The sequence below is a fragment of the Sminthopsis crassicaudata genome, chromosome 1, assembly GCF_048593235.1.
Source record: "Sminthopsis crassicaudata isolate SCR6 chromosome 1, ASM4859323v1, whole genome shotgun sequence".
NCBI classification, from domain to species: Eukaryota; Metazoa; Chordata; class Mammalia; order Dasyuromorphia; family Dasyuridae; genus Sminthopsis; species Sminthopsis crassicaudata.
Genome location: NC_133617.1, coordinates 533,597,795 through 534,174,510, shown reverse-complemented (window position 1 = coordinate 534,174,510; position 576,716 = coordinate 533,597,795). Strand labels below are relative to the sequence as shown.

General features: G+C 32.9%; 3 protein-coding genes and 1 long non-coding RNA gene across 42 annotated transcripts; 2 read left to right on the top strand and 2 right to left on the bottom strand.

The window, feature by feature from the left end:
• Positions 1–25,913: 25,913 nt before the first annotated feature.
• On the bottom strand, positions 25,914–129,024 carry PPIP5K2 (diphosphoinositol pentakisphosphate kinase 2). 24 transcript variants are annotated; one of them, XM_074281897.1, is made up of 33 exons: positions 128,563–128,698; positions 104,994–105,129; positions 104,727–104,841; positions 103,180–103,375; positions 97,517–97,607; positions 94,293–94,378; positions 92,164–92,318; positions 91,739–91,840; positions 86,056–86,217; positions 84,141–84,262; positions 81,255–81,356; positions 77,629–77,715; positions 76,931–77,010; positions 76,732–76,837; positions 74,003–74,088; positions 72,206–72,331; positions 71,944–72,065; positions 71,445–71,627; positions 70,853–70,994; positions 66,821–67,044; positions 62,956–63,083; positions 60,638–60,752; positions 51,660–51,767; positions 51,448–51,564; positions 44,014–44,181; positions 42,466–42,586; positions 41,535–41,704; positions 40,175–40,241; positions 38,520–38,639; positions 37,573–37,635; positions 34,083–34,220; positions 31,872–31,994; positions 31,338–31,621 (listed from the first exon to the last, which is right to left on the bottom strand). In XM_074281897.1, the coding sequence occupies exons 4-33, from the start codon at positions 103,337–103,339 to the stop codon at positions 31,530–31,532; spliced, it is 3,666 nt and encodes a 1,221-aa protein (XP_074137998.1). In that variant the 5' UTR covers positions 103,340–103,375; positions 104,727–104,841; positions 104,994–105,129; positions 128,563–128,698; the 3' UTR covers positions 31,338–31,529. The 24 variants fall into 24 exon arrangements, with proteins under 24 accessions (XP_074137991.1, XP_074138011.1, XP_074137993.1 ...); XM_074281890.1 differs by lacking the exon at positions 31,338–31,621 and adding an exon at positions 25,914–27,653 and having other exon boundaries at positions 104,727–105,129; XM_074281910.1 differs by lacking the exon at positions 31,338–31,621 and adding an exon at positions 25,914–27,653 and having other exon boundaries at positions 76,732–76,841; positions 76,935–77,010; positions 104,727–105,129.
• GIN1 (gypsy retrotransposon integrase 1) lies at positions 128,965–168,842 on the top strand. Of its 3 annotated transcripts, XM_074281913.1 has the most exons (8): positions 128,965–129,086; positions 146,578–146,796; positions 149,027–149,124; positions 159,402–159,707; positions 162,402–162,593; positions 162,705–162,884; positions 163,076–163,364; positions 168,236–168,842. In XM_074281913.1, the coding sequence occupies exons 4-8, from the start codon at positions 159,510–159,512 to the stop codon at positions 168,526–168,528; spliced, it is 1,152 nt and encodes a 383-aa protein (XP_074138014.1). In that variant the 5' UTR covers positions 128,965–129,086; positions 146,578–146,796; positions 149,027–149,124; positions 159,402–159,509; the 3' UTR covers positions 168,529–168,842. The 3 variants fall into 3 exon arrangements, with proteins under 3 accessions (XP_074138014.1, XP_074138013.1, XP_074138012.1); XM_074281912.1 differs by lacking the exons at positions 146,578–146,796; positions 149,027–149,124 and having other exon boundaries at positions 128,989–129,086; XM_074281911.1 differs by lacking the exons at positions 128,965–129,086; positions 146,578–146,796 and having other exon boundaries at positions 149,026–149,120.
• Positions 168,843–206,079: 37,237 nt separating this feature from the next.
• Positions 206,080–550,663, bottom strand: PAM (peptidylglycine alpha-amidating monooxygenase). 14 transcript variants are annotated; one of them, XM_074281870.1, is made up of 31 exons: positions 550,526–550,663; positions 538,181–538,373; positions 523,878–523,935; positions 518,500–518,577; positions 518,157–518,240; positions 476,499–476,549; positions 436,453–436,979; positions 435,369–435,489; positions 403,454–403,511; positions 378,868–378,955; positions 354,208–354,293; positions 351,941–352,024; positions 311,323–311,371; positions 310,166–310,233; positions 307,789–307,869; positions 307,396–307,472; positions 306,858–306,961; positions 289,801–289,985; positions 288,508–288,579; positions 266,163–266,480; positions 257,258–257,387; positions 240,358–240,474; positions 236,783–236,855; positions 235,895–236,105; positions 234,769–234,969; positions 225,367–225,482; positions 219,816–219,915; positions 217,667–217,720; positions 209,408–209,611; positions 207,719–207,775; positions 206,080–206,935 (listed from the first exon to the last, which is right to left on the bottom strand). In XM_074281870.1, the coding sequence occupies exons 7-31, from the start codon at positions 436,542–436,544 to the stop codon at positions 206,751–206,753; spliced, it is 2,931 nt and encodes a 976-aa protein (XP_074137971.1). In that variant the 5' UTR covers positions 436,545–436,979; positions 476,499–476,549; positions 518,157–518,240; positions 518,500–518,577; positions 523,878–523,935; positions 538,181–538,373; positions 550,526–550,663; the 3' UTR covers positions 206,080–206,750. The 14 variants fall into 14 exon arrangements, with proteins under 14 accessions (XP_074137971.1, XP_074137981.1, XP_074137972.1 ...); XM_074281880.1 differs by having other exon boundaries at positions 209,408–209,605; XM_074281871.1 differs by having other exon boundaries at positions 538,181–538,370; positions 550,526–550,652.
• A 1,510-nt stretch (positions 550,664–552,173) lies between these two features.
• On the top strand, positions 552,174–565,762 carry LOC141550838 (uncharacterized). Its single transcript, XR_012484688.1, has 3 exons — positions 552,174–552,367; positions 559,429–559,618; positions 565,083–565,762. It is a non-coding gene; the product is annotated as an uncharacterized LOC141550838 (long non-coding RNA).
• Positions 565,763–576,716: the final 10,954 nt, after the last annotated feature.

Sequence of the window (576,716 nt, the reverse complement as noted above, 5' to 3'; positions counted from 1 at the left end):
TATTGTCTAGATTATTTAATTATCAAAACTTGAGTCTTGTTTTAAAAAGCAAAGAGATCAACCAGTAGAGTTGATTAGATATTCAACATACAGAAGAAAATGATTATGGGAGCACAGTCTTCCAAAAGTTTAAAGATCCTAGTTCCTGGGGTCATTAATACGAATAATTATAGTAACAATAACTAATAAATAACATAGTACCTGACAAAAAATTCTGGGGAAATTGTAAAGTGGTCAGATAAAATTTAGGTATAAATTAACATTTTACACTGTATACCAAGATAAATATACCATATAGACATAACTTGGATATTAGAGATAATAAACAACTTAGAAAAGCTAGAGAAAAATTACCTTTCAGATTTCTACCTAAGCTAAAACATCATTACCAAATTTAAGAGGATTACAGAAGATAATATAGACAATTTTGATAATATAAATTTTAAAAGTTTGGCACAAACAAAATTAATGTAGTTAAAATCACCTGTTGAGAAACAGGTAACTGAGGGATCTTTTACAGAAGGTTATTCTGATAAAGATTTCATATCTCATACATATAAAGAACTCATTCAAATATTTTGAAATGACAGCTCTTCCCTAATATATAATGATCAGAGGATAAGAAGAGACAATTCCCAAAGAAAAAAAAATATTCAAATTAATTACAAACATAAAAAAGCTCCACATCACAAATAATTAAAGAAAGGTATATTAAACAATCTTAGAGCTCCATCTAAGGCATATGAAATTGACAAAGACAAAAAAGAAAAATTACAAGTCATATAATTATAAATAAAAACAAGTTTTAAAATTATAATGGACAGCTGTTGGAGCTATAAATTTCTCCAACTTTTCTGGAAAGCAAATTGGAACTATACCTTTAAAAGTCATTAAACTGAGCATATCTTTTGACCTAAGTAATGTCACTAGGTTGTTTTTTTTTTTATTTTGGGGGTTTTTTTTGTTTTGTTTTTTTTAGGGTCTCCCTATCTTGCTTATTAACTACTTATGATCATTATTACACTACTAATTGTTTCCAATCTGGGTCAATTTGCCCCTCCTTAGTCAACCTGATTGATGCTAGACTGAAAGTAGATATCTAATCAGCTTAGGCCATTGCAGGTCAGAATTTTTTAGCTCAAACAGAAACAGAAACGAAATGTTGGAATGCAAGATAAGTAAATTAGGGGACGATATTACTTGCCAGAGTATCACTAGTAAGTTTGTACCCTCAAAGAGATTTTTTTAAAAAAAGAGGTAAAATCTACCCATACAAAACTATTTATACCAGTTTTATTTGTTATATTAAATTGGAAATTTAGAAGGTACTTATCAGGAAATGGCTAAACAAGTTGTGGTATGTATATGGATGTTATTGAATATCATCATATCATCAGAAATAAATTCTGAGAAACCTGGAAAGATGTCTGTGCACTAATGCAAAATGAAATGATCAGAACTAAGAGAACTATAAAATAACAACATTATAAAGAAAAATCAATTCTGGAAGATTTAAGAAATTTAATAAATAAAATTATTAACCACAACTCCAAAGAATAAATGATGAACCATGCTACTTATCACTTGAGAGAAATGATCGTTTCAAAGTGCAGAATGAGATACACATTTATGGCCAATATGGCCAATATGAGGACTTGTTTTATTTAACTATGCATGTTTTTACAATAATTTTATTTGTTCTTTTTCAATTTAGAGTGGGAATTGAGGGCTAATAATAGTACTGTCATACAGAGAAAGAAAAAGAAAAAATAGAGGTGATCAAACATTTAAGAAAATGCACCAAAATTAACAGAAGGAAGTTTAGAAGCAGACACATGATCAGGACAGCTTTGAAAGTGACATTGAATTTATTATGTATTTTTAAAGAAAAGTAAATTATAACTAAAAGATTCACAACTGCATGGATAATTCTCATCTCATCTACGTCACAAATGATAATCCTCATTTTATTTGGTGTTTGCTAATCAAGAAAATCAGTAAGAGATCTAGTTAGACCACTTCTATTGCAAATTATTTGTACATCTAAATGTATAAATTTGTACATCATATTGTACAACCTTTATTCAGTCTTGAGCAAAAGAGTTATACAAATCACAGCTCAGTATATCTCTATTCAACCTGGATATTATCAACTCATGAATCACCATAATAAATCCTTTTCATTGATGGTTATATAATGTACCTTAGAAATACTTTGAATTGAAATAAAAATTATATATTTTTTGTTTTTTCTAAGAATGGGAAATTTGCTTCATGCTTTATCTGAAAAGTATTTGTTATCAGTTTTCAACTCAATTTTCTTTTTTTTTTATTGTAGCTTTTTATTTACAAGATATATGCATAGGTAATTTTTCGGCATTGACAATTGCAAAACCTTTTGTTCTAATTTTTCCCCTCCTTCCTCCCTTCCTTTCCCCTCCCCCAGATGGCAGGTTGACCAATACATGTTAAATATAAATATATATATATATATAAATATATATATATATATATATAAATATATATATATATAAAAATATAAAAATAAATAAATAAATAAAGTATACATTAAATACAATATATGTATACAAGTCCAAACAGTTATTTTGCTGTAAGAAAGACTTTGAAACAATGTACAATTAACCTGTGAAGAAAATAAAAATGCAGGCAGACAAAAATAGAGGGATTGGGAATGTCTATGTAGTGGTTCATAGTCATCTCCCAGAGTTCTTTCGCTGGCTGCAGCTGGTTCAGTTCATTACTGCTCTATTGGAACTAATTTGGTTCATCTCATTGTTTTTTTTTTTTTTTTTTTTTATTATATATATATATATATATATATTTTATAATATTATCCCTTGTATTCATTTTTCCAAATTACCCCCCCTCCCTTATTCCCTCCCCCCGACGACAGGCAATACCATACATTTTACATGTGTTACAATATAGTCTAAGTACAATACATGTGTGTGAATATCATTTTCTTGTTGCACAATAAACATGCAACCTGGGCAGACAGATATTAGTGCTAACAATTTACATTCACTTCCCAGTGTTTCTTCTCTGGGTGTATCTACCTCTGTCCATCATTGATCAACTGGAAGTGAGTTGGATCTTCTTTATGTTGAAGATTTCCACTTCCATCAGAATACATCCTCATACAGTATCGTTGTTGAAGTATACAGTGATCTTCTGGTTCTGCTCATTTCACTCAGCATCAGTTGATTTAAGTCTCTCCAACCCTCTCTGTATTCCTCCTGCTGGTCATTTCTTACTGAGCAATAATATTCCATAACTTTCATATACCACAATTTACCCAACCATTCTCCAACTGATGGACATCCATTCATCCTCCAGTTTCTAGCTACAACAAAAAGAGCTGCCACAAACATTTTGGCACATATATGTCTCTTTCCGCTCTTTAGTATTTCTTTGGGATATAAGCCCAGTAGTAGTATGGCTGGGTCAAAAAAGGGTATGCACATTTTGATAACTTTTTGGGCATAATTCCAGATTGCTCTCCAGAATGGCTGGATTCTTTCACAACTCCACCAGCAATGTATTAGTGTCCCAATTTCCCCACATCCCCTCCAACATTTGTCATTATTTGTTCCTGTCATCTTAGCCAATCTGACAGGTGTGTAGTGGTATCTCAGAGTGGTCTTAATTTGCATTTCTCTGATCAGTAGTGATTTGGAACACTCTTTCATGTGAATGGATATAGTTTCAATTTCTTCCTCTGAGAATTGTCTGTTCATATCCTTTGACCATTTATCAATTGGAGAATGGTTTGGTTTCTTATAAATTATGGTCAGTTCTCTATATATTTTGGAAATGAGACCTTTGTCAGAACCTTTGTTTTTAAAAATATTTTCCCAATTTGTTACTTCCCTTCTAATCTTGTTTGCATTAGTATTATTTGTACAGAAACTTTTTAGTTTGATGTAATCAAAATCTTCTATTTTGTGATCAATAATGATCTCTAGTTCTCCTCTGGTCATAAATTCCTTCCTCCTCCACAAGTCTGAGGGGTAGATTATCCTCTGTTCCTCTAATCTATTTATTATCTCCCTCTTTATGTCTAAATCATGGACCCATTTTGATCTTATCTTGGTATATGGTGTTAAGTGTGGATCCATATCTAATTTCTGCCATACTAATTTCCAGTTTTCCCAACAGTTTTTTCCGAATAATGAATTTTTATCCCTAATGTTGGAATCTTTGGGTTTGTCAAAGATTAGATTGCTATAGATGTACTCTTTTTTGTCCTTTGTATCTAATCTGTTCCACTGATCTACCGGTCTATTTCTTAGCCAATACCAAATGGTTTTGGTGACTGCTGCTATATAATATAGCTTTAGATCAGGTGCACTTAGACCACCTTCCTCTGAGTTTTTTTTTCATTAGTTCCCTTGCAATTCTTGACCTTTTATTCTTCCATATGAATTTTGTTGTTATTTTTTCTAGGTCATTAAAATAGTTTCTTGGGAGTCTGATTGGTATAGCACTAAATAAATAGATTAGTTTGGGGAGTATTGTCATCTTTATTATATTCGCTCGGCCTATCCAAGAGCACTGAATGTCTTTCCAATTATTTAAATCTGATTTTATTTTTGTGGCAAGTGTTTTGTAATTTTTCTCATATAATTCCTGACTTTTCTTTGGTAGATGGATTCCCAAATATTTTATACTATCAACATTTGTTTGGAATGGAATTTCTCTTTGTATCTCTTGCTGTTGCATTTTGTTAGTGATATATAAAAATGCCGAGGATTTATGTGGATTTATTTTGTATCCTGCCACTTTGCTGAAATTTTGAATTATTTCTAGTAGCTTTTTAGCAGAGTCTTTGGGGTTCTCTAAGTATACCATCATGTCATCTGCAAAGAGTGATAGTTTAATTTCCTCATTTCCTACTCTAATTCCTTGAATCTCTTTCTCGGCTCTTATTGCCGAGGCTAGCGTTTCTAGTACTATATTGAATAGTAATGGTGATAGTGGGCAACCTTGTTTCACTCCTGATCTTACTGGGAAAGGTTGCAGTTTATTTCTATTGCATATTATGCTTACTGACGGTCTTAAATATATACTCCTGATTATTCTAAGGAATAATCCATTTATTCCTATACTCTCAAGAGTTTTTAGTAGGAATGGATGTTGGATTTTGTCAAATGCTTTTTCTGCATCTATTGAGATGATCATATGGTTCTTATTAATTTGATTATTAATATGGTCAATTATATTAATAGTTTTCCTAATATTGAACCAGCCCTGCATTCCTGGAATAAATCCTACTTGATCATAGTGTATTATCTTGGAGATGATTTTCTGAAGTCTTTTTGCTAATATCTTATTTAAGATTTTAGCATCAATATTCATTAAGGAGATTGGTCTATAATTTTCTTTCTCAGTTTTCGATCTACCAGGTTTAGGTATCAGTACCATGTCTGTGTCATAAAAGGAATTTGGTAGGACTCCTTCATCCCCTATTTTTTCAAATAATTTATATAACATTGGGGCTAATTGTTCTTTAAATGTTTGGTAGAATTCACATGTGAATCCATCTGGTCCTGGGGATTTTTTCCTGGGGAGTTGATTAATAGCTTGTTCTATTTCTTTTTCTGAAATGGGACTATTTAAGCAATTTATCTCCTCCTCTGTTAATCTAGGGAGCCTATATTTTTGGAGGAAGTCATCCATTTCACTTAAGTTATCAAATTTATTGGCATAAAGTTGGGCAAAGTAACTCCTTATTATTTCTCTAATTTCCTCTTCATTGGTGGAAAGATCCCCCTTTTCATTTGTAAGACTATCAATTTGATTTTCCTCTTTCTTTTTTTTTGATCAAATTTACCAAAGGTTTATCTATTTTATTGGCTTTTTCATAAAACCAACTCTTGGTTTTATTTATTAATTCAATAGTTTTTTTACTTTCAATTTTATTGATTTCTCCTTTTAATTTTTGTATTTCGAGTTTAATTTTTGGTTGGGGGGGTTCATCTCATTGTTGAAGAGAGCCATGTCCATCAGAATTGATCAACACATAGTATTGTTGTTGAAGTATACAACGATCTCCTGGTCCTGCTCATTTCACTCAGCATCAGTTCATGTAAGTCTCTCCAGGCCTTTCTGAAATCATCCTGCTGGTCATTTCTTACAAACAATAATATTCCATAACATTCATATACCACAATTTATTCAGTCATTCTCCAATTGATGGGCATCCACTCAGTTTCCAGTTTCTGGCCACTACAAAGAGGGATGCCACAAACATTTTTGCACATACAGGTCCCTTTCCCTTCTTTAAGATTTCTTTGGGATATAAGCCCAGTAGTAACACTGCTGGATCAAAGGGTGTGCACAGTTTGATAACTTTTTGAGCATAGTTCCAAATTGCTCTCCAGAATGGCTGGATGTATTCACAATTCCACCAACAATGTATCAATGTCCCTGTTTTCCCACATCCCCTCCAACATTCTGCATTATCTTTCCTTGTCATTCTAGCCAATCTGACAGATGTGTAGTGGTATCTCAGAGATATCTTAATTTGCATTTCTTGCTTAATAATGACTTGGAGCATTTTTTCATTTGGCTATAATTTCAATTTCTTCGTCTATCAACTCAATTTTCTAATGAAAACATAAAGTAGCCAATCACTCTGTTTTTTCTCCCACTTGTGTACACAAATTCTTTACATTTTAGAATCAGTGTTGAAGAATGAAGAGTACTTTATCTAGTTAGCATACCAGAATTATGCTTTTCCTAAAAATACTACACAATTCATATATGAATCTAGTAAGGAAATTCAATTCAATTTAGCAATTTATTTATTTATTTTTTTTGCACCTACTATGTATAATGTGTTGTGCTAAGCCTTAGGGACATGAAAGTACAGATCATGGCCCTAGTTTTGGTTCTAGGTAGGTTGTAATTAAGGGGAAAAAAAACAGTTCTAGACAATTCTGAGTTAAAAGAAGCTAAACATCAACTTCTGCTGGATATGGAAGAATCAGGAGAGATTTCATTAGAGGTGGCACCTGAACCTGGCCTTGAAGAGTAACTAGGATTTAGCAGATAGTAATGTGAAGGGAATATGTATTGTAAGGCATGGAGACTGCATGGGGAGCATATAAGAATGCTATCAGATAATTATAAACTCAAGAAGCTTCAGTTCACTATAGTACGTTTTGTCAGGAACCTGTACAGATTTCATAAAGAGAAATAGAGAGAAAGAAGACTAGAAAAGTAGATTGGAGCCAAATTCTGGAGAGTCTAGAATGTCAGGATAGGGAGTTTGTGTTTGTCCAAGAGGCAGTGGGAAAGTCATGGTTTGTGAGCAGAATTAAACCTATTTATTAGGAAGATTATTTTGCTGTGAAAGAAATAAAAGAAAGATTGAAAGAAAGGAGACTAGCCAGAGGCTACAGGAGGCAGGCAAGTCAAGGCATAATAGTAGTTACAAATTGTGACAGAAGGGGATAGATGAAGCAATTATTTCAACAATGCTCAAAACAGGCATGACCTCCATGAAGCCTTTCCTAATCCCTGTCCTTGTCCTTGAGTTGTTAATGTCCTGATCTCAAATTATTCTGTATTTATTTATATGTGTACAAGTTATATCCTGCCCAATATAAAGTAAGATCCTTGAAGGATAAGACTTGTTTTGCTTGTTTTGTTTTGTTTTTCTTATCTCTGTTGTATAGAATACTGCATATAGTACATTCTTTGAAATCTGTTTATTTAAACTAAAATATTGATAATATTAATTATTGATTCATTCAGGTAGGGCTATGATACAAATTCAATGCATTCAATATGTTCAATATATTCAATATGATACAAATTCAATATATTTTAGTAGGGACATTTTCTTTCTAGCAACATAACAAAAGCATTAATTACATCATTTTGTCATATAAAGTTTCAGCTATGGTTTTAGGGAATATTCCATCTCGACAAATATATAGAACTGAAAACCCTTGTGGAAACCCTGTGACTCTGCTATGGATAACACTTGTGCTTCTGATTGAAAGACAGAAGCTTGGAGTTTAAAAACTATATTTTCCCTAAAGAATTTTAGCCTTGTCTATCCGTCTTTAAAAATACATATATATCACTAAGTATGTTTTATTTTTTCTAATAAATGTCTATCAATGCTAATTAAAATATCATGAGAAAATAGAAGCATTTCAAAAGGCTCTGGCAGATTGAAAAATGGCCAAATTATGGAGAAATGAGATGTTAGCTAAGCCTACACCTCCTATCATATTTCTTTTTATTATTATTTTTTTAATTTTTCTGAGACTGGGGTTAAGTGACTTGCCCAGGGTCACACAGCAAGGAAGTGTTAAGTATCTGAGTCACATTTGAACTCGGGTCCTCCTGAATTCAAGGCTGATGCTCTATCCACTGTGCCACCTAGCTGCCCCTCCTATCATATTTCTTTTCCCTGTACTATACACCTTTCACATTTTAGATCAAGGGGAAGAGAAGAAGCATTTATATAGATCCTACTAATTGCCAGTCACTGAACTAAATGCATTTATTTATTTATTCATTCATTTATCTATCATCTATCTATCTATTCATCTATCCATCTATCTATTTGTTGCTGAGGAAATTGGAGTTAAGTGACTTGTTCAGGGTTATACAGCTAGGAAATGTTAAGTGTCTGAGATCACATTTGAACTCAGGTCCTCTTGACTTCAGGGCTGAACTTAATGTTTTTTATAAATAACATCTCATTTGACCTTCACAACAACCCTATTTGGTAGGTGCTATTAGTATCCCTATTTTAGAGAGGAGGAAACTAAGACTGAGGTTAAGTGACTTGCCCAGGGTCATAAATTAGTGTCTGAAGCCACATTAGAACGCGTCTTCTTGACTCCAGGCCCAATACTCTATCCAACTGCCTATCAATAACTTGAAAGAACTGTTTAAAATACTAAATTACATTAAATACCAAAATTTGATCACCTTTAAATTAACTCTACCTTTGTATTTATACTGCTAACAAATTGTGTTTATCTAGGCACCAAAAATGACAAATAGGAAATAGATTTGGGAGAGCAATGGGATTACTAAGGAAAAAATAAAGGAAAGGAGTTTAAAAGAATCCATTAAAGGAATACACTACGAGGCCTGAACATGCCATTGATTGGCAGCCTAAATCCAGAGTATAGCAAAGTTACTTAGAATAAGAAGAAAGATGTCTTTAAAGGGAAGATACTATGAGAGTGAGAGGGAGTACTGCACAGTGAGCTTAGTCCTGGAAAGGACATAGCAAAGATCTTCATCACAAGCAGATCTTTTAAAGAGGAAATACAATCTTGGGGTTTTCTCTGAGGAGAATTTGGTGGCTCATAGGGAGGGATCAAGGAGGAGCCAGATGGAATGCATCTGACAGACCAGGTCCCAAACCTGTTTAAAGAGAGGCTAATCAATATCTTAGAGGTTGTTTAAGGATGCCCAGAAGTTTGAGGGAAAGACAATGAGGTTGATAAAAAGTTTCATTCTCACAATCAGGTAAGGCAACTTCCTGACAAGGGAAGAAAATAAACTCAAAATCCACATTAATAGTACCCCAACTGAAAACATGTTTCAGTTTTTCTACAGGCTATTCCTCACCTCTGGAATTCATTCCTCTCCCTCCTTTCTTTCCTCTCCCTTTTACAACCCCCTTTTTCTTTGAAACATGTATATGATAGAAAGTAACTTTGATATAAGCAAAAGAAGTATTCCAAGGATTTCTAGGAACAATGGAATTTGTAATCTGAAGAAAGTAGCATTCTTCACTTCTCCATCCCTTCAACCAACTTTTAGTATTTGAACATTGAATGACTAAAACAGACTGGATTACACTCAATCTGGGAAACTTGAAATTCAGTTGATAGCAAGACAGGGCAGTGGAGTTGGGAAGCAGAATGTTGGCAAGAAACCCATGGACTGTTGTGGCAACTAGAACTGTGAACTATTAGCTGAGGTTAATAAGCAGTCTGCTTTGGTCTCTCACTTCTTTCTGGAATTTCTTCTAACTGTATTGACTTGGAAGTTTGAACCTCTCCATGAAGAACTATTAAGGAAGATTTCTATCTCTTTATTTCTAAATCTCTTCCCACCTACCTCCAAATGCTTATTCATTACTGTGCTTGTAATTTGTTTCCTTACTATGCTCTGTATTTCTTATATTGACTTTGCTCTTTTTCCACATAAATTTATTCTAAGAAATGTGAATTTCCAGCATTATACATACTTTGCATACAGAGAATAATCAGGAAAAGCTTTCACTATTTGAGTATGGAAAATTTCCTTTCTAGCTCAGTGGCCAGGTGCCATCTAGAGGCAAGATAAATTGTTATTTTATCTAGACACTAATTCTATAAACTTTATAATAGATAAAGTTGTAACTTTAAGCTAAATATAGAGTTGCTTTTCTGCCTCTAAGAGTGATAAACCTATTTTTTACACAAGTATATCTAAATAAATCCCCAACACCAAGGACAGGAAAAAGGAATGGTACCTTGGTTCCTTAGACAAAATAATATCCATTCAAACAAGGAGGGTAAGAACACTGTTGTCCAATTGACTAGTTCCAGTTGGGTCCCCTGGGGGGCAGCTCTAATCACAAAGGTTGTTTGTTTTTACAGGATCCTAAAGAGCTTTTCAAAATTGGACAAGTAGATAAATTTACCAAGTGCTCAGTTTAGTGCCATCAAGGAGTGCTGCATGAAATTAAAAGAAGAAATATCTTCCTCACTCAATTTGGAACTATGAACTATAACTTTCTTTCTGGGATTTTCATAGTAGATAATCAATGCTTGTTGACTTGACATTTAGTGAAGGGTAAATGGGGAGTTCTTAAAGAGTTGGCTTTGAGGGTCCTCTTCTACTTTGACAGAAAAGCTGCCTCTTCACACTTGGCAGCTCTAGCATATGTAAAAGATTAAATATGTCTCTGACCTCCTGTTCTGTTTTTTGGGTTTTTTGGGTTTTTTTGGTATTGTCATTCTTGTTGTTCTCTTATTTCCCTGAGTATGAGGAATGTCTAGCATGAGAAGTGCAGTTCTTGGAGTTGAGTGCTTGTTCTCAAGCCTAGGGGAACAAAAGCAGCATTTTTTCTAGGTCAGTGTTAGGTCCCAGCATGGGAGGGCAATGGCAGCACCTACTACAGCACTCTACCCCAACAGAGGTGTAGTGGTAGGTATTGGGACACAGGCAAGGACATTGCATACCAATAAATTAATGTTTTATAATTGCTAAATATCCTATACATACTATTGCTAAGTCATTTTCCTTTTGTTAACTGTTGGATCAACTACAGGGAATAGACTGTGTTTAGGGAAGACTAGTATCTTTGGTGTGAGGAGTGCTTTCCATCTTTGATGTCCATCTGATTGACAATTCTCACCTGTGGCTCTAAGAAGCTGTAGCATGGACAGTGGCTACACTCTGGTAAGCTGTTTTGGCAGATGAGCTTCCAGATCAACAGCAAATGAGCTTGCTCTTATGAGTTAGGGGGAGTGTCTAGCCCAAGCCTGTGAAGAATGGGCAGATGAGAACAATTTGTTCCAATAGCCATGAAAGTGGCTGAAGCAGGTGCAGGGGAGTCCTTAGAGCTTGTTTAGACATCAAAGACACCAAAGTCATCCAGTGCATCCTGAGTCATTACCAGTCATTTTGACTTTTGTCTTGCCACTGGACTTTAATGACTTTGATCAATTACATCTCCCTTAAGTGCAATTTTTATGAAAGACATCACTAACGCTCTTTTTCCATTTTTACCTACCCCAAAGTCCTGTGGTGACAGGAACATGATGAAACAATAGGTGTGGATTCTCTAGGACTGTATTCATAACTCTGCACACAGGTGGCCAGGACCATTGGGTCATCTTCACACTCAAACACTCTCAAACATCAAGATTGGTTTGACAAAATGATGGGAAAATTCAGAAGCTGTTAAACAAAAAATGAAAGCTCCACAGGGTTTACCAGTAGGGTAGCTCCTCCAAATCTAAGAAGGCAGCATTTAACTTCAAAATTAAAGTGCAAATGTCTCTACTGGGTCTTTATTCCAAAGAGACCATAAAAAGGGGCAAAGGACCTACAAGTACAAAAATGTTTCTAGCTGCTTTTTTTGTACTGGCAAGAAACTGGAAATTGAGTGGATGCCTATTAGTTGTGGAATGGCTGAATAAGTTATAGAATAAAAATGTAATGGAATATTATTATTCTATAAGAAATGACCAGCAGGATGATCTCAGAAAGGCTAGAAAGACTTGCATGATTTGAAGTTAAGTCAAGTGAGTAGAACCAAGAAAACATTGTACACAGCAACAAGATTATGTGATGAGCAACAGTGATGAATTTGGCTCTTTCCAACAATGAAATGATTCAGGTCAATTCCAATAGACTTGTGATGGAGAGAGCCATCTGCATCTAAAAAGAGGGGACCAAATGTGGATCACAACATAGTATTTTTACCTTTTTTGTTATTTGATTTTCTTTCTCTCTCTCTCTCTTTTTTTTTTTCTTTTTTGGTCTGATTTTTCTTGTGCAGCATGATAAATGTTTAATATGTTTAGAAGAACTGCACATGTTTAACCTATATTGGATTATTTGCTACCTAGGAGAGGGGGATGAGGGGAAGAGAGGGAGAAAAATTCACAAAGTTTTGCAAGGGTTATGTTATGATCCACATTCAGTCCCCATACTCCTCTCTCTAGGTGTAGATGGCTCTCTTCATCACAAAATCATTGGAACTGGTATCAATCATCTCATTGTTGGAAAGAGTCAAGTTCATCAGAATTGATCGTTATATAATATGAATGTTGCCGTGTATAATGATGTCCTGGTTCTGCTCATTTCACTTAGCATTGTTTCATATAAGTCTCTCCAGGACTCTCTGAAATCATACTGCTGGATCATTTCATATAGAACAATAATATTCCATAACATTTATAAACTATAACTTATTCAGCCATTCTCCAACTGACGGGCATCCACTCAGTTTCTTGCCAACTCCATCCAGTTTCTTGCCACTATGAAAAGGAGTTACCAAAAACATTTTTGCACATGCAGGTCCCTTTCCTTCCTTTAAGATCTCTTTGGAATATAGGCCCAGTAGAAACACTGCTGGGTCAAATAACTTTTTGAACAGTTTCAAATTGCTCTCCAGAATGGCTGGATCCATTTACAACTCTACCAACAATGTATTAGTGCCCCAGTTTTCCCATATCCTCTCCAACATTTGTCCTTGTTTTTTCCTATCATCTTAGCCAATCTGAGAGGTATGTAGTAGTATCTCAGAGTTGTCTTAATTTGCATTTCTCTGATCAATAATGATTTAGAGCACCTTCTCATGATTAGAAAGTTTTAATTTCTTCATCTGAAAATTGTCTGTTCATATCCTTTGGCCATTTATCCATTGGAGAATGGCTTGATTTCTTACAAATTTGAGTCATTTCTCTAAAGAAATGAGGCTTTTATCAGAGCCCTTACATATAAAAATGATTTCCCAGTTTATTGCTTCCCTAGTAGAACAATTTCTTTAATTGACTGAGAACTTGGTAAACTGTCAAGGTGTATGACAGTCCTATGAACAATCCCATCCTTTTCTGACTGAGAAAAAAAGCTGGTTTTAGTTTATTGAGATGAGGAAATCAAGGAGCTGTTAAGCTGTCTAAAATTTGATGTGAGAATACTAAGAGATTTAGGGGACTGTTTTGGCTAAAGTATAGAACTTTTGATTACCCTTAGAAAGTTATAAACAATCTCCTAAAATTAGGGAAACTGAGCTAATTCCTCTATCTTCATAATATTTGACAATATAAGTTTTGCCAAAAAGTCTTGAGGAATGAGACTGCAACCAGTTCTTTTCTATCTATTAAGGACTTGTTCTAAATACAAAAGTGCACTTTAAATATACCCAATTGGCAAACTAGACTAAAGCAATTTCACAATTACTAAATTAAATTTTTAAAAAATGAAATTATTAAACCATTGACATAATTAGGAAAACAATCTTACTCTGACAGCAGGACCCCAGCCAAAAGATGGTTATAAGTTCTATACTTAACATCCTAACTTTAAAATCTCCTACTGATTTTAAATCTAAATCTGATGTATGGGTTATCAATCTCTGAAACTGATTTTAATTTTAGTCTAAAATAAAGGTATAATTAAAAACTGTAAAGTTCAGATAAGCTTATTGAAGGAAGGATTTTTTTTTTTTTAATATTACAAAGCCATTTTAGAACATCTTCAGAAAGGAGTAAAAGTAGGTAGAATTGGAGTTGATTGGCCCCTCTATTGTTGACTGTTTTTAAACAACCAACCTGAGGGCACCAAGTTAGTCCTGATTAGGGCTCCCAGATTGAAGGTGAACTCCCAAGTACTCCTAAGTGCTTGTTTTGAAATCAAAAAGCAAGCTAAGGTAAATGAAATTTAATGATGCTATTGCATTTTAATCAATTTTTTTAGGTAAATTAAAACAGTCAAACTTGTGCTGACAAATTATCATTCATTTTATTAAAACTTTATTTTCAAAATATATGCATAGTTTTCAACATTTACCCTTGCAAAACCTTGTATGCCAAATTTTTTGACTCTCTTCACCCTACCATCTCCTCTAGATGGCAAGTAATATGTTAAACATGTGCAATTCTTCTATACATACTTCCACAAATATGCTGCATAAGAAAAATCAGATCAAAAAGGAAAAAAAAATGAGAAAAAACAAAATGCAAGCAAGCAACAACAAAGAGTGAAAATACTATGTTGTGAACCACACTCAATTCCCACAATCCTCACTCTGGGTGCAGATGGCTCTCTTTACCAAAAGACCATTGAAACTAACCTGAATCATCTCATTTTTGAAGAATGCCATGTCCACTAGAATTGATCATTGTATAGTCTTGCTATTGCCATGTATAATGATCTCCTGGTTCTCCTCATTTCACTTATCATTAATTCATGTAAGTCTCTCCAGGCTTCTTTGAAATCATTAATATTCCATAACATTCATATACCATAACTTATTCAGCCATTCTCCAACTGATGGACATCCATTCAGTTTCCAGTTTCTTGCCACTACAAAGAGTTGCCACAAACATTTTTGCACAAATTTTCCTTCCTTTATGATCTCTTTAGGATACAAGCCCAGTAGAAACATTGTTGGATCAAAGGGTATTCACAGTTTGATAACTTTTTGGGCATAGTTCCAAATTGCTCCCCAGAATGGTTGGATTCTTTCACAGCTACACCAACAATGTATCAGTGTCCCAGTTTTCCCACATCCCCTCCAACATTCGTCACTATCTTTTCCTGTCATCTTAGCCAATCTGAGAGGTGTATAATGATACCTCAGAGTTGTCTTAATCTCTCTGATCAATAGTAATTTAAAAATCTTGGACTTCCGGCCAAGATGGCGGTGTGGAGGCAGACAGCTGCTTGAGCTCCTCATTTTCTCTCAGAACTTACTTCATGATAAGCCTCAGACTTAATGCTTGACTCAGAAAGAAATCCACAAATGATCACCAAGAGAAGACATCCTTGAAAGTCGCCAGAAAAGGTCTGTGTTTGCTCGGGGGAGGGTCAATCAGACTGGGCGCAGACTGAGGGCAGGCAGCCAGAGCAAGACAGGCAGCTCACACAGCTCAGACCTGAGGGGGAGGGGTACGATCTCTGCCGTTTCTGCGAAAAGACTTTTTCCCCAGTGTGGATACTCCGTCTTGGCAGCAAGCTAGGAGCAGCAGAGAGGGTTTAACACCGGAGGTGAAGATTAAAACCCCAGAAAGCCAGCGTCTCTTGGAAGCCAGCCACCCCCAACCGCCACCTGGACTGACTCAGCGTGTTCTCAGAGCCTCAGAGCGCAGACTCAGTACAGTAATTGCTGTTCTGTTAGTAGCTCTCTGCTGCCCTACCCCCAGTCTGTAGAGGAAGCCCATTAATACCATCCAGCCCTATCCCCCGCAAAACAGACCAATTGTTTCTCTTGTCAGTTTGTTTTCTTTGATTCCTACTCTGACAAAATGAACAAAAAATTCAAAAGGGCTCTAACCATTGACAGCTTCTGTGTGGAGAGGGAGCAGACTTCAAATGCTGAGGAGACTAGGAACAGACTGTCCCCAGATGTATCCCCTGGGAGGGATATAAGCTGCTCCTCAATACAAAAGAACCTCATAGAGGAAATCAAAAAGGCTCTCACAAGAGAGCTGGAAGAGAAATGGGAAAAGGAAAGGGAAGCTTGGCAAGAGAGCCTGGAGAAGTCATCCCATGCATTCAAAGACAGAGTGGATAAAGAAATCAAATCATTGAGAAACAAGATTAGTGAGCTGGAAAAGGTAAACAACTCCAAGGAAAACAGGATTAGTGAGCTGGAAAAAGAAAACAGCTCTCTAAAAAATAAAATGGATAAAATGGAAAAAAATTCCATAGAAGATAAAAACTCAATTGGACAATTACAAAGAGATATAAAAAAAGTGAGTGAAGAAAATACATCATTGAAAATTAGACTGGAACAAGTAGAAATGAATGACTCAAGGAGAAACCAAGAGGTAGTCAAGCAAAACCAGAGAAATGAAACAATTGAAAAGAATGTCAAGTACCTTACTAGAAAGACAACAGACCTGGAAAACAGATCCAGGAGAGACAATTTGAGAATAATTGGATTCCCTGAAAAATGGGAGGAAAAAAAGAGCTTGGACACCATTTTCGAGGAAATTATCAAAGAGAACTGCCCAGACATTCTGGAAACAGAGGGTAAAATAGACATTGAAAAAATTCATCGATCACCTATTGAAAGGGACCCTAAAATCGAAACGCCAAGAAATATAGTGGCCAGGTTCAAGAACCATCAGACAAAGGAAAAGATATTGGAAGCTGCTAGAAAAAAGCAATTCAGATATGGAGGATCCACAATAAGGATAACCCAGGATCTAGCAGCATCCACATTAAAAGAACGCAGGGCCTGGAACATGATATTCCAAAAGGCTAAGGAACTTGGTATGCAGCCAAGAATAACTTACCCAGCAAGAATGAGCATCGTTTTCCAGGGAAGAAGATGGCCATTTAACGAAATAAATGAATTCCATCTATTTTTGATGAAAAAACCAGACCTACATAAAAGGTTTGATCTTCAAATACAGAACTCAAGAGATTTCTAAAAAGGTAAAAAGAAATCTTGAGAACTATACTTCTGTCAAAAAAATATGTAAAGAACATATGTACAATTTGTCATAGAAACTAGAGGTGGAAAGGAGATTATATCATAAAAAAGTGTAAAGTGGTGGTACTACATCTCATGAAGAGGCAAAGGTAACCTATTATATCTGAGAGAAAGAAAGGGGGGAGATGAACATAGTGTGTATCAATAGACATATTCGATTTATGGTGAAACTTCTTCCACTTCATTGAAAAGTGAAAGGGAAGGAGTAAGCTAAGGGGAAGGGAATACAGAAATTTCGAGGAAAAGGGGTAAAATAAGGGGAGGATCTTTAAGGTGGGGGAGGGATCCTAAAAAGGGAGGGCTGTGAAAAGCAAGTGGTGTTCACCAGTTTAATACTGGGTAGGGGGGTAAGAGGGAAGGAAAGGGGAAAAGCATAAGCAGGGGTTGATAGGATGGCAAGCAATATAGAATTAGTCCTTCTAATCATAAATGTGAATGGGGCAAACTGCCTCATAAAGAGGAAGCAGTTAGCAGACTGGATTAAAAGTCAGAATCCTACTATATGTTGTTTACAGGAAACACACCTGAAACAGGGTGAGACATTCAAACTAAAAGTAAAAGGGTGGAGCAGAATCTATTATGCTTCAGGCAAAACCAAAAAAGCAGGAGTAGCCATCCTCATCTCAGATCAAACAAAAACAAAAATTGATCTAATTAAAAGAGATAAGGAAGGGCATTATATCCTGCTAAAGGGCAGCATCAATAATGAAGCAGTATCAATATTAAACATATATGCACCAAGTGGTGCAGCATCTAAATTCTTAAAAGAGAAATTAAGAGAGCTGCAAGAGGAAATAGATAGCAAAACTATAATAGTGGGAGATCTCAACCTTGCACTCTCAGAATTAGATAAATCAAACCACAAAATAAATAAGAAAGAAGTCAAAGAGGTAAATAGAATACTAGAATAGTTTGATATGATAGATCTTTGGTGAAAGCTAAATGGAGACAGAAAGGAATATACTTTCTTCTCAGCAGTTCATGGAACCTATACAAAAATTGATCATATACTAGGGCATAAAAACCTCAAAATCAAATGCAGTAAGGCAGAAATAGCAAATGCATCCTTTTCAGATCAAAATGCAATCAAAATTACATTTAATAAAAAGCCAGGGGAAAATAGACCAAAAAATAATTGGAAACTAAATAATCTTATACTAAAGAATGATTGGGTAAAACAGCAAATCATAGACATAATTAATAACTTCACCCAAGAAAATGACAATAATGAGACATCATACCAAAATGTGTGGGATACAGCCAAAGCAGTAATAAGGGGAAGTTTTATATCTCTACAGGCCTACTTGCATAAAATAGAGAAAGAGAGGGCCAACGAATTGGGCTTACAACTAAAATTGCTAGAAAAGGAACAAATTCAAAACCCCCAGACAAACACAAAACTTGAAATTCAAAAAATAAACGGTGAGATTAATAAAATTGAAAGTAAAAAACTATTGAATTAATTAATAAAACTAAGAGTTGGTTTTATGAAAAAACCAACAAAATTGACAAACCCTTAGTAAACCTGATTAAAAAAAGGAAAGAGAAAAAGCAAATTGTTAGTCTTAAAAATGAAAAGGGTGAACTCACCACTAATGAAGAGAAAATTAGAACAATAGTTAGGAGCTACTTTGCTCAACTTTATGCCGATAAATTCGATAACTTAAATAAAATGGAAGAATACCTTCAAAAATATAGCTTGCCCAGATTAACAGAGGAAGAAGTAAGTAGTCTAAATAGTCCCATCTCAGAAAAAGAAATAGATCAAACTATTAACCAACTTCCTAAGAAAAAGTCCCCAGGACCAGATGGATTTACAGGTGCATTCTACCAAACATTTAAAGAACAACTAACTCCAATGCTATATAAACTATTTGAAAAAATAGGGATTGAAGGAGTCCTACCAAATTCCTTCTATGACACAGACATGGTACTGATACCTAAACCAGGTAGATCAAAAACTGAGAAAGAAAACTATAGACCAATTTCCTTAATGAATATTGATGCTAAAATCTTAAATAAGATATTAGCAAATAGACTTCAGAAAATCATCCCCAGGATAATACACTATGACCAAGTGGGATTTATACCAGGAATGCAGGGCTGGTTTAATATTAGGAAAACTATTAGTATAATTGACCATATTAATAATCAAATTAATAAAAACCATATGATCATCTCAATAGATGCAGAAAAGGCATTTGATAAAATCCAACATCCATTCCTACTAAAAACGCTTGAGAGTATAGGAATAAATGGACTATTCCTTAAAATAATAAGGAGCATATATTTAAAACCTTCAGTAAACATCATATGTAATGGTGATAAACTAGAACCTTTCCCTGTAAGATCAGGAGTGAAACAAGGTTGCCCACTATCACCATTACTATTCAATATAGTACTAGAAACTCTAGCCTTGGCAATAAGAGCCGAGAAAGAGATCCAAGGAATTAGAGTAGGAAATGAAGAAATCAAATTGTCACTTTTCACAGATGACATGATGGTATACTTAGATAACCCCAAAGACTCTGCTAAAAAGCTATTAGAAATAATTCAGAATTTTAGCAAAGTCGCAGGATACAAAATAAATCCACATAAATCCTCAGGATTTTTATACATTACCAACACAATCCAACAGCAAGAGATACAAAGAGAAATTCCATTCAAAATAACAGTCGATAGTATAAAATATTTGGGAATATATCTACCAAAGGAGAGTCAGGAATTATATGAGCAAAATTACAAAACACTTGCCACAAAAATAAAGTCAGATTTAAATAATTGGAAAGACATTCAGTGTTCTTGGATAGGCCGAGCGAATATAATAAAGATGACAATACTCCCCAAACTAATCTATTTATTTAGTGCTATACCAATCAGACTCCCAAGAAACTATTTTAATGACCTAGAAAAAACAACAAAATTCATATGGAAGAATAAAAGGTCGAGAATTGCAAGGGAACTAATGAAAAAAAAGTCAGAGGAAGGTGGTCTAAGTGTACCTGATTTAAAGCTATATTATAAAGCAACAGTCACCAAAACCATTTGGTATTGGCTAAGAAATAGACTAGTTGATCAGTGGCATAGGTTAGGTTCACAGGGCAAGATAGTGAATAAAAATAGCAATCTAATCTTTGACAAACCCAAAGATCCCAAATTTTGGGATAAGAATTCATTATTTGACAAAAACTGCTGGGAAAACTGGAAATTAGTATGGCAGAAACTAGGCATGGACCCACATTTAACACCACATACTAAGATTAGATCAAAATGGGTCCAAGATTTAGGCATAAAGAACGAAATCCTAAATAAATTGGAGGAACATGGGATGGTTTACCTCTCAGACTTGTGGAGGAGGAAGGAGTTTGTGTCCAAGGGAGAACTAGAGACCATTATTGATCACAAAATAGAACATTTTGATTACAACAAATTAAAAAGTTTCTGCACAAACAAAACTAATGCAAACAAGATTAGAAGGGAAGTAACAAATTGGGAAAACATTTTTACAGTTAAAGGTTCTGATAAAGGCCTCATCTCCAAAATATACAGAGAATTGACTTTAATTTATAAGAAATCAAGCCATTCTCCAATTGATAAATGGTCAAAGGATATGAACAGACAATTTTCAGATGATGAAATTAAAACTATTTCCACTCATATGAAAAAGTGTTCCAAATCACTATTGATCAGAGAAATGCAAATTAAGACAACTCTGAGATACCACTACACACCTGTCAGATTGGCTAAGATGACAGGAACAAATAACGATGAATGTTGGAGGGGCTGTGGGAAAACTGGGACATTAATACATTGTTGGGGGAGTTGTGAAAGAATCCAACCATTCTGGAGAGTAATCTGGAATTATGCCCAAAAAGTTATCAAAATGTGCATACCCTTTTTTGACCCAGCCATACTACTACTGGGCTTATATCCCAAGGAACTACTAAAGAAGGGAAAGGGACCTGCATGTGCCAAAATGTTTGTGGCAGCCCTTTTCATAGTGGCTAGAAGCTGGAAGATGAATGGATGTCCATCAATTGGAGAATGGTTGGGTAAATTATGGTATATGAATGTTATGGAATATTATTGTTCTGTAAGAAATGACCAACAGGAGAAATACAGAGAGGCTTGGAGAGACTTACATCAACTGATGCTAAGTGAAACGAGCAGAACCAGAAGATCATTATACACTTCAACAATGATACTGTACGAGGATGTATACTGATGGAAGTGGATATCTTCAACATAGAGAAGAGCTAATCCAATTCCAATTGATTAATGATGGACAGAATCAGCTACATCCAGAAAAGGAACACTCGGAAATGAGTGTAAACTGTTATTTTTACCTTCTGAATCCAATTCTTCCTGTGCAACAAGAAATTCGGTTCTACACACATATATTGTATCTAGAATATTCTGTAATATATTTAACATGTATAAGACTGCCTGCCATCTGGGGGAGGAAGGTAAAAAATCTGAATAGAAGTAAGTGCAAGGGATAATGTTGTAAAAAATTACCCATGCATATGTACTGTCAAAAAAAAAAAGTTATAATTATAAAATAAAATAAAAATTAAATTATATTAAAAAAAATTGAGGCAATCAAGGGACATATAACTTAAGTAACCTGCCCAGGGTCACATAGCTAATATGTATCTAAAGCTAAATTTGAACTCAGCTCTTTCCGACTCTAGGTCCAGCACTTTATCCACTGTAACACTTCTTCAGGGCAACTTTTGACAAAAACTGAAGGAGGCATATAACAAAATAATTTTTGCTTGTTTGTAGTTTAGTGATTTAATTCTACCCTGTTAAATAACAATTTAATGAAAATTTTATTCCTTAGTTTATATGATTATTTTATTATTTGCTCCTCTTGATGTTCATTAAATTTATAATAGTTTTAAAAAAATAATAATTTAGACCACCTTTTCATATGATTAGAAACGGTTTTAATTTCTTCATCTGAAAATTGTTCATATCCTTTGACTATTTATCAATTGGAGAAGGGCTTGAATTCTTAATAAGGCCTTTCTCAGAATCCTTGAATGTAAATTTTTTTTTTCCAACTTTATTGCTTCCTTTCTAATCTTGTCTGCATTGGTTTTGTTTGTAGAAAAACTTTTTAACGTAATATAATCAAAATTATCCATTTTGTATTCAATAATGTATTCCAGTTCTTTTTTGGCCACAAATTCCTTCCTTTTCCACAGATGAGAGGTAAACTATCCTTTATTATTTTAATTTGTTTATACTATCATCATGTCTAAATCATGAACCCATTTCAACCTTATCTTGATATGGGGTGTTAAATGTGGGTCAATGCCTAGTTTCTGCCATACTAATTTCCAATTTTCCCAGCAGTTTTTTTTTGTTGTTGTTGTTGTTTTTTTTTAGCGAGTTCTTATCCCAAAAGCTGGGGTCTTTGGGTTTGACAAATCATTTTTAAATTAAGTTCAAATTTTACAAATAAGGCTGCAGTAAGTTAGGGGAAGAACAAATGAAGATAGAATTTAAAAAAATAGGAAAAACTTAAGTATATGTGCACCTAATAGAGGATATTCAAATTACAAAATAGCAAATTAAAATGAGCATGTGGTTTATGAAAGTATAAATCACCAAAATTTTTTGGGGAAACAGCAGAACATGCAAATTGAGAACAAATAAAATTTTATTTATGAAATAAAGAAACAAAACATAAAAGAAATTCTTATCAATTGTAAGCTTTCAGAATCAAAATAGTGCTCTGGAATCTTTATTAAGTGATACTTTAGGTTAGATTAGATTAAGAAAAGACAAAATAAATGAACTTGATTTTTGAATGATTTTTTAAAAATAGAGAAAAAGCTATGAGCCCTTCAGAGAACTACAATCTCCACCAGATATTTTTAATAGTGTAATTCCTGCTATGAAGTAAAAATTGTTTTAATAAAAATAGAAACTTTAAATCAAGAAATTATTAAATTATAAATAAAATTATCTAATTGGAATCATTGCCATACATACATATACATATGATATAAACATAAATACATACATATATATATATATATGTAGGCATGAGAACATTGATGATATTGGACCCTGAAATTTTAAATCTAATCAGTTAGTAGCCTTTGGGGAAGCTGAGATTTTTAAATCGAACTATTTCATTTAGGTGAATTCAAAGTTAAATTAGTATAATAAAGATTTCTGTTAACTTACAACCATTAGGAAATTAGCTCCTCTTTTTGTGGGCAAATATAAAATTTGAAACATGGAAATCTACAGTTTTGGAAACATCAAAAATTTATAAAAAGAGGCTATTAGGACTCAGGATCATTCATAATGAACCACCACCAAAATAGAAGCTTTCTTTGAGAAAATTGTTCAATATTTCATTTAGAATGAATGATTTTTAAAAAAGAAAGAAAAAGTGTAACAACTTACTTTAGTAAGAGGAGTTGCAGAGACTTTTTCAGGTAGTAATATTTGTGATACTCCTATTCCTTATTTGGGTCCTTGGTCATTCAGATCATTGCCAAGTGGATTTATCATGAAAACATGGACACATGCTTTTCCAGCATAAAAGAGCGTTTAACTTTGAGGAGATAATTTGATTTCTTCTCCAAAGTCATTCTGCTTACTGAAATCTGTGATACCCTACAATGAGGAACCTGTGCCAAGTTGTTTTGGGCTATAGCCAATTCTAACTGCTCCAAAATTCTTAAATAACTTGGTATGAACTATGCATGTGCAAACTCTCAGGAACAAAATAGGATGACAGAATTGCAGTTAGTTGTTTTTGTGTAATAAAATTGTGCTAAAATGAAAAGCAAAATTCAGCAAATTTAAAACAAAAATCAAGTCAGCATGATTGGAAATTAAAGATTAGAGGAATCAGAGAAAGAATTTTTGATCCTGTTGAAATGAAAAAGACTTGGGAATTTTTAAAGCAATGCTCTCATGATAGTTACTGTATGTTTCCCTTCCAATCAGTAGTGTTCAACTTTCTAAAGGGCTAACATTCTGAAAGTCTAGACTTGATCTTTTTGGTCTAAGAACAAAATCAGAAGTAAGTTGCAGAGATGAGTTTAGGATCAATGTCAGTTAACACTTCCTAATAAATGAAATTATCCTTATGGACTTCAAACTGGACCTAAATGGCTCTGGAGGGGAAAGTGAGGCATGTGATCTTGCACAGCTCTCCCTAATTTAAATTCAATTCATTTGCAAATCAGGACACCATCTCCTAGATATCATGGTCCTCTTTGAAAATCCATAAGCAATTGCAGATTTCAAGCAAAGTTGGATAATCATGTCAGGTATAATAGGGAATTTCTTTTTGAGTATAGATTGGATTAAATGGCCACTGAGCCCTTCAAATTTTGTAATTCTCATACTAAGCTATTCTTTGCAGTTTGGGAGATCAGTTGAGCTATAATTAGAACCCTAGAATACCAGAACAGAAAGGGATTGCAAGAGAATATTGAGTCCTCACTTTGCAAATGAAGAACCTGAGGTTATTTATTGTAGGAGTAAAAACTAGATTAAGATTATAGCTAATACAGGGTGACTGTGTAGCCACTGTCCAGCTGCAATCATGTTGCTATTATTGTTGTTTCAGTTGTGTCTGACTCTTCATGACCCCACTTGGGATATGTTTGACAAAGGTACTAGAGTGATTTGACATTTCCTTCTCCAACTTATTATATAGATGAGGAACTGAGGCAAACAGGGTCAGGTGTCTCAGCTAGGGACACAGAGGTATTATTTGGTATTTGAGCTTAGGAAGATGAGTACTCCTGACTACATGTCTAGTGCTCCATTCACTAGGGCCACTAACTGCCTGGAAGCTGTGATTACACAATTCTCTTAATCTCACTGAGCTCAGTTTCCTTATCTGTATATTGACTAGGTAGGACTAATGATTTCTTAATGGTCTTTCTAGCATTAAAAAAAAAAAAAGAGAGAAAATGGCTTGTTGATCAGTTAGATTTTTTGGTAGTATTTGAAGAAAACCAAGAAATAAAAACTTGAAAAGTAAGAATATAGGGACTATAAAAGAGTCACATATCTACAAACAACTAGCATTTTGAAGAAAAATTTTATGCTTGGTTTTAGAGCTAAGATTCTTCTGAATAAGCCCTTCTAGGCCTAAAAGGTCCATAAATTTAAGGCCAGAAAAGAACTAATCCAATCTTCTCCTTTTATAGATAAGGACAGATCCAAAGTTCTGATGTGGTCAAAGAAGCTAGTGCTCACTAATTCCAAATTCAGTGCTCTTTCATTATCACAGCCCTTAGAACTAATTACATAATCTATCTATAAAAATGATGTATATTTTATTTTAGATTAGTATAAAAGATCTGGTAGGTTAGTAAGTACATTAACATCTTATTACTTATAGTAATACCTAATAGAATAAATTACCAGTGTTTTCTTCCTCTATTGAGTGGCAAGAAATATACTCTGATATGTGTATAATGATATGTATGGTGATAAAATATATGATTTAGTTCTTATTTTAAAATTCCAAGATTTTTAGCATTATTTATAAATGAAAGGAATTATAAAGTTAATGTAATGGATATGCAATGTTATTCTAGCCTTTAAATTGGAGTTTAGGTTTTAGACTTTAAAGCTGAAGGTAAAAAAAAAAAAGTGGACAAGCTGTACCACCACCCACGGTTTAAGTAATACTCAGATACTAGCCACCAAAATTGCCATTTTTATTAAGCTCAGCAACTATTTTAAAAATGAAGATTTTAATGGAATGATAAGCACATTTAAAATACAGGAAATTTAACAAATACATTCAAATGCTTATTACATTATACATTTACATTCATGTGAAATGTATGACGTCATATATCTGTGTATCCTTTGTATTTGGTACCTTTATAAAACCAGCACTTACTATGCCTATTTTCTAAACACCATCTTATATATGATCATTTGACAATTAGTACAGTATTCCCCTCTGAGATAGAATAAATTCTGTCCATACTCAATAAAAATTAGTTATCCTTAAATGTTTATTTTAAGTTAATGTTCTACCAAGAGAAGTTATTTAATTTGTTAATACATGGATTTCTTGGTATCAGGCTGTCTTGTTGGTTTATAGTCTTAAGTGGCTCATAAAAAATGAAGCTATAAAAAGAATGAGAGGTTGATAATTCTATCATGTCATAGATGAAATCACAATACACAATGATCTCAGATAATTATGCTAAAATCTGATAATTTTAAAATGCTTAAGTCTGTCATTTTATAATGAGATGACTTTTTAAAAAATTACAGAAATGGTGAAAGTGGTACAAACAATACTAACCTAAGACATTTGTTAGGTTTTTAAGTCTGAACAGTTCTAACTTCCAATTATTTTAATGACGTTGCTCAATTTGAGGACGAAATTCCTTAACTTGAAAAGAATCATCATTATCATTTAAGAATAAGTGCATTTTATTTAAAATATTTACTATTAGAAAATTTGTAAAGTTACTCTTGAAAAAATTAAACCCAAAGAAATGCTTTCTTCTCAATACATGAAAACAAGCAAGTTTCTGTTGAACAAAAGCACTCCTTATAAGAAAATATATGTAAAGAAATTTTTCTACAAAGTAATTTTTATATTTTTGAATAAGTCCAATTATGCAAATTTAATCCTCAAATAATGTTGAATTTATGTTAACTGGATATACATTAAAAAAAAAAAAAAAAAAAGAATTAAAGCATGGACAGAAGAAATTTCCCCCTTCAGTAATACTCAAGATGTCTAAATATTGCAGCATTAAATGATCACTTTAACTGCAACCTCAATAATGTAAAATATAACTTAAATGATCAATGAGATCTTTCTGGAAATGTATTTAAATAAACAATGTTCTCAGGCTGCTGTTTCAACCTAAGAAAGGTTTTCAACACCAATTTGTAATCCTCTGAAAATAGAGGACTGCATAGTGGCAATAATATCATATTGTAGAGTGACATTATCAGAGTCACTACAATATATACCAGTGGGGCTTTCCCCCCTTTCTTTCTCCAGCATAGGTACACAGTAAACATCAGACACTCCAAAAAAAAAAAAATGTATAGCTTTTTTAATATACAAAGTTACAACTGACTAAACATCCAGGATACCTCTCTCTTAATTATTTAAAAGACAGTAACAAAAGACCCTTTTACCTGAATATATGCAATGTGTACAGCAGCTCTGAAAACACTTAAATGGATACATGGTATACAACAAGAAACTTAAATGAATGGCTTTCAGAAGTAAAGGTTCATTGTGTTTTTCCCACCCCATTAAGTTTGTCTTTTCTGGGGGGAGAAAGAGGGCACCTGGTTCCAGTTTCAAAAAGATTTCATTCTGTCTTCTCAGATGTTTTTTTATTTTCAGTTGTATCTTCTGTTTTGTTATCTGGAGTCTTTCTAGATGCACTAATGTCTACATAGGAAAAAAAAATGTATAGTTTTTTTTTTAAATTAAACAATATTCAAATAAATCACAACAGTATTTTTTTTTTTTTTTAGCAAAAGAAAAGAGCCTATATAATATATATATACACATATATACATACATACATACATACACACACACACACACACACACATATAAATAATGTTTTAATGAAAGCAGAAATACACATTGGAACAACTTTGGAAATATTTAGGTAATACTATTCACATTTTACTTCTTTGTGGTCATCTTTATAGTGCTTAAAACTTAAGATATCAGGGCACACAACAATATAATTAAATTCATAAAATAACATAATAATAGGGAGAGCTATATTCATGAAATTCAATAAGCATTATTTAACAATCTTGTACGTATTACATATCAGAGACAATGATAAAAACAAATCCTGTAACTCAAGGCAGTTTATATTTTAAAAGAAAGGAGAGAACAATTTGTACATAGATAAAATACAACATGTATATAAAAAGTAATTCTAATTTGGATTGAGTGTATCAATAATAACTTAAGATGGGAAATGGAAATCAGTAAACGGTTTTTGCAGAGATGGCATAATATCAACTAACTTTAAGGCCAAGATGATTTTTTGAATTCTTGATTATGGAAATCTAAGATTAATTAGTCCCACAGATATAGACAATAAGAGCATCATAATGTAAAGGCAAAAGAAGTTGGTCAAAGTACTTTTTGTCTCTAGGCCATCTATAAAAAACCAGGATGTCATCATATTTCATAATAGAATATTTCTTTTTGATTAAGATAGGACCATGTATTAGGAAAAGTTCAAGGATATAGAAGAAAAATGCTTTCATGGTTAGGATCACATAACAAGTTTATTTTAGATTTCTAGTGTATTGTGGAAAAGGTTAAGAACTACACTCTCTATATAGGTTTTTCTATATGTTGAACAAAGCAGTTAACTCAGCTGAGCCTGGGTAGAAAAACTTTTACTGTAAGCATGTATTGTGGCAAAAATTTAACAGTCTTTTCTTTTGCTATGTGGCTTTCATTGGGAAGGTATTGTCCTACTTCAATGGGAGAGAGTAAAGATAATGTGTTATTGCAAAGTTTACAGTTTGCCCTGATTCTCAGAGCATTTGCTTCTATTAGACAAAAATATTAAACACATCTTTTACAATAATCCAAGTCCAACTTGATACTTTTTACTAGGTCAACATTCTTAAGCTACACTCAACAGAATTCTGATGTTCTGTGAATAAGGGTTTCTTAGGAAATTTTGATCTAGTGTTATATTCCCCCTCTAAAATATTAAGTGGAAAGCAGTACAGCACAATGGATAGTGGGGTACCCTGAATGCAAGAAGCACTAAGTTTAAATCCTGTCTGTGACAAATAGTTAAATCATATAACACTTAAATGTCCCTAGAAAAATTTAAATTATAATTATGGAAGAGTTGCAGATCTATCTATCCTTCACCCATCCACCTGGTACCTACCTATACCTACCTACTTATTTACTTTACCTACCTACTAATAGAGAAGCTATACATTTTGGAAGTTCCCAAAGATTCCTTGTCTCATGCCATAAAACAAATGAAATTATGTACTTTAATGATCCAGTGGTCTATAATTTCTGTATAGGAACTTATTATTGACATCCTCTATATGTTAGGGGCTGGTCTCAGTTACCTAGCATTTTTAAGTAACTACTATGTGCTAGACACTAAACAAAACACTATAGATACAAAGAAAGGCAAAAAAATAGCTCTTGCTTCCAGAAAGTTTATAGTATAAGGAGCTAATGAACAATTTATTGAGATGTTATGTTTTTGGGGTTTTTTGTTTTTGTTTTTGTTTTTTAATCACTTAACAAATAATCTGTGATGAGCTTCTTCAAATTTAGGTATACTGATGCTTGGATAAAAGATGTCCAATACCAAGCTGACACTTGTGGCTTTAATTGCTTAGTAGATCTTCCTACAGCTTATACTCGGCTAGTATCATCTTTAAGAATCGAGAATTTTGTATTATAATTATGAATATATGAGAAGTCCTATTCTGATCCCTCACTATAGATGGTGTTGACCCTGGGTTCCCAAAAATGGTGCCAGCAGAGTACCAGCCCTGCAACTATCTACCATGCAAATACAGTCTATCTGGCAAGTCTATGTCTATTTATCAAGGACCAGGCTACATGTTATTTCATGAATTGTTTGATGATGGCAAGCCATTATTGTGTAGTCTCCTTTTGCTTCTGTAGTGGAAGGTATCAGAGTGACAGAAAAGGTGGCAGAGGGGCTAAGAGTCTCATGGATTTTAAATTGTCTATAAATGAAAGGATGTTGCAAGTATACTGAAGTTGCAAGTTCTCTCTGAAGAGGCAAATAAAGGAGTTGATGAAATGGGTTTTATACTTCAGCCAAGGGAAAAAAGAAATATAATTTCATAGGCCATTTGGTTATAGCTACTAACAAAAAATATTGCCATGACAATAACTGCAGCTGATATACCAACATCTACTCTAAAGAATGAGATTAAGAAAATCTATGAAGAACTTAATCAAACCCTCCAAATTTAATCAAGATATACTAAGTGATTTCAAGGACTCCGTTTCAAAGGAGAGCAGAGAGGAAGACAGTAGCACTATGGTTTAGAAATAAGGAATATCTATTGCCTATATATACTACCTATAAGAAAGAGAGTTGAAAGGTTCCAGATGTGGCAAGCAAGGTAAAAAATTAAATTGATTCCATTATAATGGACAGAAAATAGCTTGTTAATGATATAAGAGTTATTCCTAGATAAGCTAACTGTAGAGAGTTTTACCATTGAAACTTGCTAGAACAAAGACTAAAATTAAAACAGAGAATAAAAGGCTTTGGAAGAAAAATCTAGTTAATGCCAAAAAGAAATAGATAGAAGCAAATGCACTGTAATAGATAAGTCATTTTTTAGAGAATTTTAAATGAAACAATTAACTGCCATTAGGATACCAAAACAAAGCAGTCTAGAAACCATGTTAGACAACAACATTTGTTTTCATTATTAAGCAGAGGAATATGGAAGCAAAATACAAGAGCAATTTTTCCTTGGGGAAGTAGCAAGATCTGAATAATGGTTTAGGAAGTTTAATCTGATTACATTATATAAGTTGGATAAGAAACAGGAATTATTTCACAACAGTCCTGGCAGAAGCTGATAAAGAACTAAATCTGAATGGTGGTGATGGGAACAAAAGTGAAGGGTTAATTTAAGAGAAAGGTTTTGGAGACTGCTAACTAGATAGAGGTGGGGAAAGAGATGTCAAAGTGGTCAAAGATAGTTTCTATGTCTTGAGTCAAGGACAAAGACAGCCTGAAGGACTTGATTTGAAGTGGGGAAGGCGATATTTGGTTTTAGAGACTGTTGAATTTGAGGTGACAATAAGATACCTTATTGTCAAGGAGATAGAAATAAAAGAATTCATCTCAAGAAAGAAGCTGGGATTAGAGACAGAACAGAAATATGACAGAAAGCTTATCTATATTTCCACAGCTTTAAACAGAGAAAATTTATAGAACAATAGAAGACCACGAATAAAACCCAAGGGAATACCCACATTTAGGAGATTAAAGATGGAAGAACTGACAAAAGACAAGTGCAATGGAATAAAACAGTAGAAAAAAATATAGTGTCACTGAAATAAAAAGATAAAGTTTTGAGAAGAATGGTCTGCAATACTGAATGGAAAGAATTCAAGGAAAATGAGTAGTAATACTGATTTTAATGATATTTGCCTATTACACTAGAATAGCAAGGTTTCTGACTTTGGAAAGTATAACAATATAAACAATGTAGAACTTAATTATTTCCAGATGATTAAAGATGGTTCCAGGCTGGTTATTTAAGTTGGTTTGGAAGGAAAGGAAAAGTTTTGTTCTGTAAAAAAGGTTTTTTGTTTTTTTTTTCTCTCAGCATGAATTTCCATGGAAAAGACTAGGAAAGGTAAAAAGAAAAAAGGTCAAAGTAAGTAGTAAGTAGCAAATAGAGAAACAACACAAATACACTAATGATTTTTTGGTCTAGATTCACTATCATAAATTGACAAGCTATGAGAATTATGCTACAAATAAGCTTTATATTTTAGGACACTCATTTAAAAATAGAATATACATAACATTAAAACTTTATTTTTGTCATTTATTTATAAAAAACAAAAACAAAAAAAAAAGATGCACACACATACCTTCTTTGTTTCCTTTGGAAGACTTTATGGTATAAGTTGGTGTTGGGAGTATCTTCGTAGGTGTGTAGGTATTTAAAGATATTTTTCTTCTCGGAAGTGGAGTTGAATCACAAAGCTGAGAACCTGGAAGTAAAAAACATATTTTTTAAATTACCTTTAAAAATATTTACCTTTGTATTTTGGGAAATTTTACTTTCCACATTCAATGATCTTTCATATATATATACATATATATTATATATATGTATATATATACATTTTAACAATTAAGCTGATTCTAAGCTCTATTAAACAAATAAATGTGTCATAATGGAAATTTTAAATGAAAATTCTTATTTCTTTTAATCAATTAAATGTTCCATTTATAAATAACAAGTATTTGATTTATAATCTGTAGGGGGGAAATTCATAATCTTAATTTTTTTTCCATTTCTTTTTAGAAACTGAGATGCTGAACCTTAGTTTTAAGACCTGAGTTCTTCAAACCTTAAGAAGTATTTATAACTGTTGATTTTTCTTTTAAAACATTATGCTTTCCCTAGATTAATTTCAATGAATATAAACTTATATAAACCTCTTACAAACCATAAATGTGCTGAGAAGAGTTAAATCTAAGGATATTCACACATTGGTAGGAATTATTTTAATAAAATTATCATTGAATCACTAAGATTGTTTTCTGATCTCAATTTTTAGCTGAGATCAGCCTCATTGGTGGAAAAAGGAGCTGTGATATAGGGGTAGAACAGAATGAAGAAAAGGTTATTTAGAAACATGGAAGCATTACAGGGAAAAGAGTCCAGGTACTCTGGAAATGAGTTATGAAAATTATGTAAAATGGATAGAGTACCAAAGGCAAACTATATCTACTGCAATTTTACCTGGGATATTACTGATGGCAGTCACTCAGCATGGCACTAAAAATTAATTTGTGCCCTATGATATTCATATTCTATATTGCCAATTCACATCTTAGATGAATATAGTTTTCACAGGCAACAAAACTTACTAGAACTAACTTGGGAATAAAAAGCTAAGGAACAAAAATTATTATAAAATAATACACTCTTAATGTGTACCACTTCCTTAATCATATTTCTTCACTTTCTCTATCCCTGGTTATTTCTTGGCTATTCATATAATATTTCATCTGTATCTCACAAATGTGGCTGCCTTATATATCCTGTGCAAAATTTATCAATTAACTCTTAAATGGAAAAAAAAAGGATACAGAATCATTAGATAACTAATATTTTATTTCCTTAATAAAATGCACACAGTTCTTCTTTAGCCCTTTTATTTATATTCTGAGATTCTATTTTAACATAATTTTCTCAAGGGTTAAGCAAACAGCTAAATTGGAATTAATAAAACACTTAATTTAACTTATTAATCAGCTAGCTTTTTCATTAACATGTAGTATGTATGTGTGTGTATGAAATACAGTAGTATATTATCTAAATGAAAAAAATATATAAAAAAGATATTTCAATTGTAATAACATTTTATTCCTGTTCACTTTAAAGAGAGATGTACTCACAAGTTAGATTTATAAAGTAAACTAGGATGAGCCAAGTTGCTATCTTTACATCCTTTTCTTCCTCTATAAAGATTATTTCATAGGATTAAAGATTTAGAATTAGGAGTGTTTAGAGGTCATTTAATCTTCCTTTATGAAAGAATTATTCTATATACAAAGGTCAGATGGAGTTAATTTGTTTCAATTAAGGGTCAGATCCATTAATATCAGAGCAATAAAAGATCTAGCTAGACTGATACCTTTTCCACTAAACCAATGTTTTAATGCTGAAAGATCAAGTACAAACATTTCCATGGTGCTGCTGCTGCTGCTAAGAAGAGCATCTCATGCTCCTTATCTTGTTTATTTAAAGAAATATATGGCTTCAACTAATCTCTTTTCTTATATAACCTAAGCCTTGAGACATGATGTTTCCAGATAACTCCATCCACTTGTTTGATTTTCCCAAAATGGTATATGTATATGCTACATATGCTCAGTAGAAAGAAAAGTATTTTGAAATTTTTTTAATTGTGAGAAAATAAATGAGTGGCTATCAAAATGAAAAGGCTTACTTTATAGCATTATGAAAATCTTTTTTTTTTCTTAATGATTTAGTATCTCATTTTATTTTCAGATTATCTTCTATTTTTAAACCAATTTTAATTAATAGTGATAATAAATTTTCATACAAGAAGGAGGTGGCATTCTTCTTTCATTTGATGGAAATGCAATGGAAGCAAGAAAGTCATCCACCTGCTTTAAAGATAAGGCGTTGTGAAGAGTTTCTAGAGGGCAAATAGATGGCACCATGGAATATAATTCAAAGCCTGAAATAGAAAAACAAAAAATATCGATGGATACAAGAGAAATCATGAGTGAGAAGGAGAAAAGACTGTTGCATAGAAACAAAAGAAATTTATATTTTAAGTGTGAACATATGAGATCTCTGAAGTCATGACATCAGATGCTATGCAGTATGAAGTTAAGATAAAATGTGTCAAAGATTCTATTTTTATATGTAATTTCAAAGAACAGCATTCACAGGGTCCTTTATATAATGATTTTCATTCCACATTTTAATAAATTGGTAAAATGTAGGGAAAAAAATTAAAATAAAGAAGAGGAGGAAAAGACCTCATCCGAGATACAAATTTCATTTTATATCCCCTTTCTAGCTGAAATGCACAGATGAGTCACTTAAATTCAAACTATTTTGTGTTCCTGATAATAACAGTTAGGAATAAAAACTCATGGAAAACAATTTAATCAGTATGCTATGGTCAAAAATACCCTCTTAAATTGTAATACTCCACACCAATATTGTTAATATTCATTCACTTACAGCAGATTTAAATTCAAGAACACAATTTTCACCTACCTTACGGAATTAATGAAATAATTTCTGTCACTATAAATCATCATCAGTTATACCCAAATTTAACAAAAAATACAATTATATTCTCATTTAGTAGCATATGTACAAAATTACAAACAGTTGGTCAAATAAGTATGCAGATAATTATTAATGCTATCCATAAAAAACCAAAACATTTTTAAAACACCAGGCATATTTTTTACTATATTATATTTCTAAAATTGCCACTTAAAGTTTATCCAACTGAATGACTTTTAAAACTGCTTCCATATGGTCATACAACAAATTTTTTCCTGTGTTGACTACATTTTATTATTTAAACAAACAAAACAAAAAAACCCTTCCTTCTCTTCAAAGACAACAGTTTGCAATACTTAAAAAATAGTAAGAAATGAAGTATGTAATCTCTAATTAAAAAACAACTGTCTGGTAACACAAACACTATTTACTACTAGATACATTATTCTAATAACAGTTGTGTTTTGCTTTAGTAAAGTTCTGAGCTAGCCTAAGCCTATTACATTTTGACCAAAGACATATAAGTTGAATTTAATTCAGAAATTCCATGGCTATCATTCAAGTAACTCTATTTAGAACCAATATATACTTAAGTACATAAGCAGAAAACAGTACAGCAGCTTGATCTTCATGTGTAAAACAAGACAGCATATCAAAACATCCCATACATCTTTATCACAACACTAAGTAAAAACTTCCACTCTAAGCATTTAAGTATATTGATATGGCACAAATATTACTACTTTAAAAATACAAAGATTCATGCAAGCAAGCGCAAACCCTTTCTTTGCATTAAAAATGTAAATCACAACTTCACAAACTTGTTTTTTTTTTAAATTATATTTACCTATCATATTTTATAACAAGTAAATGCTAATATATTCAGGATGCTTTTTATTCAGTTTTCCTTTCTCTTCCCATTTTTTTTTTAATGGACAATGAAAGGGTTCATGAAAAATTTAAAAGCCACCCTGCTATTATATTTAGAAGCTACAAAACCATACCCCTGGAGCCTTGTAATTCCAGAGAAAATAGACCACCACCTATAAAGGTGTGGGTATTCTGCACTGAGGCCCAGAAAATAAGATAAAGCACTGCCAGAAGATACTTGTTTCATCATGTTCTTGAACTAAATATGAAGAGAGGAATAAATCCATGAAATGAGTTAAAGGAGGAAACATGAAAGTTAAAGGAAATAAATGTGATAAGAATCAAATAAAATCCACAAGACAGATACATGACAGAAAAAAAAAAAAAAAAAGCTGGAAAGAGCAGGAAATCTTGAACACCCAAAGGCTAAACTTATAGGAGTTCAAAGGAATGCATATTAACATGCATTAGATCATGAATGGTGGGAAATGTATTTAGGTTAAGAATTTTTAAGAAGTCTAATATGGGAGATTACAATGATTTTTGCCCTCCATTTGCTTTAAGAACACTACACTAAGTCCAGTCTACACAGGTTTTCCTGCGCGCACGCGTGCGCGCGCGCGCACACACACACACACACACACACACACACACACACACACTTCTCTAGTCTTGCTCTAGAGCAAGAATTAAAAAACAAACAAAACTATCTTAACCTTGTGAAGTCTCAGAACTCTGCATCTTGTTTTTCTGTTAATTCTTTTAAAAAGCTCATCTACAGGAATCTTCTTCGGGAGTTGAAGCTGTGTCAAATAAGGCACTATTTCTCCAAAAATTGGTATTTAAACAGCTACAATGGAGGAAAAATGTGAAATTTTAAAGCCAAATTTTTATATGTTGAGTTTAACTTCTTATTCCGCCATCAAAGGCCTTCAAGTAATGGTACTATATCATTTACAAAGGAATTTGAGGATTATAAAGGAAAAAAAAAAAAAAAAAAAAAACCAACTACAAAAAAAAAATTGTATCCAAATCCACTCATTTGAATCAGACATCTGTAAGCCTTGATTTCCAGTGGAAAAAAGAAAAGTTCTTCTAGATCAAAATACCTCCATTTTGAGGCATTTTGGCTCAGCCATAAAATTTTTGCTTTAAGAGGGAATAAGGCTTTTTAGTTTATTTAAAAATTTTATTTCTATCAAGAGACCCCCTCTAAGCTTCAACTATTACAAAATAGTGGTGTACAAAAGGATGTTGCTATTCAAAAGCAGCCCAGCACATACCACATTAATCCCAGCAAGATGAGGGAATTCTGGGCAATGGGGATGTGACTGTGAAAGCACTACCCCAAGGACGCATAACATCATATAGTGATGAAGTCTGAATTTCCTAGTTGCCTAAACTTCACCACAGACAGAAAATGGTGAATTTTGTTCATCTATAATCTGATATATATAATATTTGATTAACTATCTCAATGGAAATATCTATGTCATCAGAAAAAAGGATCAGGGAAAAGGTATTTTAAAGGACATTAAAACTATTAAGAATTAAGAATAATTAAGTATAATTAATTTAATATTATTAAAAAGGATATGGTTGGAATTATTTAGTACTGGAAATAGAAAAGGAATTTCCAATGTGGATTTTGAATTAAATTGACCTTCAACATTGGCAACTGGAATTAATTTTGTTTCAAAATTTCCTAAATGATATTATCTTTATGTAAATTAAAAGTGAGGGCTGGAGCTACACAGTATTGTTTTAGATATGTAACAAGTTAGAACTGTGTGCTGGTTGGAGTTAAAGGACAGATGAATGATACTGTACAACCCACATTTGGAAATAAAATTAAAAAAAAAAAAAATGGATGAAGCAAGGGAATATCTTTTAAAATAAAAAAAAAAAAAACGTACCATTGGTTGGGTGTCGAGCAAATGAGATAGAAAACCTTTTAACAGCAGAACCACGTGTGGCGTCTAAGAAAGAGAAAAACAGGTACCTGAAATTCACAACAGCTACCAAAAGAGGGACATTTAAAAAAAAGAGGGACAAAAGATGAGAAGGTTAGAATCGAGTGACATGCAGAGGGAATCATGAAAGAGGGTATAGGCCAAAATACTGGTTAAAAGAATTAAATTGGTTGGTTAAAAACTTCAAGGCATTTAATGAAGTGTATGAAAGAAGGAGAAGCAAGATGAGTGATTTTGGTATATACAAAATTGTATTGCCTAAAGTAAATTTTTGTGGAGTGTAAGAATAAATTTTTAATGTAGTTAATTAAACCTGAGTATTAAAAACTACATGCCCCTTTGAGCTTCCAACTCCTGACATTACAAAAAGAACAAGCCTCTATGCACTTCAAAGACCCTATAAAAATATATACACATATAAAAAAAGCAAGAAGTTTTCTAAAGAGGAATAAAAGAATTTTCATCCAATGCTGTCAATATTTTAAAACATTAACAGCTTGACACTTCTTTCCATTTCTTATACATATTCCTTTTTACTACAATTTAATTCAAAATCAATAAGAATTTAAGGGGGAGGGGGAGAATAAAAGCTTCAGTTACCATAGAAAATTTTTTCTTCCTTTAACCATTTTCCTCTTACAAAAAGAAATGCATAAGAACTAATATGTCGACAAACTCCAAGATACATTAAATATAAACCTGAAGTCAGTAACTACAATAAACTCTGTCAAACACATATCCAAGCTGTGCATAGTGAAGAGAGCTTGAGTTCATACAACTAGGCAGAGAGGGTCATTGGCTAAGGCTTGTCACTGAGGAATACTGTGTGCTCATGGGTGTGTGCGTGGGTGCACATTTGTATCTGTGCGTGCGTGCGTGTCTGCACATACCATCTATGCAGCCAGAAGAGGTCAGCTTTTTACGATGAGTACGAGCATAATCCTGTAGGTTAGGTGCACTTGAAGAACCCCCGAGCACTGAGGTGCTAAACAGGCTCGCACAGTGAGACCCTGATGGGAGTTAGAGAAAATACATACAGCAACCGGTGTTCTTCCATTCATATTGGGGTGCATGCAACATGCAATTAACATGGCTCAGGTTCACGATATGCTTGTAATGGCTTAGTGGAATAATTATTTTAATTTACTGTGTCTAGGTATCACTATACTTTAACACACATACAACAAGAAGTTAATAAGGGGACTTAAATCTGCCTTTGTAGGCAAAAATGGCCTATATTTGGTTTTATCCAAAACCTAAAACAGCCTAGGTTAGTATAGAATTTTTTTTTTCAAATCAATATTTTGAACAATCCTCAAAAATTTTTATTTGTGTTATGAGAACGTTTCTATTAGTAAAATTATAGTACAGCATATTACAAAGTGATATGTCTTATTCCAAAAAAAGTACTTCAGACTATGAGAGAAACAACTAAATATTTTCTCTAAATCTCTGGATAAAATTCCACTTATTTTTAATTAAACTAAAAAATCAAGGCTAAACTATTGCTTGTAGAAATAAGAGTTACTTTTGTGATTTTATTATATGTGTGTTAAGAAAACTGATTAAATCATTTGGGATTTTTACCATTAAATAAATAAGCCCTTTGTAAAAAAAAAAAAAAAAAATCACCTAATAATACACATTACTAGCATATATGATGAATCACAGCCAGAATACATTGTGCCTTGTTTGTGGTAAATCTTTGTACCCAAGCAAATCCTTCACCAATGCATCTATCAGTTTCCACCAGTGCTATCATATTGTATCAATTAAGAAAAAGAAGATGATATAAATTTCTAGCAAGCCACTGTGTGAAAATTAAAATCTGTCATCATTTGAATTTATTTGAATAGAAAGATAGAAACATAAAATTACTACAAATATGTAGATATAATACAACAGTTCAGACCCTTTATACAGAGAACGCAGTACAGATACACTTGAACTTACATGAATTTTATCTTATCTTAAAGCTACATAGGTAAAAACTCATTATAACAAACACCAAATCACTTCATATAGTTTATCAACCATATGAAATTGGAAAGTTAGTGTTTATAATTTTATCACACAGAATAAGGATTTTGCCATTGTTACTTATCATGTATATAAGAAAATATTAAGTGACAATGTTTTACAGATGAACAAAAAGGTTTGAACTTTGTAACCATCAAGATTTCTTAGAAGTTGAAAAAAAAATCCAAGTAGAGGAGAAAATTTTAGTTCCAGAACACCATCTAAATCCAATTGGATGCTATCTTTCAATGGTCTAAATAGTGGGCTATCAGTTGTGGCAATTCAATTTATATTGTTTAATATATAAAGATTATAAGAAAATGAACTGTTTGTCCTCACTCACTTTATTGAAATGTGTTTTGTAAATTTATGTTTACAAAATATTATTCCTGAATGAATATGTACAAAAGTATAAAGTAAGCATAGCATTTGGTCATGCTTTCACAACTTAAAATTTACATGTGTGAAAAAACAGTGTATATTATTAGGTTTATTAAAGGAATAACATTTCCAGAAACCAACATACCTACTGCATTCTGTTTCTGGTCCACAGTCCTTGGTTTTCTCATAAAATTAGTATTTTCTGAAACAACCTGGATAAGTAAAGCAAATAAATGAGGCAAAATAGAACTATGAAAAAGTCAAATGTCCATTATACTTGATACAGCAGCCTGTTCCAGACAGACAAGGGTTAATAAGCATGATAAATATTAGTAGAAATACATAAAACATGAAAGATCATGCAAGATCCCCTTCTGAAGGGAGTCCATTTCACATGAGATCCTTGCAATGAGGTGGTGCGAAGCAGGCATTCAGAATGAGGGCATGTATGAACCAAGACAGATGAAAAGAAATCATTTATAGATCAATATAATTATTTTTTGGTTTGTTAAAAAGAAACCAAATGCCCATTCTTAACAGCTCCTGTACTGAAAAGGGGTGGGAGGAAAACAACAACAAAAAAGGGGAAAGACAATCCCAATTTGAGGTCACCATACAGTTACTGTTCCATGCATGGGCTTTATCAAAGTAACCTTTACATAGACACAGCCTTAATGGATACCATAATCCCTTTTTTAATAATTAACTTCAAATTCCAAATGGAAATTGCTAAAATTCTTAGAGAAGTCATAGCACATCTTCCATTATAAAAAACAAAAACAAAAGCCTCCATAATATTTTGAATTTAAACAATAAAAAACCCCGTCTGGATTTACTTTATTTAGCACTAAAAATACTGTTGAAGTATCCAATTTTTGTCTTACTTGGAGATGGGGGAATGTTCAAAATATTGTACAATTCAATGGAAGAAGTACTATTAATAATAATAATAAAAAAGCCCCTCTAATATTCCTTGTTAGAAACCTCCACATAAAGGAGTTTGTGAGGGAGAGAATGATTAATGCTAGAGATTGTCTCCTGCATAGTTAATTCTGGGTCACTGAGAATCTGATATATATATATAAAACTCTTAATTCCCCAAATTCTAAATAGCATCTTTTTTTTTTTTTTCAATTATGGAGAAAAATTAAATTTACCTACCACCAAATTAAGTATTTTTAAAAGTCTTAAAGGACAACTAAGCCAAAACAAGAGTTTGATTCGTCAGTCAAGCTAAAATTCCAAATATTTAGTATTTTAAAATAAAACAAATCATGGAAATTTAAAATAGATAAAATGCTGTGAAACAACACAGTTGTTTTCTTTCCCTCAAAAGTTATTAGAAATCACAAGCATTTAAAAATGTGCAAATCAAATTCAAACAGAAGAATTTTATTTAGAAGAATTTTATTTCAATAGAAAACACAAGGGATTAGATGTCCTCAAAGACAGTTATTTGTTGCTCTGAATGCGTAAAAATGTTTAATGAAGTAAAGTTTAGAAACCTGTTGCCATGAGCCAAAAATACTGGATGTGAATGCCAGTGATTGAGGGGAGACAGGGGAAGAGGTGATTTGTTCCCCTGATCTGCGTCTTCGACGCCCAGTACCCACACCACTGGTATAATGCAGCCAGGTACCAGTACCCTCTGGGCTAGACACACTCAGGGGGCTCTCTTCCTGGAAGTGAGAAAGGGGGCAAAACAAAACAAAACAAAACAAACAAACAAAAAAAAAAACAGCAAAGCATGCACAGTTAGATACAATAGAGTCAAATGATCAGAAAGAAAAAAAAATACAGTTTGTCTATATTCTTTCATTCATTTTTCTAAAACTATTAAACAGTAACTATGACATCAAAGTATCTCAGTTTTAAATTTGATAGCTCAACAGAAATATGACCATTAATTCATCTTTAGGTCAAATATTTTCACAATTTTTGATAAAGAACTATCAAATACATACAAAGTTCTAATTGAGGAAAAAAAGTAGAAATCATTTATTTCATACATATTATACTGCTTAATAGTTTTCCCCTCCCTCTCCAAACAGGATAAACCTTCCCAATTTCTATTTAGTAATTGTTTTTACAATTTAAATTTCCATTTATTTTTATTCAAGAGGCTTTGTGCTCTACAGGATGGATTTTTCAACCCAAAGCTCTAATGAATTGCTAAGGAATGAAGTGATTTAAAAATATGAAAAGTATTATTGTCTGCCAAACATTAATTTAAAAAAAAAAAAAAGAAGGAAAAAAAAGGGTTTTAACAGAATAAAATGGAACAAAACTGCACTTGTTTATACTTTCAAGCTATCTACTTCTACCCCCTCCAAAAGCTAGTTTGACGAGTTCAGTAGGTAAAACATGCAGCAAACATTCCCATTTTACATGTTTGCATGTTCAGGTTTCAGACAGTGAGGACAGAGTAAAATCTACTTGCACCAAATGAAGAGAATAGTCTGTTTCTCTGAGTGTCTTTAGGAAGTACAAACTTCTGATTTCCATGGAGGTGATGGGCGCAGGAAAAAGTCTTCACTGTTTTACTTGAATAGTCTACCTTATGGAAGTAAAAGTTTAGCATGGCATAGAAATATCTCTTGAAAACAACTCTTTAAGCATTTTATAGAACATAAGGTTTACAAATGTGCTTTCCAAATTTTGAAAAACTAACTAGGGCAGTGATTTTGTTAAAGACTTTTGCAAATATCATAGATCAGACACAAAATGAATATTCATCGATGCATTTGCTACAGTAGTATTCTGAACTATTTAGAGTGCAGAGGAAGTTTTACTATGGTCTTAAATGTGTTAAAGAATATGAACAATGGAAAGCTACTCTGCTCAACATGTCAAAATCACTGCCCCCACACAAAAAATATAGTTAGACTACATTACCATATGTTACTTCCCAAGTATTTTGAAATGAAGTAATCTTATCCAGTCTAAACTTATTTCTTAAGTAAATGTAATAGCACAAATAAAAACCATGGTCAAGGAAATAATATCTGGCATATATTTCCTTAAAACTTCCATTAACAAAATAGATTTCACTGATCAGAAAAGAAACAAGTATAGATACATGTCAAATTCAAAGGCTAATGGAAATACTGTTTTGAGCATCACTTAAAATGAAACTGAATATATTTTCTCCCCAGCTATTACTACCCACAATTCATATATTGATTATTCTAATTCCTGTAAATTTTTTTTTGTAATTTAATAGATGATTTCTTCATAGCCTTGAACTTTTATCAAAAAATCACCAACATCATTACTTATATTATACTTATGCAAATATTCCATAACAGTAATTTTCTTGTACAGGTGTATAAACATGCCATAAGTATTATTATAATCCTCAAAATAATTTAACTCTTTCTTTTCAAATATTATCAAAGTACTTTTACTACTGGGTATAAGGAAGTTACTAAGATACCTATTAATCTTAAACATCAATTACTTCAATTTAATTGAGTTAGGAAATTCATTAAAGTTGAAGTTTTGTATTCATTAAGGATTAAGGCAAGCTATTAATTTAGTTTTCCTTACCTTAAACTGCTATCATTCAAATTAGTTGCTGCTGAAGCAATTTTACTAATTCCTTCCCAAACCCAACCTAAAACCCCATTCCTGTTTCATCAAGTTAAAAAAACAAAACAAAACCAAAAACCTTATACCACAGTAGTCTCCAGTGATAATGAAAAGAGACAGAAAATTTGGAAGGTCTTAGGCAAGAATTTATCTTGGTAGCTTTAAATACTTTCTGTCATAAAACTCAAAACATAAAGTTCAGAGATCTACATTTTATAAATGCCTCTATATTTTTATTTTTATTGATTTCTTTAAAAAAAATAGACAGTTTTCATTCAGAAGTTCCACTAAGTCCCCAAGTCAATTAAACTTAAGCTGTATTTTCTTTTCTATTTTTTTTTTTTTAAACTCAAGTTTGTTTTAGGGAAAACATGCTGTAACATGTATACTTACTTCACCTGCCTTCCTAGCTCGTGGAAGAGAAGATTTTTTGTGTATGTGAATTGGATCTGATACCATGGGTTTGAAAATCACTACAGCTCTATCAGGCTCATCCCTTTTACATCTATGTGCTTCATCATCACATTCACATTTTCTGGAGAGTTTCCTTTTGTCTTCATTCTGCAGGTGGAGAGTATTATAAATTTTTTAAGTACTTAAAACATTTTTATTTCTAGTGGCAAAAATCACACAAACCACACAAACATAGATACATTCAATTCAACAAATATTAAGATGTGCCCAACACTGGAAAATATGAAGCAACACAGATGATTATTTTCTAAACTTAAAAATATTTTGAGAAGAGATCAGACTCAAACATATGGAATAATCAAAGACATAACAAGATATTATGCAATAAATGCTTATTTAATTAAGTGCCAAAATGAACAATGGAAAAAACAAGAGTGTAAAAATGAAAATAAGTGTAGAACAAGGGAATAAATAAACATTTATATAGTGTGTTCATGCCATGCACAGTGCTAAGCATTTTAAAAATTTATTTGATCCTCACAACAGTTCTGGGAAGTAGCTATTATTATCCTTATTTTACAACTGAAGGAATTAAAGCGAACAGAAGTTAAGTGACTCATCCAGAATCATTCAGCTAGGAAGTATCTAAGAGGTGGATTTGAACTGAGATCCTCCAGACCCAGTGTTCTTCTATCCATTGTACCACCAGCTAGGTGCCTTGAAGAACAGAATGAAATGATTTCAAGTTATCAATTTATCTCCTCCCTGTAGGATTTTTTTGGAAGGGTGAGCTTCAGTAATTATGAAAAATTTTCACAGCTAAAGGACCCCACAAACCAATTAGTAGAATGTATACCTAACACTCATTTTTCATGTCTGTATATTATAGTTTTAGACAATAAGATAGTATTCCTTCACAGTTATTATAATTATTTAAGAAATGAGAAGTTTAGAATGGCTAAGACTACTTCATTTCAGGTAAGTACAAAGAGTTTCTGATTTCCATGTGCATTGCCCTGGTTGTTCACAATGTTTACTGGTTCTTAGCACTGAAAGCTGTGAACATTATTTTATTATTAAATAATTGAGTATTTACTTTCAAGAATTATTTTTATGTCATGTTAAATATTTAATTCTCTATGGTATGCAAGAGAATCTTGAAATTTTCCATCACCCATCACCTATCACTTTTGAGGAAATCGGCAAGATTTTCCTGTACTTTCCACATCCCCCAAAGCAGAACAGCTAATACAACTTCTGACTTTTCATCCTTTAAAAGGAGGAGAAGGCAACAAAAGGTAATTTCATTTTGAATCTCATTCTTGATAACCAGGAGGAACTAATTGCTGGAATTAAATTATGGAAATTCTGAGATGAAGTGATTACTATTAGGACTTGGAAGAATGACAGGTAGAATCCTATAGAATTAAATGCTTCGGAGGAAATCAGTTTAGGAAGAATGGGAGACTCCTGACAGGAAGAAAACTGGAATTTGCCTAGAAAAACCAGTGTGGGTTACACAGGGAATTCACTATTGAAATTAGATTTTAAAAAGAAACAGATAAGATGGAAGTCACAATGAACCAAAAAATTTTAGTGCTATTTTTAGATATTAATAGTTTAGAACACTAAGACTTTTTTGGGGGGAGGATTATCTGTATAAAAATGTGGTATAATGCCTATATGAATTCTATCATACAATATAATTTGTCATTAACAAAATTGTTCTTAAAATAAACTACAAAGGACATGTGGAAGGAAGATGAATCCAGAGAAAGAACTGAAAATAGAAGTATATATAGAATGATTTTTCATGTATCCACAACAGGGGTGGAGTAGGGAAAAATATATTTTCATATATCACAAGAGGGGTGGAGTAGGAAAGAAAAAAAATACAATAACTTCATTTCATATTTAAAAGGAAGAGTAAGTTGTACATAACAGATTTGCATTTTCATGTGTAATCATCTTTTTTATTATGTACTATTTTATGGAAATGCTTTTTTTATTCAATAAATTAAAAATAAAATAAAATAAAAATTTTAAGAAGACACATTGGGGGGGGGGGGGAAAGGAGGATTAACAATGGATAGGGAGTTTATAGTATGGAGATCTCTGTCCAGCCAGCTATCCTTATGAATGGTCTTTCAAACATGGAAAAAGAGGTAAGGCAGCATAAATCTCAACTCCTCATTAGATTTGTACCAATCTATATAATTTTGCCTTTACATGGAAGCTGATTACTCCTATTTATAAATGCAGAGTAAAGTTTGAAATCTGTGCTGGCACTTCAACTACTAGATGTTTTCATGTACTAATAATGATCTGATTTCCTGAGCTTGCCTGATTAACTAGAAAGATCTGAAACAGGATTTTTTTCTTAAAAATCTGGTAACCCATGAAGGAATCACTCATTGATATAACTATCACTGGGTAAGTCCACCATTAGACTACAATTGGCAATCAGACTTTTGTTTAATGGTCAGAATGGACTTAAAAGTAAACTCTCTCAGTAGTCAGCTGTAAAGCAGTTGGAGAATTAAATTCCCCATACTTAGGAAGGATTAAGAGAAACAGGTCCTAAACCTAAAATTGATTTTCTCTTATTTGTGCATGAAGATAGAAGGAGTCACATGAAGAAAAGGGGCAGTGGTGAGTAGCTGGTCTTGCCTAACACTAGGGATAGAAAGGCAAGAAATACTGGTATCATTATGGATTTGGGACAGAGTAAGCCTCCTGCTGATTCCCAATTAGGAAAGCTGTTAAAGCTTGAGACAAGGAAAATCTGCCAGTTCAAATGGGAATGCTACAAACTCCAGAGGTAAAGTTCAGAACAAACTGTACACTGTACACATATAAATGTGGAAAACAAATATGGGCAGAAGAATATGAGACTTTTGATTTGCATCAGCTGCAAAAACTAAAAAACAAACTAAGAAACAATAGAAGATCTAGACGACAAGCAAAATAGATTTTTGGTAATGCTGGAAGGGACTTTTACTCCCTGAGACTACCCCTTATGTTCATATAATTTGCAAATTTTGGAAACAAAGATCATGGCACCATTAAGAAGCACTTTAGTCAGAAAAAAACAAAAAACACAAAAAAACAAAAAACAAAAACAAAAAACCCAGAAGAGAAGAGATCTAGGACTTGAAAAGGAGATTTAGAAAATCAAAGAGGGGTTTAGGAAGTGTTTTCACTGTAAAAAGGAGAACTTTAAGTGATTGCAGGATTGGAACAGAACTAGATCTCTGGCAGAGATAGACATCTTCCAGATTATCAATAAGGGGCTCCCAAGAAGACTTAGCAGCTATGTGGACTACCAACTCCCTTTGTTCTTACCCACCAACTTACCACTGATTGTATCTTGTTTTGAAGTCTGGAATCTGTTTGCACTGAGTGTGAATAAAAGGTTTGAAAATAAAGGGTTCAGGGCAGCTAGGTGGCTCAGGGAATAAAGCACCACCCCTGAAGTCAGGAGGACCTGAGTTCAAATCTGATCTCATACACATAACAGTTCCTAGCTGTGTGACCTAGGGCAAGTCACTTAATCTCAATTGCCTCAGGAAAAAAAAAAAGAAAGAAAAAAAGAAAGAAAGAAAGAAAGAAAATAAAGACTTAAAGACTTTTGGGGTTTAGAAAAGTTTGAGGGAGGTTTTAGTCTTGTTGAGACTTTTGATATGAGTAAGAAATTATGATATGAGAAATATAGTGATATATTTGCAATATGGAATTATTTAAGGACTGCATACAAAAATCTATTTTTGAAGGATCATGAGAAGAGTATATTTTAGTTTAATTTAGACCTGAGAACTGCTATAGATGGATATCTATCCCTGGGAAAAAGGACATACAAAGATCAAGAACAAAATATCAAGATTTAGCCTGCTCTTACTGTTGTGAAAAGAGCCATATTTTACTGCAGAAATAATCAAGCAGCTCTCTAAGTGTTTTGGGATAATTCTGTGTTTACATACCCCTTAACATCCATAATTATCAGGGAAGACAGGGAAAGTTAAGACCTTTTGGGGAAAACTATGCCAGGAAAATAGTTGAAATGGTTTTAGTAACCTTTCACAGATCTGGAAGGAGCCAGCTTTGTCAGAAACTCTACCTCTCAAAGAGCTGCATCCATTCAAGCCAGGTAATTATGTGTGGCTCTTCTAAATCTGAAAGATATTTAGTTTTCTTGGAATGAAACTGTCCAGATCCTGCTGAGCAGTCATACTGCCACCAAGGCTGTCAAGTGAATGACCTGCCATGATTGATCTCAGCTCAGCAGAGGATGTAACCTGAATAATCCTTGGCCCGAGTTAAGTTAAAAAAGGAGAACTCCACTACTAATCAGTAGTTATTGGCCATCTACTTATTTAATTCCTAATTAGAACCTTATCCCTCAACTGTAATCTATCATGCATTTGTTTTTTACATTTTCTGCCCTGCTTTTGAACACTTGGGATTGGGGAAACAGACACCAAAATACCAGCCACACCTTTAATTGATCTAACCACTGGATAGAAACCCATAATCCTTTAAACTTGGAGAAAAATACCCATGGTGGGACTGGGGCAGGATGGCTAGGACTTGTATGACTATTTGTTTGCTAAAATATGGGTGACTATAAGCACAAAGCTACTGTACTACTATAGAGTGGAAGCAGAATTCCTTAACATCCTTTATATTAGACTGGAAGAAAATTAGTAACATCTCCCCATTTTTACCCTTTTAATGGCTATGTTATACTCTAAGGCTGCTCCTTCTGTAGTAAGAACAGATAGGACAAATAGCTAGATAAGAAGATTGCAAACAGGATGTAATGATACCATATGCCCACATAAGAAAATGATGATCCCAGGAACCAGGGAAATGTAAATAATGTTTTATTCCCATGGAACAAAGCCTACAAGGTTTTTAGCATAGCCCCTTTGGGATTTCTTTTTTTTTTTTTTTTTTCTGTGCAGTAATAAAACATACAATTGGCTTCCCCAAACTTGACAGGAACACTGAGGGACAGGCATGTTTCTTTCTGGCCACTGAGCTACATCTGCCCTAACTAGAAACACACACTACCAAGCACGCAGGCATCCAGGTATCAGCGTTTATCCCCTTTAGTAGGAGAATGCGAGTGTATCTGCTCATGGCACGGGGCTACACACAGCCTAGCCTCCTAAAAAGAATGAACAGAATTTTCTAGGTCTTTGTCAGAGACCATAAGTGCTGTGGGGAACTTAGTACTGCAGCGCACACAGTCAGAACTGTGGCCTTAGAAAACAGGTTTTCAGTAGTCTTCCTCTGGGCAAAAAGGGAAGTAGTATGCCTGCTCATAAATTAAATGTTACCCCTGGCTTGACAACTTTGACGGCATTCATTCCCACCTGGATTCAAAATTGGAGGGCCTGAAATTAGATCCAGGTAGATAGAAGGGAGCCATGGTCTCCCAGAGAGAAGCTAACATTGTGGTTAATCAATTTTTCATGGTAGAAATACTTGTTTGCATGTTTTCTATCAGTCTTCTTTATATGGATCTATGTTTGTTTACAGTGTCTCCTTTGATGTAAGGAACTAATATCAAGGTCTACCCCCAAATCACAAGTAGCCAAGATTAAGAGATGTCGTTGAAGATTTAAGAGCAATATAGAACTGATTTTGGTGCTACACTTTGAGTATGGTTAGCACCAAAGGGTGAATATACAAAGTCAGTCACTTGTACTTTCTGGAATGATCAACAAGATAAGTAAGAATTGAATGAATTACAAAAGAGTCTGCAGAGTATGGGGAAGTGAACTTGACTTCAACTCATGGGAAATTTTTAGAACTGATGCTGATGATTGTTGGAACATCTAAATAAGAAAATAATCATAATGAAAAATCAGCTTGGCTTTGTCAGGAAAAGGTCATGCCATGGAGGAAGTTGGGGGATAGGGGAAGGAGAAGAGTGAATAGGATCATTAATCTCAGGGATGAAAGGAGTATGAATATGTTTTACATATATAGATTTTTGGCAAAAGTTTTCATATACTATCTATACTAATCTTAAGAAAAGAAATGAAATAGATGATAATATATTCAGATGAATCAGAATTTGTTGGATAGAAACAGTCAAAAAGAATAGGAGGTCCCCAGTGAACAATCTCAAAGATTTATGCTTGGCCCTATTCTCTTTGATTTGGATAAGGCATAGACAGCATTCTCATCAACCAAGCAAAGGACATGAAGCTGAAAAGGACAGCTTAAATACTTTAGTCAAGTTCTTTTTCATAGGCTAACAACATCAGACTGAATCTAAAAAGAAATTAATATGTCACAGGTCCTGGAGTCAGGAGGATCTGAATTCAAATCCAGACCTCAGACACTTAACACTCACTAGCTGTGTGATCCTGCAAGTCACTTAACTCCAATTGCCTCATAAAAAAGAAAAAAAAATTGAGTTAAAGAATAAGGTTTATGGGGGGAAAAAACACCTAGGGATAGATTGACTCTAATGGCTCAAAATGCCTGTGTCAGAGATTTAAAAAAAAAAAAAAGTCTTTCAAGTTCTCCAAGAAATAAATAGGAATAACAATGGATGGGAAATTTTTCAAGCCTTGGAAGTCCTAAATTAATCCTTCAAAGTCATCAGAGTAACATGTGATACACTACTTAGGATATAGGATACTGTTTTCAAAACTCATTTTCAGAGTTTTCCATACTCAAGCATAATTTCATTCATTGTATTTAAATAATTTATTTTTATTCATTGATCTTCATTTAGTGGTCAAAATCAAATATTCAATAGTTTCTTTTGTTTGTCCAGGCCTAACTTTTTATTAACACAGGGAGGAAAACTCCCTTTAGTTAATGTAATTTTAAACATTAATCATTTCTTGTTTATTTAAAATTCTGAAAAATTATCCAACAACTATAAACTGGCAATGACTACCCTGCAACTGGTAATTTTATGCATGGTCTTGAATTCTGGAAAACCTGGGATCCTGGTCTACCTCTGACACATTCTGATTTAATGATTCCTCTGAGGCATTTGACCTCTTTTGCCCCTAGTTTACATTTTTTGAGACTATCTTTTAATATGCATAGAATGGGAGAAAGAATATATAAATCCTACTAAGCCAAACCATCCTATTGATCAGATTAAAAATCTACAGTTTTTAATTTTGTAAAATATTCAATGACAAGTTTTCAAAATACATGGGATAGCAGACCAAATCTCTTTTTTAAACAAACTGTATATCAATATAAACATAGTATATCAAAGAAAAATATTGAATAAATGTTGAATCTTAGAAGTGTTTTACTCTTCATAAAGAGTGCCAACTCAACCCAAACTTTTAAAAGTAATTTAAAAATATTAAAAATAGATTTGGAACAACTATAATACAATCTTATTCATGTAAAAGATTTCAAAATACATACCTCTCTTGAAGCAGGTCTATAACCATATCCAGATGGTAAATTTTTATCTTCTTCACAGCCTTTGGCTCCTGGGCTAAAGTGCAATTCAACATGAAAACGCTCTTCAGAAGACAGATCCTGAGAAAGGTGAGGAAACATTCTCTCTCAAAATGAAGGATTTAGGGTTATTTATTTTTGAAAAGATACAGAACAAAATAATGAAATTAAGTTACCTTGTTTGGATCTTCATAGAGCATGATAACAATTTGAGTCATGTAATTGAGTTCATTGACAACATTTAGATAATCCATAGCACGCCTCCACTGATCATCTTTTGATTCCTAAACAGAAGTTATATGTTATAACATTTCTAGTCTTTTGATTCCTAAACAGAAGTTATATGTTATAACACTTCTAGCTTACTACAAGTTTTAAAAAGTCATTTTATTTTTCAGTATTCTTAATTCTATGAGACCAAATGGAGAGAACATGAATTATAAAAACCCATAATTTTTTTTAGTATAACTCACTATAATGTCACAAACAATAGATATATAACTTTATTTACTTAAGTTTATGTAAAATATGAAAACCATCGTGGTTTTAGTAAATAGAACATTGGACTTTGGATCTGAAAGGCTTGGGTTCAATGCTGTCTCTGACATTTACTACTATAGAACAATGGGCAATTCACCTCTATATGCTTTAGCCCTTTTCTAGGAGTCATCTAAATCTTAAACTAATTTGTATCGGGATTTAAGAGTTCCTCTGCCATTAAAAACGACAATTTTTTTGCATACTGATGTCTATAAAACATACATGTAATATTAAATAGGTCAATTAAAAAACATATATAAAAATATGAAAAATTATCCAATAGCTATAACAGTTGCTACCACAATTAGTATCCTATGTATCAGGACACACCCACACAACACATATGTGTATGTATGTGTGTGTGTATAATATATATATGTATATATATGTGTATATATATATAAAATCTTTTTTTTAAAAAAGGTAATATACTAATTATGTAAGATCTAAAGACAGAGAAGGTCCTATTATGACTGAAAAATATCACATCATCTAATGTAGTACTATACGCCCCAAATACAAGTAAGTACTGAATTTTTTGGGGGGAAGAAGGCTCAAAATTCATCCTTTTGAAGAATGCAAAGTATATAAATTCCTCCTACCTAAGGCAGATTAACAACTGCATTTTATTATCTTAAAAAGTTTTCTAGGGTAGAGAGATGATAATGGAGAGTAGACAGGGCTTTGTGTGAGAACTTCCTAGCTTCCTTCAGAATCAACAATAGATCAAGTCTCTGAATGGATTCTGGAGTGATAGAACCCTCTAATATTTGGAGTGTAATAATTTTCCAGCTAAGATAAGGACATCAAGAAAGGTCTGTTTCAGACAATTCTCAGATGATGAAATTGAAACTATATCCACTCATATGAAAGAGTGTTCCAAATCACTATTGATCAGAGAAATGCAAATTAAGACAACTCTGAGATACCACCACACACCTGTCAGATTGGCTAAGATGACAGGAACAAATAATGATGAATGTTGGAGGGGATGTGGGAAAACTGGGGCACTGATACATTGTTGGTGGAGTTGTGAAAGAATCCAGCCATTCTGGAGAGCAATTTGGAACTATGCCCAAAAAGTTATCAAACTGTGCATACCCTTTGACCCAGCATTGCTGTTATTGGACTTATATCCCAAAGAAATACTAAAGAGCGGAAAGGGACCTGTATGTGCCAAAATGTTTGTGGCAGCTCTTTTTGTTGTAGCTAGAAACTGGAAGATGAATGGATGTCCATCAGTTGGAGAATGGTTGGGTAAATTATGGTATATGAAGGTTATGGAATATTATTGCTCTGTAAGAAATGACTAGCAGGAGGAATACAGAGAGGCTTGGAGAGATTTACATCAACTGATGCTGAGTGAAATGAATAGAACCAGAAGATCGCTGTACATTTCAATGCTGTATGAAGATGTATTCTGATGGAAGTGGATATCTTCAACATAAAGAAGATCCAACTCACTTCCAGTTGATCAATGATGGACAAAAATAACTACACCCAGAGAAGGAACACTGGGAAGTGAATGTAAATTGTTAGCACTACTGTCTATGTACCCAGGTTACTTATACCTTTGGAATCTAATAATTAATGTGCAACAAGAAAATGGTATTTACACACATATATTGTATCTAGGTTATATTGTAACACATGTAAAATGTATGGGATTGCCTGTCATCGGGGGGAAGGAGTAGAGGGAGGGGGGGGGATAATTTGGAAAAAAATGAATACAAGGGATGTTATAAAAAAAATTGCTCATGCATATATACTGTGGAAAAAAAAATTCTAAATTAAAATTTAAAAAAAAAAAAAAAAAAAAAAAAAGAAAGAAAGATCTGTCTCAATTGGGCAGGTACAGTGCAGTACCTGTGGTGCAAGGAGACCCAGAGCAGATTGGCCCAGAGCAGAGAAGTTAGTTAAAAATACAGCAGCACTGGCTACTCTGCCCTGGTTCAGAAGGTGAAAGGATTTGAGCAGACTAGCTGTGTGGCTCCCACACAACTGCAGAAGACAAATAGTGAGCCTGTGAATCCCAGCATAACAGGTAGAACTTGGTCAGGTCCACCTAGAACAATGGCAAAGTCTGCAGCACTGACCCCAGTGCAGGCAGCTTGAAACCTCTGTTGCCTTGTATGGGAAGCTTGAGGCAATCTTCCCTGTGTCCTACGAGGAGACCTTATCCTCTAAAAATAAGTAAAAGGAGCTCTAACCATAGAAAGCTACTATAGTGACAGGGAAGTACAGAATAATCCCAGAAGACACCACAAAATGCCTCCAGGAGATATGAACTGGTCTTAAACTCAAAAGGCTCTTTTGGAAAAGTTCAAAAACAATCTTAAAAGAAAGTTAGAAGAAAAAAGGGGAAAAGAAATTAGAGCTTTGCAGGAAAGTTTGGAAAAGGAAACAAAGAAGCTGATTGAAGAAAACAACTCCTTAAAAAAACACATTTGGTGAAATGGAAAAAAAAAACATTGAAGGAAAAAATTTTTTATAAAACAGATTTGGCAAAATGGTGAAAGAAAATAACTCCTTAAAAAATAGATTTGGCAAAACAGAAAAAGACAGCAATTTTTTAAAAAAATTGAATTGGTAAAATGGGAAAAAAAAATCCAATGAACAAAACAACTCCTTTAAAAGTACAATTAGCAAAAGGAGGTAAGATAACTAAAGAAAATAATTCACTAAAAATTAGAATTGGACAAGTAAAAGTGAATGACTCAATGAGACATAGGAATCAAACAAAACCAAAAGAAAAAAAAAAAGAAAAGGAAAAAAATAGAAGAAAATATAAAATACTTCATTGGAAAAACAACTGATCTGGAAAACAGGTCAAGAGGGACAAACTAAGAATTATGTACTACTTAAAGCCACGATGAAAAAAAAAAAAGGAGTTTGGACAACATCTTTCAAGAAATTATCAAGGATAATTGCTCTGATATCCTAGAACCAGAGGGCAAAATAATCATTGAAAGAACCCATCTGAGACCTTAAAATGAAAACTCCAAGGAATATTGTAGCTAAATCCAAAATTATCAGATCAAGGAGAAAAGATCTAGCAATCAGAAAAAAAAAATTCAAATATCAAGTAGCAACAATAAAGATTACTCAGGACTAGCAGATTCACTTTTAAAGGATCAAAGAAACTGGAATATGATATTCCAGAAAGCAAAGGAGTTTGGATTGCAACGAAGAATCAACTACCCAGCAAAATTAAACATTATCTTTCAGGGAAAAATATGGACATTCAATGAAATAAGAGATTTTTCAACCATTTTTGTTGAAAAAACCAGAGGTGAATAGAGAATTTCATCTTCAAATATAAGACTAAAGAGAAGCATTAAGAAAGTAAAAAGGGAAGAAAAAAATTTTTTTAAACATTAATTTAAAATGTTACATCCCTCCTTGAGAAGATGATATGTCTAACTCTTGAGAACTATATCTTTGTCAGGGTTATACTTAGAAGGTGTAGGAAAAGTTGACTTTAATGTGACAATATAAAAAAGAAAGTAGTGGTAGAAAAGGGATTGTACCAAGAGAAGAGGAAAGAGGAGGTAAAATAGAGCAAATTACATCATAGGAAGAGGTATAAAAGACCTATTTCAGTTGAGGGAAAGAACAAAAGGGGATGAACATTTTTTTGAACCTTAATTTCATTGGATTTGGCTCAAAGAGAGAATATCAGACATAATTTGTTTGGTATAGAGATTTGTCTCACCCTAAAGGGGAAAAGGAAGAGGAAATGGGGTGGATAATAGAAAGGAAGGCAAAAGTAGAAGAGAAAAGGGATAAGAAGGGGGAGGGGCTGAAAAAAGAGAAAGGAGACTGAGGGAGATAGTGGTAAGAAGCAAAACACTGGTAATGAGGCAAAGAGGAAAAGGAAAGAAAAAAACCTAACAAGGAAAATAGTATGGAGAGAAATAGAGAATTAGCATTTTTAACTGTGAATGTAAAAGAGATGAACTTTTCCATATAATGGAAGTGGAGAGCAGATGGGTTAAAAGACAGAATCCTACAATATATTGTTTACAAGAAATACATATGAAGCAAAGTGATTCATATAGAATAAAGACAAAAGGCTGGAGCAGAATCTATTATGCTTCAGCTGAAGTTTTTTTTTTTTTTTAAAAAGCAAGGATAGCAATTCTGAGCTCAAATCAAGCTCAAATCAAATTTTGCAAAATTTTGCAAAAGCAAAAATAGATCTAACTAAAAGACATAAAGAAGGAAACTATATCTTGCTAAAAGATATCATAGATAATGAAGTAATAGCAATTCTAAACACATATGCACCAAGTGGCATAGCATCTAAGTTCCTAGTGGAGAAGTTACATGAGTTACAAAAAGAAACAGATTGCAAAAATGTACTACTGTGGGAATTTCAACCTCCCTCTATCAGAATTAGATAAATCTAAATATAAAATTAACAAGAAAGTAGTTAAGAAGTTGAATAGAATTTAAGAAAAATTAGGTATGACAGACCTTTGGAGAAAATTGAATAGAGTCAGAAAAGAATAAACTTTTTTTCTCAGCAGTACATGGCACCTACACAAAAACCAACCATGTATTAGGGCATAAAAACCTCACAATCAAATGCAGAATAGAAATAGCAAATGCATCCTTTTCAGATTAAGATGCAATAAAAACTACATGTACTTAATTAGAAACTAAATAATCTAATCCTAAAGAATGAGTGAATGAAACAACAAACATAAAAACAACTGATAATTTTATCTAAGAGTCAACATAACACAATTTATGGGATAGCCAAAGCAATTTTTAGAAGAAATTTTATATCTCTAGATGCTTACATAAATAAAATAAAGAGAAGATCAGTGAATTGGGCATGCAACTAAAAAAGTTAGAAAAAGAAAATTTAAAACCCCAATTAAATACCAAATTTGAAATTCTTAAAGTAAAAGGAGAGATTAACAAAAACTGAGAAGAAACTAATAAACAAAATTAAGAGTTGATTTTTATGAAAAATCCAACAAAATAAGATAAACCTTTGGTTAATATTTTTAGAAAAAGTAAAGAAAAAAACCAAATTATTATCATCAGAAATGAAAAGAGTGAACTTGCCACCAATGAAGAGGAAATTAAAGCAATAATTAGGAGCTTTTTTGCCTAATTGTATGCTAATAAATCTGATAATTTAAGTGAAATGGATAAATACTTATAAAAATAGAGATTGCCCAGATTACAAATGAGGAAATAAATTAACTTAAATAGTCTCATTAAAAAAATTGAAAAAGCTATTGAAAAACTTCCTAAGAAAAAAAATCTCCAAGGCCAAATGTAGTGTTCTTGTTGATTTTCTGGAGGTCTTGGGACTAGCCTTCTTTTTGCAGATTAATCACCACAAGAATATCCAGGGATAAAGTCCAAATCCTTTATTATCTCCTTCAAAGTCTTGTTTCCTTGCCTGGGGCTTCTGCTAGCTTTTTTGAAGCCCTTCAGACCACCTTAGGGCCTTGGTCTCAGTGGGGGGGATGGGGGGGAAGCAGGAGGACAGGCCCACCACCAAGAGGCTGATAAAGGGAATGAACCTCTCTTGAGTCTAAGGATTTGTGCTTCAGCCTCCAGCCACCATGAAAGTAGAATGATGGAATGAATTTGTCTCTCAGTCCATGCTGGCTGTTATATACTCTATTATAATTATATTATCATAGGTATGAATCTTGTAGAACTATATTAAGTACTAAGTACATGAACAGAATTAAATAACTATTAATCACCATACTAAATGAGATATAACCATTGTCTTTATCAATTCCACTGAGTTAGCACCTTGTAAGAATCTTTAAGTACAGAGTTCTGGCCCATAACAACTGATACCTAAACCAGGGAGGGTCAAAACTAAGAAAGAAAACTATAGATCAATTTTTTTTTTTTTTTTTTGGCTGAGGCAATTGGGGTTAAGTGACTTGCCCAGGATCACACAGCTAGGAAATGTTAAGTGTCTGAGGCCAGATTTAAATTTGAACTCAGATCCTCCTGACTTCAGGGCTGGTGCTCTACCCATTGTGCCACCTAGCTGCCTCGATGCAAAAATCTTAAAATAAAATATGAACAAAGATATTACAGCCGCTTATCTCCAGGGTAATACACTATGACCAAGTAGGGTTTCTATCAGGAATGCAAGGCTGGTTCAATATCAGGAAAACAATCAACATGACTGACCATATCAATAACCAAACTAACAGAAATCATATGATTTTTATCAATTGATACAGAAAAAGCATTGGACAAAATATAACACCTATTTCTATTAAAAACACCATAGGAATAAATGGAATTTTCCTTAAAATAATAAGTATTATCTATCTAAAATCATCAGCAAGTATTATATGTAATGGAGATAAACTAGAAGCATTCCCAATAAGATCAGGGGTGAAACAAGTTTGCCCACTGTCATTATGACTATTCAATATTGTACTAGAAATGTTAGTTTTAGCAATTAAAAAAAAAGAAATTAAAGGAATAAAGAGTAGGTAATGAGGAACAAAATTATCACTTTCTACAGTTGATATGTCATATTAAAGAATCCTAGAGTATCCACTAATTTCCTTAATTTACGAACAAAGAGTAAATCAAACAAAAAAGTAAATCAAAGTGATTTACCTATGGTGATAGTATTATTAGAGCTAAAATTTGAACATGAGCCGCTTATATATGTAAAAATTTTGTATATAGGAATAAGTACCAGACCTGTTATTTTATTCCTTTAGGGAACTTCTAGATGAGGACATTCTATCAATTCAGGTTAGCCTTTCCTCTACAATTTAAAGAGTTTTCTAGTGGGTTAGATCAGGGTTCCTTAAACTTTTTCCACTCATGATCCCTTTTCACCCAAGAAATTTTTGCATGACCCTGAGATATCTATGTAAAAATAAAAAGTTACTGATAATAAATCATAATTTTGCAATCCCCACATTAAATTACAAGATCCCATATGGGGTTGTGAACCACAGTTTAAGAGACTAGAGCACTTAAGAAGGTTGACTTCCCCAGGGTCACACAACTAATTTGTAGGATTTGAACTCAAATTTTCCTGGTTTCAAGACTAATTCTTCAGATATTATACCATGCTTCACAATCAATTATACATATGTACAGCTTTGTGCATATACACATAAAGAAAATATATAATGTAACTTAAACATGTACATTTCTACAAAATTATTTGAAAAAAAAATCATATTTTGTAATAAGCTTATTTTGTAGCTTTGGGAGAATTTTGTTTTCTTAGTCCAACGTTTGGTATACTATGAGTCTGACTTTCAAGAAAATCTAATATAGTATCATAGATTTAGAGCTGGAAGGAACCTTTGAAATCTTTAAGTTTAATTCTTTTATGTTGCCAATGAGGATACTAAAGTGCAAAGAGGTTAAAATAATTTCCCACAATCCCATTGATAGCAAGTGCAAAGTTGACATTTAAAAATCCATGGTTATAAAAAGAGAAATTAGGTATTGTTTATTCATTTTCTAAAAAGATCAGTTTCCCCCTTAAAATTCTGACATTTTATCTCCCTGAAGAATACCCACTTCTGTTTTTAGGAGGTTATAGGTAAATTTTAGGTGGGAAAGAGTGAAATGATTCAGCAGATGGGAGATATTCCATGGGGTCAGCACATGAAAAATATACTTTACTTGTCCTATTTACCTTCATGAGGAGTATGTATGCACAGAGAGAAGAATTGAGAAATTGCATTAGCCCTAGAGAAAGTGAAATCAAGGCATTATCATGCCTTGAAGGCAAAACTAAAAGCATGGTGGCAATAGGATAGTCTCCATATTTTTTATTCCAGATTCCCAAGCTTCAGGAATACATGCACACACACACAAAATTTATTTGCATATATATCAAAATATAAAAACATATAACAATGAAAGTAAATATTTAATACTTTTACTTCTTTTAAGATATTTTAGGAGATTTTTTTTTGGTAGGGGGAATACAATTACAATGGAAAACTGCATTAGGACACATGGATTTGACTTTTTTAACCTCACAATAGTGCTGGCACAAGGTACTTCATCTCCCAATGCCAGACATATCTACCAGCTGAATTCTGGCTTCCTTCAAGTCCCAGCTAAAAGTTCATTTACTACAAAAAAGCCTTTCCTGATCCCCCTCTTAATTCTAATGAGTTCTATCTACTGATTAAATCCAATTTTCTCTGAATAGATCTGGTTTTATATAGTTATTTGCATATTTTCTTCCCCATTATATTGTGAGGTCCTTGGGAGAAAAGACTGTCTTTTTCCTCTCTTTTCATTTCCAGTGTTCAGCACAATGACTAGGAACTCAACAGATATGTAATTAATATTAACTGATTTTTATTAGGTGGTCATACTGTCAGTTATTAGAAATCTGAAACTTTGAATCCACATCTTGTCCTTTTTAAAAAGGGCTTTAGCAACATATATATATATATATATGTATGTATATATATATATATATATATATAAATCTGCATGTAAGAACAGAGAAAAATCTTAGCTGAGAAAAATGTTGTCAACTACACATATCAAAATTAACTAATTTATCATCAAGTTCCGAGCATAACTTTTGTAAAACAGAATGAAACATACTAGTAATTAAACTTACATCACATAAGGCACCATAACGAAGAATGGATAGTAAAGAGTGTACATGACTTTCACTGGTAAAATATAATCTAGTACGAACATGACGTTCAGGGGACATGACACCTCTGGAATACCTAAAGTAAGAAGCAGACAGTGTTTTAAAGTTTTAAAGACATAATCTATATTATAAAAGAAAAAAAAACAACATGATTTTATGAGAAATATTATTTTTAAAAATATTATAAAAGCCGTAATATCTGACATCATACCAATCATGAAGTCATATGACTTTGTCATACAAATATTTTTGGTAGCCCAAATCATCATTTCAGAAAGCAAGAATTAAAACTGAAACTAATCACAAATGGAGCAGAATGCTATTTTAAATATGTTAGAAAAGAACTAAGTAGGATTATCACCAGTTAAGGTTTATCAGACAACTGCTGGGGTTCATGAAATAAAAGTGTTTTGACTCCAAGGGAAAAGCCTAGAAACATATTGTTTATGGGAAGCTGGATGTTGTTGTTTGGCTTTCATTCTCAATGAGGACCATGACATCAAGGAGGTGATGCCATGACATGCAAATGACTGGATTTCAATGAGGGAGGACTGGGCAAAGTTCCCTGCCACACTTTCCACTCCAAAGCCATCCAGTGACCAGATGTAGATCAAGATGACTGGAGATGGCTCTAGATGCAATGGGATGAAATTAAGCTAAGTTCTTTAATGGGTCTCAGATTGACTGAAGCTGCACCCATTCAATGATTATGGCTAGGTGGCAATAGAGATAAAGAATCTTCTCTTAGCTGAAATTTGATATTCTCTAATTTCTAGGTGACATTATTCTGTACCCAGTTCTCCTCCTACCCATCATACCACCCCATTTCAAGTCTTTTTTCCTCTATCTTTATTCAGGTTACACAGACTAACTATGTATCCTTGTACAATCTCTACAATGACCCTTTTCTCTTCTTCCTTTACGGTAATTCATTTATTTATCTTATGAGCTGCCATGAATTCAGTTATTATATATTTGTCCAATCTTAACCTCTCTACCTATATTGCTTCTTCTCTCCTCTGTTTCTGTTACTGACCTGCTGCAGTCTCTTATTAGCTCATACCTAGATAGTGTCTCTGCCTCGTCTCTTCCCATTCATTCTTCACTCACTTGTCAAACTGATTTTCCTGGAGTGCAGATATGATATCACTTCATTCTATTTAATGAATTCTAATGACTCCCTGTTCTATTAACTGTCCCTTTTGCATTCCAATTCATGTCTGGAATTCTTTTCCTTCTCCCCATAGCCACTTCTGGTTTCTCTGATTTCCTTCAAGCATCAGCTAAAAGTCCATGCTCTGAAAGAAACTTTTCCCAATCTCTTTTAAAGTTAATGCTTTCTCTGTTTTGATTATCCCCACTTTATTCTGTATATATTTTTTCTACATGTAATCTGTAAATTTTATTTCTTGTATTATTTAAAACATTTTTTTTTCTTTTTTTTGGCTGAGGCAATTGGGGTTAAGTGGCTTGCCCAGGATCACACAGCTAGGAAGTGTTAGGTGTCTAAGGCTAGATTTGAACTCAGGTCCTCCTAACTTCAGGGCTGGTGCTCTATCCACTGTGCTACTTACCTGTGCACAAAATAGTATTTTTAATATTTTTTAAAGACAAAACAAAGAGAAAAAAATTGGCGCAACCAATCAAAAAACTTAAAAAAAAAAAAAGTGTAATCGGTAATACCTTTCACAAAAGGGTGACTCCCTCATTCTCTTATTTTGTATATATATTTTGTTTGTGAATAGTTGTACATTCTCTCAACCACTAGACTATAAGCTCCTAGACAGTAGGGGCTGTTTTTGCCTTTCTTCGTATTTCTACAGCTTATCACAGTACCTGAGACATAGTTAGTACTTAAAGCTAGGTGGCAACTGAGATAAAGAATCTTCTCTTAGCTGAAATTTGATAGTCTCTAATTTCTGTACCCAGTTCTCTTCCTACATATCTCACGACCCCATCTCAAGTCTTTTTTGCTCTATTTTTATTCAGTAGGTACTAGTTCTATTATTTTGCCAAAGTTCTTCAAGAGTGAGCCAAAAAAAGAATTTTGGTTGACATGTAATGGTTTACAATTTAGTACTTCTTAATCATACAACATAGCAAATAATAGTTTATTTTATATATTGTAGTAATTCTGGAAACTTTAGATCAGGATAGTTTCTACATGAATTATTCAGATATCTTTACATTCATCCTAGTAGTTAAATTAGAGTTAATGAGGTTTGTACATATCACACACACACACACGCATGCATATACACTTTAAAAATATCCCTTACAGAGGATGGAGCTTATTTACAGTGTCATCATCTTGTGTTCTCTGAAGATCTGATCTGATTTTCTTAACTAGAGGAGTACAATAGCCTTTGGCAATCTCCAGTTTTTCAACTTTAGATATGCCATATTCCTGAAGAGAAAGATAACAGTATTAGAAATATGAGGTTTCAAATATCACTAAGAAAAATACTGATGATAAAAATATATATATTATGAGGAAGATTTAATTGTTAATGGATGGGCATAAGACCATTCTTAATTTAAACTTATGTACCTATAAATATTGTGTAAATATTTAGTATAATTTCTATTTAACAAAATATAAATAATATTAATGCATAAACATTGACTTTAAAGAATATTAAAAGTATCATGCAATTTGACAGCATATTTTTTAACTGACCTATGGGAAGTAGGAGAAATAAAATGGTGAATCAACAATGATCATCCATGCATCTTCATTTAAATGTACAATGTTTCATTTCATATTACTTTTTCTACAAGTACCTGCTTACTAAATTTAAATGCAAACCTAAGTATTGTTTCTTTAAACAAAATCAGATAAGTAAGATAAATAATCCAAAACTGCATGGAAAATTTTTTTCAAGAACCTTCTTAACATAAACAGGATTAATTCTGCCATTTGTTTATTCAAATTTTGAAAAATATCTCCAATCTACGCATTTTAATTAAAAAAATTTAAATTCTTGTCCTTAAGAAGATCAAAGCAGTATAGAGCATTAGAAGGCAAAATAACATTCAAAAAGATCAATACTGTCAGGATTACTTGAGAAGAAAAATTAATAGAAAGCATATTGATAGGAAAGGCAGCATATGAATTAAGCGTGGAAGAAAGATAGGGATTTTAAGAGACAATAAGTAGCAAGGGGGGAAGGGTAAATCAGGCACAGCTTAAACACAAGCACATAGGAAACAATACCAAATTCAAGAAGCAGCATATAGGACGATCTGGTCAGACTGTATAATTATGTGAAGTGATGTGAAATAAACCTTGTACGATACATTGGATCCAGGCCATGAAAGGCTTTAAAGTCAAAGAAATTTTATTTTATCTTAGAGGCAGAAGGAACCACTGAAACTTCTTGAGCAGGGAAACCGATTTATGTTTTAGTAAGACTATCTTGATAGTTGAGTGAAAGAAGGATAGAAGGGGAAAAGCTGGAGGCATAATTAGGAGACTATTTCAGTAGCTTAGGCATGAGACCCTGAAGTAGAATTATGGCCATATGGATGGAGAGAAGAGACTCCACTATCCATTTAGTGAAAAGATAAAAATATCATGAGCCAATTATCCTAGTGTTATTTTTGTCCATCTTACCAATTTATTAAGCATGTGCTATGTCGTGAAGATAAAATTAACAAAATTTAGCAACTGATCTGATGATGGGTTGAGAAAAATTGGAGATGATGAAGGTTTTTAAAGTAAGGCTGCCTAGAAAATTGGTGGTACTTGTGACAAAGAGAGGTTGCGTAAAGAAATAACATATTAAATTCTATTTTGGACAAGGTGAAGTTAAAAAAGTTTGCTCAAGCCATACTGGAGCTTTGTAAAGAGCCTGAGGGTAGGTAAATAGAAATAGGAATCATCTGAATAGATGCAATAATTGAACCAATAGCATTTCTTCAAATCTCATTCTTTTTGCCTTCTCTCCACCACTTGATAACAGAGATGATGGTGGGGTTTTTTGGTGCTTCTTTGTTGAAGAGAACCATGATACCAGGAAGGTGATGCCATGACATCTAAGTAAACTGGATATAAGTGAGGGAGGGCTGTGCAAGGTCATCTACCTCACTTTCCCCTTCAGAGCCATCTGGGCCTAATGGCAAGATATAGATGAAGATGACTGGAAAACCCTTTTCTGAACACTCTTTCATATGGTTTTGTGTTACTGCCCACTTTCTGTTTAGTTCTATCTGCCTAATGACTTTGTGTTCTCCTTTATGAAATATTCATTTGTGTAGATCCTCCATAGCTCTGTCCTAGGTACCTCTTCTATCTTTAACTTTTCTTTTGTGGATCTCATTAGTTGCTATTGATGTGATCTATGATGTAAGATTTAGTACCAAAAGCTGGGGTTTGGTCATGTGAAGAATTCACAATGGCCATTTTCCTTGACAAAAGGTAGATTTATTTCAGGGAATAGATTACAGATAAAATGAAGGGATACAATTAGACACTGGGAATGGTTAATATGAAATAGAGTTGGGAGAGCATATGAAAGACATGTTTCTTAGTGGAACTTACATTAACTCCTTAGAGAGAAGCTTAGCTCTTGTACTTATTTTATTAATGGCTAAAACTCCATTCTGGAAGTTAGCTTACTCTTTGTCTCTTGATTTGGAGAAGGTCTAAGGTAATAAATGCTTTTGAGGCACTTGCAACATTGGCCGAAACTCCAATATATATTTTTGGATCCAACCCTTACTCCCTAATATTTGATAGCCTTATATAGGGAGAGTCTCAGAACTTCAATATATGTTTTTGCACTTCTGTACCACATCATTAAGTTAAAATTATGCCAACCTTCAGGAGCAGTGGTCCTATTTTCTGTCCCCTTTCACAATTTTCCTCTTGAGACCCAAAAGATTAAGGGAGAGTATGTTTAGACAAAAAAGCAGGCCAAAAGAGGAAAAGCAACAGATGGCTTTGAGTGAGAAAAGATACAGAGACTTGAAACAAAGAAAGTTATCACCAAGTAAATAATAACCAAAAACAGCTTTTCATTTGCATTACAGATTTTGCAGGAATCAAAGGCAAACAAAGGTGGAAAGTTTTTTTCTCCTTTTGACTCTCTAAAATGTAAAGTTTAGGATTCCTAGGGAAATGTGCAAAACCATAATTTGTAAAGTTAACTTAGTATTTGAAACAGAAAGAAGTAATGAGGTAAGAGAGTACAGACATAATAAAAGTTTTCCATCTGTCCCAAAACATCAGAGTCTAGACAGATGAATAGTTTGATGGAATGCTCAAAATTAATTCAAAAGTTAAAAACTTTTAAAAAAATTTAATAAGAATGTTACTAAGGAGTAGACCAATGTGAATCTGTGTACTAGTATAGTTGCACTGCTAATATTAAAACAAGATGAAGATTTCCATGAAATGATGCTGAGTGAAACAAGCAGAATCAGAAAAACTTTGTACACAGCAACAGCAAGATTGTGTTATAATCAACTGTGACAGACTTGGTTCTTCTCAGCGGTTCAAGTGATCCAAGGCAATCCCAATAAACTTTAGATGAAAAATGCCATTTGGATTCAGAGAGAAATTTTGAAACTGAATGTAAATCTACACATGCTTTTGTTTATTTTTTTTCTTGGTTTTTTTTTTTTTTTGTTCCTGTGTTTTTTCTCTTTTGTTCTGAGTTTTCTCTCCCAACAAGATTCACAAGGAAATATGTACATTTTTTAAAAAAGTACATATATAACAAAAAAAAGTTTATTTTTACATGTAACTGGGGAAATTTTTTTTTAAACTCCTTTTTTAACAAAATAAATAAGCACTGGGCACATAACAGAAACTTCAGTGCTGTAATATAGTGCTCATTAGTCACTATGCTTACTAATATATTACTTCTCTTGTAAAAATAACATTTTTTTTTACTTATTCATGATATTTATATAACAAAGCAAAAATATTTAGAATTAAAATAAAAGCTGTCAAATTTTTATTATTTTTAAGGTATAGCTAAGCTAAAATTTTATAGTATCTACTTATCTTCATCATTTTAACAATCATGACACTGGACATAGAAACATATTTAATTAAGCTGAAGAAAACCTACCTAATAAAATGACACTTATTTATCAATCATTGCAAAAAAGTGATTCTTATATTTTAGTACTTACCTGAGGGATAACAATATCTGCTAATGCTTTTGAAAGCCTATACAAATCCATTGTATTTTCTAATTTTAAGGAGCCATTATGCTGTACATCATATTTTATACAATCATATATGTCAGGAATTTTACTGATGTCATATTTGCCATTCTTTGTTTTAAAGTCCTTTTCCAATTTGGACCATCGACGTAGCATTAGTTCTAATGTTTCACTATGATAAAGTTGAATGTCTAAAATAAAGAAATAAATTGTCAAACAATATTTCAATAATCCAAAGTTTTAAAACTTCAGCTGAATTAATGTACAGTTTAATGATTTAAAAGTCAAGTCTACAAATCTAAGAAATTAGGAAATTACTAACACTAGGAATGTTAAAAATGAATGTAATTCTTATATGTGCAAGTTCAAAACATTTCACCACAATTTGTGAACTGTTTACATATATTATCTTTAGTGAAGCAAAATCTCATTATTTTCATCAATTTATTTAATCAAGCAAGGTAGACAAAGACAGTCAAAGGAACTTCAGAGATCATTCGGCTAACCATATATTAGGCAGTACAGTAGATAAAATATTAAAGCTTGGGTCTGTCAGATTTGAGGTCAAATTTGGCCCCAATTACTTAGAAGCTATATAATTCAGCAACTTATACAATATAGAAAAGAGAAAAAAAAAAAAGAAAGAAAAATTGTCATGTGCACAGCAAAACATAAAAGAAGATTTGAAATATGTAACAGTAAATTTTCATTTTAGGAAAATGTATATAAGAACACACACAACAGAATAGAACACATTCTGTCTGTCTTTTCTTAGCTTCATTGTATGTTTTCTTTTGTTCTCTGCTGTGCACTTGCACATGTGCCACATTTTTACTCTATTCTTTTTTTTTTTTTCCCCTTCCCCTCTACTCCCAAGCAGGCTATAGTTAAGCACACACATATACACACAGAGAGACACAGACATGGATATCTATAATCATATAGATATACATTCATTTACATCTATGTAAAGCTATCCTACACTTATTTGTCCTATTTCTCAGAAGATGAATAACATCACTCTTCTTATGTCCAAGTCTTTCCATACTTTTTAAAATTCACCAATTCAACATTTCCCATATTGTAGCAATATCCAAACTTATACTATTTAGACTAAAATGATATTAAAATGGATGACATATTATGTAGATTTCTCTCTTTTGGTTGAATTTTTAAAGTTAGACTTTGAGATCAATGATCACTACTCTAATTGTTTTTAATAATAAATCCTACTCTTGATCATTATTACTGTGTTTGTGTATCTTGTTTTGTATTTCTGCTAAGTCTGTTTTTTTTTTTTTTCTACCCACTAGCTTGCCTTGCTATTACTTAAGCTCACCCACCACTCAGGATCCTTCCCTTATCCTCTCCACTCACCCTTCTTCCCTTCCCTCTTTTATAATTAATCCATATACCTTATTTCAGTCATGTTACTCTATACATCCTTCTATATTTTATCCTATTCCCTCCTCCTTCATAAATTTGGGAGCTTCAGACCGATATATGTATATATTTGTGTGTGTGTGTGTGTGTGTGTGTGTGTGTGTGTGTGTGTGCATGTATTATTCTATCTTTAACCCATTTCTGATGTCTAGAAATTCAGAACTACCAGCCCTCCTAGTCTAGTTTTTCTACATCAGTTCTTGCTTTTATTCCTCATTCATGTAACATAATTACTGTTTTTACCTTTTCCAAAACAACTTTGCTTTTTTAGAATCAAATCATACTGAGCTCTCTACCCCAATCTTTCTTCTGAAATACCCAATTACTAATGACAATCTTAGACATACAGTTTACACTTCCATGTATAAAATATAACAGGTGTCTTCATGATTTCCTTGAAATTAGTCTTTGACATTATACCTTATATTTCTCTTGGATCTTTTATGTCAAATTTTCTATTAAGTTCAGTTTTTCGTAGAAGAAACTCCTGAAAGTCTGACAATTCATTGAATGTTCTTTTTTTTTTCTTTCAGTATTAGATTTAATTTTGCTGTATAGTATTTTCAGCCGCAACCCTAGTAATTTTGATCTCCGATTTATATCGTTCCAAAATCTGCGGTCTTTTTTTTTTTTTTTGTAGCTACTGATAGGTCTTGTTTGATTCTAATTGTGGCTCCAGTGTATTTGAATTTTGTTGTTGTTGCTTGTAAAATTTCCTCTTTGATCTGGAGGTTTAAAAATTTAGCAATGATGTTCCTATAGATTTTCTTTGTAGGATCTCTTTCAAATCATACTGACGACTGGTGGATTATTTCTATTTCTACTTTCCTTTCCTAATCTAATCCTTCAGAACAATTTTCTTTAATTATTTTTTTATGATTGTATTAAGATTTATTTTGGGTCACAGGCATTCAGGTAATCCAATTATTCTTATTTTTTTTTCTTTTTGATTTGTTGTTTTTCTAATGAGATGTCTCATTCTCTTCTATTTTTTCATTCTTTATATTTTATTATTTATTGTTCTTTTATAACTTCACTGACTTTCCCTTGCCCAATTCTAATTTTCAAAGTCATTTTTCTTCTTTAAGATTCAAGATTTCAGGGGGCAGCTAGGTGGCGCAGTGGATAGAGCACCAGCCTTGAATTCAGGAGGACCCAAGTTCAAATTTGATCTCAGACACTTAACACTTCCTAGCTGTGTGACCCTGGCAAGTCACTTAACCCCAGCCTCAGGGGGGAAAAAATAGATTCAAGATTTCCTTTTCTAGTTTGCTGATCTATCATTTCATAATCTTCTTATTTAAAAAAAAAAATTTTTTCCTCAATTTCTCTCATTTGACTTTTAAGGGTTTTTTGTTTTTTGTTTTTTCCAGTTCTTCTATGAATTCTTTTGGGGCAGGTATCATTTACCATTATTCTTTGGTGTAGGAGAGGTTTTTTTTTTTTTTTTAACTTCAGACTCTGCCTTAGAAGATTCCCTATTCCCATAGAAACTTTCTATAGTAGGATTTCTTCTCCTTTGACTGCCTCATCCTTCTTTTTTAAATATGAGCACATTAGTGTAATTACCTCTACTCCTGGGTTGCAAGATTGGTGCCTCTGATCTCTGCTCCTCCTACAGTTCTCTCCTCTGGCCTGGCACCTGAAACCAAATACACTCTACTCTCCTCTAACTCTGATGAGAGTTCCTGCTTCACCACTTCTGCATTCACCAGGTGCTGGTTCCTTCTTGCCCAGAGCCATGTCTCAGCAGCACAGTTGGGCCTGGCATTACTTATCAGCAGAGGTTCTCTCAATCTTCCCCACTTTCCCTGACTCCCCACACCGTATGGAAAGTAAAACTTAATGTGGCTGAAGCTGAAACTCAGCTAACCCCAGGTTCATTACTTGCTGTTCACCTAGCCAGGAGGTATTTACACTTCACACTGGCCAAATTTCCATCTTGGTATCTTTCCTTGAATGTTCGCTGATGTCCCAAGAGGACTGTTTTGCTACAACTTTGTTTTTAACTACTTTAAATTCAGTCTGAGGCTCAGTTCTTTGTCTTGTTTGTGGGGGAAATTTGGAAAGCCTGGAATTTTCTGATGTACTCCTCCATCTTCTTGAATCCTCCTAACCTCTCACTGTTTTTCATGAAAAATTAAGGGCCAGAGAGAGCACACAAATTATAAATACAGGTCACAATTAAAATATGTTATCTTTTGACCACAGTGCTCTTATATAGTTTTACTATGCTGTTTTTTCCTAATATTATTTATGATAAAACTAAGATCAAATGAAGTTATTTGGTGACGGAGCTATGATAAGGACTAGCAGCCAAATTTTCTAGTTTTCAGTCAGGTATTCTTAAAAAAACAAAAGCAAACTCAGTTTGGCTGTATTTCTTGTTACATAAATTGTATGATACAATTTGTTTTAGAAGGATTGCAAATTTGTAAATTATTAAAGTTAAGTATGTTTGTTGCATCAAATTAAAATAGGCATATAAAAGTTATATGATAGATACATGTTTTAAGTCCAAAGACAAATGCAGAAATTTTGAAACACATCTTTTACCTGATGACTTGGGATCTTCCATTCTTTGTCTGATTTGAGAAGTCAAACTTTGAATCAAAGAGTAAACTTTATCACAAGTCTTCACAGGATTTTTAATTAATTGCATTGATTTGATTACAGAAATGCTCCCAGATGGATTAAGCTGCAGAAAGAAATTGTTTTTACAGTTAGTCGTGCCTAAATAAGCATTTGCTAAAAAATACCATGCAAAAAATTATCAACATGAGTGTATATGATAAAAATTTATATAATAAAGGTTAAATAAATAAAGGTATACAAAGTATACTAAACTTCCACAGCCATACTAATTTCTGATGTTGAGTTAAAAGTACAGCAACATGGATAGAATGTCTATATGAAAATTACAGAGAAAGGAGTCAATGACTGCACTTCCTCAGCTCAGTTTCTAAGGCTTTAAATACAATTCATTCCATTTTACCCACACCTACTCAATTTCTAACATTTTTTATCTTTTAGAATGCATCTTCCCCAGTTACCCATTCTTGAATCCTCCGTTTATAATAATCTTGATCAATGGAATGCACTGAAAAGGGGGGAAAGGAAAAGAAAGAAACACATCACAATGTCTCACCTTTTCATAGTCTTCAGGAGTAAAATCTCTATCTTTTTGAAGTATTTCATGAAGTCTTGCTTTCACACGATGCTGGCAACTACTTAGGGAATCACTATCACTATCCAAAAGTCCATTCATATTTGCACTTTTTACCATCTGGACAAGAATGGGGGTAAGCTCACCTTCTAAAGCCAAAAGTCCCTAAACATAGTAAATCAAACAACAGACATAAAAATAATTAATATACAAAGGAATAGAAAGAACAATAATATTTACCTTCATCTTCTAAATTATTTCTGTGAAATAAAAACTAAATACTTTATAGAGGAGAGGATCTGGTTATTAGCAAAGTTCATCATCACCTAAGTTTTCTGGTTTAAAGTTTTCAACATTGACAATTCTAGGATGTTCACATGAATATTCATTTAATATATGTATATATGTATCAGGTCAAAGACCTTCAAAATATTCACTGTTTTAGGCAGGAAATAATTTTTTTGAAAAAAATTAATGATACCTTTGCAAAAGCTGCTGCAGTCATTTGGACTCGTCCCTCATCAGAAGCATAAATTTTGAGGTCATGTCGGTATGTACTGTGTAATCTAAGTAAACCACAACCAGGAAACCCTGCATAGTCACCTAAAAACAGATTTCAATCATTTCAGTTACATTTTTTCCTAATAATTTTTGTACACATAACTTTAACAACTATTAATGAATTTAAAGAAAAGATAGTAAATAGTCTTTAAAAAAAATCATGAAAATACTTTGATAACTACCTTGTCCTCCAGGATACATACACCTGAAAGCTCTTCCAAGTTCTTCTGCTTGGACCCTTCCTGCAGGAGTTAATTCTCCTCCCCATTTCAGAACCAAAAGTAAAGATGGCTCTTCTCTTCGATTGTCTTAAAAATAGCAAGAAATATATATATATATATATATACACATATATATATATGTGTGTGTGTGTGTGTGTGTGTACATATGCACATATTTTTCAAAAATTGGATTCAAATTGTTTTCTTAGCCAAACTCCTTCATGGATCCACAGATTTCAAGGTCTATTATCTACCTATTGTTCTGTAATGGAATTCTTCCTGAAGAGGACAGGACCTTTCTATAATAAATGATGAGATATTCTAGCAACAAGTAGACGGTAGATTAAGAAAAAAGTTTGAAGATTAATGAACCTAATGAAACAAGAAAATACATATGATATATCCCCCAATTCTACATTCTGGCGTTAGTTACACACAAATTTCAATTCTCATAATGAAATGACCTTTTTAAAATTGAGTAAAAAATTATTACATTTCAAAGTTACAAACACCTTGGAATATCATATACCTACTCCAATAATGTTGACATTACTCAAAACTTTTTTTGTATAGGTTTTTGAAGTTTATAAACCATTAAAGAAAATAGGTATTAATATTTTTTAAAGTACATTTCATTTTTTGACCAAAAGGAGTTATTATATTTGTTTACTAACCTCTTATTTATTAGACATGGCAGCAACTGACCCTTAGGTATTTCTGCAAATCAAATGCCCCAAACCAATGAGCTTTCAGCAATAAAGACATGAATCCCCCTTTCATATAGAACTTTGGAATTTAAAACAAAATGTTGTTTTTACAAACAATCCTATGAAAAAGATAGAATGTGCCTAACATCTGGAATAATGGAAATGCTTTTAGACTATAATTTATTGCTTCCAAAGGAGAATATTCTTTTGAGTCTCTAAGTTTTAGCACATATGCAGAAATATGTGTTGCAACAACTCATGCATATGTTCCTAGTCACAATCTGTTCTTTTTGACATTTCATCTTGTGTATTCCATTTTCTCATTCCTCTGTTTAAAATAGGAGACATAATATCTTTTTGGGGGGAGAGAGAAGTAGAGTTTCTATAGTTATTGATAGAATTAAAGAGAGTTGGGGGTGAAGGTCCTGTAACACAATCAATCAGAAATATGTCGGAGCATAAATAACCTTTAGTTTATAAAATGACTAAGAGTGGCAAAAAGGCAATCCACTTTGTGTGTGTGTGTGTGTGTGTGTGTGTGTGTGTGTGTGTGTGTGTGTTTTCATCTTTAAGGCAGCATCCTTTTAGTTACTAATGCTGAAGTCATTCACAAGACTTTCTTAAGATAAACAACATTGATTAATCTTGCATATAAATCCTCTCTATATAAAATTTTACTTATGTACATATAAAATAATGTGCATGTTATATGTATATATGAATTATAACTATGTACAATCTATGTACATACATGCACATACCCAACTGTACAAGTTTTAAAAGGGTGACTAAGGTTTTAAAGGCATATGATTTCGCTGATGATCAGGTATGGAAACACTATCCTCCATAGGATAGTTGGAGAATTTCCCTATTACTTGTGCTTAGAGCATTATCTAGAACACTATTAAATTAAGAAACTTGCCTGTGGTCAGAGTTAGTATGCATCAGAGGCAGGACTTGAACCTAGGTGTTCCTAATTTCATAGCTAATGTATTAGCCACTCTGATGAGTTGCCTCAAGATAAAAACACTATATATTAATAATGTCATACCTTCTTCCTCACTAGATGTTTTTGGACAACCATGAGGGAGATATGTCAACTGGACCTTACGATTTATTCCAGAAAAATGACCATACCTGAAAAATGAAAAGAGCATATTTAGAATATAGCTTTGGAAACCCTAAAATATATATATGCAACTCTGAGATACCTCAATGTTATAAAAATTTTAAAATGATCAATAACTGAACTGACAAAATTGCTAGGATGTAGACTTAACCCTACCACTGTCCTCTCTCCATATCTACTCAAGTAGATGAACAAAAAAATTTATGAAACCAGTTTGCTTAAAGCCACTATAAATTTGTGTTCACTAAATGAATCCTCTCACCTACAAGACAATTCTTGTACTAATCTTACTGAATGTATTACATTCTCTATATATTTATTAGATAAAAGATTTTTGAAAAAAAGATTTATACATTTCTTTCTTTGTATTCCCATCATGCTGAAAAAGGTTTTGCATGTGATAGCCACTTTAAAAAATGTTTGTTGGATAAGAGAGTAAAAAAAAAAAAACTATGAAGCTGGACTTCTGTCACAGTTAAATAGTCTCACATTCTGTGACAATAAAAGTTGAATACAGTACTAAGATATTTCATACTTACTTAAACAAAACCCTAAAAAGTCACATTAGATCAAATAAAGATCAAAAAGTTGAATGTGATTTATAGTGATTTTTATCTTATAATAGCACAAAAAGTGAACCAGAAATCTATATGCAATAACAAAGTGGGTTCTGATCAACAAAACCAGAAAAGGATAACTTCCCAGCATGATCAGAAAGCAGCCTTGAAATGATGAGAAATGTCAGTGAACTGTGAACAGCACTCAGATTAGGCCACCTAAAGACCAAAGATTTGGAGATCATTAAAATTCTATGTTGAAACACCAAAGAAGGTGCTGAAGAAACAGTGCTTTAAAGCTCTAAGATCTAAAAGGGCTGAAACTGGGAGGTGGAGGTAATTTCAGGAATCTAAGGGAGTCAGTTCCAGAATAAGGCAGGGTTACTAACCCACCTGAAAACATAAAAAGGAGATGAACCTACCCCTAGCACAAAATTCTGATTCAAGAATTCAGCTCTAGCTGGAAAAATGAATAAAGCAAAGTAAACATCAACCCGAATGAAAATTATTGAATATCAGAGATTCCCCACAATAGATGGAAAATAACTCCATAACAATTACAAATAGAGACTCTAAGGGAAAAAAATGTATTTTCCACAAGGACTACAATGAATATATAGATGAAAGAAAAAATGAAACAAAATGACCTTATGTCATCAAAAAGCATACCAAAATGAAGATTTAATGAATGATTTTGTGCTTTAATTTATTCAATATTTGAGTTAAGTAAAGTCTTCCTGATAACTGCATTGGATTGATCAAGATAAAACAGTTTTCAACTCGGGATGGTGTAATGTAAAGAATTTGGAGTCAGAGGATTTGGGTTTGAATCTAGGCTCTGTCACCACTACCATTAAAACCTTAAACAAGTAACTTCTTTCTGGAGCTGTTTCCTTTTCAGTACAATGATGAGTTTGGACTAGCTGACTTTTCAAAGTCCTTCCAGTTCTGTGCATACCCTTTGATCCAGCAGTGTTTCTACTGGGATTATATCCCAAAAAGATTCTCAAGGAGCGAAAGAGACCCACATGTGCAAAAATGTTTGTGGCAGCCCTTTTTGTAGTGGTAAGAAACTGGAAATTGAGTGGATGCCCATCAATTAGAGAATCGATGAATAAATTGTGGTATATTAATATTATGGCATATTATTGTTCGGTAAGAAATGACCAGCAGGATAATTTCAGAAAGGCTTGGAGAGACCCACATGAACTGATGCTAAATGAAATGGGCAGAACCAGGAAATCATTATACACGGCAACAACAAGACTATAATGGGCATGGTTCTCTTCAACAATGAGATGATTCAAACCAGTTCCACTTGTGCATTGATGAAGAGAGTCATCAACACCCAGAGAAAGAACCATGGGAACAGAGTATGGAACACAACATAGCATTCTCATTCTCTCTTATTATTTGCTTGCATTTTGTTTTCTTTTTCAATTTTTCTTTTCTTTCTTCTTGATCTGATTTTTCTTGTGCAACAAGATAACTGTATAAATATATATAAATATATATATAAATATATATATATATATATATATATATATATATATATATATATATATATATGTATATATATATATATATATATATATATATATATATATATATATATATATATATTGGATCTAACATGTATTTCAACATATTTAACATGTATTGGACTACTTGCCAAGTAGGGGAGGGGAAAATTTGGAACAAAAGGTTATGCAAGGATCAATGTTGGAAAAATTACCCATGCATATGCTTTGTAAATAAAAAGCTTTAATATTTAAAAAAAAAAAAAAAAAAAAAGGTTCCTCTAGCTCTACATCTCTGATGCAGTGAATTTAATAATCATATTCTCTAAACCATAACAAAAAGCTCACACTATATCAGTTTCTTATAGAAACTAGGAATGCTACTGAAGTAGTATTTCTATTGCAACACACCAATATTTTTTTCAATAGGAAAACTTTTCTCATCACACATACAAACACAGACACACAAACAGACACAGACACACACACAGACAAAAGAATAGGCTTGAGAAAAATTCTCTGAAATGCCTACGGACTACTAAAAAGCTTATAGCCTAGTTTTAAAGATACTCACATCTCCAATACAGTTTTCAATTGTTCAAGTTTTGATTTACTTTCTTCAATTTCAGAATCATTATTTTGTCCCAGTTCTATTAAAAGTTGTCGAGCAATATCCAACACTTCCTACAAAATAAATTAAGGCACATAAATATTGATTTATGTAGCAGTTGTTGTATATAAGACCAGAAAAAAAAAAAAAAGATCAAAACAACTTGCCTGTAATTGTTTTGGTTTTTTCAGTTTTAATTTCCCAGTTTTATATCCATCACAGTTTTCAAAAAGATCAAAAAATCTTTTAAGAGAAGGCAAAGAATATTTAGTTGAAAAACAAGTCTATTTTTATTTGATAAAATATGCTCCCTTTAACACTTATCAAATTAATATTCAAGAAAATACTTTAAAATTATTCTTTCATATGGAAATCAAGTGTTTCATAATATGGAATATACAGACAATCCCTAAATAGTCTCTATACTGAGGTTATTACATTAAAAAAAAAAAAAAAGACTGCTTAACAATTCTAATTGGATGCTCATGTTTTCATATTTTATTATCTCCCAGCAGTAGGACAAATTGCAGAAACATCTACATCTGCTTTATTCTATTTTTCAGAACACTGAAGACAATAAGAAACAAAGGAGAAGTAAGTGCAACAGTACTCAGAATAACAACAACAAAACTAAGGAGAGATTATTTCTTAATTACTAGTGAATATTTTCCTTTTTTCACCCTCACTTTCTGGTAAATTCACAGTTTTAAATGGATGTTTTTACAGATTAGAAAGTTTTTAAAATAAACTGTAGAAATATGTAGGAAAGGAAAAATCAGTCAACAAAGCAAACTAAATAAGACCTAAATGTTAATTATTCTCTTAAAGATCCTTGAGCCTGGAAAATTAGTTATAACTTACTTTTGGTGTCTCACTTCCATTTTCATTTTCTGCTTTGGTGTTCGATCCCCATGACGTATAACTGCTATAACACACCTGAGTTCCATCCTAAAAGAAAAAAATATGTACTAAGTTTCATGAATCTAAAATTTACAAAATTTTAGATTTAAACAAATTGTAGACATATATTTAAAACTATCAAATGAGATAAATGATTCCTAACAACTCTGAAAAATGTTATTTAACAATGAGACATTAAGTTTTATATGAGTACTTCTGTACTCCTAATGAAGTGATTTCTCAAGAAGAGAATGAACTTCACTTATATTTTGAAGGATGAAAAAAAAAAAATCAGGGTACAAGAAGACCCTGGATCACAATGAAACCTATTAAATGAAGTTACAATGTAGAAGGATAAAGAAAAGTTATATTTGAGAGCTTGCAATTTTACCTGAGTAACAATAAAAAGTTGAAAAAGCATTTTCAAGCCATAAATAGGGGATTCACCAACCAGTTGGAAGGAGATACTTAAATTAGGGTCATACTCCTGGGGAATAGTCCCAGGATGAAGAAAAGTACTAGCACACCAAAGCTTGAGGCCTCAGTGGGAAGGACCCTCAGGGCAATTTCCAGGGCAGAAATGAGTGCTTGTGGTTACTCACAGACTAGAACACAGGCCAAGAGAGTAATAAAAACACTCTTCCTTAATATCATATCACCTTGGAAGAACTGAGAACTTATAGATCCCTAGAATTATCCTGAAATAGCTGCACAAAATCTCTGAAACTTGGGATAGTGTACCCTCTAAACTAGAAGAAAGCCCTACTTTAACAAAGCAAAAAGTTCAAAGTCAAGAAACAGGCTGTGAAAATAAGCAAACAACAGAAAAAATTTTGACCATAGAAAGCTCCTATGGTTACAGGGAACATAAAAACACAAACTCAGAAGAAGATATAAAGCCAAAAGTCCTATATCCAAAACTGCCAAGAAAAAAATGAATGGATCACAGACCACCAAAGAGTTCAAAAAGAATTTTGAAAACCACATAAGAGAAGTAGAGGAAAACATTGGGAAGAAAAATGAGAGTGATGCAAGAAAACAATAGCTTAATAAAGGAGACCCAAAAAAATACACAAGAGACAGAGAATAGCACCTTAAAAAACAGAGTACTCCAAATGGTAAAAGAGGTACAAAAAGCCAATGAGAAGAAGAATGTCTTAAAAATTAGAATTGACCATATGGAAAAAGAGGTAAAAAAGGTCACCAAAGAAAAAAAAAAAACTCCTTAAAAAAGTAGAATTGCTAGCTATGCAACCCTGGGCGAGTCACTTAACCCCAATTGCTTCGGGGGGAAAAAAAAAAGTAGAATTGGCCAAATAGAAAGAGTTGCAAAAGCTCACTGAAAATAATGATTCCTTAAAAATTAAAACTGAGCAAATAGAAGTTAAGGACTTTATAAGAAATCAAGAACCCATAAAACAAGAACAAAAGATTTAAAAAGTAGAAGACAAAGTGAAATATTTCACTGGAAAAACAACTGACTTCAAAAGTCAATCCAGGAGAGATAGTTTACAAGTTATTGAACTACTGAAAGCCATGATTTAAAAAAAAAAAAAAAAAAAAAAAAAGTCTAGACATCATCTTTCAAGAAATTATCAAGGAAAACTGCCTTGATAGATTAGAGCCAGAAGGTAAAACAAATTGAAAGAATCCACCAATCACTTCCTGAAAGAGATTCTACAATGAAAACTCCCTAGAACATAATAGCCTAATTCCAGAGTCCAGGTAAGGGAGAAAATATTGTAAGCAGCCAAAAAGAAACAATTTAAGTACCATAAAGCCACAGTCAGGATAGCATAAGATTTAGCACCTTTTACACTAAAGGCACAGATGACTTGGAATATGATATTCTGGATGGCAAAGGAGCTAGAATCACAAATAAGAATCACCTACCCAGTAAAATAGTTTAATGCTTCAGGGGAAAAAATAGACATTTAATGAAATAGAGGATCTTCAAGCATTTTTGAAAAAAAGACCAGAGATGAATAGAAAATATGACTTTCAAATTCAAGACTAAAGAAAAGCATAGAAAGGTAAACAGGAAAAGGAAATCATAAGGGACTTAATAATATTTCTACATGGAGAGATATTTGTAACTCATAAGAACTTTCTAAGTCTAAGAGCAATTATAAGGAATACACACACACACAGGCATAGACATTAATTGGATATGAAGGGATGATATTTATTTTAAAAATATAATTAAAGGGTAAGAGAGGAAAGTAACTAGAGGAAGGGAATGGGGAGTATAGAACAGGGCAAATTATCTCACATAAAAGAGGCAAGAAAAAGCTTTTCTAGTGGAACAGAAGAGAGGAGTTAGGGGAACTGAATGAATAGAAGAAGGCATTAAGGGAGAGTAATAGGTGGGTGGATTACATCTTAGCAAGAATAATTGTGAAAAAAAAATTGAATCAAGTTTCTCTAATAAAGGCATCATTTCTCAAACATATAGAAGAGTTAAATTTATAAAAGATCCATTTCCCAATTGTTAAGTGATCAAAAGATATGAATTTTTCATGACATGAAGTTTTTAAGATGAGTTTATAGATGAAGTAATCAAAGCCATCTTTATGAAAAAAAACTCTAATTCACTATTGATTGGAGAAATGCAAATTCAAACAATTCTGAGACATTACTTCATATCTATTAGATTTAGCTAAAAAGAAAAGGGAAACAACAAATATTGGAGGGGATATGGGAAAAATAAGACATTAATGCATCTTTGGTGGAGTTGTGCACTGATTCAATTACTCTATAGAGTGGTTGGAACTATTTGGAATAGTTCAAACTTGGAACAATTCTAATTTGGGAATTTTAACCTATATCCAAAGGACTATAAAACCATGCATGCCCTTTGATTAATAGGTCTGTATCTCAATAGAGAAAAAACAAAAATGAAAAGGACCTATATGTACAAAAATATTTATAGCAGTTCTTTTCTGGATGTAAAGAATTGGAAATAAAGGAGTTGCCCTTCAAATGGGAAATTAGCTGAATAAATTTTGGTATGTGATTATTATGGAATACTATTATGCTATAAGAAATGATAAGCAGAAAGTTCTCAGAAAAACCTGAAAACTTACCACTGTAAAGAGAAATGCGCTGTGCACAAAGTAACAGCAATATTGTAAAATGATGAACTGTGAAAGACTTAGCTCTTCTCAGCAATATGATCCAAAACAATTCTTAAGAGCTTATGATGAAAAATGGTACCTGAAGTAAGAACTGATGATCTCTAAATACAGATTGAAGCATACTTTTTTTAACTTTATTTTTCTTGAGGTTTTTTTTTGTCTTATATTTTCTTCTACAACATGACTAATATGGAAATGTTTTTTTTATGACTGCACAGTATAACTATATTGAATTGCCTGCCTTCTCCAAGGGGGGAGGGGAAAGGTGATAGGAAGGGAAGAAGGAAGAGAATTTGGAATTTTAAAAAGAATGTTAAAAATTATAATGGAAAAAATAAAATATTAATTTTTTTTAAACCAGAGGGTAACTACTGCTTTTAACTTTAACACACTTTATTTTCACTGTGACAGTTCAAACAAATGCTGAGGAGATAATAAATGAAAACTTACATAGTTCCAGATGTTGTGGGTACAATTGGGATATCTTCAGCTTCTAATGGTATTGACCAGGGGATCTGAAACTGTGGAGCAAGCTCTCGCATTATAATGTTGCTTTAAAAAAAAAAAAAAAAAGAGACAGACAAAATAAGACAATATATTTAGATCTCAAAATTGGATCCAGAACAGTATAAAAACATCAAGATTCTAAAGATTCTTATCAGGATGCCACTTTTCTTCAAAATTAGAGAAACTGGCTCCACAAAATTTTGTTTCTTAGAGAAATAATTTAAAAACTAACAATTTAAAATGTCTACTGGAGATCCAAGGAGATTTCTGAAAGGCAGTTGGAGATGTGAGACTGGAGAAACAACACTACATCTAAGCAACCAAGAATGTATATTTGCCGTACTATATAAACATCTGATATGTTGTAAGGAGATTTGTGGGAATGGGGTAGAAGGAAGTAAGGGAATGCCTTTTTTATCTTTGCATTTTATATTACATGTGCTTATTCATTTGCAAAATAAATGTTTACAAAATCAATAGATATTTAATTAGGATTATCTGATTCTTTGTCAAGAATTTTTGTGACCATATATTTTTGAGCACTAGCAAATACTTGAAAATTATATTTTACAAATACGGTAATATATAATATTGATATAAAATGTAATATATAGTATTATATAATATATAATATAATTATATAATATATAAATGTAATATATAATATTGATATCAAAGATGAACTTCTTAACTAATTTTATCTGTTGTGATTAAATACATATTTAACCTACAAATAAGAAGTATCACAGATTATATATATGCTATGTTATACTGCCATGCTGGGCAATCTTTTGCCTTGTTTCCTGTGTTTCCTAAGAGCTAGGAAGAAAGGGTTCAAGTTCTAGCTCTGAAATCCACTGCTTATATAACTATGGGTAAGTTACAATCTCTCAGGCATTCAGATCACTATTGCATTAATGAGAGGGCATTTTCCATTAATTAGTTAATTTGACAAGCATTTATAAGATGTCTACTATTTTCCTTTCAGCCACTCTACTGAATGCTTTTTTTGTTGCTCACTTTGAAATTAATTGTGAAACACAGGAGACAAGGCAAAAGATTGCTCAGCATGGCAGTATATCATAGCATATGTATAACAAAGAAGGCATCAAGCTCTATGAACAAATAAGAATTGCAGCAGCTCAAAAAGGAAAAAAAAAATGAGATGTGAGATGTTCAAATTTAAATTAAGTTCAAAATTAAATAAAGTTCAAATTTGTACTTTTCCACTTCATGTTCATATAAGCTATTTGTGCCCACCTTAGAGACTTCTGAGTTTGTATTGGTTTGAACAATCATAGTCAGATATATTGTACCTTGATTTCAACAATGTGATGTCATTCTGGTCCTCTTTGAGCATGAAGGACAATAATCAAACAACTAAAGACTGTTAGGAATTTAAAGCTGAAAATGAAACTGCTATCTTCAAGTAGCCTATATTCTAGTGGGGTAGGAAGTGGGGCTTAGGGAGAAAGGCAGAAGAGCCAGAAAGAGTAGAGCAAAATATAAAGATGGATAAGAAAAAATACCCAAAGTAATTTTTAAGGGGAAAGTCCTAGTAATTAGAAGCATTAGGTCAGGCTTCATAAGTTGACCTTTGAGATCTTGAAGGAAGGTATTCTATGAAGCAAAGGGGGGAAAAGGACTCCCATTTCAGATAAGGAGACTTTAGGACTGATTATCAAGATATCTTCAGAAAGATTATAACTGAACTTATGAAAGCTCAATAAATGAGATCATTTAAGGAGATAGCATAGACCAAAAAGGGAAGAAACAAGGCAAATTTTTGGAAGATACTCACAATTAGTGAGAATTATATGCTCTAAAGTGTCATTGAAGAAAAATGAAGAATAGCCAGGATAACTAAGAAAGAATGATATCACATAAAAAATAGAGAGAACCCAAGAGAAAAAAAATGGCCAATAATGTCAAATGTTGTGGAGAAATCAAAAACAGTAAGGACTGAAAAAGGGTTTTGCATATGCTGAGTTTAAGATACTTAAGGGACAGCAATAGTGAGGAAGTCTAATAGGCAGCTGGTAATGCATTGGAATGGCATTTAGGAGAAAAATGAAAGTTGAATATGTATACCTGAAATTCATTTGAACAGATCAGAGCTGAATCCATGGAAACTGATGAGATTATAAAGAAAAAAAACAAAGAAGTGGGCCCAGGACAGAGCTAAGGCAAGCTTTAGCTGATATGAAAAGAATCATAGCTTACGGGAACAAAGTGATATTCTTTCTGTAAATATAAGTGTCAAGATATGAATGAGAAATAACCAGTCAGCAGGTAGAAAACATCAAGTTGGAACAGTGACATGAAATCTGAAGGAAGAAAAAGTCATCAGAAGAAAGGAGAAATCAACAATGTTAAATGTTCTGCAGAGGTCAAGAAGAATAGGGGGGGAAAACATTGCATATTAAAAAAAATAGGTAATTGATGATTTGGAAGAGAGCAGTTTTAGTTGAGTGGTAAGGATAGAAGCCAGAATGCAAAGTGTTCCTAGTAGAGTGCTCTTCACATGGTAGATACTTAAATTTTATTTAACTGAATAGAAAATGTTAACAAATCAGAATAAAATGAAATATATTTCAGATTAAAATCTATGCTACATACCTGAAATTTCATTATTCAAGAAGCCCTTCTAAATCTGGTAGTATCTCAGAGTAATTATTATGAAAATTAATTTTAATTGTAAAGCATGCCAAAAGCCATTCTTCTTGTTAAGTTTTCTAGTTCTTACCTAACTGAATAAATGGCAGTATATTGTAATACTAGCTATGTTTGAGGGGGGAAGGGATGAATGAAAATACAACACAATCTTACCCAAGAATTTTTGCACAGTCATCATAATATTTCATAGAATTCTTCACAAAACTGAAGCCATTGACATCACAGACATAGGATTGTCCATTGGCACGTAACAAATCAAAGCCACAAACCGTTTGCTATTAAAATTAAATTTAAAACTGAGCTCAAATGTTACAATTCTAATAATAAACAGAAACATTTTCATTAATAGTAGACTACCTTCATTTCTGTAAGTACAAAGTCTTGTGATAAGATAACAAATAGTGAATGCTTAATATACATAATAAAATTAGTTACTTGACATTTCAGAGGAAAAATTCTTATTTGTAATTTAGATAAGCTGAAGTGGTATTATCCATGACTGACTTTTTTACTCTTTGATAATTCTTGTACACTAATGGATATAGAACAATAAACTTTAAAGCTATTTTGGGCTAGCAAAGTCCACCAAAAAAAATTATTTAAGAAATATTTTTTAAAAATTTAGTGAAAGTTTTCTGCTTTTTTTTTTTTGGACACACTGAGTAATAGAGACCTTTTTGCCCAAAGTCAAAAATAGCAAGCTTTTAATCATTATCTAAAAAGATGGAATTTTCAGGGTAACAAATCTCAGGATGAGCTGGAAGAGGCTTCAAAAGCTACTACCTACTAAATCACTACCTACTAAATCATTCCATTCCTCTTTAGATGGAGTTAAATTGCTATCAAATGTTTTATGTTAAACTGCAAAATTATCTTTTAGTGTTTTCTAGCTTACTAGGTAGGGATAAGCAGAACAAATCTAATACTTGTTTTACATGAAAGTCCCTTAAAATACTTGAAGGTGGCTAATCATTTTTCCCCCATTTCATTCCATCATTTCTTCTTTAGAATATATATTCTCAAATCCTTTAAACCAATCTTCAAATCTAAATCTTTCAACAACCTGGCTGCTTGCTGGTCAATGACATAAAGAGTTAATGGAATTTTAAAATTAGGAGGGACAAGTCTAAACTATAGCTGAAGATGACTACCCAATTAAAAGTCTATCCAGGTTTTGCTTAGAGAACTCCAAGAAGAAAAAACTCACTACCTTTTGAGGCAGCTTGTTCAACTATAAAAATTTCTAATTGTGAGGATGTTTTGTTTTTGTTTTTTTCTAATTCTGCCTTTTTGAAAATGCTACCTATTGCTCAAGGTTCTGCCCTTTGAGGCTAAATAGAATTACAGTCTCTCTTCCAGATGGCAGTTCTTAAAATATTTGAAGACAGCTATAATGTTGTCCTTTAGTTTGATCTTCCATAAGCTAAATGCCCTCAGTCTCTTCATTGAATCTTCATATGGCTCCCAAGAATTCCATCCAAGCAGGAATTAACACTAGATGTGATCATATGTCATAATAACCTCTGAACAACTATAGTATATAGAAAAGCATGAATTCACTCTGAGGGGAGGATTTTCCTGCTCTTCTGCATTACAGGCTCATCTAAATTTGGCACACTTTTAATCATAGTTTGTTTTTTTGAAATCAAAATAATATAGGCATATTTATATAATGCTACTACAGTTTGTCCTCAGCAAAACAAATGTAACATTGTTACTGGAATGACAAAATGAAAATTTTCAAATCCTTATAATAGGCTACTTTATTTCTTGGCAAATAAAAGTTTTAGCTCAAATCCTAGCACCATAAATACTGAGTAAGAGGGATCCAAATTAATAAATAAAAGGGATCCAAATTCATAAGTTTTCAATGAGAGGTAACGAAATTGGCAACATTCCAAAGAGCTTTTGAAATAATAACATTCATATTATCCAAGAGTGAAGCATACATTTTCCAATATGTTATTATTTATAACTCCAAATACTCATCCCAATTAAAATTTGTTACAGCAAAATACTTCATGAACTGAGGTTCTATATGTTTTTAAAATCCTTCATTTCATTTTACCTTAAATGCAAGGCAGACTTTCCAAGCAATTAATTTCTCTCTAGCATTGAGGATAACAGGATATCTGACTTCTTTCCCTTCACTATCCCGTTCTACTTTGCCATCAAGTGCAGGGGATTTCCGTGCTTCAGCATGAGCATAATCTGGACCTACTGTGTATACCTTTAGAAAATATTAAGAAAGTCAATGGATAGCAAATTTATGGAAACAATCAACAAAAACTAGCACAGAATAGCTGTTCCTATACAATAGACATATTTCTGAAAAATTATATGTAAATCAAATTTTATTATAAATGAATTAAGGATGCCTACTATTCAGAATAATAGTAAAAGCAGAAGTACAGTATTAAGTAAGTTTAATTACAACCTCTGGGTTATATACCAAGGCTTCATAAATAAACATACAAATGGCTAAATATACAAATGTAAGGACAGCTTTTCCCTCTTATTTTCCCTTCTGATAGTTTAGCCTTTGGGAGAAGAGGAAACCAACTTGCACATTTTTCTTATTCTCTTCATTCCACTCATGGCTAATCAGCCAAGTGGAGAAAAATTCCTATACCCCTACCCAATAACCTAACCTCAAACCTGGAAGATCCTTTGTTAGGTTTTTTTGTTTGTTTGTTTGTTTTTTTAAATAAACTAAATTCTTTACTCTTTAGTTCCTATAGAAAATGTTCATAGGATCTGTGGACTCCTGGGTTTCGCATGCTGCTTCTGACATTAACTATCTATGTGATTAGGAATGAATTTTTTACCTTTCTGACCCCCCAGTTATCCCACATGAAAAAAGGAAATCATAGGATTACAAAATTTCAAATATGTAAGGGATTCCCTTGGTCATCAATTTCAATGGCTATCTTTAATTGCTATAACATACACAATAAGTCATGATGTTTTTGCACAAAGATCTCAAGTGAGGGGTCACTCAGTACCTCTGGAAGAAGGTCACTTATGGATAGCTTTAATTGTTAAGATTTTTTTTTTTTAATATTAAGCCCGAATCTGTCTTTTTTGCTTATCATGTCTATATTTGCCCTAAAGAATCACTCAGCATAAGTTCAATTCCTCTTCCATATGACAGCCTTTAAAGTACTTGAAGAAAGTTGCCATGTTCTATTCCCACAGATAGGATCCCTACTCTTTCAGTTGGTTCGTCATATGGCATGAACTTAAAAGTCTTTATTTTACTATTTGGCAGTAACATAAAATATTGGGAAAATGTATGGATCAGGAAATTTGTCAACTGTGTCTAAAGAAAATGTTACCTTATCTTACTGAAGTTAATTGTATAAAAAACAGTGCCTTGTAGAAATATAACAATTTATTGTATTAAAAATATAGCTTAAAAATATGAATTCTTTGAGTTTCTTGTGTAGATTTCATTGTTAAGTTCATATAACTTTTTAAAAACTCTTTATAAATATAAAAGACTAACAGCTTGAAGTTAATTAGGTTTGAGATTTAATTTTAATTAAGAACTAGAAATTATGAAAGAGAAAGATTCAATCGCTACCCATTATACCACACTGCCTAACTTCTTAGCTACAAGTGAAACGAGGAAAGTAGCTATGATCATCCATCTTTTCAAGATGGTTTGTAAGGAGACTAAAGGATTTAGCCTGAGGAAAAGGAAGCTGCACCCTGTCAGCACTTAGCCCAACTCCTGGGAGCTTTTCTGCCTAGATGGAAAATCAGTCACCTAGAATGTCTTACCTCATCACACTTTAATTAATCTGATGATAACAGGAGTGAATTACAACTGGGAATACTTTATGGGTATATATTAGTATTAGTAATGTAAAATACATATTGACATTGTGAAACTTTGTAACATTGAAGTAAATAGAAAAATAAATTGTAACTTAGATAATATTAGGTTATAAATTCAGTTGTTAAGAGTTGTCTAAAAGTTATTAACTATCTTTGTTAACAGTATTTTATTTCATTCAGATTATAATAAGGAAGAAAAATAGGGGCAACAAGGTGGCACAGTGAATAGAGCATCAGCCCTGAAGTCAGGATGACCTGAGTTCAAATGTGGTCTCAGATACTTAACACTTCCTAACTGTGTGACCCTGGATGAGTCACTTAACCCCAATTGCCTCAGCAAATATATAAATAAGTAAATAAGTAAATAAATAATGAGTAAAGGGGGGGGGGAGATATTCTTTGATGTTTTACCTGATAAGATGTTTGACATGGTATAAGTAAAATGTTTAAACCTGAGGACTACAGGGATAAAAAGAGCTATTCATGCCTAGTTAGAATGAGAAAGTTTGTAGATCAACTTATATTGAGGGAGTAAGGTCCACTTAAATCTTTTATAATGATTTTCTGTGTAAGGTAATATGGAGATATATTCAATTGAATAGAGGTCACCTGACTAGAAATGGGTTCTGTTTCATGTTTCAAGTCCTTAATTGTCAAACTAGTCAGTAATTCATTGAGGAAATTGTATGTCTCAGTGAATCAAAGGGGAGAATAAGATAAATTAATTTTTAATGCTATACAACTTATTATTAATAATATGTAATATAGAAACCTTGCTAAAGATTGTTAGAAGCATTCCATTTCTGCTGAAGGTAACTGGCCATGAACTCCCCAACTGGGAAATCAGATTTCTGTTTAGGGTATAAATAGAATCTAGTCTGTGAATTCTTTACCTAGGAGAAAGAACTCCTATCCTTGATTCTCTTCATTTGTGTTTAGGGTTCATAAAAGAGAAAGTAAACCAAAAGAGTTCTTCATCAGGGTGTACAGATTGTATCCCAAAAAATATCATAAAAAATGGGAAAAAAGACCAACATGTAAAAAATGTTTATAGCAGCTCTTTTTGTACTAGTAATGAAGTAGAAATCAAAGAGATGTCCATCAACTGGGGAATGGCTGTACAAATGATGGCATATGAACGTAATGGAATACTACTGTGCTAGAAGAAATGATGAGCAGGTAGATTTTAGAAAAACCTGGAAAGACTTACAACAATCAAAATCTCATGAAAGTAAATGTCAAAAACTAATAAATAAATATTATTATGAAATAAACAAACAAAAAAATCAGAAACCTCTGGTGTATTCTCAGCTGACCTCCCACCCTCAATGATCTGCTAATTGAAAGGGACCAGAAGCTTCCAATTCACCTGCTTATTAAATGTCTACTAATCAAGGTTGGGTTCACTTGTCAGGGGAGTTCCCTGTCAGAAGGCACACACCCAATTTAAAACGATTCTGTCTCCCTTAACATTTCTGGTTACTGAAACCACTAATCAGCAATTTATTGATTAATGGCTAGTTCAGCTAATAAATTATTAATATCTGGAAATTCTGTTTCTGGGCATGGCATCCTTACCTAATCATGTAGTTCTTTAATGTTTACAAACATTCTTGTTTTTTAAAACATGCCCATCCTTAAGACCAACCTCTTAACATGGCCATTTCTGATAGCTATATCTTATGTCTTGTTTCCTTCATAATCAAACCTGAAAAAGTTGCCTATATAAACCTAGTACCTATACTTCTCCCACTCTTCTAAATTATCTACACTCTAGCTTCCAAATCCATTAATTAACTGAAATTATTTTCTTCAAAGTTACCAGTGATCTCCTAATGGTATATAAGGGGCTTTAATTAAGGAGCTACAATTAAGAGACTTAGTGGGATCTTCTTGATCTTCATTCTTCCTCTCCTCTCTGTGACATTTTGTAACGTGCTGTCTTTTCCAGAAGCTGCCGATCGCTCTCTGGGAGGAGATCTGCTGTGACAACACAAATCTCTCAGACAGATTCTTCTTCCTGTAGAGAACCGTTGTCTCCAGACAGTTGCCATTAACTCTCGTCCAGAGAAGTGACTTCCCTTCCTGCAGAGAGCCTTGTCAGGCCTGGTCCAAAGCAGAGATTCACTTTTTCTTCCAGAGCTGCCCTCTTTATCCTCCTAGAGAATGGGCGTGGGATAATGCAAGGGCTTCTGGGAAGAACCACTTCAACCAATGAGCTTGCTCCTCCCAAGAACGCAAGCTCTTCCCTAGGAATTCACAAGTCAAACTACCTGGAAAGGCCAGAACTAGAGAATTGTTAAATACCGACTTAGCACTTAGTAAGAACCTAATATCTCATTATCTCATTAGCACTTAGTAAGAACCTAACAACATTTAGTATCACAGAACTCCTTCTTTTGAGGTTTTTGTGGTACTTTTCTCTGATTCTACACCTGTTTGTTTGCTTTTCCCCCTCAATCTCCTTTACTGAATCTTCATGCAGATCATGTTCACTTACTTTGGGGTATCCTTTAATGATTTGTCCTGGGTCTTCTCTCTCTACATTGTCTTGGTGATGACTTCAATTTTCATCCCTATGTTTAATGACTGACAGATTTATATAACAAGTCCTGCTCTCCTAAGCTATAGTCTTGAAACATCCATTGCTTTAGACATTTTGTACTGGATTTCCTATGGATACCAAAAACTCAACATGTCTCCCCAGGCCTAGAATGCTCTTACTCCTTATCTCTATCTTCTAATTTCCCTCCAGATTCACAGCTCAAATTCCATCTTCTGTAGGAGGCCTTTTCCTAATCCCAATACTATAGACAAAAGATGTATTTATGGAGTCCCTAAGCTGAAAATATGAATGCATTTTCTTCACAGAAACATTGTTATACAGATTAGTTGTCTTTTATCCATTAGCATTATAATACATCAGTTACAGTACAAGTTTTTATGGGTTACACCAATAACTAATACACTAATAACATTGTTTCCATGTTGATATATTTGCTGTTCATAATTAAGATACTGGGAATATACAAACCCTTAACGTGTTTTAAGCAAAAATGTATTTTCATATAGAAAAGTGAAAAATCGCTACATGAAAATTCTTTTTTACAAAACAAATTGTCAGAGACTATTATTTGTTTTAAAAAAATTATTTGATTTAGAAAGACATTTAACAAACATTTAAAATATAATTTTAAATTAAGGTAAAATTAAGGGCTCCTAAAATTTGTTTTGATGTTAGATTTAATATATGTAAATATGTTCTCATGATGTAAAAGAAAAAATGTGAAAGTTTATATCATTTGATCATTTTTTAAATCCCATAACAACATTACCCATCTGACAGGGTAGTGATGAATCCAAGACATAAAATAAGCTATACATTTTTGGATATGGCAAATGTATGAATTTGTTTTGCTTCACTTGTCTATTTGTTACAAGCAGTGTGGTGAATGTCTTTTAAACTGGGGGAGAAGACAGTCATAGGGCTACTTTAAAAGGAAGGACTAAAGGTCTTTAAAGCATTTTTTAAAAAATGAACTAAAAAAACCTGAAGTTCAGAAAGAAACAAATAAGCAAAACAATTTTGAAAGTAGCATGCTGAATTTATAATATACTTTAAAAACATGCTAGATATAATAGAAATTTGTATTTCTCCTTTTTCTGCTCTACTTTTTATATACATTTTTTTTCTATTCAATTAAATTCAGAATTCTTAGAAAAAACTAGAACATTGAAAAATATACTTTGTAAACATATCTAATCCTCAAGCAACATGTTAGATTAATGTAACTGAATGTTCATGTATTTCTTATAGTGGCTAATTTATGAGATACAGACTAAATCCTAAAGTACTTAGATAGATTCAAGATACAATATTAACCCATCTTTCTATCTTTCATTCTTACCTTGACATCAGTGCCATCTGTAGGCATGAACTCCTCATAAATGTATGAGCCTGTTTTTCTCACACTGCTTTCTGGAGAGTAAACACTACTTCTGCTTCCAATCTAAAACAAAAAAGTTTCTATCAACTACACATATGCTTTCCATTTTTCCTAGCACAATGTTCTTTTTCTTCTTATGTTCTTTTAAAAAGCTTTTTCAAGTATCAATATTTGGCAGATAAAAGTAATTTAATAACTTTAAATATTACCCAAATTTTATCAGAGTAATTTATTAAGATATTAATTTATTAATTAACTAATCTTATTAAAAGTTTGTCTTATAATTTTATTTCATAGTATAGAATTCCAATGGACCACTTTAAAAATACATAATAGTTTTGAATCTAAACTCCAAAAACAATTTTCAGCTATGATATCAATCTTACCTTCCTAAAGAGCCTTTGGCTTCCACCTCCAGCAGATGTTGGATAATAAATGTAAACATTGTGATCCTCAGCACTGAGGGGTTTTTCTACAAATGGCTTTTGGAAAACTTCTCCATTTACTTCTACATGATCCTCCCCTTCAATTAGATTGCATTCTGTAATGACAAAACAAGGTTACTTTACATTTTAATTTACACACATGACTTCATTTAATGCTCAGAACCATCCTGGGAAGTCAAATAATCAATGATGCTCATTTTATAGAAAAGGAAAATGAAACTCAAAGAAATTACGTGACTTGCCTAAGGTCACCAAGGCAATAGATAAAATAGAGATAATAGTAAAACCCAAAATGAAGCAGTGCTCTTCAGTATACTACTTATTAATATCACACATGTGTGCTTTCAAAAAAATAACAACAACAAAAAAACCTTATATGTATAGATTCCACAGAATTGAATTTGAGTTATTGAAAAATTTTCAGATTGACATAATAAAATATTGAATTACTAGACCTTAACAACAGATCATGAGCAAAATATCAGGTTATATACATATTAGAGAACATTATAAATTTTAAATGGAGTAGCCACTGGTGGTCTAGAAAAGAAGCAGTTATTGATTTGCTCTTTTTAGCTAAAGTTAGTTTTGCATGCAGAAATATATAATACATCTTTATGATGCAATAGTGTCATCAGAAAATATGACTTTTTTTGTCCAAATAGAATTAGATACAATTGTTCTAAATCAGGAATAGAGAATATCTGGCCCATGAAATCATTTGTTAAGGCAACCACAAGCGATGATAAGCTAAAAACAAGCCACAATAACCTCCTACTAATTGAGTTCTACAAGTTGATAATTTTGTATGGCTGCAAAGTCATAAATATCCAAATCACCCTTGGCAAGAAAAAGGTTCCCTATCTCTGTTCCAAATATAAGTCCAAATCTCAGGAAATGGCTCCCTTTTGACACATACAAGGAATTGTTAATCTTTGATATAAAACAAAATTACTATTTTTAAATTTTAGAAAAAAAATTTTTTTAAATACACACAATGCCATTTTCCCCTCCTACAAGCCTATTAACTAAGTACCTAAGAGGTATTGAGTTCTCTAAATAACTGAAATAATGTATTCTGATAAAATCCTAAGTACAACAAAGTATCTCAAAATAAAACATAAGAAAAAAGTTTTTATTACATTAAAAGACTATAAAACTTCTAAGTGAATACTTTTACTATGTAACTTGTGGCCTTTTTTCTTTTCTTTTTTTTTTGCACTCTTGTTTGTTATCTATTTCATGTTTTATACCAAGTAACATACTTAGAAGTCCCAAGGCACTGGAACAACACTCAGTTAAGCTTAATTTTAAATTCTGCAGTTGGCTTTCATTTTCAGACTGGAATTAGCTCCAATTAAGTCATCAAAAATCTTAATTATAAACATGAACATATTATAAGAAAAAAATTTGAGATAAATATCTGGTATACAAAGTATAACAAATAATAGTTTTTATCCAATCAGATATTACCTGAAGGCATGTGTATGTTATTATTAACTCTACAATATCATAGACTGTTTTAACAGTACTCTTAACAGTAATATTTGGAATTTAATTAGTGGAATGAAATAAATCAGTGAAGGATAAGTGTAAATAACTAAGTTGCAAACAAGTAGCAAAATATTCTTTGAGGGAATGACAAGTCTGTTCGTAAAGAGAACACTGGTAAATCTTCACCCTGTCAAGTGGAACAGAAAATAGTTGTGATTTACAGGCATTGCTTTATAGGGGAATTTCGTGCTTAGTAGGAGACTTAAAGCATTGTGAAGAGCCCCTGTTCCTAAGGCAGGACTAATTGTTGCTACCCATTATAAACAATTGCATGTCCATGATGATCTTCATCTAGTGCCTTTCTTGAGGACCATCATATCTTCAAGTTTATTTTGGGCAGGGAAATGGAAAATTAATCAAACTTACTGACTTTAAAAAAATTTCCCCAAAGTCAAAAAACTATTTGAGATAAGCATTAAGTCTCATTAGGATGGCTAAATTCTCCTGTGATCACATTAAACTGATTGGCATGGTAGATATTAGGGGATAACTCACTCATGACAAAATTCTCTTACCTTGGGGATTATTTGGATCACGGTTTAAAATGGCATAACGAGGAAGTAAAATACCTTCAGCTTGAAGAATACTATAAACTTCTCTCCTAAGGAAAATGGAAAAATATTTTTATACCTCAATAAGTCCATCAGTAGTAAGAATAACACTGTTGCTTAATGGAAAAATTATCAGTAAAACATCTTTTCCTGAAATTTTGATAAATATGCACCATGATTGATATCATTAGTTTGGAGAAACAGTACTTTCAGACAGTTAAGTTTTAACATTTTAAAAATAAAAGGAAGTAAAAAGAAAAGCAGGGTGCTGGTAAAGTAATAAAGAGTATCAAAGTATAATTTTAGTCAAATAAAATCAATTAATTCAAATTTGTGATCTCATGTTGACAGTAAATACAATTTAATAATTTTTAAAATACAGGTTTATTATTAAAAATATTTACATGTTTAATTTCTAGTGTATTGGGGAAAACTGCAAAACAATAGTTCCCTTCTTGCCTTTCTTGGAAGAGATACTAGAATGGGTTTATCATTTCCTTCTATAGCTTACTTTACAGATGAGGAATCAAGGCAACTAGGGGTGACTTGCCCACAGTCATATAGATATTAAGTGTCTAAAAACAGATCTGAACTCAGGTTCTCCTGATTCCAGGACTGATGCTTTATCTCCTATGCCACCTAACCGCCTTCTAAAAAGGGATCTTGAATTCATTTATTTAGTCCAACCCCCTTATTTTGAAAACTGATCCAATAGGCACAGTAACTTATCCAAGGTCATACAGAATAGTAAGTAGTACAAACGAAGTTAGAACCCAGAACCTATGACTGCATAACCAATACACTTCCCCTCAGAAAACACTTCATAAACCGTTTAGTCTGTTCTTATTTTACAAAGGAGGAAAGTAAAGCTCATTGCTTCTATAATAGAGATCATAGGAAACTTCAAAATTATCATAGAAGTAGAGCCTCCAAGTCACAAGGGACTTTAGAGAACGTCTACTCTAACCCTGACCTGAAGCCTAATCACCTTATACAGGATTTTTGAGACTTTCATCAAATGCTTGCTTTTGATGATCAACACATTTTCAGTTCTCTCATTGGTTTCTTCTTTCTGATAAGAGTACTTCATGAAGATGGAATAATACACTCCTTCTAAAGCCTTCCTTTATGAAGAGCTCAGAATTTTCCAGATTCATTTTCTATTAGTGGCTCTACTTGGTTTCAACGCCATAAAGACCATATTTCTTATACTGGATGACCCCTAGAAATTCTCTCCATTTTCCAGTTTTATTTCATATAGTATCTTCCCTCATTAGATTATGAGCACCTTGAGGGAATAAACTAGTTTTCTTTTTCCTGTTTGTAAATCTAAGGCTTATTATACTGTTTGACCTAAAGTAGATCTTTAATAAATATTTACTGAAATGAATTCCATGAAGATCATTTGTGACATGGAACTCATTATCTACAATAAGACTATTCTACTTCCAGGTAGTTCTTATCCTTACAAACTTTTTTTCCTCTGGTAGTGAGAGATTAAATGTGCTTCTGTATGTACTCTATATATTCTATCCTTTGGGGATAAGAATAAAAGACACTTTAAGTATTCCCTGAATCTTATCTTCTCCAGGCTAAAGTTCCTTAATTTCTTAAATGAATAGCATAGATTCTAGTTCCCTCTTGAATATTTCTTATAAGGAATTGCTGTCTGAGAGTAGCAGACGTGAAAAGATACAACAAGAAATGTGGGTAACATAAAAAAACCCAAAGGTTACCAACAAAAACTTACTTTCAAAAAAAAAAAAGGAGATATAATCTGGCTATTAAAAATCATTTTTAAAATTCACTAGAAGAGAAATCAATCAGATATTATTCACAGTGATGGCTAAGGGAATGAATTCTTAACCAAAGACACAAAGGTATTCACAAATGATAAAACAGATTATTTTGAAAAGAAATTGAAGAGGCTTTGAATAAAATTAATCCAACTAACTCAAGAAAAGTACTCATCTTTTATGTTAGCTGCATTAATTTTATTCATTAGGGGAAAAAACCTGTCATATACTTATGATGAGAGATTGATATCTAATTATATCACAAACTAACAAAAATATATAAGACCCAAAGTTATCTTCAATAGATAAGTGATCAAATAAATAGACAAACAGTTCTCAAAAGAGCAGCGGTAAACTATTTAAAATCATAAAAAGAATGTATCAATTAGCTAGTAATAAGAGAAAGAAAAATTACAACAATTCTGTGTTTCCTCTCATACTAAGCAATAGAAGGGAAGAGGGAGCCTTATGAAGTTTGGAGAGGAATGAACAGGTCTGGAAGAACTGTTATATAGAGGGGGATAGTGAACTGATAAGGGAGATATAACAGGACTAACTAGCATCGGTGAGGACCCAATTGAGGTAAATTTAAAGTCAAGTCTGTGATCTCCTTTAAGAATCAGTTTAAGTAACACTATTCACATAAGGCTTTTCCTGGCCCTCACAGATGATAATTATTCCCTTTAAACTCCCCTTCCACATTTCTTTGTAAATGTTTTCTATACACGCACAGAAATATCTTGTCTCCCATATTATAATATAAACTGGAGGGAATTTTTATCTTTCTATTCCTAGTGTATAGCACAGTTCCTCATACATGAAAGATGTTTAATCATCAGCTGATTAATAGCACTCTATCTTTTATACTTGTAGATCCTCCTTAATTTTTTTTTGGAATATGGAAAACTGTTTCCATTTTAGAGGTTCTAAATTCTCTCTTCATATAGCTATTATAATTTCAATCATTTAGTAGTTCTTCCCTACCCTATTATGTATCATATACTTGTAAGTCTTTTTTCTTATTCCTTTTATTCTTAAATTACCCCAGGATTTGACTTCAAACTAAATACTGTTTTCTATTGAGTTTGTTCCTAACTCCAAACTTATTAGTCATTTCTTACCTGCCATATGCCAAGATTCCAAATCAGGCTTTTAATGCCAGCTTCTCTTTTGTACCCTGCTTTGTAGAATCGTGCCTATGAGGAGCAACTTTTTGCAGAATGATCCTGCAAAATAATTCCAAACTCCCAGGTATTCTTCTCTCTACTTAAAACCCACAATTGATGTTCCTAAATTTTCTCTGTATCCCAGTGCCATTAACTATTCACCTAAACAAAAGTAAACTTAATCAGTCTTTTAATTGTACAAAAATGATTTAATTACATTACTTACCTGTCTTGTATACGATATTGCATATTCAAGTCATTGATCACAAATGGATTCCTGAGTTTTGCATAGGCAACTGCTTTGTCAAGTGGAAATCCTAAAATTTTTTAAAGAACATGGTAGTAATAAATAAAATTATTAACAAAACTAACAAAAAGTTCTATTTTAAAAAGATAAAGACATATGAGACCTTATATGTGATCTTTAATTTATGGTAAAAAGAAAATTCATATCTATAATTGAATCTAATGATTTTTATTTGTGAAACTTATAAAGTTTGAGATTTAGTTTTTTTATTTCAACAAAAGATTTGCCTTTCATCTAGAAAAAATGACTAAGGATTAAAAAAACTCATACATAAGGTTATAGTATGTTTACATACATATATATGTATGTATGTATGTATACATGCATGGGTATATCTATAACTCATACAAACACAAATATACAATGGTGAGATTCTGAAATATATAGAAATAGATTAATACATGGTACAAGTAGGGAGATACAATGAATAGAATGCTGAGAAGACCTGATTTCAAATACGACCTTAGACCTTAAGCAAGTCACTTAACCTCTGATGGCCTCAGTCAGCTCAATTGTACAATGAAGATAATAGCATGGACCTTAAACAACTGTAGCGAGAATCAAATGAGATAACATTCATAAAACACTTAACAGTGCCTGGCACATGTTAAGCACTTAAAAGCTTATTTCCTTAGGACTATGCTTTAGTACAGTGATACATCAATGCTGTACCATATATAATATAAAAATAAAAAGTAAGTATCTAAAATTCCTCCTATTTGATGTTATAATTAACAACTAAACGAGCAAAAGATGGTAGAATGGACAGGGATATTTGCAAGAGGCTCAAATAGACTGTAAGCTCCACGTCTTAACTTTGTATTTCTAGCATAGTACTTAAATACACTAATGCTTAACATATTTTATCTAAAGAGACCTAAGGATGAAAAATAATGGGAAATTATATTCTGGATCTCATTCTCACAAATAAAAACTAATTGTTAAGGTGGAAATTATAGGACTCTTGGAGGAAAGCAACAACAGGTTCCTAGAATTTGTGATAAAAAGAAAAGAATATCTCATCATAACATCATATGCATTGTAGGTTTATGAAAAGTAGATCTCAAAAACTTCAGAGGAAAGACAGGTAAAATTCAATAGTTTAAGACACTTGAGGGAAAAAAATCACCAATGAATAATGGAAGATGATCAAGAAAGAAGTTGTAAAAACATAAAAGGAATAAATATGGGATTTTTCTAGATATAGATACACAGAAGATTCACCTACCAATTTAAGAGCATTTAAAAAAAAAGAAAGAAAAGAAAAAGATATGCACAGAAAATGAAAGTGAGATTAGGTAACAGAAATTACCCTAAGAGTGTGGCAACTATAAAAATTCAGTCATGAAGGCCAAATCTCAGAATTAGTTGAGGGGTAGCAATGGTAACAAAGGACAACAAACAAAAAGTAATTTTGTTAGTTATGTTAGGAGAAAAAAAAAAGGTACCAAGAAAAAAAAAAATAAGGAAAAGGATTTTTACTTGGAGTGGATGAGATAATAGCTGACAACAAAGAATCCAGAGCAGCTCAACTTTTATTTTATTTCTCTGTCAAGAAGAAAGCATTTTATGCTGGACATAACAGAATAAAAACTATTAAAGAGCAAATTGATACTAAAAATATACATGGAGACATCATGGGGGCATTCAAGCGTCCTCAATTCAAGTGACCAAACTCCTATGGACTCTGTCTTTGTGTAGTGAAAGAAATGGCAGACTAAATCACTGTCAGTAACACATGACAGATCATAAAGCACAGGAGAGGTACTACAAAGATTAGAGAAAGCAAATACTGTCCCAATATTAAAAAAAAAAAAGAAGAGAACAATGATCACAAACTATAATCTTGACTTCAATTTCTGAGAAATTTCTAGAAAGCAATCATCTAGGTGGGTTAGCAGTAATTACAAAGAGGCACTATCAAGGGAGACTAGACAAAACAGAATAAGGAAGAAGTAGTATAGTGTAGTTCTCTCCCAAGATGCAGAAAATATAGCACACTGAGTCAACTGGTAAATCCAATAAAAAAATCAAATCACAGTGAATTATTTTTCCATTCCATGTCTGCATATAGAGAGATATATATGGACCCTGTGGATGGGATCTACTAAGAAGTGTGCATGCAGAGCATTCCAGCACAGAAGCTATAATCAAGGGCCTACTTGTGGCTGTGACTAGAATCCAAGAAAGGGGTTTTAGCCTATGGTAAAAGTAGGAACAAGTATAGACTGAGAAAAGAATCAGCAACAAGAAATTAAAGACCTAGTTAAAGAACTGTCATGAGATTCCATATTGAACAAGGAACAAGTACTGAAGTTAGCAGCAGTTATGTGGCTCAGAACTCTGGGATGGAGTTCAAACCAGTTCAAAAGAGAATCTGTAATTCTCAATGAACCCACCTAGGTGACAGTACCTGAATCCAGCATCAGACAACTGGAGCTATGTCCCATACATATTCAAAGTCAGACAAAGACAAATATCCAAAGACAAATTCAAATCAGAAATTTTTAAAGCTCAGACTAGGAGGGCAGTGCTCAGACTCTGCCTTGAATCAGACTGCTTTCGGTATAATAAGAGAAATTGCTTGCAAGTCTCTAGATGATTCAGAGATCCTAAGAAAACACAATAACCAATACTAAACCAAAAGGCAGTTGCAAGATTCAAGAAGGACACAAAACAGGCACAAATATGGCATAGTCGTCCCCTCCCACATTTCCTTGAGCTTGGCCTTAACATAAAAGTCAAAGTTAGGAAACTAGGCTTGAAGAGTAAGTAAATCAATCAATCAATCATAAAATGATTATGGTCACAGGAGCACATAAACCCTGAAGTAGAAAATGACTCCAAAACATCTACAAGCAAATCCTCATAGGAAAACACAATTTAGACACAAGTGCAACTAGAATTCCTGGAAGAAATAAAGAGAAAAAAATGAGTTTACAAATTAAATGAGAGAAATAGAGGAAGGATACAAAACTAAGTAAACAAGAGAAATCACATTTTATCTAAGCAACAGACTCAATGAAAATTAATATGGGCCCAGTTGGAGTTAATGACTTCATGGAACAGTAAGAAAAATTAAAACAAAGTTAAAAGATTTTTTAAAAAAGATAAAAACATGAGCTCACTCACATAAACAACTGACCTGGAAAATAGATGAAGAGAAAAAAGAATAATTGGATGAGCTGAAAGATATATTTTAAGAACTCATAAAACTGTTCAGATCTGTTGGATAGAAAAGACAAAGAATTTATTGATTATCTCCTGAAAGAAATCCCAAAACGAAAACATAACCAAAATCAAGAGATTCCAGGACAAAGAAAAAATACCATAAAAGTGGTCAGAAATAATTAAAAGTATAGTCTGGCACTATCCCAAACCTATTCCACCAAGATCCCAAAAATATCGCACACTGAGTCAATTAGGAAATCCAATAAAAATCAAATCACAATTAAGTCATGAAATGAAAGATAGCAAAATAAATTAGAAATTAGAATGAACAATATATTGTTTATAAGAAGCACATTTAAAAACATAAAGATTAATATGGTTAAAATAAGGGACTGAAGCTAAATCTATTAGGCCTTAGCTGAAGTACTAAAAGCTAGTGTCACTTGATCAAAAACAAATCATGTAACAATTTCTTTTCTTCATAAGCTTACTAAACTTGTATAGTATACCAAGCTCTTAACAAATCTTTTGACAGTGTGTTTGTGTGTGTTTTGTGTGTGTGTGTGTGTGTGTGTGTGTGTGTGTGTGTGTGTGTGTGTATGTGTGTGTGTGTGTGTATGTGTGTGTGTGTGATAATCTTAGTACTATTTTTTGTGGAGAAGTGATTAGTCAACAAATCAATTAAATGGAATGAGAATTGGCCAGATGGCCAGATTCAGAATTCTTCTTAATAGTTTAATGTCATTGTAGAGGGAAGTCTCCATGGGAGTATCCCAAAGATTTGGTTTTGGCATAAGTGCCATTTGACATTTTAATCACTGATGTGGACAAAGGCACAAATAGCATGCTTATCAAATTCTTGGATGAAACAAAGCTGTTAAAGTAGCCAACAGATCTTGACAAGCTAGAGCTTTGGGCTTAACTGGCATAAATCTACTGAAAAACATCTATTTCACTAGCAGAAGATTAGAGGGTTTTATCTAGCTTTTATCTAGGGTTTTATCACATATGTTCAAAAAATGTCTGATCATTTATGTGGATTGAAAGCTTGATATAATTGAGCTGTGAGACCTAATAGCAAAAAAACAAAAAAACAGCAGCAGCTAATGTGAAGTGGGGAAGAATTGAGAGGCCTAACTTCAAGGAATAGAGGTGATTAGTTCCACTATATTTTGCCCTGTCAGACTTCATCTGAAGAATTGTTGTTTATTTCTGAATGCCACTGATTAGGAAGGGCATTAATTAACTGGAGAATATCCAGAAATTAAAGGGTTTTGAATGAGGATAAGTTGAAAGAATTGGACATATTTAGTCACAAGAAAATATGAGCTGAGAAGACTATCATAATAGTTGTCTTCAAATATTTGAGGGGCTGCTTTATTGAGGAGGGTTGAGACTTGTTATATTCACCTCCATGGGGCAGGATCAGAAACAATGGGTGGAAGCTACAAAGGGATCTTTCAGGAAAAACTTCCTAACAGTGAGAGCTGCCTAAAAACCTTGAGTAAGAATGGGCTCCAACTCTCAAATTCTGGGATTCTATAGAATAGAGTTATTAAGGATGAATGCTTTAAGGTATAGTAAAAGCCAGATTACATTTTTATTGTACAGTTCATATAGACAGAGCACTGTATTATATACAGAGGATATCTTATTCTCTGGGGTTACTGGATGAAAAGATGAAATATCTTACAAAGTCTTGAAAGGTCTTGAATTAACCTATAAATCTATACATGTCAATGGCAAGTATATTCCCTCCAGAAATTGGCACACATTTTTAGATTTACTTTTAGTAAATGAGATATTTGATTCCAAAAGAATGTAAACTCCAGAAGGACACAGACTTTCATTTTTGTTTTAGTATTAGTAATTCCTAGTACAGTGCTTGTCACATAATAGGTACTCTGTGAACGGCTGTTGCCTTCAAAGTTGCAACAGAGAAGCTTCCAAAATTTGTGTAATGAATAAATGACATTGCCAGAAGGAACCAGAAGGAAACTGAGTACTTTCAGGGACTGAAATAGTCTTTTCATCACTGATGCTCATTCAAGGAATGTAATAGAAAAGAGAAAAATAGTTTGGAAGTGAATAAATCGCTAAGAAAATAGTCTCAGAATGTCTATTATTTAGCCACTTAATTTCTCCGAGTCTCAGTTTCCTCACCTGCACAAAGGGGGTGGAGGTAGGAGTGGGAGTGAGAGGAAGAGTAGAGAGATTGTTGAGTATAAAATAGAAATATTTTCTGTTTTAGGAGTTAGTCATTTCTAGCATAAATACTGACTAATTGGTTTTTTGGGGGAGGAATGTTCAATTAGGCTACTGATATTTAAAAATGAGAGCTTAAATTCTCATTTAATATTCAGACTCAAATGTTACAAAAATACAGTGTACATACAATGTAAGAAGATTACCTTTAGAATGGAAAGAAATAAGACAGTCACATAGTGGCCAATTGTCTACCGGTTCATTCAAAATAACATCCTCTTCAAATATTACTACTGTGATGTATTTAAACAAGGAGACACGTTCCAGTATTTCCTTCATTGGTTTTGATTTGGATTTTTTTGCCATGGAACATATTCCAACCACAATCTGCCTTTCTGGTGGCTAAAAAACAATGCAAAAGGAAATTAAAATCTCCATGCATACTGAAAGAAATTCCAAAGTAATACATTAATCAATGGGAAGCATTTTATAAAAATCAATTCTTGTCCAATACTTATAGGTACTTATTAAAAACAAGTTGATGATTTTATTTTAGTGTTATATATTGTATAATACGTATATAAATATTATATTATAGTACTATAATATGTAGTATATATACACATATGTATATATAATGTATAATAATATATATAGTATTATATATTGTATAATATATATATATATATATATATATATATATAAATTGCACTATACTATACTAGTGAATTAGTATATATACTATACTAATACATATAATAGTATAGTGCAATTTTTATAAGTTGTCATGGCATTGAATTCCTAAATTTTAAAGAAACCCCGTGGTTCCAGTAAGAATAAATATATACATATCTTGAAAGAATTATTCCTTCTAGTCTTGACAGAAGACTTACTTGCTAATAGTAATTCATTTTTCAGATTTTGCTTGTCACATGATTCTCTTTCTAGCTATCCAAGTTTTGAGCACTCACACCATAGGTTATATTAAGTGGCTAATTTCCTGTCAGTTTCTTTGTGGCCATTAGAAATGAAGAAGTCCACGAAAGCAGTTGATGTCCTCCTACTTTTTTCTACTTCCTGATTTTTGGGGAAAAGATTGGATAAATACTAACTAGCATTAGAGAAGGAAATCAGTATTTTTTAAGTTTATAGATCTGATTTTTAAAAGTATCAGTGGTCTAAAAACTGAAAAACAATACAACAGTATTAATAAACAATAATTTGCTGTTGTTACTGTTCAGTTGTTTCATGTTTCAGTCATGTCCAACTCTTTGTGACTATTTCACTTTTGCTTTTATTTTTCTAGTACCTAGCATACATATGATAGGTAATTGTTAAATGAAGCCTAACATATGCAAACATCCCTATTTAAAAATCAAGACATCTGCAGTCAAATTTTCTTGGGATTTCTAGACCCTCCTTCCATTACAAATACAAGTAAAATTGACTTTCCAATTCTAGTGAGCAAAGGCAACAGATCAAGTCACTAATTAGCTATTTTAGATGAGCTACTTTTACTGAGAAAAACAACAGTTTTACTTTTAAACTGTTCAAAATACTTAATCATTTTATCCCACCTAGAAAGGTAAAAAAGACAAATGCTGAATTTAAGTTAGTTATTTGCTTAAAATCCTTAAAGGGAGAGTAGTAAAGAGTTCAGAATAGCTGGGCAAAATAGAAAGTACTGATAAATCTCTAGGAAAAATTTGATTCTGTCAGGTTCCCCTCCCCGCCAAAATACACAAAAACTTACAGAATCATCTTCTTCTTCTTCATCATCTGCATGTCCATAGAAATGCTGAAAACCTCCAGGTTTGGCAGGATCTCCTAGCTCATCTGTTTCTCCCTCTTCAGTCCCAACAAAGAATCTAGGGATATTATTTACTAGTTCAGGGATAGACATGGTCAGAAAAACTAAATGATCTACATGTGAACAGTAATTAAGTAAACAGTCTCAGAGTAGCACATTCTCCCAATAGCTGGGTGACACAAAGATCCTTTGCAGCTTATTTCTGCTTACACAATCACTTGAAATTCCGATAAGAAAGTCAGCAGCCAAGTTGCTCTTTTGTTCCCAGATAGCAAGTCTTCATTGTTGACTCACTTTCAAAAACACAAAATCAAGGTTTCCCTGAGTTGGAAGTGTGTTCTTTTACCTAAGAAATAAATGAGAATAGAAATAAAGATATGTAATGTTTAGTTCCAGAAAAAAGCTATGACAGTGATGCTTATGTTTGAGCAGATACATGTAAGTATATAAAATAAGCTCATTGCAAAGCTTATAATTTCTTTACTTTTAAAAATAAGAAATAAGCATTTTCTCTACTAATAAAATGAAGTTTTACCTTTAGAAAGGTAAATATACAAACTCTAATTCCTTAATAGAAGCAGCAATGTCATACAGTAGATAAAATGCTGGGTCTGGAATTAGAAAGACCTGAATTAAATCTGACTTCAAGACACTTGATAGTTATGTGATCCTCAAAAAAAATATTTAATCTCTGCCTCAGTTTCTCTAATTATAAAATGCAGATAGTAATAGTACCATAGGGTTATTGTGAGAATCAAATGAAATATTTGTTAAAAGCACTTAGCCAAGTAAATGTTTATTTTCTTCTCCCTTTCCCCCTATAAATTTTACCAAATTTCCTTGAATTCACCTTATCCATTTTTTTTATTCTAATCTTTCATTATATATTATAATTAATGTAGCCAATTCCCAATGACAGAAAATATTTACTTTTAATCTTTTTCTGAAAAAAATTTAATTACTTAGGTCTTTACCTCATTGTCAAAACCAGAAAATCTCTCTCTACCAGTCAGAAATGAACCTTCCTTTGTAAGAAATAATACAGGTTAGTGACAATGGGTAATAGCATATGTAATATTTTGCTCTTATATGGTCTTATCTTTCTCCTGAGAAGAGAGGATTGTCTAGAACAAGTGTCATTATTGGTTTTTCAGTTAGTCAGTTTGGCAGTTTACTTCTGCATCCATTTATCTCATTTTAATTCAGGTCATGCAAATCTTCCCATGTTTCTCTAAATATTTCTTATTCCTCATTTCTTACTATACAAAAAATTGTATTACATCTATGGAATCACAGAATTAAAGCAATTATAGGCTGAAATAGATGAAAGCCATTCCTCCCATAGTTTACATTCAATATTAGAGTGAAATGAGAAAATTGGACTTTTGCCTGTCAGTCAAAGAAAGGAAATTTTACTTAGCCATGCACAGGAGAAAGATAATCACCAAGACAACCTATCCTGATATGATTCCACAGAGGGAGGCTCCTTTGCATGAGTTGCCCATCATAATATAATGTCAAGTTCAGAGTCTCTGGAGCTTTTCATGTCTACTTTACACTCAAACAACTAGGAAGTAATATAAAAAGCCTGAGCCTTCAATCTTAGTCTAGAAAATGATTTCAGTAACATTTAAAGAAAACTAGTCCAATTCACAAAAGGGTAGTGATTAGAATACTGTTCCTAACATAAGAGATGAAGGGGAATATATAGTCATTTAGTTCAGCCTTTTCACTTTACATAAGGATTGAGGCCAAGAAAGAAAAAGAGACTTGACTAAGGTCATAAAAGTCATTAGCACATCAAACCTATGTTATGAATTCAAAGCAAACATTCTTTCTATCACATTCATTGCTGAATGCTAGACCTACATAGTTAATTTGCAGTATTTCATTAAATTCAGTGTTAAGACTCTGCAGATTATCATTGTTTTCCCAGGTTGTTCAATTTATGTTCTTAAAGAAAGGTAGTGATTTTAGACTTTTAAAATTAATATTTTCCTTCAAATTCCTTCATCTGTAAGTTAATATTAGTAAAAATTGCCTTAATGTCTTAAATTCACTATGAAAAAGAAATATATAAAAGCAGCATAATACAATGGAAAGAATAGCTTTGGTTCATGACTCCCAAATTCACACACAAAAACATGTGTGCATGCATGTTATACATAAATATGTAATATACACATAAACATATAAATAAAATATAACCTTTCATAGATTACTTTCCAGCATCCCTACTGAGAAAATGGGATCATTATGGAAGTGAAGTTTGTTTTCACTTTACTTAAAGTAAAAACATAGAAGAAAAAGAGAAATATAGAAAGATAATATGATTAATACTCATATTCTAAAAGAGTAAAAGAAATCTTTCTTTATAAGCATTCCACTGTTTTGAGGCATATCAAAAATATAGAACATAGAAATATAAGCAAGGAAAAGATAATTCCTTAAATCATCTGCCAAGACACAAACATGTCTCTTTTTAAAACTTATTTTTCCCAATTACATAAAAATTACATAAAAAAAAATTAACATCTGTTTTTTTTAAATGTTAAGCTCCAAGGCAGCTAGGTGGTACAGTGCTGTTAGAGCATCAGCCCTGAAGTCGGGAGGACCCAAGGTCCTTAATCTAGCTTCAGGCACTTAACACCTCCTACCTGTGTGACTCTGGCCAAGTCACTTAACCCCAATTGCCCCAGCAAAATAGATAGATAGATAAAAATTAAATTAAATTTTAAGTTCCAAATTCCTTCCCCACTTTCCTTTTTACCTTCTCAGAGATAGAAAGCAATTTGATAGACTATGCATGTTAACCATGCAAAACACTTCCACATTAGTCATGCTATGAAAGAAAAAACAGGCCAAAAAAAAAAAAAAAAAAAAAAAAAAAGAAGAAGAAGAAGAAAAGAAACAAATAAGGGGGGAAATAGTATGCATTCAGATTCAATCAGTTGATTTTTCATCATAAGACCTTTGAAATTGTCTTCAATCATTGTATTGTTGAAAATTATTTAAGCCACTCACAGTTGACCATTGGATAATATTAGCCATGTCTTATTTGAATACAACAAAGCACTCTTTATAGAATTAAAAAAAGGTTTGGAGAGATATTTGAGAGTTATCAATTGGTTATGGGTGTGTATGCCAATATACTAAAAATGGGATTTCCAATACTAAAACTTTCATGGGCTATTTTGTAGAACAAAAAACAAAAATAACTCACATCCAGCCCTGACTTCTTTTATGGTAAGAAAAGATTAAGAATAGCAAGTAGAAACAAAAAGGAAAAGTGGGAAAGAAGGTGGCCTAGCAGTACCACGTCTCAAACTATTAAATGTGCAGTAACCATTAAAAGGCAATAATTATTAAACCATTTGGCACTGGTTATAAAAAAAGAAATTTCAAAAATAATTGATCCATTAAACAGATTAGGTATCAAAGATCAAAGCAAATGAACACCTGAAAAATGTAATAATTCAAGTTACTGAAGTATATGAAGAAATAATTACAAAATCTGCTGGAAATGATGAAAAGCAATGAGGCAAGATTTAAGATTATAGAAGCATTTCATATCATATACTTCATGAAAGACCAAATAGATACATAACCTAAATTTTTAAAAAGTTAAAAAATAATTAGAAGAGTAAGAAAAGGAGGTGCTTTTCATAATTCTGTATAGAAGAATTGACCAAATAGAGGGACTATAGGAAATAAAATGAATTCAGGTAAATTAAAATAGAAAAACTTAGAATTGTCACATTTAATAGGAAAAATTTATAGTTTTTTGATAAAGATTTAATATCAAAGTTATAGTAGGAATTGACATAGATTTAAAAGAACATGCATGGTTCCCAAATAGATAACTGGTCAAAGAATATAAATAGGAAGTTTTCAAAAAAGTGAGGCAAATTATCAATGAACTCTATGGAAAAAATGAAATTAGAATTACATGGCTGTTAACTTGGGTGGCAGGGAATCTGCAGAAATTTGATAAAGCTTTGGCAACCAACATGCCTGTGATATAAATATATAATAAGAACAATTGTCAAGTAAAAGTTACCAGTCAATAAAATATTTTTAAATGAAGAAACATAAGGCATCATTGACTATATAAAGCAATATGATGAACTCCTAGTAACAGGCAAATTTCAAATCAACTACTTTCATTTGACTGGCAAAGATAAAGAAAGGACTGGGAAGAATGGAATTTGAATAAAAGGCATTATAATATAATGGAAAACAAATTGACCCTGGGGCTAGAGGATCCAGTTTCACACCTCTCCTCTGACATTTACAATGTAATCTTGCACAAGTTCCCTAACATTCTTGGGCCTCAGCTTCTTTGCCTATTAAAAAAATAAGGTTGTATTATATAGCATTAGCTCCCTTCATGATCTACAACTATGATTTTCTGTATGTACTGCTAAGAGTTCAGAAAGAGATATTAAAAAGGGAGATTTTCTTACTACCATATTTAACACACTTTTAAAACAAATCACACAACAGAAGTATCTGGTTTTACATACAATTCTTATTTTTGAAATCTTTGGGGTGCCTGATGACTGAGTTCATAACTAAAAAAAAAAAAAAAAAAAAAAAAAAAAAAACAACAATCATATTCTACAATATTCAATAATCATATCTAACAAGGATATTAACTTCCTACTAGTGACTTTTATTCTGTAATCTCTAGTCCAAAGGTCATTTACTTTGGAAAACAGAAGTAAACTAAGAATTAAATTATATCAGTTATTACCTCATCCATCTAGCAGTTTTCCTATCATTTTGTTGTTGTTGTTGTTGTTTTTGTTCCTTCTCTTTTCTTTTGATAGTTTTAAAAACCAGTTTTTCTCATCCTTGGTTTTCATTTCCAGTCTGAACTTATTTTGAAGTTTAGCTTTTTAAAGAAATGAAATTTGTTTTTATATTCATTCTCTTTTCCTTTATCTCACTTTCATTATCTTTACAGAGTTTTTAAACTCTGTTTTTTAAACATATAAATTGAGAGACAAATTCCCTAGGCACCCACAGGAGCAATTCTGCTTTTTCTCCTCAATAGAATTATAATTCTAAATCTACTCTCCCAAAATATAGGCTACAAATCACTTTTCCTGGTTTTCATCTCTTCTATCACTAACTCAGTTTAGTAGGCATTGCTTTTCCTAAGGCTTCTAACATTTCAATCTCAACAACCAATTCTTCCTTATTAGCAAGAAATCATATGCAGAATATAATTACACTATGTTTGTTCCTTCATTTTTGGAATGATGAATCTTCAAGGCAAGTCAAAGCAAATAACAGTTGGCTGATTTTTGGGAAAAGCACTCTAATATACTCTGGATAACTGAAGTTTCCCATCTGTGCAATCACCAACTTCTATCCCAGATTTTGTAACTAGAGTTAATCTATTCCCTTTTTGGAAGAATGTAAAAGATCCCTATGACAACAATCTACTATTTCTATTTTCATTGATTTTCACCCAAATGCTCTCCTCAATACTTTCTCACAGATTGTTGGACTGGCTCTAATCATATATATATATATATATATATTTTTTTTTTTTTTAATTTTTAAAGCTTTTTATTTTCAAAACTTATGCATGGATAATTTTTCAACATTGACCCTTGTATAGCCTTGTGTTTCAGATTTTCCCCTCCTTTCTCCCACCCCTCCCCTAGATAGCAAGCAATCCAATATTTGTTATACATGTTAAAATATGTTAAATCCAATATATGCAAACATATCTAATCATATCTTAATACTAACATTTAAGGTTATAGGTTTTACAAGTAGCTTCTTTCTCAGATTTTTTCTCTTGTGAACATATGGTTGTTACAACTTTTTTTCTTTATACATGTAGCTATTTTATAGGGTATGTTTCTTATGATATAGGCAGTTTTACTTACAGCCTATTCTTTTCAGTTATGATTACAAAGTTTCTTTCACATTATCTCCTGAATAAATAAATCATCCTTGCTAAAATTCTAAAAAGGGTAGTAGCAGCGCCACCAAATATAATTACAAATTTCACTAAGCTTTGAGTTATTATCTGAAGATAACACAATTAGTTTATTCTCCAAACTAATAATGATTTCACAGTGAGGCTTCCACAAGAGTCAGAGAAATACTTTTTAAATGGGGCATTTTTAGTTACCTTTTATCATGCCATGTGGATAGCCTCCACTAGCATAATTTCTGTTATAAGAATATGAAAATAAGAACAAGAATATAAGAAATAAAAACCAAAATACAGTCAGCATAATATCTCTACTTGTATTTGCTTCATCACTCTTCTGGCTTTTCCTGGAGGAAGGAATTTATCCAATCCTTTACTCTGGTGTAACCACGTTAGAGGAGGGAGTGCAATTCAGCAGAAAAATGGGCTAGATTTTAAGAGTCCAAAAACCAGGGTTCAAATCCTGAATCTAAAATTCGTTGAGTTGTGAAAGAATCCAACCATTCTGGAGAGCAAAAAGTTATCAAACTGTGCATATCCTTTGATCCAGCAGTGCTACTACTGGGCTTATATCCCAAAGAAATACTAAAGAAGGAAAAGGGACTTGTATGTGCCAAAATGTTTGTGGCAGCCCTTTTTGTAGTAGCTAGAAACTGGAAAATGAATGGATGCCCATCAATTGGAGAATGGTTGGGTAAATTATGGTATATGAATGTTATGGAATATTATTGTTCTGTAAGAAATGACCAGCAGGATGAATACAGAGAGGCTTGGAGAGACTTAAATGAACTGATACTGAGTGAAATGAGCAGAGGATGCATTCTGATGGAAATGGATATCTTCAACAAAGAGAAGATCTAATTCAGTTCCAATTGATCAATGATGGACAGAATCAGCTACACCCAGAGAAGGAACACTGGGAAATGAGTATAAACTGTTTGAATTTTTGTTTTTCTTCCCAAGTTATTTTTACCTTCTGAATCCAATTCTTCCAGTGCAACAAGAAATTCGTTTCTGCACACATATATTGTATCTAGGATATACTATAACATATTTAACATGTATGGGACTCCCTGCCATCTATGGGAAGGGGTGGAGGGAAGAAGGGGACAATTTGGAACAGAAATGAGTACAAGGGATAATGTAAAAAATTACCCACGCATATGTACTGTCAAAAAAAGTTATAATTTTTTAAAAAAGAGAACAATAAACAACAGAATTTCACTGTCTGACTTTGAGTCATTTAAATTCTCTGGACTTCAATTTCCTTGTCTGTAAGATCTCATACAGCTTTAAGTCATTAAACTCTCTGACAAAGCTGAGATATTCCCAGAACTCCTTGATTCTTACTATTTTGAAAAGAAGGCTGCAAGCAGAACATAGTAGCTAAGTGTTAAGTATACCTCAGAAAAACTTATACTTACTTCTACTTGAGATATTTAGTAGCTATGAGATTCTGTGCAAGTCACTTAACTTTTGATCCTCAATTACCTATATATAAAAACAGGGACAATATTAGCACTTGTCTCACAGGTTTGATGTGAGAATCAAATGGTAAGTGTATTGCAAACCTTATATTGCAAAGTGTTATATAAAAATGTTTTTATGATATGTATAATTGATAGACTGTATGCCTTCTCAATGGATAGAGGACACCTGGAAGGGAGAGAAATTGGTTTAATTTTTTATAGTTAGTTTTTTGGCTTCTTAATTTATTTTCTAATTATTTTACTAGTTGTATTTGTTTATTTCTCCTTCTTCATATCACACTCTAATTTAGGCCCTCATTGATTTTCAGATGAACTGACACAATGGCCTTCTGGTTGTCCCCTGGCTTCCTCTCTCCCCCTTCTCTAATCCATCCTCCATATAAGTGATAATCCTAAAGGACAGATTGAACTGTGTCAGTCTCCCACTCAAAAAGCTCCAATGTATCCCACCATCTTTAGAATAAAACACAGGATCATTTGTTTGGTGTGTATGACCTTCATAATCTGACTCTGGCCTACCTTTACAAACATAAATTCCCTTGTGTGCATGCATGTGCAAATGATTCTATTTGATATTCTATTTACTATTCTTCAAGGTCTGTAGTAACATGTTTTCATGCCTTAGTTCAGACTTCCATGTTTGGAACACATTTCTTTCTTGCTTCCAATTTTTTTTTTTTTTAATAAGTGGAAGACTTTTTAGAATTGAGAGCTCTAGCTTCATTCAAAGTTCAAATTAAATATAAACATTTTCTTCATGAGTCAAAGGGCTAGAAAAAAATAAAAATGAAAGAAATATAGATCTGAAAAACAAAACTTGGAGCATTGTTTTTAAAGAACGACAAAGCTGACCAAATCATTAACTAATATGATAAAGAAAAAAAAAAAAAATGACCAAAGTAAAAAATAAATAAAGTCCTTTCCCCCTCATTAACTGACAGTCATACATATATTAGTTACAATAATGAGAAAAAAATTACAAGCACGGGCAAAAAGGAAACAAAATGATTACAACTTGCAAATAGGCTAATGATCTACACATTAGAAAATATCAAAATTCATTTGGAAGAACAAAAAGGCTTAGAAAGTCAAAGTAAATAATAAGAAAAAGTATAAATCAAGTGTTTATTATTAAATTTCATTATGAAGTATAGTAACCAAATATGGTACTAGTTAAATAATAAAGGAATTATGACAAAGTAAACAGAGAACTGATTTTAGAGCCAGGCAGACCTGGGTTCAAGTCTTATCTGTGAGAAAAAAAACAAAAAACAAACAAACAAATAAACAAAAACAATCTCTCAGTGCCCCAGGCAATTTCCTTACATCCCTAAATTATGGAGCATATATCAAACTGCATTAAATGAAATGTTTCCTTATATGAATATGTCTTATACCAATGAAATCACAAGGCCAGTCTCTAAAATTACAAGATCAATTTCTTTATTATCTAAAAACAATAGAGAAGTAGAACAATGGAACATAATAAATCCAATAAAAATAGTAGCTTGGTGTTAGATAAATCCAAGAATATATATTACTCAGTTAATGAAGTACTCCTTGTCTGACAAGACTCAATAGAAAAATTAAAAATCAATTAGATAGAATTATACCATTTGCCACAGTATACTCCAAAAAGATACATGTCAAAATAGAAAAAGTTATCTCATTTAAAAAATAGCAATAACAAAGCAAAACATTAAAAAAGAACTAAATTAGGTTCCTTCTATAATTATGGTTTGGGAGAGAATTCTTAATCCAATACAGAAGATAAAATATACAATTTTATGTAGCGAGCTGTCGTCTCTAGAAGCTGCTGGATCGCTCTCTGGGAAGAGATCTGCTGTGTCTTCTACTCAAATCTCTCAGACAGATTCTTCTTCCTGTAACGAACCGTTGTCTCCAGGCAGTTGCTGTTAACTCTTGTCCTTAGAAGTGACTTCCCTTCCTGCAGAGAGCCCCGTCAAGCCTGATGCAATGCAGAGTCTTTCTTCTTGAATCCTGGCTCTGAATCTCCTCCAGCTCTTATCCTTCTCCAGGCCGATCTGCTCTCTGCGCCCAGTGCTCTCTCTTTTATTCTCCCAGAGAATGGGCGTGGGATAATGCAAGGGCTTCTGGGAAGAACCACCCCAGCCAATGAGCTTGCCCCCTCTATCAAGTCAACCTGAGTTCTCACCTTGTAACCGTCCAGAAAACCTGAGTTCTCACCCAGTAATCCTAACATCTCCCCCTTTCTTTTGATTTAGAACATAGGACAGTCATGACCTTGAAACATAAATCCATCAATATGGGAAGTATTACAGATAATTACATAAATTACATAAGCATATAGTAACATAGTAACATAATACATGCTAGAAGTATATGACAAATAACATAATCAAATAATCATAAATTGAAAATTTATAAATGTCCATAAGTCCATCGTCCATTAGTCTCATCTTGTGTGAGGAAGTCCAATGATTCCTGCTGGTTTTTAAAGTTCTTTAACAGTCTTCTTATTATCCATGCTCTTTCAGTGTCAGATGTTTCTTAGATCTTCTCCTTTATTTTGAGGTCTTTCTCTTTTTCTGTCTCTCTCTGATGGACAAGGCGAATATGACTCGTTGGCACCCATCTGATTCCTTCTCCTGCTGAAGAAATACAAACAAACCCTCTCTCCCAGGCAGTTAACCTATCTAATTTCCTTCTATTTACCACTTTCTAAATCTCTTCTCATCATCTGACAATTACATTGGAGTTGTTTGCACTGGACACAGCCCTGTTGGTTTAAAAGGCCTGTATTCTCCCCAAGTGTAATCCATTTTTGCAATCTGATTGCCTGTTGACTCACTTATCAGGTAATCCCTTTCTGCCATGTGATTGCTTTTCTGCTGGTTGATTAAATCAGAGTCCTGACCTTCTAAAGGTTCTTTGGGTGTAACATCAGCTGCCACCATGCCCCAAGTCTTTTTTGCCTGGGGCCCTGGACCTGGGCCCCTCATCCCATTTCCCTGAATTATTCTACACTCTGATGCCCAATGGAGTCCTCTGTTGCATTTTGGACATGGGGTTTTAGGTCTTCTTTCACCCTGTCTTCTTACTGTATCTCCATACCTACACTGAGCTCTTAGATGTCCAATTTTTCCACATTGAAAACATCGCCGAGTTTCTCTAGAAGGCCCTTGCCAGGAGGGACCCTGTCTTTCCACATTCATCATTGTCCGGGTGTAAAAAGCATTTGTTCCCACTGTAGCACAGCGTCTTATGATCTCCTCTAAAGGAGCATCTTTGTCTAATCCCCATATAATTCTTTTGCAAATCTCATTGGCATTTTCCTTAGCCAGATGTCTGGTCATTATTTCTGTAGCTGAATTTTCTCCAATAGTTCTTTTGACAGCAGTTTGCAAACGTCCCACAAAATCTGCAAAAGGTTCATTGGGACCTTGCTGTATTTTAGTGAAAGCCTCTCCACGATCTTTCTGTCCAGGGAGGACACCCCAAGCTTTTATTGCAGCCTTAGCAATTTGTTCATATATTGTCATGGTATAATTAATCTGTTCCGAATTCTCTCCATACTGACCTTCACCAGCTAAGTGCTCAAAAGTGAATTGTGTGTTAACTCCTATTTCCAAATTGCATCTGACTTGAATTTTACATAATTCATGAAATTCCGCAAGCCATAATAAATTTTCTCCAGGTTCCAGACATGTCCTTGCTATGGATTTCCAATCATTCGGGGTTAGGACTTCATAAGACAAACCATCTAGTAACATTTTGACATAAGCTGATGTAGCCCCATAAAGGGTACAACCTTTTTTCAAATCCTTAATTGTATTCAAATCTAAAGGTGCATATCTTCTCCTTTTTTTACCTACAGAGTCAGTATTTTCAATCACAGGATATGCATGTATAAAATCACTTATATCCTGTCCTTCTCTCTTAGCTTTAACCAATGCTTTTTCTAATCTTGTCATAGGCTTAGGCTTCTTCACAGGCAATTCTGTTTGTATTTCTGCCTCTTCCTCTCCTCCTTCTTGCTCCACCCATGAAGGGTTAATTGAGGGAGGAGATGGGAGGTGCTCCTGTTGCTCAGAATTGTACTTAACTTCACTGTTATCTGATTCATCCTTTTCACCTAGTTTAGTTGACACTTCCCCATTTTGCTCCTTCATCTCTTCCTTTAGAATAACATTGTTTAAAGCCAATTGGATTACATTGTATATATGAATTGTATCTTTGGAAATTGAGTTTGGCCTGGAATTGTAGTGTTCACCTAATTGCTTTCCTACTAATTCCCATTCATCTGGATCCAATTCTTCTTCCAGAGAAAAAGAAGGACATATAACCTTCACAGTTCTTAAAAGTTCAGTAATCTCTTCCAAAATTATAATCAAGCCTTGGCTTTTCATAACCTTGATGATGCTCTCTAAACATTTTCCTTGAACAGAAGGTGTTTGCCCCATTTCACTATAAGAGATTCCTGGTTTAGCCCTTAACAAAATAAGTTCCTTATTTATCTATTAGCACGCTCACTTAATCTTTAACAAAGTTTCCTCGTTACTCACGGTTCTGGGTCAGAGAGACTGAGATCTAGATCAGAAGCTTTTCCACTGGAATCAGGACTGTGTCTGTCCCTGTTCGGGCGCCAAATTGCGAAGGTCTGGTCTAGCTCCTCTTGTCAGGATAAGCAAAAGTCCTTGCCCCACGTTGGGCGCCAATTGTAACGAGCTGTCGTCTCTAGAAGCTGCTGGATCGCTCTCTGGGAAGAGATCTGCTGTGTCTTCTACTCAAATCTCTCAGACAGATTCTTCTTCCTGTAACGAACCGTTGTCTCCAGGCAGTTGCTGTTAACTCTTGTCCTTAGAAGTGACTTCCCTTCCTGCAGAGAGCCCCGTCAAGCCTGATGCAATGCAGAGTCTTTCTTCTTGAATCCTGGCTCTGAATCTCCTCCAGCTCTTATCCTTCTCCAGGCCGATCTGCTCTCTGCGCCCAGTGCTCTCTCTTTTATTCTCCCAGAGAATGGGCGTGGGATAATGCAAGGGCTTCTGGGAAGAACCACCCCAGCCAATGAGCTTGCCCCCTCTATCAAGTCAACCTGAGTTCTCACCTTGTAACCGTCCAGAAAACCTGAGTTCTCACCCAGTAATCCTAACAATTTTAACTCCAAAAAGTTGAAAAGTTTACAAGCAAATAAAAACTGATAACAAAATTATAATAAAGGAAAAATTTGTTATTAAGCACTATGTGTGAAGGACTAAAGATTCAAATAGAAAAGGTAAGACAGTCTATTTTCAAGGTGCTCATAATTTAATCATTGAAAATACTTAAAAGAAAAGTTCAACTTCAGGGCAGAGAGAATGACTGAGAAGTCATAAAAGTGCAATGGTAGGACTGACAGCAATAACTAGGGAGTTATAAGATTACATCATTATAGCAGGTAACTTGGAGTCAAAAGTACAGAGAGGAAGGGCATGTGGTAAGGCCTGATAGTTCCCCCCTTCACAGAAAATAATAGAACTGATGACTCCTATCTTATCCGAGGAGTCTTAAGGTAAGCACCTGGGAAGGATGCTGAGTAGTCAGAGTCACCTTTCCATGACTGTGGGACTTCCCACTTCTCAGATTTCCCAGGTTGGATTCTGGGTGGTTTGAGGTTGGTAATTAGTAGAGAAGGGGAAAATATTTGCATCAAATATTACAGAAAAGAATCTGATCTCCACAACATAGAGAAGACTGACACAAATATATATAATATCAAGAGTAATTCTTCGTTGGATAAAGTATGTGAGCAATATATTTTTTAAATAAAAATTACAAATTATAAGTGATTTCATGAAGCCATGCTAAGGGTAAAATACTAAGAGTAAATACTTTTTTTTTTTTTTTTTTTTTTTAAAGTCTGGGGTTTAAGTGACTTGCCCAGGGTCACACAGCTAGGAAGTGTTAAGTGTCTGAGACCAAATTTGAACTTGGGTCCTCCTGAATCCAAGGCTGGTGCTCTATCCACTTCGCCACCTAGCTGCCCCAAGAGTAAATACTAAGGATTAAAAAAAAAAAAAAAAAAAAGAAAAGAAAAAAAGACTACCTCCCACTTCATAAATTGGCAGATTAAAGACAGTAATAACCACTATTGTGATTATGCCAAGAAAAATGAAACACTAAAGATGTTCATGCAATAAAATGCATTAAAGAAATGCAATAAAATGAAAATGCAATAAGAGCATAAGCAAATAAGTTATCATAAAACAATAATGAATGAAACCCTTAATGACTTACAAGCCTCTAAACAAATATTGAAAGCTAAATGAAAGTGAACCAAAGTTCACCTTCAACTAATGAAATAAATAATCCTGTAAAATACAAAAAAACTTTCCCCCCAGAATTGCAGAGATTCTGGAAATTCCAGAATAGCTCAAAAAAAGAAAGTGAATCTGACAGAGAAGAAATTAGGAAGGAAGAAATATTGGAATTTATAACTTAATGAAGAAATGAAAAACAAAATTAGAAAAGAAAAAAATTAAGTCCACAATGGGAGATTTTTGCCAAAGAATATCAATTATATCAGTTTATTTTCTGTTTATATTTGAGAAGGAGGGAAAGGTAAAGGTAATGGAAGGATCACTGTAATTTTTTTTTTTTAAAGTGTGAAAAAGAATAGGAAAGTTCAGAAAGAAGCATAATCAGGACACTTTTGAAAGTATTATTTAATGTATAGAATATTATCTACATTGAATAAAAACAAAATGCCATAAAGATTTATGATTTTCTATAGAATCTTCTCTGTCTTAGTATTATGAGTGTTTATTTTTCAATAGTTTACTCACATCACCACTTTCTCCCTTTATCTGTGATATTTATCCAACTCAAAAAAAATAAAACATTAAAGAATCCATCACTGCAAGTCATATCTTTTTTGTAGTTTGGTTCATTTTCCCTTTGTGACTAAATGCCATTGATGTACATCTTTTCTCTCCAAGTCATCTTCCCCATAGAAGCCAAATGGATATTCTTAAAGCATTGGTTTTTGCTCTCCCCTGCTTAAGAAACATCAGTACAGGTGGAACCAAGATGGTGGAGAACAAGTAACAACCTTACCCTCCAAACAACTTCAAACTGCTTCAAATCAAATTTTGGAGCAGCAAAGTCAATAGAAGTTCAGAGCAAGATAATTTTTTTTTTCCAATCTAAGACAATTCAGGAGGTCAGCAGAGAAGTTTGTGAAACTGGTGAAGGGGCTGCCTTAGATCATGGCAAGAAGCACCAGTAGTGGGCCTTGAAAAATGGCTGCTATAGCAAGAGTAGTAGCAGATTCTGTATCTATCAGTTAGAGATACCAAGAATGTCAGAAAACTGGTCAAAAAGCGTTCACAAGAGACCCTGTGTTAGTACTAGGTGCAGCTGGTGCTGAATGGCAATTGAATTGCCCATATGCAGTTCTGGTCACAGTTCCAGAGCAGAGAGGAGCTTTTGTGGTTAGGTCACAAAGAAGGATCCTCTTGGTCACAGTTCCATCATAGAAAAGAGAGTTAAAAGCATGCAGTTGAAGGAAAACAAGAGTGCTGATCATAGCTCCACAGCAAAAGGAGAACAAGTGATTGTAGAAGTGATCAGGGGTCCTTCCGGTTATAGACCAGAACTTGAAACAAGGTGCTAACACACCTTTAAAGGAGTTAACATTTTTTGAGAGCATATATAAGGAGGAGATTCACAAGTCCAGGAGATTCACAAGTCAGGCAGAAATATAAGCAAGAAGCTATCAGGGCCAGAGCCACAAACTCACAGAAGCCCACAATCCCTACAATCCCACAGTCGGAGGCAGAGAAGATTCATTCCAACTTCCACCTTTATGATGGCTGGAGACATTCGGAAAGAGCTCTCGGAACCAAGGAGAGAGATAGGCCTCTAAGAAAGCTAACCGGGCCCAGGAAAAGAGACAAGACTTTGATAGAGAAAATAAAGGATCTGGACTTTAACTCCTGGCTGCATTTGGGGTTATGGAACTGAACTGAAACTAAAGCTGCTTCCAGAAGTTCCCCAAGAAACCTGCTCTCAGAGAAGATTATATTTTAGAGAAGAGAACATTACACCTTCCTGGGTTAAACACTACAAGGCCAACCAGGAGAACAATGACCCAGATTCACCAAATGACTTGGAAGCACTGAAAATTTGTAGCCTCCCAAAACTAGCTCTGAAGATAACAGCATGAAAAAATATATTTGACACAGTGCTTCCCCACCCCTAAGTAAGCAGAGCCCAACTTTAACATAAAGTTCAAAGTCAGGAAATAGGCTAGATAAAATGAGCCAGAAAAAAACAAAATAAAGAACTTGAATATAAAAAAAAGCAGAAGCCCCGAAAAATGAATATAAAAATAGTGACAATCAAAGCCTCAAAGAAAAATGCTAACTAGACTCGTCCAACAAGATTACATGGAAGACTTAAGAAAGAGGTAAGATTATTACACAATGAAATTGGAAACAGAAATGAAAATTTCAAAAATTTCCTGGTGTATGGAATAGAGAGATGAAGAACTTACAGTAATGTGTGAATTCTTTTTCTTTATTTTCATTATCCCTATGTTTCCCTATGACCTGCATAAGTACAATATGTTCAGGCCTATATTTACTTAAAGCTTACTTAGTTCCAGGCATATTTACTTAACCTAAGTTGGTGACATTTATCAGTTTGACATTTATCGATATTTAGTCTATTAGTATAACCACTGTCAGATCGATTATCTAAAGCCTGAAGGCCTAAGCCAGAAACCTTCCATTCCCATCTCTCCAGACAGCAACAATTAAGTAGATAGCCTCCTCCTCACCCCTTACTTGTGATATAATGTCTAGTAACAAAATCTACAAAAACTGTGTGTATTCTCTGATTCTTTGGCCCTCCTCTGTGAGTACTTTCACTACTCTTATCTCAAAGCTGGACTGCCTGCCTCTAATGAGATGCTATAATAAACAATCTTTCTGCTTTCTACTTTGAGTAGTCATTTTGGGTAAGGGTCTTCTGCGTCCCATACACCGGTATAACACATATACACAAATACTGAATAAAATAATATCTTTAAAAAAAATACAAAGTTTACTTAATGATAAAAGAGGTATAAAAATTAACTGAAGAAAATAACTCCTTAAAAAAAGCAGAATAGATCAAATGGAAAAGGAAATACAAAAATACTAATGAAATTGTTGTTGTTGAGTCATTTCAGTTATGTCTGGCTCTTTGTGAACCTGTTTGGGATTTTCTTGGCAAATACACAGGAGTGGTTTGCCATTTCATTCTCTAATTCATTTTACATTTGAGGAACTGAGGCAAACAGGATTAAGTGATTTGCCTTGGATCAGATAGTTATTAAGTGTATAAAGATGAGTCTTCCTGACCTCAGCATTCTATCTACTGCATCACTGAACTGCTCCATTAAAGAAAAGAATTCCTTAAAAAGCAGAATTGGCCAAGTAAGGGGGGAAAGGTACAAAAGTTCACTGAAAAGAACAATTCCTTAAAAATTAAATTTGGATAAGTGGAAGTTAGTGACTCTATAAGACATTAAGAAACAACCAAAGTAAAAAGAATGAAAAAAAAAAAACCAAAAAACAGAAAATTGGAAGAAAAAAAAAACTTACCTGGGAAACCTATCAAAAAGAGATAATACAAGAATTATTGGAATACTTGAAAATCATGATCAGAAAAGCCAAGACATCATATTTTTAAAAATTATTAAGGGAAACTACCCTGATATTTTAAACGAAGAGGGAAAAATAAAAGTTGAAAGAATCTTCCCATTACCTCCTGAAAAAGATGCCTAAATGAAAATTCCCAGGGGTATTATAAACAAATACCAGAGCTCCGGGTCAAGAAAAATCTATTGCAAACAGCCAAAAATAAGTATTTCGAATATTATGGAGCCACAGTTATGATGAGACAAGATTTAGCACCTTCTATGTTAAAGGAAAGAAGGGCTTGGAATGATATCCTGGAAGGCAAAGGAGGTAGGGTTACAACCAAGAATGACCTATTAAGCAATACTAAGTAAATCCTTTAGGGGAAAGATGGATATTTAACAAAATAGAGAAATTTCAAGCATTCCTGAAGTGAAAATCTAACAAGACTCAGAAGATAAATAATCATAATGGACTAAATTAAAATTGATGATACATGCAATTCCTAAAAACTTTATAGTTATTAGGGTAGTCAAGAGTTGTCTATATGGAAAGAGGGAATGAGTGTATATTGATTATGTTGATGTTAATCTCAAAAAGAAAGAAAAACAAAGGGATGAGAAATGAGGGATACACTGGAAGAGGGAAGGTAAAATGGGAAAAAAATTTTTTTTTTTCAGACAGAAGGGGTCATATGAGGAAGAGCTTTAGTAGAAGCCAAAATGTGTCATGTGTGTGCTAGGCAAAGCTTGAACATTACTTTCATTGTAATTGGTTCAGATGCTCTCTTTCTGTGTGTCTTTTAAGCAAGGTGGCTCCAGAAAAACATGGCAACACATATGAATTAAGGCAAAGTGAAGTGAGAAGAACTAGGAGGTTACTGTGCACAGTAACAATATTGTAATGATGTTCAATATTGACTATCCTGATAAAAGCAATGATACAAGAAAATTTCAAACGACTCATGATGAAAAAAAATGCTATCTACTTCCAGAGAGAGAAGTGATGAACTGAGTACACATTGAAGCATAATTTTCTCATTTTATTTTCTATTGCTTTTTTTTTTTGTAAGACATAGTTGATATGGAAATATGTTTTACAATATTTCACATGATCAAGTGTTATACTGCTTGCTTTCTCAGTGGGTGAAGGAAGGTCAGGAAAGAGTTTAGAACTCAAAATTGAAAAAGAATGTTAAAAATTAAAAAACAATATTTTTAAAGAAGCTTCTGTACATCTATTTCCTAGAGCAAAAAATCTAAGCTCATTCATTCTTCAGGCATTTAAAGCTCCTCACAATCTGCTTCTAGTCCATCTTTCTAATACATGGCTATTTATTGCTCTATTTCATACACTCTTCATTTCCAACTAAACTTAGTCACCTGATTAATTCCATAATTTGTCTTCCATCTCCTCTCTCTTGTGTTTTTGGCAGAGGATTATTGGATTGATGACATTCTAGACATCCTTCACACCTGTAATATACTCAGACTTTTCCTTTGATTCTTGGAATCCCAAGCTTTCTTCTAGATTCAGCTCATGATGTTTCCTAAAAGAGATCGTTCCTAATTCTATTTGTTCCCATGGACTCCTGCCCTCAAATTATTTTGTATTTATGAATATTTTGTTTATATCTTGTCTTGTTCTGTTTACAATGTAAGAATTGCTTAGTTTTGTCTCTGTGTTTTTAAATGCTAACACATAGGAGGCATAATGTGTTTTGAATAGTGTCTTAATTTCAAAAGGATGAAAGAAAAGTCAGTACAGGTCAGATACTAGGAGAGCTGAAATAACTATATATGTATATATATAATTTTAGAAGGGTTAAGGCAGAGGGAAAAATAGATGGATGAAAGTTTATAGTTAAAAGTAATTTAGAGTTCTAAATTATAGAAGTGAAACATTTATTGGCTATGATGAGCTCAAGAGTGCTACAAATTTATATGTGAAATGTAGAATAAAAAGAATCTCTGAACTTGAGGAGGCTAATAAATAGGAAGTCAGGGTATTTGAGAGGAGAGACATCAATATGTATAATTTAGTTCCCAAATACAGAATAGTTGTTTTACAGAAAAACAAATCAGGTACCGAACATCTTGAAAAAGACAAGGTTTTTATTCTCCTTCTACAAAGAGAATAACCTGATGTCCTCTAGATAAATGCTACTAAGATCTGTACATCTTAATAAACCTTCTATCTTCAGAGGAAGAGAGCAAGAGAAGGGTCTGGAAGTGAAAGTGAGAGGGAAAGAATATTACTCCCCTTTCTGACCTACCTAAGAAATTGCACCTAGTAATGAAAGAGGATAGTCAGGGATACAGTGTTATCTGTAACATCAGTTTCCATGAGGAAACCATGTTTGCATTAAGATGGAAGAAATGAAGGAGAAAGAGATTTAATTAAGGAGCTGTTGATAATAAGAGTTTAAGAGGGCATAATAGAAAGGGAAAGCAAGAAAACAGATACATGAGAGCTGAGGAGATGGGATGAGGGGCCTAGGAGAAATAAAAGAAAAGGGAGTTTTCTTCTTGGTAATCAAGGAGAAAAAATTAATCAAAAAGATTCAGAAAGGAAGAAGTTCAAGGAATTATCTGAGCACTTTTTCGAGATGTTATAAAAGGAATTACTGCTTAGATTAACAAATGATATTTTTAAAATTTTTTATCTTATTTTAATTTCATTGCTTTAATTTTCCAATTTAATCATTATATAATGTATGTAATATTAAAATAGGAGTAGATATATCTAGTTTACATATAAACAGGTCATTTCCATTTCTAAATATATGGTCTATGACACCAATCAAAATGATATATATTTAAAACCTTGGGGATTCTTGGTCTTCTGAATTCAATCACTCATTATACAAGTATTTAATTACCCATCAAATGAATGCATTGTGCTAAATACTGATTAAGAATCCTCTTTCTCCTCACAAAAATAAAACAACATAATAACAACAAAAAACTCTTATGGTTTCAGTGACATTTTCTAAACTAAAATTAAATGGAAATAATAAAGGTTTATTATTTCTTTTATTTGTAGAATGGGACAGAATCTGTCTTTAAAATCTAGAATGTATACTTGGATACTATTACTATATTAGTGAAGTGGCGCTAAGATAATTATCTAACTCTAATGAGATTATAATTAGACCTAGGAATTCCCAAAGCCAAGTAAAAGGGCAGTTATGTTCCTACCACACAAAATTAAAACTCTGAATGAATTTTCCCACAAAAACATTGTTATAAAAAGTGGAAAAGTTCTACAACTCTGCAACATTTTGTGTTTAATAGGCTTCCAGACTCTGGTGAGAGTACCTAATTTGCAACATTGTTTCTATGGAGAAATACATTAAGAATTCCAGTAAAAGATCCAATCACACTGGAGAGCAATTTGGAACTACAACCAAAGGGCTATCAAACTGTGCATATCCTTTGATCTAACTGTGTCTCTATGGGGTCTGTACCTCAAAAGGGATCATAAGGGAAAACGAAGCATATGCATGTGAGCAAAAATGTTTGTAGCAGTATTTTTTGTAGTGGCAAGGAAATGGAAACTGAGTGGATGCCCATCATTTGGAGAATGGCTGAATAAGTTATGTCACATGAATGTAAAGGAATATTATTTTTCTGTAAGAAACAATCAGCAAGATGATTTCATAAAGGTCTGGAGAAATTTACATGAACTGATGTAAGTGAAGTGAGTAGAACCAAAGAACATTACAACAATGACATTATGTGATGAGCAACTGTGATGGACTTGGCTCTTTTCAATCATGAGGTGATTCCAGTCAATTCCAATAGACTTGTGGAGCGGGCTATCTGCATCCAGAGAGAGGATTATGGGACATATGGATCATAATATAAGACTTTCACTTTTTCTTGTTGTTTGCTTGATTGTTTTATTTTTTTTCTTTCTCATTTTTTTCCCCTTTTTGAGCTGATTTTTCTTGTACAGAATGATAAATGTGGAAATATGTTTAGAGGAACTGCACATGTTTAACCTATATTGGATTGCTTGCTGTTTGGGGAAGATAGGAAGTGGGGAGGGAGGGAGAAAAGTTTGGAACATAGGGTTTTGTAGAGGTAATTGTTAAAAACTTATCTCTGCATGTATTTAAAAAATAAAAATATATATTATATTAAAAAAAAAAAAGAATTCCTAGTAAAACAAACTTCCATTCCCAAACTTTTGCAATAGACTGTAGATAAGCATAGAACTATGTCTATACAAGATCTTTGCTGTCTTTAAAGCCATAATGTCATAGTACCTGGTATAAAGTAGGTGTTTAATAAATTGCTTATTGAATTGAGGTTTCTTGGTAACCATTCTTAAGGGTTTAAAAATTGTGAAATTGTGCCCAATTCACATTTATTTTAAACATTTAACACTTCCATATCAGATGCCCCCTTAAAATCTGATATCTCTTCTTTATTTACTTATACTTGCCACCACCTTAATCTAGGTCCTAAATCTATCATTTGTTGCCTGAAACTAATACCATCTACCTACTTTGAAAGGCTCTTGTGAAGAAAACATTTTGCAAATTTTAAAATGCCACATACATTTAAATTTATTTCAATAGCTTCATATCTGTTTTACTTGCAAACTAATTCAATCTCTCGCTCCCCCTTTTTTGTTGCTTAGTCATTTTTCAGTCTTGTCAACTTTTCATGATCCCATTTGGGGTTTTCTTAGCAAAGATTTTGTTTGCCATTTTCTTCTCCAGCTCATTTTTACAGATGAGGAACTGAGACAAATAAGGTTTGAGTGGCTTGCCAATGGTCACACAGCTAGAAACTGATTAAAGCCATATTTGAATTAAACCCCTCTTCTTTTACTGTGTCACCTAACTACTACTCCTTCCCCTCCCCTACTTAGCTACAAAATAATCTTGCCCCCAAATCTTCAATATATCTCTATTACACAATTTCACCCAACCTATCTTTTTTCATACTCATATTATAAACTCAGGTTAAGTTGAACTAATAGTCTTCTTGTCCTTTGTACATTGGGATTCTTTGTCTCTTCTCATCTCTGTCTTTCAGAATCCTAATCTCTTCCATGTTATCTTCTCTGACACTCATAGGTAAAAGCAATTCTCTTATGAGACATTTTCCTATAACACTTTGTATAATCTTTATCTACATATATTCCATCATAATAGAATATAAGCTTCTTTAAGCACGGAATACATTTTTTAAAAAAATCTTAATCTTTAATTTTTTGCAGTACCTGTCACAAACTAGAGCCCTAAAAATGTGGTTTTAAAAAATATATTACAATATTAATTTCAGAGGCTCTCTATAATTTGACTTAGTGAGAATTAGCAAAATCATATTTATTTGAAGGTTCTGCTTTTATATTTTGCATTTAAACAGTTGCCTAAATGTAGCAAACAGCAAGCCTAATACACAACCACGTACCTTTGAGAATACTTCACTTAAGGAATCTTAAGTTTAAAAAAAAATAGCAAAAAAGCAATCGGGATTCTTTTTGTGCAGCAAAACAACTGTTTGGACATGTATCCATATATCATATTTAATTTATACTTTAACATATTTAACATGTATTGGTCAACCTGCCATCTTGGGGGGGGGCGGGAATTGGAACAGAAGGTTTGGCAATTGTCAATGTTGTAAAATTACTCACGCATATATCTGGTAAATAAAAACTATTAAAATAAAAAATTTTTAAAAAGCAATCGGGAGCATAAAGCAGTTGGAGTTAGTAATTGCAATATAAAAATTGAAATGTCTTGGCACCCACTCTTATGAGCTCGAAAAGTTTTATCTTGTTTAATTTACACTTATTCCTTTATGAACATTTAACTTCTTTGTTTTTCACCTTGGTTGTTCCCTTCAAATGTGTCTTGAGCTCGTTTTTTCTCCAAACTCTATACTCTATCTTTCCTTGGAAGACTCGTCCATTTCTTCGGAATCAATGATTCCCTCTTCGAAAACACAGGCTCCCAGGAGCACAGGACAGAACAGCTAAGTGAAGCAAACCTCCCCATTGTAGCACTTGGGTCATCTATTATTAAGCAGGTTCCGACCTCTAGGGGCATCCTCCTCTTCCTACATTCAATAGCTACCCCGTAGGGGGCCTGGGGAGGGGATCGGAGGTACGCCCTACTAAATTGACAGGACCTGGCTTCCCATCCCCTCCCCACAAAGACTCCAGGTTAGATCGATTATTCACCTCAGAACACGGCAGCCATTACCTACAGAACATTACGGTGCGACCTTCCTCTTCCCCGGTCACCCGGTCACCCAGTCCCCAGGAGTACCTGAATCCGCAGCAGGGGCAGCACCTGGTTTGGCTCGCCCCAAGCTGCAGGTGCAGAATCAACGTCCTTCCAATAGATCCTTTTCCCTCCCAGCTCACGCAGAAACCCCCACAAGGTCTCAAAAGTGGGGAAGGGGACCAAATCGGGGGGATAAAAAGTAAGGAAAGAGAAGGGCAGCCCAGTCTCCCCTCCCCACCCCAGGGGAAGCTGCAGGGCCAACAAGAGCGAAGGGGATGAAACACGGCTTCTAGAAGGCAGAGGAAAGAGAAAGGAGCGGAGAGGAGGGCTCGGAGGTCACCCTCCCCCACAGCAGCCTCACCCCAGTCCAGGGCCGGAGGAAGGCATGGTCGGCGGCCCCGCCCCCGTCGCCAGCTCCCATCTCCAAGCCCCTCACCTGCCCAGGGGGCTGCAGTTGTCGCGCGGACGAGAGTTGACGGCGGCCGGTCCCATCCAGGTGGCTGATTATTGTCCTCACTCCCCGGCCCCGCGGCGGATGCGCGTGTCCCCGGGTGCAGCCTCCTGCCTGGCTCTTAGTAGCCCTCGACAACCATGGGAGCAGCGGCTGCCGCCCACTTCCCCTTCGTAGGTCCCGCTCTTTCCCGCCCCCCACCCCCCTCCCCAGCCCTGGAGGGTAGTCTTACTAGGAAATTGAGCCGGGCGGGACTACTTCCGGCAGAAGTCCATCCCACCTCTTAGTCCCTCACCATCTCCTCCCAGAGACCCACACTAACCGTTGCTCCTCCTCCTCACCGAGTAGAGCACCACCCTTTTACCGGGAGTAATCACTTCCGGCAGCGCCAGATAAGTCCCAGACCTGCGGGGAGACTTAACCGAGCTTTGGGGCGGTTTTTGTGTTTGTTTGTTTTTCTGATTGAAGCGCCCCCTCCGCTAGTAATCATCCTCTCGCTTCTGGGTCAGGTGGGTTGTAGTTTGCACCTCCTACGGATTCGGTTGACTGGCGGGCGGGTTGCGGCTACGGTAGTTTGGAGGTGGCGACAATCTTCACGCGGCTGCTGCTGGTAAAGGGCATGTGATAGGGGTCTTTTCTGTGCATTCTGTTCAAAGACCATCAGGAAAGGACCTCCGGCCGTTTGTTCGTGTTGCAGATGGGGAAGTAGGCTCTTAGGAAGAGCGAAATGAGGGAAACGGGGCCAAGCCGTGGTCGTAGGTGTCCGAAACAGAATTTGCAAATGAGACTCTCACCATCTGAGGGATCGGGGGTGCCATGAGTGCCCGCGAAGGCGAGGTTGGGCTTACGAAGTTTGTAATCGAAATTTCTCCAGCCCCAAAGGCCTGATTCTTGTTGGCGACTTATACTCAAGCGTTAAGTCAAATTTTCCTCGCCTAGTGCGATCGGTGGACCGGAGACAGAGACCGAGACCAGAGGCATTCTGGGTAATATAGTGTCTCTAAGTAAGCCGAGCTGGATTGTCTGGGCAGCTGTTACTCTTGAGGATTAATAACATTGCTGGATTTATGCCGGCTTTTTGAAGTCCCTGCCCGTTCTTTTATTCCCTTAAGTGTTAGCATCTAAGAACCAAAGTTGTTCAGGCTCAGTAAGGGATGGATGAGATTTGGGGAGGGAGAAAAGCAATGTTAATTGTTCTGTCATTTTTTATAATAAAAAATAATAATGTGGATCTTTCTGGATCAAAAGAGCAAGATGATTTTCAGAATAGAAATCGGTACTTTATCAATAATAACTTAATGTGAAATCCCTGTAACAAACATATTACAGACATATTGATTAATCAGCAAGAGGAGACAAGGTCCTCTTCCATTCCTGAAATATTATCAAAGGCCTACTCCCTGCCTGATGTCCTGTGGAAACACAAAGACATACACTTGAAACTGTCATGCCATACCTCTCTTCCCCCAGAAATTTACATTCATGTGCAAAGCTAGATAAGGACTAGGTAATACTAAGGAGTTGGGAAGATTTGGAATTATTAGTAGTATATGTATGTATGCAGACTGAGGAAAAGGAAATATTTATGAAAGAATGATTATTTACATCAAGTAGTGCATATCCACTAGACTAGTGGTGGAAGTGAACCAGAACAGCCTTCACAGAAGGTACCACTTGTATTCAATGCAGAAAAAATTTCCCCCTGTTTTAGTCTCAACATATCAAAGTATATTGGTGTGAGTTCACAGGTGATCGAAATTACACTATTGTTGTCAAAAAAAGATGATTTTAAGTACTGTCTTCTGTCCTGATGGGAGGGATATGACTAGAGGAAAAAAAAATTTTTTTTACAAAATTATTCTTTTTTGGAGCTAGGCATTGAAAAAATATTAGGGTGTATTTGAAGCAAAATTGATATCACCATGAAGATTTTTAAAAGTTATATGTCTTTTCATGTTTACATATATTGTATTTAATTTATACTATAACATTTGTAACATGTATTGGTCAACCTGCCATCTGGAGGAGGGGGGTGGCATGGAGGAAAAAAAATGGAACAAAAGGCTTGGCAATTGTCAGTATTGTAAAATTAGCCATGCATGTATCAAATAAAAAAAAAATAATAAAGGTTAAAAAAAAAAGTTATATGTCTTTTAACACTGGCATGTGAACAGAACTATTTCAGTCCATATTTAATATTCAAAGAAGCATAATACACTTCAACTTAAATTTAATGGTAGAATTGAGCAATTTGCACTCCCAATATTTGTTGATGTTGTATGTTGTGTATTGTAGATAATTTAATTGCTTAGATGTAGGACTAGGTCTTGCTCAAAGTGGTCAAGGTTAGCTGAAATCTTTTAGGTATAAGCTAAATGCTTTATTTAAGCAACATTTTGGTAGTAAGCGCACTTTCCAGTACACTTACCATGTTACGACTTTTCTCCTCTCTTTGGTGTACTTTTAATTAGGTATATGCAGTTCCTTTTTGAGAGGGTGACGGGCAGTGTGTGCACACTCTATTGCCTATTTCAATTAAGGTCTTTATTCTTAATTTACTACTAAATCCTCCTTCATAGCTTCATAAGGTATATACTACCTTTTTCTTTTCCTACCTTTTTTTGAAACAAAAGTAACAAGGTTTTTTTTTTTTGTTTTTTTGGGTTTTTTTGTTTTTTTTTTAGTAAAGATTATTTAGAGATGATCAATTGTGGCTTAGTCAATAAAATGGTGGTCTTGCAGTCTAAGAGATGGTGGATTCAAGAACAATTCTGCCATTTATTATTAGTCACTTCTTTGTACCTGAAGACAGTTAATGCCTTAGAATTTTACTAAGTCTTGGATGATTTGCTCTCTGCTTTCAAAATCAGGAAAGAGTGCTGATGAAATTACTGAATCTTTGTATTTCTACATAGGGATTATATGCCAGATAAATATTAAATTGTTAATGTAGACCTAGAAGACTTGAATAACTCAAAAACACTATTGCCATTCTTGTTAATCTATAGTGTGTGTATATTTGTGCATTTTTGTTAATAAGTGAGCTTATATGTTTTGAGCAAGAGATGAATAAATGATTTCATTGATTGGGATCAGCTTAGCACAACTTCTGTCACATAGTAGGTGCTATGCAAATAGTTGTTCCCCTTTGCTTGCCCTTCTTGTTTAGAACCATTTTTTATCTTCATTATGATTATTAATGATAATCAGTAAATTTTGGTATTAAAATCCCCTAATCACCTCCTATTGTGATTTATACATTAAATATCTGAGACCTTCTTCTTCCTCCTATTCTACAGTGTTCTTGCTACACAGATATTAGTGAGGAACAACAGTCCGAGCTTTTAGTTCCTTGATCCAACTAAGTGATGAGAATTATCCCAAAAGTTTTAAGAAAAAGATAGGGGAGGGAAGGAAGGAAAAAAAGTAGGGTAGAGAAGGAAGGAGGGTTAAAATATTGTGCTTACCCCACAACCTTAAGGAGGTTTCATTTTACTTCCTGATACTGTGGACCATTAATACTGTCCATGGGGTTTTATTGGCAGAGATTCTGGAGTAGTTTACCATTTCCTGCTCCAGTGGATTATGACAAAGAAAAATTAAGTGACTCTTCCAGGTCACTTGTTAGTTAAATGTCTCATACTAGATTTGAACTCAGGTCTTCTTGATTCCAGATCCAGTGATCTATCCATTGAAGCATGTTTATATATTATATGGTTGGATGGATTAAGTAGAGTTCTAGGGAAAATATATTGTCACCCCTTTTCAGTAGCAATGTTGACATTGCTATGATTCTTTTTACCATTCCAAGAAATGAAAAGTTGTAGGATGAAGGTTATGCATTCTGGGTAGATGACTAAATTCCTCAGTAGATGTGATTTCTTGATTGAGTGTGATGAAACTAAGTAAGCAGCAGGTTGAAGGAGTTACATTTTATACCCACTAATCAGGATTTCAGGTAGCTAGGTGGCTAGGCTGAGAATTAGGAAGATCTGAGTTCAAATCCAAAAGATAGTTCTTTTCCTTAGGGAGCTCACAGTCTAAGTTGTTAATTATGTAGGTTTGAGAATCTTCAGCTTTCAAGCCTCAGTTTATTCATCTGTAGAAGATAGCAAATTGGAAAGAAGAAAGAGATTTGGATGAGATTATTTAGGCTCTAGCATTCTATTGTTCTGGATACTTTTTTTTATGATGGCTTATTTAATTTTATGTTGCTTTTGCATCAATTTAAGGAGGTGCATGAAGAATTAGACACAACTCAAAGAGATGCATTTCTTTTCAGATATAAATGAAAAGTTTAAGGGATGAAGGGAAAGCTGAGGAGCTTTCTAATACCTTCAATGTTAGGTTTTCATAGTATGACTTAATTGTTTTCTTTGAAGCTCTATGAATTATGATATCAAAATGAAATATATTTTCCATTTTTATATTTCAGTACTCCATTTATTTGAGGCAGCTAGGTGGCACAGTGCATAGAGTGCCAGGCCTGGAATCAGGAATATTCATCTCCCTGAGTTCAAATCTTATTAGAAGTGTGAATTTGGACAAGCCACTAAATCCTATTTGTCTCAGTGAGCTGGAGAAGGAAAGGGCAAACCACTCCAGTATTTTTGCTAAGAAAACACCCCAAAATGGGTGATGAAGAGTCGAATGTGACTGAAATGATGGAATAACTCCATTTCTTATAATTACCTTAAGGTACTTATTTAGAAAAATGCTTTGAAAATAATGTTATATTGAAAATCATAGGTTATCAATATGACCCATGGTTTCATTCAGATTTTTAAAATTCTACCTTAGAAAGAAACACTTATTCCTTTTGCTGGAAATATTATATTTTATTTAATTTGTTCAGGGAATGATAGAAATCTAGGCTTAATTTCCAAATTTGTGCAATTGGAGAAGGGAGGATGGAAAAGAAATTGTACTAATCTCTCAAGTACAAAATATTTTTTTTTTCTTTTTTTCCTAAATTCTGTAGTTTTTGAGATTATGTGACACTTGACTTTTTGGAGGGTACTAACATAATGCAATTTTGCTTTTTAGTGATATGGTTTTTTGGCAAGACTTGTTCTAAAATGGGAAATAGGTGCAGTCAACTTCAATACATAGTTACATACATAACTTAATACATAGTTACATAACTTCTTGAAGGCAGTAATTATCTTTTATATGTTTTGTAAGTTATCTTGCATGTTATTTAATTTATGAAATTCAGATTTCCAGTCAAGATGATGGAGAGGACACACATATCTACTTAAGCTCCGCATTTCCTTTGAAAATAATTTATCTCATGACAAGCCTCAGAATTAGTGCTTGACTGAAAAAAACCACAAATAATTACCAAGAGAAGATATCCTCGAAATTTGCAGGCAAAGGCCTGTTTTTGCTCGAGGGTGGGGACAGTTTTAGATCCAGCACAAACTGAATGCAGGCAGCAGCAGCACAGCAGGCAAAGTGAGGCAGGCAGCTCACAGCTGAGCAGACTGGAGGGGGATGGGGTATGATCCCAGCCATTTCTATGGAGAGAGCTTTAACACAGTGTTGGCTACTTTGCCCTGGCAGCAAGCTAATAGACAAGCAGAAAAGCTAAAAATACAGGGGGTGAAGAAGACTATAACCCCAAAAAGCTAGGCTCTCTGGAGACTTGGCCACACCCATCCAGAGGGACTCAGCATGCTTTCAGAGTCTCAGAGTGCAAACGTAGTGCAACCACTGCTGTCCTGCTAGTGCCTTGCTGCTGCCCCCTACAGTCTGTAGAGGAAGCTCAATAATACCCACCCCCAAAAAAGGCAGATCATTTGGTTTTCTTATTAGTTTGTTTTCTTTGACTCTTCTTTGACAAAATGAGCAAAAAAATTAAAGTGCACTCTTTAACTATTGATAGTTTTTAATGGATAGACAGAAGACTTTAAACCCTGAGGTGACTAAAAACAGACTGTTGCCAGATGAATTCCCAAAGGGAGATATCAGCTGGTCCTCAGCGCACAAGACTCTCATAGGAGAAATTAAAAAGGCTCTCATAAGAGAGCTAGAAGAAAAAGGGGAAAAGGAAAAGGAAACTTGGCAAGAGAGTCTGGATAAGTTATTCTACTCATTTAAAGATAGCATGGATAAAGAAATCAAATCCTTGAAAAACAGAATTAGTGAGTTGGAAAAAGAAAATAGCTTTTTAAAAAGTAAAATTGGCAAAATGGAAAAAAAATTGCATAGAACAAAACAACTCACTTAAAAACTCAATTGGACAATTAGAAAAAGATAAAAAAAGTGAGTGTGAAGAAAATGCTTCATTGAAAATCAGAATCGAACAAATGGAATTGAATAACTCGAGGGGGGGGGAACACCAAGAATCAGTCAAGCAAAACCAAAAAAATGAAACAATGAAAAAAAATGTCAAATACCTTCTTGGGAAAACAACAGACCTGGAAAATAGATCCAGGAGAATTATTGGACTCCCTGAAAAATATGATGAAAAAAAAAAACAACTTAGGCACTATTTTCCAGGAAATTATCAAAGAAAACTATTCAGATGTTATAGAAACAGAAGATAAAATAGAAATTGAAAGAATTCATCGATCACCTACTGAAAGGGATCAAAACCCCAAGAAATATAGTGGCTAAATTCCAGAACCATCAGATGAAGGAAAAAATACTGCAAGCTGCTAGAAAAAATCAATTCAAATGTGGAAGAGCCACAATAAGAATTACCCAGGATCTAGCAACATCCATATTAAAGGATCAAAAGGGCTAGAATCTGATATTCTAAAAGGCTAAGGAACTTGGTATGCAGCAAAAATGAGCATCTTTTTCCAGGGAAGAAGATGGTCATTCAACGAAATAAGTGAATTTCATCTATTTTTGATGAAAAAACTGGAACTAAACAAAAAGTTTGATCTACAAATATAGAACTCGAGAAACCTAAAAAGGTAAAAAGAAATCTTGGGAGCTATATTTCTGCTATAAAGATATATAAAGAGCACATGTATACATTGTTCTAGAGACGAGAAATGGAAAGGAAATTGTACCCAGAAAAGGATAAAATGTGGGTACTACATCTCACACAGAGGCAAAGGAAACCTATTATATCTGAGAGAGAATGGAGAGGGATGAACATAGTTGTATTGTACTGCCATCAGAATTGGCTTCAAGAGAAAAATATTCGAAATATTCAATTTATGGTGAAATTTCTCCTACCTCATTGAAAAGTGGGAGAGGAAAAGTGAAAAGAGAAGGAGTAAGCTAAACTGAAGGGAATACAATAATTGTGAGGAAAAGGGATAACATAGGGGGAGGAACTTTAAGGTGGGAGGAAGGATCCTAAAGAGGTCTGTGAGAAGCAAGTGGTGCTCACAAGTTTAATACTGGGGAGGAGGGGGGGAAGGAGGAAGGAAAGAACACCATAAGCAGGGGTTAACAAGATGGCAAGTAATATAGAATTGGTCATTTTAACCATAAAAGTGAATGGGGTAAACTTCCTCATAAAGAGGAAGCGGTTAACAGACTGGATAAAAGCCAGAATCCTATAATATGTTGTTGCAGGAAACACACCTAAAGTAGGGTAATACTTACAGAGTAAAGGTAAAAGGTTGGAGCAGAATCTACTATACTTCAGGTAAAGTATAAAAAGCAGGGGCAGCCATCCTGATCTCAGATCAAGGAAAAGCAAAAATTGATCTAATTAAAAGAAATAAGGAAGGATACTATATCTTACTAAAGGGTAGCATAGATAATGAAGCAGTTTCAATATTAAACTTATATGCACCTAATAGTGTAGCATTTAAATTCTTAAAAGAGAAATTAAGAGAGTTGCAAGAAGAAATAGACGGCAAAACTATAATAGTGGGAGATCTCAACTTTGCACTCTCAGAATTAGATAAATCAAACCACAAAATAACTAAGAAGTCAATGAGGTAAATAGAATACTAGAAAAATTAGATATGACAGCTCTTTGGAGAAAACTAAATGGAGACAGAAAGGAGTACACTTTATTCTCAGCAGTTCATAGAACCTATACAAAAATTGACCATATATTAGGACACAAAAACCTCAAACTCAAGTGCAATAAGGCAGAAATAGTAAATGCATTCTTTTCAGACCACAATGTAATGAAAATTACATTCAATAAAAAGCCAGGGGAGAATAGACCAAAAAATAATTGGAAACTAAATAAGCTCATACTAAACAATGATTGGGTGAAACAGCAAATCATAGACATAACAATATCACCCAAGAAAATGACAATAATCATACCAAAATGTGTGGGATGAAGCTAAAGCAGTAATAAGGAGAAATTTCATACCTCTAGAAGCCTACTTGCAAAAAATAGAGAAAGAGAAAGTTAATGAATTGGACTTGCAACTAAAAATGCTAGAAAAAGAACAAATTAAAAACTGCCAGTCAAACATTAAAATTCTAAAAAATAAAAGGAGAGAGAAATAAAATTGAAAGTTAAAAAAAAAAACTATTGAATTAATAAAACTAAGAGTTGGTTCTATGAAAAAGCCAACAAAATAGACATACCCTTAGTAAATCTGATTTTAAAAAAGGAAAGAGGAAAATCAAATTGTTAATGTTAAAAATGAAAAGGAAGAACTCACCACTAATGAAGAGGAAATTAGAGCAATAATTAGGAGTTATTTTGTCCAACTTTATGCCAATATATTTGATAACTTAAATGAAATGGAAGAATACCTTCCAAAATATAGCTTGCCCAGATTAACAGAGGAAGAAGTAAATAGTCTAAACAGTTCCATTTTAGAAAAAGAAATAGAACAAGCTATTAACCAACTCCCTAAGAAAAAATTCCCCAGGAGCAGATGGATTTACAAGTGAATTCTACCAAACATTTAAAGAACAATTAATTCCAATGTTATATAAACTATTTGGAAAAAATAGGGATTGAAGGAGTCCTACCAAATTCTTTTTATGACACAGACATGGTACTTATACCTAAACCAGGTAGGTTAAAAACAGAGAAAGAAAATTATAGACCAATCTCCCTAATATTGATGCAAAATATTAGCAAAAAGACTTCAGAAAATCATCCCCAAGATAATACACTATGACCAAGTAGGATTTATACCAGGAATGTAGGGCTGGTTCAATATTAGAAAAACTATTAGCATAATTGACTATATCAATAACCAAATTAACAAAAACCATATTATCTCAGTAGATGCAGGAACAGCATTTGATAAAATCCAACATCCATTCCTAATAACTCTAGAGAGAATAGGAATAAATGGACAATTCCTTAAAATAGGAGCATATATTTAAAACCGTAAGTAAGCATCATATGTAATGGGGATAAACTTTCTCAGTAAAATCAGGAGTGAAACAAGGTTGCCCACTATCACCATTATTATTCAATTTTGTATTAGAAACTTGGTAATAAGAGTAGAGAAAGAGATTAAAGGAATTAGAGTAGGTAATGAGGAAACCAAACTATCACTCTTTGCAGATGATATGATGGTATACTTAGAGAACCCCAGAGATTCTACTAAAAACTATTAGAAATAATTCATAACTTTAACAAAGTTGCAGGATACAAAATAAATCCATATAAATCCTCAGTCAATCAGACTCCCAAGAAATATTTTAATGACCTAGAAAAAATAATAAAATTCATATGGAAGAATAAAAGGTCAATAATTTCAAGACAATTAATGGAAAAAAAAAATCAAACGAAGGTGGCGTAGGTGTACCTGATCTATAACTATATTATAAAGCAGCAGTCACCAAAACCATTTGGTTTTGGCTAAGGAATATATTAGTTGATCAATGGAATAGGTTCACAAGACATAATAGTCAATAACTATAGCAATCTAGTGTTTGACAAACTCGAAGATCCTAACTTTTGGGATGAGAATTCATTATTTGACAAAAACTGCTGGGAAAACTGGAAATTAGTATGGCAGAAATTAGGCATGGACCCATACTTAACACCATATACCAAGATAAGATCAAAATGAGTCCATGATTTATCCATGAAGAACAAGATCATAAACAAATTAGAGGAACATAGGATAGTTTACTTCTCAGTCTTGTGGAGGAGGAAGGAATTTGTGACCAAAGAAGAACTAGATCATTATTGATCACAAAATAGAAAATTTTGATTACATCAAATTGTACAAACAAAACTAATGCAAACAAAATTAGAAGGGAAGCAACAAACTGGGAAAACATTTTTACAGTAAATGTTGTGATAAAGGCCTCATTTCCAAAATATATAGAGAATTGACTCTAATTTATAAGAAATCAAGCCATTCTCCAATTGATAAATGGTCAAATAATATGAACAGACAATTTTCAGATGATGAAATTGAAACTATTTCCACTCATATGAGTGTTCCAAATCACTATTGATCAGAGAAATGCAAATTAAGACAACTCTGAGATACCACTACACATCTGTCAGATTGGCTAAGATGACAGGAACAAATGATGATGAATGTTGGAGGGGCTGTGGGAAAACTGGGACATTGATGCATTGCTGGTGGAGCTGTGAACGAATCCAACCATTTTGGAGAGCAATCTGGAATTATACCCAAAAAGTTATCAAACTATGTATACTTTTTGATCCTGCTACTACTGAACTTATATCCCAAAGAAATACTTAAGAAGGGAAAGGAACCTGTATGTGCCAAAATGTTTGTGGCAGCCCTTTTTGTAGTGGCTAGAAACTGGAAAATAAAACAGTGCCCATCAATCGGAGAATGATTGGGTAAATTGTGGTATATGAGTGTTATGGAATATTATTGTTCTGTAAGAAACGACCAGCAAGATGACTATAGAGAGGCCTGGAGAGACTGACTGATGCTAAGTGAAATGAGCAGAACCAGGAGATCATTATACACATCAACAATGATATTGTATGAGGATGTATTCTGATGGAAGTGGATATCTTCGACAAAGAGAAGATCTAATTCAGTTCCAGTTGATCAGTGATGGACAGAATCAGCTACACTCAGAAAAGGAACACTGGGAAATGAGTGTAAACTGTTTTCATTTTTGTTTTTCTTCCCAGGTTATTTTTACCTTCTGAATCCAATTCTCTCTGTGCAACAAGAGAGCTGTTTGGTTCTGCACACATATATTGTATCTAGGATATATTATGACATATTTAACATGTATAAGACTGCTTGCCATCTAGGAGAGGGCGGTGGAGGGAGGGCAGGGAAAAGTTGGAACAGAAGTGAGTGCAAGGGATAATGTAAAAAATTATCCAGGCATATGTTCTGTCAATAAAAAGTTACAATTAAAAAAAAATTAGTTTAAGCATCTAACAATATTTAATCAAATTTATTTAATCTAAATAATAAATGATAAATAAGTAGTAATAATAATAAACCTAAATAAAATGATAAATTTATTTAATCTAAAGAAAAAAAATTATGAAATTCACTTTCAAATAACAAATTTTAAAAAGACCACTCTGATCTCTTCAGTAGAAATTAGAAACTAGGTGGAAATTTTTTGTGGCTAGCTTGTTTATTACAGAATTTAAATATAATCATTTAGACTTAAAAGTTTATTCAATTCAAAAATTAAGTAGTTAATATTACAATGCATTGTATCCCAAAGAGAGGGACTGCCAAAAATGTAGCCCTTTGCTTTCAAATAAGCAGGTTTTTTTTTTTCCATGTCACTACATCATTTCTTTTAAATGAGGATTTGTCTTGTACACCAGTTTTCAGATTTTTGTGGTGTGAAACCTCTGACTTTAAAGAACTTTGAAATAGCAATCCTAACAAAAGTTGTTTGAATTGATTATTTCACTAATGCTAGTGGCAAGAATATTGTAAGTTTTTTTTTTAAATATGTATATTAATGTGAAGATATTTCTATGCTTATCAAAATGTTCAGTTTTATGTGATAATTTTTTTTAGAATACCATCTAATAAATGATAAGACAATTATGTCATGTGCATTTAATATAGGGCATGTATTAAGACACTTAATACAAGGCTAGTAATTTTTACCTTTGAAATTGCATTCTTAAAGTACTAAATGATATTTAGTACTAAATATGTTACCAAATACCAAAATATATTCTCAAATCTTTATTCCATATCCAACAATATTATAGATAATTTGTTTAGTTGAAAAGAATGTGATTATTTCCTTCCAATTAATTATGTATTTATTATACATAATTACAAATTATAAATTTGTGTCAGACATTGTGCTAAATGTTGGGGAATAACAAGTAAAAAAAACCCAAACAATTCTGTTCTTACATTCTCCTAGGATTCTTTATAATCAGGAGTAGGTGTTAACAAAATAGCTTACCTTCTAAAATGTTTCACAATTTTCATTTTTCACTTTTAAGTACATAATCCAGTATTTGGGGAGATTGTTTCAGTTTATATCACAACATTTCTGCTTAAAAGAAAGGTTTTATATATATGAAACTATTATTGAACTTTTTATGGTAGCAAAGAATTAGAAACAAAGTAGATGGCCATTGTTGGTGGCCAGAAATGATTGTGGTATGTGAAAGTAATTGAATATTATCAGCTAGATGGTGCAATTAGATTACTGGCCCTGGAGTTATGAGGACTTAGACTTCAAATATGGTCTCAGACATTTAACTTGTTCTAGCTGTGTGACCCTAGGCAAGTCACTTAACCCCAATATTTTCCAAAAAGGAGGGAAAAATATTACTGTGCTATTAAAAACAAAACAAAACAAAACAAAACAAAAACAACAAAAAACAAGCCTGTTGAATATGGAAAAGAATAGAAAAACTTGAGAACTAAGGCAAAGTGAAGTTAGACTACAACAGTCTAAATGAAAAGAATACCAAGAAGACAATCAGAAAGTTTGGCCTTAGAGGAGAGACAGGAAAAAGTATGTTTCCCCTACTTATTACAAAAGTGTGCATTTTAGAAAGATGGCTGGGATGAGGAGTGGAAAGTATGCAATACTGCATTTAAGTGAACCCATTTTTAAATATTTTAGTTTTGCAGAACTTTTTTTTTTCTTCCTCTGTATTCTTAGGAGATGGCTTTCTTGGAGGGGTTCGAGGAAAGGATTCAGTGAAAAGTGTAAATAAAAAAACAAATTATATTAATAATATTTTGTTTTTATTTTTTTTAAAGTCAGTTAAGAAATTCTTGGCAACACATGTTAAAATTGAAGCCTTGTGCAGAAGATTAGCCTGACTCCTGAATAAGGATAATATAAAATCATGAAATATTCCACAGTTTTAGAATAAGTTCAGAAAGACACAGATAAGCAGGACAGTAAGTTATATACTTTAAAAAACAAGCAGTATGTAGTATAGATTCATTGTTTCATAAATTCTTATTTTTCACAAATTCTTATTTGTATTTAGAAATGTTTATTTGAATGTTTGTCAAATTCATAATGATAAAAAAAAAACTTTTTAGACATATCAAGGCACATGGGAATATTGATCCTTCACCAACAACCTAGTATGAAACAGTTCCCAATAAGTTTCTCTACCACAAAAGACTGCCAGGAACTTTGGAAGTCATGAATGGGAGAAGGTATAGTAAAAATCAGCACCAGGCAAGAACTCTGTTGAGAGTTAAAGTACCATGGAGCCACCATCAAGGTCTTCTAAGACTTGGCATGTGCCACTTCAAAAAGAAGGGCACTTACAAAAGGTGAAAGAGGCTTAAAATGAAGAAAAACCTACTATCCAAAATAATTAGAACCAAACACTGGTATAAAAAAGAATCCTTAAAGAAATAGAGGGTTTCTGAGAATTCTGGAGATTTGAAAAGACATATTGAAATGGAAAAACAGAAGTCATGAGAAACATTGGAAATATTCAGTTGAAAGGAGTTACACAAATCATCAGCTTCACTCTCTTCCAGAGTCATTGAAGTTGAGTGGCAAAATTAAAGTCAAAACAGCTAATGATGCCCCAGATTATTGTGTATGACCTTGATATCTTCATGTCTGACAAAACTCTAAGCAATCCATAATGCCTGCTTCGACTTTTTTAAAAATTGCACCATCCACATAAGAATAGAAACCAAAAAAGGGAAATGCATAGTTTTGCTCAATCACTATATGTCCCAATCAATAATTAGATATTATACCTAGATTGTAATATAGATACATCTATGTTGTGTATATACAAGTTTTTTTTTTTCCATTTTGCCTCTCCCCCACCCCCACCCCCGAATATAAATAAGCTCAGTGAGGACAAAGACTGATTCAAAATCACAACAGAAATTTAGTTAGAAGAGTCCTCAGAGATCATCTAATCCAAGGAATACCCAAAAGGAATTTCTACTATAGAATACCTGAAAAATGAACTATCCTGTGTTTAAAAGCCTTTTTTGAGGGAGCCTAATCAATTGTTGACTCATACCTAGCACCTATACCAAGATAAGATCAAAATAATTTAGACATAATAAAATAATTTAGATATAATGAGTGATGCAAATTAAAACAAAGGTTTATCTCTCAGGTCTATGGAGAAGGAAGGAATTTGTGGCCAAAGAACTGGAGTACATTATTGAATACAAAATGGATAATTTTGAATATATTAAGTTAAAAAGTTTTTGTATAAACAAAACACAAATAAGATTAAAAAGGAAATAATGAACTGGGGAAAAGTTTTTACATTCAAGGGTTCTGATAAAGACCTCATTTCTAAAATATATAATTGACTCAAATTTATCATATTTATATGACTCAAACCATTCTCTAACTCATAAATGGTCAAAGGATATGAACAGTTTTCAGATAAATTGAAACCACTTCTAGTCATATGAAAAGGTGATCTAAATCACTATTAATCAGACAAATGCAAATTAAGACAGTTCTGAGGTATCATGCTGCACACTCTCAGATTGGCAAAAGTGACAGGAAAAGGTAATGATAAATGTTGCAAGGAATATGGGAAAATTGGGACACTAATACATTGTTAGTGGAGTTGTGAAGTGATTCAACCATTCTGGAGAGCAATTTGGCTATGCATAGCCTTTGATACAGCAGTGTTTCTACTGGGTTTATATCCCAGAGAGATCATAAAGGAGGGGAAGGGACCCACATGAGCAAAAATGTTAGTGACAGCCCTTTTTGTAGTGGCAAGAAACTGGAAACTAAATGGGGATGCCTATCATTTGAAGAATGGCTGAATAAGTTATGATATATGAATGTTATAGAATATTATTGTTCTATTAGAAACTCCAGCTGGTAGTCCTAGTAATTTGTTAATTTCTCCACTCTGGAGATTTTAACACTCCTATAGTTACTGATTTAGAATGCATGGAAGATTTCTTAGTGCATTTCAGGAATATTTTAATTTCTTGGCTAAAGGGGTCCATACATACTAAATACAAGGTAATTTTGGGGAGAAAGATACTGGTAGCTGAGGGAATCAGGAAGAATTTTATGTGGAAGATGACATTTAAACTTAGTTTTGAGGAAAACAAGAAGGTGAAGTACATGCCAAGCACAGGAGACAGAACCAATACCAGTATGAAAATGAGATGAAGCATCATATCTGAAAAGCTAGCTAGGCCACAGTTTACAGTAAAAGTATGTAGGAGTCAATTTCTATAGGATGTTAAAAGCCAGAGAAAGGAGTCTTTTTTTATTCTGAAAGTAATAGGGAACCAATGGAATATTTTGAATAGGAGGAATGATATAGTTATATCTTAAATTTAGCAAAACCACTTTTACATCTAAGGATGGCTTGGTATGAGGAGAGACAAGTCAGGAAGACCAGTTAAGAGTGTATTATATTGGTCCAAACAATTGGACAATTGTCTGATCTAGGATGATGTTCATATGTGTAGAGAGAGGGATTTGAGAGACTTTGTAAATAAAAATACTAAGATTTTAAATTGGTTAGTTATGTAGGATGAGAAAATGAATAGTCAAAGATAATTTAAGGTTAATTGTGTATTTTGGTAATTAGAAAAATCATGTTACTTCAACAGAAAGGATTGTTCAGAAGAGAGGTTTTGCAGGAAAGATAAAGTTTTGTTTTGGAAGGGCTTTTGCATTCTTAAAAAAAGCATTAGATTAAAAATTAGGAGACCTGGGTTTTATTCCCAACTGTGTTGCTTGGGCTTGTTAATTGGGCATGTCACTTTACCATCCTGGGACTCAATTTCCTCATCTATAAAATGGGACTAAATTCTAAAATTAGATATTATTTTGATTCTTCAAATCACAATCCATTATGCTACCTTCCCCAACTGAGTTTTAAATTAAAAACAATTAAAATTAATTTAATTCTGAGAAGTTAAAAGAAGTTTGTAATACATCTGGAAATGATTAGAAGTCTCCTAAGAAGGATTGAAATCATTTTATAAAAACATCTATTTATCTCACTTATCTGACTATATATAATCTCTTTGGATCATTTCAAGGTAGCTGTAGAATTGGGTTAGCATCCCTATTAGGGATTGCCAATGATTGGTGGGGGCGGGGGGGGGAGGGAGAAAGGGAGGAGAGAGAGAGACAAAGAGACAGAAAAAGAAATATTATAGGAGAGTCTGGGAAAGTGTTAGTTTATTGTCAAATGTTAGTAGGACTTTAGTCTACTGAGGAGGAAACAATTAAAATATCTCACCCTGTGGGCCATTGCCAGCAATGACTGTATCAGGTTTCTCAATTTCTTTCTAACAGTCCTATCAGTTTCAATAGGCTTTTTTCGAAATTCTTCATAGGAATTTTTGAGTGGTCAGAAGAGGCAGTCATAATTACTCTTAGTGAGTGAAAAATAAATATGTGTCTGAGTGTATGTGAGTATGTATGCATGTAGTTCTATGTATGTTTTTGTGTGGTGTGTCTATATATACATATATATGTGGAGTGGAATCTGTGTGGTCTGGGGGTGGGTATGAACATATATTTATATATGCTTAGTATAGTCTGTTTGGGGGAGGTGATGGGGATAAAAGGGGAAAAAAAAAAAGAATAAAGTAAAAAGTACATACCAGAGAAGAAAAAGAATAGAAAAGGTGAACATTAATGAATATTTCAGAAATAATGAATTTCTTCTATTATGTAGTCTCTCTTGAAATGAAAATTTATTGTTACATAATTTGAATTCTCCCTGATATTCTGCTGGACACAGGAAATTTTTTTTTTTCCTTTTCTGTTTTTCTCTTCTCTTTTTTCTTATTTTGTATTTGGTTCAATGAATAGGGCTTTTTTTTTTTTTAATGATGAAATCTGATATTTATTAGACCCTTAAAGTTTGGAAAATTGTGTATATGAGTGTATACACACATACACATAAACATATTTCCTAGCAAATAGGTGGCACAGTCAATATAACCTTATGCACACAGTTAGGAAGATTAGCTTTTCTGAGTTTAAATCTGCCTCATACATTTACTAGCTTACCCTGGGCAAATAACATTGGCCTACTTGCTTTAGTTTCCTCTTTGACAAAATGAGCTGGAAAAGAAAATAGCAAACCACACCAGTATCTTTGCCAAGAATACCCCAAATAATGCTCTAAAGAGTTGGACACAAGTGAGAACGACAAAACAACAATAACAGTTTTTGCAGATGAGAAAATTACAATTTAGAGAGTTTGAGATATACTTTTAAATGGCAAAAGTAATGAAGTACGAGATATTGGATTAAATATAGATTTTTTTGACTTCAAACTTTCCTTCTTTTATGCTAGACTGTCTCATTTTTCTTATAATATAGAAAAAATTAGGGGTGGAAAGTCATTTCCTTACATAAACCAAAGCCCCCATATAATTGTGTCTATCAAGTATGGATAATCAGATATCTTACGTGGATTATCTAAAGGTATTTTTCCAAATTGCTACTTAAAAAAAAAAAATCTCTTTGTAGTCAAATAAATTTACTGAAGTCATTTTAAAACTATTAATACAAAAAAAAAAAAAACTCTTTTAAAGGGTCTATTCAAGATCACATAAAGATTGTAAACCTCTTTTAGTGACATTTTAGGGCAGAAGCAAGTCTGGGATGGAGAACTAATAATAATCAGATTAACAATATCTTTAAATATTTTTGTCTCAGTTTAAGAATGGTCCGTAGTGGCAAAAATGGTGGTCTTCATTTAAAGCAGATTGCGTATTACAAGCGAACAGGTGAATATCATCCGACTACATTGCCAAGTGAGAGAAGTGGAATAAGGAGAGCAGCAAAAAAATTTGAATTCAAAGGTAAAATTGATATCTAAAATTTGTTTCCCCCAAATTTTACTTCTGGGAGCACCTTAGGAACTCAGAATTTCTGGTCAATATTACTTAGACCAGAAAAAAAAAAAAATTTTTTTTTTCATTTTGACTCTATTGTTTTAAGTAATGTCTACGTGTTTCCCATTCCTTTTCCTTCAACCTCTTCCTTCTCTATCAATAAGTGCTCAAAACTCCATTGAAATATTTTCAGTAAGTTAGTGTTGGTATTTTCATATTGATTCAGTAAGTACTTAGAGAAGCCTGTTTGGGGCCACTTCTTCTAAGGTGAGTTTAATTTAATCATTTTATATATATATATTAAGATGGCCAACATTAAACAAATTTCATTTAAAGAATCATTTATTGTTCCTGTGGGTCTTTATTTCTGCTCTCTAACTATACAAAATATGAGGCACTGATAATGAATATATCCTTAGAGTTGCTGTAGGAACATAGAGATAAGCTGGAACACTGGCTTTATAGTAAAGAAAAGCTGGGGGTCAAGTCCTGTTTCCAAACATTTCTGGTCTCTGTCCTTGGACAAGTCACAACCATAAAACATATATTGAGAGACAATTCTTTAAGCCTAAAAATTGCAAAGCGGATCTATATTTCATTGTCTGAGGGAGTTTCCTCTTTGAGAAGTTTCCTATTATCATTGAAATAATAGACCTTTTGAATCCAAAAAAAGGAACCTAAGGGATAAAATAACTTAGAAAAAACAGCCCTAGATCATTTCCTAAAAATGAAATGTACTTTTTCTTTGTTTCTCTACTATGCTTCTCTTCAGATAAAGACAGATGGATATTTTAAGCAATATAGTTCAGTAGATCTCCTAAGATCCAAAATTGATACTATTAATTTTAACAATAGTTTGCAAGTTTTACTCAAGGATAGAAATAGGGATTCCTCTAATCATCTCAAGGCCATTTTTACACTTTTATTTCTGGGCCTATTCTTTCTAATAATTCCTCAGTTTGTATACAGTGGCGTAACAAGAATGTTTTACTTATACTACTTTGTGCTTAGTTATAGTGAGGGCTAGTAGTATATCTTGGATTACATGTATGTAGACACAAGATATATGTACCATCCACTTCTAGTGATTACATTGATAAAAATAAACATAATTATTTCTATTTCCTGGTGGATTTCCTGGGATCTTTCATCCTCCTTCAAATAAATTCTTCCCCTCTCCCCTCCAGGAGGACTTCTATAAAATTGATTACATAAATTGAAGTCCAGACAACCCGAGTTCTCACCTAGTAATCCTAACAAGAGAGGACATGGAAATATAGCTATATACAGGAAAAATTGGAAAGAATCTCAGAGGGGAGGCACTAAGATTAAAGAGGATTGAGAAAGGCTTTATAACGACAATAATAGCATTCATATGGTGCTTTAAAGTTTGCAAAGTAATTTACAGACATTGCATTTTATTCTTAGAACAATACTTGGGAGGTGACATAATTGTCCACATTTTACAATTGAGGAAGCTGAAGCAGATGGAAGTTAAATGATTTTCTTGGGATCATATAGCTAGTAAATATATGAAGCCAATTTTGAATTTGGGTCTTCCTGACTCCAAGTCCAGTGCTTTGCCTACTGTATCACCTAACTGCCTTATGGAAGGGGAGAGTTAGTCAGGAGATGGCGATGAAGGAGGAAAGAGTTTCTGGCATGACAGACAGCCAGTAAAAATACTCGGAATTAGAAGACAGAAGATAGAGATATTTTCCAAGCCTTTCTCTGACTGTTTACCTCTTCTTTTACCAAATACCAAAGTTATTCTAAGACTGAATTTATTAATTAAAGTTAGCTGAAGTCATTGCAGAGCTGGTTTTATTTGAAGAACACTTTTAAAAACCACAGTATTTTTTAAAATTTAGAATCATATTTCTCATGGTTTCAAAAATCATGTAACTCAATGTAGCTTAGAAACCACTTTTATAGACTTTTACAGTCTTTATGGTTGATGAAAACAATAGTTCAATTTAAACCACTGAAAAATGTGTAACTTAGATTACATGTCCTTTAAAAAAATGTTTTTTCAGTCATTTGGTATATATAACAACTAAGAACCTTTTAGATTCATCTTGAAAATAATTTCATAAATATTCCTGTACTTTGAAGGTGAAAGGTTTGTAAAAACTATGTGGGACTTAATTAAATGAATAGGTAAAATTTTAAGCTAAATTTCACAGAATAAAGGAAGCATGTAAATCTAAAAAAAAAAATAACATTCTATATTTTATTATTTCTTCTATATTATTATTATTTTCTTCTAGAAAACAACACTGGAGCTCATCATGGCATATCCAGAACCCTTACTCTAGTAGAATCTGGTTACTATTGGACATCTGTGACCAATGATGTCAAACAGTGGGTATGCATTAATCTCTGAGGCAATGCAAAGAAACTGGGAGAGGGTTCTTATAAAAGCTGGGATTTAAGCTAAAAGAAAGAGATGAAAGGGAAAGGGAAAAAAATTCTAGCTATGAGGGACAGTTAGTAAAAAAGCAGAGTCAGGAGATAGAGTGCCTATAAGAAAAAACAGCACAAAGCCGCATGTGGAGGGTAGTAAAGAATAAGAAGACTGGAAAAATAAGAAGAAGCTAGTTAAAATTGTATTATTAAAAGGTGATTTTTGTTTCTTTTGTAGAATTCTCCATAAAAACCAGTGTAGGGTTTTTTTTTTTTTTTTTTTTTTTTTTTTTTTTAAGGAGGGGGGAGGTGGAGGCAGAGGAATGGATATATTTGGAACTCATAGAACTATTTTGAATGACATTAATTATGGGCAAAAATCAATCTAACAAAAAATTTTTAAACTGTAAAATATTACATAAAAAACACTATTTTGGTCTAGCTTTTCATAAGTGTGTGATGACAGAGATTAAATGAGGTTAGAATTCATTGTATCTCAGGTCCATTATCTCTGTGAACTATGGACATCCAACTATCATTTACAGATAGTATTTCCTCTGTTGAAAATGACATGTGTTGCTAACTTTTTCTTCCTACCAATAAGGGACAGAAATAATAATGGAAATTCAAAAAGGAATTTGGAAAGCTGTATCACCATTTGGAAAGTAAAATAATGAAACATTTTTAAACCTTTCTCATTGGTAGTTCTTCTTCCACTGATATAGATTGCAGTCTATTGACTCCTCATCCAATGCAAATCTTGTCCAAAGCTTCTCATGGACCCTCTATTAAGAATTCTTGTGATGGGCCAGAAGCCTTTCTCTGGGACTTAAATAGTTAATGAGTGTAGTGCTTGGTCTTTTAATTGGAGAATGGCTGAATAAGTAATGGTATATTTTTTCTATGTCTATTTGTTCTGCCTACCTCTTCCTACTGGCCTTTTTTCCTTGGCTGACAACTTTTGTGTTACTTATGAATCATCATTGCATAGCACTGCATCAGTATCTTGCAGCTGTTGCACACATCACTGTGGCTTTCTGAAGTTTTGTTTGATAGAAAGTTATGATTCTTTGATCTTTTTTTTTTTCCATTGGGTCTTTGTGTCTGGGTGCAACTTGGGATCCTTAATATCATGGCATATAATGCATTATATTGTATTCTTCCCCTCCTTTTCAGTTCTTGGCTTAGCTCATCATCCATCATCACGCTCAATGCATGATCTATGCATTGATGAACTGATTCACTGTACTTTTCTTTCATGTTCATTTGAAAAAATTGGGCAGCATTCCTTTTTCCATAATTTTTCTTAGTATTTTTTTTTAAAGCAGCTATAGTTCTTGTTTAGAATTCCTTATAATTTTCTAAGACTTGGTGTTATAAGCATAGAGGTCATCCCTAAAGATGAGCATCTGGTGAAGCCTAATATACATAGAGAATCTTTCTTTGATTTGGTGTGGTCCACAATTCATTCTCTATGATGAATGCCTTTGATAAGTATGTCTTCCTAATTTGTGTCGTGTTTTAATATTATGAAATGAAGTTGACACTCTGGTTTTAGATATCAAGTAATCTTCTATGATATCAATTTAACATATTGTTGGGAAATCAAAGAACCTGAATTCAAGTCTTGCTTCCAGTGTTTATTGTTGTGACCTCCGGCAAGTCCTTCTCTTCTTTTAGTCCAGCTATTTCTGTATTGATAAAATAAGAGTCTTAGACCACATAGTCTCTGAAATCCTTTCAACTTCTGTGATCTCTCTAATGTGCTTTATTGGTAGAAAGAGTTTAATTTTAATGTTATTTTGTTGTGCCAAATATACTTTTGCAATAATGATGATAATAATAATAATAATACTAATATAGGACTTTAAAGTTTGTGAAGCACTGTACATGTCTATCTATCTATCTATCTAGATAAATATTCAGTCTTAATTCTTACAACAACCTGGGAGTTAGGTGTTATTATTATCCCTTTATAAATGAACAAACAGAGGGAGAGAGAATTTAATTGAGTTGGCTAGGGTCACATAGTTAATGTCTGTCAGGATTTGAACTTACATCTTCTTGATTCCAAGGCTAGGACTCTACTGTGTTATTCTACTGCAACACCTAAAAGTAGTTTATGAAAGCATATCATTTTTTTTTCCTCATAATTTCATTATGTCTATCTCCACAAAGGTGACCAAAGTAAGTTTTATGTATCAGAAGTTACTGATGTCTTCTCTCTTTCCTTTTTTTGGTAAGAGTGTCGCCTGATTTTTCCTGTTCTTTTTCAGTCTACTCTCTTTTTGTCAGTAACTTGAAACTTTATTCATTTTTTGATTGCTTGAGATTTCCTTTTACTTATTTTTTTAATTAACACTTTATTTTTAAAATGTATACATGGATAATTTCAACATTCACTCTTACAAAAATCTTGTGTTCTAAAATTTTTTCCTTCCCTCGTCCCCATCCCTTCCCCAGATGGCAAATAGTCCAAAGTATTTTAAACATGTACAATTCTTCTATATATATTTCTTTCTTTCTTTTTCTTTTTTCTTTTTTCTTTTTTTTTCTTTTCTTTTTTTTTTTTTTTTTTTTTTTTTTTTTGCTAAGGCAATTGGGGTTAAGTGACTTGCCCAGGGTCACACAGCTAGGAAGTGTTAAGTGTCTGAAGCCAGAAAAACTGTCTCAGACTCAGGTTCTTGACTTCAGGGTTGGTCTGGTGCTCTATCTACTGTACCACCTAGCTGTCCCTCTGCTATACATATTTCCATAAATATGCTATACGAGAAAAATCATATCCAAAAGGAAAAAAATAGAAAGAAAATAAAATGCAAGCAAACAGTAACACAAAGAACAAAAATACTATGTTGGATCCACTGCTTTCTTCATCAAAACTAGCCTGAATTATCTCATTGTTGAAGAGAACCATGTCTTCCCACATCCCCTCCACCATTTGTCATTATCTTTTCCTGTCATCTTAGTCAATCTGAAAGGTGTATGGTGATACCTCAGAGTTGTCTTAATTTCCATTTTTCTGATCAATAGTGATTTAGAGCACCTTTTCATGTGATTAGAAGTGGTTTCAGTTTCTTCATCTGAAAATTATCTATTCAAATCCTTTGACCATTTATCAATTAGAGAATAGCTTGGATTCTTAGAAATTTGAGTCAATTCTCTATGTTTTAGAAATGAGGCTTTTATTAGAATCTTTGAATTTAAAAGTTTTTCCCCAGTTTATTGCTTCCCTTCTAATCTTGTCTGTATTGGTTTGCTTATTCAAAAACTTTTTAACTTAATGTAATCAGACTTGTCCCTTTTGTATTCAATAATGTACTCCAGTTCTTGGGCTACAAATTCCTTTCTTCTCCATAGATCTGAAAAGTAAACTATCCTTTATTCTTCTAATTTGCTTATAATATCACTCTTTATATCTAAATCATGAACCCATTATCTTGGTATATAGTGTTAGGTGTGGATCAATACCTAGTTTCTGCCATCCTAATTTCAATTTTATTCTTGAATTTTTATATATTTTTGAGGGATTTGAAGATTATGATATTTTTTGTACAAATTTCTTATGTGTAGATTTGATGAAGTTTAATTACTTTTCTTGACTTCATGGTAAAAAATAAATGTGGTTTTCAATTCTCAATATTAACACCTTAAATATTAAGATGCTGTAGTTTAGCTGTCGTCAATGATGATAAATGATGTAAAACATGTAAATCAGATTTAATTTTCCCTCTATTTCTTTTCCCTGTTTTATGAGGTGATCAATAATTTCCTTCCACTGCCTTTTTCCTGGCTTCCTTTAAGTCACAACTAAAATGCCTTTTCTGCAGGAAGCCTATCTTGACCCCTCTTAATTTCAGTGTTTCTCAGTTAATTATTATATCCTCTAAATAGTTTTATGTATGTATTTATTTGGTTGTCTTCCCCATTAGATTGTGAAATTCTTGGCAAGGGCTGTTTTGCCTCCTTTTGTACCCCCAACACTTAGCACAGTACCTGGGAAATAGTAGGCCCTTAATAAATAATTAATGGTTGAGTGGTTGTTCTTGGAGCCTGCCTATGCTAATTCTGCTCCTTCTTTTCTCCTGATCCAAAATGCCTGACTATAAACTTGGAATCCATTGCAATTATATTATTACCAGGAATAACTGAAACAGCAGTCTTTTAGAATATCAAGTATCTTAAGATGACTGAATATTTACATTGATGATTTTCCATTCTGGAACTTCTATTAGAGTTTGGCAGAAGATAGAATGTGCTGGTGAAGAGAAGGAACCCAAATATCCTATAGTCTTTAATATTAGAGAAGTTAGTTAGTTGCTGGTAAAGTCGTCGCAGTTTTGTTTTTGTTTTTGTTTTAACAGCAATAATTGTGTCCTCAGATAAACCTCAAATACTACCACTGAGCAAAGCTTTTAAGATAAAAGTGACAGTTGAGTATCTAGAAACATAAGTCCAGTTTGTAAAAAATTTGGATATAGCATATTTGAATTAGGGAAAGTATTAGAGGTTAAAAGTATAACAAAATTTTAACATTTTTATTTATTTCATGAAATATTTCCCAATTAAATTTAAAAATTTAAAGCATTCATTTTTTTTTGTTTTTTGTTTTTTAATTTTGAGTTCCCAATTCTCTCCTTCTTCTCACTTTACCTCCCTTCTTTAGAAGGCAAGTAATATTCTATCAGTTATACATGTGAAGTCAATGAAACATATTTCCATATTAGCCATGTTGCAAAAGAAAAGACAAAATACCCGAGAAAAATAAAGTTTAAAAAAATATGCTTTGATCTGAATTCAGAGTTCATCAATTCTCTCCCAAGAGTTGAATCGATTTTTATCGTGGGTCCTTTGGAATTGTCTTGGATCACTGTCTTGATCAGACTAAGTCTTTCATATTTGAAAATCATTAAATATTGCAGTTATTAGAGATTGTTCTGATTCTATACATTTCACTTTGTATCGATTCATAGAAGTCTTCCCAAGTTTTTCTGAAATCATCTTGAGAAAATATGGAGTGATGCAAAGTGAAGTAAGCAGAACCAGGAATACATAGTGCACAATAACAGCAATATTGTACTATGATTAACTGTGATTGACTTGGTTATTCACAGTGATGAAAAATGTTCTCCAGAGAAAGAATTGGAATCTGAATAAAAATTGAAGCTTTTTTTTTTTTTTTACTTTACTTGATTTTCTTGTTTTTGTTTTTCATATGAATTTTTTTAATAACACCACTATTATGAAAATATATTTTACATGTTTATACATGTATAAAATCTATTAATTTGCTAGCCTTCTCATGGGTGGGCAATGGAAGGGAGGAAGAGAAAATTTGGAACTAAAACTTTTTTAATATGAATTTTGGCAGAGGGGAAAGAAGGTTAGACTAAAAATAAGACAGATTATTGGTATTTGATCATGTACATTTTTGCTGCTTATCAGAAAAATAATCCAGTCTTTTCTATTTTTATCTTTCACTATCCCCCTATATAATCGATTTCACCCACTAATTTATTCAGTGTTTCTTGAACCTTCTTTTGATACTCTACCTATGTACTCTTGCTAATCCTATTTCATCTGCTTGTAATCAAGTTCTTTCCTCTAATTCCTATCTTTCCTTCAAGGCCCATTTTAGATCCTATCATTCTACATAATCTGTTTTAATCACTCCATACTGAACTGATTTCTCCCTCTTCTCCCTATAAGGTAGATAGAAGATAAATAGAAAGATAGATATACTTAGCTCTTTTTCATTCTGAATTTATCAAAATACCCAGAACATGGACACCTCAGTGCATAAAAAGAGGATTCTACATGAAACTATGAATCACTATTTCCATATGTACTTAATTTTAATTTTATTCAAACTTATTAAATTTATTCAATTGATGAAAATCTATCTTCTCTCCCTCTCTTTTCCCTTTCCCTTTGAAAAAGAAAGAGGGAACAGACTCCTATATTTTATTTTGTAATGCCGGAGAAACTGAGGCAAGATAGAGATTAGAGAGTTTTTAATATTTTATTAATTGGAGAGTTTAATTGACTGGACAGGACTATCATCTCAAAGTATCCAGTAATGAATGAGGGAATGAAAAACCCTTTTATAGCTTTTCAGACAAAGAAAAGAAGAAGAGCGGGAAAAGTTAGAACCGCTTGGTTTGTCAGGATGGGTGGAGGCTGTAAATTCTTACTAAAAGCCAGAGTCAGGAAGTTTGAATAAACAGAAGTAAAGATGTCAGTGAAGTATCCAAGATAGTCTTATCTTTTGTAATATTTTAGAGGGGCAGTATCATAAATTTTTGAGGGCAGAAGGAGGTAGGAGCCAGAAAGTCTTATCTGCTCCTCATCTCCCATTGACAATTTATAACCTTACAGCAAATGGTCCTCAGTCTTAATGAAGCAGAAGGGTTTTACGACTTAAGGGACTGAGGCAGAACAGTTAAGGAAACTGAGATAGAACAATTCAGGGAAATTCAGTCAGGACAATAAGGGAAATTAGTGCAGGGAAACTGAGGTAGAACAGCTCAAGGAGACTGTGGCATAATATTATTGTGAGACAATTTTGGTTAAGTGACTTACCCAAGATCACACAGCTAGTGTGATTTCCCTTATAAGGAATTTTTTTTTTTTTTTAAATCATTTTCTTACAGGTTTTTGTGTGTCACTTTCTTTATCTGGGTTTACATCTTGAATATCCTTGTCACCATAATGATTTTTCTGGTGGAATTGTTATTTTGTTTGTTTATACATTCTTCAAACCTTTCCTGATTTTAGATTTTGAGTAAGGGCCGGGCTCTGCACAATTCTTCATGGAATTGCTAGGCCATACTTGGCCCTGTTTTGTGTCCTTTTAGGATCCTGTTACTGCTTTCTCAGAACATTTAGTATTATGTTTTTCTAGGAACAGCTCAGGCTGGGGATCTTTAAGCTTTAATTGCTGCCAAAATGGTCCTAAGGCAAAATCTGAGCCCTGTTGGTTCCTGATGTAGTTTTTAGTCTGATCAAAAGAACTCTGGGCCTGTCCTAGTTGGAGCTTCTGTGCTTAACCACCATCAGCCTATTGATACCATTTCCCAGTGTCAGAATGAAAGAGCTACAGATTTTGCTTTGGACTAGAACAAAACCTAAATCTAAGAACTTGCTTTGCCTCCCAGGATTGAAGATACACGGTTGCTATTCAGTACCTGTTTAGTTGCTACTCAATACCTGTTTGTTGCTCTAGACCCAGTGTATGACTTGTGACAGTCCCTTGTCCTAGGCTTTCCATTCCCAGGTTTCTGTCTATGTCCCTGATGAACTTGACTGTATAAAGTACTTGTGATTTCTAGATCTGGACTGATAATTTTTTTAGATCTTTGTGGGAGAGAACCTGGCTGCATTGCTTTCTTCTACTCAGTACCTTTCCTCCCCTTTAATGCTGCTTCATTCTTAAAAAATAGGTTAAAAATATTCTATATCACTTTAAAAATTATTCTCCTTGTTTATGTTTTCTTTATAATAACCTTACATTGTGTACATCTAAAAAATTATTTCTGAGGCCTCTTTTTGGAGGGGGGAGGCGGTATCACTAATATTCACTTTTTCTATAATATCTCTTCCAGTTATTAAGAAAATTTGTTTTCTCAAGTTGCCATATTTTCCAAAGATGAAACCCCTAATGACAGTGTTTTTTCTTTTTTTTTTTTTTTTTTTTTATGGCTGAACACTATTAAACTCTTTGTCCTTGAAACCAAGTCAGCTATAACCCTGGCTCTAGCCAGCCTAACCTGAACTGATAAAATATTTGTATAGCTTAGACTCTTGTTGAAAAGCCAACCATCATATCTTCATGGTCTAGCAATTCCCAAGGGAAAAGAATGCTGCTTTTATCATCCTTCTTACTCATGTTCCCCTTCCCTTTTCTCCATTTTCCTCCTTGCATGTCGGAGGAGATTAGTCCTTTTCCCTTCCCTACTGCTTTCTTCCTCCTCCTATGTCATTCCCATTTAGGAGGGGATTGCCTAAACCCTTTCCTTTTGCTGTTCCCCATAAAAATAAGGGACTTTGTCTCTGGACCTAAACTTCCTGGTATAAGGAGTTTCCACAAAGTGTGCCTTTCTCTTGTAATAAATTATTACCCATATCTCATAGAGTTTTAATTATTGGTTAATAATTTAAATGAAAGAAAGGGGGAGCGGAAAAAGTATTGTAATACCCTTAATTAAGTGAAACAGATCCACATAGTGGTCATGTCCAAAATTATACATCTCTGTACCTTGTGATTGTCATCTGTCTGTTACTTCATCACAGGTCCTTCAGAGACCTGATTTATTTTTGGATTGATTTTGACTGGAATTAAGTCTTATGCAATTTTTTTTTCCTTTATAATAGTTTCCCTTATAAGTTATTCTCATTCCACTGACTTTATTTGAATCAGTGCATGTTGCTCAGGATTCTCTGAAATAGCCATTTTGCCAGTTGTACAGGTCAATAATATTTCATTACATTCATATAAGGAAAGGAATCAGCACAGTATATAAAGAGTTCCAGGACTGGAGGCAGACTCATCTTCCTGAGTTCAAATCTGGCCTCAGACTTGTTAGTAGCTTGTGTGACCCTGGTTGAGTCATTTAAGCCTATTTGCCTGCATTTCTTTCTCTGTAAAATGAGCTGGAGAAGAAAATAGTAAACCTGTCTAGTATCTTGACCAAGAAGATCTCAAAAGGGGTCAAAAAGAGGAGGACACAACTGACAAATAATTTGGCACCAACACATTTATGTATTTGTTTAGACATTCCCCACCTCCTTAGATTCTAATTCTTTTTCTTCCCCCATCCCTGATACTTTAATTTCTCCCTCTGGGTCAGGAAGCTTGTTTTATATGTGACTTCTGTTCACTTAATTCTTGCCCTTCATGTCCTTTTCTTTCTCTGTTGAGTTTAACTCTGTTAAACCCTCCTTAATCTATTTAAGATACAAGTATAAGTCATTTTGATTTTCATTCCCCTCATCTCTTCTTCCATGTTTGCATATTCTTTTTCTTGCAAATCTCAGTTATTTAAAAAAACCAGCAAATTCCAATCTTTTCTTTTTCTTCTTTCTATACAAGTGCTTCTTTTTCCCTCGTTTTTTTACTCTTCAAAGCTTCAGAAAAGACCAATCCATCCCTGGAAATTCTTCTTTTTTTAAATCTGTTTCTCAATACCCTTTCAAGACAATAAAGATTTTAAAGGATATGTGTTTCTTTTCTCCCTTTTATAATATTAATACTAGATCATCATATAGATCTTTCCACTTCCTCAAATAATTTCCCTTTCCAGCTTTCTTTGCACTCTTGTGTTCATGCATCAAAGTTCCTACTCAGTTCTAGTCTTTTATTCAGAAGTGTTTAAAGGTTTTTTGTTTTTCTGAAATTCTATTAAAGTAGTGCCCAGTAGGTTTATATGCAGGTTTAGAAGGTAACTTATTTTGGATTGTGAGCAGCTGTCTTTTACGTTTTGTAACATTGAATCCCAAGATCTTCATTCTTTTGACTTTTATATTACCCTCAGATTCTAAAAGTTCTGTGCACTTTTCCTATATGGTTTCTTTAAATATATATTCAGACCTTTTAAAAAACTATAATTTTCAGGGAGTCTAATGATTCCTAAATTATTAATCTTGTTATGTTATGCAGGTCAGTTTTTAAAAATACTTATATGTAAACATCATATATATATATATGTATATGTATATATATGTATATATGTATATGTATATATATATATGTACACACACATACACATATTACATCAGATATTTTATATTTTCTTCTATTTAGTTAGTCTTTTGATTTTGTTCTAACAGTTATACCTGTCTGTGGAACTATTGATTTCTTTGGATCTGTTCTAGTTTTCATGGATTCCATTTTTGGGATAAGGTCTCCCATTTTCTTCCAAACTATTTAGAAACTTCCTGGTAGTTCAGGGCTTTTATTTAAATTTTTATCTCTTGCCTAATTTTTCCTAGATATTCATGTAGTTCTTTTGCTCACAAGGAATGAACTTTCATTGACTGTTCACTGCTTCTATTGCACTTAGATCTATAAGAAATGTCAAAAACTATGTCCTTAAAAAAATAAGAGGATAGGTTAAAATGTTTAATTAAAATTAAATGTATGTTCCATTTATTCTAGAAAAATGTTGGTATGATTTTAAATAGTTATAATATTTTTTCTATATTTAATCATCCTTTATTTTTTATTATTATTCTTTATTTTAGGTATATTCTTGTCAGCATTGTCAAGTGGCAAAAAACTCAACTGTCTTAACACGCAGATATCAGCCTCTTAAAGTGGAAGAACCATGGAGTGTTGTTACTGTAGATTTGATGGGACCTTTTCATTCTAGCAACAGAAGCCATATGTATGCCATAATTATTACTGATTTGTTCACAAAATGGATTGTGATTTTACCTCTCCGTGATGTTTCTGCATCTGAAATTTCTAAAGCAATTATTAGTATATTTTTCTTATATGGTCCCCCTCAGAAAATAATGATGGATCAAGGAGATGAATTTATTCATCAGGTAAGAGAAGCAACTCGCCAAATCTGGCGAAGCCCCCAGTCAGAATATAAGCCTTCAAAGGCACAAGGATAAAGTTACATTCCATGTCCTTGGTATATATATATAATGTTCTACATCTGATAGGCTTTCAACCAGTATTTATAGATAGTACTTTACAGTTTACAAAGTAGCTTCACCTATATTGATCATTGCTTGATTCTTGCTAAAGCCTTTTGAAGTATATTATTAGCTTTATTCTACAGATGAGGAAACTGAGTCAGAGATGTGTTTAGATATACGTACAGTAATTGGTAGAATCAGGATTTATACTCAGGTTTCCTTAATTCTGCAGCCTAAAGTGCAGTTACACTGCTTGTTTAATTTTTTTTTTTTAAAAAGTGATTAAGGAGTATATGGAAGAAGTTACAGATGTTAAAAAATAGTATGACCTTGAGAACACATAATCCATTGCAATGTTATAAGCATCAAAAATATGAGAATTTCTTTCATGCATGTACTTTGACCTAACAAAACTACTACTAAATATGAATGCCAAAAGAGATTCCAAAAAAAAAAGAAAAATGACCTATTGTGTATAAAAGGTATTCTTAGCAGCTCCCAGGGCAAAAAAAATTAGAATTTGAGGGCATGCCCGTCAGTTGGGGAATAGCTCAGTGAAGTGTGGTATGTGTTTGTGATGGATGATTATTGTTCAATGGGAAATGTCGAGCAGGGTGCTCTGAGAAAATAACAACAACTGGAAAATTCCATGAACTCAATGAAAATGCAGTGTACTGTATACAAAGAAATGTCATTGTTCTGGGATGACCAGTTTAAAAGACTTTGCTATTCTCAATAGTATAATTATTCATAACTACTCTAAAGGAGTTATGTTGAAAAATCCTATCTATACCCACGAAGAAACTGTCTGAATACAGATTGAAGCATTCTCTCTTTCTCTCTCTCTCTCTCTCTCTCTCTCTCTCTCTCTCTCTCTCTCTCTCTCTCTCTCTCTCTCTTTTTTGTTTAACTTGATTTTTCTTGAGGGATTTTATTTTCATTAGGGTGGGAGATCTATGTTTTCTTACAACTAGACTTTTATGGAAATGATTTACAAAACTTCAAAGTGGTTTCTTAATTGTGGATGGGGATAAGAGAGAGAACTTATAACTCAAAATTTTATAAACAAATGTAAAAAAAATCATTTTGAATGTAACTGGGGGGAAAATATTAAATAAATAAATCATTAAGTTTATTTAGACTTAGGTGTTAGTGTAAATTAGTGTGAATCAATACGTTATCTTTGTATGGATTTCAGAATTATTTAATTTTCTAAGGTCAGCCCTTTCTAAAGTCTTTTGTCCAAGAAAAATTACAACCTAACACAGGGAAGAAATTAGAGTTATCTAATAAACTTTTAAATTAAGAGAGAACAGGCCAAATTTTTATCTCAAATTTATACTTCATTTTTTAATATACATTGCATTGCCTCCCATCATTGCAAACTTTCCATTCCTTCTACTCTTGGATTTTCAACACCCACCTCTTTATTCTTTTTGCTCATTCTGTTTGACTGCAAGAACCCAATGAAGTTCTGTAATAAAAACTTATGACATAATTTCCTATAAATAAGTAAAAATGAGATAGAGAAGCAGAGTATATGGTATTTAAGAAACCTAGATCTTCTCTGAGCTCCTCTAAGACAAGGTTCTTATTTTGATGTCTACGAATTTGGGTTGATAAATGATAACTATATTTTAGTATAATTGGAATTTGGGTTGAAAAATGATAACTATATTTTATTATAATTGGTTTCCTTTAAAATCTAATGCTTTTTGTTTTATACACTTTAAACACATTCTGATAAGAGGTTTAAAAGCTTCATTAGACTTCCAAAAGGAAATTCATCCCACAAAAAATTTATTAAAACCCATGTTTTAAGGCATTCTTGATTTCTTTTAAGCACATGATTTGATGCTTTTTTTTTTTTTTTTTTTTTTTTTTTTGTAGGTCTAATTTCTTTTACTAGGAAGCTGATAAAGATTTCTTTTCCCATTCTAGGCCATCCCTCCACTCAGCATCAAAGTGTTCTTTTTAAAGCAGAGATCTTCCCATGTCACCTTCTTACTCAATAACCACCATTCACTCCCTTTCACCTTCAGTATCAAATATAAAATCCTCTTTTTGGTTCTTAAAGCCTTTCATAACCTGGCCCCTTCCTACCTTTGCAATTTTTTATACCTTACCTGCATTGTATTCTACATTCCAGTGACACTGATTTTCTTGCTGCTCTTTGAATAAGGCACTCCATTTCTCAATTATATGTTACTTCACTGGTTGCTCCACATCCCAGATTTTCTCCCCTTTTTCCTCCACTTACTGCTTTTGCTATCTTCCTTCAACTCTCACTAAAATTCCACCTTCAGCAAATAGCAATCCTTCTAAATGAAAAAGGCTTCCTTCTGAGTTTACCTTCAATTTATATGTACATAATTGTATGTCTTTCCATTAGATTGTGAGCTCATTTAGGGCAAGGACTGTCTTTTGCCTTTCCTTGTATCATCAGTACTTAGAACAGTGTTTGGCACATTCTTAATAAATGCTTATTATCTTTATTACATAAACATTTTCAAGGAAAGAACATGTAAAGAATTATGTTGAAGCTGTAATCGGCAAAAGAAATGTGCAAAAATAACACTTTGTTTTATTTTTCAGATTAATGGAGAACTCTTTGGACTTTTTGGTACAAAGCAAATGGTCAGTTTCTACCCATCTCAACCAGATGATGCAAATGAAAGAACTGCAAACACAATTAAACTTTTTCTTTCAAAATACTGCCTTGATCACCCAAATGATTGGGATGACCATCTACTAGCTATTTCTTATGCCTTCAATTTGACTCATTTAGTATGTACTTTTTGTTTCTTTGGTTAAAGTTTTTTAATTGATTATGTTTGGTTTGATATCTCAAGCATTTCATATCAGATTTGAATGATTTTTTTTTTCCCCTTGAAATAGGAACCTTCAAAAAATACACCATACTTCCAAATGTTTAATCGAAATCCAGATGAGCTTGGAGCTTCAGATGTGATTCATAAAGGAGAAGGTAGTGATAGCATATGCATGTTTGCCAAAATTTTACGTGCAGTTAAAGACGCTGATAAGATAATGGTGGACAAGACAACTTCATCATGCCAAGTAATTCTCATTAAAATTACTTATCAATTAAATGACTAATTATCTTTAAAATGCCCATGGTTTATCTAGTTTACCACTAGAAGAAATTCTGACCTTTTTTCATTTGGGCAATATGCCAATTACTTCTCAAAAAAGTGCTTTGATCTTTCAAGAAATATGTTTCTTGTTTTTTTCTTCTTTAACAAATGCAGTTGGATAATCCCATTCATGATGAAACACAAAGTAAAAACAAAATTATCATTAAAAGGAGACCAAAGCAACAGAATCCATTTCACCTTAAAGTTGGACATGAAGTTCTTCGACAAAGGAAAAATTGGTGGAAGAATGGACGTTTTCATTCAGAATGGGTTGGTCCTTGTGTCATAGACTACATTACAGAAAAGGGATGTGCTGTCCTAAGAGACAACACAGGTACCAGACTTAAGAGACCCATCAAAATGTCACACCTTAAACCTTATATAAGAGATTCTGGTGAACAAGGTAAATCTCAGTTATTATTTTACTCAATTTTTTTTTTATACTTTTATAAATATATAGATTTTTTTCTTTGGGGGGACTGCTGATGCCAGGATTTTGCGGTCCTGGACTGTCTCTGCAGAGTCTTAAGGGGAGTCAGTGGTGGCATTTTGAATCACCTAGCATATTTTCATTTGAAACTTTTGTTAACTCCACCCATTATTCCTCTTTCAACCAACAAGGACAAAGCAGAACAGAATTTTTTTTTTTTTACTCTCCATATTTTATTTTCCAAATACATGTAAAAACAGTTTTTCCAATTTTTAAAATTTTTGAGTCCTAAATTCTCTCCCTCTCTTTAAAAGGCAAGGAATTTGATAAAGATTATACATATACAATCGTGCAAAACATATTTTCCTATTAATCATATTGTGAAATAAAACACAGACTCCTGTTGCCACAAAAAAAGAAAAAAAAGAAAGATAAAATTTTGCTTTAATTTGTACTTAGCTTCTATCACTTCTTTCTCTGGAGATGAAGAGTATTTTTTGTTATAACTAGTTCATAATTGTTTTGGATAATTGTAATGCTGAGAATAACAAAATCATTCACAGGTAATCCTTGCATAGGATTGCTATTATTACCTACATAGTCTCATGGTTCTGCTTACTTCACTTTGTATCAGTTCAAATAAGTCTTTCTAGGTTTTTTCTGAAATCATCCTGCTTATCATTTCTTACAGCATATTAGTATTCCATCACAATTACGTATTACAGCTTGTTTACCCATTCCCAATCCATGGTTATTCCTTCAATTTCCAATTCTTTGCCACCTCAAGAAGAGTTGCTATAAATATTTTTGTACATACAGCTTTTCATATAAGGTCACATTTATATCTTTCCTTAAAAAAAATATATATGTATATATATATACTTTTTAGTCTGATTTTAAAAGGATTGGATTTTAAGCAAACAAAAGATTGTTGAGTAACCATCTCCTTTAAAAAAAAAATTGACTGTAATTCCATTGAACAAGTTGTATCCAAGAACTCTGTGACTGTATGATTATGGTTGTCTGTTTGCATCTGTCATGCTGCTCTGCAGTGTTCAGATTTCAAAACCATATCAAAGGTTTATTATCTGAGGTAAATCTGCTTTTATGGCCTTTTCTTCACTTTTTTGGCCTCCAGAAAATATTCTTTCCTTATAGAAAAAATGTTACTTGCACAATGTCTGTAGATCTGCATTGGTACAGGAAGTTTTCTAATTATAAATTCCTTCCACTAATGAAACCACAAGTCTGGTTTAAAAAAATCTTTTTTATTTGTCTCTCTTAAAAATATATTATTAAATATGCTATTTTCATGCTTCTCTTATCTGCTATTAACATAACTTTTCCTCATTATCTCTTTTATATATTCCTCAAAAATTGACATTTGCTTACCACCCTTTTTTATAATATTATGTGTTTGTGAATTAGGCAAAAACAAAATGACATCCAAAAATCAAATTTCAGTCATGTTGAAGAAAATCATTTTTGTTACTTTCTTATTGTATTATCTCTCTTTTTTTTGCCTGTGCCCCCTCTCCCTCCATAGAAGCATATGATCTTTATATCCTTAAACCTTTATTTACTCTGTCTTCTCTTTTCTCTTATGTCTCTTCTATTGCTAGATTAATTTTTTAAAAATAATCTATATTTGCTGACTTCTCCCTCTTATTTCTCAACTTCTTTTGATCTGGATTCTGACCTATCACTTACTAAATTGATGTTTCTCTAATTACCAACAATCTCTGAATTGATCAATCTAAGAATATTGTCCTCTTTTGGTTATGTTTTACAATAGATTGGTTTTTTGTTATATCTTCATCCATTTACCTTATTTTCTCCTTAGCCTAAGTGTCCCTAGTGACCTTTTATTTCCCTACACTATTTCTTTGATGTGATATTTTATGTTTTCTTAAATTGAATATCATTTCTATGTCTAGATGGTTTATATATCTAACACAAACTCTTCAACTCTAGTATTGTAAGCATCATGAATTATCTGATATCTCCTGTAGATAAATTAGCAGCATGTCAAACTCAATTTACTTCAAATAAAACTTATAATATTTCACATTAAACTCATTCTTTCATCAAACTTCTCTGTTTATGTTGCAGGAAACACCATTTGTCCAGTCATCCTGATTAGTGATCTTAGTATCATCTTTGACTCTCTTCTGTGCCTTTCTCCTAGCCAATCAAATATCAAATCTTATTAATTTTGTTTTTGCAACTTTGTGGCATTTACCCTTTTTGTTTCTATTCTCACAAGTACTACTTTAATTCATCCTATTTTGTCTGAACTACGATAATATTCTCTTAATTTTTCCCCTTAATTAGCCTTTCCACCTCAATCTATCAGATAATTACCAAAATAATCTTCCTAGGATGTTACTCCCTTCTTCAGTGGGTTCTCATTATCTCTAGAATAAAATGTACTCAATCTACCATCTAAAATCTTCTTCTTCTACCTTCCTACTCAACTTTATTTTATATAGTACTGCCCTTCCTACATGCCCTTCCTTGGATGTTCCATCCAAATAATTAATATTGATTGTTAATATTAAATAATAATAAATATTAATAGCTTTTCCCCAAATTAAGCATTCTACACTCAGCTTAGGTCCCCCTAGTCCAAGAATCCTTTCTCAATATCCTCTAACCTCAAGTTGCTAAGGCCTTCTCTCTCCAGTTTACCCTCCATCATACTTATTTTTTTATTCACTCCTGAGTTCTCGAGAGCTATTTTGTTTTTGTCTTCATATCTCTACTGCCTAACCAATGCCAAATATTCAATGTTTGTTGAAATTTACGTCACCTCTCTGAACCTCCATTATCAATACATGAGGATTTGGACTACTACTCTTCAAAAGTTTCTTCTTACTGAACATCTCTGCATCTGTGATTATTACATTAGCATCAAAAATATAACTGAATTAAAAGAAAAAAACAGGAAAAATACTTCAAAAACTTTGGTAATATGTACATAAATGAAAAGAAAAATTACTTATTAAGAACATAGGATGAACTTTTTTCTAAGGTTGGAAATAGGCAAAATAGAAAGGGCTTTGGAAGACATAAGGCAGAATAATTAAAACAATTGACAGTAGTCTAAATTTCCAAAATGTTAAATATCCTATTGATAGTGATTTTTTTCCCCTATATATCCCATGGATACCAGCATGTGCATAGTATTTATTCATTGGCACTATGTTTTTAATTTTTTGATAGCTATAAAGTAACACATTTAGTATTCAGCTGGCCTATCTTACACTTTGCAAATGAGTCTGTCTAGTTGTCTTCTTTTATGTGGGCCACAAAACACTTTTCTTGAAGTACATTAAACACTATAAACAATTCCACAAAATAAAGTTTTCTAAAGCCATTGTATTTTCTACCATTAATTCAAACATGGTCTTGATAAAAAAGTAAATTTTTGCATTAAAATGATTCTAACATTAACAAGTAAATTCACTTCTCTTTTTAAAAAATAATTTTGCATGTAAATTTTAAAATCATTTTAAAAATGAATGTTAATTGTTTTTACATGCAATTGGGAAAAATACAAAATTATTTTTAAAAAAGTAAAGTCAGTTTATTTCATGTAGAATTTTCCATTGTGGATAATCATTTGTATAAAATTTGCTAAGTCAATCCTATGGAGTTCTATTACGTAATTTATTTGTTTTAAAACATTTTTTCCCCAGTTTAATTGCTTAAGTGCTATAAAGTTGATCATACTCTGATTCCAAGAAGGAAATTTGTTAAATTAGATGTTAAGTATTTCAGATGCCTATTCAGATGTCAGTGTTCCAGAATGCTAGTCTGGATACCAGAAAATAGGATTTTTATGTCATGAATTTAGGTCTTTAATAACCTGGAGAATTTTAAATTTTATTAAAGAATTCAACCAGGATTGTTAAAATGCCTTTTAAAATTTCATTAATTCATCTACTTGTGCTTCCATAAGTATGTTAAAAAAAAGACGTGTGTGTGTGTGTGTGTGTGTGTGTGTGTGTGTGTGTGTATATATATATATATATATATATATATATATATATATATATATATATATATATATATATATATATATATATATATATATATATATATATATATATATATATATATATATTATATATATATACTTTTAAAAACTGGACCTGTGATCATATTGGTGCAGGTAACTCCTAGGGAGGAAACTCCACCTTCCAGTTTAGATCTGCATCTTTTTTGCAACTTAATTACAAAGAGAATTGCCTAAAGTCACTGTGACATTAACTTAGACTGATATAGCTAGTTTGTATTAAAGATTAAAGATTGAATTCAGGGCTTCCTGACTATTGGGCTGACTGTATTTATGACACAATGCTACCTTCCAGCAGACTAATTCGACTAGCATAATTTCCAAACATTATGCTATGGAAGGGAAAAATAAACCACAGAAACCATAAACTTTCTAGCAATCTGATAGGATTTTTTTTTAAAATAAGAACTTTTTCACACTTATTTAATATTGTATTTTTCCCCGGTTATATTTAAAACATTTTTTTTTTTAACATTTGCTTTTAAAGCTTTGAGTTTCAGATTCTCTCCCTTATCCCTACCCCAGGCTCCATTAAGAAAACACATATAAAGAAAATCTTACTCTTAAACTTCTCGTTCTTTCATAGGTGTGAACTATCATAATTGCTAAATATTAGTTTTTTCATATGCCTATTCATTGGATACTTAGAAAAAGGAAATTTTTATCAGTATTGGTATTCTTGTTTAATTCTTATTTTGCTTATAGTTATAATTGGTTGCCTTTCTGAAAGATAAACTCATAATTTTTTTGTTCTTTGCTTTAGATAACCATTATCATTTGCATGATTCAATAGTGGCTGATCATGACTATGTTGGTTTACCTGAAATTCCAATTGGCTCATACCAGCCAGAAATTCTTGTAGAAGATGCAACTATTTGTGCAGCAGATGACAAATTACTTATACCAAGCAAGGATCATGGACTATCAGAAAGCAAAAATTCTAAAATTTCTCAACTATTTGAAGATCATGGCATTCAACCTGTCAACTTAAATCTTGAAAAGCAGACTTTTAGTCTGTTGGACTCTTCAAACCAAGGCCTTGATTATTTAAATTAGATAAATTCAAGCAGTGTTTGCTTAGAAGTCATAACTCTTTTATAATGCTTTGACTACATTAGACAAAAAAAAGAATGTATTAACATTAAATCCTGAAATGGTTCTAACTATTTATTGAGTAAAATATGTATATATGTAATGTGTGTGCGCACATGTGTATATATGTACACATATAAAACACAAAATTACACTATATATAAAAATGATACATGTATTTAAGATAAATATTATGAAAAATGTATTTTTCCCAAAAGACGTAGAAGGTGTGTGTTTAAAACCCCTTCACTTTAATAAAATAAAATAAAATTCTAGCTTAGTGTTTACTGTTTTTCATTCTGATTTTTCATAAAATATTGTTTTTCAAAATGTAGCAGATTCTACTGTACTACCTAGAATTGAATCTTTAAAATACTGAAATGAAATTTTATGCTGTGAGATTAATATAATGTTGGATAAAATAATTGAGGCTTATGTCAAATGGAATTTTATAGGATATTAGGTATATCAACATTTTAGTATACCATCAGAAATAAAAAATATCTTTTTGTTTAGAATATTATTTTCTAAAAGAGATAGATGAACTTTAATTAACTTGATCCATTATTTATATAATCTATATGTAATATGTTGTGGGGTGTTTTTTTTGTTGTTGTTGGTTTTTTTTTTTGTTTGTTTTTTTGGGTTTTATTTTGGCAAAGCAATTGGAGTTGTAACTTACCCAGAGTCATACAGTTAGTAAGTGTTAAATGACTGAAGCTGCATTTGAACTCACATCCTCCTGATTTCAAGCCCAATGCTCTATCCACCGCAGCATCTAGCTGCTCCTGTGTATATAATTTGACAGATATACATACACACACACACACACCATATATAAATGTACATACATGCATGTATATATGTAGATGTGCATTGTGTATTTGTACATGTGCACATGTATAAATACATTCCATGTGTATATGTGTGTATGCATATGGATATGCATATAAATATACATAGATATATATACACACACAAACACCCTGCACATACACACATACTTAAATGCATACATATATGTGTGTGTGTCTATACACACACACACAGACCCACATACATATTTCACTTGTAATCCCTTTCAGAAAAGGTCAAATGATAACTGCCTATGAGGGAATTTTTATTTTTTTAATTCAAATAATGTCCTGGTGCCATAACACTATTTCACTCTAATCAAAAGCTATTTTCTTCTCAAAACCTATTTTAAGAGACTATTTTCCTGCTAGTGCTATGTGGTGACAATATAAAATATGTCATGAAACATGATATCAGAAGAATTAAGATTGCAACTGACTAAAAGATAATGGAAAGTTTTATAGGTTGAAGGGATATTAGTGGTGATGTTATTAGAAATATAAAAAGACATCTTTAAAGATGAGCCAGTCATATAATCTCAAAATATGAACTAGTAGGACCCTTCCATTCTTCAATGAGGAATCTTTGTACGACATCTATAAGTGGTCATCAAGTCTCTACTTAACTGACCCCTGGTAGAGAAAGCCCAGTTACTTACTTCATGCAGAAATGCATACAGTTCTGGGAAAAACTGTTCAAGGTTTTTCCTTATATTAAATCTAAAATCACTTTTCTGCAATTTCTACTCTTTCCTCCCACTGCCTTCTGTAGCCAAGAATAAAACTTTGCATATAATAGTCCTTAATTTACATAAAACAGCTATCATGTTTGACTTAAACCTTATCTTCTAATAAGATAGACTCCTGAGTGCTGCTTTAATATTCACAACCAGAGAAATGCCTCCCATCTATTGGGTAGAGATTCTACTTGAAATTTAAGCATAAACCTCAAGAGAATCAATAAGAAAAAAGGAGGCACCATGTACTACAAAATAATTATAGCAGCACTTTTTGTGGTAGCTACAAACTGGGAATAATGTAATTGCCCATCGATTAGGAAATGGCTAAGCAAAGTGTAGTACATGAATGTAATGGAATATTATCAAGCTATCAAAAAATCTGATGCATCTGAAGATTTATGAATTCATGCTAAAAATAAGCAGAATCAGGAAATCATCACACATGATGATTAATATAAATGGGAAGATTAAGATAAAGAGCACAATGGGAAATGTAATGTAAAAACAAATTTTTATTCGAAAATAAAGACATAAGGATTGGTGAATCTTAATCTGTATCATTTGAGGGATTACCCATTTTAATAGTGTTGTTATCTATTGATATTAGGAGTTTATCCTGGTATTAGTAAAAAAATTCTTATAATTTCTGCACTAAATGCAAATTGATAAGAATATTGACCCAGATGCATTGTAATATTCTCAAATGCCTAAAAAAGATGATGTTATGTTCAGTATACTATTTATCCTTGTCAGAACTTTTTAAGACATTTAAAAAAATTTTCAACAAAAGTTGAAGTGATGCCCTATCTAGTTATTTCTTTTTTCTTTTAAGTGCCTTGAAATTATTGCTCCATATTCCAAATTGAGTCACAAGATGGCAGTATTAAATCATGAAAAGTGACTTTTTGCTAAGCAAGAAATGTGCTAGTTTTTCCAAACCTAAAAATATGGTGGGTATTGACCATGTTCATTTATTTACTTTTTTCTAAATGACCTTTGTCGTTAATTGTCACAAATTGCAACTAATATTCAAGGTCTTTTAGAACACTTTGGATCTCTTATTTGCACATATTCTTCATATTTATTGGTATAACTATCTAAACATCAATTCATGATATATGGATTAATCTTGAAGACAAGGATTTTTGCATTTTTGTATCTTCAGTGCATAATATATAATTTTGCCCAACAGGAATTTTTAAAGTATTTATTTAGCTTTAGAGAATATATCCTCAGGACTTCATTTTATGCAATACTTAGAAATAAAATAGAATCATCTATTTGGAAAGATGTCTGACCTATATCTCTTAAAATATTTGGCAGTCATCTAGGGGAGGAGATGGAGGGAAGGAGGGGAAAAACTCGGAACAGAAGGGAGTACAAGGGATAATATTGTAAAAAAAAAAATTACCTATGCATATGTACTGTCAAAAAAAAAGTTATAATTATAAAATTAATTTTAAAAAAATAAATAAAGTTAAAGAAAAAGAGGCGCAAAAAAAAAATTGGCAGTGCAAGAACCCAACACAAATCACATTTGGATCAGTGGTAAGTGTCTTCCAAGGCTAACATTTTTTTAAAACAAGATATTGTGTATATAAGGGCAAATACAAAAAGGAAAGACAACACATATATGGAAATGAAAATGACTGTAATATTCTGAATCCTGGTGTTGTATTTGGACTTTAATGATTCCTGAACCAAATATATAGATCATCCTTTCAGATGAGATACAACTGATAAGTATGGTATAAGGAAATGCCAGGGATTTCCCTTTACTAATGCAGATTCCTATCTTCTTTGAAATTTCCATTCATATACAATTGCCTTAAGCCAGAACATAGTTGAGTGCCTATTGAGTGACTAAAGCATTAAAAGGCTAGATTAGATGACTTGCCCAATTCCACACACCTAATCTCAAAAGCAGAAGTTGAATTCAGTTTAAATCCTTTAGGCCACAGTGCCTTTTTTTGAGAGGAAATAAAAGCAGGGCTGAGCCAAATTATATATATAATATATATCTTATATGTATTATAGAATGTGTGTGTGTGTGTGTGTGTGTATATATATATATATATATATATATATATATATATATATATATATATATATATATATATATATATATATATATATATATATATATATATATATATATATATATATATGTATGTATGTATATATGTATATATAAATTAAAAGAGGTTCATCTTCCAGGAAGTAAAATAATTTATTTATTGAAACAACTATATATTATTAAAATTATATTTATCCTCTACATAATAAGATCAAGAAGAAAATGACAAGAAACACATCACATAATTTAATATGAATGGTTTGAATTCTCCCATTAAGAGAAAAAGTTACAGAACAGAGCAAAAAAATAAAAAGCATTAAATCATTAAGTGGTAATATTTTTAAGATTCGTACTTGAGATTGGGATAAAAAAACATTAAAAAAAAATCTTACTCTCAAGGAGCTTGTATTCTTCCAGTAGAATACAACTTGTATGAACTAACCATGTATCAGATGTGGTAGCAATATCTCTATGTTATCTGAGCAAATTGTTTATAATGTATTAAAACCATCCTTGAAACTTCAATTGGCTCAGGAAACTGTTGACATTACTCCCTGGTGACCTGAGTATAAATAGCCATAAAGTGCTCTAGATCCTTTCTGATCTCTGGCTGGTAGACCAGCATGGGTAGGGAAGTTGTGCTCAGCTGAAGCAATGCAAGGAATCCTCAATATATAGCCTACTACATATGTTTTCTCTGATATAGTAGAGAATATCTCATTTTGTTAATTGTTGGATAACCAACAAATGTCTCATTTTGTTTCAATATCAGATCCCAACTGAATACTGAACTGACTCATATCAAGCTCAAAACAAGAATAAAATACATATAAAATAATTTCAAGAAGGAGAGAATGCTAATTAATAACTGAGGGAAATCAGAAAATGCTTCATGTAGAAGTTGGCATTGCAACTGTGTTTTGAAGATACTATGAAATGAAAGGGGGCATTACAGATAGGTCAGACCAGTTGTGCAAAGGAACAAAAGCAAGAGGTAGCATATTACATACATTGCTTGTAAGGAAGTACTTTGAAATTGGATTTGAAAAATTAATAGAGACTAAATTGTTGAGGACTTTTTCTACCAGCTGAGGATTTTGTATCTTACCCTACCGGCAATAGAGAGCTTTTGAACATTTTTGAATAGAAAGCTGACATAGTGGTGGTGATGGTGCTGTAGTATGTATGAGTATGAGCAGGTGCTTGTGTGTGTTAGCTAATAAGATGGGTCTCATCATTTATATATTTTAAAAAATATTTTAGTATTGTTTTGTTTTTTAAAATGGTAATCATTTGCCAATAACATTCTGTGTCCTATCTCCAGGCTCTTTCCAAGAAAACAAAATATCTGATAAATGTGTAATAATTATGATATGGGGTTATTATTATCTGATGTTATAGTTGTAAGTGATAGGCCTAGAATATGAAGTCCTATTAGGGAGGTCAAATTCACTTAGGCTAAGTTGTCCTCATGACAATCAATAACAGAAAGCTGGTATTTTTCCACTACTCTGACTCATTGTGAGTGTATAGAGAGTTTTGATTCCTGATTGGATGAGGTTCTCTGCCTCTTTCCTATCCGGGTATTATCTAACCCATATCAGAATCTCCATTACCTACCAGAACTTTCACACAAATTCTGGTTCCACTCAATTCTGATGGAATAAGATAAGTAATCATGGAGAATTTCCCTACTACCTGTAAGTCAAACTAAGAATGTCCTCTCCATTCTGATTTAGTTTTTATTGTCCCAACCAAGCCCACCTTTATCATATAAGATGTCCCTCTCAGATCTTACTCCCACTGAAATTTTACCACTGTAAACTTTTCCCTTGTGTAATCAGTCCTTGACTCTACATAGCTCAATCTCTCTAGGTTGCCATATAATGTGTGTGTATTTGTTATTTTTAGTTTTTGCTTGCTTGCTGAATGAACCTCATATTAATAAGGCTCATACTTGTTATACTAGCTTCCTACTTTTTGTAAATCCTTAGGCCAAATAGAATTCAATTTTCAGTGGCAATAACTTCAACATCCTAATTTGTTATATCATTTGTGGGCTACAATGAAGACTTCCTTTTTGCTGCAATTTCATGGTATTTTCTAATGAAGTAAGCAGAAAAATATCACCATGCAAATGATTATAATAATGCAAATGAAAACAATATTTAAGGGCATCAATTAACATACTGAGGAAATTTATTGCAAAGAATTATTTTTAAATGCTTCATGACATTTTTATATCACAGTAATTTTTGATTTACACTATCAGTGTATTTTTATACATTACCAACAAAGTCCTGCAGGAAGAGACAGAAAGAGGAATTCCATGTAAAATAACTGTTGATAGTATAAAATATTTGGGAATCTATCTGCCAAGGGAAAGTCAGGAACTATATGAATAAAACTACAAAATACTTTTCACGCAAATAAAGTCAGATTGAAACAACTGGAAAAATATCAATTGATCATGGGTAGGCCGAGCAAATATAATAAAAATGACAATACTACCTAAATTAATATATTCAGTATCATACCAATCAAATTCCCAAGAAATTATTTTACATATCTAGAAAAAAATAATAACAAAATTCACCTGGAAGAACATAAATTCTCAAGAATTTCAAGGGAATTAATGGAAAAAAAAAAAAAAAAAGCCAATGAAGGTGGCCTAGCTGTGCCAGATCTAAAACTATATTATAAAGCAGCAGTTGATCAAAACCATTTGGTATTGGCTAAGAAATAGAGTAGTCTATCAGTGGAATAGATTAGGTTAACAGGACAAAATAGTCAATAACTATAGCAATCTAATGTTTGACAAACCCAAAAACCCCAGGTTTGGAGATAAGAACTCATTATTTGACAAAAACTTCTGAGAAAATTGGAAATTAGAATGGCAGAAACTAGCTATTGTTTCACATCTAACACTGTATATCAAGATATGGTAGAAATGGGTTCATTATTTAGACATAAAGAGTGATATTACAAGCAAATTAGAAGAACATAGGATAGTTTACCTCTCAGATCTGTGGAAATGGAAGGAATTTGTGATCAAAGAAGAACTGGAATTCATTACTGAGCACCAAATTGATCATTTTGGTTATATTAAGTTAAAAAGGTTTTGTGCAAACAAAACTAATACAGACAAGATTAGAGGGGAAGTCATAAACTGGAAAAATATTTTTACATTTAAGGGTTCTGATAAAGGCCTCATTTCTAAAATATATAAAAAATTGACTCAAATTTATAAGAATTCAAGACATTCTCCAATTGACAAATATTCAAAGGATATGAACAAACAACTTTCAGAAGAAGAAATTGAAACCATTTTTATCATATGAAAAATTGCTCTAAATTTCTATTAATCAGAGAAATGCAAATTAAGATAACTCTGAGATAGCATTACATACCTTTCAGATTGGCTAAGATGACAGGAAAAGATAATGATGAATGCTGGAGGAGATATGGAAACACTGGGACACTAAAACATTGTTGGTGGAGTTGTGAATGGATCCAACCATTCTGGAGAGCAATTTGGAACTATGCTCAAAGAATTATCAAACTGTTCATACCTTTTGATCCAGCAGTGTTTCTGCTGGGTTTATATTCCAAAGAGATATTAAAGGAGGGAAAACATGTTTGTGGCAGTCTTTTTGGTAGTGACAAGAAACTGGAAACTCAGTAGATACCCCTCAGTTGGAGAATGGCTAAATAAATTATGGTATATGTATGTCATGGAATATTATTGTTCTATAATAAATGATCAGAAGGATGATTTCAGAGAAGCCTGGAGAAATTTACATGAACTGATGCTGGGTGAAATGAGCTGAACCAGGAGATTATTGTACACATCAACAAAAAGATTATATGATGATCAATTCTGATGGACATGGCTCTCTTCAAGAATAAAATGATTCAGACTAGTTTCAATGATCTTGTGATTAAGAGAGCCATCTACACCCAGAGAGAGGAGTGTAGGAACTGAGTGTGTCTCACAACATAGCATTTTCACTCTTTTTTGTTGTTGTTTGGTTGTATTTTATTTTCTTTCTCATTTTTTTCTATTTGATTTGATTTTTCTTCTGGAGCAAGATAATTGTATAGATATGTATACATACATTGGATTTAACACATATTTCTACCATGTTTAACATATATTGGATTACTTGCCATCTAAGAGAGGGGTTGAAGGAAGGGGAAGGAAAATTGGAACATAATAAGGTTTTTCAAGGGTTACTGTTGAAAATTATACATGCATCTGTTTTGAAAATAAAAAGTTTTAATGGAAAAAAAAAGAATTTGCAGGCTTGAACCCATTCCAAGTCAAGGGGCAAAATGTATTGAAATTGTAATGCTGTTACAAGCAGGCTGAATTTCAAAAGAAATTAGCGAAGAAACAGAAGCACAAAGACACATTTATGCATGCTAATTCTATGGCTCCTTGGTAGGAGGGAGGAGTGGTCTCCAGAATTTGGTTCTCACTGACAAGATTATCAGTCAGCAATTTATTGAGAAGTGGTCTCCACAATTTGGTTATCACTGCCCAATAGATTATCTATTTGACAGTCAGGAATGAACTGAGGCGTGGTCTATTCACTCTTGTCTCAGGAGTTTGATCTTTAGAACTATCCTGAGTCCAAAAGCTATCTGACTGAAACAGACAAATTGTGAGAACAATAGCTTTCCTAGGTTGGGGGTGGAAAGGGGCAAAGCCAGAGAAATTTGGAATTAGATTGCCAGAACAGAAGCCTCCCAAAATCAGGGGATCATAAAATCATATTATATCATTTTTCCCCTCTCAAGCAGTTGTTCCCCCAAATTCACTTGGGACAAAGGGACTGAGGTCTCGTCTTCTGGAGCTGCTTCATGCTGATAGGGGGCATAGAGCTGAACCTACTCAGTGGGGAAGGGAGACAAGATGGCTGCAGCAGCATTCAGAGGGGTGCTGGGTGTCATAGTTAATGGTATTCAGAGTGAACAAATAGTTGGAAGTTCATAGCTTGGAGCCTGGAGGAAATAAATCTCACAAATAGGCTAAAAATGCAGGAGCCAAATATGAGCAAAAATAAAAATAGTAATAATTAAAAGTGGAGTGAATAGGGACGATAGCCAGGAGCTCCACTTAGAGGAAGGCAGGGGGATAAGATAAAGCTACCCTGAATGCCTCTCACCCAATCAGCTTTTCTTAGGATAAATGCCAAAGAATGTTTTCCCCCAAATCCTCACTTTTGTCTCCTTGAAGGGGTGGGGGTGATGTCTGACCTAGAGTGAAAGCACCATAATAGTTAAAAGGTGTTAGGTATTAGGTAGAGAGGATGACATGCAAAGTGAAGATAATAATGTTAAATGGATTTGATCTCCTTAGCAAAAACCTCTGAGCTTTTTCAGTCTTACAAGGGAAAGCTTTTACCCAATTAGTAAAGGTGACAACAAAAACCAAAAAGCAGTTTGAAGCCCCTGAGAGGGGGCATATGTGTAAAATCCATCTGCCGTTCCTTTCCTAAGTATGTACCCCTCCTTCAGGTAGCTTCAGGTTGAGGGGGTTCAGCAAACCTTTCAAAATTACTTGAGCACAAACTGGGCATATTTGACAGATTTGTTGAATTATTTTTCCTAGCATGTAACCAGTAAAAATTATGTGAAAATTATTCAAATTATGTGGTGAATATAGCAAAACCTGTTCAATAACCTGTTACATTTGCATATGAAGAACATCAGATGTTTTCACATGATAACACTTGCCATGTATTTAAATTTTGGAGGTGATTCTAGAAGAGTGTGCAAAGTGAAATCTACAAAGTTGCAAAGGGCTCTTCCAGGTCTCAAAAAACATCTAGTCTGCTGAGACAACCCCAAACCCCATTAAAATCCTAGCAACAAAAAAGTTATTGCAAACAAGTAACAAATAACACCAGAATATTCATTCTTGCAATTCAAGTTGTTTTACTTTTAACAGATTTGTAGATGATTAGGAGAAAAATAACTACAGTACTTGAGCGACCTTAAAAATTGCTGCTTGAGGGGACATTTAAAACAATTCAGTTTTTTTTTTATGGCATCAGCACATGATTAGTATTTATTGGCATTATTCTTTTTTTAATTTTTAAAAAACTCATTTATTTGCATGTTATTTGTGTAAAATAAAATTATATTGTCTGTTTTTTTTTATAATATTATCCCTTGTATTCATTTTTCCAAATTATCCCCCCCTCCCTCTACTCCCTCTCCCTGATGACAGGCAATCCCATACATTTTACATGTGTTACAATATAACCTAGATACAATATATGTGTGTAAATACCATTTTCTTGTTGCACATTAAGTATTAGATTCCGAAGGTATAAGATAGACAGTAGTGCTAACAATTTACATTCACTTCCCAGTGTTCCTTCTCTGGGTGTAGTTATTTTTGTCTATCATTGATCAACTGGAAGTGAGTTGGATCTTCTTTATGTTGAAATTATCCACTTCCTTCAGAATACCTCTTCATACAGCATTGAAGTGTACAGCGATCTTCTGGTTCTATTCATTTCACTTAGCATCAGTTGATGTAAGTCTCTCCAAGCCTCTCTATATCCATCCTGATGGTCATTTCTTACAGAGCAATAATATTCCATAACCTTCATATACCATAATTTACCCAACCATTCTCCAATTGATGGGCATCCATTCATCTTCCAGTTTCTAGCTACAACAAAAAGAGCTGCCACAAACATTTTGGCACATACAGGTCCCTTTCCACTCTTTAGTATTTCTTTGGGATATAAGCCCAATAGCAGCAATGCTGGATCAAAGGGTATGCACAGTTTGATAACTTTTTGGGCATAGTTCCAAATTGCTCTCCAGAACAATTGGATCATTTCACAACTCCACCAACAATGTATCACTGTCCCAGTTTTCCCACATCCCCTCCAACATTCATCATTATTTGTTCCTGTCATCTTAGCCAATCTGACAGGTGTGTAGTGGTATCTCAGAGTTGTCTTAATTTGCATTTCTCTGATCAGTAGTGATTTGGAACACTCTTTCATATGAGTGGAAATAGTTTCAATTTCATCATCTGAGAATTGTCTGTTCATATCCTTTGACCATTTATCAATTGGAGAATGGTTTGATTTCTTATAAATTAGGGTCAGTTCTCAATATATTTTGGAAATGAGACCCTTGTCAGTACCTTTAACTTTAAAAATATTTTCCCAATTTGTTACTTCCCTTCTAATCTTGTTTGCATTAGTATTGTTTGTACAGAAACTTTTTAGTTTGATGTAATCAAAATCTTCTATTTTGTGATCAATAATGATCTCTAGTTCTCCTCTGGTCATAAATTCCTTCCTCCTCTACAGGTCTGAGAGGTAGATTATCCTCTGTTCCTCTAATCTATTTATGATCTCATTCTTTATGCCTAAGTCATGGACCCATTTTGATCTTATCTTGGTATATGGTGTTAAGTGTGGATCCATATCTAATTTCTGCCATACTAATTTCCAGTTTTCCCAACAGTTTTTTCCAAATAATGAATTTTTATCCCTAATGTTGGTATCTTTGGGTTTGTCAAAGATTAGATTATTATAGATGTACCCTTTTTTGTCCTTTGTATCTAATCTGTTCCATTGATCTACCATTCTATTTCTTAGCCAATACCAAATGGTTTTGGTGACTGCTGCTATATAATATAGCTTTAGATCAGGTACACTTAGACCACCTTCATCTGACTTTTTTTTCATTAGTTCCCTTGCAATTCTTGACCTTTTATTCTTCCATATGAATTTTGTTGTTATTATTTCTAGGTCATTAAAATAGTTTCTTGGGAGTCTGATTGGTATAGCACTAAATAAATAAATTAGTTGGGAGTATTGTCATCTTTATTATATTCGCTCGGCCTATCCAAGAGCACTGAATGTCTTTCCAATTATTTAAATCTGACTTTATTTTTGTGGCAAGTGTAAAACAATTCAGCTTGGAAAAGCTAAAAAAGTAGCAGTCCTTAAAGGTCCATATCATGAAGTATATAGATAGAGAACACTTGCAGCTTGAGAGAGAGTTGAAGATGAATAAAAGGAAATAATTTAGATGGATAAATGGATCATACAAGCTTTTGATAGAGAAGAACTTCCAGAATAACTTATATTGGAGCAGCTCGATGTGCAATGGTTAGAGTAAAGCACCTAAAACCAGGAGGATCTGAGTTCAAATGCAGCCTGACATTTAACATTAACTAGCTGTGTGATCCTGTGCAAGTCACTTGATTCTAATTGCCTCCAAAAGGAGAACATTTTATATAAATTCAATGCCAGCTCCATAATAGATTATTAGAGAAAGCTTGGAAATTCTTAGTCTTCCTGGGCTATCTGTAAGATGTGACTAGGTGCTCTAGCTATATCACTTAGTTAGTTGAATCACTGGTTTAACTCACCCTAATAGTGAGCATCCATAGTACTAAAAGATATTTAATTACATTTGCATTTATGCTACATAAAATTAAGAGAATGTTAATTTTATTCACTGTATTATCAGGATCACATTTCTCCTAAAAAGAGTTTGGCAAAGTTTTTTCTATTCTTTAAAAAATATCATTCTGTTATGATTTGTTCCTTTGTTAAAAAAAGAAAATATTTATTTTAAGCATTCTTTTCTTTTTAAAGTTTGAGTTTTAAATTCTCTCCTTTTTTCCTACCTCCTCATTTTTTCACTGAATAGGCAATTTGATATAACATACACATGAAATCATATCTTCTCATATTAGTCTTATTACAAAAAAAGGGAAAAATAAGTGAGAAAATTATACTTTTCTTTATAATGTAGATTCACTAGTTCTCTCTTTGGAGGTGAACAGCATCTTTTTTTCCCATCTTGAGTCCTTTGACTTTGTCTTGGATCAGATCAGAATATTGATCAGAGTGCTATTACTTTGCACAATGATCTCCAGGTTCTTCTCACTTCATTTTTCTTCAGGTCATATAGGTCTTGCCATGTTTTTCTGAAATCTCACCATCTTCTCATTTTTTATAGCAAAATAGTATTCCTTCAAAATCATAGGCCACAGAGTGATCAGCTGTCTCCCAACTGATGAGCATCCCCTCAATTTCCAGTTGTTTGCCAATACAAAAAACAGTTGGTTTAAATATTTTTGTATATATTAGTCCTTTTTCTTTTTCTTTTATCTCTTTGAGATTCAGATGTGGTATTACTAAGTCAAAAAATAGGCAAAACACCCTGATCTTTACCCAGGAAAGGCCCCTGTTTTCCTGCAGCTAGTGTTTCTCTAGGCCCTAGAAATGTGACTCCAGTCCTCACTCCATTGTGACTGATCACAAGCACTCCTCTCCTATATGCATGTGTAAGTCAGACCTGCATATGGGCAATAGAGCTGTCAATCAGCACCAATGGAACCTATTACTAGCAACAGATCCCCTATATTCTCTTTCTGACCAGTTGTCCAACCCTCTTACTCAATCTGGGTTGAAAACTCCTGAAACTATTGCTGCTACTAGGAGCTGTTGCTACAGATTTCCTAGGTGCTCTTAAGTGGAGACCTTTTGTTGGCTTTAATAAATTTGACTGGAGGCATTTTTTTAAAGTAGTTTGGAGAAGAATGGTAATAGTGTAGTTGGGTTACTGAGTCTAATTCATCCCATCTCTTTTTTTGAGAATAATTTTTATATCAACTTCCCTTAAGTCTTTTTTAGTGTTCATTTATAAATATATTTGGCCAAGTTTTTATTTTCTTTCTTCCCTTTAGCAGTTAATTTATAGCTTGTTAGTTTTTCTTTCTGAGATTGATTTATGATCTCTATTTTTCTATTTGTTAATTTGCATATTTTATATTTATGTAACTGCTTAAAAATTTCCTTTGAATTTTTTTTTTCTTGTTTTAGAGCTACTAGTTTTATTTTCTGGTCTTTTAAATTGTGTCTCATTTATTTATTTTGTATTTTTCAATTTTGTCATGCTATTAAACATATGATTTTTATTGAGATCTTTAGGTCTATCTTCTAAGTTTGGTATATAACTAGTGTTCTTATGTTTAATGTAGTTACTTGTTTTCTTTTTTTTGATGATATCTTTTAGGTTTTATTTCTTTTATCCTATTACTAAAATTATATATGACATAAATATCATATATAATATATATTATAAAGGGTATTGTGTGGTATAGAAATGGTGAGGGGTCACCATTTAATAAAAAAGCTGGAGAGATCTCTAGAGTAAAGCAAAGAGTTTATTGTACATTCTCATGAGAAGAGTGTCCCACTCCTTTGAGCAGACAGTCAAAGGGAGGAGGCATCTCCTGTGGGCAGGATTAGCACCTTTAATCCCTAATGCAAATACCTCTTCCCACCACTGACCCTCATCCTCTTTGGCTGAGAGTCTTACATTCTAAACTCGAGATCTACCCACAAAATTCAACTTGACCAATAAGTACAAAGTTACCCATATTTGACTGAAATAGGGAGGAAATGATGTCATGGGAGGATAGCAGGAAGGGGACTCAAGTACCATTCTCAAAGTCCTTCAGGCCTACTCAAACTCTGAAGTAGATGAAGCCTTACTCAATTTTCACAACTGTGTTGAAAGATCTCACCTCATCTCATTCAGTATACTTATTAAATAACTCTTTGGAGTTATTTTCTCTTTCCAGGCTGAGTTTTTGGGCATCTCTACATCAATTATATTTCTTTTACAGTAGTCTATGTTTCTTTGGTTTACTTATCTCTGAATCAATGGGGCTTTCCCACTGAGATTAATATGTAATCTTGTAAAAACAGCCTTCAGTCCTTTTGCTTTGCTATTTGTTTTTCTATTTTAGGTTAAGGATATGAATCTGGATGCTCTAATCTTATATATTTTGAAAGCTCAGAAGATTGATCCTCCAGAAATCTGAATGTCAAAGATCACAGCAGGTTTTACAGCTATACAAACATTAATGCCCCAAGGAACAACAAATGACTTTTGGGACCAGCAATAGCTGAGACATATTCTCACAAGGCAGTAATGATGCATTTATCCTTGAACTAATTGTTTTAAGTCTGAGAATCTTCTTTTCAAAGTCTATAGTGGGAAAGGAGAGGATGTTCCCTTTAGATGTTATGACTATACATCTATGTTTTTGTTTCTCACATATTTTTGAAATAAATATCCTTTTTGTAAAAGCTAATTGAGGTTGAGGATATGAATAGTACTGGCCTGCTACTCTCTGATTTCTCACGATGTATGTATGGGTCAGTTTATGAGGTTTAAACTATTAATGTTGGAGAAGAGATATCCCTAAACCTTTAGATTCCTCAGGGGGAGAAGTATCAGGTTTCACACTGGCATAATGAGTCCAGAGCATATTCACTATATACACAATGCAGCATCCCAATAATATTCTTTGGGAATATTGTATAACACTAGTAGATGGAGATATGTTGCATGGGTTTATGGAAGCTGAGCTCTTTGCATCCATTCAGACAACCATCTTAACTGGACTTCTTTCCATGCTCTTTTAAAGGTCATCGATCATAATTCAATTCACATCGACTAGTTCTTTTAGTATCTGAGAGTATAGTTCATCTAAGCCAGATGACTTGAATCAATTGTGGACAGCTAAATGCTCTTACTAATACTTACAAGACATGTCCATGTCTATCTGATCCTTAAAAACAAAACAAAACAAAATCCTTATTTGTTCTTATTATCCCACTAGTCATAATATATACACATATATACATACATATTTATGTGTGTATGCATATGTATTTATATATGTAATATATATATATGCATATATAGACATACACACATATACATTTACATATATTCTTCCTTTCATTGTTAAATTGCTTGAGAAAGCTGTCTATACTTAGCTTTCCACTTTTTCTCTTATGAATTCTCCTCAACTTGATTTCTAATGAAATCATTCATTTGACATTTTTTTAGACTTCTAGTAACACCATTTGGGGGTTTTGTAGCAAAGATTTTGAGGTGGTTTACCATTTCCTTCTCTTCCTGCCTCATTTTACAGATGAGGAACTGAAGTAAACAGGGTTAAGTGACTTGCCCAGGGTCATACATCTACTAAGTGTCTGAGGCCAGATTTGAAGTTATGAACATGAAACTTCCTGATTCCAGTGGATAGTTAAAGCATTTTTCTCATAGATTTCCATATTGTTTTCCATAATGCTTGGACCAATTTACAGATCCACAAATATTGTATTAATTAGTGTGACTGTTATAGTATTTTTATTATACTGTTCCCTTGGGGATAGGTAGTAAAAGGATCCTTACACTTCCATTTCAGAAAAGGTGCACTTATCCTTTGGGTGTTTCCAGTTGGCTATAATGTTCTTTTGGCTACTGAGATGATTGGCTATTATATTTCATTGTAGAATGTTGAGGTCAAGATTCAACATATGGCACAGTAGCTCAGAAATGTCTACTTCAGGTTGAGTTTAAATAGTCCACATAACCGTTTTGGAATACAAATGTCCCCAAATTTGTGCATCGCACAAGTTTCTTTTGAGCTACTGTAATTCAGCTTTGCTGATAAAATAAAATACTTCTTTGATGCAGGCACACCATGCTGGGCAACAGTGCCTGTGTCCCCCATATCTCAGGGTCAGTTCTACTGATAGAATCTGTGAATATGTTAAAGGGGTAATCCCTGCCCTAAAGCCTCTTCCTTTTTCTGGCTTTAATTGATAAGAATAATTCTCTGAAGTCTAGAATGTTGTCTAGAATGAGGGATTACTTGAGCTATAGTGGGGAAAAATTGCACAGAGACAAGGGTACATCTAAGGATATCTATTTGTTTCTGATTTGGCTGTACTCAGTGAAGTTAAAATATAAAGCAACTAATGAGCAGCTCTCAGAAATTGTTAGTTAACCTGACTGCAGCTCCACAATATTTGAATTGTTTCCTTTTGACTGTTTTCAATATCTTCTTTCTGACTTGGCAGCTCTGGAATTTGGCTATAGTCTTTCTGGGAATTTTTATTTTGGAATACCTTTCAGGAAGTGATCAACGGATTATTTCAGTTTCTATTATACTTTTTGATTGTAGACTATCAGGGAAGTTTTCCTCGATAATTTCTCTCTCTCTTTTTTTTTTGATCATGGCTTTCAGGCAGTATAATAATTCTTAAATCATCTCTCCTTGACCTATTTTCCATGTCAGTTGTTTTTCAATGAGACATTTCACATTTTCTTCTATTTTTTTCTTCTTTTTTTTTTATTTTGTTTAATTGTTTCTTAATATCCCATAAAGTCATTTGCATCCACTTGCACAATTCTAATTTCTTTAAACATTTTTATTGAGTTTTTGTAGTTATTTTACCAATTGGACAATTCTACTCTTTAAGGTATTCTTTTCTGTATTTTTTTTTTGTATGTCTTTTTCCATTTGGTCTATTCTGATTTTTAAGGTGCTATTTTTTCAGGTTTTTTTACATAACTTTACATAACTCATTTCTTTTCTCAAAATTTCCTCTACCTTTCTTATTTGATTTTTTAAATTCTTTTTTAGTTTTCTCAAGAATTCTTTGTGAGAATGAGATTAATTTACATTTTTCTTTGAGACTTGGGCTAATAGTTTTGACCTTGTTGTCTTTTGCTGAGTTCCTCTTTTGATTTTCCTTATCACTATTCTATGGTTAGGTTCTTCTTTTTTTGTTAGTTAATTGCTTATTTTTCCCAGTCTGTTTCTTGACTATCTGTAATGTTCTCTTCTCTAAAGTTCTCTGGGAGCAGGTTTCTTGGGGAGCTTCTGGAGGCAGCCTTCGTTTCAGTTCAGTTTGATGAGGTTTAGAATTGGGGTATCTAAATGAAATTAGGTTTAATTGAGGTCTAGTGGCAGGTTTGGGGTATGGGAGTCAAATAGAGCTCTCCTGCAACCCCTTTGGATTCGGCACAAGGATACAGAGTTAAATGAGGTCTAGTAGCGGTGCAGAGTCCCCTGTAAAAGAATTTACAGACCCCAAAACCTAGATTGATAAAAGAGGTTTATTATGGGGTTTGGAAGTAAAGTCTAGTCAGTAAATTTGAAGGTAGAGATAAAAGACACTGGAACCAGGGTTCCTGTGGGCAGAGATCTGTGGCATGCCTGGTGTAAGGCTGCCATGTTTGGAACCTCTGCAAAGAGAGGACTCCAGCTTGGCTCTTTTATGAGGAGAGATTTAGTTAAAGGGGCCTATGGGTAGAGTCCCAAAGTGGTTCCTCTTTGGGTTTCAGTGAGGGCTAGAATTTGATAGGTAGGGATTGAAAAACCTGAGCAGATCATTAGAATGAGGACTGGGACAGCCCAAGTTGGCTCCAATCCAATTGGGGGCTGGGAGAGCCCAGATATCTCCCCCTGGAATTCAAAGGGGTACTTTTGACCAGGATTTGTGAATCAAAGATCCTAGCTTCTTGAATTGATCAACTAGGAGGGGCTGGCAATCAGAAAGGAATAAATCAATCTGAAAGGACTAGTCTTAAAGGGACCATAACCACATCAAGTTCAATAACCCCAAATGCAGCCAGGAGTTAAAATCCAAGTCCTTTATTGTTCCTTTTAATTCTTGTCTCTTTTCCTGGACCCAGTTAGCTTTCTTAGAGGCTTATCTCTTTCCTTGGTTCCAAGAGCTCTCTCCAAATGTCTCTGAATCCAAAGCTTTGCCCCTTCAGGCTCCAGCCAGCACAAAGGTGGAAAATGGAATGAAACTGAGAGTGGGCTTGTGGGCTTTTGCCTTGTGAATCTTCTGGAAGTCCAAGAGTAGGCTTGTCCTTTTGTGGGCTTGTGAACTCCTCCTTATATATGCTCTCTAAAGGTGTGAATGTATGAACTAATGTGTGAACTCCTTTAAAGGTGTGAACTAAGTACAAAAGCATTAGCACCTTGTTTCAAGTTCTGGCCCATAACATCTCCTGATTTCTTTTGATTTAAAACATAAGGTGGTCATGACCTCCTTGACTTCTCAAGGAAGTGAGAACGCCCAAAAAGAAGGTGATCACGCCTTCCCTGTTTGCTCAAAAAAAAAAAAAAAAGTGAAAACACCATAAAAAGGAGGTGATCATGCCCTCCCTGACTTCTCAGGAAGGAAGATGAAAACACCAAGGAAATGGAAAATCAAATCAAATTAGCAGGTTTCTAAAGGGGCTCACTTGAAACAGGTATATATAAATCCATCAATACAGGAGGTATTACACATAATTACATAAATTATATAAGCACATAGTAACATAACACAGGCTAATAGTGATGTAACAAATAACATGAATCAACATGAGGAATTATACATGTCCATAAGTCCTAAAAATAATCCAAAAGGAATCTATCGTCCATTAGTTCATGTGCTAGGAATCCAATAATTCCTGCAAGCTTTGAAGTCTTGTAATAGTCTCATCTTGTGTTAGGGAATCCAATGATTCCTGATAGTTTTCAAGTCCTACAACAATCTTATCTTGTCTTTATCAACAATTTTTCATCTCAAGGAATCCAATGATTCCTGCTGATTTTCAAGTCCTGCAACAATCTTATCTTGTGTTAGGGAATCCAATGATTCCTGCAGATTTTGTTCTTAGGTCTTCTCCTTTGTTTCCAGATTTTTCTCTTTTTTTCTATCTTTCTCCAGATGCTCATTGACACCCATATGTTTCCTTCTCCATCTGTTTCCTTCTCTGTCTGTAAAAATACAAGCAAACCCTTCTCCCAGGCAATTACCCTATCTAGTCTTTTCTATTTACCACTTTCTAAATCTCTTCTCATCATTTGGCAATTACTTTGGAGCTATTTGCACTGAACCCTGTCCTGTTGGTTTAAAAGGTAATCCCTTTCTGCTATGTGATTGCTTTTTTGGCTGATACATCACAACAAAGTCCTGATCTTCTAAGGACTCTCTGGGTGTAAACTCAGCTACCATCATACTCCACCTGTCTTTTGATTGGTATCTTGGGGCTGGGCCCTGCTTCTCATTTTCCTGGGTCAATCTACATTCTGAGGCCCAGTGGAAGCTTTTGTGGCATTTTGGACATAGGGTTTTAGGTCTTCTCTCACCCTGTCTTTTCACTCTATCTCCATGTCTATATTGGGCTCTCAGATGTCCTATTTTTCCACACTGAAAACATCGATGAGTCTCTCTAGAAGTCCTTTGCCAAGAGGGATCCTGTCTTCCCATGTTCAGCATGGTTTGGGTATAATAAGCATTTGTGCCCACTGTGGCACAGTGTCTTATGATCTCCTCTAAAGACGCATCTTTGTGTAGTCCCCATATAATTCTTCTGCAAACCTCATTGATATTTTACTTAGCCAGATGTCTGGTCATTATTTCTGTAGCTGCATTTTCTCCAATGGTTCCTGTGACAGCAGCTTGCAAATGTCCCACAAAATCTGCAAAAGGTTCATTGGGACCTTGCTCTATTTTTGTCCAGGGAGGGAACCCCAAGCTTTTGTTGCAGCAGTGGCAATCTGTTCATAAGCTGTTGTGAGGCAATTAATCTGTTCTGAATTCTTTTCATACTGACCTTCACCTCCTAGTTGGTCAAAAGTGACTTGTACATTAACTCCTGTTTGCCTGTTACATCTGGCTTGAATCCTACATAATTCATGATATGGGTAGTGCAACAGAGTCCTGAATCTAGTAACAGTAAAGGGATGCCTGTAATCTTCTTTTGAACAATTGTCTAATCTCTTTACCATTTCTGGTCTCAGAGTTCTGAAAATCGCTTCTCCTAGTGGTAATTTAATCACCTCCATAGCTTGCTACTGATTTACTGAGACATAGCTGTGCTCTCCCTCACAGCCTATGACCACACAGCATTGGATTGTATCCACTCTTACATTGATGAAGCAAACCTTTTTTGCCAACCTTCTAAGATGACTTAAATTATTCCACCCCATTTTTTGTGGTTTCTGATGCTCCATAACTGATTTTTAAAGTTATTTAAAATTGTTTAGAATGGAATTTGGTAGAGCTCACATGAATCTTTCTGTTTTCTCCTCCCCTTTGGCTCTTCCCCTTAAAAAAAAAAAAACCAAAAACAAAAGCAATATTCTGTTATGCCATCTTGTTAGACATCAGATAATTTATTTATTTATATTATTTATAGTAGGGATTATTATTTATATTATACATGTATAATATAAGATTTTATTTATATTAGGGATTTCTTATAAGGGAGAATATAGACAGCCATTGAATATTTCTGTAGCACAATTTCTTAAAATAAGCTATGAATATAAATCAAAACCATTCTGATTTGTTCCACGCCTTGGACACTGACATTTTCAATTGTGATAACATTCAATGTATTAAATTATCATAATCAGTAAATTGCAAAGTCTGTTTTTGGCCATAAGAAATAATGATTAAAATCAAAAGCATAAATTTTGGCAGAAAAAAAGTGCAGTCATATTTTCTCTTCCTTCTCTCTAATCTGATCTTGATATAAAATGGTTTAGTTTCCACTGGGATTTTAAGGACTTTCAAGTCCTGTTCTTATTCTGCTATCAGTCTCAAAATTAAATCCCAGATAACAGACTCACAAAAGTAAAGAATGTTAGATTTGAAAGGGACCTTGATGATCTTTTAGCTCATTCTATACTTGAAAAATAATCTCCAGTATTTCACATCTGACAAGTGGTCATCCATTCTCTGCCTGAAGATCTCTGGTGAGAGGTTATCCACTGCTATCCAAGAAAAAAACATTTCATGTCTGTTATGTTGAATAATTGTTTATTGGCTTAAAATTGATCCTAGGCTCTCATTATGGACAAAAGTAGAGAAAATTATAAACTGAACTGGGATCCTTACTTTGGAATAGAAGATGTGTAGAAGTTAACCCTATACCTACAAATGAAATTTAAAGACACAATCTGATTTTTCTGGACTATCTTTACTCTTTATTTTATTTTCCTTGGAGATCTTATCAGCTCTCATGGATTTAATTATAATTTCTATACTGATGATTCTCAAATTTACTTATTCAATCATAACTTTTCTGCTGACCTCTCCTCTCATATCTCTAAATGCTTATTGGACAGATCAAGCTATATCTTTTAGACAGATATTTTAGATTTGACCTTTCCAAAATTGGATTCATTATTTTCTTCCCTAAAACTATTCCCTCTTCCCAATTTCCATATTATTGTCAAGGGCATCATTATCCTTACGTTCACCCAACCTCACGATCTATTTTTCACTCTTAGTTCCTCAATATAACTCTCCCATATCCAATCAGTTGCCAAGTTCTATCATGTCTATATACTTTTATTATATCTCATATATACTTCATCTCTTGCCTTACACTACCAATACCCTGGTAAAAGCCCTCACAACCTCATATCTCTACTACTGCAATAACCTGTTGGTTATTTTCCCTGCATTAAGTATCTCTCCATCCCAGTCTATTATCAAAGTTATCTTCCTAAAAGACATCTGACCATGACAGATTCAGGTTACCGAATCAGCAGCAATACTGGCAATTTCTAGAGTATTTAGCCCAGAGACACCAAAAACAACTTGGCAGGTCAGCAGGAAAGGTTTGTCAATAGGGTGAGGGGGTCCTGGGAAACCAGCAAATCAGGAGTGGACATCAGTGGTCATGACAGCAGCTTTAAGAGACCTCAACCTCTTTCTTTACCAGCACTGAGGGAAGGCTTTAAAACACTAGAATTTATAGCTACAGTAGAGCAGAGACATTCCTCACAATTCTATGTCAGAAAAGAATGCTTGTTGTCAAGTCTGTACAAGGATTTATGAAAACAGATGCACAAAACTTCTGAAACTTGAGATAGTGCACTCTGGAAATGGAGCCAAACTTTAACAAAGAAGTAAAAGCTGAATAATAGGCTGGGGAAATGAGCAAATGAGAGAAAAAGATTCTGACCACAGAAAGTTACTATGGTCACAAGGAAGATCAAAACACATTCAGAAAAAGATAATAAAGTCAAATCTCCTCTATTCAAGAAAAATAAGAATTAGTCTTGGGCTCTGGAAGAAGTCAAAAAGAATTTTGAAAATATAGTATGAAAGATAGAGAAACAATTGGGAAAAGACTTGAGAGTGGGGCAAAAGGAAATGCAAAAATCTTATGCGAAGAATGCCATAAAAATTAAAATTAGCCAAATGGGAAATGAGGTGCAAAAGCTCACTGAGGAAAATAATTCCTTGAAAATTAGAACTGAACAAATGGAAACTAATGATTTCATAAGAAATCAAGAAGCAATGAAACAAAATCAAAATAATGAAAAAAATAGATAGCAATGTAAAGTATCTCAATGGAAAAACAACTGACCTGAAAAATAGATCCAGGAGAAGCAATTTAAAAATTGTTAACTTACTTGAAAACCATGAAAAAAAAAGTTGACATTTCAAGAAATTATGAAGGAAAATTGTCTTGTTATTCAAGAACCAGAGGGTAAAATATCCACTGATTACTTTATGAAAGAAATCTCCAAATGAAAACTCCCTGGAATATTATAGCAAAATTCCAGGAGAAAATACTGCAAACATCCAGAAAGATACAAATTAAGTATAGTGGAATCACAGTCAGAATAACACAAAAAATTAACAGCTTCTACATTAAAGGATCAGAGGACTTGGAATATGATATTCAAGAGAGCAATGGAACTAGTATTGCAAGCAAGAATTATCTACTCAACAAAATTGTATAATCCTTCAGGGGAAGAGGTGGGCAATGAAATAGAGAACTTCCAAGAATTACATTTTCAAATATAGGATTCAGGAGAAGCATAAGGAGATAATCAGGAAAGGACTATCATAAGGACTTAATGAGGTTTATCTGTTTACATTCCTACATGGAAGGATGATACTTGTAACTCATAAGACCGTCGGCAGTTAGAAGGAGTATATATAGGAGGGCAAAGGTGTAAGTTGAATAGGGAGGGATGATATCTAAACAAATAAAATTAAGGGGTGAAAGAAGAATGTACTAGAAGAATGGGAAAGAAAGAGGTGAGATGGTGTAAATTATCTGTTATAAAAGAAGCAAGAAAAAGCTTTTACTGTGGAGGGGAAGAGGGGAATCAAAGTGAGTGAATGAACCTTTCCTCAGAATTGTCTCAAAGAGGAAATAACAGACACATTCAATATAAGTATACTCTGCAGCAAAGTAGGAGGGGAAGGAGATATGGGAAGAGGGAAGATGATAGAAGAAAGGGCTTTTTGGGGGAGGGAGTGGTCTGTAGAAAAACACTTTTGAGGAGAGTTAGAGTGAAAGGAGAGAGACTGGAATAAAAGGGGAGAAATACAGTTAGCAATAATTGGAAAATAATTTTGAAGCAAGTTTCTCTAAGTCTCATTTCTTTTTTAAAAATTTTAGACAAATAAGATGCATATCCTGTGACTGAAGAGTTTGACTTTTCAGGTCAACAATGGAGAAGATACATTCCTTTTGATCTAGAAAAAATTAAGGATGTGAAAAACAGTCTCACTCTTAAAACAAGCTGTTTAAGCTTTATGTTTACAATTTGGGATAACAAAAGAGGAAGCTAGGAGCATAATAAAAGCCTGTGTGGCTTGCCATCCTTTCCACGCTCCTACACTCCCTACAGGGAAGAACTCTCATGATTTTAGATCCAATGAAATCTGACAAATGGTTGTGACCCATTATAAATCTTTTGGTCGTCTATCTTTTATCCATGTTGTAGTAGACACCTTTTCAGGATTCACTTTTGCAATACCAGCAGCAAGAGACAGCCCAAGTGGTCACTGAATTTCTTATATAAGCTTTTGCAATTATGGGTATGCCACAAATAATAAAAACAGATAATGGATCAGCATATGATGAGGGTGTGAAATGGGGCAGGGATGGATCTGCGGTTCTTCTCTCTGCAAAGATCTGTGGATGGGTCCTTTGCGAAAGAATTTCCCCTACTCAAAGCTGTGATAAGGAAGGCTTTATTGGTTAGAAATAAACACCAAGATGTTTTGGCGGGCAAATCACTCAAGAGAGAAGTAAAGTTGTAAAGAAACATAATCTGAAAACTTTACTTTACACAGAAACAGAATAATAGGACAGATTAAGCAAGACTACTTAAGTTTGTATCTGAAAAGGTCTTCCTGCTTCCAGAGGATGTGGAGCCATTTAAGTTTGTATAAGAAAGGAGTTTTTCTCCAGAGAATGTAAGTCCATTTAAGTTTATATAACATTTTGTTTGTGATTTTACATAACTTTACTGGGGTTTCTGGTTTTGCTCTCATCACATTTTCTTCTAAACATTTTGCACATCTTAGTGCACAGTATCAGATTTTACACACCACTGGCATACCCTTTAATTCTCAAGGTCAGGCAATAGTAGAGAGGAGAAACAGAGACATTAAGATGCTCCTCCAAAAACAAAAGAAAGGGGGAGCCACAGGTAACCCTAGAGAACTTCTAAATTTAGCTCTTTATGCCATTAATTATTCAATTTTTGATAAAGATGCACTGGCTCCAGCAGACAGATTTTATAACCCACCAGCAGGGCAGTGTCCAGTGTGAGTAGCTCCACTATCTTTAGATAATTGCCAGGTGATGTGGAGAGACCCAGAAAGTGGTGAATGGAAGGGACCAGATAGGTTAACTGCTTGGGGGAGAGAGAGTTTGCTTGTATCTCCACAGATGGAGAAAGAATCAGATGGGTGCCAATGAGCCATTCCTTGTTCATCAGAGAGAGACAGAAAAAAAGAGAAAAACCCCAAAACAAAGGAGAAGACGTAAAAACATCTGACACTGAAAGACCATGGCTGATAATGAGACTGTTTAAAACCAGCAGGAATCATTGGATTCCCTGAGATAAAAAATTGTTGATAAGACTATTGAAGAACTTCAAAACTTGAAGGAATCATTGGATTCCTGGCACATGAACTAAAGGACAATAGATTCCTTTTGGACTAATTCTAGGACTTATGGACATGTATAATTCCTCATGTTGATTCATGTTATTTGTTACATCACTACTAGCCTGTGTTATATTGCTATGTGCTTATGTAATTTATATAATTATGTGTAATTCCTCCGATGTTGATATTATGTATACCTGTTTCAAATGAGATCCTTCAGAAATCCGCTAATCTGATTTGATTTCCCATTTCCTTTGGTGGTTTCATCTCCCTTCCTGAGAATTCAGAGAGGGTGTGATCACCTCCTTTTATGGTGTTTTCACCTCTTTTTTGAGCAATGAGGGAAGGCTTAATCACCTTCTTTTTTGGAGTTCTCATCTCCTTTAGAAATTGGGGAGGTCATGACCACCTATGTTCTAAAACAAAAGGAAGCAGGAGATGTTATGGGCAAGAACTTGAAACAAGGTGCTAAATGGAATTGAGGAGACAATGGTTAAATCTAATTTAGCATTGATTAAATCCTACAACAAATAATGGTTTCCTATTGATATAATGATTGGTGTATACTCAGTGTGGGGCATATAAGGGAGAAACTCTCAGAGCCAGAGAAGCACACTAGAAACTCTCAAAGGGTGAGACATTCATTCCATTGTCCACCTTTGTGGTGGCTGGAGGCTGAAGCACAAACCTTTGGATTCAGGGAAATTCAGAAGCCAGAGAAGGAGGCAGGAGCTCAAGCTCTCAGAACCAAGGAGAGATATAGGCCTCTAAGAAAGCTAACCAGGCCCCAGGAAAGGAGACAAGATTCTGAAGGAGACAATAAAGAATTTGAACTTTAACACCTGGCTATTCTCATGGTAATTACTGAACTGAAACAAAGGCTTCTCCCAGAGACTCCAAGAAAACCTCAACAGAGAACATTATATTTTAGAGAGAATATTACAATAAGAGGTTTTTATTTTCAAAATATATGCTAAGATAGTTTTCAATATTCACTCTTACAAAATCTTGTTTTAAATTTTTTCTCCTTACCTCTCCCCCATCTCCTCCCCAGATGGCAACTGATCCAATATATGTTAAACCAAGTGCAATTCTTCTATATGTATTGCCATAATTATCACATTGCACAAGAAAAATCAGATCAAAAGGGGAAAAATGAGAAAGGAAACAAAAAGCAAACAGAAAACAACAAAAAGATGAAAACACTATGTTATAATCCATATTTAGTCCCCAGAGTTCTTTTTATGAGTTTAGATGAGTTTAGAAGTCTATTGGAATTGGCCTGAATCACCTCACTATTGAAAAGAGCCATATTCATCAGAATTGATCATTGCAAAATTTTGCTGTTGCCATGTACAATGAGCTTCTGGTTCTGCTCATTTTACTTAGCATCAATTCATACAAGTCTCTCCAGGCCTCTTTGAAATCATCCTGCTTAGTCAAAGGATATGAACAGACAATTTTCAGATAATGAAATTGAAAGAGTGTTCCAAATCACTATTGATCAGAGAAATGCAAATTAAGACAACTCTGAGATATCACTACACACCTGTCAGATTGGTTATGATGACAGGAACAAATAATGATGAATGTTGGAGGGGATGTGGGAAAACTTGGACACTGATGCATTGTTGGTGGAGTTGTGAATGAATCTGACCATTCTGGAGAGCAATCTGGAATTATGCCCAAAAAGTTATCAAACTGTGCATAACCTTTGATCCAGCGGTGCTACTACTGGGCTTATATTCCAAGGAAATACTAAAGAAAGGAAAGGGACCTGCATGTGCCAAACTGTTTGTGGCAGCCCTTTTTGTAGTGGCTAGAAACTGGAAAATGAACAGATGTCCATCAATTGGAGAATGGTTGGGTAAATTATAGTATATGAATGTTATGGAATATTATTGTTCTGTAAGAAATGACCAACAGGAGGAATACAGAGAGGCTTGGAGAGACTTACATGAACTGATGCTGAGTGAAATGAGCAGAACGAGGAAATCATTATATACTTCAACAATGATACTGTATGAGGATTATTCTGATGGAAGTGGATATCTTCAACATAGAGAAGAGCTAATCGAATTCCAATTGATCAATGATGGACAGAATCAGCTACACCCAGAGAAGGAACACTGGGAAATGAGTGTAAACTGTTAGCATTTTTTTGTTTTTCTCCCCAGGTTATGTTTACCTTCCCAATCCAATTCTTCCTTTGCAACAACAACAACAACAACAACAAAATTTGGTTCTGCACATATATATGGTACTAAGCATATACTATAAGATATTTAATATGTATGGGAATGCCTGCCATCTAGGGGAGGGGGTGGAGAGAAGGAGGGGAAAAATTCGGAACAGAAGGAAGTACAAAGGATAATGTAAAAAATTATCTATGCATCTGTATTGTCAAAAATGTTATAATTATAAAATTAATAAAAAATTACAAAACAACAAAAAATAAATCATCCTGCTGATTGTTCTTACAGATCAATAATATTCCACAACATTCATATACCATAATCTATTCAGCCATTGTCCAGCTGATGGGCATACACTCAATTTCCAGTTGCTTGCCACTACAAAAAGGGCTGCTACAAATACTTTTTGCACATGTGGGTTCTTTTCCCTTTTTTTATGAATTCTTTGGGATACATTCCCAGTAGAGACACTGCTGGACCAAAAGATAGGCACAGTTTGATAGCCCCTTGGGCATAATTCCAAATTGCTCTGCAAAATTTATAACACCATCAACAATGTATTAGTGTCTCAGTTCTTCCATATCCTCTCCAACATTTATCATTATCTTTTCTGGTCATCTTAATCAATACAAGTTTAGTGGTTAAAGGTCTCGTTTCTTAAATTATAGGGAACTGTGTCAAATTAATTTTTTTAAAGCCACTTCCCAATGGATAAATGATCAAAAGATATGAACTATGGCCAAAGGGCCATATTCATGCATATTCTTTGACCTAACAATACTATTAAGTATAAATCCCAAAAGAGATTATAAGAAAAGGAAAAGTATGTCTATCTACAAAAAGTACTTGTAGTAGCTCTCTTCTCAGTGCAAGGAATTGGAAATTGAGGTGATACACAGCAATAGGGGAATGACTGAATATATTGTGCTATGTGATTATGATAGAATATTATTATGCTATGGGAAATGATGAGCAGGATAGTCTAAGAAAAAAAAATATCTGGAAAGTTCTCCATGAATACAAGCAATGTGAAATGTACTATTACAAAGGTAATAGCAGTGTAATGGAATGATCAGCTGTGAATGACTTATTCTTAGAAATGATCCATGACTATTCTGAAGGACTTAGTGATAAAAAATGTTATCCATATCCAGAAAAAGAACTTATTGTATCTGAATATATATTAAAGCATAGTTTTTTATACTTTAATTTACTTGAAGTTTTTTTGGGGGACAGTCTATGTTTTCCTTTGCAACATGACTTTTATGGAAATGTTTTTAATAACTTCACATGTATCTTCTTAAGGAGGATAAGGGTGGGGAGGAAGGGAAAGAATCTGAAACTCAAAGTTTTAAAAACAAATGTAGGGGCAGCTAGGTGGAAAAGTGGATAGAGCACCAGTCCTGAAGTCAGAAAGACCTGAGTTCAAATCTTGCCTCAGAAACTTAACACTTCCTGGTTGCGTGACTTTGTGCAAGTAACTTATCTCCAATTGTCTCAGAAAAAGAAAAAAAAAGTAAAAAATTGCCCATGTAACTGGGAAAAATAAAAATATTAAATATCCAAAAAAATCTTGTTTATTTATTTTATATTTTTGCAAAGCAATTGGGGGCAAGTGACTTGCCAAAGGTCACACAGCTAGGAAATATTAAGTGTCTGAGGCCATATTTGAACTCAGATCCTCCTGACTGCAGGGCCAGTGATCCATGGGACATTGTGCCAGCTAGCTGCCTCTATTTTTATGATGTCTGTGATACTTCCCTTTTCTTTATTCCTGGTTCTCATGACTTCTTTATAACTCCTCAACTCAAGCTCTTTTTGTGGTAGCAAGGAATTGGAAATTGAGTGGATGTCTATAAAATGAGGAAAGGCTGAATAAGTTGTGGTAGAAGAATGTAATGGAATACTATTGTTCCATAAGAAATGATGAGCTGGCTGATTTCAGAAAAGCCTGGAAAGATTTACATGAACAGATCCTAAGGGAAGTGAGCAGAACCAGGAAAACATTGTACACAGTAACAGCAAGATTGTGTGATGATAAACTATGATAAACTTAACTCTTTTCAGCCAAACAGCAATCCAAGACAATTCCAAATAGATTTTGGATGGAAAATGTCATTCACATCTAGAGAAAGAACTATATAGAATGAATACAGATTGAAGCATACTATTTTCACTTTTTGTGGTTTTTCCCTTTTTTTCCTTTTTTAAAAATTTATTTATTTTTAATTCACATTGTTTTATGAATCATGTTGGGAGAGAAAAATCAGAGCAAAGGGGAAAATCATGGGAGAGGAAAAAAAAAGAAAAAAAAGTGAATATAACGTGTGTTGGCTTAATTCAATCTCCATAGTTCTTTTTTGAATGCAGATGGCATTTTCAATCAAAAGTCTATTGGGGTTGCTTTGGATCACTGAATCACTGAAAAGAACCAAGTTTTTCATAGCTAATCATCTCACATTCTTGCTGTTATTGTGTACAATGTATTCCTGGTTCTGTTTGTTTCACTCAGCATCAGTTCATGTAAATTTTTCCAGACCTTTCTAAAATCAGCTTGTTCATCATTTTTTTATAGAAAAATAATATTTCATTATTTTCATATACTACAACTTATTCAATCATTCCCCAATTGATGCACATCTACCCATTTTCCGATTGTTTGCTACCACAAAAAGAATTGCTATAAACATTTTTATACATGTGAGTCCTTTTCCCTTCTTTATGATTTCCTTGGGATACAGGCTCAGTAGTGACACTGCTGGGTCAAAAGTATGCTGGGTTTTATAGCCCTTTAGAAATATATCCAAATTGCTCTCCAGAATGGTTGGATCATTTCACAACTCCAAAAACAATGCATCAGTGTCCCATTTTTCTCACATCCCTTCCCACATTAATCATTATCTTTTCTTGTCATTGTAGTCAATTTGAGAGGTGTGAGGTGGTACCTTAGAGTTGTTTTAATTTGCATTTTTCTAATCATTAGTAATTTAGGACATTTTTTCATATAACCATAGATGGCTTTAATTTCATCATCTGAAAATTGTTCACATCCTTTAACATTTATTAATTGTGGAATGACTTGCATTCTTATTAATTTGACAGAGTTCTTTATATATTTTAGAAATGAGACCTTTATCAGAAACCACTGGCTGTAAAGATTTTTTCCCAGCTTTGTACTTCCCTTTTAATCTTGTTTCTGTTGCTTTTGTTTGTGCAAAATCTTTTTAAGTTAATGTAATCAAAGTTATCCATTTTTGCCTTTTATAATGTTCTCTAGTTCTTCCTTCTTCATAAATTCTTCCCTTCTCCAAAGATCTGATAGGTAAATTATTGCTTGCTCTCCTAATTTGTTTATGGTATCATCCTTTATGCCCAAATCATGTACCCATTTTAACATTATTTTGATATGGGGTGTCAGATGTAGGTTTATGCCAAGTTTCTGACATAATATTCTCTAGTTTTCCCAGTAATTTTTGCCAAATAGTGAATTCTTATTCCAGAAGCTGGGATTTGGGGGTTTATCAAATAATAAATTATTATAGGCTTTGATTATTGTGTTGTATGTATCTAATCTATTCCACTGATCCACTACTCTTATTTTTTAGCCAGTCCCAAATAGTTTTGATGATTGCTACTTCACAATATTGTTTTAGGTTTATTACTGCTAAGCTACCATCCTTTGTGTGTTTTTTTCATTAATTCCCTTCATATTCTTGAGTTTTTGTTCTTCCAGATGAATTTTGCTATTATTTTTTTTCTAGCTGTATAAAATAAATTTGGTAGTTTGGCACTGAACAAGTAAACCAAGTTAGGCAGAATTAGAATTTTATTATATTCAGCCTACCCACGAGCAATTGATATTTTTCCAATTGTTTAGATCTGACTTTATTTGTGTCAAAATTATTTTGTAACTGTGTTAATATAGTTCTTAGATTTGCCTTGGCAAGTAGACCTGCAAATATTTTATTTTACCTACAGTTATTTTAAATGGAACTTCTCTTTCTGTCGGTTGCTGATGGACTTTGTCAGTAATACATAGAAATGCTGATGATTTGTGTGGGTTTATTTTATATCCTGCAACTTTGCTAAAGCTGCGAATTATTTCCAGTAAGTTTTTGGATGATTTTTCCAGGATTCTCTAAGTATCATATCATCATATCATCTGCAAAGAGTGTTAGTTTTATTTTCTCATTGCTTATTTTAATTCCTTTATTATTTTTTTTATTTTCTTATTGCTAAAGCCAACATTTTCTAGTACAATGTTGAATAGTAGTGGTGATAATCAGCATTCTTGTTTCTTCCCTGATCTTACTGGTAATGTGTTTAGCTTCTCTCCATTACAAATAATGTCTGCTGTTAGTTTTAGATATACTACTTATTATTTTAAAGAAAGATCCCTTTGTCCCTATGCTCTTTAGAGTTTTTAATAGAGTGCTATATTTTGTCAAGAACTTTTTCCACATCTATTAAGATTATCATATGATTTTTATTATTTTGTTATTCATATGGTCGATTATGGTTATAATTTTCCTGATTTAAAAAAATTCCTTTACAACATTACTACTGTGGACATATATTTAAAATGTTTATATATATATACATATGTGTGTGTGTGTGTGTGTGTGTATGTATATATAAATAACCTGCATGAGATTTTTTGCTATCTTGGGGAGAAAGGAAGGAAGACAGGACAGAGGGAAAAAATGGAACTCAAAATCTTACAAAAGTGAATGTTGAAAACTATCCTTATATGTAACTTGAAAAAATAAAATATGATTAAGTGGGAGGAAAAAACCCTCCCAGCTCAAATCCCACCTTCTGCAAGAAGCCTTTCTTACTCTTCATTCTAGTGCTTCTCCTTTGTTAATTATCTCTGAATTATTCCATTTATATCTTGTTTGTATATAGTTTGCATATTGTCTACTATGACTATACTATAAGACTGTGAACCCTTTGAGAGCAGACTTTTAAAAAAACTTCCTATCTCAAGTACTTACTCCAATACCTGGTATTGAGTAGGTGCTTAATAAGTGCTTGCTGACTAACTTGAATTTTAGTTTGTGCTTTGACAGCTGGTATCTGTGTAATCATATCCATACTAGTCCTTTCTGAACTCATTTCCTATTTTGTAATTGGCAATGAATATTTGTACTATCTATGGGATGGTTGTGAGGAAAGTACTTTGAAAACTTTCAAATACTCCATAAACATATTTATAATTTTTTATATTTTTATGTATTTGAACTAATGCTTAGTTCTAGATCAAATTTCCATTTTCAAAGGAAATAAGTGTTTGAAAATATGACCTTGTTTCCTCGAAAAATTTAGATTGTCTTTTACTCCTTAAGAGAAAGCATTGATTTCCAATTCTTTTCATATTGAGAAAATGCAGCACAATAGGAAGAGCAATATATTTGGAGATGTGGGATACATGGAGAATTTTCCAAATCTGTCAGTTACTAAATGTGACTTTGGCTAAAGACAAACTCTCTGGGCTTCATATATATATAAAATTAAGATTCTGAAGGTCCCTTGGAAGGATTAAATTCAATGATCCTTTCCTTCTTATTATAGCTAGTTTACTTTAGGAAAATTGATCTCTCAGTAATAATTCATAGGAAAAAGTCCTACAATTTCATAATCAGGACTTCACAAATTATAACAACAGTGTTCAGACATGAAAAATATTTTAAGATATATGTTTTTATTCAAGGTTAAGAAGATGGTTGGAAATAGAGGGCTAAATAAATAGTTTGGATTCTTCTGCTGTCTCCTAAATATCCATAAACATAGTTGGGAGTTGAATTTGGAAATATAGACATATTTGAGGATTAATGTACTTATTTATTTCATGCATCAAAGAAGAATTTTTAGAACTAGGAATAAATTATTTGTGATTTAAATCTACTATTGCACATAGCCAATACTTGGCTTCATATACTGATTTTTTTCTCCTAGAAAATTTCAATGAATAAAATCCTTTGCTTTTATCTCTCAGAAATGAGGTATTTAGCTTATACCAAGAAATATTATTACAAAGTCATGTTTTTGTTTTTCTCAGTAAACCAATTATGCCTGTTTGAATTAACTAACTTTGTAAACTGAATCATTTCAACACTCATATGAATGTGTGTGAATGGGTACCTCAGGTCCCATTTTCTCTTCCCAAGCTTTACAAAGCATTAGTAACAGTTCAGGAATAATTTTAAAAGATCGAATGGAACTACACATAAAATATATGAAAACCACTAAAAACTAACAAAAGTGAAATATTATTAAAGGAAGGGTTTGAACAGCTTGGGGCTTTGCAGGGCTTCGCAGCCATTGAAACAAAAATATGTAAGGTACCCTTTTGGTTTCCATATGCCATAAATATCTGTTTTAGTCTTTCCTCCATAATTTAGTCATTCTTAAAGTGAAAGAAAAAAAGATGTCAAGGTAGAACTGAGGAAGAAAAATATACTTCAAATTTAGAATTAGCTAAAATAATTAAGAAAGTCATTGTCAGAGACAAAACAGACTTGAGGAAAGGTTAATAAAGATAAATAAAAGAATAGGATGGAGGGAAAAACACAATTAGAAATTATAACTGTAAATTTTGAATATGATGAACTCATTGATAAAAACAGAAAATACCAGAATGTATTAGAAACTAGAACCCAACAACATGCTGTTTATAAGAAACATATTGAAACAGAAAGACAGAGTTAAAATAAGGGGTTTGGAACAGAATCTATTATCTTTAGTTGAAGTTGAAAAGGCAGGCAATTGTGATCTCAAACAAAGCAAAAGCAAAAAATAGACATAATTAAAAGAGACTACAAGAAAAATAAATCTTGCCAAAAAGTACCATAGATAATGAACTAATATCAATACTGATATATATGCATCAAATGGCATAGAATCCAAATTCTTGGGAAAGTTACATGAGTTATAGTAGGAAATAGACCAAAAAACTTGACTAATAGGGGACTTCAATTTGCCTTCTCAGATACAGATAAATCTAACCATAAAATAAACAAAAAATAAATTAAGGATATAAATAGAATTTTAGAAAAGTTAAATATAAACTGCTGAAGAATATTCAATGAGAAGAAAGGAGGATATCTATTTCTCAGCTGCACCTGGCATCTTTGCAAAAATTGAACACTTATTAAGGCAGAAAAACCTCACAAAGAAATGCAGAAAAGCAGAAATATTAAATAACTATACTGTAATAAAATTACATTCAACAAAAAATATCTTGAAGCATAGTTTAAGATTAACTGGAAACTGGATAATCTAATCCTGAAGAATGAAAGAACAAAATATAGAATTAGCTCAGATTTATATGACAAATTACAGTGTATGAAACACTTTTAGTAGAGAAGTAGGTCAGGTAGATAGTTTAAACATTATTGTTCGTGATGGTTGTGATGTAGGTTTTAGAATAAGGCTTCTTGAACTTTTTTTTACTCATTACCCCTTTTTGCTTGAGAAATTTTTACATGATCCTGGGTATATGGATATACAAAATAAGTATACAAATAAGACACTTATTGACAATAAATTGTAATTTTGCAATCCCTGAAATCAGTTATGCAACCCTAAATGGGTTTGTGACCCACTGTTTAAGAAGTTTTGGACACAACACCAAGAGTTGTCACAAGATTGGGACCTTGACTTTGAACTACTTAATTCCTTGCCTTCCTTAATGGATTTCTTTTTATTACTTATACTCTGTTTATATGCATTCATCAGTATTTAGCACACTTTCATTCTTCTATCTTCTCCCTGTTTGAATAATACTGAATCACTGACTGCCAAAAACTAGGACCCCTTCTTCAACCCCCAAAAGCCTACTCTCTCCTTCCCATCCACCTCAATCTTATCCCCCAATGTCCCTCTCCAGATTTTCTTGCCCCTTGACATCTGAAAAACCTTCTCTCATTTTCTTCTTGTCTCAAATCCTTTTTCTCTCACTCCTCTCCCATCATTATGTATTGATCAAAATTTATCTTCCTCATGACAATGCTGCTTTTTCAGTCACTCTTTTTGTACTTTCTCATACTCCTTCATCTCTCCATTCATTCGCTAGTTACGGTAAGAGAGCCGTAGTACTGCTTGCTTTTCATTGCCAGAGTTTTCCTCTTCAATTTATCACATTATACTCTTTGTTTTAGGTCTAAATTATAAAATTATATCACCTAATCTAGAACCTACTTCCCTAAGACATTCACTAACCTTACTCAAAATTAAGTGTATGTCTCACAGTTTCCATCTCTATTCTTACCCTCAATATTAGGGGACTTCATGAAATCCAAAATTTCTTCATCTAATCACAATCTTTTGTAATTTCAACTTTCTTTATATTTATCTTTCCCTATCTTTGTTCATCTTCATTGTTACCTCCAATTTCTTTCCTCCATTTACTACTTTCCCAGATCTTCACCCCTATACTCATCCACTCCACCTTTCCCAATGTAGATCTGTTGGTAAATAATTTCAGCTGTATGATATTCTCTACTCTCAAATCTATTGTTCCCCAAACCACAGCTCTGGATTATGTCAATCATATTATTCATGGAGGAGATCATGGAACAATACAGGTTGGGTTATATGTACATTATCTAATCTCAATTTGGCCCTCATTGTGACAAGGCAATCTTTCTGTTTTTTTAATTGATTTTTTTTTTATGTCACTAATCTCAGTAGTTGCTTCAGATTTTTTCTTTCTTTGTCTCCCACAGCAAGTCTTCATACATATATTTCCTCCTCACCTCCATCCCATATATCCTTCTGCAGGAAATCTTTTCTGATCTGTTCAACTGCTAGAGTCTGTTCTCTCAAATTCTTTTAATTCCTTTGTTGTTTTTTTTATTTATATTGATATGTTCTTATTGTTCTTGTTAGATGGAGCTTCTTGGGAATAGAGATTGAATCATTTTTTGTATTTGTACTCCCAGTGACTAGCACCTTGTTTGGTAATAGCAGTTATTTAATGAATGCTTGTTGATCTATCAAATTGATTATTACAATATTACTGTGAAGCAACTGATTTGCTTCTTTGTTGGTTAGCCATTTTCAGTCATGCCTGACTCTTTGTGACCCCATTGTGGGGTTTTCTTGGCAAAGATACTTCAATGTTTGCCATTTCCTTCTCCAGTGAATTAAGGCAGAGAGGTCAAATGACCTGTCTAGGTTAACACAGTTAATAAGTATTTGAGGCTGTATTTGAACTCAGCTCTTCCTGATTCCAGGCCAACACTTTATCCACTGTCCCACCTAGTTGATTATAATGTTTCTACTTTTAGGGTAATGTTACCTGGGTGCTAAGCAAATATATATTTAGTGAATCAGGAATATGGTGTCTAGTGGAAGTGATTCTTTTTGCTCTTATTGTGAAATAGGTCTTCAAAAGACAAATAAAAGTCTGACAAATTTTTAGTAATTAAGACTTGGCTGTATAACTGTATGGAAACTTTGATGAACTCAAAATTAGTTGTAGGGGAAAACTTTATCTACACTATTTTCATTTGCATATGCAATTGGAGACACAGGTTTCCTCTTAGCTATGATCATGTTTTATTAAAGTATATATACCCTGCAGATCGATATACAGGCAAAATTATTCTTTAAATATTTAAAGAGAGCTTAATTCTTATACATGTATGCAAACTCTTGATCTGGTTTTTCTTATATTACTTGCTACATAACAAAATAGTTTCTAAATTTTACACAAAATAGCACTTTTTTTGCTTGCAGAAGTCATTGATAAAATTTCACCATACTTGTAATTTGTGTAGTCATTACAAAAGTTGTATACAAAACCTAAAAATATCCAAAAATTGCAAAGTACACTCTGACAGCTAATGCTCTGAGAACACTTTATTACACAAATTACATTCAGATTCTGAAAATAGCATTCTAACAGTATAACCATCTAAAAATAAGACATCCCAGAAACACACCAACTGAAGAAAATTAAAAACAAAACCAAACTCTTTTTTTAAATAGAGACTATTTTTTTCTTTCCCTCATTGCAATATAATGTTAGTGATTTTAAAAAAATAGAAGGCGATTTAGCAGCTTTATCATCTTGTAGCATGTAGTTTTTCTGTACTGCCATAGGTTGGGAACACTGGACAGGAAAGGCACCAAAGAAAGAAATTGGCAATGGAAGAGCTATTGGGAAAATACTGTGTGAAAGCAGATAATGGGATCAATTTACACATAGAGATAAGTTCCAAACTGTAACTGAGTAAACATTACATCTCTTAAAATAGTACTGTGATGGAAAAAGAGGACTTCCCTCTTTCTCTTTTGTAGATGCTTACACAAGGATAATGGCACTATTATGATCTTTCAGGATACTCCTCCACTTTAAACAGAAGCAAACTAAACTCAAAAGAAGAAACCAAAAGTATATAGTCCCACACAGAGTAGTGCAGTTTACAATTAAATACACAAAATTTTCAACGTGCGAAAGAGAAAGCAATCTGGTGTTCTTGGTAAAATGGTACAACAAAGAAATCCAAGGCTTAGTTTAAGGAAGAGACAGGAGCTGGTAGGGGTGGAGGTGCTGAGTATTCTTCTTCTGATTCACTGCCTTCATCATCTTTTTCTTGGTCACTCCCCTCAGTGCTGAGGCGATCGAATCCTTTTCGACTGTAACCTTTGCGATTTGCAAAAAAGTTTCCAAGGTTTAGACCCCCACTTCCTTTGCCTGAATAAACAAAGTATTGACAAAAAATTGGAATTAAGTTTCTAGGAATTTTTACTAAATTTTTTTATCCCTAGCTGTTTTTGGTATACTTCACTTTTCCCAATCCTATTCACATTAATGGCAAGTGACATTATAAGATGGGAAGGTGAAGGGATATGTAAGAGAAAAAAGGAACAATAGAAGTAAAGAATCCATTTGACAGAAAAAGAACATTGTTATTTTCTTTACAACTTAGCATAAACAATAACTAACTTTTATTTAGCATTTTAAGGTTTGCAAAAGTAATACTGAACATGTAATTTGATCTCATAAAGTAAAAACAAAGCTCTGCAGGCTATGTGTCAGCAATGGACTATTTCAGATGTACAATCTGTAGACCCCTGCTGTTTCTAAGACTATGCAGAATTCTGTTAATAAAGCAATTGTTCATTCCAGTGACTATAAAAAAAAGCCACATCCACTATGACAATTACAAATGTGCCACATGAATGATAGAAAATTTACAGAAGACAAATAGTGATCAGATGAAAGGCAGATGAAGAGCCTTAAATAATTTAGAACAGCAATGTACAGAAAAGGAGAATAGTTGGTACCATATTTCTACACACTTTTTTTGGTTTATTGGATTTTCACTGGGGAAATATGACCCCAGTTCCTTGGGAAGTTTAATTTTCAAAGAGAGAATATGAAATATATGCTTGCTCTTTCAGAAACATAGGTTTTTTTGTTGACTTTGCCTGAATTCATTTGAAGTAAATGGATTCTAAAAGGTCACAGACATACCTCTCAATCTTCCTAGTATTCTTCCTGAACTTGATTCAAGTTTGTGTTCAGAATCACCTGGAAAGAGATATCAAATTTCAGAATAAACCTGAACTACCATCTTTAGTTCATAAGCACAACTTTGAGGACATAATCTGGATCTCATGAGTGATGATTGGTTAAAAAAGTTTAAAAAGACAATATACTTTTCAATATAATTTTAAGTTAAAAAATCAATCATAACATGAGACTGTATGGTAAAAGTGATTGTTTGTGAGAATTGTGTAGCCTGAGTTACAAAGATCTTGATTCTAGAGTTCTATTTTAACCTTAAGATCAGAATTCCTCTTGCTTGAGAAAAGTTTCTATTTATACATAATAATCAGAATTCCTCTTGCTTGAGAAAAGTTTCTATTTATACATAATAATTACTTTTTTCTTAAAGATTAAAAGAAAACAAAGTCCATGAACATTTGGGATGTATCCTCATATTATCTAAAGTTAACAAACCCTTCATTTAAGGCCCTCCTATATGGAATCTGGAGCTAAGAATGTCTATAGAAGTGAAATGGGATCCTATATTTTTATAGCCATATTTTCATAATTTTTTTACATCTTTTCTTGTGAAGATTTTTAAAATAATAGCTTTTTATTTCCAAAATACATGCAAAGATAGTTTTCAGCTTTCACCCTTGCAAAACCTTCTGTTCTGAAATTTTCTCCCACTCTCTCCTTCTTCTCCCTCCCCTATATAGCAAGAAATCCAATATAGGTTAAAAATGTGCAATTCTTCTAAATATATTTCTGCATTTATCATACTGAATAAGAAAAATCAGATCAAAAAGGAAAAAAATGAGAAAGAAAAAAGCAAGCAAATGATAAAAGATGAAAATATGTTGTGATCCACATTCAGCCCCCATAGTCCTCTCTATGTATGGCTCTCTCCATCACAAATCTATTGGAATTGGCCTGAATCATCTCATTGTTGAATAAAGCCAAATCAACTTGTAAAGAACTTTAATCCATTTCTAGAAAGATTAATTTAATATACAACATATATATGTATATATAAACCGTAAAAAATATCAAGCACCCCAAATATGAGGTTACTGAAGACATAGCAATGAGAGGAGCCAGAATGACTAAGTAGGAAGGTTCACTTTCTGAACTGCAAGATGGAACCTTTCTTTAGAAATCTAGCAACAGGTCCTTTGTGGATTCTCCAGGGGCTGCAGCAGGTACCTGACCCAATTTTCTGTTCTGTTCTGTTGCTACTTAATTGTAGACCTTGTCCCAGATATGGAGTCCTCTGATGATCTGGTGAAGACTATGGATCCCTGAATTTTTGATGCACTGCATAAAATATGTATTATTACAAAGGAGATGAAGTATTAAAGGAAACTAGTCACCAAAATGGTCTAAGAAAAGTCTCTGATTTAAAGAGAATTATATAGGTAATAATAATTACCTAAAGATGAAGTAAAAACTTAAACATTTGACTTAAAAGCTTCAATTTTAGAGACTCCAGAAGCAGTTTTTATAATGATGGAGAAGTTAAATGTAATATTTAGTGAATATTCAGTAAGGTTAATGAAAGGAAAAAAATACCTAAAAGGGATGACTTGGGGAGGGGGGGGAGTCAGCAAATCACACCAAACATGCTTTTTTCAAAACTATGCTTCCAAAATAAAGTTGTTCAATTTTACTTGCCTCCATAGGCCCTTGTTTTCTTCCACCAAATAAAGACAGCAATAGCCAGCAGGACAACAATTGGAATAACGAGAAGGGTGGTAATAAGAACAAAGGAAACTCCAGAGCCTGTCTCTTTGATCAATTTCTGTTTCTCTTGCATCTTCAGCAGCTCGGGTGATTTGGGTTTGTTTTCCACTTTGGTTTCAACAACTGTCTCTGTTTCTTCAAAGGAAGAAGAGTTCACAATATTGACCTAACCCATATATTTCAATCCCCACCTCCCCAATCAATTACGGCTCATTAGAAGAAAATTTGTAAATTTTATGACTTTGAATTTCTTTCAAAGTAAAAAGATAATAAAATAATTATGTATTCAGTAATAATTACTGAAAGTTTTTTTTTTACCTTCAAATTCATTTTCTCCAGTTTTTCTATAGAATTCCTTTATCATCAGATGCATGGATCTTTCTTATATGAACTGAAAGCAATTCTTTAATTTATATATAATTCTTAGATTCAACTAGTGAATCTATATCTTCCTACATAAATAGGATTGAATTTAGATTATAAAGTACTAAGTACTAAGCATCTAGTTGTATCTTTTAAACTTACTTTCTATAGTACCTGTTATGGTGCATATACAGGAAGGGGCTTAGTAAATGTTTTGAAGATGATAACAATACGTTGTTATTAGATAACAGAGTAGAGAAATATATGAAATTCTCTAAGAATGGAAATAAAACTAGGTTTAGGCATCTGTCTCATTTTACTTATTTGCATTCATTCTTTCTTCATTCACTCATTCAATGTTTAAAAAGCACCTTGTACAAGATACTGTTAGGGGCTGAGCAAAATACCAAAATAAATAAGACATGGTAGTTTATAATAATCTTGTATAGGAGATTATGTGTATACAATAAATGTCACTTAAGTGATATATAAGCAAGGAACATATAAACATATAACTCTGTAAGGTGGACCAATGTCATTTTCAAAATTATTAATACTTAACTTAATTTTTATTTACTGAGTAGGAAAGCTATATTTGACAAAGTACTATAAAGTTTTTGAATCTTGCCCAAAGACAGGATGAGTGCTACATATTATCTTTCTTTAAGATGCATTTTAGAAAAAATCTTTGCCTCTACTTCTGGGTAATACTTGAGCTTACTAGTTTGAAAGTCAGGAAAAAAATTTGTCTAAATTTAGTATGTACAGACAGAGGCTTATGGATTTTGGAGACTTGTTTCTTTCATTTTTCTGAGGCAGAATTTTCTAAATTATTTTCAAGGTATTGAAGAAATAACTGTTTGATGTCAGTGAGCAGTAGAAATGGGATGATTCATACTTTTGCATTAACTGAACCCTTTACCTTCACTACTACCTTCCTAGGATTCAAAATTTAAAGGGAAATAACCAATGGCCTATCTAAATAGGGATATAATATGGAGATAAATTATCATTGAATTTGAGGGCAAAAAAATTTTTGTATGCTGCCTCTTAGTTCTCCTGGTATGATACAGACATAAAGTGTCATAGAAATTGTGAATGAAAATGTATTATGGATTATTTGGAGCTTTTCTGATAAAGAAGGAATAAAGAATATGAGAAAAGATTTCTTGAAAACAAGGAAGTCCTTTTGATCCAATGATCTAATATGACATGTTTTTTCAACAGTGTCTACAGAGATATCTGTAAATATATAGAATTAATAAAAATGAAGGTGAGACAGTATAATTATATTCTATTCAAAGTCATGAAAATGGAAAAATGATGTACTTAGAAAAGGAGTTCAGCTCCCCTTCTCCCATCACATGTAATACACTTGTCTTAACAATTCCAAACTACCTGTCCTTGCAAGCCATTCTCAACAAGGCTAATCTGTCTCGTTATTCTTGTCATAAAAATGTACTCAAAGTGCCAGGTATCACTTGAAGTCTTGGTAATCAAGACAAGAGTAACACCTTAACTACCACAGTGAGGGGACAAAGGAAGGGAAGAAAGGATGGATAAAATTTGGAACTTAAAACTTTTTATAATATTAAGTTATTTTAATATATAATTGGGGAAAATAAGATATATTTTTAAAAATGGCACCTTAAATAATATTTCATATACATTGCTGGAAGTTTTTGGAATGTACTAGCACTTAATACTCCAGGAATCATAAAGAGTGCTTGGAAGATTATATATATATATATATATATATATATATATATATATATATATATATATGTATGTAATATATATGTGTGTATTATAAATATACATATTTATATGTATATAAGCATATACTATATATTCAAATAACTTATACTACTTAAAATTGAAAAATAATATATGTCTTAAATATTCTTACTAGGTGCTATACATTTACACACTATACTCTAAATTTCCTAGGGCAATGAAGTTAGACTATATGTAAATTTTTTTTTTAAGCTGATTCACTAATAGAATTCTATCTTTTTGTGGTATTGAATACCATCTCTATTTCTGCTAGTTTTCATTAATAATATATAAAAAGATATTATTTTTATGGACTTATTTTACATATTTATGTTAACTGAATTTACTATTTATATTAATTTTAAATTGAATCTATCGAGTACTTTAAGAAAGCAGACATAACATCTGCAAAGAGACATAATTTCCTTTTTTCTTATTTTTATTTCATTTTTTTCTTGTCTTTAATATAGTTAATATTTCTAAAACTATCATTACATAAAAATAATGGCAATGGATATCCTTCCATTTCCTATTGTCTTTCATTGCCCAGTTCCCTTTCACCAGCAATGCAGGTGAAAGAACAGGCATAACCCCTTTCCAATTTCTGCATAGTGAGATAGTAAGTTTATCTACTCATTTACTACCTATTATTGCCCTTACTTTTGTTTGTTTGTTTCAGTTTCTATACATTTTTTTTATTCTGATTAATCAAAGGCCATTTAAGAGAAAGTTTGTCAGTCTTTTTCTCTTGTTCTGTTATATTCATTCCCATCAACTCTATCCCAACCATGTCTTTTTCCAGTCCTGCTGAACCCTTCTACTGTGACCTCTAGAATTCCCATTTTATAGTGAACAAACTTGTCTTTTTATCTGGGTCTCTTTTTCTCATATTCTCACTAGTAATTCTCACAGGGACCTGGTTCCCTGCTGATGGATCAATGTTTTCCCCTCTACTATTGGATAGCTAGATATCTTCTTTAATTTCCCCATTATCCTTGCTCCCCAGTCATTTTCAGGACTCTCACTTTATTTCTTTCATTCCCAAACCTTTCCCCTTTTGAAATATATTCAATCAAAAAATTCCACCTAACTGTTTTATATAATTACACATGTATAACCTATATCTTATTGTTTACTACCTCAGGGAAGGGGATGAGGAGGGGGGAAGGACAAAATATAGAACTCAAAACTTTAAGTAAAAATGTTTAAAAATTTTTTTTAAGTTCCTCTGAATTTGAATTTGATTGCTGTAGTATACTGAAGTCCTTAAATCCCCTATCCTCTTTAAATACGACAATCTAATCCTTTACTCCATTTTATCTACACTTAGGGATAGTCCCATTATGATAACATAAATATTCCATTTTCTCTAATTAAAACTCTGACAGTTCTCTATGTAACCATAACTTCTGATAATTCTACCTTTCCTTATGTTTAATCCCTCTTAAACCTGTTTTTTTGTCCGTATTAAAACTTCTAACACCCCAACCCCTCACTGCTTTCTTAGATCATTATTCCCTTTTACTTCACTTTTCTCTTCCACTTCAACTCAGTATAGCTAAGCCATTTCAGCTCTAAACTGTCCTCTGCTTGAATCTCTTACCCCTTTTTTCCTATTGTTACTTTTCTCTTGCCAAATCTGAGACCTGCGTTACTCCCAGTCTGCCTGATGTCTTCCTTGATTGTCAAAATTTCCATTTTTGTGTTTCATTGGAATTTCTGATGAATTAACTCTTCTAACTTTTTATCAGCATACATAATTCATTGATCTGTCCTTTTAAATTTAATTTGCTGAATATCTTTAGAGACATAAATTCTCTCGGGATTATTTTGGTTATATCCCAAAAGTTATGGTATGATATCTTATAGTTGGCATTATCTATTGTTTCTATAATATGTTGTTTAATCCTTCAAAACATAAAGGATTGAATTTCTTAATTACTATTTAGTACTTAGTTTGAACCACTTCTTCATAGTCCCTTTCTTAATTATATTTATAACTGTGTTCTTGTCTATAAAGATGTTTAACATTTCTATTTTTTTCATTTGTTACATTTCATCCTTATTAAAACTTCTAACACCCCAACCTCTCCATGCTTTCTTAGATCATTATTCCCTTTTACTTCACTTTTCTCTTTTCAACTTCAACTCAATATAGTCAAGCCATTTCAACTCTATACTATCCTCTGCACAATAATTGTGTTCTTGTGTATAAAGAAGATGCTTAATGTTTCTATTTTTTCATTTGTTACATTTTATGCCTTGTGATGTGGTCAATTTTTGGAAGATATCATGTATAGCTGAAAATATATATATCACATATCTATGCAGAAATATTGTCTTTGGGCATAATAGTTTTTCTGTTTATTTTTAATCAAATTAGATTTATTTTAAACAAATAAAATTACTTTTTACTATGGTCTTTATTTGACATTATGATTTCTGCCACAATTTTTTAAAAAGTTTATATGAAGCATAATAAATTCTGCTTCAGCCACTCTGGGAAAGTCTATGGTTCAGATGTGCTTCCTGTGAACAACATATTGTTGGACTCTGTCTTCAACTACATTTTACTTCCTTTTTCTGTTTTATGGATGATTCACCCCATCATTTTGATATGTGAACTCCAGCAAATATCTGAAAAGGATCCCAGGAAGACTAATGATGAAAAAAAAACCTGAAACATGAGCCTGTCTCTCCAGTCAAGAATAATATAAAAAGATGTTTAGAAACATGCAGAGGCATAGAAGCATCTCTTATTATACTCATTTATATAAATATAATTGTGTATTTCCATACATCAAATCCTGTTAAACTTTTTCATTTTTCCCTTTTAGTTTCCTATTTACAAAGAAGGAGGCTAATGAAGAGAAATTATAAAAAAAAAGTGCAAGTCAAGTGGTCTCTTCCTAATCAGATACTCTAAATGTTTTTTTTCCCTTTTTATGCATCTTTTTGTGATCATTCTTCTAAGACTGAATTTGTTTTTGCTTCTTACTATTCCCTTATGACTATTCTTTTTTTACTCTTTATCTCAAATTCCTCCTCTCCCTTTTATTACTTTCAAGTATAGTATTGTTCATATGTATGTGTATCTATATATATTTAATCCAGGTCAGATAGATTGAGGTATGATATGGCCATCTCTTCTCCCCATCTGCCCCTTCACCAATGCTTTCCCCAGATTTCTATATTTTTTTGTTTCACACATTCCACTTATACAAAATAGTAAGTTCCTTTTCTTTCCTCCTCATTTCTTTTCTAATGTTTACATTTTTTCTCTTTCTTTTCTTTTCTCTCTTAAAACCAACAAAATAGAACAAAAACATGTTTTTCCTCATTTAGTTACCTCTCTGACTCCTAAAATATAAAGATTTTTAAGAGACCCTTATCTCTTCTCTTTCTATTAAAATATAAGCACTTCATCACTATTCACTTCTTTCCAGTAGTTTAAATATATGTATATGTATTTGTGTGTGTGTGTGTGTGTGTGTGTGTGTGTGGTCTTTTTTTTTTTTTTTTAACAGTTGCTTGCAAGATTTTGGTTATAGAATTCTTAGGAGTTTTCAATTTGGATTTCCCCCCAGGAAGTGATCTATGCATTCTTTTATTTTTATTTTGCTCTCTAGTCCTAATCTAAGCAAGAAACCTAGCAGATTACTATTTATAATTCCTTGAAAACATACCATTATAAGTTTATTTTGGTCATGGTTTTTAGGATGTGAAGAATCTTAAATTATTTCTCCTTGAACTATATTCCAGATTAATCTTTAAAAATATTAAATGCCTTATTTTTTTTCTATTTTGTCTGATTTTGTTCAAATATTTTTTTTTGTCTTGAAATCAATGAATTCTGTTTAGTCAATTTTAATTTTTATGTATTCTACTATATGGTTAAGCTTTCCCTTTTTTGTTCTAGATTATTCTCCTTTTTCCCCCTTCTAAACTCATTGATCTTTTTAAACTCTTGCTTTATTTCTTCCAGTCAGTCTAGTAATTCTTGTAGCCCAGCTAGTTTTATTTTCTGAAGCTCTGCTTGCAGGTGTTGTGCCCTGTGCGTTTCTCTTAATCCACAGATTTTCTAACTGTATTTACTGCTTTCTTCTCTTTACTCATATTTTCAACCTTTCTTCTTTGTTTGGGATTTTGTGCTCATACCAGTTCACTCTTAGATGGGTTGCCACTGATCATTTTTGACTCAGTTTCTATCTTCTGTCTCAGTTTTCTAGTGGTCACCTGTAGGCTCCGGCTTCAGTTGACTGCTGTTTCCTTCTTTTTGTATAATCCTCAATTTGGAATTAATTCCCACCTCTGCAGTTGTGTAACAGCTCTCATAAGGATATTGGATATGATTTTCATCTTTGGAGTCATGAACAAGCCTCCTGATAATAGTTTTGATGTATTGCATTGGCCCTCTCTCATTCTGTAGTTCCCAGAGTTTAGGGGATTTCGTGGCTTTCCTCTATCTCTCTATTTGTGATCCATGGGGAATAGTTCTCTTCCCCACATTATTACAAGCTGGATCTGGATTCAAGGGATTGATTTTAGGAGCTGGCTTGACATCTATGAAAAGCCTTGGTTAACTTTAGATCCATTTGTGAGAAGTCAGGCTAGTTTCCCTCTTGTACTTACCTCTGCTGGTTTTGGTTGAATTATTGGAATTCATGATGATTTATCTAGTTTGACAGCCTTCCATCTCTTTTTATCTCTTCCTCTCCCCTCCTTCACTGCCCCACTCCTTCCTCCGCTATTCTGACATTGAAGCATCTGTGTTTATTTGCATTCATACTATCTTTTTAGTAAGATGCCTTTGCCTCTGCAGGTAGATATCTTTTTTGTGTGATTCTTCACTGGAGAGATGAGCCTATTTTTCAGATTTTTTTTTATCATTAGTCTTTCTGGGACCCTTTTCAGATTTTTCTGGAGTTTACCCGGGACTTAGGCTTTTCTATGACCTTTCATGTCATAATTTTAACTGAAGTGGTCTTGACTCTTTAGAGTGGCTTTTAACTGTAGTTGATGTATAATCCTCTTCAACAGTTAGCAAACAACTTCATGTCCCTTGTTTCACAAATACATTAACAATGTTACATATGCCCTCATCAGAAATATGAGGAAAAAAGCCTTCTCTCAAATACAGAAAATTATGTGCTTTCCTTGTGTGGATGTAAACTAAAATTTTAAAGTTACTTGTTATTTATTTTATTCTTATCCCTTTCAACTTTCAACTTTGAGTTAACTAAATTGTCATATCTGCCTACTTTATGTCTCTAAATTCCTTCTTTGTTCTTATTTCTTTCCAATTCTGTTCAATTTCCTATCACAAGAAAGGAAAACAAGTAAATCCAAAGTGCAAACTTAAAATTCCAACAGAATCATTTTAAAGCAACTATTAACACAGTTGGTGTGCTGCTGAAATGAGATTAATGAAAATTCTTAACTGTTCTAATCATATCTCAGAGTTTAAAATCAGTAGCATAGATGTAAATATAGGCAAATCCTTGGAAAAATAGTAAATCATTAATTCTGATTCAAAATGAGCTTACTGCTTCCCTGTGGTTTTATAACTACTGATAGTAAGAGAAGTGCTTATGGAGTTGCATTAATTTCTTTTGGCAATTAGGCTGCAACAATAATGGATTAAATACTAATGTATACTGCTAGAGCCCATTATCAAACTGCTGTTTATATTCTTTAAATGGCTCTTTCTGCTTGTCAGAAAAAGTTCATGGACTTTTAAACAGGGAGTGACTGACCTTTTGCTTTCTAAATGGATCTGGCATACTCAATACAGATCCTTTGACACTTTCCATTTCATCAGGTCAGGGCATTTGAACTCATTATTATAGCTCTGTTTATCAGGAAAAAAAACCCCCAGCAACAACAGGTGTGAGTTTAAAGGTTCAAAACTTAATATAGTTCATGGACAAATGACCAGATCAGTTGCTATTTTTATCTTGTTATTTTTTTTTTGTAGGTGCTATTGTGAACCACAAAGAAACCCATCATGAATTAGGTTGGTTGTTCAATACTAATAGGAATCTGACAAACCTTTAATTTCGTGCACCTCGATACCAGCCTTTTTAACTGATCGATGTTCTATTTCTGTAACACAGAAAACACAAATAGGGAAAATGAAGGCATTTGAAGGGAGCAATTTTGATAACAATTTTATTTTAGAGGACTAATTTGTCAAATACATTCATTACTCCTGTCACAACATATTGAAGTACAAACCACAGATTAGATCATCTCTCTCTGAATCCTGAATTTAGAACTACTAAGGAAAGTTAAGATGACCTTAGTTAGATACTACATATCTTTATTAAGCTTATCCTTAGAATGCTCAGTATATAAGACTGATTTGTCAAGTGGTCCTATTTCCAAAAGGATAATATCTAAACTTATTTCTAAAGTCATATCACTTTTGGCTACCAGTTTTTGAGATGGCCTATGAAGGCAAAATTAGACTTTTTTTTTTGTCCTAAAACTTAGCTATCCTTTCTTCGGCTATTCTGGCTATTCTACTACTTTTGCCATCATTGTGGAAGTGGAGCAGTATAAATAGAACTGAGAACCATTTTCACCTTTGTCTATATCATGGGTTAATGTGGCCAAATAATTGATAATTAGTGATTTGAGAGCTAAAGATGATCCTCTCTTAGCTTAGTAAGGCTGGCCCTTATGAGACTGCCGCCCCATATTTGTTTGTTTGTTTTTTTTGTGAGGCAATTAGAGTTAAGAAATTTGCCCAGGGTTATATAACTAGTAAGCATTAAGTGTCTGAGATTGCATGTGGACTCAGATCCTCCTGACTCCAGGGCTAGTGCTCTATCCACTGACTCATCTGGCTGCCCCATCTTCCCATATTTGATAGCTTTTCTCAGCAATGATTCAGCTGGTCTAAGTGACTCTAAGATATACCAACACTAAATGATGCCATAATGATGAAACACAGGATATATCTTTCTCTGTATTTAACTTTATTTGAGATCATTATCATAAAATAAAAAAGTGACTTGGGAAGATTTTTAAATTTTTTCCAATTTTTTGGCTAAAGAAACCATTTTGTCATCTGATTACATTTTATAGATTCCTTTTTGATTTGATGACTTCTCTCTTGCTGTGGCTAATGCTCTTTATCTTTCTCAAGTTTGCAGGTTCCTATCATAACCTATTCCAGCTAAAGGTGGTAAATTGCTTCTCATAGGTTATACAGATGCAGAAGAAACCCTGTAGAGAAAGCACTGGAGTTAGAATCAAAAGAGGTTAGTTCAGAATTGCATCCTTATGGTTATGTGACCTTTAAGTTGCTTGAGTTTTTCTCCTCAGTAAAATGGAAGTAATATTTACACAGTTTATCTCCTAGGATCGCTGTGAGGAAAGCAAGATTTAAAGATTTGTGAACAATTATCTATAATTGTCTTTTTCTGTTTTAGATATGTCCATTCCTTATTCTTGATTCTAACCAGGGTATATTTCTATGTATGTGTGTGTACACACATCTCTTGACCTTGGGAAATTTCAATCATTACTTGTCATCAACTAGTTTTTCACATACTTGAACTAGTGAAAACTTCGTATTTGCTACCCACAAACATGTTACATCAGACATATGGAAAGTGGAAATAAAACGCCAGTAGAAGGATAAGAAATCTCAGGATTAATTGAATATAGCTGGATAAAGCAAAACTTTGGCCCCAGGTGAACTCTAACATTGCATGCAAATTTAGCAATCTTTTATTTGGAGGAAACTGAACTCTCTCTGAAAGAGCAAAGGTGTTTCTTCTTTGGGATTCTGTTGTTTCTGATACAAATCAGAGTTTCCAGGAAGCTTAGCTGCTCCTGATAATTGAAGAGCAACTGGGGAAACAATGTTGAAATAATAAAAGCATACGAGGCACATTTCTCAGCCAAGACAATCTCTTCCCTCTGAAGCAAACTTGGATTTGACTTGCTTTTCAGTGCATTAAGCATTGCTTGAGGGGCTGAGACTTTCCTGTAAATTAACTGAGGAAATAGAGGTATAACTGTGCCAGGGAAAAAAGTTGCTTTTTCTAATTAGCTAAAACACAGAACTGAATTGCATAACTGTGCTGCAGTATAATAAAAAGATTTCTCCAGAGACACTTGTGCTTTCTTATTTGAGCAGCTTAGCCAAGAAAAGCAAACATATGCAATGCAACTAGAGGAAACCTACTTTCAGTGGTGGTGAACTTCCATACAGTGTTTGCATGAGCATCTCCCACATACACTGTCCCATCTTCTGAGGCGACAAGATCATGGGGCATGTCAAAATGCTGCCAAAAGAGCAAACAGTCAATTACCATGGCAACACAGAAACACAGAAGACAGAAAGAATTCAGAAATCAGAAATAGTTCAAATCTTGATATCCATCTTCTCAGTTATAAAAGAAACCATAGTTTAAAAGAGCGTATGAAGAAGAGAAATTCACTTTTGATTACTCATCTCTTTCAAAGGCAAACATTTATATAGTAATCGACTTACAACAATTAATCCACAAGTTCTGTTAGAAAATTTATTCTGCCAAAATAAGTATGAAATTTTGGCAATTATGTGTATTATTCTCTCAAATTTCTTTCTAGATGTTTGCACCATCAAAACTATTTGCTCTGTTACACGGAAAGCTTCAAAAGGGTTAGAATCATAATTACTTGTGTTGTTATGCATTCTCAAAATGCTTCAATGTGAATATTTTTAATAAATCAATATGACCATGATTATGCAAAGAAGGAACTTCAAAGGCACAGGATATTTAGATTCATTTTTGTAGACATACAAGAAGAGACATTGAATGTGTTTTTTTTATTATTATGAAGTTAAAGAGTTACAATATTTTAAACCAATATTTAAAGTAAACAGAATATTATATATAATCACTTAATAAGTAATTATCCACACGTCCTATATCCATATGTTTTGACATAATGAATCTCCATTGATGATATTCAAATTATCTTCATTTCATACATAAAGGCAGATGGAATTGCAAAGACATATTGTATGATTTGCTTAGGGTTATCATATGCTTGTTGACTGATTGATTGATCATGTTAATCCTTGAAAGGACAGGATTACAATTTTGAGTTCCTGACATTTCCATCTGTTTTCAGAAGTCTCCAGATATGATTCATGTGTTGTATTTGGCAGGATACAGGGAATTCCATCTAATTTTTGTCCAGAAGACATGTTTGAATACATAATTATAAAATAATAAACAATAACCAGGATGTGTGCTTCTCAGCTAACATATATATGCCTTGAGTTGTGTTGAGGTTAAAGTGCGGTAAGAGAGCTAATTGCTTTTCTTAGTACAATTAAGGAATGACCAAGGATTACAGGCCTTGAAGCATTCTATTGCAATTAAAAATTAACAAATATTGGCAATAAAAATTTTTAAAAATCAGCTAAGCATAGCAACAAAAGCATATGAGCTGTGCAAATGTGTAAAGACATACAGGTAAAATGGAAACAAAAGGTTATATACATTGCTCTCTAACAGTTCTCTCCTTGAGGTGTTTTCTACCCTGGGTTCAAATATTGAGTGGTACCAGACTTGCAAATGTGACCATTTAATTTACTTTAGCAAACATTTATTGATCACTGATGTCCTCAGTACTATGTTGGATTCTAAGGACAGAGAAACAAAAAAAGGGAGACTACTCATTTTTCAGACCAAAAAGACAATCCTGATTTTCTATCACAGGCTATTTCTGTAAAGTACTTCAAAAAATAGACTAGAAACAGATTGCATTTCTCCTTGCAGAAAAACATCAATGTCAAAGGCTGTACTCCTGACCAAAACCTCAGCAACAAATGTCACAGACATGACCAATAGCATGCTGAAAAGCAAACAAAACATATAATCTATAAATCAACTACTCCAAACCCTCATTTTATAAGAGGAAACTGAAACCCATAGGATAGAAATTATTTGCTTGACAAAACAGGTAGTAGTTACAATACAAGGGCTTAACCCCAAATCATCTGATTCCAAATTGAGTATTTTTTTCATTCTGCCACACTTTTCCATCTTTTCCCACATATCTGAACTCTGGAAAAAGAAAATGGAATGAAAAAACTACTAACTTGGAGTTGATTTGGCAAAGAAATTTGAGAGAGGAAGTAAATGACAAGACTTTTGTTGTAGTACTTTAAAGAGGTCAAGAACTGTGACATTAGAAAGTCATATAGTTGTCAGGAGAAAACAGGATTCCCCATGGTTAACAAAGAACTGAGTTAAACTTCTTGCTCTTAAAATATGATTCTCCATCATAGTAGAAAACCAAACCTTCCTAAAATTAAGTTCTTGAAAGATAATGTCTCCACTAAAATAAACATATTCTTCCTGTTATAGTTAAAAAATATTTTGTTATTCCATTTTAACTGGAAGCATTTTGCTCAAGAACAGTAACTAGTAAGAAACAAAGGAGAAGCTGAATTCCAGGCTTGAGGACCCCAGTTCGATGTTCTTTCCACTCTGCCACACTAGGTAGGTCCCCCAAAGCAAACAGTATTCTTGGACCTATTTTGAAATCCATCATCTTCCACATTTTACAAAGTAGTATTGCCTTTTTTCCTCCTTAAATGTCTGAAATTTGTCATCATTACAAATGCATTTTTTAATTGATTCCTTATTTCTTTTACTCATGAGCCAAAGAAATGTAATTCCACCCAGGCTGTCTTCTGAAACATTTGTAACCTTCCTTTTTGGTCAGGCAACTTCTGCTGTCACTTCTAAGTACTAAGGCTCAAAGTTGCAAAATAGATGCTGGTCTGCAGGGCATTTTCTCAACAGGAGTTCTCTACCCCACTGAAATATACAATCCAGTCCAAAAGGTAAGCAAACAAAAATGTGAATCGATATTTGAGAATAAAATTAGGGAAGTTCTTTATAAAGAAATTAATATATAGGCAATGAATACCTTTATTCCATAGCCTTCCCTGCATTTATTAAATAAGCACAACCCTCATCATCATTCTGTATATTTTTGTTAAATAAATATTAGTTGATAGAAAGGGTGTTATATTTGGACTTTTTTCTTCATTTTGTCTTATGTCATATGGGTATTTAGTATAGCAATTATTTTATAATTATAATACCTTATATTACAAACATATCACATATATGTGAGTATATATGCATACACACCTATATGTATATTACTGCACTGTGCACCTTCTCTCCTGGTTTCAACTCCAAAGAATAAGGTGTCCCAACCAAGATAAAGTCATTTCCTCTAAATTCACCACCATAAGGTTAACTCAACTTGATTGACTCCACCTCCCTTAGCCTCTCCTCCTCTCTGACTGGAGGACTAGAAGGCAGAGTGGCAATTCCTCCCAATAACTTCTTTTACAGAAGATAGAAAGTGAATTCTTAGGTCACATTGAAGAGGAAACCCCAAAACTCTGAAAAATCCTTAAAGGAGAAAACCTCCTTCCCCTCTGCCTCAGGGAGGGGACTCTACCCCAAGCATAAACAGTTTCATTTTTATTATCTGGATGGGGATGGCTCAGTCTGGAAACCCATTGAATAAAATTCAAATTCTAACCCCTGCTGAAACCCAGCCAGAAGCCAACCTAGGACTCCACCCACAAGCCCCCTTCAGCTTGTAGCCAAAGCCCCCGATTATAAAAGAGCCAGCCTGGAGCCCTCTCTTTGCAGAGGTTCCAAACATGGCAGCCTTACACCTGGCACCAAGAATCTCTACCTACTGGAATGCTGTTTCCAGTGCCCTCTTATCTCTACTTTCACCTCTTACTAACCAGACTTTAATTTTACTTCCAATCCCCATAATAAACCTCTTTTATTAATCTAGGTTTTCAGGTCTGTAAATTCCTTTACAGGGGACTCTTGCACCGCCACTAGACCTTATTTAACTCCAAATCCTTGCGCCGAATACAAAGGGGTTGCAGGGGAGCTCTATTCGACTCCCTGTACCCTGAACCTGCCACTAGACCTCAATTAAACCCTAATTTCATTTAAGTGTCCCAATTCCAGACCACATCAACACCTTTGCATCTGCTGAGATGACTGGCTTCATCTCCACTGAATAAAATGCTTCCACACTGAATACTCCACAGCCTCTCTCCATTTTTCTGCTTCTTTATGTGTGGTCTCCCTCTTTAGACAGTAAGCTCATTGAGGGCAGGCCTATCTTTTTATATATTACAGTTTGGCACATCTTAGGTGCTTAATAAAAATTTATTGAATTAGATTCCAGCCTCTTAAGTAGGACTAGATTTTCTTTAATTTCACATTTCTGCTGGGGAGCAAAGACTAACTTGACTAACAACCCCATCTTTCCTTTTTTAAAAAGGGACACCCTCCAAATTAAATCTTTTAAGATGAATGTATTTAAGTAATCAGAATTAATGGGTCAGGCAAAGGAAAATGCAATGTAATATCGAGGATGTTGCATCAGACTTGAAGGAGAGGAAGTATATTTTAAAAGAAATATAAAGATAAGAAATTTACTTTTTTCTTAAGTAAAATAGTTTTGATATTGTGGTAGAATTAGGTATCTTAATTGTTTTTATCTAATATACTAAAAACACTGTGAATTATCTTAGATTTTTTGTTTAATTAAGTTGTTATCATAAAGCTGGGTGTACTTGGAAACATATGATGTATAAAATTAAATGTAATAGGAAATTCTCTACAAATTAAATGCCAGATGTTTCATGCAAACATAAATACATAATTACACACATATACACATTCATTACTATTTATCTCTTCATTCATTTCAGTTCTTTCTACTCATTTTCACATGAAGTTTTGAAAATACCTCAGTGTTTTTAAAAGATATGAAGTTGGGGCAAGAGATAATGAGTAAAGGAAACATAGAATCATTATGATGTTTAAAAATTATACTGTTGTATAGACAGAGATTACTAAAGAGTTCTTTTCATGACCAAACCATGCTTCAATTCTTTTTTTTTCTTTTCTTTTTTTGCTGAGGAAATTAGGGCTAAGTGACTTGCCCAGGGTCACACAGCTAGGAAGTGTTGTGTCTGAGGCCATATTTGAACTCGGGGTCCTCCTGACTTCAGGGCTGGTGCTCTATCCACTGCACCACCTAGCTGCCCCTCAATTCTTATAAACAAAGTTTTTTTTTCTTTTTCCCTGGCTTGGACAAACTGAATTAAATGCTAATATTAGGGTTTCCAGGATAATCATCTGGTCAAATCAAAATCAAATAAGTTTTTTTTTTTTCAGGACTGGGATAACTAAATCAAATATATTTATGTAGTTTTTCCCTAAACAGCTAAGGCAAGGAAGTTTCCTAATTTGGGTACTTTTAATTAAATGAAATTAAAATATTCTTGGGTATGTAAAGTCTACCAAGGATCTTAAAATCACCCAAAATATTGAGTGGCATCTGAGATGAGAGTTGAGGAACAGACGATGTGAATTAATCACTTAGTGATGTAAGGGTAATTCCCCCCCCCCCAATCCTGCATTAAGTTAAGAACTTTAGAAGTTGAGAAGACACACAACAGTCATCTTCTTCCTCTTACTTTTTATTTGTGGGGGGACTTCTCAATTAACTAGAATGTACTAATATCCACACATTAGTTAGTAACCAGTTGACATACCAGGCCTTGATAGTTGCACTTAAAGTTTAAAAAAAGTTTAGGACAATGCTTAATAGTTATGAAAAGAGTACTTTAATTTTGTGTCTAAAAAAGAAAAAAACTAAAAAAAAACCTATTAAAATACCTTTCTCACTGGAGTGAAGGTATCTATGATTTCCCCACTGGAAAAGTTCATTACAAATCCTTGCAATGGTTGTTTATCTCCAAGGTGAGGCTTTCCATTCACTGCAAAGAGCAAACCTGTAACAAAATACGTGATTATTTTCTTCTGGAATTTGGGAGAATCTGACACTGAAATAATTTAATTTAACAACCATTAATTAAAATCTACTATATGTAAATGTCTACACTGTTAAATGACCAAAGGATATAAATATAAAAATATAACAGCCCCTGCCCTCAAGAAGTTTACATTCTATTCAGAGAATACAACATTTAAAGAGATAATAGAAATACATGACAAAAATACAAAATCATTTCAAAGGAGAGAAATGACTAACTGAGGTGATCAGGAAAAGTCTTCAATTAAAAGTGATATCTTAACTTTGCTTTGAAGGAAGTTAAGGATTCTAAAATGTCGGGAAGAGGAAGGAATATATTTCAGACATTTGGGACTAATTGTGCAAAAGTATAGAAATGTGGGTAGAATATGATGTATGAGGAATACCTGGCAGGTAACCATTTGACCAGAGTAAACAATTTGTGAAGGCAAATAAAAAAGAAATGAAGCAAGATTAGGAGTCATGCTGACTTTGTATTTTATATTAATATTTTATATTATTGAGCTAATAAAGACATTTAATGAAGGCAGTAACTGTCAAATCTGGATCTTTTTTAGAATTTTATTTTTCTCTGTTACATGTAACAGTTTTTAATTTTTAATATTTAAAAAATTCCAAATTCCAAATTCTCTCCCTTTTTCCTTTTCTTCTCTTCTACCTGAAAAGACAAACAATTTGTAGTAGTGCAAAACATTTTAATATGAGCTATGTGGCAAAAGAAAACAGACAAAAACCCCAAGAAAAATAAAGTTTAAAAAAATTATCATTTGATCTGTATGGAGACTCCTCAGATCTGTTTAAAGAATAATAATATTATTTATTTATAACATTTATAAATATATTTATATGTTTTTATATATATATGTATATATAATATAAATAATATTTAAATATGCCATTGTGCTATTTATTAAATAGTTAAATGTATAGTATATAATGTTGATGGTCATTTACATTTATGAAACAAGGGGATTTGAAGGAGAAGAGGAGGAGGAAATTTCAATGGTTCATTTTTTAAATAAGAGTACAGGCTCATAACTGCTAATTAGTAGTTGTAACGAGCTGTCGTCTCCAGAAGCTGCTGGATCGCTCTCTGGGAAGAGATCTGCTGTGTCTACTCAAATCTCTCAGACAGATTCTTCTTCCTGTAACGAACCGTTGTCTCCAGGCAGTTCCTGTTAACTCTTGTCCAAAGAAGTGACTTCCCTTCCTGCAGAGAGCCCCGTCAAGCCTGATGCAATTCAGAGTCTTTCTTCTTGAATCCTGGCTCTGAATCTCCTCCAGCTCTTATCCTTCTCCAGGCTGATCTGCTCTCTGCGCCCAGTGCTGTCTCTTTTATCCTCCCAGAGAATGGGTGTGGGATAATGCAAGGGCTTCTGGGAAGAACCACCCCAGCCAATGAGCTTGCCCCCTCTATCAAGTCAACCTGAGTTCTCACCTTGTAATTGTCCAGAAAACCTGAATTCTCACCTTGTCACTGTCCAGACAACCTGAGTTCTCACTTAGTAATCCTAACATCTCCCCCTTTCTTTTGATTTAGAACATAGGACAGTCATGATCTTGAAACATAAATCCATCAATATGGGAAATATTACAGATAATTACATAAATGACCTTGAAACATAAATCCATCAATATGGGAAGTATTACAGATAATTACATAAATTACATAAGCACATAGTAACATAGTAACGTAACACATGCTAGAAGTATATAACATAATCATAAATTGAAAATTTATAAATGTCCTTAAGTCCATTGTCCATTAGTCTCATCTTGTGTGAGGAAGTCCCATGATTCCTGCTGGTTTTAAAGTTCTTTAATAGTCTTCTTATTATCCATGCTCTTTCGGTGTAAGATGTTTCTTAGATCTTCTCCTTTATTTTGAGATCTTTCTCTTTTTCTGTCTCTCTCTGATGGACAAGGTGAATACGACTCGTTGGCACCCATCTGATTCCTTCTCCTGCTGAAGAAATACAAGCAAACCCTCTCTCCCAGGCAGTTAACCTATCTAATTTCCTTCTATTTACCACTTTCTAAATCTCTTCTCATCATCTGACAATTACATTGGAGTTGTTTGCACTGGGCACAGCCCTGTTGGTTTAAAAGGCCTGTATTCTCCCCAAGTGTAATCCATTTTTGCAATCTGATTGCCTTTTGACTGACTTATCAGGTAATCCCTTTCTGCCATGTGATTGCTTCTCTGCTGATTGATTAAATCAGAGTCCTGGCCTTCTAAAGGTTCTTTGGGTGTAACATCAGCTGCCATCATGCCCCAAGTCTTTTTTGCCTGGGGCCCTGGACCTGGGCCCCTCATCCCATTTCCCTGAATTATTCTACACTCTGATGCCCAATGGAGTCCTCTGTTGCATTTTGGACATGGGGTTTTAGGTCTTCTCTCACCCTGTCTTTTCACTGTATCTCCATATCTACACTGAGCTCTTAGATGTACAATTTTTCCACATTGAAAACATCTCCGAGTTTCTCTAGAAGTCCCTTGCCAGGAGGGACCCTGTCTTTCCACGTTCATCATAGTCTGGGTGTAAAAAGCATTTGTTCCCACTGTCGCACAGCGTCTTATGATCTCCTCTAAAGGAGCATCTTTGTCTAATCCCCATATAATCCTTTTGCAAATCTCATTGGCATTTTCCTTAGCCAGATGTCTGGTCATTATTTCTGTAGCTGCATTTTCTCCAATAGTTCTTTTGACAGCAGTTTGCAAACGTCCCACAAAATCTGCAAAAGGTTCATTGGGACCTTGCTGTATTTTAGTGAAAGCCTCTCCGCGATCTTTCTGTCCAGGAAGGACACCCCAAGCTTTTATTGCAGCCTTAGCAATTTGTTCATATATTGTCATGGTATAATTAATCTGTTCTGAATTCTCTCCATATCGACCTTCACCAGCCAAGTGCTCAAAAGTGAATTGTGTGTTAACTCCTATTTCCAAATTGCATCTGACTTGAATTTTACATAATTCATGAAATTCCGCAAGCCATAATAAATTTTCTCCAGGTTCCAGACATGTCCTTGCTATGGATTTCCAATCATTCGGGGTTAGGACTTCATAAGACAAACCATCTAGTAACATTTTGACATAAGCTGATGTAGCCCCATAAAGGGTACAACCTTTTTTCAAATCCTTAATTTTATTCAAATCTAAAGGTGCATATCTTCTCCTTTTTTTACCTACAGAGTCAATATCTTCAATCACAGGATATGCATGTATAAAATCACTTATATCCTGTCCTTCTCTCTTAGCTTTAACCAATGCTTTTTCTAATCTTGTCATAGGCTTAGGCTGCTTCACAGGCAATTCTGTTTGTGTTTCTGCCTTTTCCCCTCCTTCTTCCTCCACCTCTGAAGGTGGGGTTGATGTGGGCCTGTCAATAATCTGTTCTCTAGGCAGAGTTGAAGCTTCTTCAAGAGAATCATACCATAATTCCTCATTTAAATCTTCTTGCTCTAGGGCAAGATCTTGATCTTTCCTTTTTTCCTCACACTTCCTCCTCTGTTCATTTTTAAAACTTTTCCTTCTCCTACAACTTGCTTGATAGTTTAAGGCTAATTGAACTATGTTGTAGATATAAAATACTTCTGCAGAAATTGAACGAGGCCCATTTTTTGCTTGAAATTCTTTCATTTCATATCCCACTAGCTTCCATTTATCTACATCTATCTTTTCTTCCTCTAAGAACCAAGGGGATGTGCGTCTTAATGCAGCCAAGAGTTTAGCAATTTGTACCCAGGTTACAAGTAAACTCTGCTCCTCAATTATGTTGATTATACTCTCTATAGTACCACTCCTGAATGGGGGTGGGGCTGAGGTTGCTTCTGGGGCTGGGGATGAGTCGGCTGAGGTCCAGGGATTGAATATAGCTAACATCTGCCCCATTTCAGCTATAAGAGATTCCTGGTTTAGCCCTTAACAAGTTAAGTTCCTTATTTATCTATTAGCACGCTCACTTAATCTTTAACAAAGTTTCCTCGTTACTCACGGTTCTGGGTCAGAGAGACTGAGATCTAGATCGGAAGCTTTTCCACTGGAATCAGGACTGTGTCTGTCCCTGTTCGGGCGCCAAATTGCGAAGGTCTGGTCTAGCTCCTCTTGTCAGGATAAGCAAAAGTCCTTGCCCCACGTTGGGCGCCAATTGTAACGAGCTGTCGTCTCCAGAAGCTGCTGGATCGCTCTCTGGGAAGAGATCTGCTGTGTCTACTCAAATCTCTCAGACAGATTCTTCTTCCTGTAACGAACCGTTGTCTCCAGGCAGTTCCTGTTAACTCTTGTCCAAAGAAGTGACTTCCCTTCCTGCAGAGAGCCCCGTCAAGCCTGATGCAATTCAGAGTCTTTCTTCTTGAATCCTGGCTCTGAATCTCCTCCAGCTCTTATCCTTCTCCAGGCTGATCTGCTCTCTGCGCCCAGTGCTGTCTCTTTTATCCTCCCAGAGAATGGGTGTGGGATAATGCAAGGGCTTCTGGGAAGAACCACCCCAGCCAATGAGCTTGCCCCCTCTATCAAGTCAACCTGAGTTCTCACCTTGTAATTGTCCAGAAAACCTGAATTCTCACCTTGTCACTGTCCAGACAACCTGAGTTCTCACTTAGTAATCCTAACAAGTAGTAAGAAATATTGTATATTTCTATTAATTTATGAAGAAATGCTAATATACACTGCTTGATTATTTTAGAATCTAGAATGAAAGTTAATGAGGAAATGAGCTACTAGCAAGGTGATTGGTCAGTGAAAATTAATTGCTAAATGATGCATGCATCTGACACTCATATAATCCCTCCTATGCAAATTAGAAATGTGTGTACCAAAAACTATTCTAGGTGAGAATACATTTAAATTGAGGGGGAGGAAATGGTGATGGATAATGCAAAAATCTCAATTTGCTTCTTCCTGTGTCTGGATAAGTGCTAATCTTATTATTTAGTCTACTAAGTAAATGGATATTGCCTCAATAACTATTTGGAAACTATAAAGGAAGTTAGGTGAAAAATGAAAAGGGAGATTGATGAAATAAGATAAACTGAGGTGGGGAGCCAAGATGGTGGAGAATAGACAGGACATTATCTGATCTCTTTCCAGCTTCCTTCAGAATCAATGCTAGATCAAGCCTCTAAATAGATTTTGACAGAATTGACAAACAGTTGGAGTATGATAATTTTCAAGCTTAAGGTATTTTGGAAGGATTTCAGGAAAAGTCTGTCTCAATTAGGCAGGGGGCAATGTGGTGCTGCATGGGAAGGCTGGGCATGGGGAATCTGGTGTGAAGTTCTTAGCCAGAAGCATTGGCTACTCTAGCCTGGTTTAGAAGGCCAGTGGATCAGCAGATTAGCTGTAAGATCTCCAACACAACAACAGAAGCTTAATTGTGAGCCCCCAAACTCCAGGATAACTAAGCAGGACTTGGCCAGGCCCACCTAGCACTGTGGAAAGCCTGTCACATCACTTCCCTGGCAGAGTCAGTGAGAGGCCCCTGTCCCCCTGCAAAAGAAGCTTGGGACAATCTCCCCTGTGCCCTAGGAGCAGAACCCAACTTGTAAAAATGAGCAAAAAAGCAAAAAGAGGCCTGATCATAGAGAGTTACTATAGAGACAGGGAAGATCAGAACACACAAAAAAAGAGGACAACAAAGGCAAAATGCCCTGAGGTGAAGTCTTAAAGGCAGATATGAACTGGAAAAGCTCAAAAAGCATCCAAACTGAGTTGATCTGTTGTTACCAACTGAGAATTTGTTTCCAGAGTTTGATGGGACTAGAATCATGATATTATCTACCCATAAATACTGGACCATAGACTTATGCTTGGGAAAAACCTCAGAGGATATCTAATTCCAATTGTTTCAGATTTTTTTATTTTTTTGGTTTGTTTATTTTTTAGAATTTAAAGAACTGTATCTGAGTTCTATATTCTGCATTCTGTGATACTGTATCTTGACTTGCTCAAGTTTAAATAGATTTAAACAGTGGTAGAGACAAGATTCAGTTATTCTGACTCTACTCAACACTCTTTCTACTATACCACTACTTAGTTCTTTTTTTGTAACAATAAAAGTTTCTGCTCTTTCACATGAATTTCCTCATCATTGTTTGTCTTGATATTTCACTATTTATTGCAACAAATTTTTGTTTATTTATACTGATTGAAAAAATGGAATATTCTCCTTGCTCACATTTTCATTAACTGAGAATTATAATGATATTTATTTTCTTTTAAAAAATTAAAGGTACCAATACATTTTTAAAAATTAAATAGGAGTACTCTTTCTGTTATTGTCCACTTGCCTTTTTGTTTTCCTTCTCAGATTATTTTTAGCTTATTTCTAAATCTCATTTTTCTTGTGAAGCAAGATAACTGTATAAACATGTATACATATATTGTATTTAACATATACCTTAACACATTTAACATGTATGGGACTACCTGCCATCTAGGGAAGGGAGTAGGGGGAAGGAGGGGACAAGTTGGAACAGAAGGTTTTGCAAAGGGCAATGCTGAAAAATTACCCATGCATATGTCTTGTAAATAAAAATCTATAATAAAAAATAAATTAAAGAGGAATGCAAAATTCAGGCCAAGTTTGGGTTAGAAGAAAAGCAAATGTGGTGCACAATGGAGGATGGAAAAAAGGAGAGAAAAATCTTTCAAGTGTTTTGTGATGTGAGCCTAGAATTTAGAGGCTGGACATTCTGGGCTTGGCAATTGGGTCCATGCCCGCCCTTCACATTTGGGGAAAAAAAAAACCTCTTAGAATGCTCCTGGGAATAGACTGGAAACAGATGCTCTTCAGGCCATTATTGTTCCTTAGGATTAGGCAAAGAACAAGGAAGCATTAGCTGTTCCTTCTTCCCCATTCCCTACCCTCATTATGTATCCATCTGGTAAATATTTTCTACAGAATATCTTCTAATTTCTGATTTGTTCCACATAAAGCTGTGACCAATCATAATTGCTTTGTGATTCATGCTTATTAATTAAGTGTGTGCAGAGAGAGCATAAAGAAGAAATCAATGCAAGGTTTATGATACAGACATAAAAGACACAAAGAGGGCAACTCCTTGAATATCAAGGGTAGCAGGGAAAGGCATACTTGTCCCTTCTCACTTTCCTCACCTTTGCCTTTCACTGGGATAGAATCTGATGATTTTGATTATAACTCTTATATACTTCTAAATAACAGATATCAGAATTATGTGCATCTTAATTCTTCAGGGATAGACAGAAACTCACTGAAAGAGGAATACATCCTCTTGAAAAGGAAGCTATGCATAGACTGCATCCTGCTAGTGTTTTGGCTAATTAGTTCAATGATATGAGGTCTTTACTAGATGATGCTCTTTGCAAAGTAGGGTCATTGGACATGTAATAAAAATTTAAAAACAAAGAGATTAATATATATGAACTAATGATAAAAATTAAACAAGGGGTCCATTCTCATAGATATGGAACTCTATCCACTTCAAGACCATCTGCTGCTACATGCTTCAGTGTAACTAAGCAGGAGAATGTTCTTGACAAGGATGTGGCAGCCAGGATAGCTTGACATACAAATACTGCTCTACCAGGAGAAAAACAGAAAGGAAGAATGCCATCCTGTTGCAACCATGGAAAACATGGCCACATAGCAGCTATGGATGCTTGTAAAGAGAATGTAGCTCTGATGGGATGGAAGCTAAAGGTTATAGGACCAATTTCAGGAAATGAAGATGGGGATAGGGCTAAAGAAATCCTAGCCTCAATGAGCAATGAATCTGACCTTATCAATAATACTTAATGGACCTTTTCAATCTGTAGTCATAGGCCCTGTAGGGAGGTGACAGTCAAGACTGATAATGTAGACTATACTATTGTTTTGGATAGAGTACACACAGAGGACATATTCCATGTCATATTCTAGGCATTTTCTGAGAGATGTTTGAACAACATATGATTACAACCTCTAGAAGGATTTAATTTTAGAGAACATTAGAGAGCAGAACAACAAAAACTACTCAAATTTGGCATATGTTGAAGTAATTTTGGAATTTCTGAATGGAAATGGTGATGTCAACAAGGCAATAGGCTATCCCCCTTCTGATATGACCAGATCCAATATATCAATAGAATGCATCTACTTCAAATTCAATCTCTTCCAAATATTAACATAATGTTGTTAACAACAAACTGAGACCCAATATCTGCATGCTGGGATGATATATTTATGTGGAAGTGGGAGAGAGAAGAGGTGAGAGGGAGAGAGGGGAGGGAGACAGAGACAGTGATAGAGTCATAAAGAGACAGACCGATACACACAGAGAAAGAGAGTAAAGGATTAGATGTCTCTAAGTTGCAAATTGCACCATTCATCTGATTCCCAACTCTTCTAGGAAAGATATGGGGAAAAGTCCTTTTTGAAGATGTTCTCAGAGACTATCTATATAACTTACTGATTAATGGTATTATCAAGGAATTTGTTAATCCATAAGGACTACCTTTAATGGTAACAAAGGAAAATGGAATAACGCATATATGACTAGACTTTAAAAAAAAAGTCAAAATCGGCCAAAATATCATACCAAGAGATCAAGTCATCACCACTTAGGCTTAAATCACTTTACTATTGATTTTGCATTTTGGAGTATCTGAAGTTTGAGAAATAGTAATAATCGGTATATTTCTCAACTTGAGAGATGCTAAAGGAAACTTACCTTCTAATTTTGAATTTAGAGCTATGAATATAGCTTATAGGCTGAAAACATTTGGGCAGATAAAAATAAAATAAAAATGTTTAAGTGTTTATTAACCTCTTTTGATATCAATTGAAAACCTCATTTTTAAAATGAATTTCCTTTTTTCTTTGAGATAGATTGTCCATTTTTTCCTTTTCCTTTTGAGTAAAAGAAAAAAATTGATCACAGATTTCATCACATGCCAACAACTGCTGATGATAATAGCAGATATATTAAATTGCCAATATACAAGACAAACTTAAAGAAAAATCAATATTGTAGGAAGACATATTTTTGAAAATTTTAGTTATTTCTGTTAAAAACAAATTCCCTATTCCCTATAATTGGGCAGATTTTCATCTGCCCAATATGATATCTGCCCCATATGATCCAGATAAAATCAGATAAAACCAAAAAATTGGACCTTATTACACAAAACAGTGAAAAGGAAAAGTTTAGGAAACACAATATGAAGGTATGGAAAACAAATTTTAAAAGTAAAGTTTAACATGATAAAAATAAGAAAGAAATACCTGTTGTATATGAAATTGCAAATACATTTCTTCCAAATGCTGTATGCTTGATCTCTCTCACGAATTCTTTGGTTTCTATTTTAAAACACTGAATACGACCATTTTCTCTATCTGCTACACATAACTGGCCAAAATGAGGCACAAGGGTCAAGCTGTGAGGAACTTGGAACTGGCCTGGTTTAGGATTGCTTCCTGAAGACTCTATAATAAGGGGTAAAAAACAGACACATTGTAAAAAAGAAACATCCTGAAGATCATTTTTGAAAAATTTAGTGTCACAATTTCTTTAGTTCTGAGGTTAGATGAGAGGAACACCTTATAGATTTATACCATAGTCTTTCTTACTCACAAATACATTGGCAATCTTCCTTATTTTTTCAAGGAACAGTAAATGTGTAGAGATTATTTTTATTTTCACTATCCTTTTTTTCCCCTTGAATGTTTCAGGAATACTAATAATAGTCCATGTGGTTGTGAATCATTAAACACCACAATTTCAGTAGAGGCAAAATTGTTGGTGACCTAAGGTCTCAATAGAAAGAAAACCACAGGGTATGTGCTTTCACAGTTTGTGGTATATTGCTAATGATTACTTGGTCATGAGACATCATCTGGGGCATATATGATCAGAAAAGGAGGAGGATTATTCAGAGATAAGAGATAGACAGTCCAAATACTGTACTGGTTTGTACCCACAAAATATTAAAAGAACCAGTGGGAAGCCTCAAGAACATTGGATGAATCCTCTTTGGGGAATTAATGTAAATATTTAGACAACAATTATTGAAAGTTAAGATGGATTGGAGGGGTTGTTCCCTGCATCAATGGAGGAAGTATCAGCCAGATGAAAAATTGTGGACCCATCTGAATAGCTAAGCATCTAGTTAGGTATCAGAAGTTCTAAAAATTTTAATGCAGTTTTAAGCCATAAAATTGTAATGACTTTTTGGGACACCCCATATAAATGTGAATTTTTATTATTATGCCCATAAATGAAAGATTCTGGGATTGCTTGCTTTCTTCATTATCAACTACAATTCAAATAATAACACAAATAATAATTGTGTACTTCACTGATAGTTGCAAGAATAAAGAATTTAAAATTAGCAAAAGTCTTGTTTAATACCTTCTCCCCACTGTGAGATAAACATTCCATTCTTGGAGAATTGTACAATCCGACTATTGCAGTACCCATCAGACACATATATGGTTCCAGTAACTGGATCTACAGCCACATCGGTGGGTTGACAGAAGTGATTTTTGTCACTGCCTGGCTGCATGCTTCTTCCCAAAATTAACAGGGGGCTTCCTTTACTTTTTGGATCTAGTTTGAATACCTTTCAAAAAAATAGAGGAGAAGGCACAGATAAATATTTTGCATAATAATTCAGAAACATGCACCCAGATCACAAGATAATTATTCCCACATAACATCATTAATTTAATGGTATTCCACTGAACTATCAGAGTTAGAAAAGCTAGGCAACTGTTAAATTTCACAAGAGCAGTAACTATGATAATTATTTCATTTTTCTATCTTCTCTAGGACAATACTTTTCCGTAGATAGGTCTCAATAAATATTAACTAATTTGATGTTTGAAATGAGAGGTTGCCAAGAAAACCAATTAGTTCATGTGCTATCTACTATATCCCATTCACCATGCTCCCATAAAAAAACGGTATGTTTGAGATATTGTGAGAGCCCTTCTAATTGAAGTCTTAATCTTATCATTGGAAAAAAGGTCCTTTGGTAAGTTATATGATTTATCTATTAGCAAAATGTTTACATAGTTTCACTAACTAGTTGTCATGCTAGGTCTTGGGAGAACCTAGACAATTGCAATAATAATTTTAAAAGTAGCTCATAGAAGAATTAAGCTTCACATTCCATGTTAGCTTCTATTTATAATGCTATATTTTTTCAGGAAGGCATTTGAGACAGCTAAATTATTACTGGCAAATTTTTTTTTGTTGTTGTTTCTGCTTTTGCTAAAAGTAATACAAATTATTTACCTGATGAAGAGCCACATCTGTCACCCAGTAATTTCCATCTTTATCTATACTCAAACCATGTGGCAAGTAAAACCTGGAAAATAAAAATATCTACATCATTTGTCCGATAAAAAATAAATGAACTACAAGCAGATACATTTAATGAGACAGTTTAAAATTAATAACAATTGATAACATATTCCTAAGGAAATTGTGGAAAAGACTAAAACTAAAGGTAATGTAAAATATCACATATTAGAACAACAGTATGCTATAATAGAGAATCTTCTGGTTTTAAACTTGGGATAACTGAGCTAGCATTTTGGTTCTGTTAACTATGAGATGTGGAATCTTGGACAATTCACTTACTTCTCTAAACCTCAGATAATTTTTTTTGTAAAATGAGATGATTTGACTATATTTTTTTCTAAGATCTCATACTCTAAGAATACGATTTAAATGTAGAACCACATAAAAGCAATGAAATCTATTGTATGATGAAATACAAATACCATTCAATTAATTTTAGAGAAAAATATGTAAGATTAACACAGGAAGAGACACTCTCTCTTCAAAATCTAACATTTGCTTTCCTAATAAATGGGAAAGACAACATCTTGAGCCAACAAGAAAGAAACATATTTGTCTAAATATGTATTAAGTCTTCAGGAAAACCATTGATAATTAAATTTAAATGCTTGGTTTATAGAAAGAATGGCAGAAAAATGAAAATCATGGAAGTATAATGAGAAAAACCAATATAATATTTATTTTCTTGAAAATCTAAGATTTTCTGATAATTTTGAAAATTTAATCTAGAAGGGTAAGGATGTATATATACTATATTCCAGAAGCAAGAATCTGCTTTCACATCAAGCAAACCATTTAGTACCATCCAGCTTTAATACAAGAATGTCTATGTGTGTGAATTCTAAGAATCATTAAATTTTGAATATTATCTATTTTTTGGTTTATTCTTCGTTTCCTAGAGCAGAAAAAGCCTGAAGATTGTCTTAGAGAAAGGAGTTTAGGTGACTTTTAGAGACTTTATAGATCATCCAATCAATTTTGTTCAATATAATTAAATGAGCATTTCCTCTAAGTAGTTTCCAGGGTCAGTGCTATCTACAGACAATACAAAGATAAAAGTAAAATAATGCTTGCTTTTAGAGTAGATATACAACAACAGTTACACAGAGGTGTATTTATTTATAATTTACAAACTGTAAAATTTACAAAAGGTAAACAGAAAGTGATCTGAGGAGTAGAGGTGGGAAGACTATTAATCACTGGAAAAATCAAGACGGGTCTCTTAAGGTCAAAAGATCATAGATTCAGAGATCATTTTGTTTAACGCTTTCATTTTATAGATGAAATTGATTTGAATCTTGAAGGAAACAAGGGATTTCAAAAGATAGAACTTAAGAGGGAGAGAATTCCAAACATGCCAGATTTCCTGTGTAAAACCTCCTGAGTTACTATCTTTATAAGTAACCTGAAGAGCATTTTATAAACATCATTATTACATATTCTAGAGGAGCTACATTAACACATATATCGCTGTTCTGCTTAAAACGTTATTTTATTGTTGGATTCACATTTTCTCTTTTCCAGCTTCTTCCCACATCCTACCAACTAAGAAAACAAGAAAAACAAAACCTCTGTGTACAAACAAGCATAATCAAATAAAACAGATTCCCTCCTTATATGTTCTATCACTCCAGGACAATTTTCTTGGATTATTTCCTGCATTATTGTGTCAAAGTTCTCTTTTTGGTCACAACCTTCTGGTAGTCCAATTATTCTTATATTTTCTCTTCTTGATCTGTTCTCCAAATCTGTCATTTTCCCTATGTTTTGCATTCTGTATATTTTCTTATTCTTTATAATTTATTTTGTTATTTCTTGGTCTCTCATAGATTCACTAGTTTCCCCTTGCCCAATTCGAATCTTCTTTTTTGCTGAGTCAATTGGGGTTAAGTGACTTGCCCAGAATCATACAATTGGGAAGTGTTAAGTGTCTGAGGCCACATTTGAACTCAGATCCTCCTGACTTCAGGGCTGGTGCTCTATTCACTATACCACCTAGCTGCCCCCAATTCTAATTTGCAAAGAATTATTTTCATCTTTGAGACTCTGTACCTCCTTTTCTAGTTCATTCACTTTCTCCCCATAATTTTCGTGGATGGTTTTTATTTTTATTTTTTTTTAGTTTTTTCTCAATGTCTCTCATTTGATTTTTAAACTCCTTTTTGAGTTCTTCTATAAATATTCTCTGGGCAGGGAGCCATTTAACCACTTCTAATAGTGGAATGGGGGGGATAGTGCCTCAAGCTTCCCTTCAGCTCTCCCTCTGAGCAGGAACCCCAAACCAAGAGTTCCATCCTCCTGCAAGTGTTCACAGACAGCAGTGTAATAGTCAATAAGTGATATCTTATAACCACGTTTAATTTTTTTCTCCACAGAGAAAAACATCAGCTAATTCTGTTCATATCACTAAAATCCTGTTGTTCAGGATTTAGAGAAAATAAGAAGTGTTTTTCAAAGCCAAATTTCACTGTGGCCACCTAAGGCTGGAAAGGCAATTTGCTTACTTTTTAACTTGGGGTGAGAAGAATGAAGCATTTTTACACTCCAATTATTGGATTAGCTTAAGTGACCCTTTCTCTTATAGGATAACTGATTAGTTTTTTTTCTATGTTCCATAACAAGCTCTATTAGCTGTGTTGTAAGAATAGCATATTGCCATTGACATCATTTTTGATGGAGGCGATTGGTTTGGCTAGAGTTAATAAGGCATTCTGACATCTATGAGGAATAGGTCATGTTATTCCACTAGTTATTCAAGGAGACACCTGTGCTGCGATGAGAAGTGTTATACTGCATCTAAGGTGGCTTGGGTTCTTTCCCCAGCTTTGTTATTGTTCACCCATGAAAATTGTGATGATCTAAAAGATACCTGGGGAAGCAGTATAGTAGAGCAGAAAGCCCACTGCTTTGGAGTTAGGAAAACTTGGTTTCAAATCCCAACTCAAACACTAGCTATATGATCCCAGATAAATCATTTAACTTTGTCTTTTTTTCCTTGTCTATAAAATGAAGGATTTGGACTTGATAGCTAGGAAGATCCATTACAGCTCTAACTTTTTGTTCCTATTTTCTTATTTCCTACCTTGGCCAATTTTCTCACTTCTTAAAAGAAAAGACTGGATTAGATGTTGTGATATGCTGGGAAATGTTTAACAGACTGCTCTTGAAAAACAATAAACTTTAAAATTTAATTTGCATCATTAACATTTTTATTCATCACTTTTTAAAGTCTAAACAATCAACAAAACAATAAATCAAGCCCTGTTTTGTAGTATTTGCCATATCAGAGGTTTAAATGATCACATTGAGAATTTAAAAGTATGAGCACATCCCAAGTTTCTGCTGTCCCTACTGAGGTCTAAAAATCTATAATCCTAGGACCAGGAATTTTCTAGGACTCTTCCCAGTTTCAATATTTTATGATTCTAGATCTAATTCCCTCAATGCCATGCGTGCATTATACTTAGCAGAAATCTTGGAAACAATAACAAAACAGTATAACTCACAAATTTTTCCCAGTAGACTGAAGCACTGCAGCATTATTTGGATCTATCACAAGAATAGTATCCTCTTCAATTGGTCCAAGTCCTCTTTGCTGGTAAACAAATTTGCTGTCAAATGAGCTAGATAAAATACATGAGAATGGGAAATAAATACATAATTCAAAGCTTCTAGATAATTTAAAAACATATTATTCAAATGCTATTTTAATTATAGACTAAAGAAGATTAAAATTAACATTTGTTTTAATATTATATTCATAATTATTTTAATTTCTTAAAAGATCACAAATATACCATTATCAAGGGTATGTCAAATATATTCATTTCTTTAGGTTCCCTCAATAGAACTAATCAAAAATATATTTATTCCAAAAGAATTCAATGTATTCTTCAAAATTAAAGAAAGAAAATATTAAATAAGATTCTTAAAGCAGCTCCAAACATAGATATATATGTTATTTAAATTCAAGATGATAAAATATATGTGTATACACACATACATATGTAGATATAAAATCAATTAAATTCTATATTTATTATGAATCAGGTATACTGATAAATGCTGGGGATATAAGATAACTGACACAGTTCCTATCTTCAAAATGTGTGAGTGTGTACACATGCACATATACATATATGCTACAATGATATTACATGTGCACAGATAAGGTTGGAAGTGATATGTTCAAAGGAGAGATATATGCAAAGTGTTCTAAGAAAACCTAAGGACAGAAAGAATATTTTTATCATTTTAAATTAAGTAAGGCTTCAAGAAGAAGGTAATAACTGAGAAAAGTTCAGAGAAAGTAAATATATATACATTCTCCCCCAGCCCATATTGTTGTTGTTTAATTCATTAATTGTGTTCAACTCTTTGTGATCCTACTTGGGTTTTTGTTTTTTTAGCAAAGATTCTGGAGTGGTTTGTCATTTCCTTCTCTAGCTTATTTTACAGATGAGGAAGCTAAGGCAAGCAGGGCGAAATTACTTGCCCAGGGACATACAGCTTATAAATGTCTAAGGCTAGATTTGATTTCAGGAAAATGAATCTTCCTGACTCCAGGACTTGTATTCCATCTACCTAGTTGCTCTTTTATTTAGAGGAATTGCTATTTTAATTAAATTGAATAAAATTTACCAGATGATCCAGAAGGTCTCTAAAATTGTCTAAACTCTTTTCTCTATGAAAAATGTCCTTAGATTTGCCAAAATAATCTTCCTATTATACAGGTAACTTTAAAGTACAAGTAGCTTTGCTAACTCCCAATTACCTCTATAATAAAATACAAGGCCTATTTTATTACCAAGGACATGTAAAGCCTTTCATAGATTTTAACTTTTAACCTTTGTTTTCCAGACTTATTTCATATAACTTCTCTATGTATTCTTTGTTCCACTCCAATTGGCTTACTTGATATTTTCTGAACTCAGCAGGGCATCTCCTGCCTCTGGGCTTTAACATAAGACTCTATCCAGGTCATCCTCCTCACCTGTCCCACATGCACCTCCTCTTTACCTCTGCTTCTTAGATTACTTCCTTTTCTTCAAGGCTCATCTCAGATACCATACTCTCTGGGAAGTAATTTCTGATCTCCTTAATTGTCGGTGTTCTCTTTTTCTTCAAAATGTATAGTCATATAAGTAAATGTTTATACCTCCACTATAATGAAAATTTAATGACAGAAACTTAAAAAAACCTAATCTTTGTATCTCCAAAATCTAGCTTATACTCTTATTGAGACACAAATATTCAAATGGATTTCTGATCTAACTTATACAAAATGCAATTCACTCAGTCTTGCCTGTTTTATAAAACTTGTCGATGTCTTCCCATAAGTTTGTCCCAAGGTCTCTACCCATTATGATAGGACATGTGGGTGGTTAATTATTATTTATTGGATTGAATAAAAAAAAAAGCTTATTGGGTAATTTTATATTAAAAATCAATTAAACATTTAAGTTAGCACAAATATAAATTAGTACAAATTTTAATATGACTTTTCAAGTGTTATAATTATGGAAACATAATTTAATTGAATGAGCAAGATATGTATTTTAACTTTTTTAAATTTTAAAAGAATTATATAATGTGCTAAAATGATCTTATAAGCATATATTATCCTAGTTGTATGCAGCCTGTGGAATATAACACATTTTACTGAATATAAAAAATTTAAATGGGGCAGCTAGATGGCACAGCAGATAGAGCACGGACCCTGGAGTCAGGAAGACCTGAGTTCAAATTTGCCTTTAGACATTCAATACTTCTTAGACGTGTGATTTTGCCCAAGTCACTTGACCCCAACTGCCTTGTAAAAACAAACAAAAAAGAATTTAGGGAAATGGAACTCAATGTGTTCATTATTTTTCTTTTTTATCCTGTTTCAACTGTCCAACAATTTCTTAGTGGCAATCAAGTTCAATCTATGATAATTTCATTTTTGGCAAAACTGAATTTTTTTCTTTACATCATCAGACTGTGAAAAACTATGAAAAAAGCTGTTCATACATTATAGTGAAAAATGAAAATAAAATAATATTCAAGTAGAATTACATATTTTTGAAGTGTATTTTTTAATTAAAGAAAATGCTAAGATTAATCAAATCTGTTATAGTTCCATTGATTAATTGCTTGATATATATTTGAACTCATATAGTCACTAGTGGAACAAAATCTTTAGAATTATATTATCTTGCTACATACATACATACATACATATATGTATACATATACATATATGTATGTATGTATATATGTATATATCTATGTCTATCTATATTGCAGTTATGGGATTTTTTGGTTGTTATAGCCTCTTTCCTAATAATTTTTTTTGTTTCTTAAAGATAACAGTAAATCTCTGAAGTAGTTTTTATCAATGATGTGCTCACTTTAACACAATATTGTTCCACCTTAGTCAAGAAAAAAATGAAGTAATATCATTTATTTGTAATAATAGGCAGTTAAAGTCACATAGTGACATCTAGGAAATACACATTTTTCTGGCATGCAGATACATTATGAAACATTGTATGAGATTTTCACTGAGACATCATTTAAGGGGAAATGTAAAATTGATTAAATGAAAATCTCTGTGAAAAATCTGCATGATGGTACTGAATTAAAAGTGATAGGCTTGCAAGAAGTATGAAATAATGTCTTCTTTCTTCTGACAAATGTGAACATCGATCATATTTCTAAAAATCTAATTTCAGTACGGATAGCTCTAGTGAATATATCCTAATCAGTTCACCAGGAGACAGCTGTACTTGACTAAATTATCAATGATCTTTTCTAATTTTCAATTTGATTTCTAGTCCCCATCAAGCATACTCTTCAAAGCAGAGTTATCAGAAGGTACTGCAAATGACAAAGACTTCATTGATATTGTTAACTCCCAGAAATGTTTAGATCTCTGGAAAAATTAATATAGGGCTACAGATATTTGAAACACTTTGGAGGTATACACATACACATGCACTCCACAACCACTAACATGTGTGAGAATATTTTAGGAAGGTATAGTGATACATATGGAGGGAAAAACACAGAAATCATATTTTTAAAACCTAAGTTATCTGGCTATACTTTCTTGCCTGGCTCTTTCCATCTTTGTAACCACCTGCAAACCTTCCATTCTTTGGAATTTATTACCACATCCTCCTCACCAAAAATTGGATTCTCAACTTGGGATCACCCTAGGCTCAATAGATGGATGAAGTTTTGCCTTATTTTTCCTGGAGTTAAGCCCTCATCACACTTTCCTGAGGCATCTCCCAAACTGAGCTTGTCTCACCCTCTTTATCTCTGCTTTAGTATATATAGTTTCTACCAATGGAATATAAACTCCTCTTTCTTGCTTTCTTATATTTGTATTCCAAGTGCTTAGCACAGTACCTGGAATATAGATAGTTTTCTATCTAAATATATTTTTTTTGTCTAAAAAAAAATCAATCTAGTTTTCACAACCAGCCTTCCTCTCTCCCTCCTTTCTTTCTTTCTTTTTCTTCTTTTCCTTCTCTCCTTCCTCCCATTTTTTCCTTCCTTCCTTCCTTCCTTCCTTCCTTCCTTCCTTCCTTCCTTCCTTCCTTCCTTCCTTCCTTCCTTCCTTCCTTCCTTCCTTCCTTCCTTCCTTCCTTTCTTCCTTCCAGTAATAGTTACATTGCATCTTTCTCCTTAATTATGTGACTAAAGGCAGATGCTGTTCAAGTAAAAATAATGATATACTCTCTTATAAGAGTAGCAGCCCTTCCTTTCATCCTTATGATTTAAGTGTACTAGGATAAGGATACCCACTGTGCTAACATTTATTATTTTAATCTCAATAAATCTGCATGCTCCCGGATGATTTGTAAATGTACTTATACTTTTTATTTTCATTATCACTTAGACACATGTTCACTTAATACATCACAAGATGTGTTATCTTGTCCAGTAGCATTTGAATGAAGTGCTTTGTATAGGCAATAATGATTTCCATAATGTGGAAATGGTATTTTCCTCCAAAGTCTAGGACTTATAAATTGAATAATTTAAGTAAGCTAAAACTATGCTTAAAACAATTCTTAAATCCCTTCATTTGTATAGGGACAGGAACTATACATATACACATATACACCCACATACCCCCTATATATAGGTTAAATATAGATTAGTGATCTATTTTATGATTGTCTTGAATGATACAAATTGTAGCCCATTCACCTTTTATTAATCTGAATCATTTTAAAAATAATTTCCCTTTTGTCTGGGGTCCACCTAATATTCTAGGGATCTTTTCTTTTAATGTTCCTGATACTGTATGGATACCAATGGAATATGCACTGTTTATTTCTTTTTCCTGCTGTATAACTAGGTTACCTTCTTTTTTCCAAGTCTATACTTCTCTGATGACATCCTTTATGTTGTGCTCTTGTATGAGTTTCCAGTGATGATGTACTCTAGCGTCATGACCAGTATATACCCTTCACTGCTCTTTGGGTGACTCTTAACTTTACTTAAGTTATGTATTATATAACTCAAAGTCATATGGCATGAAAACATACTGCTGTTAAAACATGGAGGAGGGACAAGGTAAAGTACAAGGGATATGGTAAAGAGAGAGATTGAGAAAGAAAATAGTAAGTAAAAATCAGATGGAGGGAAATTCACAAATAGCAATCTAAACTTTGAACATGAATGGTGGCAAAAAACTGGAAATTGCAGAGATCCTAATCAATTGGGGAACTGCAAAAGAGTTGTGATACATGGTTGTGATGAAATACTGCTTTTCTATAGGAAATGACAAACTCAGTCATCTCAGAAAGGCATGGAAAAGTCTTCATGGAATGATGAAGAGCAAAATGAACAGAACCAAGAGAACATTATATATAGTAACAGTAATATTGTTTTAAGAAATACTTTGAGTGAATAAATTACTTTGACTATTATAAATACACAAATTAAAAATGAAGGACATATGAAAAAAAAGATGCTCTATCCAGAGAAGGTACTAATAAGTAGAAGTATATATATCTATATCTACATATATCTATTTGTGTCTAATGATACTTGTCTTTAGGATGGATGCGGGCATGGGAAGTGAAAAAAGAGAAAAACATCTATATGAAAACGTTGTGTATTTGGAAGGAATACAAAGTTGTACATAGCAGATTTGCAGTTTTATGTGCAATCATCTTTTTCATTTTAGTGTTATGAAAATACTCATTTTGTTTAATGAATTGAAATAAATAAAATAAATTTATAAATAAATTAAAATATGGACCAATGTTTCAGAGATGTGAATAAAATAATAAAAACAATAACAATTATATTGGATTTTTATAATCTCTATAATATATAGTCTATTGCATATAAAATCAGTATTATTGACAATCATTTGTACTCAATCAGGATAGTTGTCCCATTTCCCTTTTCAAATGTTTATAAAGTTATAGAAAAAGATAAAAATGATACCAGACTATTGATTTTTCACTTTCTTGTAATTAATTTTTTAAGTTTGAGGTGTATTAATTGTGCATGTAGATAAGTTTTATTCTGTGTTAAATTATACTTTTCTTTATCTTTCTTATTTATTCCAACATTATTTTATTTATACTAGAACTTGTTATTAACTTACAATTCAGCAATTCCAAAGTTTGTGACTTGAAAATTAAGATTAAATAAGTCAGACTATAGACAACAAAAGGCAGACCAAAAAAACTAGAACCATTCTTTACTGAAAGTATGCTTAGTATGAATGAAATTATAGGGAGTTGGCAAAATTTTTAAAGAAATGAATAAGCTAAATATCTTTTTAAAAATTGTTTTGTTCTTTTTTGTCTTATTCGAAGAAAATGTCTATTTCATACCAGTTTGGTTTATTATCTGAGGCTATTTAGGAGGTGCTTCCCACATGTCAGAACCTTTTTTGTCCTTTACAATCCATACTTCTTCATCACAATGATCATTAGTTATACTATTTTTATTATAATCTTCCTTGCATCTCCTTGATTCACTAGCAATTTTATTACAAACCTTGCTTCACCAGTAATACAAGTATGTATTTTTCTTTCTCTAATCCTTCTACTTTGACTATTTTTATCTTTTGTTATATTTGTTAATCTGCAGAATCATTTGTGAATATTTTCAATTGATTATGCAAATCTTTAGATGCACCATTTGGAGGCATTGGTGTCTGTTGCTATATATGACACAAGAAAGAAGCCAAGTCAGTTCCCAACTAAGAGCTTATCATCTAGCTAAATTACTAGTTCCAGCACTACAAAGCAGTATAATGTCTAGCATTTTTAAGAAAAAATGTAGCTTTAAGAGAAGAAGTGGAACTATAATAAGAGCAAAATACTCATTTAGAATATATACTGTGCTTTTAATAAATCATCAGAAGAGTTTCTATATGCTTGAGCAAACAGCATCAAGAAATATTTAACCAAACAGTTTCTTGAATAAGAGACCATTTCAAATCCTTTTATTTGCAAGAGCTAGAGTTCTGTAAAAGAGAACAGTTGTTTTGTTGTAGCCACACAGGGAAGAGATTTATATTCTTTCTCTTGCTCTCTTTTCTCTAAAGAAAACCATTAATAAAAAAATGTTTTTCCTTCCAGATAGTCAAATGGATAGATTATAAATGATCTTGTGATTCAAAGAAAGATAACTGGACAGATTCATAAATAGATTCTAGATAATAGGGCTGATTAAAGCATTGCCATAGCAAACTATTTATTTTAGTGTTATAAAGAAGCTACTCTGCATTATGGAATGCACAGAGCTTTCTATTTTACTCAACCTTTTTTTCAGGATATCATAATATACTTGTGCATTTTATATAGTTTCTAAGAAATTGATCATTTTTGTTTGCTTCTTAGAAGAAGCACTCATCTGAAGAAACAAATAATTTCTAATGCTCAGAAGTCATAATTCTTTATTTTAAAAGAACCTTATTTCCTAATAGTGTTTTGTATATTAGCAGCTAATCAATTGGCTAGGATACATAAAGAAATATAAAATAAATAATAATACTGAAAGAAAATAAACAGTTAAATAGACAGAGGAAGTTTTAAAAAGTGAGTGAGGGTATAACCTAGATTTGAAAATAGATTTTAAAAATGTAGATAAAATAGTCATGAACACTCAGATAGAAATTATAAAAGAGAAAACTGCCAAAAGGCATGAGACAGCCAAAAGAAAAATTCCTGGATTGCCACTCAAATCAGGAAGCATTCCAAGAAGAAAAATAGGAAGATATTTAAAGAAACTAATGTGGTGGCACGAGTTCTGCTTAGCTCAGTTTTTCAAATAATAGGTAGAGATGATAGGAAGAGGGCATTTGACCAAAAATGACTGCAAGACACTATTATAAAACCATAAAAATGTTAAGAGAGTTAAATTCTTAGAATGAGTGAAGACTTTCAAAAAAAAATGCTGAAGAAAACAAAAAGGATATTTTTAAAGGCCTGATTCAATTTAACAAGCATTTATTAAAGTACTCTTCTAAGTGACTGGGATATAAAGGTGCCCTCAAAGGGGTTCATATATTAATGGAAGAGGGGTACAATAAAGACAATACAAAAGCCCTAGGATTTTGTTTGGGAGACAAAGATGAATACTGAAGGATTGGGCATACTATTCAAGAAAAATGGAACTCAAATCCTGTGTTATTTCTGGGAGCCAGTATGGTGTGATGGAAAGAGTACTGCTTCTAAAAAAAAAACAAAGAAAAACCAGAATTCAAAGCTTGGGAAATTAAAAAAATATCTTACATTTGATTTTTTCAATAATACGTGGATAGTTACACTTATACCACTAATCTTACTGGATTTTGGAGAGTGAAACACTTTGCAGATCTTGATATCCTAAATGAATCTTTTTTTTCCCTGTCAAATTCATTTAGACAATGTTTCAATTGTGTCCAATTTTTTATGATTCCATTTGGAATAAAAGCAATTCTTTTTTTCATCAAGGAGGATAATCTTCAAACTAGAAAGTCAAGTTACCAAACATTTATTAAGCACTTATTATATGCTTAATATTAAGTGCTAGGGATATAGCAAAAGTCTCTGTCTCAAGTTGTTCAAGTAAGGAAGACATACATCTGTATACAAACAAGATACATACAAGACAAATCAGAGATTATCTCAGAGTCAGTGCTGCATTAAGGAGGTTTAGGAAGAGTTTCTTTGAGGAAAATAGGCCTTTGGCTGAGACTTGAAGAACCTCAAGGAAGTCAGGAGATGGAGATGAAGAAAGATTTCTAGGCATGAGGGAGAGCTTGTGAAAATTTTCATTTGAGAGATAAGTGTTGTGTATGAGAAACAGCAAGTAGGGCTATTAAAATAGAAGGTCAAGGAAGGAGAGAAGATAGTAATAGTATATACTGGCCTTTTAAAATGAGATCAAATTCTAGTTCCAGATTAATTATATTACTGTAGTTAGAACAAAAAGCTTCTAGCTATGAAAGTAGTAGTAGGCAATAATACTCAAAGAATCATTAAGAAAGAAAAAAAGACAATACTGGGCACAAGGAAATGTTCCAGTTATTAGAAAAGTGGGGAAAAAAGATGGATCACAAGATGTATAGAGCTGGAAAAAAGTTCTAGAAACAATTGTGATGTAAATGATTTGTGAGTTCTAAGAAATAAATAAGCATTAAAAAGAAACTATGCCAAATAAACTTAATTTTCTTTTTTATTAAGTTATGAAACTGGTAGAAAAGGGGAATTCTGTGGACATAAGACACTAGGATTTCAACAAGGTATTTGGCAATTTCATGGATATATTCCTAACAAGATGGAGATACAGGTTTGAGTATGAACAACTGTCCTTAAAGTGTCTTTGGAAATGATATCAGTCTGGATACAGATCTACACAGATAGAAGCTCTTCTTGAGTTCTTATAGAGTTCAATTCATAGAAGTACAAATTGCCATGACAAGTTGGGTTCCTCAATACTAGTGTACTTTAAGTTTGTAATCATTTTTCTCAACAATGCTGTGTGTACTGTGGGAGAATGTATCTTAGATTTGAATTTTGGGGAAGGGGTTTTGTTACTACTGTTCTTACTATACAATTTTAGTAAATGACTTTGTCTTAAATAAATCATGTGCTTGTAAGTTATGGGTCTGTTAGTGTGAAGCCACACAATACCTTTGAACCTAAGGGCAGTAGCTTCTCCCCTCTGGAAGACTAATAGTAGTACTTTGGACATTATGCTATACAAAGATTTAGGGTTGGAAGGAACCCTGGAAATAATTTACTTGAAACCTTTCATTTACTAGATAAGGAAATAGAGAGCTGGAGTTTTAAAATATTTTGCCAAAATTTACACAGTCAGTAAGTACCAAAATAGAATTCATAACCAGGTCCTTTAATTCTAAACCACTGTTCATTCATAGGATTTGTAGTTGAAATAAACCTTGGGGTCCTGAGACCAAGATGGGTAACAGACTTTTGCATGGTCACAAAAGAAGTAAATGTCAGAGGGGGACTCGGAGCCCAGGGTCTCCATCTCAGAGGCTGCTGTTAGAAGCCTTTCTATTGTACCATACTGCGTTTCTCTGGGACTTAACACAAAGTTCTGTCCTTATACTTAAACATCAATTACATAAAAATTGGCTTAGTTGTCAAAGCTCAAAATGAGCCAACATAATTATATAGCTGGCACAAAAACTAGTGCATTCTTAGGATGCATTAAAATCTTTTTAATGTGTAAATTAAAAGCATCCTTGCACTAAGTGAAGTAAGTATTACCAAGAAAACATTGTTCACAGCAACAAGATTATGTGATGATGGATTTGGCTCTTCTCAACAAGGAAGCAATTCCAATAGACTTGGAAGATGGAAAATGCCATCCGTATCCAGAGAGGGAAATATAAAGACTTAATGTGGATCAAAGAATAATATTTCCACTTTTTGTTGTTTGTTTGTTTTTCTTTCTCATGTTTCTTTTTCTTTTTGATCTGACTTTTTCTTGCAAGCTTGATTAATTAACCTATGTTAATGTTTAGCACATGTTTAACCTATATTGAATTGCTAGCTTTCTTGGTGAAAAAGAGGAGGGAAAGAGTGAGAAAAACTGGGAACACAAGGTGAATTTACAAAGGTGAATGTTGAAAACTATCTTTGCATGTATTTGAAAAAATAAAATAGTATGTTTAAAAAAGCATCCCTACATTATATACTGTATTAGTTCTAGACACCATGTTGACAAACCAAGACCTTTTTGTAGAAGGCCACTAGACTGTGAGGGATCTGGAAATTATGTCAAGGGTTATGTTATGAGGTTAGCTGAGAAAATGGCATTGCTTAGTCTGAAGAAGAATTAGGTACATATATAAGATATCTTCAAATATTTTGTGTTTCTATACCAGATAGGATGCTAACCACTTGGTAAAAGTTACATAGGAAGAGATTTTGGATGATTGTAAGGAGAAATATTTAAATAGGGAACTTGAACAATTTAGTGAGCTTCCTTGAAAAGTAATGAAGTCCCTATCACTGGGCATTTTCAAAAAAGAAACTGAATCACCATTAGGAATATTATAGATGGGATCCTGTATTGGAAAGAGAGATTGCACTCGATAACAGAATATTATGGTGGAAAGTACTATAATTTTGGAGACAAAAGATACAGTTTCTTGATCTTTACCTGTTTGAGCTTGAATAGTTCACTCAACTTCCCTAGGCCTCAGCTTCTTTAATGAAAAAATGAGGGAGTTAGAGTAAATGGTTTTTTAGGTCTCTTTGAGCCCAAGTCTAAGAAATCTTTTAGGTTTAAAATTTTAAGAGTGACAATAGATCTTGATGATCTAATTCAGTCTTGGACCATCCAGCTACCCAGATCATATTAAAAAGTAAAGGGTCAGTCCACTGGGTAAACAGGTAGATAAAGCTGTTCTTTAAGATATAATCCCAAACATCTGTGATTATTTCAAGTAAGAGACCTAGGAACAGCTGTTCCTATGGAAAGATCTTTCTAATCCCTGCTGGGAGGCATTTAAACTTTAAAGAGCTGTAGCTGCCATGCTGTACTAATGCTCTGACAGATAAAAGGCTTCTTTAAAATTTCATGACACTGCTGGAACTACGCATTTTCCACCTCCATTGGGAAAGTTATTTAAAATAGTCATTTTGGAGAGAGGGATGAAGCAGAAGAAAATACTAGTTAAACATTTTGGTGAAAAAATTTGGCTTGCTAATTCTTACAGTCTTACTGCCATATTAACATGGCACTATGTAGCAGAGAGATAAGGTTGAGACAAGACTAGTAGTTATATGAGAGATGCTAAATTGAGCTTTGACTAGGGCCCCTAGAAAGCATTACCTACTATAAACATATGTTGACTCTTTACAAGTTTTGTGATCTTTTCCAATAGTAATAACATTTATTAGGTTTAGATTGGAAAAAAAAATCCTGGCCTTAGGGCACTTATAATTTAAAAGTGGAAAGTCAATATGGGAAAGATTGTACAGAAAAGTTTAATGGGATTTTATTCAAGGTATTCAAGTGGTCATAGCTTCAGGAATTCAATTTCTATCCCAAATCCAATCTTGCAAGTATCTTACCACAATAGTTACTCACTACGTATAAGAAACATTGAATATTGTAAAAAGTATCCTCCTTTCACTGATGAAAGGGATGTGTAATCATGCAAATGTTGCTTTTTTTCTAATATATCATATGGAAGGCAACATGATTTGTGCACATACAAGCACAGTGTTTAGAACACAGCAAACATTTAATAAATGCTCTTTAGGTGACATGTCAGTATACAATTCTGCATCTATAGCTCATGACAAAGTAAAAACAAATGCAACAATAATTTACCAAACCTTCAGGAAGAAATAAGCTGATATTATATAAAAAACCTGAGAATTCAGCTTTAAAAGAGTTTTATTTTTTTAATATTGTAGGGAACAAAGCTAAAGAATTAAAAAGGAAAAAGAAATAATAAATAGTACTATCTTTAAAAGCAATAAAAGGCAAAGAGGAAATAGTAATTTATAAAATGTAATTAATGAATAAATCTGCTTTTAGATATACTTGAATTTAAAAAACAAATCCTCGGGCAGCTAGGTAACACAATGGATAGAGCACTAGCCCTGAAGTCAGGAGGACCTGAATTCAAATCAGACTTCAGACTTGTAAAACTTCCTAGCTCTGTGACTCTGGGCAGGTCACTTAACCCCAATTGCCTCAGCAAAAAATAAAAAATAAATCCTCAAATGATGACAACTATTAGGTAAAAATATTTCAGTATCTTAACTCCTTTAGATCAGCATTGATAAATGACAAAAATATGAACAGGTAGCTTCCAATGAAGAAATCATAACAATTTAGAGTCATATAAAATGATCTGAATCATTATTTATTAGAAAAATGCAGATTAAAACAATCTTGAGATACCATCTTACACCTACCAGATTGGCTAAAATGATAGAAAAGTGACAAAGACTGGAGAGAATGTGGAAAAATTGGGACACTAACTCACTGTTGATGAAATTATAAAAATAACCCAACTATTTTAGAAAGCTATCTGGAATTATGCCAAAGAGTTATTAAACTAGTTATACCCTTTGATCTAGCAATATCATTATTTGGAATATTTTCAAAGATAATTAGGGAAAAAGGATATTTCTAGATAATGGTAAAAAACTGGAAATTATTGGGATACCCATAAATTAAGGAATGGGTGAACAAATTATAAAATATGATTATAATGAAATACAATGCTATTAGAAATGATGAGCTCAATGGTTTCAGAAAAACATAGATAGATTACACAAAATATTGAAGAGTGAAATGAGCAGAACCAAGAGAATATTGTAGATAATACAGCAATATTGATTTAAGAATAACTTGGAGTGAATAAGTTAAAAATACCCAAATTAAGTATAAACAACGTATGAAGAAAGACACAATCTGCATCCTGAGAAAGAATTGATAAACAGAAGTATGGATAGAATAATTTTATACACACATACACACACACACACACACACACACACATATATATATTTATTTGTGACTTATCGTAGCCAACTCTAGGATGAGGGTGGGAGAGAAATTTATAAGATAATTTCGTATTATATATGAAAGGAAAGTTGTGTGCAGTAAGATTTGTTGTGTCATGTACAATCATATTTTTGTACTATGTTATAAAATGATTGCTTTTTTTCATAAATTAAAAATAAAATTCAAGTTAAAAAAAGAAACTGGACTTTGTTTACAAATGGTAATCTATGTGACATATGGATTCTTTAATAAATAGATTTTATTTGGCTTGAAGCAATACTTGTGCCATGTAGTATAGCAGAGAAAGTCAGTATCTTGGCTCTGCCACTTACTATCTGTGTGTATCTGAGTTAGTAACAATCTCTTTAAATCTTTTTTTCTTTTTTTGTAAAATGAGAATAAAAATAAACAGGGATTTGAGGAAAGCATTTTATAAGCTATAAAAGACTAAACTTTGTAAAATGTTATATAAGTATGTATTTTTATTAGTAGTATTCCGCTATTAAAGTCTTATACCAATATCTTATGGGATTGTGGAAGGGACCCTGGATTTTTTATAGGTGATGTGCTAAAAATTCTGGCAGGTCCTATCTTACTATAAAGGTTTTGATTATAGGCCTGGCAAGAAACTGTGTTTATTATCTCTGGAACAGCCTAGCTAACTTTGGAGGAACTTATCACCAAAAGATTAGTTGGTCACAGGACGATGATTATTTTGGTTACATCAACTTTCAAAATATCATTTTTCGAGTCTACATTGACAAAAGGAATATACATGAAATATGCCTGTGAAAATCAGATTATTTAGAGAACTGAAGTATTATTATTGCTACTATCATTTGCACAGAAACATTTTTTATAGTTGTTTTGTGACTTTTGCTTTCCATTTAAAAAAAAAATTCAAGCCATTGGTATTTACTTAAAGCAGCCATGATATAAGACAGAAAACTGTATTTTTAGCATTATTCATAGTTGGTAATGATGCTATAATTTTCCTGTTTGGTAAAATGTGCCTGAAAATTCATTTGGAAAATATAAGAAGTTTCCTTAAACTTAAATGCATCTCCATAAAAAATTGTACTAATAGGTTACGTTTAAATTCATTTGTTAGAAATATTATGAGGTCCTTTTAAAAGACTGGGAAGTTATAACAGAAACTTATGAATCAAAATATTGCATTCAATTGTCTCCTTTGAAATTTGAAATTTATATAGATAGAAAATATTATAAAAGTTCCCTTAATCTGTCATATTAGTTGTCATAGGACTGGGCCTGTTGTAGGAAATTATTTGCAGAAGGCTGCCTATTCCCTTTTCATATTTTATCAATTATAGTTTTAATAAGGTATAAATAAATCTCATAAAGATATTATAATGATGATAGAATAGATATGTGGTCAAAAATTACTGATATCCACTCAGTGGTCTTTTGTAGATGTTAAAGTTATCCATTATTTTTCCCATTCTTTAGTATCTTCATCTCATTCTGATCTTGGTACAATGTTTTCAATGATTTAGTGTTTTCCAGAGTGTTTATCTCCAGAATAGACTTCAACTTGTATTTGTTTTCTCTTAGATTTTACTTCTTTAAATGTTACTTCCACTTCCTTGTATAGAGTGTCAGAGACTGAGCTCTTTAGAGTCTGGCTGTGGCAGTATCATTGTTATTGATGTTATGTTTATAGAACTTTTAACCTTCCTATTTCTTTATGCTCAGTAATGCAAAATGGAACTTTCATAATTCTTCCAAAAGGGAGTGTTCATGGTAATATTATATAGGATTCCATGCCTTGATAAGTGAAATCACAGAATTAACTTTTTTAAATGATTAACAATCAAAACCTAAAAGAGTGATATGGTGATTCACTTCTCCTGTCCTGTATGATATTCTGAGCAATGACTATGGAAATTCCCTGTAGAATATGTGGTTCTTCATAAACATCTCTTTATGGAAGATATCGTGTGAAGAAATCAAACTTTGGAATGTTACAATGCTTCTTCAATAATATCCATGTTTACTAAAAGAAACGAGCAAAATAACTCATAGAGGAAAAAACTAAATAGAGGAAACATATCTAGGAAATGTATGTGAATGATCAGTTTATTTAGTTACTATGTCAGTGGATATATGTACTAGCCTGGAGGTAGACAAGTTGGGACCAGAATTCAAAACAAGAATAGGAGCAGTTTAGATTGCACTTGGAAAATAATGCAGTACTTGCAAGGATCCTAAGATTTTTCCTAGCACAAAAATCTGCATGTATGTTTTTTTGTTTTGTTTTACTGGAAATATATTTCATATAATAATATATACATATATATATTTGTTAATCTGCTAAAATCTATGACTATTACAGTCTCTACATTTTCAAAGGAGCAAGTAGCCTGTAATACATTTCTAATAGCTTCCTATGTATAAGAAATAGTGTTTGAAATAACATCAAGGAGATATATGATCTCAAAAGGCAGAAGGTTTGTCATGCAACAAGTGATAGATATCCTGAGTTCTCCAACTGGAAAACAAAAAATCTAAATTTTGTCATTCTGACACAGACCTCTATGAAGGATCTATAGACAATGTGGATAAGAATGATACATGATGAAAAGTCTGACTGGTATCAATGTAAGGAATATTAATACTGATGATATAAGATTAATTGAATACTTGAACTATCTTTATCAATGCTTGTTTCCTTAATTTTTTCCTTGACATTACATTAGCTATCATTTTTATTTTTTCATTGTTTTTATTTAGTATCTTATTTTCCATTAGTTATATGTAAAAACCATTTTTAACATTCATTTTAAAAACTTTGAGTTCCAGATTCCTTCCCTTCTTCCCTCCCTATGCCTCATCCCCCAATTGAGAATGCAGCTATCATTTCTAAATCTATGTGAAATAGTAAAGGTAGAGCCCTGCTCTTCACTTGTTTTTAGTCAGAATGTATATATGTATACACACATGGTTACATATAAATATAATATATAATATAATATGTATACATTTTTATTTCAAATATAGTTTTTTATTTTGATAAGGGAATTTCCCCAATTTCCATGAAAACAGATAATTTTTCATTACTCCTTCAAGAGGTGTCTCTCTTCCTTCCATTATTTATTACCAACTTGAGGAACAAAGAAGCACATAGTAGGCAATATGTGTATATATGTATGCATATATATTATATGTATATAAATGACAGTTATTACTATTACACTGTCACCCTAGCTTCCAAATATGCTGATGAGATTTGTTCTTTCCTTGGAAATGAAAGTGAAATAAAAATGAAGAACAGAGAGAATTGTGAACTGCTCTTACCAACTCAATCTGATTTTTAAGGAAAATGATAAAGCAAATTTTCCTTTAAATTTACCCCATGAAAAGATATTTACTTACTTTCCATCCCAAACATGATCACCTCTATGAAAAATAACCAGGTTGCTATTAGAGTCCAGAGCCACTCCAGAAACCTGTCCTGGTAGGAGGTATACACCAGGCCAATCCAGTGCCTCTTCTATGTGAAAATCTACAAAAATAAATTAATATATTTGACATGGAAAATAAAGTTACTATGAAGCCACAAGGATTTGTAGTGATTTATGAGCAACAAAATTTTTGTTACATGCAATAGTATCACTAGATGCATGAAAACTAAAACAACAACAAACCAAGCCACATTATTTTATTAACTTAAAAATATTTAATTGATGTTTTTTTTTTATTTCCCAGAACCCCCAATAGAACCCTCCCACAAACAAAGAAAAATAGCTAAAATCAACCATCACAGCAACTGCACCTGATAATATATATAACATTCCATACCTGGAGTCCACCACTTCTCTACAGAGAGGAGGGAAGTATCGTTGGGCCTCCAGAGGCAAGATTGGTCATTGCATTTAATCAAGGAGTACACTTTTTGATAAAATGCAACTCATGCACAAGCCAATGGCATCCTAAGCTACAACATAGGAAGTGTGACATAGTGGAGATAGAGTGTTGGACTAGAAATGAGGAATACATGTGTTTGAATCCCACCTGTAACACTTACTAGCTGTGTGACCATGAGCAAGTCCCGTAACCTCTCTGAGACTCATCTGTAAAATGGGGATAAGAGTATCTGTAGTACTTCTCTCACATAGTCATTGTGAGACTCAAATAAGGCACCATACTTAAAGTGCTTGATAAACTTTAAAGTGTAATATACATGTTAGCTATTATTATATTATATGATATGCCACCTTTTCTTTAAGTAAGATACATATATAAATAAGTCATTGAAGACCAATTTAGATAGCTCTCTTTTTGACATAATAAATCTTCTTCTGAAGCATAATAAATCTGAAATAATTTTAATCTGGAGTTTTGGGGGGAAAAGTCAAATTATGATATCAAATGTGTCTTAAGGTTTTTAATCTGATTTAAAAAATATGAAAAATAAAACTACAAGCATGCCTGCTTAATATTATTGTTAAATATATAATTGATATAATTAAATTAATTATTAAAATCAGTAAATACAATTAATATGATTTTTGAATAACTTATGATTATCTCTTGATTGTGAATTATATCTGACTGCTGGTTACTGTTAAACTTGTGGTAGAGGTACTCTCCTTTAATATTTATTTTTTATAATTTTCTCCTGCAGGAGAATTAGGAAAAAAATTATTAGACTTTTCATGAAATTATATTGCTATCCCCAAACTCAAGTGAAAAATAATTTATTGGGCAATTATTGAGCATTTGTGCAAATTGGTGATAGGGATAGAATAAGTCTCTGTAATCTAAAGATATTTATCAAATTCCATTTTAATCAATCATTTCCATAGTCTTTCTCACAAGACTTGGGACAAAGAAATAGAAAATATAATATTATGAGCATCATTTGTCCCATTCACCCTCTGGTATATGTGACAACATGCCAAAAATGTCTTTAAAAAGCAAAGCAGAGGGTCTGGATAGCTTTTAGAAAAGAAAACATATTAATAGTGAAATAACAGAAACTGACAATAATTATGGAAATAATTGGGGGGTCTCACTCAATGAAACAGAATTTCATTTCTGGATGGATATAAAACAATGAATGAAAAATAAGTTTACTTCCTTTTAATTATGTTGGAGTTCAGAATTAACTTCAAATAGCTGATTTTTGAAATCTCTTATTCATTCAGATTGTCTAGACAAAAACTCTGAACTACTGGTATAATGGTTTAATTGGTAAGCAGAAATGTATTTTGTCATAAACATAAATATTGATTGCAGCCAATATTCTCAATATCACTACTTGGCCGAATTTGATCAGGTATTAAGGATGAGAGGCAATAAAAAGAACACTAGATTTCTATTCTGAGGATCTCAATTTCGATCTTGACTCTGCTATCTATTCCCTGTGAAATCTGAATCAAATTACTGTCTTGCTTTACCTCAGTTCCTCAATAATAAAATGCAGGCATGGAGCTGGTGACTTCTATGGTCTCTTTTAAGCTCTAAATGTTTAATGATTTGATGTTATTGTCATGCAATCAACTTGCCAAGAGTTCAGATAGATTAGGTGAGGCAGAATATGGGTTTCTTACAAAAGTATTTCTCCAACTCCACTTAGCTACATTCTTGTCAAAATATAGTAACTATCAATAAAGTTTCCTTGTACTTTCTTCCTTTACTAAATTAAATTTCAAGGTGAAAAACTTTGTTTCTCACTTCAAATTTGGTACATGGAGGCCTAAAAAGTTCAAAATTACAGTTATGTTACCTTTGAATATTATTTTAAGTAGTAAAAACAGCTCACATTTATATAGCACTTTAGGATTTATAGGTCTGTACATAATGTCTTTTAATTTAATTCCCACAAAAATTATTTAAGATAGGTACTGTTATTATACCATGTCAAGAAAGAAGACCTGTACTTGTACTCCCAGATCTTATATAATATTAAATTTCTTCCATATGAACTTGGATAAATACTCCTATGTCTGGATGTCAGTTTACCTGATTCCAGTCCGTTACCTGAATCACTTGAGTGTGATTATGTCCAACTTAATATTTGTAAATCAACCTGAATTTGAGAAAATCTCAAAAAAATTATATTAGAAAATCAAAACAAATGTGAAGAAGTAATTTTTGTTAGATGGTTCATTCGAAACTCTTGCGATTTTAAAATTAATAAATTTTTATTATACATTTTCATATTTTTCTGCAGTGAATAAAGCAGGCCTCTTTTTAGTCAGATGATATGGTTATGTTTCAGAAGTTATAGTAATTACTATAATTTTAAAAATCCAATATTATTAATATTTACAAATGAAACAGGAAGGAAAAACTTTGTTATAATCTTATAAAGAAGAAAGGACACTATGACAGAACTTGGGACCATAAAATTTTATACAGTTCCTTTTTTTGTTTGTTTTAATCCCAACTTGGAGTTTGATTTTAATTTCAGATGCTGGGACACTATTTTAAATTCTTATGCTATTAATAAAAAAAATTAGAAAGTTTAACATCTATTGTGATTTGGGGCATGGAGACATATAAATCTTAGGAACATAATTTTCAAAAGATGTACATTTGGTGCAATTTTTACATTATTCTGAAACTGACATGTCAACAAAAATTACCTTGCAAAATCACATTTGGAGGCAAGAACTAGTAAGACTGAAAAGTTTTAAAACAAATGGATTAGAGGGAAAGTTGCTCAAAGAAATAAGGTTAAATAAAATGATAATTTGCATCTGTAATGAGTAAAGTAAAGCTTAGCTATAAGTATATATGTATATATATGTATACATATTTATATATATATGTATATATGTATATATATATACACATATAATCTTTAATAACATATCAAATTTAATATATCCTGAACTCATCAATTACAAATAAATCTAAACTAGTTTTCCTGGTGTGGTTCTTTCTAATTTTTTTTCCTCATAAATGAATTCTTTTAAAGCGGAAAATGTAGGACAATTAGAATAAAAACAATGAAATATTTTATTTCCTCAATATTCAATTCATTTGTCATGTAAATGTTAAGGATATATTAAAGGAAAAATTCTTAACCACACAAAATTTGGGGATAATAAATTTCCTTTTGCTTCTCAAGTTCACAAAGTTAAATATTTTTCACATCATACAATATACAAATGCATGGCAATCCAAGAAAATCACATAGCTTTGGAAGGCTATAAAATATAATGGTAATCTGGCTAATGTGGAAATATGTTTTGCATGACTTCATATACGTAATGTGTATCATATTTCCTGCCTTCTCAGTGGGTGGGAGAGAGGGTAGAAGAAGGAAAAGAATTTGGCACATGTAAATGGCATTGAAGAAGAAAATAAGCATGAGAAAGAAAAGCAGCTGCACAAATACACATACACAAAAATAAAATCTGTGCTGAAAGTGAAAACTTTTAGGGCAATAAGAAACTGGTTAAGTATCTGAAGGAGGAGGAAAAATACTAAAGAATAAAAAAGCTTTCAGACCTTAATATTACCCAAAATTGAAACTAGGAGAATACTAATCACTGCTTATTGAACCAAATATCTATTTTTCCAGATATACTAAATTTTTGTAAGCACACTCTATTTCTTCAATAGAAGTGTTCTTGATGAAAACTGGCAAATTTTTGCAATGAATTTTCTTCAGTTTTGCAACCACATACTGGTTAAAAGTATAACAAATTCAAGATACAGCTATCTTAAATGATGGCTTTAAATTTTTTTCCTATTTGTTGATGCAAAAGGAAGCTTTAAGCATCTCCAGCAAAGTGTTTCCTAGAAACATATCAAAATTATGCAAGAATCCCTGAAAAGTATAACAGACATAGTCTTGTTTGACAATTCTCTGATTATTGATTTGAAAATCAATTAAAGCATTAAACAGTAACATTCTTGCCAAAGGTATTCATTATTGTTATAGAAGAAATTCTTTATGGAATTCAAATCAAAAAGGGATTCTCCATATATTTGTGAGATTCTTCAGATTCTCCTATTTTCTGGTGGTAATGGACTAACTGCATCAAGTCCCTTCCAATTGTAATGTACTGAATGAAATTCATAACCAATCAAAATTGTTTGGTCTAACTTCCCAGAATGGAAAAATCCAATAGAAATAGATAATCCATTGTCTAGACTGCAATATGCAATTATTCTTACAATTTACGAACTCATCTATCAGTATATTATCTTGGACAGATACTGCAAATGGGTAATATGTTGGATAAAGAATTGAGCAGAAGAAGAAGGATAGGTTGCATTGCCTTTGGGAAATTGCAATGTTCATTTCTTGATGTTTCTGAAAAAAAGGCTATGTCTTAACATCAATATTTTCCTGATAATGTTGTATGGTTGTAAGATATTGGAACTATAGTCCTCTTAAAAAAACCTGTAACTGAAGATCACCCAAATGGCAATTTCCAGATCCATAGTGGGTATGAGTTGAGGGTAACACACCATTAATAAGTAATTATGCAAATGAAAATATGAAAGATGTCATCCAATTGTTTATTAAAAGAAATGATCAAAAAAAGATAGACTGATGAGAATGAGAATGAGGGATAGTTCTTGTGGTAAACTGGCATCATCACCATATCAAAAAAACAAAAACAAAAACAAAAAACAACCATAGGATGAAGCACTTGAGAAAAATACGTAGCCTGCCTGCAACAAATTTATGGGAGGACACGAAGAGATGCATAGGATGATTAAGAATGGATGAATTACAATCTTTGTTGTTTGAAAGATTGAGCAAATCACTGATCCTTGAAGATTATTGGTATATTAGTGCAGCATTGTATCATAGGCTAGCATACAAGAAATCCCTTTCTTCTTTATGAAAACTTTGTCAATGAGGATAAAATTCTGAAAGGAAAGAATACTTGCAAAAGTGAAAAAAATCTGACTCTACTTTTTGTGGAGGTCAGCATGGCCACCAGAATTATAAAGAAGAGCAAAACTTCACCAGAGACCACATTTTCTGTTGGTAGTTTTCTAGTTTATATTCTTTGACAGATCTAGGACAGAATTTTCCAGGACTAACTTCTAGATAACACTGTGACCTGGTGATTCCTTAAATTATAGCATGGTTTTGGATTGAAACATAGCATCCCAGAACTGATCTGTGATACATCAGTTCTATGCTTAATATATTCATATAATTTTTCATAAAAGTATTTGTTTTAAGAGAGACAGCAAGGCATACTGGATAGAGAGGTTTAAAAATCATAAAAACCTGGTTTCACATCTTAACTGAGAAATATAATTGTGGAAATAGGTGCATGTTACCCAAAGTATCTAGTGCTCCAGGCAACTTTATAAGACTGTGAAATACTTATGAGTTGAAAAGTTGTACTAGCAAAGAATGTGTCCTTATCAAGGTCAGAGTATTCATATGAGGAATTCATATTATTCATTTCCTAATAAAATCATAAATATGGGCCATGTGTGCGCTCTCTCTCTCTCTCTCTCTCTATATATATATATATATATATATATAATTATCAATATTATATTTTTCATCACATATGATACAACTTTGATACAAAAACCCCTGTAAGTAAAACAGTTTGTGATATTATTTGCCATTTTTAAAAGCTTTCAAAGTTGGGCAGTGAAATGAAATCAGAATAAATAATTTCATGCAGAAATACATGATTATTCCTTTTTTATAATCAAATTTCCTATTGTATGTTATGGTCACCTATCTTTTTATTAACTAGTTTAATATTCATTCAATTACAATGAAAAAGAATGTTTTGAAAATAAGATGTCCCTTTTGTTCTATATATCAATCATTTTACAAGGCAAGAGGAGTTTTAAGAGTTGTAAAGTACTTTAAAAATAATTAAATCCAATCTTCTTATTTTAAATATGAAGAAAGAGAGGGTCAGAGAAGTACAATAACTTGTCCAAGGTCAAACAGATAGGATTTGTTGTGACTTTTAATTAAATGATTTCCATTCTCTTACACTGCTATCTGCATTTATAAAAGTCTTATTTATCCAAAAAACCTATTTCAGACATTTAAAATGATTACTATTATCATTCTTATTATTTTAGTTGTTTAGTCCAGAAAATTTATATGATTTGTCTATAGTAACATAGGTAACCAAGTGACAAATCTTGTATTTGAAGTCAGCTCTTCTTTTCACGATTTCTATTCTAACTTTTTGGTTGACACTATTTGTCAAGAAAATAGTACTTTAAATCTTACCCTCTGAATTTATGCCAATTGTCAACTGTAATATTTTGAAATGGGTGACAGAAAGAATTAAATAAAAGAAGCAATAGACTTTTCTAAAGTTGTAATTCATGCCTCAGAGATATTATTTGGGCAAATATTTGTACTCACCAAAGCTGATCTTTTGGCTGACATATTTCCATGTTAACATATTTTGCTATATACTCAGAACACTTAAAAGTGGGTTACTTCTGCTTGAATTTGAACTGGTGTTAAGTCTGAATCTTCCAAATACTTGGTTCAGGCCACTAGGCCATTCCCAAAAGACAAAGATTTGTTCTTTGCAAAATATACAATTGTAATTTCAATAACAAATAGAAATCATATGGTAATAAATAACTTATGGCTGCCAGCAAAGATTTATTTGGCAATGTCAGCCCATGTGAAAACAACATTGCCTTTCTAGTTTGCTTAGACAATGGTAATGTATAAGTATCAGTTATTTTTCAGAGAGAATTTCCACATACTTTTTTTCTGACTTTCCAAATTAGTAACATGAAACACAATCAGTATCATAGAGGCCACAATACAATTGAAGATATATATGTATATATATGATGCACCCATAACTTGCTCTAATGGGAACCTGAAGGGAATAAGTTATTTCCCTAAACATAAAATATAGCACGGTAAGAATTAAAGATAAAACTGATAGCTGTTGATGAGCTTTATGTCCCTTCAGAAATAACTACTCAAATTTCCAATTAAGATAGTAATAGATAATGGAACTTTTAAGAGGTCAAAATTATAAAAAGAAGTTATAGTTTACAAGTCAAATCAAATAAAAATGCTGATAATTCCTTTGAGAAGGATTTAAGTATCTTTAAGAAATGGGCCTATAAACATAAAAAATATTAGGAATTTGCTCACCAGATTATGTTTTATATTGCTTTTCATTTGGAATAATAGAGAAATGTTCATTTAAGGAAAATTTTCATGTTAAAATTAAACTTGACAGAAAAGTATAGATTAAATATTTTTTGGTTACTATAGTTATTATAGTTTTTTAAAATATCTAAATGTAAGCATATGATTTATGATAAATATAACTAAGCAGTATACTTGTTTTATGAATACTTATATATATGCTTTTATATAAGTAAAAAGTAATATATACTAAAGATACTAAAAATAATATTTATTATAAATAGCTATAATATAATTCAATTAGACCATAAACATGACAATCTCTTTGGATAATATTTGAGAGGATTAATTTTTCTTCCTTATACGATTATACCTGTTTTGAAATATAGTCAGTCATTACCAAATAGTCTGTATTTATTACTCTAATTTCTTAATGTATATGAAAAACATTTCAGCTTTTCATATAAGATTAAAATAGAATTAAAAATTAAACAATGTGAATCTTTAGTTATAGATGATGCCCTTATTAAGTGTACCAAAATGTAGTATAAATAATTAGAACTAAAGACTACATTATTGTTTATTTTATGTGTTTTTATTTTTGACAAAAATAAAACAATTAGTTTTAAAGTATTTTTAAAAAATCATTTCTTTCAATACTAACTTTCTTCATTCAAAATTCATTTCCCCTTCACATAGCTAATATCTTGAATGGATTTTGAATATCCATTTAAATAATTCAGATTCAAAATTTATCATGACATCATCAAAGTAGTATATATTATATAGAAATTCTTCATATATGTTTATATAAATATTATTTTATAACATATTTTAGTTTAGTATATATAAGTAATACATTTCTGTTTATTATACTATATTTAATATATACAAATAATATATTTTATAGATATAAATATATATAGATATAAATATTATATGTCTAATTATATAGTCTAATTGAATTGTCATATGATATTAGATAAGAAAAAGAACAAGAGAGTATGAGAAATGTGCCAAAGACAGGTAAAGAGGTGATGAGGAGGATTCTGCTTCCAATAATGGGGGCTTCTTTTAAAATTTTTTTTTTGATAAATTACTTTATCCAACTTTATCCAAGTTGTTATTCCCTTCAGATTTTGTTAATGAAACTCTTATTAGCATTACAATCCTTATGAAATGCCCTAAACCCACCTCCTGAGTGTTCTGTTTCCTGGGTACCCTCGGCACGTAGGGGCTGTTGTAATGAGAAAGGTTTGTTCTCTTGTGGTTTCAAAGTAGATTCTAGTCTGTGGAATTTGTGAATTCTGTCTCTGATAAGAATGGCATTGTCCCTCACATTATGGTCGGCTCCCTCCCTGGGACCAGACCAATCAAGGTCCTTCTTTTGTACTACATTAGCAATTTCAGCTACCAGATCTGATTCTGCCTTTTCTGTAGGATTATACTTATGCACATGAACAACATCTTCCCTTTCTCCTAGCAGCTTGGAAATGAGGGAATAGAAATCACCTGCACAGGAAAGAGAAAAGATAAAAAAGGAGGAAAAAACAAGATTATAATAAGGTTGAAAAGTTTCCCAAAATTTCAGCAAAGAAAAAAAAAAAAGCAGTTCTATGAAAAGACCTTGTCTCATCTTATCTTTTTATTATCAAAGAGAAAATTTTCCCAGTCTTTCATACATTTCATACATCAAAAAATGATAATTAAGAACAAGAAAAATATAACTTACAACATATACATTAACAATATGTTTTTTGCTATTTTGGAGATTACAAACAATGGACTGTATGACCTCTAAGAAAATATTTGTAAGGACAATATAGTGTGTACATAAAGCAAATTTCAGTAAGGATAATTACAATAGATGAATTAATTGGAAGTTGAAGCCCAAAGCCTTAAAAAGGGAACAATCTCAAAGAATAATTTCTGATTATTTGAAATAATTCCTTAAAGAAAATAATATTAAAGTGTTAAGTAATGGAAAATTAAAGTACTTTTTGGCTAAGTATAGATCAGTTTCCATAAAACAGGCCACCAAAGTCTAAATTATTTGTACTTGTGAAAGAAAACATATACCTTTATATTTTATTAATTCCATTGATTTTGAACAAAGCTAGTATTCAAGAATATTGATTTTTAAGAAAAAAACACTCTATTCTAGATAATATGATTATTTCCCAATGATCTGTCTAGGGCTCTCTTCTTTTCACTCTTTACTTACCTGGTTGCTTGATCAGCTCTAGTGGATTCAAAAGTTTCCAAAATCTGAATTTTTACTCCTAGTATTTCTCTTGAAATATAGTTAGTCATTACCAATTGCCTATGTGGATATCTTTATCTGGATTTTCCATCAGTCATAATAATAATATGATAGCTAATAATAACAGACATTTATATAGTACCTACTATGTTACAGACTAAGTACTTTACAACTATTATCTCATTTGAACCTTACAATAATTCTGGAATAAATATTATCCTCATTTTATAAATAAGGAAACTGAGGCAAACAGAGCTTAAGGGATTTGCTTATAATCAATCTGAGGATGGATTTGAATTTAGTTCTTCCGGACTCCAGGCCTGGCACTTTATCCACTGAACCACTTAGATGACTCATTTATCTCAAACTCAACATGTCTGAAACAGAATTTACTCTATTTTCCCAATACTTATCTTTCTTTAAAATGTTACAGTCATGGAGTTTCACAACCTTAGAACCAGAATTGATTCTTCTTACTCATTTTCCCATGCTTTTGCTGATTCTGCTCCTGTTTTGCATTCACAGTTTTACACAGTTCAGATCCTGATAACTTGTCACCTGGATAATTAAATTGCACGACCTTTATTGTGGTTTTCCAGTTTCAAATCTCTGCCTTCTCCAGTCCACCCAGAAAACTTTCCTAAGTTAGGTATTTAAAGCCCTCTATACTCTGGCTACCACCTTTTTTCTGGTCAAATCTCTGAAGATTTTCTTCTAGACACATTGGCTGACTGGCTATTTCCTGAACACAAAACACTCATTAAATTCATGAGTCCCTCTCTTGTATGAGAGCTGAAGCTTAAGTGTTTTTCATATAAAACCATTCCCAATATTTCTCCCTACTCTCATGCGACTATAAGCCCCTTGAAGACAGGGACTGTTTCATTTTTTCTTTATGTCATCATAAATTAGCATAATTACCTTGTACTTTAATAGGCAATTAATAAATATTTGTTAAAGTCAATTGAAATACTTTCAAAGGGGAGCTTTTTTTTTTAACTAGGAAAATAAATCACTAAAATAATTCCAAATTTAAAAAATTTATGTTTCTACTATTTGTAGTAAATTTTTTAAATGAAATAAAAGGAAACATAATATATACCATACATTAATTAACTTAAACACTAGTGCAATTTACAATGATTTTTTAACCTATCACAAATTTGTGCCTCAGAATCTATTTAAGACATCAGCTACATGAAGGGGAAACAAATTATGAGCAAGGAAAGCTGGTGTACAAGAAATATAATTTTTAGGAAAAACACTTTAAAGCTAATTATTTCTTGTTTTTGTCAAAAATAAAAACACCTCTAATTTCTGACATACATCTTAGTGTCCCTCACGAAGAAATCACTTACAACTAAGAATTCATCTTGTTTAATTTTTAATTACATTTATATTCCTATATGATAAAAAGTTGAAGTATCTTTCTTATACATTTAAGAAAGTGATAAATAGCTGTTAAATATAGACTACCACAAAATAGTACAATTGAGAAACTTGTATAAGGAAAAAAATTAAACCTCTCTAAAATGATCCAAAGAAATTCTGTTATGTTTATAGTCTTGGTTCAGTGAATTGAATTAGGAATTCTATAGTTGCTTTTGGAAGAAGCCTATCCCAAGTGAAATCTTCTGTCAAAAATTAATTACCAAAATAATAGGGCCAATTTTAGTAAAATGAACAAAGTAAATTATAGCTCAACCAATCTGTTGGATTATAGGAAAAGATTAACTTGTTAATATGAAAATTTTCTGCCCAATACAGTACCCTAAGACACTATTCATTTAATCAGACAAAAATGTTTGGTATATTGGAAGATTTTAAATGAAAATATGAGAATATGAGACCAACAATCTTTTTTTTATTTCAACTCTTGAATAGAGTGTAAAGAACCAAGAAAAAATGAGCCAACTCAGAATTAAATTAAAATTTATCAGTGTCCAATTATTTTTTTAAAAAATAGATAATTTGCTAAGAAAAGAGGGAGTGTAGTAACTGGCTTTGGAATGAAGGAACCTTCAATCAGATTATTCCTCTGTGTTTACCTGTGTGATTCTTGGATAATCATTTAACCTCCTTGGACCTTCCAAGGTTTCTTCTTCTGTTTAAGGAGTAGTTTGGAATAAATGATTTCTAAGATTCCTTCCAGCTCCATATTTCTGATCCTAATATTTCATTTGTAGTAAAGATAGAAAAAAACAAAGAACTAGATCCAATAAACATATGGCTCAACTTTCTCAATCAATCTATAATTGAAATGAGTTTTTTGACTAAAATTTACAGTTATCTCAGGTGCCCCTTTCATTAACATTATAAATAACTTCCATACTTTCAGCAAACCTCATTCCTGTCCAAGTACAGTGATGCTATCTCTATCACTAAACATGTAGGGGAGGGTTGTTTGGAAATTGTAGTAGTAGAAGTAGTAGTTGAGAAGTGAAAAAAAACAACAGGGTAATCAACTTGGGTCTGACTTTGATAAATTCTCCACAGCAGATCTTCCAGATTTAGAACTAAATCATCCTAGATTTCCTTAAGAGAATCTGCTTATTTTTGTCCATAGAGAAAACAAGCCATGTCCATAAACTTCAAACTTAATATTTACTTGATACAAATGAATAAAAATAATTTTTCACAGTGTCTGGTACATAGTATGTATTTAACAAAAAGTTGACTTGAAGATTATAGCAGTTCAGTTTTTTCATGCTTACTGAAAACAATTTAATTCACCAGAGTTAACTTATCAAATCCTAGATATCTACAATTTTATTTTTTATATTCTCTATTTCTGTCCATAGGACCATTATCCTTCTGATCTCTCAATCTCAAAACCTTTGTGTTTTATTCAACTCTTCAGTTTTTATAACTCCACATAGCCAATCTTTTGTCAAATCTTGCCATTTCCACTTTCACAACATCTCTTATATCTGACCTCTTCTTTCTACTTATATAGCTATCACTTTAGTTATCTTATCTCTCACCTACATTACAACAATCTCATAATTTGTCTGCCTGCCTGAAATCTTTACTCCAGTAATTCCTCCACATTTTTACTGAGTTTCCTTAAATATATATCTATGTGAGTCTCCTACTCCCCCAATTCCAATGTCTCCTATTGGCTCTAGAAAAAAAAATGTTAACTCCTTTACGCAGCTTTTAAAGCTCTATACAATCTGCCCCTAACCTATTTTTATTGGACATTATTGCCTCTTCTGCATTGTGTGATTCAACCCCATTAACCTTGTGTCCCTCCCAGGTAATACTACATGTTTCAATTCCATGCCCTTGCATTCATTCTCCCCCTGCCATAAATGTATCCTAAGTTGTATCTTCAATATGAAGCCTTTTCTGATTTCCTCAACTGTTAGATCTCCCTTCAAACTACTATTTATTTATTTTGTATGTATTCTATATATGCTTATATATGCCCTTGTCACCATGCCCATCAGGATGTAAGAATCTCGGGAGTAAGGATTATTTCATCATCTAGCTTTATATCCCCAGTGTGACAGATTATTGAAAGACAGACATAATCTAGTACTAGATTTACAATTAAAGGGTTGTAAGTTTTTTGCCTTTTTTTTTTTCTAAGGAAATTAGGGTTAAGTGATTTGCCCCAGAGTCACACAGCCAGGAAGTGTTAAGTATCTGAGACCAGATTTGAATTCAGATCCTCCTGACTTCAGCACTGGTACTCTATCCACTGCACAAGCTTTATGCTTTTTGATAGGCGATGCCAGGGCTTCTGAGTTGTAGTGCTGTAGTCTTCAATAATCTTGAGCCATTACTATACAAACTGAAGGATTGGACAAAGACTTTAGAGGAAATATAATATGTTTTGAATAAGGGTTTTTTGGGGATATTTCACATTTTGAATTTGTGATTTCCCTTCTGTAGGGAACTCCTATTGAAAAAACTCACCATTGCAAATCAACTTCTTTTCTACCATGTACACTTTTAGAGAACTGTATAAGACTGGGAAGGGTTAAGTGGTTTGCCTAAATCACATTATGATAAGGCAGAAGTGCAGTTTGACCCCAGTTTTCCTGACTCTGACTATGAATGAAGACTGAGGTATAGTCCTTCATTATATGTTTACTAGATAATATTCTATTAGAAATGTGAAAACAAAATTCATCTTGAAGAACAAAAGGTCAAGCATATCAAGGGAATGAATGGAAAAATAGAAAGGCTGGTGGTTTAGCAGTACTAAAACTACTTTATAACGCAGCAGTCATCAAAACCATTTGGTATTGGCTAAGAAACGGTATGTCAGAAATTCAGCATAGACCTATATCTCACAGCCCATACCAAAATCAGTTCAAAATAGATACATGCTTTGGGCATAAAAGATAATATCATAAACAAATTAGGAGAGCAAAGAATAATTTACCTATCAGATCTTTGGAGAAGGGAAGAATTGATGAGAAAAGAACTAGAGAACATTGTAAAAGGCAAAATGGACAACTTTGATTACATTAAATTAAAAAGGTTTCGCATAAACAAAACCAAGAGAAATAAGATTAAAAGGGAAGTACAAAGCTGGGGGAAAAGCTTTACAGTCAGTGTTTCTGATAATGCTTCTAAAATATATAAAGAATTGTGTCAAATTTATAAGAATACAAGTCATTCCTCAACTGATAAATGGTCAAAGGATATGAACAGACAATTTTCAGATGACAAAATTAAAGGCATCTAAATTATATGAAAAAAATGTCCTAACTCACTACTGAGTGGATAAATGCAAATTAAAACAATTCTGAGATACCACCTCATACCTTTTAGATTGGCTAAGATGACAAGAAAAGATAACGATAAAAGTTGGAGGGGATATGGGAAAACTTGGACACTGATACATTGTTGGTGAAGTTGTGAAATGATCCAGCCATTCTGGAGAGCAATCTGGAACTATGCCCAAAGGGCTATCAAACTGTGGATATACCCTTTGACCCAATAGAGCCACTACTGGGTCTATATCAGTGATCCAAAGCAATCCCAATAGACTTTCGACAGAAAATGCCTTTTGCATCCAGAAAAAGAACTATGGAAACTTAATGTAAATCAAACATACTATGCTCATTTTTTTTTCTGTTTCTTTTTCTCTCCCATGGTTTTTCCCTTTTGCTCTGATTTTTCTCTCCTAACATAATTCATAAAGCAATGTATATTAAAAATAAATACATTAAAAAAGAAATACTAAAAATGTTTTCCTGTACTTTAATTGTAAATAGACATTTTTGATTATTAAAGGAATTAAATTTAGGGTAAAAATGTGAAAACAATTTAAAACCAACTTCTAGATTAAAAACTGTTACTATTTTTTTTTATCTGGGGTTAGACCATCCCATGACATTAGCTGTGCAACATTGACGGTTTCCTATTTCCAGGACAGTCATTCTCATGTTCTTGCCAGCATATTATTTTTGCAAGATGGGATAAAGAAGCTTTGATAAAGGCTAAGGAAGCTGTATCATGAGCAGAAAGAGGTGTAATTTGCCCCACCTCCTACTGTGACATCATTCATAATCATATTGCCCATACTGCTTAGGGTACCCCGTCTTATAACTTTTTAACAACTCCAGTGAACTTCCATCCATTTCCTCACCTAGTCCCTCCAACTGATCACTGTGACTGCCCAAAGTCTATAAAGTTGTACCAAAAGTATTGAGAGTGCTGGGAAAATAAAAGCAGAAAATCCATTGGATTCTAAAACAGTACCAGGAACCCAAACCTTGAGTCTTTCTCCATTCTACCACAGATCATATTATCTGGATTATACAAATGAAGGTTCAGCCAAGTAATTTTTCAATTGACTGAGGACCCACAACTATCTTTTGTTTCTAAGGAGACAATTCTTAGAAATCTCATAAGAAAACTAAGAATAACTTAATTTATAAAGGAAACAGATTTTGAAAATAATGCTAAGAGGATCATTTTAAAAGTTCTTTGAGGTACTAGGATCAAAAATAGATTCCCTTTATTTTTGAAGATTGTATAAAGTCTTACTTTTAGTATAATTTTATTAGCAAAAATCACAACTGTTTTAGTAATTTTTCAAATTATATATTCTTATTTCTTATAAAAATCACTAGGAGCTTATTATTTAAAATAAACAGCTTTCATCACTGCTTACTACTATAAGACTTACTTAGTAAATAGAGAATTAATTAAATATTCTTTAACAATTTAGCTGCTAATAAAATATGTCCAATAACAGCCATGTGAATGAAAACTTAACCAAGGCAAGTAAACTGGTAAAGGTAATAACAATCAATAAAATGAAAAACCTCCTTTAAATGATTTAAGTTTGGGGTTCTGAATGAAATATAGCATGCTTTTACCCTTGGATAATTATGTTATTGGTTATTAATTTATTGGGGCAATAGAGGTCAAGTCTGGATTCAGAAAGACCTGAGTTCAAATTTGGCTTCAGACACTTGTTATGTCACTTAACTCTGCTTCAGTTTCCTCATCTGTAAAATGAGTTGGAGAAGGAAATGTCAAGTCATTTCATTATCAGTGCCAAAAAAAACAAACACCAAATAGGGTCATAAAGAGTCAACTATGACTGAAATGACACAGCATTTACCTATTACCAACACTATATATACATAATATTGGTTATGTGTATGTACATATGTGTGTGTGTATGATTTGAAAATTTTTAAAACAAGACCCAAATGAATTTCTCAAGAAATACAAATGAGGTAGATCTAATTTGTTGTTGTTGTTGTTTAAGGACAAGATTTATTTAAACTAAGCAGAATGAATTTTTTTCTTCTCAACGTAAAAAGTCCAGACATAAAACAAGAGAGAGGATGCTCTACTGTGGTGAAAGGTCTTATGTATATTGCTTGTATGGGGATCCCTCTCTGGGAGCCTGACAGTTTGACAAATGATTGCCTGTGTCTACTTGTTCTGTTCTTAGGAAACAAATCCCAAAGCTGTCATTCAGTCAGCCTTCCATTGCCTTGAGGGAAAATTTAGAGCTAGATTTGATAGATAATTTTAATAAGTAAAGATTGGTTTGCTTCTCATAAATCATATCAAACCAGTAGATTTTCAATGAATGAGTATATAAACAAGAAGTATATATTCTTTTAAAATTGCAGTGTGGTGCAATAAGAACAGAAAAACTAATAAAATAATTTGTAGTTTATTTTAGAATCATCAGTGTCTAAAATACACAATTAATTACACAAAAAGGATTGTGTATTTTAAGTGCTAAAACAAGACTTTTTATTTTATGTATGATAGAAAAATTGCTACTTTGTTTTTTAAGGCCAGTTATAGTCTTTTTAACATGTAAGTTCATTTCTCTAGTTCTGCTTCTTTGATAAAGTACATCAATAGTAATTCAGTTTTGTTAGCATAAAATGACTATAAAATTATTCAGTGTTAGAGGACCTGTGAGAGGACCTTTAAGTATCAGGGGTCATGGTGCATTCTCTCTCTACAAATTATAATGTCATATTCTCCGTCGTGGGAATATGCTGACCTTTGTGTAGAAAGATTGATTATAACACGTTATAAAGACTACAACAGAAAGGGGCGTAGAGCAAACTGAATAAAACATGTCAAAGATCTCTTCATACCAAGGAAAGCCCGGAAGGCCAATGCTCAATATGGTGAAGAATAAATGGCGATTATTAGAGATTTCAAACTACATTCTAGTTCAAGTTTTTTTTTTTTTTAACATAAATCTTTAAAAAAAACCCAGAATTTTGCATCTACATCTTGAAATAATACCAGAGGGAAACATAAAGACACAGAATTATCAAGTATTGTTTTGGGGATTTCTTTTGTCTGCTTTTATAACATTTTCTTGATGTCAGCAAATTCACTGCACTGGTTCACTCACTCACTGATTAAGTTTACAGAGAGAAAAAAACTATTCCTGAGAGTAGGCATAAGGGCGACTTTTTATTTGGTTCAATATTCTAGGTATGTCAAACCCTAATTTGTAATTTCTAAGTCCATAGGTGGCTTGATTTAAGGCAACAAAGTATAGTGTAGAGTTTTTCAAACTGAGACATGTCCCTTCTAAGGGAATACAAGAGCCTTTCAGCAATGGTCAAGATTATAGAATTTTCTTCAGTACAAGTTTCACATAAATGTATCATCAACCAATTATTAAGTATTTATTATGTTCACACTGTGGGCCCCCAATTAGTTGCTATCCACTTTTTAAAAAATAAAAAGTTGAGAAAGAAAGATTAATAGAGAATGTAATTCTACTAGTGGGAAGTGGCAAAATTGGAGTCTATCCAAAATTTGGGGCCACCAGTGATAGACCTTCTCTGGTGGGGCTATTCCCCTGCCTGCAAGCCATTCTTTTCATTTGCAACCTTTATCTGAGGCTGATTGGCTGCTCTCCAACCAGGGACCAGAGCAATGTCATCCTCTGTGGGAAGGACATATAGAGACTGCTTATCTAGTCAGTCCCTTCTCTCTTAGGCCCTCAGATAGTGATCCTTTGTCCTCCCAGGTCTTTTATCTCACAGTGCTCTCTTCATCCATACTTTCCTTCTCCTCAGTGAGGGAAGTTATAGGATCAGCTCTACCACAGTGCTAGAGATTGAAGATTTAGTCTTCACTTTAGCTTTGGTTGTTGTTGCCCCTGATATTTGGGGCAATAATTCTATTCATTTCTTCAACCTTTCCTTCCCTGAAAAAAAAAAAAGCTTTATCTGATAGTTCGCCTCTGTTATATTTTTATATGCAAAGAAAGATAATCAAAGAAAACTTAATATGTACTTAATGCTGTCTAAATCTAGAATGTAATTTCCCAAGGCAGGAACTGTTTTAGTCTTGTATCCCCAACACCTGCCACAGTAAGTGGAACATAGTAAGCACTTAATAAATACATGTTGATTGATTGATGTTTGAAAATCCACAACTTATATTAATATCTGTCTGTCCATCAGTGAAAAACATGCATTTTAGATACCTGTTGGAACTGTTTAAATTGCAGTATATTATAATTATAACTAATATAATATATACTTATAAATAGGGCCAAACTGCTAATAATACAGGCTGAAACTCCAGATAGTCCAGGAAAGACAAAGTTTCTGCCAAGATAGAACCTTCCTTGTATCTTCAAGACTCACTCTACTATGTATTTATTATAATGCTTATTGATTCACTGTCTGATATGTAGGGGAACATACATAGGGCACATATATTCATAGGTAAAATGTGTAGGGAATATGTGTGTCCCGGTAACATGCATGGAGATCCACCCTACTACATGCAAGGCTTGCTGCTCATATCTTTTATGACATCATCACCTTATTCCTATTGTTCTCCACTGTACATATATGTATATATATTCACACATGTGAATATATATCTATGTGTATATATTTGTAAGTATACATGCATGTATGCACATATATGTATTATCTCTGCCAGATCTCACTCTATTTGCTCATATACAGGAATTCAGGTCATGAATAAACATAATGCAACTCTTGTTCTTTATTTTACCATGAGGCCCCCACTGTGAGCTAATGACTACCTGTGTTGAGGCATCAGTCTCTGGACCTCTGGGAAATTTACAGATTAATGTTTATCAGAGTCTAGTCAAGGACATGAGAACAGGTGCTTTCTCTATGAGAAAAGATCCAATAATTTATAAAATCAGCAATCTGATCAGTCCAAATGTCTCTACCCTTCTCTTTCCCCCCTCATGCCCATTTCCTCAACCAGCTCTAATGCTCTATCATAACGTTAGATACCAAGATCTATGGAAGTAATAGATTAATACCTCTGCTTCCCCAATACTCACTGGGGAGTCTAGGAAGCCTCACAGATACATAAATGAAGAGAACTTTCCTTTTCTAAAAAGAGTAAATGTGGGAAATTATTATTGTTGTTTTTCTCTGATCCTTCTTTCTCTGCAAGTTGTCTTAATACTAGATATTAAGAAGAGGGTTATCTCAAGACAGACTTGGGAATGAAAACACACTATCTGTGGTTCCCCCCTAGCCTCAATCATCTGTAAAAATAACTATCAATAAATCTCTTTATTATGAGCTTCTAAGTTTTGTGCATGAGTTTTGTTTTTTCTTTCCTGGCATAGACAGTGATTTTACCACAAAATTTACCATAAAAAGACATGCATTTGATCCTAAATATCACAAATAGAATAATGAGTAGGAGAATTTGACCAATTTTCCTTTCCATTAAAAAAAAGGAGCACAAGAAGAAATGAGTAGAATTAGAAGAACAATTTATACGATAAGAACACTATTGTAAAGAGAAACCACATTTGTTGTAAACTTTGAAAGACTTGGGAACTCTGATTAATGCAATGAGAAACCACAATTCCAAAGAGGGAATAATGAAACATGATGCCTTCTCCTGAAAAGCAATGGGCTCAGAGCTCATATGGAGACTATTGTTTTTTCTTTTTCTTTTTTTCTGGAAGTGGTCAATCTGTTTTGCTTGACTATATTATTTATAACAAGGACTTTATTTTTCTTGCTTTCTCAATGGAGGTTGGGGAAAGAAAGTGAGCAGAGAAGGCACATTTTCACTTGAAATAAAATAAAATTTAACTTAATAAAAAAGAAAAATGCTGCAGAACCAGAAAAATAGCACTAATTCACATCATGGGACAGGAGTGCTGACATATGGAGTACAAAATGATCAATAGTTTATTGGAATAAATTCCAGTGACTTCTTTTTTTTCCAAAACTGGAATTTCAACTACATACTAGGAAAATTGCTTATGGCATGTGCAACATGTGAAGAGTTTTAGTACTAGCCCTAACTTTTGTTTCTAGACCATGGAGTATGTTGGTCATTTCTCTATATCCTTTGTGCAGTTCAAGGAAAGAATACTGTATTTTAAATCAAATAACCTATCTTTGAATCATAACACATATACTACATGTTTTAAAATTTAATTCTTAGAACTAAAAAATGTTAATTTTAGGTAATGCCTTTTCCTCCATGAAATGATTCCTAAATTTCTTTTTAATTCTAAGTCTAAGATTCTATTATCCTAAGGACAAACCTCATAGAAGGGAGCTAGGAAAATTTAGGAGGAAGCCCCAGGATCTCCTCCAGATTTTTGAGGATTTGAGATTCAAATGAGATCAAAGATCACTACCACAGGGTGAGTGATCTTTATGGACAAAGCATGTTATTCCAGATTTCTTCAGAGGAAGAAAGTTTAGAAGTACTGAATTGGTGATACCTTTTTCAAAAGGGAGAGCTGATATACTATTTCAGATTTTTGATTACTACTATCATCACCATCACTACTACTCCTACCACTTTTTTTTTTTAATGAAAAAAAAAAGCATTGGTCAAATTTTCCCACTCATTCTTCTTTCTACTTCTAGGGACAAATGCATGTCAAAGTGAGTGATTTTATGGTAAATCAGCATCCCTGGCAGAAAAGCTCACCTACATCATAAACAATGGAATGCTCAGGCCTTCTAAATCAATCCAGGGGATCCTATAGGCCAGGAATGGTAACATGGGAGGGGCATTGTGTTAGCCATGGGAAACTTTTATATCTATACCTTTTCCTGTGATATTTACTTAAACACAAATTGGGTTGTGTACAACACTTATCTCTGTGGATATCAATTCTTGCTGATGCAGAAATCTCAGAGGATCAATGTATTTTGTAATTGGAAGGAGACAAAAATCCCATTATCTGCAGTATGAAGATAAATTCTAAACAATACTTTTTTTTTATTTGTAGTCAAATCATATTACTTTCTGACAAACGTTTAAGATTAAAATTCCATCTTCCATTCAGTTGCTAAAGTGATTTTCTTAAAGCACAATTTCATGATACTCTCTCATTTGATCTCCAAGATCAAATACAAAATCCTCTGTTCAAAGCCCTTTATAGGGCTTTGTTTTCCTTCCTCCCATCATCCCTTACCTTTTCCCAATATTTTTACACCGTACTCCTTGTTGGATACTTTTCAATCCAAATGATATTGACCTTACTGTGTAATACACTCTATGTCTTGGCGCAGGGCATTTTTTCTGACTGTTCCCTTTGCTAGACTGATTTCCCTCATCTTAATCTCTAGGCTTCTCTTATTTCCTTCAAGTCCCAATTAAAATCCTTCTTTCTAAAGGAAGCTTTTCTTAATCGTATCAGTACTAGAGCCTTTCCTTTCTTGATTATTTCCCATTTATTCTATACACAGCTTGTTTGATATGGTTGCTCACATGTTGTCTTCCTCATTAGATTATAAGCTTCTACTATTTTTGACTTTTTCCCATCCAGAGCATTTAAAATGGGGTTTGGTACATGCTTACTGAATGAGTGACCAAACATTTTGAGATTCAAATAACAGAAACATTCTAATGTCCAAGGAATTTTTAACCTTCACAGAACTTGTTTAAAAATTATAAAAAATTAGATGCAATTAATTACTGGAAGGAAAAAAATGTTCATTTGGTTTGTACAATCAAACTTTTAAAAAGTCTATTATTCAGAAAAGAGCAAGGATAAAAATCTACTAATTAAGATTTCACTTATATATAAAAGAAACTTTCTTTGATACCAGTTTTCTAGAAGTTCTGATGTTTTACAACTAACTAAAAATGGGAAGCTCAGTGAAGCTTCTGTTTGCATTGAAACACAATGATGGTGATGCAGCTGTCAAATACAGTCTTATACCAAATGATCTGTATATAACTATTACTCTTTGGGAATTCTCATATAGCAGGTATTTTTTAAATGGCACACATTTTGCTGTCTTTTTACATCACTAAATTAACTTGTTTTGTGTCTGTATATGTTTCAGTCAGATTAGTGTGAATATTTTTCATATCATTACAGTAAGCAATGATTTTTATGGCTAAAATAAATTGCTTCTAATCCTAGCAATTTTAAGTCATTAAGTTGATACTTGTCTTTTAAAATTCATACCCATTGGGCATTAGAGCCAATAGACTTTTCATTGGTTAAACTTATACATACAAATACATTTTATATTTATTTTCATGCATACATAAATATACATATTACAATCATTTTAAGAAAACAAAGTTTACTGAATAAGTTGCTATAAAAATTGCAGTGCTAAAATATCTAGATTTTTAAAAATGCCCTTATTTTGACAGTTTAAAAAGGACAGTTTCTTTGATAGTGAAGACAATGCTATGATAAGCATAAAATTAATAATGATCTTTTTTTTTAAAAAAAAAATGAAATGTTTTGCAAAAAATATACTGACTGGGGCAGCTAGATGGTGCAGTGGATAGAGTTCTGGCCCTGAACTCAGAAGGACCTGAGTTCAAATCTGACCTCAGACACTTAATACTTCCTAGCTGTGTGACCCTGGGCAAGTCACATAACTCCAACTGCCTCAGGGGAAAAATTAAAAAAAATTAAAAACATATATTGATTATCAATATCTAACTAAAGTTTCTGAATAACCAAAATTAAGTTAATTTCAATGCTTAAAGTACCAAAACCAATTTTTTAGATACATCTTCTAAGTTCTATCAGGATTTTTTTTTCTAGTCTCACTGTGTGCGCATTCTTTTCTTCTGGTGTTGTTTGCTTTTTCAATTATATTGTTTCATGAGATAGGATTTTCTAGTGGATAATAAGCTATCCTTGTAGTCAAAAATATCTGAGTTTTTGATACATCTTCATTGTGTAGCCAGAGTCAAGAAAGTTAATCTCTCAATTTTCTACACAACTTTATAAAACCATAAATTATAAATGACTTGCTAATCTGCAGCAGTGGAGAGTGTTTTCATATCAGGAGCTTCCTAAACTGATGAAATCCCCTAAACAGACCATTTTCCTCTCTTTACTTGCCCAAATCATTAAGATCTTTCCATATTTCTTTTTATTCTTCACAGTTTTAAATAAGTCATAGCATTCTGTTTCATTAAAGTACTCCAATTTAAATAAATGTCCCCCACTTCTTGGAATTTGATTGCTTTTATATTTTTGCCTATAAAATCTTTACACTGAAAGCTCTTTTTTGCTGTTCTTAATAACTTTTTCAGGATACTAATCCAGTAATGAGGTTATGACATAAAAGGGTTAGCTGATTTTTGAGTTACCATATGGTCAGACTGCTCTCCTAAACCAAATGGAAATTTCATATTTTACCGTTCATGAATGAGTGTACCTTTTTTCTCCACAATCTATGTTTTTGCAGTTTTCAATTATTTTTGAAAATTTAGATCTAAGTTGTACCTCACAGTTATTTAAATTTAGATCTCTTTAAATACTTTAAAATGATAATAAATGATTTGTATTTTACCCTTTGACATTATTTGTTCATATTCTTTGACTCTTAAATATTGTGTGAATTAGAACTTTATGACTAAATAGTGCCTATATAGATTCTAACAATAACATTTTTACTTATTTTCATGAATATTTTTGCCTATCTTTAATTTTTTTTCCTCAGTATAAAATTTTATGTTTGTATCCTATTCTGATGTCTTTTCATAGTATAGAGGTAACCCTTGAACCAAAAGACCAAAAGCTTTCGCAGATCCAGATCTTACTCTGTAAAATACTTCAACTATGGTCCTGACAATGCCTGTTTTCTGTGGATTGTCCTAGATGAAGGCAGGGAGGCTGGTTACTTGGTGATAAATTCTTCTTCCTTGACAACTCATGTAAAAAGCAAAAATACAAAATGATCCTGTGTAGCTTCCTTTAAATTTTGCAGTGATGGTTACAGAAATATTGAAGAAAGATTAGAGGATAACTGGATGATAGGGGCTATCATAGATGGGATATAGTATGGACCACTGGAAGAAGAACCCATGGTATAGACCCATTGAAGTAAATATATTTTTCCTAACATTACTTCTATTTGCTAATTAACAGTAATAATTAAAATATTTTCACAATTAACATACTTAATTTTATTTTCTTCCGTTTTTCATATTATTTTACTCTAATGTAATATCTTTGTTATATTCTTACTCTAAAACTTCAACAAACACAGTGTGTTTGTTAATTTTTTAAGTTGAGATTAAGTTAGATAATTTTTATTGTGTTGAGGAAAAATATTATGTACTCATTCCACAATAAGGGATAGAATTGACTCTGGATTCTCTAAGTCTTTGATAGCAAATTGCAGCCTCTAGCAGGTTCCATCCTAATAAGCATTGAGAACAGTCCCAGTGACAGATCAAATCTGTTTTCTGAGGATAAGAAGAGATGAAGAAGCAGAGGTCTGATGCCTTTAGGGATGGGTCTTCTGGTGATAAACTGTTTGGTAATGGCAACCCTTAAAACAAATGAACAAAAGTACGTACACACACACACACACACACACACACACACACAAGTTCTCTATGCTACCTTTCTACTTCTGTAGTAAAGATAGCACAGTGGTGGAAAAGATGGCACAGGGTGCTAAGAATCACATAATTTTAGATGATGTATAAATTTTAACTTAATTATTACTACTTTAAGTGTAAAGTCTTTGTTAAATTATAAAAAAATAAATGGGCGTATGGATGGAGAAGCTGCATCATATCATTCTTAATATTCTTGCTAAGAATAAAATCAGAAGAAAGAAGGCAGCTACAGTTAAATTGAAAACCAGCTATATATTCCTTAGAGAGGATAAGAGAAAAGTCAGCAAAATTGGTTTTATGTTATAGCCAAAAACAACAAGAAATTTTTATAGGATATCTCATTATGTTATATTTCGGTGCTCATGAACAGGTATTTGCAAAAAGAGTATCATGAAAATAATAAAGCTTATTTACAAACATTGGTTTACAAAGAATGAAGAAACAGAAAAAGAATGACACTCCAAATAAATCAAAATACATTCTGATATTCAATGGCTTAAATGAAAAGTTAGAAATAGACAAGGAAAGTGAGAAATATATCAAAAAAGCATGGGGCAGAAAAAAGAAATGAGAGTCAAAAACTTATAGGCTCATAGAAGACTCATGCTTTTATATGAACACTTTTTTTGAGGAAAAAAATGATAGGAGATAGTTATGGTAAGCACCAAATAACATTACAAAAATGAAGTTAATTCTATTTTAAAATCTAGAAAAAATAATTATTGAAGCAGTATTCATATCTGAATCAAATGTTTGAACAATCAAATCAATGTCTTGTTTGAAAAACAATCAAAATTAATAAAAAGAAGAATGAGGAAAAAAAGATATATAATGCAAATGAAATAATTCATTATTTAAAATATGGCAGAATTTACATTAATATTATTTTTAATAATTCTATATAAAAAACTTAGTTATCATTTACTGTGATAAGGAAACCAAAAAACTAAAAACTTGACCCTAGCACACTAATTACTTACTTGTCAAGCAGAGAGAAATGATGGCCAATATGGGTTAGAATATAAATTCTTTAGTAAAATATTATGAAGTATAGTATATAATTATTAAAAGATTTATCTCATAAATCAGAAAGAATGAATCATGGCTAACACTGGTTTAAATAAAGCTTGAGAGGAGATCCAATGGTGGTTCCAAAGGCTTTTAAGAAAGAAATGGAAGGAGAATAATACACAGAAGAAAAATGAAAATTATCTGCAAAATTTTGTGACAAATTAAATTTGTCATAAAATATAATTGAATCACTACACTTGGACTCTTACATCAGAATCCTGGATTGCTATAAAGGAAATAGAAAAGCTACTGGACAGAAGAAATATGGTAAAATCATCCAGAGGAAATCTATGCCTAATGTGACAAAGTTGTGCCAATATTAAGAAAGGAATTAGAGTTCACAAGACAAGGAAAGGAATGTATCAGAGATATAAACAAATCTTGGAATAGAAATAAAAAAGACAATCTGGGAAATATCAACAACCATTGACCTTCATGCTTATTTTCTTATCAGTATCAAAACCTTCTTAAGAATCATCTACTTTTAAAGGGACTCCTCATTGAAGGTATTAGTAAGAAAATTAGATTTTTTTTAAAGTGATGCTTTAAAACAGATGACATCTTTAAACTGAGTGAAAGATATACCCAGCACAAGATCCAACTGTTCTGATCTAGGGTGTATATAGAAAACATTTGATTTACTAGAGCAAAATGCCACCTTAAAAGGTTTTGTCCAGTAAGGAGTCTCCCATTCATTTACCAAAATTGTACAAGATTCTTTAAAATATAAATACAGAAATTATCTTCTTAAATGATTATCAGATCATTAACAAAATTAAGGTATAAGAAGGGAAGTATAATCTCATTAAAAAGTATTCAACACTGTAATGAAAGAAATTCAGCATAGTTCTAATTGAAGAAGGATTTGAATGTGGAAATCCTCCATCTATTGTATTATTGCATGAAAAGATCTGAAACTATTCAGAATTTGACCAAATGGAGGAAAAAAATGCGTACTTCCCAAATTATGATAAGCAATAAGATGGGCAACCTAAGAACTCTATATGTAAATCTTGTCTAGACAGAACAAATGAACAATAAATAAGTCCTAAAATTAAACAGATGAAAAAGAGCAGGCTGGACTGCTTTCAGGAAATTTCAAAGCTCTTTTAATGATCTTAAGTTTTTCTTGTAAAGAAAGAAAGATCTATCTCAATAGCAATATTTTTCAAATATTTGTTTAAAAAATGACTATGAGGCATGGAGCACAATATTCCCCAAAGAACTGAAAATTAATGTCAAATATAGGGCAATGGAAAAGGCACATGGTGGGTGTGAGCAAGTTGTAACATGTATACTTGTAACATGTCATATGTTAACATGTAATAATGAGGTAATTTGAAGAACTGGAATAAAATTTGTTTTCAGGGAAATGCATGATAGAAAGAGTAGGGCTAATCATGTGATGAGAGTAAAAGATGACAAAATGACAGCCCAAATACTCCATTAGAATTTTTATCTTGGGTAAAGACAAGGAAGGCATCCAGAAAATTAGATAAACCTGCTATGGCAAACTCCTGGGAGAAAGACAAGAGCTGTACATGATGCTCAGGCAAAGATGGATTGGAAACTATCACTGGAAGAAATATCCAAATTTTTAGGATCATAGTCCATTTGTGAAAATTTGAGTGTTATGGACCAAGGCAATGACTCAGGTTCAGGGATAAAATGAAATGCAACTTTTGTGGACCATCTGAGAATTGACAAAAGGAGGTTTACTCAACAATAGCATAGAAGCTATGCTCAGTATGGATAGTGTATAGATTCAATTGAGCATTGCTTTTTTGCCTCCTGATATCATAATAAATGAGGCAATTTATGCCAAGTTTTATGGGGCAATTTGGACCAAAACAGTCATTTACTCATGCATTTGTTAGAGAAAAACAGGAAACATTCTTGACTGGTTTTATGGGTAATGGCAAGAGAAATCAAGAAGAAACAAACACTATGGATACTGCAATTCATATGGATTTTCCTAGTGAGTTCTATCTTTTAAAGTGATTGGATAATTCCAAAAGAATAACATTTGATTGTTTTTTCAGAAAAAGGATCAAAAATCTGATGGAGGAATTTTGATTTTATCCCATTGGATTCTACACAGGAAATGATAACTCAGATTCTATAGGAAGGAAAACAATTTTTCAATGCACAAGATCCTAAAAAGAGATAAATGCTTTATTTATTAATATGGCTCTATATAAATATGTGTGGGTATGTATATATTCTATAATAAGTGGCATTAATTCATTCAGATTCTTTAGCAGGAAGGGAGAATTTGCAGTTGTACAATTCCAAGAAGTAAAGCTATCCTATGAGGTTTTTTCTCTGCTAAAATTTCTTAAAATATTTCCATATATTGTGATTGTTCACACCTGCCATAAACCTCTTCCTTTTCTTTTGATTGTCTTTAGCTTTAGTTATTTGGAAACTGTGTTGGTCCATGCCTGTCATATGATACCACAGGAAGAACACTGGAATTAATTATTCAATCAGTAAGCATTTTATTAGTTACCTACTATGTTTGCTAAAGGCTAGGGATATGAAAACAAAAGTTACTTCTTTCAATGGATCACAATTTTCTGGGGAGGAGACACAACATGTTCATAGATAAGTGAATATATGATACTAATAACGATGCAATTTTATAGTTGTCATTAACAAGTAGCAGAATCTGGAAAGATTTCTTATAGTAAATATTACTTGAGCTAATTTTTGAAAGGAATTAGGATGTCTGAGAAGAGGTTTGAATGAAACTTGCTGATTTAATTCTTTCTTTTAAAATTTCCTATTTGTATTTCTTTTCTTTCTTGTTACCTCAGGATTCTTCGTAGGGTAAGGAGGGGTTTAAGTGGTATTTAATAATTGGTGAAGAGATTAAGAAAGAATTGATTCCTTTGGCTTTCTTATTACTCATCTATCTTACCAGAAGCTTTTCAATTTATATCTGACCTAGAACTAATATAAAACATTAAAAAATTAAAATAGTAGTTTTTTATGTTAAGAGATGGAAATCTTAAGTATTTTAGAAGGACTCTTTTTTTATTTGTTGCTGCTCTGGAACTTTTTGTTGGCTCTGAAAAATTCAAGAGGGGCTAAAAAGCAATTTCTGTGACCCTACACCAGAAATGAGTTTACCTCTAACTTCTCTGTAAGAAAGAAGAAGACAAAGGAAAACACCATAATTCTAAGATTTCAGATCATTCTTGTCAAAGGGTTGTATGACAAAACAAGAGTTACTATTTGCTTTGTTTGTTTTTCTTTCTTTTTTTATTCAGATTTCCTGGAGGACAGATAGTTATATTCAGGGACGAACAGGGAATTTATAGACAGAAAACAGACACCGGGATCAACAGCAAATCAGAAGCAAAATGCGGGGCTGGTGGGGTACCATGACTCTCTTTCTAGCTTTTCCTTTTTAGTTCATGATTGTGAAATGGAAAATTAATATGAGTTCCCCATTCCTTTTCGGGAGCTGCAAGTATTGTAGTTGAAACTTTATTTTTCACATCTATTGATCTGGGAAGGAAACATTAGAAGGACTAGTAAAAGGAGTTGATGATGACTATCTCTGTGCAGGAATGTTTGGCCTGTGTATGCTTATTCCATGTACAATAAACTTTTAAGTATCTGCATCTTTGAGTCATTTTTAGAAAGTGATTTGAGAGGCCCTAAAGACTCTAGGGAGGTTTCATATTTTAATATTTTGATCAATATGCCAGTTAATTTCCTCCTATATTAAATTGAGCCCAGGGAAAAGCCTGTGTAGGTGAGATGTCACATTGAGGATAAGGAAACCTGCCAACGTTCTTAGGCTATGAAATAATCTTAGATGTTTGTGTGCTTTGAATGCCACCAAAGATAGGCTCAAGCATTTCAATCTGAGCTACTTTAAACTCCTTTGGCTGGATAATTAACCCAAAAACCACTGTTTTTCTGTAATGAATAAGGGGAAAGCGTAGTAGTGAGCCATAGTATAAAAGTTGCAATTATAATGCCATAGATACTTTATCTTAGTCCCAATAGCCACAGACCTGACACTACAGTATATCTCCATCTTCCAAACACCTTACAGAAAAGAAGTATTTTCTGAAGAGAAATGGTTTCCTCAAAACACAAAGCCATTCCCCAAAATAGATTAATGAAAATCATCTTTCAGTATTCTACATGTAGGATATGACCACACATTTGAAAACATTTCAACATAAAGCAAACGGAGTTTAAAAATGGTATTTTATCCTTCATAAAATGTGAATAGTACTAAAACTTAGCAAGATAGGTGACAGTGGGAAAAGAGTGCTGGGTGTAAAATCAAGAACATTCCTCTTCCTGAGTTCAAATCTGGTCTTAGACACTTACTAAACAAGTCACTTAATCCTGTTTGCCTCAGTTTCCTTATCTGTAAAATGAATTGGAGAATGAAAATTGCAATCCACTCCAGTATGTTCACCAAAAGAACCTCAACTAGGGTCACAAAGAGTCAGACATAACTGAAAAACAACTAAGCAACAACAACAACAAAAAAATTAAGTTCAAAAAGAGTAGCATTTCTGATTTCCCTTGACCAAAGGAATAAAATGCACAGTTTTAAAAACAATTATGTATGTCAATTGTTGTTCTAAAATGAAGTAATTTTTTTTAAATAATGAAAAATCTACTGGGGCTAAGTTAAGATAATAACATTTCACAATAAGGCAAAAATATAATAATTAACCAATTCTTTATCATTTTCACATTGTAAAAATAAAACAAAAAAACAAAAAAACAGAGCTCTCTTAAGTAGAGAAGAAAACTGCCAAAAGAACAACCAAGAACTTTAGCATATTGTTATCTGTTCGGGTAAAGAATTTATTGAAAAACTAAACAAAAATAAAATCTTACCCTGATCTAATACCTCCTCCTCTTCTCGTTTTGGTTGCTGTAGTAAAGGAGAATGTTCTTTATTCTCTGTCCCTGTAAAGTATTAAAGAATGTAAAGATAACTTTGTAATACATATATTATAAAACATTATCATATATACTTAACACATATATGGAAATCACTCTAAATAACTTATTACATACATATCAACAAAAGAAACCATTACTCAATGCTATATGGATTTCAAAATACCAGCAATAAGCATATACCTGGTAGAAATTCTTTAATTAACACTAAAGGCTTGGAGATTACAATGAATTAATCATCAGATTTTATCATTCATTCATCATTCACAGCAATGAAAACAATTGGCCTCTTATCTATATGTAAATAAAAATTTATATATATATATGTATATATATATGTATATATGTAGATGTATATATGCTCCATTCATTTTTACATGTACAATTTATTTGGAGTAGTTTATAATGTGTCACAGAATCATACAAATTTATAGACTATATACTTTATACTGTTCTGCTCAAGAATTAAGTACATGAGCTAATTGCTAACTCCTTTCAATTAATCTTTCCTATCAAAAGAAAGATAAAAATGTGCTTGGTATTTAAGAATTGAGCAAGTAGGGACTTGTTAAGATCTCAATATAGTTAACCCTAAACAGATTAAAGTATGAAGTTTGCAAATAAGCAAAAAAAATCAATAGTAACAGCTTGGAAAAGGAATGATGAATGAGGGACATGAAGAGGAGACTTGGTCATAAATACCTTGTAAAATGAAAAAATCTCTTTCTGTTAATATTGTCATTAAATGACAAATTAAGGATTTTGAAGGAGACTATCATTTTGTCTGTCAAAACTTCAGAAAATGATGCTGATTTATGACAAAAAGGCAAAAATAGCAAACCTTAATGGTATAGGTAAAAAGCTCAGAGAGGTCCAAATTCAGTATGATTAATCTAATATGATTAATTTAAAATAATATCACAGAAGGATAAATCATATGAGAAGTTACTTGGCATAGTGGATAAGAATATGATCTTGTAGTCATAAGGATCTGGGTTAAGTTTTGTCTTCGGCATATACTAGCTGAGTGATCAAGGAAAATGTTCTTAATCTTTCAACTTTCTAACACTAAATTAAAAATGAGTTGCTGGTCTACATGATTAGAGGGAGTTTATATGAAAGAGTTCCCTTAAGCAATAAAAAATCACTGGCCCCAAAACCCTCCAAAAATAAATAATAACCATGAAAATAGTATAATATTGTGTTTAGTTTTAAAGTAAAATTTACCTTTGTGATGTCCATGCATCATTAACATATCAGATTTTACTGGTATGGGAATATTAGCCTCTGGTGGTATGGTTTTGAATATTGCTGGATCTACATTCTGTGTACAGGTCATAAAAGAGACTGCATGCTTGGCTTCCATGTAATACATAATGTATAAATTACACATTTCATCACTGGATGTGCCTCTATTGGGGGAAAGAAGAAAGGAGAGAAAGAGGAGAGGTGGAGAATATGAATTAGTAGGTACACCAAATAACCTGTTCACATAAATTTTATTTTTAATGCACATGAATCAAGAAAAATGGGCCAGCACTGGATTAAGGGTAATAATATAGTAATAATATTTTATAGTTTGCATTAAAAACACATCATACTTTAATATCAATAGTTTATGTATAATGACTTCTTTCCACTTAATCATGAAGAGTAATAGTTTGCAGGTACTCCATGGATAGCCCTGAGATATCATAGAGATGACATATCAAGTTATTAAGCTATTGATTTTCCTCTTCCCAATTTATTTTATTCTTTTCACTTCTTCTATTTGGTATTAAATCACAGAAATATCAAGATGATTTTTTTTTCATAGAAAATGTTATACATTAGTCTATTTTAGAACTTTTCAACATAGATAGCAAATCCATCTTATAATTCATTAAAATAATTATTTTTTATGTTAGGATTTATAATTTTGTTAAGTCTCCTAGTTCTCTACTTAAATCTTGGTCAAGTACATTAGGATGTATGGAAAAGTATAACTCTGAATACACTTGGGATTTTTCTTGATATTTGACCAGGCAACAGAATCAAATGTTTCTACAGGACAGAAAATAAAATTGTTTGTAGGAACAATGAATTTGGCATCAAGAGACCTTAGTATGAATCTTGGCTATGAAACAAGTACAATTTTCAGTAAGTCACTTAATTAGTTATTCTAATAATTTTTCCTAATTTGTAAAATGAGATGGTTGAATTAAATGACTGCTACAGTACTGCAGCTCTTTAACAGAAATTAAAATCTCCCCTTCTTTTTTTTGGGTGGGGGGCAGGGGCAAATAGAACACAATTTGGGACTTTAAAAATGGTCAGTTATTTCTTAGACTGAAAGACTTCCTCAAACCATATGGATCATAATATATAGTTTATTACTATATCTAAAACTATTATCTACTAAGTCTTTGAGATAATTCAATATTTGAACTTTTCATGGAAGTTTAATATATAAAAATCAAACGAATATCTTAAAATTAGTGTTCATAATGTTCCAACAAGCAAGCCTGCACTCAAAAAAAAGTTTGGGAATCCACTGTTTATTACTTTGAAACATATCAATGCTGACTTTTCTATCAGTGTCATGCAGCATATTCACGGTAGTGACAGTAATGAAACCAGCTATGGAAGCAGAAAAAAAAATAGACAATCCTAGCAACCAATAACTCTGTTCCAAAAGGGGATTTAGTTCCTTTAAGCTAATTTGGAGTCCTTTTGAGATTCACAGAAAATGAATTCCTGTCCCAGAAAACTCTGTGAACTCATAAAAAGAAAAGTCCTATCATTTCTTATGATTTGAATCTGATATATGTCCAATGCAATTGTCTCTTCTATAAAATATCAAATTACTGATGTGCATCCTCAAAATAGACCTGTTCACTAGTCACATCTTCATAGTGACAAATACCATTTTAGAAAATGTATCTTAACGGTCTTTTAAAAAAAATTCCACCAAAAAAATGTGTTATAAAATGGCTGGTGTGAATATGAGTCAGAAAATGTCAAAACATTATCTTTTTTCTCACTATCCAGAATGAGGGCAAGGTGAAAGGGGAGAAAAAGGATTAAACAGTTCCAGCTCAGGGAACAACTAAACTTCCTTACAAAAACAGAAAACAATACATCCAAGCAACCTTTTCAAATTAATAAGTGGAAAAACCAGTATGAATGTGATTGTGATCTATAGATTCACAAAGTCTAATGGTAGAACTTCGGCACTATCTTATGTGTAATGTTTATCTGGCAACTTCAAGTCTGAACTTTTGCAATGTAAAGAAGTACAGATGTGTAAACAGTATTCAATTTAATTTCCTTAGTTGTTAAAAAAAAAAAACCAATAACCATAAATGTAATTGAAATCATCTAAACTGTTGAAATGGGAGGGGATCAATTATGGAAAAATGTAGTTTTTGAAATCTGACTGTGATATATTGTTATGTATTGAAAACAACACAGGACTGGGAATCAGGAGACCTATCTATATTCTAGTTTTGAAAAGGTAATTATAAATAGGTATTACTTTGGACAAATCACTATATGAGTTATGTTCATACCTAAAATGACGGGGCTAGGAAATCTAGGAACTAATCTGGCTCTCCCCCACATCTATCATCTAATAGTGCAGTACTAACATAACTACATATATAAATAGTCTATTTAAATATCTAATTAAAGGAGACAGACAAAATCCCATATTTATTCTCTTATTGCAGAAAAATCTATTCAGAATTATTCTAATTTGGACAAAGACCACTTTTGAAATGAGAAAGCCAAAGACAAATGTTCTGCTACTGTATATTTGGAGATTTTTTTCTTAAATACAGATTTGAATGAAGACTTTAAAATTCCATTTCTCTAAACATTATTAGAGTATAAAAATCAAAATACAGAAATTGGGTTCAAAAGATTTCAGGTATATCAGTTCACAGCAAGTATAATTTATTTCAGACAAATTCAAAGTGATTAATCTGTGAGCATGGAACCTAAATAGAGAAATGGGTCAAATCACAAAGTCATCTAGCTTAATAATTATGAAGAAGATTAACAATTTATGGCATGAGGAAACACTGCAATAACCATTATATTACAATATAGTCCTGGAGTAGGAAATAAAATGCTAGGCAGTCATAGAGAGGATTGCAGAAAAAAGAACGATAAAGTTATCTTCTGCTGAACTAAAAATCATCACAAAAGGAATGGCTTATTACATTAGAAAGGTTATGCTAAATTAAACAAAGGTGATATTAAATCTCATATTTGAAAAGTGTCCATTATTAATGAAGGAAAATGATAGATTTTTTCTCAAAAAGGAATATGTTTTATGTCTCTCAAGCAATTTTTCATGATCATTGGTTTCTTTTTAAATCTTTCATGGTTTTATGTCAAATTATTAGGGGCAATATGACATAGTGAATAGAAAATGGACATGAAAGCCAGAAAAAAGCAAGGTCTGAGACCTGCTTTTGATACATCCTGGAGATTTGACTTAGGGCAAGTCCCTTCACCCCTCAATCTCCTGAGCAACTCTCCAGGACTCCCTGTTGTATAGAGGGTGCTAACCTCCATTCAGAGGGATGATCATATTTTGACTTTTTAGGGGAAGAGAAAGTTGGGAATGGACACTTATGGATAAAATAAGTGTAAAATCATCAGATGGAGATTGATGTGTGAATATTGATTTTATATGGAAGAGGGAATGATGTGAACCTGTGATTTCACTATTGTACAGAACTTCCTAGGGAAACTGCTTTTGATACAGATTGGTTTTGTGACTGGGTAATATATTTAATCTTCCAGTGTCTACTGACAAGTTTTTAACACTATAGTTTGTGGAGAAAACGCTGAACCACACTTATGGAAAAAGCTCCTCAGTAGGATCCCCCAATAATGATGAAATCACAGTTGGTTTAAAACAATATTTAAAGTTATAGTTAGTCAAAGATAAGCTATTTAGTCAAAGCTTTGGGGATGCAATATCATTTTCTTTTGAGGATATAAGATGACATACTTCAAATACTAGTAGAAAGTCCTTCTGTACAAGGCATAGCTACAAAGATCTTTCATAATGCATAGCAATAGGAATTTAGAAAACGTGAAGTATTTTCAAATCAGAAATCCTGAACTAGATCACAAAAGATGAGAGGAAATGAAGGATTTGAGCTTTAAACAGATGAAGGAAAGACCTCCTTCTCCTCCTCCCCTCTACATATATTCTGAGATCACAGATCAGATCTCTTGCTGTACTAAAGAATCAGCCACTTTAAGCTCACACATCCAATGGACTTCCTCCCCTCCCAATATATTAACACTACAAGATCCCAAAGGTCAAATCTATTGTTTGTATCATCAGATGCTGATGAGGGGATTTAGGTTCTCTGGTTACTAATTCTCATTTTGAATCCAATTATTTTCCCTTTTCCTAGTAAGGTTTCTGAAACACTCATCTAATTTTAACTTGAAGGTTGATTTGTAATTCAGCTTTTCAGCTCAACAGAACTAGCTGAGGTGAAATAGTCACTCTACTTAAACTGGTAAATTCGTTGAACTCACAATAATGTAATGCATAACTTGAGTTTTTATAAATTGTGATGTTACTAAGCTGTTTCTGGTGCAGTTATCTATAACTCAGTGTTTCAGTTGAATATTTCATTTCTCCTCTTATGCAGTAAAGTACTAATATGATAAATTCTGTTTTGAGATATACAGCTCAAAGACAACACTGGATAAGTCATTTAATATCTCTAAGACTCAGTTTTTTCATCTGTGAAATAGGGATAATAAAACATATACTAACTACTTCACAGGATGGCCATGAAATTTAAGGTGAGGAGGGCATTTCATCACTCTCACTTGAACTATGGCAATAGCCTCCAAAGAGGTCTCTTTGAGGTCTGTCTTTGCACTTTCCAAATCATGCTCTACATGGATGCCAAAATGATATTCCTAATATATGGATCTGACCATGCTACTCTCTTGTTCAAGAAGTTTCAATAATTCTCTATAACCTCTAGAATAGAAGTTCTTAACTTATAGTTTACAGATCTTCAAAGGATCTGTGGATAGATTTCAGGGTTCTAGGAAAAGGAAAAATAAATTATATCTCAATTTTCATTAATAGATCTAAGTGAAATTTAGCAATTTCTCCAAATATTTAAAAACATCATTCTGAGAAGCCAGAAATCCATAGGCTTTATCAGCCTGGTAAAGAGGTTCATGACCATAAAAAAAGGTTAAATCATCAATAAGCATTCATTAAGTTCTTACTCTATGCAAAGTTATATACTAGGTTCTACAGATACAAAAATAAAAATCAAACAAGTAGTTCACATTTTTTTGGAAGGATATAATATATTACAGGTAGAGCAAGAGTCCTAAAATCAAGAAAAACTGAGTTCAAATCCTGATTCAGATACCTACTAGCTGTGTGACCCTGGGCAAGTGACTTGATTTGTTTTTTCTGTTTCCTCCTCTGTAAAAATGAGCTGGAAAAGAAAATGGCAAAACTCTCCAGTATTTCTGCCAACAAAAACCCAAATGGGATCATCAAAAGTCAGACATGACTGAAACAACTGAACAACAATACAACAACAAATTTACAAAGCAATCTTAGGTGGAAGGGAGAACACTAATATCTTACATAGAAGATAAAATCTGGGCTGAAGCTTTGTGGAAGTTTGGAATTCCAAAAGGTAGAACTGAGAACTGAGAGAATTCTGGTCCTGGGGAACCTCTCTAGAAAGGCATGGGGATAGGAAATAGAATGCTTCATTTGGAAAATATTAAGAAAGGTAGGGTTTTTTCTGAGGGAAAGATAATTAAACTGCCTTTGTAGTAATACTAAATAAAACTGGAAAGTACCAGACTGTGAAAGACCTTAATCTTTGGGATGATATGACACCACTGAAAATTCTTAAGATGGGACAAGAGATTTTCAGACATTCCCTACATTTTAAGAATATTAATTTGGAATATGTGTGGAAGATATATTAGAGAGGGAAGAGAATAAACTAATTAAGAATTTGTTGTAATAACCCAGGCAAGGGGTAACAAGAATCTGAATTACAGTGGTAGCCATGTGAGTGGAGGGAGGGGGACAACTATGGAAGTAGAATCAATAAGATTTGGCAGATCACTGCATATGATAAATTAAGGAAAAGTAAAGAGTTGGGGATAACTCTTGTCTTTCAGGTCTTCATAATTGGAAAAAGGCTACACTTTTAATAAGAATAGGTAAATAATAAGAGATTGGTTTAGAGTAAAAGCTAATGAATTCTGTTTTGTTTCTGCTTCATTTGATATGCCTTTGGGACATACAGGTAGAGATATTCTGTAGGCATATGCTATCATGGAAATAGAGCCCAGTACAGAGTGATGAAGATTGAATATGCAATTTTGGAATTAAGCAGAACAATTAAAGATAATAACACACTTTTTCATCATAGAAACAATAAAGGCACACATCAGAGTTGATGAGATGACCAAGAGAGTATGAAAAGACAACAGGACTTAGGATAGATTTTGGCAGAACAATAATGTGTAGATAATGATCTTATCAAGGAAGGTGAAGGGAATAGTTAGATTGGCAGGGTATAGTCCAGGAGATTCTGCAAACCCAAGGTGGGGAGAACATTTTGGAGTTGGGATTCTTGCAAGAAGGTTGAATAGGATGAAAACTAAGGAAAAACAAGCCAATGGATTTAGTACTTGAAATGTCATTCACAACTTTAGAAAGACTGATTTTAGTCAAATGGTGGGGGCTTGATGTCACACTGCTGGATAAAAGGAGATCAAAAATTAGGGGCATATAACAAGATGTCAAGCGATTGGAGACAAATTCCAATTAAGTTTTCATTTGTAGTAAATACATAAGAACTTAATGCTGAGGAAATATTTATTCCTTAAAATATATTGTCATTCATATTCTCTAATATTTTCTAGTATTCTTCAAATGTTTTCATAGATGTAACATATCAATCATATTATGAAAAATATACTTTTGGTTTAGTTATTATGAAGATCATGAAATCTTTAGGATCTTATTAGTTCTGCTTCAGCATAAAGGCTCTTGTGCAATGGGCACAGTTGAAAAAACTGGATTTGGCATCAGAGATACACATTCTGCTTCCAACTCTGCCATTTGGTACTTGGGTGACCTTGGGCTAATCACCATTCTCTATACCTGTTTTCTCATTTGTAAAACTGAACTAGATGGTTTTTAAGATCCATTTCAATTCTAAATCTGTGAACCAATGAAGTATGCAAGTTGGCATGCAACAGTTTCAAGATTTTCTTTCATTTATTAATTCAATAACCATTTGTTAAGTTCCTATTATGTACAAAATAGTGAGCATAGTACAAAGGGAGATTAATGATTTATTAAAACATGAGATCCTTGTAATAGAATTTATAATCTAAGAGAAATAAATATGAAATACTATGTAATAAGTGGTGCAAAATAAAATATAATGAACTCTTTGGAGAGGTAAAAAGTGCTCTTATTCAAGGTTGTACAAATACTGAATTGATTATCACTTTTTTTTTTGGCTTCAGCATTTGCCATTAATTACAGAACTGACATGTTAAGCACAAAGATATGTAATGCCATGAGGCATATTATTTAATTTTCTAGGGACTGATTATTTCTAATGTCAGCACTGTAGGACTCAGTAAAAATCTGGATAAGATAAATTACTCATATTTACTTTTCTACAGGAGTACAGAATATCTGCATTAAAAGTAAAACAAATTCCTATCCACTTCCATAAAAACTTGTTTGGTTTGTTTTTAAACTTTAAACCTTGTCAAAGAGTTTACCCTATTAATTAATGGTACTCATTTAAGATCAATTCTTAATAATGCATTGGAATGGCACATATTGTGGTTATCAGCTTCTTTCTTAAAAGCATCTCTTATTAGGAAGCTGATAATACCTCAGATTTATATAGTGCTTTACAGTTTGTGAGGTGCTTGTGAAGTGAGTAATGCCAATATTATTCCCATTTTATATACAAGGAACCTGATACTATGAGAAATTATGTGATTGCCTAAATCTGGTAAGTGGTAGATGTAGAAGGACTTCAAAATTGTTTATATAACTACATTGCAATTCCTGCATACCAGAACAGAATGCAGAACTCTCTCTTAGCTTCTCCATATATACTTCATAATATAGATTTATATTCAATCTGAGGTGGGAATGAAGCCGCTAAGAATAGCAACTAATAATATAATCTTTCTTTACTACTTTAAAATATTCCACACTCTAAGGAACAACTGCTTACCATAACAATAGGGCTACTACCTTATGATAAGCTGCTGACCCCTTTGCACCATGTCTCTAGGATCCATGCATCCTAGTATACTTTAGGAACAGATCTGTGGCCAGTATTTATAGAAATTCAGTTTTGACAAATATATGTCTTTATCTGGAGAGAAGACCTGTAATACACAGTAACAGTATTCAAATATTTGAAAGATTATCACTTGGAAGAAGAATTTGGCTTATTGTGTTTTACCACAAAAGGCAAAACCAGGGGCAGCAGGAGGAAGAAGTAAAGAGACAAACAGCCTTAACTTAAGGTAAAGATGGAAGGGAGTACCCAAGAGAGTCACTGGATTTCTCTCATTGGAGGCTTCAAAGCAAAAAGGTAGATACTTGGCAGGTATCCTGTTGAGCAGATGGGGTCAAATGCATGGCCTTCTGGCCATATTCAACCTGAACTAAATTAATATATGGTTCACTATCTGATTTTAATGTGTTGCTATAGTAATAAAAAAAGAAATACATAAAAAATGTGGTTTTCTAAGTCAATAACGTGGCCTGCAGGGTTTATTGTATATGACTTAGTGCTTTCATTCCTATTTAAGTCTGACCTCACAGGTATAGAGGAGATTCTTTTTCAGGTAGGGTTTGAAAAGGTCTTTTCTAATTTAGAAATTCTGCTAATTATATAATATAGAATATAATGTACTATTTACTGAAGAAAATTGCATAGACCCTTCCCTCCAGGAGGAAATTTTAGCCCATTAATTAAGATTTTTAAAGTTTACAATGAACTAATTACTAGGTTTCGCCATTTACTCATTTGGGATTCTATTGCTGCCTATGCTGGTTTTATTAACTAGTTAACAAAAGGAGAAAAAAATTCTTACCTCAGATAATTCATAAAATGAGGAATACTTAATTTCATTCATTCTTTCTAGGGCAGAGCATTGAACTTAGAATTAGGAAGACCTGAATTTTACTCCTGCCTCAGTCACTTACTACTTTATAATACTGAATAAGACATTAAACCTTCGTGCTTCACTTTTCTCACTTATAAAATGGAGGTAATAATTGACATATCTTTCAGGGTATTTAGTAGGAGGATATAATTACTATATGTAAAGTATTTTACAAAACAAAATTTTATAGAAATGCTCATTATTATTCAATAAATATATATTAAATGTCTTTGATATATAACATACCATATATGTGGCTATGAGGTGCAATAGTGCAGAAGATTATATAATAACAAATATGCCTTCAAAGAGCTTCAAATTTTATATAGATCATAAGTTATACACACAAAGAAATAACATTGGAATCAGAATTTTTTAAATGTTTAAAAGAGCTTGCAGATTAGATAAAAGCAAAATTATGTCTATTGAAAGCTGGGCATTAAGGAAAGGTTAAATAAACCTGTACTAATTATTTTTTCAGTTAAGGTGACTAGTGCCTAATTCTAGCCATCTGTCTCATTAGCATAAAGTGTTTGTTTTCTAAACTCTAATTATCCATAGACTAGCAAGAGATTTCAATAGCAGGAACACAGGAAGATTACATGGAACTAGAAGCAATGGGTAGGATTTGACGTAAGAAAAAACTTAGAAACAATTAGACAATTGCAAATGTGGAATATGCTGCCTCAGGGGGAGTAAGTTGCCCTTTCAGGCGTAGTCTGAATGAAACTTGGTCACATTGTGGAGATTTCTATCTGGGAAGCCTTGGAATTAGATGGCAGCTGGAGTCTTTTCCACTTCTGAGGGTCAGTGATTCCATGTGACTCTGTGGGACTATTACCTTCCTAAAAGGGAGAAGCATATAAAATATTTATCTAGTACCAACAAATTACTGCTGTTGAAGTATATTCCAGAGAGCCTTGGATGTTTACCATTCAACTGAAAAAAATATAATCACTAATATATATTACAATATAAACTGAATAAAGTTTTCAGAATATTGCTTTATTCTATAACCAGCTTAATTTGTCATTTCTTTCTATTTCACTCTTGGCACAGAGCAGCATTTTACTTAACTCTCAGGAGTTTTACAAAAGGGTAGATTACTCTAGCAATTTTAAGTGTTATTTTAGAGTAGAATGAATAGTTTCAAAGTGACTAGAATCATTTTAGACTCATGAGCAATAAAGAGGTCTTTAGAGACCACTTAAGACACCTTTCCCAGCGTCATGCCAAGTCATCAATTTTGGGATGGCAAAGCTATTTCACAGAGAAAAATTAAATGGTAGAATTCAGGACCTCACTGACTGTCCAAGGCACCACTCCAAATTGTTAAGGAGCATTAAAATATCAAATTCTCCTTTCCAACTGACTCTAACAACATGTCATCCAAATAGTTAGGGTGAACCAGTTATCATCCATTGGGTAGCAACTAGAACCTAATAATAGGCAAGCAATTTTTAAGAAAAGTGGCTACTTCAGGTAGCTTATGATTACAGAAGTCTCATTTAATCTGGCAACTTCTTGGTGCCTATCAGAGTCTCTAGTCAGTCTAGTTCTTATGGAAAGAACCTTCCTAGGACATAAGTCACAGAGAATCATGAGGATTGACAAATAAAAACTATTTTGGTTTTCACTTGACAGAGGCAGATTTGAAACTGAATCAGTACATAGGGGCCATCGAAGCAGGTAAGTAAGGAATGTGCATTCTCTAAAACCCAAACCATTTAACAAAACACTGAGCGTCTATTTAAGAAGTAGAGAAATGAGTGTCAGTAGTTTATTATGACCTGTATCTGGAATCATTTGGTTTCTTCCTATCCAGCATATTTCCACAAATTTACCTGAATGGGTTAGATCCTGAAATTTCTTAGATTCACTCTCTCACCCCTTAGTTCCCTTATGAGCCATCATTTGATTTAGGGATTCTGCCATTATGGTCTCATCCACCCCAGCCACATAGCATTAGTTCATCAGTTTTGGAGTGGCCATGCATGCCTTCAGGATAGGGGGACTATTTCAGATCTCTATCCAAACTGTGGCAATATTGATGAGGTTAGGTTTTGGGATTCCTTTTAGTCAAGGAACCAAAATATGATGAGGTCTAGATTTAAGGTTGTCAGGGAACCAAATGATGAGATCAGGGTTCCTGGTGGTCAGGGAGTTAAACGATAAGGTCTAAATGGCAGGTTTGGTTTTCAGAGAACCAAATGGAGAGGTTTGGCTCTCCTACACCCTGTTGGGATTTGGTGCAGGGCAGGGAATTTTGGGAACTCCCCTTTTGGAGGCAGAGATTCTTCATAAAGGAATTTATGAACTGGAAAAAGCTAGACCGATAAAAGATTTATTATAAGCATTGGGAAGTAAAGTTTAGAGAAATCGTGACAGAGAGGCATAAAATCTCATAAGGAAATAGGTGAGGCTAAAAAGAGGGTAGCACTGGAAGAGAATCATCCCAATGGGCAGACGCTTGCAATACCAGGGAGAAAGAGTTTCCTTGGCATTTTAGCTCCTCTGCAAGGATTGAGCCCAAGTTAGATCTTTTTATCTACAAGCTTCAAACCTTCAGCTTGAGCTGAAATTAAATAGAAAATTTTCAATTGAATAGGGCTGGAATTCTTTAGCTCTGGACTCACCCAGCCCCACCTAGATAAACCACTTTATCTGATTCACTGAGGAGATTTTCTCCTTCAAGGAGCTTCAAGTGCTTTACCTCATGGCTAATTCCCAAAGTCTGAGAGAAAAAGAAAGAGTTTTGGGGCTCCCCTCATCAATATGAAGAGGAATTTCAGTTAACATGAGGAAGGATGGTAAAAATACATTTTAAAAATACATTCCCAGGTTAAATCACTAGTCTTCACCATGAGAGTACAGAAAACGGTATTAATTGTATCAGTGATTACATACCTCTTTCCCAGAGCCTGGACTACCTGATCCAGCATATAAGATCAGGAACAGCTAATGTAATCAGCATAAGAACTTTATTCAGCTACTAAAAATGTTTTGTAAATTGCCAGTCACCATCTGTCTTCTTCATTGGCCATAGAGTGTTATTATAAGCAGAGTTTGTGTATCAAAATATTCTAGCCTCCACACTTCTTCTGCCTTAAGGCATGATCCTAATAAAAAATGCATTCACCTTTGCTTGTAATTGCCAAGTACACAAGGACAATTTATTCTCATTTTCCTTATACTGGCAATCCTGCTTTTCTAAAATTGTTAAAAAGAGCCAAGGGATACTTTTTCTATACTTCTACTTTCTCAGTAAGCTACTTAAGCATCCATCATGACAAACCTGCAGGAGGGGAGAATAAATGGGAGCTCCATCCTATTCCCACTGAGAGAATTCCTCATATGCCCCTACATATGCTGAAACCACAAGATACCAGACAACAAAATCCTTTAACTATCCATCAAATCACCTGAGGCTTCCGTTCTTACTCACCACTCTTCCTTGACTTCAATAATTAATTTAACCACAAAGGCATTGCAAGTACCACCTACTGACCATGCCTAATATTCTGGTCCAGGGCTAACTCACATCAGTTTCCTGATTTAAGCTCGGGGTTAGAATGTAGTAAAGTACTTGGATCATGATGTAATAAAAATGACTTTCCTAACAACAATGGACAAAAAGGATATAATTCCTAAAGTTAAAAAGTGTACTAATTCAAACAAAATGTTACCATCCTCTGCCTCTGTGTTCACTAATTTTGGAAATAATCATTTTTATTTACACTTTTAAATGTCTATTTTCTATAACTTCACACACACATACACACATATGTAGTGTTCATTACAAGAACTGGTGTTACAAAGAACATTTAACCTTAGCAGAATTGGAATGACCACATGGCTGATCTTGGTTTTGATCTTTTGTTTTTGCCTGGACTGTTCCTCTCATTTAAGGTAAAGACCAATGGATAAATCTTTTATTTATAAGGCATTTCACAAATAGGAAATATTACAAATTTTCTGCCAAACTGAACAATCAGACTGACTCAAGGGACTGACTGCAGAGGTTAGAGAGTGAGAGCACTATCAATCTGGTCCGAAGCTCCCTAGTGCCAAATTATTATAGGGAAAGGATCCTCCTACCGGAAGATGAAGCAGCTACTTTCAAATAGAGTTCCTTCTGCCAATCACAGCGATTCTATCTGATTGACCAGAGTGATGTAATCTTGAAGAAGATTCTGGCATCATGTACTTCAATTACAAAGATTGTATATGTCCCACATCTCCCACATCTCAGAAAACTTGTAAGAAATGAATTTATGCCTCCCTCAGTCTAATATTTTCTTGGATCAAACTCCAACAAGACTTAACTGATAAAAGTGGACTTTTTTTTAGTCTTCATATTTCTTTTATTAAAGCTTTTTATTTTCCAAACATATGCGTGGACAATTCTTCAACTTTAACTCTTGTGTTCCAATTCCTCCCCTTTTCCCCAACTCCCTCCCCTAGATGGCAAATAGTCCAATATATGTTAAACATGATAGAAATATATGTTAAATCCAATATCCAATTCTACAATTATCTTGCTGCACAAGAAAAATCAAATCAATCCAGAAAAAAAATGAGAAAGAAAATAAAATGCAAGAAAACAACAACAAAAAGAGTGAAAAATGCTATGTTGTGGACCCTACTCCAGTGACAATAAAGACAGAATTAAGAAGGCCTATAGAGTATCAACTTAATCTTTGCCTAAGTCCATTTTTAAGAGAGTCATCTACACTCAGAGAGAAGACTGTGGGAACTAAGTAGGGTTCACAACAGCATTTTTCACCCTTTTTGTTTCTTCTCTTAGATTGACAGGTATCCTTTCCCTCATAATAGTTTGAAAAATACTTTCTAGGTAAAAGGCTTGAGGGATCATAAGTAGAGTTATTGGGAGGTGCTTTGGTTTGTAAAGAGATGAAGCTCTCTTTACATAACTGTTATGACTATATATTTATCTGGAAGAAACAAGATCCCTTAGCTGACTTGGTGGCAAACTTGAGCTCCAATCTGAGTGTAAGAGATTCCTTTCCTGACCCCTATTGTCTCTCAACACAGGCCATTTAAGGGCTAAATTTTAGAATCACTCTTAGGATAGGGTTTCCTGGAAGTGCTAGGTGGTGGCTATTAGACTAGAGCACAGGACAGGTCTTGGTAATCACCTATTACTAAAATAGGCTAAAAGACAGAGACTAATGGCCTCTTGGTTATATTTTAACTGATCTAAGATGAAGATAATGACCGTTTCTGTCACTGCTTTTCATTGGGAGACCCCCCAGAATTTTGCAAAGATTTCACATCACCTACCTCTTGGATTAGATCATTGAAATTTGAGCTTTATTCCTTCCGAAGGGGGAAATCAAAGCCTAGGGTTTTTAGAGTGCAATGACCATATTTTAATTCAGGATGTTATTTCATTGTATTTATTTTTCTGTGCTTCTAGTTTTGTTTCACCTACATTAAGACGTTTCTCCAAGGCTGTCTATATTAGATCTCTTGAATCTCTGAGATTATATTTATTTATTAATGAACCTAAGGCCATTTAAGAGTGCAAATGGTTAGAAGATCTTTAAGAACTAGTCACAAGAGTGTGGTGAGATAAGGGTGATATCTATGAGGGTATTTGCCATATAAGCAGAACTAGTTTTTTCCCTAAGTACACTCAGATGGCACAGAGAATAGAGTACAATCCATAAGTCAGGAAGGCTCATTTTGAGGTCAAATATGGCCTCAGACATTTATTAGCTATGGGACCCTAGAAAAGTCACTTAATCCTGTTTGCCTCAGTTTCCTTATCTGAAAAATGAGTTGAAGAAGGAAATGGAAAACTCTAGTGTTTTTGCCAAGAAAACCACAAATGGGGTCCTGAAGAATCAGACAGGATTGAAAAAAAATGTTTTCCTCTGAAAGGCAGAGAAGTTGCCCACGAGATTGGATTGATTCAGGAGACTGGGAACTGAGCCATGCAAGTCATATACCCTTCTTCCCAGACTTGTTTCCATGTGGAGGGTGATGGGGGAAAGATAGGGAATGTATCTATCTGAACTAATGTTTTATCTTTTGCCCTCTGTCCAATGTTACATAGTCTACAAGTGCTAATTTTATTTTAATCCACAGCCTGAATCATCACCTTGGTCTGATTCAGACTTAATAACATATAATGAATGATACACACATCATAAAACATCACATAGGATATAGAAATCACATTTTGTTTCCTCCACCCAAAAGAAAAGATTTTGTCTCTCTGTCTAATATCTTGCATGAAGAACAAGTAGATTTGGGATCCAACTATTCTACTTTTGATTACTGATATTGTTTCATCTTAATAAAAATGGCTTTTAATCTCATTTGACATTATGACCCTGTAAATAAATGATGCAGAGCCTTTTAGCATAGGGCAAAATCAAGGAAATGTAAAATGTATTTAAACACTTGCTAGAGAAATTGATAATGAACTAAGAGATTCATCATTTGCCAAAATGTTGCATAAGATTCTGCTAGTTAATATCCACAATGAAGGGCAAGTTAACCATCTATTCTCTAGATTCTTTAAGGTTCAACAAATTCTAACCGCCAAAACACCATGAGATCTAGGAATTTCACTCTCACTCTCATTGCTTTTGCAATTATCTTATTTGAATTTGTAGAAATGCATTTTTCCCTTATTCATGTACAATAACATTTTATTGTCATTAAACCTTGGGAGAAAATAGCACTAGCCAATTTCACTTAGTATAGATAGCAATGGAGACCTCCTTGGAATTTTCTGCTTCCATCACATCTGTTCCAACTTAGATTTGGTTCTGTGATTTTTAAGACTTGAAGGCAAAGTAAAGTAGAGGAGATCAAAAAATAATTGGCTGCTAGGCTCTTTCACCCTTTTCAAAACTTCTTTTGAAGTAGCATAGGGTAGTACACAGCATGCCAAACTTGGATTCACAGGGACCTGGACTGAAACCCTTTTTCAGACACTTAAAAATTCTGTGACACTGGGCAAGTCATTTTTCCTCTCTGAGTCTTGGTTTCCTCATTCCTAAAATGTTGAAGTTGGACTTAATGACCTCTAAGGTCTCTTTCAGGTCTATTTCTATGGCCCTAATATGATTCTCATACCAAGTCTGAGAAGCAAAACATGACCATATATTATTATGATTTCATCTTTTTTTTTCTTTCTTTACAAATGAAAAAAGTTCATTTGGTTTTTAAGTTCTCAAATTGGCTCCTAGACCTATAATTTGTAAAACCTTACTATAAAATGTAAAGTTATATTACCAGAAAGCTAAATTCCCAGATCCAGTTTCTCAAAAGAAATATCTCCCCAAGTTAAAAAAAAATCAACATTATACTCTCAGCTTTTAAAAAAAGATGACAAAATTGTTCACTTGCAAAATGTTTCTTAATCTATTACATAATTATAAAGATCTTCTTCATTATTCTATTCAATGTCCCCAATATACAACTACATGAAACATTCCTCCTATTCAATAACAGTGAATTTTCTTCTTTCTAGGCAAAATGATTTGCTTCTGTTTATTGGTTAATAACTCCATAAAACAAGTAACTGGGACTATGTGGGGGGGGAAGAGGAGAGAGAGGATATTTTTATTCTGAATTATTCTGTTTCATATATATTTTTTAAATCTTATATAAACTTTGTAAAACTCTTTTTTTGGAAGCAAGAGGGGATAATGTATAAATAACACTGATTCATTTTTTTGAATGGGAGAATAAAGACATTTTAGAAGCTACATATTTCCAAAATGTTTATACTTTTGTTTATTGATGAAGGAGAAAGAAGGAATATGTCGAGCTATGTTCTCTCAGCTTACTTGATCTGTATTTTATTGATATGGCCTATAAGATATCATGTGGAATCAGGAAGGCAGGAACATAACCCAGTTGAGCAATCTTTTTCTTAATTTGAAAGGGAATCAATAATTTTTTAATTGAAATAATAATACAAATCAGTATGATTATATGCTTGTCCATTATTCAATTTTTCATAATCACGCTTCACTGAAAGAAGGAAAAACAAGGCAGGGAAGGAGTTTGGGGGTACATACCCAATATGTGTGTCTTCAGTTCTTCCTTCACCACTAAATACACATCTTGCTGCTAGAATATCACCAAAACTAACATCTACTGGGTGTTCCACAGGATAAAAAGCCTGTTCATAAGACAAAGATAAAAATGCATTAAAGGAAACATGTTATATGGAGTCTTGGGCTATCTCAACTGAAACCTCAATGCTTTTGGCTTGCATTGAAAAGGTGAGACATTGTTTTTATCATGGTTTTACAGAAAAGTTGATCCCAAGATTTTAAAATTGAGGACACCAAATTTAAAAACAAACCAGATACTGTAAAATTCTGAGAAAAAAAATAAGAAGTTGATTACCCAAATCTGAGAAATTGATCTTAAATAATTTCTGTGATAGTTCATTTTTTACCAATTTATTTAAAATCATGATGGAATTTAATAGAACAGAGCAAGGCTGGATGGGAATTAAGATATGGCATACAAAAGCTATTCAAAAGATTTTGAGGAGCCATTAGGCATTTTTTGCTTATTTCCCCCCAAAGTTCAATTGCTTTCACATACCTGTGGCAACTGAGGACTTTGTCGACCAATTAATGTCCACTGTCCATTTCTTACTCTGTATCCACTTACTACTTTACCTACAAAAAAGAAGTACTTTTGATTAATTATTATTAATACCTTAGAAATACAAGAGTTATCTTTGATCAACTATTTTTAATTAACTACATGTCTCTTCAAAAAAAAACACAAAGAAATCTTGTCTATAGGCAAAACTACCAATGTATTTTTTGGTAAACAGTAAAACTTTTAAATTATTACATAAAATAGGAGTGGTTAATAGCTTTCATTGAAGACAACATTAATACTGAAGGCAATTTTCAGTCATGTTCTCACAATTAGCATAATGTTCAGAAACAAAAATCATATTTAACTAAAGTTGCCCAAAGTACTTACCCAAGTGGTGAGTGTGGACTCTATATGCAAAGAGATGCATTGGATATTTCTTGTAATGACATGAGATATCTGCATTGATCACTATTAGAAATTGAAAGAGAAAGAAAAAGTTATTATTTGATCAAGACAAACGCATTATTTTGTTAACTAGTCCACCAAGGATATTTCTATAACATACACAGGATGCAACCAATCTGCTCTGAAGAAATACTTAATTCAACAAATATTTCTATTGAGACATTTTATATGAAAGATATTGTACTAGGTATATTACAAACTTCAAAAAAGAATTGTAAACCATGCCAGGAACTTTATCACATTAGCAGTTCATAAGCAAAGCTGACCAAAGTTGGATACCTAAAGTATTGTCAGAGATTTTGGACTAATATTTTAATCTTGAAATTTATTCTACAAAAAGTAAATTTGATGACATCTGCTTTGAATTTTAAAAGGAAGAGATTTTTTTATCAAAATAAAACAGAGAAATCTATAAAACCATAAATTTATTAAAGATAGGAGCCATATGTTGGTATACAATACAGTGCCAAATATAACATCTTCCACAAAGTTTGGGTGGCATAAATATTTCTAAAATGAAGTGTTTTGGTCATTAAATTTAAAAAAGACTTTTTTTAATCAATTAAGTGATATAGTGATAGATAGTGATATAGATGATAGTGGATAGAATGGTGGGGTTGGAATAATCTTCCTAAGTTCAAATATGACTTCAGACATTTATTAACTATATGGTCCTGGGCAAGTCACTTAACCCTATTTGTCTCAGTTTCCTCATCTGTAAAATGAACTAGAGAAGGAAATGACAAACCGCTCCAGTATCTTTGCCAAGAAAACCCCAAATGGGGTTATAAAGAGCTTAACCCAACTCAAAAGAACTGACCCAATAAGAATTGGAGTGCTATAGATGAAATAAGAAAATTCCTTCCATGAATGAAGATCAGTACCTCTTCCTCTATTTACAGTCTTAGTCTGGTACATGGAGAAGTTAAGTGACTTGGTAAGGATCACATAGAAATATGTTAGAAGAGAGATCAGAATTCATGTAGCTCTAATTCTAAGGCCTGCTCTTGATACCATCCTACTTCAGTTTAAATAATACCTTAAAGGAAAAATAATAATAAAAAATTAATTTTACTAATTATACTACCTTTTTCTTCAAATTATTTCATATTATTCCACATAAAAAGCCAGTACAGTACAGTAAAAGCCAAATATTATGCTCATTTTACAGACAAAGAAACAGGACCACAGAGTTTCAATGGCCTATTAATCTTATAATGAAAAAGCTAATGCTGTCCTAGTTAGTTTTCTGATTATGAGAATATGTTATGGCATTAGCTTTTCTATAGATTATTTTCAAAGCACATCTGACTTGTTTTTTTTTATGCTTCTATCCTGTAGAATTCTTCACCAGTAGAAATGAGAGGAGAGATGACACTAAAATCATTCCATTATTTAATTAATTACACCAAATTAATTAAATAATTAATTGAAGATGGTGAAGAATGTCAATAAAGGTTTGAGATGTATGGGTCTCACTTATGTCTCAAAATGGACTTATTTGTGTTCTTGTATACAATTAAGTTTAGTTTTACTCAGGAACAAAATTCACTCTAAAAGATAATGACACTCTCAATGCATATTCCGAGTTAAGGGACCAAGAAACAAAAAATACTGGAAAGATTTGTGTTTTTTGCCAGCATGAGAAATTCCTGCTTCTACATCCAATTAGGCAACATGCAACAAAGGTTCTGTAAATGCAATTAGGACTTAATAGATAAGACTTAGGAAGTTGCTTCAACCATAAAGAGGATTTGTTTAGGTCACCCAACTCAATCAATGAGCCAATCAATATTTATTAATTACTATGTGCCAGGCACTTTGCTAAGTGCTAGGGATACAACAAGAGGTAAAAGACCTGGCATCAAGATCAAAAGATTTGGCCTCAAGGAGCATATAATTTTGAAAAAACTGCAAACAAATATATAAACAAGATAATATGCAACCAATATATGCAAAATAAGCTACAGATAGGATAAATAGGAAATAATTAAAAGAGGGAAGGCTCTGAAATTAAGAGGAATTGGGGAAATCTTCCCATAGAAGATAGGATTCTTAGAACTTAAAGGAAGCCAGGGAATTTAGTAACTGAGGGGAGAAGAGAGAGTACATCAGGAATGGATGACATCCAGAGAAAGTGCCCAGAACTGAGGAATGGAGTTTCTTGTTTGTAGGAGCTGATGTTACCGAGGTGGATGTGGGACCAATGATTTTTGACTCAAATTCCAATGCTCTATATGCTTGGCTCTAATGAGTTTTTAAAACTTCATTATTTAATATTTAGCATAACTTCACTCACCTTTCTCTCCTGGTGGTATGACAGTATCCACAGACATCATAAGATACATGCCAGCAATTAATGGCTGCCTACAGAAAACAATCATGTTTATCTCATGTTTCTCCAAAAAAAAAAGTACAACCATTAAATTTATAATTTTATAAAAAATAAAATATGCTGTAAAACATTAGCTTAACAAATGTTAATTAATAAATAATTTTTATATCATAGGGAATATTTATATCATAGGGAATAACAAATGCTGCTATGTTTCCTAGATGGATGGTCGAAGAGTAGAGAAGACAGCATATAAATAAATTCCCCTACATAATTTAAAACAATAAAATAGAACTAAATTATAATTAAAACATATTTTTGAATATCTAAAATGACATAAATATTGTTAAAATCTAATTAATAATCCCTGCAGTTGGATGGGAAGAAGCTACAATGTGATCCTTTTCATTTCTCAGGTAGATTGGAGATGTTTCTCATTGGATTTGAAGAGGTTGAAGAATCCCAGGGAGACCAGGACAATTGAAGGCTTAAGGAATCATTTAAAGAAGACTTAATTGCAAAATAATGGTTCCAGAGAGAGAATGAAAGGGGAAATGGGGTAAAAGAAGTACTATTTCTACCATGCCTGATCATTAGGTGAAGAATAGGCAAAGAGAATATCTTCAATTGTGCTCAACAGAATAAAATGCTTCTGACAAAAGTAAAAATGGGAAAACCCCAAATGAAAAGAAATAAGAACAAGAAGCTACATCATAAATTTCTAATATGAACCACTATCACAGTTCTTTTTATCAAATAGATCAATACTAATTTATACAATAGGGCAAATCCTTCATTTTAATTTTAATAACAGTTCAATATAATTTTTTCAAAGTTGATCAGTATACTATATTGGCAAAATACTGATTGGTTACATGCTAAAGAAAATATACAATATAAAATACAGAAAAAAGTTGATTTCATCATCATCTTTCCACACTTCCCTCCTAATATTCATTATTATGATTGGATCAAAATTAGTTTCAGAGTTCTTGGTAACCGAAATAATACTGTTTTTCTCTGAGCTATGAGTCTATGGGTTTGGATAAAGGAACAGGGTGATCCCAGAGAGCTACCTGATTTTAAAGTTTTAGTTCACACTTTATAATTAAAAGACTTACTGTAGGCGTGTCAAATGTAAGGTCACACCAGAACAATCCTTGTGGTTATCTGAAAATACAAAAACAAACTATGAGAATGGCACATCAAGATAGGGACTTCAATGTGATTAAATTTTCTTACATCATGAGAATCATACTTTAAAATTTATAAATTGCTTTGACATATATTTTCTTAATTGTCTTCAGATATTTCACAAGTACGAAAATTGGCAATCCAAGTCAAACATCCACAGAGATTCAACTGAATGAGTTAGATTATTAGCTTTATGAAGACTCCCTTGATTTCATTTATTTATTAATTTATTTTTCCATATTGACAAATATTTGCAGGACATTTCTAACAGGATATCTCATGGGAATCTCAGACTCAATGTCTAAAATGGAACTGACTCTTTCCCCTAAATTCATCATCTCTCCTCTAAGTTTTCCTGATTTTCTCATGAAGAGCAAGAGAAGAGCTCATTCCTTATTTTCACCCCAGTAGATGTAATGAATCAGTAAAGAATGAGCTTTATTCTTGGGATCCCTGACTGCCACTTTGCTTTGCTTTTCTTGAATATCTAACAATTCTAAGATGGACATGGACAACTTTGGAGGCAACCTTCTGAGTTTGAGAGATCAGTATTTCTGGGGGTCCTCAGGTTATGACATGCCCCTTTCACATCCACTAAGGCAATTCTAGAGGAGAAGGTGACCCATTATCATGGAAAGATAAGGCTAGTCCCTATTTTGGCTTACAAAAAAGATATAGACCTGGACAGTGCAAAGCTGAGGTGAAATATAAAATGTTTCTTCAACTATCAGTTTTCTGGAAGAGTTCAATAGTAATTATGTTACTATTATTATTTTTAATCTTCTATTTATTAATTTGAACTTAAGCTCTTGTATTTCAGATTTCTTTTGTGTAGAATGAACAAATAGCTGTTCAAAACCTGACCTATACTGTACACTGGGTATACTCTTTACTGTCCTTACCTCATTTTTTAGAAGATTCTAGGTATTTGTCAACATAAAAACTAAACATAAACCTGAGGTTGGGATGTAAAAACCTAGAGATGATGTGACAAAGGAACCTGATCATTTTCTTTGGAGTTCTTGAAGAACTAAACCAGACCCACACACCCCTGGGTCTATAGCAAAGGGGATCTTTAACACAGAAAGTAAAGGCATAGTGCTTCTGTCTTTGCTGGGACCAGAATAATTTAAAACAAAACAAAACAAAACAAAAACAAAAACAAAACAAAACAAAACACTCACCGACATATACATAGATCTATGATTATTTTGTGGAGATGAAGAGGTCCTGAGTAACTTGGTGGGGTTGGTAGAGAAAGAAATACTGATAAGATTATAATACTCCCTGAGGCAATCAGGGAAGGGGATTGATGGGGATCAGCTCACTTACAATCTCACCCCTTTGTAGGTCTTAGAAAATCCCACCTGACTGTATCCAATCAAAGTCAAGTTATGATATCAAACTCCTGACGTTAAATTTCCTCTATACATCTGCCCATGGCCTATACCACTTTTCCTAAAATTTCTTTTTAATCCCGTACTCTCCCTATGCCTTGTGGTGTTTTTTTTTTTTTTTCCCTACTATAGCTAACTCTTTTAGGGTGCTAAACTGCTCTGTGGATTTAACCTGCCAGTCAATGGCAGACTTCTACCTTGTGGTATATTCCTTTTCTCTTGATTAACTGTGGGTTCCACTGGGGAACTTGTTTTTTCCTTTATTAGTTTTTAAAAACCCCTTTCTTTGCTAACTATACTCTCTCCCAAATCTATTTCATATTTACCATTCCTGGCATCTACTTTACCTCTTCATTTTGTCTGTAACTTCTCATAAACAAAGGTACCTTTTATCAAAGAGAATGCAACTATGAATTCCACATGTGCCCTGTGCCTCATATTTTGAACAAGGAATTGCTATCCCATCCTTTGGTATCAAACATTATTAGAGAAGAATCATAGTAAGGAAATTTCTTTTATCAGTGCAAGTCTACCATTTATGGAATTGTCTCACTATTAAGGGTTTAAATGACTTGCCCAGAGTCACATAGCCAATTTCTGAGAGTTGAGATTTAACATAGAGGACATTCTTTGTATTGTGTCAAGCTGTTTCTTTGCCTTGCATATCAATAAATATTTATTGAAGTGAATTAAATGTCTCTGATCTAGAAACACAACTTTCTTATACAGTGACTATAATTTATCATTCTAATCTATATTCTTCTATTGGATTCTTTATCAGCTGACTTTAGATTATTTTCCCTTTTTTTCATTCAATATCGTTTGCTCCTAGCCAACTCTATGCCTTATATCTTTTGCTAAATCTAATTCTATTACTACATGACTAAAATATATTTTCCCCATTTTGACATGATTAATCCCTTTTGTATTCAAAGACTTTTCCCTACTTCTTTGATATTCCTCTCTAACATTTTATTCCTTTAATCTGTAAGATCAGAACATCTTAAATTTTCCAGATTTCAGTTTTGTGAGGGTTTAAGATGTCTCATAGCTATAAATGTAAAGGAATGCATTTAAGTTTGAAAAGAAACCTTACAACTGAACAAATACAGGGTTTTGTTGGGTTAAAAAAAAGCATTATTGAAAAAGAGTTTATGGGAAAAGAAGGAGCTTAAGGGAATAGACCTGTAAGCCAGCTTGATATGAATCAAAAGTCTAAAGAGACAGTCAAGAGAAATGATGTAATCTTTAACTGGATTAACAGATCATAGTTTTCAGAGTAAGCAGTTAGTCTTGCTATACTCTGCCCTGATTACACCTCATCTATCATCCAGTATTCACTTCTGTGCACCATGTTTTGAGAAAGTGACAAAGTGGAAAAAATATCTAGAAGAAGAAGACTGAGATGATGAAGAGCCTAGGAACTGCCAAATGAGCATCAGTTGCCAAAAGTGGAGGTGTTCAAACAGGGAAGAGAAGATTAGGGAAGGTACGTGATAGATTTTTTCAAATACCTCTAAAGAGGTAGATTATCATTAGAATGGAACTATAATGAAGAGCTAGAAGAAATGCCTAGACATTGCAGAAAGACAGGTACACAATAGTTTTATATAAAGAAAACTTCATAAAAATTAAAGCTGTGTGAAAGTAGAATGAGTTTCTCCAGGAAGAAATAAATTCCCCATCAACTGAGGTTTTCATGTGAAGAAGGGATGATAACCAGCTGTCAAAATTGCTACAGAGTAAATTCTCTACTTAGGATATAGAATAAGTGGTTTCTGATGTCAAATCTTTTCTAAACTCTAAGAACCTATTATTCCAAGATCTGGCTAAAATGGAAATGAGATGACAAATTTGCTCCCCTCCCCAGCAAATGATAACCTTTTCTAATTCTGACTCACTTTTCAACTCACTAAAGATTCCAAATAGCATATTATGGAAGCCCATGTCTAGATTTTTTTTTTCTTCTTTGCTATATAATATTGATACTTTTCTTGAAAACAAAGTCTAGGTGCCACTTCCTACTCAAGATTTTTGTGAACTGCTCTCTTCTTGTTTGACCGTTTTTTCTCTGTCACTCCTGCTTGACATTCATCTAGGTCTTACCTGGTAAATGAAATATTCCCAATACTTAGTCCTGGACTCTCTTCCCTTGCTCTAAACTAATTCATTATGCATATGATTCTCATGACAAATGCTTATGACTTGTTCAACCCTAAGCACTTTTCACTATCACATCTTGACTGTCAGACATCTTAAATTTGAAATGTTCAAAATTCAACTTATTATCTTTCCCCTCAAATTCTTCCATCTTCCTAATTTCCCTATCAATATTGATGGTATTGTCATCCTCCTAAAAATTCACTCAGGCTCACAACCTGGTATCATCCTTGACTCATTCTTGACTCTTCATTCTCATCCCTCTCCCCATATTCAATTAGTTATTAAGTCCTGTCATTTTTATCTCTATAACATCTCTCTTCTTTGTCCTTTTCTCTCTTATGACATTGTAATCATCTTATTGCAGGCCTTCTTCCCCCATTGCCTGTACTATTGATATATCCTGAAAGTTGGTTTTCTTGACTCAAATTTTCCTTATTCCAAAAGAACTTCCTTGAGTATTTTCACTGACTGTCTTCCATGCTTGGAATGTTTTTCTTCCTCAACTCCATCATAAATAAAGTCCCATTTTCTACAAGACTTGTGCCTTCTCTTTGAGACTACTTCTGATTTATTCTGTATATGCCCTTTTTTATATAGTTGTTTTCAGGTTGTCTCCTTTAGACTGTGATATACTTAAGAGGAGGGACGTATGTCCCTGTGTGTGTGTGTGGGGGGGGGGGGGGTACAAGTGTCTGGCACTAGTAATTACTTAATAAAAGCTAATTGTGTTCCTGAAATTGCTCATGTTTCCCCTCTTTCATATGCTACCACCAAAGAAATCACTCTGTATTTATACACACATTTTTTTCCCCCAGTTGCGTCTGACTCTTCATGAGCCCATTTGGGATTTTCTTGGCAAAGATACTGGGATGGTTTGCCATTTCCTCCTCCAGCTCATTTTATAAATGAACAAACTTAGAAAAACAGGATAATGTACCTTATCCAGGTCACATAATATCTGAAGTAAGATTTGAACTCAGGAAGATGAGTCTTCCTGACACCAGGCCCCTATTTCTGTCTACGACACCATCTAGATTCCCTGAAATCTAATGTATGACCTTAATTGTTATATTGTTTTTTTCCCTGGTAAGGAGATTGAGGACAGATATTGTTTCATTTTTATCCTTGGTAGTCCCCAAACTTAGGACAGAGCCTACCACATATTAAGCACTCAGCAAATGCTTATTAACAATAATTAAATCAGAGACAAAATTATTAATGATTTAGCTCTTATTTACATAATTACTTGGAGAAAAAGACTAGTGTTATTTCATTATAAATACTAAGTTTATTTTTTAAAAAAGCAAGAATATAATTTCTAAATTGCCCAGTGTGGGTAACATATTAGTGCTTAATCTGAATTGCTGATAATGAGAATTTTGTGAAACAAGTTTAAAATACACATTTAGTTATAACATTTCAAAAAATCTTGTTCAATATCTGTAACAATGAAAACTCACACTTTAATTTTAGTGGAGAGAAGACAATTTTAATTTAATTGAAGTAAGGTTTTTGATATAAAAATTAAATTCTTTAAATGATTTTTAATAACTAAGTGAAATTTATACATAAATCACAATTAGGTTTCCTTAGAGAATATGCTCTTTCTCCCATGACCTGCTTGAATAAAACAAAATATCACCACATATGACAAGGCTTATTAAGAACTGATATAGGCATTTTGATCTAATATGCAACAAAAGCTGGAATGCATATTGATTAGTCATATTTAATAATTTTGTACTAAAAAAGCAAGACATTGTCCATTGATAATTTCTGTATTTGAGGTAATAGAATTTAAGTATTAACTCTTTAGGCTAGCATGCAGCCTTCCATAATCTCCCTATAAAATATCTTTCTAGCCTGTGCTCCAAGCTTTGCCTTTCAAATGTTTTTTGTTCCTCCCAAACTCACTGACATCTCCTTTCCTAAACATAGTCTACACATTTCTCCCTTTATTCTTTACTCATGTCATTCCCCATAATTGGAATAGATTCTTTTTCATCTCCACTTAATGAAACCTTACCTATCCTTCAAGAATCAAACCAAATGACACTTATTCTATGAAACATTTCCTACCTCCTTCCCTACCCTAATCAGAAATAACTCTCCTTTCTGAATTCTAGTAGGATATTGAACTTCCCCCAAACATTTATACAAATGTTACAAACTTTCTCAATTTTAAGTTCCCTTTGTGATCATAATTCTTATGTGCCCTAATAGATTGTAAATTTTCATAGAGCTTTGTTTTCTAAATAATTTTCTTTTTGAAGATAATATTTTGTTTCATGAGTTATTGAGTCAGTTTATTTTCCTTGATTGATTTTCTTTTCGATTCCATTGATAACTTGTTCCTACTTTAATTATTTCTAGATACTTTCTACCTTCAACAAGATAATATTTGCAAGATACTTACAATAGTATCTGGCATGTAAATGTGATCATTATTATTGTTAACCCAGTGGCCGTCCTTTTCAACAAAGAAAGCCTAACAAAATCATCTACCACTGATTATGCCTGATAGTTCATTTAACATTCCATCTTCACTACCCCTCATGCCATTAAAGCAGGATAGTATATCTTCTCATCTCTTTTTGGGGGGCCAAGAGTAATCTAACAACTTTGGGTTCAGTTTTATTTTAGTATTTTCCTTGTCCACAAGACTGCAGTCATCGAATATTCTATTTTTCTCTTTCTTATCACTTTACACTTCACCAGTCTACATAATACTGTGACATAAAAATGTGAAAAGTATTACACATCTCTCCAGATTCCCCATGTTGCTATTCTGGCACAATAATATTCTGCTATATTCATATGCCACGATCTTTTTAGTCCCTCCCCACAAATTATTTTCAATAAAACAAGGATGTGCTCATGTCAGTATGTTTCTGGCACATGTCGGTACTTTAAAAAGCTTGCTGATGGACTGAAAGAAAAGAGTTTATATTGTTTTACATAGTTCTGCTATTATGTTGCATTTTTCTTTTTTTATGTCCAGAAAGACCAATATATTTGCATGGCCAAATGCAGTAATTTTGTACTAATGGAATCCCTAATGCTTATGGGTCACATAAAAATCTAAATGACTTGTTTTAGAGCTGCTAGATGGAGGATGGGTGTTCCCATGTGGGGTAATGATTGCAGTTTCAGTCTGATAATAGCTTTGATATAAAATATTGTAGGTATCTTAATAAAGCACTGAATCAATTTTCAAAAAGAAATGGTTTCACTATATACTGCATATTAAAAATGTGAAATGTAATCGCTATGCATTACATTAAAATGATTAATTGATGATCATATTCTGGATCAAGGATTTGTCTTCTCACCTAAAATATTCTACTAAATTAATTTTCATTGCAATTGGAAAATATCAAGGAACCACTTGTCTAAAATTCAATCTCCAAACTGAGCAGAATATACATGAGAATTATCTCATGGGCTTTTATTGTATCTTTGTTGGGGAAAATTTTAAGCTAAAAATATTTCAGTCCCAATAATATAGCTTAGATGATCACATTTTACTAAAACTTTTTATAAAGGCATGATATAGGAAGAAATTTTCAAATGAATTAGAACACCTTAGGAGGTATCTAAGAACTCTGTAATTAAGACTGAAATGTGCCATAACATTGAGAGTATTATGAATCTTACCAATGCATTATATTAACAACTGCCAGTTATAACAAAACAAGGGAGAAATCTTAGGAGGAAGGACAGCAAGTTTTAGAGGACAAATATTTATAAAACAATTCATTAATGAATTCATAATGTAACTGAAGTAGTTTAGTTGTTGGAAGAGTAGCATAACTATTTCACGATTCCTGGTTTGATTCCAAACTTTATAAAAATAGAATTTTGAAATTTCTCCTAGGTATACTGTTGTGGATAAAACACTAGAATTAGAGTCAGAAAGGGCAAATGCAGACTACTTCAGATGCTTCCTAGTTATATGATGCTTTAAGGAAATCATTTAAACTTGCTGAACTTCAAGCTCCTAATCAGTAAGCTGGAGATAATAATAATTCCCTCACATAACTATTGTGAGAATCCAATGAGATAATCAACATAAAGCACTTTCTCAACTTTAAATTTATGTAACAACTATTATTTTTATTATTTCAAAATATATACATGGAGAATTTTTGACATTCATCCCTACAAAATCCTGTGCTCTAATTTTTTTTCTCTCCCTTCCCCCCTCTCTTCCAGTTGGCAAGTGATCCACTATATGTTAAATATGTGCTACTCCTCTATACATATTTCCACAAAAATCATACTGCACAAGAAAAATCAGATACAAAAGAAAAAAAATGAGAAAGAAAAGAAAATGCAAGCAAACAACAACAAAAAGAGTGAAAATATTATGGTATTTTCCACATTAAGTTCCAACAGTCCTCTCTCTGGTTGTACATGGTTCTCTCCATCACAAGACCATCAGAGCTAGTTTGAATCATCTTATTGTTGATGAGAGCTATGTCCATCAGTATTGATCATCATATAATCTTGCTGTTGCCATATATAATGATCTCCTAATTCTGCTCATTTCACTTAGCATCAGTTCATGTAACTCTCTCCAGACCTCTTTGAAATCATCCTGCTGATCACTTCTTATAAAACAATAATATTCCATAGCAATCATATACCATAACTTATTCAACCATTCTCCAATGGATGGGCATCCATTCAGTTTACAGTTTCTTGCCACTACAAAAAGGACTGTCACAAATATTTTTGCACATGTGGGTCTCTTTTCCTCCTTTATGATCTCTTTATAATATAAGCCCAGCAGAAATACTGCTGGATCAAAGAAAAAGTATGTATAGTTTGATAGCCATTTGGACATAGTTACAAATTGCTCTCCAGAATGGCTGAATAAGTACACAACTCCACCAGCAATGTATGAGTTTCCCACTTTTTCCCACATCCCCTCCAACATTTGTCATTATCTTTTCCTGTCATTTTAGCCAATCTGAGAGGTGTGAAGTGATACCCCAGAGTTGTCTTAATTTACATTTCTCTGATCAGTAATGATATAGAGCACCTTTTCATATGACTAGAAATTATTTTAACTTCTTCATCTGAAAATTGCCTATTTACATCTTTTGATCATTTATCAATTGGAGAATGGCTAGAATTCTTATAAATTTGAGTCAATTTTTTATGTATTTTAGAAATGAGGCCTTTATCAGAAGCCTTGAATGTAAAATTCCTCCCCCTCTCCAGTTTATTACTTCCTTTCTAATTTTGTCTGCATTGGCTTTGTTTGTACAATCAGAATTATCCATTTTGTATTCAATAATGTACTCAAGTTTTTCTTTGGCTACAAATCCCTTCCTTTTCCACAGATCTGAGAGGTAAACTATCCTTTGTTCTTCAAATTTGCTTATTATATCTCTCTTTATGTCTAATCCATGAACCCATTTCAATCTTATCTTCGTATAGGATGGTAGATGTGGATCAAGGACTAGTTTCTGTCATATCAATTTTCAATTTTCCCAGCAGTTTTTGTCAAATAGTGAGTTCTTATCCCCAAAGCTGGGGTCTTTGGGTTTGTCAAACACTAGATTACTACAGTCATTGACTATTTTTGTCCTGTTAACCTGATTTATACCACTGATCGATTACTCTATGTCTTAGGCAGTGCCAAATAGTTTTGATGACTACTGTTTTATAATATGGTTTTAGGTCTGGTTTAGGCCACCTTCATTTGCATTTTGTATAACAACTATTATTACAAAAATTAGAAGAAAGTATATAAATTTATTTCTCTTTAATTAAAAAAACACCCAACACCAATATTTTTCCTCTCTCCAGTTTTCCAAAAAGCTTATATCAAATCAGAAGTATTATGTAACATAAACTTTTTTCTTATCAAGGATTTTCAAAAAGTTTTCTTTCTATTGTTACTACAATTGCTTGGCTAGTTCATTAAGTTAGTAAATCACACCATATATCTGGGGTAGACATGGATAATGAGTTAGGTTTAGAATTAAACAAAAGGGAGCAGCTAGGTGGTGCAGTGGAGAGAACACCAGCCCTGAAGTCAGGAGGGTCTGAGTTCAAATATGACCTCAGATACTTAACTCTTCCTAGCTGTGTGACCCTGAGCAAGTCATTAACCCCAATTGCATCCAAAAAAAAAAAATTGAACAAGAGAAAGATAGTGGATTAAATTGAGTCTGAGCAATTTCATAATGCTTTTAATGATCCCATCCTTCTTGCTTGGATAAAGATACGCTCCTCCCCCTATTTTGTTGCAAAGTTATGAATCTTGTATCACTACAGTTTCTACCGCATCAAAGTAATTTGTTGTTGTTTAGCTGTTTAGTTGTATCAAATCTTTATAACCCCATTTAGGGTTTTCTTGAGAAAAATACTATAGTGGCTAACCATTTCCTTCTCCATTTCATTTTTCAGAGGAGGAACTGAGGCAAAAAGGGTTAAATGACTAACCCAGAGTCACAAAGCTGTTGTCCGAAGTCATATTTGAACTCAGATCCTTCTGACTGAAGGGCTAGGCATAGGTACCTATTATTAAAGAAATGTATTTGGAAAAGGAAGTGGGGCAGTTATGTGGTAAAAATGTAGTCAGTATATAAATATTGGTGTCTATTAAATTTAAAAACACATAGAGAAAGGCTCCCAGCATGTTCAGTGGATCTTTTGTAGAGGATCTGAAGAAGAATAAGTAAGAACTGACAGGATAAAAAGAGCAAGCATGTGATTACAATCTTCACTTGTGTAAGAAATAAATATATTGATGAGATCACAAATACAAGGAAGCAACAAATAAGTTGTCACCATGTTTCTGCCCATAGGCAGCTAGGTAGTACAGTGAATAGAGTTCTGGGCCTGAAGGGAGGAAGACTAATCTTTGTAAGTTCAAATCACTTTTTCCTGTTTGCCTCAATTCCTCATCTGTAAAATAAACTGGAAAAGGAAATAGCAAACTCTCAGGTATCTTTGCCAAGAAAACTCTAAATGGGTTCACAGAGTCATATATGACTGAAAAATGACTGAGAAAACATTTTATCCTCCTAAAATGATTTAAAAATACTACTTCCCAACTTTCTTTAGTCATCTTCAGGGACATGAAAGGCACAATACTGGAATTTCTATTTAAAAAAAATCTAAATCAGTAACAACATAAAACTGTCTATTTACTATGGCTGAAGGATAAATTATTCAGTCCAAAGAAATTTGTTAAATGTAAACAATGCTATATATTATAAAGAGAATAGGTGAAAACTTAAGTGGAAATCTAAAAAGTTTATTAGTTTATTTAGGAAAACATTTCAAACTTTGGACTCTTATGGAGTGTACTTTAATGACTAAAGTGAAAAGCTGAATTTTATAATCTCCATTTATTTCTCAAGGAATAATGGTTTTGTTTTAATTTTTATAGAGGAAATAAATATACTCAAATTTAAATATCAATAAGTTCCTGAAAACTTCAGAAATCTAAAAATACCGAAGTCAACCAAATATAATATTATCCCAACCACAATAGTAGATTTAGAATCTTAATTGTGATCATGAGTTCTGATACTAAGTGCTAATGTTGAAAATGAAGGATTTATGACACTAGGATAATGTCTGCAATCTAATGTGTTTTGTTCCTAAATATTTTTTATTTTAATCCTTATTTTTTTAATAAGTCTTGTCTAGTGGAAGTTTAATTCTCATAATAATTGAAAAATCTGAGGGTAATAATAGGTGAGTAACCTGCACCATATTCCACAGTGGAATTCTATTTGGGGACAATGAAAACCAATAATATCAAAACAAAGAACTTTCTTATGCATTAAGACATTCACTCAGGGTTTGTTTGGTTGTTTGGTTTTTTCCTAGACTTATGATCTCATCAATGTGAAGTACTCCCAATATGAAAAATTTCAACCAAAGCAGAATGTCAATTCATTTTTAAGTCTATAGCCTTAAAAATCTTCCTGGAGTACTAAAAAATCAAATGAATTTACCCAAAATCCCACAACTAGAATGGACCAGAAGTAGCATTTGACCACACCCTACTGACTCCAAGATCAGACCTCTATTCAATACATGATATTGCCTCTCTTTTTTATTACTTTACCTAAAATGGTCAATTACAAACATTTAATATTTTTACAGCAGAGTTTGCTATTCTGAGAGACTCTATAGTTATTATCCATCCCTATACATTTCATTTCAACTGCATTTCAATCTGAATAGTGAATGTATGTGTTTGTAGACTTATTCACACACAAACACTCATATAAATCTCTTTGAGTAGTAGAAATATTCAAACATAGAGACCTATTTGACCTCTTCCACAGAGTTTTCGGGCCTTAAAAGACCTTGTTATCTACAGATGTTTCAGTAGCAAGAGAATATTTGATCAAAAGCATATTTTAGCATAGCATTTGGCAAGAAGATTTTGACCTTTTAGCTCCAACATGATGCTTGTCACATTGATGCACGACTGTTTTTGTAACTCCCAGATGGAAGTCTTGCCCCTTGCAAACTCAAAAGCTTTGGTTAGCCTTTCTTGGTATCTTTCACCCATGATTTTCTGTCTGCTCTAGCTTTCAGTTCACTGCTGATTCAAGAAAATTACTGCCTTCAGTTTAAAGCGGCTAATGCTCTCTAAAGCTCAGTTAGTCTAGAGCTTGTTTCAGACTCTTAAGTACCAAAACAACATATAGAGCAAAGACAAATAATGAAAATCCAAAGATTCCTCAAACCAAGAATGTCACTGTTCCTCCCGACAGAGTACATATTCTGTGACAAACTCTAATTTCTTCAATCTTTTACATTTTAGTTGGAAAGCATTCTGATATTAAAACACATGAACATTTTAGGAGAGTATCCAGCTTGGTGGATATATGTAAGCAATTTTCCCTTCACTATCATATTTAATTTAAAGATATTTTGAAAATTAGATTCATAAGGCATTCTTAATAGTGACATACAATGCCATGATAGAAGCCTCGCAATTTTATATAGCCATAGTCTTATAATAGAAATCCCATTATCAGATCCTATCTTCTTAACCAAAGTTCAGTTTGGGAGATATTTAATTTAAGGTTCCTTACAGCTCTATAAATTAGGATTAAAATGGTTAAAGAAGAAATATGGGAAAGTACAAAAAGTCACTTATAAGAGGAAAAAAAAATCAACATGAAGCTATGCAAGTTAGACAACCACTTTAAAAGCAAATACTGTGTCAACCATGTAAAAAGTGTTGATGAAGTATTCAAGATAGGAGAATGTTTAAAGCAGACTAACATTAGTAAGAGTAAACTCTGTAGGAGAAGTTCTGAATTAAGACATCTTCCAAAGGTGTATTTTGAGGTCTGAATTTATTTTATATCTGCTCAATCTAAAAAACTTAGTTCAGAGCACTGAAATTGGGAAAGAACAATAGATGAGGTGTGAGGGAATATTTGGGGGAATATTCTATAATGAAATACTAAATCTTACAGGGACTCTAGCAATAACCTAGTCCAACTGCCTCATTTCATAGATAAATAGATCCTGAGAAGAAAGTCCAGAAAAAAAGATAAAGAAATATAATTTATGATTATTCTTCTAAAAAAGATGAAAATAATCTAATAAAACAAGTAAGCCTGAATGTGGAAAAGAAAAGGATTTCTGACCAGGCCTTACATAGGCTAGACTAGTGATTCATGATTGTAGATTAAAATGCAATATAGTACTTATGGACCATAAAGTACAATATATTCACCTTTGTTGATAACAATAAGCTAGAAGAATTCTTTATTTTTAAAAGGATAAGAAACATTATTCTTCTCTACTTCCACAGTAAAGATAAAATTCTCTGCAAACTGTAGGAGCTCTGAAAAAAAATTTTTAATACTAATTTCCTCCCAAGCTGGGCCACTTATCCATTAGATGGCAAAATAGCCAAAACGTTTCCTTTTTTCTGTAAAGGACCAGCAGGATCTTCATAGATGACTAAGTAAAATACTGGGTGTGGTTGCCAAAAAAAAATTAAGGGGGAGATAGAGTAAAAGGGAAAGGGAAAGGTAGGCCATGGAGGGGGTGTATATAATCCAGGGGGTCAGGTGGTTGGGCAGTCTGGCTGTTGTTCTTCAACAAATGGGCTATAAAGCTCCACCTGCTATTTGCATTAAAATAGTGGACTGAAACAAGGATAGCATCTTTCAGTCATTTCTTCATGGGGTGTTAATGGTACATATGAGTGTGCTTCTGAAAAGATAAAAGCAATTACATGAGAAACAAGCCTCAGTGTATATCAAAGAAGAAAAAAGAAATGTTCAGAGGTTTCTCTGTAGGGTAGAAAGTATTTAAAATACACACCCTATTCCCCATGTATAAATTTCAAATTCAGAATTTAAGAGTTCAAACTTGCTGAATACTTGAAGACTGAAGTCATTGGATCATTGTATATATTAGCAAACAAAAGTTCTGTTTAAAGCATATTTTAATAAAACATGAATCTGGAACATTACAATCTTTGAAGAATCATCATGAGTACCATTTAAAAGGCAGTGGAAATAAGCAGGATGCATACAGTATATAAAAACTTTGTCATAGTTTGTACATTTATACATTCTACAAGAGGAGGAAAATAAACCACAGTCTGATATGAAAAAATGAAGGGAAAGAATAAGAGAAAGTAAATGAAATTAAATAATTTATCACAAAAATATTGATTCAAGAAAACTGGGAAGGGAACTGTTTAATGGATAAAATGGGGAAGGCCCTTCAAAATACTAGAAAGACAACTCAGCTTGGAGTCAAGAGGCTTGGGCTTAGGTTCTATCTCTGGCACTAGTTAGTGGCGTAATATTGGAAAAATTGTTACCTCTCTGGATCCCAATATTCTCTTTTGTAAAATGAGTGGACTTGACTAAATGATCAGTATTCTCCTTTCTAGTTAGAAAGCCTTTAAAAGGGCATTTCTTGTCAACACACACAATCCTACTTCAGAAGAATCATTACTGGATTGTCTAAAGAACTAAATCACAAGTGTAGACACATGACCTCAGTGGAAAATAAATAGCATAGTCTTGCCATAGCAATATTCGTTGGGTTCATGCCAGACAACCATGTTATAGATGGTACAGTATTATTATAACAACCTTCTAGTGCTTCCTGTAATAAACCTTTTTTGATGAAGAGCAAAATAAATCTACATTATGATGAATTTGGTGCTATAGCTATGTGCTGTACAAGGCACCAATGCTAGTAAAAAGACCAGAGGAAAAGTAAAAATGAAGAATTTGGAGATTAGCATTGATATGTCAGACTGTAACCACATATCACTTCCAAAGCTTATCAAGGAAAAAAATACCTAATTCTCGTCTTTTTAATTTTGTTGAAACATTGGGATTTTAAATTGCATCACAGTCAAGGGAGGTAGAATCAAGAGAGTATTCTGGGAAGACAGTGGGGTTAATTAACCAGGGTTGTTCTTCAGAGGAGGACACAAGTAAAAAAAGCTTCTTCTACCCCAAAGAGTAACATTAAATGACTCTCTGTCCAGAGAAAATTTATGGAAGAATTCAAAAAAGAATTTAAAAATCAAATGAAAGATATTGAGGAAAATGTAAAAAAAAAATCCAAGAAAAACAGGAAGATTATGAAAAACCGTTAACCAACTAGACAAGGAGATAGTCTTAAAAATGAAAATAACTCTGAAAATTAGAATTGGCCAAAGGGAAGCCGTGAAAATATAAGACCAAGAAATAACAAAATAAAATATAAAGAATGAAAAAATAGAAAAGAATGTGAAATAACTTATAAGGAAAAACAGCAAATCTGGAGAATAGATTAAGAAGGGGAAATATAAGAGTAATTGGACTACCTGAAAGCTGTGACCAAAAAAAGAACCTGCATTAAAAATGCAAGAAATAATCCAAGAAAATTGTCCTTGAGTGATAGAACAGGAGGAGGGGAAAATGGAAAAAGAAAAATTCCACTTATCACTTATAATTCTTAAGAACTATATCTCTATTAGGGCAATTAGAAAGACTATACTTAGACAAAGTATGTAAGTATAAGTTGACTTTATTAGGATAATTAAAAAAAACTGATTAAGAGGGGAAAATTATTGTACTGAGAAAAGAGGAAAAGAGGATGCAGAATGGGGTAAATAAAGGATAAGAAGGGAGAAGCTGAGCACTGTTTGAACCTTACTGTCATCAGCATTTTTTCAAAAAAATAACATATAAGAAATCAATCTTATCCTATAGGGAAATAGGAGAAGGGGAAAAGAAAAATGGGTGGAAATAACAGGAATGGCAGATTGAGAAAGATAGTGAAAAAACTGGTGAAGAGGAACAGGGTGAAAGGGAGAATAAAGAAAAATAAATAGGGAAAATAAAATGGAGGGAAATGCACAGTTAATAATCACAACCGTGAATATGAATGAAATAAATTCTCCCATAATATAAGTGGATAACAGAGTGGATTAAAAAAAAACAGAATTCCATAATATCTTTGCTTGTTTATTTTTGCTTATTTTTTGTTTCCTTTTTTTTTTTTTAACAAGAAATACATTTGAAGTGCAGTCACAGACAGAGTAAAGGCAAAAAACTAGAGCAGAATCCATATTTTCAGCTAAATTTTTAAAATTCAGATAAAACAAAATCAAATAATAGATATAATTGAAAGAAACAAGGAAAGTACATTTTTTCTAAACCATCAACAATGAAATAATATCAGTACTAAACATATATGCACCAAGTAATATAGTATTCAAATTTTTAGATAAATGAGTTATAGAAAGAAATAGAGACCTCAACCTTCCCCTGTCACAATTCAATAAATCTAACCACAAAATAAATAAGAAAAAGGTTTGAGCAGAATTTTAGAAAAGTTGGATAGACTTCTACCTACACAAAAATGATCATGTTTTACAGCATAAAAACCTCAAAATCAAATCCAGAAAGGCCGAAATGTTAAATGCATCATGATGCAATAAAAATTACATGACATGGAATGATACATTAAAAATTAATTATAAACTAAATAATCTAATCCTAAAGGATGAATGACTCAAATAACAAATTATAGAACAATCAGTCATTTTATCAAAGAGAATCACAATAATGAAACAAAAAATAAAAATTTATGGAATACAGCAAAGGCAGAATTAAAGGAAAATTTTAAAACAGAAAAAAAATCAATGAAGTGGGAATGCAACTTTAAAAGTTAAAAACAAACAAACTAAAAATTCTCATTTGACCACCAAATTAAAAATTTTGAAAAATCAAAGAAGAGGTTAATAAAATTGAAAATTGGAAAACTATTGAACTAATAAATATGACTATGATCTGATTTTATGGGAAAAAACTCAATAATTTGGTTAATTTGATCAAAAAAAGTAAATCAAATGATTAGTATTTAAAAATGAAAAAGGTTGAATTCCCCACAAATGAATAAGAAATTAAAGTAATAATTAGAGCTATTTTGTCCAAATATGCCAATAAATGTATGCCAATAAATCAGACAATTTAAGTGAAATGGATGCATAGCTACAAAAAGACAAATTGCCCAGATTAATAAAAAAAGAAAATAAAATACTTAAATAGTCCCATTTTAGAAAAAAGAAATTGAACAAGCCATAAATAAACTCCCTAAGAAAAAAATCTCCAGAACCAGATGGATTTACAAATCAATTTTATCAAACTTTGAAAGAATAATTAATTACAATATTATATAAACTGTTTGGGAAAATAGGCAAAAATGGGACCTATCCAATTCCTTTCATAACACAAATATGGAGTTGATATCTAAACCAGGAAGGGTGAAAACAGAGAAAAAATTATAAATCAATTTCCTTAATGAAAATTAATGAAAAAATTATAATACAACATTAGCAAAGAGATTGCAGCAATTTATCACTAGGATAATATACTAGGATCAGGTGGGATTTATACCAAGAATGTAGACCTAGTTCAATATTAGGAATACTATTAGCATAATTGAACATATAAATAACAAAATGAATAGGAATCATATGATTATCTCAATAGATGCAGAAAAAGCTTTTGATAAAATACAGAATCGCTTCCTATTAAAAACACTAAACTTCTTAGGAATAAATGAATCTTTTCTTTAAATGATATGTCTAGATGAAATCTCTCTAATATAATCAGCAAGTAATATCTATAATGGGGATAAGTTAAAAAGCCTTCCCAATATGACCAGGGTGAAACAAGTATGTCCATCATTGCCACTATTATTTAATATTGTACTAGAAATGTTAGTGATAGCAATAAGAGAAGAAAACGGAATTGAAATAATTAGAATAGGCAATATTGAAACAAAACTATTGCTTTCTGGATGATATGATCCTTAGAGAATCAACAAAAAATTATTTTAAATAATTAACATCTTTAGCAAAATATCAGGATACAAAAGAAATCATCAACATTTCTATACCTTACAAAAAAACCTGCCAGAAGAAAGAGATAAAGAAATTCACTGTAGACAATATAAAATATTTGGGAGTCTATCTGCTAAAACAAACCCAGGAACTAAATGAAGCTAATTACAAAACACTTTTCATACAATTAAAGTGAGATCTAAACAAATGGAAAATATTACTTGCTCATGAGTAGACTGAACTTATATAACAAAAATGAAAATTCCACCTAAAGTCATTTACTTATTCAGTGCCATATCAACCAAACTACCAAAAATTATTTTGTAGAGCTAGAAAAAAATAATAAGAAAATAATCTGAAAGAACAAAAGAACAAAAATATCAAGAGAATTAATGAAAAAATGCTTAGCCATAGCAGATCTAAAATTATATTATAAAACATCAACCAAAACTATTTGATATTGGCTAAGAAATAAAATGATGGATCAGTGGAATAAGTTAGAAATACAAGAAACAGTAATAAATAACTATAGTAATCTATAAACCTAAAGAATCCAGCTTCTGGGATAACTCGAAATACTATGACAGAATATAATCATAGGCAAACATCTCATATCATATATCAGAAATGGGTACATTAGACATAAAGGGAAATTCCATAAGCAAATTAGAACACAAGAAATAGTTTATCTGTTAGAAATATGGAGAGGGGAAGAATTAATGACCAAACAAGAAATAAATATTTTGAAATGCAAAAGGGAATAATTTTGAATATATTAAATTTTTAAAAAAGTTTTGACCAAAGAAAACCAAGATTAAAGGGGAAGCAGAAAGATGGGAATCAAATTTTAAAGCAAATATTTCTGATAAAGGCCTCATTTCTAAAATATAGAGAACAAAATCATATTTATAAGAATACAAATCATTCCCCAATTGATGTGGTCAAAGGATATGAACAGGCAGTTTTTAAGTAAAGAAATTAAAGCTATCTATAGGCATATGAAAAAATGCTCTAAATCACTTCTGAGTAAAGAAATGCAAATTAAAATAACTCTGGGAGTACCACCAGATTGGCTAATATAATAGAATATCATATCTAATATAATAGAAAAGGAAAATGATAAATGTAGGAGAAGATGTGGGGAAATTGGAACACTAATTGCTTGCTGAAGCTGTGAATTGCTCCAGTCTTTCTGGAGAACAAATCTTAAACTATGCCCAAAGGTCAATCCAACTGTACATATCCTTTTATTTGGCAATATCATTATTAGGTCTGTTTCCCAAAGATATTAGAAAACAGGGAAAAGGACCTACATATACAAAAAATTCTTAAAGCACCTATTTTTTGTAGTAGCAAAGAATTAGAAATTGATGAAATGCCAATTAATTGGGGAATGACTGAGCAAACTCATGTGTATGTAATGGAACACAATTGTAGTATAAGAAACAAATGGCAGCCAGATTTAAAAAAACAAAAACAAACAAACAAAAAAAACACTGTACATTAACTGATGCTGAGTGAAGTGAGCAGGACATAAACATTATACACAGTAACAGCAACACTGTGTGACAATTGACTGTGATTGACTAAGCCTTTCTAAGAAATATTATAATCTAAGACAATTCCAGAAAAACTCATGATGGAAAATGCTATCCATATCCAGCAACATAACAAAACAAAACAATGAAACCTGAACTCAGATTGAAGCATACTATTTTTACTTTTTTGGGTAACTTTTCCCTTTTTTTCTGTTTCTTCTTTCACAACATGACTAATGTGAACATATGTTTACATGAATGAATATATACAATTTATATCAGATTTCTTGCTGTCTTGGAAGGGGGCATAGAAAAAAGGATAGGAAAAAAATTTGGAACTCAAAATTTTATAAAAGCCTACTGCTAAAACTATCTTTACATGTAATTGGAGAAAAATAAAATAATATTTACCAAAAAAATCAGTGTGTAGCATAAAATGAAGGAAAACAACCCATTGCTTTGCTCCCTTCCCCTCTCCTAGTTTTCCTTCCAGAGACATGTTCTTCAAACTTTGTCTTAAAGAGTTACTCAGGACATTGGAAAGTCAAGTGATTTGCCCAAATTCACAGGATCAGAATATGCCAGAAACAGAAGAGGAAATCAAAATTTTCTAATGTCCAAGTTAATGCTCTATCCTATATTGTCAATAGATGTTATTTACTGAAAGCTGGAGCAACAAGAACAGTAAAGAGCAAGAATAAAGAGTTATTCATTATCCCTAACCATAGTTTGAGTAATTAATGATTTAGCAGCACATTAAAAACTCTGGCTCTTTAAGGATATCATTCCAGATAACAGTTTTTCACACAGCTAAATACTCTTAAAAGAAAAAGAATTAATATTTTTATGTAAATTGCCACTTATATGGGGAAAAATAGTTGTTTTTTTGTCAAGAAGAATAGGGGGCCTTTCTCTGGAAAATGAAAGATTATAGAATATAAGCCCATATGCCTTCATACTGTTCTTCTGCAGACTGTATTTTCTGTTTCGCATTTCTGCCTACATTCTTGTTCCAGGTTTCTCCCCTTTGGAAAATTCTTGATTTTTACAAGAAGTAACCTTATGGTTATTTCCCATTGAGATTTAGCTATCTCTCACTTAGTTCTTTTCCTGTTCAGGCTCTAGCACAGCTTCTATGTGAGATAGTTGGAGGATAACAATTTTTCAAGAATATATCACATATGTTTTGACCTTGTTAAAGAAGAATAAAAGGAGCATAATTTAATTTCTCTATAACTTAGAATCATTATTATGAATAGCAGTTTTTGCAACATTGATGCCCTCAGTGGTATTTGCTCCTTGACTAAATGATCCCAAGATCATGCTGTGTAATTTTTTCAAGCTCTATTTTTTCCTGTCTTCCTTTAGCTATCAGTTGTTATTTCTTGCTGTTGTCAATGTACCTTGCTCTTACATACTGTCCTGATTTCTTCTAATCTATTATAGGCTTAGAATGCAGAGTAACGAAATTTAATAGAATTATGAATGAAAATATGAGTCAATAGACTTTGGCTGAGGCTCTGAGGGGCATCTTGATGCATGAAATTCAGAATCCTTAATGAATTAACTTTATTTTGAGTGTTTAGAGGTTTCTTTGCCTTTATTTGCTAGTAGTTTAGGTAAGTGAGGTTGTCAGCAATTAAACATCACGAAAGGTAAATAAAATGCTTCAGATTCACACAAAATATAAACAATTTGAATTATTTTGAGGGGTATATGTCCATTTATATATTTGTGAGATGCTTTACATCCATTGCTTCCCAATGAATATAATTCAATGTAATGTAAAATCATAATGTGAGAAATCATGACAAAATTATATATATATATATATATGCATATATATGTATGTATTTTCTTCTCTTAATTCCTTAATTTATAATATATATACATATATATATACATATGTACATATATGTATATATATATAATCGTATATATGTATACACACACACACACACACACACACACACATATATATATATATATATATATATATATATATATATATAAAATAAATTAAGGAATTAAGAGAAGTTAAATAACTTGTCCTGGGTCAAATTTTAGTATGACTTTTCAAAAGTTGAAGATCTGGCTTTAGAATCCATGATTTGAAACTTCAAATCTCACTTGCCAACAGGCCTTGATTATTACGTCAAAGAAGATTTATTGAGAACTTGCAATGTGTAGAATGTTATGTTGGAGGCTGTGGGTAATTAAAAAATACAAAAGAAGGTCAATGCCTGCAAGGTGCTTAAAAGCTTGTGAGGGAATCAAAACCAATATGCCTAAAATAATTAGAGAATAATTAAGTGTTAAATAATGTAGTCTTAACTATGTGCATGATAGGAGCATGTTTCTATAAACAGTGTGACCCTGTATGCTACAAATAATTTTCTCCTTGAAATGTCAGCACTTTTCAACAGTCAGGAAAAAACACACATTCTCCCTAAACATAATGTCACTGGCAACAGTATATGTCACAATCAACATAGAGGTTTTTCTTGGTATTGCTCTGAAAGAGATTAGCAAATAGGCAAAAATACTAAACACAATAAGGAGGAACACAGACACACCGAAAACATACACACATACATGTGTATCTACACTTAAAAATACCGTTAACAATTTGTCATTCTAGTGACAGAAGTCTTTTGGATTTGTATCTCAGATATAAGATAGCATCGTATATTCACTGCTATGCAGCTGGAAATTACTAGTTTCTATTTATGCTGAGGCAAGTGGGGGGAAATATATTTTTTTTCATCTTTGAAGAAGGCTACTTTCACAAATAATTGTTTGTACTTTTCCCAAAAGAGACTGAATGGAAGGCTGACTAACCAATTGCTCTGCAGTGTAGCAAAATCTAATGTCAGAGTGCTTTTCTGTTTTTTTCTCTCATAAATGAAAAACAAATAGAAAATATATAATGGAGCACTGAATGAACTTAGACTGATTTAATTCAAAAGTTAGAGGCCCTAACTCAAATCTAAATTTATTTCTAATGTTTGATGGATTTTAAAACCACCAACTTTAATAAACACAAAACAAGAATTATACAAGAGAAGTTGCATAAAGAATGTCATTAAAGTCTATCTAATGAGAGAGTTTATAATATGACTGAAGAGGAAGATGGGCTGGTCAGAGGGAGAGAAAGAGGGATAGCCTGCTTCAACAGTCTCCAGATACAGTCAAGAAATTTAAGGGAAAGATGCCATCATATTGCATCGGTTTCTTTTGGAGGAAATATTCGAAGACAGAAAAAAGCCAAATGAAACAAGAGGATATGGTTGGTTACAAACTGCACCAAAGCTCCACCAAAGTACTTAAGTATCTTATTCCATAGGATATTAACTTTCCCTCCAAATGGATCTGTGATCTAATTGATTAATAAATTCTTTCTAAAAATGCAGATCATAATCCATCCATGCTTATCTCTGCTGAGTACCTATCATTCATGTATTCCCAAAAGTTCATTAAGGAAAATCTGCCAACATGCTAGAGGACTCCTTTCTTTCTCTTGACATCCCAAGAATAACAAAAGAGTATTCTAGTTGTACATCTTTAATCCTTTCCTATTTCCACATGAGCAGCACATTTTCTCTTTCAATCATACAATTCTTGTTGAAATTCATACTCTTGTTTTCTTTTATATTAGTTAAAAAACATTGCTTCCTTTCCCTCTCCCTCTGTCGTCGTCGTCTCTTCTTCTTCTTCTTCTTCTTCTTCTTCTTCTTCTTCTTCTTCTTCTTCTTCTTCTTCTTCTTCTTCTTCTTCTTCTTCTTCTTCTTCTTCTTCTTCTTCTTCTTCTTCTTCTTCTTCTTCTTCTTCTTCTTCTTCTTCTTCTTCTTCTCCTCCTCCTCCTCCTCCTCCTCCTTCTTTCTTCTCTCTGTCTCTCTCTCTATCTCTCTCTTTCTTTCTCTCACACACTCTCTCTCCCTCTTTCTCTCTCTCTCTCTCTCTCTCTCTCTCTCTCTCTCTCTCTCTCTCTCTCTCACACACACACACACACACACACACACACACACACACTACAATTTGTCTTTCCATTACTTTCGAGGTAATACTCATCTTTAAGTTTTTGAAAGCAGTACTATTACCAAACAAGCTGCCAAAATAATACCAGTAAAAGTGTTTGTATTAAAAAGAGCTTTTGGCGATTGTGGGAAAGCTTGAAACTAATAAAAGTGCTTTGAAATTTCCCCAAAGTAATCCAGCATATGTTCCAAGAAATCTTAATTGACCCTGATATCTCTTGATGAGATACACCTTGTTATAAAAAAGGTTACAAGGTGGTGTTAGGTATTACCAAGTTGAATGCTTTTCTATAACCAGTAAGTACATTGGTATCTTATAAAAGTCTGTATCTTTTGGTAAATTGTGAGATGAATGGTCCATTGTTCAATATTATTCTCCTATCTATACAAGATCTTTATATTGGCCATCTACATACAAATTAAGGGCAAATAAAGCCATTATCAGGGGCATCTTTTTAAAAAAAATGGTCAGCAGATGATGTCTTCTTCTTTATTTTTGTTGCTGTTTTTAATTTTGCAGCTCATGAAAAGTTTCAATTAAAGGGTTTGCTATCTTTATCATAAGAGAGGGTAACCACACTAATGAAATAACAGATCCTTAGTATTTAAAGCAGTGTCTCAGCCAAAAAACTTTCTTGGCTAAGTGTTCTTTGGCTGAGAGTCTGCTTCAAATATCATACCTAGGTAATATATTTACTTTATATTTATGCTCATATTTATTTAAAAATTTGAATCTACCAAAGATTAAGTTAATCATTGTTTTTACTTCCAAAACATTTATTTACCAAAAACCTACTTATATAAGGACACAATCTTCCTTATAAAGCCTTCCAGCAAAGGGAGGAGCAGAGCATGTTCAAAAATACCCATGAGAAAAACATACAAAAGATGAAATTTATTAAATGTTCTACTTTGCTAAAAAAAAAAAAGCATGCTTTAAAATTTCATCTGAAATCTTTAGTTAAATACATATTTCTATATAAAATGCCTGTTTGAGGAATAGCTGTGAATTATCAAGAGGGAATACTCTTAAGAGTTATTTCTACATAAAATATTTATTTTTTTCTCTGGTAATAATCTATTGTAGTCTGAAACAACGTGTGCTCTCTCTTCATTAATTTATCACCTCTAAATTCCCATGAATGCTAAACAAAGACAGGGTATCCTAGCAACAAAACCATCCACATTCTATTGTGAAAACAGGAAGCTTATATTCTGCAGAAGCCGTGATATAATTGGAAATAGGTGGTATTTGGAACTCAATATAAAACCAACAATTTTATTTTCAGTCCAATTATCATCATCTTAAAATATTCCTGCCTATTGTGTCTTGGATATTACAGTTGGTGGGTGAGATAGGTAGGGGCATATACCCAATAGTATCTAATTTGTTTATAATTATGCAAATCTGAAATGGGGGTATTAATTAGGAAATCCATTTTAAACATCATAATCATTACATTTGATTTAACATTAATTTTCAGTAATCCTATGTTTTTGGCTTAATGTGATATAAAGATTAATATGGTAATGTTTACTAACCATTTAAAAGATAATAAGAGCTCATGTAAATATTATATGCTCTTAGAACATCAACAAAAAACTATTGAAACTCCCTCGTGATTAAACACATAAGTCAAAATTCTTTCATATGATTAATTGAAACTTTATAATATGGTAGTTTATTTTTAGTGAATTCAAGTGATGTTTTTCACATATGTAAGAGATAATAAATTGTCATACTATCTGTCAGATGATAGATATTATTAAAGGTCTAAGGTTTTCTATTATCATTCTCAGTGAAATACATTCTTTTTGACCACAACTGATAGTTTTTTCTGTAGAAGGAATAAGGAAAGAGATAACAACTTTATCTGATTTCCTTAGTATAGGGAACTCCCAGAAGAAGAAACTTTTATCAGTGCAGACTGGCACCTTTCTCTAAGTTGTAGAAAATTACCAAGGATACTGAGAGGTTTATATGACTTGCCTAGGGTGACACAGTCAGTACATTTTAGAGAAGATGTTGAATCCAGTCTCTATCAGTAAATAGGTAAGTCATTTCTTCTGATATTAATAAGTGGAGGTCTAGGGATCAAAGAACCACAGGATTTCATAGTTAGAAAAGCCCTCAGAGACTATCTATTTCACCTAGAACCTGAACTATAATAATAGTATCTGGAATACATGTTGTTGTTGCTCAGTGATTTTATGGGTGTCTCATTCTTCAGGATCCTTTTTGGGGTTTTCTTTGTATAAATACTAAGGTTTGCCATTTTCTTCTCCAGCTCATTTTATATATGAGGAAACTGAGGCAAACAGGACTAAGTGACTTGCCCATGGTCATACAGCTGGTAAGTGTCTGAGGCCATATTTGAACTCAGAAAGATGATTCTTCCTGATTCCAGATCTGGCACTCCATCCATTGTACCACCTTGCTCCCCTGAAATATATGTTATATTATATATTACATATTCTATTTGTTATATATACATTATATGTATATGTAACATACATGGTAACATGCTATATATTAATTTTAAATTATTTTCCTCATCAAACATCTCAAACCAGTAGTATTCATCCAGAATAGACTTGAACTACGACCATCTAAGGTAACCAATTCAACTTTTGTAAATTGCTTATTTTTGAGAGATTTTTCCTTAGATCAAGATCAAATTTGTTTCTCTGCAACGTCTACTACTGTTCCTTGTTCTATCTCTGGGACCAAGCAGAAAAAATCTTCTTTGCATCCAAACAATAGCCTTCCAGACATTTGATGATAACTCTCAAGTCCCCTGAAGTTTTTGTTTGTTTGTTTGTTTTGTTTTTACAATTCTTCCTTTGTTTCACCTGATTCTGTATGACAAGTACCCTGATGTCCTTCACCAATGTGCCTGTCCTTTTATGAGTTTCCTTCAATGAATCAATGTTTTGTTTTGTTTTTTAATTCTAAAATGTGGGACCCAGAAGTACACGAGATGTTTCATATGCAGAATGTTTTAAAAGTAAGTTTAAAATCATATTAAAATTTCTGGCCTCTATAACATTACTGATTCATTTAGAGCTTTATCTAGGAAAATCTCTAGATTTTTTTTTGGATGAAAAACAGACTAGTCATATCTCCCCCATATTATATTAGTGAGGCTGTTTTTTAAAACCCAACCATAAGATTTTACTTTTATACCTATCAGATTTCATCTTGGATATATCAAACTCAATATTGTCATTTGTCAAGATCCTTTTGCATCTTTCATCTATTAACAAACTGATTAACTAATGCTTATAGCTATAGGCTACTTGCAGATTTGATAAGCAAACCATCTGCCCATGTTCTAAATTGGTACAGAATCATTAATGACTACTACATTTTGGATCTGGCCATTTAACCAGTTATGAATTTACCTGACTGTACTATCCTCTAGTCCACATTTCTCCTTTTTCTCCAACAATGTCATAAGATGCTCTCAAATGCTTTGCTAAAATCTAAATAGGTCTGCACCATTAATCACATACACATACCCAGTAACCTTGTCAAGAAAATAAACTAGGTTAGTCTGAAAACAACTGTTCTTCATGAAGCCATGCTATTTCTGTAATCACTTATTTTTTCCTGGATTCTAATTTCTAAAGTATTATCCATTGAGGGTACTTGTGACAACTTATAATCCAAGTGAGATTCAGCTATTTTCCACTCTTTAGGATGAACTCTAGCTCTTAAATGTTTTTGTAAAATGTGGCATCCAAAAATAAACACTATCTTCATCCTGGATGCAATATACAACTCAATCAACATTTATTATCTACTATGTGCCAGACACTGCACTAAAATACAAAGGAAGGCAAAAGGAGCTAGAAGCCTAATGGATGAGAGAACACGTTAAAAAAAACGCTGAAAAGGAAAAGCTGTTACCTAAGTGGGAGTAATGATGAAATCCAGAAAAATACAGCTGGGTAGAAAATGAAGAGATGGGAAAAAAACTTTCTTTACTTAAAGGATCTACTTTACTTAAAGTAGAGGATCTGGAAAAAAAGTTCTCTGATATCCATTCTCCACTCATTCCAATCAAAGAGAGGGAGAAACTCCAAAAATAGAGGATATTGAGAAGGCATGATTTTCAGGAATTATTTCCAAGGGTTATCTTGCAGAATGATGAAGTTCCAGGGAGCAAGATGAGATCCAGATCCAGTGGTCAATGAAGATAACTGCTCTGGGTACCTTTCTTAAATGGTCCCCTGTCTACCTTCTTTTCTCTAATCAGAAAAAGAAAGAGGCCTCAGGGCAGAGGGGAATTGTCCAGTCTAATTATTCATCCATGTCTTAAAAATTCTACACTGTATTGTTAAGTTATTTTAACTTTCAGTCAGCTAAAATTTCTTTTTTCCCCTCATGAACAGCTGATAAAAGTCAGGTCTCTCTAATTATGTGTTTGCATGGTTGAAACTTTAACCCAAATTCAGGACTTTACATTTATCACTGTTCAAGGTAAGATGATAGAATAGATTTGATAAATAATATTAAAAAATCAGAGGCTTTATTATCTAGTGGAAAGGGCAGATTCTCTCAAAGAAATATTGTGTCAGATACTACCTTAATTCATCATCTGTATCCCCAAGTTCTCTTCTCTTTCAAACCTTTCTGCTTTTCTGTCTATGGTACCACCAACTTTCCAGTATCCAAAGCTCATACTCTTGACTTTGTTTTGGAAGCCTCATTTTTTTTATACCACATAACTAATCAATTGACTATACTTGCAATTTCTATCATTTAGGATAGTGTTTCTCATATGCTTCTGATACCTATTCTTTTATTCACATAGCTACTGCCTTACTTAAAGTCTTCATTACATCTTATCCAGATTATTAATACAAATCTCCTAATTGGTTCCTTTGCCTCAAGTTTCTCACCACTTCAGTTCATCCATACCACTGCTACTAAAGTAATTTTCTTTAAGCACAAATCTGATTTTTTTCTTAGTTTATAAATTCCAGTAACATCCACCTGTCTCTAAGATAAAATAAAAATTGCTCTGTTTAACTTCAAAATCACTTCACAATTTGGCTGCAACTTTTGTGATTCAGGGAAACTGGTCCTTTTTGTTATTCTTCATATCTCTTCTCTCCATACCTTCACTCTAGCTCTCTCCCATGCCTAATATACTCTTCTTCATCTCTACTTCAGTCCCTCTTCTCTAAAATGCAGCTCAGACACCATTTTCAGCATGAAGCCTTTTCTGATGTGCCCTTCTCTTAGCTGATAGTGATCTCCCATCCTTGTATCAATGTTTTATTTATGTTATATACCTGCTTTCTCCATTTCCCTCTCCCTATCCTTTCCTCCTTTCCTCTTTCCGTCCTTTCCTCGCTCCTTTTTTCTGTCTCTGTCTCTGTCTCTGTCTCTGTCTCTCTCTCTCTCTCTCTCTCTCTCTCTCTCTCTCTGTCTCTCTCTCTCTCTGTCTCTCTCTCTCTCTCTGTCTCTCTCTCTCTCTCTGTCTCTGTCTCTCTTTTTTCCTCCCTCTTTCCCTCCTTGTTTTTTTACCATTCGAATGTGAACTCCTTCCCAATAGAGATTTTTATTCTTTATATTTATATCCCCTATGGCTAGCACAGTTCCTGACACATATTAGGTACTTAATCAATACTTTTTTATTGACTGACTTATTTGCCTTAACTTGCTTAGACCTCAGTTTTTTTCATCTATAAAATGAAGGGGTTGAATTACATGGGTTCTTAGGTTCCTCTTAGCTCTGAATATAGATCCTATGAACCTGCTAGTTTCAGTCTGTAGAACCTTATTTCTGTCTTTTTAGTTTTATATCACCGACAATTTTACCTTCATCCAAGTAGTTAATAAAAATGTAGCCAATGGCAGGGACTTGGTGGAATGCCAAAAAAAAAAAAAAAAAAAAAAAAAAAAGAGAGAGAGCTCTCACTGTTTTGACATTGATCCATTAATCAACATTCTTTGGGCACAGTCGTTCACTCAGCTATAAAACCACTTCAGTCTGTGATCTTTTAACCCACATTTCACCATCACTTCCACACGAATATCAAGTGATAGATATAGTATTGAAATGCTTTTCTAAAATCCAGATTGGTTTTGTCTACAATATCACCTGCATTTATCATGTCTTTAAAAAACACAGGGTTGATTTTACTTGGCTAATAGATATCACGTATTGAACTTTATACACATTCTTGGAAGATCATTGTAACATTATAGGAGTTTTTTTAGTTTTTCAAAGCATAATGACACTACCAAATATGAGTTACAAAGTGTAGCATGATTACATTTTAAGAGAAGAGATTGTGTAGCAAATGATTTTACTCATGACCTTATACATTCAGAGAGGATCAAATGAGAGTCAATGAGAAATTTAAAATAAAATGTCCAAATTCAGTACTTATTTTTTCCCCAAAAATCTTCCTTATTTTCCTCCTGAAATTTGAAATATCACACACTTTTCTGCCTACCATTGCTGTAAATCTAAGGCAGTATTAAGGAATAGGCATACATTTATACAGGAATTGGAGAGAGGTAGAGAGGCACAGATACATGACTCAATGGATAAAACATTGGGCCTGAAGTCAGGCAGTCTTGAATTCAAATCTGACCTCAGACAGCTGTGCGAGTCTGGACAAATCACTAAAAATCTGTTTGCAGCTGAGAAAACCCATGGATAATATGGTAAAAGAGGGTCAGAAAGAGTTAAAGATGCTTAAATAACAATAATACAGGTGAGGTAATGGAATAAACTAGCAGGGAATGCATGTGGAAGATTTCCATCCTGGCATGTTTGGGATCTTCTGTGGTATACCAAAATCTTAAAGTCAGTGAACAAATCCCATCATTGTAGATGGTGTCCTAAATAAGGCTCCATATATAGCACTAAATTTTTTATTTGAACATGGACATCAACATCCTGTTTCTTCTTTAAAACAGTGATGCTATATTGTTCCTTAATTAAATGCATATTGTGAAAATTTACTAGATTTTTCTACATAGTTAGCTGTATATCTTTTACATTTTGAATGCTGAGAAAAAAGGGACTTCCAAATTATAGAGAATTAACAGTAAAGTATTAAAAGATTAAATAAAAGGAAGAAGACAGCTTTGTTATATAGACCAAAAAATGGATGTAGAGTATGAAAAGCAGAATAGCATATACTTAATCATATTCAGACAAGAAAGTACTCCAAATAAATACTGCTACTGCTCATTGGTAAAGCAACCTGGGAAAAACTATTCTTTGGGAAATAAACAATTTTTGAATGTGTTCTTTTAAAAAGAAATCACGCAGCAATGCTTCTCACATCTTTTCATAAGCAAATGAATGAAATGTAATTCCTGATATTAAACTGTCATACTGAAGCATTAAAATAAACAGGTGTCTTACTGTGGCATGAATGAGATGAATAAGTATCATCAGTTTTCCTTTCTAAACATGATATTTAACAACACTGAAATTCAGCATGCTGGAAAATAAGTAAGAGCTCTCATATGTGAATAAGCAGGCAAGAAGGAAAGAGAACTGCTGCATAATAGGTTTCATTCACATCATTTGTGAAGCATTGATTGGTCCAAAACCCATGCATATTGCTGGCATGTATAATCAAGGTTAGAGCAGTACATCAGATTATATTTTTCTTTAAATAGAGTTATCAAGCAGCTTGAATTCGAAGTCTTCCTAGCCTGCTGCTGAGACTAATGTATTATTTCATAGTCTAAAATATAAAAAGCTGGAGTAAGATCAGATAAAATGCACTAGTATTCATTAACATTTATTTAATCTTCACTGCAGGTTCATCTTTTATTTGCATGAACTCAAAGTGAACCATCACTGTCAGGTGCACAAGAAAAGTATCAAAAGTTAGATTTCTAAGAAATTTTGAATGAATTATTTGTTTTGTTAAAGTAAGATGTAAATAGGGTAGGGAGTTTGCATATATATACATACACATACATACACACACACACGTGTGTGTGTGTGTGTGTGTGTGTGTGTGTGTGTGTGTGTGTATCAGGGAATCTGTTACTAATTTCCTTCAGGCATATGTCTTTAATGCCTCAAACAAATTGCACCACAATGAATTAATATCTATAAAACTGAATCCTTTTTGCTTTTATGATTCCTTTCTTGGGCTGATAAATTGAAAGCTTGAAGCAACCTCAGAAGTCATTTAATCCACTCATTTATTTTACACATGAGGATATAGCTTCATGATAGTAAAGCAACTTGCTAGTACCCTTCCTCTTAAACTGTATTTGTTTTTAGCTTCTTGATGTTTATTTGTATTTATTTTCCTTTTTTTGTTTCCCCTAATTATATAAAAGCTTCTTGTGAATACATATTGTTTCATTCACTGTATTTCTAAGTCCACCACTTAGTATAATGTATAACAAATTTCTTTTGTCTGATAAGATTCCATTTTGGATTTCCTTGGCAAGGACACTGGAGTAATTTGCCATTTCCTTCTCCAACTCATTTTGCAGAAGAAAAAGACTTGAGGCAAACAGGGCTAAGTGACCTGCCCGGGGTCACACAGCTAGTAAGTGTCTGAGGCCTGATTTGAACTCATGAAGATGAGTCTGATTCCAAGCCTACTAATCTATCTACTGTAGCTGTCATGACATAATAATTAGTAGACAATTAACAAATACCTGATAATTAAATAAATGACTAAATATTTTATTGCATATAGCTAGCATTTGTATATATTTAAAAAATGAGGATTCTATGAAGAATAAATTATTTTAGCTTTTAACTCTAATGGATTATCAAGTACATGACCTCAGGTAAATCCTGGAGTCTTAGGTACCTCTCTGAAAGAATAAAGGTATTGGACTAGGTCCCTCATAAAGCCTGCCAAGTCTTTGTTTATTTCTATGAAAAAATTATAGTAGTGTCTAGCACACAGTAGTGTTTAATAAGTGCTCGTTTCCTCCCTTCCCGCAAGTCAAATTTGTGCCTACCATGCAATTTAGTTATTAGAAGGCAGTTGCTATTGCAAGTCTTAGAAGTAGCACTGTAAATTATTTCTAAAACTATAGATATTCCATGATCCCCTACTGGTGTATTTCCTTTTTAAAATTAGCCAATAGATACAATTAGCTTTTAGCACAGACATTTACCAAGTTAGTATATTAAACCAATAGTTACAAAACAGTTCCTCTATAAACATGGGATCAACTCTTTCACAGATAAATAAACTATCCATGGAAAGAACTGACTTAAACTTAGAGTAAAATGTGTAATTTACACTAGTGACAAACATAATCGATTCCTTATACTTAAGGGCCTGGAATTCCTTGTTCTCTTTATAGAATCCTACAGATGCAGGGGTTCTGCTGAATAGGATGCTCAACTGGATTCCCAAAATGTGCTATTATCTTCTCTGCTATCGGGGCTCATGCTGTGTGACTGACTGTTAGCATCAGATGAAGGGAGAGAAGTTCCATTCTTTCCTGCTGGAGAGGGTTTCTACAACTGGCAGCATCTGGTTTGCAGTTCTTTTGAATTCCATGAAGTTTGGATATTTAAAGTATCCTGAGGTATAGCTATTAGTTGTTGTCTAGTAAATAAAGGCTGTTTCCCTTCTATATTAATAAGAAGAAAATGCTTACCATCATTAAAGGATTAGGATGAAGACTCATCTTAATTAATTTTGCATAATACCTCTATTAACACTTTGCATTCTGAACTCTTTAGGTATAGATCAATTCTCTATTGAAGCTAAATGCTATACAGTATATAAAGTCTACAATTCCTTTGCCAGTATTATTTTAGTTTTGTCTTAAGGAAATTCCAGAGAAAAGACAAAGAAAGTCATTAATATTCTCACCCAGAATACAGTTCTGATGAAATTCTACATTTCCCCCCTTCAATTGAAAGACTCCAATATATTATAAACATTTTTCTCTAATGGAAGCTTTTGTCATACCTCTTTTTCATTCTAACTATCACTTTCCATTTCTTCTTTTTCTTCTCATTTTTTAAAAGCCTTCATATTTCACATAATTTAAAAAGGAAGAATAGAGGAATATTGTTACTCCTCCAGGCCATCATTCAAATATATTCTCCAAAAGAGGTTAATGACATAAAATATAATGGCAGATATATCCAAGAGGTATGAATGTGTTCTCAGGGGGTTATCTATACATTTTAATAGGGTTCTATCACTTTTGCTTTTTAAAATACAAGTTTTAAAATTTGTGAAAAAAGATAAAGAAAAGAGATACAAATTGATTCTCTTCAAAGTAAAATGAATGAAAAAAACAGTGGAATAATCATTTAGTAATTACATGAAAGTTCTTCCTTCAAAAATTTTTTTTTTTGTAGAATCAAATTTTAATTGTTCTTGCTTTGTAAATTCACTTTGCTTTTGTCTCTGCGTCATATAAATTTACACTGATATAACTCCAGAACAGAAAATATATTTTAAAAAATCTTTTAAAGCATGCTTAAGAATTTGGGGACAATATTTTTTACACGATGATAACCCCAGGTCCTTTAATTTTTTTTTTTACTGGTATCCTTTGTTTTAATAAAACAGCTATATGCAAATATGCAAATATAGCCCTCCTTCACACTTTTTTCTTTCAGAAAAAAATAATCTTCTCACATTCTTCCCACAAAACAACCACAATTTGGCAAAACCAATGCATGGATACTGACAGGGAATACCATATTCCACACCCATATCTCCCCATCTCACTAAAAGAAGGAAGTAATTATCCTTAGCTCTCCTGGAGACCAAAATGGGTCTTTATAATTATACAGTAGCAACACTGGCACTGAAGTTACAACATGGATAGAGCCAAATAAAACCTAAGTTTAAATACCGTCTCAAAATGGGGATGAAGATAGGACATACATTAAAAGCTGAGAATCAAATGAAAGAGCATATGTAATGTATATTTGAAAGCTTAGAAAGCCATATGCATTTTGTTTTCTTGGTTCTATTTTCTTTTATGTTTTTTCAAATCAGTCTTGTTATGTTTTTCTAAAATATTTGTATTAATAATTTGTTGTGATATATAAAAATTATTTTCATATACTTAAGTTGATTATACTTATATGCTATTCCTTAATTTATAAATAGCCATTTTGTTTCTAATGTCTTTATATCACAAAAATTACCAGAAATGTGGTGAAATTATATAAGACTATTTTTCTGTCTTTGACCTCCTTGGGTTTTATGCCTAAGCATTTCCCAAAAACTTCAAATTTTGGAATCAATTAGAGTCAGTGTTTTTAAGGGTGTGTGTGTGTGTGTGTGTGTGTGTGTGTGTGTGTGTGTGTAAGACAGACAGACTGACAGAAAGAGACAGACAGAGAGAGAAACAAAGAGAAATTCAGAGACTAGACCTCTGAGAAAATCTATTAAATCCTTCTAAGAAAAATGTTTATTGCCCACATTAATAATGGAAATTAATTAATAATGGAAAGAAATGTTAAATTTCAGTTAATGATTAATGAAAATATACACACACCTATACATGCACATATGTGTACATGTATACATATACAAGTACATACATATATACATACACACTATATACACACAAATAGATATACACACCCATCCAAGTTTATATACTACCTGAAATCTCTCCATAAATCCCAGGTTAAGAATATTGAACTAAAGAGATTCCTCCTTTAGCATAAATACATAGCTTATAAATAAATAGCATAATCTTCACAACAACCCTAGGAAGTAGGTGCTTATATAATCAGTAATTTATAGATGACTTGTCCAGGGTCATACTCATATTAAGTGTGTGAAGGAAAATTTGAACTCAGGTATAACTGACTTCAAGTCCAGTCCTTTATGTGTTGAATATACTTGGCTAACTATTCCTGAAAAGCTACTGACTCCTGATCCATTTAGATTTTAGAAGAATATAAAAAAACATACCAGATATACAGATATAAATAGATAAAAGCAGAGGATGAGATATATTTTTAAACTAGTTTGTTGTTATTTCTGTGATCAGCTACCTGAGGTCTCCAATGATTATATTCTCTAAATCAGAATATATTTTTACATTGGAATGAAATTATTTTAGAAATTTTGCCCTACTAATGATCTATATTTCATCTTACTGGAAATATTATCAGAAGATTTCCTTTCTGTTTATGCTTTCAAAGGTCTTGCTATTGGCTTCCATGAACAAGTAGCTGTACAGTAGAATCATATGAAGTAAAGGGGAACAGACTATATAGCTAGTACCAATAAACTGATATCATCTAACAAGAATTCCTATAACTTCCTATCTTTTCCCTTACTGCCTCCATATGTTCTTTCAATTTTTTTCCTCAATTTCCCATCACACACTATTAATTACTGAATCTGAGAGCAAGTGTGCTAGAGGTATGAGTGGAGTTAAGTCTTATGTGTATACATGCTAGCATATGTTTAATTTGGTTGAATTAGTTTTAAAATATAACATATATATATATATATATATATAATACTGCAAACAGCAATAAAAATCAAACAGTAATAAATCTTAAGGAAAGTACATTCTACAAAAAGGATACAGCATATAGGCAGATAATATCTCACTTAGTGGAAACTCACTTATCTAGCACACTTAGCTATCTAGAACAAAGCCTATATTAGTAAGTAAACAAAATCTCTGAGTAGCCAAAATAGATGTCATAAAGTCAGTATACTACAGTTCATGCTCATTAGTCAGAAAAGAACAGTTCAGGCTCTTGACCCCAGTCTGTTTGCCATTTACATGATGCTATGAAGCTTGATTCTAAATCCGGTATTCTTTCTACTATATCATATTGCTTTTCAACATATCTACATGTATTTTGAATATAACTGAGAATAGGAGCAGAAATTCTTAGCATTAACTTTTCCAGTGTTTAAATCCAGGAGAAAGTTTTATGGCTTGCATTCCAAGGAATATTTATGAAATGTACTTTTTTAAAAACAGAGTCATGGCCTTGTACTTTTCATCACAAAATCATAAAATTACAGAATTTAAGAGCTGGATGGATCATCAAAAATCATCAAAAACCATATCTGAATTAAAATACCTCTTATAAATATTCAGCCTTTGTTTAAAGATCTCCAGTGAAAGCAAAGTCAGTATCTCTTAAGGATGTCCTTTTCACTTTTGGAAAACTTTATTTGCAAAGGAATTTTTCTTTTTTAGCAAACCCAGACATGCTTTTCTACAACTTCTATCCAAGGCTCCTAATTTGCAGTGATCTGTCATTAGATCCTACAATTAAGATTTCTTACAAGCATATTGACAGATATCCCCAAGGCTAAAATCACTCCTTATATTAAGTTAGACCACGAGGGAGGCATATTTAATTTTGTTGGTTAATAGGATGCCAGTCATACTGCAGTATATCAAATGGTAGTTCGATGTATTCTTTAGCATAGACTCTAGAGTAACTCGGGAATGAGACAGAATACGATCTACCTGGTCTAAATCAATCATTTACATTGATTTTTAACTAGGGTTTTACTTTAATTGTAGTTATATGATAAATTAGGGAACATATATAGCACTATCTAGCTTAAATCAGTCTTTCTAATTCATTATCTTACAACCTGGTCTCACATAAACAGATTAATTTTAAAACAGCAAGAATCCATTTAAGAAAAGAGATTAAAACCAGCCTTATAGAAAAGAATAGCTACATTTAAAGTAAGAATACATTTCGGTTCTAAGAAGAAAAAAAGTAACACTAAAAAACTAATCATAAAAGCATGATTTTACATTAAAATGGGAAGTTCTGATGAAATCTGAGATACTATATTCAGTTATTGGGAGCAATGTTCAGGAGAGAAATACGCTGACAATTAGAATACAATAATAATTAATATCCTATTGCTAACACCCACCCACATGCACCTATTTACTGAACTTTGGAAGATCCACAGATCTAATTCTTTAAAGTTGTGATATTACATGACTTATAGTTATACAACATCATTAGAAAATTGATGGTAAAAATGGCCCTTTGTTTCAATGGAAAAAAATGGGGTTCATGAAAAGTATCTGACAGTTTCTCTAAGATTATATAGCCCTCCAATCCCTTCTCTTTCCACTATTTAGTAATTCTGGGCAGGTTTGTTGTCAATCTTTAATGTACATCCAAGATATTTGTACTAATAGACCAAGTCAATGGGTTTCCCATATAAATGTTATAAATCTCTACAGGAGGATTCTTCATTTATTTGGTTTTCCTTTTGTAATCATGAATAGACTACATATCACATTAGCAACGTAGAATTATGCAAGATAAGTAAGATATAAATATTATCTAAAAGAGATACAACTAAAAAAAAGATGTTGACAAGTTACATAAGCAAAATAAGAGAGTAATAATGGAGAATCTATGCACTCTACTGGTATTCGTGCAATACTAGAGTACTGGGTGAACACTGTGGAAGATTGAGAAAAGGGCATGGATAAGAAGCATTCAAGATGAGAGCTTGGAAGAACTGACAAGTATCCACTGGAGGAGTTACACATATTCATACTAAATATATGGGCAGCCAAACTTTGCTTGAAGAACTTCAAAGAGGGAACTTATATCTTTTAGGACAGTCAGTTCCATGTTTGGACTGATTTAACTGTTAGGAGGTTTCCCCTTGATATCAAGTCTATATTTACCTCTATAATTTCTACATGCTGATTTTTCTTTTGTACTCTGGGGCTGAGCAGAGTTAAGTGAAATTTCTCCTCTTTATAATTGTCCTTCAGATACTTCAATAGAGATATCATATTCCTTTCTCTTTATATAGGTGAAATATATTAATTTCCTTCAACTGGTACTTGGTCACGGACTCAAGACCCTTCATCATCTGAATTGTCCTTCTTGGAACTCATCAACATTCTTCCTGACAGTGGCACCTTCAAGATGCAATCTGACAAAAGCAGAGTACATGAGGGTTATCCCCTTAGTACTGAAAACTATTTTTGGTTTATTCTGATTTATTACTGTTCTTACAGTATAAAATTAGGAGCAAGGAATTAAAATTTCAGAGAGACAGATTAGATTTGAGAAAAAAAATTCTTATAGTTATAACTATCCAAAAATAGGATTCCTACTCCAAGAATTAGTAGGCCTTCATGTGCTGGTAGTCCTAAAGCAAAATCTATATGATCACTTGTTATGTGTGATATACAGGAGATACCTGGTACATGTATTTTATTGGATTAGATAGATAGCATCTTAAGTTCCTTTCAAAACTCTGACATTCTGTACTTATGTGAAGTTAGCATTCTCAGAAATTGAACTATCTTCTACCTCACTGATATTAGAGTAAATTTTTAGAATGAATCGATTTACTACATAAGACAAATGCCTATCACTGGTCCACCTTCCTAGGGACAGAAAATTGGTAACACCATCAGCTCATACAACTCAAATATTCAGTACTATGCAAAAGTTGATGGCAGTTCTGATTATAGTTTATATTTCTAGCTCTGATATTTACTATATGGGAATTTCTAGAAGTGTACCAATCATCAAGCAATCAAGCATTCAACATTTATTAAATATCTACTATATCCCAAGCACTATACTTGACACTTGTAAATATTTCCATCTATCACAGTAATCATATAAGGGGAGAAAAATCCAGAACCCCATATGCAAAGCACTTTTCAATTCAAATGAATCTATTTTCACCATGCCTCACTCACTTTAGCCACAGACTCTTTTTCATTAGCATTTTTTCATAACCAAGAATAGGCCATTTTTATTCAAGAGCTAAGGCAGCGACTTTCCCATTTGTTTCCCTTAAATGATCTGGCAGTGCTTTAGTACCATAGAATAATAGGAATTTAGAGTTAGTAGGTTATTTAGTTCAACTCTTTGATTTCATAGATGAGGAATCCAAGTTCTATAGCACTCAAGTGTTTTGACCAAGATAATAAATAGCAGAACTTTTATCTGAAGGCCAGGGCTTTTTGATTCCACATCTTTTGATTCTCTACACATTTTACTCTTCATGTCAATGCTGCTACACCCAAATCAGCTTTTTCTTGATGCCCTGGCTTTGTGAGGTGTGTCTCAAGGAGATCTCTCATATATACTCTACCTTTACTCTCTTGCACTCTCTTAGGAGAATTTCCTAATTTTCTTCTATTATTCTAATATAATTGTGTGTATGTGTATGTCTTTTACAATTTTGATGATGATTTCTGTAGATTGTCAGCATAGAAAGAAAAATTACAAATTATCTTTTGTTCCAGAGGTGGAGGAGAGTGGGTAAAGACAAGAAAATTATCTTCTTAGGAAGTATAGGTGGGGGTGAGGAAGAAGTGGGATATTCTATTCTAACATTAAATTAAATTTATAAATTTCCCCTTGATCCTCTCCCAACCCCAAATTCAAATTTAGTCCTTTAGGATGGATTAGGGAAAGAATGTAGTGTGGATACCACATTACCAGGATATAATACTTCTACTATTCAATATATTCAATTAAAATACATTCAATTATATTTTAATGGGATTTCTCCTCCCAACAAAATTAGGTAGCCCACACTTACAAACAGATTGTTTTGTTAGGAAATAGTTAATTTTTAGCTAGATACTTGGAATAAATTTTCCCATAGAAATGTTACACATTGTAGTTTGGTTCTAGGTTAGCCCACTTAACCCAAGATTTGCCTAAAGTAGATTACTTAAAAGATTATTATAACTCTTACCATCGCTTATAACATTTTTTCTATATGAAAATTAATTCTCTAATCTTGGGATGATTTGAACTTTCTTTTCCCTTATCAATTAAACTCTCTATGTTTCATTGCCTAGCTCTTACAGAAAGGGAATATCTTTGGCCACTTTTGCTTCAGAAAAGATGAATTTCTATAATTACTTAAAGAATACGTCTCTCATATCAATTATTCTTGGATTATCTGGATTAAGCAACAATGGAAAGTTGCTTCCCACTGGAGCTCCAAGTTATTAAAAAATCTTGCTTTAATATGGTTCTGAGATTCTTCATCAAAACATTTTACTATTTTTGAAATCTATTTTACCTAAATTTCATACTTACCTCTAAAAGCACTGATATCCCCATAATGTACTTGTAGCACAAAATATTTACTTCCCATTGCTCCTCCAACTCTGAATCCAACACCTTTAAATTGAAAGAAAAATTTATAATTTAGAAATGTCCAAATGAGAAATGGAACTGAAACCATGAATCTTAGGTTACTGATTTGAAAAATCAAAAAGAGGGGGGCAGCTAGGTGGCGCAGTGGATAGAGCACCAGCCCTGAATTCAGGAGGACCTGAGTTCAAATTTGGTCTCAGACACTTAACACTTCCTAGCTGTGTGACCCTGGGCAAGTCACTTAACCCCAGCCTCAGGGGGGAAAAAAAAAAAAAGAAAAATCAAAAAGGAAAGATTTTAAATAAAGAGGGGAATTTGAAATTTTGTCCACCTGCCACAAAAAGAGTTAAAATCAAGCCAGATATTTATTTACATATGTGCACATGTGCATATGTATGCAAAGTGAACAATCATTAAATCTCTTGAACTTACATGAATTCTATTCAGTGTTTGAATTATAGCCATAGTCAACTTTGGAATAACTACTTCCTTTAAAAGTCATTAAATAGATTGTCCATTTTTGTCACTTGCTTGTGATATACAATCATACGCATTTCTTGATTAAGTGGTTAAAAAACTTATTTTTCAGTGACCCTTATAGAAAGTAGGCATCAAAGGAAAGATAATTTCTATTTTTCTCCTAGCAAAGGGTATGCAGTATTTAAGTGGATTATATTGAAATCCTGAAGGATGCAGTGAAAATTATCTCACTCTTATCATTCACAACTATTGTTGAGGAAGCATAAGTAGCAAGAAAAATGCCTAGAAGCAGAACAATTATTTAAACTATTTTGCTAAGGTATCTTACTAGATTGGTTAATATCTATGACAAAGCTCTGAAAGAGTATTAGGCCTTTGAGGATGAATTCTTTTTTTAAATCAATTGGAAATAGAGAGATAATATAAAAGAGCCTAGTAATTCATTTATACTTTAGTAGCTATGAATAGTTTAGAAGTAAAGCAAGAAAAATCTTGCTTAGGGTTTGGCATCATATTAAATACTTTAGTTCCTGTTTTCTATTATCTGTGATAAAACAGCTATTTTCTTGACTCCTAATACTTAGTTCAAAAAGGCTTCTGCTGGGAAGACTCAACGGTGACCTGAGGTATATTTGACCATTCTCTAATTCTATCTAAGTTATTATATGGGCAAGTCACACAAAAATAGGGAGGAAAGAGGATGTTTATCTCAAATAAATCTTCCCAGTACAGGATTCCTTTTGAGCGGTTTCTCTAACTTTCACTGATTCTTGTAGGTATGCTCCTAGGATACTGATTGCTGATTCAGGCTTAAGATATAATTTGTGACATTCTTCTACTACTTTAACACATAAGCCCCCACAGATGTATCTACCATTAACAAATGACCTATAGACATATTCACCTTTTACCAATGACATTCACTTTTCTTAAAGTCATTAGCAAACTGCCTTTGAGCACTGTATCTCTGCTGGGTGAGCTGCCCATCCAGGCTCCCAGGGCTCTTTACAGCATCACTCTAAATTGTCAGGGCTAGCTCCTTGAAGCTTTGTCCCTGTAGCTGTCTCTCTCTTCTATACTAGATGAAATAAAAGCTACACAGCCAATTTGGAGAGGGAGGCAGTGAGAAGAAGAGCAATTTTTGCAAAATTTTCCTTAATAGGTGGTTTCCTGTTTGCAATGTCTCCCACTTTCAATTTCCTAGATTGAGTAGCTCTCTCTGGGCAAATTGCTACTTGATCCCAAAGTTGAAGAGAAAGTTGGAGGAGAAGGTTGGAGAGAGATTGCCTCCTCCTACTCTTACTGAAGCTATAAGGCCTTCTAGTTCCAGTTGTCTAAAGAGCAAAGCCCTTCGGGGTTTGGCTAATTTATTTGCCCAGCCAACCTCATCACTTCCTTTAATTCATCAGAGAAAAGTTTTCTTATATCATCACATTTTAACACATCATAAGGGTATATTTGCATCTCTACAGTCATTTTAATACTTCATTAATACATTGCAATTAAGTATGAATCTTCTGTGACTAAAGCAGCTAAATTGTGTGTATGTGGGAGAACTGTATTATTTTCTCCCTTATTCAAGTATAAATAAGACCATGGAGGTTACTTTCAGCGTATAACTGCTAAATAGGACACTGAAGAAATCACTAAATAATCAATATCAGAAAACTCATAAAAATTTCAGATAAACTTCTAAATGAAAATATTAGAAAATATCTTCAATGTACCTTTAGGGAGTCTCGTGGGAGGAGCATTTCTTGCCCAGGCATATAAAATATTAACTTTATCTGAGCAGGTTCCTTCATCACAATCCCTGAAACAAAGAACAATAAGGGAAAATGAATATTATACCAATAAGACATGAATTTCTCTACATTTCAACTAACTGGAAAAAATGGATGTAAGTATGAGGCAGAACTTGTCATCTAATCTGCAACTGTATCAACTTACCTGTTCAAGACTGACTACCATTCAATATTCAAGATTTTAAAAATACTTTGGAAAAAACTTTTTGTTGAGGAATTATGCTAACAGTAGTATTACTAAGTTGGAATTTTGAGGCTGAAGATAGAATAATGTCGAACAATTTCTTCTTATATTTCATGCCTGTAAAAATTTCCCAAAAATATTAGAAAATTGAAGAAAAATAGAATTTCTAATGAATTTTATTCACAGAAAACACTGCATGCCAATCTATTTAAATGGTTATTTGTTAGTTGGTAAAAAAGAAAGACTTTTAGGGAAAGTGAATCTAGGTCTAAGCAAACAATATATTAAAAAAGAAAATAGATAATTTTTTGGTGGTAAACAGGGTCAGCATGAGAAGAAAAATGGCTTAAAGAAGGCTTAAAATGATTTAGTTTGAGAAAAGATGGGCACTAGAAGAGCTCTAGCTTGTAATGTCGAGTACAACTTTGTGTCCCAGAGAGTACTTAAGCATAGCAACTTTCCTCTCAGAGGAAGCAAAGAGATATTTATTGACTGGAAAAAAAAAAATCTGCATGACAAGTAGAAGGAAGAATGGGAAATTTCTGGAGAGAAATTAAGGAGAGAAATTTCAGACAGAAAGATTGCCGTAAAATTTGTCTTCAAATGAGTTAAAGTTGAGAGCTTTAGTCTATGTACATCTAAATACCATTCTGTGCATATTTCATACTTCTGTATATCCTCATTTCTACATTTACAACATTTTTCTTGTACTCATAAGCAAGTAAAGATATTTGATTCAGGAACATAATTCATTCTCATCATCACAAGTTCTAGGGAAATGCAAGGGTATATTTAGATCCTTCATTAATTACTAAATTGCAATATCTCTCTCAAGCTCTGAGCCTTACCACAGTTCATTAAATATTATTTATTTAATAAGCTAGAGAAAACAATTTTCCCGCAAGTCGTTGTTCATATCTCTCTCTATATCAAAATCCCTAATCTCCCAGGATTAGCTGAATATCAAAATTGCTGGCTATGTAAATTTAATCAATAATAAAACAAAAGCATAAATAATTATTTAAATATTTCAGTCATGAGAAAGATTACATCTAGAATCATTTTAAACTACTCCTCTACTTACAAATGGTTCCTCTTTGTGTCTGGAAACACAATTCCAACATTCTGTTCACTCTAGATACCAATTAAAATATCTCAAAAATCATCTTCATATTTCTACCCAAGGTAACAGTTAAATTCAGTTTTTTGAAAAGTCTTGATTTTTCAGACTGTCCCTACAATCCCACAAACACCTCTTCCCCCTGGAAATTCACTCTATCTCCAGGCTTGGAAGTTCCTTCACATTGGAAAAGATGGCTTCTTCCTTTTCAAAGAAAATAGTAGTCATATCTTCCTTCTCCAGGCTGCTCCCTATATGTGTATTTTCCTACCCAACTCCTTTTTAGTTCTCTATTATGTGTTATCTTCCCTTTTTAAAATGTAAGCTCCTTGGGAAAGGGACCCACAGGTGCAAACTTGTCTGCAGCAGCCCTTTTTGTGGTGGCGAGAAGCAGGAAAGTGAGTGGATGCCCATCAGTCTGGGAATGGCTGAATAAATTATGCTATATGAAAGTTATTGAATATTATTGTTCTGTAAGAAAAGATCAGCAGGATGATTTCAAAGAGGGTGTCATGGACTGATGCAAAGTGAAGTGAATAGAACCAAGAGAACATTGTACACAGCAACAACAAGATTATATGATGATCAATTCTGATGGTCGTGGCTCTTTTCAACAATGAGATGACTGAGACCAGTTCCAATGGTCTTCTGATGAAGAGAGCCATCTACACCCAGAAAGAGGAGTATGGGAACTGAGTGTGGATCACAACATAGTATTTTTACTCTTTTTGTTGTTGTTTGTATTTTGTTTTCTTTCTTATTTTTTTCCTTTTTAATCTGATTTTTCTTGTGCAACATTGTATAAATATGCATGCATATACTGGATTTAACATATATTGGATTACTTGCCATCTGGGGAGGAGGTGGAGGGAATAGGGGAAAATTTGGAACATAAGGCTTTGCAAAGGTCATTGGTGAAAAATTATTCATGCATATGTTTTGAAAATACAAAGCTTTAATAAAAAAATAAAATGTAAGCTCCTTGAGGGCAGAGATCTACAATTCTCCTTGTATTTGTATTTCTAGCACTTAGCATGATTTTTGGCATGAAGCAAGTATATAATAAATACCTGGAGATTTGACTTGACTTTCTTTTGTGAGTATTAAAAACAGATGTTTATGGTAAGGATAGAGACACATGCATTATTTCCATAAAACTCTTTATTTATAATATAATTAATTTATAATAATTTATGTTAATTGCCCCAGTAAATATAAATCTAATACAGCATATAGCCTTAAAGATTTATAATATCAGTTAAGTACCAATTATTTATTTTACCAAATAATTTTATCTGTCCTAACTTTGCCAAGGGAATCACTGTAGAATTAATTCAGTTAAATTGCCAACTCTTCTGAGTACTTTTAAAAGATGATTACATCTAGAAAATTTCTATTTGTATATCACCCGTCACATAACCTTCATTAAAATTATATATATTTGCAAAAATAAGTACTCAGCCACTTGCCCCATGTGGATGTTTGTAGAATCTGCTTTCAGGGTATTCTTTTCTGCCTGCTTATTGTGTGGCCAAAAAAAAAAAAAAAAAAAAAAAAAAAAAAAAAAAAAAAGAGGCTTTTTAGTTGGCTGCTAAGACAGAACCGAATTTTCATACAAAAGGCTCTAATGACATATATAACCTTGTTCCCTTTTTCCTCGTGTTGACAGAAGCAATATTTTCAGTATGCCTCTGGTTGGGGAGCGTGCAAGCATTCAATTTTCCCATATAGGCTGACATGGAGCCATAAACACATGATATGTTGTTTTCTTTGTCTTTTGTTTTTCGTTTTCTCCCCTTGTTGGGTGAATGGATGTTAGAGATGGAAAAGACCAGGTCACAACTTTGTGAGCTATGAGAAGGGTTGAAGTGTGCCCAAGATCTGGGAAATGGAGTCTATATCAGAATTTCCTAGCAGCCAAAGCTTACTGAAGGACTTCCACAAGGGCTCTAAGGAGTGTCCTAGCAACTGAGATCACAATCAATCAACTTGTTCATGCCTATGCCATATTTGGAAGTGAACCTGATGGAATAAATACTTTTTGCAACTGTTTTAAGTTTGAGCTCACTCTCCTCAGGGGTACTGTAGAAAGTAGCCCCCTGATTTGTCCTTGTTCTGTTTTTAGCAAATAATTTCATGTTAATTGATCAAATTAATATTGGGGTACAAATTACAGAGTCAATCAATGATATAGTGATAATATTAATTGTAATTATTTATTCATATTAGAGAAAACAGAATGGAAGCTCACAGTCTAGGAAGATAACTTCCACCCCTCAAAGAAATCCCAAGAATTCTAGAGAAGAGAGATATGGCCCGCTGCCTTCCAAGAACTCAGCTTGCTAGTATGAATGATAAGCATTCTCAGAGTCTATATAAAGACCTGCATTAAAACAACTGATAATGATTTAAATAAAGAATGAAGTATTCAGATGAAGTTTCACTCCAATGATTTTGGTAGCATATTCATCTCAGTCATTTTAACATACATGAATGAGTTTGTTCTCCCCTAGCAAATAGTTTATGAAGTAGGTAAAGAAAACCAGCACAAGAAACAGCAAATACATCAAAGCAAATACTCTGTAACTTATCATAATAGTCTCTGAGAACATTAAAATCTTTTATGTCAGCACATATAAATTCGAAATCAGCAAGAATTTTCTTTAATGAGTATGCTAAGCAGCAATACATAATATTTATGGAGTTTATATAAAATGGCTTTGAATGCTATTCCCTGTGATTCAATACACTCTCTAATTGATTTCCTTTGTGAAATTTAGGTTCATAATAGGTATCCTTTTCCTAGTAGATCTTTCAATGAGTTTTGATATATCTTATCCATTAATTTTTTTTGACAAGTTCTGATGTATCCAAAATAATGCTTTCATTCAACAGCAGTAGTAATATAAAATAGCTTCCTAAAAGGCCAAGTAAATGCCATTCTAGAAGGATAAGAACTCTAGCCATCTCATGATTACTTTATTTTATTTTCAGCTCCACACTAGTGGAGAAGGAAATGTGAGATAATATACATTGCATGTTTGATCTAATTTCCACAATTTAAAGATTAAAACTAAAGTTGACATTGCCATACTCTTACTTGACAAGGTTGAAGCAAAGTCATTTTAAACATCCTTCATTCACATTCATTGTCACAAAATGTTCACAGGAATACTTAACACCCACAATCTATGATTTGAATGCCCTTCCTATGGCTATGTCGTCTGTATAACAAAAAAGGCCTTACACCATCGTGTTTTCAGCTCTCCAGGTTGGCTGTGTGCTGACCTGTGAAATCCAATTGGTAAACCAAATGGTCCTTTTCGCATTTGCTGATTCAGTTTCCAAACATGTCTGGATGAATTCATGACCAAGGACATTTTCAAACCCTTCACAATTCCTCAGCACCAGATCCTGTAGACACTGGTTTTCCCCCCACCCCTCTCATCCCATCACCACCACCACCATCACCATTCCACCCCAACCCGCTCTATCCACCCTCGCTTTAAATCAGAGTTCATTTCTAGGTCAGTTGGCTTACATAGACTGTAGATGCTTCATTTATTGTTTTAATGAAGCTCAAAAACAGCATGAAATTATTCATAAAAAAGCAATTGTGTAAGATATTTAACATCTATCTTAATTTTCCTTTTTCAGTTTGTGGACAGGAATGAACCTATGGGAGGCTGCTTGGGACACATCTGATCAGAACAGAGAATAATAGACATTTGGAAACCAGAGTGTTCCTGACATGAAAACTATGCAAGGTGATTGTAAAAAAGAGATGTAAATATTTAATATAAAGCATGCAGAGAAATAACTTTCTCATGATTCATTGACAAGAATAAAACATCTATGATGAAGGATCCATAAGATGTGTGATTTGTGAGATAAACAAATGATTACAACATATTGTGCCAAATATGAAAAACAGTTTGGGATGCTAGAAAATGACCAGAAACAAAAACTCTTTCATTTTTTTACTATAATAACTAAAGAAATGACATTGTCAGTTGGGATGAGCTTTGTATCTAAATATCGTGAATTTGTAGAGCTACTGAAATTTAAAGATCTGACTGCAATCTTTCAAAACTTTCAGAAAAGATCATAAATATCCATGTGTAAAAGATCTAAAGCGGTTGTCCAATCTTTGATTAAATAAACTGAATATTACCTCAAAGAAAGAAGTGAAGTTAGTGAATGGAAAATATCAAAATGAAAAATAACAAAAAACAATGAGTAATAAATAATATGAGATATAAATAAAAATTATCTGTAAATAACTACTTGTTTTTCAGCCACTTAAATTATTGAGTGGTAGTTTATACAAATCCTCCTGAATTTCAATGGATTTTTTTAAACATTACTAAATGATTTACAAATAAATTCTAACAGTTTTACCTAATAATCTGAGATAGCTCCTTTCTTTTCTGCAGTGCTATATATGTCTGGCTTTAAAGCTCAGACAATTCATTAAATTCTATTTTTCATTTTGTTATATTACTAGCAGTAGACAGGGACATAGAAGGAACGAGAATTAGGGATTGCCAGGATGAAAGTTCTTAATATATATGAATTTTTACATCAGGGTGTCTCACAAAGGAAAGCTTTTTTTAATAGATCTGATATGAGGGAAGTTCAGAAGAGATACTACAGAGCACTGCTATCTTGTTATTGCACACCTTTAAACAGCATAAATTAATTTGAAATATAAAAATTATGCTAAAATAGCATATATAGAGATAAGTACAAATCTAAATAGAAGATACATAAAAGATATATACATGTAATAGCATTTTTGTAAGCCAAAATTGCTATACTATGATGACTGGCACATTACAAATTGTCTTGGAATTTCTGTATCCAATTCTAAATATGAATATTGGAGATAAAAAAGTTACTTTTTGACCTTTAATATGTATTGATTTAATTATTTCAGAGTTGTCACACTCAAAATTTAATTATATAGTTGGAGTGGTTGGGTTTTCAAGACATTTATAAAGAGAAAAGGATACCAAAATGTTGGCAAAAGGAAGGATTTTGATTTTACTATTAATTACAAAAAAAAAAAAAAAAAAAAAAAAAAAAGAAAAGAAAAAAAAAAGAAAAAAACTATCAAACTATATCCTTACTTTCCTATGCCCACAAAACTTTATGCAAATTATCTACACTTTGAGGGCAACATTGATGAAGGGAAAAGAAGGAAGAATAATTCAAAATTATATTCTACGGTAGGGTGAATCCTGATAACCAGACAATTGATTAAAAGGTATAGAGAACACAAAATCCCAATGTACTTATTTGCTGACCATTAAAAAAAAAAAAAAAGCATATGACTCATTAGAGTAAAACAGCACTTTGAAGATCTACTATTCTCTAGCATTCAAATGGATCTGTTATCTCACTGACATACATATTGCCTCTAAGGATGAAAATCTTAGCCCATCCATTCCTCCTTCCCTTGTAACATTTTTAACTATGATTTGTCACTTAGATACAAAGCCCAATAGGCTGAGGAGGCTACTTCATATACTCTTTACTTTGTGTGAATGTCAGCAAAGCATGCAAAATGTCTCTCTTACTACCTAAACAGTCTTTTGGTTTTCTCTTCCCTTTCATTTCTCTAATGACAATTTTTTTTTTTTACCATTTTGGCATAATTCATTTGTAATACACTGTGGATTATTCACAATTATCATGTACTTCTCCTGTGCCTTTTTATGATCCTGAATTTCAGTTCTTCAGTAACAATATTCCATGACATTTTCACATAGCATAATGGGGGGGGGAGACTAGTGTTAATAATAGAGCACTTTGTTTCAAGAATAAACTAAAGGTTATTAAGAAAAACTGTCAAGAAATGCAAACTATTCTCCATTTCCTCCTCCTGGGTTCAGCTCATTGTCTATTTTTAGTGATGATGCAAAGTAGGTATGGGCAGACAAGTTCTAGAGGTTATCAATCCAAGTGTTACTTGGGTCCCTAGACATTGTCTCCCTTCTGTTTTTCCTATGTTATAACAGTTTAGGGCAAACTCTCTTGAGTGATGAGAGAAATGATTTTTAATAACCAATGATTTGGAGAGATCCAGAGTTCCTGCTTTTTCTAAGTCCTCATTTCAAAAACTTAGTCTCTGAAGGATGAACCGGTGCCTTTGCAAGGTATCTCTAAAGTGAATTCCACTCATTCGAGAGTGGAGCTAGGTCCTTTGTCAAGATAGCTCAAGGTCAGGGGTGATCTAGGTATAAGGATAGTCTCTCTATAAGAATGATATGATGTCACTCTTTGATCCTCATTGTAAATGAATTAATATTCATTCTCTCATTACTTGTTAGCCAAACAGTGTTGACTGCTACCCTCTGGAATATCCATTTTTCCAAGGCCATATAAGCCATGACCCCACCACCATAAAACTCCTTAGCATTCAAGAGTGTTACCGAACCCTTTTTATTAAAATGCTAGCAGGATTAATAAAATGACATCACCCAGAAATTATGTCTTTTGAATTTTTTATGCCAAAGTAATAATGAAATCTCAGATAGATTTGAGTTGTACTATCAGTACAATTTACAAACATAAATAACTAGAGAACCTTGTTATCCATAGGAAATACCCTTTTGTCTTGGAGGCTATACTATACTCCACTATACTATACTATAACATACTATAATTTATGACAGATACAAACATCTTCGATGAGAATAGCTCTGACTTATACCTTGCTCAAACTTCCTAATTTATTAAACTAAGTTATATCTATTATATACTTCAAGTTACTATATATGACATTAACTTATGCATGGGAGACACAATGTTGGAGGAGGATTCTTGAAGTAGAATTTCCCTTTTCTGAATTAATGCTTTTTTTATAATTAAAAAACCCCAATAAGCACAGTAGTCTTTTGCATTCTCTTTATCTTTCAATTATATGATTATGTAGCTTCTGGCACAGACTTTTTGTAATATACTTCAATCATTATAGATGCTTTTTATATCTTTGTTTTCAGGGCTATTTCTACTTCTTATAATCTGAGCCAAAAAATGCTAAAAAAATGTGTTATTAAAAATCAAAACTCTGCATATATTTTTTACTTTTTGTTTCAAAAACCTGTATATGAACGGCCTATCAGACATTTCAAACAGGATGACTCATAGATATGTTAAACTCAATAAATCTAAAAGAGAATTCATTATATTCTCCCTTCTCCCATTCTAGTCCTTTTCTAATCTTCCAAATAACTGTGAAGTCAGAAATGGTGTTCTCCATCCAGGCTACCAGATTTCCAAGTGGGTGTCATTTTTTATTCATTCAACCCATACATCTAATAAGTTATCAATTTACATAATGTTTTTCTCTATGCTCTAAGCAATCTAGCCTTACTGGAGATAGCATGTGCGATTGCCTATAGAGTGGTATCCCCTCTTTTATATCCATACCTTTGTCCTGGTTATAGCCAATGGCTAAAATGTTATCCTGTCACACCTCTGCAAATGTTTCCTTCAAGCCTCAGTTCAAATATCACCTTTCGCATGAAGACTTCCAGGTCCCTATCAGCTGCTAGTGCCTTTCCCTTCAAGGTTTTCTATATTTGAGTTCTATATATCAGACATGTTGTCTCCTCAACTAGAATGCAAGTTCTTTGAGGGCCATCTTTATTTTTTTTTCTTTAGTGGTGTATTCCCAGAACTTAGCAGTGCCTGGTATATGGTAAGCATAATAAATAAATCAATTTGTTGTCCTTGTTTCAGTTTCATCCTTAAATGCCTGAGTGACAGCTTTGCTCACCAACTTTTCTCCAAATTTATTTCTTTTTGTTTTGCAAGGTGGTACTACTCACAAAATCTTTCACTATCCTTTTTTTCCTCCAAGATTTTAAAGCATTAATTTATATTCTAAACCAGTATTCTCTTTATCTGCCAAATCCATGTCCTTGCGAAGCTGATCAAGGCTGAATTTTTTAGACTTTCTTGGTCTCTTTGTTACAGAATTGATTTATAACAGTTAAATTTCCATATAAAACTGTTAGAATCAGTTTAAATGATTTTTCTTCTACCTACTTAATAAGTTTCATCACTAATAATCTGTTTAAATAGGACAGATGGGAGTTGTGCTAATTGTACATTGTATCTTTTATTAAGTTAAAATTTTTTTTCTAGATTTTAAAAATAATTCTGGTTTTCCTTTTAAGAAGTCTGTAGTTAGAATATACTTGACAACTGATTTCATGGATAACTTCAGGAATTTCTGGAATACATTCACATGAAGGAAGTGAGATATGGATGATAATACCGAAAGGAGCTTGAGAAGGTATACAGGGAAGAAAACCAAAATAGAGAAGTGTCATGGAAATCCATGAAGAGAGTGGATAAGAATGTCAAATGGTACAGAAAAAAGTTTGATGGATATGGATTGAGGAAAGGCTATTGTAGGGAAGTAATAAGCATTTCTATAGGTTCTACTGTCCTTTACAATATCTTCATTTTGCAGTTGAGGAAACTAAGGCAGACAGAGCTCAATGGTTTGTCCAGAATTATGCAGTTAATTAATGTCTGAGGCCATATTTGAAGTTGGATCTTTCTGACTGCAGACCCAGATGAATTACTTATTGTACCACCTAACTGTCTAACTCCCTTCTTCTTTCTTCCCCCATTAAAAGTGATCTACTGAACTCTCCAACTTTGGAGGGAATACTCACATTGATTGATAAGGACTCAGATCCATTAAAGTAAATAGGATTTAACAGAATTAACTGCTTATTAAATGATTATTCCCTATTAAATGACTAAAGCACTATCATAGCTGGAATAAATTCCAAAATAGGATTTTTATTGAGAAAATTAAAATTGAAAACCAATGTCCACATTAAATTAAATGGAACTTTGGAAAAACAAAATAAGAAAAGAATAGTTGGAATAACTCATATTTACATAACAAGTTAAGATGTACAAATCACTTTCTGCAAAACTGTTGTATTTTATAAATTACATATTTTAAATATGACTGCCATTTTGATGAAGAAATCAAGACGCAGAAAAATTAGATGACTTGTCTATAGTTAGTTTCACAATTAGAATCTGAAATCAGCTTACTGCCAAGTTCAGTGTTGTATTATAAAATGCTGTTTTTACGTTCTTTGCAGCAATGTTCACTGATATCTGACAGGACTAATTGGCCCTGCATTTTCTGAGGGGACAGTTCTTAATATGTCATGTTATAAGGTTTGTGTTTTCTTTTCTTTTCACAGAATCAAAGAATAATAGAATTTTAAACTTGGAAGGGACTTCAGCAGCTATTTAGTCCAAACCATACTGCAAAAGAATTCCTACTAAACCATAGCCAAGAAGTGGTTAAGTAGCCTCTGGAAGACTTGAATTACCATTCACATCTTTAATTATGAGAAAGCTATTCCTTATATTTTGGCTTGCATTTGCCTCTTTATAATTCTTCTCTGAATTTATCCTTTATATAGTCAAACTGAAGAAATATGTCTGGCCACATAGAGAATAGAACTCTATTCTACATGACAATCTTTCAAATACCTGAAAATACATATTATGTCACCCTCCATCACCTAAGGAGCTCTTCTCATTCCTCACTTCTATGTCATGACTCCCTTCAACATTCGGGTTTCCATCATTTGGACACTTTCTAAGCTTTGTAGATAATGCTTCAGGTGTAGTCTGACCTAGTGCATGGTAGATTGGGGTCATCATATCTTCATTCCTAGATACTATACCTTTTTTCATACAGCTTAAGATAGCATTCACTTTGCAATCAGATTTATTCAACTAGTCTAGTCAAATCTCCACATTGTCAGGCAAACTGTTGACTGTCCTTGTCTCATCATGCCTTAAGACTTGACATTTATCCTTATTAAAAGTACATACTTTTAGATTGGAATAGCAAAGAATACCATTTGTTAAATGCCTACTAAATATTAGACACTAAATACTTTTAAAAAGCAAATATCTCCTTACAAGGACTCTTCAAGATGCAACTATTATTCCCATTTCAGAGTTGAGAAAACAAAGGCAAATAGAGATTAAATGACATGTCTAAAGTCACATAGATAATAAGTGTCTGAGATTACTTTTGAATTCAATTCTTCCTGATATCAGACCTAGCATTCTATTTATTGCAACCACAGCTGCTTTCTAAGGTCCAAGCTGGTCTGGATTTTTCTATATTCTGACTCTGTCACCTCATGTATTAGCTGTCACTTTCAGATATTTTTAATCATCTGCAAATCTGATAAGAATGGCATTAAATCTTTATTCAAGTTATTGATATGCTATGTAGAGATCCTGAACCACTCAATAGGTGACTTAGGGAAACTGAGCCATTAAATGATTCTTGGAGTCTTACTATTTAACCAGATTGAATCCATTTAATTGCATTATTGACTAATCCACATTTTTCCATTGTTTCCCTACAAGAATAGTATGAAGGATTTTAATCAAACACTGCTAAAATCTAGACAGATCTCATCTACAGCATTCTCTGCTCTGCCAGTTTTATAACTGAAAAAAAAGAAATGAGGTTAGGTTAGCATGACTGTTTTTGATGAAACTACACCTCTTTTAAAAAAATATTTAAATTTTATATCAGTAGCCCTCTATGTAATTGACTTACAGAGTAAGCGGAACCAAAATCACTGTACCTTTGTATTGTTCATACTTCCCTTTCTTAAATAAAAACAATAAATTCTCTTACTAAAATGATCAGAGATAAATTTAAAACACCTTACTATGGCTTTCCTTAAAGAATATGATTTAAAAAAAAACAGGGATTAGTGGTTATTTTATAACTAACAAATACAAAATACTTTAAGGTAGGCATTCAAAACAAAGTACATACTTTAATAATTTGAAAATATTTCTTAATTTTTTTCTCTAAATGGACTCAAAATTTTTAAAAATTTTCATGGGCACTAATTATATCTTAATATTCTAAGTTTTTTTAAAAGATGGGAATAAACACATGAAAATAATATTGTCTTGGGTTTCTGTTACATTTGGTGTATAACCGTCTGAGCTTAAATTTATTCAGAAAGCAACTGTAACAGGCAAAGAAAGAGCTAGTCTGTCATTCTAAATTATCCATGAAAAGCATGATTGACTGTTAAAGATATCTCTGGTTATATCTGTTAAAGGCCACTTAAAATCCAAGGTTATTCTGGAAATATCTCCACTGATAATTCATTTTCTTACATATTTGCTATGGGAAAAACTGTCATGCCCTCAATTTACATCTGCATTGTCCTGAATGTTAATATTAACCATTCGGTTATCTAAAATGAATCACAAATAGGACATACTGATCAAAGGTTAAAATATTTTTGTAATTTTGATGTTATCTTAATCTTTCAATATTATAACTAATATAAGCCAAAGTTTTAAATCTTAAATTAGATATCCATGACAGAGTAATGTTCACAATTCACTATATAACCTGACTGACAATTTCTCCAATATTAAATATGTACCTATTAATGAATTTGGCAATGGGTATACGATGAGATGTTAATTTCAACCATGTAGAAAGGGATAATTAAATATAGATGGTGATTCAAAAGCACTATGATCATTATAGAAACACATTTCCAGTTTTCCTTTCTAAAACAAAATATTAAAACAGAAAAGTTTAATATATTTGCTACCTTGCACAACACAAACAATCTCACATTCATGTTCACTAAGTAGCATTTATTAACCACTGTTACAGTTTTGGCAATACTCTGTGCTAGGAGCTAAGGATAAAAAGAAAAGAAAAAATAATCTCTGCTGTTAAATAGCATATATTCTACTGTGGTGATATAAGTGAAAGTGATGAGGTTAGTTTGTAATGTTAACTAGTAAAATAAATACACTAATTTGAGGAGGGAGAGAATACTAACAACCAGAGGAATCAGGAAAGTTTTCCTGTTGAAGGTAAGTTTGAAGTTGAACACTGAAAGAAGGTAATGAATTTAAAAGGTAGAATAAGGCAATGCATCATAGATATGTAAGATAGTGAAATGACTATTAAGTTGGTATTGTAATCAGATTTAGGAGAATTTTTTATTTCAAACTGTGAACCAAGAAGGAGGCAAAATTGAAAGAAAAGTAGGTTTAGGACTCATAGAAGGCTATTTATAATAGCCCAAGTGAGAATTGAGGAGGACCTACACTATCTCTATGGCAATAGCTGAGTTATAGAGGAGATAAAATGCAAATAATGTTATGGAAGTAGAAATGACAAATCTTGGAAACTGGCTATGGGAAAAAAGAGGATGAAGAGTTGAGAATACTTGCCTTTTGATATCAGAGTGAAATCCTCAAACATTTATTAATCTGGATCCTACTGAGACTGTTAACAGAAGCATAGTCAGTGTAGTAACAAAACTAGTAGCAATCATGAATTCATTTTTATTAAGATTGACACTAAAAAAAAAAAAAAAAAAAAAAAAAAAAAAGACACTTGTTTTCTAGAAACTGGATGTTTGTCCGAAAAATTTCCATCACTTCCCTTAATTTAGGCCATGTAAAAATCAGCAAAGAAAAATTATGTATGGTGCTTACAGACTAAAACTTGATACAAAGCAAAGCTGTAAGAGTTCATGATGCAATGCACTGTAAGTCTATCAACATACCTGAATAACGCTATGAAGAGAGGGAAAGAGACAGATTCACTGCTTTGGTCTGGGCAATATTCTGGTGCATATTGCAGTTTCTTTAACTTCCTACGATTAAGTCTAAGACTTAGGAAGGCACAGAATAGATTTTGGTGGCTTGACTGATTTTCATGTGTGGATTCCAGGATGTTAGAAATGAAGAACTTTGAAGTTTTCTGACTTTCCAAGAATCAAAGAGAAAGGTTGAAATTTTATTTGGGTCAATGTATTGGAAAAAACCTTTAGAAAGGCAAACAGAATTATAGGTATCAGAAATTTGTTTTAAGGGCTCTAAATTACCTTTGGAGGATAGTAGTGTGGAAATATAAGGAAAAGGGGATAGAATGGTCCATTGTATGAATATTGTTCTTACCCAAATCATTCATATTGTCACCAGATTAAGCAAACAAGGTTAACTTATTTAGACAGCAACACAATGTAGAAAAATAGGCAATTTAAAAAATGTCATTTCAACCTATAACCAAGCAGAATTCCTCACAAAAAAGGATCCTCTATATATTTTAGCTACTTTTCTATTTTGCCTCATCAACATCTGCAGTCCTGTGGAGATAGTGGCATTTAAAAAGACACAGCAGGTGGTTAATAAATAGAAGCAGTTGAAAGGGATTTAACTTAAACCTCAGTAGGATGGTAAAGTACTTTGGTTTTTCACTTCAGGATAGTATCAAGTGAGAACAGCTGGAAATAACCTCATTTAAACAGCTGGAATTCTTTCTTTAAAAGAGACCAAACAACCTAAAGCAAGCATCTTTGATTTTTAACATATTACTTGGCCAGAAACAGATTTAAAATTAAACATTGCTAGAATTTAAGTTGTGAGCAGGAAAGGCCATTTGGTTTAATGGCCCACCTTGAGGTTTAGTAATCCTGTGTAGCTCTAAGCACAAAGTCTTGTGCTCAGCAGAACAGAAAATATACCAATCTTTTTCCCTCTCAAAGCATCTCAGAGTTAGTTTGCAATTTTTTATTGCTCGTTTTTTTTAATTTCTAGAGAAAACTATGAGATTAATGGACACGTTCAAGAAATTTAATTAAATGCTGCAACTTATATCAGTAACAGGTTCTTGCCTTTTTTTTTAAAAAAAAGTATGCTTACACAAAATTTCATAGATAAAAAAAAAACTTTCATAGCTACCCAAATATAAATCATTAATGTCTATAGTAGAGACGCCTAAGTGATGCAATAGAGGGAGCAGTAGGTCTAGATTCTGAGTTCAAATCTTGTCTCTGATATGCACTGTATGTATGTAGTGGATGGCCCAGTGTAAACCACTTAAGCTCTATCTATCTCAGTTTCCTCAACTGCAAAATGGGATACTAATAGAATCTACTTTATAGAGTTGTGAGAATCAAATGGAATGATATTTATAAAGTATCTGGAACATATTAGATGCTTAATAAATGCTTGGTTCTTTCTTTCCTCTGAAAAACTGGAAAACTCAGAACTGCCAAGTATATTAAATGTGCAAGCCTAAGCTACAGCCTGGCAAAATCATTCTGTTCTTCCTATTCTTGCTCTTACCTCAATACTGTTACTCAGTATAGGTCCCTAGGTGGTATTAATTTTCTCATCCCTTAAAAGCCTGAGAAAGAGGGGATGGGAGTCACAACTGACAGGCATTATTTTCTTTACACGGGTCAGCATAGCTGCTGCTTTTCCATCAGAAGGTGCTTATTTCTAGTCCCGAAGGCATGTTAATTTGGAATTAAGCCTGAAGCTCAATCTAAATATAATGGGAATACCTCACGGTATATTAAAAGGCTTCACATGAATGTATGCAGTTTAAATGCACATGCATATAATTAACAAGACACATTACCAGCAGGAGATACTAATTTGAAATGAGACACAAAAGGCTGGAATGTGCTTAGAATGAGAAGAATAGAGATAAAACCTATGATTTCATTTAAATAGGGAATGTTCATGTAAAGAAATTTATTTACATAGGGAATGATTTCTTTTACAGAAGGAATGCCCAAATAAAGAAAAAATTTTCTGTCAATTCATATCAGCACCCTTTCTGAAACACAATCTTAGGGAGTTTTCTAAATTATTGAGAATTTAAGAGACATGGACAGTTATATGTCAGAGAGCAAATCTAAACTCAGATCTTAGGGTTCTTTTGGACAGCTTTCTACCTTTCCATACCACTGTCTCTCATTTTCAGAAATGAATATTTAAATTATAGTACCTACACAAAAATACTTCATGTTGTCTACTATTTTCATTTACACTTAAAATTCTTGAATATGTATTTTAATGAACAGTAGAAAGAGGCAACTATAATGAACAATGAAGGGCAAATGATCTATGAAATACAGAATTGCTCTTTGCATTCGTGTTCTAAGAACAATTCTAGAACACATGGAATAATAGGGCCTCATTTCAAATAAAAAAAAACCTTTTGGATTAAAATATATGTATATACAGCTTACTGTCAAAAACTGACAAATATTGATTCATGAGCAGAAAGAAAATCCAAATATCAATATGAATAGAAAATAATCATAGCTTGACATTTTGGTGCTGAAATATTCTATTACCTTTTTCATCTTTCTCTCAAAACATTTTCTCTTTAGGATTTCTCTTGAATTCTTGAACATTAGTAGGAAACATAGCCAAAATATTTTAAGCTAAAATATTTTTATGCCTATCAGTATAATCATATGAATATGACAAATGTCAAGACGATGCCTTCAGGAAAACAATGTATAATTTTCAAAAAAACCTGATTTTTTTTCTTCTAAATTCAGGTATATACATAAGAACCTAATTACAAATTCTTCTGGCTACTATACTGCTGCAAAGATGGATATTCCTGACAGAGACTTAACAATTCACATATCCAGTAAAATTTTCTATGAATTAATTCCTTAGGGAGTCATGACTTTCTCACCTTTTTTTAAGAAATAAAAAATACTCCATTTATGCACTATCTTTGCCTCTGCTGCAAATAGCATCTTTTAAATGTTGTTAGAAAGACTGTATTTTGGAAATCATGCCCCAAATTGTGATAATTCTTCTGTTTTTCAGAGAATGTACTCTATTCTAATTTTCAACTAAAAAAAACTGGAGAGGAAATTTATAGAGATTTGGAACTTTGAACCAAAATATGAATAATCACCTTTTAATTATTTCTCTTTTCTGATGATTAGGAAGAAAACTTGCAACAAAAATATGAAATGGTTAAGAGAAATGCAATAATTAATTTGAAATCTCTTTAAATGATATCAACACAAAGAATTATCAAAATTATATTATTCAATTCTGGCAACTGTCTGGCACAACACAGTGAATTGTCTGTGTGATTTTAGCAAACCTTGTCACATATACCCAACTACTCATAATGACTGGTTAGTTCTGAATCAGCACTTCAGAATAGAATTTATGTTCACAGAATTCCAAATTGATAGATTAATGGCCTTTAAGGTACTTTAGAAACTCATCCAGTCCAATTGTCTCATTTTACAGTTGAGAAAACTTAAAGTTATGTGATTACAATTCATGCTCCTGTTGTTGGGAGAGCTATGCATAGAGCCCGGTTATTCTGATTCCTATTTTAACATTTTCTACTCCACTTTTTCCTCAAATAAAATTTTAATGAAATTTAAATTAAATAATTCTTTAAGGTAAAAGTATTGCTGTTATTTATTTACATTCTAATCACTTTGCATTTTGAAATTCATTCTTGTACAATCCTATTGGTAAATATATGTTATTTTTCAAAATTAATATCTTGTTCAAAAGTAACATTATTAGTTTATTTATTTGAAAACATAATCATTATTTTCATTAGAATAAAATTAATAAAAACCAAACCAAATATGTAGTCAATCTCAAATTAGACCCTGGTCTTTAAACTATCTTTTGATTGAAATAATATGGGGAGGAGTCTGGGAAGAGGCAGAGTAGATCAGGAAATTCAAAGGTCTCCCAATTTCCCCCCACAGAGAACAAAATTGCGCCTCAGAGTACATATAGCTCACTGAAAAACAAAAAGACTTGGCCATTATAGGGGTCCACACCAATAGCAAAGTTTGACCAGCATAAAGTGTAACACCTCCAGGCTAATTCTGCAGAAACAGCCTTAGGGCTAGCTAGGTTCCCAAATAGCCTCAGTCCAATCACAAGAATTTCACCAGTCAGGGGTCTGATTCTGTTTAGACTGAGGTAACCTCAGCATAACAGTGCTAATGAGACTCAGACCTTGGAGAAAAGGAAGCAACATCTTAGGTGAGTGCACAAGCAATGGAGCAGGAAAACTGTTAGCTGCAAATACTTACAGGAGGGCCAAATTTCTTGATTTGAGGTTTCAGACTAGAACAGAAAATTGAAATGAAGCTAGAGGCACCATCCCCTTCCAAACCACAAATGGTTACAATAATAAGTTCTCATTTTAAAAAAATGAGCAGGCAAAGGAGAAAGAACCCAACTATAGATAGTTACTATGGGAATAGGGAAGCCTGGGGATCATTCTCAAAAGAGGGCACTGAAGTTAAAAAAAAAAAAAAAAAGTCTCTCCTAATCTAAAGAGTAAAGCTAAATGGCTACTTGTCCAGAAAAAAAGTCTTTAAAAAGTCAAATGAGAGCTACTGAGGAAAAACTTAAAAAAAATCATCCAAGGAAAACAAGATTATGAAAAGAAAGTCAACCAACTAGGAAAGGAGATCTAGAATCTTAAAAGAAGAAAGTGATTCTTTGAAAATTAGAATTGAGCAACAGGAAGCCAATGAAGCTATAAAACACAGAGAAAAATATAAAGAATGAAAAAGTAGAAGTGAAACACAAGAAAAACAATAGATCAGGAGAACCAATGAAGAGAAAACAAGAATAATTGTATTATCTAAAAGCTGTGATCAAAAAAACCGAACCTTGACACAATAATACAAGAAATAATCAAAGAAAATTGTCTTGAAGTAATAGAACAAAAGGGGAAAATACAAACAGAAAAATCCACCAATCACTACCTCAAAGAAATACTAAAAGGAAGACTAATAGGAAAATTATTGCTAAATTTTGAAAGCCCCAGATCAAAGAGAAAATTTACAATAAACAGAAAAAAAAATCAATTCAAATATGCTATAGCTACAATTAGCTGAGTCTGTATAAGATTATCATTGGATATTCCAAAAGAAAGACTGAAGCAGAGCTAAGCATGACCTGACTCTGAAAAGCTAATCTGTCTAGTAATTATGCTATTCGAATGAGAATGCACATACATGGAGCATTAGATGGGGAAGGAAAGTTGATAGCTCTGAAAACCTACTCACATTGGGAATAAGTTAAATAGGGAACAATGCAATTGTTATTGTGTTTGTGAAAGTATATGAAGGGTACAGCGCAGACAAAATCTATAAAGAAATAAGGGGGGACAAGATAAGGTGGGATTTAGAAAGGTGTGTAGATTTGTGGCAGTGGGAAAAGATATGCAGATTAATGGGAATGGGATAAAGAGAGAGAGAGAAAAGGTAGAGGGAGAAAATAAGGGAGGACCCATGGGGGGGAGTTAAATAATAGTAAGTCATGTTAAGGAGTAGAACTTAAATAGAAGAGTTAGCAGGGATAGGAAATAAGAGATATACAAACAATTACGAGGATCAGGAGTAGAATTTATTAGAAAAAATTTAGGGTTGTAATCATTGATCTCAGACAAGATCAAACTTAGAGTCACTCAACAGAGTGCATGTCTATGTGTATGTACATGCACATGTGTACACGTATGTGTATGTATATGATATAGGTGGATACATGAGTGTATACATATTTATGTATATGTATGTAAGGTTATTTGTATGTGTGTGTGTGTATGTGTGTGTGTGTGTGCATATCCATGCTTAACTGTAGTCTGCTTGGGGGAACAGGACAATTAGGGAGCGGGGAGGAGGGAGAAGAAGGAATGAAAGGGGGGGAAAGAATAAGGTAAAAAATTCACAGTAGAAAACAAAAGAAAACCTACAAGGAACCAAAGAAAAATTAAGAGTCATGAATATAATGACTTCTATTATTACATATGCTTTCTTGAAATGGAAACTTATTTTTACATATTTTGAATCCTAAGAACATGACAATGTTTCCCTCCTCTCCTTTTCCCCCCTTATTCTCTATTTTTAAAAAGGGGTGGGAAGATAATCTCACTAAAATAAGAATAACCATTTAATTGTTGTGTATCTCCCTCCAAATCTATAAAGCCCAGTATATAGTCTTTGAACATTGTTTGTCTTTCATTCTGAAATAGATCCAATGTTATTATTGGATATCATTGTGAGTGATATTATCCAAGATGACTTGGATTTAAGTAAGGCAGGGTTGTGCAAAGTTCTCTCAGACTCACTCTTTCCTCCAGAGCCATTCAGAATCACTCTGGCTCTCCCTGACTGGCCAATGATATGTCACAGTCTTTGCTATTTGGCACAGAGGATATAGGATTGGGTCTGAAATCAGGAAGATTCCTAAATTCATCTTTCTAAGTTCAAATCTGGCCGCAGATATCTAATAACTATTTGACCGTGGGCAAGTCACTTAACCCTGTTTATATCAGTTTCCTCACCTATCAAATGAGCCAGAGAAGAAAATGGCAAACCACTCCAGGATTTTTGCTAAGAAAACCCCAAATGGTGTCACAAATAGTTGGACAAAATTGAGCAACGGCAACAAATAGACTTTTCTGTTTTTATTTTTTAATATGGTCATTACTGTTTATTTCCCCCCTTATTCTAGTGATCTTGATTTGCATTACTTTATATGTTTTTCCATATTTTTTGTACTTTTGACATTTGTTATTTTTACAATATGTTAGTATTTCACTATCATAACATACAAATATTTATTAAAACTTTAATTGTAAAAAATGAGATTATTTATATTTTTTCACTATTAAAAGTAGCCTTATTTAGGAAATGTTAATACTTTTTTCATAAAATGTCAAAATATATCATTCATCTATTCTTCCTTTGAAAAATTGATATCTTTGAAGCTCATCAGACCATTGGGATGATTTTTGTCACCTTACTGTGAAACTTTTAAACGTTAGTTCAGAACTTTATTACTTCTCACGTAAATAGTAGGAAAAGGTACCTAAATCAGTCTCTACCTCACACTGTCCTCTCCAATCCATCCTTTACCTAGCTACCAAAATGAGTTTCTTAAAATGAAAATCAAATGTAAATCACTCACCTATTCAATAAACTGTAGTGATTCCTTGTTCCCTCCTGGATCAAATATCCTCTTCTGTCTGACATTAATATCTAACAGTTGCAATAATAGAGCCTAGAGCTTAGTTAGAAACTTGAAAGCAAAGATTAAGATTTTCTTGCTTTTTATACATATTTATTTGTTTTATGTAACTTTGGTTTTATGAGCTTGCTTATCAAATACCCTGCTTACCTTTGTTTTATTTTAAAGGATTATTAGAATGGCTCAAAGTTGTGTTTGGCTGAAAGTTCACCTTTCCTCATTGATGATTAAGCTCATTTTAGAATATTGAAAAGCAAAACTTATTTCTTTGCTTTTCAGATTGTCATAGCCCAATTTCTTGGGCAGTTTTACACAATCAAGACTGTTTTTTCTTTTAGAATAAAGTTCTTTCCCCTAGCTGACTTAGATATGACTACAATATTTAATGCTTGATATTTATATTCTATAAATTAAATATATTTCATATTCAAATAAATTGGGGGTTTCTCTCTGTCAGTCTCCTTTAGATTCTGTCAATCTGACCTGATATTTTTCCTAATTCCTTTGGGAAAATATCCCCTAAGATTTCCTGAACACTCAATTAAAAAGTATTAAATTTATTTCTCTTCACATCTTCAAGTCAGATTCTTTGGTTTATAGAATTTTCCTATATTTTTCTAGCCTAAATATCTTTTGGTTTTCTTCAATTGATCCTTTTGTTCCTCAATTTTTATATTATAAATCTGTTTATTTTAGAGAACCTATTATTCTGGAATCTTTTCATCCCTAGTGTTTAGTACAGTGAGTAAAATATAGTAAGCATTTAATAAATGCTTATTGAGTGACTACTTCTCCATTATTTCTTCTAAAATTTTCCCTTCTTTTATTGATCAAATCTTTGAAAATTAAAAAAAAAATTCTTATATTAAATACTTTACTGCTCTTCTCCACAATTATGGAATTTCTTATGAGTTTTCTCTTTTTACAAGGGTTCAATAGAGTTCATTGAAATGTTTTCTCTTTTCTCAGTGATTTTATAGCTGTAAAATATTTATTCAAGGAGCAGCTAGGTGGCGCAGTGGATATAGCACCAGCCCTGAAGTCAGTAAGACCTGAGTTCAAATCTATGGCCTCAGACACTTAACACTTCTAACTGCATGACTTTGGGCAAGTCACTTAAACTCAATTGCCTCGGCTCAAAAAATAAAATATTTATTCATTCTATGGCCTCCTTTTCTTCTTTGCTTCTTACTCTCCTCCACCTTTTATCATGTTTCAGTTCTTTTCTTTCATCTTTTTGCTGTTTGTTATTTTTATTCTTTTACTCTAATTGTTGCATTCCCAACTTCCTTGCTGTAATGTATGGGAGCTAGATTTAATTTCATCCAGCAATTTTGCTGGATGTCCTTTTCTTTTTTTCTTTCATAGTTGTTTTTTTTTTTCTTTTCTTTTGTTTATTTAGCATTTATTTAGCCTTTTTAATTGTTTTATGATGCAATGTAGAAAGTGGGTATACATCCCATCTTTGTCCCCTCTACCAATGGTCTCTTGCCTTCAGTTCTAGGTATGAGTCTCTCTAGACTTCTGCATCCTTCTTCCATCCTTAATGGATTGTCTCTTCAAACCATAATGTAAAAGTGATTTAAAAGATAAAGAATCTGGTCCAGTGAATAATGTTGAATAGCAGTGGCAGACAGAGAGACAACAAGGCCATGCTGAAGGAGATAGGGACTTCAGAGGCCTGTTAGTTGGAGAATAAGAAACAAAATAGGAAAAAAAATCCCTGAAAGTCATTTTTCAGGAATTCATACAGGAAATTTGCTTGGAGGTATTAAGAAAAAGTTGTTAACGCCAGATTCAATCTGATGAATTTGCAATGAGACTTGCTGCTATTTTTTCCTATAATATTTGCCTGATGGGGAGTTGTACAGCCTCTCCTCTTCTTGTTTTACTTACTTTATTTGCCATACTTCATATTATTTTATTCAGTGGAGGGGGGTGGAAAACAAGAATTAGATGCAGCCTTTTACTCATGTACCTTGGCAAAAAGTATACCATTAATTCTTAATGATATAGATTAGAATATTAATTTCATTTAAAATTTCAATTTGCCTGTTGTGGATTACTTTATTATTTATTAAAAATCATGCCCATTTGGTAACTACATAATATTATTTGAAGTACTTCTTTATATAATTAGACAAATATTATGAAAGTAAGCTTTTTTATTAAGAGAATTCCAAACACTGATTTTTGATTATGATTATGTTATGTGGTGTTTTCTACCCTTTGGACTATGAATCAATGACGGCAAAGGAATTATGGCCTTGTGTTAGTAAATAGCACTATTTATCTCATCAAGTAATAAATACAAAAAAACATACTTTTTAAAGATGGAATAAATGATATGATTAGCACAGGGACTAGCATAGAATAAATAGGTATTTGGTAAGTTCTTCTTGACTTTATTATATATATTACTACTTTTCAAATATATGTGGAGATTATTGATAGAACTTGCTTGTTGGTCTCTCCTAGTTCTAGTTTATCAACCTCTCAAACTATTCTCTCTAAACACAGACATGGTCAGCCATATCACACTCCTCTCCTCCATTGTTCCCTACTTCTAGGATCAAATATAAAATTATCTTGTTTGGATTCTGAATCCTTCTATAACTTGGCCTTTTATTACCTTTCTAGCCTTCTTATAACTTACTCTCCCTCCACAAATTCTGTGATCTATTGACATTGGCTTCCTTACTGTTTCTCCCACAACAGTCTCCATCTCCTCACTACATATTTTCCCTGGCAGTCTCCCATGCCTGGAACTCTCTTCCTTCTTATTTCTGCCTCTTGGCTTCCTTGGTTTCCTTCAAGGTTTGGCTCAAGTCCCACCTCCTCGAAGAACCTTTGCCCAGTTCTCCTTAATATTAGTACCTTCCCTCTGAGATTATTTCCAATTTGTCCTGTTATACATCTCATTTCTCTTTGTTTACATATTGTATCCTCTGTGAATTTTGGAGGGCAGGGATTGATTTTTGGCCTTTGTATACATTTAGTACGATAACTCACATTTGGTAGATGTTTAACTTTATAAAATCCAAATTTAAAAGCATTATTAAATTTATAATATTTTGTCATGTACTTTCTTAATTGACAAATACTAATGGTATGACTATAATGTTTGCATGCAATTTCTTGTTATTTAAAAATTATCTCTATATTACAAGTTTGATGTCTTCTGATTTATTCTAACAAGGAACAACCCAAGTATAATACCACATTAGAATGAAAATGTTTGTTTTCTAGAAAATAAAACAAAACAAGTACTACTTCTATTCTTTTCTTAAATAAATAGTGTAAAATGTGATTGTTAATTGTGAATCATATGGTTTAATATAACTTACACATAATAAAATTTTGGCCTTACCAATAACTTTCAGCAGAAGAAGGCATGTTACATCCAAACAGTAGCATGTGATGGACAGTATCCATGCTGGCATGAGGCTTGAAATCAACTATAAGACAAAATGAAAAGTGGGCATGAATGAACCATATTCCTGAACTAACAGAAATATGATGAAGATATTACAATGCTCTCATTATATGGTTCCCAGCAGTGCAAAATATTTGTTTTTCCTGTAATCAGTATAACTTAATACTTTGATATAATAGGATAATAAATTATGAGAGAGCAAGGAGCAGAGCAATGCTGGACTTGAAGAACTCCATATGAAATCATTCCTCAGCATATAGAAGACAGGCTGTTTTAAAGGAACAGCATTAATGTACTACTACCTACAACCTAGTCCTTTTATAATGTTTTCCCTGACAGGTTTACCATATAGTTTCTAAATGATAGAAAAATTTTATACTATGCAAATAAAACACTGCATGAAATAGACTCAAAACTGAGTGGTTAAAAGTTCATCAATGAGGCTAAGACAATGTATATGAAATCTTCATAAACACAGGGATCTAAGAAGATACTGAAGAAATGGCTAAACATGAAAAATACATATAGATTTTATCTATCTCTATATAAATGTTTTTATGTATAAATGCATCTATACATGTATATATGCACACACGTACATATGTACAATAGGACCTAAAACTAGGAGAAATTTTAGAAATCAAGTTCAATAGTCAATTTACAAATGAGAATACTAAGGCACAGGGTTGTTAAATGCATTTTGCAAGGTCAAACAGCTAAGTAGCGGTCAGAAATCATCCCCAGATCTTTTTATTCTATATTCTGCACCTCTTCTACAGATGAATAAGAATATGAAGGGTACTCAGTCTTAAATACTCAAGAATCAAATTATTTTCCTGGATAGGTATTTTGTATTTTGTTTTGAGTATTTTCAAAATGAAGAAATTAAATAATATATATATATAGATAGATAGATAGATAGATAGATAGATACACACATATGCACATAAGTATATATGTATGTGCACACTTGGAAAATTTAAATAGAGACAACTGTAAAAAGTTGGTGATGCCATATTCAATCTAATGAGTCTTCAATGAGACTTTCTATTATTTTTTTCCTTTTATTATTTGCCTCATAGCAGGAGGGACAGCTAGTGAAAATAATCAGGTAGTGGAGTAACTTGTGTGAAGAACAGCAAGATTGCAGTATTACTGAATCAATGAGTCCATGTAGTGGGGAATAAGGTGTAGGAAGACTATAAAGGTAAGAAGGGGCCATGGTATAAAGGGCTTTGAATATTATATTTGATTTTTATGTTTGATTGTGCCACTAATGGGGAGCTACTGGAATTTACTGAATGGAAACTGATATTATCAGACTTGAATTTAAGAATATCAATTTGACAGTTGAGTGGAAGATGGATTGGAAAGGATTGAAAGATGGATTGTTAAGGAGAACAACAAAAGATTATTTCAATAGTCCAGATGTGAAGTTGGGAGCCTGTATCACACTGTACTGTTGCAGTGTGAGAAAACAGAAGATGTCATAAAGGTAAAAATGACAAGATTTGTATATGAGGAGATAGAGAAGAATGAAGAGTTAAGGATAACACTAAAGTTATAAGCTTGGGTGACTGGGAGCATTAGGGTACTCTAAACAGTAACAGTAAAGTAAGGAAGAGGAAAAGATTTTAAGAGAAAGATAATTAATTCTTTTAGACAGGTTTATTTTAAGGTATCCATAGGCTATCCAGTTTGAAATGTCTAAGCAAAATTAGAGAAACAAAACTGGAAGTCAGTTAATAGGTTGGGACTGGACAAAAAACCATGGAAGCAGATGAGATCACAAGTGCAACAGTGTAGAAGAAGAGAAACAGGGTCAAGACAGAGTTCTGTGGGTCACCATCACCATGGTTAGTGGGTTTGACCTGGATGAAAATCCAGCAAAGACAAGAGAGAGAAATCAGACTGTAGGAGAAACAGTAACATAGAAAAACTAGAGAAAATAAAGGATCAAAGAGAAAAGGCTGATTTCAATTCTGATAAGTAATTAGAAAATGACATAATATTTGGAAATGAAATCATTAGTAACTTTGGAGAGAGCAATTCTAGTTGAATCATGAAGTCAGAAGTTAGATGGCAAAGAGTTCAGAAGCAAGCAAGAGGAGATAAAATAGAAGCTGAGATAAAATAGAAGCTTCTACTGTGGACAGCCTTTTCAAGTTTAACCATATGAGGAAGAAGAGATAAAGGATGAATACTAGAAAGCATGGATAGATCAAGTTCAGTGCAGTTAAACAAACATTTATTAAGTACATGCTCTGTGCTGGGCACTGTTATTAAGTGTCTGGGATATAAATAAGAAAAAGACCACTCCTGCCTTCAAGAAGCATCCAACACAATGGACAAAAACAAGAGTTCTTTAAGGATAGGATACAAGGACATACTTGTAAGCAGGATTACAATGTGGATTGCCTTGGCAAGGAAAAAGGATTCCTTTTTGCGTGAAGCTGAGGTGAAAGAGAAATGTGAGTGATGTGAGATGAACAGAGAAGAAGATGAAACTTTCTAAAAAATAGTCTCACTTTTTCAGTGATTCAAGATTTTCAGATAAGAAGGTGATGGTAGGAAGAGCTATGAGAGGGATGAAAAAGTTTGGGAAAGTAGTGAGGGAGATAGTGGGATAGTGAATCAATTAGGGAGATATAAAAGGATTGAACTGATCAGTTGAGATTATGTCCCATAAAACTTGAAATGATCCAGTCAGCATGGTTTCATTATTTTTTCCAGCTTTGCTCAGCATCACTTAAGTGAGAGTGAAGGCAATAAATTGGGAAAATAATCCAATACTGAAGTTTGGAAGGAAGCAAAAACTTCTATAGAATAAAAACAGGAAGAATTTGAGAGAGAAGATATTAGAATTAAATTTGTTCATTAGGGTGTCAAGATGGGGAAGGATCAGATATTATCTAGAGTACTGTTCGGTTTTGAGCACTCTGCTTTAGGAAAGATATAGATAAAATGCAGGGTTTCTAGGGGGAGGGAAAGAGGATGTTCACCTTCCTCTTAAGACAAGAGCTGTAAGGGTTTAATTGAAGAAACTTGGCATATTTCATCTGGAGAAAAGAAGCCTATGAGGAAAATGGTGGATGTTGTCTTCAAAAATTTGAAGGACTGCCATATATAGGATGAGTTTCATTTGTACTCTTTGTCCCCAGAAGGCAGAAACAATAGAATGGCTAGGCAATTGCAAATGAGGCAAATTTAGGCTCAATGTCAGGGAAAAACTTCTTTAAAATTACCATGTTCAAATGTAGGATGTCATGACTTGAGAGGTAGGGGAGTCACTGGCAAGTGATTTTCAACCAGGATTTAGTTGATAATCTCTTGGATTTATAAGAATATGGATTCCTTTTGTGTTTGGTTGAACTAAGTGGGCACTGAGATCTTTTTGAACTTTCAAATTTTGTGATTTATATTCTGGAAGGAAACTAAAGATGATCACAGTGACAATGATGATAATAATGATAATAACTACCATTTACATGGTGCTTTCACATTTCAAACCACTTTTTCCTACATTATTCATTTGAGCCTCATAATAAACTTGTGAGTTAGGTAAGGAAAGAGTATAACTCCAAGAACAGGCTATGCAAAGTCATAGAGGTTGGATAGGGAATATCATGTTTGGGGAAGCGTGAACTAAGTCTGGAAAGGTAAAGTAGAGACAGATTGTGAAGGAATGCCAAGATATAGTATTTAAATTTTATACTAAAAGCAAAAGGAGACATTAAATTTTCTTGAACAGGGGACTAATGGGATAGACATTTGTGTTACAATGATGATTTGGGAATTTTTGTGAAGAATTAAAAAGGGGAAAGAGTGAAGTAGTGGCTTATTTCTATTTTGTTTTGGAATCTGGTCTAAAACGGTGATTGCTCATCTTTGAAATGAGTTTGAAGGATGAAAACTTCCTGTATTTCTGCACCTAAGTGACTTTTACATAACATTAAGTATCAGAGAGTTGCCCAGAACTTGAAGTGATTAAGTGACTTGTCTAATTTCACAGTTGACCATATGCCAGAGGCCTAAACTCAGCTCTTCGTAACTCCAAATCTAACTGCTTATCTAGTTCTTAAGGCTGTCTCTAACACAGTGAAAGATATTAGATAAATATTTACTGAAGTCAAGATTTAAGAAAAATCAGTAGATTTAGTCTGTCATGAAATGAAATCATTTTATTAACTACTCTAATTTATTCCTCTAGGTTGTTAAAGAAGGAATTGATTCAATAAAGGTTTTGGAAATGATACTGAACTGAACTTTGAGAATGTAAGATAACATATTTCAAAACCAGGATAAAGGCTTTTGTATCTGAGGCACATCTATGACAAATTTCTTACATGATTTATGGCAATACAATGGATAGGAATTTTGTAGACTTTAAGGGCTCTCTAATCAGACAGGCTCTAAACTGGACTAAATGAGTGTTTGACATAGAGTTAATGCTTATAATTAGAGAAAGCAGCTCAAGTCATCCATTATAGATGTATGATGTAGTTATTAGATTTCTGGATCTTTACTCTGCAAGGCAATGGATTTCTGAAGGGACACACAACCAGAAATATGGGATATTCTTAGTAAAGAAAGGTTTGACAAGGCTGGTTGATTCATTAAAAATCTAAAAAGGAAGTACAAGTAAATTCAGAACAGGGCCTAGCCCTATTGAAGACAGGAAGAATCAAGGAGGCTGAACCAAAGAACTATATGCCATGCAAGGTCATAATTCAAATTGAAGATCAAGAAGTACCTTAATAAAAGTACTTTTAATAAAAAGCAATTTCCAGACATCGTTTTAAGGCAAACACAGACTATTATCAAGGTTATCCACATTCTTTATTTTATTTGAGGCCAATATTCTTCTCTTCCATTCCTCCTTCCCTAAGGCTGTCCTCAAGCCCACATTTTTTCCCCCTAAGACTTCAGAGAAAATTTTATTTCTGTTCTCTTTTTGAGCAGTTGATTTCCTGGAGTGCACAGAGACAACTAGATGTGTGTGTTTTCTTTTCCTGTCCCGGACTATCAGTTACCTGCTGCGAGAGGTCTTTCTCAGGAGACCTCATGAAATCCAGAGTAAGGAGCTGATTAAGATTGGTGTTCTCATTATATAATCACATTGCCTTCATTTCAATTCTGTTGTTTGGTTCTTTGTTTTGGTATAAATGAAGTTATTGAACCTTTACAAGTTAATTTTCAAAATTAACTTGGATCTTGGATATATAATGTCTTCTCGCTCATTAGAGGTTTATTTTTTTAAGAGAGGAATGCTGTTTTCTAAATATATTAGTATTTTCAATTGCATGTGGAAACAAATGCTGGATAGCTTTTGCATAGTAATCAAGCTTCTGAGTTCTATTAGTCTTAGCTTAAATATTCTGTAGAAAATGGTGTCACGGGGTTTCAAATCTTAGCTCATCATCAGTAGATTCCCAGTAATTCTTCATTCTTTCTCAAAGAATTCAGTAATCAGGTCTTGGTCTTTCTTTCCATCACAAACTTTTCTTTATATGGAGGAACTTGCAATTGTGTTTTTGAACATGAGGACCTCTTAGTTCATCAACTTCCTCAACTCCATGGCTTCCATTTTTGTTCTAATTCAGCCAAATACAAGAAGATCACAATTTCTGACCATCATTTGTAATTATTCTAACTCAAGAATTCAAGGCTTCTCTGATCACATTTTCCTATTCTTCAAGCATTACTTCATTCTTTGAGAATCTCTTTGTACTGAACACTACACAACTTTTCTTCTTCATGTTTTATCACCTTTGCACTATCATCTATTTATAATCTTGATATTGACTGGCCAACTCAATTACACCCTTCCAGCTATACCTGAGCCCTTTGTTTACTAGACCTATAGACCTATCATTAGCTCTGAAATGCCTCTCACTCAAATAAATGATGTGTTTCTATTCATATCCCGTCAGCGTGAACAGTAAAATCGTATAATTCAAGTATCCTTTCCTAATCTCAGTGTTTAAAGTCATAATGTAATGCCTTTATGCCATAGAGAAAAAAATTCCTTGGGTGGGACCAGTTTCTTCTGATATAATATGTCCAGTATGAAAGTTTTCTACTGCATAGATCCGATTTTGCTATTGTCTCAGTAGTAAAGTGTTCTTATGTAAAAAAAAAAATCGAGTTGCAGAAGCCCTTTCCTTGATGATTGGTTTCTTGTGTTTGTCATCACTCATATATAAATCATATAAATCACCAATCATATAAAAATGATTGAAGAAAAGAAGATTAATATTTTTCTATAAATCTGAGGCTCTTGGGTATATTTCCAGAGTTTTCTAGTGTAGCAATCCAATTCACCTATTGCCCCAGTAGTAAAGTGTTCTTATGTATTAAAAGAAAAAAATTTTTTTTTGTTTTCTTGTGTTTTTTCATCACTCATAGATTCTTGCTACCAATCATATATAAATGATTGAAGCAAATATGATTTATCATTTTGTGTAAATCTGAAACTCTTCAGTATATTTCTGTTTGACCAAAGTCCAGTATCCTAGATAATATTCACTCATTCTTATGGTATTGCCATAATTTCAATGTCTTCTAGACTATGAGACAGAGCAAGTTTTTAACCTAAGCTACTATTGTTACCCATTTCTGGCAGGCAGCATCCAGGTTAGTGGTTGGTTAAAATATAGACTAGTGGATTATTGTCCATCCATACATGAAATTCAGCTTCAAACCTATAATCTTTAGACTTCTCAATGACAGTTCACCTTGAAGCTACAGATTGACACAGATACCACAGATTTCTAGCAGGGAGAGACCTTAGAAAGCACCTATTATAGCCTAATTTTATAGATGTTGAGCTCTTCCTATACAGTGAAATCTATCATGAGAAGAATGGATTGTTAATATACATTTTTTAGTCTAAAGCCTTGAGTCTTTTTTACAACTTTTTTTTTTCCAGAAAAGAGGTAGCCATTAACACATTCAAGCAATACCAACTCACTGTCCTCCTGCTCCCCCTCTCTCTTCCCAGTGGAAAAATGGAAAAGTCTTCTTTCTCAAAAAAGTGGTCTATCTATTTCTTTCAGCTTTTGGCTAGAACAGACTTTTCAATTCAAGTAGGTTATTCTTTCTCTGAGGCACCAAGCTCTTAAATCATAGAACAGTTATTCTTGCCTGTCTAGTCAGTGCCCTTAGGCTTTGTTTATTTTTATGAGGATTTCTAGTTTTCTGTGATTTGACTCTTCAACATAGGATGGGAATCCTTTACAATTCCCTTCTTTAATCTCAATTGAGTATGTTTACAAATTCATTTCTGTGACAGAAGCCCCATTTGTACTGATTGCAACTGATTCCTGGCAGTTATTTTAGGCACCCAACAGGTTTCCCCCCTACTGTGCAAATTAATGTAAACCAACACAAAACTAAATTCAGAAAGTGGAAAGGGAAAAAGGATACAGACTTTCCCACCTGATCACATTCCTAGGTTTCCAAAAGCACCTGCAGCAGCTGAGTCTTTCCAGGTTTCATCTTCTCTTACAGAGTTTTAATGAACTTTACAACACCTCTAAAATGTATCTTTCTATTCATTTCCAACCTTTTGTTCACATGGTCTTTATACTTTGCCTGGACTTTCAAAATAACTTTCAACATTTTTTTCTTCTTCTGTTTGGCTCCCCTTTCTAAATTACCCTCCACACAACTGTAGGACTGAAATTCTAAAAACACAGACCTGACCATTCACTCCAAAGATCTTCATTGTCTCCTTTTTGCCTCTGGCATAAAATAGAAAATCCTCTGGTAGTCAAAGCTTTTAAAATGTTATTTTCACTACTGGTTCAGGTTTACTTTATATTAGCTCCTTTATGTACTTTCTTTTCCAGTAAAACTGGTCTGCTAGCTATTCTTTATACTATAAATCCTATTTCCACCTCCATTCCTTTCTACAAGTGGTCCCCTATGTCTAAAAACTGTTCTCTTTTACATTTCTGCCCTATAGATTCTCAAGCTTTCTCAAAAGCACAGTTCAGACTCCTTCAGGGGTTAGTGCTTTATCTTTCTTGTAATTACTTGGTATGCTTTGCATGGAGAGTGGCTCAAAGTTCAAGGATCTCAATGCTATCTAATCAATCAATGAGCATTTATTAAGTGCCTGTTATATACTAGGAGCTATAGTGACACTGGAGATAGAAAAACAAAAATGAAACAGTTCACCGCAAGGAACTTACATTCCATCCTGGAAGGAATATGTACATAAATATGCATATTCAAGAAAGAAAGTATAATATGAAAATAAATAAAATATATATAAAATTTAAAGAATATACATACACACAGAGAGACATGTATATGTAAATGAAATCTGGAGGTGGATAACAGCAGGGGAAGAAACAGGAAAGGCTATACATATACAAATAGAAAGTTCTCACTTTATATAAAATTCAAATTTGACTTTACATAAAAAAATTCTAAAAGAAAAACATCTGTGTTAATTTTATTGCATAATAATATTTTCTCTCTTTCCTCCTGCACTCTGAAGCTTCCTCCTCTGCTCCTCCACCAAACCAAACCAAACCAAATAAAACCCACCTTTAAATCCCCTTCTTCCCCCCAACCAAATGAAAATAAAATGGAAGAACAGAGAAGCACAGATACAGCCATCTGGGGCTTAGCTTTAGACCTCTTGTACAGAGAGAATACTCCTGTGCACATACACAAGCTAAACCAAGGAACTTAGATTCAGTCCTAGAATCAAAAGGGGATTTGTTGAGTAGGAAAATATAGTCAATCATTGACTTTAAGAAAATCACTTTGGCAATTGTATGGAGAATTACTTGGAGAAGTTAGAAATTTGAGGCAGAGACCAATTAAGAGACCATTGTAGTTTCATATGAGTCTTTCTTACAACTATGCCCTAACATGGGATTTTGTAGTATACAACTCCCAAGGGATTAATTGGGGGTTAGAAGGCAATTTAAAATCCAAGTCAAATAGTTTTATGAGAGAATCTTATAGTTTCATGATACATTTTGAAATTCTTACACTTGGGAGACAAGACAAAGAAGAAGATCCTAAGAAGATAGAAATAATGATCACGAAAGTAGGAGGAGCAAAAGAACTAAGTGCCATAGAAGTCAATGAAGGAGAGAGGACCAATAATCAAATACTTGATATTGGCTGCTTGTTATTTAGTCATTTTCAACTGTATTTGATTATTCTTAACGTTATTTGGGGTTTTCTTGACAAAAATGCTGAAGAGATTCACCATCTTCTTTTCTAGCCCATTTTACAGAAGAGAATACTGAGGCAATTGGGGTTAAATGACTTGCATACGGTTATACAGCTAGGAAGTGTCTGAAACAGGATTTGGTCTCAAGTCTTTCTGACTCCAGACCTGTTTTTTTTTTTTTTAATGCACTATATTACCTATCTGTCCTTTATTCACTACTTATAGGAACTTAAAATGCCCACAGAGATGTGAAAAATTAAATTCTTCAAAAAGTAAATCTGGTTTAGGAATAAAGGTAACAGAAATAGCTTTACTTAACATATACTTAAACATGTCAAAATCAAATTTTCTCAGAAAAATTCTATTATTCATTAGTTAGAAATGTATTAATACCATCAACTCTCAAAGGATATGAACATTTAGGACACATTTTCAGAATCTTAGGAATTCTAAGACATTGTCTCCTAGTACTGTATTCTGAAGTAACCTTGAAAGGATATAATTCAGAAGTTGATACATCTCTTTTGAGGGGTCAATAGCTTGTGCAGTTTATTGCAAATCAAAAGAAAACCCGAACAGGACAGTTTCACAGAACCTTTCCATGTTCATATGAGATCTCGGTTGATGGGTTGTACTCAGACTCAGGATATTTCTTAATTTCTCTGCTAATAGCTTCTGTTTTTTTAATGCTTTATTAAATGCTTGGAATAATGATCCATATATATATATATATATAACTTCTCATTTTTTAAAAAGAAACTAATCAGTCACATTAAGTGGTAAAAAATAAAGTCCTCTAACTTTCCTCTCAAAAAAGCTTACCAGAACTTTACATTCTGGCCAGAAATAAAAACTAATTTAAATCATGTTAATTTAAATTATCATTTATATAGACATATAATATGGGTCAAAATATATTTCCTACCAGCTATCTTCATTTTCCAAAGAAAAGGTGAAATATTTAAATATTTGTGTAAGTATAATGTCAAGTACAATTCATTGTATTTTGTATTGAGTTGAGAAATATCTCCAGAGAAAAGTACTGTCACATCAGAATGTAAAACTAAAATAATCTTAAGCTCTTTAAAATAAAAGGAGTAAAGTGATTTCATTGAATTGTATGCCACTGATGGAAAAATGAAAACTTAAACGATGAGAATGACAGGGTCATTCTATGGATTTTGTCCACCCTGATTTATCATGCCTTGCTTTGAAAAATAAGACCTTGCCCTTCATGAATAAGGTTCAATGAGCACAAGCTACATAGAAGAATGACATTAAAGGCTTCTATACCACAGTGACCAAAATTTAGATAAAACTATTTTTTAAAGAAGTCTCACAAGAAATTCTCATCTTTACTGTTTTTCACATCACATGCCAAAGAAAGAAGTGACAGACCCAAAAGGGAGAGGTCAGAGATAATAATGAAAAGAATTGAATCGAAGTATACAATCTGACAGGCAGAATAAACAAAGATTGCCTCAGAATGGTGACAAAAAATGCTGAAAATCCTAAAGGATTAAAAATGTCATAGATGTTCCTAACTCAATAATAGGATGTCAGTTGTTTAAAAGAAAATGATTCTTCACTCTCCATGGGTGTTAGCAGTTCCAATTGCCTTCTGGGTACAAAAGTGGTAAACATTTTCTAAAAGACTAAGCTGTGAAACTGCAACCCTAAAATCCTTGCCTGACAAAACAATTATATTTTAAAGACTCCAAAGTCAAGAAGAAGCTGACTTAAAGTCACCTTAATTAAATAGAGGCTGTAAATCTTAAAGTAAATGATTTGGGCAAAAATAGCACCAAGTAGCCAAAAAGGAGAAATAGTAAATATAGTTCTGGATGGCATGCCAAGCAAATGAACACATTTATTTCTTGATTTCTTTAAAAAATCAGGTTTGAATGAATTAGAATTCGTAAGTGATCACTTTCATTTAGTTATTTTATGATTAATATTATCTTATATCCAAAACCTGGGAAATGATATTAATTAATTATATTTGAATCACAGAATATAAGAGTGGGATAGGACCTCAGACCACCCTATACCTGATACAACTCTAGCCTCTGGTAAAGACCTTGAATGACTGAAGGGGGGGGAGTCAGGAGAGGACAGATACTCATTCTACTTTTCAACATCTTTAAATATTGGGAAGTTTTTCTTTTTGCCAACCTTAAATTGAATCACCACAATTTGACCTTCTATCCCTAATTTTGCGCAATAGCAAATTTAGCACCATTTAGCCCAAAGCCTGGAACTTTGGAAAAATAAAACTAATCTAATTTTCTATGTGACAGTTCTTCACATAGTTTTGATATTTTCCAAACCAAATATTTCTATCTTATATCTATCCATCCATGGCAAGGCATAAGTTTCTGATCTAATACAAGCCTAGTGTAATGAATTTCATGTTTTAATGAATTTCAAGTTTATGGATTAATATCTTCTGTTACTTTGGGGAATTTATTTTAGAAGAAAAGTTATTAGTACAATCACTCAAACTATCAAATCTTTTTCATAAAAGTGTTATCTAGGCACTTCTCCATCTTATAATTTAAGGGTGATTTTTGGAGCCCAAAATCATTCAATTCAATCCATTATTCTAGTTTGTCAAGATCTTTTATTATCACCCTGTTTCAATTTTATTTTTATACTATCAAGAAAAAGTATACTATATACCATTTATATTATAAACCAGAAATTTTATTTTCTAGATTTTCCCTCATTTATGTGATGTTTTAAGATTTACAAAGTACTTTTATAACAATTTTGCAAGATACGTAATAAGTATTATCCCCATATTAAAGATGAGGAAACAGAAAATACCCTTTCTCTGATATTCAGAGAAATAGTAAATGAAATGCTTAAGATCATAAGGATAGGCAAATGATGTAGTTTGGAATTTGAATCCATATTTTCAAATTTCAGGTTTAGTGTTTTATTATGACATTCTGATTCTCCATAGTTTTTATATTAAAATTATATATAAGACATGAATCTCAATTAACAGAAAGATGGAATTAATATTTTAAACTTTTTATTCAATTTAACATTTGCTTCTATATCTAGAATTATCCTGTCAGTTCAAATGTTATTGCTTTCTACCAAAAGCACTGTAAAATTTGCATAACTGCAAAGAGCTGTTTAAAAAAAGCAGGTCTGAATAAAGGAAGATTTTAGTGCAATTATTTTAGAATGGTTTTCATTTAAAGTAAATCAGTACATTTCCAGGTAATTCTAATCATATTTCTAAAGTAGTTTTAGTTTTGATTTGCAGTGACAAAAACAAAAGAGACTACTTATTTGCTGTATACATGTCGATCTTAGACAATTTTAATAGTAAAAATACTCAAATGGTGATTTTTTTCAAACATCTATTTACAATGGGGGAAATAGGATAGAATAAAAAATAGAGATAATCATATTGAAAAATTGTTCTTGCAATTTTGAAATAACAGTCCAAAGAAAAAAATCAAACAAATTAAAAGCACTATTTTACAATTTCTAAAAAAATGAAGATATTTTAAAAGCTATACATCCAAATAGGAAGTAATGACACACTAAATTGTAATTTAAGTATAGGATATGATCAACTTTTATGTTCATTATCTTGCATTTGGGCAAGAAAGGTTCAGATAAATGTGAAACCTAAAGTACTATAATCCATTTGTGAAGATATTAAAATCCCACAGAAATGACATATTACATTATCTTTTGCCAGCATTTCCCATAACTATAAAGCAATTCTCTATAAAAACAAGGACATTTTGCTTGTATAGTTTTATTTAGGATTTCTATTGTCATGACAATTGTCATTGACTCTTGTTACCATGAACAATACCTAACTTATAAAGAACAACAACAATAAAGATAGGTAGCATTTAAATAGTGCTTTAAAGTTTTCAAAGAGTTTTACAATGGAAAAACAACTAAAGTAAAATAATCCTTAGTTGAACATGTAATTATTTGAGAGAATATAATGTATGGACAATATGAGAAAGATTAAAAATTTCAAAATTAGAAGCCTTTTAACATTTAATTTTTGGTCCTATTTTAAAACAAATTAAATAAGCAATGAAATAATAGACCTCTTTCTGACCACTTCATGCAGGATATTTTAACAGATAATATACTTTTCTTTAAATATTACTTTTGTCATGTCATGTCAAGTCACTTCATAATTCTGTACCGCTATGATAACTATAATTATTACTATATTAAAATATTTTGTATAATACAGTGATGCTTGATCTGTTATACATTTTATTTCCAGGTCAAAAGTGAAATGGGTATTAGTTATTTCTACATTTGGGTTAATATTGTATTATATCAATTTCTTGAGTATATGCAACTAAATTATAAATTTAAATGGTTGTTTCTTCAAAATCTCCATTTCTTGCTCATGCTGACCACTTAATTTATAGTTATGATTCATTATGATTCATTAATATGAGAGGTGTCAATGTATGCTTTCATTAGTATAGGTGTTAGTGGAGAGAATGATATTAAGAAAACAATAATGAGGCTGGTTGTGTATTTAAGGGATAATTGGGGGGGAGGGTATAAATCCTATTTTTCATCTTCCCTAAGTTTTGAGATGTTTTTGAATAGGTGCTTACAATGAAATCCCAAAGGCCAGGGTTGGAAGTTGACCAGTTTGGGTTTTATTTCTTATTTGTGTGTATTTTAAAGTGTATTAAAAATCACTTTTACCTGGGAACTAGAATTGCTCTTTAGAAAGACGGAATGCTAAAGGAAAGACATATAGCAGTCCTCTGGGAGAGTTAAGCTAAATAATTATGCTAGGAAAAATAAGAAAGGTGATGCCATATAACCAAGTAACTGGAAAAAAAGATATAGGAGATAGGAGGTGATTAAAAAGGATCATTTAACAAATATTTATTAAGTAGTAACCATGTACAATGGGCTTTAGAGACACAGAAACAAAAATCAAAGAGACTTTTCCCTCAAGAAGCTTCTATTTTGAGTAAGAAGAGTAGGAAAACAACATATATACAAGGAAGCATATTACAAGCTAATTTAAAAATGGAGAGGATATTAATACCTAAGGGAAGGAAGCTAATGGAAGCCTTTGCACTGAACTGTGAATGATTCTGTGAGGAAGACAGAGATTTTATGAGATAATTGAAATGATTTTATGATATTATAAGAAATAAAAGAAAAAAATAAGAAATAAGAAAGAAAAGAAAGAAAAGAAAAGTAGGTGGTAATTAGTTGGGAAGTTTGCATTTTACTGTAGAAACACTAAAGATTTTTGAGCAGAGGAGAAGTCAGTACCCAATACATGTTATTTGACCAACACTGTACCTTGTAAAGATCAGGGGTTTTTTTTTGTTGTTGTTGTTGTTGTTTTGGTTTGGTTTTTAGCTCCATGAAAAATGGACTGGAAAAGAAGAAGATATGAAGGAGAAGATTTAATTGAGACATAAGGAATGAAGAAGGCCTGAACTAGGGTAATAACTGTGTGTAGAACTGAACAGAAAGGAGAGGTTTTGTGGATATAAGTTTGTTATACTTGACAAATAATTGGATAGGTAGTGTGAGGGAAAAGGAAGAGTTAAGCATAATCCTAAATTAATAATCTGGATTAATGGAATGATGAAGGTATCTTCACAAAAAACATTAAAGTTTTGGAGGGCAGATTAGTTTAGAGGGGAGATAGTGAGCTCTGTTTTGGACATGTTGAGGTTGAGATGCCATGAGTAAGTGGCACAATTAATGAAGCCCTATACCTAAAATCAGGGAGATATTAGTTTAAATTCAGTTTCACTTATTAGCTATATGATTCTGGCAAGTCATTTAATTCTCTGTTTCTTAATCTGTAAAAGGAATACTAATATCTTCTTCCCAGAGTTTTTGTGAGGATCAAATGAGATAATAGTGCCAAGCTCATAGTAAACATTAACTTATTATTATTAAAATGAAATTGGGAGGAAATAATCAGGCAGATAAGAGGAAGAGAACAAGGAAACATCTATGTCAGAATTCAAGGGGGAAAATATTGCATAGATGGAGGTGGTCAACAGTATACAAAATTAGGTAAAGAAGTCAAGGAGTATGAAAACCTGGATAAGTCCTCTAGATTTTCTAATTTCTTAAGTAGACTTAACTGGACCGCTAGTAAAATTGAGAAGAAAAATTGAATGCAGTGTTATGGTCGGAAGCAAAACTACAAAAAGCTGAGGGATAAATATATGCAAATGAGGATAATTCTTTCTGAGACTTTTAAATTAAAAGGGAGGATATTTGAGGATACTTTGAAGGTATAGGAGGATCAAATGAAGAATTTTTTTAAAGGATAAATCAGACATGAGTGACTATAGAAGGAGCTAGTACATAGGAAGTTCTTGGAAGTAAGAAAGACAGAGGAAAGATGTGATGGAATGGACTTGAAGATACAAACAGAGTTATCCTTGGCTTGGAGAAAGTCTATCTCTCCATCAGAAGCTGGAATACAGAAGAAGAAACTTAAGACAGATGGCTTTGATCTCCTCAGTAAAGTAGAAGGTAAAGACCTCTATCTTTAGAGAGAAAGGGATGGGGTAGAGTTAAGATCTTCAGGAGAAAAGAAAAAGTTGAGAATAGCCATTGAAATTAGTGGGACCAAGAAATAATGAAGGAAGAAGGCACTATTATATAGTGAAAAGCATTAGATTTGGAGCAAAGAGACTTTAGTTCAAAAGTCCATTCTTATGTGTGACCTTCAACAAATCACATGGTCTCTTTGACCCTCAGTTTCCCCATCAATTACTAAATTAAGTTTCTAGTTCTAAAATAGTAATAAATTGATTGCCTTACTACAATGAAAATCCAATAAAAAATGATTCAAATCCTATTTAAAATACTCAGCTCTATGACCCTGGCAAATCTCTTAACTTATTTGAGCCTTAGGATCCTCATCTGTACAAAGAGATTAATAAAGCCCCAATTTCATTCAATTGTTGATATGATTAATTGTGATAATCTAAGCATTTTGCAGACCTTGAAACAAATAAATGTGAGTTATCATTATATAAATTTTTAAAATTGGTACAAATGAACTTTATGGAGAAAGAGATGTGCATAAACGCATACATATATCTTCCCCATGTCACTGATGTATGTGGAATTTTACTGCTAGACCACAGTGTTTATGCTCATCTGTCTGGTCACTTCGCACATGATCAAAATTAAATTGTTCCTTCAATACAAGGAGGAAATTGCAAATAACCTGTTTTGCTTAGAAAAAAGTTATTATTTTTTTTTAAGAAATTACATATGCCATTCTGCAGAAACAATTGTTCTCCATTTGGAGAACTATGAGAAAGATAATAGCAGAAAGTTATATTAATTTAACTTTCTTCTAAATGTGGTCTTTTTTATCTTATTTGTATAGTGCACTTTGATAGATCGGGGCTTACTATCATCCACAAGGAAGAAACACATTTATTTAGTGGTCAGCCAAGTGAGTGAAAGTAAGGGGATCAAGATGACAGTCAAATTTCTTGGCTGAGTAGCTTCCTGTCAGAGTCAATTCTTCTGTGTGTCTGTAAAACACCCTTTAGATATCACTACAGTTCAGTAGTCCACAGAAGATTGTATCAATATCCTGGATTGCTGAAGAAAGCAAACCTACTTAAAAAAAAGAAAGAAAATTGGGGATCTCAAAGGAAACAGTAAAAATTTTAAACATAAAAATTATTTGTTGCTTTCAAAAATTCTTTTCTTACTATTGCCTTTTGTTCAGTTTACCCAATACTATATGTCAATACTGCATTGGCTGGTAGGGATAAAAAGAAATATGAAGCAGTTCCTGCCTTAAGAAGTTTACATTATTTCAGGGAAAATAATTACTACTACTACTACTATTTCAACTGTTACCAGTAACTAGCAATTATTTTATTTTAATGTATTTTAAACGTTGCAAAAGGTTTAACAATACTTTCTCATGCTATCCTCACAAAAACCCCACGAAGTTGATGTTTACTTATTTTTCAGTTGTGTTCAACTCTTTGTGACTCCAGTTAGCATTTTCTTGTCAAAGAATACTGGAGCGGTTTGCCACTTTCTTCTCCAACTCCTTTTATAGATGAGGAAACTGAGGCAAAGTTAAGTAACTTACTCAATCTTACAGTTAGTAAGTGTCTGAGGCAGGATTTGAACTGAGGAGGAGGAATCTTCCTGACTCCAGGTTTGGAGCTCTAACCACAGTAACACCTATCTTGCCTAAGTAGGTACTATTATTATTCTTATTTTATAGAGGAAGAAACTGAGATAGACAGACATTAAGTGATTTGTCCAAGGTCATTAATCAATGACAGGTAGGTTTTAACTCAGGCCTTCCTGTCTCATTTGCACTCCTTCATTTCCTGCACCACTAGTAAATTTTTAGTACTAGTTTTTTTTTTTTGTTTTTTTTTTTTGGGGGGGGGTGGAGTACTAGGAGCTTTTGAGGGGGATCCCGAAAGGCTTCATGTAGTTGGAGACATTTTAGCTGAGTTGTAGAAAAGTAGGAAGAGATTCTAGGAGGAGAACCCCTCATGATACAAGCATAAATGACCATGTGAGTTAACTTTTGTCAGTTATGACTAGAGTTTGTACTAAATTGTAACTAAAAGAGATGAGGTGAGATCTTTCAAGACAGTTGTAAAAATCGAGTAAGGCTTCATCTACTTCAGAATTGGAGTAGGCCTGAAAGTCTTTGAGCTTCCTACTGTACTCCCATGACATCATTTTCTATTTCAATCAAATATGGGCCAGAACTCTGAACATGAAACAAAGAATTCTTACAAGGTGCTGACTGGTTGTTTAGCAGGGTGCTTAACAGTTCTCTAGTTCAGTACTTGTACTAGTACTAATATAGTTCCACAAGATTCACACCTAAGATAATGGAGTATGTAACAGCCAGCAAGGACTGGGCATTTTCTTCTCCAACTCCTTTTATAGATGGGGAAACTGAGGCAAAGTTAAGTAACTTACTCAATCTTACAGTTAGTAAGTGTCTGAGGCAGGATTTGAACTGAGGAGGAGGAATCTTCCTGACTCCAGGTTTGGAGCTCTAACCACAGTAACACCTATCTTGCCTAAGTAGGTACTATTATTATTCTTATTTTATAGAGGAAGAAACTGAGATAGACAGACATTAAGTGATTTGTCCAAGGTCATTAATCAATATCTTTAGTCAGGCTCCTGGTGGCTCTCCTGAGGGACAGAGAGACAGATCCATTCCATCGTCCAATTTTGTGGTGGCTGGAGACTGAAGCACAAACTTTTGCCTTCAGAGACATCCAGGGGGCAGAGAAGGAGGCAGGAGCTCAAGCTCTCAGAACCAAGGAGAGAGATAGGCCTCTAAGAAAGCTAACCGGGCCCCAGGAAGGAGACAAGACTTTGAAGGAAACAATAAAGGATTGGACTTTAACAACCCTGGCTGTTCTCATGGTGATTACTCTGAACTGAAACGAAGGCTGCTGACCCCAAGAAAACCAAGTCAATAAGAACATTATAGGCAACTATGTACTTCTTGGTCAAGTTCAATTTCTTGGGTAGTTCCTGAGTTTAGAAAATGTAGGACCCTCAGCCAATGAGGATGAGGGGCAGTGGTGGGAGGGGTATTTGCATTAAGGATTTAAGTGTCAAACCTGTCCTGAAAGGTGCCTCCTCCCTGAGATTGCCTGCTTGTAGGGTGGAATGCCTGATCACACAAGAATGTACAATAACTTTTGCTTTGCTCCTAGAAATCTCTCCAGCTTTTTTTAAAAATGGTGACCCCTCAGCATTCTGAGCCACACATAATGAAAAATCCTCTTAATTGTCCTTGGAGTCTGAAGTACTTATGACTCAGGGATTACTGAGGGAGAACTCAGAGAATAAATGAATGAGAAAAGCATTTTAAGGATTTATCATGGCACAAGAGCTGCTGTCAAAACCCCCAATAATAATATGAATAAAAAAAACATTACAGACTCTGCAAAAAAACCTATTCAAAGTAGTGAAGTGTAATACTAATATTTTAGCTGGGTCACTATCCAGCAGACATGTTAGGATACATATTATGATTTGCAAATTGTGAAGGTGATAAACAATTACCTTTATCAAAAGTGAGACTAACATTGTAATTTGATACACTTATATAAGATTAGATAGGACTGAATTCCCTCTAAAAACTATATTTTTTAGTTTAGAGATACAAATTCTGAGGTAAAAGTTGTCACCAGAGCAATATTACTTAATAAATAAATTACCTGGCAATGTGTCTAAAATCAGGTTTCTTAGAATCACATTTTATTGTTTCATGCACTTTCAGTCTCTTCCTGGCTCTGTTTCAGATTTTCTGGATTTCAAAATTCTCACATAGTTTTTTAGTATCCTGATATGTGTGTGTGTGTGTGTGTGTGTGTGTGTGTGTGTGTGTGTGTGTGTGGAGGGTCTTCCGTCCTTTGAAAATATAAGTTTCTTGAGGACAGAAATTGTCTTTTATTCTTGTATCTCTGTAGCCAAAGTGTAGCACAGTAATAGGCATCTAATAAGTACTTTTAAAATGCTTGGAATCTGCCTTCTTTCTAAAAAAAGAGTTTCTCGGTTCATGTAATTATAAGAATTACAAGATCAAACTGCTTTTAAATCCTCAAAATGAATCTAGGTGATTATCACTGGTTAAATACCTGTGTGTAAAATATAATAGGTAGAATTATTATCCTGGAGAAATAAATTCAAAGATTCTTTGACAACTGTAATAAAATAATAGTTTCTTCTCAATAGTTCATTCTTTCCACTTTCTCCATTCTCTACTATCATCTGTATACTGATGTTTCAGTGCCAGGCCTATACACTTCCAAGTTGTAACTGATTATGGCTTAAAAACAATTTTGTTCAATGTTGTTATAATATTATCATGTGAACTTTTTTAAAATCAATCATGATTTCCTGATCTTAGATGAAATTGTATTCCAAAGTAATCAAGGATGCATCTGACAGTCAGAGCAACCCTTTTAATACAATTGAAAAGGTAGCAGGTTAGGGTATGATCCAACTGGACCCAATGATCCAATGATGCTTTGCTTTAGTTGATTCTAAGGAGGGATAGCTATTTCTTAGGGCAACAGGAAAAACAGATTTGATTAAAATCACCTGGAAAGCCTTATAATAGGCACATTTCAAAACTAGATTAACTAATCTTCCCCTGGTTGGAATGTAATCCATAATAATAGGGAATTAAACTTTTACATATTCTACTAATAGGAGTCAGTTTGAATCTGTCTAACAAGGCCCACATAATCAAGTCTGAATTTAATTCACAAATATTAATTAAAATTAGTTACAGTGATTAGATATCATTAATAAACAATTCTAGCCTAAATTTCACAACTAGGGATGTTATCATTATTTCAATTTTAGCTTTTGTACATTTATTAAGTAGCATTGCCTATATAAGTGTTTAAGGTTCTGTTTTGAAATTCACAAGTTTTATTTTTAATATTCCCTTTAATTCATTTTTAAATCTATGACTTCAGTTTGAAGTTGAATTCAGCTTATTCTTAGCCATATTTGAGGAAGATAATACCATGTTGAATTTTTTTCTAATTTCATTTCATTTCTCTTTTCTTTAAATGATAACATGTAACTTCTTTTCAAAGTATAATTTTATCTTTATCATTGATATTCTGTTTTCTCTTCCATATAACTTGGTTTTTTGCTTTGTATTGAATGTTAATTTTTCTTTTTTTTTATTTTCTTCTGTTTTATTTTATGATTTGTCTTCAAATTTTACATGAGAACTCCACTGAGCTTTCAAAAAGCATGCATTCCTCTATTACATATTAATATTAATACTTGCTATTTAATCAATAAAATCAATTTTTAATGACTGCCATTAGAACTATAGCTGCTTATCTACATTTACTTTGCTGATACTTGTTATTATGATGACTAATTTCAATTGATGGAGTTTTGGCCAAATTGGTTAATTCTTATAGTAAAATTATGGACCAAAACTGTGAAAATATGAATATATTACTTTAAACATTGTCAATTTATAAATGATAATATTCATAAAGGATCCTTGATAGAAGGATATTACAATAGTCTTGAAGTTCAGAGCAAAATCATTGAAAGATTATAAAATGATTTATACAAAAATGAGATAAAATATAGTTAGAACATTGCGAATGAACAGACTCATTTGAGCATTTAAAATATTTAATAAAAGTATAATGGAGCAATGTGTTTGACTTGAGTAGTGTCCTCCTCTCTTGTCATCTCTAGGTGTCACTATGGAGGATAAGGATGATTAGCTAGCCACTCATTTCTCACTTCTCCCACAAAATGAAAAAAAGGACAAAGATATAGTGTAGATTATACCCATTTCTGTCAAGAATAAATGCCTTAGAATAACCACCCTCTTGTCTAGTTTTCTCCCTTCTCTTTAGGGCAGGGGCAGAGCCTTGTTGCCTCAAGGGCTTCATAACATCCTTACCTGTGTTTACTCTCCTATCCCATTAGGATTGGGATTGGAAATTTTGTCAGTAATTCTCATTCACATTATGATTTTTTGTTCCCCCCCCCCCCAATCAATAAACATGTCCTAAGTGCCTATGTGCCATGGAATTGTGCTAACCTGTAAATGACAGCTTACAGACATGGCTTCAGATTCCTGGGTAATTCTCTTTGGAGAGTTCCTGCAGAAGGAACTTTCTCCAAAAAGATAAAAAGCAAGGTAAATAGACACAAGCAGACTTTTGATCCAAGAAAGAATCAGACTAGAGGAATCCAAAGTATTATGATTTTTTTAAGGAAGATATTTAGACACTGGAGACTGGAGGATTTCAATTCGGAGAACAAATTCTGATGAAAAACATTTAAAGCAGAGATGCTTGCAGTCACAGTTTACATTTCTATTTTTACTTTTTACCATGCTTAGCATTTTTGGCCCATCTTTTAGTATTTGAAGATGAATTAACTACTTGAAGTTTGATATAAGGAATATACATATATAAATAAACTCACACACACACATACACACTCTGTTCAAAATCCACCTTATATAAACTTATATAAACAGAATGTGTGTTTTCTTTTGTATTATATTTTTGTAGTGTACTATTTTCTATTGAACTATAAATTCTATGAAGATACAAAATGTATTATGTGGAAGAATGTTTTACACATTATATAGGCCCTTAATAAATATTTATTGAATTGACAGAAATGGTATAAAGAGAGATTACTTTGGACATGCCATCAAAATATCAAATGGTGATAGAACTCTTAAAAGGAATAATGCAAAATCATAAAAACTATGGATATAATTACATAATCATTAAGGTACATAACTATGAAATAATTTCCCAAGTAAAAATAATGTATAAACTGTAATTATGATAAAAATATATAAACTAGTTATCTTTTCAGAAAGAAGTTTTATATGAGAAAATATGGAATACTTTAGTTATTAAGTTTATTATTTCTTATCTTTGAATATTGTTCATAATTGAATGTTTTTATGTTTTAAATTATTTGAAAGAAATTCTATTTATGTTGGAGAAATGATGAAATGAATGAGTGGCCCATTGCAATCACCAGTTCTTAAGCCACACAGTGTATTACAGCAAATGGACCAAAAATATATTAACATATGGCCTATACTGTTTTTCTGAAATAAATCTTCATATTTATTCAGATAGTGTAGGTTTGAAACCTAAAGCTAAAACAAACAAAACCCACATTGAATCTGACAAAAACAAAATAAAATAGTTATAGAAAAAATATGGAAGGTGTCATTTTGAAGTAGTAAAAATTTGAAGTACAAAAAATTGCAACTTTTAACTAAATATTTACTAATCACAAATATGGATAATGTAATTATAAAAATAAAGATTATTAATATTTAATAACCTGAAAATTAAAATTATGTTTCAAGAATTGATTATTTTTGTCATGAAGATTTTTCTACTGATTGAATCTCAAACCCTTTGTGATTTAGTAGAAAATTTTCAAAAATTTTTGGACTAAAAATTCATCACCCCATGGCCAATCTCATAATGAGCCTCTCCAAATTTAGCTAAGCAGGGTAGTCATACTTTTCACCCATTTCAACTTATTAGCACCTGTCATTGTTCTGTATTGTGACATAACCTTGAAAATTTAGGGTCAACTACACACCATGATAAGTATTAGAATATATTTTAAGTAGAGCAACTATTAAATGTTATTTCTCTTCTCTTTGTAGCATTATAATTAAGAGGTTCAAAAAGTCTCCCTGAATAGATATTATAATAGTTTTCACTTAATTCCACACATAATATGGACAGCATTATTATGTTTCCCACCTTCATCTCCCCATTGTAGTGTATAATCTCAGTAACCAATGTTGATACAATCCTTTGGTCATGAAGTGCTGCTCAGATTTTTAAAATGTGACTGTTACTCTTAGAAGTATGAAAAAATTTTTTTTTCATTTAACAGTTTTGGTCCCTGTATCTCCCCTTTCCAATATTAAAACAATAAAAGCACATCACTACTATCTATAATAGCAAATCCTTTAGGGAATGTCGTATAGAAATTCAGCTCTTAAATACAAGAAACAGTAAACCAATTTAAATTATAGTCATTTCAGATAACCTGATTCAAGTTTTGTTTCAAGACAAACATGATACTCATTACCAGCATTTTCTTTTCAAACTAAGCAACAAAATATTAAAAGAGGAGCTAAGAGTCAAAGAGTTCAATAATTTTGCCAATAAAATATCGTCTCTAAATACTTAAAAATTTTTTTCAAAAGGGTTAAAATGAAAATGATCCGGACGACATAAACAGGGGATGCTTTGCTATTGTATTCATTTGATTCAAATACCAATATACAATTTTGGTGGGTTCAGTCACATATTTATCATATTACTCATTCTAGAATATAAACAGAAAGGATTTTTTTCCAGACAAGTAAAATCTTATTTTGTCCACTACTGAATGAAAGTACAAAGAATTTACAGCTTGAACCAGAAGGTAAATAAACAATCTGTTCAATGGAGCAGAATTAAGTATCAAGGCACAGACAGAAAGCCAATACTGTATAAATGGGATTGTGAAGTATTGGAAGCCACAGACATCTGCATGTGACTCTTTAACTAATATTACTCATGAATCATTCTGAATAGTTTGTTATTAACTCTATGAGACGCTCTTTAATTTGTTTTTTGCATTAGGCATGATAAATACATTTTAGAAAATCTGACAATGAAATATTAAGTTCATAGCCATCAACGAAAACGATAAACTCATTTCAAAAAATATTTCATTTTTTTTCCACATTTCTCAAATACTTACTGACGAAGGCTTCCTCATCCACCGGCAGACGTAATGACATGCAGAGGTAGGTATCAGACTATGAAAGGAAACAAAATAAAATTAAATAAAATATTCTGCTAGTTAGAAAGTCTGACTTTTGAATTTACAATGCCAAAAGGTTAAGGCTAAGGAATTTTATACTTCATTTAAACTCTTCATTTTATAGATGGGGAAATTGAGGCCCTCCAAAATGTGAAATTCATCATTGGCAGAGATGGGAGTGATAGCCTCCTAAAAAAATTAAGCTCTTTTTGCAAATGATTTAATAGTATTATTACATGCTGAGACAATTTTTAAGCATTTATTTTTACAAAACTTTGAGTTTCAAATTTTCTCCTCTCTTCCTGTGCCTCTACCTTCCAAAAATGGTAGCCAATGTGATATAGGTTATAAATGTGCTAACATATAAAACATATTCCCATGTTAGTCAGTTATGAAAGAAGAAATAGATCAAAAGGGGAAAACAAACAAACAAAAAAAAGGATAAAGTAAAAAAAAAAAAAAAGTAGGTATTGATTTACATTCAGAGTCCACCTTTTATTTGGATGTGAATAGCATTTTCCTTAGTGAGTCCTTTGTCTTTGTCTTTGTCTTGGATTATTGTGTTGCTAAGAAGAGATGAGTCATTCAGAATTGATCATCACACAATATTGCTGGCACTGTGTACAATATTTTCCTGGTTCTGTTCATTTCATTTTGCATCAATTCATAATGGATCTTTCCAAGATTTTCTGAAATCTGCTTATTCATCATTTCTCATTGCATAACAGTTCTTCATTACATTCATGTTCAGCCATCCCCCAATTGATAGATGTCCCCTCAGTTTCCAATATTTTGCCATCATGAAAATGGCATTTAAAAGTATTTCCACAGAGGCAGGTCCTTTCCCCTTTTTTATGATCTCTTTGGGACACAGATGTAGCAGTGGTATTCATGCTCTCCAGAAAGGTGGAATCAGTTCACAACTATACTAGCAGTTCATTACTGTATAAATTTTCTCACATGCTCTCCAACATTTATCACTTCCCTTTTTTGTCATATTGACTTTTCTGATAAGTGTGAGATACATCAGAGTTATTTTTAATTTGCATTTCTCTAATCAAAAGTGATTTAGAGCATTTTTCATATTATAGATAGTTTTAATTTTATCTCAAAACTGCCTATTCATAGCTTTTGACCATTTATTAACTGGGCAATTGCTAGTATTTTTATAAATTAGACTCAGTTCTTTATATATATTTGAGAAGTGAGGCCTTTATCAGAGATACAATGTTATAAAGATTGTTTTGCAGCTTTCTGCTTGCCTTCTAATCTTGGTTTTGTTAGTACAAAAGCTTTTTTATTTTAATATAATCCAAATTATCTATTATATATTCTGTAATGTTCTCTATTTTTGGTTTGATCATGAATTCTTCTCCGGACAGATCTGACAGGTAGACAAATCTGTATACTTCTGATTTGTTTATGGTATCACTCTTTATGTCTAAATCATTTGACCTTACCTTTGTATATATACAGTGTGAGACACTGATCTATATCTAGTTTGTGTTCTATTGTTTTCTAGTTTTTCAAGCAATTTTTGTCAAATAGTGAGCTCTTTTCCCAAAGGTTGGAATTTTTCACTTTATCAAAGATTAGACTACTATTGTCTTGTGTTTCTAATCTATTCTACTGAATCATCACTGTATTTCTCAGCCAGTTCCAGCTAGTTTTGATTAATGCTCTATAATATTACTTGACATCTAGTATTGGTAGGCCAACTTTCTTTGCATTTTCTCCTCACAAATTCCCTTGATATGGGGGCAGCTAGGTGGTGCAATGGATAGAGCACCAGCCCTGAATTCAGGAGGACCCGAGTTCAAATCTGGTCTCAGACACTTAACACTTCCTAGCTGTGTGACCCTGGGCAAGTCACTTAATCCCAGCCTCAATATTGTTGATATTCTTAACTTTTTGTTATTACAAATGAATTTTGTTGTTATGTTTTATAGTTCTATGAAATAATTTTTGGTAATTTGACTTATATGGCACTAAATATATAAATTAGTTTAGGCAGAATTTGTCATTTTTATTATGTTGACAAGACTTATCTATGTACAATTAATATTTTCCAGTTGTTTAGATTTGTCTTTATTTGTTTTAAGTGTTTTAATTGTATTTATATAGTTTCCAAGTTTATATTGACAAGCAGACTAATTTTTATTGTTTAGCTATTGTAAATGAAATTTTTTTATCTCTTGCTGCTGAACTTGTTGGTCATATTAAGAAAGGCTGATGATTTATATGCGTTTATCTTATATCTGTACCTTTTCTAAAGTTGTTAGTTATTTCAAGTAATTTTTAGTTGATTCTCTGGATTCTATAATTATATCATCATATTATCTGCAAAGAGAGATAGTATCGTTTTCTCATTACCTATTCTATTTCCTTTAATTAATTTTTCTTCTCGCATTGCTACAGCTAACATATATAGTACTGTATTGAATATAGTGATAACAGTGGGCATCCTTGCTTCATCCCTGATCTCAATGAGAAGGCTTCTAGCACATCCCCATTACAGACAATACTTGCTGATGGTTTTAGATAGATATTGTTTATCATTTTAAGGATTGTTCTTATGTTCCTATGCCCTCTATTATTTTTTTTAATAGAAAAGGGTTCTGTGTTTTGTCGAAAGAAATTTCAATATCTCTTGATTTTTTGTTGGTTTAGTTATTCATATTGGCAATTACGCTGATATTTTTTTCTAATACTGAACCAGTCCCACATTTCTGGGATAAATCCTACTTAACATAGTATATAATCCTTGTGAAAATTGCTATAATCACCTTATTAGAATTTTGTTCAAATTAAATGCATCAAGCTTCATTAGGAAAATTTGTCTAGTTTTCTTTCTTCATTTTAGCTCTTCTTGGTTTAGGTATCAGCACCATAATTGTGTCATAAAAGGAATTTGGTTTTGCTTATTTTTCCAAGCAGTTATATAGTATTAATAAATAATTTTTCTTTAAAGGTTTGATAGAATTCATTTTTTTACTCATCTGGCTCTGGAGGATTTTTCTATGGAATCTCATTAAAAGCTTGATCAATTTCTTTTTTTCTAGGATGGGGTCATTTAAATATTTTATTTCTTGATCTGTTAACCTGCATAATTTACATTTACATTTTCATAAATATTAATCGATTTTACTCAAATTGTCAACTTTATTGGCATATAATCAGATAAATTATTTCCTAATGATTGCTTTATTTTTTCTTATTTGGTAATGATTGCTCTCCTTAATTAACTTTTATACTTTCTTTTCTATTTTTAGACAGTTGTATTCTTTTTCCAAATTCTTGATTTTTTTTTCATAATTCTCTTACATGTCTGTCATGTCTTTTCCCAAATTTTCTTCTACCTCTTTTATATGATTTTAAAGCTCCTTTTTGAGCTCTACCATGAGTTTTTTTTCTGGGGTTGAGACTACTTCCCATTTTATGGGGGGGGGGATTTGCCCATAGTTGATTTGCTATTGTTGTCTTCTTCTGAGTTGTGTCTTGATCTTTCATATAATCATCACAACATTTTATGATCAGATTCTTATTTGGTTGTTTTTGGCTCATCTATTGGGCTCTTTTTCCTTTATTTTAAATTTCAACTCTGCTTCTTGCATGAAAGAAGCACTGTCTCAGGCTTCTTGTGCCAGGGCTACAAGCACTAGCTATTTATCTGGTGCTGCCCTGAATATTATGAGGAACCCTCATTATTGGGTGCAGGATATAATCCCTTTATAAGAAGCAAGCAAGGTATTGTCTTCATTTAATATTTTAATAGATAGTTTTAAAAAACTGTTACTTGTTCATAATCACAAAGGATGTCAAAAGCATCCTTTTCTTTTCATCAAATAATAAATTCAGTACAAATGCCATATTATACTTACCCATTTTATAATTCATGTTTGTAATTATATATATATCCACAAGTTTTAATAATTTTATACTTCATGATAAAATTTTATAAACATGGAATCAAATTGTGACATGTAGTTGGACTGCCTTTTGATTTCCTAGTTCCTAACTGGTTATTCTCTCAAAGCATCAAAAAGCACATTTTTATTTTTTCTTTTGAACTAGTGGAATGAATCCTTTCATTCAATATTTGTATCTAAAACAAATATTTTTATAAAATAAAAAACACAGGTTACAAAACCTGACAATATGTTTCACACAACAGGCATATAAAAACTGTCATAAAAGGGTACTCTGTCAGAGATGTTTGAATTGTTCCTTGAGATTCCTTTTATTGCTTTCTGATATTTTTCTCACAATCTAGCTTCTGCTCTCTCCCAAATTCAGTGTATTCATTCCAGCCTGTGAACCTCAAGTCACACCATTATCTCCATTAATGGAAGGATTTTTTTTTTATGACTCACTCTCTTAACTGATGGGTTTTCATATGACTCCTGCTTGCTTTTCTCTATTTTAAATGCTACCAATACAACTTTCTCTGTGCTTTTCTGTTGCCAGCCTCCCTACTCCTTCCTATCTTTATCTCCCTCACACCCTTATTTATCACTACCTTCTCTTTAAGCACTAAGGTATTCCCTTTCCCCTTCCCCTTCCTCCCTGATTAATTCTTTTATGAAGGCAAAGTAGGCCATTTTTTAATCTCACCTAGACTTTAACTACTGAATGGGTGTTGCCTCAGAATAACTGAAATCTAGGAAAAACCTTAGCTTAAAAAAAGATCAGGTTCTATTGCATCCTGAACCATTGCCAGTCCTTCTGACCTGTCTTGAAACTCGACTTAGATAACTCTGAAGGAGAGAATGGGGCTGATGATTCTACACAGTTCTGCCTCATTTAAATCTAATTTACTTGCAAGTCAAGGCACTACCTTCCTAAAATCATGGATGCTTTTCAAGAATGAAGAACAAACAACAATATTTGGCATAATAATCATTCCTTTCCACCCAAACTACTCTCAGCTATGTAGGCCAGCTGACTAGATGCTACCTGAATATAATGTGTGCTGTAATTCAATTTAATTTGCTACTATTTAAACTATATTCTTTTCTTGCCCCTCTCTTTATTTAAATAGAGATTCCCTTTACTAAAGTCATTCTGTTCTAATACTTCAGATGGCATAGAGGTTACTGTGGGCTCACAAGAAGTATGTCAAGAGAAAGAAAAATCTAGCAGATTATTACAAATTGAAAGACCTTCAAGTGGAGACTGAGCAATGGACTGTGTGTGCCTATCATCTGATATCCAGTCTAAGGCAATTTCAAAGAACTTCATCAGTTTACGGTTGGCTATTAGGTGAGGATTTCTTTCAGCTACAATACAGCATGCATTATCTTTTCTATTAATTCATGAAAATTGGATCTGCATTGTTTGGGTGAGAGAAGTGCCCATACTTGATGATACAGATCTTTTAAAATATTAAAGGAAATATTTTCAATTACTTTTGTTAAATATTATCAGTCAGTTTTTATACAGATTAGAAAACAAGAAAGAAAACCATGAACTGTAAAATGGAATGAGTATTGCCTTCCCTAATACATTTCAAATAAGTATGGAAAAAATTTTATTCTTTATATGTTAAAAAAATAAAGATAAAAGTAACTTTGCTGTTTTATTTTTTAAAGATATTATAAAATTAATAACTTTCAACAAAAGTAATAAAAAAGCATTTGAGATAAAAATATGATGGATAAACTTTGTCTTAACCCTTAGCTTTTGTCAAGGTAGAAAAAAATAATTTAAAATTAAGCAAAAATAGTGTTTCTCTTATGTGTTCTGTCTCAGAATTACCTGAACTTCCTTCAGTGCTGTCCCCAAAATACCGTTTGAAGAGGAAGAGCTTAGATAGATACTTTTCTAAGATCACACCTGGAGTCAATGAAGTATGTAGATGGATATTGCATTGTACTTTAAATTACTTATTCCAACAACTCTCTACCATCATCATCATGTTCCCCTCAACCTTCTCACTCCACATTCATGACTAGCACATTTCACATTGTTTTCCCATAAGTTTTTCATTAAAATTGCATTAATTCACTCAATCCAGATTAATAAGTATCAAATATCTGGGGTGAACTTAACTTTCATTTCCATTTGTTTCTGAATCTTGAAGTTTTTGCTGAATTAGAACTTTACTTCTCACTACATAATAATATACTGTTCACCATCCTGGAAAAGACTTTTCTATAATTCAAACCAAGCTACCAATAGTAGCTAAAATTTTTCATATATCATCATCATGAATTCTTGCACATTCCTTCTTTGGGAGGAACTCTATATCTTTATTCACTGCCAGGGGACAGTCTGTAAAATACTGTAGTGTCAAACTGCTAACATAAGGACCCAATATAAAAAAGAGAAATAGTATTAATCTGCATAGACACATCTGTAGAGACAGACCTCTCTTACAGGGCTGAGTCCTGGAATAACAGCCAAATTTGAGTCAAGAGAGATATAATATTGCTGATGCCTCTGTCCCAGTGTTATTGGAGGCTAGCCAGAAAAAGCACATTTTCTACCAAAAATTCATAGTACTAGCAACAGAAAAATGAACTTATTGCCCCAAAAATGATTGTGATATTCTGTCATTTCTGTTTTTGATAACAAGAGTTCTTGTAAAGAATTTAAATATAATAACAAGACCTTAAATACTGAATAAAAACTTAAAACATTTTGGCTTATTGAACTCACTTCAGCAAAATTTTTATTAAGTTCCTTCAATGATGAACTTGTGATCACCATTGGGATCTAAAGATAACAGATCCTGTCCTCAAAGAGCTTGTCTCTTTTGGCAAAATAGAGATACAATAGCTTTTATTTTCTGCAAAAAATGTACAGTCTTCTTGTTTCTATCAATATTGCTCTAACAAAACCATTCTCTGTTACTATATATATTCCCAAACTCCAAATGGGGTCACAAAGAGTCGGACAGAACTGAAAACAACTAAACAACAGCAACAAAAACTCCCCATCCATCTTCTCTACAGTTTTCTTGCTGTCTAGATCAGAGAACATAGCCTGGAAATCTTTCAACAATTTCACCTCTAGAATTCCTGTGTTCTTCTCCCTTTCTCTGTTGCCGTATATCTTACCTTGCCTATATTTCAGGAAGGCAGGCGCACCTGCTTTGCTGCACTTTGCTCCCTACCCCCTTATCATCTTGTCATCAGAAGCCTTATAATCATTTCATTCTCCTTTCTATTTCTGGAATTATAATCAAAACAATATTACCATTGTTCCTGGAAAAGATTTGTCAACTTCTTTTTCTTATAACTCCACTCACTGTCTTTATAACTTTTTAAACCAAAATATTCCATTGTGACCTATTCTCCTATATGTACTGTCTCTTTCAGTAGCAAGTAAGTTTTGTGAAGGAAGGAAGGAATCTATTTGCTTTTGTTTTTGTATCCTCGGTGCTTAGCACAATATTTTCCACAGAATTAGTGCTTAATAAATGCTTTTTAACTCATTCATTTGTTCAACATATTTAAAAACAACTCCCCCAAACATCACTTTTTGATTCAAATAATCAGTGGTACCATTTAGAAGTCAATATTGAAGTATAGTGCTTAATGATTATTTAGTCTTCACAGACACTTGAATGTGGAAGCTTACATAATCTCTTGAAATATTTTCCAAGTATGCCCCCCAAATGGGATTAGACCCCAAGAAACATACAAATAGGCAGCATATCTGAAAATGCAGGAATAGACTTGTTTTGCTTGACAGGTAATTTATCATAAATGTGAAGGTGTGTGTGTGTGTGTGTGTGTGTGTATGTGTGTGTGTGTGTGTGTGTGTGTGATTTTATAGATCTTTGGAATTTTTCTGCAAATTCCCCTTTTTTAGATGAACAGAATTATTGAGATTGTCCTATTCCTTGAGAGTCTATTTTTTTTTTCCTCTATGGAATTCCTTGGAAAGTAGTTTTTTGGGGGCACAGTAATCCAACCAATATTGTCATTTCACCTGGAAAGTATAGGTCAATAGATTGCCTAGGAATCACCTCCCCATTCTCTGTAATTCCCCAAACCCAAAATTTTCTTCTTTGGCCACCAATCACCTTTAAGCTCTGTTTCCCCAGTTAGAATGTTAGAGTTCTGAGAGTAGAAAGATTCATTTTGGGGGCAGCTAGGTGGCGCAGTGGATAGAGCACCAGCCCTGAATTCAGGAGGATCCAAGTTCAAATTTGGTCTCAGACACCTAACACTTCCTAGCTGTGTGACCCTGGGCAAGTCACTTAGCCCCAGCCTCAAGGGGGGGGAAAAAAAAAGAAAGAAAGATTCATTTTATATTTGTATCCCTAGGACTTAAAACCATATAAGGAACATCTGAAGTGTTTGAGTAATGTATTTTAATCAAATTCTATACTGTATTTAAATTAAGGCAGTGATTACAAACGATTTTGAGGAATTAGTTTTTAGCAACAAAAAAATTCAGATTTTTCCCTCTCTCCCATTCGTCCTCTCCATGATAGAATTATACTATAAGTATCCACTGAGAAAATAATAATGGTAAAATAATACCATGGATAAAGCAATATTTCTAAGTTATATAAATTTATATTTCATTAATTACATTAGCATATACATTCAAAAAATAAAATAGATATGCCAAGTATATTATTTATCTAATCTACAGAAACTTTTTTTCCTTTAAATTTTAGAAATGAAAGATACATATTTCCTAGAGAGCCATCACTAACAGGTCGGGAACTAATTTCTAAGGGAAAACTTTAAGGTTCTTATCTATATAGAATAATCACTTCAAGTCCAAAGCTTCTGGAATTAAGCAACCCCTACAAAGCTTAAAGTATTAACAGCTGTGCTAAGTGGAAAATTATCAGACTTCCTTAGAGTTACAAATGTTCAATTTGGCAAAATTGTAAACTTATTTAGAAATGATCTTCAAGTATTTGTCCAAGGCCTCCTTATAATTGAAGCACCTAGATAACACATTCAAATCACCATTTATCAAAGTAATTCCAATAAGCAGAATTTACTGTAACTATTTACCCATCAAAGACTCATGCATTATAGAACAGCTGGTGTTTGTAAACCAAAATTTATCAATGACTTTTATGATGCAAAAAAAGATATAGCAAAGACAATGACACCTAAGAAACTTTCATGCTAAAAACTTTAGGTTGTAAGAAAATATATCTCTTACATGTGAATTCTACAAAACATTTAAAGAACAACTAACTCCAATGCTATGTAAACTATTTGAAAAAAATAGGTATTGAAGGAGTCCTACCAAACTCCTTTTATGACACAGACATGGTACTGATACCTAAACCAGGTAGATTGAAAACTGAGAAAGAAAACTATAGACCAATTTCCTTAATGAATATTGATGCTAAAATCTTAAATAAGATATTAGCAAATAGACTTCAGAAAATCATCCCCAGGATAATACACTATGACCAAGTGGGATTTATACCAGGAATGCAGGGCTGGTTTAATATTAGGAAAACTATTAGTATAATTGACCATATTAATAATCAAATTAATAAAAACCATATGATCATCTCAATAGATGCAGAAAAAGCATTTGATAAAATCCAACATCCATTCCTACTAAAAACGCTTGAGAGTATAGGAATAAATGGACTATTCCTTAAAATAATAAGGAGCATATATTTAAAACCTTCAGTAAACATCATATGTAATGGCGATAAACTAGAACCTTTCCCTATAAGATCAGGAATGAAACAAGGTTGCCCACTATCACCATTACTTTTCAATATAGAACTAGAAACTCTAGCCTCGGCAATAAGAGCCGAGAAAGAGATTGAAGGAATTAGAGTAGGAAATGAGGAAATCAAATTATCACTTTTTGCAGATGACATGATGGTATACTTAGAGAACCCCAAAGACTCTGCTAAAAAGCTATTAGAAATAATTCAGGATTTTAGCAAAGTCGCAGGATACAAAATAAATCCACATAAATCCTCAGGATTTTTATACATTACCAACACAATCCAACAGCAAGAGATACAAAGAGAAATTTCATTCAAAATAATGGTCAATAGCATAAAATATTTGGGAATATATCTACCAAAGGAGAGTCAGGAATTATATGAGCAAAATTACAAAACACTTGCCACAAAAATAAAATCAGATTTAAATAATTGGAAAGACATTCAGTGCTCTTGGATAGGCCGAGCGAATATAATTAAGATGACAATACTCCCTAAACTAATCTATTTATTTAGTGCTATACCAATCAGACTTCCAAGAAACTATTTAAATAACCTAGAAAAAATAACAACAGAATTCATATGGAACAACAAAAGGTTGAGAATTTCAAGGGAAGTAATGAAAAAAAAATTAAGTGAAGGTGGTCTAGCTGTACCTGATCTAGAACAATATTATAAAGCAACAGTCACCAAAACCATTTGGTATTGGCTAAGAAATAGACTAGTTGATCAGTGGCATAGGTTAGGTTCACAGGGCAAGATAGTGAATAAAAATAGCAATCTAATCTTTGACAAACCCAAAGATCCCAAATTTGGGGATAAGAATTCATTATTTGACAAAAACTGCTGGGAAAACTGGAAATTAGTATGGCAGAAACTAGGCATGGACCCACATTTAACACCACATACTAAGATTAGATCAAAATGGGTCCAAGATTTAGGCATAAAGAACAAAATCATAAATAAATTGGAGGAACATGGGATGGTTTACCTCTCAGACTTGTGGAGGAGGAAGGAGTTTGTGTCCAAGGGAGAACTAGAGAGCATTATTGATCACAAAATAGAACATTTTGATTACACCAAATTAAAAAGTTTCTGCACAAGCAAAACTAATGCAAACAATATTAGAAGGGAAGTAACAAATTGGGAAAACATTTTTACAGTTAAAGGTTCTGATAAAGGCCTCGTCTCCAAAATATACAGAGAATTGACTTTAATTTATAAGAAATCAATCCATTCTCCAATTGATAAATGGTCAAAGGATATGAACAGACAATTTTCAGATGATGAAATTAAAACTATTTCCACTCATATGAAAGAGTGTTCCAAATCACTATTGATCATAGAAATGCAAATTAAGACAACTCTGAGATATCATTACACACCTGTCAGATTGGCTAAGATGACAGGAACAAATAACGAGGAATGTTGGAGGGGCTGTGGGAAAACTGGGACACTGATGCATTGTTGGTGGAGTTGTGAAAGAATCCAACCATTCTGGAGAGCAATCTGGAATTATGCCCCAAAAGTTATCAAAATGTGCATACCCTTTGACCCAGCCATACTACTACTGGGCTTATATCCCAAGGAAATTCTAAAGAAGGGAAAGGGACCTGTATGTGCCAAAATGTTTGTGGCAGCCCTTTTTGTAGTGGCTAGAAGCTGGAAGATGAATGGATGTCCATCAATTGGAGAATGGTTGGGTAAATTATGGTATATGAATGTTATGGAATATTATTGTTCTGTAAGAAATGACCAACAGGAGAAATACAGAGAGGCTTGGAGAGACTTACATCAATCAATTGATGCTAAGTGAAACGAGCAGAACCAGAAGATCATTATACACTTCAACAATGATACTATATGAGGATGTATGCTGATGGAAGTGGATATCTTCAACATAGAGAAGAGCTAATCCAATTCCAATTGATTAATGATGGACAGAATCAGCTACATCCAGAAAAGGAACAATGGGAAATGAGTGTAAACTGTTATTTTTACCTTCTGAATCCAATTCTTCCTGTGCAACAAGAAATTCTGTTCTGCACACATATATTGTATCTAGAATATACTGTAATATATTTAACATGTATAAGACTGCCTGCCATCTGGGGAGGGGGTTGGGGGAGGAAAGGAAAAAATCTGAATAGAAGTAAGTGCAAGGGATAATGTTGTAAAAAATTACCCATGCATATGTACTGTCAAAAAAAAAGTTATAATTATAAAATAAAATAAAAATTAAATAAATAAATAAAAAATATACAATTAAAAAAAAGAAAATATATCTCTAAATTAGGACCTAAGGAGGATAAAAATAAGTAAATAATTCTGGTGTGCATAGTCAGCTTGATAAGCATCCCTTTGTTCATGTTTAAAATTTTTGTTCTAGATCTGTGAATTTGTCTATTTAGAATTAACCAGAGCATGCCTCTTTCATCCATACTTTAAACATAGTTATAACAATAATCAAAAACCTCTGAGACTAAATTGATGTGGATGTTCCATTTAACAATACAACAACCAATGTTGATCCATCCTGTGTAACACTTATAGATGTAAGTCCTCCTACAAGGTGATGAATGTGGAGAACAGCTGTTCCACGTAGAGAGAATCTTCCTTGATTTCTCTGGATATTATGAAGATACAATGGAGAATGCAGATTGTTCAGAATTTCCTTCACTTTTGTCAAATGATCATTCCATAATCTTATTCAATTATAAATTATTTTGATGTATCAACTCTATCAGTTGTCTACCTAAAGATATATCCTAATTTGAACAACAGACATTGTTTTCATTTACTTGGTTTTTCCTATATGGATTTTAAGACCACTCTTTTGAGTAGCTATAGATGTTAGCCAACAGGTTATTCTCTGTTCAAAAATTTAATACAAACAGCAATATCTGAGGAACCACATTATTGACAGGCAATCCCCAACTTAGACCATATCATGGATTTCTATCACAACAGATGGGACAGACAAGGGTTTGGTATGTATACATCTCACCTGATATTAATGTTGAGAAGGTGAACAAGGTTTTTACCTCAGTTTCGTCACATAAAATAGAGTTGGACCAGATATGTTTGAAGGTCCCTTCCAGATTTAAACTGATAACCTAATGATGTTATGAATAAATGATAAATAAAATAAATATTATATTCCCTATTTCTTTAAGTCAGTTGTATGATGGTAAAAAATGTTCAACTATGGAATATAGATTGAAAAAAGTATGCCTATTTCCTATTAATATACCCATTAAGGATATCTTCATTGTGTGTGTAATAAAATTTTACAAATCTAACAAAATTTTATACAGACATGAAAGTAGATCATTTTCAACTCTTTTGGAGGATCTCTGGCATTTTCCTATTCTTTGGATATCTTTTTAATCCAATCCCATAACACCTTCACAGTTTTGCTACCACCAACATGAATTATTCTATGCATTTTATATAATCAGTAGCTACTTTCTTGTTCTTATCCTATTTACCACCATTTCTGCCTCCTCTAATAGCACATATTTGATTGTGATATTCAAATATGAAGTACCTCCATTGTCCTTGATAGTAAGAATAGTTTATTACAAAAACCTTTTAAAATTGCCCTATGGGAGACTTTGTTTACTTGGATCTGTCACCAAGCTTTTCTTAAACTGGTTTTATTCCATCCTGCTTATACTTGCTTTATGAGACAATACTACTCTTATCATCCTTCACCATATTCTTTCTTAAAGTTTTACAGTGAAGTTTATATTATAAATAAGTATCACCCTTGGTTGTTATATTTCTCTGCTTGTCAAGTTAGTTAAGTGTCTACATAGTGCTCTTTAGACTCATTTGGTCTATCTATTAGGGTAACTAATTTATGTTTAAGCTTTTTAAGAAAATTATCATAATCATTGTCAAAGTCCTTTGTTCTCCTTATATACCATATGCTATTTCTGGCATCAAAATGTATTTAATTAAATCAGGCTAGAATTTTTTAAAAATAAATGTCATATTTTAATCTTTTCTTTCTTTTATCTTTTTACTAATTTTGTTCTTAACAGACACATAATGTTTTAAACTAGCAGAACATTTTCTTTAAAAAACCCTGTGAGATAAGTAATATGAGTACTTTTCTGCCCCATTTTGCAGGTAAGATACAGAAGTTTTAGGGGAAGCTAATGATGTAGTGGATAGAGTACCAGCCCTGAAGTCAGGAGGACCTGCATTCAAATCTGATCTCAGACATTTACCACTTCCTGGGTCTGTGTGACCCTGGGCAGGTCACTTAACTCCAATGGCCTCAGTAAAAATAAAAAAATAAATAAAAAAAGAAGAAGAAGAATACAGAAGTGTTGAGCAATTAAGTGAATTATCTATAATCAAAAAATTATTAACTATATAATTTAGGATTTAAATCTCAGAGAAGTCCTAAGTTTTATATGCTATATTATAATTTCAAGAATCTGCAGTTTTGTCAATATGGGTACTGCCATCACCACTCTCAGTTGTAATTTCTCTGTAATTTAGTAGACTGTTTTGAGACTTATTTCTGACTGGATAATTCATTACCCTGAATCCAACAACTTGGTAATAAGTCTATATGAACTTAACTAGATTGGTCCTTTGGCAATAGACAGATATAATTAATGGGCCTTTGCTCAAAGTCTTTTTAAATTGTTAGGACCAAGAAGAACTTGTGTTCTGTTCCCTTTCAAAGAAACTAGGGTATTTAATAAGTTCTTGTTCACTATTATCATAAACTAACTTGGAAACAAACACATTGAGGCAGGTAGTTCTAGGTAGTCAGTAAACAAATAACAATTAAGTGTTTATTATGTATCGTTGTTTGACCTTTTTGTCAGATATTTTGAAACCCTATCTGGAATTTCTTGGAAGAAATGCTAAAGTTGTTTGCCACTTTCTTCTCTAACTCATTTTACAGATAAGGAAACTGAGGCAAACAGAGTTAAGTGATTTGTCTAGAGCTACACTGTTACTAAATGAGTGAGGTCAAATTTGAATTCAGAAAAAAAAATCTTTGCAGATCCAGTGCTCTGTCCTCTGCACTACCTACGGGCCTTATAATGTATTTAGCACTGTGTTAGTCACTGCTGATACTAAGACAGAAATGAGATAGAAACCGTTCTTGAAGAACTTAAATACTAATGGAAGAGACAGTGGGGATAAGAGCAATGACACAAAGAAAGAGACAGATAGAGACAAAGACAGAGATAGATATATGTATATACAGAACATATGCAAGATGATTATTAGGTGATTATTTAAGAGAGGCAGAAGAAGGGAAGATCAGCTCTAGAGTCCTTGCTGTCTGAGTCTTGAAGAAAAAAGTGACTCCATGAGATAGGAGGGAGGTAACAACAATAATAATGTTCTCTGACAAAGATTCAATCTCTACCCAAAAAGGGATGTATCAGGCTGTGTTTGCTTATTTTTAATAAAATTTGAAGATCAGAAGTACTACCACAAAGGTCTAAATTTGTCTTTTTCTATCCCAAAGCCCACTCATCCTCCTAAGAGATCTATCACATTAAGGTAAAATTGCAACAAGATTTGCATTCTTTGCCTTGGGCTCCTTGGGGAAAGTATCAAATCAAAATATATGTTCTTTGAAATACTTGTTTCAAGTTCTAAAAGCTATACAAGGAATAACCACTAACAAAGAAGCCATTCCTCTAATCCAGCTCCATAGCATTGAGGCATTCTTTCTCGGTTCATATCCTTGTGTGTGCTTTTTAAAAAGGATATTAAATCAAATTCATCCTACGGTAATTTCCAACTTCCATTCAAAGTCAATATTAATAATTTAAGAAAAGAAATGACTCTACAAAGACTCTTTTCTGTTTGTGTCTAAACTCCCAAGGGTAGATACTCATCTTCTAGTTAATGGAGGTACTAACATTAATGAACAAAACAGAAACTACAAACATCCATTTTCCTGCTGCCTTTGACTAGTCATCAGTTCAATCTGCATTATAAAATACAAACACTGCTTCTGACCATAACAACATTCTTCATTCAGATGATCTTAAAGAAATTAAGAGCTGTACAAGATGAGGTATGAGTGGACAGGGTGCACTATGAAACAAAAAACTATTCATGTATGAAAGTAAATATGTGACTAATAAAATAACTATGTGATCTTTTTTCCCAGTAGCATTCACATATAACTGCATCTTAATATAAAATATTTAGGATTATTATTATTAATACTACTATAATCATTATTATTATTAGCTCTAAATCTATGATTTTTTTCCATTTAAGGAACTCCCCTCCACTAAAAGAAATCAGAAACTGTTCTGCTACTTGTGGTATTAGCAAATTTTCTGAGGTACTTAGAGGTAACTCAGCAATGATTTTAGAGCTAATATGTGTCAAGACAAGACTTGAACCCAGATCTTTGTGACTTCGGGGTCTTCCCTCTATGCATGATGCCATATTTCTTTCTTCTAAATGTAAAGTAATAATCTTAAATCACCACCACCATTCATGTAGATTGATTTATTATTAGGTGTCATATGGAGATCTAGCAAACTTCTTTATATAAAAGATATATACTCAAACTCAAACACCTTAAAAATCAACCATCCAACCAATGAACAATTGTTATATATACCCACACTCCTTATTATAGTGTGGCACTATATCTACTTGTCCAAAGTTCTCTGCTAGAGTGTACTAAGAACTGACAGTGTCAGTAGGAGTCATATCTAATAGAGAGTAATTAAGGAAGGTTATATTTAGGTATATGTTTATTGCTTGACTGAAGTGTCATTTGAAGTGAATATTAGAATTTCAATAAAAAACAATTGGGGTGATATTATTATAGACCCAAGTAATAGTTCTATAAAAGCTGGGGCTTAAGGAATATCTGGTCAATAACAAGAATTCAAAATGCATGGCGCAAAGGACAAATAGAGCTTTGCTCTGGGGTTGGGGAAAGCCATCTCCAGCCACTACATTCCTTCAATGATCCTTGTATCCTGGGCAAGTCATTTAACCTGTTTGCCTCAGTTTCTTTAAAAATGAGCTAGAGAAGGAAATGGGAAACCATGCCAATATTTTTGCCATGAAAACCCCAAACAGAGTAATGAAAAGTCAGATGTGACTGAAACAAAAGAACAACAAAGTTCTGTAGAGGCCAAGATTTTTTATGTTAGGGCAATAGGAACTGTCCTTTGTGATGCTATACCACTATACAACATTCAACTGCTTTAGCTACTTATGGTACTGGCAAAAAGTTCACAAAAGGGAATATAGGGCAGGGTTTTAAGAAAAGGTGATTTTTATTATGGATGCCTTTGAATATTGATGGGGTAAGGATTTTTGATATATTTTATTCTATTTTGAACATAATGAACCACTGAAGGTATTTTAGAGAGGGAATAACATAATCAGAACTGCATTGTAGGACTTTTGCATGACAGCTGGTTATAAAATGGTTTGAAGAAGCTAGAACTTGGAGACAAGAAGACAATCCCTGCTTTATAGTTTCAACTAAAATGCTTCCTTCTCTTTGATGCTTCTGTTAATCCTCTTTGTTTCTTTTTCTCCTCTACCAAGTTGCGGTGGATACCCCAATTTATGGATACACAGATGTCATAAAGGCATGGATTTGAAAATTATCTCTGACATTTTATTAGTTAACATGTAAGTTATTTAATTTTTCTCAATCTGTTTCCTCATTTATACAATGACGAAATGCTTGTAGCATCTACCTCACAGTGCTTCAGAACCCAAGTTAAATAATGTACATAAAGTATCATAAAAATGTCAATTATTAATAGTAACAATATTTACAAACAGATGACATAAGGGATAAAAGGACTACTTTATTACATTGTTATTTTATCATATTTATGTGTAATATATTTTGGAGGAGTTACAATACCTTTATTATACAAATTTCTAGAGAAGCTTAATATGCTATAGTTTTAATTGATGAAAATTTAATACTTCCTACGAAATAGAATTAAGAGAATCTGATTAACTGAACAATTTGAAAGTTCTAGTACAAGCTTCGGAAGAAATGTAGTCTGATTTACAGAGGTCTTTCTTTTATTATAGAGTTCCAACATGATTCATAGATGGCTACAGTATGTATCCCTCCATCCTAACAGGAAAACTAATTCACTTTGCATTTATAAGCTACCAGAAAATTCTCTTTGTTTCACTTCTTTTCAGATTTGCATAGTCTGAATTAATATTTCAAAAACCCTCTTGAAGAAGGTTTAGACCTATTCTACATCAATGTAGCATTCTTTATGCAGAAGTGCATAACACACTCTTTCAAGACACAGATTGCTTTTCACAGATAATGTAGTATACTTAATCATGTATAAAGGAAAACTTCTGATATACACATTAAAGAAGCAGCTCTATCTCTATCATGCACAAATTACTCTCTTCAATAATAGCCAAAACCTTGTTAAAATGCAAAGAACATACACATGATAGACAGTCACATCTATCAAAACCTTACTCTCCCTATCCCCAAAATACATACATACATGTTAATTTCAGTTGCAGTATTTTCCTGCCATGGCACAGTAATTCATCATAGAATTATATTTTTGAAAGTCTGAGAATTTCCCATCAAAGATCACCCATATAGTTATATTTCAGAAACTTTATGTAATCATTTTCCATCAGGCCAAGAAAAATATTAATGATAGGAGTTTGCATTTATTTTTAAAGAAAATAATAATTCAAAACAAAAGGTCAATTAAAAATTCTAGTGCTGATAATAAATGAATTAATAAATATTAACATTAATATTATTTATAACCTTAGCAAAGTTTTTCATAATGAAGCAAGGAAATTTTGAGGTTCAAATTTGCTTCCCTAAAGCCTTAATATATAAGCAGGAATAAATAAAATGAATTTTCATTTTCAATACATTTATTTACTATACATATAACATATATTCTCATTATTATAAAAATCAATGTTTATATAGAACAGGTAAAGCTGAGTTTGAATCATGTCATAGCTATGTAGCTACTAGCTATGTAATCATGAGCAAATAATTTAACCTTTCTCAGTTTTGGTTTCTTCATATATAAAACTGGGATAACAATAGCATCTAACTTACAATATTGTCATAAGGACAAATAAGATAACACATGTAAAGTACTTTACAAATTTAAAAACACAAGACAAATGTTAGCTATTAATAATTATTAATTAATTCAATATCAATTTAATAAACTTTTTGTTCATGATTACAAAGCAAGGAATTTTTAATATATACATAAATTCTCATTGTTGCTCATATAAGAAATGATGAAAGAGACTTTCAAAGAAATTTGGGAAAACTTATATGAACTGATGCATAGTGAAGTAAGCAGAACCAGTAGAACAATTTAAAGTATATCAATAACAATGTATAAATAAACAGTTTTGTAAAACTCAAGAACTCTGATTAATGAAATGATCAACCATGATTTTAAAGAATTAAAGATGGACAATACCACCTACCCTCAATCATAAAGCTAATGAATGAAATATTCAGAACAAGATGCATATTTTTAGATTTGGTCAACATAGGAAATTTTTTTGATTGGTTATACATATTTGTCACATGAAGTTTGTTTTTTCCTTTTTTTAGATAGAAAGGGAAAAATAAATGTTTGATATTTTAAAAAAAATTTCTTTAGTCTTATTCCCATAGTTTAAGTATTACTTGAATACTCTGCTATCATAATTATATTATAAGGCATAATAAAGAAAACTAGGCTGAGAGATAGGGGAAATAAAATTCCTGCCTTGAAGAGCTCAGTTGAGAATATAAATTTATCTTATTTGACATACCTGAAGAGTATTCTCAGCTTATCACTTACAGTGAGTAAATACAGTAAGTGAGAACAGTAAGTAAGCATAGGTTTAAAAGCTCAAGACTGTGATAGTGGAACTTCTATTCTCCTGATCAATTATGTCAAGAAGAATTTGAACTGTATATGGAACTTCTCACCCACTATTGCCCAGAACATTCCCTTATTACATTATAAATATAATGCCCTGAAAATAAATCACAATTGCTAAGAATCACTGATTATTCCTGAAGCAAATGAGAAGCAATTTCAACACAACTGTCATGTTTTCTCTTCTAGAATTTGGAGAAAAGTTGAGATTTTATTTTTTAAAAATTGGATAATTCTGGGATTATTTTTTTGCTCTTGATTCTCTGAAGTTAATTTTTCTTAAAATTTATCAACATGCTATTTAAATAGATTTGCGAGGTGCACTTAATTTCTTAAATCATTTTCCTGATTATTTATACATATACATATATGTGTGTGTGTGTGTGTGTGTATAAAGTGTTAGCTTTTTTCTAATTTTGAGTTCTTTATTTCCCTTTCCCTTCTTTGAGAAGGTAAGAAATCGATACAGATCATATAAATGCAGTCATACAAAATATTTTCATATTAGCTATGTTGCAAAAGAAAATCCAGACCAAAAAACCCAAGAACAATATATGTTATTATTCTTCAATCTTTATGATGTTATGCTTCAATCTCTAGTAAGACTGAATCAGTTATTTCTCTGGAAATGGAAAACAGTTTTCATCAAAAGTCCTTTGGAATTTTCTTAGATCATTGTATTGTTGAGAACTGCTAAATGATTTACTATTATTCATCACATAATATTGCTGTTACTAAGTATGATTTTTCTCCTGGTTCTACTCATATTATTTTGAATCAGTTCATGTAAGTCTTCCCAGGACTTTTTGAAACTATACTGCTATTCACTTAGGGTAGAGCACTCACAGGTATGAAGAGTATAATACTGCTACTGGACTTACACAGCTCCAGAGGAGAGAGTAAAGCTGGTGATTTTGCTTTGCCCTCTGTCACTTAAATCCAATTCACTTGAAAGTCATAGTATCATCTTCTAGATACCATGGTTCTCTTCAAGAATGAAAAATAAATAACAACTTGAGAGTAGTAACAACTCCACTGGGGATCCAATTGGCCAGTCCCACTTGGGCAACACAGCTTCTTTCTCCCTCCCTAATTCTCTCCCTTCCTCCCTCCCTCGTTTTCTCCCTTCCTCTCTTCCTTCTTCTCTTATTCCCCTTTTCCAGCCTTCCTTCCTTCTTTCCTTTCTCCCTTCTTTCCCACTTTCTTTTTTCACCTGGGGGTCTGCTAACATTTCATTACTATGGTCTTTTAATACAGAATGTTATGTACTAAACTGTTTCAGTGATCTACCACTCTAATTCTTAGCTAGTACCATATTTTCTTGATGATTATTGCTTTGTAATATAGTTTTAGATTTGGTCCTTCTAAGACATCTCTTTACTTTTGTTTTCATAGATTGCTTTGATATTCTTAACCCTTTGTTATTTTCTTTAATTCAATAAAATATTTCTTTAGTATTTTGATTGGTATGGCACTAAGTAATCAGAATTGTCATTTTCATTATATGGCTTTTTATATTTATTCATATTTATTATATATGGCTTGATCAACTCATAAACAATTAATGTTTCTACAATTGTTTAGATATGACTTTATTTGTATAAAAAGTATGTATATGTAACTGTGTTCATATAGTTCCTGGGTTTCTCTTGGCAGGTAAACTCCCAAGCATTTTATATTGTCTGGAGTAAATTTAAATGGAATTTCTTTATCTCTTCATATTGTACTTTGTTAGTCACACACACACACACACACACACACACACACGCATGCTAATGATTTAGGTAGGTTTATTTTATATCCTATAAGTTTGCTGAAATTGTAAATTATTTCAACAAGTTTTTTAGTTGATTCTCTAGTACTCTGTAAATATGCCATCATATAATCTTAAAGAATAATAGTTTTATGTATACATATATTGTATTTGACTTATACTTTAACATATTTAACATGTATTGGTTAACCTGCCATCTGGGGGGGAGGAGGTGGGGGGAAGGAGGGGAAAAATTGGAACAAAAGGTTTTGGAATTGTCAAATTACCCATGCATATAATTTGTAAATAAAAAGCTATAATAAAAAAGAAGAAAAGAAGAATAATAGTTTTGTTTCCTTGTTACCTATTCTAATCTCTTCAATTTCTTTTTCTTGACTTCTTGCTATAGCTAACATTTCTAGAATAATATTGAATAAGTCATTTTTAAACAAACACATTTAAAATTAACTAAAATACCAGATGTTTCTTCTATTTATTTAGCAAATCCTCTTGAGACAGAAATTGTTTTTTATCATATTAAAAAAGTTTAACTGATAAAGCAATTACAAGTCAATAATAATGAAATTCAATAGGGATAAATATAAAGTTTTATACTTGAGAAGAAAAAAACTCACAGGGAGTCGGTCATTAAAAAACTGCTCTGAAAAAGATCTTGGTTGGCGGGACAAGGTGTAGTGAACTGTAATTTCATTAAGTTAGAAGCCCAAATATAGTAGTCAAAAATGTTAATGTGATTTTTGGCTTCATTATGAAAGGCATATTTCCAGGCATACAAAAGTAATAGTTTGTATTCTCCCCTGGTTAGGTCCATATTTATAGATTTCTGGGGACCATAGATTAAAAAGGACATTGATAAGTTAGAAAATATCCAGAGGAGGTAAATAATAATGCTTATGTATGTTGTATCTATATAAGATGACGATTGGTTTGTTGTATCTTGTGTATATGTGTGGCCTAAGGATTCAATGAAAAGCCAACTTAATTTGGGCTTTACTTTTCATTATATCATTACTGGAAGACTATGACATTCTTTTATATTTATCTTCAGTTACCTGATCTTGATACTATTTTTTATACATAACTTCAAAAATTCAGAGCTGGTCAGTAACTTCCCTTTGCATACACATAAATCTCTTTATAAAATTCCCTTTCCTCCCTCATTATAATAAATTTGTGTCATCGTTCTTGAGTATACTCTTTGAGCTAATTCAGTTAAAAGCAACATCATCCCTCAAACTTAGTAATCTTAGATTCTTTCCTCTCTCAGACCCATCATATATAATTAGTTGTAAAGTCGTATCTATTCTGTTTCTACACATCTCTTCTTTTGTTAATATTCTTGTCCCCCTTAAATTATCATGGATATAGCATTTACCTTTGTATATATGGTTTTCCCCTATGGAAATGAAAGACATAAAGGGCAGTTACTGTTTTTCCTTCTGTTTTTATTTCAACACTTAGCACAGTATATTTCAATAATTATTTGTAGATTGAATTGAATTGTACTTTACCTATTCTTTCTATTAATTCATTGAAACTCTTACTTTTAAAAGTATAAAGTATGGTAATTTTCTAGCAATCTTTGTTGAATAATGAGTCCTTACCAAAACAGTTGGGCTTACTTGGGTTTATAGCTCTGCATTAATTTGCTTCTGGATCTTGAACTTATTCTACTGATGTTTTTCTAATTTTTAACCAGCATCAAATAATGTTGATGATTACTTGCTTTGTAGTACACTTAGAGATCTAAAGCCATAATGAGGAGGAAAAGGATAGGAACATGCTTATCATCATTCCCCATGAAATTCTTTACTTTTTGTTCCTTAAGATGAATTTAGCTATTATTTTTTCTAATAATTTTGGTTGTCTGATTGGTATGGCATTTAATCTGTACATTAATCTGGATATTATTGTCATTTTGTATTTAGTAGGTATGGCCCAACCATGGGAAATTAGAATTATTACAATTATTTTGAGTCACTTTATTTTTTTAAGATTGTGAGGTTATATTAGCAGACTCTCAAATATTTGTAAATTCTTGAGCTATTTTGGCATTTTTTTCCTGACTCTTTTTGGTGGCTTTTTTGGGTAATATATAGAAAGTCTCATGATTGTTGAAGTTATTTAATCCTGCTATTTTAATGAATCTATTGTTTCAATTACTTTTAGTTACTTTTACTCTGTCAGAGATCTTAATTAGCTATGTGTTTTTTAAAAATTTGGCTGAAACATAATAAACTCTATTCCAGTGTCTCACTTAAACAGTATGAATCTCTCAAGCACATTCCTTATAAATAACATACAAATGGATTCTGCTTATTCATTCTAGTAACTTCCATTAGATGAGTAAACTCATCCATTTCACAGTCATAATTATGATTGTTAGTAGTAGATATCCCTCTATTTTATCCCTTAGTATTTTTCTCTTGTTTTTCCCACCTCTAAATCCTTTATTATAAACAGTAAGAAGGTAATGAAAGGGTATTCGTTAATGATCTAAAATTTAAATTCTCCATACGTATTCTTCTGCTCCTCATGAGTTCAAATCTGGCCTCAGATGGTGGTGTGATCCTGGCAAGTCACTAACCTCCTCTTGCCTCAGTTCCCTTGACTGTAAATGAGAATAAAAGTAATTCTCACCTATGGTTGATATGAGAATCAAATAAGATAATTTTATATATATATATATATATATATATATATATATATATATATATATATAGCACTGTGCAAAGTGACCAAAACATATTAAATGTTCAAGAAATACGTGTGCCCTTTTCTTCCTTCTTTCCTGCCTTTTTAATCAAATCCTGACTCTAATTACTGGTTCTTATACTTTCTTTCTCTCTTTTTAATCTATCCTTTGTGATGTACTTTTCAGAGATGAAATTTAGTTGCTTCCTTGTAAACTCCTCTCTCAACTTTCCCTATTCCTGCCTTCACATTTGAAAATTTTCTTGTATATCCTCACCATGACAATTCGGAAATTTTCCCTTCTTTTTTATTTCTTCCCTAGTATATTTACTATTCTTTCCATTTTTTTTCTCTCTTAATATTAGCAAAACAAAACAAAACTACCCCTAAACAATTCCTATTTTGTCTTTGTAACTCATCTAGAAGACAGTGGGATTCTGAAGAAATATTTATTTCTTCAGCTCTAACTAAAATATAAGTTTTTCAGCATCATTTAGCCCTTTCTATGACTCAAATGTATTTTACCTTGCTAAGTTTGTCTTAATTCCTAAGCATATCAATGGTTCTTCCAAGCTCTGGTATTTTATCAAGAATGCTTTGATTTTGTTAAAGGTTTATTTTTCCCCTGTGGAATTATGTTTTCCAGTACAAGTTATTATTGGTTATTGAGAAGTAGAAACAATACTAAATAAAAATGGACCACTTGTACACGGAATACATATGTATTAGCAGTGACAATTTTGAGGGCACTAATGAAATTTATTGACAATCATATCAAGAAATATAAAAGAAGAAAGGATACCAAATGCTTAGAAAAATTGTGTGCCTTACCTTTACCAAAATGAAAATGGCTAAGAGCATACCAATTATTGAGTTTAAATGTATACTTTTCCATCAACTGTAAGCTTTTACAAGAATACTGTATCTCTATTGAAGGCAATCTCAATGAAGGTATGGGGGAAAAAAAGAAATTGGCAGATTACATTTTTAAAATCAGCAGACCATATCTTTAAAATCACACCTTTTAAAGATATCAGAGAAGATCATACTTTGGTTATTATTTTTGATAACAAAAAAAGTATTTGATTAAGTAGAACAATACACAGCCTCAGGACTCTACTCCAGCAAGGTATTTCAAATGCAAATTATATATCAAATTATATGTCAAAATTATATAGATTCCTAGAGAAATAGCAATATAATTAATTTTTATAAGTGAAGAATAAACCAATAAAGGTGAGTGCTATCTCAAAGATGTCACAGTCTTGGAGGATATCCATCACAAATTCCAAATGGAACAGAGTAATGGAAGATCTCCAAATTTTCTGATGGTGCAGGTGATATTGAACTAATTGTGTCAAATCCTAGAACACTGAAGAACTTCTTAAATGAGATTCATAATCACTCTGATTTTAGTCTAACTATTCATAATACAAAAGCCAGATAAATGAAGAATATCTATTGTCCAGATTATGATATGTAGATGGGTAGATAACCTACAATGCTCAGTCATTAGTAAATGGACTCAAGATAAAATAGACAAATGAGCTGGGTCCTGAAATGAACAGTAAATAGAAAATAAGTTGGATTGTCTGGAAAATTATGCTTTTAATAATCCCAAGCATTTCCCAAAAACAAAGGCCTGTCTTTTAATATAAATATTTGTGTGATGTAACATTACTATGAGTCATGAATCATCATAATTATCATCTAAATTACAGTTGTGGCTCTTCCCAAACACAATAGAGAGGTTCATCAAGGATATAGAATGGATATGAAAAAAACCACCAGTGTGCTCTATGTCCATAAAGGAAAGTATGAATCATTTTTGTAAATTTATAAATAGGAAGTCTAACAATTGGAGAGCTTGAGTATGCCACCGGTACCCATACAAAGATAAGAAAAGTAGATGAAAACTGTAAGCATGCTGATTTTACCCCTCAGGAAGGATTTGTGGGGGGATATAGATAACAGTAGAGTAAGATGAGAGGGCATGGATGAAGGAAACACCAATAATAATACCATCCCTAACTGTGTCATAGAACTAGTTAAGGATCAAAGAACTCTTTCATTGATAATATTCTAGTTATCATTCACAGTTCCTAAAATGTCAATCATATTTATATATTTATATTTACCACCAAATGTTGAGATCTTTAGTTCTCTTCATATGATACTTGTAATATTATGGATAATAAAAATATTGAACTCTAATACTGAATTTAGGAATGACATTCCTTACTTATCAATTTCTATGAGCCACTAAGTGTATGTAGAAATTTTCTTTTTTACTCTACTATTCAATACTACCAAATACTCTCTTTCTTAAAAACACCTTGTAATATTCTGTTTTCTCCATTTAATCTTTCTTCTGTATTTATAGGGTAATAATTTTCCCATCTCAACCCCTCACATATTCCTTGAAATTTATGAATACTTATACACAATCCCTACTCTGAATAATTATTTATCCAATATTCAGTATTCATTCATTTATCTTCAGCAGTGTTTACTCTTTGCTCTATTTTAAAACTATGGAATATGAGATAAAGCATAGAACAGCAATTAGAAATTTGACTTTGGAGTTAAAAAGACTTTTGGGTTCAAGTCTTCAGATTCATATTGGATTTTGAGACCAGGCAAGTTAGGAAACAGAGAAGGACAGAAAGACAGATAGACAGATAGACACAGAAATAGAGACAGAAACAAGAAAAGAAGAAAGAAAGATGTCGAGAAACTCAAAAGACAAATTTTGACAACTTCAAAACTTTATGTAGTTTTGTAGTTATGTAGTAGCCCTGCTACTAATATTTCCTCAGATCTTCTAGATAACAGAGAGGTAAATAAGCATGATATTTTGGAAAATTCTGACACTTCCCAATTGAGTGACGATAGATAAATTGCTCATCATCCAAAAAATACAGATGATTCTAGCATTTGCAAATCTATTTCAAAAAAGTGTTGTAAATAACATATTTTGCACATCTTTAAATTCTACTTAAATATAAACTATTCATTTTTTATTAAGAGATCTCTTAGAAATTATCATCATACATATATCATGAAGAATCAGTGCTTTCTCCTAATTCCAGCTTGGAATAGAGACATTAAAATAGTCCCAATTTGGTCTAGATATTATGGACCATATCTATCTAACTTTGTAGTCAGATGATACAGAATGTTACTTGACAACTGTGAATCTTACCAAAATAATATTATATCTATTGTGATACTATTACAATATTTTACAATTCTAATATTTACACCTAATTAGAGCTAAAAAAGAGAAATTAACTATCTTGTCCATACAACTTCTTTTCTTATGTTTACCGTTGTGTTAAATAGATTATTTAATCTCTTCAGTCTATTTCTATAGCCATAGAATGAATCAATCAAACTAAATGATTTCTAAGGTCCTTTCCAGCTTTAAAATTCTATCAGACTTTAAAGTCATATGTATTATATAATTAATATGGTACTGTGTTATATATTATGTACTTCAAAGGGCTATACCATGAGGTCTTCAGAGATTTTCTTTTCTTATGTTGTAGATATTCTTGTTTCCCAGTTGTGGTGATAATTGCATAATTAATAGGAATAATTCTTTTGAAGGAGAGATTACAAAAATCTATAGAGAAAAAGGATGGGGCTAATTTTATTTTTTCATCAGACAATGAACTTTTGTCTTGTCTTTAGGAATTTATTTTAAGTGGCAGTCATAGCATTAAAGTATTTATGATCATGTTAGTGACAATTGGTAGACATTCCATAATTCTATGTTCCCACTTTTCCATCATCCTAAAATACTACTTACTACTCATTATCTTCCAAAGAAAGGCTAAGTCCCTCCCACCAACCTAAGCTTTCACTAGTCTGCTTTGTATAATCTCTTTTCTTTGCTATTCATGTACTTCTTTTCTTAGTTTTTATACTCACTGTCTTTCTCCAATCTTTTCTCTAGTATTTCTCCTTTGTTGTGGAGTAGACCAGGAGTCAAAAGGTCTAAATTCCAGACCTAAAGCATCACTTATTATGTAGGCTTGGGCAATACTATTAATCTCAATGACTTTAGTTTCTTAATTTGCAAAACAAAGATGATGATCATTCTTTCTGTACATTCCTTAAAGGGGTTGTAGAAAGGGGCAACAAATGAAGGTAAAAGATTTCTGGAAAGTGTAAAAATTATCCATATATAGGACTATCATTGATTTTTCCTTTTCCTCTCTCTTACTACTTTCCTTACTTATCCTTTTCTCCTTTACAGTTCTCTATTTTTAAACTCTCTCACGCCCCTGCCTTTGGATTCCTTCTCGTTTTCCTTTTGAATTCATTCATCTTTTTTTTTTTCTTTATCTTTTTTTTTCCTTTTTCTATTGTGAATATCTTTCTCTTTCTATCTCTTAAATAGGAATAAAACCTATGCTTTCTCTGTCCTTCACTAAGCTCTCAAATTGATCTTCCAAAAAAATATGTCTGAATATATCCCTGTGCACCATTTCCATAAACACCAGTGATTAACTATTACATTCAGGATCAAATATAAAATCCTTTGTTTGGCTTTCAAAGCCTTTTATAACCTATCTGGCCCCTTCTGATCTTTCCTTTCTTGAATCTTACTGTTTTACTTGTACCTCTGTGATCCAATGGCATTTGCCTCCTTGCTGTCCAATGACCAAGACACTTCATCTCCTGACTCAATTTTCACTGGTTTGTCTCATATTTGGAACTTTTCCTTTTTTATCTTTATTTTCTGATTTCCCTGGCTTCCTTCAAGTCTCAGCTAAAATTCCCTTTTCATTCCTTTTAACTGCTCATGTCTTTTCTCCGAGATTATCTCTAGTTTGTACATAGCTGATAGTATTCTGCCTCAATTATGAGCTCTTTGAGATTGAGACTTTTTTGAATCTTCTATGTCTAATATTTAGCAAACTTTCTGGCATATAAATGGTAGTCAATTAATTAGTTTTTTGTAAGGGCCCTTTGAATGGGAGGGCACTGTGCAAAAGGAGATTTGAGTGGCCCAGAAGTAATCTCTGTGGATATAGGACTGCCCTGTGGGTGGGATCTTGGCCATATTGAGATAGCTTCGTAATGGGTGATGGCTCTCTCGCTGGTTGGCTGTGTGTGTGTGACCTCACGGGCCCTTTATAAGCCCACTGCAGACAGCAGTCTCTCTCTTTAAGCTGGCGCTCTTTAACCTGGGGTAGCCAAGCCAAGCTGACGGATAGCCGAGAGGTAAGGAGTTTGGTAGAGAACACGTGGGTCTTCAGACCAGGTGTTCACTAGGGAGCTGACAAGTCAGGGTCTTATGTGAGTAGGTATAATAAAGGCTTTCTGTTCTTGAGTGCGCTACTGGTTATTAAACTATAGATTCAAGAGATTGTGGCCAGAGACCTTTGAAGGCCTCAGAGGAGGCAAGCTGGGTAGAGTTGACACTGCAAAGGTCAGTGGTCAAAGGTACTCTGTTGGGCCTAGGGCAGACTAGTAATTGTAACTACCAGGAGGGCATGTTATAGTTTTTCTATCAAAAAGCTTCTAGAAATACTGGAAATCTCCTGGAGATCCAACTAACTTTCTTTGTCTGGCTATTCAGTGTTCAGATTTGTTTTCATTTGTAGAATTGACCAAGAAGCTACATACCATCATTAAGGTTCTAGTGTCATGTGAGAGTCAAGTAAGAGTGCCTACCACCAAGTTTGACAGTCAAAAAATAGAAACAAGTGATAGATTTGGCACCCAAATGTGAACTAATCAAGGGAAGCCAGAACATAGTCACTGAATCATTCCAGATTCTCAAGACACAGAAATTTATCAAGCAAAGTGTAATACATACACATAATTATCCTATCTGTACCTATAGGATATATATTCTACACAAATATGTGTGTGTGTGTGTGTATGTGTGCATGTATACACATATACTTACATATTATACTTGCACATATATAAGTAGTTATGATGTAAAGACCACATAATAGATATAGTATCCATGATAACAACTCACAATTACATAATATTTTAAAGTTCATGAAATACCTTCTCTAAATATAATATACTAGCTAGATATGAGAGGTACCATGATGTGTGGATAGAGTACGGGAATTAAAATCAGGAAAATATGAGTCTAAATCCTACTCCTGACATTTACTAATCATAAAGTAATTACAAATTACATCACCTCTCAACTTCAACTTCCTCATTTGTAATAAAATGGGGATAAGGTAACTGTTGTGACTATATCATGGTATTGTGAAACTCAAATAAGATAATGTATATTAAGCACTTTGCAGATTGTAGGGTAAGTTACTAAAATTACACTATAAACTGATGTTTTTATACTATATGTGTATGCATAGTACACATAATATAAAGTAGGAATAATTATATTTAAGTGAATGCTTTTCTATTACTATTTTGATAATCATGAGATATTATCATTTAAATCACAAAACTAATAAAGACATTTTATTTTATGATTACTCTAAAATAGATCACCTGGAAGTTGTCTTCTAGTAGCACTGTCCCATCTCTCTTTTGGATAGTCCTCATATTATAATGGGGCAGAAAAGGAACAGAATTATTATGAATAAAACAATCTCATTTATGACTCAAGAACTATTTGGCAAATGAAAGATTTCTTAGAAAAGAAGAAAATATCAACAATACTTAAATAAGTTATATTTTTGTATCATGAAAATCCAGGTTTAATGAAATACAGTAAAAATAGTGCTCTGATTTAAATATTTCATCCATAGGATGAAGTAGAAGAAAAAGAAAATTTTCTCATTTTTCTTCTTTTTCTCTCTTTTTACCATTCTTCTTTTAGCTAAATACTGTTATTGAGGCTCTTGTAAAGTTCATATTTAAGAGACTAATAAATTATCATGCAAAAATTGAAATGCATAGATATTTTCCAAAAGGGAATATTTTTACAATGCTAATTTAAGGAATTATTAATAGATCATGAGGTCAACAAGTTATCCTTCCTCAAAAAATCCAATGTGAAACCTCCCTCTCCAAAGGCCTACATAAACTTCCTAGGGCTTTTGGATGCCAACTTCAAAGACATATCCCCAGTAGTTGAAATCTTTTTATTTTTCAGTGCAAAAAAAAAAAAAAAAAAAAAAAAAAAAAAAAAGCTATCTGCAACAATGAGTCATCTACTGCAGTTCAACAACACCCTGTCCTTTTCATGCTTCTGCAGCCCTTCAAAAGGAAAGTACTATCTTTTAATGCCATGCACATATCCTCTCACTGCCTAACTGCAAAACATAATTAATCCAGACCTTTTTATGCTTAATGAAACACCCTGGAAAACACCACTAGGAGGAAAAATAACCTTTCTCATTTTGCTCAGGTGTATTTGATTCATATTTTGGGAATTAGTTATAACTACTGGTAAAGCAAACTACTTATATTAAGGAAAGCACATAGCCACCTGTTAGAATCAATTTTTTTAAACTTTTAAGGCATGAAATAGTTTGATTTCAAATTTGGTCTTGTTCTTTTTTTAAAAACACTTTCTAAATAGTGGTTGAATTAGGATATTTACAGGCAGTAATCTCTTAGATACAGCTGCTGAATATCATTTCACTTTATTAGAATAATTTTTCATATTTTAATCCATATACAGTACATCACAAAGAGTCTCAACTCCTCGGGGAGGAAAAATATAAATATAAAGCTTAATTTTCAAGACAGTCCTAATAGTAGATAAAGTTTCTCTATTCTAGTTGACAAGAGTACATATAACAAGTAAGAAATATAATACAGTTCCCTTACCTGCTTTGGCGTAACCCCAGGCATGCGGATGTCCAATGCAAAATCGGATGAATCAATAGGGATTACTGGCCTGGTGGTACCAAGGCATTCATTGGGAAATGATCTAGTAGTTTCTTTATACCTTAAAAGAGATATAAAGTTTTAAAAATCTTAATGACAATGGAACTTTAATTCAGTAAGAAAAAAAGGATTTTCACCTACTTGTTATATAAATTCTTCACAATTAGTCTCATGTAGTTAGACATTTATAAACTATTTTAAGCATGTAACACATTCCTCAAAATACTTCCTAACTCAAAACTAATATGAAATAAAAAAATATTTAAATGAAATGCATTTCATACTTGCTTTTATACAGCTCAAAAAAAAAAAAAAAGGAAATATGAGGTTCTGATTAATGAAATTATTGGGTCTAACAAGTTAAAAGAATCAATGATATACCAATTTCCTCAACCTAAGAATTGTAACTATAACCCAGTAAATTTTAATAACTCCATCAAGGGATGATTGAAATCAAAGTGATGATGATGATTAATACTATTGGTTGGGAATAAAAGGAAAACATGTTTTTAGTACTACATAAGAGTTCTAAGGGGGAGGACAGATCACTGAGTGAAAGAGAACTATGTGAATACATAAATATTTAACAAGGTAATTATCAGAAGTGTATCTACAGCTCAGTGTTTTTTTGGTGAACTGCTGGAGTCCATGATCTGTCCCGCTCACCCACTGCCAAAGTCTAACAAGATATTTTATACTTGTAGATGTGATAACAAGAGAGTGCTTAAGTTTAAACAACTGTAACGTGGCTTCTGGATAACTCACACAGAGAGAGACTAGTATTAGAAATCAAAACTTCTTAATAGAGTTTTGAAAAACAGGAAATCTGGCTGCCATACAATGGAGTCATTTTAAAACAGAGACCTAGTTTTCAAGAAGTTACACCCACAAAAAATAAACACAATTTCAATAAATTATATTCAGCTGGTACATCCTTTTAAGACTCACAGCTGAAAAAGTGATTGTACCTTTAAATAGCATGCACAAAAACCATCATAAACATCAGCTCTCCAGCAAAACCCACCTCTTAAAGACAGAAAGCGGGCTTCTATAACCCAAACAGCTGTTTTGAAAAACAAGGAACAGTATTAGCAGGTTATTAACGAGGCCAGCCATGTCCACCCTGCTGTTCCTGGCCCGATTAGAGCAGTAGAAAAAGGGCAGAGCAGCTCTATCGGGTGTGATCCCAACAATTAGGCAGCAGTGGCTGTATCAATTCACTACTTCATTATCGTGTGCTCTGCAGGCATCCCCCACAGCGCTGGACAAACCATCTATCTTGGAGGCACGATATATCAGGAAGGTGGACGATGCTATGTTGTCTCTTATCATTAGCTGCAAAAAAATCTGTTGGAAGAAATCTTTCACAGCGAGGTTACGCTGTACTTTTTTCCAGTCAAGAAACAGAAGCAAAGAGGTAGTCCTGATGTTTTCCCCCTCTGAAGCTTTTGGCTCTGGTGCTCCGTTTAGACCGGCAGGTGACTTATCAATCCACAATAACAGAGGCTGTGAGGGATATCATACAAACCAACGTCATTCATCATTCGGAACCTGCAAAAATAGAAGCAGATAATGGATGACTAACACATTACAGCATTTGTCCTCAGCAAATCCCTGTTGAGGCTTTTTAATACATTAATACTTTCATAAGCTTTAGCCCAACCCAGTGAGAAATGCCTTGGCTGTTGATCTCTGTCTTTCTTCCTCCACCCCCACACAATTACCGTTCCACATTTCCTTCCTTATATCTTTCCCTTCTATGACTAAAAATGCATTTCAAACCTCCAACAATATCTTCCTCTAGCTAAGAAAGTTATTCATACATTAGATTACTGTCAGATGAAAAAGACAAGTGAAGGAGAAACACGGAGAGAAACTGAGCAGAGAATTTTGATAGAACAGTGATCAGAAAAAGATTATGAGAACAAAGACATGCCCTTATATGTACCATGAAGTCTTTTAAAAATCCTATAGATTATGAACTATTAAGTGAGATGATATGGAAATAACAGTGCATAAGTTTTGAAAGGTACTTCATTTTGGGACATAAAAAAAGAGAGACAAATACAGTGCTTCTTAGCTAGTATCTACCGTACATTAACAAACATATTACGACAAGGAGTTTCCCATTGACAAAACTATCAGGACATTTGGAACTGGGGTCATATGGATTCTATTAAAATAAGTTGAAAATAATGTTTATCAGTTTTAATATGTATGGCTTCTTATTCCCTGAACATCTTGGTATAAGTTCCAAGGTTTTTATTCAGAAGTCAGGTATTTAAAATCATGCATCACTGCCTATATATTAACTTTACTTTAAAAAAAAAAAAAGATTTGTTAAAGGGTTTTTACCATTTGCCATAACCTCAGGGGGAAACCACATATATACTACCATCAGTCTAACAAAAACAGACAATTCTGTTAGTATTATATAAAAGTTTCAAAATATATTTACATGCTACTTTCCAAATTCAAAAGATATTAAAGATGCATTTTAAACGTAAGATAAACTATGTGAAAGACACAAAGTTCCTCATAGCACTTTAAGAAATATACCTTGCACTAAATATAAATGAAGTAAGGCTAGACATGCACATAAATCTTGCTGGAAAAGAATTGTTCCTTGAAAGCTGAGGAATTAATAAGAGAACTAATGATTATGAGATTTTAAGCTGACTGTAAAAATGAAGCCAGGCTGATCCAAAAGTGGGAACAAGTCACTTGAGTAAAAAGGAAGCAAAGTCATTGGACAATTCTGGACACTCCCCTAGTTGACCTTTAAAATTAATCCATCAATCAGTCAACATTTAATTAAAGGCAGACTATATGCCACACACTGTGCCTCAAGCACTGGGGATATAAGAAGAAGCAAAAAGACAGTTCTTGCCCTCAAGGAGTTTACATTATAATGAAGGAAGCACCATGCCAACAAATATAGACAAAGCAAGCTAAATAAAGAGTAGATAACAAATAATTAAAAGAGGTAAAATATTGCAATTAAGATAGGTTAAGGAAGACTTCCTCTAGAAGGTGGAATTTTAGTTGGGTGCCAGGTAGTTGGAGTGGAGGAAAGAGAATCTTCCAGGCATGGGGGAAGGCCAGAGGAAATGCCTGGAACTGAGAGGCTTTCCTAATGGAACAGCCAGGAGGCCAGGGTCACCGAAAGGGAATACGGTATAAAAAAGAAGGAAAGGTAGGAAAGGGTTAGGTTATGAAAGGTTTTGTATGGCAAAAAATAAAATTTTATTTGTTCTTGGAGGCAAAAATGAACTACAGTAGCTGACATAAAACATTAGATTCAATTCCATAATTTAGAGAAAGAGAGAAAGGGAATACTTAAGACTATTCAACTCTTTACTTTTTGAGGAAAAGGAGATTTTTTTCTCACTGTCTCTTCTCCTTTCTTTCTCCACCATTCCCATGGCATCTAACAGTAAAACACTCGGAGACTTCTCAGCCCAACAATTGAACAGGTACTTTTAAAAAGGCTAAAATAAAATTGAGGGAGCAAAGACATATCCTATAGGCAAATGTGTCAACAGAGAGGCAATCACTGAAGACAAAGATTCAAGGGTCAAAACCTATGGCAGCAAAGAAGAAAGCTAACAACAAAATCAAGAAAGAGGTAGCTCTGCTAATCTTCTGCAGAGAGGATTCTATTAAAAAAAAAAAAAGTATTTTAAGGCCCTGTTTTCCAGAGGTTTTAGTTGCCTTGGAAATAAGTTTTCCTATGCATGTACCTCATCATCATATTATTAAAGTGTGTGATTCTACTAATAGATATTGTCAATCAACAAGCATTTATTAAATGTTTACTATATGCCAGACACTTTGTGTATTAATTGGGGGGAGGGTGCGCACACTGGATTTCTGGGAGGAAAGTTTTGTAACCACAGTTCTATGTTATATTAGTAGATATTATTGCCATGAGTTCATCATGTTTTATTCCATGGAAAATTCAAAAGACATGAGAAAGCCAATTAAAGTGATTAAGTTATTTTATTTTATATTTAGACTACCTTGACAGTAAGGTAAATATTATACAGTATAACTAGGTGGTTCAGTGGATAGATCATTGGGCCTGGAGTGAGGACCTCAGATATTTCCTGGACAAGTCACTCAACCCTGTTTGCTTATGTCCTGGAGAAGAAAATGACAAACCACTTCAGTATCTTTGCCAAGAAAACCCCAAATGGGGTCACAAAGAGTTGGAGAGAACAAAATTATCTATACAATTATTAATGTAAATGTACTTTGATAGTTATCTTATTATCTTATCTATTATTAAAGACCTTACACTTAAATCATTAAATTATTATTATTATTAAATTCAAAGTGAACTTTGTTGACATTATATGTATTCTCTTTTTTCCCAGGGCGCAGAAGTCCAGGTCCTATATATGATGTGGGAAGTGTTTGTCAGGTTGAGGAGGAACATGTTAACAATGGCAGACAAGTGTTAAATGGTTTGGTGGTTAAGTGGATGAATAGAATGTGAAAATAAAGCATGCACTTCGTCTTAAAATAAAATACGAAAATACTGAATTTGATATGTGTTGTGAAGTCATGAGAATATTAGTCCAAGTTGAGAAATTTAATTAAGAATAATGTCTTCTTATTCTCCTGATGGAAGTATTTTCAGGACAGAATGATTTGATGACTAATAGACATAGTTAGAGGGAGTCTGTTACTGATCACGGAGACTGGAAAAATAAAATTGGTTACTGTTGTCAAGTTAGTGCTGCAATAGAATCACTGACTGAATGATACCAGTGAGATTTTCTATTATTTCTCTAATAGGTATCTAATCATTGTTGACTGTTAGGGGAGGATTACCTCATAATTACTACATGTCACATGATATAAGTATTATGCCTCTATGTTGAAAATGACCAGTTGAATTGCTACATCATTGGGAATTTGTAAATATGTGGGCACAAAGGAGTCATTTTCCACATTTAATGTAACCTGAGAATCATAAAATCTCATACATTTCTATCTCTACTAATTTGTAATGAGTTTTGATTATACTAGAATTGACATCAAGTTTCCCTTTATCCTGGAAAAAAGACTATCCAAAATTTTTAAAAGTGCTTTGTTTTTGTTTTGCTCTTTATGTTTGTGTGACTATTGATGCTACTTGTCAACATAGGGAATTTTTTTTTTTACTTAGCAAGATACAAATATAGACATATATAGATAGATAATATACATGAAACTTCTAACATATAAATATAATATCTAATATTTCAATGAAAATACTTGAAAATGTGTAGTTATCTTTTTTCCAACAAGACAGGCCAAGGGCACAGTGTTAGTGGTCTAAAATATTTACTACTACAATCATAGCAATTCTTCACTTATATATAAGAATTCCATTCATTAGGAGAATTCATTTTTCAAAGAAAATACAACAAAAAAGAGAGATTAAAAGTTTAGTGGAAAGAAGAGGACACTGCTCATTTGGGGGCATTATGGAAAAAATCTGAACTGACAGAAGTTAAGCCTGGAGAGGAATGAAGAAATTACTAGCTCAGTCACTTTCTTTCATGCCAGAAAGATTCTTTGTATTTCAATTTTCCTCCTCTGTTTCTAATATCTCTGGGGCCTCATCTTTTATCATTATTTTAAATATGGTATGCAGAATACATTTTTGCTCCTGGTTTTCAGAGAGATAAATATTTATTAAATTATATTTCATTAGTCCATTAGGCAAATTTTGATAGAAGATACCTCACATATTATTACTATTTTCTACTCTTTAGACTTTGTTCTGTTGTTTCTCATTGAACCATTGAATTTCTTGGGTTAATTTTATTTCAAGGCATCCATTACTTGGGTCAAGTATTCTACCTTCTGTTTAAAGCTCTTTCCTATTTTTAAGAGCTCTGATTTCAATTTTTAAAAATATCTTTTGTTTCCTCCATTCATTATGAAAGTTCTTGTTGGGTAACACATTTGTTTTGTTTTGGTTTTTTGAGATTTGTAATTATTGTGTAGTTATTTTCTTCTTCTAAGTTTAACTTTGGACTGATCTTTAAGTCATAATATTTTAAATTGTATTAGGAGTTTTTTTTCTGTTTACTCATTTTTCATAAATTTTTGACTTTGTACCAGAGTTAGGCTTTTTTTTTTGTCCAATCTTCTCTGATAAGGTATATAAATCTTGCTGAGCATTATCCTTGCTGAACCATAATGTAACTCTTATAGATCTGCTTAAGTTCTAAGATGAGATCTTGGGTTTTTTAATCTTTTGGGTACCCAGCTTTCATTTGATCCTCATTACCACTCATAAAGGTAGGAGGTATAGTTGAAGAATTAAGGGAAAAATAAGTTAAGTAACTTGCCTCAAAATCAAGCAGCTTGTAAGTATCTGAGTCTGGAATTGAATTCCTGATTCTAGGCTGGGGGTGCTATTCAAGGACACCACCTAGCTGTGGAGCCCCCACCCAGAATGCCAGCCAGCTTCTAGAAATAGAGACCTATATAAATGATGGATCATATTAATATTTCCTCTTTGATTTTATTGATCATTTCTTCATCAACAATTCTTTAAAAATTTTTACTGGAGAAGTTGAGCTTAGCCAAACTCTTTCAATTTACAAAGTTTATTAGAAGTACATATTTAAAATAATAGTTATTGCTAGATACTGCACAAGCAATATTATTATTATATATTATTAGATATTTACTATAGAGAATAATACTATTATTATTAATTATAATTGTGATAATAGCATATTATGCTTCAAGGCTTGCAAAGTTATATATAGTATCTAATTTTATCCTTAAAATAACCATGTGAGGTAGATTCTATTATTATCCTTACTATGTATGTATAAAAGTAATGGTAGCTGGCTAGAACAATTTCTCCCATCTTAATGATCAGCATCGACTATTGCACCATTAATTCAGAGATTGTTATCAACTATGTAGGCAGCTGAAAAGATTGGACTAATCCCAGACAGGTTCTCTTCATCTACCTTGATATGATTAAGATAATTAAGCATATTTCCCAAGGCTGAGTATTTGTGTTATCTTTTATGAGTAAATTTTATTGGGAAAAAACAAAATTTTGACAGATATTCAAAAGGCTGATTTAAAAAATGCAAACATGATGAAAATCTTTATGACATAAAACTCTCCAACTGCCTTTTTCTTTAACTAAAAGTTAGAGATTTGACTTGGAATAATTACTAAATTAAAATTAAGCTAGTTTAATTCATTTTTCCTGAATTATCATGACAGTCTTGTTATCTTTTAAATTATATGCTCACCATCAAAACTGCTTAAAAATACAATTTGCCTTCAAATCAATATCTTTCAAGAGTAGGTATTATCTTAACAAAATGTTAATTTTAGCTGCAAAAAAATGAGTGGGTTAGGCAGTATTAATTATTTGCTTAAAAGGGTACAAAACATAAGAAGATAAATTTTCTCTTACATTTTGATATTTAAATCACCATCAGTATAACATTGTAATAAGATAAAAGTTCATTAAGGCAGCCTTTATTTTACTTTGTTATGCAAAAACAGAACTCACTAGAGGGGAAATTCTTTATTGAGTTACAATTATCCTCCAAGGATATAGCAAATGAGATATCATTAAAATATTTAAGTTTAATTATGCAGTACACATAGATACTGAATCAAAATACATATGCACAAAGTGTAAGTGCTTCAATCATACTTTTGAAACCTTTTACTTCTGATTTTTGCTTTTAAACTGCCAAGATGAGACTTTGCCTTCTCTGCCAATGTTAATAATTACAATTATTATATCAAACAAACTCAGTGAAGAAAAAATTTCTCTTTCAGTCCTATTGTTCTCCAACAACTGGTGTAAAAAAACTAATAAGTTGATTCTACCAAACAGGACTTTTCCCACAGTAAAAGTTTCAATTTCACTCTTAGTCTAGAGGAGTATTATAGTTATTCTTGCCTATTTCCTTCTTTCCTTCCTTCGGTGTTAAAAAAAATTTTTTTTTTTTATTATAACATCTAATCTGCTAATACCACCCCTTCACATCCTTCCTTTCTACCCTCCATCATTTTCATAACGACTATCACACTTCCATTAAAAAAAAAACCCAAAAAAAAAAACACATTTAAGATTCTATTATATGCAAGGCTTTATGCTGGATGCTGACAAACCAAATAGTACCTACTCTTAAGGAATTTTCTGTATTAGAATAACATGACATTAATAGAAGTAAATGTACAATATATTCAGTTAAATTTAAAGAGGGAAAAAGCAATAGAATCTAGGAGGGGAAAATAAGAAAAATCTCTTTCCTACATGTAATTCTAGTTAAAATTTCCTTCAGAGTCAACAGTGTTTTGAAAATTGCTAATTATCCATGACTGATCTTAAAAATCAGTCAACCCAATTACAAGACTCCTCCTTCTCCTCCCCTTGAAAGATCAGAGGACATTTGAAAAACAATGAAACAAGGTATAGGCCCAACTCTCCTGGTTTTCTTGTTCTTTATAATCATCATTACCAACAGTAACAAAAATTTTATTGAGTCTCTCTACTGTGAATAAGGCCCTCTGAGAGATACAAATAAGCATAACACAGAATCTTTATACCGAAAGAGTTAATTAATTGTAGGAAAAGGATATAATATTAATATACTGCTTTACTGTAACAAATCAATTTGCATGGACTATACTATTTGAGTCTCCAAATAGTTCTATAAGGGATTAGTAATATATTATTACTCTAACTTTATACATGATGAATACAGAATTGCAGAATTGGCTTGCCTAAATTCAAAAACTAAAAAAACAACAACATATAAATAACAACATAGAATGTGACTATAATGTAATAAGACCCATTTCCATGTGGGATTTTGGGAATTATTTCACTGTTTGACAGTCATACATTCTATATTATCAGCATCAAATATATTTATTGCAAAAGACTTCCTTCCTTTTTCCTAACTTCCCTAACATATTCCCAAATTTGTGGATTCTTTCTACCTACCACCTACATCAACAAGCATTTTTGGAATACTTCCTAAGTGAAGGGCACTTTATTAAAGGTTAAGTATAAAATATTATATTATATATGGTTCCTAGCCTCAGAAAATTTGTATCTAATTGGAAAAGCAAGCTATATCAGTAATTTACACATATGTATATATGTATGTACATAGTATTTATAACTACATATATATGTGTGTGTATAAATATATATATATATATATATATATAAGTAGACATACAGACACATATACATATACAGATATAGCATCAAAGCAGCATGGGGTAGTAAATGGAGAGAGAAGAAAGACATGGATTGCATGCCTCTGGTATATTCTGATTATGTGACTCCTCTAAATCCTAATAGGCAACTTTTTTTTTTTTTCCCTGCTGAGGCAGTTGGAGTTAAGTGACTTGCCCAGAATCACACAGCTAGGAAGAATTGAGTGTCTGAGACCATATTTGAACTCAGATCCTCCTGACTGCAGTACTGGTGCTGGTGCAGACAACTTCTTAAGTCTAGTTGCAAAACAGTTGCTGATATACATTGGTAGGAGTTCCCTTCTTGTATAGTTCCTATAACAAAGAAAGCATTAATAAATCACCAAAGATACTACTTAATAAAAGACCAGGATGTAATATCAGAGAATTTTGGAATTGGAAGAAATTTCAGATATCATATGTTTATATGGAGAATCTTGTTCACATAAGGAAAATCTGAGACATGCACATACAAATTATTTTTGTATTTTGTATGACTAGCAAATGACTAAGTTCATTTCTGAATTTAGATAAAAACAATTATAATACAGGGTCTCTATACTCTACATATTGTTTGTCACTTAGTTGGAGAAAGAGAACATTATACTAACAACGATAGCTCTATAACTATCACTTACCATTATAATCTAGTGCTCTTTAGACTTTATGAGCTGACTTCTTCTACAATAAAGATTATGCAATAATCTAAACAACTGAACCCAGAACTTCTCAAGAAGCAAGAAATATACCAATAATTTAATGGCTCACATCATGGAGAATTTGAAATAGTAGTAGAAGGAAAAACGAATAGTAGATAGTAAGAGTGGTGGTGGTGAAGTAGTAGTAATAGATGTATTGCTATATGCACAATACATTTACAATGCAGTATATATCAAATAACTTCATATAACTTTAAAATACAATGTATTTTGAACTTATTCCATAAAAACTAAATATATACATAAATAAACAAATCAATCTATCTATTAATTAATTAATTGAAGGAGTTCAAAATGGGGAGATAGGTTCCCAGACCAAGGACTTAAGTCAAGACTTGAGCTGTACTTAAAATAAGAATACAAGTGGGTGGGAGGACATCCTGGTTAAGGAAGACAATAAGATGAGGAAGGATTATGCTTTATTCAAGGAGTGATGAGCAAAACAATTTAGCTAAATAGGACAGCTTGTTTAGTAAGATACAGTAAGAGATAAGTAAGAGGTAGGTGAGAATTACATAATGAAAAATGAATGTCAAATTAAATATGTTTGACGTTCATTTACAAGTAAAGAATGGTAAGACATTAAAAGTTCTTTTAAGTAAGAATGTGACATGAAGAACATCATGGTTTAGGAAGATTTATATGGTGTATTGAGCAGATTGATGGGAAAAGGGGAAGACTGGAGGCAGGAATATTAGTTGGAAGATTTATCATAGTCCAAAAATTAGAGGTGGTATTGCCTGGTAGCAATGGAAATGAAAAGTAAACAAGGTCCATCCTGAGATACACTGGAAAGGACGGTGTAAAACAGTTATTTTAGGATAAGATTATTTGGGGCAATATTTTCTTTTTTAAAATACAAACCTTAACTACAAGCCATCAAAAATAATGCAACATCTGAAATTTGTTCTTATGGACACATTATCAAATGGAAAAAATGAAGGTATACTTTTCTCAAAAGTATTATTAATAAGTTTAAAATTCTGGATTAAGGAAGATTTTACATAGAAAAGCTCTTAAGATGACTGAAATGCTGGATATATCCTAAAATTTAATGGCAATATAGAAAAGCAGCTGACTGCTTTTTTACACTTCAAAACAACTTTATTGTAGCTTATATTTCATCCAATTTCTATTAATCTACACTTTTTACATGTTTCTTTTAGAAAAAAGAAGCTATTTTACAGTTTTAACATTTAATTTTCTCAATATTGATATGATATTATTCACTTGGATATGTGGTGTAAACAAATCTTTTTAGTTCTCATCTTCACAATGTATTTTTTACTTTGTCTAATTTTTACTCATATGATCAACACTCTCTTTTAGTGCTTCATCACTTCTTACATGGATATTGTGGTAACCCAGCTGCTGTCTCCCCAGTTCATGTCTCTCTTCCTTTTCCACATGAAGCTAAAGGTATTTTTCCTAAATTTCATGCCACTACCTTATAGAATAAGCTTTATCAACATCCTATTTTCTTTAATATAAAATATAAATACTTTTTTATTACCCTTAAAGTCTTTCACAACCTGGTCCTAGCTTGATATACCCTTCTCTCTTTTCTGTACTCTGGAGCCTAAGTGAGCTAGCCTTCTTTGGCTCCTCAAACACATCATTTTCCACTTTCATGACACTTCAGTGAGTTCTCCCATACCTGTAATGTACATTTGACTCACAAAATACTTTTATTCCTTCAAATTGCACATAAGTTACTAATTGTTATTGATTGATTCATTGAAGCTAGATAACCACTTAGAAAAGTTGTATAAATAGGTATTAGTAAGGTTAGATGTACTCTAAAATCCCTTCTAATGATTAGATTTTGTGATGTATATTCATAGCCCATAAAATAATTTCCATACTTCTTATTTTTTAATCCAATATAAATTTCAATACTTTTATTAGGAAAAAAGATAAATTCTTTAGTTATTTATGTATAAAGTAGAAAACATACAAAAACATAGTATGACTAGAAAAATGTTTTTAAACCATTGCTTCAAATGTGAAGCATTAACTATAAAAACAAAAATTGTAAAGCATTAATTGTAAATTACTGTTAAGAGTTCCCTGAACTTGTCTATTTGAGTTGCCATATTTTCCAGAAACACCAGACCCAGACCATGTAGGAGGCCCCAAATATGTCAAGGACAAAGTCCCTCCTCATTCCCCAGAACTGACATAATTTGTTGTTCACACTCTAAGCTAGGTTCCCTGTGTGTCCTTGAGAGGCAAGACAGGCATCAGCCAGTATATACTGGGAAAATGCTTGTGCAACTGAGGTTCTTTGCAGAGAAGCAGACCCTCCTATCTTCACAATCTAGCGATTCCCAGGGGAAAAGAATGTAGCTTTTGCCATTATCTTGTTCTCCCTACACACTTTGAGAGAGGTTTTGCTCTTTCCTGACCTTTATTGCACTTTTCCCCTTCCTGTTTTCTCCTCCTCCTTTTGTTGTACTGTCATAAATATGCAAAATTCTATAAGGACTGGGAACTCTTTGGGTTCCACATATATGTTCATATTTCTTATAATAAACCTGGTTTTCATGTAAGTCTTGTGACATTATGATTGCCTGTTGACAATTGTAAAGATGACAAAATAGTGCACACAAGTGTTCTCTAATGGACTCAAAAATGGCTTCACTCCTGGCTACATTCCACTCCTTACACCATCATTGTGTGTCACATCTAAGGTTGTTCAGATAATGAATTTTTGGACACCTACACATGATATAAATAAAATTACATATGGGAAAAACAACAAAAAGTATACCTGTCCTATAAGGGGGTTACGAGGATAAAAATAAAATAATAAATGCCATTGTGCTTTGGATAAATTATATACTTATTTTAAAATTATTTTTTTAAACTGTACAAAATCTCTTCCATGAGAATCACTCAAAATAGAGCACTTATTCTACTCCCATCCCCCCAAAAAAGAATATCAAAATAGAATATCCCCCCCAAAGATTCTAGGCAATAAGTACCAATTGACCTTGATCCTGTTGGACTCAAATCACCACATCTACTTCATGACTATTATTTCATGTCTTAGAGATAACTTCTGATCTTGATAATGACTTTCTGTTGTACTTGCTCCAACTAAAACATATTTTATTTGCTTCTCCCTGTTGATGGTTTTGCATTATCTAAACTTGAATTACATATGCATTTAGTTGGAGTTACAAGCCAGATGTAGGTCTTCAGTAACAGGGAGTGGACCAGGAAACACAGCTTTGAAAAGTTCAGACCAAACCTTAGCCTACCATGGACCTCAAAAAACCAGGTAGGCTAGAGATTCCAGTTTTATCAAGAAGTTTGGGCTCAATTTTCAATGGACCAATTTTCTTTCAATAATAATAAATCTCTCAATAATAAAAATAATAAAATAATAACAAAATAATAAAAGCTCTATATAGTTACTTAGGACTAATAATAAAGCAGGACCAAACCCACAACTACTTTGTCTCTTCTTTCAGCAGAATTGGACCAGCTCTATCACAGATCAACTACAAGACTTAGATAAATCTTGAATTTTATCTAGGCTCAGTTACTTCATCTGTAAAATGAATAGTGTTAAGACTTCTAATATTTCTTCCAGCTTTAACTTTTTAATAATTTTAAGGGGTCACATATAGATATAGATATAGATATAGATATGTATATATATATATATATTCACTTAAAGAAAAAAAAAAGAATATTGAGTAGATACAATACAAAATAGCCATATGGAGAAAATGAAATTGGAAATGGAAGAAAATGTGGCTAAGCATCTGCTAGACCTATATACATATACCAATTCTTCCCAAAAGTACATGACAGTACCCTAGACCAGGATTTCAGCTGACACAAAACTAAAGACTAAGCTTTGGTATCATGTAATAACACTGAAGCATGCCTAGGGTATCTAGTTGAATGATTCACCTGCAGAAATGTCACTCTCCATGTACTAGTAACAGGACACTAAAAGAGGTCATCAGAGCTTCTCAATTATTAGAAGTATTTTTTTTTTATAATTCCCTTTTCAATATTTCTTTTCTTTTTTTTTTTTTAATTTTTTATTTTATTTTATAATTATAACATTTTTTGACAGTACATATGCATGGGTAATTTTTTACAACATTATCCCTTGCACTTACTTCTATTCAGATTTTTTCCCTTCCTCCCCCAACCCCCTCCCCCAGATGGCAAGCAGTCTTATATATGTTAAATATTTTACAGTATAATTTAGATACAATATATGTGTGTAGAACCGAATTTTTTGTTGCACAGGAAGAATTGGATTCAGAAGGTAAAAATAACAGTTTACATTCATTTCCCAGTGTTCCTTTTCTGGATGTAGCTGGTTCTGTCCATCATTAATCAATTGGAATTGGATTAGTTCTTCTCTATGTTGAAGAAATCCACTTCCATCAGCATACATCCTCATACAGTATCATTGTTGAAGTGTATAATGATCTTCTGGTTCTGCTCGTTTCACTCAGCATCAGTTGATGTAAGTCTCTCCAAGCCTCTCTGTATTTCTCCTGTTGGTCATTTCTTATAGAACAATAATATTCCATAACATTCATATACCATAGTTTACCCAACCATTCTCCAATTGATGGACATCCATTCATCTTCCAGCTTCTAGCCACTATGAAAAGGGCTGCCACAAACATTTTGGCACATACAGGTCCCTTTCCCTTCTCTAGTAGTTCCTTGGGGTATAAGCCCAGTAGTAGTATGGCTGGGTCAAAGGGTATGCACATTTTGATAACTTTTTGGGCATAATTCCAGATTGCTCTCCAGAATGGTTGGATTCTTTCACAACTCCACCAACAATGCATCAGTGTCCCAGTTTTCCCACAGCCCCTCCAACATTCATCGTTATTTGTTCCTGTCATCTTAGCCAATCTGACAGGTGTGTAATGATACCTCAGAGTTGTCTTAATTTGCATTTCTCTGATCAATAGTGATTTGGAACACTCTTTCATATGAGTGGAAATAGTTTTAATTTCATCATCTGAAAATTGTCTGTTCATATCCTTTGATCAATTATTAGAAGTATAAATGATCCTCGTTGAACACATATGTTCCTTATATATTTGAGTCTCTATTTTTGCTCTTCTAGCTGACGCTGTAAGAATTTGTAGATAACTGTGCTCCATATTTATGGGGAAATATTTGCTTCTTATGTAAGCCATTTTTAATAAGTGCCTTTGCATTATAATCATTGTGCCTTCAAACAAACTATTCAAAGGAAAGCACAATATGGCAGCCTCATGAGCAATTTTAGAAATGTAGACTTGCAGAGATGAACTGGGGTTAATTGTCCCCTTGGGGACCTAGCCTGTGAATGTAAGTTGGGAATAGCCCAGGTGAGACATTACAGTGCTTTTATGTCTTCACTGGTGAGAACACACTGTACTTAGATGCCTCAGAGTTCTAACTGTACTTCTCTCTAGCCCATCTTTCTGCTGTGGCAATTTTTTTGTTTTGGGGATTTCTACCCCCATTTGATTAATGACGGTCAACAAAAGCTACGTGGCCCCAGATGACAATCCCAGGCTTCTGACTTACCGTACTGTCACATCTCTTGCTCCCTTCTTCCTCCCCCTATATTTTTCCCTTATCACTTTGCAAATAGTAATCAAATCAATATAAGAATATGACAATGAACTGCCCTATGATTCCCTGGGATCTTTATGTGTCTTGTTTTCCCTTTTAGAACATAGCTCCTTCCAAGTTAAGACTACTCACTTGTATTTTATTTCCCAATGTTTAAGCTTTTGTATGGTATATGGCAAGCACTTATTTAAGGTTTTTTCATTCATTCATTCATCTGTCAAAAATATGCCCACCAAATTAACATACTATTGGTTCTTTCAGATAGTCTATAAAAAAGTTTTTTTTATGTAAATAAAAAGGTTTTATTTAAGCATGAATGTATATTAATTAATACACAATTTATTGGTTTTCCATCTTTCACTGTCTTTCCTTATCAAAACCTCTTCTTCAGCCACACAGTAACATCCAATTTCTCAATCCTTCCATTCTTTCTCAGGCCATCTCTCTTGCACTAACTATTCTCTCTTCCTTTCTCCATTTTGACTCCTTGGTGAATAAATTCATTCTATATTTGTATTAAATAAACAAATTCAACTCTTCTAAAGTCCCTTTTCCCTTTTCCCCATTGACTGAATTCTGCCAAGCTTCAGCAATGGATCAGTCACACCATCTGCCATCTTTGCCCCTCCACACTTGCTGCTAAATGAAGGTAGAAGAAATCATGTAACCATTTGGTTTGGTCCATTACAAATTTATGTTACACAACCTTAACTAGACCCTATTGCCAGGCAATCTTACTATATCTCCCTCATCAATTTAATAACCCACTATATTTTGCTTTTTTCCATTTTATCACAGTAAGCATTTGGCTGGAACAGAGTATGTGCTCAATAAGTGTTTAATGACTGACCACCACACATTTTTACAATGTTTTAGTCTTTCTCAGATGGAAGAATTTTACCGGTATGTGAGAAATGCTACTCGTTTTATATTTTAGATAACAATGTTTTTCTTCTTCCTACATTGAAAATACATCTCTTGATATGCCCAAATTAAAATTTTGTATTTAATCAACAACTATGTTTATTCTCAATATTATAAAAACAAATTTTTGAAAACTTTTAAAAGCTAAGAATGAAATGAAGAGGAACAGAACAATTTACAGAATAACAACATTTCAAGAACAAACCATTTTAAAAGCAGAACTATGATCAAAACAATGTTTATCTTAGATAGATACATAGATAAATACCTATCTTACTGTAGCATATAAGCAATCAAGACCCACATGTGCAAAAATGTTTATGGCATCTCTTTTTGTAGTGGCTTAGAAACTAGAAAGTAAGTGGAAGCCCATCAATTGGAAAATGGTTGAATAAATTATGGTATATGAATGTTATGGAATATTATTGTTCTGTAAGAAATGACCAACAGGATGAATACAGAGAGGCCTGGAGAGACTTACATGAACTGATGCTGAGTGAGATGAGCAGAACCAGGAGATCATTATACACGGCAAGAACAATACTATACGATGATCAATTCTGGTGGACGTGGCTCTCTTCAACAATGAGACGATTCAAACCAGTTCCAATTGTTCAGTGATAAAGAGAGTCATCTATACCCAGAGAGAGGCCTGTGGGAACTGAGGGTGGAACACAATATAGCATTCTCACTCTTTCTGTTATTGTTTGCTTGTATTTTTTTTCCTTCTCAGGTTTTTTTTTTCTTTCTTTCTAGATCCGATTTTTCTTGTACAGCAAGATAACTGTATAAATATGTATGCATATATTGGATTTAGCATATATTTTAACATATTTAACATGTATTAGACTACCTGTCATCTAGAGAAGAGGATGGGGGAAGGAGAGGGAAATTAGGAACAGAAGGTTTTGCAAAGGTCAATGTTCAAAAATTACCCATACATATGTTTTGTATATAAAAAGCTATAATAAAAAATAAATAAAATAAAATTATACTAACAAAAATACATGTCTTTATGATTTATTATCACTAAATGTTTGATTTGTATACTTATAAACCTATATATCAGAGGTCACAAAAATTTTTTGGGCAAAAGCACTCACAAGTGGAAAATATTTAAGCCCTGTCAATGCACAATAGTTCACAAATAATCTTCACAATTATATATCACAGCTTGTTTAACCATTTCCCATTTGATGGGCATCCCCTTTATTTTTAGGTCTTTGTCACTACTATGTATATTTCAGAACAAACAAATTTGTTTCCTTGATTACTTTAAGAAACAGACTTCATGGTGGCATTCCTGAGTCAAAAAGCATCACAGTTTTATAACTCATTGGGCATAATTCCAGAATATTCTCTAAAATGGTTGGATCAGTTCACAATTCTACCAACAGTGTATATTATTACACATTCCCTCAAAATTTTAGTATTTTATCCTTCAATTTTAGTAAATCTGATAGATGTGAAAAATTAAAATTATGCTATAAACACAGGATTATTTACTGTCTTTCTTAAGAAACCATATGTCACAATACCTATAGTGATCAAATGAAAGAAAATGGAGAGAATTTTAATTATTAGAGATTTCAAATTATTTCTGATAAAAGATGTAGTTTTGGGCACTTTCAAGAAATAATCATATAATGTGGTATATACAGAAAGAGGAACAGAAAGAGGTAGTACAATGGATAGAGTATTTGGCCTGAAGTCAGCAAGATTTGAGTCTAGCCTCACATATTTATTAGCTGGGTGATCTTGGGAAATCACTTAACCCAATTTTATTCAGTTTCTCATCTGTAAAATGAGCTAGAGAAGAAAATGGAAAACCATTCCAGTATTTTTGCCAAAAAAAAAAAAAAAAGAAAAGGGAAAAAAAACTAATGGACAATTCATAAAGAATCATAAAATATTGAAAAACTAAACAAAATACAAAATATGTACAAAGAGTTTGAATATCATATGTGTATATTATTTGTTTTGTTACCTTTCCTTGTATTCTGGTTCCATCAGTAAGAATAATATAATATTACTCTAATGACAGAAGATAATAATATTACCATAATCAAATAAGAGAAAAATATTTTAGATGGAAAAACAATTTATTAAGTCAGCAACAATGGTAGATGGATTTTATTATAATAGATTGTCTGAAATAATTAATGAAAACCATTTTACTTTCAACTAACTTAATTTTATTGAGATATGATGCAAAATAATTATTTTTAGGCTTGTTCATTATTTACAATGTCAAATTGTATTCATATGTGTGTATGTGTGTGTATAATATGACATTATTCACAAGCTCAACTGAGTCAAGGAATGTTAGAAAATAAAAACATTTATATGAAAAATTTTTTGACATCAGCATCAATCAGGTTAACTTATATCTGATTATTACTACTACATTTTGTTACTGTTACTACTATTATTTTCTGAATTCCACTGATTTTCATTGATGTTGTATCTATAAAAATAAAAAATTCCTCTTCCTTCAAGTTTCAAATTTAAGATTACGGCTTAGAAAGAATAAGCTTAGAGGGCTGCCATGCTCTTAAGTCATTAGACTCAAATATCTCTCTGAATGGAAGTGCAATGTGGTACTCATGTCACCACACACCAGGGAAAAATAAAAGAGAAAGAAGATAGAATCATGGAAATGATGTGAACTATTTATCTAGCTAGCCAGTGGTAGAGGAATAACTTTTTTAATATTTTATTTTTTAAATTACATATGAATTTTTTTACTATTAATGTCTTTAAAATTTTTAGTTTCAAATTCTCCCCCTCCCTCCCTTAACCCTTCTCTGAGAAAGCAATTTGATATAGTTTATATATGTGCAGTCATGTAAAACATTTCCATGTTATTTATACTGGGGGGAAATACACACTAAAAATTAAAAATATACAGGAGAAAAATAAAGTGTTTAAAAAGTATTTTTGATCTGTATTCAGATTGCATCAGTTCTTTTTCTAAAAATGAATAGCATTTTTCAATATGATTACTTTGAAGATATTTTAGACCACTATATTACTGAAAATATTAGGACAACCTTTTTACCCACTTCACAAAAAATGTAAAAGACAGAAAGCACCCCCAGAGAAAGTTTTTTAAAAGTTGTCAATAAGCACTTATTAAGTGTATACTGTGCACTGTATTAAGTGGTGATCCATGAACATATATAGAGCACAAACTCAAAAAACTCATATAACTCAGAGGCAGAAAAAGTAAAAACAAAAAACGTTCAACTGTCATAATAAAGGTAAGTGAATTTGCAGTTATCATTGGGGCAATCTTTTGTTATACTAGTGATTCCTTCTTTCTCACCGTATGCTAAACATTTCTCTCTCCATTTACAACCATCAAAATCTACTATCATTTTATGGTTTAAGTATTACTTCTCTAATAGTTAAAATATATTGGTGGCTGATGAACAAGAAGTCCCCTTCTTGCACTGTCCCAAGTATTAGGGGGGAGTAAGGTTGAGTTTTGTAGAACTACCATGGCTTTTGTCCTTCAGCTCTTTCTGGGGTTATATGAATCATATTTTTCCTTTTCCAAGGCAAAATGCCATTCAGGAACTGAGAGGTGACCTTTTTCTTTCTTTCTCTTAAAGGTCTCATGCCTAAACGTTTGAACTTAAGAGCTCTCAAAGTTGGGATAACCAACTAGAAGGACAAAGTTTAGAATTACATAACTACACACTCAACACTATCCCTTCTCTAACAATAATCTGGGGTTCAGGAGCACTATTCCTGAGCTCCTCACTTAAGCTAAGGAGGTACAGACAATTGCCTTTATTGCCTTTTATTGTTGTTGCTATACATAATGATCTCCTGGTTCTGCTCATTTCACTCAGCATCAGTTCATGTAAATCTCTCCAGGCCTCTCTGAAATCAGCCTGCTGGTCATTTCTTGTAAAACAATAATATTCCATAACATTCATTTACATAACTTTTTCAGCCATTCTCCAACTGATGGGCATCCACTCACTTTCCAGTTCTTTTCTACTACAAAGAGGGCTGCTACAAACATTTTTGCACATGTAGGTCCTTTTCCTTCCTTTAAGATCTCTTTGGTTTATAAGCTCAATAGAATCACTGCTGGGTCAAAGGGATACACAGTTTGATAGCCCTTTGGGGATAGTTCCAAATTGCTCTCCAGAATGATTGGATTACTTCACAACTTCCCCAACAATGTATCAGCATCCCCTCCAACATTAATCAGTATCTTTTCCTGTGATCTTAGCCAATGTGAGAGGTGTGCAGTGATATCTCAGAGTTGTCTTAATTTGCATTTCTCTCATCAACAGTGACTTAGAGAACCTTTTCATTTGCCTAAATATGGTTTTAATTTCTCTATCTGAAAAATGTCTGTTCATATCCTTTGACCACTAAAAATCATTTATTGATGAGAGTGGAAGGAGAGTGACTATCCCTTTCTTTTTTCCCCCTTTGTATAATTCTATGGGCAAGCACAAGTGAAAAGAAGAAGAGAACCGATCTGTTCTTAGAGCTCATTTTTATAGTTATACAAACAAGAATTGTCCTCTTTACAAGGTCTGTATGAATCTTTTTTTTTTTAGCCAATTCAATCTCTGAAAACACAGGAATCACCTTGTCCTTTAAACAAGGTATCAGTAGGCCTATCCTCACCCTCACCAGCTCCATGGGGAATTGTCTCTAACTTTTCTACAAATGTTCATATATCCTATAAACTCATCAAATTGATTGAGGATTCACCAAATTGATGACCCAGGGCATAATGGGGGGCAGGAGAAAAAGAGGAGACACATCCCTGATTAATCACCTTTATAGTGATAATGATGATATTTAAATTTGAATTGTGAATTACAGTTTTCAGAGCTCTTTCATATATTACCTCATTCTACTCTTCCAATAATCCCTTGTAGTTGAGAAAACAGGTACTATTATCCCAATTTATATCCATGGAAAAAATAAGGATCTATGAGGTAACAAAGATCACATGGGTAAAATGAACTGATACTAAAAGTATGCTCTGTGGTACCTATCCCATAGATCTTATTATAGCATTCTACCTCCCTAATGGACTGAGCAAAGGACATAAATCACCCCATTATGTTCAGCCCTATCACACATTTATAGTACTGTGTTCTGTTCTAGGCAGATATTTTAAGAACATTAACAAATAGAAATAGAAAAAAAAGATCAGACTGATGAGGACAAAATTATATTCTTTGGCTAATAGTTGGAGCAAGCAGGGATATTTTACGTTTCAATAAAAAGTACTCTCTCCAAAGTTACTAATGATCTATTAACTGCCAAATTGAACAGTCTTTTCTCAATCTTCTTTTTTCTTGACTTTCCCTCAGACCGTGACACCATTAAGAATCTTCTTCTTGATACTTCCTTCTCTCTGGATTTTTGAGCACTTCTCTTCCTTGTCCTTCTATCTTTTCTCTGTTGCTATTGCTGGTCATATCTGATAGTTATGAATTTCCCCTAAGAGAAGAGTTTCTAGTCCCTCTTCTCCTTTTATATTATTTCATTTGGTCATCTTATCAATTTCCATGGCTTTATTTATTATTTCTGTGAAAATGAGTTTCATATTTATTTTACCAGCCCTAAACTGTGTTAATCTACATTTTCATATCACCAACTGCTTATTTAAACAATTTGAACTGGATGTTCTGTAGATATCTTAAGTACATGTCCAAAAATAAACTCATTATCTTTCCCCATAAACTTTACGCTCTTCCCAATTTTGCTATTATTATTCCTATTGTTATATTATTTTCATCATGTCTAGGGTGGGCCCCACTATTTTCCCAGTGACCAAGGTTAACAATCTACATGTCATCTTTATCTTCTTACTCTAATCCCCCACATCCAAACAATGATCAAGTATTATTGCTTGTACATTAATAACAGCTCATATATGACCCCTTCTCTCCGATGATGCTTTTATCATGCTCATGTAGGCCTTCATCACTTCAAACTTAACTGTTGGAAAAGCTTGGCTGGCTAATATCCCTAACTCAATTTTCTAGAGAAAGGAGATGGACTACAATCCACTCTCCATTCAGCTGTGAAGCTGATCTATTTAAAGCTCAAATCTGACTGTGACCACTCTTTCTGTAGTTTTCTGTAGTTCCCTATTAAATATCAAATATAAAACCCTGCTTGGCTTTTAAAGTCCTTCATAAGGGGCAGCTAGGTGGTACAGTGGATAGAGCACCAGCCTTGAATTCAGGAGGACCCGAGTTCAAATCAGACACTTAACACTTCCTAGCTGTGTGACCCTGGGCAAGTCACTTAACCCCAGCCTCAGGAAAAAATAAAATAAAAAAAAAAATAAAATGGCCACATCTTTCCTTTCCTGTCTCCTTAAGCTTTCCATATCCATATGTACTTTGCAATCTAGTATGAGACCTCCTTGCAGTTCCTTACACAAAATTCCCTCCCACACCTTCACAGTGTTTTCATTAGCTATCACCACATCTGGGACTCTCTCCATCCTCATTTCTGACTCCTAGTTTCCCTGACTTCCTTCAAGTCTCAGCTAAAATCTCATATTTTGTAAAAAAGTATTTTCCAGTCTTATTTAATTTTGTACCTTGCTTCTGAAACTATTCACATTTTTTTGTAAGTAGTTCTTATCTCCCTCATTAAACTATGAGTTCCTAGAGAGTAGGGAAGGTTTAATTTTGTTTTGCCTTTTTTTGTATCTCCAATGCTTAATACAGTGTTCAGGTAGAAGTTTAATAAATGCTAAATGACTGACTAAAAGAAAAATTGAAAGGCATGATGATTGTGTCCAATATCAAAGGACTGTTATTGGTTAGACGAGATTAAACTTATTCTGCGTGGCCCTAAATGACATTATTGGGTCAAATTTATAGGAAAGCAAATTTTAATTTAGTAGGAGAACTTTTCTAAAATTTAGGGCTTCCTTAAACAAGATTGAGCCATTCCATCACTGGAAGAAAACAGACTACCAGAATTTCTATATGGGGTAAATGGACCAGATGGATGCAAAGGTTTCTTTTAATACAAAAATTATAATTTCTGATTTACAGTTTAATGATAGAAAAACTAGGGTATACCATTCAAGGTATAATATTGTTATTTTGGGTAAAACAGAAGGAAAGGAAACATGTGGGTATAAAAATAGTTAAACATGAATGATAGATATCTTCCTAAGCTCCCATTAAAAGCTCAATCTTATGTTTTTGAAAATAACATTCATGTTAATAAGTTAAAATGAAAATGAAGTGCTCTGCTTTATACAATATTTAATATATTAAACATTCTGCCAGGCCAAAACATTTCTCTTTATGAATCATCACATCACTGATGTCAGCACTGCTCTGGGAGCAGTGTTTATTAAGCAGCATCTGCTACCAAACATAGGTAGACAGGAACAAGAAAGGAAAATGGAAATATATAAAATAGAAAGATAAAGTAAGATAAAAATAAAATGAATTTTAATAAATATTTCATGTTTTCTATTCTCTGGGTGATCTACATATTCACATAATTATATTTTTTATATTTCAAAGATTTTAAATAGTTGTCCAATTGCTTTGTCATATTTTCAATCATCTCCTCACCCTATCCCTTGCTTTTTCTATACTACTGATGACTACATTCGACCAAAAGCTCTATTACAGAAAATGAGAAACACTGCAGAAACCAGTATCCATCTTTTTAGTTACCAGCACCATTCCAATGATGTTTACAAGTTCTTTTGCAGTAATAAACTACCTATTAAATTATTAATAGAGCAAAACAAGAGCAAATGCCTTATGAAAACAATACAGGAATTAATTATAATAAAATATGAATTCACTGAAATGCAAAGAAAACAGTGTTCTTTATAAACAGGGCCTTGGAGTATGTATGACAGGCAACACAAGAATGCTGGACCTCAATCCAGAAAAAAAACTTGAACCTAACATTTATTTCCTGTTTGACTAAAGGCAAATCATTTATCCCCTTGGTGTCTCAGTTTCCTTATTTGAACAAGTAAATAATATCTGTAGTAATAATTTATCAAAATCATAAAGATAATGTATGGAAAATGTAATGAATTTCAGAGTGACATTATTAAGCGAATTAGTATTTATTTGGGAGGGTGGTATGTGCAAAAGAAAATTACTCTAAGCACATGAAATGAACTACTTTTAAATTTAGTTGCTAAAAACAAATTGCATTAATTAATTCACTACTCAACAAATATTTCTTAAACTCTTACTAAGTACAAGGAACTATGCTAGGCACTAAAAGGAGCACAATAATATATTACATAATCCCTGTCTTCACAATGATTATAATTTGCTAGAAGAAATATAGTTATCTATAACAAAACTATGCTAAAGTAATAATAATAATTGTTATTCTTATTATTATTATAGCTACTACTGATATAGTGTTCACTATGTGCCAAACACTGTGTTAAACTTTTTATAATTATTATCTCACTTGATCCTCACACCAATCCTGGGAGACACATGCTATTATTATCTCAATTTTATAGATAATGAAACTGAAGTAAACAGGGGTTAAGAGATTTGCCTGAGTCACACACTCTGTTAAATGCATGAGGCTTGCAATAGGAGATAGAAAGAAACTATTTGTGGAGATGAGTTCAGCTTAGGCAGATGAGATAATTTATGCAGATAGAAATGGAGGAAAGAATACAGGGTTTATGGAAAAGCAAGCCGGCCAGGTTAGCTGAAACAGAGAATGTGAAGAGAAGTGATGCAAAATAAAGATAAATGTGACCATTAGGTCTCTGGCCTTGTAACTTTATATTCAAAGTAGATACTCCAACTTAACTTTTTCTTTTTTTATAAGTGAATTTTTCAATGATGGGTTAAAAGTTAGTTTATAAGCAATCATTTTTTTAATTAAAGGATAAAATAAAATAAACAAAAAAAGCAAATATATTCGGAAAGTATAACTATAGAAATGATAATTTTCCTTCCAAAAATTGCAAATGATACTGCTAATAACTTTAGAATTTTAAAAATTTTACACACAAGGAATTTTAAAACAGAACGACAAACAAAAAGTTATTTTATTTATTTTTTTAATTCTTTGGGTCATCTTTTTTTATGTTCCTTCAATATTACAGGTTGTTTATAATTAAAACATTATGGGATAGCTAGATGGATAGTGCACCAGCCCTGAAGTCAGGGGGATTTCAGTTCAAATCTATTGTCAGATACTTGACAGTTCCTAGCTGTGTGGCCCTGGGCAAGTCACTTAACCCCAATTGCCTCAGCAAAAAAACAAAAAACACTGTGCCACCTAGCTGACCCTCAGTGGTAGTTTTAAAAGAACTACTTATTACATAGGAATTTCTTTTTTTAATTATTATTATAGATTTTTATTTACAAGATATATGCATAAGTAATTTGTCAGCATTGGCAGTTGCAAAATCTTTTATTCCAATTTTTCCCCTCAGTCCCCCCACGCCCTCCCCCAGATGGCAGGTAAACCAATACATGTTAAATATGTTAAAGTATATGTTAAATACAATATTACATAGGAATTTCTACAAAGAAAGAAATTCAAATACTTCTGTTACTAATATTCTTCATTCTAATGGCAAAATCAATGTACAAAGCAAACATACTGATTCCTTAAAATTACTGTAAAGCAGTTAGAACTATAGCACTCACCCAGTAATTGAAGAACAATACCACAGAAAGAATTTTCACTATCTTTTATTGTTTTCAAAGGCAATAGTTGTCAATCTGCCAACAAGTGATGCATATTGACTTTTCTGTTTTGTTTGTTCAAACAAAAACCCAATTGACCAAAATCAAACCTTTCCTTGGAAATACATTTTCTTTCTAAATAGAGCATAAACATTTCTGCATGTAAAAATGTATAACAGGGAGAAGAGGAGGAGAGCAGAAGAGGCTGAGCACAAACAAGAGGTAGGAATAATTAAATATTCAAAAATTATTTAAAATAATCTATTTTCAAAAGCTACTGAAAGATTTTTTTTAACTTTCCATGAGAAAGCACAGCTCCCTCTCTCATTTCCTGAAAATGATGATTCCAGAGGCAGTAAAAAGTGTTTTTTTTCAAGTCATGGGATTCTTACAAAAAAAGCCATTGAGTTGAAGTTGAACAGTAATTGGCTGCTTTACAATGTATCAGGAATAATATCAAATGGCTGGTCTAATAGCATTCTTACTTAAATACTTCAGTGATCAATGATTTATCCTGAAGGGATACTTTCTTCACCCACTGAGAACGCATTTCCATGGATATATTTGCTGGGTAGAATAGATCTTTAAAAATGAAATTTTTTTTTCAAATTTCTGCATTTCAGAAACTTGGGAAAGACTGAACATTTCCAGAGAGAAAAGTAATAAGTGGTATGCCAGAAGTTCATTTTATTTTCTCTGATTGAGTGACAGACTTCCCTCCTCCATAACTCTTATTTTTGCCGATTTCTATTCACTGGTGGTGGTGGTGGTGATAAGAGGAGGTTATTTATTTGTGTTTTTTTAATGATTTATTTATGCACTTTTTAAAAACATCATTATCATTCCTTCTTACCCTCATAGACTTTTCCCATATAACAAAGAAATAAAGATATATGTATACATATTTTTATTGTTCTAATACTCTTGAAAGAAATATATAGATATTTCTTTCAAGAACTGTAAATATATATTGTCTGTATATACATGTGTATACACATATATATGTATATGTCTATATATACAGACATACATATTTTTGTTATAGCCAAAAGTAAGTTCAACAGGTCCTGCGTACAGACATGTAATCATTAGTTGCTATACTAGAGGCCTTCAAGCTTGCTGGATGCTGCCTGAATTTTTGCTCTTTTGCTATGACTTTCAAGAACTCACATTTCACTGTTATGCTATAATGAGACAATGGAGTAGCATTTATGTGGGGAAATTTTACTATGGGTTTATAAAATGTGAAAATAATTATTTTTATTTCCATATTTATTGATTTATTCCAAATATGGATAATATTCTATTTTCTTTAGTTGTAGAAGATCAAAGACTCAAAAGGGAGAGCATTCATGTGTTCCTTTTATTTACTGTATTTCATGTTTTATAAATTACTTAAATTAAAAAATTAAATTAAAATTTAAAAATTACTTAAATAAAACAGATACATTGAATATAGTCTTTGATTTTATCAGTCCAGATGTCACCTCATGTATGAAACTCTTTTGATGCCCCCAGACAATAGGGAATTCTTCCTCCTCAAATTTCCTATAACAGCACATTATTTTTCAGGAGTGTCAAACAAATAGAGATGGACTCTGAGGCAACATATTGACTATAAGTTAACACTTTCGAGGTTGTACTGTATTTTTAATCATCTTATTGAACATTTCCCAATCATATTTTAATCTGGTTCAGGCTAAATTTGGATTTTTGTATGTTTGACTTCTAGAGAGTATTTATTTTATCTCATTCCATTCCATATGTAAGTATATACATCTATGAATTTCTGTAAATTATAGAATACAAATATATGTACCAGTAATACTTAAACATTTTTTCAAGAGAATATGCATAAGAGAAATATATATATATATATATATATATATATATATATATACTTCTTTGTTATATGAGAGAGGTCGATGAGAATAAGAATATAGTGATGTTTAAAAAAAAGAGTATCATGTTTAATATGTTGATCCCTATCCCTCTCACACCAGTAAATTTTTAGTTGCTTTAAGAAAGGGACTACAACATTTTTAGATATCCAATGCTTACCAAAGTATCTTGCAAATGATTATGGCAGTGCTGCATTTGCAATATTAATGATATAAATAATTTACATTTATTTATATGATGCATTATGATTCAAAATGCTTTTCTAATAGCATCCAGATCATTATATCCCCTTTATAACAGAAAAAATAAAGCTTGTAAAAAGTTAAATGACTCTTCGTTCACAGAACCAGTAAATATGAAAACTGGAATTTGAACCCAACTCCCAATTCTAAGTCCAGCACTAATTTGATAAAAGCATAATTTTTTTAATTGATAAACATATTACATATAATTGGAAATAATAGAGGGGAATCATCTAATAAATCATGTATTTAAGAAGCATAACTGCTATAGGTTCAAATGCATTCAATAAAAATTTGTTAAATGTGTTCTTTAAAAGGCAGCAAGTTGTAATGGATAGAGGAATAGCTAGGGAGTTAAAAAAGACGAGTTCAAGTCATACTTCTGAGATAATGTGGGCTATCTGATTATGTACAATTAAACTCTCAGTGTCACAGGTATTACAGGTTAGTCTCAAACAGTAGAGGGAGTCTCCACACAAGGAATTATCTAACCCAAAAATTCTCAAAATGTGGTCCTGGGACCCCTTAAGTTCCTGAAGACCTTCTCATGGGATCTCTGAAGTCAAAACTATTTTCACAATAATACTAGGTTGTTTAAATTTCTAATACTGATAGATAATCCACATAAACAAAAACTCTTTAATTGGTCCTCAATAATTTTTACAAATGCAAAGAAATCTTAAAATAAAAAACTTTGACAACCACAGACCTAGCCCATTGAAATGCAAATCCAGGCACTAATTCAATTTCCTTAAGAATGTGTAATCAAGAACAGTGAAATCTTTGGTTCATACAAAGCTCAAGCAAGGAAAATTCAAAATAAATTATATCTAACAACACTAACTTTACACAATAACAAAAAATTTCAATATTGGACATTATTAGTATCAAAAATATTTTTAAATGTATGACTCTTTGAATTGGAGAGTACAAGATAACAAATCCAGTGGGAGAGCTGTAAGTGAAAGCTTTTCAAAAGTGTATTTTTAATGCAAATATTGCCCTACTAAATGAGCATATGTGCATAAAAGAAATAAATTGCAGTTGGCATATGAACCTTACATTGAAATTTTCATCTTAGGCACTTAAAATTTCATAAATATCAAAGCATTAGCCTGACTTTTCTGCATTTTGCTGCTATAATACTCAGAAATGTAATCTTCTAGAAAAATGGCAATTCAAGGCTTCGACAAAAGTGATTCATGATTTTATTTTACTAGAAAGCCACATTTGCCATTTAACTTTTCCCCATATTTTGAAGTAGCTATGTGATTTATTTCTGAAAAGAGTGAATTCAGTATCTTATCCAGCTGAAGTCCATGTAACATAAAGTAGCTCTCTGGGGGAGGGGAGAAAGCATTATACTGGAAACAGTGTTACATAATTAAATGAGCTGCATATGTAAATCATTAGGCTATCTTCTTGGACAAAATTTAAATATCTTATTTCTACACTGTAGACATCTTTAACCTAAACAGGTCCAAAAAAGAACTTTTTATCTTTCCCTCTTATCTTTGCTTCTCCTCCTATCTTCTGTAAAAGGATTGTATCATTCTCTTGATAGCTGAGGCTCACAATCTAAGACTTATTCGGAATTCATCACCTATCTAAGTTGTAGCCACGGGCTGCTGATTTCACTTTTGCAAAGTTCTTTTCCTCTCAGACCCTGACATTACTCAGAAGCAAGTCCTTATCACCTCAGGCTTGTACTCTTGCAATAGCAGCTGGAGGGTTTGTCTACCTCAGGTCTACCCCATTCTTCCCTGGTTTTCTTTTAATTCTTAAGTAAAAATTCCCATCTTCTCTGGAACACATTTCCTATATCCTCTTAATTCTAGTGCCTTTCTTCTCTTTTAATTTTTTCCTATTTATGCTATATACAGCTCATTTGTATATAATTTCCCATTAAATTGTGAGCTATCTGATGCCTCTTTTTGTATCCCCAGAATTTAGCACAAACATAGCAAGTCTTTGCAAACCTTACTTGATTTAGTTGATAGCACAATCCTTGACAAGACTTCTTGTACTATTTTTCTGGAAAGATGGAGAGAAGTAGGCTAGCCAGTAGTATAATTAGTTTAATTCAGAAATGGTTGAATGCTCAGGCTCAAAGAATAGTTATTAATGGCTCCATATTCACTTTAGAAAACCTCTTATCAAATGCCTCTGGAATCTGTGTTTGACATTGCACTGTTTAAGATTTTATGTCATGTGTGATAAGGGTATAGATGACATCCATTTCAGATTTCAAGATAACACAAAATTAGGAGGGATAGCTAACAGATGGTTTTGAATCAGATTTCAAAATTAACTTGACATACTAAAACACTAGCCTGAATCTAGTATGATAAAATTCAGTAGGGATACAGGTTTAAAAAAAAGTCAATTTCATAAGTACAATATGAATTACGGATGAGAAGCATGATTTAACAATGATTCATTTAGAAATAATTTAGGTTAGTATAGTGCATGCCCAATATAAGTCAACAATAAGATATGTCTATATAAAAAGTTAAAAGTTAAAGCAATAGCAGGCCATTTTAGGACAGCTAACAGTACCCAGGAATCAAGAAGTGATATTACTTCATTCATTCTCATACAGAACACATATGGAGTATTATGTTCAGTTCTGGCCATCATAGTACTGAAAGTACACTGACAAGCTTGTCATCCAGAGAAGGACTTTGAATTAATACTGTCTGAGGCTCAGGTGAAAGAAACTGGGACGATCAATTTCAATAAGGGAAAGGTTGGGTGGGACATTATTACTATCATCAAGAAGGCTGGTATCTTCAAGAAAGTCATTATGTGGGAGAGGTTTAGACTTAGGAATATAAAATTGTAGAAATAGAGCTAGGAGAGAGTTTAGAAGCAATCTAGTCCAACTCCCTCGTTTTACAAATGAGGAAATTGAGAATAAATGATTGCTCAAGGTCACACTGGTAATAAGCAAAAGGGTCTAGATTTTAACTCACATCCTATTATTTGAATTTCAGTAATTTCAGAATCCCAGAAAGCAGAATTGGAGAGACATATGGAAGTTTCAAAAAAATAGAAGTTAGGTTTTATGGCAATGACTTTCTAACTAACAATTCCTAACTTTCCAAAGTGGATTGTGCTGCCATAGTAATAATGTAATATATAAGTTCTTCTTCACTGGCAATCTTTAAGCAAAGTCTGAACAACTACTTAATGCAGGTTCAATTTGATTTCCACCCAGTCATTTATACTTTACTTTGTACAATTAATAATTGTACAATACAATTATAAAGTGTACAATACTTAAGCTACAACACTATTCTATTGTAAGGTGGATTGTAAATAGAATAGTATTGGAGCTTCATATTTCTTACCTGATTTCTTCATTAATCTCTCCCTTTTCTAATATCCTACATCACGTACAATCTATATCTAAAATTGTTTCCCTAATGTTATTTTTTCATGTGTAGGTTTTCCCCCTACATACACACATAGTGCTTTGTTTTATTATCTCTCTAAAGCTTATATCATCTAATATTGAATATTATACTTAATTGTATTTGTGTTTTAACCCAACTCTAAATTCTCAAGCAGCTCAATTAGAATCTCTCTCAAGTTACCTGAAATAATAATATTGCCCAAAAAAGAGGGCTAGTAAAAGTGAGAAAAGGATATAGATGAAATGACAAAAGACATTGGTCAGCTACGGGAATTTCACAAATCCAAAAGTAAGTAATTCCAAGTAATGATAAAGTTTGACCCATGGCTATGGTGATGGATAGCCAAATGAAGGTTTCCAGGATTTAAAATGCCATGTAATAATGATTCTGAAGTTGAGAAAAGCCGTCAATATTCAGATTGTCTGGGATCTCTAGTTCATCACTGTTACTAATCTAAGACATTGCAGTATTAGTAACTAGAAAATACATAATATCCATAACTATAATTCCTATAATCCTTTATAATACTGATAAATCCTATAATACATGAAAATCTCATGCCAACTATAATTTTTGGTGTAACTAGCAATCAACAATTTTGAATTCAATAATTTAAGTCCTGATTTTTTGAGTTTTTAAATGACTTGCTGAATTTGGAGCTACAAGGAATCGTGCAATATTCTAAGTTACAGAGATGTTAAACTATAGATAAGGCAAAGAAAATTATGATTCTGCATTTTCTTCAATCTCTTTTAGGATCTAGTCTCTTATTAAATCAGGTGCCAAAATCAAGCAGGTAGGTAAGCTCTACATTTCAATTTCTCAACATTAAGATAACAAAGGATAACAGAATATTTAGAACTGATTAATTTGATTACTTATAAATTATTTCCTTGCTTTTACTTATATCAATATGAAATTGACTATATTCAAAAGGATGCATTGATATGTAAAAATGCGGTTGTCTACTATGTTAAAACAGAATTGGCTTTCATAAAATAACAAGAAGTCAATTCTACCAGAAAATTAAGTAATAAAACATGTTCAAAGCACCAAAACATTATAGTAATGTTCTTTTATTCTTAACTATCATAAGGAAGATATTATATGAAGAATCATGGTGAATAATGTTGAAATAAGCATAAGAAAATCTGTATTCTTTCTGCTCTTGACTGCCACTCATTAATTTTGTGACTTTAGAAGGTTACTTAGTCTTTGGACCTTAGTAATATATGTAAAATGGAATAAATTATCTCTAATATTCTTTCCATTTTTATATTTTATTTGATTAATTCACACTACAATGTTTGGTATTTTTTAGTCATTTCAGTGATATCCAACTCCTTGTGATCCTATTTTGTTTGTTTGTTTGTTTGTATTTGGCAAAGACACTGTAGTGGTCTATCATTTTCTTCTCCAGTTCATTTTACAGATGAGGAAACTGAAGCAGACTGAGTTAAGTGATTTGCCCAGTGTCACATAGCTAGTAAGTGTTTGAGGCCAAATTTGAATTTAGGTCTTCCTGATTCTAAACCTGGCACTATCCACTACACTACTTAAGCAGCTCTATATTATAATTATTAATATATTCATTATTGATGCTTCTATATGTTACAATCTAAATCAATAGAAGATAAAATTTAACCCTATTCTGTTCAACATTTTTATCAATGATGTAAATAATGACAAAGATGACATGCTTATAAAATCTGCATAAAATATGGAACTAAGGGATATCCACTGGATCGTGGAATCTGATTCTGTAGCCTAATAGCCCAAATTTAGCATGAGGAAGTTTAATGCAGACAAATGAAAAGTCCTGTATTAGAACTCAAAAATTTAACTATACAAGCAAAAGTGAATATATATCTAGTCAACAGTTCAAATGAAGATGTCAGTACTTTAGTAAACTAGAAGCTCCAACAAGTAAACAAGGTGATATATAGGCTCATTAAGTTAGTGGTAGCCTAGACTACATTAATGACACTCAGAAATAGTAGGTTGATGGTCATACCATTCTGCCCTGGTATAAGAATATTTGGGGGCAGCTAAGTGGTACAGTAGATAGAGTATCAGCCCTGAATTCAAATCTGAACTCAGACACTTACCACTTCTCAGCTGTGTGACCCTGGGCAAGTCATTTAATCACCAATTTCCTCAGGAAAAAAAAAAGACCTGGAGTTTTACATCTTATTCTGGGTGCTATATTTAAGGAAGAAATATCACAAACTAGGGCACATCTAGGGGAGAATAACTAGTACAGTGAGCTAGCTCAATATATTTGATTATGACTAGATCATTACATGATCAGATGAGAAATACATATATAAAGGAATTTGTATAATCTAAACCACTATATACATATATATATATATATGTATATATATATATTAGCTACTATGATATAACTAGATTATTGAAGACATCTGTGATGCTTAAACTGAAAAAAGATGATTGATGGTGAAAGCAAGATAAAATTGTTATTTTTAAGTACATGAAGCACTTTCATTTTAAAGAACTGTACTATATTATTTCAAAGGCTTGAAATTTTCAGCTTGAAATTCTCAGGTACCATGAACTCATTATTGGAAAGCTCTGTGAGGAAGTACTTCCTAAACTGGGCTTAACTGTTCTCCCTGTGACCTATTGGTTTTAATTCTACCCTATGAGGTCAAATAAAATAACAATTTGATTATTGCCCTCTAAAGTCATTTCCCTACTGATACAACTTATGCACCATAGTTTTATTTAGATCCGAGACATTATATTAAAATATTTTGTTAATAGACAGAATGGCAGAGTATAAAAAAAATTATGCATTTGGACCTGTGTACCTTGGGCAACATTTACAACCTCTCTGATACTCATTTACCTTGTCAATAAAGCAAAGACCAATTGATGTTTTTATATCCTATCCAGCTCTAAATCTATGACTGTAAGATCTTATGTACAGATTTCATAAGCATGTCAAACCATTCTGTAGATACTTTTCAGAACCCTCATTGTCATATTATAAGAGATTTTATTTTAATGTTGTTTGGAATTTTGCTCAAAGTAAAGCAATAAGGAATGTAAAGAAAATGTTGGCTTAATGCTAAACCTTAAAAAACAGCATCATTCAATTTTGATAAATAATTTTCAAGCCCTTCCCTAAACACTCTAACCTAAATTTTGAACTGTTAAAGGAATGTTCCTCCTTCACACACTATAAGTTGTGTAAGCAGAAAAGAAGAATGGTTACAGTGTGACAAGAAGGTGCTTTTCATCCATGACAGTACCGATGTAGAAATCACAGATAATATTATGAGTATGGTGACAGTGATAGGAATAGTAAAGGAGGTGGTTTTCTTGTGGGTTGAGAAAATTTTTAGGGAAAAGGCTGAATCAGTCTTTGATTCAGTCCTAAAATTTACAGAAAGGAATAGACATTATACTCTCCGTGATGCTTTAGGGTCTCACATGTTTCATTTTACTTTTTTGAAAGTCAAGAAAACAACCAAGATGCAGTTCATCCTGAAACTTTTAAAGATAGCGAGTTCCATATCAATTGTTTGATAACTCTTTGTTCCATATCATCTATAACATATCCTCATTACGATGTTCTTAATAATATCCAAATCACCTAGAATACATTAAATTCATTTTGCAAGAACTGCAGATAACAGACTCTTACCACAGTCTAAAATTTATTTTGAGTATCAAAGATTAAATCATGAAATTTCAGAATTTAAAGGGATTTCAAAGTCTATCTGATGTAATTACTAACTGAATGAGACTGCCTTCTATAATGTTCCCAAGATGTAGTCATTCACTCTTTACCTGAAGATCTCAAGTTAAGGGGAGATTATGACTTCCCCTTTTGAATAAGTACTATTATTATTCCTTTATAACAAACTAAAATTTGCCTTTTTAAGACTTCCATTTATTTTATTTCTTTTTACTGTATCTAATTCTTTCTAGAATCAAGTAAAGCAAGTCTAATCCCTTTCCTACCTATTGTTGTTGTTGAATCATGTCTGACTCTTTATGACCCCATTTGGGAATTTTCTTGACAAAGCTAGAGTAATTTGCCATTTTCTTTTCCCACTCATTTTATAGAATAGGAAACTGAGGCAAACAAAGACTGAGTGATTTGCTCAAAATCACAGTTTGTAAGCATCTGAAATTGAATTTGAACCTACAAAGAAGAGTCTTCTTGACTCTAGGTATGATATTGTTCTCCTGAGCTACCCCTTCCTATATAACAGCCATTCAACTATCATGTTCTTCTTCTATCTTACTCCCCAACACATATTCTGTGTAGTGACACCGTCTTCCCAGATGTACCACAAACTTGATATTTCCTCTTTCATCTCCTTGTATTTTCTCTGACTAACCCTTATACCTGGAATGCTCTTATTCCTCCAATAAGACTATTGATCACCCTGGCTTCCTTTAAGTCCCAACTTAAACTTTAAATCCCATTTTCTACAGGAAGCCTTCCCCAATTTCTATTAATCCCAGTGCCTTTCCTTTGTTAATTATATCCTATTATGGATGTTTTGTGTACTATGTATTCTTTTTGATGTTGTTTTCTCTCCCCCATTAGACTATAAGCTCCTCGAAAGTAGAAACTGTCTTTTGCCTCTTTTTGTTTCTCTAGCCCTCAGCACAATACCTGACATATAGTAGGTGCTTTAAAAAATTCATGTTGAATTCAATTGAATATTCCTCCTAAGTCTTTTCTCTAGTCTAAGCATCCAGTCCCTTCAAATTCCCCTCACGTGGAATGGCCTCACAGTACTTCATCCTAGTTGTTCTTCTTTCTATCAACATTCTTCCCTTGAAAATGACCCTAGAACTGAATGTAGCATGTGAGTAATTTTCATGCAAATTATAAATGTCTTTAAGGAGTATTAGAATGTACAGATTGCATTCATATTAATTAGGGCCACCAACAACTTTGAGATGTTATATGGAGTTAAGACTAAATTCTACTCTGATGGTTCCTACTTTTGTGATCCTGAGCAAGTCACTTAACCTCTCGAGTTTTCGGAAAGTCTCTGAGACATATCCAAAATTCTAGATGAGTTATAATCTGTATAATTTACCAATGAAATTGATATATTGGTTCACAAGCATATGATTTCCCAAGTAAACAGACTTACAAACACCATAATTCTGGACTTTTAAAATTGAAACTTGTCGGGTCTATTTTAATATTATCTAATAAGAATGTAAAAATGCAATGGTTCTTGAGAGAAAACAGAATTAGTACAAATATATTTAATGTAGTAAAGAATTTATCACAAGATGTTTTTCTTAGACATATTTATTTTTGTCTCTGTTGTCTCTGATAAAATACAAACTACTTAGACTGACACTTTAAAATCTACATAATCAATGTTCTAGTTGCCTCTTTTTTTAAGTTTTATTTCATACCTTGGTTCTTTTTTGCTTTAAACTGGTCTGTTCACTATCTCACATATGCAAGATTCCATTCCACTTCACTCCCATGCCTTTGCATAAGTGGTCATCTTAACATGTGATGCTCTCTTTCTTCTGCCATATAAAATTCTTAATTTCCATCAATCCATATAGTGCCACCTCCTACATGAAGGTATTCGTAACTCTTCTGATTATTGCATTTCTCTGAAGCTCTATTATCTCTTTCCTGTTTCTCATTTAAAAAGCAATTTAACATACTTTTATTATGTACTACTTTGAACTAAAAAGGAAAAAAAATATCTTTTATAAGTGTAGTTGTCAGAACAAATCAGAGTTAGACATAAAAATGGGAAGAGGTGTCAAAAGACAAAATGTTAGTTTTCTCAAATATCCAAGAGATCACTTTTCTACCCCTAACCCTTTACTCATGAGGTACTTTAGTTCAAATCCTGCCTCAGACACTTACTAGACAATGACATTTATCCTATTTTTCTCAGTTTCCTCATTTGTAACATTGGGGATAATAATAGCACCTACCTCAAAAGGTTTGTTGTGAAGATGAAATAAGATGACATTTATAAAGCAATTTCCAAATGTTTCCTCTTATTATAATTAATGAATATATATTTGGGGGGAAATGAAAGAAAGCACATTTAAAGACTTTTCCTTGATAAAAGGAAATTTCAATCTACTAAAAGAAATGACTCTTTTGAGTTGGCAACTCCCAATTGTGTAAGTGTGAAGTACGGGCTAGCTCTCTAGAGGACCTGTGAGTCAGCCAGAGTCAGGATAAAACAAAAGTCCTTAGTCTTTAGGGGTTGAAGTAAAAGAGGCAGCCAAGCAGAATCCTGGATTCTTGAGTCTAGAGCCACCAGCATCTCTCCTTCTTGTCTTGCTGCAAAGTGATTCTCTGGCCCCCCTTTTATCCCTCCCTCAAATCCTTGCCTATGATTATCTTAACACCAAACATTCAATAAGTACCAAACAGTGAGAAGAGCCATTTTATCCAAACATATGCTAATAGAGCCATTATCTCACATTGAATAGGTAATTAGCTTAAGTGCTCAGTTGTCTGATTCAAGCACACCTTTTTCAGAGGTTCAGCCCTCTACATCTAAGAAAATGTTTTAAAGAATAAAAATAATGCAACAGAGCTATAAACTTTACTCAACATCTTATTAAAAAATTCTATTTTCAGAATCTCATTAAAATAATATATGTGTGTGTATGTGTGTGCGTGAACAAACTTGAACTAATATTATCTATTATTATTATTTTAAAGATGTAAATAATTGGCAGAAAATAGACCGGTAGATCAGTGGAACAGATTAGATACAAAGGACAAAAAAGGGTACATCTATAGCAATCTAATCTTTGACAAACCCAAAGATTCCAACATTAGGGATAAAAATTCATTATTCGGAAAAAACTGTTGGGAAAACTGGAAATTAATATGGCAGAAATTAGATATGGATCCACACTTAACACCATATACCAAGATAAGATCAAAATGGGTCCATGATTTAGGCATAAAGAGGGAGATAATAAATAGATTAGAGGAACAGAGGATAATCTACCTCTCAGACTTGTGGAGGAGGAAGGAATTTATGACCAGAGGAGAACTAGAGATCATTATTGATCACAAAATAGAAGATTTTGATTACATCAAACTAAAAAGTTTCTGTACAAATAATACTAATGCAAACAAGATTAGAAGGGAAGTAACAAATTGGGAAAATATTTTTAAAAACAAAGGTTCTGACAAAGGTCTCATTTCCAAAATATATAGACAACTGACCCTAATTTATAAGAAACCGAACCATTCTCCAATTGATAAATGGTCAAAGGATATGAACAGACAATTCTCAGAGGAAGAAATTGAAACTATATCCACTCACGTGAAAGAGTGTTCCAAATCACTACTGATCAGAGAAATGCAAATTAAGACCACTCTGAGATACCACTACACACCTGTCAGATTGGCTAAGATGACAGGAACAAATAATGATAAATGTTGGAGGGGATGTGGGGAAATTGGGACACTAATACATTGCTGATGGAGTTGCGAAAGAATCCAGCCATTCTGGAGAACAATCTGGAATTATGCCCAAAAAGTTATCAAACTGTGCATACCCTTTGACCCAGCAGCGCTACTACTGGGATTATATCCCAAAGAAATACTAAAGAGCGGAAAGAGACATATATGTGCCAAAATGTTTGTGGCAGCTCTTTTTGTTGTAGCTAGAAACTGGAAGATGAATGGATGTCCATCAGTTGGAGAATGGGGTAAATTGTGGTATATGAAGGTTATGGAATATTATTGCTCTGTAAGAAATGACCAGCAGGAGGAATACAGAGAGGCTTGGAGAAACTTACATCAACTGATGCTGAGTGAAATGAGCAGAACCAGAAGATCGCTGTACACTTCAACAACAATACTGTGTGAGGATGTATTCTGATGGAGGTGGAAATCTTCAACATAAAGAAGATCCAACTCACTTCCAGTTGATCAATGATGGACAGAGGTAGCTACGCCCAGAGAGGAAACACTGGGAAGTGAATGTAAATTGTTGGCGCTGATGTCTGTCTGCCCAGGTTGCATGTGCCTTCGGATTCTAGTGTTTGTTGTGCAGCAGGAGGGTGATATTCACACACATGTATTGTACCTAGACTGTATTGTGGCACATGTAGGGTGTGTGGGATTGCCTGTCATCGGGGGGAGGGAATAGAGGGAGGGGGGGTGATTTGGAGGAATGGATACAAGGGATAATATTATAAAAAATATATATATATAATAAAGAAAATTTAAGAAAAAAAAATAATTGGCAGAATCTTTAACCCAACTTCCTTTATCTTCTCCCAGGTACAAAAGCCATTAAATTCTTGAATTAAGAATCAAGAAGCCTGCTGAATGACTATTCTGTACACAACCTATAAAATTAATTTTAAAATGCCATTTTAAAGTTTCCCTTTTTAATGCTTATTCTTTAAATATGATTGGCAATAATGATAAGAATTGGACCTGCAATTTTATCCTAAGGGAAGAAGATGACTCTATCAATGCTGTTACATTCTCTGCAATGTGTAACCTTAAAAAAGTTGCCTAAAGCAGAAATATCCAAAACAAGGCCAAAACCAGATTTAGATATAATTCGGGAATGTTTAACAAAATAAATAAAAAATACAATATAGCACTGATAATGTTAATTTATAATTTTAAGTCAATATACCAAACAGGGGTTTATTTCTATTTGTTTGGCACCACTGGCCTAAAGTACTAAAAACTTTAAGTAATTTGTCATAAAATCAGACTTGACCTCTTATCTTCATGAGTTCACTCTCTACTATGTAATACTGCCTATTATATGATTGATAAGGCATAAGTAATATTAATTCCTCATATTCAGTCAGCTATTACAAAGGTGATTCTAATGAATATTTTAGCATTTTTTAAAGCAGAGTAAAAAATATTTAAATATCTTTTCCAGGTTCAGTATCTGCTGCAAAACTAATAAATCTCTACCAGACAAATATGTTCTAATGTCTCTGATTAAATTATCAGATGAATCATAAGATGATAACAAGCTGCCTTTTTTTAAGGATTCCCAGAGTTTAAATGTCATAAAGTTATTTAGTCAACAAGAATTAAATAAAAAGGATATAGAACAGATGGCTATTAACCTAACTGAGGAAAACACAATTTAAACCATTCCAATTGGTTCCATACTAGTTTTGTTTTTATATGCATCCTGGGGGTATGAATTGGGGGAGGGCAGGAAACTAGGGAAAATGAGGGGAGTCATAAATCTCTTACTTTGAAAAAAGTAATCTTTAAGGCTATTTGATTTTAATTGCTCACCCTGGACATGTGTTGTCATCTTTGTCTGATCTTTTCCAAGCTCCAGGTCACCTAAACAGACAAAACACATCAGCTAGTTAGAGAACAATGTTTATTCAGTCATTAATTTGTCATGAGTTTTTCATCACTTAGGTTTAATACATGATCAAAAAAGATTGGGGAACAAAGAGGAATGAGACTTTACATTTCTGATATTACTATTTGAAAACTCTCTTATGGGGAGAAGGACATTATATTATATGGTTTCAAGAATTGAAATGGTCAAAATATTAATTTATAGCATTCTACTATCTGGTGGTATATTTCTCTATATTTAACATGGATGATTCATAAACAAAATAAAAGAAAAAAAAAGAAAAACCCTACCATATTTTATTATATTTTATTATTAGGATTGTATCCGAAGACTTTCTAGCTGGAACTCACACTTATCTTGACAGATTTTGAGAGCTAAGAGTGAACTCCATACTATGATGAATAATCAGTATAGAATAGCCTCTTTATTTTGGTTTAGAAAGACACTTTTACTGTGACTTAGATACTTAATTAAAGCATGGATGACATAGATCATTCAGGAATGGATTCTAATCAGAAAGGAAAGTAGACTTGTTATATAAAACAAGAATCAATACAGATAGTAGCAGCAGTGTTGATTTGACTCTAAACCTGGAGGAGGGTGGAGCACAAGTATGGCTAGAACACTCAGCCACACAAGACACAAATCAAAGAAAGGATGAGAAAATCGCTGGCCTCTCTTTGAGGGAAGGTCATCTTCCAGAATAAATCCCATTTCTATGTGAGCCTAGAATAGAACCTCTTTGTTAGAATAAGCCACATTGGGGCTTCAGGAAACTATAAGTATATTAATTATGTGGATAATAATAAAAACACTATTCTTCTTATTATTATTATTATTATTATTATTATCATTATATTAAGCTCTATAATGATTACAGAGCTCAAGAGACATTATGGGATGATAAGAGAAGGTTGACTTTAGAATTAAGATGCCATGGTGTCAAATCCTTCCTCTGACACATATTACATACATAGTTTTGTGACCAGAGACAAATCACATAGCTTCCCAACATCTTCTAATACTATACTATATATATAATACTATATATAGTGCATAGCACAGTGCCAGACACACAGTAGGTACTTAATAAATGCTTGGTTTTTTTTACTTGCATATATGAAGGGAATATCCATTCAGGTACTTCCTCTAATTGATCAAACTGAAGATTTTGACCTCCATATTTATACATTTTCCAGATACACACTCCCTCATTTGTCTTATTTCTTTTTCTCTTCAAGTGTGACAAGTTTATAAAGATATACATATGCATAAAGACGTACATATAAATATAAATTTGTTTTAATGAAGGGCTCATCAGTACAGTATGAAGCAGTTTTTCAATTAACATCTAGGCTGTTTTCCCTAGTTAAGACTGGATGGCACCAGCCTGAATTCAGGAGGACCCCAGTTCAAATCTGGTCTCAGACACTTAACACTTCCTAGCTGTATGACCCTGGGCAAGTCACTTAACTCCAGCCTCAGAAAAAGAAAATAAATAAAAGACTAGATGGGAGGAAAAGAGGACATAAAAATTAACATGATGCCTGCATGTGCCATGGCACAGTGATAAATACATTTTACAAATATTATCTCATTTAATCTTCATGACCCTGTGAAAGAAGTTGTAGTATCTTCATTTAGAATTGAGGAAAATGAAATGAGGCGAATAGAAGTCCAAAAGACACACCATTATTAAGTGTTTGAGACTAGATTTGAACTTAGGTTTTCCTGGCTCTAGGTCCAGCATTCCATCTACCAGCTGCTTCAAAATAGATCCCAGGTCAATGCTTTCTAACCAAAATGAAAACAATCACAATAAAATCTCTGAGAACCTCACTATTTGAAACTAGCCTTTTTTTTAGCTTGCTTTTCATCATGTTTTTTTAAAAAATTCTGTTCTGAATTGTCACCTTTGTATCTCTAGGTTATGATTCTGGCTATCATCTTGGATCTTTTACCCAAATAGATTATGCCTCACATTTTACAGATCTTGCTTCTGAGGATTTTGTCTTATATGTTGATCTCCAATGAGCACCTCAGAATTCTACTGCATGTTACATCTGAATACAAAGACTATAATTGTATACATAGTCATTTAAAAAAGAAAATTTACAGTTTGATATTTGACAAAATGAATAATGAGGAATACCTAATAGATCAATGTGTTTAGGAGCTAATGACAATAATAAATAATTCTCTCTTAAATAATATTTTAAAGTTTCCAAAATATTTAGTTGCTGTTTAGATATACATTGCTATTTAGAGCAAAGTTTGATTGAGGATCACTTTTACCCTTTCAGAGTTTATCACTTCCAAACCAGGATTTGCATCCCATAGGGCTCAGCTCTGGATATAATGTTTAACATTCCACCTTTCTGGCATTTTAACAGTAACACTTTTTAAAAAACCTTATTATTCATTCATTTTAATATTCTTTTTAAAATTTTTTGAGTTCCAAAGAAGGCAAACAATATATCAATGATACATGTGAAACCATGCAAAACAAATTTTCATATTAGCCATACTGCCAAAAAAAGCAAGAAATACAAACTGAGAAAATTATATTTCAATTTTTCATTCAGAGTTCATGTTTTCTCTTTAGCAGTGGATAGCATTTTTCTTCATGAGTCCTTTGCAATTGTCTTAGATCAGAGTAGCCAAGTTTTTCATAATTGATCATTATAATGGCATTGCTGTGCACAATGATCTACCAGTTAATCTCACTTCACCTCCCATCAGTTCATAGAGCTATTCCTATGTTTCTCCTGAAACCACCCTCTTTATCATTTTTTCATATCACAGTAATACTGTATCACAATCATGTGCCACAACTTGTTTAGCCACTCTTCAACTAATGAACATCCCCACAATTTCCAATTCTTTGCCATCACACACACACACACACACACACACACACACACACACACACACACACACACACACACACACAAAGCTGCTATAAATATTCCTTTACCTATAGGTCCTTTCTTTTTCTTTGATTTCTCTGGGAAATAGACCTAGTAGGGGTATTAACGAGTCAGAGGATATACACAGTTTAATCTAGTTCCAAATTATTTTTTTTGAATGATTACACCAGTTCACTACTCTACCAATAACTCTTTAGTGTACCTTTTTCGTTCATCCCCTACAGTATTTTTTTCATTTCTGCTAAGTATGAGGTAGTGTCTCAGATTTGTTTTAATTTGTATTTAAATAACAGACAGAGAATTTTTTCATATGACTATAGAGAGCTTTTTTTTTCCTCTGAAAACTACCTGTTTCTGCCCTTTGATCACTGATCAATTAGGGAAGGGCTCTTATTTTTACCATTTTGTCTCACTTCTATACTCAGAATATACTTGACAAATGAAGCCTTTATAGGAGAAACTCGGGGTAAAATTTTTGATGTTACTTCATTGTCTATGGTACCTTTTAGCAAAACATAGGTTCACTAATTATTTCTTTTAATTAGATTTATTTTTTTTGTTTGAGGTTATGATGGTTACCCCTGTATTTTTTTAGTTAAGCTGAAGGATATTTGTCTCTGTTCTAGTCCCTTATTTTGTTTTTCTGTGTGTCTCTTGAAAACAACATATTACTCCCTTTTGTTTGATGTTGAGTAACCAAACCTTGTACGGAACTACAATTCACATGCCTTACCCTAGGGAAAAGCTGGCCCTCATTTAGTCCATAGTATAATTATACTATGGACAAAATTCTTTTCTTTGGTCTTTTTGGAAAGCTAGAAAAAAATACAGGTTATTAATAAAATTACAAAAGCTCAGAGCTCCTGGATCAAAAATGGTGATTACTAGGGCTGGATTTGACCCTAACTATTTAAATTATTTTGTGTTCGATAATGATGAGTCACTATCATTTCTCCATTTATACTCTCTGTTCTCAATTAAAGACATCTAGAACTAAAAAAACAAACAAAAAAAACAGTCAAAATCAATATTATCTTTAAAGAAAGCCATCTTTAAAGAACTACTGAAAATGGCAAACTACTTTTAAAAAGTAACAAGGAGAATTATATATAGCACCTGTTACTGCCTATAGGCAGACATGTCAAGGGGAATTTCAGGGGAGTAAAACCTTTCAGAGCTTTCTTCAGTCCTTAACACAGAGAGTTTAACTGGCGGCTTCAGTTTTAAGTTCTTAATGCCAAGATGCCTGCAGGGATCCTCGTCCCTACTCCCGTGGTTATCATCTGTTTCCAACCTGATACAGTTCAGCTTTCCTCTCCCTCTTGATCTCTGTTCTTGATCTCCCATTGCAATACACCCTTTGGCTGCAGCTTTTCTCCTAGCGCATTTGGGAACCCTTATGTGTGCCCCTGTATCTACCTGTCCATTTATCTCCCTCTGTCACTCTTACAGAGTGATTTTAAATCTTCTGCTGCATTAGAAACTCCACCCTCTAGCTCAGAGACAGCTACCACTGAATCTCTTCCTAGCTGAGGAAAACCACAAATTTCAGAATGTGTCCATGAAAGCTCAGGCTCTTACCCTGTCCTCCACAGAGCAGTAAGCATTTCAACCTGTGAGAATACACATACACTATTCATTTGAGGCTCACAAAAACTTTATGAGGCTGGAACAATAGCTGTTATTGTCTCCCTTTCACAGATATGGAAACTGAGTCTCAGACAAGTTAAATGACTTGCCCATGGTTAGTAACTGCCTAAAGCAGAATTTTAAACCAGATTTTCTTGAGGTCATGTCCAGAATACTTTGTTATTTAATTTTTGCAAGTTACTATTGATAAAAAAAATTGAAGATATGATTTCTGCCATCCTGGGGATTCTAATCTGCTAGAGGAAGAATGACAGGCATAAATATTGATAAGGACAGGGTAAGAACACATTAGAAGCTAATATGGTATAAGAAATACAAAGTGAGAGACATTTTAGAAATTAAGAAGTTAGGGGAAAGTTTAGTTTTCTGGAGGAAGGACCCTTATATAAAAGGAAGGATTTCTACAAGAAGAAATAATCTAAACATTAGAAAGTAGGGCATGTGGAATTATAAGAGCAAGGAAGAGTGTAACTTACTCTTTTCCCCTCCCTGAGCTCGAATGCACCTTCCCCAGATCCAAAAGGAGCCAAATGGGTTATCTTGAACAAAGCTGTATGAGTTGCATTCACAGGAGAATTTATAAGGTTTCTTTTATTGTCATTTTTCAATTATGTCTAACTCTTCATGACCTCATTTTGGGGTTTTCTTGGCATAGATTCTAAAATGGCTTGTTATTTCCTTCCCCTGATAATTTTACAGATAAGGAAACTAAGGCACACAGGGAAAAATGACTTGCTCAGGGTCACATAGCTAGGAAACCACAGAAGCCAAATTTGAACTCAGGAAGATGAATATTCCTGCTTCCAGGGCCAGCACTATCTACTATGTTACCTACTATTCTATGGGATTCTTACACACATATGATATACTAAGATTGACAGTCTTATTGTGAGGAAAACACTTTGTAAACCATAAGACACTATATAAATGAACTGTTACTTGTGGCCTTCTTCTCTACACTCAGCATCTCTTTTCTAAACTAAGCTCTGCAGCTGCTGAATAACCCAAAGCATGTCGCTTACCTTTTCAACCTATTTTCTTACTATTTTCAACCTATAAAATTGGACTAGATGACATCTAAGATCACTTTCAGCTCTAACTTCTAGAATTCAATGACTTATTCTAAGATTCTCTGAAAGGAAGAACTATATATTCTATATCTTTGTATTCCCTGCCAGCTTTAGCATAATGTTTTCCATCTGATATCATCACTTCTTGCCTGGACTGTTGTAAAAGGACTGCTATCTCTCAATAAATATGAGTTAAACAATGAATAAATTTATGCTTGACTAATTAAAATAAAAGCTCTTTTCTTCCCCATCCTACTCCTACCTATCCAGAAGCAATCTATTCTTTCAGGTTTGAATCCAGGAGGTTGTAGACGAAAAGAAAATGTAATGCTGATCCTGAATTTATCTGAAAAACCACTTCTTATCACAAAAGATAATAGAATACTGTAAATTAAAAATTATTTTCTAATTTTTCTACTGGCACATCTCCAAAATCCTTCTTGTTTTTCACTCATACTATGAAATATTTAACTTCACTGATCTAATTTTCTGTAAACGACCCCACTCTGGCACCCAAAATCATTCTTCATCTTTATTACAACTTGAATCCTACACAGAATCCACTATAATCAGATTATTCTAACATTCTTTGGAATTTCCTTTGCCCTTGTTCCTGCATTCTTGGTTCTAACAACTTTAAGGCAATAGTTCAACCTGCTATGTCACCAGTATGGCAGATCATGCTTTTCCATCCTAACTAGATAATTAAGGGCTTATAAAAAACACAATTCTCCTGCATCTAATTTTATATGCAAAAGAGAATATAAGATATTATACATATAAATTGTATATTGCATGCATGCTGTATATACATTCTACATACTTATTCATAAAGCAATATAAAAAAGCCTTTGTTCTATTTATTTTTAATATATTTTCTTAGAACATATATATTTTAAAATATAACTCCTTCTATATATTCTACATCTACAGATACTTGGATGAATATATTTCATCCAAGCCAGTTCATATAGTTATTTCTTAAAAGATAATAAACTGACAATGTATGAATCTATATGAATATATTAAAGAATTATATTTAATTATGATAAACATTAAATAGTAATAGTGCTTTTAAAAATACAATACATAAAAATCATGACAGTCTTTTACAGCATTTGAAGGAACAATTTATGAGTAAAGGTTATAAGACACATATTAAAGTAGTTTCTTGATCTTGGGGCCTGAAGTTTGCTTAACTTCTGTGCAACAGTCTTCACATTCTGTAGTTCCAAGGTACATTTCATACTTCCTTCTCCTCCTTCTTTCCATACTCTCATATTCCAGACAGTTTACATTCTCCAACTTACTGCATTTCTATGTGCCATCTTCCAAGCCTGGAAGAGACTCATAAAATCATCAGGTCACTCTATCTTTCACCTATTAAAATAGCTTTCCCTGGTCAGTCTCACCAGCTAGAAGTAACTTCTCCCTCACTAATCATTTACCCTTTAATACTTGCATAAAATAATTGAATTGTTGTTGCTTGTACATATGTCTTATGACCTGTATATTGAAATCTTGAAGGCAGGAATCACTTTTTGTAACAGTAGCAGTGATGATGATGACTATGAGAGCAAACAGTTAGATAATGGCTTTAAAAATCTGCAAAGATGTTTTATACATTATTTTTTATCATAGCAACCCTGTGCAGTAAGTATTTTGGAAATGGAGAAATTAAAAAGAAATCACAGAGCTTAAGTGACTTCTTTATTATCATGTTACTAATAAGTGGGAAGGGCACTTCAAATCCAGGTAAGTTCTGACTCCAAATCCAGCACCTTTTGAACCACAACTACCACAGAAGTATGTGTATAGTAGGTGCACAAAAATATTCATTCATTTGAATTAATGAATGAAAACAAAATTTCAATTTAAAACTGTCATGGACCAAAATAGCTGAAAATATGATGCCCCATCCTCTGGTTTATTAAAAACATTTTGCCTTTTAAGGGAGCATGGTTTAAACATCTATATTAGAGAAAAGGCATGATATATATAACAATTGTTTATAAGCAAAGGTTTTACTAAATAGTATCACTATTGGCATGTAAACTTTTAGTTGTATTATTTTCCTTATGACTTTATGCAGCTCCAGTAAGGGGGATGTAGACTTCTCAAATTAAAGGATTAAAATTAACTCATGTGATCATCAAGAAATTCCTTCGAGATCATCCTATCCAAGCAGACTGAAGGCAGATGGTGCTGATGTGTTCAGCATAGAGTAGTGTTGATCACAGAATATCTGCCAATCAAACACTTGGGAGAGAAATGAGCTCCATCTGTGTTTTAATTACTATAGCAAAGCCATCCAGTGTAACTATCAGAGCTGTGCATTTTCATACAGTTCAGGAGAAACAGCACAGATTTTCTTTCATAAAAGGATAAAATTGCCACATACTGAATGGGCAGCAACAATAACAAAATACAAGTACTAGTAATTAAGAATAAAACATGCCATCCAATGAAACCATGAATTGTCTCCTTAAAATATTTTCATTTTTATTGTAACTATTTTGGTCTAGCTCTAATCTAACAGAAGTTCCCAACCATACAAAGGAATAAGGTAAGAATGAAGTCTAAACAGGTCCAAATCTTTGTAATATTTTTTAAGATCTTAAAACAGTATCCTATGACAAAAATCAGTGTTAGAGAGGCTATCAGAGAATAAGCATAGTGTTAATGGAGCTGTAAGATGAATTAACCTTTCTGGAAATCAATTTGAATTTATGAAAGAAAAGTGACTATACTGGCCATATTCTACCTCAGCAATCCTATTATTGTTTTTGGGCACAGATCCAAAGGATGTTAAAGATTCAGTGCAGTACTCTTCATGGTGGCAAAGAACTAGAAAGATAATTGAATCCCATTGATTAGAGAATAACTAAAAAATACACATATACATAATCTGTGCAGTAAAAAAAAGAACATATATGAGGAATTAAGAGAAATAGAAGAATATCTCTTTCAACTGCCATGAGAATAAACCAAGCAGAGACAAAAAAAAAGATATACACAATGTCAATGAAAAGATCACTTAAAATGAAGTTATACTCTGAAAAATGAAAAATCCAGTGAAGTGAAATAATGAAAAAATTCTCCTTCCTTAAGACAGAGAAACAGAAACCTATTAGAATAGAATAATGCATATGTCACATGCAATCAACTTCTGCTTGATTATTTTCATAAATTTATTATAATTTATAGATCAAATGCATCAATAAAACATTTTTTAAAAAGGTAAACTATGGTAAATACATGAGTACATTTTTAAAAATTGAATTACTTAAAATTTCAAAATTTTTCCAGTGGCAATTTTTTCATTTGCTTTTAAATTTCTTCTTGTTCCTCTGAATTTAGCTCTTCTTATCTATGGAACAGCACTGTAGTCCAAGTGAAAATAAATGGAAACAGCAATGAATCCTCAAAGATTTCAGGAACCATTTTACAATAATAAGCTAAAAACAAGGAGTTAAGAATCAAAGGTAAAGAGTGGTGTGAAGAATATTCATCTTATCATTCTTTATTATTCTTAATCAACCTGTCTTATAAAAACAAACAAACCAAAACCTTGCCCATGGTCTAAAAATTGGCATATTTGAGAGCTAAGCTTTGAACCTAGGAATTAATTCTTCCTATTGCCTATATGTGCCTTCTACTCAGTGGGTCAAAGTGACTCAAAAGACATAAAATACTGCAGGGAGGGGAAGGAGCATTGCCATATTTCTAAAATTCATGCAAGGAGAATTTTAAGACTTCTAAGTATCTGGGCCATACATCATATATATATATACATATATATACATATATATATACATATATGTATATATATATATGTGTGTGTGTATATATGTATATGTATGTATATGTATGTGTGTATATGTATGTATATATGTATATATGTGTGTATGTGTGTATATATATGTGTGTATATACATATATATACATATATATGTACTTACACAGTATACACATACACACATGTGAATATATGTATACATACATAAAATTATATATGTAATTATAATTCATAAAGTGTCACCTTTTGCCCAAATTAAAGAAGACTTCAATTATCCAATTTGGGTATTAAGATAATATTAATTTAAAAAACTCTGCAAACCTTAAAGTACTAGATAATTAAGTTAATACTATCTGTAGTATTTTCTTCCTCATTCCTTTAATGCTTATTAGTACCCTTAGAAATTAAAAAAAAAAAAAAGGTGGGAGGGGGGAAGAGTTCATTTTTGAAACTTTGCTAGAAGCTATTGCAGTTTGATCAGTAAGTGATTGCAATTATTGCTTTTAATAAGGTTTTGGAGCAGGAAAATATAGAATTCAAAGATTCATCCAATATATGACCTCATTAGTGTGGATAATTAAGAACTGTCTTCAAATGAAATTACTGAGACTGGTAAACAGATGGTGCAAATATAATAAAGACAATGTTACTTCACTATAGTGACAAATTATACTTCAAGCATTTGTTAGTAGAAAAAATATACATATAACCATAATTTTAGAAAGATACACTTCATGGTTTTATTTTTTTAAATTATCACCAATCCATATCTGTCTCACACTTTCATTCTTCTTCAATATTCTAGAGTTACTATAGTAACATAGATTATGCTAATATCTTTCCATTGCGTTAATTCAATTCCCCTCTTACTGCTGTCTCCCTATAAGAGAAGGAAAAGGAGCTACTAAGCTATGACAATGTTTCATTATTATATAGAAAATCCAGTTCTCCCACCATGATATTCCTCGGATTCCAACTAATATTCATTGGGTCAGGAAAATGACCCTCCAAAATTGCTTCTTACACACAGGGAATATATTATTACTCAACTTGAGAATGAAATCACAACTAATGGGCTTATAAAGAGAGTAGAAGGTTAAACTTGTATTTATCTCAGATTAAATAGAATAATAATGGGACAGCAATAATCAACCATAGTAGTAAGCTATAAACTTCTGAACTAAGTTCAGTATCACTGCAATGAATAAACAAATCAAGAACAAGAAAAAAAAGGAGCAGGATGAAAATAGGGAGGGAAAAATCTTAGGATTCTCAAGAGTATATATATATATATTACGAACATGTATTTTTTTAATCCAGACATTTATTACTAGAAGTAAAATTATCAATGCCAAGAAACAATTATGAACTAAATATCTAATAACCTATTAAAAGTATTCTTGAAATATTGCCAACATCAGGAAGTACAAGAGATGTGAGCCAATTCACATAATAGATAATTAACTGATATGGAACATAAAGTCTTACTTCCCAATTATTGGGTCAATTCTGAGCCTTGTAATCACCCCCCAAAAGTGAGCTCTCTTTATGGAGCTTTCTCAGCTCTGAGGAAATAGCCTTGGAACAAAGAATGATCACAATATAAAAACTCAATTTCTAAAAAATGTGCTGTGCCTCCTCTTTTTTTGCATGGGAGCCAGTTCAAAATAGTGCTCTTTGAAATCTCAATTTGAGAAGTGGATTTTGTGTGTGTGTGTGTGTGTGTGTGTGTGTGTGTGTGTGTGTGTGTGTGTGTACATGTGTGTATGTGTGTGTGTGTGGTATGGGGGGAAAGTTGTCAATCAAAAAGTCCTTTACTGGTTGTTCAATTTTTTACAGTCACGTGAGTCTGTGACTCTATTTGGGTTTTTGTTTTGGGTTTTATTTTTCTGGTTTGGGGGTTTGTGTTTTGTTTTTGTTTTTGTTTTTGTTTTTTTTTGGCAAAGATAGTGAAGTGATTTGCCATTTCCTTCCTTAGCTCATTTAACAGACTAGGAAACTGAGACAAATAGGGTTAAGTGACTTTGCTCAAGGTCATAGAGATAGTAAGAATCTGAAGTCAGATTTCAACTTAGAAAGATAAGTCTTTCTGACTCCAGGCCCAGCACTCTATTTACTGCATCATCTAATTGTCCTCTTTGTTCTTAGACTGATATAGGTAAAAAACAAAACAAAACAAACAAACAAAAAAACAAAAACAAACAGCAGCTTAAGAAGCCAATATAAGACACTATTGAGAACTAGGAATATGGGACCATGGAGCTAAAAGTAGGAGCAGAAGTAAGATAGCCATACTGTCTAGTGGGGAAACAAACATAGAGCCAAAATCACAACCTGGTTTAAGGGGGAGCTAAGAACACTAAGGAAGTAATTATTGAGTACTAAGACACATAATAGGTTATTAAAATGAAGAGTTATCTCAACCTGCCATACTTAGCTATTTGGTGGACACAGGAACAGAAATCTTCGTGCATGGCCCAACTTTCCAGTTTCCTCTCATACCTCTTTAGCTAGAAAACTCTTGTTGCCATTGCTTTTCACAGCAATACATGACTCCAAACAGCAAAGAAGACAAGATTTAAAAAGTAGTAGTCAAATTAGAGACTATGCCAATGATCAATCATTTGTAATCTGAGCTCATTCTGAAATAACTGGTATAAATTGTTTAGGCTACCGATACCAAAGAGAGGAATAGAGTAAAGAAAATATATTTATTTTAGTACTGCTTACTTAAGGTCAGGACACCAAAATTTATAATAAGCTTAATGATTAGAATATTTCAGATTTCAAGACATCAAATTTAGAAAACATCTTTTTATAACTAAAGTTATTATTAATATTCATTCCCTCTCAATGCCCTCCTTTGAAAAATGGCTAAAAACAATTCACTTTACATTGAAATGGCGTCTCTCAGAATGACAGACAGTACTGATTTTCTTGGCAACAAACAAATAAGCAGCAACTATAGCTTCATTGATACTCCAACTAAAGTATGTATTAAACTGTCATATTTTGTCAATTTTTTTTTGTCAAGAAATTATGCTGTTTAGCAACTCAAGTGATATCCTGCTGTATCACTGTGTTTCTAGGGCTCCTGGATCTCAGACGGCTATGCCAATTGGATATAAGCTCTAACAGGGCTTACTAAGGTAGACAGGCTTTAAGTGCAGGCCAAGTACAGTTATCCCTCCTGCATTATTAAAGGTTAGGAGCACAGTGTCCCACTAACCTCCATAAACCTGGAAAATATTTGTAAAAAATTTTGGCTCTCACTTTGTACCATCAAAAAAGTGTGAATTATTATGGTATTAAAAGGAAAAAATGTTGATTATATAATACTATACACATATTTAATAGATTTCTGAATTTCTAAACTTTGTGTCATCTGCTATAGCCTTCACATGCAGTTTCCACAAAACTCCACCCAAACTCCCATGTAATTTCTTGTTCCAACATGCAATATTGAAACCATGACAGTCAAAATCTTAATGTAGAAGGGATAACCGTATTAACTATATATTCCTAGAGGACAAGGATTTTTTGTTTGTTCCTTTTTGCCTTTTTTTTGTATCTAAAGGAGTTAACTGTATCTGTCCCTTAGGAAGCACTCAATAAATGCTTGTTGAGTGATTATTGCCCAAGGATCATCCTGGATAAGTAGACAATCTCATCATAAGTCATGGCCACCATAAGATAGCTTTTTTGTGTTGTCTTAATTTGTTTTGTTAGTTACATCAACCTCTTGTGAAGTTAAGTAATCTACATCTATAGAAAAAACATTCATACTAAGAAAATAATGGACAAATTATTGAGGTGACAAATTATATAATGTGAATTATTTTAGGCACAGTGTTCAAGTTAAAGTGGTTAATTCAATTTAAATGAATAAATGACTAAAAAGCACTGATTTATTAAGTGCTTATTACATGTCAATAATTGTGCTAAGCATCAGGGATACAAATATAAAAGAGAACAGTTCTTGTCTTCAAGAAGCTTTTACTCCAATGGATAGACAGTCTTCAAGGAGAAGATATTAGGAGTTGAAGGAGGCAGAAAAGGTCTTTTGCAGAAGAAGGGACTTGAGCTGATTGTTGCAGAAAGCCTGAATGAAGGGAGAACAAAGAGATTTCCTGGTATGTAACACCTATGCAAATACTAGGAAATAGAAATGAAGTGTCATGTCCAAAAAACTGCAAATAAGCAAGCATAGCTATATTACTGAATGCATGAAAAGCATAAAGAACACCTGAAAAATAAGAAAAAGGTAAAGATTTGATGGAAAATAATGTTAACATGCCCCATAAAGTTGATTATATTTGATCCTAAAGTAACAGAATGCCATTGGAGCTCATTGTGCAGGGATGGGACACGATTAAATCTACTTTTTAGAAAAAAATCATCTTTGTAGCTAGGTAGAGAGTACACTGGAATATGGAGATATCTGGGCCAGAGAAACCGTTGAGAGGACTATTGCAACAGGTCAGTCAAAGGAACCTGAATCTCAAATGTGGAAGGAACATTCACAACAAAATAAGTAACACTAATCTCTATAAAACCTTCCCTGAAATCCCCTAGATAAAAATGATCCTTCATTGCCGGAACAATGGTTGTGGCTAAATGAATAAAGAGAAGGGTACTTACACCACAAATGCCATGAAGATAGAAAGGAAAAATCTGGTGAGTAAATATGAGGAGTTGAGAACAACTGGGTGACTAGAAGGATAGTGGTATCCTCAAGAGTAATAGGGAAGTTCAGAAGAGGGGAAGGTTTTGAAGGAAAGACAGCAAATTCTGATTTGTATCTGATGAGCTTGAAATGCATGTAAATCATCCAGCTCAAGGTACTCAAGAGAAGGCATTCCAACTTGTATTAATTTATATTCATGATTATCACTTGACAAGAATTTTTAAATTTTTCATCTTTCCCTTTTTTTGACTATGTTTTTTACAAAACAAGAAGCAATGTCAAAATCAATCAACTTCCCAAAACCTTTCCAAGTGTATGCCTGCTGAAGAAGTTATTCAAGAGACATTAAGGTGTGCAAATCTCTCTAGAAATTTGTATCTTTCTGAATAGTAGAATAATTTGAAACATATATGGCAGATAGAAATAAGGGGAAATGCTGTATTAAATCAGGGTTAACTCATGATTCATACCATTAATGCCATAAAAAGTAAATTCAGCATAAATACCTCAGGAAAAAAATAACTTCAATCCAATAATTACTGGCTGTCATGAAGATGAGGTCTAAATGTCAAATTGATTCAATGAAATGTTTTATCTAGAATTATTTACTTTCTATCTAAATTCCATGTCAAAAGCCAATAAGCAGAAGACTTCTTAGACACAATTATAAAAATGGCAAAATCCCAAGTACAACTTTATACCACATAATATAGAAATTTCTGCCAATACAGAAGAAACAAAGGCTATCACACAAATCAATAAAGAAGATAGTTACAATTAACAGTACCCTGGAAAGATGAATTAGGCTTTCTTTCAACTAGACAATTTTACTTACTTGGGCCAATGAATAAACAATTATTCTAGAATTCACCATAAAATGAGTTTAAAATGAGATAATCCTAAAATAGGAAGTCACTTTAAATGGCGATTAACTCTTTGTTTACTACTCATTCTTTTCAAATTCCATTAATAAAAAAATGTAAATTCTTTCTAAATGTAACTTAAGCTATCTATTTAAAATGGTTAACAAATGGGAACTGGCAGATGAGCAGCCACAAAGAGGCAAAAAAGAACAGGCAGAGCTATAAAAATAGGCAATTCAGGACCAATACAACAAACTTTTCAATAGTCACCAATAACAAAGCGAACACTGAAAATTTTTCTTGACATTTCTACTTTTTCCTCTTACTGGACTATAGCAATAATCTTCAGTCCCCCTGTCTTCTCAATGCCCTGAGCGCACCCTTCCTTCAGCTGTCTAATTAATCTTCTCTATGCATAGGTCTGACTGCATCTTATATTATTATTGACTCTATGCATTTCCATTGTGTCCTTCATGTCCAAAATGCTTCTTCATCTCTACCTTTTGGCTTTTTTAAAGACCCAGATAAAATCTTACCTTCTATAAGAAACTTTTCCCATTTTCCTTTAATGTTAAAGCCTTCCTTCTGTGACTATTTTCAATCTATTCTACAGATATCTTGCTTGTACATAGTAGCTACTTATTGTCTCCTACATTATCCTGTGACCTTTTTGAGAGCAGGGACTGTTTTTTTATATCTCCAGTACCTTGATACACAGCAGGTACATAATACTTGTCAACCAGACTTGTTTAAAACTTGAGTTTAGTGCCTGAATTAACATTATCCTTCTCTGCCCTAAATCTTTTCTTCGTGCTGAAAGATGTCAACATACATCCTCCCCCAAATACCCCAAACTTCTGGGTTTTTTTCTGTTCCATTTCCATAATTTATTCCTCAGATATTCAGTCACAGTCATGTCCTTGATCCTGCTATCACTCAAAAGTCTACTTCAGAAAATTCCTTGATCAGATTAACAACCTCCTAATATTCTATATCTCCCTCTAGGGTCTTGCTCCTCCCCAAAGTATTTTTCATTCTCATTATGACCAAATTTCTCCACCCTGAGTATTTCAGCAAACCAAGAATGCAGCTCTGCCTATCCCCTCCTTCTTTGCAAATTCTGACCCTTTCTGGCCCAATTAAACACTAAAATCTAAAAATCCTTTTCTTCCTTATCCAACTGCTATTCGTACTTTGTTAGACCTCAAACTTGTGTGAATCATGATACAAATTAGCTTGTGTTTAAACATTGAGGACAACAAATTCCCCTTATGGTCTATTTGGCTCTGTCTTCAACTTTGTTGGTTTTAGATTAAAAAAAAGTTTTACATATTTAACATGTATTGGTCAACCTGCCTTCTGGGGGAGGGGGTTAAGGGGAAGGAGGGGAAAAATTGGAACAAAAGGCTTGGCAATTGTCAGTGCTGTAAAATTACCCATGCATATATCTTGTAAATAAAAACCTATAATGATTTAAAAAAAAAGTTTTACAATAGTCAGAGTCCCTCTAAAAATTAGGGGGAAAATAATACTTAGGTAGAGGATAGACTCTCTCTCTAAACTTACATCTATCTTTAACTAACCTCTGATATCTTTGCAGTTGAGGCAAAATTCTACTTACTGTAAATGTTTGAATAATGAAACAGGATATTTTATTACAATGTCTGTGGACAGATAGAAGTTGGAGAAAGAATTGATCTTTGACCTGGGTCTCTTGCTCCAAGATTCTTATATAACTAATAACTGACTCTCTTTAATATTGTCCTTCTCTGATATAGTTCAATACTACCATTGTTCTCAAAGATATGCTACAAATAACATGATGGTCCCAACCTTTTGAATCCAGAACCTCAAAGGCTCACCCTTCAATTCTAAGATAACCTCTTCCTTTTATATACAAATTGTTCATTGTGACTCAGTCACTTCTCTAATGTCTTTGATTAATCCCAGATATTTTTTATTGTTGTTCACACCTAATTCTGATTGTTTGATTCAATCAAAAATTTCATAATTAAGATATCAGAACTCAAAAGGGATGGTTTCAATCCTGGCTTTATATCTACCATATGCCATCTCTGCTCCTAGTTGCATGCTACTGGATGGAGCCAGCAGGAATCTTGTAACTGTTACCTGGATCAATTATAAATTGGTTATAGTAATTATAATAACAATAATAATAGTAAGTATTTATATAGTACTTTAAAGTTTGTAAAAATGTTTCACAAATTCTGGTCTCATTTTAAGCTCACAACAATGCTAGGAATTTAGTGTCCTCATTTTACAAATAGGACTTTCTTGTTTATATGCTAGACATAAGAAACTGTATGTATGTAATGTATGCATGTAAGTATGAAGTAATTTTTTTAGGGATGCAAGGTGACAGAGAGAATAGAGCTCTGGGTCTGGAGTCAGGAAGATCTGAGTTCAAATATAACCTTGGGCACTTGCTAGATGTGTGACCCTCTGCATGTAGCTAACTTCTGTTTATCTCAGTTTCTGCAACTATAAAATGAAGATAATAATAACCTATCTCTTGGGACTATTGTAAGAATCAAAGAGATGATGATATTTGTAAAAGAAAGCAAGTGCTATGTAGATATTTATTCAACAACCTTGTCAGGTTAGGCTTGAACTTGACCTTGTAGACAATGACAAACACTAAAGGATTATAAACATAAGACTCCTTTCCCCAAAATCAGGATGTATAATTACAGGACAAAAATTTCATCTATGATACAGTTGGATTTCTTTAAACATAGGCATTACTAAATTAATTTTATTTCAAATTAATATTATTTCAAATTTTTCGGGAAAGTAGAAATTACTTATAATATTTTAAATTAAGTAATATCACATTTTTTGTTCTACTTAAGAATTGTTTAGCAGTATAAGTGTATCAAGACAATTGCATTCAAGATATAACATAATAATACCAAAAAAAAGGAAAGACTTGTAAATAAATTATTACATGCTATTCAATGTTTGTGAGGCTGAGACATTTCTAAAGAATGTTTAAATTGATGTGATTTTATTTCAATAGGAATAATCTATCCATAATTCAATTAAATATTTGGATTTAGTATCTTTCTAATCTTTCCCAAAATTGAAATTCTTTATGAAAACATATCAGCAGGCTCATAAAGCATACAATGTGTCGACTACTATGTTATCAGGCAAAACCACTGTATGGTTTAATTATAGGAAGACAAGTTATAATTCTAGAATATTGCACATATCCAAATACCAAAATGCAATTGCTAATCAACATTTCCCCAGAGAATAGTAGACTAAATTAATAAAACTATTTTTCTCAGCTAGCATTAACCTTCAAACACAGGAGGAGGAAAAAAAAAGATTTTTCTTCATCTCACTCTATTTTGATTCTTTTCCTCCAGCAAATATTAAGATGAAATTGGTAACTGTCTCGTGTTATAATTTAAAGCCAATGCTATAATATTTAGTGCACTACTATTAGAAAGACATCGTGAATACTCTTTAGAAATCAATAACAAATACAATTAATCTTGTTAAACTGACACAATTCTAAAAGAGACAGAGAAAAGCTCAGAGACAGAGGATTAAATATGTATGTGTGTGTGTGTATATATATATATATATATATATATATATATATATATATATATATATGTATGTATTCTTATAAGGACCAAGTCAGAAAAATCTATTACTCACTGGCTATTGCCATGAAATAGTGTTGAAGAAAAAGTGAAAAATGGACATCAAATTCTAAAGAAAAACTTCATGCCACTTCTGTGAGATAGCTGTTAAATAACAAAATAGTTCTGAGAAAAAACTCCTCTTTCTAAAGCTAACACCCTTTAAAATTATACAATGAAAAGCTTTGTGAATATTTTAATTTTATAAATTTAACATAACAATTGAAGAATAATTTTAACTACTAAAATAAGACAATAAAAAGCTAACAGAGCAAACTACTCAGAATATTCAACTTCTTGTAGTTAATTAATCAAACTTAGACAATAATTTATCCAAATAATGAACAAAGAGATAAATCATGAATATGAATATCTTATTTTAAACATTGGGGGATTTTCTAACATATTCTTTGTCTTCTTTACATTTTCTAAATTTATTGACATTCTATTATCTGTACCCACAACATACAACTAATATATCATATTATTGGAATTCTCTCTCTCTCTCTCTCTCTCTCTCTCTCTCTCTCTCTCTCTCTCTCTCTCTCTCTCTCTCTCTCTCTCTCTCTCTCTCTCTCTCTCTCTCTCTCTCTCTCTCTCTCTCTCTCTCTCTCTCTCTCTCTCTCTCTCTCTCTCTCTCTCTCTCTCTCTCTCTCTCTCTCTCTCTCTCTCTCTCTCTCTCCTTGAGATTAAATTACTTGACCCTATGTCAATACTTGGAAATAAGTCTTAACTTCTTGACTTTAAGGTTAGCCCCCTATCTGCTACACCCTGCTTTTCCTCATAATGTTATAGGTTTTTCAAATGTTTATGAAGTAAAATATAGTATATACATGTCTCATATTTTAAAATGCCCCTTATCATTTACTAAAATATTTATCAAACAATATTAGGAAGTATATATGTATATGTTCAAAACAGTAAAATTAGAAGGCTTCACTTACTTTTCTATTGCTGTTTACTACTGTACCACTGGCCTACTTGATAATTTTGACTGCAGGATTTTTATTATACATTCACACATACTTTTAATAAGCTTACCTAATAAAAGCTGTAATTAAGGATATTACACAAGTCCTTTCTAGGTAACTGGTTGCAATACCCTCACATGGGTAAATTCAGCTAAAGATGTACATAATAAAGACAAGTAAAAAAAATCTACATACTTAAAACAGCTTGATATAGGCATTTAATAGCACAAATTACTTACCTTCCATTACTGGAAATGTCTAAAATAATACTAGAAGCTTCAACAGATGGAGAGGGGCTTATGATCTTTGGTGAGGGGTGAATCATCCTGTTGTAGCTGCTCTGAATAACCCCTGTATGCATACTGACATCATCAGTAAAGACTTGGAGGCAGAGGATACTATGGTAACCGTGCAATGTGCTGAGAGACAGAAGCCTTTAATTGCTTTAACAACTTCCTGGGGCTCTAGCTACTGAGCTTCGATTTGCTAAGTAGGAAATGAAGGTTGTCACAGAGTCAGTGAGTGTGACACAGAGCCAGAGGACTCAATGAATTCCAAACCTATTTATTGTGAAGTGACTTTTTAATGACAAATGTCATTATTTGAATCCATTAGCAATTTTCCTCTGACATCTAAAGGTTCTTCCAAAGTCACAGGTTAAGAAACGCAGCTGCCAGGTAGCAACTGTACAAGTACAATTTCTTGCATGGTTTTCTCATTTATGCAGTATCAATATTATTGTATCATTCCAGCTGTCCTCTTTATTTCTTACAAGAAATATATTTAATTTTATTCTATAAAAAAGGATTACATTTATGTTTTCTAGAGTTCAGGATACTTCTAATAACAGAAAAGAAATACCTTTATTTACTCTTTTGCAGGATTCAGACTGTTTAGAAAACATTATTCCTAATTCCATTTATCTCCAAGATTCACTGAATTTAAGCAAATTATAATGAGAGCAAATCTCTGGTTAAAGTCAAGAATTCTATAGTCATAATATCAAAATATAATAATAAGAAATATATCTAACAACTTATCTACTACCAGATTCCCTTGACTTATAGTAATTCATACTATTCTAAAACAAAGCAATAACAACAAAAATTCCCATTAGGCTTATTATAATTTTTTTAAAAAGATTACTTTAGGATCAAAAATAACCTAAAATTATGTATTACATTTTTTTGTTTAAATGCATGCTTTCATAAACATAAATTTTATTATCTTCATATAAAAAGTACTGGTTGCCCCCACACACACACTGAAGGTTAGATTAACATATTTTTAAACCAATTATATTCAGTTTTTACACTACAAATATTATGTAATTATGAGGAAAAGCAAGTGTCTCTATTAGGCTTCTGAAAGGTCCCCATGATAATAAAGATGTATTTTACATGTAGATCTCAACCACTTGAAATAAAAATCTTATTTATAAGCTTATAAACTGCTTTAATTTAGATGAAACTATGGCTATGTTTTAATACCCTACACCTTAATAGTTAAATCAGTGCATAAATATACAACAATACTGCTATTTACAAAAATAATAAATTAGTGTTAAGTGAACTTTACCAATGTGGCAAAATGAAGAAATATAGGAATATTAAGCTATTCAAGGATATAGCACTTATTTACACAATTGAACTGCATTAAGTAAGAATTAAGAAACTGATAAAATGATAACTTCAGAAACAAGTACTTTATAGAAACTACATCATGAAATACTGAAGTTTCTCAATCCTGAGGTAAATCAAAAGGTTCTGAATCCAAATCATTCCTTCCCAATTTCTCTCTTTTTGGAATTCTGAATTTTTTACATTTTCAGAATTCAAATAAATATTATCTATGAGATTGCAACCAAAGTTTGTCTACTCCCCAGATGATCATGTTCTTAACTATGGTACAGTGTTATGCCAAGCAAGGTCCAAGCATGCTGCAAAGACTTTTTCACAGTGGAGTCAGGCAAGTTCCTTCTTAGGAGAAAAATAATCTGGCATATGCTGGTAAACATTTAACAAGTTCTCTAATGGGGGGTGAGAGGGAAAGAGAAAAATGATAGCCTATCACACGTTTAAGTTTAATCTATGTTATGAATATTTATCCATAAAAAGTCTGGACAATAAAATGATAAATCAAGCCTTTATTTGTGCATTTGCTGATTTTCAAAATACAAATGTTCAGAATGAAAATTTAACAGTCAATTAGCTCTAAGAACTACCTTCAGCACACATGTATAATATAACGTATTGAAATATAATATACATATAATTTTTTGTGGAAAGTGTTACCTACAGAACAGTGACAGTGGTTATTTATGGAGCAGAAAAAAACAAGAAGAGAACTTTCTACTTATCCAACAAAAAGAAAAGGATCAAGAAAAACACTAATGAGAAAATTGGTTTGCTTCGTTAATCTAGTTAGGTAGAAAATTTTCACTAACAATAGAACAGCATCTAAAAGCAAAGTTAGCATTAAATCCCTTTCAATCATCTAAGAGGAACCTAAGATAAGTTCCAGTGACCCAAAAGAGGCACTGGTTGGCCAAGGAAATGACCTGTTGAAAATGCTTTGCCCATCCTTGGATAACCTAAATTCCCTCCATAATACACCTATCTGCTTCTCATTATTTGTTTCTGCATAGGGCCCCTGCATCTATTCCTTCAAATTTCTAATCTCGTCATGGTTTTGACCCAGAAATATAGCTTTCATCTTTTACAAAGCAAAATTCCTCTTTTTATTTGGTGGGGTTTTTTAGTTTATTTTTGTGCCATCATCTGGGGGTCTGAGAGAGAAAATACCCAGCCTTCTTTGACAAAGTGGTTAATCCTTTCTGAAATTACTAGTAATTACTTGTAGTAAATTATTTGTTACTAAAAACTTATTTCCTGATTTATTTTTTTTTTTATTTCAAAATGGGGTTTTGAAGAAATCTACTTAAGAGCATTGTCACATGGTCCAATCCACATAACTGGAAAAAAAGGGAAAGTTATAAATACATTTGTTGTTCAGTCATTTCAGTTGTGTCCCATTCTTTGTAAACAAGTCCCTTTGGGGTTTTCTTGGCAGAGATATTAGATTGGTTGTCATTTTCTTCTCTAGTTTATTTTACAGATAAAATGCTGAGGCAAACAAGGTTCAGTGACTTGCCCAAGGTCACACAACTAGTAAGTATTGGAGGTCAGATTTGAATTAAAGGAGAGGAGTCTTCCTGACTCCAGGGCATATTTGATATATGGATCAAAGAATCCATTTTTACTGCAAATTCAGGATACCTCAGGGGGCTAATGAGAAACAGTAGCTATAATATAGAAGAATCAGGGTCTCACTCAAAAAAAGTCAACATTTATATAGTACTTAATATGAACCAGACACTATGCTGAGCACCTCACAATTATGTCATTTACCATTTTGCAGAAGAAGAATCCTAGGGTCACACACACACACACACACACACACACACACACACACATCCTAAGAAGTATTCAAAATTGAATTTGAACTCAATAATGTAGACTCTAGGCTATGTTCCATTTAGCTATCTTAAATATGTCTATTTTCATCATTATGTCAAAATAGTCATGAGCATGCCGATTAAGAAATTACATGTTTCTATCCTGCAAGTGTCCAGCAACAGAATATTCCAGATAAAAAGGAAAGGGGAAAACAGATCGGCAGTAAAATTCAGGAGGAAGGGATGACATCTGAGCACAGCCCACCTGAGAATTGAGAAAAACTAGTCCTGAGAAATGGAAAGTTTTCCTGGACCACAGTAGTCATGTATGGCTATTTTAATTATTAAATAGCAAGTCGGACAATTCAATAGGAATACACAGTTCATGAAAGAGAATAATCTGCAGTACATGTAGAACCATAAGCCAAAACCAGAATATGTAGGGCTTTAAATACTAAACAGATAAGTCTGTTTTTCATTTAGTCTCAAAAGCAATAGGGAACAATGTAAAAGGAATAAAGATATAGAATGAAAGTTTTAAGGAATATTAAGGACAAGGGAAGATATTTTTATTTACTTTTCTTTTTTTAGAATATACCTTTACATTCATTTTTTTGCATATTTCTACATGAGTTATATTGGGAGAGAAAAAGCAGAACAAAAGAGAAAAACTATTAAAGAAAGCAAAGTGAAAATAATTTTCTTTGACCTCATTCAGTCTCCATAGTTGTCTCTCTGGATGCAGATGGCATTTTCCATCCAAGTTTATTGAAATTGCCTTGGATCACTGAATTGCTGAGAAGAGCCAAGTCTATCATAGTTCATCATCACACAATCTTGCTATTACTTTATATATAATGTCTTCCTGGTTCTGCTTGCTTCACTCAGAATTAATTCATATAAATATTTCTAGGCTTTTCTAAAATCAGCCATCATCACTTCTTATAGAATAATAATATTCTATTACTTTCATATACCATAACTTATTTAGCCATTCCCCAATTGATGGACATCCACTCATTTTACAAATATTTTCCATTACAAAAAGAGCTGCTACAAACATTTTTGCACATGTGAGTCCTTTCCCTCTTTCATGATCTCTTTGTGAGAGAGACCCAGGTTGGGGCATTGCTGAATTAAAGGTTACACACAATTTTATAGCCCTTTGAGCATAGTTCTAAATTGATCTCTAAAGTGGTTGGATCATTTCACACCACCACCACCAATGCATCAGTGTCCCAATTTTCCCACATCCCCTCCAACATTTATCATTATCTTTTCCTAGAATCTTTCCCAATCTGATAGGTGTGATTTGGTACCTCAAAGTTGTTTTAATTTGTATCTCTCTAATCTCTAATTTCTAATCTAATCTAGAGTATTTTTTTCAAGTGGCCATAGATGACTTTAATTTCTTCATCTGAAAATTGTTCATATCCTTTGACCATTTATCAATTAGAAGATGATTTGTATTTTTATATATTTGACTATAAAAATTATAAATTTTTATAATTATAAATTCTATATATATTTTAGAAACAAAGTCTTTATCAGAAACAGTGGCTGTAAAAATTGTTTCCCAGCTTTCTGCTTCCCTTCTAATTTTGCCTGTGTTGATTTTATTTGTGCAAAATCTTTTCATTTTAATATAATCAAAATCATCCATTTTGCATTTTATATTATTCTCTAGCATTTTTTCGGCCATAAATTTTTCCCTTCTCCAAAGATCTGACAAGTAACTATCCCTTAATCTCCTAATTTGTTTATGGTATCATCCTTTATACTTAATCATGTACCCATTTCAATCTTATTTTTCTATGGGATGTGAGATGTTCGTCTACATCTAGCTTCTGATATACTATTTTGTTGGAATTTGTGGGAACTATTGGAATATATGGGAGCCATCTGACAGTGGCTGCTGGAGATCGAACCCAGACCTGCAGAATGGATCTCCTCTTGTGAGAGAATGATACAGAGAGGCAGTTGCTGTTCTCTGACCTTTCTGACAGAGACTGTTGCATTGTCTGACCTCTCTCCTCTTCCCTCTGCTTCGAATTTGTTTCATTCCCAGTCCCCAACACTTGTGTCAGCAAAGGCTGCCTTCCTTCAGATATTATGATTCATAGTTGTGGAGGCTCTTGGAGAATTGACCTGTCTTTTAAGACTATTTTCCATTGTTTCCAGCAATTTTTTGTCAGAGTGAATTCTTATCCCCAAGGGTGGAATTTTGGGGTTTATCAAAAAGTTGTTGTTGTTATTTGCCTTTTCTTCTTGAAGAGGAACATGATATCAGGGAAGTGATTCCATGACAAGCAAATGAATTGGATTAGGGTGAGGGCAAAGTTACCTGCCTCACTTTTCCCTCCAGAGTTATCTAAGTTCAGTGGCAAGATACAGATCAAGAGGACTGGGGATGGCCCTGGATGAAATGAGAGACCTTGGTCTTTTTAAGTGAAGGTCTCAGTTTGACTAAGACTGCACATATTCAGTGATTAAGGCTAGGTAGCATTTGAAGCAAAGAACTTTCTTTTTCACTTAGTACAAAAAAAAGTAAATAAATAAATGAAGAATGAATCTGGAAGGGGAAGACCCTCAAGGTTTTTGGTCAAAGCATAAATGACTATTATAATTTACATTCAATTTGAGTCAATCATGAGCCAACCAATGAAACAAATGGGGCTTGGCCTAGGATCTACTGGTAGCCAATTAGAATCAGATTGATTTTGATCCCTAAGAAAGAAATCTAGCCAGTAAATCACAAGACATCTTAGGGATAGTTCAGAGGTGCAAAAGAGAAAGAAAGTTCTTTTAAGAGCATCTGTAGGTAAGGATATGATACCCTATGAGGAAGGAAAGAAGGAAAGAAGAAAGGAAAATAGGGAGGAAGACAGGAAGGAAGGGAAGGAGGAGGGAGGAAGGAAGGGAGGAAGGAAGGGAGGGAGGAAGGGAGGGAGGAAGGGAGGAAGGAGGGTGGGAGGGAGAGAGGGAGGGAGGAAGGGAGGGAGGAAGGAAGGAAGGAAGGAAGGAAGGAAGGAAGGAAGGAAGGAAGGAAGGAAGGAAGGAAGGAAGGAAGGAAGGAAGGAAGGAAGGAAGGAAGGAAGGAAGGAAGGAAGGAAGGAAGGAAGGAAGGAAGGAAGGAAGAGAGGGAGGGAGGGAGGGAGGGAGGGAGGGAGGGAGGGAGGGAGGGAGGGAGGAAGAGAGGGAGGGAGGGAGGGAGGGAGGGAGGAAGGAAGGAAGGAAGGAAGGAAGGAAGGAAGGAAGGAAGGAAGGAAGGAAGGAAGGAAGAGAGGGAGGGAGGGAGGGAGGAAGAGAGGGAGGGAGGGAGGGAGGGAGGGAGGAAGGAAGGAAGGAAGGAAGGAAGGAAGGAAGGAAGGAAGGAAGGAAGGAAGGAAGGAAGGAAGAGAGGGAGGGAGGGAGGGAGGGAGGAAGAGAGGGAGGGAGGGAGGGAGGGAGGAAGGAAGGAAGGAAGGAAGGAAGGAAGGAAGGAAGGAAGGAAGGAAGGAAGGAAGGAAGGAAGGAAGGAAGGAAGGAAGGAAGGAAGGAAGGAAGGGAAGGAGGGAGGGAGGGAGGGAGGAAGGAAGGAAGGAAGAGAGGGAGGGAGGGAGGGAGGGAGGGAGGAAGGAAGGAAGGAAGGAAGGAAGGAAGGAAGGAAGGAAGGGAGGGAGGGAGGGAGGGAGGAAGGAAGGAAGGAAGGAAGGAAGGAAGGAAGAGAGGGAGGGAGGGAGGGAGGGAGGAAGAGAGGGAGGGAGGGAGGGAGGGAGGGAGGAAGGAAGGAAGGAAGGAAGGAAGGAAGGAAGGAAGGAAGGAAGGAAGGAAGGAAGGAAGGGAAGGAGGGAGGGAGGGAGGGAGGAAGGAAGGAAGGAAGAGAGGGAGGGAGGGAGGGAGGGAGGGAGGGAGGGAGGAAGGAAGGAAGGAAGGAAGGAAGGAAGGAAGGAAGGAAGGGAGGGAGGGAGGGAGGGAGGGAATGAAAGAGGGGAGGATGAAATAAGGAGGAAGGGAGGGAGAGAGGGAAGGAGAAAGAAGGGAGGGAGGGAAAAGGGAGGAAGGATGAAGGGAAGAAAGAAGGAGGAAAGGAGGAAGGAAATGTAATTAGCATGTTTATTAAAATAAATGGCTGGTGCAATAAATAGAGTGCCAGGCCTAGAGTCAGAAAGACTTTTCTTGACTCAAAGTTGGCAGATGCCTACCAGCTATGTGACCCTGGACAAGTCATTTGATCCTGTTTACCTCAGTTTCCTCATCTGTAAAATCTTTTGTCAAGAATATCCCAAATTAAATCACAAAGATCTGTACACAAGCGAAAAATGATTGAACTACCACAATTAACAATAATAAATTTTAAAACAATACAACATAAATAATATTACTTTTTTAAAATCCTATCAATATACAGTCTCCAGGGATCCTTGTAAATGGATTCATGGTCCCAGTTTCTATTTGAATTTACACAATTAATCTGCATGATTAACTTTATGTGTGACATTGTGCCCTAGAAAAATAAATACAGAGACTCATAAATGTAATCCAAATGGATTAATATTTCTCAAACTGTTATGTACTTGGATTGGTATCTCCCCCAACTAGTCTTTGAGCAAATTACATCTTTAACAGGCATTGAAAATGGATAAGAAGAACTGAACATAAGTAAAGAAAAATAATTCAATGCTTTCAATGATCCTGAACTGCTCCCTTCATTAAAAACTTATATCTCTATCTCATCATTGAGAAAACAATCAACTTTTCTCAATCTACTGACTCCTTCCCTAATCACTACAAACATGCCTAAATCTTCCATTGGTTTAAGAAACCTTTATCTACAGTCTGAAGAATGAGTTTTTAAATTATGAAATATAAAGCTAATAAGCAAAAAGTAAGTAAGTATTATTAAGTAAGTTACTATGAGAAGTTCTGAGGATGCAAGGGCAAAAGGGAAAATGTCCTTGTCCCCAAGGATCTAATGAAGAAGCTAATATATACTGGGTGTGGGTAAATATGAGACACATACAAAGTAGGGACAAGTCAAAGTTGAATTATAAAATCCTAGGAGTTGGAGAGACAAGAAAAGTTCTTCTGTAGAAAGCATAACTTAATTTGTATCTGGAAACAAGATAGGAATCCCAAGAGTCAAGGGTGCTAAGGGAAATGTTGGGGTAGTTGACAGCCAATACAAAGGTATCAAAGCAGAAAATGGAATATTGTGCTTCGTACAACAAATAGAGAAAAGTATGAGGAGAGGATAATGTATAAGATTATAAGGGAACAAAGAAGACAGGTGGTGATGAGATATAAATGTCAAAAAAGAGCAGTTTATGATTTATCCTAAAGGCAAAGGAAAGCCACTGGAAAAAATGAAATAAACAGATGAGAACTTTAAGAAAATTGCTTTAGCTATACACAGAGGGTAGATTGGAAGAGGAAAATGTTTGAGGTAAGAAGACTAAATAGGAGACTTTTGCAATAGTCCAGATGAGAGTTGATAAGAGCTAAACAAAAGTGGTGGTTCTGTAAATGAAAAGAAGGGGATATATGTTAAGACAATGTGGAGATAAAAATAACAAGCAACTTATTTGATATGTAAAGTAAGAAAGGGTGAAGAGCTGAGATTAATACTACACTGGTGAAACAAAGTGACTAGAGGATAGTGATGCCATTGATAATAGAAGAGACATTTGGGGGGAAAAAAGGCAGTTTAAGATACTTATAGGACAATGTAGCTAAAAATTGTCCAATAGACAAAAAGTGAGTGTGGGACTACAACTAAGAAGAGAGAATAGGGGTGAATATACAGATCTAAGAGTTATATGTTGATAACAGTTGATGATAACCCATGGGAGCTAATGAATTTCAAGTGAGAAATTATAGAGAGAAAAAATAAGAAGATCCAGAACAGAACCTTGGAGGATACTCACAGTTAGTAAACATGACATGAATAAAGATTAAATAAAGGATATCAAGAAAGAGTGATCAAATAAGCAAAAAGGAAAAAAAAAGTGCCAAAAGAGAGCAGTATCATGACAACTCAGAGAGAGTATTCAGGGGGAGAGGATGATCAATAGTATCAAATACTAGAAAAAGGCTAGGAATTATTAGTATTGGAATAAATGGATTATCAAATAAGATAATATTGGAGAAAGCAGTTTTAATTGAAAGGTGAAGAAGTCATTCTACAAAAGATTTAGAGGAAAATGAGGGGAGAAGTCATGAAGCAAGTATAATTGTCATTTTCTAGGAGTGGGAGAACTCTGAGTTGTTAAGATACATGCTTAATATTAGAATGCCACTGTAACAATAGAAAGAATGAATAAAGATTCAAATGAAATACTACTAATTGAAGAGATTAAGCCATGGGATGACCATTTATGCTTCCAAAGGAATTGTTTTATTAATGATAACACTTACCTCATATCTGATAGAAAGATGATGAACTACAGTTACAAAATGCTGCATACATTTTCAGACACAATTGCTATGTCATCTTATTTTGTTTGGCTGTTTTACTTTGCTACAAGGAATAATTCATATAAATTAGCTATATAAATAAGCATCAACAAAATAGTAATAAAGGTGGGAAATTGATACAAATACTCCCCTTAATCTATTATTCTCTCTCTACTCAAACCACCATCACTCTAGTTTAGATTCTTGGCATTTTTCACTTGCATTACTGTTTTTTATTTTAATTTTAATCATTTGTTTTCATTTACCAAAACATCACTTCCACATTTCCCATTAATCTCATATAAAAGAATGAAAAAGAGAATAAGTTAGACAAAATAAATTAATTTATAAACCAAGTCTGACATTATATTTACTGTTTTTCACTTATATACATCCTCCTCTCTAATCTCTTCAAAGAAGCAGAAAAGAGACATCATTATTTCTTCTTTGGAGGTACAGTTGGTTTCTATAATTTCCCCAAATTCAATTTTTATTTTGTTATTCTTTCCACTCATGTCATTATGTAGATTGTTTATCTGATTCTGTTCATTTTGTTTCACTTCATTTCTTTTTACTACTTCACCTTACATTCGTTCATTTAAATCTTTAAGTACTTCTCTGTTTTCATATGCATGATTTCTTATGGTGTAATATTATTGTTATTTTCTGCTCAACCACTTGCTTAAAACTTGTTTAGCCTTTCCCCAGTCAAAAGTGCATGAATACTTAGGGAAAACATGTTTTATATTTTATCTCAAAATTACATACTTTAAAAAAAACCTGTGATGTTTTCACCTAAAACTCAAAATAACTGCAAATTATAGATGGCTTCAACCTCACAATGATCACAATTAATAAGAATCATTTTTACATTGTATTATTCTAACTAATACTGATTATAATTCTTAGTGGAAGTACTTGAATCAAGTTCTCAGTTAATTCAGAGAGAAATTTATGAGAGAAGGTGCCATTTTACACTCTTATTTATGGTAGAACTTTAAAGATAATAATAAAAATGCAATTCTTATCGCAAACATAGAGAAATCATAGGGCAAAAACATTTGTATGTCTCAAAAGCAAAAAGAAAAATATAATTAATATGAAAATGAGTATATATTCTGTTTCATGAAATAAAGAAAAGCAAATGAAGGGTTAAGGAAAAAGTTTCTAGAATAGGAAAGCCGACAGAGCTAAAACTATCTGACAGCAGAATGTGGATAATAATGCTCTTGAATGAATGCGGTGAAGCTCTTTTGTGCCCATGTTTCACAAAGGGGACCTAAGCAAGAATGTACATGTTGGCTTTAAATTAATCAGGTCATCAGTTTCACAATACAGGAGTTCTTCCAACTTAACACATTAAGGCACTGTTTATAGACATTTCCCAGATGATGTCAATATTTTCTTAAAAGTCAAATACATTAACATAATCCAAATGCCCTAAAGCATCAACCTACCAAATAATTTTCACCTCAATAATGTACTCTTGGATAACTATTATTACATAGAAATTTATCCATTATTAATTAATTCCTTTGTTTTCACTTTGTGAACCACACTAAAAAAGAAAAGAAAAGATAAACAAAATCCATACATTTTCATGCTCAAAGCATGGCACATCTCTAAATCAAAATTTTAATGAAAATACACATCACTGAGACTGTGGGCAAACCCATAAAAGTCAAACTGTTCTGGTTCAAATATCCCATATGTGTAAGTGTTCACAAGGGAAAAAAAAAAGTAATAGTTAACATTTACTGTCAAGTTCTTAACAAGAAATGTGGGGGAAAATGACAAGCATAGAGTAAAGAAAATAACCCAAGTCAGAAGGAAAGTCTGGCTGATCTTATAGGAGGCCCAAACTAAATATTTCAGTACTCTGTAATTTCCCATGATTCATCTAATTTCTTAAATGGAGAAAGGGTATATAGGAAGAGAATGTCACTATTACACAAGATTTGAATCCATGCTTGTAAAATATTAATCAAGAACTTATCAGACATCAAATTTCTAAGGAAAAGACTGGGGGGAGGAATCCTGCTTAAAGGGGAGCAACATGCCTAGTGCTAAGGGCTCTTTAATGCATACAGTGAAAATGACTTGTACTTTCTATCTATTCTGTGTAAATAATGGCAATATAGATTAAAAATTAAAATTGCTACCTCAAAGGTCATTAAGAAAATCAACTCTCCCAAATAAACCCTAAAAATATGTCAAAAGGATGCCATAAAAATTATTCAAAGGAAAACCTACAAGAAATTAAAGTAGGATTCTCCAGGCAGTGAAGAATTGCAGAAAAATATAGTGAGAAGCAGGCAGTGGCAGAGAAGGGCATTTCACCAAGAAAGCCAGCGCTAATACAATAAATGAAATGGAAACAGGGATAAAGGGGAGTTGAACATTTCTTGGAGTCATTTATTGGCTTGGTGAAGAGAGAAGAAAAAGAGAAATAGAAATAGATCATTTAACTAACATAATTCTTGCATTAATCTTTCTCCACTTTCTTTTTTGTAAAATGGGGTTTGGGAGGAAAAGAAAAAGAGGATAAGAGGACATCATGGAGGAACAACACTTCTCCAGATCATTTTGTCAAATGATCAACACCTCATTCTTTTGTAGCTCTAAGATCCCTGTCAGACACAGCACCCTGGAAAAATACCTTTGCATTAAAGGTTTCTTTCCTTTTCCGATAGCAAAGGATAATTGATAAAAAGATAGAAAAAATGGAAGAAAGTATTGCATTATGTAAAAGACATTATTAACATTTACAAAAATATTAAATTCATATTCATGGAATAATAGAGAATTTAAATAATTCAAACTCAGAAAAATAAATTGAACAAGTGTAAAACCAACTCTTTAAAAAAAACTCAAGGTCAGATGGATTTATATGTGAATTCTATTGTACATTCCAAAGACAACCCATTAGAACATTATATAAGTTGTGTGCAAAAATAGGGGATAAGGGGAATCTATAAAATTCCCTCTATGAATAAAATATAATTCTAATATTTAATCCCAAATCAGGGGAAAATCAAAGAAAATTAAAAACTAATATTCCTAATTAATTGTATGCAAAAATTGAATACAATATTAGCAAAGAGGTTTTATCATGTTTAAAACATTACACACTATGATCAAATTGGATTGATATCAGAGATGAAAGAATAGTTCAAAATTAAGAAGACAATTAAATCAATCATATTTTTAAAAACCAAAATTACATAATTATCTCAATAAATTCAGAAAAAGTCTTTGACAAGGAATAAAACTCATTTCTGTTTGGGGAAACACACTAAGTTTTTCCAGAAAAATGGTGCTTCATTTCTATTCTCAAAAACAGCCCTTCAAACCTACCCAGAGGAAAAGTTGTAGATATTTATTTATTTGTTTCAACTACCAATCTTCTAAGTGAACATTCCAACACAAGTGTAGTTAGGACTTAATTGCAAATTAGTCTTGTTTTCTTGACATCAGCAGTAGTGAAGTTGTAACTTTTGTTATATGAGTTTTTTTTTTTTTAATCCAACATAGATCACTGAGAAACTGGAGAAAAAAGATGATGCAATATTACCAAAATAACTGAAAGTTCTGCCAGTTGCTAAACTCTCATCCAAAATCACTTTATTATTAAATCAAACAAGGTCTGGAATCTTAACAAAAAGGACTTTTTCCACTGACATCAATCCAAAAACAATTATGTCTGGATGTTAGTTTTAGGATGAAATATATGCACTTCCAGAGAATATTTTTGTACTTGTGAGCTGACTTTATAAGCAATGCACATTTTATACACAAACATGTATGTACGTGTGTGGATGCATGTGTGTGTACAGTTCCTAGAATGTAATGTGTTCTATAAATGTTAGTTATTACTATTATTATTGATTTGCATCATAATGTCTGAATAGATACATGTACATACATATATACTGGTTTTCATTAATTTTACAAGAAAAAAGGCAATAAAATGATTGATTATGACACTTAAAGATTGATGCTAACTCATAATTCCTATACTTTAGTGGATAGATAGACATACAGAATTAGACATAGTTTAGATTCAGAAAATGTGACTATAAGAATATATTCTTAAAGATTTTTATTTGTTTACAGGACAGTTTGGGAAGTTATATAAGGATATGGGAGTGGGTTGTGATAGTAATGCCAAAGGAAGAAAATAGCAGCAATGAAATATTTTTTAAAAAGAGAGAATGAGAAATTTCAGACAAAAACAAAGAAAAATAGGGTAGCTTCACTATTATTGTGTTGTTTACCATACACTTTGAAAAATTTCATTAATATTTACAGTGTCAAAGAACTGCCTTTTTCAGTTTGTTTAGAACAAAAAAATTAAAATAAAGAAAAAGATTAAGAATTAGGAGTATGAGATGATATATGAGATTGGTATGAGATTGGATAATCTTGGGAAAACATTTATCCTACTTGGACTTTACTTTCTTCATATGCAAAATAAAAGCATTAGACTACACAAACTATGAAGTCTCTACCTTTTAAAAAGTTGTATTATTTTAAATTTCCATGAGAAATTCATCCTAACTATACAGAAGCCAGACTGACTAAAAAGGTTCATAACAACTCCATAAGCAATTATAAAACAGAAAAACTAGGTTTCTAAATTATATTTCTGAATTATATTTCATATTACAGCAGTAATCTCCAAACAGTTTTCAATGGCACATATAATAAATTTTTGAGCACACATCCCAGGAATTTATATATTTACTTATTTACAGGTTTTGTACATGTAAAACATAAAATTTGAAAGCACAAGACAAAGCTATTTTTGATACTGGAGTTAATAGTTTGCTATTAGAACGTGTTGGATAGGAAGTGATTGTTAAAAAATGAACTTTAGATAAATCATTTTACCAATTTTGTGATGAACGAATTGGAAAGAGGAGAAACTGGAAGTAGGGAAGGCACATGGAGAGCTAATAGCTGTATAAGTAGAAATTGAGTCTAATATAAGAAATGGGAAGAGAAACAATAAGATTTGATGATTATGGTAACATAGGATGAGTTAAAGTGAGGAGTCAAGGATGTCACAAGTTGCAAACTTATGTGACTAAAAGGTTGGTGATGTCCTCTACATAGTGGCTGGGTAAATTTGTGAAGAGAGATACCAATATCAACCCAATCATGTTTGCTTATTCTCTACAATTATTCTGTCCAATTTTATCCTAACAAAAGGGGGCAGAGTAAAGGGAAGAGTGTTCTTCACCAGCTACTGGCCCTGGAGCATAAAACCCACCTGCTGAGCAACAGTTACTAAAATTACCAGATGACACAGGAACCAAGATGTGGGGACTATGAAGGGACTGGGGATTTTGCCTCAGTAGTTTGAGCTGACACAGGAGTTGGTCCTTCTATAGTTGAAGGGAGCCATGGGTGAAGGCCAAATTGGACTGATGTGCTAGTGGCAGCAATAATTAGCCCTAGTAATGCTATATTATATTAGTCAGGAAAATGTGTTGATGGTCTTTTGAGTTTTTATTAACTATTAGTCATGCTATTGTAAGCATGAAACCAATGTCACCAATATGGTTATAAAGGACAGCTTGTAGGGCTGTGGTATAAATGATATAATCACTATTTCTTCTCATCTGATGAACAGCTGGAATAGGTTATTGGCAGAGACTAAAATGATTATGGTGAATAAGAATGTGCTTAGATATTTAAAGAATCAGTGTAATCATGTTAACGTTTGAATAAGAACTCTAGGAGAGATCAAGTTACATATAGTGTAGTGGGTTTAAAAATAATGGAGAAATAATCTAATTTAAAATTCATAATTATATTGAAGCAGCCAATTGAGAATCATTGCCAATTAGTGATTGTTGACTCTTGTCCAGTATAAATAAATATAAGAGGAGAGGGTAAGCTAATAAAGACAGCAAGTTTAACTGCATTTTTTCAGATTATAGAAAAGCAATTGGCTTTGTAGGGAAAAATGAGATTGTAAATTAAAGGATGTGTGAATATAGCAGTTGATAGAAGAATTACGGAGTTTAGTTGATAGTTAATTACTTTTATGTGGAACTGCACCAAAATTTTTGATTTCCAAGACCAAAGAGTAATAATTATTTTTTAAAAGTAAGACTATAACTAGCCTGAGGGACTGACAGCCATGGGAAAAATAGGAACGGGTAGAATTTCAGAGTGATGAGTGAGGTGAAAAAAGATAATGAAATTTTTCTTGGAATCATAGCATGGCCTCTCATTTGAAGTTCACAGTTCTAAAACATTATGAGAAATAAAAATAAAAAAAACTAAAGCAGTATATAGACTAAACACAACCCAGGTAACAAAATGAAAATGAAATTTTACCCAGATTCATTCTATGCCTGTTCTTGGGTATAACCCATACCCATTCCTATAAAAAGCTATTTTCTGGAAGAAGTCTTCATAACAGGAAAGAAAACTTGCACTAAACACTTGGTTGATTTGAAACTCACAAATTAACCAGAATTTGAATTTCTATTACTAAGGGCCACAGGCAAATAAAAAAATGTACAGTACCTACTAAGGTGGTTAGTTTTATTCATGAATTCATGTTGTGCTTTAAAAAAAATACTTCAAAGCATTATTGAAAGATGATTAATTCTCTGTAGCTATAAATGAGAATCATAGGCTACTTTGAAGTATGAGTTTCTGAATCCTCAGAAACTTCATTTCCCTATACAAGTTTTTACCATTTTTTAAAAATCCACTGTTTTTTTGCCTCTCTGAAAACTCAATATTACCAGAGGATAAACAAAAATTAATACTCATTCTCTTGATGATATAACAAACTAAAACTCACATACTAGTTTCCTAAAAGGACATAAAGGCCAATAGCAAAAATCTCAATTTTTGTGTCTACTATTAGACCATGAGTTTCTTGAGAGCAGAGATTAATTTTTGCCCTTTTTTATACACCCAGTACTTGTTACACTGATTGACACATAGGAGGCACTTAATAAATACTTGTTGACTGAATTTTGTTCAACAAAATTCTTGTGTGTGTGTGTGTGTGTGTGTGTGTGTGTGTGTGTGTGTGTGTGTGTTTGAAGGGAGGACAAGATCTTTGATTTCAAAGATGCACAACATTACCAGGGTGGATACTCCTTTACAGATGCAGATTAGCAGTTTCTCTATAAATCAAGTGACTCGTCCAAAGTGAGAGAAGCTGGGCTGAGAGAAGGTTGAAGTTAGTCTTTCCTGACTCTAAAGGCAGCTCAATTCACTGTGTTCAATAATATCTAGTATAAAAATTATTCTCTACAAAATTTCAAGTTCATTGATAAAATGTAAATTTGATTAGGACAAGGACTGTTTTTTGTTGTTGTCTTTGTCTCTTCAAAGTCTCCTGACAACCAGTAGGCACTTGTAGATTTGGTTTTAGAGCTACCATCATACAATTCAAAATTGAATTTGGAAGCACAATAAAAGTACTATTCCTTAGGTACCTCTGTCATTGACTTTTTATTTCAGGCCACAGAAGTTCTAGCTCCTATCCATAAAGAATTATTTGCTTCTTTATTATTAGGTAGGATTGGACCTGTGATTTCAATGGTATCAGGAACTCCCAAGGAGAAAACTCTATCACTAAGATTGGCAACTTTTCTGCAATTTGTAGTCTTAAAGAGTTGCCTAAGGGGAAATGAAAGGTTGTGGCTTAACCAGTCACACATATTACACAGCTTGTAGGTTTTAGGAGAGCCAAGTCTTCCTGACATTGAGGCCAGCTCTTTGTCCATTATGTAACTCTGTTTCCTTATTATTTTATTTCCTTTAAAAATGAATTTAAAAAATAAAAGATATAGACAATTGCTATGGATATTAGATTTTTAACTGGAAAGCATAAAAACCAACTAGAGAAATATCAAGAAAAAAATCAAAAGGGATACAACTTTAGGACCAAAATGTGTTTCTTACCTAGAATAGATAAGACTATGAAGATAAATATAATTTAAATGTTTTATAATGGAAAATATTGGGTATGATTTGGATACACTTGAAAGTTAATGCTGAATCCTAGGATCTGTTTTTTTCCCCTTTTTTTTTAAAAAATAAAAATGCCATCCTGAAGTGGATATTTGTATGTCACCAGTACATATATGCAAAGCATTCTCAAAAAGGTAGGAATTATTGTGCTATTTTATGCAAAATGAAAATGATGCTTTTTGAAAATATCGTAACATTCAGTTCTGAATGCTGTTTTTGCAGGACAGAAAACATTAACCACCTGCTGAGAAAACATACTGGAAAATAAAAGTGTCCTTCAAAACCATCTTGTACATTACATTCCCATGAGCATTATATCCATTGGAATGAGTGAATCTATAGTGGGGCCAAATAAATTTATTAAAATAGGAAGATTCAAAGCAAAATGTATTCACCTTGCAGACAATAGTCTTTTGGGAATGAATATGAAGATTTAAAAGCTGTGGGATCATTTAGAACATATTATTGAATACTAAAACATTAAATTAACCTGCAAGGCTATTCAAGGGAAGGATCTTTGTAGAATTGATGACAGTTCAGCACCATATGTCTGCAATCTTTTGTCTTTCCAACAATGGCAACAGTGAACTGGGAGGTATTTGACATTCTTATAGCACCTTTTCTCACTCCCTCTATTATTCCTAACATATTTCAAGGCATTCTTTTTATATGACAAGACATATTTTCAAGCAACTTAACCACAAATATAAAAGAATGGGATTTGTAAGACAGGTATTAAGTGGAAGACAAAACAATATTAAGCTTATGTATCTTTTTAAGCCTTTTTTTAAAAATAGAGGAAGACAGAGGGATTCAAACCTGGGATGTTACCAGTATGTAGAATATTAAGTTATGGCAATCTCCTTCACTGATACAAACTGGCAACTTCAGGAGAGACTAAGCAGTTAAAATGACTTGCCATGGTCACATATGTATCAGATATAGGTCCTGAAGCCAGTTTTTTTGACTTCAAAGAAAATATTCTATCCACTTTGATACGTTGTCACTTAAAATTATTATTATTGCTTTTTATTTACAAATATATGCATGGGTAATTTTTCAGCATTGATCCTTGCAAAACCTTCTGTTCCAACTTTTCCCCTCCTTCCCCCCACCCCCTCCCCCAGATGGCAGGAAGACCAATACATGTTAAATATGTTAAAGTATATGTTAAATACAACATATGTATATATGTCCATATAGTTATTTTGTTGCACAAGAAGAATCAGAATTTGAAATAAGATAAAATTAACCTGAGAAGGAAATCAAAAATGCCAGTGGACAAAAACAGAGGGATTGGAAATGCTATGTAGTGGTTCACACTCATTTCCCAGAGTTCTTTCATTGGGTATAGCTGGTTCTATTCATTATTGATCAAATGGAACTGATCTGGTTCATCTCATTGTTAAAGAGAGCCTCGTCCATCAGAATTGATCATCATATAGTACTGTTGTTGAAGTATATAATGCTCTCCTGGTCCTGCTCATTTCACTCAGTATAACTTCATGTAAGTCTCTCCAGGACTGATCATTTCTTACAGAACAATAATATTCCATAACATTCATAAGCCACAATTTATTCAGCCAATCTCCAATTGATGGGCGTCCACTCAGTTTCCAGTTTCTGGCCACTACAAGAAGGGCTGCCACAAATATTTTTGCACATACAGGTCCCTTTCCCTTCTTTAAGATCTTTTTTGGATATAAGCCCAGGAGTAACACTATTGGATCAAAGGGTATGCACAGTTTGACGACCTTTTGAGCACAGTTACAAATTGCTCTCCTGAATGGCTGGATGTATTCACAATTCCACCAACAATGTATCAGTGTCCCAGTTTTCCCACATCCCTTCCAACATTCAGCATTACCTTTTCCTGTCATCCTAGCCAATTTGAGAGGTGTGTAACTCAGAGTTGTCTTAATTTGCATTTCTCTGATGAATAATGACTTGGAGCATCTTTCCATATGGGTAGAAATAGTTTCAATTTCTTCCTCTGAAAATTGTCTGTTCATATGTTTTGAACATTTAACAATTGAAGAATGGCTTGATTTCTTATAAATTAGAGTCAATTACCTCTATATTTTGGAAATGAGGACTTTATCAGAACCTTTGACTGTAAAAATGTTTTCCCAAATTATCGTTTCCCTTCTAATCTTGTCTGCATTAGTTTTGTTGTATAAAAGCTTTTTAATTTGATATAATCAAAATTTTCTCTTTTGTGATCAATAATGATTTCTAGTTCTTCTTTGGTCACAAATTCCTTCCTCCTCAACATATCTGAGAGGTAAACTATCCTGTATTGTTCTAATTTATTTATAATCTCATTCTTTATGTCTAAGTCATGAACCCATTTTGACCTTATCTTGGTGTATGGTGTTAAGTGTGGGTCAATGCCTAGTTTCTGCCATACTAATTTCCAATTTTCTCAGCAGTTTTTGTCAAACAGTGAATTCTTATCCCAAAAGCTGGAGTTTTTTTTTTTTTTGTTTGTCAAACACTAGATTATTAAAGTTATTGACTATTTTGTCCTATGAACCTAACCTATTCCATTGATCAATGAGTCTATTTCTTAGCCAATACCAAATGGTTTTTGTGACCGCTGCTTTATACTATAATTTTAGATCTGGTACAGCTAGACCACCTTCATGTGATTTTTCTTTCATTAGTTCCCTTGAAAGTCTTGACCTTTTGTTTTTCCAGATGAATTCTGTTGATACATTTCCACTCTTAATTGTTTTTTAACATTTGTAACTAATATTTTGAAATTTGAATCAAACTTTAAGTTAATTAGCATCTGAGTCACTGGTGGCCTTTTAATTAACCACCACATTTTATGATTACTACAAAGGACTCATTTGTCCTAAAATATTACTTGCTGCGCTATCATCTTCATCAGTAAAGGAAGTTGAAATCTGAACCGAACTAACAATTCCTAAGAAGGATAAGGAAACATTTACTTTACTTTTTTTTCAGCAGACATGGAACTTCAGAACTTAAGTATTTAGGAAAGAACATTGCAAACTTTTTTCAGATATATTTATTGTATTGGAATTTTGTTTTTGTTTTTGTCACAAGGGAAGATTCAGTTTGGCAGAAGGGAAATTAAAATGCCATGGAAAAACAAAAAATTATCAATAAAATATATTTAAATAAGTAGGTTAAAAATAGATAAATAAAATGGTTAGGATAAAATCTAGCAATGACTCTTAGTTATTCCAGTTACTTCAAGAATTATCTAAAGATTCTAGTTGACAGTATTGTCCTTAGTTTTGGTTTTGAGAGCCAATCTAGCTCTGAAATGTGCTTTAGTTTCTCTTTATTCTTTCATGGGAAAACTTCAGGTAGCTCAAAGTATTAAAATGCCTGCTATAGGTCTTGGGAGTATTAGATTTAAAATCTATAATAAAATTATGTTGTCTATAAGTTTTTGTAGCTTCATATATCATTTCTCCATTTCCTTGTGTTGTTTTTGACTGGGAGGTTTTTTTTTGGGGGGGGAGATTATTGTCTTTTTTGATTTCTTTAAATAATTAATGTCAGTTTAGAGAAATTTTTTCTCCAATATCTAAAAACCTCTCAACTTATACACTTATATATTCTTTGTCTCCAGTGTTTCTTACATTTTAGAACAGTTAAGATTTCTTCATGTTTTATCAAAAATGTTACTATTAAGAGAATAGTTTATGTAATAAACAAGGAAATTAAACTACATAAGTCAAATACAAAAAAAAAAGATGATAGCAAATACAGCAATCAGAACAGACACAAATCAAGACAAAATCACCTTAAGAAATACTTTTAAAATTTTGATAAGTTTCCTGGAAAACTAATGGTCCATACAAAGAGAAAATAGCAATTTTTCTCCTACTCCTTTTTGTCCCTACATTTCTAAAGTACAGAAATCTCAAAGATATGTTAATATAATGGTAAAATGACCACTTGTATCAAGTCTAAGAGAAAATTAAGCCAAGAAATGCATAATACCAAAGGTTACCATGCAGTAAATGGCAAAGCCCAAAACAGAACAACTCACCTCCCCCAATAGCCACTCCTTTCACTTGTTATTGGGCTGACAGGTAGTTAACACTTGATTAATTACTGGAAAAAGCTGGATCACCTAAGCAAACACAATGAAACAGAGTACTTGTATATTATATGAAAGATACTGGCAGGTTTGGGGGCTTTGTTTTTTTTTAAGCAATTACCTCTTCCATAAATTCAATTGTATTTAAAGGAATTTTTTATAGACACATGTTTTTTTTTTTTACATTTTAATAGGCATATTTTAAAATGTTATAAGTGAAGAATTAAATATTTCATTTATATAGAATATAGTATTAAACTATGTGACCAATATTTTTGGCTATGAATTTTACCTTGTGGTTCACTCTTAATCAAAATCTCTTGATTTCCATTGATTTTTGGCTATTCTTTCAAAAGAGCCTTCTAGAAGCCTACAGATGAAAGAAATAAGAATAATTTGCAATTAAAAGAGTCAACCCTAAATTCTTCCTCTAATTTTCCAATCAGAAAGGAAGAAACACTCATTCTAAACATTTTCTAAAACTTTGTTAGTATACCTTTCCACTTGTTTTTAGTGTTTAACGTTTTCTCTTTTTTCTTATCCATTTCAGTTGGTTGGGAAAATGCACTAAAGTTACAATCTCATTCCAATCAATTAGCAGACAGGTAACTGTCTGTATTACTAAGTATCCCAACTATCCTGAAAAACACCCTAGTGAGCACTTCAGCATTATTCTTCACTTAGTGTTAAAATCCAGCTTCTTATCTTACAAGGCACGGACTGCACTTTTTATTGTATTCAGTACTGGACAATGCTGAGCATCAGCATTTTAGAAATAAAAGTGAAGCCCTGTGAAATTAGTTCGTATTAAAATGGGCATTTTAAATTGCCACCATAAAATAAGTAGTCATTTTGGAGAAATAAATAGAATACCCCATAGAAGACAAAAACAGTCAGTCACTAAACATGTATTAAGAACCTACTATGTGCCAGACACTGTATTAAAAGCTAGGGATAAAAAGAAAAGTAAAAGACCCTGTTCTTAAAGCATTCACAATCTTAGGGGAGAAACAACATGCAAACACTTATGTACAAACAAGCTATACATAGAAAAACTAAAAATAATCAACATACGGAAGGCACTTGAAGGAAAAGGTATTGAGAAATGCTTCCTGTGGAAGGTGAGATTTTAATTATGACATAAAGAAAGCTAGGGAAGCCAGAGGGTAGAGCTGAGGAGGGAGACCTTTGCAGGTAAGAGTCAGGAGATGAAGAGTCTTATTCGAGGAACAGCATGGAAGCCAATGGATGAAGGAGTACATGGGGCAACAGTATAAACTGTGAGAAGTCTGGAAATATAGAGGATGGATGCTAAATTATGAATAGCTTGAAACAGCAGAGGATTTTATATTTGATCCCACAGGTGAGAGGGAGCCACTAGAGTTTACTGAGCAGAAAAGTTACAGGGTCAGACAGGTACATTAGGAAGATCATTTTGACAGCTGAGTAGAAAATAGAATGGAATGGGGAGAGAACTGAGTCAGGCAAGCAAATAAGATGACTATTGCTATAGTCCTGGAGTGAAGTAAGGAGAGCCTGCATCAGAGTGGTTCAGTATCAGAGAAAAGAAGGAAATATATGCAAGAGATGTTACCAAATCAACAGGTCTTGGCAACAGATTGTTTATAAGGAATGAAAGAAAGTTTAGGAGTTAATTATGAAACATAGATTGCAAGTCTGTGGATGGTTAACTTCAACAGTAATAAGGAAGTTTAGAAAGGGGAGGGTAAGTGGAAAAAGATATATGAATTCTGTTTGGAGTATGTCCAGTTTAAAATGTCTATTGGAATCCAAACCAGTTCAAAGTATCCATTAGGCAGCTGGAGTTGCAAAACTGAGGATTAAGACTAGAAAACAGATCATTAATATATATATAATTGATTAAGATCTCATATAAATAGAAAATAGCTAAGATTTACATAGCTCTTACATAGTGCCAAGCACTAGACTAAGTACTTTACAATTCTTATTTGATCATCACAATAATCCTGGTAGGTGGGTACTACCCAAGTAATATTCCTATTTTATTAATGAGGAAACTAAGGCAGAGAGAAATTAAGTGACTTTTTCAGGATCACCCAGTTAATAAATATCTGACTCTGGACTTTAATTTAGATCTTACTGACTCCAGGCCTAGCATTCTATTCACTGCTTTATCTAGAAGCCCAATAAATATATAATATGCATGCTGGGGGTGGGAAGGTGAGGCATGCATGTGTATGAGACAGAGAGAGAGATAAAGAGACAGAAACAGTATTTTTGCAGGAGTTAAAATTATAACTATAATTGGAAGCAATGTGGGAACCTATCAGTTGTGGGATGGCTGAATAAACTGTGGTATATTGTTATAATTGAATATTATTGCATAGAAAGAAACAATGAATTATGAATAATTCATAGAAGTACATGAAGATGAAGCAAGCAGAACAATTTACATGATGTTTCACATAATGTGAAGGGAAACAACTCTGAAAAACTTTATAACTATTATCAATGAAGTGACCAATCATAAATTCAGAGGGCTGCTGATGAAACATGGCTCTCACTTCTCAGCAACTAGGGGAAGGTTTATGGTTTCAGAAAGTCATTTTTATATAGAGGCAATGAATTCATTAATTTGCTTGACTGTATTTAGCTATTTTAAGAGTTCTATGGAAAGCAGAGGATCGTTGGGAAGGAACAATGATATAAAAATAAAGGAAAAGCACTTCCTGTGATGTCAGAGGACCTCCATTCAATTTTGACCTCTGACTCTCGATACCTATGATAATGATAGGAAAATCATTTAGTCTTCCTGGACTTTCATTTCTTCTTCTACAAAATGAAAGGTCTGAACCATATGACCTTTGAGATCCCTTCTAGTTCTAGATCTATGACCCTAAGAAATGATCCTAATAAAACACCTTTAAAATAAAAAAGAATATGCAATTATAACAATTAATTAAAATGTGCTAAATGTTAAGTGAATACCATTTAAAACCTCTAGGTAGGCAGAAATACAGAAGTATTGGTCAACTGTTTAGGTGTACTTAATTCTAATATCTTACTTTAGAAGAGGAAATTGTGAGCTGACTACTGAAAGTAGTTGCCCAACAATTTCATTAACCAATCTCACAGTAATTTCAAAATATTAAAAATTCAGTATAACTGAGTGTTTAATTTAAATATAAGGAATTACAATTTCTAGAAAAACTGGACTAACTGAAGTAAATTAACATAAGGAATTATATTACATTATTGTGCCAAGCATTTTAAACAATTTACATATTCAAAAAAAATTAACCACCTGTGAAAAGTATAAGAGAAAGAAAGGAAAATACGGAATTCACTTCATTAAGTACAACATGCATTTATTAAATATCTACTGTATACAATTCACTGTAGAAAAAAACCTTGTCATTATTTAATTCTATAAGAGGGTAACCAATAATAACTTGCCAGAGATCCCAGAGATAACTTTGTAAAAGAAGAAAATTATGTTTATTCACCATATTAAAACCAAAGTCCACATTTAACAAGCTTATCTATTTCTTTACTACCACATTCTCACGTCTTCCATGTTGTTTTTCTATGCAGAAAGGGGTAGTAAATGAAAGATGCTTTGAAATGTACTAAATCTAGAGTTAGAGGTACTGGGTTTGAATTCAGTCTGTAATGTACCATCAGTAATCTTAAATGAACTAATTCTATTAGGATCCCAATTTCTTGATTTGTAACATGAAAACAGTGATTAGATGATTCTTTTTTTGAGGCAATCAGTGTTAAATGACTTGCCCAAGATCACATATCTAGTAAGTATCTGCTTCTAGATTTAAACTCTCATCCTCCTGACTCCAGACTCAGTGCTCTATACACTGCACTACCTCGCTACCTCAGAATTAGATGGACTTTAACATTTTTCCTGGTTCTCCTTAGTCCTAGAGTCCTTCACTCTATATATTCTTCCACCCCATAGACTTGTATTTCCTCTAAAAATATCTCATCCTTTGATATTGTTTCTGATGCTGACAACTTCTCTAACATACTCAGGAAAAGTTCTTATACTACTTGATCACCATTGCAATTTCAGGTACTACTCTCTCTGCCATTACCTCCCAACAATCTCTTTTCATTTGAAACCCACAGTCTGATTAGGATTCTCTAACATATTCTCCTTTCTTTGTAAATGGATATCATATGATCTGTTCAGTCACAGTAAATTTCAACTTTGTTGTGGGCAAGGACTACCATTTCTGTATTTATATAGATGTCGCCATATATAATGTCATAGAAAGTTTATATTCTACAGGAAGATAAAATAAGAACACAAAATAAAATGTATGATATGTTAAGTGCAAAAGAAAGTTAGAGACAAAAAGCTTCACTACATACAAAAATTGTTATGAATGACATATATATGAATTAGGATTGTGTTCTAAAAGGATAGTTTTAAAGGATTCAGAGCAAAGTTTCTTTTAAGATTGGAACTTTCCTAAATATATTACAAACATAATTTATAAAAATTGAATTATCCAAAAAATTTTGACAAGATACACAAACAATACAAACATATGTACTTGTAAAGTTCTTTTATTATTAAATAATAATAATAATAATAGTCCTTGCCAGTTCTCATATTTTCAAAACTAAGTTTCATATAAATGACCACATTATCATATAACTCTAAAAGTTTAAAACTTTAATTCTTAATAGGTCACAGTTTATCTTTTCAAAGGACTATGTCAATTCACTGAAGAGATAATTCTAAACCTCTATGACAACCAAGGAGTCCTTAGCAGTCAACTGTTCATTATACAAATAAAGGAAATCCTTATACAATCATTAAGAGCTTTTTATAGAAATACACTCATTTCCTGGTACTTGTGTAAATACATTTTGAAAGTAGCCTTAAATGCTTTTGCCCAGCCCCTTTTAGCATTATTATTTAAACAGAAGCATTATAATAATCAAAATTTCATTTAACCTTAATAATGTTTCTCTTACATTATTTGGCATGACTGATTCTTTCTCTCTTCTCCTCCCTACTTCCCAATACACACAATTTTTTGTGTGTTCACTATAGTGTTCTTGGAAAATCAGTAAGATATATTTACAAGACTTTATTAAAGACCTTATATTATGAAAATCACCCTCTTCTAGATTATTCTATTAAAACCTGACTCTGAAGGTTCATTATGACATGGAAGGTGACCCTGATTTTTTAAATACTATAGTGAGGAATACAAGCTCTGACAAATTCTACCAAACTGAAATAGGCTCTTACCAGGGACATGATAAACAACTATTATCTGTTTTCTGAGTACCAGAGTAATTGAGTATGGAAAGACTCTCATAGAAGGATTAGTCAACCAGTGATGAATGTTTTGTTTTTGCCATATATGACCTACACAATTGACAAAAGCACAGAATAACTCAGTCATATAATGGCTTCCTACTTGTAAATGATGATGACAAAATGGTAGAAAAGTAGGAAGAGGATACTATTACTAGTCAATCTATGTCCAACACTGAATAAGGTCACACACTAAAATATATGAATTACATCCACATTGTTATAAATGAAGCCAGAATATGTGACTGGTAAAGATAGCAAGACGATAACACACACAAAAAAATGACAGGGCACTTCTGAGGGGAAAGACAAAATGATGGAGTAGACAAAACACTCACCTGAGTTTTTCAACATTTCCTTCCAAACAATTTTAAAATAATTCTTCAAAATCAAATTCTGGAGAAACAGAGACAACAAAAAGTCAGAATGATAGATTCTTACAGCCCAAGACAATTGGGAAGACAGCTATAACATAAGAGTGGTAGCTGGCCAGAAGCACACATGAACGAAACGTCAATAGTGGGTGACAGAAGTATTAGTAGCTTTGGGAGTTCTCAAGTCAGAGACAATCATAAAGGGATCTAGGAACCAAGCAGGAAAAGATTACAGTTGACCCTATTGTACACTGGATGCAGGACCAGATATTGTTTGGCAAATCCATTATCTATACTCACTTTTGGGTGATTGTTCCAGGGTGGAAAGGAACACTTTAAGTCAAGAGGGAGTGGGTTCCCTGAGTAGCAGTATTGTCTTAAGTTACAAAAGATCAGGTGCCCTTCTTGGGTAAAGATCAGCATTTAGAGCAGGAGTACAGTGATTATACCTCTCCCCAGATCACACCACTTTGGAAGTACTGAAAAATTCTAAGTCCCCAGTCTGAAAATAGTACTGTAAAAAATCCTGAAACTTAAAATGGTGTTCCAACACCCAAGCCAGAAACACACCCAAAATTTAACATAAAATTAACTGTCAAGAAATAGATGAACAAACAACAAAAAGAACTTGGCCATAAAAAGTTATTTATAGGTGATAAGAAAGATTAAGCACAAACTCAAAAGACAAAAAAGGCAAAAACACTAAACAAATATTTTCAAAAATTAGATAAAGTAATAAGAACAAAGGAAGAAAATTATGAAAAGATTTTGAAAAAATTAATTTGATAGATTGGTATTTGAGGCACATAAAAAAAGAAAAGAAAAGAAAAGAAACAAACCTGAAAAAATAACATCCTAAAAAGCAAAATTGGCCAAATAGAAAAAGAGGTACAAAAGTTTCTTGAAGAAAATAATCTTTAAAAAGTGGAAGCTAGTAACTCCTTTATATTAGAAATAGTTAGAAAACAAGATCAAAAAATGAAAGAAAATTGAAAAAATGGGAAATATCTCATAAGAAAAACAACTGACCTGAAAAATAAATTGAGGACAATTTTTAAATTATTACCTGGTTGATAAATGGCCAAAAAACATGAACAAGCAGTTTTCAGCAGAAGAAAGCAAAATTACCGATAATCATATGAAAAAAAAAAATCCTAAATCTCTACTACTTAGAGAAATGCAAATTTTAAAAATCCAGAGGGTTAACTCTAACCCATCTTTATTATCAAATGACATTTCTCTCCTTTCCACACTCTACATATAGCCAAACTTTCCTTTTTGTTCTTCATACATAACAATTCATTTCTCATTTCTGCTTTTTTTCCCCCTATGTCATATACCTAGAATGTACTCCTTCCCAACAGCCATCCCTTTTAATCACTTATCTCCTTTGAAACTCAGCTCAAGCACCAATTTCTATTAGGGTGTTCTTAACCTAAGATTCCCATAAGGGATTTCAGAGGAAAATAAATGAGAAATTAATTACATCTTTACTGCCACAAATGTTAATTTAATTTAATGTTTCTTTCCATTATGAATGTAGACAAGAACATTAGTATTTAATAGTACCTATGGCTTTGTCACCAAAAGAAATCACAAATACTTCTATCTCATATTAAAAATGTTGCAGATAGCTCAAAATTTTTTTAACTTATTGCTATTTTGAAATAATTATATTTATTAGACTTACTATTTCTTTTAAGATACTTGAATTCTGATAACTATTTCAATATAATTTATTTCCTTTGTAATCATCTATATTTTATTTTACATTTAAAAAATTATTCTGAAAAGGGGGATTAAGACTTTACTAGACTTCCAAAGGAATCCATGACACACACAAAAATTAAGAATCCTTCTTTTATGCTTCATGTTTCCTGATCCTACCACTGCATAGCCTCCTTACTCTTTCAAAAAAACATCACATTATATTTGTCTTATGTATTTATAAACATATTTACACACACATACAGATACACATATATTATCTCCTCATTTTGTTCTTGATGGCTGAGGCCGTTTCATTTCTGTCTGTATTCTTCAACTCTTAGTACAGTGCCTGACTTGTACTAGATTCTTAATAAATGTTTATTAAATGATTGATTTAAGGAAAGCAATGTGGCTGCCACTATGACAGATGTAAATGGAGGAAAAGATTAGCAAATTTAGGCTGCAAATTCATGACTTCATTAGTCCCCTCCTGCACTCAGCACAATACTGGTTCATTTTCTCCTTTAACCTCTAATCTTCCCCTAAAATGTGCATAAACATCATCCAATTCACTCATTCTCATATCATCCTTTTATGCATAAGTCCACAAAAGGTCCTATTCACAGACCTTTACTAAAATATGAGAAAAACACTAGAGTTTTAAAGCTGCATAGTATTTGGCTCCCCTCTCTTCAGTCCAAAATTCTTTTATTTTTTAGTAACAGCTATTCTTCATTATCATCCCATTTATTAAGATTTTTCTTTTTCCCTTTATCTAGACTATTTGCCCTACTGCTGGAGAAGCAGTTATTGATCTGTAGAATGTTGCCATATATCCTGCCAAGCAAAGGTTGGAAAGCATCATAATAGTTCTCCCAACTTTCCTTAAGAAACCCAGATATGTTATTTACATCTTTGGACCTGAGCCAATTCTTAAGAGGTCTGCTTCCATCAACCCAGCTCTCTGTACAGTTTAGGGTCTTAGAAACAATTATAAGGAATTCAATGGAGGACTGCATAAACATCTTTAAATATACATGCATACATGTGTATGTGTGTCTGTGCGGGTATAAACTGAACATTTTATGAAGTTTTATGTCTCTATCTTTACAAAGTAACTGAAATTCATTTTGTAATTATTTAATATAATTTATATGTAACAAATAATTTTCTTTTTAAGATTTTTTTCTACCAAAAATTTTCTTATAGTGAGAAAAAAACAGTTACAAAATTCATTTGGAAAAACAAAAAGTCAAGAATATCAAGGGAATAAATGAGAAAAAATGTTAAGAAAGATACCAAATCTCAAACTATATTACAAAGCGGTAATCATAAAAATGATCTGGTGCTGGCTACAATTCAGAGTGATGGATCAGTGGAACAGATTAGGTACAGAAGACTTAGTAGCACATGATCATCATAATTTAGTATCTGATAAACCCAAAGATCTAAGCTTTGGGGACAAAAAAAATTACTATTTGACAAAAATTGCTGAGAAAACTGGAAAGCAATTTGACAGAAACTAGATATAGACCGATATTTCACACCATATGGCAAGGTATGGTCAAAAAGGGCACATGATTTTGACAAAGGATGATATCATGAGCAAATTAGGGAACATAGAAAATTCTATTTGTCAGTTCTATGGATAAGAGGAGCACTTATAACCAAACAGATCACAGTAAGCTGTTAAAAAAAAAAGACTTCATTATTTGCATGCTTTTATCCCTCTCCCATTATACAGAGAATAAATTAGTAGAGACCAATAATTTTTCCCCTATCTTTCTTTGTATCTCCAATGCCTAGCATAGTGGCTGGCAATGAGTAAGAACTTAATAAATGCTGATTGACTTGATTTGACCCATGAAAATCTTTACTGATCTCCATCTCTCGTATGTTTGTTATTCTTTGTACAAGTGAATCCTTAAAATACTGTTAAGATATCATTGTTTATTTGAGTTTTTCATCAAATTTTCTATAAGTTTGTTTTTTTCCTTCCACTGCTTCTGGTTGTTTTGTGAGGTCATATGACTTGTTCTCTTCCATGATTCTTCTCCATAAGGTTTCATAAATAAATTTTATATTTAAAACTAGTATTCTTCTTGCATATACTATTTCTCTTCTTGGCAAGTAAATCAAAGGGTTGCTAGCTGAAATGATTTATAATTTCTTTTGTTTTCCCTGTTATAATGTTAACAGCAGTTGCATTTATCTAAGAAATGATGATAGTTTGTATCAATCTTTCATCAGTTTTCGGTGTCAACATCTTATTTAAATAGATTAAGTTGGAGTTGCTTCAACTGCAGAACATGTTATCAATTCATTTTTATTCTGCCTCCTGACTTAGTAATCTATTTCTATTTTTACTCTAATAAGTCCCAAGTCAACAATCAGTTATATTCCATTTGTTAAAATATAATTAATTTCTTCTCTTTTTTTGGTGCTGTTATTTATTGCTTATAATTTCAAAAATCTTATTATTCTCTTCTTTAAAAAGTCATTTATGACAGCAAGAGACCTCTGTGTAATCTAGTGGTATTTGGACTATTTCATTTCTTACTTCTGAATTATATTTTCCAAAGAATTTTTTGCAATATTTGTGCTGTATTCATCAAGTATTAAAGCCTGTTTTGATTTAATTAGGCCAAGCTATGCAACTAAAAAGCTATATTACCAGAGGCCAGTCAACCTCAGTCTTAATTCTCTCATCTGTAAAATGAGGACTTAAAATTAAATGATCTCTAAGTTGCCTTCCAGCTCTAAGATTATTTGATTCTGGAAATGTCCTAAAAGCATCAATTTAAGGTTTATAAAGCATTGATAAGGCCAAACTTAAGCAAACTATCAAGGCCAAAATTTTCTTTCAGCAAATCATGTTCCTTTTTCTTAATCCTCATCCTGTTTCAGAGTTCTTCATTTTCTTGTATCTTCCCAGTCCTCCATATTAGGCATCATCACTAAATCATCAGGCCCCAAACAACAATCAAGGCTGGTCACTGCCATGATTTCTCCATTGTGCCCTGACTCATTATCATATTCCTATCCCCCTTTTCATCCCCTCAATTGCCCTCTACCTTGCCAAATATCCAAATTTTCAAAAGAATATCTTTTTAAACTGGAGGAGAAAGACCCTTAGCTTGGCACACCCACTCTCATCAAAATTTCTAAGACATTTGTTCATTTTAATAGGTGACCCACATATGCTACAAATTTTGTTGTAAAATCAGGACTCTAATAGTCAGAATTTGGAATCAAATTGAAAAGCAAAGCCATAATACAAGGAAGCGTCTTTAACAGTCTTTGTAGTATCCTTCAGATTGTTCCACACAGGTAGTTACCATATTTATCAGTAAACTATAAGGCCAGTGAACACTTAGTATATATAAAAATCTTGTTAAATTTCTATCTGAATAATTAATATATATTATTCACATAAAAAGTATTGGTGGAATTCCATAGTGAAATGGCACACTATGAATTTGGATATACTTCAAATGAAACCATATTCTTCCCTCAATCAAAAAAAAATCCATATCACAGGAAAATTCAAGTAGAATACAGAGGCCTATATTCTAAGTATATTTTCTATGACTAATAAGATGTTAAAAAGAGGCTCATGAAGGCTATGTTCTGAAGAGAGGGATATGTGATAGAGATGTAAATGAGCATTTAACATCCCCAGCTGTGAGTTATTAACCACTTGAGGACAGAAATATAGTTTCCCTCAGTAAGAAGGAGAGTTATTATGCCTTTCACACAATCTATAACTTAAAGACACCATTGGCATAATAAAGTTATTAAAGTCTCTTCTTAAAGGGAGAGACTATAATAACTCACTGCTACCTTAATCAGAACTAGTGAGTTCTGGAGTATATCACCCTTCCTAAGTAAATTGAACAGGCACTTTCTTATTTGAAAAGTATTTAAATACATTAATATACCATATTAACAAACAATTTAAAAATGACAGAATTATATGTTTGAATTTTAAAGGCAAAGGGAAAGAAAGAGAATAAGCATTCATTAAAAATCTACTGTGTGTCAGACACTATGCTAAATGCTTTACAATTATGATATCATTTGAGCCTCCCAACAATACTGGTAAGTAGGTAGTATTTTATACACTTGAAGAAATTGAGGCAAAAGTTAACAAACTTACCTAGAGTGACATAACTAATAAGTATATGAGGTTGTATTTGAACTTCCACTTCAGGTCCAGCTCTCTATCCACTATACCACTTAATAAATAATTGATCAATTTCTTATTTTCAATACACAACCTTAAATTTGAGGCTTAAATTTCTTACTACCAAGTATTAAAATCTTCCAAAATTGTCAATTAGGGAAATTTAACTGAAAAAGAACTTTCAATTTACTTTTATTGGAAAATGTCTCAATAAGTCTGACAAAATAAGAGTTTTAAAATACAAAGTCTAGTGTGACTTTTGAAGTAGCCATATATGAAAAAAAAAAAATAAATGAGTACTGTCTAAATTCTATATTATAACTAATAAAGCAAAAGTGCTTGATAGATTGTGATTTATGAACACATTGGAATAAGATTAAACTTAAGAAGTTTACCATTAGCTAAATAAATAAAACACTCTTGTATGCTAATTATTCTTCCATGTTCTATTAGGGCAAAACATTTTATTAAATTTTTAACTCCTTTGAAAAATTTGGGAGAAAAAAACAAAACAACAACAACTTAAGACCAAAGAAGATATCAATCCTTAAAAGATATATTCTGGGATTTTCTTATTGAATTATATAATAAGGCTTTTCTCTAGTAGTATAGCTGAATAAAATTGTCTCAGAAGTTGATTAGGATAAAGTCCAAATAGAGTCCCTTTCTGAGAGGGCATGTATTATAGTCTAGAAGAGTCATAAGAAGTCTATTAAAGTCATTGGATCAAAAGGCACCCCATGGCAGAATATTTTAAATAATGTTAATGCTGGAACTTACTCCAGGATTTAGATTTGCTTTGAATGTCGGTACTACAAGCTTGCCTTCAAGGGATATTTTTCCCATTATTTCATCCCAATAACCAAATCAGCATCTCTCCATGCTTTTGGTGGCTACTTTGTGAAGAACTTATAACAACAATAATCATACCTGACTGATGTGGCAGGAGAAAGGGTAGACATTTAAGTTTCCCTACATTCTACCACTGAAAAATTGAGAAAATTCTTTTTAAAAACAATATTACAATCTTTTGGAATAATGAAAAAAGGTTGTAATAAGAACTTTTGTTTCACTACATAACTTCTACTCTCCCAAAATACTGTTTTTGTTATGGTATTCATATAAAATAATATATGGCTAATATGAGACAAATTTATGCAAGAAATACACCATAGAAATTATCATGTATTATAGAAATGTGAGTGTAACAATGGTCATCCTTCTGGACAGCATGACTTGAGAGAGGGCCCCTACTAATTACATATGTGCCCTGATAATTTCTGGTGGCCTCTTGAGGAAAAGGCATGTGGATCCAGACATATGCTCCCCTTTCCCTGCTTGATGGAAGACTGCACTGAAGAGGACTGACTAGTAAGCAGAAAGTATTTCCCATTCATTGGACTTTTCTGTTATACTTATTTTCTTACTGTCTTCTGAAGAGTTATAATCAACAAACCTCTATTCAAATTATATTTCTGGCATTTGCTAGCTGGATAAACAAGAGCAAATTACTTAACCACTTTGAGCCTAATTCCTTATTCATAAAATTGGGATAATATTTTTGTAACTTAGAGAAGGTAAAAATGGCTCACACGAGGGGAATGAAAATTAAAGGGGTAATTGGTAAAATATAAAAATGTGTGTGTTTCATATTGCATGTATCTGCAACACTAAGAGAAAACAAAGCAAAGGATATCTTGAACATCCACTAATTTTAAGAAATCATTTCAATAAGATTAATACAAATTAAAAAACTATTTTCTTTTTCTTTCCAGCTAATATCCCATTTGCCAAAACTACTACATTTAATTTAATATATAGAAATTTGGAAAGATGCACTCATTTAAAATTCAAATACCAGCAACATTTATGGTGATTATTGTTAGGATTACAAGGTAATATACTTGGTTCACACCTTTAAAGGAGTTTATAAAGACATTGCTTTAAAGGTGTGAACCAAGTATATTACCTTGTAATCCTATGACCAAAGGAAAGTTAAATATTAAAAAATATTTTCTTATAATGGTGGCAAGGGTGAATTGGCCTATTTCAACCATCCCAAGGAAAATGTTCCCAAAGCTCTCCTAGAAACTTCTGGAGACCCCAAGGATACGTGTGCTATTATATTTTTTAAAGAAGAGAGAACTGCCAACCAGGATTTCTCTCAACTCTCTAGGAGGTGTCACATAAATCCAGGAAGACATGCAAAAGGCAAAACTTCCACTCTAGGATTATGATGATCTTACTCATGATATCCAAATGATAATACCACCTTAACTAGCAAGCTTGGCAATTGGATTCCTGGCTATCTTTACTTCTTTCGTGTTTTTTTCTTTCTGATCTTAGGTAAGCAAGTACTCTTGAGACAGTCACATTTAGGTTTGAAAGCAATCTTATAAATCTGAGAGTTTGAGCTTTGGATCCCATTGAGTTAGAGTTTGTTGGTAGCAGAAGGCTATATATCAGAGAGGTCAGCCATGGAGAATCTATTCAGTCCTAGACATTTTAATAGCAGATAAGTTACAGTATTTGTTGGACAGTGCTAAACTGAGGTAAGATATAAAAAGCATAATTAGTAGTAATGCAAGTAACCGCTGCTCAGCAGTTTCTACTGGCAATTAAAGGCTTAATTACTTAACTCTGTTTTAAGTTAATTTTCATCAAATATGTCTTTGTGATTCTTTTATGTTTAACATTTCTTGTGTGCATAGGAATAAATTACCTGTTGTATATCTGATTTACCCATTTCACCAACTACTCTTTTATCATTATTATCATTCCTTTCTCTTTAGAGAAATCTTAAATGTAAGCTATAAATAAAATTGTCTCAAGGAATGGGGGTGAGGACTTTAATGAGAGCCAAAGAATGTAAGGACAAGAAGCCTAACCCTACTAATTAGAGGCAGGCTCCCTCAGGACTGAATGCAATCCAAACTGCTTACCTCAGTATGGTACTGGGACTGAATACAGTAACTCAGCCCTTGTGTAGATGTCAGCAACTAATCCTCCAGATTAGAAAATGATACTTTAAAAAAAAAGTTTTGAGTGGAAAAGAAGAATTAAGAGAATCAAAATCAAAGCACTACAGCACATATTACTGGCAAGGTAAAATAAGAAGTTAACCATTTCTGCCTGTATCAACAACAGCAACAACAAATATCTAAGATTGATTTCAGAAGTACCATAGTGCCATGTGATTTTTAAATACTATACATAAATAGATTTTCAAATTTGTATTTATAAACAATTTTCACTCAAAATATCTTCATGAAATGAGAGGATTTTTGTTACTTTGTTAGTTTTTCCCCTGGTTGTCCATATTTCAAATGCATCTTGCAATAATAATAACAACAATAATAATGACAACAAAAACTAGCATTTATGTAGAGCTTTAAAGTTTGCAAAGTGCTTTATGAGGTTTGTTAAATTATTTTTATAGTAATAGTGAAACTAACAAATGACTATTTATACATATGTTTATGTATATATTCATATATAATTTGCATGTATGTATATTTTATATATATATACATATATATATATATATTTCATGCTTAACTGTAACCTTCTTTGGGGAAAGGGGAAAAATGTAAGAAGTGCACAATAGAGAACAAAAGAAAACCTAAAAGGAAGCACAAAAAGGCTGGACAGTTTTAGAAAAAATATGTAGTATTTATTATATATGGGGTTTTTTTTTAATGAGAATTTATTCCTTAATTTTGAATCCTCTCATGTTATTCTGTGTACATAGCAATTTTTCTCTTATTTTGTATTTAAGTTTCAAATAAATTTAAAATCTTATAATCCTAGTTTATTTCATCCTAAATATTTCATACTGTCCAGGAATAAAGTCCATGATGGAGAGCTTTGCTTTATTGTGCTTCAGATATACACAAGATGAAAAAAATCTTATGTCCATTTTATTAAGAAAAAATTTCACCTCTGGTAACTATTGGAAAAATTTGAAAATATTTTTTTAAATTTTAAAATAAAATGCAGCACTGCTTTCAAAGGATTCACCTCTAATAATGTCAACATGACAAAATACAAAGAAATACAGAGAGGCAATGTGGTGCAGTGGGTAGATAACTAGATTTGGGAAGGCTTGGGCTTGGATCTTGCCTCAGTAGCTGTGTAACTCTGTGTGACCTGTTTCTTTTTTAAACAATAGTTTTTCTTTAATTTTCAAGATATATGCAAAGAGAATTTTCAACATCCAACCTTGCCAAATCTTGTGATCCAAAATTTTTCCCTCCCTTTCCCTCATCCTTCTCCCCTTGTTAGCAAAGTAATTCAACATTCAATTTCAATTTCTTAAATCTATAAAATGAGAATTGGACCTCTAAGGTTCTTGCAGATCTATGACAAAATAAATTATAATTTTCATCAGCCTAAAAGTATTTTTGATTTTAAAGTACTTCTAGGTTGATGCTATAAAGTAATGGTCATACTTACTTCTCTCAGTAATTGTATGAATAAAAATTAAAGGAAAAATATTATTCCATCTTTATTTTTCCACTAAATATAATTGTTTCATCTGTATATTGCTCATAGAATGCTAGATAATTTTATAAACATAGACTGTATTTCAAACCAATGTGGTATAATAAAGGGAATGCTAGATTAGCAATTAAGATGCCTGGATTCTAATTTTATCTCCATCTTTACCTTGCCATAGGACTTTAGAAAAACAATATTTTCTCTAGTGCTCATTTTTTAATCTGTAAAATTTGGGGGAGGAGAAGATAGAGAATAGACTAAATATGAGCTCTAATAGTATGTGACTCTAAAAACCCTAGCACCAAAATTTCATTTTTTTCAAAGTGAAATTTAAAACAAACATTACTCAGACCAATATTTCTTAGTTATTTAATCCCCAAATTTTTCTTTTCAAAAAATGTCATTAATGTTACCCAAAACAGACAAATAAGGAAATTCAGTAAAAAATAATCTTACCTTTTAGGAGCCAGAGAAATGAAAATAAAGGAATATGGAAAGTTTTAAAGATTACCTAAATTGACCTGGTAGATAAGTTTAAATTACCTTTCAGTTTACAGAAATACAGTATTCACTATATAGTTAGAAATGTCTTAACCTCTACTTATACTTATATTTACTCCCATCTATCTCCTCATAGTTATAAAATCATAGCCTATTAGAACTGAAAGAGACATTAGCATTTATTACAGCCCCCTCATTTTAAAAATGAGGAAATGGATGTCTTTGCAAGTTAAGTGACAGAGCTAGTTATTGTAGAGCTGTAGAACCTAAGCCTCTCAATTCTTACATAAATTTCTTTCCAAGGTAATTCTTTGTCTCTCATCATTCCATTACTCCCACAGAAGCCCACAGATGTTCATAGGATCACAGGTTTTAGAATCAAGAGAGACCTCAGATATTATACATCATTCAACCAAGAATATAAAAAAAGAAAGTCTTATGTAAATTCACTCAAAGCTTTCTTCCAAAACTCCAACCCCAATGTAAAATATGTATACTACAGAATCACAATAGAAAACAAGGCCATCAAGGATGTGATGAGAATAAACTAGGTAGGATGCAAATCTCCCTCACACTAATGTCCACCTATTTTATACTTATGTAAACATAAGTTATAATGAGAGTACTAAACAAGTTCTATTTTTGAAACTAACAATAAATTTGTAATTTATATTTATTTAGGTATAGCTACCTAAGTTGTCTCTGACTTGCAGATATTATAAATCTACTTGGAAGCCTTGCTAATATGTAATTTCCCACTTGATAATGTGATTCTTACACACTAAATTAGGTTAAAATATAGATGTATATATACATATGTGTATATATATATATATATATATATACATGTATACATGTTGTGATATCTATACATCACAATTTTTAACTTGAAAATGAACAGAACTGTGGCCATGAGCTCAGTAAACATTAATTTCTTTTTCCCTACAAGCTTTTCACATTCTCCTTATTTCAAATCTCTTTTTTCTTAAATAATCTTACTATGACTGACAATAATTATTAAGGCAATTGGGGTTAAGTGACTTGCCCAGGGTCACACAGCCAGGAAGTGTTAAGTGTCTGAAGCCATATTTGAACTCGGGTCCTCCTGACTTCAGGGGTGGTGCTTTAACCACTTGTACCTTCTAGCTGCCCCCGTATTCATTTTTTAATATTTAGAAAGTCAATGTCATTAATTAAAGAGTTACTTCCATTAGGAAAATAGTAATTTCCCAAAAGATAAATGATCAAAAGGAATAACAGAAAAGAAATGAGAGAAAAACACACACATATATTTTAAAGAAAATGATACACAATATAATTTTATGATTTTATTATTTTCTGCCCTTTGTATGTGGAAGTATTTTTGTGCATGTGTTAAATTCAGAATAAACAAATAAAACAAAGCGCAATATCTAATGTAACCATGTACTTAAAAACTTGGTTTCATCTAGAAAGTCTTTATTATACAATAGTGATAGTTGAAAAAAATACCTGTTAGATAATCTACTATACATCTTATACAATCAAGTATAGATGACAGCTGAAAATTAAATTTTATAATTGTTACAGGAATTGCCTTATGTGGATATAATCCAAAATGGCCACCTGGAGTTTAAAGTTCCCTCAGGACTTAAAAACAATCCTACTCTTTTTTTTTTTTTTTTCCTCCTACACAGCTGCAGTTTTACATTCAGTTACACTCAACGAGAAGAGTTAATACAAAGTTCTAAAACAAACATAAATCCTTATAAGTTTTGATACATATGTATGTTTTACATATATATATTTGTATGTCAGAAGAGAAAAATCAAATAAAATATATTTCATGGTTCATAAATATTTTTGATGAATGACTTCATTATAATATTAGAAAATGTAGAATAAGTGGCTCAATGTTCCCTGAAAAGTGACCTATAATTTTTCATATTCTATTGAAATATTCAATGGGACCATTCATTAGGGTCCAAATAGACCACCCAAAGGGAAAGTTTATAGATAAATTTGAAGAACTTCATCTTCTACACAAACTAATATCTATTTTATCATTGTTTCTAGCATTTGTTCAGAATCCACTTTAAACACACTATGTTAAGGGTAAAAATGTCTATACACTGACACTTTAGTTTTTAAAAAAAGAGGGAACCTGCTTATACATATGATGTACCAAAAGTTTTAGTGCAGATTTTAAATCTTAAATCTATTAAAGTTTAGCTTAATTGGATATGCAGTTTTTTCATTGGAAATAAGAAATTTATGGAAGGAAGGAAATAAGGAAGGAAAAACAGAAGGATGGAAGGGAAAGAGGGAAGAAAGAAACAGAGGGGGGAAGAAAGAGAGGGAAAAGATGGAGGGGGGAGTGGAAAGAGGGAGTGAGGAAGAGAGAAAAGAAAGAAGATAAATCAATGTTCATCCTTCTGATACTTCTGTTTAAAGGGGAAAACACTAATGTATCGTGAGTTTTAAGATTCAAGAAAGAAAACACAATCTACAAATATCCAAAATATAAATTTAAGCCTCCTGAACTGCTAAGGAAACACTTGTTATTTTAAAATATTTATAGTAATATTATTGAGGTTAAAACCTAAACCAAAATGACATTTTCTTAGTAACACTAGCATTATAGTAGCAGTCTGAAATGTAGTCTATCATTTCTTAAGACAAACAAACAACAAAAAAAAAATTAGGATAGTAGAGCTTTTTTAATTAACTGTATAGATTCTTTTTCTTTAGTGAATACATTAATGGAATAATAATGAGACAAATTAATGACTCTGATACAATTAAAGAGAATAGTGCAGGGTACTGCTTTTCCCAATGTTACAAGTTACTAATAGTGTAGCTTCCTTTTCAGGAAAAAAGAGCAATCAAGTATCCAATTTCTAATAAATATATTTGAACAAATTTCTTCCTATAAAATTTCCTTTAGGTGTGACTTTATGCCCATTTATAAAAAAAAATAACAAATAAATTTTTAATACACATGGTCTGTGGAAAACAGAAACTTAACTAAGGAGAGGCAATCAAAACTTGGTGCTAAGGTACTAATATTTAGAAGATGCTAAAGAGTATCAGCATTCCTAGCAAATAAAAAAGAATAAGGATATCATATATTTGTACTACCAAATGGTATAGGAAAAAAAAACATGGCTAATATTGATACTGCACTTATGGTGTGTCAGGCACTATATTAAGCCCTTTACAATTATTATTCATTTAATCCTCAATACAAACCTGAAATTACTGTTGATATTCCCGTTTTACAAATGAGAAAACTAATACAAATACAATTACTGGTCAAAGGTCTAATGGTGGATTTGAACTGAGACTTTATTGCTTCCAAGTCTCAAACTCTAACTACTATATCACATACCTTTCTCTTAATTTAGATTTCCAGGTTTGCTCCTCAGTAGCAGTGTGGCCTTAATAGAGTATTGCAATCACTAAGGATCAATTTCTTCATGTGTAAAAAGAGGGATTTGAAAGTAAGTAGATCAGAGTTCAACAAATTTGCTTTGAATCCAGGATCCACTCCATAAATTTAAGTGCCAGATTTTTCTTCCCTGCTGATAACAAAGAAATTCAATCATTTAAAATTGCTTTTAGTAAAAAAGCACACACAGTAGGAAATGGCTGAGCAAACTACATAGCAATATGATTTTTTTGTTGTTGTTGTTCAATCATTTCACTTTTGTCTGATTCTTCAAGAGGCATTTGGGATTTTCTTGGCCCAGATATTGTAGAGGTTTGTCATTTCTCCAGCTCATTTTGCAGTTGAGGAAATTGAAGCATATAAGGTTAAGTTACTTGTCTAAGGTCACACAGTTCTTAAAAGTCTGAGACCAGATTTGAACTGAGAAAGATGACTTCCTGCCTGGAGACTGAGCACTTTATCCCCTGTGCCACCAAACTGCCCACATCAATATAAGAGTATTATAACTGTGGTATTAGAATTTATAAAAGAGAAAGATTCAGAAAAATGTGTCATCGTGTATGAACTCGCATAGAAAAATGAGCAGAAGGTAAATTATAAATACAATTATCATGGCAATGTAAGAGAAAATAATTCTGACAGAGTTGAGAACTCTTATCAATGCAATAGCCAGTTATGAATTTAGAATACTTAAGATGAACAAGTATGACTTTTACTTCTTGTTCCAGAAGTGATAGATCACAGTTACACAGGGAGACATACATTTCCAAATACAACCACTGCAACTCAAATTTGTTTTGTTTTATTAACCTTTTTTTAAAAAAACAAGGGAAGGTTCTTATTTGTGGGACAAGAGTTGGGACATATGATTGTAGCAATATTTGGAGAGACCTTGTCATATTGGCTAGGCTAGCTCCCCTAAAGTAAAAGACTACAGGGAGCTCCAGCTCCCTCTCTGTGACTTCTAACCATGAACAAAAAGTATGACCAAACTTGGGAAGCTGTTCTTAGGTGAATCAATGTGGTATCCTCATTGAAGAATATCTTTGCTGAATATCTTTCTGCTATAGATAAATTAAACATCGAATGATCTAAAGAGGTCTTATTTTGTTCCAAGATTAAATATAAACTACCAGGATATTGATCTCAGGCAGGCCCAACTTGGGAGAGAGGAAGAGATGAGAAGGGAAGAAAGAGAAAGGGAGAAAGATTGAGTGATATATTGAGGATAATAATGGGGATACCAACCAAAGGAGAAAAGAGAATAAAGGAAAATAAAAAAACATCTATGAAACTTTTTCCCCCCCTGAGGCTGGGGTTAAGTGACTTGCCCAGGATCACACAGCTAGGAAGTATTAAGTGTCTGAGACCAGATTTGAATCCAAGTCCTCCTGAATTCAAGGCTAGTGCTCTATCCACTACGCCACCCCTAGCTGCCCCTATCTATGAAACTTAAAAGCTACACAGAGGATGCCAGAAGAAAGTGTAGGGATATATATATATATATAAACATGCAGGACAATGTGAACATTAACATGTGGTAAAAAGGAACAAGCTATATGTAGTACATTGGTTTTATGTATAATTGCCATTTTCTGGATTTCTTTGTGTATAAATAACTTCATGTTTGTTGATAATTTTCTAATTTATATTTTATAATTAGAACATATTTATATATAATGTGGATATATATATATGCATATATATATATAGATGGATGTAGATTTTTATCATGATTCTCACCTAATTCCCCAACTACTTCCTTACTTTTGAAATTCTACCCTTTCCCCAAATATCTTTCTCCAAATTCCTTCCTCATTTCTCTGACTTAGAAGCACAAAGTCCTAATGGCAAATCTACAAATGGCTATTCCCAATTCCCCTTAATGCTATTGCTTTCCTTCTAGCAATTTATCTTCAATTTATCATAGGGGTGTATTTATTTATCTTGTTTGTACATAATTATTAGCATAGTCTCCCCCTACATTAGATTGTGAGCTCTTTTAGTACAAAGAATATTTCTTTGTATCATCAGTGATTAGATATTCCTACATATATATGATGCTTAATGAATGTTTATTGACTGACTGGTTGGTACATTTCTTCCCACTCCACTATGTGCCTATCCTCTTCATTATTCCTACATACATATGTACACACATACTTTCACCCTCAGATCCCACACAGCATGGGAGATCAGATTTTCTTTCTCTATCTTTCCCACTTTGTAATGTGTGTGGGTATATATATATATATATATATATATATATATATATATATATATATATATATATATATATATATATACTGTACCTTCCACTTCACCCTCACTGCCCTGCAGTGCTCTATCTTTTATATTAAAAGATACAACATTCAGGGATTTAATTTTATTACTTATGTTTTGATGTTTTGAAGTAGATAATTCAAATAAACAAAGTAAAGAAAATAAGAATAAAAGAAGAGTTCTCTGTAATATTTTAACATACTTTACTATGTATATTTATTATTTATAACAGCTTTTTCTTTCTCTCCTCTACTTAAAGGTAATTGAAAAACATAAAAACAGTAGAATAATGTCAGTGGGAGACAAAGGTGCTACATCAACAATTTGAAGAATGAAAGAATGAACATATAACACTGAAGAAAATGCTTCTGATGAGTGGGAAAATGATGACTAGGTGATATGTCTGTCCAAATCTGAACCTCAAATCATTCTAGTTTGAAATAAGGAACTCAGGCAGGGGGCAGGGTAGAGAGGGGAAGGAAATGCCCTTCAAATTTCAATTTGGATTAAGGAAGTCTAAAAGGAGTTTTGTAATGACCCTAAGTCTGCATCTTTCTACTACACAGAGTTCTACAATATAATCTAAAAATAAAGAAAGAAAAATATGGCATGTTGGTTTGAGAATCATTTTCAGAATCAGGAAAACTGAAATCCTAGATATTCTGACTTTTTGATACCTATATAGTTATTCAACCTTCCAATACCTGCAGGAAACTCCTAAAAACTCTAAATTGAAAAAAACAACAACATGAGATTATTCTATATCAAAGAATATATATATTCTGGGCAAAAAAGTTAAATCATTAATTTTTAGGCTAATTCACTCTGAACTAGGTAAATTCAATATCTAAAATTTATCTAAAGGATTTTAAAAAACCAAAAAACTTGCAAAGTGAGTAATCCTAGCCTTTCAAAACTTCACTACTTATTTTAATGCATTATATATACATATGTATATATGTGTATATGTATATATACACATACATACATATACATACATATACATATATGTATATGTATATTTTTAAAGGGTTGTTCAACAGTTGCAACATAACCAGTAGTTAACTCCATACTTTATGCATATGAAAACTGCCCCTTGTTTATGGCTACTGCTGCTGTTTTCAAGAGTAGCTTGCTTCTTTGCATCCCTAAGGCTATCCATGATGAGTATCTTTTCTCAAAATGAGCTACACCATACCCACTTACCATAGTATATCTATTTACTTCTGCCATTTCACAGCATTAATTCTATTAATTTTTTTAAAAATTAAATTTGATATCTTTACCATATTTCTTCTGTTTGCTTCTTTTCTCTCTCTTCATGGACAGTTGCCCTCTGATTCTCACCATACAATAACTATTTGGATTTTCTCTTGTTGTTCATCTTTTGTGCAAGGCCAACTGTGCACAGCTGTATTACAGCAATCATTGTTTCAATGCTGATAAAGTGGCTGTATTACAGAGTGTCACTGTTGGTTTTCTTCCTTTCTCTTTTAAGGTTAAGAATTATGTGTAAGATAAAGCTGGGGAAATAGTTTTAGAAGCTTAATATAGCCTCTGTGGTAAATCCAGGGCTCCTAGTCATCATGTATATAATGCTTCAGATGCTACATTTACACTGGATTCTGCTAATCTCCAAATGGGAATATGTATGATGCTCTTTTTAGATCCTCTTTCTATTAGCCTATGACAGGGCTCTCATGTTGTCATTAGCTTCCATATTTAAGATCTGCTTGTGACCCTAACACCAAATCACAGTAGATTCCATATAGTCAATAGAATTATAATGATTATAAGATAGGTAGCATTTATAATGTACTTCATAACTTACAATGTATTCTTCAATTATTTACTGTCTTATTGGATCTTGACAACAAATCTGAGAAGGTTGTACAATGTTGTAGTATAAGATGAATTGGAAGTCAGAGACTTTTAACTCCAAGTCCAGCTCAACTATTGACTTCCTATGCGACCTTAACCAAGTATCTTAATAGGATGGTCTAGATTATGTCTATGGTACCTTCCAAATGTAATTTCCCATTTTACAGATGAACAATCTGAGGTATAGGAAGATTAAGGACTTGCTTAAATTTAGTTTGAAATTAAACCAAAGGATACTAATTCAAAAATCATTTATCATTCTACTATACTAGAGCTTGGGATGATCAAACACATTCTTCCATCTCTATCCACTTGGAATATACTTAGAAACAGTCTAAAACTTTATAAAAGCTTATAATTCCCTTTATAATTACAAAAATATAAAATAAATAAGAGGTCATTTTATTTTGTGTTTACTCCAAAGAAAAGGGGTAAGGGACAAAGGGGAAATAGAAGGGATGGAAAAATAGATGCTAAAAAGACATAAACAGGATGAGAATTCACTATTACAACAACCTTAATATAACATTCTCATGTCTATATGTACAATAATGGGAAATGGCCAATGAAGCCTTATTGGTAGAGCATATGAAATATAATCTGTCTATCATCAACCCATGCAAAGGCTTTATAAGCCTTCTAAAAATGAGTGATGTGATGGAGGGCCTCTTTCCCTCCCTGTTTCAGATCGTGCATATATATTTATTTCCTGTCAGTTTAATAAATGGTACAAGAAGTCTTTTAATTGGCTATTGAGCCAAAATTGAGCATGCAAACAAAAAGCTTGGACAAAAATTCCTCCTCTTTCCTGGTAAAAAGCAAAGCAAAAACTCCTATGATCCTCAAAGTGAGGAAAGGGCCTTGGTTCTTCTGTCTCACCTGGCTATGATGAGGCTATTAGCACATGGTGTCATCTATATTTTAGTTCCTCTAAAAGGTATTTGGAATACTAGGTCCCATAAACAAGGAATTGATTGATCCAGCCCAGAAGTTAATGTAGAGAACAAATGATTGCTTATCACAACTTTAAGTTTAGGTTCAATCTCCCTAAGGGTACCATGGCTGTGAAAATATGCCTTCATTCAAGGGGGATACTGTGTGTGTGTGTGTGTGTGTGTGTGTGTGTGTGTATTCAAAGAAAAATTAATTGATGTTAACTGTTTAATTGAGATACATTTTTTGTCTTTGTATCTACAGTACACTATGTTCATATTACATTTACCCCCTCTCCCCAATCCAAATCACAACACATTAATCTTTTTCAAATTAGCACCCTTAAGTCCTACTGACTTGGTCAAATGCCTCCCAAACATTGTCTTGTGTTATAGATATCTTTAAAAATTGACAGAAAAGATCAAATTTGTAATGCAATTTCTAGTTAGTTTGACATGCCTTGTACCTAAATAGTGTGGTTGATGTGTCAGGTTCATTTATTTTCACAAGAGAATGAAGAGAGGCATTTCATAATGGTGAAAGATATTTGTTTTAATGTCACTTTCATTTAAAATTTTCTGTATATGTCAAAAGTCTTTTCAAAATGATTGTAACCACAGAACGCCACAATCCTTGCCTTGTAATATAGGCAACTAAAAAGAACTTGGGTACAGTTTATTACTCCATATGTGTAAATCCTAACTGTCAGTCATTATATAACTTTGGGAAAATCATCTAACTTCTCTGGAATTCAGTTTTCTTTTCTGTAAAATAGGTAATAGGGAGAAACAAAAATGAGAATTCAACTCTTTTCCATTAAGCTAAACATTAAAGAGCTTTGCCAAAATTTGCGACTCTTCTCACTGTTTTTGTTTTGAAAAATATGGTTATTTTTCACAAAAATGTTATTCTATTAACATGTAATGAATTTGTTAGTCTAATGACTTAATAAATATTTTAAATGTTTCTAATTTTAATACCAATTGCTATATTAGCATAAGCAAAAGCCCTTTGTATTTCTCAATAATTTTAAAAACAATGAAAGTATTCTGGGACCAAAAGTTTGAGAACCGCTGGTCAAGTTGATCTCTATGGTCCCTTTCAACTCTGCTATTATATGATTCATATTAAAAAACATTTCTATTAAATTACTGAAAAAAGCAGATATGAAAATGATAAATAACCTATATGTAAATGCAACTTTCCCATTTGATCTCCACAATAATCCTGTAAAATTTGGAGTACAAGCATTTTTTTTAAAACAATTGAGTAAAGTGAAACTCTGAAAGGTCTCACACAATTGCTAAGTGGATGACACAGTCAAGATTTTAATCTAATTATCCTGACTCAAAATTCAGTGCACCTTTCCCTATACTGACAATCTTTGGTCAACTCTTGGCAGTTCAAACAAAAAGAGATCTATGGAATAGACAATTTTGCAGTCATTAATAGTGAACACTGGAATGTATTGCATGTTCATTTTCTCTTGAGATTGAGCTGTTGAAAATTCTCATTTTTCAGGGATATGCCTACCTCTTATTTTTCTTTAGCTAATATTTTAATTAGCTTGCATTAATTGCAACTGAGTAAAATTGGACTAACAAGACAGTTACATTCCAGAAGTCTCCTGAGGTATAGAAGCAAGGCAGATAGCTGTGAAAAAAATCTGTTATGGTTGATAAAAGGTAGAACTTTGTAAAGAAAGGTATATGGAATTGTATTCAAATCTTATTTCTACTTCCAGTTCTTCCATTAAATAATTGTACGAGTTAAACTTCTTCATGTCTGCTGTATGTGCAAAATTCAGGGAATAGAATTAGATTGGATATAATAAAAAGGTAAATCTTATATAATAAAACTGATAATGCTACCTAAATTAACTTAAGGACTCAATGACACAACAATAAAACTACCAAAGGTTCAAATTTACCTGGAGCAAGAAAGTGTCAATAATTGAAGGGGAAAAGTACCAAAAAAAATGAGAAAGGATTGTAGCAGTATCAAATTTGAGGTTATACTGCAAAGCAGTATCATCTTAACCAAGTGGTTAAAAAGTTGATCAATGAAACAGACTAAATATATATAAGTTCCAGAAGCAATGAAATTAGTAGCATAATGTTTGATTTACCCAAAGACTCCAACAATTGATTTAAGTATTCATGGTGAGTTGACAAAAATAGTTGGGAAAACTAGAAGACAGTAGGACAGAAATTAGATTTAGAACAATAGCTCATACTGTAAAGCACTATAAGCCCTAAATGGTTACATGATCTAGATATAAAAGATCATGTATTAAACAAATTAGAGTAGCAAGAAAGATACCCTTTCACAATCATTGATGTAGAATTCTCATCCAAAGATTCAAGAGGACAAAATGGATAGATTTCTTGCACAAACAAAATCAACACTTAGGTGGGAAAACTTACCTATGAGGGAAAAAAAATTGCATCAAGTTTCTCTGGGTACAGGTTTGTTACCAAAGATATATAAGGAACTGATAGAAATATATGAGACTAAGGGCAAATTCCTAAAGGAATTAGTATAAGTATTGCTTTAAAAAAATGCAAGCTATCAAAAACCATGTGCAAAAGTGTTCAAAATCCTTAATAATAAGAGAAATGCAAACTAAAACAATTCCAGGGTTCCACATCACACCAATCAGGTCGTCAAAAGTGACAAAAAAGGGGAAATGACAATTGGAGAAGCTGCAAATTAGTCCAGCTACCTAGAAAGCAATTTTGAACTGCACCAAAAAGTCATTAGCTCTATTAGTTCTATATCCCAGAGATATCAAAGAGGGAAAGATGCTCAAAAATGTTTATAGCAGCTCTTTTATAATAGAAAAGAACTTCAAAAATAAAAAGTGTGTCCTTGAATTAGGTAATATTTAGACAAATAAAATTTAGAAACATAAGAGAAAAAATATTATTTCATAATAAATGACAGAAGGAATTTTAGGAAACCTGGGAAAATATGCATGAAACTGGTTCAGAGTGAAGTGGGCAGAACCAAAAGAAGAATATATACTGTACTATGACTATTTTCTGCTTTTTTGCTCCAAAGCCCAAACCTTACAAATCCACTGGGAACATTGGGATACTCTTTTCTCTGATATTAACTGGATATTATTCTTTCCATTTATAAGGGAGCTACTAACACCATTTAACCAATTAATATCAGATTTTCTTTACCAAAGTTATATTTATTTCAATGCTGTAACAAAAACATACACAATTTCCCCCATCTTTCAATATCTCAAAGACATATCTTACAAGTTCTCATATAGCATTCATCCTACCCTTAAACTGAGGGGTACTTATGATGAATTAGCTAGGAAACTCTTAGCACTAGAATTCTAAGAGAGAGCCTCTGCTCCCTTCACACTTTGAGGCATATATGTATATATATATATATATATATATATATATATATACTATGCTGGTTGCAAAACAGAATTCTGGAAAGTTGAGATGTCTTGGGGTTTTTTGCTCCTTTTAAATCCACAAAGTTGTAGACTCCACTTGTCTCTGAGTATTTTCCACTGCTTGACAGAAAGGTGGTGGACTAGACATTTAAAATGAAACACATATTTTCAAACATGCATTTTCAGCCAATACTTAGATTTGTTTAAAAATACAGATTTATTTCAAAAGGTCTCTTTTTATTCCCTTTGGAGAAGAGGGAATTATGGGGAAAGGGAGTAATAATTATGATATCCCCCTCAAGGAGAAATAAAATAATATTGCTGAAACAATTTGAAATGCACAGAAAAGAAAAGAAAGTATTTCATAGAGGAACACAAACAAGCAAAGCAGTATTGAAATTACCTTGTTAAATTTAAAATATACTTAAAAAAAAAGTTGTACAAATTGGTTTTCTAACTTCAAATATAATATTTTCCAGTTTCACATGAAATTTGTGTTTTCTGGTCTTTTTAAAAGAAAATATTGATTTTTTTATACTTGTCAGACAACTTCATAATTATAAAAAAGAAAAAAAAATTCAAGAGATTTGATGGCTGCCTCTAGAAACCTTCATCTGAAGAATTCTTTCAAACTTCTAGAATATTCTTCAGAAAATCGAGCATTAATAGCCTGAAAGATCGAAAATTTAGAAAGCTCTTAATTCTTTACACTATGAAAGAAGTTTTTGGGCTCAATATTCTATTAACCTTGCAAGTTCCAAGAGGAAAGGAAGTAGCAAATATTTTGATACTAATTTCCTAAATAGGAAACAAATTCAAGGAGAAAAAAAAAAAACAACCCCAATATTACATCAACATTAAATCTCTCAGGCCACCCTTTAACCCACTTAGCTGCAGTAATGAATTTATTCTAAACTGTATTTTTGTCTAACATGGTACATAAGCCTCAAAAAATTCCAAGTACATTCAGAAGGTCCTAGCTTTTTACGCCTAAGCATGAAGAGGGATTTTAGGAGAGTAGAAATAAAATTAATATTACTAAAGAACATTAAATCCTAACCAGGCCTTGAAAGATAATGTCCTAAGAAAACATTACTCTCCTCCATATACTCAAGGTTTCAGTCATAACAGCATTGCCTCCTTCCTCCCCTCCTTCCAATCACTATGCATTTACAAAGGATTGCTGCTCTCTATCTTCCACTCAATCTGTTAGAAACCTGGGTTTCCGTTAGGTAGGGTTCAGCTCAAAAACCAACTTTTGCAGAAAGTCTTTTCTGTTCCCCCCATTCCCCAATTACTAGTATCTTGCCCTTAAGGTTATTTTCCTTCTCTCTGTATACATCTTGCATGTATCTTTTTTTATATTTGTTTCCCATCTAAGTACATAAGCTCCTTGAGGAGAGAGTGTTTTTACTTTTTCTTTAAGTCCTTAAGGGCTGGGTAGAGTGCCTAGGACTAATAAACACTATTGAGAGATACTTAGCAGATAGTTCAAATTGCCAGAATTCTAAAAATTAAGGCATCAGTTAAACTATGCCCCCCCCACATTCTATAAATGAGGAAACAAAGGTCTAGATACATTTAAATTATTGGTTCAAATCTTTCTTTTTTATCATGTTGGTTTCATAGGCATTGTTTTCAAGAAAGATTTATACCAATTTTCATCCTTACTTTAATCAGATTGACTGTCTTCAAAAAGACTCACAAAAAGGCCCATGACCTTCTTTTAAAATCACTATTGTTTATTAGGATTAATCAACTATGCAAAAGACTGAAAAAATGTTTATGGAAAGGTTTCAATTTTAGATCTGTTGATCCTATATCCCCGTAGGTAGTTACACACACACACACACACACACACACACACACTGCAATATCTTTTTTTTTTTTTTCTCTTTTCAAAGGCAAATACTGAACATCGTGAAAACCAGAAAATGATGTTGATGTTTTACTAATTAAGTTTTGGGCCTAAATTTCAATGGTTTCTTAAATTTCATTATAGAGCCAAACACAGGTTAATTTGTGCATGTAGTTTTTCTTCAGCTTTAACATTACAAGCTCCATATTTCCAAGGTGGGTTCTATTGAATGAGTATATGAAAAATTATTATGGAAAAATATTAAAATGTGGAATTTGTGTAAATCCACTTAATACATGAACTAAAAAGACCCTTGATAATTCATGATTAAAAATCAAATTATAATTAACATGGAATCATTAGAATATGCATTTGATTTGTGTATAAAACACTATGAAAGAGAATTATGTATTCTTTAAAAGGTATGGGAAAAGTTCTAACTCCAATCATCTAATGTCAAACATAATAATGATTCATTTAGACATCTCTCACTTTTGCTTTCTGCAAGCTTTATACCAAATATTCCATATTTGGAGACAAATTATAAATTGAAAGCTCAGGAAAAATGCTGATTGCAATTTACTTGAGCTATGTGTTTGAACTTGTTTGCATTCATTGCTAATTACTTTCAATGCTAAGATTAAACTGTGCAGCAAATCAAGGATTTAAAATTTTATTTCTGATAGGAAAAGGTGATGGGAGTTGGAGAATATTATAAGCAAGAGCAGTTTCTATCCAAAGATCTTCCCATATACAAAGCAGGTATTCCCTGCACAATGTTCTTTAAAAATTTCTTCCAAGAAAATGGAAAAATCATACAGATGAGTTAGGGAGGCCAGTTAGTTCCTTAGAAATGTTGTAAATATATAACTTGTTACAAAGAAGTTTTCGAACTTCACACATTGAATTTGTTTTAAAGATGTCACTGACTTTCACAAGGGAAAAGTAATATTGGTTTAACTCCAATTTATCCACTGTCCATTTTGGGGGGAGGGGAGGGGAATCACTAAGAACAAAAAGAAAAAAAACATTGCCCGTAACTTTTTAAAAACAATCTTTAATCACCTAATCACTCATTCCTCATTTCCCCCCTCCCCTCCCCCAGTACCCAAACAGACACTATCAAACCCTCAGCTGAGTCAGGTAAAAAAAATGTACTACCCAGGGAAGGACATCTCTTTCCAAAACTCAGGGCACTCCCGCTTGCTCTTACGTTGTAGCCAGTTCATAAGGCAGGAACAACAAACTCTAAAGTTTTCCCAAATTTGACTGGGGGTAGGGAGGTATACAATGGTAAGAGGAAGATTAGACCACTCGATACAGTTTCCAACTAATTACACACCGTTCCCAAGCGTAGGGATTGCACGAAGAAGACTTGGATAGCCAGAAAGTGCCATGTAAGGTGCGGGTGACAATGTGTTTGTCCTGGACGGTAAAGAGATGAGGAGAAAGCAAACCAATCCGGGGATGTTAAACTGAAGGGATTCGGGATTAGGGGCGGGAAGTATGAGGGAGAACGAAGCAAGAGAAACCTGCACCCAAGGCACAGGGGCTAAATTGGCCCAGGGCCGGCCTGAGGTTGGGGTTAACACAATCCCTCCTCCTCCTCCGCTCCGGGACAGTCCCCAAAGCCCCCGGGAGTAGCTTTCCCCGTAGTGGCAGATCCCCGGGGCGGGGTCCCGGGGTCCATCTGCAAAGAGCAGGGGCAGGCTGCGCGGGGTAGGGGGTGGGGGGAAGCCTGAGAAAATCAACAATCGTGCCCGCGGCGCCGGAGAAGGAAGAAGCTATCCCCGTCCCGGGCCCTGACATCTCCCCAACTTCCCAGGCTCAGCAGGGCACACACCCGCCCACCCGGGCTAACTCTGCACAGACCCTACCCCCACGCTACCCCCCACGCCGCACCAACCTGGACGGTCCGGCCCCGGCGGGGCGCCAGCCCGGGACGGACACTGGACCTCCTGGAGGCGGCGGCGGCGGCGGCGGCGGTGGCGGCGGCAGCGGAGGCAGCTGCGGTGGGGGCAGAGGCGGCTGTGACGGCGGGCGGAGTTAGTTGGAGGCTCCCCTGGGCGGGGACAGGCAGAGCCCCGGGGCTGCCGCTGCTGCTGCTGCTCGGGCGGCCCGCTTCTCCTCCCTCCCTCCCGGGTCCCGCTTTCCGCCTTCTCTGGACCGTCTCGTCCGCTCCTGGTCCCACCCCGGGGGCGGCTTCCCGGACTCTGGGCACAGAGCGGCCGGTGCCCCAGTCCCCCCGCCCACCCCTCTTTCCTCCTTCCTCCCTTCCTCTCTCTCTCCTTCCCTCCCTTCCTCCTCTCCCGCCGCCCCTCCCCTCGTCCGCACTAGTAGCTACCAGGGCCAAAGAATCACCCCAGCGACTCTTCCCGCGGACATTCACAGGGTGTGTGGATTTGGGACCTGGGACTGACGGGAGCGAGGACTGGGGGCTCAGTGCGGCTTTAAAAACACTGGCTTCCACTCACCAGGGAAACCTATCTTTACTTCCTTCAGGGTTTTTCTTGGGGATTAAAGGGGTTTTACAGTTTTGCGGTGTTTTATGGATTGGGGGGGGCAGGTGAGGAGACAAGGAAAGCAGGGCAGAGGAGCAGGAGGGCAGGGAATCCGACTGTGAAACTCTAGCCCCCCATGTGGGGCGGGGCAAAGCCAGGGAGTCTCTTCCCTGCCTCACCCAGGCCCCCTTTGGCCTGAGAAACAAACCTGTAAAGTGACAGTCCAGGTTACTCCGAGGGAGTGCCCAGAAAAATGCCTGTCCCTTCCCCAGCCCCCTTCAGTTTGTGCTGACCATGAGGTTTCAGGAGAATACACGCAAACATTTCCCTCAGAGTTGGGTGGTAGGGTAATAAAAGATAGCATGTAGGTGCCAGAGATCTGAGAAACTCAAATGTAGAAGGAAATCAAAGGAAAATGAACGATCCCTTCTTTCCCAAGCCATCCTGTGAAAATGACGTTTTCCAGTTCTGCTTCCCAGGTCAATTCAATTTGATTAAATACATTTTGTTAAGCTACCTACTCAGTGCAGAACACTGAGACTAATGAAACGCATTAAGGAAATCAAAGGAATGCATATAGTTATGCACTTCACATTTAACGTGCTACTCACCACTAAAGGGATTTTTTACGTTATAGATTTAAGCCTAGATAACATGATTTTTTTGTTCATTGGTTGAACACCAGAAAACCCAGACCAGAAGCAAAGAATGATGTGGGTTAAATAAAGGCAAAGTATTTGACACATCACACAAGACAGAAGTTTGATATTGTCGTTTTAGAACCATTAGAAACAATTTGACGGGTCTTAGAGGTAGACGTGAAAATGTTTTACTATTGCTTGCTGTTACAAGTGACAATTTTATTGTTTATTAACACTAACACACACACCCCTATTTCTCCTATTTTTCATTTCCTCGGGTAGGGATCTCCTTTTCCAGTAATCTGTCATTAGAATGTGAGCTTCTCAAAGATGAACTGTTTGTACTTTTCTTTGTATTTTTTGTGTTTTGCACAGTTCCTGACTTATAGATTGGATACACTGGTAAACGGTGAGAAGGATAGGGGGTAGTGCAGATCATTCTAGATAGCCTGAAGTTCCAATTTAATATGAAGATCTCATATACTTTGCTAGGTATAAGAAGCTGTGGCAAGATATAAGTCCGATCCTGAGGAACCACAACTGAACCCTGGAGCTTGGAGTGTAGCACACAACTGTGATTTGAACACATATGTGGTTTCAGTCTTGGTAAGACTAACATCCAGTGAGAGAATTCTGCTTCCTCTCCTCACACTCCTTAAACATCTTCTCTGATGCTATGGAGGCTATTATAGGAAGTTATAGGATTCTCCTAAAAGGCAATCTAATGTATATAAATATGGTATGGGATAGGTACCTTATATTATAGCAAATTAGTGACAAAAAGATTTAAAACAATTCAGAACAACTTGCACTTAATGTTATATTCTACTAGGAAGGTGATGCTTATTTTCAACAGAAAATAAAGCAGTTTGTAGGACTGTTGATTAAATATTTTAGATTGCATTTCAGCTCTACAAGGACCAAACAACTCTAGATACATTGGCCACTAAAATGACCAGGTTTAGACCAGATCTTTTATCAATGGCTATCCTCTCCAAGATTATTGGAGTAGTTGCCAGGGACTCTTCCTCAAGTTCCATTCAGCTTTGACATGTTGAAACTAAGCTCAAATTAAAATACTCATTTACCTAAGATAAGGAAGAGCAAATATAAAAGAGACAGCCTGAACTCAGTCTCAGGCTTACTTTGCCTGGATATGAGCTTTAGATGGCCATGGGCATTGGCCCCACAGAAGCCTGTTTGGAGGGAAAAGAAGTCAATTCATCCTTCCACCCCATACTTCTGAGGAATCAACTCAAACAGTCTTGATTTTTTTATAGCTGGTAAGGAAAAGGTTGAAAAGATAGGTGGTTATTCCTTTTTGTACAGTTACTGATTCATCATTTCTTCCAGTACTGCAGTCTCTAAAGTGCATACTTTGAATCACACATGGCCAGAAGCAAGGCACAAAATTTCCTGCTTGATTGATTGAAACCAGGAATAGCTTATCAGAGTATTCTTAATAGGATGGCCCCTTTTGGCCAATTCTACCTTTCTATACTAGACACAAAGTTTGCTTCATCCTGTAACTTTTTTTTTTCTCTTAAGAGCTGTAGAAATACTAATAGAAAAGCAAGAACAGGAAGTCCCTCTTAAAACATCATGGCTGCTGGTCTATTTCCAAATATGATTAGAAAAAAGAAAAAAAACCTACATGTTCTAAAATGTTCATAGCAGTTTCCTTTGTGGTGACAAAGAACAGGAAATTGCAGGGATCCCCTTTAATCAGGGAATGGCTAAATAAGTTGAGGTATATGATTGTGATGGAATATTACTGTGCTATAAAAATTATAAGCTTAATAATTTTAGAAAAAGATGAAAAAATTTGCAGGAAATAATGAAGAATATGAACAGAACCAAGACAGCATTGTATACAGTAACAGCAATATTGTTTTAAGAATGATTCTGAACTCTGGGAGATGACTATGAACCACTACATAGAATTCCCAATCCCTCTATTTTTGTCTGCCTACGTTTTTTATTTCCTTCACAAGCTAATTGTATACTGTTTCAAAGTCCGATTCCTTTTTATACAGCAAAATAACTGTATGGACATATATATATATATATATATATATATATATATATATATACATATATATATATGTATATATATATATATATATATTGTAGTTAACTTATACTTTAATATATTTAACATGAATTGGTTAACCTGCCATCTAGGGGAGAGGGTGGGGGGAAGGAGAGGAAAAGTTGGAACAAAAAGGTTTTGCAACTGTCAATGCTGAAAAACTACCCATGCATATATCTTGTAAATAAAAAGCTATAATAAAAAGAGAGAAAAAAAAAAAAAGGAGAATGATTCTGAGCAAATAATTTAGTTTGACTAAGTACCCAAATTAACATAAATGACATGAAGAAAAAAGCTATCGGCATCCAGAGAAAAAACTGAATAATTGTGTGTGTGTCTGTGTGTGTGTGTGTGTGTGTGTGTGTGTGTGTTTCTGTTTCTAATGGTAGCCCTCTCTAGGTTGGGCTGGGGGGTGTGAAGGAAAAAAAAAGTTACATGATAATTTTGTGGTATATTTGAAAGAAATATCAAGTTATGTATAGGAGAGTTGTAATTTCATATACAATCATCTTTTTATTGTACTATATTATGTAAATGATCATTTTATTCCATAATCTAAAAATAATTTTAAAGCATCATATCTAATAAAAGAGAAAGAATTTGAAATGAGAAAAATTGGAATAGTTGCCTTCTGGAAAATCTTACTGTCTTTTAAGATCAATGAGACAGGAATGTATAGCACTAAAACATTTCTTCTGTACTACTAACTGGCAACAACTTTCTGTACTCACACTGGAATATGTGGAACCAGCTCTTGGGATATACTTATAGTTCCTTAGAGACCTTGGAGAGGTGAATAAAGGTACTTAAAGTATGTTTTTATTCTGTTGACCTCTGCAGTAGGCAGGGCTTTCACACTCAGAAAGTCTATGCTAGACAGCTGCTCCCTTGGAGACCCAGCATGTCAGTGCCACCAGCCAAAGTGGTAGTGGCAGCTGCCTAGATTGTTGTAGCTGTAAGGCATGGGGGCAGGGAGAAACATGATGTGCTAGCCATTCAGTGCATGATGGAGGAGAAAGCACTTTTCCCCTTTTATTGTGGACTCTACCCTACTTTTAGCTACCCTTGTATTTTAGGAAACATTTATTATATTTAAAAGAGTAAAAAAGAAACCTTAGATCAAGGGCAAGACAAAACAAGCTCTTGGTAGGATTTGGGCCTGGATCTATAGTGTGCAGATCCCTGTTTTAGAAGATTACAAACTTGCCAAACAGTACAACATTTAAAGGCTACTCATCAAACTCTACTAATTTACTTATCTTCAGATTCCTTTCAAAGGTGCTATCAATCAAAGGTATGATCAAACCCTAGTGTCTCAGATTTTACTTTTGGATAGATTAAATAGGAAATCTTTCTATTTCCATTACAGCACAGATGGCTGAAGTAAATAACATTCAAAGGTCTAGAAAGGATCTTCTCACTAATGGAAATCTATTAGAAATTCAACTTTAGCAAATTTTTATAATTTGTGGGAAAAAACACTAATCACTGAATTGCATAATACAGGTTTACTAACCAGTCAGTTTAATTACATAAAGTGCTTCAGTCTTGTTATCAGAAGTAGCCAAGCTGCTGACTCAAGAATAATTGCTGCTTATTTGCATGTTATTTTTTATGGAATTGGAACATTCAGTCAATATTTTAGTACTCAGAATTATCCCTATCAACAATTCCTTCTTCTACTCTTCTTTGTCTTTTTCCATCAACCTTTACTTTCTCCTACTTCCCTGATATGATAGAATGATTCCCCAAGCTATCAGGAAGAACTAATTCAGTGAAATTTGCCACTAACCCCATGCCCAGAAGAGTACCTACCCATTCTTCTCTCTGTCCAGAACAGGAACCTCCCTAGAGCTAACCTAATCTCAAAAATAGCTATGCAATGTTAAAAATCAATGTCTTAGTTTTATTTCATCCTTGAGAAACAATGTGGTGTATAAGAAAGGTACTGGACTTAAAGTCAGCAGAACCATAGATGTGACTTATTTATCTAGTATGTGACTATCAATAAATCACTTTAAAATATAAGCTTTAATATACTCATCTTTAAAATGGAAATAGTATCATAGTACTTATAAGTTTGTTATGGGAATGAATGATATATTAAGTAAATTTAAAATCACAAACTTCAATGCAGATATGACTGTAACATCCATTAGATGCCAGCTCACTCAATTCTCACTAGGGCTGTAACCACAGGCTTTCCATTCCTGACAGATAGTAACATTGCTAAGCTTCTAGGGGAGTCTGTCCATTCTTTGAACCATTCTATATTCCCTTTGGGTGATCTGTTATTTTTTTTCTTTTAATTAAACTTTTTATTTTCAAAATATATCCATAGATAATTTTCAATATTCATGCTTGCAAAACCTTGTCCAAATTTTTCCCTCCCTTCCCCACCTCGTCCCCTAAATGGCAAGTAATTCAATATATGTTAAACATGTGCAATTCTTCTATACATATTTCTACAATTATCATGCTGCATAAGAAAAATGAAATCAAAAGGGAAAAAATGAGAAAGGAAAAAAATGCAAGCAAACAACAAAAAAGTGAAAATACTACATTGTGATTCACACTCAGTCCCCACAGTCTTCTCTCTGGGTGCCAATGGCTTTCTTCATCACAAGACCAATGTAACTGGCCTAAATTACTTCACTTCCTACCTACTTCCATCAGAACTGATTGTCATTTAATCTTGCCGTGTACAATATTCTTCTGGTTCTTTTCATTTCACTTAGCATCAAGTTCGCAGAAGTCTCTCCAGGCCTCTCTGAAACCATCCTGCTGATCATTTCTTATAGAACAATAATATTCCATAACATTCATATACCACAACTTATTCAGCCACTCTCCAATCTATGGGCTTTTACTCAGTTTCCAATTTCTTGCCACTACAAAAAGGGCTGCTACATTTTTGCACTTATGGGCCCTTTTCCCTTTTTTATCATCTCTTTGGAATACATGCTTAGCAGAAACACTGCTGGGTCAAAGGATATGCATAGTTTGATAACCCTTTGGGCATAGTTCCAAATTGTTCCCTAGAATGGTTGGCTCAATTTACAACTCCACCAATTATGTATCAGTGTTCCAGTTTTCCCACATGCCCTACAACATTCATCATTATCTTTTCCTGTCATCTTAGCCAACCTGAAATGTGTGTATTAGTACCTAAGAATTGTCTTAATTTGCATTTCTCTGATCAATAGTGATTTAGAGCATTTATTCATATGACTAGAAATGGTTTTAATTTCTTCATCTGAAAATTCTCCATTCATATCCTTTGACTATTTATCAATTGAATAATGGCTTGAATTTTTATAAATTTAAATTAATTCTCTCTATATTTAAAAAATGAGACCCTTCCAGAACCTTTGGATATAATTTTTTTTCTCAGTTTATTGCTTTCCTTCCAATATTTCTGCATTGGTTTTGTTTGTACAAAAATTTTAACTTAATATAATCAAAACTATTCATTTTTGCATTCCATAATATATTCTAATTCTTCTTTGGCCACAAATTCCTTCCTTCTCCAGAGATATGAGAGGTAAATAATCCTTTGTTTTTCTAATTTGGTTATATTATCAGTCTTTATGTCTAAATCTTATCTTGGTGTAGGGTGTTAGGTGTGGGTCAATACCTAATTTCTGCCATACTAATTTCCAATTTTCCCAGAAATTTTTGTCAAATAATGAGTTCATATCTTTGGGTTTATGAAACATTAGGTTACTAAAGTCATTGACTATTGTGTCTTATGAATCTAATCTATTCCACTGATCAACTACTCTGTTTCTTAACAAATAACAAATGGTATTGATGACCACTACTTTATAACATAGTTTTAGGTCTGGTACAGGTAGATCATCTTCATTTGCATTTTTTCATTAATTACATTGATATTCTTGACTTTTTGTTCTTTCAGATTAACTTTTGTTATTATTTTTCTAGCTCAATAAAATAATTTTTAGGTGTTTGTTTGGTATGGCACAAAATAAGTAGATTAATTAAGGTAGTATTGTCATTTTTAATTATAGTAGCTCAGCCTACCCATGAGCACTTGATATTTTTCCAATTGATTAGATCTGACTTTGTATAGAAAGTTTTATAATTGTGTTCATAAAGTTCCTGGGTTTGCTTTGGTAGGTAGAGCCCCCCCAAAATATTTTATATGATCTACAGTTATTTTAAATGGAATTTCTCTTTTTATCTCTTGCTGTTGGACTTCGTTGGTAATATATAAAAATGCTGATGATTTATGTGGATTTTTTTTGTATTCTGAACTTTGATAAAATTTTGAATTGTTTGTAGTAGTATTTTAGTTGATTTCCTAGGGTTCTCTAAATATACCATCATATCATGTTCAAAGAGTGATAATTTGGTTTCTTCATTACCTACTCTAATTCTTTTATTTTTCTTCTCTTATTGCTAAAGCTAACATTTCTAATACAATATTGAATATTAATGGTGATACTGGACAACCTTGTTTGACCCCTGATCTTATTGGGAATGGGGAATGTACCCCATTACATATGATGCTTGATGATGGTTTTAAATTGATGATACTGATCATTTTAAGGAAAATTCCATTTATTCCTATATTCTCTAGTGTTGGATTTTGTCAAATGCTTTTTCTGCATCTACTGAGTTAATCATATGATTTAGTTTGGTTATTGATATAGTCAATTATGCTAATAGTTTTCCTAATATTTCCTAGTATAAATTCTACTTGGTCATGGTATATTATCCTGGAGATAATTTGCTATAATACCTTTACCAATATTTTATTTAAGATTTTTGCATCAATATTAGAGAAATTGATTTATAATTTTCTTTCTCTGTTTTGACCCTGCCTGGTTTAGGTATCAACACCATATTTGTATCATCAAAAGAATTTGATAGGACTCCTTCGTTCCCTATTTTTCCAAATAGTTTGCATATTATTGGAATTAAATATTCTTTAAATGTTTGGTAGAATTCACATGTAAATCCATCTGGCCCTGGAGAATTTTTTCTTAGAGAGTTGATTAGTAGCTTGTTCAATAGCTTTGTCTAAAATGGTGCTATTTAAGTAATTTATTTCTTCCTCTGTTAATCTGGGAAATCTATATTTTTATAAGTATTTATCCATTTCACTTAGATTATCAAATTTATTGGCATACAATTGGGCAAAATAGCTCCTAAATATTACTCTAATTTCCTTTTCGTTAGTGGAAAGTTCATTCTTTTCAATTTCGATACTAATAATATTTTATATTTTATATTTTCTTCTTTCCTTTTTCTAATCAAATTACCTAAAGGTTTATGTTGGTGTTTTTACAAAACTAACTCTTAGATTTGTTTACTAGTGCAAGAGGTTTTTTACTTTCAATTTTATTAATCTCCTCTTTTATTTTTAGAATTTCAAATTTAGTATTGGACTTTTAAAATTTGTTCTTTCTCTAGCTTTTTTAGTTGTATACCCAATTCATTGAAATTCTTTTTCTCTGTTTTATTTAAATAACCATCTAAGGACATAAAACTCCCCTTCAAATTTTGCTGAATTCTCATTGAGTGATTTTTCCTTACATCTTTATTTTAGGAAAATATAACAAAGGAATCTTCAGTATAGAGGAGGCATATAAACATGAATGTTTTAGAGACTGAGGTGAAGATGGTATACTATCATGGAAAGAACACTAGCACAGGATAGTGCAGAGCTGTGATCATTAACAGAAAAAAGAATGATGCAAGGTACCTGCTTAAGATGGAGAATGCAATGATGTTCAAAGGTGAGTGTGAAGAAAACCTCTCAGAGCTGAAAGATATAAAAAGGAGCAAGAACTAATATTAGAGAGCTACATTCTGGACCCATGCTGGAGAAATCTGAAATAAGGACTCATCTGGCAGCTTTAGAGTACAAACAAGGGGATTCATGCTATATAAGATCTGAGCTAGGTTTTGAATCTACACTCCCAAAGATTGAAGTAGTATAGGAAAAATTATGCCCTAGATATATTAGAAAAAAGTTTGTACATTTGTTCTTTGGAGTAAACATCACTTTGTAAAAGCTACTCAAAGAAACATGGTAAATGTGGTGGTGGGATTTGGGGGGGGGCATTCCACTCTTTTGGTTCTTCTCCTACTTATATGACCCTTCCTTTATAAGTTTCCTTTGCTGGATCTTTAGCCAAGGGACATCCTCTAAACCTGGGTATTTCATAGGGCTCTCTTCTGCACCATCTTCTCTTTTCTCTTTATTATATTCTACTTGGTGATCTTATCAGCTTCCATGGGTTTAATCATTATCTTTATACTGATGATTCTCAAATCTACTTATGTAGCCATAATCTCTCTGCTGAACTCCAATCCCCTATCTCTCTATTAGGCATCTGAAATTCAACATACCCAAAACTGAATTCATTATCTTTTATCCAAAACCCTCCCCAACTCCAAACTTCCCTACTCCTGTTGAAAGCACTACTCTTTTCCCAGTCACCCAGACTGGCAACCTAATTATCATTCTTTACACTATCTCTTATTCCCCACCCCTAGGCCATTTCCAATATATTGTCAAAACCTATCAATTTCATATTTGCAACATCTTTCAAATGTGCCCTCTTTTATGCTCATTTCTTCATGCTTGGACTATTGCAATAAGTTATTCGTTGTTCTGCTTGCCCCAACTCTCTCCTGACTTCAGCCCATCTTGCAAGTGATTTTTCTAAAGCTCAGATTCTTCCTTGTCATACCAAACCTTCCCCCTCCCCCAATAGTCAATAAATTTGTGGAGATCCTTATTACCTCCAGGGCTAAACATAAAATCCTCAGATTAATATTCAAAGCCCTTCATAATCTGTCCCTTCTTCCCAGTTATTTTATGCCACCCACCCACCTCGCCTACTCTTTAATACTGGCCTCTTTGCTGTTGTTGCAAAAACATTTTCATCTCTTGTGGTGCTTATTTCACATTCCAGCTGATGAAATCACAAAGTACAATATATAGAGAGAGAGAAAAGAGAGGATTTATGGCTGAGATTTGAGGGGTACACACACTTATTTGCTTCAACATGGATGAAGATATAATAAATGAAACTATGAAAGATCAGTTAGAGAATTAAAGGATAAGCAAAAAAGAACAGTACGATTAAAAAAAAAACCCAGAGAGGAGATTGTATCCAGGAAAAATTAATCAAGAGTATTAATTGATACAAAAAAGTTAAGAAGGATGAGCATTGATAATAAACCATTATGTCTGATAATCAAAAGAAGATTGGTGTTGGAGAGACTGTGTAAAGATGGGCATACTACTGTATTGGTTTTGGACCTGAGAACTGATCAAACTATTTTGAAAAGCATTTTTGAGAAAAGTGGCTAAAATATCAATTCACTTCAATATGGATATTACACTTCTAGGCATATACCCCCAGAAGATCAATAGGAAAAAAAAAGATCCATAAACACAGAAATGCTTATGGTGACATTTTTGTATTGGCGAAGAACAGGAAATATAGTAAATATTTATCAATTTAAGTATCACTAAACAAATTGTGATAGATTAATGTAATGGAATTCAACTGTTCGAAGAATTGGGCACTCATAAATATAGGGAAATATAAGGTGACAATATCTTATACAAATATATGTATTTGTGTGTATATATATGTACATATATATGTATAATTTATATATACAGAACCAGGAAAATAATATGTTCAGGGACTGCAACAATGTAGATGTAGAGAACCATAAAAGTAAGACAATTGAAAGTATATTCTATGGAAGTGTAATAACCAAAATTGCCCCCAAAGAGAACATGTGAGAAGATACCTTTCTGCTTCTTTGAAGTAATAAGAGATAATGGACTTTTGATATGTTGAGTAATTCTATTAAATTTCTCTCCCCCATTTTAAAAAGTCTTTATTATAAGAAAAAGTAAAGGCAGAAATAGCCATAGAGAAGTAATTATAGAACTGGCTTTAGTTTAAGGATAAAGATGAATTCTGCTAAAATGCCTATAAGATAAACAGTCCAAAATATCCAATAGACAGTTGGAGATTTAAGATTGGATTTCAGAAGACTGGGGCTGGATCTCTGCTTTACTTGTATAGTTACAATAATTAAACTCCAGGGATCTAATAGATTACCAAAAGAAGAGATATAGAAAAATAGATAGCCTAAAACAGAATTGGGCTTACATTTACAATTGTGGAATAATTCATAGATGATGATATAGAAAATGAAACTAAAAAAACAGATACAGAGAACCAAAAGAAAGAAATGTCAAAAAAAAATAGCGAGGAGATAAAAAGCAGGGAGAGAGTATATTGGTCATTACTGTCAAATAAAGCAAAAGTTAAGAAGTCAATTTGGGATTTTCTTGGCAAAGCTACTAAAGTGGCTTGCTATTTCTTTCTCCAGCTCTTTTTACAGATGAATAAACTAAGGCAAATAGAATTAAGTGACTTGTTCAGGTTCACACGATAGTATCTGAGACCAAATATAAACTCAAGAAAATGAGGTTGCCTGACTTCCAGCACCTGGCAATTAAGAGAGATTGGTAATTCCAGAGTTTCAGTTTCACTTGACTCCTGAGGTCATAAGATATAGTACAAAAAGCAGAGAAATGAGAAGAGTATTCATTATGTACTTGATATCAAATGGTGAGGAGACAAACAAATCTAACGTTTTTACCAGCAAAGAGTTTATTTTCCATTGAGGTGTGTATGTGTGTAGTATATTGGGATATATAGACAGAAAATTCAATACCAAATATATATGTAAAATAATTACAGAGTAATTGGATAGGGAGGATGCTGAAAATTGGGGAATCCAGAAAAGCCTATAGTGCTAACACTTGAGCTGAGCTTTGAGGGAAGCTGTTGATTCTAAAATGCAGAACTGAGGAAGAATAGTATTCTAGGAATGGGGGTAGGGGAATGGAAAGCTTGTGCAAAAGCATAGTTAGTGAATGGAATGTCATTATGAGGAACAGCAAGTAGGACAATTGGTTGAAACAAAGTATGTGTAATCAATCTAGTATGTGAATCAATCTAGAAAAATAGGCTGGAGCAAGGAAGTATAAAGCTTTAAATGTCTAACAAAAAAGTTTCTATTTTATCATAGCAGAAATAAGAAATTGTTGAAGATCTAGGGATCAAGATAGGAATCTAACAAAGGACATACATATCTGGGGGAGCTATGGATTATAACATTCAACTCTGTAAATTTTGTAAAGAAAAGAAGAATGAAAAATGAGGGAAAAGTTATTAGATTAGATGGTTAAAAGAAAATTGTCAATCTTGGAGAGAGAAGTTTCAGTTGAGTGGTGGGTCCAGAAGCCAGAATGCAGATGGTCTGGAGCATGGAACTCTAGAGCCAAAGTTGTGGACAAAAATGAATCAAGTTATGAGTAGGTTAAGAGAAGTTAAAAGGACTTGAGTCCTAGAGTCTACCATGGAAGGATTAATAAAATTAATTGGGACCAGTCATGATGAATTCTGAGACATATCAGCTATTTGGTTGGCACAATTCTAGGCCTCTGATAGTACCCAAAGGGAGGAAAGTGCATCAGAATATATGTATATGTATATATATATGTATATTTGTGTGTATATAAATATGTATGTATACAAATGCAAATATATGATAGCTTATACCCATATAAACTATGTATCTATGTGCATAAATGTATACATCATGCACACATGTATTTATGAGTGAATGGGAGCCAGGGTAGAAGGTCATATGAGCAGACCTGATCATAAAAATATATGAAATTACAAGTCCACTTGATGGTTTCTAAGGTCCCTTTCCAGGTCTAAAATTCTGGGTTCACTCCCAAATTTTGGTCCATCATCATAGTCTTAACTTTCTAGTCATTTCTTCTAGCCACCTTTCTCTATTCAGGCTATCTTTTCCTTAATAACCAATCCTCCCACCTTAGTTCTGGAATCATGATCAAATCAACCCTGCCATTTTTTGTGGATGAGAGTGGGTGTCAATATACTTCCATAAAGCCCATCTTATCCCTTCTGTAGCTTTCTGGACAAAAGTGTCCTTCCCTGGTCATTATTTTCCTTTATGTGTGTTCTTTGTTTTTTATATTTGTGTCCCCAAAAGTTAATAAAGTACTTAGCACATGCTTAGAATTTAATAAGTGTTTAATAATTCAAGGATTCATGTTCTATTTTGCAATGGATTTATTTGCTTTTGATTACATGTGATCAATATCCCTTTGGTTATTAGGCAAAAGGAATAAATAGAAAGTTTATACATTGAAGATAAATTCTAGGAAATACCAAAGTTTTGTTTTTATTCCACAAGCCCTAGTCTTCTCTCCCTGTCAGTCATTGCTGTACCTTCTCAAACTTAAATTAGTATCTTCTCCATTCAATGAAGAAGAAAAAGAACAGATTGAGGAATTTACTCTAACTTTTTAGGGATTTAATGGTTATTCCTCCATTGAATATTTGCATATAAAAAGGGGAAAACTACTCCCACCCCATACATAATTAATACTACATTTGAATATCTAAGATGGAATAATTTTGAGAATAGGAAAATCTTCCTTCCTTGCTTCCAAAAATTATAGGAGACTTTTACATTATAATAATATTAAGCACTTTCTGATAAGGCTGGCACTAACAGAGAGTTTTTAACTTACCATACGTACCATAACGTACCATAAAAATACCATTTAAAAAAAAAACAAACTTTAAAAGTTGCATGTTACGCTTCCCTATTACATAATATTTCTAGCTATACCAAAGACCATGATAATTTGATGAACAAAAATGTTGTATTTAAACAATAAAACTCACTTAGAAAAAAATTACATTTAAATAGTAAAATTATTTTAAGAATAAAGGATATAAGAAAAGATTAATTGTAATTTACAAGCCATTAAAAATACTTTACATGAAAATAAGATTTTTTCTTTCAAAAAGAAAATTTCCTATAAAATATAGACTTCTGTCATTCTAATATCCTTTGCAACACACACATCCTCTTATTATAAAAGTATATGAGGACTAATATACTATAGTGCTTACTTGAAAGTAATTGGGTATATGTAGTACTATGCTGACATATTTTTAATTTCATGGTTTCAAGAAACAGTTTTAAGAGTACAAAATAGCAAATCTTTTTTTTCATTTTGGGGATTTTCACTTATCCATCAAATTATATGTATTGAGATTTTTTTCTACTATCACTGGCTTAAAAACTGTGGGGCTGTTTCCTTCTTTACTCTAGGAACCCCTGAAGAGAGGATCCAAGCATGAAGCTGTCTTTGAAGACTCCACTCTCAGATAATCTCCAAGGGCGTGCAAAAATGGGTATTCTGAAAACATAAATTAACATTTAAATTAGGCCAGTCAGATGAAAGTTATGCCTCAAACAAATCTCAAGATTTGAAAGGTACAATAAAAGACAGGCTATGACAATCTGCTTTGAAGCAAAAAATCTCCCCCTTTCTCTCTCTCTCTCTCTTTTTTCTTTCCTCCCTCCTTCCCTTCCCTCCCTCTCTTTGTCTCTCTTTTTCTCTCTTTTCCCTTCTCTGCCTTTTTCTACCATTTATTCTTTCAACATTTCCCCTTTTCTTTCTTTTTATATATCCATATTTTTTCAGTAATTTTGACTAAGTATCCACAACCTTCCTGAATACTCATATACTACTTTCAAATGCGTTTTTAAAATTAGCAATTCTATGCTGTTGTTATGTAGTAATTTTAATCATGTCAATCTCTTTATGATATCATTTTGGATTTTATTGGCAAAGAATGAAGTGGTTTTTGTCAGTTCCTTTTACAGACCATTTTATAGATGATGAAATAAGGCAGAGTTAAGCGACTTGTCCAGGGTGCTAGAGTTAGTGTCTGAGGCCAGATTTGAATCCAGGAAAGTGAACTCCAGAACTAGCATTCTATCCATTGTACCACCAACTTGCTCTAACAATTATTTAGTGAATATTTTAAATAATTTCTCAGAGAATAGTTTTTATCATTACTACTATTTAATAAATAGTAATAAATAACACTGGTCAATGAGTCACTTTGATATGTATAGTATCTCCATTGAAGCTTTGTAACCCTATTTCTGGAAATGAGTGATGGAGAGGCCCTTTTCCTCCTCATTAAAAATGTATATAGGTTTTCTCTGACTGTTTCATTAGTTTACTATGTGGTGATGAAAAGCCTTTTAATTGGGTGCTTAGCCAAAACTTCAGGAAGATAAAATGTTTGAACAAATGAATTCTTATCTCTTGTCTGGTGGCAAGTGAATCAAGGATTGCTCCAAGCCTTCTGGTGGGGAGAAGATAGTAGGAAAAAAATTAGCCTGTTATATTTATTTGAAATTAATGGGAACGATATAGTACCATGCTGACATACTTTTTGTTACGTGATGTTAAAAAAAAAAGCAACTATAAGAGTTTATAACCGTAGTCAGTAGTCCTACATCATGTCGTCATCCAATCTCCAGCTAAAAAAGCATGATGATTATTTCTTCCATCTCTACCATGTTTATTCTTTCATAATCTTAGTTGAATGGATATCAGTGATAAATAAGATTATTTTATTTTATGAGCTTTGAAGTTCAGAAGAACCATTGAAGGTCCTTCCAAAAAATAGAGCTGGTAGTATTAATAGTCAAATCTAGTAAAAAATCATCTTTGAGGAGCAGTTTGCTTAATCCAGCCTAGCCATGAATCAAATTTGCAGCTGAGATGTTTCGTCTTCCAAGCAAGAAAGCAACTTATCCATTGCCTGTGCAATATCCTAAAGTGAACTGGGGAATAGAAGAGATGATATAGATTGTAACAACCACTTTAAGTTTGAAACCATGTCTCCCAGGGATCAAAATGAAGTGAAGCTGGACTCCTCATTTATGAACTTGTTCTTACTTTATCTTCTTAGTCAGTGTCCCTTTGTGATAGCTAACTGGTGTTAGTTGGTTAAATGATACTGAAAAAATACATTGGATGGGGGCTTGTGAGCAGTAATATTAGAGAGAGGTGAGGGAAGGGTGGAATTATTCTTATAACCCTGAAGGGAGAGATAGTCAAGCACATTTTGAGGATACATTCTGGCAGTGGGAAGAAGGACAGGGTTGGGATACAAACCCAGCTTTTGTTATACAACTACTCTACAATGCCATTTATTTTAAAGTTCTGGCTTTACATGTCCCATTTGCCCAGGTTCCAAAAACTGACAATACAGAACCAAGCTATGATTCATGACTCCAAAATTCTGCCTCATTCCTTTTGGCATTATTGCTGTTTCTCTTCTTTATATATATGCCTTTGAGCTTGAGGCATGACCAGTTTAACAAATAGAAATAAATTCATCCTTTTAAAAATTAATGCTCAAATGGATCTGTGACCTCACTATTTCTTAAAACATATCTAGTTATCTAATATGAAAATATATATCTTTTTTTGACTTTGTTAAATTTGGGTATTGGGCTGTAAAAATTTGTTCACAGATCCAGTCACAAATTATTCTCTCTTTATAGCAGAAAAAAAATAGCTTTCTTTTGCCTTGCTCAGAGTCGAGTGACAAGTCTAACTGAAGAGTGAAAAATCCATGCTCTGTCTCATTTTGGTAGGTATATTATAGAAATCAAGGCCATAGATCATTATGGGCAAAAAGAAATGGTAGAAATTGAATCTTATAAGGCTTAAATTCCCATAAGTAATTCCCTTGAGCTATTAAACCATTATCCAATTTAGCAGTTAAAAAAAAATCCCAAGTATAATTAATTCCTTTTATAAAGTCCAAGGTTTAGAAACAAAACAATTACAAGGACTATTAGGGTCATCAATTTTATATAGTCAGCATTAGTGAAAAACCAAATATTCTTTTCTATCATGGATAGTAAATGCTTCTGACAATTTCACATTAAGTAGTTAAAGTGTTAATAGTGTTTCTGAGTTGGAAATAATTCAATGCCAAAATTAATAAATTGTATATTATGCTATGGTATAAAAAATGTTATGTCTTATGGTTCAATTTGGCATGATTTGAGGAAGGAAAAATGATAGTAAGGATTGAATTTCAGGAATTGAATCTTCAAAACATTCATAAGATAAAATCGGTAAGCTATTGATACTCAACTAGAGAATCTAGACTTCAGGGTCAGGAGAGACTTCAACAAATGATTCTTCTCCATTATTCTTGCTTGGAGTATCTGAATTGTACAGATTGAATGAAAGCCCTATTCAAGTTTTCTGGTTCCATTCTTATCTCTGAAATTCAGTTTATTTTACCAGTTGCCTATTGGACATTTCAAACTGGATATCTTGGAGACATTTCAGACTCAATATGTTCAAAGCTGAATTTTGTTACATTTAAAGTGATTGTGCATATATAGTCTATATTTCTTGTTGTCTTGAGGAAGAAAGAGGGAAGAAAAGGAAGGAAAAAAATTCTTAAACAAACATTTTTACAAAAATGAATACTGAAAAGTATGTGGAATTGAAAAAAAATACTAATAAGTGAAAAAAATAAAACTGAATTTGTCAATCTTTCTCCCGCCAAATCTTCTAAACTTCCCTATTTCTATAGAAGGCACTACCATCCTTTGTTCTCTGAGGTTTAAAACTGTAACATTATCTTCAGCTTCATACTCTTCCTGACCTCATGACTTTCTTGTCATTTCTACTTTAAAACATCTTTTGCATACTACTTCTGTTCTCTACTTACACAGCTATCACTTTAAGCCCTCATCACTTTTCACCTAGATTGTTGCAACAGCTTCCTAACTATTGTCCCTGTATTGTCTCTTAGCACTCCATTCCATACTATATGCTGCTGCCAAAACAATTTTCCTTAAGCACAGATCTGACCATGTGAATCTTCAATTTAATCAACTTCAGTGGCTTCCTATTGCCTCTAGGAAAAAATATAAAGTCCTTTGTAAAGCTTTTCACGATCTTTACAACTTGGTCTCAAACTATCTTCCAACCTCATCCCATGTTATTCCCCTCCTACACATTACAATCTAGCCAAACTGGCCTCTATTCTTTACAAAACATTCTCCAGTCTCCAAACTTTTGTACTGGTGATTCTACGTGTCCCTCTTTGCTTCCATATAATACAGTCCTTTTCTTCCAAAAAGGCACAGCTCAAGTACAATCAAGTACAATCATTTCCATGAAACATTTTGAGATTCCCAGAAAGATTTGCTCAGGGTTACATAGCTAATAAGCTGGATTCAAGCATCTGAAGCTGGATTTGAACTCCTATATCCAGGGGATGGTGCTCTATGCACTGAACCACTTAGTTGTTCCATCTTTGTATTTACTTTTTGTAGTAAAAGGAGAAATATTTAATAATAACAAATCATTATTAATAAAACAATAATATTTAATAACTCGCAGATATATGGCACAGTGGTGTCACTCTGGGCAAGGCTCTTAACCCCGTTTGCTTTACTTCCTCATCTATAAAATGAGCTAGAGAAGGAAATGGTGAACTACTCTATCATTTTTTTCAAGAAAACCCTAAAAGGGATCACAAAGAGTCAGATATGACTCAACAATAATAAAAACATTTATTTCCTGCTTTAAGGTTTGCAAACATCTCATTTTGTCATTTATTATATTTATGATAGATAGCTAGATAGATGGATGTGTGTGTATGTCTCCCCATCCCAGCATCCACAATGAGCCTGAGACATAGTAAATGCTTAATAAATACTTATTGATTAATTCACTGATTAGCAAAAATGTAAGTTGTCATGACCCATAAACTGAGGATTAATGCTAGAACTAGAAGTTATCATATTTGAAGATTTGATATCTTTTAAAATTTAATAGCATTCCATCTTTTCAACCCCATATCTTCATGTTATAGTCCCTTCTTTCCATCTAGTCTGATGTCACATCCTCTATGTAGTCCCCTAACTCCAGATGGAAATTATTTTTTATATTTCTCTTAGCATCTTGCCTAGATTATTTCCTCTGTATCTTAACTATTTGGAGGCTAATAATTTTTTACTCCATTAGATAGTAATCTCTTTGAGAACAGTGTCTTAGTCCTATTTCCCTTTGCACAAAGCTAGCATTTAAGGAATGTTTATTGAAATGAATTAAGTGAAAGCAACCTCCCTTGATAACAAATAGAAAGTTTTATAGAATATGGAAAAGACATCTATACTTATCTGAATTAATGGCATCCCAATGACATATCTAAATTTTATCACTAGGCAAGGAGATCATCCTATTAATTTCACAAGAAAATCTTAACCACACACACCAATGATTGGAATGGGAATACATTTACTGTTGGTTTTCTAGGATATTTTCTGTTTAATAGCTTTTATTCCTTTAAAAGTTATTGATTTTATGTGAGATCTTTATTACAATATTATTTTATTTGTTTCAGAACCTTGAAAGCTAAAAGTGAAATTGAAACATCTTTTCCTTTCTATCATATTTATACTTTCTTCTCTTCATTTTGACAGCTATAGAGTTGTTTCTATAGATTAGACTGTTAGCATTATAGCACTAGAGGATTTATTTCAATGAGGAAAAAAACATTATAAGAAATGGTATAAACTTTTGACATATATTTAGGGTGGGAAAGAAATAGATTATGCAGTGTAAATGACTCTAGCCTTACTTTCCTAGAGCCACACCAGCTCCATTTCCCTTACAGAATTTTCATGAATCCCCTGAGAAGTCAGGAATGTCTTTCTCTAATATTATGAATAAAGCCCCATTCTGGTATTTTCCTTCTACTATTAACAAACAATAATTAATTCCTTAGTACTATTAAGCCAATTAAATTTACAATGATATATTACTTCTAAGATATAATAAGAAGTATAAATTTACCACTACCACTACCCTAACACCTGGACTACACACTCTTCTCTATGCTATCTTGGTACCTGGGAAGAATAAAATAAAAATTTACTAGATTTCTATATAGTGTTTCCACATGTGTCCATGTAGGATAGGTCTAAAAGTTTTTTTCCTCAAGTCACTGAAATTGGACTAGTTGGCCACTAAATCCAGCATATACTCCATTGTCATATGTCTCTTGTAGCTCACTCTTTTTATTTTCTGAAGCTTACAAGGACATATACATCTTCAATCTCCTTTCATTAGAAGCAGGAAGAATAGACATATAATATTGAGAGAAACAACAGCATATTCATGTACTCATTGGACATATTTTAACATTCTCATTAGGGAAATAAAAACTCAAGACCTCTCTTCCTCCTTTTCTTCTCTTTCTCAGCCCTTAATTCTTGCCTCTTCACTTGAACACAGTCTCAGGAAAATGTTAGACTAAAGGACAGGCAAAGATTGACTAGTGCCTTTTGAATATATTTCAGTTCCCACTTTATAAGCAATCAAAGCAAATCTTCCCTTTTATGGATAGTAGACAAAACCTTGTTACAGAAAGTCTGGATATATTCCATAGTCCCCAGGGAGAATGGGACCATCTAAGCATTTTGTGCAAGCTCATAAAAGTTGGGTTCATTGACCAGACTTCATTGTAAATATCTGATATTTATAATTTTATTCTGAATAGAAAAATTAAAAGTTGATTTAAGATCAGTAGTAAGATCTATATCTTACTTAGTACATGTTCCAGCACTAATTAACTATTTGTCTTTAGGCAACATATAAATTCTCTGGGCCTTAGTTTTCTCAGTTATATAAATGAGAAGAATAATTGTGATGACTGCATTAGCACCCTGGATACCTTAGAATCAGCTGGAGTCAGGATAAGCAAAAGTCCTTGGTCTTTATTCTTGGTCTTTAGTGGTAGAGGTCAAGGGGATGGACGCAGAATCTTGTAACCTGACCTCTTCGTCTCCTGCCCAGAAGTGACTCTGGCTAATCTTACTCCACCCCCAAACAATTGGGCCAGCACAGGATAGTGGGAAAGGCCATTCTCCAAGCATATTCTAATAGAGTATTGTAATTAGCCTTAAGTGCTCGGACCTCAGAGCATTAACTTAAGAGTTTCAGCCCTTTACAAATAATGATGAAAAAATGGAAGCATATCCAGTATAGTGTTGTAAGAAAACTCGCAGAAGTAAAAAAACAAAAAACAAAAAAAACAGAAAAGGGGGGTAGCTAGATGGTGCAGTGGATAGAGCACTGAATTGAGAAAGATCTGAATCCAAAGCCAGCCTCAGATACTTACAATTCGCACTTCCTAGCTCTATGACCCTGGGCAAGTCATTTAACCAGTTGCCTCAAAAAAAATTGCAGAAGTACTAAAGACAAAAATTAATTGAGAGTGACAGAAAAATTTTTTTTTTACTTCCTTAGCTATGTTGTAGGGAAAAGGAGGAAAAAAAGAAATTAAAGTACTATTGATTAAGGTAGAAGAGATTGTCATCATTTACAACTGAATTCAACAAATATTAAATGCCTACTTGTTCAAGGTACTGTCCTGGGAATACAAAGATTTAAAAAAAATAAATAGGAATTTATATTCTCTTGAAGAAGGATATGAAATGCATATAGATAAGCAAATACAGTAATTCAAAGTATTTTCAAAAAGAAGAAAGTACAAGCAACTGAAAGATCAGGAGAGTCTAAGATTTTATTCTTGGCACAAACAAAATGGACAGAATGTTTGGAAGTTATCCTTAAAACTTTAGAGGTAAAATAAGATTGAGCAAACAACCATGGCCTCTTCCAAACAAGGCCTTTGATGACTACCCTGAATAATTGCATGTTAAGGTAGTTTTGTTATGTCTTTTATTTATATATTACAATAATTTCCAGATATTGTGCCCCTTCTTTCTTTCAGAATTCCTTTCCTTGCAAAAACAAATTAAAAACAGTTAAGTGAAACATCTTGCACTCCACATCTCCCAGCTCTCCAAGGAAAGGAAGGATATATTCTTACTTTATTTAACAATTAAATTGTTGAATATGCAGAATATCAGGCTGATCTTGGGTATCATTATCTTTAATTTTTCTCTTCTTATTTTAATTGTCATCAAACAAACATATTTATAGCCACAGAATTTCCATAACACAGGAGATTCTTAGTATAATGCTCTTTTCATTCCATTTTATTTTCAGAGCATGAACTTTTACTTTTCCAACAAATATGCTATTTTTATAGGAACATAAAACTATAAAATTGGAAGGGACCTCATATGTCTAGTTCAAAGTTGGCAAACTACAAGCAAAGGACCAAATTTGGCCCATCTCTTGTTTTTTGTAGCTCATGGCTATTCAAAAACAAGTTGTGGTCCAATTTTCACCTTCAGGCTATAATTTGCAAATTTATTTTTTAAATTAAAGTCTTTTATTTTCAAAATATATTTATGTTGTGGGTGGAACTGTGAACAGATCCAACCATTCTAAAGAACAATTTGGAACTATGCTCAAAAAGTTGTCAAACAGCACACCATTTGACTCAGCAGTGTTTCTATTGGGATTATATCCCAAAGAGATCTTTAAAAAGAGGGAAAGGGACCCACATGTGCAAAAATGTTTGTGGCAGCCATTTTTGTAGTAGCAAGAAACTGGAAACTGAGTGGATGCCCCTCATTTGGAGAATGGCTGAATAAATTATGGCATATGACATATGAGTATTATAGAATACTATTGTTGTATAAGAACCAGCAGGATGATTTCAGAGAGACTTGGAGAGACATACATGAACTGATGCTAAGTGAAATGAACAGAACCAGGAGATCATTATACACAGCAACAACAAGACTATATAATGATCAGTTCTTATGGACGTGGCTCTCTTCAACATTGAGATGATTTGGATCAGGCTCCACTTGTGCAGTGATGAAGAGAACCACCTACACCCAGAGAGAGAACCATGGGAACAGAGGGTGGAACACAGCATAGCATTCTCACTCTCTCTGTAATTATTTGCTTGCATTTGTTTTTTTTTGTTTTTGTTTTTGTTTTTTTCTTACACAACCGGAAGGCTGTATGAATATATATATATATATATATATATATATATATATATATACATATTGTATCTGGCATGGCATATTTGGCATGTATTGGACTGCCTGCCAGGTGAGGGAGGGAATGGGGGAAGAAGGGGAAAATTTGCAGCAAGGGATTATACAGGGTTCAATGCTGATAAAATTACCCATGTATATGCTTTGTGAATAAAAAGTTTTAATAAAAAATAAAAAAAAATATTTATGGATAATTTTCAACAACCAACCTTACAAAACTTTGTGTTCCAAATTTTTTCCCTCCCTTTTTCCACCCACTCTCCCAGATGGCAAGTAATTCAATATATGTTAAACATATGCAATTCTTTCATATATATTTGCACAATTATCATGCTGCACAAGAAAAATCAGATCAAAAAGGAAAACAAAATGAAAGCAAAGAACAACAAAAAAAATGTAAATACGATGTTGTGATCCACATTCAGTCCCACGGGCCTTTTTCTGGGTATAGATGGCTCTTTTCATCACAAGATCATTGGAACTGGTCTGAATCATCTTATTATTGAAGAGACCCACATCCATCAGAATTTATGATTGTATAATCTTGCTGTTGCCATGTACAATGATCTCCTGGTTCTGCTCACTTCACCTAATATCAGTTCATGTAAGTCACTCCAGGACTCCGGAGATGAAATCATCCTGCTATGTAATCTGCTAATCTCTGAAATAGTGTAATCTCTTTACATATAGAAAACTGAGTCTCAGAGTGACCTATAAAATGATAATACAACAAAGAGGACTGAACTCTTCAATTAAGGATGATGGGCCCAATCAGTTACTCAGTTCTCTGCTTACACAGCCCTGGAAACAATACTAGCTTCAGACTCTAATATAGCAAAGCTTCGACCAGTCAACATAGAATCTTTGTATTCTTCCCAAAGCTCTACTTCAACTCCAAATTCAAATATCAAGCTGACCTCCGGGTAAAAGTCTACACAGTTACCATGGTTACTTCTAGCATCTCACATTCCCATGACAACGCTCACTAAACTCCAGGCCCGGAGGGGTTATATACTTCCCCAGGGTCAGAAATCTGCAAACACATATCAGAAGCACCCAATAAAGTGACAATACTACAAAATAACAAGCATGATTATTCCAGCATCCCAGGTAATCATCTTGAATGTGCTGTTTATAGCAAATATGTATTACAAATACAAACAGTAGTTATAGTACAACACAAGGTATCACTTGACAGATAGTTTTTATGACTAAATATTTATATTGTATGCAAAAAATGATACAAGCACATCCTAAGAGTCAACAAGCATGATGATATAAAAAATGTAAAAAGAATCCTTGTTCTCAAGCAGGTTACATTATAACTGTGTAGACAACATAGCTATAACTAGGTATATTAACACATATACAGAGTAAATAGAAGATAATTTGAAAAATGAAGTCAATAGCATTTGGGGGGACCTGGAAAGAACTTCAGCTTCAGCTGTATTTTGAAATAAATCAGGGTATTTAGAAGCAGAAGTGAAGAGACAGAGCATTCCAGTCATGGAGATAAGCCAATGTAAAGGCACTAGATGGTCTTGGTAGATGGAATAAAATGTGAGGTTACTGAGAATGGTGGTGGCCCTGGAACAATAAGAAAATGAAGAAAAGGGGAGGTTTGAGGGTAGGGAGTGAAGATCACCTTTGAATATATTGAATTCAAGATGCCAATAAGACATCTAGTTCAAAATATTCAATTGGTAATGAATGAGTATAGCTCAGGAAAGAAGCTAGAGATGAATATGTGGCTTTACCTGCTTAAAGATGAATAATTAATCTGATGAAATCACCAAGTTAGAAAATAAAAAGATAAAGCATTGAATGATACAAATAGTTAATAGGCAAAATATGGTTAAAGATAAGGCAAAGGAAAATGAGGAGAGGTCAGAAAGATTATTAATAAATAATAACAGTAACAACACATTTATGGAGAGCACTTTACATATGTTAATTCAATCCTCATAACAATTCTGAGAGATAGGAGAGATTACTATATAATTTTACATATTAGGAAACTGAGGCACACAGTGGTTAAATGACTTGACCCAGGGTTAGGCAAGTACTCAATCCCTAAAGCAGAATTCTAACTCAGGTGTTCTTGACTCCAAGTTCCATGCCCAAGGAGAATGAAGAAGGAATTGTGTCTAGAGGGAAAAAACACAATTAAAAACCAGAAGGAGAGGGTAATCAATAGTGTCCTATGCTGCAGAGAGATCAAGAAGGAGTAAAACAAAGAAAAGGTCATTAGATTTGCCAATTAAAGGTCAATGATAAACTTGGAGAAGGCAGTTTCAGTTAAATTGTGATGTTGGAGGCAATTTGCACAGGGTTTGTTTAGAAGAATTAGAGGAGAGGAAGTGAAAGTACTAAATGTCAACAGTTTTTAGAGAGATTAGCCATGAAGGGGAAGAAAATTATGGAATGATGGATATCTGTGATGGTAAGAATGAGTAAAGTGTCTTAAAGTTAGAGAGACATGGACATTTTTGTCAGTAGGAAAAGTGTCAGCAGAAGAGAAAAAATGGAAATAATAAAAATTGCAGGTGATATGGCTGTCAATTTGTTGGAGAAATTGGGAGGGAATAGAATCTAGGGTACAAGAATTAACCATAGGAAGTAGAAGAATTGTCTTTTCATCTGAAATCTGCATGAAGGAGGAAGAAGAAGTGGGGGAGAAGATGACTAAATGAAGTTATATGAAGGTGGGAGAAGTAACGGTTTTCAGAGAAGGATTGAAATTTTTTCATTAAGATTCTCATTGAAAGAAGGAAGCAATGAGGATTTCAAGAATTTTCGAAACAGTCACTTAGGACAGTTGTGAATAAATTAGGGAATAATTAATTGTTTGTCTCACTGAAGGGAAAGCCCAGTTGAGATTAGATAACATAAATTTGTAGTGGTCCCAGTCTGTGTGAT

Excerpts from the sequence above, each read along its gene's own strand:
- PPIP5K2 (XM_074281889.1), bottom strand. The coding sequence starts at position 104,876 with ATGTCTATCCCTGAACTAGTAAATAATATCCCTAGATTCTTTGTTGGG. Across the intron at positions 86,218-91,738 it reads CAGATGGCACTGATGTCAAG|GTATACACAGTAGGTCCAGA; the intron begins GTAAGAATGAAA and ends TATTTTCTAAAG. Across the intron at positions 70,995-71,444 it reads CTCCTGAAGACTATGAAAAG|CTTAATCCATCTGGGAGCAT; the intron begins GTGAGACATTGT and ends TTCTTTCTGCAG.
- GIN1 (XM_074281913.1), top strand. The coding sequence starts at position 159,510 with ATGGGACCTTTTCATTCTAGCAACAGAAGCCATATGTATGCCATAATT. Across the intron at positions 159,708-162,401 it reads GAGATGAATTTATTCATCAG|ATTAATGGAGAACTCTTTGG; the intron begins GTAAGAGAAGCA and ends TTTATTTTTCAG. Across the intron at positions 163,365-168,235 it reads AAGAGATTCTGGTGAACAAG|ATAACCATTATCATTTGCAT; the intron begins GTAAATCTCAGT and ends TCTTTGCTTTAG.
- PAM (XM_074281870.1), bottom strand. The coding sequence starts at position 436,544 with ATGGCTGGCCTCGTTAATAACCTGCTAATACTGTTCCTTGTTTTTCAA. Across the intron at positions 289,986-306,857 it reads ACTGAAGACACACATATTGG|AGGCACATCCAGTGATGAAA; the intron begins GTATGTACCCCC and ends TTCCCCCAATAG. Across the intron at positions 234,970-235,894 it reads TATCTCACAGTGGGGAGAAG|AGTCTTCAGGAAGCAATCCT; the intron begins GTATTAAACAAG and ends CCCTTATTATAG.